The sequence below is a fragment of the Lutjanus erythropterus genome, chromosome 7 (assembly GCF_056507025.1).
Source record: "Lutjanus erythropterus isolate fLutEry1 chromosome 7, fLutEry1.hap2, whole genome shotgun sequence".
In the NCBI taxonomy this organism is placed as follows: domain Eukaryota; kingdom Metazoa; phylum Chordata; class Actinopteri; order Lutjaniformes; family Lutjanidae; genus Lutjanus; species Lutjanus erythropterus.
In genome coordinates, this window is record NC_139323.1 from 19,081,536 (window position 1) to 19,658,251 (window position 576,716).

Sequence of the window (576,716 nt, forward strand, 5' to 3'; positions counted from 1 at the left end):
TGTTGAATGTAGATGAGTGGTTACCAACCTGGGGCCTGGAACCCAGATAAGAAGTGTGTAAAATTAATTGTGGTAGGAAATAATGAAAAGCTAAACAAGATCACAAAATATTGTTTATTTACAGACTTTTGCTTATTTCTTGTGAAATAATTCAATTTTAACTTTTCAGGCCTCTAAACTCAAGTCAAAACTGGCAAAAGGAAAATTACTGCTGAATTTCTCACAACTCATAGACATACAACCCCAAAGCCCCAAATGACTCTTTAAATGTCTACAATCCAGAAATCAGAAAATATACTTTCTATTTTAAATATATTTTATTTTTATTTGAAACATTTTTTGTTAAAAAATAACTTGAACCGATTGATTGTCAAAATATTTGGCAATGAAGTTAACAGTCAGCAACAAATCAATTGATAGACTAATTGTTGCAGCTCTATTTGAATTACTTGGAGGTCACCTGCAGTAAAGATCGTGAACCGCTTATGTTGATGAAAAATCCTTTCAGTTTGGTGTTTGATTCAAGAAGAAAACACTTCCAGATATTCAGATTAAGAGTATAGCTGATCAAATTTTATACAATAGACTCATTTTCAACCCAGACAAAAAAGGAAAGGAAGCACAAAGGACTTGGCAAGATCTCGTGCTTCACACACTCAAGCGCACATACACATTTGCTTTCCTTCATCCATTAACAGCAGGGTTGGGAGGGAGAGAGGGTGAGGACTGGGGGGTGAGGTGTGGCTGAGGAGGGGTGAGGCAGCCCTCATTATTTGGGCTGCGCCGCAGTGAAAAGCGCTGGGATTGCTTTCATTACTGAGCCAAATGAAATAGCAGAGGCTGATTACCCGCGTGACGGAGAGAGGAGACTAGCTGGATCACTCTCTATTGGGGGGAAAGAGTGAAGGAAGAGAAAAAAAAGGGAAGGAGGGAAATGAGGGAGGGGAGAGGAGGGAGGAGGGAGACGCTGCCTGGATGTACTTCCCCAACAAGACTCCAAACAAGTGTGTGTGTGTGTGCATGCGTGGGTGTTTGTGAGTGTAAGTGAGAGAGACGGTGACATGGAGGGGGGCTGCTATAGTCCCATTTTTCAAACAAGGTTCCCCGGGGAGGGATATGAATAATAACGACAGTGGCAGTGCAGCATGTAAAAATCAAACAAATATCATGCTCACATTTCTCTGGCTTTTTGTTTAGCTCTTACCTGCTTTTTCAGTGTTTCCATCAGCTCATTTCTTCTAGATTTAAAGCTGTATTTTTATGAGCGCATTTGTGTAGGTTGGAACAAATGGTGCCGTTCGTCTTTGCAGCATTATACCACAAGTCTGGGGTGTGTAAAATGTGAAATGTGTGTGTGCAGCTGTCATATCCGAATCAGAACGTGTGCAATGTCAGATCTGGTGGGGTGTCAACGATTACGCGGTGACGGCAGCTGTTAATCCATCCGACAGGCTTGGAGGAATGAACACCTGTGATCAACACAGAGCCAGAGAACATGTGAGTAAACCACAGAACATGCATACACACATACAATGGGCCTATATGAGTTCAATAATAGCAAAATACCTTCTTCAGAAGTGACCGCTAACATGTTTGAGTTCTTAAATTTGTAACAAACCAAACTGAATGAAAACTGGTTCAGATTTAAGCAAGTTACAGTAGATTTTTGTATTGAAATGTGCATTGTCTCTCATCTGTTTACCAGCATAACTTGAACGCTTCAATGTGGCGACTGCTCATCTGCAGAGTGGTAAGATGAGACAAAATTTTTCTATGGATGTCAGATTTTGAGCCACAGCAAAGGCCAAAATTTGGCCTGCAACAGACTTGGTCAGCTTTGTGTTTAGTCTAGCCACCTTGTAGACTTTTCACCCCCTCTGGCTCCTACTGGCAGGTTAAAAGGCATAAGGAGTCGGTATAAGACAGAGCTGTCAATAAAATAATTTTCAAATTCTAATTCTTTCAAATTGTAAATAACCACAACCACAGTAGGTCTTTCAGTATACTGTCAAAAATGTCTAGAAACATTTTAGGCTGATGGGTCTTGTAGTATGAGAGATTAGCTGTGGAGAGTAGCACCAACTTCAGATGTTACTCTCTCTCACACACACACACACATACACACACAACCAATCACATGATTGGTTTAAACATTTGACATTAACAAGAAAATTGCTGGTATTAAATGGTTACTATGAAAACAGTATTATTGCGGTTTTGCCCAAGACTTTAAAAAAAAAAGAAAAAAAGAAGTAATTTTAATCTTTAGAGACCACCCAAGGTTAAAGGTCAAGTAAGACAAAACATTTAAAGTGGGTCAATATCTTAAATCCTTTACTGACAAAAAGATGTCAGAGGTTCCATCGAAGAGGTGATCTGTCAATTTAGCGCTGCACGTCCACAAAACGGGGACTTGTGACAGACATATTTTTAAAAATTTTAAAGCAAAAATCAAAGCAGGAGACGCAGAGACATCCTGACTTTTAGTCATTAGTATGGGTCAAACTAAAGACCCCTCAACAACAGAAGACATACATACAGGCTGAGTAGCACTGCTCCTGACAAGTAAACTGGACTTCATGTGTAATATTGGTGTAATGCCCCTTTAATGTTTCCCTGCAAAGTAGCTGTACTGTGCCTAAATACGTGTTGGTCTTTAAAGGTCCTGAATCATTTACTGTTACTATGAGCAATGGGGTCCAACAGGGTGGAACTGGTGTGTTTTTCTCGCTTCAGAGATTTTGTTAGTGTTTCAGGATTGTTTGCTTCTGCTGCAACGGTGTCAATCAAATGAAATTACACCCACACACTCCTAATGAAGCAGACTGTTGGAGTTATTGAGTTAAACTCTTAAATATATACTACCTGAGGATGTTTTTTCTAAACTTAAACTTTTATTATTTAGTCATGAGCATTTAATGAAATACATGTTGTCAGGGGCTTAAACTCTTACATGAGATGCACACTTTGAAGTCTTATCGTGGGTGTCTCCACCTCTGCTTGCTCTGTCACAAATCACACAAACCTTCAGGCTGCTGCCATGCGCAGAGGCAGGAGGGAATCAGCCAGCTGTGCACACACGCTCAATGCCACAAGTGAGGGACAGGACACGCATGTCGGACTAAAAGGCCGCCGTCCTCCCTCCTACTTATCCCCTATCCCAGACATGCTAATCCCTACAGTTGTGGCAGGCAGGCGTGGAGGAGATAGATTGGAGGTCAGTGTGAGCAGGTGTGTGCATGCCGTCAGGCCCCGCCAGCAGAGTGCAATCAGAGAAGGTTTGGAGAGAAAGCAGCTGCTGTTTGGGGGATTTGGGGAGAGAGAGGGGGATATTGAAGGGAATAATTTGGAGGAGATTGCTTATCCACTCCTGCCACCTATCTGTTATGATAGGATGGCATTGAGAGGCTGTTTGCAGAGATTGGCAAATATATTATATATACAAGCGTTATTTAAGCAGGTAGTTAGCATCTCTTTTGCATGGAGGCCCATATCCACCAATGCGATACAAAAATGGACGACCTCTTTCCAGGTCCAGTTTTCGCTCAAGGGGTATCAAGAGTTAATGAGAGTTAACTGATGAACAGAGGTTCATATTTGTGAAGACATGTAGCGCAGAGTGGAGACAAAAAAAAACATATGAAGTTATTTTAAGGTAGAACGAGTAGCATGACGACACAAGGTATCTCCATAGTTGAGCACAGACATGAAGGTCGATTGCACAATGGTTGTTCTGATCTCAAGATAAAAATATACTTATTCTGATACAAATATATTTATCTAAATGTAGGAATTCATGACCACTTTCATGCTGTTAAAGAGATTAGTTGCTGAAAAATATAATTAGTTAATTGATTACTCAAAGTATAACATTATACTTTGACACTGACAAGTGACGTCCAGTCATATGCTGTAAATTATTCAGCCTTTTCTGTCAGTTGTCTGTTGCTGTAAAGCTAAGCCCGTTATCCTGAAAACTAGTCCACTGCTCTGAAAACACAATCTGGACTGGGGAGTCATAAACAGAAACTTAGAACTTATTCATTCATATTCATTTGGCGAACATTCAGCATTAATTTTAAAAAGGGAATAAACACAGGCAAAGAAAAAAAAATCCACACCAGAATGAAAATTTCAAAGGAAAACTTACTGGCTGTGGTGTTGATGTTGGTAATTCAACTTAGCATCCTTCCTCTGATTACACATAATGGTCATTTTATGATTAAGCACAGTAAATATATCACATACCTCCTTTAATTATTTAAGTAATTTAAAAAGCAAAAACGGTTCTTGCACCTTCTCTTTTCGCTTCTTTTCTTCTGAATGTTTGTGCATTTTAGTCCAAAAAAAGCAATTTGAAAATATCCCCTTTGGCTTTGACAAATTGGGACAGACATTTTTCACTATTTTCTGACATTTAAGACACCAAACAATTAAAGAAAAAATAATTGAGAGATTAACTGATAAAGAAAATAAATGTTCGCTGTAGCCCTTCGAGACACACATGAGGTTTTTATAATGTTGCTTCAGGAGAAAGAAAATAGAGATGAGGTTTTTTTTTCTAGTATTCCTGCTTCAACACAACTTGATCAGCTCTGGATGTGAGAATTAATGGCAGTGGGGTGCTGAGGAGGATGCTGGGAGGAGCGTTCACCAATCCAAGTCTCAGCCGCTCCTTCAGATATCCTCCTACGATGTGACCTTTGCCTCCGCTCCCCCAGCTGCTCCCTGGATAAAGCCCTCTGATCCTCCTCAGAGCTTATCACCAAAGTCTGCCTGGGTCTTCGCTCTCTTTGTTGCACATGTAATTACACCATATTGAATCTGAACTGTGGAGGTGAAGGCAGGAGAGCAGAATCATCACACACCAGATGAAGTGTGTGTCTCCTTTAGTGAGAATGGCTGTAGAGAGGAGAGAATGGCTTCAGCTGGGGGCTCCCTGCGTGAGCGGTCGCCTCAAATGGGACCCCTCGCCGCTCTCCGCCTGGCCCCACTCCACCGCCGAGCTGCTTCAAAAAGGGAGTTCAGAAGGACAGAAGTGTTTCATACTGGCACATTCAGTGGCTCGGGCCAGATGGAGTCTTTGTTCTTGCTCTCGAACACACACACACGGATGCACACACAAACACGTTTGTCTGCACAACAACGTGACACATGCAAATGCACACACACACACATGCATGCGGTCTTCCTCACCACAGAGCAGTATAAAGCCAGGATCATGATGACAGGGGGTGGTGTGATTCTCTTGTCCTCTGTCGTGTTCACATTAGTCATATGCAAATAGACATTGTGCACAGAGAATGACACAAATCCACCATGTCTAAATCCTCAAAGAGGACTGGTGACGGCTATTTAGTTAACATGATTTATTAAGGTGTTTGACCCAGTTAGCAGCCGTTTAATGGCGTTTGTTTCAGGTGTTTGGAGAAATGGAATCTGTCAGAGCTGGAATTTGGGGACATAAAGAGGATTAAAATGAAAAGGAATTTATTAATTTTCACTCAACATATTTGAGCTGTGTTCTTTAGAATTGAGTCAACTGAATTGATAGAAGGAAAGGATGAGGCAGCTAAGAAGTCTGACAAGTCTGAGGATGACAACAGTCAGGATGAGCAATATTTTGTCTCTCAGCCTCTTCTTCTTTGCGTGAGTCATTTATTATTTTCATCATTTGAAACCGTTTTTAGTCAATTATTTTTTACATTAATATATGGAACATGATTGTTTTTTTCACAAGCTGTCAATTTTGTTCCATAGGTCAATTCTGACTGAATATGAAGATTCTTAATATAAACCACTGCAGAGCGCTACGCCAGTTACCGACTTGGTTCTTGAGATGGTTGAGGAGAATTGCATGGTCAACCGTGTCGAAAACAGAACTGAGGTTAAGTAAAATAAGTAAGGCGCATTTACCAGAATCAAGGGTTAGCAATAAGTCATTTGAGACTTTAAGTAGAGCTGATTGAGTGCTATGACGTGTCCTGAAACCTGACTGGAATTTCTCCATGGTGTTGTTATTTTCCAGAAAAAATAAAAACTGAGAATAGACATTTTTTTCCCATGACTTTCGATGTGAAAGGCAGCTTTGAAATGGGCCGATAGATATTTAAAACAGTTACACCAAGGTTAAGCTTTTTAATAATAGGATGTACTACTATATGTTGAAAACAAGAAAGAACAGAACTGCTGGCTAGACTACTGTTTAAGATGAGAGAAATCATGGGACCAACAGTGTCAGCAGGCTTCTAGGAATAATGTCTGTGGGACAGGTGGTCGACTTGGTGTGCAAGACAATGTCTTCAATACGACCGAGAGGCACAGGTTCAAACTTGCTCAAGATAGAAGAGCACAAAGGGGGGGATAGAGTGGTTGTAAGTATTTTTCTCTAGCTGCTTTAACAGATTTTTGATAATTGACAAGAGGGCTCCTCGTCATGTCATATGAGACTTGAAGCCTATCTTTTTTTCATTTTCTCTCAGCTTTACTACATAGTTTCCTAAGAGAGCAGGTATCCTTATTGAGCCAGGGTTGAGTTTTATTTTTAGGGTTCCTGATAGGAAGTGGGGCAACAGAGTCCAGGATTGCTGCACAGGTAGAGTTAAACTGGGTATTAACTCTTCTGTGTTCAGAGAGAAAGAGTGAGTCTCAGAGAAGCGGGACAGAAAAGACGCTGTAAAAGCATTCGAGAATTTGCTAGCTGTTGAAGGGTTTATTGAGCGGGAGTAGGAAGCTTGTAATTGAGGTTTGGGGCCACCATGAAACAAAGAGGAAAATTTGATGCAGAAGTGATCTGAGATCCCCGTGTCCCCCACAGCCAAAGAGGGAGTGGTCAGACTGAGTGTAAAACCTAAATGCAGCGTGTGGCCATGGTTATGGGTTGGACTGGAGACAGGCTGCACAAAATTAAAAGAGTCCATGATACCAAGTAATTCAGTGGCTGTGACATTTGATGAGAGGTCAACATGAAGATTAAAATCACCAAAAATTAGAACTATGTCATAGTTTACAACAACTCCAGACATAAACTCAACAAACTCAGAGACAAAAATGGCATCCAGCCTAGGGGGTCGATAAACAACATCACAAAGGACTGGACTTGACCCATCAGTTTTAGGCATCAGGACTTCAAAACTAGAATACTCATTTGCACCAATGAGAATGCACTTATGGCAGCTACTAAAAATGGCCGCTAAGCCACCCCGACGTCCATTGGACCGATGATGTAAAAATCATAGCCAGGGGGACACACTTGCATTAGCTGGCTGTGTTTGCCAGGTTTCATCCAGATTTCTGTCAGAAATAAGAAGTCTAGATGGGCAGATGTGATAAAGTCATTTAGAATGAAAGTCTTATTTGAAAGAGACCTCACAGTTAGAAGGACCAGATTGCGCACGGTTGCAGGGGAGGAGTAAGCAGTGACATAAGAGAAGTTATTTTTATTTGCAGCTTTGAATCTTCCATTTGGACAAGGCAACCTGACTGTCACCATAGTTTGGATAGGGAAGGCCACAGAAGAGGGGCTTAAAGAAAGATCAGGCCTGTAGGGGGCGATATCACATGAAACAGCACTGTGAGGTGGCACCATTGAGGAAGAGGGAGGTACCGCTGTGAGTTGAGAGTGAGTAAACAGTGAGTCACATGAAGAATGCACACCATGACCTGTCAATCGAGCCACCAGTATTTCACGTGGATGGAGGTGGACTAGTCGGTGGAAGAGACCGCACATGTGGCATGCTCAGGTACAGCTGGTGGGAGAGCCGAAGGTGACGGGGAGCTGTGGGACCCCCTGGCCTGCAGGGACGATGGGAGAGGGTGTAGGGACTCTACAGGCAAAGGAGGGAAGTTGAGTTGATCGAGGATGTCGTACTTATTCTCCAATCAGATATTATCTTGAACGGGGACACAAGAGGGGCGCCCCCCCACCCTCAACTGCTGTGAGCACCGACCATGGACCAGGGCTCCTGGTTGCATGGAGTGGAGCTAACCAGGGCTTTAGGCTTCACCCCGAGCCGTGACTTTAGGCCTTTTGTGTTTTGCACAGGTTTCGCAATCACTGTAGGTTCTCCTACATGCTTGGAAGTGGAGGGTGAGATGAGATGTTTGCAAGGTGGATGGTAGATGCCACTAAATTCTACACACTTGTCCTTTAAAGTAAAAATGAAAGCTCGAAACTATAACAAAGTCTCTGTCCTTTTTGGAGGAAGTCTACACTAAGTCTGTTTTAAATATCAGTAAATTACTGACAATGGAAAGTACTAATATATTTTTATTCATTAGTGGGAATTTTCTTTCCTTGAAAACCAATTTTCTGACAACAAAGAAAATTTAATTAAATGAAAATGATCAAGAAAATGATGGTGCTTTAATGGAAGAGGGGAACAAGTTGAACAGGAAGGTTGAGAATGACAAAAAGGAGCAGAAGGCGAGAGTGGTTCACTGACTACAAATGACACCATACAGCTCAACATTTTGCCATTTTCTAATGTTCCAGATGGCATAAGGCCACAGTCATCCCCGGCTAATTCAGGAAAGGGAGTGTTCAAACATTTCTGACAGGAAGCAGTCAGTGACCTTTAAGCTGGAAATGCTCGGCTGGTGTTGCGTCCTCGCTGTCTTTTTCCATCAGATCTGGAGGTGCGGAGCAGAGACACATCCGTTAGCTGAGGTGAGTATGAAATGCCAGTCTGTCAGCTCCTGTCTGCTCTGTGCTGTGCAATGTTGTATGAACAGCAAACTCCACTGCAATCATCTCATCTATTGGCTCAAGTCAAAGTAAACTTCACTGCTGTAGGTTTGTTGAAACTAAAACAAACACAAGTCTTGAATGTCTTCAGTTATCAGCATCTGAAAAAACAAACTTATATCTACTTCCGTTTGGAGTTTCTGATCATTTTGCAGAATTCTTAACACTGACAACTGGACCCTTTCTTTGAATGTGTGTGATGTGTAAAACGTCATGTATACACTCTTTCATTCAAGTAAATTCAGTAGGACGTCTGCCTTTTCTTGAATATAAGAAGGCACACATCTCTATTACCAATATCACCAAAACTCTGCAACTCACATCAGATTCCTGCCTAAGCTCAGCTTTTCAAACCTGCACTAAACCACACCTGCAAAAGCGAAAGCGAGTTCAAGAACTGACCCGTTACCCACAGTCAAGTACAAGTCAGATCCCTGAACCATTTATAAGTCCCACAACCCAACCTGTGATTAAACACATGTACATCGTAACTCACTTGTCATTCACTTGTGTTCTTATCAGTTTGCGCAGCACCTGCACTCTTCCTTACTTTTTTGTCCCTTCCGGCAGCCTGCCCCAAGTTATTTACCCATTTCTGCATACCTGTGTACTATCTAGATCATGTGTGTCAAACTCAAGGCCTGGCATCTCATTTTATGTGGCCCGTGAGAGTTTGCAAAGAATATCAATAATACAATTCTGCTGTGTGCTGCATTATGGAACTATGTTGTCCAGAAACTACATGTCCCAGAATACATCCTGATTTTTTTGAACATGTGCACTGAAGATGCTCAGTAGCTAAATGTCACTATATGCTAAATAGTGTCTCAATATAATCTAGATGTTTCTGGCAGTGGCATGCTAGCCAATTGGTTGTAGCTAGTACCACCAAAAAAGTCAAGTTTATGGAGTGGTAATTTCATAAGAGATGGTAAAGCAAATTTGTCTTTTTGCTTAATTGAGACCAGCCCAGATGTCTTCATTGTCTTTCTTCCCCTTTTCTTTTTAATAAATTGTATAGTAGTTGTACACTTGAATGTCTGCTTGGCATCACTTTTGCATTGGACTTCTTCTTTCAGAGCTAGTTATTCATTATTAAGTTGTTACTAAAACCAAGTATAAGCAAGTGCAGGGTCATGTAATACTATAACAAGTAGATACATTTCTAAAGTCTTGCAGCGGCCCTTTGAGGGCAAGCATAATGCTGATTGGAAATTGAGTTGACACCCCTGATCTAGATGGATAAATAACACTACAGGCCGGAGGAAAAAATATTTCTGATTTGGGGGTGGACAGTCCCTTTACTTACCAGATGACTAGGCTTTGTCACACTGACCTACATACACTAATATGACTTCACAATAACAGGAGGCTGTTTAAAGTGAGATTCATGCAGTATATCTTTCATTACTCAAAACTACCTGACCTCACTGAGCTGGAAGCCCCGAGTTAAAAAAATATCAAAAGTTTTTCTACATTATTCATGATTGGCTGACCCAGGTCAAACTATGAATGGGAATAAGAGAGCATCAATCAACTTCCCATCAGGATATTAGATCAATGCAGCAGGTTTAATCACATGACATTTCTCTTCCCCTGTCTGAATAGCAAATGATAAACTGACACATCAGAGCATCGGTACATTAATATATGTATGACTGGTGCTTTCATGTGAACCTTGATGGAAACAGACAGATATGAGCAAACATCAACCATTTAACAGACTGATATGAACAAACAGCTACCATTGCTATGGTGCCACATATCCTGTATCCCGTATATTTTTCTTGACAATATATGCAGAGTAGGGTTTTAGTGATTATCAGCTCTGATATTCAGTGTATTTATAATTATTGGACAGCATCTGTTTTCATATGAAATATTGGAAAACATCAGTCTACATATTATACAGCATCATCATTTCATATCTGTATATGTCAACAATACCAAAGAAAATAAGAGATGATGTATTTAATTTGCATGAGTGTTTTGTTGTTTATCTATAGTTTTTTAGAGTTTATGTAGAATAAGTACATACTTTTGTAACAGACTGCAGCTGACTGAAAAAAAAATGAAAATAGCAAATACCATTTTCAATTTAACACAAGTTCCTCTTTGGACTCAGGCATATTTCCAAGGTGACAAGACCTCACAAGGGCCTGCTCTCTATATAGGCCCCACCTCAGGGGTCCCAGTGCAACTGTACCGTCTATATTTATGCCCCTGGATGTTAGCAGTCATACTAATTAAGGTTCCATTCATTTCAGGTCAAACAGAGTCAGGGTGCTGCTGCTGTGCATGTTGTCTCACTGGAAAGGTTCTGCTACACTGAATGGAACAGGACTGTAATTAGTATCTTTGGTAACACCTATCTACTATGTGCTACTATTTCAATATCACTGCTGTGATAAAGATCTATTGCAGGTAAAATAATTTTATTTAAAAATGTGCTACAACAATGTCTCGCACACAGCATTATGTGATTGGTCACATTTCATGATTAACCGTCTCTCAATGGTGAGGGCAACGGTGACACAGGCACGCAATGAGAAATGTATTTTCAGATGGGAGCTGCTCTGGAGGCGAGCTGTATTTCCAAAGAGCAGCAGCAGATATTGCTGAAGTTGCAACAAACATCACAATCTTATGATCTATTAGGATGACGGGCGTGCCCAGTTTCCCAGTTACGCCACTGAAAATGCTACAGCCTTAGCAACTTATGAGAAGAGCAGAAGCCGTGTCACTGTGGAGCTGCAGCTCTTTCTGGACCACAGTCTGGTGCTGGATTGGGACAACAAATTGATGACAGGGGCTCTGAGAAAAGGATTCAAATTTCAATGCAAATTTACTAGTTGTATTTATTTTTACTTACTTTACAAAATTTTGGTTAATTTATTTATTTAAATTTTCAGCTGAGAGCTGTACTTTTAAATATAATGTTGAACTTTTTTTTTTTTTTACAGCATTTAAATGCAAACTATGCAGGATTCCTCCAAAAACAATGCATAGATTCACACCAAAATTATCCCTCTTAAAATGTGGCAGTGTCTGCATCCACAGAGACCCCACCATCCGCCCATACCTTCTTACTTTCTCATTATTTTGCTGTGCTCTGGATGTTTTATCACCCCAAAACATTGATACTATCTTTTGAATGAGACTCAATAATCAGCATCTTTCTGGTGTGTTTACAAACAGCAGCTGAAAAATCCTACATATTCTACCTTTAATTAAACAATATGCTTAAAAGCATTTCACAACGGTCTTGTGTTTGAGTTTGTTTTTCAAAATTTTGTCACCAAGATTTTAATTTCGACCCTTAATAGATAGGAATAGGATCAACAGAGGGACCGAGCATGGATGAGTGGAAGCGTGAAGCAGAAAAGTCATTGATTTTAATATAAAAACATGACACGTGTGAAGATCTCATAAAAGGGAATAGGATTTTATTTTATTTGCTATATAATGATATCAGGCACTACACCACTCTAGGCAGAAATGTCATTTACAATCTACCGCCATTAAATAATTCACATCCAACACTTCTATTCACTAGTGGTTAGTTGACATGCGAGTGGTTTCTAAATGTGCTGATGAGAAGCAGAAATGTCCATGAGTGTAGTTATTAGCCACGCTAATTCAGCTCACAGTGCAGCTGCTGCTGACAGAGTGGAGCTCTGACCAATGAAAGATGAGTCCGTTCTGCTAACGGTCACTGTTGAACTACTGATTTAAGTATAAACATAGCTCTTTCTGTAACACCACCATCAGGAAAATCTTTACACTCTTGCCCACTAGTGGTGGTAAGAATCTAATAACTGCAATGTCCGTTATTCAGTCATCTAACCACTTAGTTTTCTTGTGTGTAATGAGCAGCACAGCCTCATGAGGCCGCTAGTCTGACAAAAAACAACAACTATGATCTTGTTTTCTCTCACAGTGCATCTCAAATCATAACAAAATCAATAATAAAGTCCTAGTACCATGATGGTTTTTAATGCACACAAACTATACCAAAAAAATATATATACTGATAGTATTAAGATGGCAAATGTTTTCACAGAAAATAAATAGTTTACCAGGTCAAGTTGTGAAGGAAAATACACGTGTTTTTAAGAGTACTTGCATATAGCACATGCAAAAAGTGCTCAAATTAGATCTCTTCTTCTCTTATTGACAAAAAAACCAAACAAACGAAAAAAAAAAAATCTCTGACAGACACAACACTAATAACATTAATTATATTCTGTGTCACTTGAAGCATGAATTAAGACAAGAGATTTAATTTGGGGCTTAATTTAATCCATGAAACTGTCTTACTGTATTTCATGGCTTTTAAATATCAGTATTAAAGAGATCGTTTGGATTTTTTTTATAAGGTTGTCATCCATAGTCAGTGTATTACCTATAGTAAAGCAGCAATCATCATTAAAATGTACTGCATTTTAGCCACTTAAAAAAGGGCCATCTAAAAAAAAATCTACATCAGTTTTAAGCATGCACTATATTTAGAATGTTATCAATGCTTTTCCATGCCGTCAGACAGCCTTTTCCAATGGGAAAAGCCATTATAAGCCAAATATCATTCTCTGCAGACCAAGCAAATCAGTGATTTTACCTTACAGAAGTTGTTGGACTACAGCTGGCTCGCTTTGTTGGTTTGTTTGTGCTATTGTGTGACTTTGGTGAATCCAAACTGCCCTTTTAAAACACAAAAGTCACAATGACAAATAACAAACTAAAAGATCTGTACAGCAGTAGTTCAGCAACTCCTGTTTTTTCTGCAAGGAAAAAGAAATACTGATTTTGCCCATGGAGTTTGGCTGATTGGAAAAGAGCAATACCCGTCTTATGTAATGGCAGTTTCCTGTCAGAAAAAGCTGTCTGGTGGCAAGGTAAAGTGGTAAAAATACTTGAACTGTTTTAGATTTTTTAGGTGGACCTTTTTAAAGTGGATTAAATATGTTTTGACACTGACCCTGTCCACGACAGTATATTGCTTAACTTCCATGCTGATACCCTTCTTCTGCTTCTTCTTATCCCTTTACTCATGGTGTAAGACAAACACAATATATCAGTTGCTTTGGTGTCATGAATGATATTGTTGAGTTGTAAATAGTGGCTTTAGATCTAATCTGCATTTATGTGGTTCCGACTGAATATCATAACTTAATTTTATTATCCGTGCTACACTGGCCGTAGTGCATAAACAGAAAGTGGCAGATAGCAGGACTAGGTCAGTTCTATGTCTTCTTCTATGACTGTAAGGCCTCATTAAGGTGCTTCACTCAGAACTTGTTGAGGGGTGGCAGCGCCCCCGCCTTCACCAGCACAGCTGAGAGCAGGTCTGCAGGTCCAGATGGATGAGGCACCGCAGTGGCTGAAGGGTCTCCGTGCTTGTTGTCGGAGTTCATAGGTGTGGGAATCTTCCCTCGGTTCAGTGTGGATTTGCAAGCCCCGCTGCCCCCTCCTCCACCCAAACTGGTCTTGCTGTTCTCCGCCGTGGGGATTACTGTGCCCAGGTGGGGGTTACCCACCACAGGAGTCCCAGTGGACTCCATGGTGGTCTGACAGCAGCACAGCAGCCTGAAGAAAGCTGCCCTCATCTCCCTGCTGGACAGAGTGTATATGAGCGGATTGAGCGCAGAGTTGAGCACCGCCAGGGCGATGAACCAGTCCACCTGGTAGAGAACAGGGCACTTATCTGGGCTACATCCAACATCCAGCAGCAGCAGGAGGAAGAGGGGTGTCCAGCACAGGACAAACACTCCAAGAACAATCACCACTGTCCGCAGCAGGGCCAGGGAGCGCTCTGAAGGCCGGCTGCTCACCCTGCGGCCGCTAGAGGTCACCAGACGGTAGATCCTGATGTAGAGGATGATGATGGCCACCAACAGGGCGCTGAACACACTGATGCAGAAGGCCACGTAGCTCTTAGCATAGAGTGGCAGCACTGTGGAGCAGGAGGACATATTGTTGAGGCAGTTCCAGCCCAGGCTGGGCAGGGCGCTGAGCAGTACTGACACCAGCCAGCAGGCTGCCAGAAGTCCTAGAAGTCTCCCCCGACCTGCTGTTTCACATGGACGCAAACGCACCATAGTCATGTGCCTTTCGATGCCAATGGCTAGGAGGCTGAACGTGGACGCACTGAGGGCCACGAACATGCTCCCCTCTCTGGCCAGCCACTGCACCGGCGTTAAGAAGAAGGTGTTGCGTCCTGAGGTGAAGATGTTCACCACATAGGCCACACCAGCCAGCAAGTCAGACAGCGCCAGGTTTCCAATAAGAAAGTACATACGGCTGTGGAAGCGCTTGTTCCTCCACAAAGCAAGGAGAACCGTGACGTTCTCCAGAACTATCAGCACGCAGATAAGGAGCAGCACAGCCATCTTGCAGGCCCCACCGCTGCGAGGCCGGTCCCACTTCCCAGAGTGGTTGTAGTGGCTGACAATGACAGGGTTCATCCCATCCTCCATTGGGTTCCCCATACTGCCTGCCCCTCCTGGCCTTCCTCAGTTACACAGCAGAGGGCGCCACAGCACTGGACAGAGCAGGAGGTGAGGCAGCTTAACCTGGCAGGGCCATAGCTGGCATCTTAAAGTCTCTCCTGTCAATCAAATGCAGTTCAAAGATAAAATTTACTTTTAAAAATAATTTCACACTTTAAAAGCATAATATGCAACATTTCCCTAAACAAGATAATGTAAAGACTCATATAAACATAATCCCACTCAAGCATCACTTATGACTCACTAGAGGTGTGTGGTGGTGTCTGTATCTGCAGAGACACTGCCCTCTGCCTGTATCTTTATTTTCTCACAATTTTGCTGCGCTCGGGACACTTAACTGACCCAAAAGCCAAAGTGATCATCTATCTTTCAGGTGCCTTTATGAACAGCTCAGACAAATCCAACTGATTCTATCTTTAAAGTCATAAAGGTTACATTCAACAACATTTTCGTTAATTTATGTAAAAAACATATTTCTTGAAGGACACTTAGAAATTAATTACTATGTAGAAACATCAAAAACTGAGAAGCAAATTAAAAAGTAGTCCAAAAAGTTATACATCAGGCATGCCTACTTAACATCAGTATAGTCATATATGTTGTATGTGACAACTTTTTTCTTTTTTTTTTGACAGAACATAATGCAGATTCCGGTTTTATAGGCAGTATTTTATGTATAGTTGATCATTTTTTGATCCAAGTTTAATATTTATATAAATTCTTTTCTACTTGTGTTTTTTTTTAAAAAAAAACAAAAACTTTTAGTTATTTCTAATTGTTAGAATTACCAGAGAAAGTTTACTGTTTTAGTATTTTTATCTTAGTTTTGACAATAAAAGTTATTGTTAAACTGTAAAATATCCTTCCTCCATTACACATATTTGTCAAAAGCGTTTGAAATATCGACCAATATACCGTTATCTGATTTTTTTTTGTACTCCCTAATGTTATTATTGGCATTAGCCCCCCAAATCCAGTATCCGTCATACTCTATTACTGAGATTAAAAATCTTTCTCACACAAGTGTTTCTGCCCAAGATAACAGCAGCACTTATATAAATATAGAAATTACACATAACACAATATAAAACACTTTAAACAAATAAAAAATAAAGAGGAACCTGTAGATTAAGAACATCACAGGTTTTATTTAGTATTTATTGTCTCCCTTAATAGCAGCCACTTGAATAATAACTATGGCAGTTACTGCTCTTCATAAATCCAATAGTAACCATAAATGTTTTCACTTCTGACTAAATATATTGGAAGTACAGTTGTATTTTGGCTACCACTCATAAATAAACGTCCATGTGAAAGGTTACAAAAGAATTTTGAGATATGCTTCAGGCTACATGTAATCCTGAGGTTGGACGAACAGGTTTTTCTCATAATTAGACTCAATTATATTTATCCTGGATTAATATACACCGTGAACGATTATGTATAAACTATTTATCCTCCTTTATCCAAGTAAAATTGTTGGCAACGTTTGAATGTAATTTTAGCTGAAACAACATTCCCACTCATGACAACTTTACTGTTTTGGAAAAGTTGCCCAAAGTTACATAGAGTTTGAATTATTTAGAAACAGAATAAAGTACAGTCTGTAATTCTTCACTACAGCTACTGTAATTTATCTTACGTTTTGGAGTTGCTGGTTTCATCTGAACATCCCGGTGATCTGGAAAGATTTGAAAAGTTTGGAAGGTATTTTTCTCTCCTGCGTCACGATGCGCTAGCTGGGACAAAATATGTGACTGCCAAAAATGGATTATCTTCGACGTGAAGTCAAAAGTCCATATCTTGTCCTCGCCCGTTTGAAAGTTTCCAAATAGTTTATAATCTCCGCCAAACATCCACTAGTTTTTGTTGTGTCCTGGACTTTTCTGCGTCCTCTGCGCACTGTGGCCGCCTCCGGCTCCAGCAGTCCTGTTCTCATCCCTCCCTCCTGCAGTCGGTGGGGCGGGATCCACTTCGCCACTTACCATTAATTATGAGTCAGGAGGGAGGTCAAAGCTTGAATGTTGTACAGATGTGTCACTTTATGTTTAGAGTGGCCTTTGCATTGTCAAACAAGCAGCCAGGGTGAGTTTGATTGATTAAGTTCATTTTTACGTGTAAACTGTTCCACCAACAAATATTAATTGAATTTTAAGATTAGTTCTAATCAGAGATTAGCAATACTAGGCTTAAAATTGGTAAATCCAGATTTTAAATTAAGCAGAGCTCTGTTGCACAATTGTTGAGTAAATCTAAGTTTACTGATGAACAGCAGTCGGTCGGCTCTATACGCATACTACGCAAGTTGCGTAGGGCCCCACGAAGTATGCAAGGGCCCCGTCTGTTCCTCGTGTCAAAACGGGTGTCAGTGTTTACAACTTTTATGAGAGGATAAAACAGAACTAAAGAGAAAATAACATATCGAGAGTGAACGTGGTTAACAGTATTCAGGTAAACCTGTGTTGCCTCCGCTCCAAGTTTGATATCATTCATTCACAGTAACGTTAAGTTGATGCTCCTCCCTCTGTCTGTCTGTCTGTCTGTCTGTCGTTTATAATCTGTAGCTCAGAGAAGATAACCGCGTCGCACGTGAAGATGCGTTCATATGCGCGTGCAGACTTTCCCGCAGCAGACCAGTCTGTCTGTCCAGATAATATATGGTCATGATGTTACTCCTCCGAGGTGGAAGTATTCAGATCCTTTATAAATGCAAAAGTTTTAATATCACACTGTACAAAAAACACTTCACTACAAGTAAAAGTCCTGCATTCACAAAACCTTAATGCAGTAAAAGAATGGACATATTATCAGACAAATATATTTAAAGTAAAAGTATTTATGTTGCAGTAAAATGTTCCCTGTCAGTGTTATTATGTCTGATGTTTCTGGATTAATATTATTGCTTCAATGTTACTGCTGTTTACTCCTGTAGATGTTCAAGGTTGAACTCATTTTAACTCATTTGTAGGCCACTGTTGGGTCATTTAATCTACAGTGATGCATCATGGTCTATAAGACCATCAAATGTATGTAGCATCACTGTCCTGGGTGCTCCCATAGCTCAGGTGGTACATTGTTCGTCCCATGTATTGAGGCTGTTGGTCCTCTGCAGTGGTCACTGATTCGATTCCCACCTGTGGCCCATTTGCTGTGTGTCATTCCCCCTCTCTCTAACCCCTTTCCTGTCATATCTTTAGCTGTCCCTACCCAATTAAAGGCTAAAGCCCAAAAAATAATCTTAAAAAAAAAATGTCTGTAGCATCACTGTCCTGTAAGAACCATGAATCTCTAAAAAGTCAGAAAACAGCCTTTTTTCAGGTTTGTGTATTAAAAAGCACAGTATTTGCCTCTGGGGTGTTGTGTAGAAGCATCAAGTTTGATCAAATGAATCTCAAGTATAAAATAAATACAGTACTTGATGTAAATGTAAATGGGTGTGACTGTGTGGCAAATGGTTTACATGGCTCCCGGGTCCGTTAGAAGGGCCCCATGAGGTCACGACCAATTCTGGATTAAAGTTAAATCAGAATCGTGTGTGTGTGCTTGCCTGTATGTGTGTGTGGTGCGCTAGCTTGCTCCATTTACAGTGACAGTATATCTGTGTGTGACTCGTTCTTTCTCTTGCTAGCGGCCGTGAGGACTGAGGACCAAGTGTTGAAGCGGGTCACAGCGCCACAGACCCCCAAAAGGTAAAGCAATATAAGCTTTCACATCAATGGCAGACTTCCATTGAGCGATATATTTTTGGACCAAGGTCGATTTTTACGGTGATGTCTAGAGGGGAACCCTAGACCCACGAAAAGCTCAAACCTTAAAGGGTTAGTTCACCCAAAAATGAAAATTCAGTTCTTATCTAGGCACCCTCATGCCGATTGAAGGTCAGGTTTAGTTTTTTTGTCCACAAAAAACTTTCAGAGGAAAACACTGTTGCAGAATCTCCCAAACAAACATGACTCTCAGTTGGCATGAGGGTGAGCAAATAATGATGGACTTTTCATTTTTGGGTTAACTGTCCCTTTAACACTCATCTATTGAGACTTTATCAAATCAAGGGTTCCCTTCTGGACATGAGCCAGAGGACAGGCTCGCTGCAGCAGAGGCAGGTCAGCTGTAGTGAGTTCCTGTGGTTACAATGACGCTCTCTGATGATTTTAAACTTTCTGTGGGTTGGATCTTCTCAAAGTGTGAGTGAGCTTCTCTCACTCTTTCTGTCCAGATCTCCAGGTCGAGACGTTCCTAAAGCTGTTTATTGCAAAAGCACTGAAAAGTGGTGGTGTTTTTCTGTTGAAAAGTTCCAGAGAATATTTATTTTGGACTTTAATCTGGACGTGCCTGAAAATTACTGTCTCTCTAGTGAAGTGGTTTTCAGTTCTTCCGTCAATACACTGATTTACACAGAACTGGCTTGTGAACTATGACTGGCAACATGAAAACAATATTTTGCTGTCAATCACTGCATCATAATGATTTCACAAAATGTTGAACAGGGGTGGAAGTAATGAATGACAAGTACTTGAACTACCATGATCTAAACATCTTTTCATAGACGAGGCCTCACTGAACAGGAATTGTCTCTGATATGTTTTTTTTTCTTTTTTGCACAGGAAGTTCAAATACCTTGTTAAAATGGATTACATATTGTTCTACACCTTGCCTTAATTTAGTATTTAAGGAATCATGAATATGCAAATAGTTCCTGCCCTCTCCACACGCCTTTCACCTCCACCCCTATGTAGCTGCACCTGGTTTCTCTGTTTTGCTGGATAATTACAGTACCTAGCTACATCCAGCTTCTCCTTTGGGCTAGGCTTTGCCACAAATAATTTCTGTAGTCCAACCCCTTGATTAAGTTTAATCTCCAGCAATGTATCATGGTCTATAAAATCATCAAATGCCTTAAGTGTCACAGTTCTGTGAAAACCATGTATCTCAAAAAATGTCAGCGTCAAGTCAAAAATGTTTTTTCAGCTTTGTGGATTACTTCTGGGATGTAGTGTGGAAGTATAAAGTTGTATACAATTAAACTAAGTAAAGTATAAATAAGTACAGTACTTGATGTACTCTGAACTAATGGATTGATGGTGGATGGAAATTAGTGCCTCGGCTGTGCCCAGAGTGCATCTAAACAGGTTAAAACCTGTGACTGTGAACTCTTTTTCTACCCAATGCTGCCAATTGCTAGGATATAAAGACAGTATAGACCTACACATGAAGACTGCTATTCTGCTAAAATTCATTAGTATGATGCAAAGGATATATTATTTCTGAGTATGTGTGTGTGTAAGAGAAAGAAAAAGTTTTGCACTTTTGTGTGAGTTCAGATTCTCTGGTAAGTCTTGCAATATTCTATTACTCATGGGGCAACATAGTTGATATATAAATATGCTCCTGCTGGTATCCTGTATTCCTATTTTACTTACTATTGTTTTTTTTTGTTAACTCCCAACTGCACCTATGCTTGTTGGTGCAACCAAGCCTAGTTTAAGAGTTTTTTGTTCAGCATGGGCAGAGACCAGGTGACTGCCTTAAATAACATCTAATTTGTCTGTGTCATAGAATTGCTGCACTTGTCCCAACACATGTTGCAGTTTTTAACCTCAAGGCCTTACACGCTCCTTGAAGTTGTGTCATTCTCTAATAGGCCACTTTGTACATCTACCATTCTGCTTTGGTTGCACTGCCTGTCTGTGTCAACTTGACATTTCATGTTGTTACAGCAGCAGAAATCTAAACCCCCAGTTTCATAAAAGAACACACGTTGATGTGTGTTTACTTGCTTTTTTGTGGAATTCTTCCTCTCCACTGCAGGGCGAAGAAGTTGCAACCCGTTTTACATCTGTGATTTGATGACTCATTGTTTTTCCATTTAATTTCAAATAAAAGATGACTGGATTCCTTTGCTCCTTTGGAGTGTGAGATAGGTCAGACCTCTCCTGTTGGAGCCAGTTGGAATGGATTGGAAGTTAAGAGTCACACTTTCCGTCTCCTTTTATGCACTTTATTGATGTTATTCTAAAAAAAAAAAAACACATCACAGATAAGAAGAAGACAAGGGCCTGGGAAGGTAGATATTGCAGTGGGATACTGTGGTTTCATCTGCAACCAATGGGGTCGCATGTTCAGTTAGAAATGGTTGGTGAGGTCATTAGGTCAGAGGCAGTCAGAGATACCACAAGTGTGATCTTCAGTCACTGCAGAAAGATCTAGATGAGCAGAAAGAGTAGTGGACAAAGGACATAGAAATCCTTAATATCAAATATCATCTACTAGAGCCACAATCAGAGGAAAAGTACCATATGGAAAAAGTTTCTTTGTGCAATGAGGCTTTTCCTGTTGAGCAGCAGATACCTGAAACAAATCTAATCTCTTAACTTGTTCTCTAAATCTATTTATACAACAGGTAATTCCAAGTACAACATCAGTGGGACTTTTACATGTATCACTCCACAGATTACAGAGTTCTGATAACCACTAGCCTACTTTGACAGTACAGTGACTAAGAGAGAGCATGGAAGGAAACGGGAGGCGTCTTGTACATGATTCAGGGCCTATTACTGTGGGATCACTGTCACACACTTTTTAATCTGACAAAGTAAAGAGATTTGGATATAAGAACAGCAATTTTACAGTTTTTGATTTGTCAGTCAGGGAAAATTCCCACGCTTCCATGCAAATATGCTACCATTGTTTTGAAATGATTTGCAGAAATATAGTCTATAGGTGCATGGCCCATACATATAAATGATAAGATGGTTCCTTGAACAGTTTTTACGCTCAAGAGAAGTATTTGTTAGTAGTTAAGCTTCTTAAATCAGCTAAAGTAACATACCGCTATTGTAAAATCCTGTGTTTGGTTTGTTTGCTTTCAGACCACAAACAAACCGCACCAGAGTCCATTTGGAAGCAGACCAAGACCCACCTTTCCATTCAGTCTCGGTCTTGATGTTTTTCCGCAGCAGGGTGAGTCTCAAAAATGTAACATGGACATTTGATCTCTTAAGAAGTCCAAGCTGAATACAGCCTTCAGGCAATTTTATCCATCCATTGGGACAATATAACTGATGAGCTCTACTGTAGGAACATATATACCTATATGAAGTAACTAGCAAGCTAAGGTGAGCGTACAGTAAAATGTTTGTGTTGCTTGGCAACAGTCCAGTCCAGTGGCAAAACTGTTTGTTTTGGTGAAGCAAAATAAATGAGTAAATAAAATAAATATAGTAAATAAATCATAATATAAGTCAGTAATTACTGTTAACTAATAAATGGCAGTTATATACCTGTTATATAAAAGAAATGTCACAGTCAAGGTCATACTGTTGGACTGAATATCAGCCCGGCTCTGATTGTCATTGGCGAATCACAGCTGTGTTGATATTCAGTCCAACAGCGCTCCCTTTCATGTGATATTACTTAAAAAGAGGTAGTTTATTTAAGGACAAAGGCAGAAGTAAAATGGTCACACCTTCATGTAATTCTATGCTGTATCCCTGGAGATATTAAACAGACTTTTCCTACTGCAACTTCCTGGTGTTTTTCAAGGAAACTAAAAAAAGAAGGAAGGGACATGACATCATTATAGAACAGTCTATGCTCTGCTTGATGCCAGACTTCGGTGCCAGTTTCTGTGGAAGCTTATGGGAGATGCATGGAGAAGCACACTGAAGCACAACATACCTGCACTGTATGACCTTTGATGAAGAAATGCCTCTAAAAATGAAATAACACATTTCAAAGAATAGCATGCTGTCTGATTTTTGCCATATGTGGGCATTTGTTTAGTTCCTGTTGATCTCATGACTAACATGGAATCCCCCACAAGTTTCAATAGAACTGACATCAAAGTCTGAGGTGTAGAATGGTGGTTAATGATGTAATGACCCTTTCCTCTTTTTCAGTGTTTTTTGGTGATTTAATGAACACAAGCAAGAAACCACGGCTGGATGTGGATAGTGCAGGACACACTGAGGGCTGTGTCCCCTTCAGGTCTGCTAATCTACCACCCCCCCCCCCCCCCCCCCCCCCTCCCCACCCCCCTCTCTGAGCTGACTCTGCATCATGTTTAAAAAACAGAACGCACATTCCCATCAGATTCCCAAAAGCTTTCATTCCAGCCACTGGATTGTGCAATGGGTGGAAGCAGAGGGGAAGGGGCTGTTACTTACTGTTGAGTGTTTACGCTATGAATTTTATTAGTTTTCCCACATGACTGTCACTGAGTTTAGGTACCATGGTTTCACACTGAGCCTGGGAGAGTGAGAGGGAGGAAAAAGAGATTGATCATGAGAGAGAAGTCAAAGGAAATCTGTGCAGGAACAGAGCAAAAGCTAAGAGCAAGTTTCAGAGAAATGATGCTTGAATTATGAAGGTCAGTTGTAGGTGCATGGTGGGGTCTCTTGTCCCCAAAATCTTAAATTTGGATTTATTTTCTGTTAATATTTTGTATACAACCAGTGTTGCAATTTCAACTATGTACATTTACTGTACTGTACCGTTACAAAAGTAGGCAAAACTTTTGAGGCACTTGTACGCAGTGTTGGAGAAAGCACTTAGAAATTGTAGTTACAATGAAAAGTAGTTAACTGCACCTTCATCACTTTAAAAAAAAGTTTAGCTTGTCAAACTAAAACTACTTTTAAAAAAATAGTTCCGCTATATCCAAACTAGAGCTGCAATGATGAATCAATTATTAAATTGACCACCAACTGTTTTGATAATCGATTTATCAGTTTAGGTAATTTTTTACAGGAAAAAAAGTAAAAAATTCCCTGATGTCAGCTTCTTAAGTGTGAATATTTTCTGGTTTCTTTACTCCTCTCTAACAGCAAACTGAATATCTTTGGATTAAGGACAAAATGAAACATATGAGGACGTCTTCTTGAGTTTTGAGAAACACTGATACACATTTTGTGACATTTTATGCACCAAACAACTAACCAATTAGTGGAGAAAATGATCAAGAGATTGATTGATAATGAAATTAATCATTACAGGAAAGACTTTACAAGTCAGTTTGTGACACAATTAATTAACCAATTAATTTAAACAAATCAAAAGATTCATTGACAGATAAAATAATAAATAGTTGCATAATGCGTTGTATTGATTAATCCATTGTAGCTCAGTAAGACTGAGATGCATGGTTAGAAAGTGTCTGAACCATGGTTATGAAGGGGCTACTGTGGTTTCTTTTCTTCTTTTCTCTGTGCCGATGTCTGCATTGTTTGTGAAGCTGTCTATCTCTTCTGTTATTTGTTTTTTCCGGATCTAATAGGCTAAAGTAGGACAGAGCAGTCCAGGAATTGAGACTTTGATGGATGACAGTACGGACTAACAGAGACAGACAGGGTAACAAATGTTGATAAAAAGAAGGGGAGATGGAAGGAGACAAGGAGAGGCAGGAGTAGACTAAGGAGCAGCAGAGCTGGTTTTCCCGTATTCTGTCTCCCTCTCTTAGTCCCTGTGGTATCACTGATTGTGAGAGGTTACCGGCATACTGGCCTTCTTGCACAAGTCAGCCCAGGCACTGTAGATTAATGAATGACCGCCAGAGCTGTTGACTTTACCCTGAGCAGCAAGAGATGTACAGACACTCTGACAGCCCATTTATAACCATATAAAAACACGCTGAAGGCCTTTGCTCTGTGTTGTTCCAAGCTGGATACAGACTTCCTGGATGTTTGGTGCTGCGGTGGAAAGAGGAAATGTTGCTCCAGGTCACCAGATCATGAAGAAATGGCCTTGTTGCCAAGTCCGGTAAAAGTTTGTCTAATGGTGATGCTGTTGTGTGTGTGTATGTGTACGGCGGCATTGTGAGTCAGGGCACGCTGACGTAGGCTCAGAGGGTGAGTTAGATGTTTGGGAATGTAAAGTGTAGTGGGAACGAGTGAGGAGCGGCAGCGGTGGAAAAGGAAGGCCTCTTGGGCCGTCACCCCACTGCCCTCCACTCCTGCAGTTTATCCACACCCACTGAAAAATCTTTAAAAGAATTAGATGAGAATGTTTGCGCTGCACTATGAACTCCAGTGTATTATTGTATGACATAGACACAAATGTACAGTTTATATATAATATGTTCAACATGCTGTGGAAGTTCACACCTCATGGCAAGTTGTGAGGAGCCAAACATTATTTTGAACACTCAACATTATTTATTAGTAGAGATAAGAGACTACTTTATGGACCGCATAATTGAACAACAGCTGGCAATCTTTCTTCACAAGTCTTGATGCTGGTGATGGTGGATACCATGCTATAGGAAAAAATAACTCTGGAACATGCCAAGGATAGAGATGTTTGCTGTATAAGAGATGTCCAGTTGTTTTTTAGAGAGGCCATGCACGATCCTGCATACATGGTCCAAAAACATGTGCAGCATGCACAGAATAAAAAGGAATAGTAATAAATCACTTTATTGACTGAATCTTTATTATGCTCCATTTAATTCTGTTTGTTTTTGACTGATCTTTGTGTGAATGATTTATGTATATGTTAACATATTATGGGATATCAAGCTAACTATTCAGGCAAACAAAAAGAACAAAAACATTCTTACATCTTAATTTCTGTAATGCTTTATTCACAGGCCAATTTACTGTAGGAACCAGTGCAAACATCTACAACTGTTTCAAAACACCAGGATCCCCTCCAAAACTAAACTGAGTGCTGAGTGCAGAATCGCTCTCTACTAAAATCCTCCACTGGTTGCCTGTGAGCTACAGAATTGAATTTAAGGTCCTTATCATCATTTTCAAATCAATTCATGGCATCACTCCGGACTACAACAGTTGGTTCCTGACAGATCACTGTGCTCTGTTGACTCTGGGACTGAAGCCAACAGTGATGCCGAATTTAGTTCATGCACCTCCAGACTCTCGGACAGTTCATTTAAGAGTGTACACCTTATTTACAGCTTTTGAAAGAAAACTGAAAACTCATCTTTTAAAATTTAAACAATACTTCTACCTCACCCATAGCGTTAAAGGTAATTTATTTATTGTTTTCTTTGTTTTTAAATGCCTCTTTTATTTTTCTCGTTTTCAAAAATCTCTTAATGTTCAGTTTTCTTGCATCTGTCTTCTGTGTCTATTTTCCATCTTTTACATAGCACATTGTATTGCATGTTTTCTTTGCTAAATAAATAAATCTTTATTATTTCTGAATTACAATTTTAGTAGGATATCACAACAAAAGAAACAACCAACCAAATCCTGATGAGCTTAGATCATTGCTCAACATTCTGTGTATCTCGAGAACAATCACATATTTTGTAGTGTGCAACATGGGGTACGTCTCTATAGGAGGTCATGAGGGCTGATAGTGTATCTGGAGCAGCAGTGCTGCTGGTGGGTTATCAGCGGAGGTCTGGGGTCTTGAAGGGCACAGGGTGACTGCCTGTCTGAGAAACAGCCTTGCTGGTCCTTTTAGATAACCTTATTATCTGCATCCAGCTCAAAATAGCAACATCAAAGGATGCACAGATGGAAGGATTAAGGGATGGATGGAGGAAAGATGGATGTACAATGTATTTTCATGCTAGGTCGATCATTTTGTTAACTTTCCTGTGCAGAAATTTTTGTTACTGCTTTGCTGAATGTCTCTCTTTTACAAAAATACATGTGAAAAGATAAGCAACTAGGAAAGCAAAGGGACAAGATTTTATCCAGGTTGTAATCTGTTGTCAGGAGAGAGGAAAAGAGATCAATCATTATCAGTAAGCAAGGGGAACATCTTTATTCTTTATCATTATTCTATATCTTTTAACCAAAGTTTAACCTTTTGACACAACCTTTTGACAGTGTAATCTGGAGATGATGCGAAATCAGAGACAGGAAGGTTGGATCACTCACCTTACAATATTTATGTTGTGAAGATGCATAGTTGGTGAATTTCAAATACCAAAGCACAGTATCTCAGAATGACACGAGGTGCTTGTAAGCATGGCGTCATATCTGAACTCTTCATCATAGCATCTTTAAAATGTCACCATGTCTGTTCTCACACAATCACCGTGGAAGTCAGGATCTTTATGGTGTTATTTATTTTCTTTACAATAGGGGAAGTTAAACGGAAAATAGACTTCAAGCTCTTCCTTTGCCAAAATATGTTAAAAATAACTTTGACCCCAGTCATATAAACAATCATGCCTGATTTTCTCAGCGCTGCTCCTCTGATGTCTGGGAAAACTTGAAAGATTCCTCTGTGTGTGTGTGTGTGTGTGTGTGTGTGTGTGTGTGTGTGTGTGTGTGTGTGTGTGTGTGCGTGAGAGAGAGAGAGAGAGAGAGAGAGAGTGTGTGTGTGTGTGAGTCTGTGTAAACACAAGACAAATGAGTTTTTGCAGAAAACCCGTTGACCGTGGGCATGATGCATGTCTATGCCTGTTGACTTGTGTGTGTTTGTGTTATCATCTCTCCTTCACACCAGAACCTTGACTCTCTGTTCATTAAACACAAACATGCCACACAGAGCTGAAACATGCATTCTTTACATGCAGGAAAATATGCATCCTATTTTAGGAAGTTTTGTATATCTCGGTGGCTGTGCTTTGTCTGTCTGCTGTTCTGTAAGAAAGGGTCAGAGGTACATTTCCCTTGAGGCCGAGACTAATGGTCATGCAGTTCAGTATGTGGTGCTGCACGCACTGAACCCCAATCGTTCACCATCTACCACCCCCAACACCTCTCCCCTCCTCAGCCCCTGCCCCAACCCCACACCCCTCAGCTTTCCGAAAAAGTGCAGCAGGAGCCTGAGAACGAAGTAACCCACTGACAGAAACAGACCAGCCTCCATCTCCAAATGCCATCAGTACAGATTTAGAACCACTTTAACCTTTCAAAGACAAGCTCATGCATTTTTCCTTCCCTTCTGTCTTTATGGTACTAAGTCACCTCACAAAAACTGCACATACAAATACATAGATTAGACAAATACCAAAATATACTACGTATACATATGATATTCATACACATATACAGTACATATAAAGTTTAATATGTCTTCTCGGGCTCCCCCTTGAAAGTTGAAGGCTCAAATAATCACAGGGAGATCCCTTTTTTGGTGTTTATGTCTATATCAGGCAGCTGTGAACCTGGGCAGAATGGAACAGATGTGTACATGGACTGCTGTGGACACCATGGACATGTGGTAGTTGTGCGGCTGGAGGAAGAGAGACTTTACCCAGTAAATCTCAGAGATAACATTATCTTCTGCGTTCCGCTTAGAAGTGATGAATTTACAGCTCACGGCAACCTAATACATTACAGTCACTGGCTTTTGTTTGATATCTAGCGGGTGCAAAACTGTTGCACAATCTGCTGTAAGTGTAGTTAGTTGATTTCAGCGATGGAATTCTGAGCTGGGTACTGCCTTAATACCCACTAAAGGCCAAAATGCACTAAAAGTGATATTTGATTCCCATCAATAGACACACGTCAATTGAAGCTCTAATGGCTCACTATTTGTATGTATCTATTTATTTTGTTAGTATTAGTATAATTGATAATAGTTTATTTCTTTACTTAAAATATTGTCCTTTTTCAGGTCAATCTATATGTGTGAATATGCGATATTCATGTTTTTGTATTAAGGCAGCAGGATAATCAGTTTCACTTCGACAATTTAAATCAGTGAGGATGTTCTAGACTACAGCAGACAGCAAAGTTAACACTGACACACCAAAGATAAAGATGTAGAGGGAGAGACAGCGTTTGGATGCTTCATCATGATTTACAATAATGCAGCACAGTGACAGATTCAAGGAGGAGACGAATGTCTATCTGTGACTGCTCCAGTCTGCAGCATATTAAGCCCAAAACTGGACAGTAACATCAAGATTCATGATCTAAAAAGTTTCTATCATTATTATTTTATATTCCCACTCTTTCTCCCCTTCTCACCTCCTCTCTCTTCTGCAGGGTTTTTTTTTTCTTTTACCTGGTTTTAGGTAGTGCTGCTGCTCTGCTAGCACTCATTCCTCACATCCATGTCTTTTTTTTTCTTCCATTTAACTCTCCCCAAGCACGTACTGTGGTTGCAGGAAAAAACTTAAGAACACTGGTTCGCATTTGGCACTTCAGAACTGAAACAGGTTTGGACTTGGAGCATCAAGGCAGTTTGATGCGAGTCAAGATGCTTTCAGTGGGTGTTCTGCTAAGAGTAAACTATATTTTTATTAAAAGAATAGCTCGACATTTTAGTAGATAAATGAGAGTCAACTTCTTGCCAAGAGTTAGATGAGTTGATATTATATTATTATTATGTAATAAGTCATTGCACCTGGCCACAACCACAAGCTAATGTGTAATGGTTTAGTGAGCAATTAATTTTATTCAGTAATTACTATGCTTCCACGTGAGGTTTCAGAATAATGGGCAGCTCCCATCTTGTTGTTAAGATAAACTAACCGGCTATGGAGACCGTAAAAAGCAAATAAACTTATCAAACTACTTTTTCACTATCAGTATAGCTATCTTTCTCTCAGGCTGCTTACATTATAAAAATATTCAAACTAACTAGACAGACAGAAAAATACTGTTATAATTTTATTTTCTTTTGTCATATGACCCATTACTTTCTCAAAATACAAACACTTTCTATTATTCCTGCAATGCATCATCACATCAAGTGTCATCATGGTGAAATGTTTTCAGAGTAACACTTTTCAATACTGCTGACCAATAGAGGGTTGGAGTGTGTGGGCATATTCATGCGCTCATTCAAAGTCCAGAGGTATTTTCCCAGCATGTGACTCGTCCGTAGTGGCTGTGTGAAATGAATGGTGTATGTTTGTGAATGAATTACTGTGTGAATGGCAATCAGTCACAGCCGAACTAACAGTGAGAGTCACTGACAGTGGGCTCTGTGGCCTGTGTGACGCGGCGATGCTCCACATAAAGAACAGCTCGATAGAGATCTGCAGAGGTAGTAAAGGCTGCCATGGTGAGCGCTCAACCAGCAACAACAATAAGACAGGCCGGCCATCAGGCATGGTCATCCTAAAGCTCCCTGGCTCCAGAGACACGCTGGACAAAATAAAGGCTGAAAACACACACTTCACATCTCATTAGACAGGGCCACTGTGACAGCTGACTGAGGGGCCAAAACAGGTCAACCCCACTGGGTAAAAAAAACAAACACTAAATGTACATGAATGAGTACAGAAAGGCTTATTAACATGCATGAAGTAATATTCACCTTGCCATTATGCTTATCTTTTAGTATAACATATAGGTAGGTTTTCTAGTCATGGTCTGTCATTTTAATATGTTGTAGTTCCATGCTGTTGTAGAAAATAGCAGTGTTGGACAAAAACTAAATATATTTAGTCAAGTTCTGAACTTAATTCACTATTGAGATGCTTGTTCTTTAATTCCAAAAGCTATTGAACTTTGTAATTCACTGCATTTGTTTGACAGCTATTGTTGAAGTTAACAACTTTGATTATTGTTTCTTTGGAATTAACTTGTGAGCAGCATTTTATTGTTGCAGTCTGATATTTTATATCCTTTTTTTTAGTTTTTAAAATATTATTCTGCAAAATAACTAGTAACTATGGCTGGCAAAAACGTGGAGTAAAATGTACAATATTTGCCTTTGAAATGTAGCGAAATATAAGTTTAAAGCATTAAAATGGAATCTCAGAAGGGAACTTAAATACAGAATTTAAATCTACTTTACATCACTGATGATTTACTAATTATAACATAAAATCCTGAAAGAATTCATTCTGTTATGAGTACTTCTATTTTTAATACTTTCAGCACATTTTTCTGGTAACACCTCTGCACCTCGTTTACTTGAATAAAATCTTCAATGCAGGACTTTTTTATATGGTGCTATGCTACTTAAAGGCACTTTGTGAAGCAAATGACATGTATTAATGGCTTTGTATTGCCAATGTGTAAACAGATTGTAACGTAACTTAAAAAATGAGACCTTACCCACCTTTCTCAGTGGCCTATAGCAGCCTGTCAACTGATTTCTATGTAAAGGACTCAGTTTTCTGTGTAAATCCAAAAGATGGGCTGTATATGCATGTTACTGAGTGCTTTGACTCTCCTCAGCTACCCTACAGCGCCAACCATGGATGCACTGTATACAGGATGTGTATACAAATGTGGTGCCTATTCAGTTCAGTGAGAATTGCTCACCTGGTGCATACACCAGAAACATCTTCTTATTTCTGGGTTTATTACCAGCAAAACCTACCCTTTGCAGACCACTGAATATGTGCAGTAGTGTTTCTTCTGGTGGTCCTGCTGCGAATTCCTGCTCATGATTGTGATGAGGGTAAGGAAGTTTTTAGAAATATAAAAACTTCATGGATGAATGAAAATGAAAATTAGTCATTAACGTGAACAAATGATTGGCACCCACAACACAAACCTAACCTTTCTGACCTCATCTATCAATATGATGCCAGTCCATCACATTCAGTCTTGTGTATGTCATATCACTGTTTTAGCTGATGTCCACGATGCTCGCTCACACCCATGGAGTCTACTGACTGTAGTTCATCTAACAGCCACTGGGTTTTCTGCAAAATACACGTAGTATCTTAAAGGGAATGAGCTGAGTTCTGTTTTATCCAATGAAAACACACTCTCTGTCCCTGAGGGGTTATCTTATGATTGATATAACTGTTTCTGATTTGGGCATCCAGTGCAACGACTGTAAGAGGTCTATGGACAAGAGTTCCTAATATGGAATTATCATCTGGCCGTAATTAAACCTCTTTTCAACTGTACACTGTATTTTGGAGAGGTCCTGGGCATCTGCAGGGCATATGTCTTTACAGTTTATCTGGGGAGTCACACACTCACTTGCAAAAGCACACACAAACACACACGTACACTGAAGTCCCTGGCCTGCAGTGCTGCGGTCAGCCTGTGTTTATAACTCTAACACATGATGGTCCAGCACATTGCTGAGATCACAGCAGTCTCCTTCACCTCCCACCCAGCCAAAACCCACATCTGTCCTCCTGTCCCCATCGGGGTGCTGAGGGAGCTTTGGTGGTGCAAAGCTGCCTGAGGGGGTCCAACAGCAGCACGCTTCAACGCTGGACGAGAAAGGGAGGCTGTGATGGTCATGGTTTGTTTATTGATGGAGTGCGAAGTGAACAAGACGGAGGAGAGAGGGGTGGAAGAGGTGGCCGGGGGTTACGCGGAGGGAATGTGGTGTGAAAATAAACGTAAAGGGCTGCAAACAGTGGAGCCAACAATGGTCAAGTGTCAGATCCAGGTCTGTCTAAGGTTTATGTGCCCTCTGTATAAACACAGCAGAATTGTCTGCTCTCTGAGATCATCCTTTCCAACAGTTTGGCCTTTGGGTTGGACCACCACAAACCCAACATCTCCACGTCTTTCCAACAGAGCTAAAGTGAATTTAACACACACTCTTAGAAATGAAGGTGCTAACTGGAGCTATAAATGGTTCCTCAGTTTGCCCCCATTGGAGAACCAATTTTGGTTCCTGATTCCTTTGGTAAAGGTTCCATTTGAAACCCTTTCAGGGAGTTCTACCTAGAACCTAACATAAAGGGGTATGCCAAGAACCATCTTTGAAAGGTTTCACCCAGAATCCCCAATGAGAAGTTCAACAGAGAACCCTTCTATGGTGTAATGGTTCCACCCAGAGTGTTCTCTGAGGGTTCTATCCTTTATTTTTATCCAGAACCCATCCAGTTCTAGATGAAACCCTTATATTCCAGCTGTTTCATCTAGAACCCACATGGGGGATCTACCAAGAATCTGTTATAGTATAAAGAACCCCTGATGATAGAATTATAATTTCAACAATCCTTTGCTTCCAGAAAGGGTTCTTTGGATAAAAAGGATTCTTAAAGGAACCCTTAGTCTTAGTTCTACATAGAATCACATTTGAAAGGTTTCACCCAGAACCCCCTATGGTTCTACACAGAGCCCCTCTAGGGTGTAATGGTTCTAGCCATATCCCTCTCTGGTGGTTGTATCGAGAACCTTTCCACCTTCTAAGAGGTACTTCTGCTAAGAACCCATCCAGGGGTTTCTACTGAGAATCTATCTTTAATTCCATGGGTTTTTAGAAACCACCCGAGGGGCTCTACCGAGAACCCTTACATATTTCAAGTGTTTTATCCAGAATCCACCTAGTTCAACAATCCCTGAAGAATTCCTTCTTCCGAAAGGATTCTTTGGATGAAAAGGGTTCTTAATAGAACCCTTAGTCTTAATAGGAACCATTGAAGCAAGTGGTTCTCGGAGGAACGTCAGCCCCTCAGGAAGAACCCTTTTGAAACTCTTATTTCCAAGTGTGCATGCACAGACTCATGCACACATACACACAAACGCCCCAACCTTGCCCTTGCCTTGGACCTCTGGCCTGTTTTCCCTGGAGTCGATACCAAAACAATCAAACCACTAACAGGAAAGTGAACATATGTCTCCAACACATCCATCACCTTTACAAGCCACTACCAAATGCCTGAAAACTGACAGGCACACATTTCTTAAACATAGTTCAAGTTCAAGATATAATCTTGGAATATTTTTAAAAGCAAGAACCAGCAAATGAGATCTTATCTTGTACATTTAGGAATGTGTTTTGCTCTGGCACATTCACCCTGCTACACTGTGACGTTCCCCAGCACTGTCTGGTTCTACATCACCAGGATAAGGTACTCCACAGGATAATGTTTTATCAAGATGAAGTGAACAAAAATATATCAAAACTTGTATTTCCAAAATATTTAGAACTTTCTGGACTTAATGTTTTCTCTGCAGCTCTCACGCTGTTGGATTGTTTTCTATGGATGCAGACCAAAAGATAAAGACGCGACCCCTCAGTGGACTGCCAGCTCTAGAGAGACCGTCATCACGAAGGCACTCGCTCACTTGGCATTCTTGCTGCCTTGGAAACTTTCAGTGCAAATATAGACTTAGAGGGTTGAAAGAGAAACTCAGCCTTTGTGGAAAATTAACAATCTGCTGTTACTGAGAATCACAGTTGAGGAAGCCACAGCCTATAGGTTGATTTTCTTACATTGAGCTTGTGTAAATCAATTGTTATTATAAGCCTAGCAAAGTCACGAAATGGGTTGTCAAAAGTATCCATGCTTAAATACTTTTGAATACCATGTTGTTTAAAACAATACAGTACTAACATTTGATAGTATCAAAGGGACCAAAACTATATTAAAAAATAAATAAAAGATCTAAGTGCTTATTTAAGACCTCAGCTCATTTTAGTCTTAATTTTTCTTTCAGTGTAGAGTATGTGGCCTCCTGGTTACACGTATGATGTCGCAGCTAACACTGCTCAGTGTAGCAGTAACAGCCAGTAGTTAGAGCTGCAAACAGAGAGTCTGCTGAGGCTTAAACAGTCACTAGAAGCACATTTGTGGCCCTTTTTGAAAAAGTTTCTGTGTCGTACCTGAGTTGTAGCTAGCTGAGCTAACTTTAGCAGCTCAGAAGGCTGAGAGACACTCCAATGTGTGTGTGTTTGTGTGTGTGTGTGTGTGTGTGTGTGTGTGTGTGTGTGTGTGTGTGTCTGCGGGGAAGTGTCAGTTCATAGCCAAAGTCCTGCTGTTTCTCATCAAGAGAACAAGCACAGTCTGGTGGTACTTTACAGCTGTCAAAAGCACAAAAATTTAAAAGTACTAAATAGTAGGTAAGCAAAAATAGTGTTAACTCCTGTGGATGATGTGTCTTGACCAGCATATATTTGAAAATGAGTGCTGTTTCACAGGCTTCTACACAGGGGCTGTGGGAGGTGGGTCACCCAACTCTGATTAGAGGGCGTTAACACTTTTTAAATACAAATTATGTGACACAGAGTAGTCCCAAACAGTTGGCTTTATCTCAACATTGGCCATGCAAAGCTCAGGATGGTTTAAAACAGAGGGTGACGTTTTGAGCCATTTTCAACCCATGAAAGGCTGATTTTTATAAATTTATTAAGAAATGTCACTATTAAGCATCGATGTGTTTCATCACACATTAAATAACAGCTCCAAAATATGTTTAAGTGTGCAGTACCTCTTTAAGAAATTAGCTTCTGGACAGCCTTAAATTTTAAGCTGACTGAATTTGAAAAGTCATTTTTCTTAAAGAAGGGTTTTAACTCTCAAACAATGCATGCTGGGAAGTCTTCTAATATGATGATTTTTTTTAGAAACTAAGTTTAATGAGTTGACTTGACTCATTTCAAGTCAAAAGACTTCAAGTCAGAGAAACTCATGTTTATAAGTCCTGAGGGATTCTGAAAAGAAATACTAGAAATTTTGATATCAGTTAACTTGAATAAATAAACTTGTATATTTATGTGAAGTTAATGAGAAATGATTTGTTGATTCCACTAAATTCCTGAGAGTTTTTTTTACAGATGAAACAAGAGTTATTGGGGAATCAAGCACTTTCAGTGCATATGAACAACACGTACAGCTTGTTTGTAAGTGGTAAGATCAAATGATTTATGTGATTCAGAGCACTGAAAACCAGTGACCGTTGAGTAGTGATGTAATATTTCAGACAGCCCATATCTACTCTCAGCCCATATGACTGTGTAGTGGTAAAGGTGGCGCTGGTTTGATTGGAGGTTACCTGTGGATTCAAACAGTAGACTGGTTGTGCTCTGTATCTATGGCACATGTGTGTACACACAGCCACGAGTCCTGGGTGTGAAAGGCCTATGTGTCTGGGCATCAGTGACTTAATGACACCACTTACTGGCCTAATTCACACTCAGGTTCTTGTGCATATTTCAAAAAAAACAACACGCGAGGAAATCCTACCAACAGAGAATCGGTTGTGTCAGTCAGATTGGCAGGGAACACTTGTAGGGTTCATGTTTGACCTCCTTTGATGCTTCCTCTGGGTCAAAATAGAATTTGTTTATCCTTTTATCCAACAGACACCATTTGGCATGTTTTCACGTCGGCAACTTGAAAAGTGACACCTTTCAAAAACAGAATATTTTTCAGCCCAACTTCGCTCTTGAGCTACTTATGAGACGAATTAGGGCCAAAAATGGTAAACGTAAGGAAAGGAGTGGTTTGGTCAGAGAGCCACAAACGAGCAAGAGAGCGATACGTGGGTCGGAGGGTGGAGAGAGACTAAAACAGGACAGGGCAGACCCACACACACATCTTTCCACTCCTGTATTTTTATTTGAGCTCGTTGCGTCTCACAGGAAATACCCTCCACTGTTTCCATGAAAACTTCTTCTTTTTCTATGGTAAAAGTCAAGCAGACTATTAATAAAGCAACAGAACAGAACTGAATATCCTGTTCCTGCTGTTGCTTTTACTCTCGATTGTTCCCATTATTACTGAGATGCTGTAATCTGTGGTTGTCACTATAATTTATCAATTGATTCTCTGCGATTCTCTAGTTGCACAACATAAATCTATTCATGAGCTGCGTGCTTCATTACTTTTCTGTCAACTCAATATCATCCTGAATTTAGTTACTTAACGTATCACAGTTAGCTGGGTACATATATTTATATCTCATTTTGTATATAGTGGTTTTGAGAATTTTGATAATAACCCCAGTGTCTTAGATAACTATTAGCAACATTAGCTAACTAGCCAGCATTGTCATCTTCAGTCAAATTTGACAGAAATAAAATCAAACACACCAAAAAAATCTTTGCTTGTCTTTCCACCGCTCCAGCAGTCACCAGCTCTGGTGTGGTTGAAATAAACCTTTAATTGAAAGAGTTAGGTGTGAAAATATCAGAAGAGGAGCTAATTATACTATAATGGAGGAAAAAAACTCTTTACAAAACTCTCAGACTCTAAAGGAAAAACACAATTTGGAAATGCATGATTAGTTAAGATATTTACAGTTATGCCAGTGTGTTTTAAAAGAAATTAGATAAAATGAAGTGGTTGTGGGGCTTAGTTGTGTGGTACAGTTTGTGTGCAGGCATACACTTGTCGCTCTGAACCTGTAGTTTCAAAACTCTGCCAGGGTATTACAGTTTTCTGTTTCTTGTTTTACTTGTTTTATCTTGTTTATCTTGCTAAAACAGGCAGATGGAAATTAGCCTCTGGCTATAATCTTGTCTATTTACATGTAAATGTTCATTAATATGCACTGACCCTATTTAAGCAACCACAAGCTATATCATACATCAAAGAGAGATTAGAGAAAGAGTTAAATGATAAAATATCCAGTCAGCAATGGAAGAACATGCGAGAAAAACAATTTCTACATTTCTACACTTTTACATTTTGTTCTTTGTATTGGTGTAAGTTCAGTTGGAAGAACCTTTTGTTTGTTTCTTTGTCAATCCTAAAATGAAAATATATTAAATATCAACAAAACATATTTCGATCAGGAGAGACTAAGAGTTAAAGGAAATAGTTTATTGACACGTGCGTGAGATATGAAACATTAAAGTCTTTGTCGGTTAGATCCCATCATGGTGAAAACAATATGTATATATATAAATGGGGGTGATGAAGCTGTAGTGAAGAGAAAACCCTCCGGGGTCTAGACACTGGTGATGGTGGTGATGAGGTGCAAAGCAGATACTGGTGAGGTGAAGTGGCTCCGGACTCCTGCTGCCTGGACCTGAAGTCTGGAGGAGAGAGGGGTGGAGGAGGGTTGCGCGACTGACTAAATGACAATTGATGGAGCAGAGACAGAGGCAGTTTAAAGTTTGGCAGCAGCAAATTGACTGGCTACCGCGACCGTGGCAAAATCTGATTGGATAGTAAAGAGGAAGGTGAACTCCCACAATCAGCTGATTAGAGGAAATAGGATGAGTGAGACAGAGTAAAGGGAAGTTGTGAATGAAGGCAGCGTAAAAGAAGGTCTTCCTGACTGAACTTACGCTGAGCTTCATATGTTGGAGATATTGTGGAGAAGAGGGGGCAAATCATCACCACATTTTCTGGAGCTGCATCCTGAGCTGTGTCCTGAGATACAAATATTTTGGGAAAGCGTTTGGAGAATTACGCAGCATATTCTTGGACAGCAGATCCTGTTGACATACATGTCACTTTACTTGGGTGACCTACCAGAAGGAATAACAGGGGGTGACAGATACCTCCTGAAAATATTAACTGAAGCAGCAAAAAAAAAAAAGCAATCACTGGTAAATGGTTACGAACCAACCCACTTACAGTAGATAATTAGATTTAAATCATCAGAGACATTCATGAGATGGAAAGACTGACTTTCCTTCTGAGATTGAGAAAAGATGTATTCATCGCAAGATGGACAAAATGGATAAAACACTTGTCAGAATCAGGAATGTGGCTGGTGACCCCCCCCTTCACTGATTACCTGTTGGTCTCGGAGACTGTGTTCATATTCAATTTTCAAACAATATTCACTGAGCTAACTGTAAAAACTAACTAACTTATGGATGAAAAATCACTAAGTTTGACCGTAACATTACTATAGCATTAATAAAGTATACAGACAGGCAGCTTATAAAAGGATACGTCAAACTCTGTTGGGCAAGAAGAAAATAGCTCTGAACAAAAAATTGATAATTTTGTCCCACCTTCACCTCTAAGTCTAACCCCTGTCTCTGTGACTGCGCAAGACGAATTTGTGATTAGATAACTCACACGTGTGCAACATTGTTTTGCCATGAAACAACTTGTATTCATGATTCAGATCCTGTGCCCCACACGCCCCGGCTCAGCTAAGCATCTGATATTAACTGTGGCGACTTCACACGCACGGCAGCACAATACACGGAAACAAAAGTCTCCTGAGCCTCATGATATCACCTTTGAATGTGAGCATCGTTGTAGGCTGAATTATTAGGGACCATAAAGCACAACACTTTCAGGCCTGGTTCCTCTTGTGTGACATTCCTTGTCAGTGCATCAGCACACAAACATATCAGTTATTGTCTCCTCTAGATAAGAGGCATGACACTCAGAAATCTCTCTGGGCTATTCATTCATATTTTCATATTCATCACTGCACTGCTTGTCTCGCAAAGGCAATATTATCCTGTTTTTATGCATAAGAAGCAATTTTAAATAAAACATGGAGGAGGGGCCTCACTGTCAAGGCAACAGCGGCCCAGGGGAAGCATGCTGTCGGCTGCATGACCTCCTGTGTTTTGCTGTCTCTTTCAGTGTGTTGGTTTTAGTGGGGAATCCAGACAGAAGCCCTAAATCCCAGTTAATCTGTCACAGCGCTGGGAGAACTGGGCACTCCACAGCCACGCTATCTGATCATCAGCTTTTATACTGGTCTGCTCCCGGCAAGCCCCCTGAGACCCAAACATCCTGTTTGGAGAGGGAATGAGGGTGGGGGGGTGGGGGGGCAGAGAAAGAAAAATAACAGCGCAAATTGTCAGTAAATGAGACAAAGAAAAATGTACTGGCTGGAATGTCTGTGAATATATACACTGAAAGATTCATACAGGTACTGTGTCAGCCACAGTAGTGTTTGTTTACTTATCATTACGCAACAAAATTTATGTCACTGCAGAATTTGCAAATTGTAGACAGGGATGTAGTGAGTCATATTAGTATGCATGCAGAAACCTGAGAGCAAACAGAGCAGCAAGCAGACTGAAAATTAGCCTAATTATGACTCCACTGCACTGCTTGTAATCTCTTGTCCCATCTGATGCAGACGACAGGAACAAATCACATTCACCACAAATGGAACTAACAGAGGAGTGGTCTCAGGATAAACTGCAACGTTGGTCGGTTTTATTTTGCGACACTTGACTTCTTGTGGAAAAACTGTTGAAGTAGATGCTGCCGTGTTGAAGGTCTCGATTCCTGAATGAAGCCATGCACAGGACAGCATTGCCCCCTTGTGGAATGGTAGTTACAGAGTTAAAACTTATAATAATTTACAATTATTCTGACACTGGGCATAAAACACAGGTAAAGACTAATGTAGTGTAATTTAAAAATAGGAACTTCACAGCACACAGAAAGAAAAGCCTTCATGATGGACTGTACATGAGTGTAATGGGTGTGTCCTGTCTTTAAGTTACTGCTAAAGGAAAATTAAAACAAGTGGTATTTAAATAGCAACATGATTCTGTCCAATTAAACTCCTGACAACAGAGTTTGATTTCCATACACAGTAAAATATTTCATTAATGTTGGTTTTTCATTTTAACAATAACAGAGACAATAATTTTAGAAAGATAAGAATAAAAAGAACAGAAAAACACTAAATAGACAACAACATATAAATCAAATCAAGCAAATGAGAAAACAAAAGATTTAAAAACAAGAAAAGATATATATTAAAGAGCAAGAATAAATTATAATTCAGACAAACAGTACAAATTGATTCACTGTATTTATCAGTCTATTAATCCAGACATTCAATATTAGCGAGAAAGTAAAATTAATTTTGCCATGAAGAAGCCATGTTTTTAAATTGAGAGTAGTAGTTAATCATTCATGCACACTTTCCATCATCTTAATCCTTTGTTGTAAATCATATTTATTTTGAAAATATATATATAGATGAAGGAGAAAGATATGTAACCAAGACTGATATTACCCCCAAGATTTAGCACTAAAATAACAAAGGAAACTCTGGAAACAATAAACAAACAATGCAGAGTCTGAATGATTTTTCTCAGGTATACGATGTGATTCTAACAACATTAAGATTGTGTGCAGTTCACTCTGATATACTGAAAACTGACATTTGGATGTTGAGGTTTGTTTTTACAGCCACTCATCCAGAAACTGTAAATCAGGACTACGGTAAATTATGTCATTATTCTACGTGATGATTTGTGGCTTACAGCATGTGATATAGTATGACATTCACATGCACTGACTATCTGACTTACTATAATTTCCCCACTCTCTAAATGAACCAGTAGCACTTCACTGCTGATTGTATTTTGGTTTCTTGACTTCATTTATTGATTTGTGCATGTGCATTTCTCTTTTTATCTTGTGTTCATACATACATACAGTAAATAACTGTGAACACAGAATGAAACAATCTTCTTATTTCTTATTTTCATCATGGAGCAGACAAATACACGTGAAACACGTGTGTAGGTTCTGTTTTGACCGTCATTTTGTCATCGTGGGTGAGCTGTTGTGGTTAGTCTGCTAATGTGATGGCCATGTGCTTTGTGTTTTCTGCACCGTCACGCACAGGAAGTAACTTAAGGAATGAGTAAAGTAAATAACTCCTTCCTTCTATTCTTTACCAATTAGTTGCTCAAATAAGAAACTGTGTTAAATGTTCAAAAGAAACGTCCAGGCACTCTTCTGGAAAACAATTAAAAAGCCTTTATTCAGAGGCCTCTTTCATGGTGAAATTCCACACAGACAATGTTTGTGCATTTTAAAAATTAGTTGGGTTGCAACCCACGCATAGCGGCACAAACAGCCTTCTTCACACCCTGTTTGTGCCGCTGTTTCACCATGAAATAGTCTTCTGAGTAAAGACTTTTTAACTTCACTGGACCTTTCAAGTTTTTTGAGCTTTTGTGTTCTCTGCCAAAAAGCACTTTTATTACACTTGTTTAAGCTTCCAAGCACTCCGGACATTTTTCTTTTCTGAAGATACATTAGATATTATTTTATTTTCAATTGAACAAACATGATGAAATAGCTCAGGTTTAACTGCACAAATTCAAAGCGACCCAAATAATCTTTTATTGCATTATATTATATTATATTATATTATATTATATTATATTATATTATATTATATTTTTCATATATATATAATGCTGCAGTACAGGACAGTAATTTAAAACAAAAACAATAACAATGTTCAATTATATAACATGTTTTTCTTCATTCTGTCTGTGGTTGGTCAGAATATAACAGCGATATATTTGAGCCACTATCATGACAAGCCAGATCTAAAAATAAATCCATTACACATTCCTTATGATCGAAAACGGTGATATGACGTGTCACATGGTGACATGTATGGTGCCCCATGGGATCACACATTTTGGTGACATATGGATGACATCTAAGTTTGTGGCAGACTCTTGTGACAGCTCAGTGGTTGTCATGGTGACCCACACACACACACACACACACACACACACACACACACACACACACACACACACACACACACACACACACTTGCAGTCTCAGGAAATGAGTAATATCGATGAATCCAGTAAAGGCCACCCCTTGGTCCAGCTGGTTCATACTGAAGAACTCTTCAATGTAACTTGCAAATTTTAAAGAGTTAATTTGTTCTCATTTGCATCTGTGTAGAGCAATCACCAGTCAAACAAACTTTGTTCTGGGACATACCCTGACGTGGGCTGAGGCCTGTCAGCTGACTGCTACCCTGCAGGATCTGGCTGTGACATCTGAGAGCTGCAGGTTAGCAAAGCTCTCAGAAAGGACAGATCGAACCTGCTCCTGGAGGCTATGTCCTCAAGTCTCCATCGTGTGTTCAGTCAGAGAAATGATTTCAGAATGAAGAGAGATAAAAGCAGATGAAAAGCACACTTATCAAAAGGTAAGACATCAGGGTGAACCCCTGCACACTCTAATGAACGGTTATAAGTCTGAATGTTTGTTTGGTACAGAAGGCTGTTTCTGACAATGATGGAAAAAAGGATCTGGTAAGTCATTAAAATGAGAAAATAATGACTCAATATCTCAAAATTATGAGAAATGTCCTCAAAATAACAAGAGCATTTCTTAAATTGACTCACTTATCTCAAAATAATGATTTAGTATCTCAAAATAATGAGAAACATTTTCATTGAAAAATAATAAGTCATTATTTTGAGAACGTTTCTCTTATAATGACTCAGAATCTTATTTCATTATATTGGAAGAAATGGGTTCCACAGTCCTCTGCATGTCATCTGTATATTTCTCTCTCAATTTTCTGATTTTCTGTCCCCCCTTAGGAAGAAAAGTCCAAGAGGCACAGGGATGGAACTATCACTGAGTCTGCATCATAAAACTGCAGACTGAATAATGAAGACAACCATAATGGAAAGCTCTATTTATAGGTTCTCACATAGCACTTTTCAGCAATAGCATAACAGACCACAGAACATACAATACACTTCACAGTAAATATGGAACAAATGTGTGAGAAGGAGAAAAGATCAGATTAGGAATCTAAAAAATTAGACTGACTGAGAAACAGACATAACAGCATTAAATAATAAAAAAAGCAAATGTGTTGTCAGCCACTAAACATAATCTCTGGTTCACTTCTGCCTTTTTATCACTGGGAACATGGGTAGTGCGCCATACCACAGCAGGGTGTTATGGGTCATGGTTCAGTGCCCAGTTCCCCATAATGCACTGCAAATTCTTCTCTATCATCACCACATCCACAACATGTTCATACTGCACCCTGTGGACCGAAGTCTTTACTGCACCTGTTCTGCATTATAATGATCCACTATCCCGCTGCAATAAAACAGTCACATGAAGTCAAGATTATTTATTTCTGTGAAAAAGATTAAGCATACTTTCCAAGACATACAAAAAGTGAAGCACTGTATTTATATCAAAATGGTATGAAAGCATGCAGAGTTTCCACTTAGATATGTTTGAATAAACTCACCATGTTTGTATCATTTCATTCTGATCTCCTGAGCAGAATTTACTACCTGCCACTGAGTCTATACTCTTAGGTATTACTAGTTATGAAGCAGTCTTGACAGACTTTGTGCCTAAATTAGGCACTTTATATCATATTATCTTGACATTGGACAACATCAATCATCAGTCTTCATTTAACTGAATAATATTAATAGTTTATTTATAGTTTTTCTTTTTTTCAACAATAGTTCAGATTATTTTACCAAAAAGAAATTATGATGGTGATGGGTTTGCCTTTTCAAGGATATATATAACAAATATCACTAATGTCAATGTGAGTTCTTTGAAAACATGTATATTTCCATGGTTGGAATCAGGATCTATATTTAGTCCCTCCAAAATCATAACTGAGTACTGAGTACAATTTGAATTAATATTCAAACCTTTCACCTGCATTTTGAGGCTATCTGCTCACAAACAGTCCAATGAGAACCATGTCATATGGAGGAAAATCCCCCAGTTTGCTGCAGAAGGCATATGTTTGGAGATGTAGTAGCTAATGTTAGCACATTGGCTAACACTAGACATCACAAGTACTGAGCACTGAACTGAGCAAGGCATGCTTTTTATTACTTATTCTTTTAAGTACCAATAGAGCTCAACAGTGACTGACCACTTTTTAGCTGGTCTGGTTCTGGAAGTGAATTTCTTATTTATTCACTCCACTGATGTTTCAGAAAATCCTTATATAAAGAGTGTTAAGCCTGGAACCTTAAAACCATTTAATTCAGGAAAAAAAAAGGATTAGAAAAGGGCAAAAAGTCAAATGTACAAGACTGTGCACATAATTATTTCAAGAGTGAACAAACTACCCATCCTGCAATTCGTTGTGAATGATACACCTTTTGTCATTATTATAAGGTTTATACTGTGACAACAAGAAGTGAGTTTGAATCCCCCCACCAGCTTGGGGGCTGGGGTGGGCTGGGGAGTTTGTGGCTGAGGCGGCACCTTTCTGAACAGAGTTTGCATGTCCTCCTCGTGTCTGCATGGGTTCTCTCCAGGTACTCTGGCTTCCTCCCACAGTCCAAAGACAGTCCAAAGAATAATAGCTTAATTGGTGACTCTAAATTGCCCGTAGGCGTGAATGTGAGTGTGAGTGGTTGTCTGTCTCTATGCGTCAGCCCTGAGATGAACTGGTGACTTGTCCAGGGTGAACCCCGCCTCTCAGCCAGTGTCAGCTGAGATCGTCAAGGATAAGTGGTTACAGAGAACGGATGGATGGATGGTGTGTATATAAATCATGTTCACTTTGGCATACAATTCATACATAACTAACTAGCCCGTTCACAGGGAGGGTAAACATTTAAATGGTAACAGTGAGCTCTGCTAATCAGAGAGCTTGCTGTTACACTTTAGGATTGTGGGTAGTCCAGCACTTCTTCATGACATTGTGACTAAAAAATATTAAATAATACAATTCTTAAAACACTATTTTGACCTGTAACCTTGAAGGAATGTGATAAAAGGTATTAAGTGTATTTTTGGCAACATGAAAGTTCTCACTGTACATGTGTGATTCCAGTGAATAATTTCCAGTGAGAAACACAATGTCTTCATTTAGAGATTATTTTTACAGATGAGTGCAGAGGAATGATAGAGACCTGAACATTAGGATGCCACAGTGAAGCTGACCTTCGACCTTTTGGATGTTAAATGTCACCACCTCATCATTTTATACTATTAGATATTTGTGTGTCATTTAGTCATAATTAGTGTATAAAATCTTGAGTTCTGGCAAAAAATGTGTTTAGTGAGGTCACTGGTCACCACCAAAATCCAACCGGTTCATCTTGTATCAAGTTTGAAGAAATTCCCTCAAGAGATATCACATTCACACGAATGGGATGACCTGAAAACATAATGCCTCTGACAATAGAAACATAAAGGCATGAAAGCTGTTAAAAAGGTTTTTCAAGAATTCTGAACCACAGACGTCCTTCAGCATACAGTCAAGAATGTGCTCCAAAATAATGAGGCTGATCGGTCCAGTTGTATTCAAGATTAGCGGCAGACAAGTTGTAGCTCCGGTGATCACGCACACACTCGCTCTCTCATGCCCACAAAGAAGCGATGATACATGATCCCTGCCAGGCGTAATAAAGCGTTTATCAATGGATGCTACACTGCTGTATCATGTCAGCATAGGCGGACTGTGACACAATGGGCTCCTGGGAATGTACGCCCACCTGTGGATGCCCACCCACAGGGCTTGCAGCAAGCAGCACAATAACTACATTCACCCATAAACACTCACTTAAAATGTATCATGGTGGTTTATTTATTGTGACATCCTCAAAGTGAATGTTTGGGGGCTCTGTTATTGTCATGAATGACTAAGCCCTTTGACTACGCAACAAAAAAGCTAAATTTATAACAGCAATGCCGTCTTAGGGGCGTGCTGAGCCCTTGGGCCCCCGGTAGGCCTGGTTGGTAATCCACCCATACATGTCAGGACAACTACATAACTGCAAAACCCCTCTGCTCCCCAGAAGTGTGGACACGAATATTTAGGCATACTGAATATCCTGCACATACTGTATGTGTGTTGGGGAAACTATATTTGCATAAGCTTCCTTCAGAGTCTCACCCTGTGCTGCAGTATCTTTAGTAGGTTCCTCATTTTACAACCATACAGCATAACCACAACATTTTAAAGATTCCTCAATACCTTCTTTGTCCCAGACCTTTTGCTTTATTTCCCTAAAACACTTCCTAACTTTGAGAACGCACAAAAAACAAGAAGAAGAAGAAACCAAAGGACGCTGTGTTTTCATTTTGATTGTTTCCCAGTAACAGCATTAATGTACCTTAATATCCTAATACTCACACAGGGTACTTCACTTCATCATTGTACCTATATAAATTAATTTATTTTATTTTATTTTTGTTGTTAAATCATTTTATTTGATAATAAAATTAAATCCATTGTGGTCGTCTGGCATAACACTTAACACACTGCAAGATAAAACAAAACAACAACAAGACAGTAAGCAAAAGCAATACAATCAACATATAAATAAATACATCAAGCAATCAATAAATAAATGAACAGCAGGCAGCAGGGTATCTATACTTTTGCCTTATTGGTCATTAGAAGCTTAAGATTAAAAATGCATATGCAAAGTTGCTTTTTTTTTTTTTTTTTTTACTAAACTTGTTGCTTGTTTGCTTTTGATTTTGAAAATAGCACAAAACCATTACAACTCAAGGTTCACTTTCGCTTTCTGGAGCTCTCAGTCACAGCACACAATGTTCATCAGTGGATGAAACTTGGTCGACTTTCATGGAGATGAATCTGCTCACATGAAATCTCAGCTGTTATGATTTCATCCATACATAGCACGTTTTGACTTCTGGTCTGTGTTGTGACATAGCTGGAAGCTCTGGAAAAAGCTGGTAAGTGGACTTAAAAACTTTTTTGTCAAACTTTTTAAAAAAATAATTAAGAAAGTATACTGTTATATACTGTTCAAATAAATTGTACTATGGCAACAGTGGATGTTTCAGAAAGTCAGTAGTAGTCAGTAATAGTTGTTCCCACACTTACAGTTTATCTTCTTAGTAATTATATTATGATATTATGATATTATTATTATGTATCTTGTGATTGTTTACTTTAGGTACCTGGTCAAAAAATTTTGTTTTGTTTTGTTTTGTTTTCATTTGTAAATGAAAAATTATCAACCTCCCTTTCCAAGGCTCTTGTTTTGGTCCCATAGTCTATTTTTAATGGTATCCCATATGTAAAACAAAACTAAGCTTTTGTGGGCTGTAATCTTAAGTCTTTCTTATCTTGAAAAAGTCAAAACATGTGCTACACACCACTGACAAAGCCTCACAAAAACAACAGTTGCTCTTTTTATGAACAGCTTTTCTTATTCACACAAAACACACACACAAACTCACACACAGTTAAAGACCCAGAAGAAACAGGAGCCACAACAAAGTGTCCCTGCTCGTAGAACCATACTAAACCCTTTCATTGAGGGTAATTAAAGACAGGAGAGGTCTCTCAGTGATGAACACTTTATATACTGTCGTGATCCTGCCATGTTTGCACTCATTCTCTACCATCTGTCTGACAGAGCAGCCATATGAAACACAAAATATTAGATATACACATTTATTAAACTGAAAATCCTCAATTCTGTCTACCCACACAAACCGGATTAAAGATGTGATATGTTGTCTGACATTAAAAATGATTCAACTAACCTTATCTGGTTCCTCTTACAAATTAAAAAAAATATTTGGACACCTTTTCCTTCATATGTCAAGAGTACTGTATTTCAAGCTGTTTCAACTGAGTATTTTTTATTATTATTATTATTATTATTTTAATATTAGTATATCCAGCTCTTTGGGGAGGTGTATACCGTGGGGAGAATGGGGTTCTGCATACAATTGTTTAACCATTTTTTATTGTTTATTAAGTGATTGCACATTTCTTTATTGTCATTTTGTAGAGAAAATCAATAAATAATGTTCTAAACAAAGTAATGCACATTATTTAAAGAAGTAGATTTGCATGTATCTATATGTGCTGAGTGTGCTGTGTCTACTATAATCCCCATGTTTACACTGTATGTATACAGCTCAGCAATTTTATGTTTTCCTGTCAACAGTGTGACGATTGTGTGGCTCTGAATTGATTTCTAGTAGTTTTACCTCTATTGTTCTGTACAGTATAACCAGTTTATCCTTCAGTGCAATACTGTAAATGGCAAAACCAACTAACCAGCTACAGTTACAGAAGGACATACAGCTAAACCATACAAACCTTATCATGACATTCATTCATAAAATATATCTATAAATACCATGATACCTAGAAAACCATGCCACATGCAGTCACACTCTATCTACAAACATATGTGCTTTGTTCACTTTTCTGTGTGCTTTAGTCTTTTGTTGAACAGAAACCTGGTTCTTTTCTCTGTAGTACCTCTTGACACATGACTGAGATGATGTTGACAGGTGGAAAGTTGGAAGTTGGTCAGTTTTGCATCCGTACAGTACAGCAGACTTATTTAAATGTTTTAAAAGTGTGTGTTTTCCATTGTGCATTATTAAATACTAAATGATAAACACTTGAGTACATTAAACACAAGTTCATGTTTGGTTCATGCATTAAGTTTGTGAGTCACTGTCACTTTGCATAAATGTTCAGACACTTTAAATGTCATAACTAGACTAGACTAACTAGTAGAAATACATCATCTGCATGAATATTTCACCACTTTTCACCACTGAGAAAGGGGAGTGCTCAGGGCAGTAGCAATCAGGGACCAATAAAATCAGACTTAGATGTAGATCAGTGTTTACCAAATTTATACAGTTCCATACCCCATCAGATGTTCAATGTCCAGCTACACACCCCAGCCATATAATAATTTAGTTATGTTTGTAAGCTCCCTCCACACATGTGTGAAATTTCCTTGAAACTGTGACAATCTCAGCATCGGTTAATGAGAGAGGTGAGCTTGAGAGGACGCACATAACTGTGCAATGTTTTGCTAACTTTCTGACATCACACTTGCATCATGTGATGTTGTAGCAACCTACCAAACAAAATTCTTGATTATCATTGCCAGCGTGTTATTTTAAACGTTGCTGATATATTGCAGAAACATAGTAGCAACATAACTTTTGCCACATGTGGCAACCCACCAAGTGAAATTCTAGTGTCGTCTCCACCAGGTTATTTTAAATGCTGCCAGTATTTTGTCCCAACTTTTCCATCATGTTGCATGAAACATGAGGATTTTCTGCTGTTTTAGCAACGTTGCAGCAATGTCATGACAAGCAAAGGAGATGTCAGGCAGAGGACATTGAACACACATTGCAAAAATACCATAGAATACCTGTTATGTTGCAACGTTTCAACAACATAGCAGCAACGTAACGAATGGCAACGTTTAACTGTAATGTTGCAGTAACTGTGTTCCAACATCACAAATGACACATCATAATTGCAAAGTTGCAGGGACATACTGTGTTTGTAAAAGCAGGGGATGTATGAACTAATGAAACCAGTGGGATTTCAGTTTTGGCTTCTCAACACCTTTTCCTTAAAAAACATTGATTTATACACCATATAATACTTGCAGTTTATTATACAGTAAAACAAAATTACAGTGGGTCTTTTGTATAACTAACAACCTGTTAAAACTAATACTTACCTATTTTTAAATTGTGTATTATCTTTGCTTTTTACACATGATGCTTTTTTCAATTATTGTGTAAATAGTTTAGTCACTTGAAGAGTGTGATTGATATCAAAACTTAAACTTCTATCCTTAAATATACTGCACATGGGACAAATTAACTGAATCATTGTCATATGATCTGTTTTGTTTGTTGTCACATATTGATCCATTCAACATGTACCTTAACCCTGCCCCTACTATCTCTTGAGGGCTGTATATCTTTATCTGTCTTGACCTTGCCCTGTCCCCTCCCTCATTATTCAGTCTGGGCCTGTAGACACCACAATGACATTTAAGGTTTGCCTCAGTGTTATATTCAGTGTCAACCAAGACTGTTACAGTTATCTTAAACTAAACTAAAAACTAAACATAGGTGTGAAAAAACATTTTAGTTAACTTAAAATAAAAACTAAACTTTGAAAAAAAAACGTACTGAAATGATATGTCTGCATGACTGCAAGTCAACTGCCTTCAGAAAGTGTTGTGTTTGTATTGTCATAAATATTCTGAATGTCATCCGTCTTGCTCCTGACAAATAAACCCCACATAATAGTAATAATAATAATAAACCTGATACTGAAACTAATAAAAACTAAACCAAAACAAGCAAACCCACTCTGGAAACTAACCTGACCAATACTGCATTTTTGGGGCTGATGCTAATCCTGATTTTATGGAGTAAAAAAAAAAAAACTGATAGCTGTATCTACTGATAAACATATATAAAGAATATATACAAAATATAGAATACATAACAGATTTTTTGCAAAGATCCCTCAAAAGCAGTTAACATTTGTGATAAACATATGAAATGGAGACAGGATATTTTAAAGAATAACAATAACCTTTATTGTACAAAATTATATCAGGGTACTGAAACAGTAAGTCACCTGTATTTTTCAATTATTATAAATAACTATACCTTAAATAAAAACACAAATAGAGCAAATAAAACATATGTATATATTAAACCTGGATTACGAAAAATGGTCAAATATACACAAAATGCTGCCTGTAGGGGTAAAAAAAAAAAAATAAACAACAAAAAAAAGTTATTTATAAGCCGATACCAATATAGATATAGATGTGATAGGCCAAAAATATGGCTGATTATATTGGTTGGGCTAATTTTAAGTACACTGAACTGAAAACAAAAATTAAAAGAAATAAAAATTAAAACTAATGACAAATGCAAAGCAATAATAACTTTGGTGCAGATAGGGCAACGTATGGGGTCAGAAGACAATATTTATAGTTAAAAAAATAAGTCGCCTATACGTATAATCTTATTGGTTTTAGTTTCACGTTGTTTAGAAATATGTTTTTAAACATATAGGTATGTTGCACTAAGTGCATAATTTCAGAACTGATACCGAAAGTGGGAGGGAACTTATCAAAAACTATGGGGAAATTCACAAATGCCAGCTGTCAGACCAGACAGAAATAGATAAATTACTTGGAAATTTTCAATATAACTACGTGCACCTAAGTGCAGCTCGGTCGCTGTTGCGGCAATAAACGGAGCTGTACAGAGGAGCAGACCTACAACATCCGGGCAATAGTCAGCTTGCGCAGAAACGGAATGGCGGAGGTAAGTGAGCGAAAACGAGGAATGTAATGACCCGAATGATAGAGAAACTGGGCCGAATTTAACACTTGTGTCACTCCGTGCGGTTCACATGACAGTCGACGGTGTCTCCGGCTGGTGAACGCCGGCTGAAAGAGGGCTACGGCGGGTTATTAGCCTGGAAAGCGGAGGAAGAAATGGAGAACCTCTCCAGCGTATCGCCTCTCTCTCCCTGCCTCTCCGCGTTCTTGGCTTTAAAGAGCCATTCCCTCTGCCTTGATAGTAAAGCCGTAGAAACAATAGGGAGCCCGGCCGGCCGGCGGGGTCTAACACGGTGGTGCTGAACTATTTCAGGTGCGCTCGGAGTGAAAAAGTTGGGAGAGATGTCATGACTCGGCGGCGGTAAACTCCGACCGTCTCTTTCGGAAATATTGAGAACTAGTTATTTCCTTCTTGAGCCACTCGTAGTGAGCCGAAGAGAGGAAGAGACGTTCAGCACCAAGTCACAGGAAAGCGCCCCTGGACAGACAGACAGCGCCCGATGGGTTGGAAAGGCACGAAGCGTGAATATTTAGCTTTTAACTGCACTTTTAAAACTTATTAGCCGGCTAATGGTGTCCCCAGACGTTTAATCTAATTCAATAAGTGTTGGCACTCAGTGTGAACTACAGTGGGTTTGTTTACACCCTCTTACAGGCTGTCCTGTAGCCTGTTACCCGAAGTTTTTGCACTTCTAAAGTGAACTCATATGTAGCCTCAACTTTCATGTCTTCATCACAGACAAATGTCCCCCTTTCACTTCATTCTTTTAGTTCAAAGCTTATATTGGAAAACATGTTGACACACTGTGCAGACTTACCATCAGGGAAAGGGGTAATTGCTTAAGGCCCCAAGCTACTGAGGGCTCCAGAGTATGATTTTGTAACTTTCCATAAGTTAATTATGTACTTCTGAAGATCCATATGCAAGGTTGCATTACAGTGCCCTGGTCTATTGCAGGCCCAGTGGCCCACCGGGTTAAACTTGACTTCCCAGCGGGCCTAAGCATAGGACAATTTTAGCATTCCAATATTGTTCAATGGACGAATCTTTGTAAAACTTTGCTACAGTTGTTGATTTTTTTTTTTTTTTAATTATGTGTTGAATAAATAATTTATTTGTAACAACACATTACGTAGCAATATTTTCAAATCTCTGGGCAATGTTTAGTATTGAATTAATTTAAGGCTCTGTGAAATCTGTGTTATGGCTTTTTTAGATTTTCAATTCCATGATTGCTGCTGCTGCCTAGAATGCTTAATTTCTGAGTGTCTTAGGGCCTCCCCACTCACACGGACTACTGAATGGTCTTACAAATGATTCAGGAAGACAGAATCCAACTCATGTAAACAAACACCTTAGTGTGGTGTACAAATTAAAAATGAAGCAAAGCTCCTGCAGCAGAGCTGAAAAAAGGAGAAAGCAGGAGGATAGTGAAGATAATACCCACCAGATACCCACCAGATCCACAACCTGAACACGTTGCTACCATCTGGCAAGAGATACAGAAGTATCCACTGCTATACCTCTAGACTACAGAGCAGCTTTTTTTCTAGACTCTTCAATTCGTCCTCCACACTCCATCAAAACTAAAAGTTTATTTTTATGAATCATTTTTATTAAATGATTGAAAAGGGGGGACTAGGAATATGGAGGGTCCTATGCTTTTGTTTCCCTTAGAACCCCCCAAACTTAAATCCGCCCCTGTTGACCTGGGCGGGGGGGTCCAATTGCAAGTCTGCAATTGCCCTAGGCCCCAAGCTACCAAGGGCCCCATTAAAAAGTTTTCTTTAAAACTTTTCATTATGTAATTGTGTCTTTCTAAAAATCCATATGCTAGAAATTGGTGTCAGATTGCAAAATTCTTCAGTGTTTCATGGCCTCACCACTAACTTGGACTATTCATGATCTTCAAGTGCATTAGAGATGTGAATTGGCAAGAATCCGGCGATATGATGCATATCACGATACAGGGGTTAAAGTTCAATATATTGCGATGTTGTAAGCAAGATGATCTATTGATTTTTCTTTTGTTTTCATCTAATCTCCAAAGTCTAATCATCCTCTGCACACCAGTATCACTAAAAGTTTATCTTTATGACATATTATTTATTCAAGGATTGAAGGGGGAGAATAAGTGTTGAGTAGGGCCCCATGCCTGTGTTTGCCGTAGGCCCCATGATGTCTACGTCGGCCCCTGCTGACAAGGTAGAAAAATGTGCAGTCCCCTCATATAAAAAAAAAACATTATCTATTATGTTAACCTTAACCCAAAATGAAACGTTTTGCAGAGAACTGCCTGATTATTATGTGGCAGATTTAAAGGGATAGTTCTCTCAAAAATGAGAATTCAGTCATTATCTACTCACCCTCATGCCGATTGCAAGCTGGTCTTATTCTGTTAGTTGGCAAAACACTGCTGTAGTTTCACAGGAAAACAGCTTTGCAGAATCGCCCAAACAATGTAAGTGAATGGTGACCAGTTTTCAGACATAAAAAAAACATGAGATAAAAAGCAGAAAATGCCTCCGTGCTGCTTGCCTGTCATGATCCAAGTCTCATAAAGCCCCCAGTTCAGACAGAGTGCATGTACATGTGAACATGACTTCAAGCTAAAGATCTACAGTGAGGATTTAGGCTAAAAACATGGTGCATATAACTTTTTTTGTAATGTGATGTAATGTCAATGTGACATGTTGGGGCTTTGGGAGACTTGGATTACACCAGATGAGCAGTATGGAGGCATTTTATGTGTTTATTGTGTTGTTTTTTTTCACATTTGAAAACTTATCACCATTCACTTCCATTGTTTGGGAGATCCTGAAATGCTGTCTTCCTGCGAAACCCATCAGTGTTTTGTGAACTAGAAGACTAAACCTGACCTTCAGTTGGCATGAGGGTGGGTAGATAATGACTGAATTTTGGGGTGAACTGTCCCTTTATAGAGTCTCTAAACTAAGATTATATTAAAGTTACAACTGAGTGCCACAGGCGATCATTGCAGAATAGAGTGGTCCTTTGAATGATACATTTGTGTGTACAGGAGGTCCCACAAGTTAAAAAGGGCGGTTTGAAAGTCAGCAGTCAGCTGATCTGTAATGGGATGAGCCAGGATCAGCCACTGTTTGATCCCTCATGTTGTTTGTGTGTACATGACATGTGTGCACATGCTCCGCAGGATGCATGACAGAGGAATGTCCTGCTGTATTGTTATACACCTCCATTGTGTTTTACATGACTTTGCATGAATGTTCCTACATATAATGCTGTGTGTTTGTGTGTCTGTAGGTGGGTGAAAATCCCCTGAAGATAAGCGTGGAGGTCGTGGCCTAGTGGAGAATGGATGAGGTACAGTGATGAAGGCGTTCAGCAGGAGAAGCGGGAGTCTTAACAGGCCTTAGAGGAGTTGGAGGAGTACTTTCGCCCCATGAAGATGGCAGCGCAGTCCCACACTGTACGGTCAAGTTCAATCTGTCTGTCTGTTTGTTAGTTACTGCATGAAAGCTACAGCCATCCAGATTTACACTTTCAAACTGCCTGAACTACATATGCCAAAGTTTAATTTTGCATGCACGTTGTTTCCATTAATGTCTATACAGCGCAGATCCATAGCCAGGTGACCTGTGTCATCAGCCACAGTCAGGTGACCTTGATTGTCATGGTTAACATTGTGAAACAGCCACAGTTTGGTCAGGTTTATGCAACAAGTCTACTTGGTTAGGCTTAGGAAAAGATCATAACATAAACTTAAAGCTTAAAATAATGTTGACTTTTGATTTGACATGAACCCTGTCCTCCTGGACAAAAGTGCTGTGTTTGTTTGACCCACCCATCCACCCAACTTCCTCCATAAGGGTACTTTTTCACTCTTTATACTATGTCACCTGAGTTTTTTTTTCAATGGGAAGGGCTGGTGTGTTACCTACATGCAAAATTTGACTTTGGCCCATGTACTGCACGCACTTTCAAAGTCTGAAGTCATGTTATTTGCTTGCAAATTGAAGAGAATGGGCTGTTACTTCATCACTTACATGCCCATTGTCGTAGTATTATTCTCACCATTGGAACTTTCTGCTTTTGTAAAAAATATTATGTAAACAATTTTGATAAGTCAGACTTGAGGACCAAAATCATTCACCACTTTATGTGACTGAGTGCAGAAACATTATTTCGATAAAATTGTTTTTGTAGAAATTGCAGACAGAAAACCTCATATACAATATATATTTCAGGCCTATGTGACAGTGTATATTCTGTAGTCCAAACCAGTTAAAAAGCTCTGTGCCAAAGTAAGACCTATTGACAGGAGCTGTACTTAGACACACAGATAAAGCTCCCCACTCCTCATGTCACTGGCTTTCCTTTCTGTGCTTTAGCATGTTGGCAGGCCTGTCCTATACGCTGAATACGCAATTGCGTAGGGCCCCTCAAATCCCTTTTTTAAAAAGTTGCTGGGAGACAAAAAGCCAATCAGTGGCTGTGACCCAGTACAGGGGGGCCCCTTCTCAGTGGACAGGTCATTTCAAGCCAGTCAACATCTCTCTGACCCAGGAGACCCCCATGTCACTCATGTCAGTGCATGGATTTGATTGGCATGGTGTCGTAGAATTAGACTTAATAGTCCACAGGGAGGAATTCATCTCCACGGCACTGTGCACATCAGTCAACAAACAAGCAGCGTTGATCAACAAACAACACACAAACAACCCACAGTAACAACATATGTAGACCACAGAATACACTCAACAAGGCCTATAATTTGAGGCAGCTATGGTAGCTGAGATCAGACCTTTCCTAAAGCGAGCACCTCTGCACCTTGGAGCTCTGTACCTGCACCCAGAGGGCAGTAGGGTTAGATGTTGGCTGAGTAGTCTGATGTCTTGTGCTATAGTGGTTGCAATGCATGTGATGGCCTTATTGGTTAGTTCTGTAAGGTTGGGTGCAGGGACACTGATTATTCTTGGAATGGTATTGGTTATGTGTGTGAGTTTGGCCTGGCTAATAACAGAAAACATGTTGAAAAAGGAGATGGAACATTACAGTAGGATGGGCTGAATAATGCTCTGGTACAACAACAGGAGGAGGACGATCAATCATTGTGCTGCTAAAGTAGATATGATGGTGCCTCTAAAAGATTTCTATAAAAAATTTCTTTGGTGCTGCCAAAAGAAAGATGACAAAAACTAGAGCAGAAGTTGGGATTCAGGTATTTTCTAAATTTACAAGAGGCAACAAATAATTAAGAAATTGTCATAGACAGCAATTGTATAACTTAATGTGTTACTTTGCCAAATTCCCAAGAGGTGACACTCTCTCTCTCTAATGCACAAATAAACCATTGTCTAATCAGCAGCAGCAGTTAACGGATGCAGATGATAGATTAACTTTATATACTTACCTGTGCCCACTGTAACAAAATGCAAAGCAGAGAAAGATTGTATCCTTAAATGTCCCATTCGAGTGGGTTGAAACTTGCACTGAAAAGCAAGCTCAGCAATTTATATAAAACACACAGCTGTTGATTATAACATCTGCTTCAACTCCTCAAACTTGACTGACATGTTTCAAATTTTACTCAGCGAGGAGATGCAGATAGCATTTGTCCCTTGGTCTTTCTTAAATTGTTTTACTTTGGCAATGTTTTGTCCATTCAACAGTGATTCTACAACATGAGCGAGAGCTGTGAAAATATTTGACTAAAGGAGGAAAAATGTCAATAGTGTTCTTAAGATTGTTGAGCTGACAAATGCGCAAGTAACCCAATCATCTCCCTCCACCTGTCGCCGCCTCCCTCTGTAACTCGCTGTTCGTAGGCCGGTGAGCTTCCTTTAGAGGAGCTGCTGGCTCTGTACGGCTACACGGTGTCCGATCCAGAGAAGGAGACCTGTCACATGGCTGCCAGCCTGCCAGACATGACACTGGACAAGGTGAGACAGCAACAATGCAGAGAACCATTAAATTACAAACATCTTCTGTTTTATTGTGTTGTTTGCTATTCTATGTTGTGCTAATATTCTTTATTTGTTTCATACAGGATCAGATAACTGAGGATCTCTTTCCTGGGGAGGAGGAAGAAGAATCATCAGCTGATGATCTCACCCCCTCAGTCACCTCAAACACCTCAGATCTGCTCCGCCGCCTCAGAGGTAACACACACAAAGACTTGTGCACATGAATATGTGACATTTAAATTATCACTTGTGCTGCAAAAAAAGTTTGAAAATGAAGGGTTTATAAATTCAGCTCAAATATAAAAAAAAAACATATGCACACTCAGAGCCTTTTTCAGACAGACTGTGTACAGTTATTCTGAAAGAAAGGATTTCCTAGAGCCTTTTGTCTTTGGTTTAATATCTTCTCATTGTTCAATTTTCAATCAGTGGATTGCTGAGACTGCAGCTTGTTACAGCTAGGTGGGACATTTCAATAACATGACATGTCAGAGTTCATAACGTCAGGAAATGACATGAAAGCTTTCATTTGTTCATGTCTTCCTGTGTCACCGCATGTACTGCTTTATGAGTCTCTCTGTATGACTGAATGATGTCACAGACGCTCAAACGTTTCTGAACTGAAGGAGTTGAAATCTCATCAAACAGCCTTTCCCTGGTAGCAATTCTGTTTGAAGCAGGTGACAGTATTGGTGCTGAGTCCACAAAAATATCTTAAAAACGGAATATATGGCAAGTATGCTGCTTTTCCACCCTTTATGTATTCAGGAGAGATTGACTGAACAGTTTCTTTAAAGGTAAAAGAGATTCTGTGATGCTTTTCTGTTGTTGCGTGATCCTGAATTGTATTTTATACCATGTTGAACACATTGCATTTTTATTTTAATTATGTTTTCCCTGTGTGTCTATAACCCTCAGCAGTACCTACTGCTATCTTGGGTGGGTTTCATTTGACAAATAGATTTTTATCTCAATAGGATTTACTCATTATGGTTAATAATAAAGAGGATAAATAAGAAGTTTCAGAAATGGTTTTTGAAATAAAAAACGATGATGATGATTTTAAGATGGCATCAAGAGTTTCAAATAAATCCTTTTATGTATATTATGTGTACAGTCTTTGAAATGATCATCTGATCGTCTTCTCTGATGTTCTGCCTCTCAGGTGGAGACAAAGACACATTAGTCAGCTCGTCAGATGAGGATTCAGACGATGCCTCTATTCCCTCCAATGAAGAGCACAAGGTATGCCAAGGAGGGCAGTAATACACATCTCATGGTTACTGGACTTTTTTAAACAGCTACAAGTTTTACCGTGTTTAAGAGAGAGACATTAAGCATAATTGTACAGTATGTTGCAGTTTGCATTTCTTCTTTTCTGTAAACTGCATCAAGGGAAGGACAAAAGGTAAACTGTCTGCTTTACATTTGAGCAAATGAGCAGTGGAGGTTTAGACAGATTCAAAAGCTGTACAGGTCCTTCCTGTTGCACACTTCACCCTGCATTGGTGCTGACCTTTGGCATTGAGCATAAATCGTGTACTGCGGGATCATATGATATGAAATTCCTGGGACCATTCTGTTAGACCGACTAAAGCCATACCCAAACTAACCCCTGGGACATGAGGTTATTTTCACTAGATTTCAATAGGACCATCAAAGTCACATACAAGCCACTAATTAAAACAAACCCTGTGGCATTTGCAAGGTAATAATTAATCTGCTGATTTTGAAATCTGTTCAGTAGTTGATCTTACACTTGGTCAGTATATATTTATGCAAATAATTTCACACATTTTAAGTCCGTTAAAAAGTATAAGATGGCATTCCCACAATAAGCCCTCACTGTGCAAGACACCACATTTTCGTCCTGCCTCTACCTTTTAATAATTATTTATAACATGGGGTCGATTTGTAGCCTAATACTACTAATAATGCTAATAATCAGTTATTTCTTCATAAAAACATTAATATACACACCAGAAGCATTCAAGTGCTGCATAAACTGCTGCCAGTAACCAGAAGTTTTCCCCCCACATGAGTCCTGATGATACATGATGAATGTCAACAAAACTTTCCAATCACCGTATACTCAATGTATGATTTTTTACTCTACCACACAGCCCAGACTTCAGCTATTAGCATACACAACACATTTCAGATCTGTGACAGTGTGTTTGTGTGTTTCATTTCCTTCCCAGGAGATCATGGTTGGCTCTATGTACCAGGCAAAAATCCCTCCACTTGGTTCATATATCTACCAGGACAGAGGTAAGCAACTGAAAAGATCACCTGTTGCTGGGGTCAGAAAAAAGTGTGACTGCTGTTTTATGGCGATTGTGTCTAACTATGAACTTCTGCATGAATTTCATTCTCTGTCCATTTCTTTGTTGCTGTAGCCTACAGCAGTGAGGACCAGTTGCTGTGGAGGCCTGGTGTCCTGCCGGTGCAGGAGGTAGAAGAGTTCTTGCTGTATGCACAGAGATCGCGTGGCCAGGAGGGGGCACCATGCACACAAACACAAGGGGACACTGTCCGAGACAACGAACAGGTACGGAAGACAGTGTCAGCTATGTTAAGTGTATTCCAGCTGTGATATTGACTGTTCAGTATTTTGTGTTGAGCAGTGAAGACGTCAGTTTCACCGCTTTGAACACCAGCTGTGTCTCAACTGTTTCGAGGCTTGAGAATCCATTTTTAACTGATCATATTTATCTCCCCTTAATCATTAACCTACTTCAGCCAGATGAAAATGGTAGTTGATCACTTTGTCATGGGTCATTTATCACTGGTTATTATGTGTCATTCAATGAACAGGAGATCCTCTGTTCTCCACTCAGTGTAAACACAGAGGTGAACAGTCACTTTTCATCCTCCTCTTTTTCTCTTGATCCTCAGGCACTGTATGAACTAGTGAAATGCAACTTCAATGCAGAGGAGGCACTGAGACGATTACACTTCAATGTGAAAGTTTTTAGTGGTAAGAACCTTTCTGCTGCTTTACAGTACTTTTCTCCAGCCTGCTATTATACTTAAATTCACTCAAAACTAATTTCTCACTGGTTTAGTTACAGTATATTTCACAATAGTATTCAGAGTAGCTTCTCACGGCTGTAGAACAAACTTATCTCTGCTCGACTCCGATGATAAACCTTAACTCAGTGATTCCCAGAGTGCGGAGGCTTTCCTCTTCCGAGATGTTTGACACTGAAGAGAGATTGTAGTGCATTGTGTGTCTCATATTAGCTGCATGACTGGTTAAGGCTGACATATTTGAAAAATCGCTTGGAGACTTAACATCTTGAGCGCAAACCCATGTTTTTCTTCAGAAACAAACTGCAAAACTGTTTTCTGTTTGTGTAAAAAGTCTGCACAGCAAAGAGGGACCTGCTGCTGCTGCAGATGTGGTTTTAACTATGACTGATAAAGCAACTGCCACAAACTGAAAACTGTCCCACTGTACAACACCATTGAATGTAGAATGCCAAAAAATACAAACAATTGTTTATTGTCGGGATCAGAGACAGACAGTTTACTCTGCAAATGGATAAAGTAACTGACGGGAACAAAGGCTGATTTTTTTTTATACCACTGTCAGATTTGTTGATGCAGATGATGTGAAGGAGGATCACAGTAGAGTGTCTTTGCTTTTACTTCTTTGAAAGAAGCTGATCTGAAATTGAAGGACTTTGTATGTACAGGTTTAGACAATAGTGAGGAAACTTGGTGGACTCAAAGTGCTCATCAAGTCCATTTCTGTCAAAGTCCAGTCAATGGTCGCACTGTCTGATATAAAGAGAGGCACCTGAATCCAACCAGCTGAGTCCCGAGTTCCAAACTGTAGGACGAGTATAAAGTTGTTGGAAAAACAACTAAATTTACAGTTGCATGGCACAAACACACACCTTCCACAGCTTATAGATGAAATCACATCAGTCAGAAGGAAACTGTGGACCAGTGAGTTATAGAGAGGAATGTAAACTCATTTGGGTGCCTGAAGTCAATCAGTGAGTTTAATAAACTGCAGAAGACAGTGATTGCTTGTTTTGAGAACATATTTAAGCATTTCTGCTGCACAATATTTCAAAATTTAACTCTCTGATACCCTGTGAGTGCAGCACCAACTGACTCCAGCACTGCAGAAGAGGAACGCTTCATTTGCGTGACCTCATGACCTCTTATTCAGTAGCAAGGCTCCAGCTTCAGTCCTGTGGTTGGAATTGGATTAAAAAAATAAAACTACCCAGAGCTTTGGCCATACTTCTACCTTTTTGTTTTTTGTTCTGCAGCTATTTGGATCGAGACAAATTCAGGTCAAAACTGGACATTAAGTTGTGTTCTCCGTTTTTGAAAAACTGCAGTAGAAAGCTGTGGTTGCAAAACAATTAAAAAAAAAAAAAAGTAAAAATGATACAAACGAGGATTCAACATTAACCATAGCCTCATGTCAATTACTCTTATGGCCATCCCCATACTGCAGGTCTTCACCAGCCTTTTGAACATTTTAAGAAGCCAACTCAAACTGCTAACACAATCATTATAGAAGAACCAGAAACACAAAAGGCAGCCTATTAAAAAAAAGGGGAGTGGAAATTTATGAGTGAATGGAAGCAGGAGTCTAAGTGTCTAGAATATGACACATGTAAGGATTTAATGTACTGCAGTGTGTGCCACCAGTTTCCTCAACTGGCTGAGAAGTTTAGCTTGTTTTCCATCAGAAATAATTCTATCAGCAAACGCCACATCACAATTCATGGGAAAAGTGGACAACATAAGTGTCACAGTTAAGGATGGCTGTGTTAAGTTGCATTAAATCAACTTTTCTGTATTGCTTTTACACAAGTTTACATTTGGCCCACCAAATGTAGGGACTTAATAATATTAGCGTCTACCCTGATAACTAGAAATAAAAATGAATGCATAGTGCTAAAATATCACCATGTTTTTCCCTCCTTAGAAGAGCTGTGTGCCTGGAGTGAGGAGGAGTGTAGGAACTTTGAGCACGGTTATCGAGTTTACGGGAAAAACTTCCACCTCATTCAGGCTAATAAGGTGAGCGTTCTGCAGACACCATGTTGAAACTTAAATCTCTCCTGAAGTTTGCTGTCCAAGCCTAACTGATGACCTACCTTTTGAATATCTTTTTATTGTTCAAAACAAAAACAAACCTCTTCCTCAGGTACGAACGCGCTCGGTTGGAGAGTGTGTGGAGTATTACTACATGTGGAAGAAGTCTGAACGTCACGAGTACTTTACCCAGCAGGCCACAAGGCTCAGCCGCAAGAAGTATAGCCTGCAATCAGGGAGCATGTGAGTATTGCTCCAACACTATTGACCATTAGTACCATCACCGTTCATAGTCAAGATAATTATGTAGGTAAATACATATAGAAAGAGAAAAACTTTAAATCTTATAACTGCAAACAAGCTGCGTATTGCAGTGTACATCCCAATGTCATTCCCCCTGTTAAAAGCCCTGCAGTGAGCCTAATGGTAGGGTGTGAAAAGATGGGAAATATTTCCAACTTAGCATCATAATGTGCGTCCGGCACTTTCTGATATCACCGAAAAATGCAGAGTAATTTGTGCTGCTTAGTATGCTGAAATATTTATGGAGAATATAAAAATCATGGAAAGGAAATAGAGGCTGTGAGTCATCTAAAACTTCGTAGAGTAGAAATTAGTAAAGTGACTTTATGTCTTGTACTCTCTTTGCCTCTGCAGTGAGGATTTCCTGTATGGTCTCACCAAAACCCATTAAATCAATAGCACTCCTATTCTCAGAACATCTTTGACTACCATCAGACCTTTTTGAATACTATTTATTTATTCATTCCCGTTACCGGTAACTTGGTCATAGCTAATCCATTGCCCATCACATTGAGAATTTCCCCATAATCTGTTTTTCCTAAGATGATGCTTTAATGAATCACTGTAAACACGTCTTTGTGAGCTATCCTGTTGAAGTGATGCTTCAACTACTGGAAATACTGGTTACTGAAGAAATGGAGACACTTTTTCCAGAGAAAAAAAACTTTCTTCATGTTATTTATCAATTCTTTTAGCAATAAAGCAAGTTTACAATTACCTTCATGGTAATCTAAATAAACCGATATCTGCATATGAATGCAAAATATGTAGACAAGGGATGATATTTTGGTTTAGGAAGCTTCTGGTTTCCCTTTTGTAATCTGTGTGGAGAGCAAAAGAGGTGTAAGGCAGTGGCTATGGTCTGACAGCTGTGCTCTGATGATTTAGTTTTTATTAGCTTTTTGAAAAAATATATCTGCATTCATGTGCAGATATCTGTTTATAGAGAGGAGGTGATGGCTTACAAACAGAGTATCAAGTTGCTAATTGGACTGTAAACAATGACCAGTGCTCGGAAGAGGAAGTCTTGGCCTGGATATCTGTTATCTGTTATCCACTGGCTACACTGGAAGCCAAAAACACTGGCCAACGCCCCCAAAGGCTAAATGGGTGTCAGACATTGAGAAAGTATGGGCAGAGGACTTGCAGTGTCTAATAACCTTCACCTATGGGTGTGTCATTCTTCTGCTCTGTGTGTTTTTAATCTGACAGTGTGTGATGATAACTTGCTACTGTTAGTGCAAGCTGTGCTAACAGTGGTTGTGTCGTGTGCTGCAGGGAGGATGGAGATCAGGACGGGGAGGTTGGGGATCTGGAGGGAAGCAACAGTTCTTCAGGCTTGTTGTCTCACAGCACCATGGGCAGTGGGCAGCTGCAGTCCACATTACCTCCACAGTCAAGTCTGGACCTGCAAAAACAAGGTAAAACTGAGAGGCGTTCTCTTATAAGGATCTGATGGTGGTGGCTCACACTCTGGTGACTGTGGCCTCAGTGCATTAAATTTTCTCTTTTATTTATGACAACATAACTAATAATAATGAAAAGGACTACAACCATAATACATCGAAATATAATTCCCATTATCTCATGTTTACAGAAAGACAGAACTACTTGGAAAAGAAGCACATGTACAGTAAAAGCTTAGAAAATTTCCACTCAATCAATCAGTGTTTCATTTGAAGCGAGTCATAGAGCACTTAGCTCTACTATTTGGCGAATACAGCCTTAAAGTAAATCAGTCCCACACACAGTGGACCATAACGATTTACATTGGTTTCTAGTAATGCTGAAATCAGAAAGAGCTGTGTAACCTCACCCGTCTTTCTGTACATAAACTGTTTACATACCATGTCAGGCACATTTTCCAAATCACATAATTTTCTGCTATCCATCATGTTTTACATGAAGTTTTGAGGATTTCATTTTTGTCTAATGAATGTCTTATTTTGATTACATAGTTTGCCTTTTATTTTGACATCACATATTCATTATCTTATGTTATGAATCTTTTTTTTTTGTCTCACCTCCTTTGTTTTTCCTGCTATTTTCTTGCTTCATGTGTCTTGTGTTGGTGTGTTTGTGTGTGCATGTATGCATGTCTGTGTCTGTATGTGTGTGCATGCACACCTGTTGACATGGTGCTCCAGAGGAGGAGGGCCGTCCCCGACGCAGACGAACTCCCCGCTTTCTCTTAAAGCCATGATTTTGGTCCAGACAGGCCACAGAAAGCAGGCTGGGCCTGCAGGTAACGAAGAACAAATCAGAGAGAGATTATGAATAATGTGATGTTTGGGATCAAATGTCATTAACTTGCTTGTAGTAGATAATCAAACTCTAATTAGAGCCAAAAGGTACAGGGCTGTACAGTATATGTGTGCAGCTTCCTCTAGCTGGTCAGTAAACAAAACAAATTATGTTGCAGATAATGTTAGATATGTTGAGTCATTTCAGAATGAATTTGGCCACTTGATGTTGTATGTGTGTAAAATTGATATTTGCATTTGATATTTACCACATTTACACAAAGTATAACTTTTTTGTAACTGTGGTGGTGCATTTTGACAGCTTAGCACAACCTACAAGGAATTTTCCATGTAAATCAACAAAATAAAATTAAATAATTAGGGGCGCACAATTAATTGAAATATTATTGAAAGCACAATATGTTCAGGTGCAATATCCAAATTGCAGAAGCTGCAATTTTTTGATAAATGGAAACGTTTGACAGAACGGTATTATAATGAAGTACTGTACTGCTGCAAATATGCTCTGGTCATTAAATGTTCTCTCCAGAGGGGTATTCCATCAATGTGGATAAAGGAAAAGCCTGGCTTATTTTCATAGCTATGGCTAAATTGAGTGAGAGAGCCGTTCCATGACTGTGGCTTATAGTGGTCCCTGCTCAGTAACCATGGTAACCGATACCACTGAACGAGCCTGCTCCGTGGCAGGTTAACTGTCGAGTTTAATTTAGCTGTATGTCAGAGAATTCCTGACGCTCCATCAAGTGTCTTTTGTGCTCTCATCACTTCAGTCCATGTAGAAACACAAGTTCAGACCTTCTCCTTTGTGATCAAACATGAATTTACATGTTTAATTTAGTTCTAATGAACATATTTTTTAAAAAAAAGTTAAGAAAAATCATTCCTTCGGCTTTTACCATCTTCAAAGGTCAACAGGTTATGTGACACAGAATGATCTCATTTATTTAAAAGCATAATATTTATCATTTAAGAAGACAGTGGGACAAAGTTTCTAAGATGGTATTTATTTGTTCACTCGTTTGTTCAAGCTGTGAAGACATTCACAGTATGTCCAAAGTCCAAACGATGTCCCTCTGCTGTGTTTAAATTTATACTTTTCCAATTTCTTTATTTCCTACTTCAACTTATATTTTTATAACACCAGAATCGCTCTTTTTTCATATTTTTTGTGTTTGTGGTTTCTTGCCAAGATAACCCTTTTGGGTTGTTAATTGTGATCATATTAGCCTTTTTTTTCATGATGAACCCTTTATATTCTTTGTATAGTTTGATATTCAGAGTTTGTCCTGCAGCTGGGAAGAAAACTGCTCTCGTTTTCTCTTCTCTTTTTTGACATCCTCTTTTTGACAATCAGCTGTTTTGGCCTGCTTATGTTCTCTGTGCACGCTCACAGTGCAAGCTTGTTTCAGCCTGGCTTGAGTTAGCAGTGACTAGACCAGGCTAAATTGTCTTAATGGAACTGCTAAAGCCTTGAGTGGAAGTTAAAGTTAATTCAGGCCGAGGTTTTTCACTGCAAACGTAGTTATCACCCTTGATGGAATACCCCCCAGATGTGGTGTGGTGCAAAAACGATAATTTCCACTAATTGCAAATTATATCGCAATCTCAGTCTGTCAAAATAATCACAATATATTTTCTTTCTTTTTTTTTACTATATTGTGCAGCCTTGGATACAATCATACACATTGCTCTTTGCACTGCCTGGTTAAGCAGATAATTGTTCAGAGAGGGCAACTCAACAGGCCTTATGCAAATAAGGCTCCCACCTATGTTAATTTAAGAGCCACTTTATTGCGTTTCTGTCAATATGTTCCATAGCTGAAGAGCATAACAGTTAAAGTCATTCATAGTGCAACATTTCTATCAAATTATAGTGCTTTTATCTCTGTATCATCAAAAGTGAATGAATACTTTTTGACTGTGTACACTATTGATGATGGGCTCCAAGTTAATCCAAATCTGCATCCATGCATAAATTATCCAACCACCACCCACCTGAACAAATTATTTTCTTCAGTTTAGAGATCCACACCTACACCTCTACTCGTCTCTGTTGGTTGTTATATTGTTGTACGAGTGTTTTCTTTAATGATTTACTTTAATGATTAGAGGCCACTTTCAGTAATTTTAAATATTTCCATGCTCGGAGTAATGTTACTGCGGCAAATATTGTTAATATTTCCAGAGGAAACCGCATTAAGTAATCAAAGAAGTTGCACTGCTATGCCTCATGTGTAAATGTGCACACACCTTCTCTATTACTGGGGAGTTGCACCCTATTTCCCACACACAACCCCTCCACACTATACCCATGGTTTTAGCTGCGGTCTGTGTATCACTAGTGTGTACATACACTTGGGTGAAGCTAATTTAAGTGAAAACATACATACAACTGCATATGACCGTTAGTAGAGTGAGTAAAGCAGTAACAGATTACATGACTCTAGCTGCAGACATTTTGTTGATCCTATGACCTCCTCTACATCTGTCCAGATGGTGAGCTGGTGATGGGGCTGTCAGACTTGTGTGGCGACGGATGTCCTCAGCAGCTGTTCGGCTGTCCTTTCTCTCTGCCGCCCATGGACGACCTGCAGGATCCCGGCTCAGACAGCTGTTGTCCCTCAGCTCCAGTTCAGCTCCACTCCCAGCCCTCCCCCCAGAGCTCCCAGTGGGCCAGCGGGAGCTCTCCGTCCTGCCACGACGACCATCAACTCCCTGGCTCCTGCTTCTACCAGTTACACATGCGAGGGGGACCTTTTGTTTCTGAGGGCCCTGACTGTGGTACAGCAGGCGGAGGAGCAGGTTCCCCCCACGGGCTGCAGGTGGAATTTAGCCTGTCTCCGTCTGCTTCACCTCCCTCATCCTCTGTCCTCCCATCACACTTCCAGGCATTTGGCAGCCTGCTGCACCCTTCTCCCGTCCAGCACCCCCGCTCTCTCACACAGTGAAGGGGAAAAATCTGAACTGTGTGGTACTCTTCATGGTTTTCCCTGTGTCAAAATCTTTATTTACAATGGCCATGAAGAAACCAGGACAAAAAGTGCATTTATTTAACGTTGTGAAAGCAAATTGGACCTACTACCTGTGTTGGAGCGTCACTTGTCTGTCTGAACCTTGTTTTCTTTTTTTCTTTTTTTTAAACTGAGACACTTGAACCCTCACCCATTGTGGAATAATGTGTGTTAATCACCACTTTTAGGTGTTGATTAATGTGTTTATTAACAGTTTGTTACCGCAACCTGCACCAGGGCAAGGTTATTAATTGGCTATAATTAATACATGTGTGTGAAAGCACAGTGCAGGTGATGAGAGCTGCTGTGTTCATGCACATAAATCAAATACAAGTGGCAAGCAGCATATTTTTTTCTACAACAGATCAATTACTGACCACTGTTCCTTTTTTTAAAAAAAATTATCAGGATGGAAAAGTTTGACTGCAGCTCAGATTTCTCCCAGCTTCTTCCAGCAAGAGCCAATCAAATGTTTCTTCATGTATGTTCTGCTTGTTGCTCAACACTTTTGCCGCTGCAGCGCTGAGATCTGTCTCTGGAGAGTACCTCAGAAGTCTGACCACAGAGTAAAATCTTCAACTATATAGAATATTTAATTTTACCATTAAGTCTGAACTGACTCTCCCCTTTCAGTTCCATGTGTCTGTTTTGTTTTCGAAGTGAACGTGACTCCTCCACTACACTTTTTGGCAGACGAACCGATCTTTCTCAAGAATGTTGTTTTAGAGCCGAAACTTAATAACATTTTCTAAGGTTGATATGTGAACATGGTCGGAGGAGCACAATATTTTTGCAGTTTTCATTTTTAATTTTGCTTTTGTGGAATTTTTCATCCTTGTTCTTCATTTGAAGATTTACATAGAAATTTGTAAAGGTGCAGTGCTTTGTCATCATTTTGCATCGCTTTTTTCTATCATGAATATTTACTATCTTTAAGAGCCTGTTTATACAGAAGTCAGAAACAGCCATGCTTGTAATTATTTGTTTTTTCAAAAGCCATTATCTCAAGATGACAAGCTTATTATTTCATTATCTTGAGAAAACACAGCTCTGTTTCTTTTTGGCTATTGTAAAATACAGTTGTCTGCTCCATTGACGTAACTTCGGCAAACACATTACAAAACAAAACTACACATTAGGAATCCTCCCCGGTGGTCATGGCAGTGATCTCGAAGGAACCAAATGAACCAGACACTCTTTTCCAGATCTCCATAATCATCCTGTGATCTTGAGATAATAGCGTTGAAAAAATAATTGCAGGCGTGGCTGTTATCTGCTTCGTATGTTTGACATGCAGAAAAAGCATAAAATATGTAATGTAAAATGTACGTGCGAACATGAGTAAATCATGTAATGCAAACACAATATCTCAGGTTCTGTAACTTTGATGATCTCCCAGACCGTTAGGGCCCACTGGCATGGCATTGAAGGGGAGTGGCCACAATTGGCATCTTTTCTTCGCATCTGGTTGAGGGGGCAGAGTCACAGCCTCAACCAGTAGCAAAGGCGTGTGTGTCATTTGCCTCGGCTAAGTGTTGATCACTCCTTCGCATTATTGAATGAGTGATGTGGCCTTTAATCAGTGAGAGTCAGTCACTATCACTCTGAACAGGTGTCACACATACAGATCAGATTAAAAAAGCGGTTGTTATTATTGGATTAAGATGCAGCTTATTGTTGTAAGAGTAAAAACTTGTGTAATGACAGATGCTGGGGTCCAAAGATCATCCTAACATGGAATTTAATAGTTCTGGCATCTTCTGTTTGCTTCTTACATCTAAGTAACGTCCAGTTATGAACATGTGAACAAAGGTACACTAGGGATATTTTTAGTGGCGACCGATCCAAACGTCATTGTGGGACAAATTTCTTTTGTTCCCCTGAAATGTTTCCTTCACTGACTGACTGACATAATGAAATATACTGAAAAATGTCACATATGTGTGTATGTATGCATTAACATTTCCAATAATAATTTATGTTTTAATGCAGATAACGGCTCTCAGCTTCTTCAGATTGGTTTCCCAAAATCCTCACACCCCATAGAGTTGTCATGAACTGTTTTATATTATTGCATTTTTATCATCTCATAGTATTTAATTTTAGAAGGACTTTCAAATGAATTAGTAGAGATATAACAGGTTTGTAATGTAGTTTCAACTTAATTTTTCATATCTCAAACAATCCAGTTCAAGGTTGAGAGAAGACTGAGTTACAGTAAATATTTGATTGTTAAAAATTATGCTAAAAGAAGAAATGTATGCATATCTTCCTTTAGTAACCTCACAAAATAATATGTTGATTTGTGCATGAATTCATATATACATATGTGATCATTTCTTTTCCATGTCAGTGTATTTTAGTGTCTCTAATGTGGTGAAGGAAAACTTGCAGGGAAAGAGAGGATTCAGCCCCACGTTCTTCCTTCCATCTGTCCTTGTATTTATTCTGTTTCTGTCTGTAAATGTTGGAGCTCTTCCTGTGATCCCTGTTGAAAGCCAAGCCGGTTTCAGATCAATGTTTGTTTCATCTTCGACTGTTTACATGAGGGGGGTTAAGGACGAGATCACAAAGGCAGGAAAAGGCGCTGAATCACTGCCTTTTGTTAATTCTTTACTTTTACTTTTATTTTTTAGCAATTTATATGTTGTACTGCTTCTGTTCAGTTTGTTTATAATTATTATATTTTGTAAAATAAAAACAATTAAAATGAAGATGGGTTGAAATATTAAAATGCATCACTTTTGTTTTAATTATTTAATTGTCTGTCATGACGCACTTTTATTTTTGGCAGAGTATATTTTGATCTTAATGGGCTACATCTGTACTTTTAGTTAAGAATTTGAATTCAAGACTTTTACTTGTAACAGAGCATTTTTACACCTATTTATTTTATTTTTTTTTTATAGCATCACTACAAAGATTAATCATTTCAATATAGCTTTAGTGATGTATTGAGAGATACCTATTGAATCTCATATACCTGCCTCTGACTGACTTCTGTCTTCACTGGGACTTCGTACTCGAACCAGCAGTTACATCCATCAAAACGTTCATTAAAGCCCAGAAGGTGGTGCTGTCTCTCAGCTGATCCTCTGACGAAAGCAGACCATTCAAAACCAACCAGTCGACAGAGAGAGGCAGCAAAGACAGGAGTTACACAGTACTGTTTGTTTGGGAAATTACTCTGGATGTTTTTCTTTCACCAGACTTTGCTGTCTATGAAATCTGACAGGACTCCACGCTGACCACCGCTGTCTCTGTGAAGAAGAAAATTCTTTACAACAGTTATTCAAGGTGAGAATATGATCATCAAAACTACTACTACTACTACTACTGGAATCACTTTTTGTCAAGTTAGGTAGGTCTCCACTGCTCTACAACATTTGTCTGACAGCTTTAGTTATTAGATAAAGTTGACATTTCATTTTTTCATAGCCTTATTCCTTCCAGTGAAAATCATGTAGTCTGTCTCCAAGTTTGGTTATTTTGAATGTGAATGTTTCTGATAAACTGTTCCTTCATGGGCTGAGAAATGCTACTACTTCTTAAGTTAAATAAACTCCTTAAAAACCCTCTTGGATCACCCAGACAAATGCATTCTGACAGGACATCTTCAGTGGCAAAATGCAACATTAATGCAGCACTGATATTAATCCAAAAATGTCACATATAATAGTGAAACATTGACAGGGACCATTTTTATTGTAGAATGAGTACTTTTACTTTTCATACTGCTGCTTACAGTGTTTCCAGTCTTTTTGACAGGGACCCAAGTGGGGCACTGACTTATGTGGGTGTGGCATGAATACGCACGTGCACACACACACACACACACACACACACACACACACACACACACACACACCATGTACCATTTCTCAGATATAAATTACTAGTATGACAGCATCTTACAGTTTCTGATTCCTGTGTTCTGTACTTCAAAGGTAAATAGTTCTACAAATTAGAGTGACACCATACAAACATAATGTAAAGCTTCCATACTTTATTCTTTAAGTCTTTAAAAGAACATTGTACCTCCATTGTACCTCTTTCCTCAGGCTGTGTAAGTGTATCCTCCACACTCCACCATGAAAAATACTTTTATTTTTATGATTTATTATTGAAATAATCTATTATTCTATATATTCAGGCAAGCTACCCCAGTGTCCTCCTTTCAAACTCTTAAAAATGTACTTTTATAGGATGGGTTTTAACTGAAGTGTCTCTTTTTCTGATGCCTTTGCTTTTTTATTTAACTTATTTTTTTATTGTATTTCTTGATCTCATTGATGTGAGTCTGTTGTTTAAATACATTTTTGTCTTATGCATATGAAGCACTTTGTAAACCTGTTTTTAAAAGTGCTATGTAAGTCAAGTTTATTATTTTTATTATTATGTTATATTTTGGAATAATGGGCTGGCACATGAAGTGGCCCCATAGATACAGTCTGGAGATTTAAAAGCACCTCTCTTCAGACTTCATGTTTGTCCTCATGCAGGCAGAGCGGAGAGCCAGGCAGACTGTCATCTCCGAGAGCCTGGACTGTTTCCTCTAATATCTGGAGTCCAGGAACAGAAACCTGAATCTTTTGAAGGAATGGACAGAGTGTACCTGACCCAAGTGGCACTTTACATCGGCGTTTGTTGTGCTGCTGCTAAAGGTAGAGACAGTCTCAAAAGTATGGCAATCACAGATTATACAAACTCTTGTTATGTTTTTAATCAGTTAGCAAACTAATGCATTGTTTATATGTCAAGTATCTTTTATTACATTTATAGACATTACTGAAATGTTATTCTGTCTCTCCTCTGACCCCTGCAGAGTTACTCCTCAGCCCCAGTCAGCCCCGCTGTGTCTTCATCGCCTATGATAAAGTGACATGCGACTGGACACCAGGGAAGAACTCCCCTGCTGACACCGTCTATACTTTAGAGGCTAATATGTAAGATCGATCATCCACACTTGCAAGAGTACTTTGTATGAACATGTGGTATGTGATTTTTCAAAATGTTGTTAAAACTCTTTTCTTGCACATCAACAAAAACCTCAGTGTGACAGGTATTGCAGACACCAGTGTAGAGGAACAGAGACGTAGCTGCACACAGGAGTCAGACCTCCCTCGTTTTAGACAAAGACATGTTCCTGAGACAAGTGGGTATTTTTCTTGGACATTTGCAGAACTGACTGCAGTTCAGACATTTGAAGTTTAGTAAGAAGTTCACTCCATTGATTTACAGATGTGTCAGGCATTGGCAATCATATTTTCTTCACCTGAAAAGAATCAGAGTCGACTGTACTGGCCAAGTACGTATTTAGTTTGTGCCCATATACAGGTCATATACAAATCAAATCCTCTTATTTGTATAAGAGAAAACATGTAGGAATGCAGTACTTCGTGGCCCTGATTCTGGTATGCTCAGTATATTTATTTATTTATTTATTTATTTATTCATTCATTCGTTTGTTTTGTTTATTTTTAAAAAAGTATTTTGATTGTGTACTGCTGAGACAAAACTGAGACTGATTAATCCAGAGACACTTTCAACCTCTTTGTACTCGTAAAACTTCAGCACTCAGTGAGTCATTGCTGCTGAGTGAATTCTTAAAGATTAATACTTTTTAAAGACGCTTAACAGAAGTCATCGTCAACGTCCCTCCCTAGAAAAAGTGAGCAGGGGAGGAGACTGTCGGCTAATATATATTCAGCAAACACCAGCAGCACAGATGATTATGTGGTCAGTTTTACATGGACATGCCTACATCACAACACACATTTATATCTTTTCTGTGAGTGTGTGTGTGTAGAGTGTGTGCTCACATCCCCTTTCCATTGTTTCCCGCTGGCTTCCTGAACCTTGTAAACATGCAGTTTACAGGTTCCTCCTTGAAAACAACACTGTAACTACTGAATGTCAATGTAGTATTGAGTGCAATAGTTTAATAATAATCTAACGACTGTTTATTTTTGATTTATTATTGTTGTATTCATAATACAGAGGGACATGGTTTTTAATTTCCAGCATTTGAAATGCTGCAAAAAAAAAAGCTACTACATTACAACAGGAAGGAGTTCATTTCTCACCACTTTGCCAAAGGTTACTGTGGGGTCTTCAGCACAGTTCAGTTGTATTGTTTCTAAAAGTAGACCTGCAAAGTTTAACTGAACCATACTAATCATGCATCAGTGCTGATCCATATATCAATTTAACACTCAGCTATCCAATATGATTGACGCAAAGTGAATATTGCGATCTATATCTCTTTGATATGTGCGTTTATTTTGAAATTCATTATCAAATCATAATTTAGTTGATTTTGTGAGTTGACATAAATATAGATGTTATAGACGTACACATGATATTGCATCAAATCAAAATTGGATCGTGGCAGACTTTGTGATATCAGCAAATATTGTATTGTTGACCAAATAATCAATATAATATTGTATTATGATGAAACTTTTAATTTACACCTATGATACCTCCACTGTTAATTAGAAATGTGGGTAAATATCAAGCACATTCCCCTCTGCTCTGAACTCACACTTGCATGTGTCTATGTTTGCGATGCCCATGCATATATGTTTATGTCCATATACAGGACAAAATCTGACTGTGACTCTGCTGGTAAGCCTGCCTTCAGCTGCAGAAGGACAAGTGAGACACACTGCTCCGCCCGCATGAGTAGTCCTGACAGGCTGTACTCGGTCAGAGTCACCGCCCACAGTCCTGAAGCTACAGTCAACTCACCAACTCTCTGCATCAAAGCTTTAGATGCTGGTAACAACACACACCATGTACTTATGCATTTTATAAGACACTCTTCAAGTATTGTTAGCTTTAGAGAAGAATTTAAATAAAATAGAATAGTTTTTGTTTTAGGTGGGCTGTGTTAAGAGCATTTGGTGGCTCTGTGCCTGAGACTTGAATTTAATGACCTATAACCAGGATTCATTCATGTCATTTCACTTTTTACGTGTAACGGACGCCACCCCGACTCCATGCTAACTTTGTCCTGACTTTTGTTTCACCAGTGAAGCTGCGCAGGCCAGTCCTGTCTGATCTGGGACCAGTCAGAGATGAGCCCAGATGTGTGGAGCTGCAGTGGCATAGACCTGTAAACTTTGCTCTAACCCATCAGAACATCTGCAATCGCTTGGTGAACTACCAGCTACGATACAGCACAGATGATCAGGTGTGGTAATATGCTGACTGTCCTTAGCCCAAATAATTAATAATCAAATACAAGTACAAAAAATGTTTTTCCTAGATCAATTACATATATTTTGTTTGTATTATGGTTTATAAATTATTCATTCATCATCAGATTCAATGATTTGGCACAATTCAGTTGGTTTGGTTCTTTTTTCAAACAGGAACCTTTTCATTTTGTCTTGTGGCTGGCAAAAACAGCTTGGTCAGTATTATCTGAATGGTCAATATGACATAGAGATTATTATAGCTAAGGAATTGTTATTGTGAAAATCAATTAAACAGACAATTTTTAGCTTGTGCTCACTTACAGGAGCGATTCACAGATAAATAAATAAATTATATACCTGTAATATCATATTTGATATACACATTTCATCGCAATCTTACTACAAAATAAAGTACAAAATATTAAATAACTATAGGTTGTTTCAATACAGTAAATAATCATATTATTAGTAACATAATATAACTATTACTCTTGCTGTGACCTTTTCAAAATGGTCAAAGATTTCTGCTCCAGAAACCTGCAAGTCGCTACATGAAGGCGGCCATGTTGGATTTTGCACTCACAGGCCAGCTGCAGTGCACTGATAATCCACCAGGGACAGAAGACATGTCCCAGATTGCAGTACTGGTCACACTGACATTCAGGAGGTTTCAGAAACATGTATCAAGTATGATACAAATGGCAGTACAGGTTAAAGATGGATGGATAAATATATTTATATTACTGCATCACTACTGTAACAACAGCTTCACATTTTTAAAAAAGGTGACAGTATGTTTTGCAGAAAAAAAAATGTTAATGCAGACTTCCTTAAATAATTTATTTGTTTTCCTCATCACATTGTTTCTTTAAGCCCGAGGCCCAGACAGTGGAGGGTTATGTAGCTGAACACTTGGAGCGCCTGCAGTGTGAAGTCTCCCTGAAGACAAACCGGACAGTTCGTCTCAGAAGTCCTTGCTCCCTCAGTCCATTTACTCAATACACAGTTCGCCTCCGTCACCGCTACGGCAGCATCTGGAGTGATTGGAGCAACCAGCTACAGAGCTGCACGGGGATGGCTGGTGAGAACCTCTGTGTGTCAGATTACTGATTTCACAAGAATGTAAATACAAATGTAATTCTCTGATTACTGCCAAACCTCGGACTATCAGTGTGTGTGGAGGAGAAAATTTCTGTTTCTCCCTGACGCAAGTGAACAACCTCACAGCCAACCCCCTTCAAAATGTCATGTCAACTGCTCCTTAAGTACATAGGAGCAAAGTCTGCACACTTTTAGGCTCCAGATAAATAATTGAATTCTCTTTTAGCACATTTTCTCTCTTTTTTATATTTTACTTGTGCATTTTAAATTAACATGTTACTGAACAAACACAACAAAACAACAGTAATAATAGAAATAGAAATTAAAATACTGATACTCTACTCTTTACTAGGCACTACTCTCACCACTCTCTTTACCACTTTATGCCCATCTCCTCTCTCGTATGCTGTCCATTTACCTCAGTGTTTGTTCATGGGTCCTTGGATGGTGACTCAGTCTTTTCATGGAGTATATTCCCTTCACTATATCCAGCCACTGTTCTGACTTAGAGGATCACACTTCAACCAGCTGCTTTTGAAAGCCTTAGATGCAAGTGTCAAGATTTCCCCACACTGTCTCCAGCATTGCTGTTATATACCCAATTATTCATTTTTCATGTGGTGTATAATTTTAAAAAAGCAGATTTAATTCTTCCTTTTGAAATTTCCCCATATTTTAGAACTGGTGGTGGTTTTACACACTGAATCCCAAACACTCTTCGACAGTTTCATGCTCAATTCCTGTTTCCAGGATACTCTTTTTTTTTTTTAAGGCAGCAACTCTTAAAGTCAAAAGGCTGAGTGTAGCACTTCTCACAGGTTGGCCAAATCACTGCCTGCTTTGTTGAAATTAAGCCAGTTTTAAAGGCCCTCTGACTCTGACTCATTGCACTGATCTTACATGTATCTTATAAAATCAAATCCTGATAACAGTGAGATCTAAAAGAAAACTTGATAGTCTTAAGATCTTAAATTTTGTCTCAGTGGTCAAATCAGTCTTGTTGCTACATACGGTTGTCAAGGAGAAATCTCTGAGACACCTTTGAGCTCAGCAAAATATCTCCTGCTTTTCATTCGTTTTTCTCTTTTTACTCCTAAGGGGGATTTAGGAGAAACAGATGAGACTTCAGTGAGCTCAAAATAAGAATATCATTTATTTCTCATAAGATTTTCCTCTATGAATTTTTACCTCAAACATCAACACAGAGGATATAATTATTGCTGCCATTGTTTATATCTGTGTTTTGTCCAATCCTGTATCAGCAGAGTATTAACTGTAGAGCAGTGTTGTGGTGTCTGATAAGACTTCTGACTGGACATCTTTTCACTGGTGCTCTGCACCAAAACATCTAGACTAATGCACCCCCCATGTTTTTTGATGCGAGCCATTATCAAGCCTTTAAAATCTGAGATTATGTGTGGAGAGCCCTTTCACCTTCACGCTCCGCCAGCTGTTTCTGCTTTCGGGTCCATACCTTGTTTACTAGAACCTTGACAATGACAGTATAACAAACTCAGCTGTTGGCCCTGAAGTGTGTTTTCACATTGCTCCCTCTCTTTCTGTCCTTGGTTTGTTTCTCCTGGCTCACGGCATAATAAATGCCTCACACTGTCACAGGGGAACAACTTTCCTGTTTGTGAAGCAGACCAACCTTCAGCTCAACAGAATTGGCTGATGACAGACAACTTTCATTTCTGCCTCATGCATGTGAACAACCTGAAACTTGACCGGAGAAAACTCCACTTAGTTTGACGAGCCAAAAAGTGAAATAACCCCTCTCATCTGAGGGAAGTAGAGGAAGCTGCATCATATGTTAGAGATGTCCGTTGTGTGTACAGACAATGACAAAACCAGGAACTCTGCTTTATATTTAGTAGTCTCCTCCTGGTTCTATTTTTCTCACCTCACACTGCAAGAAAATATCAGGAAATTATTTAGGTTACCTTCTTTCTATGTTTTGTCTCTGTTTCTACAACTATCTAAGTTAAGTTTAAGCAGTTAAATGTCTCAAAATAACTTCTAACTTTCTTCAACTGTAACTGCATTGAAACTGCTCATGACTTAAATCCTTTTTCTGATGACTGACAGTGAACTGTGGCTGGACTGATGATAAAGTATATTTCATTGCTGACATGATACTTTGTTTGTCATCATGCCCCTCAGCCCCGGTCACTGCCCCACAACTATGGAGAACATTAAAACCTACAGATGATCTTCAGAAGAGACATGTGACTCTACTGTGGAAGGTGAGCACTATGTAAAAGCTTTCAGCCTGTCAGTTAAGTACGTGCTCACTTTTTTTGCAGACTCACTGTACTGACAGGGATGCATTGATCCAGCATTTTCTCTCCAGATACCATTTCAGATACAAGAGGTCTCCTTTCGCTAAATATTAAATAGAATTTTAAATTACTGCATTTGAAATCATTTTACATGGGGTAACAGAAGGACACGAAAAATTTGAGTCAGCCGCCCATCATAAAAGATACAACAAGATTTATCATTACACAACAAGGTTGTTTAGTGAGATTTTGACATAATTCGGTCTCCGATTTATTAGATTGGCTGAAGAGATAAAAAATATATAGAAAAAATACAGAGAAAACTGAAAATACAGAACAAACTAATTAATAAGGTGGAATACTGAAGCCTGAAGGAAGAAGCTGCCCATCAGTCTGGTGGTAAGACAGCGGATACTTCTGTATCTCCTTCCAAATGGCAGCAGGGTGAACAGGCTGTGGCTGGGTGTTGTCTTTTAGTGTCTTTCTCTGTGCAGGCACCTCTCCTCTCAGATATCACTGATACTCTGCAGATGGGTGCCAATGATTATTTGGCTGGATTAAATGACTGTAAAGTGTTTCTGTCCTGGGCCGTACACATCTCGTGCCAGTTTCCAGTCAGGATGCCTTCAGTTGTCCCTCTGTAAAAATTAACAGGATTTTCTTGATGACTGACTGAGTAAAATCGATAACAAAAAAATATAACGATACTGACAAAGAAACTGGATTGGTCACATCATGGCAGATACCCAGCCCACTTCATAAGGTCAGTATCTGTATTAGCACTGTTCAGACATCAGACTGGAGTATCCCTACTTACTTTATAGCTCTGATGCGGAGAGTATATTTGATGGGAACATATGCAAATATAAAATATACTGTACATACACCATATGTGTGTAAAAAGCATACACAGACCTCCATCAAAACCAATAGTTCACTTTTCTATGATATGCAAATCTGCAAGTGCAAACTTAACAGTCATTATTGTTGCTTTTTCTCATGAAGCCTAAAGTTCCAACATTTTTCCTTAATATCTCTGATTGACTTTATTGCAGACAATTAATATTTGAAAGTAATAATCTAATGAGTTGCATGATGTGTGAATTTATGTTTCCATAGCCACACTTCAGTTTGAGAAAAAGCGTGGTTACAGTTGTGATGATGTAACAAAAGTACTGGTTCCAGGTTTTGCCTCCATGTTTTCTCTCATCTAGTCTCCTGCAAGAAGTCAGAAAGCCTGCACCAGCCTGTGGTTTAATGTGTATTGTCAGTCAGAGGAGTCCCACAGTGCACTGCAAACTGAGAGCTGCTTGAACATGACATCCACTTCCTGTCAGCTGACCCTGCCCATGGTGCGCTCCTCTTGCTTTCTGACAATGTGCAACTCCGCTGGCTGCTCCCCTGCAGCCCGGCTCACCCTGCCAGCGCCCACAGACACACGTATGCACTAGAAAGACAGATAATTTGTTCAAAAAATGTTTGTAATGCACCCATCTTAAAAAAATTATTTAACTCAGAATGTATGTAGAGCATGTGATAGTGTGAAATGTGTGTTTTAATTCCATGATATTCTCTGTTAGCACTCAGAGCTGTGATGGCAGTCAGTGTGAAAGCACTGAATGATTCCAGTCTGGAGGTTACGTGGTCGACACTCACGCACTCCTCACTTACTGGCTTCCTGTTGGAGTGGGAACCAGTGACAAAAGATGACAAATATGATCTGCACTGGGAAAGGCTGAACCAGAACACCAGCAGCATCATCATCACTGGTAAGTTCACGTGAACCTGTGGTCAATGAAAAACTGAATGTGCCCGGACTTTGCAAAAGTTGGAGGGCAACCAACAAGAAGATATTATGATATTATATACATTCATAAATGAATTTCAGGAAGGATGGTGTACATATATGTATGTTTCTGTTTCTGTTTACAGCTGCTGCTTTTGGGTTGTTGGAATGTACACTTACTATGGAACACTAATAATAATAATAATAATAATAAAAATATTGAATTGGAGCGAAGTATCTCAAATTAATTTTTTCTGTCTCGAGAATTGACGGGGTTTGATAGTTAGGAAATTTATTACTTTCCTTATGCTCGATAAGGGAGTAGTAAGTTACTGATTTATCTATGCACAAGATATGTATTTGTGATTATATAGTTATGCGTTCGACAAAAGCCCATTCTTGCAGTCAGCATGATTCAATAACAATGTTTTCAGTACACAAACCTTCATCAGGTTATTTTACTAGACAAAAGGCGAGACCGATGTGGACCAATGAAGTCATGTTACTGACTCACTTCACTCAAGAAGCTGTCATAAATATTTAAAATATGTCATTGAAATTTGCTTGGAGCTCAACCACTTTGAATCACATATTTTAAATATTTATCTTAGTATGCATTTTGAGCCACTTCTAAATTCTGTTTATATTTTTTCTGTATGTTAGATTATCGTTTCATGTTCACAGTGTAGGCCTATGGCACCATGAGGACATTATATATGATACTTCTATATGATGCTTCGTGTATACTCATACTTAGATATGTCAGCTTGTTGTGTGACCTTATTAGTCCACAAGGGTCAACTAACTGGTTTAAATGATCTCTCCTTTTGTTTTGTTAAGTAACCTGATGAATGTTTGTACCAAAGTGTTGTCAATTAAACACAACTGATTTCAAAGGAGCCCATCTCCATCTCCATCTACAGATGTGTAAATATTATACTCTTTGATAGTTACATTATCAAAAAAGTGTTCTTGATTTCAGATTTGCTGTCAGAAGTACGATACACGGTGACTGTAAGGCCTGACTTTGGCAGTGAGCCTGGCGAAGCAGCTTCAACTCAGGCTTACACCAGACAAGGAGGTAATGAACCTGTATGTAACCTTACTGTAACCCCACCACCATGTGGCATGTATAGAGTACTGTCATTTCAAGCAGGAGTCATGCATACCAGGTCAAGTGGAATGTATTTATTAAGTGCCTATAACAAAGATTTGCGCTGCCTGTATCAGAGAGAGAAAAAGGAAAATGATGGGTCTATTTGCAAAAACAGATATCTCCATTTTTATTTAGTTTCTTAAATTGTGTTTTTTGTTTGTTTGTTTATAAGCAAAAGATGCATATTTGTCAGTCTTCTCAGTGTCACACACCCTCTCCTTTGCTGTCTTTCCTTCACTCCCCTCTGCCTGGCTCTCTAGTGCCCTCTGCTGGTCCCAGGCTGCATGTGAAGGAGCAGGGCAACAGTGCAGTTCTTGTGGCGTGGGAGCCTCCGCCTGTGGAGGAGCAGCATGGCTTCATCACCCAGTACAGCCTCTACTGTCAGAAGGAGAACAATGCAACAAGTAGGTTTAAACACACAGTCAACTGACTGATCTTAAAAACTGAAAAAAAAAATCTTTAAAGCAAACTTGTTTCATATAGTAGTAAAAGTTCCTTTCAGTTGCGTGGGAAAATGATATATTGAAATTAGTTTAATAGATTTTTATGAATTGCTCTGTGTTGTGTGCAGGTGAAGTTCACTCAGTGTCAGGTGAGACACTAAGCTACCTTTATACTGGTCTGTCTGGAGTCTATCAGATCTATGTGACAGCTCACACGGTGGTAGGAGAAGGACAAGCCAGTCCACCCCAGTGGGTTACTGTAGGTAAGAACCAGCAGTGGAGCTCATTGCTTTGAGTAAAAATTTCATCAGTGAAGTGATGAATGCCATCCTTGTACGTGTGTGCTCATAAATGAATGTGTATGTTTGTCAGAAGGTGACTATTTAGAAAGGACGATCCTGGTTTACAGCCTCCTTCCTGTCTTCACTGTGTTCTTGCTTCTCATCATTACTGCGTGTAGACAAAGGTGAGATGTTCTAACACAAAATTATACTGAATCCCTTAGAGGCAACTGAGAAAAAAAAACTGGTGATCTGAACACGACTCCTACACATCTGAAAGTGAACATGAAACTGTAACATAGTAAGAGAGAAACTAGACTTACCCACGGAGATTCTGCCCCAGTTTGAAATCTGAAAAACTTCTGATCAGCGCACTGGATTTACCATTGATGAGATATAAGATACATTCTGGTGTTAATGTGATGGGTCACCAAATACCTGTGTATCACCTGTTAAATAAGGCCAGATAATTGAAGACTAGCATGAATTTTAAATCCCACGGTTTGTTTTATTAGTTCTGATTACTTTTTTTTTTTTTTTTTAAAGTCATAAATATTTTGTGGTAATCATGGCTCATACTTTAGGAATCAGTGAGTGAGAAGCTACAAAAGTACTGAGTGCTGACCACAGAGAATGTACATAATGGGTTGTCAGTGGTCGGTGAGACGTCACCACAACAAATACAAATCAGTGTGGCATGGTTTGACTCAGTTTTGGCAAAACTTACAATAGTAAGCATTCATGTTTTCTTCCAGCTGAGTTTAAATTTCTCCATGCACTTATGGACTTTAAAGATAATTTACATAGAAAGTTATGTAACATTACTGTCATGTGTTTAGTTTTCCCAGAAACATATTTTCATCTGCACTCAAAACAAAAAAATGACAAAAGTTGCCAAGACCTGCCAAATTTAACAGATGGAGGACAGTAGCTCAGAAAAAAGGTTCTGGCAAAAATTAAGTCACAGTACAATTTAGACCACACTTTTTTCTCACTTGCCTCTCTTCTGTAAAGTAATAATAATAATATTAATAATAATACTAATAATAATAATAATAATAACAACAACAATAATAATAATAATAAATACAAACATGTGTAATCCGTGAACCTCACAAAATGAGGAAGAATAAAACAGCAGACTCAACTTACTGTATTGCAAGAAAAACAAGAAGGTAAAAAGAGAAATAATCACTATACTTAACTTTCATTTAGTTATGGAAGTTTATCAGACATGTGCAGCATATTACTCCCACTGTGTCTGTGCAGTTATAATCACTTAACTGCAGGAACAGGTGCAGCTGGATGTTAAGTTCCTTAATTTTTGTATTAAGTATAAAATATAATGACTGTTTATTGTTTATTACTCACTCTGGTAGTTAAGCTTTACCTCTAAATGTTACAAAGGACGGTAGTTTCAGCTACATTAGCGCATGTTTTTAATACATAAGAGAGATATGAGAGAAAAGCACATGTAGAGTGCAGCAGAGCAGGAAAAGCCCTCATGTGATGTAGTTGCAGCTGTCTCTCTATCTCCTCTGGCCTTCTGTTCTCTAGGCCATGTTTCTCTGACTGATTAGGAGCTACGCTGCTAATTATGCAAGCTACAGTATTTATTTAAAGAGAATAAATGCAAAGTGGGCATGTAAGACACTTCTGGAAAAGCTAAATAATGTTAATATGTTTTTACTATTCTACAGTCAGATAACAGAAAATAGATTGTACGCATTTCTTACAAAACAGAATTACTAAATGACATTTCTTTTAATTAAAGTGCAATATACAGGCAGAAAATAGAGGCTTTGTTTTCTCTGTAATTCTGTGTAGTCTCTCGTCAGGAGAAATGTTCTTTATTTGCATTTTACTTGACCATAAAACAATACAGATCTGACTGTTATCTATCACTGGTTAAACAAGGAACATTAACAAAACTGTTGCTGCTACAAATGCTAAAACATGTCATTTACATTGAAAATATCTAATAGGCCTGTGATTATTTAAGTATTAAAAAGATGTCCTCTCTAGAAAACAGTCATTCAGTCAGGAAATGTTCCAAGTCAGAAATGTAGAAATGTTTATGATTGAGGATTTTATAAGGATCCCCATTAGCTGATGTCGAGCATGGGCTCCTCTTCCTGCAGCCACAATAATGACCCGCAGAGCAGAATTACAAATGTCAAGGCTGCCTGTTATAGTCTCTGTTTCTTTTTGCCAGGATAAAGCAGAATATCTGGCCTTCAGTTCCTGACCCTGCACACAGCAGTCTGACCGCCTGGATCTCCAACTCCAAGCACACAAAGAAAAACTTCTACCCTGAGGGAGTCCATCACACTTCAACCTCTGAGCTAACTAATGAACTAAATGATGAAGAAGACCGTTGAACCTCAAAGATTCCTCATCAGAAAGATGTATTATTTCAAATTGATTATGAATGTATGAGCATGCACAGCTGTAGAAAACCACATGGGGGTGCTCAGTGAACTTTTGTCCTTTTGTTTTTTTTACTGTAGGCCAAAATGCAAAGCAGTTTCATTCACAATTAACTAGCAAACAACAACAGCAGCTTCAGTGTACATTTTGGATTTCTGTGCAATTTTCAACGTTTTTCACACCCTTTTATCTGTGTCTGGGTAGTCTTAGTCTCTTTTTCATGTTTTCACACAGAATTTCACATTAAGGCTTGCATTGAAATTAATATGTAGCTTTTTAAAACAGACTAAAAACATGTTGCAACATTACCTTGCAATGAACTTGCAGATTGCAAAGCCCTCATTTCACTCTCCCCTTCCAAACGTGCAAGTAAAACTTAAAAAGTTAAAAGCCTTATCTTAAGTCAGTACTTTCTTTGTCCCATCTGGGCAACTGTAGAAGACATGGCAGTGCAACATGGTGACCTTGGAGAGTACCTGTGCTCAATGTAGATACAAATAGCTCACTCTAAAATAACACAAACTCAACAATTCTTATTCTCAGGTGATTATCTGTTAATGAAAACATACTGGACAGTGAAGTGAAATGTCTTTGCTGGTCATGCTAACAGAAAACAGTAAATCCTGATATTATTTTCATTAAATTATGTGTTTATTTTACAAATTAATTTTAAAGGACAGTAATACAAGGATCATGCTGCAGAAAGCGCATTATGTTGCATTATTTTATGTTGCATCACGTTACGTTACATTGTGTTACAATGTTGTTGTCAGAATACACTGAAAGTCATTTTGTATCCTTGAGATGACACAAAAACGTATATTAAAAAAAAAAAAGTTTCTGCTCACTGAAACAGACTGAACTCACTGAGGGCATATGTTTAACATTAACCCCACAAGTCATCTACTGAAAGATTGTTTTACTTTATTTCACAAAGATAAACAAGGTACAAGGTAGATTTATTCAGCATTTTACAACACAGAGTTGTATAACAAGACTACATTATCGTTCCTTTTTTGATTCTCAGAAAAACAAATGTCATACACAAAAATTATAATCAGTAAATAGGGTGAATAAATAAACAAGGTGGCTAAAATAATAAATATGTAATTTAGATGCGTTCTTTTATGGATTAGGACCATATGTGTGAAGACTTTTTCTGCAGAATATCATAATGAATCCGAGAGACTCATGCCTGTTTCTGTAAACAACTCTAACATTTAATGTTAGAGAGAGTCAACTAAAATTATCATGGTACTATTAGAAGCAACCATAAGGGGGCAGAGAAAACTCAGTTTTAAATGTGTTCCTTGTAAACTGAAGTCTCCATGCTGTTCCTTTCCCCTCAGATAGTCTTCTGTATCTTATTGATGTTTCAGTTGCACACCATCAGCTTTTTAACTGGCAGCTGAACAGCGATGTCTTATTTTAATGCATTTAATTAAACCATTTGCAAATGTGCAGGAAGTCAAATAAAGCTGCAAGCCAGAGTTTGTGCATGTAAGATTATCTACTTAAGCCGAGGGTGCTGGACTAATAGACTTGGGGGTAAACGTGGTGTTTGTCATGCAAACAGAGTTAACTGTTAATGCACACAAATGACTCTTGCCTGGGTGCAGCCAGTGAGCGGTGGCCTGGTATTGACTGCTGCTGGTGGGGGAACATCCTGGCTGCTTGGAGCAAAATAACAGCATGGCCTGGAGTCACGCTGGTGTTAAGTCATGCTAATGTTGCTACACTCCCAGCAGGGCTTGTTAGTCTCCCTGCTTTTGTCTGGTTGGAAGTTTTGTTGTAAGTTAGTTATATTTTTTTAATCACCCACCAAGTGTGCACAGTGTGAGTCCACCACCTCCCAGTGACACGAAGGTGTTGACTAATATGTTTGGACCTTATTAAGAAGTTGTTTGCTTTTTCGTCAGCTTCAATATAAATCTGTCTCAGAACTGGGAGGAGGGTGCACTCTGGGAAAGGCTCTCGACACAACTGAGCAGTTCAAGTGTTTGTCCCGTGGAGCTTCCATAAGGAAACTGAGGTGCATGATGGGATGAGATCATCAGTGGTGGAAAAAGTACTCAGATCTTTTATTCAAGAAAATGAAGTAATACTGCAGTGTAGAAAATACTCTGTTACAATCAAAAGTCTTCATTCAAAGTTTTACTTCAGTATTTGCACCAAAATATACTATAAAGTACCAATAGTAAAAGTACTCACCATACAGAATGTCCAATTTAACAATCATATACTTTATATTATTGAAGTATAATTATTGATGTACAGGCAGTAAAATGAATTGGTAAAGTTACTTAAGTTGTTAAATAGCATGCGTATAAAGAAGCATCAAAGTAAATATGCAAGTAAAGTACAAGTATCTCAAATATAGTACTCAAGCACAGTATTTGAGTGAATATACTTAGTTACTTTTCATTGTTGGAGTTGATGGGCTTTCATCTTCATGTGAGGATTTCAGAAATAGAGGCTGAGTCCTTATGTAAAGCCAAAGCCTATTGTAATGTTTTAATACCCATGATTGTATGTTCTTGATTATGTTCAGAGTACTTCAGATAATGAGGTCTGGTGTGATGGCAGTCCTTTGTTTTAGGCTTTAACCTTTTTTCCTCCTTATTCTTTATCCTTCAGGACTGTTTTTGACCTGACAAAGCAGCTGTCAGGCACCTCCTCCTGATTTGATCCTTGAGACCTGTTTGCACCAACAAAGATTAATTTAATCTAGGATTAGTTCTAATCAGAGTTAAGCAAAACTAGGTTTAAAATGAGTAAATCCAGATTTAAATCCAGATAAAAACTAACCTCAGTTTAGTAAATCCAAGTTTACTGATGTACACCAAAATTAAATAGACTTTAATCAATATGGAGATGCTTACTTCCCCAAAATTAAAATAAATAACTCAAAAGACTGAGTTGTTTGAAAAGAGTAAGTATAAACCGGGGGGGAACTGTTAACTTTTAGTGGCTCTGTGTGTAACAAACAATGTAAAAAAAAATGTAACATTGTTTGATAGCTAGCTAAAAAGTAAAATAAATTTGTATTGTTTGCTAGCTAATAAATTTAGTAAATCCTAGGTTCTCAAACGGCGGTATGTGTACTACTGGTGGTATACAAGCTCCCTCTAGTGGTATACGAAGAAATGTCACAAATATGTTTTAATTATGAAATAATTTATTTTAAATACATATAATAATATCAAAATACTACAAGCTATCTTAGCCTAGTTAGCCTATTCATGGTGGAACAACAGAGAATTTCTCTTCCTTTGCGAAAAACTTGTTGGCTGATTTATCGACTGGACTGAAAGCAAGTGTGTAAGAGACACATCATAAAACTTAATTGGCTTCTGTCTGTCCCTTACTTTTCTTTGAGGAACTTTTATCAATTCATCTCAAAAGCAGTCATTTAAAACTTAAATCTCTTCAAGTTTAAGTTTTAAGTTAATACTGGATCACAATTTAAATTTCAGTGAATTGACTTTAATCCCAGTTGAGAGTAGGGTGTTTAAAGAGAGGTTTATATTTAATCTTCCTTCATTTTAACATAGTTTAAAAGACCTGAACAACATTCATTTACAGCTAAACCATGATTTCATCGAGTTTAAAATGACTCATTGCTGGTGTCACTCAGTTTGGACTGTGCTCTCTGTTCAAAAGACATTTTTGAATGTTGGTTTGCCAGGCAGAGAGAGAGAAATATGAAGCAAACCGCTGACAGGATTTGTCTCTCTTGCTCTTTGCACGCCTGTGCGTAAAAACTTCGAGTCTGGCGCTGATCAGATAGCCAGAGAGGAGCCAGACGAGGAAGTTGGGAGGAGGGACCAGAGCAGTGGTGGCGTGGTGTGTGTGTGTGTGTGTGTGTGTGTGAAGGAGAAAAGAGTTTAAACTGGACTCTCCGGACGCCTTCAGGACTGTGAAATCGGAGGATCTCTCCCGTCCTCCTTTTGTATCCAGAGCAGTAATGCGCACAAAAGGACGCAAGACTCCAGCGCGGCTGCGGATCTGCTGAGTTTTTAACACGCTGTCTTTTTAAGAACGCAACACACCTTTGCTGTCAATGTCCGCAGCACAGGTAGTGAAGAGGATCCCGGAAGAACTCGTAGTGCAGGTTATTATATATTATTAGCATAACCTGCACTTTTATTTCTAAACGAGCGAGCGCCGATGGACTTAACTGCCTTCTTTAAAAAGTAGTAACTCTCTCTTAAAGTTGATTTTAAAGTAAATGAGAAGATGAAGGAGCTGAGGAAGAAGAAGCTGTACGTGGTGATGGACGTGCTCTGCGTTTTAGTTGGTAAGTCATGGACACTAAGTACAAAGCAGCACGCCAGAATTAATCTTTTATCTAGGAAATGCGCATAAATGTTGTCAGCAAGAAGGAGATACGATCTTTGTGGTGCTGTCAGAAGTTTCTTGCCAGTCGCTCGGTGTGTTTGTGTGTTTTGCGCTCATGACAGCAACTCAGGAATTCGTCTAATAATGAGAACTGTTCATGTTTGTTTGTTTACGCGTGAGAATTACAGTAAAACATGTTTTTACTCAGACTAAGTATCCTCAGAGGAACACAGAAGCCATTTTATCCCACGGCAAATGAAGCAACTGAATTTCCACGCCAGAGTCCAACAGTAAAAGAGCAGCCTGTCAGCTGGTTTGTTTATGCAGATTCACAATAATGTCCAGGCTGAAATGTGACATTAAATTGCACCACAGAGGAAATATCTTTCTCATTCTTCTCACGGGGCTGCTGCTGCTGCTGCTGCATGCTCCGACCTACACACTGAAAACTGTGCAGGACTTTACAGAGCCTCAGGAAGCTGAATGTTTGTTTATGGAAATTTGATATGCATGTGTGCGCCCCGCTTATTCCTCATTTTCTTCAATTTTTTTTTGTCTGCCAGGAATCTTCTCAAGAATGTCCCCACATCCCACATTCAGTGCGTTGCTCAAGATATTCCTTCCACATTGCGCCGCAGACCATTGTTTTGCTGGAATCGTTTTAGCTGTTTTTTTTTTAAAGTTTCCATTGCTGTAGTAATAAGATCACATCATTAGTGTACACGTTTTTGTCTCCTTCCCCCTCTGGGCAACTATAATGGCATGCTGGAAAATGAATCATGTCAATAAGGCATATTGTGGTTGTGCTTGTCAACGTTTTTCTTGGAACTGAATATGCAAATTAATATGGAGGTCCACAGGTGCCAAAGTGAAAAAACTGGATCTATAAATAGATTAAATCGGAGTTTATAACTGGATATGAAAGTGTCTCAATTTATAACTGAGGTCTCTACATGTGAAGGTTCCTTGTAGTAGCATTATGTGACCAAGTATTTCATTAACTGATATTAGTGATAGACTGAATAATCGTTCAGCTGATGAATCAGGCTGATTATCTGACATTTATATATTTATTTGGACCCCTGTTAGCTACTACTGAAGTAGCAACTACTCTTCCTGGGATTCACATAAGTAAACATCATAATGTGAAGCAGTTAAAGCTCATCGGTGCCTGCATTCAAGAAAACAAAAAAATGTCTTTAGATACATCTGAAATCTCTCATGCACCGTGCTGTATGTGTTTGCCAAAATCCCCTCAGTTACCATCATCTATTCTAAATGCTAACAAGTTTCTCCTAAATGACAGCTAATCTAATCTGACACTGCTAATGGCTCGTGTTACACATATATTATGTGATAATGTACAGAATAATACAGTTGAATGATGTCACTTCTCTCCCTTAAATAGCAATTCTAAAATATTCAGCATGACCCAATGTACTTTTCTATTTCATTAATTGATTTAAAAAATCCATCTAAAAGAACATGTCACCCACTAAGATAAACATCTGTACTAGATCATAATGTGCATCATATAGTGGGTTTATATATGATCTTTCTTTGTTTTGATAATCAACATCATGTATCGGCCATTATCACCAACCTGCTCTCTCTAAAATTTGCAATGACCATTGAAAAACCCATATCAGTCAGTCACTAAATTATATTTTAACGGGCAATAAAAAGAAGGGTTAGTAAAATATATATAAATGAATATATGCATCCATTTGTTTAATTAGGTCAAATTTTAAAAGGAAGCTTTTAAAAAACAACATAAAACAGTCAACAATCAAATATCAAAATCAGAAAGCTTTATGACCATGTAACATTTGATAACACCTGTGGTCCTTCATAGTGTTAATGATGAGATCCTGATAATAACAAATGTGAGAATTCCCCTCAGACAAATCTGTTTGCAGATGCAATCTCAGAGATCATGAGTGTGGAACTGTGGTGGTACGTCAGTTTTCTGTATTAATGCCACAGGCTCTTGACAGAAGTATGTTGTTGCGTAATGGGGTGGTGTTTGGCCGCATGTTCATCTGTTGTTGTGTCTGTACTGGTGACAGTGGTGAAGTTAGAGGGATGATAGCTCATACATGTGCGGATCGGCTCTGCTGTGCACTTTCAAATCTCTCACCCCCACCTCTCCCCGGCTTTCCAAAGAGCTCAGGGGTATTTTTCCGTCTGTGGGAACATCCACAGACTGCTGAACTTGATAAGCCTCGCCATTTCGCTGTCACAAGTCTGGGATTAACGTCTGGGTTGGGTTTGGTCGGTCAGGTCTGGGTAGCTGCTGCATCCCACCCTGTAGCCTCTCCCTTCCCTTTTGCCACCCACGTCACCCACCCAAATAATCGTCAAGTCAACCCCAAGCTTATGTGAGGTTGCCCCAGCCATGTAATAACACCATGGTAGAGCTTGTAATTATGCTGACCATTAGCCTATATGGAAACAAGAGTTTTGAGTTGGGTTTTGTCTGCATTTTGAGACTATTTACATTTCTTATTGTAAACCGAAAACCTCTCATGAGAATCTCCAAATACTGAATGTTATCCCCTCTGATTAACAACTTTGTACTCCCTGCTCTTCAACAGAAGACTGACTTTAAATATTTACCTCTTGTTCTCCACTTTGGCAGCCTACATGAGTCTCTCTGCAACTGTCTTTTGTCTTGAAATTCAAAGACCAAATAAAAGCAGCAGCAGCAGCAGAGTGATTTCTTTGGCCCTGCCTGGGTCGAAATTGAAACTGACTGTGTCATATGAATGGATGACCCTCCTGCTGTGTTCATACGATGTAAGACACAACCTCTGAAGCACTTAAAGGGATAATTTGGACCATTTGAAGTAGGGTTGTATGAGATAATTATCCATATAGTGTATTAACTCCATTAGATGTTTGTTGACTCACCTAAGTTTGGAGAAGCAGAGAGGAGAACCAGCATGGAAGCTAAGCAGTGTATTGCTGTGGACAGGGTCTGCAGCAGCCACTTAAAGAAAGGCCCAGCTAAAATAATAAATATCAGTTTATGTGTACACTATATTTACAATGTCTTCACTGCTTTATCTTGCCTTCAGACAGCCTTGTCTTATGGGAAACCACAATTCTATAAGCCAAATATTCCTCATTCTTGCTCGACCAAACTCCACTGGCAAAATCGGTAATTTTACCCTTCAAAATATGGGAGTTGCTGGTCTTCTGCTTCCTTGATCTGTTTGTTTGTTTGTGTCATTGTGTGGTTTCGGGGAATCTAAATTAACTTTTTGCAACAACAAAAGTCACACAATAACACAAACAAAGTAACTGATCGAGGCAGAAGTAGACCTGCAACTCACCCATTTTCCGTGATGTAAAATGACCAATGGAGTCTGGTTGGTTTGGAGAGAGCAATATTTGGATCATACAACGGCAGCGTCTCATCAGAAAAGTTTGTCTGCCACCGACATTAAGCAGTGAAAATATTTAAATATAGCTTACACTAAAACTAATATGACTTTTTTTGTTTGTTTGTTTTTATATGGACCTTTTTTTAAGTGACTAAAATGCAATTTGCTGCTGACCCTGTTCAAAACAGTACATTGCTTAGTTTCTGTGCTGGTTCTCCTGTCTGCTTCTTCAAACAGGGGGCTTGTTAATGAGCATCTAATTAAGCTAATTCACAGCCTATTGATATGTACTCATATAACCCAACTTCATGTAATCGAAACTATCTTTTTAATGGAGCTGTCTGATTCAAAATGGCTGCCTAGAGCCAAGCAGTGGTTTACTGATACCTTAGACACAAAGCCTGTGGTATTTTAGTTTATGATGAAGAAACCTTTCTGATGCATCATGAGGTACATTTGATCTGTTTTTGTTTTCAGATACCAGCCTCTGTCTTGAGTTTGTTGTACACTGTCAGCTCTCAGTCTTTCTTCTACTTCTCCCCATTCTTTCACTGGTGTATCCTTCCCTCCCTCTCTCCTCCTCTGTCTGTGTAAGTCTACACTCAGCACAAATAGATGGTGGGTGTTGGCTGAGAGCACAGAGAGGAAAGGCCGGGGTTTAACCTCTCTGTGCCCACAGCTTGTTTTGTAGGTGCAGCACACTGCAGGTGTAGGTGGATCAGGAGTCAAACTCACGTTTCTGCATGACTCGGGTGCCGCTGTAGGCAACATGAATGGCAGTGAACTCTCTGTTATGAGTAATGTGCTAGATACTCTAAATAGTGCGTGACTAAATGGCCGCGAGGCAAGGCACTGGTGCCACACATGCTCACGCACACTTTTGTTTTTACATGTGTGTGCTCCTTTTGTTGTGCTGTAAAGTACGCTGTGACAAACCAGTTTTGTTAAAACTCTATAATGTCATAGATTACACACACACACTGTATGGAGAGGGAGCAGCTGAAGTGTAACTTTCCTGGCTGAGGGTGATTTTCTTTTTGATTTGCAGGAACACAACTGTACAAGAAAGATGACACTGGGTTATAGTATTTCATCTGTTTTGTGTGTATGACTCCTGTAGATTTCAGCTCACAGCTACTGGACTCTATGCCATAGAAGTAGAGCCTATGTGAAGTGTTTCAAACATCCATTCTTCATAATGACCAGTAGAGGGTGACTCCACTGGTTTCAAAAAGTCCCACTGTTCCACTGGCACTTTTGGCTGTGCCGGGCTGGGCCGATTTTGCTGCTTCATAACAAATACGTTTAAATAACAAAACAACAGGCTTTTATTGTGAAGAATTTAAGGAAACTGTGTGTTTAGCCCAGGGACATATGAGTGGTTTGTCTGAGCAAACTGGTCTTCAGTTAAAGACACACCTTCACGCGGATAGTCCTGTATGGAAAAGGGGTATGTATGTACTCTTAAAGAAGAAAAGTATGACTATTTCTTACTTGATTTCTTACTTCAGAAAACACATTCCTAATGAGTTTATGGTCTCAATTGCTAGTTTCAAGTCTTTTTCAATACAGCACCAGGCTCTCAAAACTCATATCAGACTATCAAGCTAGGCAGTGCTTATTTATCCCGAGATTTCGCATAGTGCTTTGTGTATTTCTTGCCTAAAATGTTTGCAAAAATGTATTTCGGTGCACCATTTAGCTGTAATATGACCGCCATTTTGTGGCTGGTTTCTGACTAAGCCTCCCGAAACTCAGGTCAAATTGTCCAAACCTGTACTGCTGATCAAATATGGATTCATATTTTGTTTATTCATTGTTATTTGCCTGTCACCTAAAATGTTTTCAGACATATTTTAATGTTCTGTTTAGCTGTAATATGAGAAACTTTGCGACAGACAAGTCACAGTATGTCACCCACCAGCTTTACACTCTCGTCAGTATTGTGCATTGTTTTGTTTCCTGAAAATGAAGATGGTGATCCCCCATAATGCCAAACTCTTGATCTATACACATGGATTGTTCATAAATATGTTGTTTTCCTCCTTTCATATTAGCATCTTGTCATGGACTGATACATTACCTGATACATTAGAATTTGCCCCCAAAGCCCCACAGCTGTAAAACTATTAAGGAGTTGCTATGTGCTTCCTGCCGTTATTTTCCTCTTTATGACATGTAATCTTCCCCACATTCCTCTGTTCTTTGACCTTGCTGGATGTCGGTTAGAATTTGTTGGTGACACAGCGTCGTTGCGGAAGCGTCTCCAGAGAGCTGGGCCTCTCATGCGGTCATGTTGGGAAGGCTGATTGTCCTGAGTTCTCAGAGAAAGGCAGTCAAGATGCTTGATGGGAATCGTTTTCCTCAGGAGAGTTCTGTCATGGAAACTGAAGCCCTTTGAACAAACAGGCACATCCCTCTGAGAAATATGAGCCTAGTTTATTTCTTCTTTGTTGCCTTCTTCTCATTGTTCTTCTAAATGTCTCTGTTGCACAAAGGTTTCTGGTAAACTGGTAAAGTCTTTTATCGGCCATACTTTAATGTGGATGAGGATCTTTTGTCGTGGTCGTTTTTATCATTTTGAGACAGCGTAGCCACCTTCCCTAAAAGCCAGCCCAGTGCACAGATGACTTCAAATACTGTGGGCTGAAATCAGGAAGAGTACCTTTTGATTTACTTATAGTTTTTATTGTTTTTAAGACATTACTGAGGAGAAAATCTGCCACAACAGTGAGCGCCTGCTGTTGTCCCAGCACACGTGAAGCTTTCAAGTGTCTTCCAACGGCTTGAGAAGTACCTGCCAACATGTTGATCCTTTTCCAGTAAAGTCAGAGAGAAAACATAGAGAGAAAAGCCTGAGCATGTGAGGATGAGAATGAAACAATGACTGCTTTTTGAGGGGCTAGAATTTAAAAAAATGTGGTCTTAATTTGGGGAAACACTAACAACATCATGGGTGTTGGACAATACCTAAACATGGTTTTCATTTGCACACAAACCAGATTCCAAAAAAGTTGGATGCTGTAACACATGCAGTACAAAGACAAGATATTTAATGTCCAATCCGATAAACTTAATTGCTTTTGGTCGAATTTAAATCATTCTGACTTTGATGCCTGCAACAAGTTTCAAAAAGGTTAGGACAGGACCAACAAAAGACTGGGAATGTTGTGGAATACTCAGAAAACCTGTTTGGAACATTCCACAGGTAAACAGGTTGATTAGTAACAGGTGATAGTATCATGATTAGGTATCAAAAGACTTCACAAGCAAGGATGGGGTGAGGTACACAACTTTGTGAAAAACTGTGGACAAATATTCTAACAGTTTAAGAATGTTTTTCAACACAAAACTGCAAGGAATACATGGATTTCACCATTGAGAATCCATAATATCATTAAAAGATTCAAAGCTCATCTGAGATGGTCTGACACAAAGGGGAAAATTGTATCGAGGTCTGATGAATCAACATTTCACCTTATTTTTGTTTTTTAAATAATGAATGTTGTGTCCATGAGAAAAAGGACCATCCAGATTGTCACCAGCAAAAAGTTTGGTACAGGTATTGGAGCAACATATGCTGCCATCCAGACTGTGTCTTTTTCAAGGACACCCCTGCTTATCTTAGCAAGACAATGCCAAGATACATTCTGCATGTGTTTTAACAATGTTGCTTCATAGTAAAAGAGTGTGTGTGTGTGTGTGTGTGTGTGTGTGTGTGTGTGTGTGTGTGTGTGTGTGTGTGTGTGTGTGTGTACAAGATTGGTCTGCAGTCCAAGAATGGGATAGAATTTCACTTTCAAAACTTTCAACAGTTAGTGTCCTCACTTTCCAAATCCTTAGGGAGTGTTGCTAAAAGAAAAAGAGATGTATCACAGTGTCAAACATGCCTCTGTCCCAGCTGATTTGGAACATTTCAGAATGAGTGCATTTCTGCAAAAAAGTTCATCACTTTAGCATTAAATACCTTGTCTTTGTAGCATCACAGCTTTTTTGGAAACAGGGTTGCACAGTAATTATACAGAATAATCACTATATATTTGGCAAGGTTTTACAGATGTTTACAAATGTAATGTAGTGAACTTTCAGAGAAGTTCAGTACCATTCATGATGTTCTACACTTTCTAGACCTTTATGGTTTTGGTTTAGACCTGTGTGGCTCACTTCTTTGATCCCCTCCAAACCCAGACTCTTTGATTGCCAACCCAGATTTAGCCGCCCTCCCACCGCTCATACAACTCGCCTGCCACCTTGTCTCCTTCTGCGCTGCTTGAAGCTAAGCATGCGTAAATGATGCACGGAGTGAAACAGCAGGATTAAAAATAAAGAATGGGCAGTAGGAGCAGGATTTGGTGTGACTGGTGAAGTTGGGCGTTCCTCATGTGAATTAGAATTCCAGAGGCCAACGCCGGCAGAGGTTGTAAGCTCAGCACATACCTTCCACATTAGTCAGTCCAGCTTGGGGTGAGACAGTCAGAAAGAGAGTGAGTTTAGTTGTTTTGTTATCACAAGCCATCTACTAAAGGCCTGAAACATCACACATGTAGACACACTGAAGAACTTTGGTGCTATAGGTCTCTTGCTCAACAAAGCGTGTTTGGATTGGAGGGAGGAGACAAAAGAGAGCAGGAATGAAAAAGAAGTGGAAACATTGACTGCAGCCAAAAGAAAAAAAAATGCCTGCTTCTGTCCTCTTCCATAGTGGGAGGGGATGAGAGTTGGACTAAATGGCGAAGAGGGACATAGGGATGAAAAGTAAAAGAAGCAAAGAATGGTGTTAATGCGAGAGGAAACAAAAGCTATCAACGGACAGATAAAAATGGGTTGGCAAGGGGACAGAGAAATGCAGAAAGAAGAAACTCACTGAGTGACCTTCATGCTGGAAAGACAAGAAATGAGAGTGGAAGAAATTAGATGGAGAAGCAAATGTTCCAGCTGTGACCCTGGAAACTTTTAGACCAAATAGGGCAGCCCTGGGGCATGAGAACACCCCTCAAACACACACACACACACACGAACACACAGGATTTACACGCCTTGAAAATATGCATAATGAAAACCCAGACTGTATGTTTTTCAGTTTGAGGGGAATAATTGTTCATCCACATGGCTTCGCAGGTGCAGCAGATTATGTCACAGAAACCAGGGCAAGTAGGTGTAGGCTACTCTCAAACCACTGAAACAACTTCCAGATGATCGTGGCAGCTTGAGTCCTGGCGTCCATCTGTCTTAAACAGAAATGTGAGAGAGGACAAAAAAAACTGCAGAAAGTGGAACTAGACAGAGCGAGACAGAGAGAGGACCTGACAAGCCTCGAATCTCAGCCCCAGAGTGCGATTGTGGTCCAAATGGTCCTGCGTAATTGCACATCTGCCAGCTAAATAAAGCACCATCCCATTGAGGCCTCTATATTTACAACAGAAAGAGAAGTGTGTGGGAGGACGCTGCGATCAAGAGAATGACAGGCAGGAAGACGGAGCTGCAGAGAGAAGAATGAATGACTTTGAATAAGAGAGAAAAAAACAGAATGGAGGATGTGAATCAGCAGTGGTGGACAGAGTGAAGGAAAGAGAGAAAATGTCCTCTTACACTGGCATCTTTGTTTGTCTGGTGGTATTGACAAAAGCTGAAGGCTTCTTCCATGATGCTCTTCTGACAGTTTATTACTATTAAGGAGCTGTATTACAGAAACGTCCAATTTTAAGAAAGGAAGAGTCTCCAAAAGATTTTTCCCAATTTGGTATTACAGAAGCAAATCCTAACTAACTTTAGGAATCCTATCTTATCCTACGTCACCCGATCTTATCTCAACATCACTTATCAACTATTATTTTTCTTACCCAGCAACCATCGCTCATCCTGCTCAGCTAAACAACTGACCTTTTTTTAAACATACAGAATTGTATATGGAAAGGTGTTAGTAACAATTGTAGAGAAAACCAAATATGTTCTTTTTTGGGAACTTTACAACAATGCTAACTTTGGAGGGAAAAGAAAGAGAATGCATTCAGTGTGGAAAAGCAATGAAAGAGATTAAACAGGTTAGCGAACACTGCTGTCAGCTACTGTTAGCTAATACTACCATTAGCTTGTTAGTAAGTTAGCTACTGCTACAGGTGGAAAAGTTAAAGTTAGGACAGCTTAACAGTTGTCATAAAGTTAAGAGTTTTTTTTAAGATTTTGTGAATTAGGATGTTTGTGTAACACACATCTCCTACGTTAAGATAATATAGGAACATTGATTATTCATCTGTAATGACTTTTTCCTAAGTCAGGTTCTAACCGTAATGATTACTAAATAGTAAAAAGCTATAATATGTAACATTTTCACTTTAAATGCTTAAAATGCTTATATAATTTAAACTGTGTAGTGACGTGACCCCAAATGTTCCTCCAAATCTTCAAATGCAGAGAAATCTGGAATATATTCAATGTTACGGTGTGTTTCCTGCTCGCTGTTGCTAACTAACTGCTAGTTGTTGATTAGGTTTGGGGTCATTTAGCCTTTAATTCACAGGAAAGCTTGTACAAAGACAGGAAACAGGGGAGAGAGACGGGGTAAGACAATCGGCAAAGGGCTGCAGGCCAGGACCAAATCCATGATTGCTGCCGAGGACTGATAGCCTCAGCACGTAGGCTACATACTCTTAGTAATCATTATACTTGTGGTGCTTTTATAATACGATCTGCAAGTTTCAGTAATGCGGCCAGACCCTCTTGATGCACGTTCATCGACGATTACTCAGCTCTCTGTTGCACTAATACCCATTTCAGCAGGGGGAGACACTGAGACGCCATTGCTTATGAATGCTAATTTACAGCCAGGTAAATGAGAAGTTCCCAAAATGGAACCAAGATCTCCAAAATGGGCCTTTCCTAATCTGAAACAGGAAAGCTTGAGCCCTGCATCCTGTGACTTCAAACAGGCTCCCATTAGAGGAGATTTTCTGACTGGCAGCTGGAGATTAGCTTCCTGGCTGCATTCCAAACTGGCAGCGTTTCCCTCCCGTAGAAGCAGGTGTCTATAAAGAAGGTTCTCCGTTATCCTGAATAAGTACTTTCAACCCCCTCTAATGTCCCTCCATGTATGCTGTATGTGTTATGGGTTTTCTTGACAGAAAAAAAATCCACCATAGATGTCTTAGTTTAGCTCAAGTCAGAGACACTGCTTGGTCTTTAAGTGGAGGCAGCTCTGGAGCAGTGTCAATTTGGGTTGTGGGCTTGTCTCGTGGTATCCTGGAGACCTAGTTTGTCTGCAGATGGGTCTATTTTTGCCTTTGAGCTGTGTATGTACGTGTGTGTGCGCTTTTCAAGAGAGTGGCTGGTTTGTTTCTTGCAGATATTATCCATAGAGGCACTACTCGTCATGAGACACCTCAAGATGTACCATTTGTTCTGCCCGAGACTGCAGTGCAGACTCTTTACATAATTTTATTTGAGCACTTTTATTTTCATCCAAACTTGTGATTTATGAATTACAAGTGTCAGCTGAATTAGTGCTTCATTTATGAGTACAGAAATGAAAAATTCCTGGGTTTTTTTACAAGCCAGGGGAGGGTTATTTAAGGCCAGGTGCCGTGACTTCACTCAGTCATTGAACTGTGTGAACTTGTGTCCAAGAAGATTTTTTTTTAAGCAAAAAAAACCTCATAAAAACATTTAGCATGTGTCTAAACAGATAAATACAAATGATACTTGAGAATATAGTGTTGTTGATGTACATGCAAAAGCTACTTAGCTTTTTGTAAGCCTGTTATGTGTAAGAAGGTTGTATATTTCATTAGCTGCCAGCACGTCTCTTTGAAGCTTCTCACTTAATTTTCCTGACGCTCCTCTGTGATTAATGGCTCCACTCTGGCAAGTGTTAAAAGCTTCATAAAGCAGTTCGAAGTTACAATACAACCTGACTCCAGTGTAGAAATAATTATGTCCTCCTGCCATTTTAAAGCGACATTTACCATGTTGTATTAAGTAAATAAGCATTCCCCCTGACTTTGCCCAGGCCAATCTTACACAAACCTTTAAAACTTTATGTAATGTAATTGTAGTGTGTGTTAGTATCCGGTCAAACAAGTCTTTCCTTTGCTTTTGTTTGCAGTTCCAGTTTGTTTTTAATGTTATGCTAAATGCAAACATTCCACACAGCATAAAAAGTTGGCCCTAAAAGCAAGTGGAAACGGATTTCATGCCACCATGTAATGACAGAAAGCCACGCATTCAATCCCCCTCACCCCTAAAGAAGGGAAATGTTTGTTTTAATGTGTGGTAATCCAAACCTCCCGATAATATTATCTTTTCAGATAATGCTTGGTTATTTGTCAGCCACATTCACACTGGATATATAAGGAATTTTTCCAAATAATATTTTGAAAATGCTTATCATCAGGGTGGCCACTGAAAGAAACTGCAGATAATTTAGTATTTCCTGTGATTTTCTGTCTTTGTTATTTTGTTTTCTAACAGAAAATACTTTTAAAAACAAACAATGCAGGCAGATATTAAGTCCTTCATGGAACATATCAGAACCTTTAGTAGTAGTCACAATAATAACTCCTGTAATGACACTGGAATGGCTCTGTTTGATTTAAGTCCAACCATTTGACAGAAAAGAAGATAAACAGCTGGAAGCAAGGAAACTAAAAAACTTCTGTAAGGTTTCTTGGCTGGAATCAGGATGCAGGATACGGATGCACAAGCTGCCACCCAAAAGCCACATCAGTAAATCCGTATCAGGGCGCTCCCTGTGGTGCTCGAGACAGGATGTTAGTTAACTACAAGAGACCATATATTGTGCTGTTGTGACAAACAGGATTTTGGTGGTGCTAAGAGGAAAATGTTTGGAATAAGGCTTTAGTCACCCGGTTTACCACGTCCTGATATGGCTGGTAGACGCAAACAGGGATCCAGTAGGGGTGTGGTGGTTGGTGGGAAATTACTGTGTTGGGACAGGTGTAATCCAGCTACTGCTCACAAAGAGATGAGGTTTTAGACAAAGGGGGGGAGGTGAAATAGGTGTTGGAATTGCCTACTTAAAGCAATAGTTCTACTTTTTTGGGGGAAATTATACACATTCTGGCTTAATGCAGTAATATTTAATATGATATAATATGTAACATTTCTGCATTTAAATGTCTTAAAACGACAAGCTAAATATATGTTATCTAAATTGTTGAATTGTGTAATTACATTATCCCAAATATGTAATTTATTCAAGATAAAGGTTCGGTTCCTGCTGGCCGTTGCTAACTATTTGCTATAAATTCTCAGAAAACATGTAACACATCGGATACGCCAGAGGGTGAGAAAGGAAGTTGGTGAACGTGACTAAATGTAACATGAGTAAAACTTCAACACTACCTCGTCCATGAACATAATATCTGCCAGAATCAAGTCAGATTTTCTCAGTTATGTCGGTTGTTTACAAGATAACAACTCCCATGATCCCATGCCACTTCATGATGTCACCAAATGACGTCTATTGTTTGGCTCTAGCCGCAGAATTTACGTATTATGTGCTTAAAAAAGAAGACTTATACCACTCTTAAGTCTCTAAATATAAAGCTACCTCCAGCAGCCTGTTAGCTCAGTGTAGCATAAATACTGAAAAAAGGGGGGAAATAGATAATCTGACTCCAGCCAAACGCAACAGAATTCACCTACCAGCACCTTTTAAATCTTTTGTGTGCAAAAATTGTTGTACAACAATACAACAGAATTGCCAATCAAAAGTCTGGCACATGATATCTAGAAAAATGTCAAATTATAGTTTTACACATGACTAGCTGTTTCCAGCACAGAAGAAGGTGAAAGGTCTTTTATTGTGAATAACTTTTCTGAGTCTGATAGCATCCATTCACTGCTGTTTACAAGATATTTTGTTTTGCAATTTGCATCATGGAGACGTGTTGAAACTTTCAGTTTCGTGAGGTAATCACTTTGGATATTAAGACAGGTGTATTTCTACTTTAGCAGCTTGTGTTAAACCATTAAAGTTGGGAGTTGTGATTCCTCCCTTTTTCAAATGTCATAAGAAGACTAGACCTTTTTCTGTATGAATACAGCATTGAAGTCAGTTGGAATCTCGTTGTATTTTTCCTTCCTCGTTTGTCTAGTCTAAATCCAGCTCCTCCAAGATCAGATTACCAGAAGTCCAACGTGCAATGATGTGTTTATCCTATAGAGCGCTATTGTTTATTCTCCTCTCAGCACAAAGCTTCTATTTTCCTTTGTTACCGAGCCAATAAGACTCTTTGTCTATACATGTGGGACATGTGTGCAGATGGCATGTGAGTAAACAATGTCTGCACTCATGTCACCTTAGATATATGTAATGTGGGACAAGAGTGAGACTTGCACTGTATGTCATTGTGCAGGTGTCATTGTTGTATTGTATAAGCTTTTATTAGGGGAATATCTCTGCGTCATTAGTTCATTTATCACAGATGTTGAGAGCTTCCATTGTGTTAGTCATAATGTTTTTCTCAGAATAAAAGAAATCTCTGTATATGAGCAAACTATTATCCCTTTTCGCATATTTTTGAACTTTAAGTGTCTGCATTTGTTTGTCAGTATCGATTGGTCTACAGTAGGCTGTTGTTCCATATCCATCATGAGTGGTGTCAGGATGGAGCATTCACCTCAGCTGAATCCTGACACACCATCCAGTTGTATATTTTCCTTTAGTCTCAGTCTTCAGTGTGTGGACTCTTGGTCTCTCATCAGTCAGTCTCGCTGGAAGTCCTCCTGGAATTATGTCAGCTGCAGACATTTTCTGAAAGAATGGGAGGGGTGCGCTGCTCATTTACACAGGAATGTAATACTATTGGTGAGTGTGTGCAGTGTTTTTTCACGTCTGTTTTTCTTGCATTTAGTATGTGGCTGTATGGCATTTCCATGGTGGCCCCAAGACTGTCTGTCCACCTATTATACAGTGCATTCCTCAGAAGGGCCGTAACTCATGAATATTTTTATCTTTCAGTTAATTGTTTATGCCAAATATGAAATGTCAGAAAATAATGGTAAATAGCCGACACAAGCTACCAGAGCCAGTGTTTTAAAAATTGCTTTATTCCTGTGTGGTGCTCAAAAAACACAAAGTATTCCATTTACAGAGGCATAAAATGAAGAAATTCGATTAAATGTTGACTGAAATGGGAAATTTGTCAGTTCTTGTAACGTCTCCCTCCCAAATACAGTATCTACTAAAGTCTGACTCCACACAAAATGTTTTGAGTATGAAACACTCAATATTGTGGACTTAAGAAGGAGAAGTAAAAAGCAGAGGTAGGACTGAGTCACAAGTAGGCTTGTCTGTATTGAAAAGAAAAAGATCTGAAGATTGGTAGCTAATGTTAGCAAAGTGCAAACTAACCAGCTAGCTAATCTGCATCAATCATTAGCTAGCTGGTTAGCTGGCGTTTTGCTAACATTAGCTAAATTAAGATGTGGCCCTATAAATTGCTTTTACAGGAAATGGAGAAAGTTGACTGAGGTACCAAGTTTGCTTAACTGTTATTGGACCACAGAGCAGAAAGGGGCGGGGCTTAGGAAGGGTCAGTTGCATTTTATTTAGACGACATATTGTTAATATAAAAGATAACTGATTCAAAGCCAAGTCTAATATTGGCTTAAACTCAATGTTAGCTTTCTAGCTAAGGTTTGAATAGCCAATAAGTTAGCTAAAAAGGCACTTGGTGGGTTTTGTGGTGAAGGATGTCATTGGATTTTGTGATGCTCGACTCTGGTTTTTGAGCTGCAGTCCTTGAATCCAAATTTCACTATTTTGGACTAGCTCCCTCCCTTATTGCTGTCTCTTGCATTGGCCTCTGCTGGTCTGCAGCGTCCTAGTATGTTGCCAGGTTTGTGCGCATTGTACAAGAAATCACCAAATCATGTTTCAAAAACAAAATGTAATTAGTCAATATCTAGAAAAAATAAAATATTTAATGAAAAGGTCAAGTCCCTTCAAAGTCAAGAATACCAAGTCAAAATCAAGTTGAGTCTTTTATCAATGTTTTTTTAACATCCAGTATAACCCACCACTCTACCACTTCATCTGTATTGTTCTCAGTATGTCCAAAACGTGTCGTAGTTCGCCAAAATCTGCTTTTACTTTAAAGAGAAATAGTTGTAACATTAATTTATTAGCCTGTGTTTATCAGTTCGATGTTGTAAAGAATGTATATCCTAAAATTCCAAGTTTTACTCATCACACACATTTCAGTGTCCACAAAATGCGATGAAGTGAGTGTTTATGTGCAAAAAAGTGGAAGCGTTTTAGGGATGGATGTTTCCAAACATCTCAAGGACATCGTCCCTGCACTCAGCAGCACTGAGCTACTATATTTGGTCTTATTTTTGGACAGAGCCACATCATTCAAAAGAGCTGCAGTTGTGTGCGTTTCGTCTGCAGTAATTTGTGCACAGTCTTGTTTATACACTGTTGTGTCTGTTGGGTTGGTGTGTGATGTGTGATTTTTACATATGCCCACATGCCTGAGTATATAAATACTATTTTGCGCTGTTTATTTTTGTAATTCCTCGCTGTGCATTTCTACCCTGGCATTTAAGTACTGAATGCTTTTTTTTCCTTGTGGGTTGTTTCATCATTGTGATTTTAGACCTTGAGGTCCAGAGGGAGAGAGAAAACAATTTAGCTATCCTTAGAGAAACATTTTCACTTCCAGCTCTGGAAATGATGTAATGTCTGAAAGCGAGACAAATATGTTATTTCAAAACATTTTCTCGCACATACTGGTGTCCATTAACTTTGATCAACCTTGTTCCTGGTCTGTGAGTCAGGAGTCAGTCATAATTTTGGCAGTGACTACATATCATATATCATACATTTCGTTTCACTGAAAGTACAGTTTATCCAAAAATAGTGAATATTGTAACCGATCTTGTCATATTGTTGTTTTTCTGGTTTGTTTTCACCACAGCTGCACTGCCCTTCATTATTATGACCATCGTGTTCAAGCCATATCAGAGAGGGGTTTACTGTGACGATGAGAGCATCATGTACCCCTTAAAACCAGACACCATCACCCATGGCATGCTGGCGGCTGTCACCATCTCCTGCACTGTCATCATTGTAAGTTTTTACTGTCTCTTCTCACGGGGAGATTTATTACATCTCACCTAATGACAAAATCATGGAAAGTTTACAGGACCTCACTCATTTAATAATATCCTGTGCTGTTTGCTCCATTACTAAATGGCTGTTAGGAACTGGGGAAAGTGTTGATCCATAAAGAGGAAAAAGTCATTTCACTTTAATGATGCGGAAAAAAAAAAAGAAAAAACTGACTGTTCGCCTTCTTTCCTCAGATCTCCTCTGGAGAAGCTTATCTGGTCTACAGCAAGAGGATTTACTCTAATTCTGACTTCAATCAGTATGTAGCTGCCCTCTACAAAGTAGTGGGTACCTTCCTGTTCGGAGCAGCTGTTAGCCAGTCGCTGACCGACCTCGCCAAGTTCACAATCGGCCGCCCGAGACCTAACTTCATGGCTGTATGTGCCCCCAAGGTCTGCACGGGATACATGCAGGGGATCAACTGCACTGGCAAGCCTCAGGACGTCACAGAGTCCAGGTAGGGTTCACATTCAGATGAACTTTATTACCCCACATGCATTTGGTCCAGTAGTGCAGACTGGACTTGGGGTGGTATCAAGGTATTGTAGTATACCATCAAAATACCATAAGAAATTCAGACACTTCTCTTTCTATTTAACTGATACAGAGATGCTGTATTGAGGTGATGTATTGTAGTGTGAAACACATGCCACCAGAGGTCAGGTCAGGATAAAAGTACAGGACTAACTAGTAAAAAAAAAAACTGTTGTATCTACTTGTTTTGAATTTTTCCAAATGCAAATCCGAAAGCATTTTACAAGATAATGATGTGAACAAGGTTCTGCGGTTTAAATATCCTGTGTGATGTCTTTGATTGTATCGTTTGTCTTTTACAGATTGTCCTTCTACTCTGGTCACTCCTCTTTTGGAATGTACTGCATGCTCTTCCTCGCGGTAAGTGCAGCACATAAGCACATGATCGCTAAAAGTATTCAAACACTGTAAATATGCATCTCTACGTACAGTAAACACTCAAATATCTCCATGCAAATATCTCAGCCTGAATCTGGGATAACAGTTCCCAGATTGGCTCATCTGAGAACAGGCTTATGCGTTTGGATCCGTGCTCAAGGGCTAATTGTTGAGAAGGAGAAAAGACTCATAGAGGCGGTTTGTGCCAGTGGACATAAAAGGACAAGGCAGGAGTTCAGAGGAAGAATGTGTACACTGAGAGAAGTGATCTGGAGGCCTCTGCTGCCTTTTTCCCAGCAATGATGAAGGCAAGGCATGCACTGTGTTGTGTCTTCCAGGCCTATCCAGTTCATTACCCTTGGCCTCATCTCTTTGTGTTAAAAGCCAGGCACCAGTGCTAGACAGCAGGCTTCAGGAGGCCAAGCAAAGCAACATTGTTCAGTTCAAAGAAGATCTGAAAGAAAAGGCAGAATATCTCAAACTAATGTCCATTCCTGTCAGTGTCCACACTCTCTGTTTTGCCAGGAAAATATTGCAAACAAATCGAGCTAAGCTGTGATATCCAGCCGGTGTCCTGCAGTGTTCAGTGCAGGGTGGGGGCTGTGGTGCGATGCCAATTTTTGCACCTTCAACAGCAGCCCAGCAGAAGCCCAGAAAAGTCTGTACCGTTGCCAAATTCATAATTTTTTGGCCTCTGCTGTTTTCCAGTAAAAAGGGTGTTTTAATCCACAGTGGACATAAATTAGATTTGTACTCAACACCTTTTTTACAGTTGAATATGAGGCATAACGGCCACTGCTTTTGAATTAAAGACACACAAACTCATGCTGCAGATAAATAGACTTTTTTGTTTCTGTTATTTGGAGTGAGATTCCATCTACCCTGAAATCTGACAGTACGATGGGCTATCAATTTAAACAAATGTAGAGACGGCTTTTGCAAAGCAGAAATTTGGCTGCTGCATTATGTCACTGCTTTGTCAGCATATTACATTACATTATAATAACATTATGTCAGTGCAAAATGTTGTTCATGTTGCTTCAGAGACCAATTATATTCTCCTAACCTTTTATGGTTTGATAACCTTTTTGAAGGGACAAACCATGTTTTTTTTCAATGTAACAGCAAGTTAAAAGTAGTGGTTTAGTAATAGTTTATTTAAAGTGGGGTTGTATGAGGTACTCAATAATAGTCAGTGCATCATCATTTTTCCTTGACATTAGACACCTTGTTCTGTGAGGAAACTGCCGTTCTACCTTGCAGAACACTTACTGGTCTACCACTGCCTTGATCGTTTAATTTGTCTGTGTTTATGAGACTCTGGTGTTTTAAAGAGTTAGTTCGGAGTCACCAAAGTCACACAATATCACAAAAGAACTGCAGCTCCTGTCTCCTGTGAGGTAAAGTTAGCGGAAAAATACATTCTGCTGCTGATTCTGACCACAGCAGTACATTGTTACTCCTGCTCCTTCTCCAAACCGGGGACACGCTGACTGCCATCTACTGTAGTTAATACAGTGACTATGGATAAGACCCTCATACAACCCAAGCTTAGAAATTCTGAATTATCCCTTTCACAGTTACAACAGAGAAGAATCCCTGCACAAACTGACTCTCTTCCCCTGATCTCTCTCTTGTCTGTTTTTTCTCCTGTCAACCCACCCCATGATCTACCACCCTCTGCTCCTCTTCTTCCACCCTATTTCCTCCTCCAGCTTTATGTGCAGGCGAGACTGGTGGCTAAGTGGGCCAGACTTCTCCGGCCCACCATCCAGTTCTTCCTGGTGGCCTTTGCGGTGTATGTGGGTTACACCCGAGTCTCTGATTACAAGCACCACTGGAGCGACGTGCTGGTGGGGCTGCTGCAGGGAGCACTCGTTGCTGTGCTCAATGTGAGTCTCCAAGACAACTTCCTCCAAGGGCAAACACTGCAAAATCTCATGCTTCCTACATGTTATTTCCATGATATAAGACAGTCTTTACTTTTCACATGATGTCTGGTGTCAAGATGCTGAGCTGCACATGCAGTGAATGGGACCTTTTTTTCCCAACTTACAGAGACATTACACTGATTACTTGATTGTTACTGCATTAAACTACTTTCAGGCTATGGGGCAAGCAAGAATACAGGGATAGTTGACATAGTTTCAGATGTCTTTGTTATAACAACTTGGCATTAACCAAGACAACATAACCTGCAAACCAGTTTGCTATGACAACTTGGCATTAGTCAAGCCAATAATGTCTTGTCATGACAACCTGACATTATCAAACTTAAAGAAATTTAACACTGGCTATCATAAGACCATTGTAAGTGTGTCATGAATATTTTCCTTGACCTCAGGTAAAGTGGTATATTTAGGACTTGTCATAAAGATGTACTTAAGTTTTATTACATTGTCAAATGCTTTTATAACTGTACCAGGGTCATGATTAATTTCCTGGACTTAAACTAAAGTGGTTCCCTTTGGACTTATACATAAAGATGTCATGAAATGTTATAAGGCCAGTTTGACAATGGAGTAAAGTACCAAGGTGATTTATTTTAGAGAGTTGCCTGATGAACAGACAATGGTTGGCTAGTTTACTTGTTGTCAAGTGGGTCGATCACTGTCTCCTGTTATCTTTAATTGGTGTTAGCTCAGTTAGCTGTGGAACTAGCTGCCTAATTAGCCGTCTCAGCCCCACAGTGCAAGGAGCCAAGACACACAGTCTTAAATATTGATAAAGCCTTCTTCATGTTCAACACAGGTATCATGACATAGTTATGGCAATGTAATGACAGTCTTATGCACATCCTTTCAAATAAAGTGTTAGCAAACAAGGTAATCTTCCAAATAAATCACCACAGAAATAAATTCAAAATTCATATTTATGATGTGCACTAGAAGAAAGTAACACTTATCTCAAGTAATCATTCCAACACAGAAGCATTTTTTGACATTTTTTTTTCTCATAAGTAGCTCTGGCCTTCAACCTGATGACATCTTAACTTTGAGTCTTCCTCCTGTGGTTTCTGGCTTGAGGAAAAGCAAACATGGGTGGGACTGTCCAGATCATAAGACATATTATTTAATGGAAATCTCTCTGTCAGTTGTACTCCCTTCAAAGCGGAAACAGCCGCTAAAGAATCCATATTTCAGCATTATTTCAGTCTGGCAGTAAAAATACATATAGGCAGGAAGCATGAGGGGAGTGTGACGGCAGCAAAGTGTGACTTGATACAAATCCACACACTCACACTGCCATGTTCCCAGGCAATATCTCCTCACTTCATCCAGCTGGGCGTCTTTATTGTTTGGCCACTTCCCTGTTTTGAGTGAGCCACTGTCAGCACCACTTCGTGGAAACAGTGGAGTGGTCAAGTGTGTGTTTGTGCATGTGTGTGTGTGTCCATGTATGATTAATTGGGAAGTGAGCCTGCGCCTTTGGCCTTCACAGCGCTGTGCGCAATTAGAGACCCTCCTGGGCATAGTGTTTTATGGCCTACAGGGGTTGTGCCGCTCTCTGTGTGTTCCTTTTAGATGTGTGTAAGTGTGAGTGTCACTTAACAGCTGTGCACAGACCTGTCCAGACATATGTAATCACAGTTTCCAGCCCAGCCCTTACCTCCTCTGTATCCCTTACATGCTTATACTCCAATCTCTGTACCCTGAGCAACCAAAGCTAACCTCCATTTTTCCTCCTCTCCTCTTTCCTCTGCAGGTGCACTTCGTGTCTGACTTCTTCAAGAAGCGCCCTCCACGTTGCACCAGGTCAGACACAGCTGATAGCGAAGAGCCAGAAAGGAAACCCAGCCTGCAGATTGCAGACTCTGAGCATGGCAACCATTACAACTATCACCACAATCCAGGCCCCGTGTGATAGGGGCTGACGCTGGGGAACAAAGGCTGCAGCCTGCAGACCCAAAACCTGTGTGATGGGGTCCAGTTCTGGGCCTTCAACCTTGATTGTGCAGGCAACATGTTTAGATAACCTGGGTCATCTGCGGTCCTGACTCTGTAGGCTGCCCATTGCAGACTTCTCATGCCATGTGAGAAGTCCTATGAGTGTGAGATGTGAAATTCTAGAGTGTCTATACAAATTTCTACAACCAGCCCTTTGTATATCTAGGGATCTGGTCTGTAGCTTGCAGCCTCCAAATCCCCAGCTCCTTCCCTTTGTGTCAACCACTCACAACCCACCTATCCCCAACCACTGGACTGACTGAGGGGACAGCATCCCATCGACAGGTGCCTGAGCCCCCTCTCAAAGACACCATGATGACCTCCTCTTCTCCTGTAAGAGAGAGAGGAGTATATTGTTTTTAATGCATCATTGTTGATGTTGAAGCGTATGTGCTTAAAGCTGCGTTAAGCGAAAGACTCCAAACCCAACAAAGCTATGACATAGCTATGATACACTAAGTGCCTGTGGCTATTTTTTTTAGCAACAAGTTGCACACAACAGAAAGAGAGAAACACGGGTGTCCCAATGTGAGTAATTTCAAGCCAAATGACAAATTTGATATGAACTCGTCTTACTGCCACCACCTCCCGAGAAAAATATGCCCTTTTTGTCTTGATACATGGAACTGATACACGAAACAGCTTCCCACGGTTTTATTTAATGGGTCAGTGGGGGTGGTTGGGTTTCAGCCATATGGATTGATGAAGTAAAACAGCCTGTAAGTGCCTGAAAATGGCAGCGATCTGGGACAAGGAGGTGTTGATTCACAGTGGGATTGGTAGTACTAGCAGCTGTTTTACTGACCAGGAGTTCTTTGATTTAATGTTAATATCAAATATACTGCTTAATGGAGCTTTAACATTTTGTATGTTTTTCACTTTTGTATGATGAGAACCAAATTTGTTGAAAGACATTTAAGAAAGACAAGAATGTTGATGTTGGTAAAAGCACAGTTTGTTAATCGATTAGCTTCACTTTACTGCACCTTAGACTGGCTACACACTAGAAGAGTGCTGCAAATCATATTAGTCATCACAATCATGGCAGATAGATCAAAGTAGATGGGCTAATTTTCTCCTTATGTCATGTCATCCTGTTGGCAAAAAAAGGCTCACATATTAAAAACATCAGCTGCAGGCCACCCCAAAGCTGCCTTGACAGGATATGTGCAGTATGTCGACTTCAACCAACATTCCTGAACAAGCCAAATACGTTTCTACTAGCTCAGCTCTTCTAACTGCCACACAAACAGGTCTGGGTATCTCCTCTGACAAACATTATAATGTTTTTTAAAAGTGACTTTACAGGCTTGTCTTGCCTGGTGACTCACACTACTTTAATCAACTCTGATTCACTGATGGAATTCAACTCCCAGCAATTACTCTTACTGGCAGTACTTAAAGGGATAGTTCAGATTGTTTGATGTGGGGCTGTATGAGATCCTTACAGGTCGGCAGTAATGAACTGCTGTGCACAGGGTCAGCAACAAAAGGTATTTTAGCCACTTAATGAAGGTCCATCTAAAAAAAAGAATATTGGTTGAAGTGTACGCTGTTTATAGAATATTTTGACCACTTTATGTTACTGTCAGACAACCTTTTCTGATGGGAAACTGCTTATATAAGCCAAGTATCGCTCTCTCCAAACCAGCCAAACTCATAGGCAGAACCTGGGAGTTGCTGGTCTACTGCTGCCTTGATCTGTTAGTTTGTATGTGTTATCAATGAATCCACACTATCCTTTTAAAACACAGAAGAGTCACAGTAACACAAACAAACAGATCAAGGCAGCAGTAGACCAGCAACTCCTGGGTTCTGCAGTGTAAATAGACTGATTCTACCTATGGAGTTTGGTTTGTTTGTAGAGAGCAATATTTTGCTTATGTAACACTGGTTCCTTGTCAGAAACGGCTGTCTGATGGCAAGGTGAAGTGGTGAAAGTGGTGAAAATTTAGTGCATACTTAAACTGATATAGATTTTTTTTTAGGAGGCAGTTTTCAGGTATAATAACTTTTGTTGCTGACCTGATACACAGCAATTCAGTGCTCGGCTTCCATGCTGGTGCCCCTCTCTGCTTCTCTATACTAACTCTCAATAAGTGCCTCATACAATCCCACATAAATAATCCAAACTATCCCTTTAGATGTCATGTAGTATCACTGCCCAGATAAGAGTCTGACTTATTGAATCATTTCGCCAGTGCCATCTAGTCTGAATCTGTATTAGGAGCAGACATACACTGAAGTCTTTATGTTCAGACTCGGTCCAGATTCTCAACAGTAGTGATGCTTTTCTAAAATGCATAAATTTAGATATTTAGAGTTTGTGAATGATTTATGTTTCCCCTGTGTGAAATGGACTGCAGAGGTATCTGATCAATGATGCAGACAACTTTAATCCCTGTTGGACTTTATGTGTCATACCACTACTATATTGCCAATCAAATATTAAGAAATTTGGCCTCTATCTTGTCTTCCTCTGTGTATTTTTTTTATTCCTCAAATAATAATAAGAAAAGAAGGATGAGACAACCATTTTGAAAATGGTGTTTAATTTATTTTAAATACGAGAAAGTTCTTTATTTAGTCTTAAAGGTTGGAAATGCCAGCGCTGTTGAGGTTTTTGTGCAATCATCCCCTGCTTGCCACTATGAGCCACAAATACTGTATATACTAATGCTATGAGACATGTTTCATGTTGCGTGAAGGATGTATATACATGCTTGTATGTTTTTATTTCACATGTAGGTACATTTTTTAATTTCACCTGCACAGTGTGCTTTGGGCCGTGCCTTCTCAGACTGGTGGAGTTGCCACACAAACGGATCCAATTCCAGGTCCAAACATAAGCCAGATGCCTTGGCAGGGCTTTTAAAGGGCTGTTGTAATGATAAAGGAGTTACATACCCAACTGTGTTTTTGAAACTTGTAACACCGCTCCGTTCCCACTTCAAAGATCCCTCTGTGTTCCTTTTCCTCTTCCTGTGCTGATAGATGGGGTTAATTTGTGAATAAGGCCTCCTGTATGGTTTGTGTACAGCACAGACCCCTGAAGGACTGACAACACATCAGACAGACCACAGAGTTGACAAGGGGGAGACAGGAAGACAGAGAGGATCTCACCTGGTAGTGATTGTGAAGCCCTAAAGCTGAGCTAGGAGATAGGCTGGGTACTTTAGAGGGTGGGGTATCCCATGGTGAACCTCGGTCCCCGGGGTCTTCTACACGTTTAAAACAGATTTATAACAAGAAACAGCTGGAACTGGTTGCGGTGAAGTGCTGTGCGAGCCCCCCTCCCCTGCTGCCTACATCTAAATCATCCGTGTGTTACTGCAGCCAGGCTAATAGCCCAAACGAGGATGAGGATGTAGGAACATCATGGTGTTTGGTTCCCCTCCAGCTTCATGGAAACCAAGGCTCTCAGCTGGTCATGTGGCTCCATGTGTTGTTATACTTTATTGAATTAGTGCCTTAAAGTGGGCACTGGCTGGCCAATCTCCTGTTTATATGTCAACTTTGTAGGTATGATTCATGTTGTTTGCTTTTTGTATATAGATTATATCTTATAGGCTCTAAACCAGAGAATTTTAAATAAAGATATAATCCACTTTCACTTGTTTTCATTTATACATACGTATCAGGCTTCCTACATGTTGATACAAAGATTGAAGCATAATTTATTTCATGTTTACAGTACTTGATAATTGGTGATTGTCTTAACCTTTTAAACCACAGATAGGGAGATATTTGAAGTGAAGTCTGATAAACTTTGTTGTAGCAACATCAAGATTTCAAGATGTTCTTGGCGAGGTCACTGTTATCTTGACTGTAAGCAATTTTTCATTGGATTGACGCAAAATAAAAATTCTTCAGCACATAATCCACAAGGTCAAGACACTTGACATATGTCTTGTAACAAGCTGTGGAGGTACCACTGGTTTGATTTAGTGTTTCACATCTAAAAAATAATTTATTTCATACTGAATAAACCAGGATGACGTTTGGCATCTGCTCTCAGAAACCTGATAACAGGTCAAACAAATCTATCTCTAGATTTGCTGTTTTGCCAGGTGAAAGGTTTTGTTTTTTATCAACCCGGGTTTTGAGATATCCATCTTTAAAGGTCCACTGTCTAAGATTTAGGGGATCAGCTGGCAGAATATGGCAGAAATGCACAAAAAATATTTTCCACATGTTTTCATTAGAATGTAATCACTTAAAAATAATGTTATTTACATTAGGAGTTGTTACCCATCACTTTTTAAATGGCCGACTTTGTCTCCATCAATTTTTTGTTTGTTTTCAAAAGCATAATTTGTTAAAAATGTTATGAAAAAATAGCTTGTACCAAGAAATGTTAACTAACAAATGAGAAAGTTCAGCTCAAGAATTCTTGTGAACTCTGTTTCTATCATGTTAAAGTACACAGCTTTCATCTGAGACCTTCTGCCACTTTTCAACACAAAGTGACGTCCTTGCCTTAGAATAAGTGTTTACATCTATATAGGGCTCGGGTCTTCTTCCACAGGAGCCATCTTGTTGCACCTCTATGTTTCTACAGTAGATCAGAATGGAAAAACAATGGCCCTAGATACAACCTTTTCCATTTCTCAGTTACCCAGCCACCATAGGTTTTCCTGCACACTTAGTGCAGGAGAGACAAAGTGTGTGCAATCTGTAAGCTCATTGCTAGATGCCACTAAATCTTACACACTGGCCCTTTATGAATTCTGCATCCACCCCAGTAAAATGAAGGGAAATTAAATTCAGTTTGTAGTGCTAAAAGTTTCCAAAAATGACATTTTGAAATTTCCACAGTGAAATGTCTGTGTTACTCTGGTTGATTCACAGAATCTTCTGTAATTTGAGTGAACTCACCCTTTAATTTCATAAATTTGAGAATTTCTTTTACCTGCTCCATCTATCATTCCTGCAGGCAATATTTTACAATGTGGGGGAGAGCAAAATTCACTACTATTTTCTTTATTCGTGTGAAATGTGAGACCAAATTTGCCTTCTGTTTGCCAGCTATTCAATGCATGATGAGTTTACTGCTGTCAGCCAACGTTCATTTATAATTTACACCCTTTCAAAAACATTAGCCTTGACAGACTGTAGAGTACAGAGTGACAGCAAAGACTTAAAGGTTCAAACAAAACTTCAGACACAGATTCATGTACAACATTAAGAGCATATGGTTTGAGAGCTGGTGAGCTGCCATGCTGAAAGATTTACAGTTTTACCTCTGGAGACGTGCTGTCAAGTGACTGTTCACATGGCTTTCTCATGCATTAGATATTTTTTGCAAAAAGAATTAAAACCCAAGTGCTGAGGACGAGTCAGATGGGGTTAATCGAGGCTCTTCTGCTGCCAGCGTGTATCCAGGCCAGAGAAAGGAGCGCTCTACAAAAATAACACATATATTTATAACGAAATAAACACTGGACCCGTGGGGACATTTGTGGGAGTTGTGTTGGCAGCAATATTGAAAACCACTGTCATCCCTCATTTAAAACAATATTACTCACATGCATGTTGTGAAAGTTGTGCGTACATGGGGGCTATTTTTTTACTGTGGTGTCAAAACAACTGGGAATGGAAAATATTAAGGTGTTTTATTTACATGACTGTTTATCCATTTAGCTTCTTCTTCTTCTTCGGGGTAATTTACAACATGTGAGTTCTTAGCTTTGTCATTAATTTCTCCAGAGATGTTTAATATACCCTCACTGAATATATTATCTTTAAGGTCTAAAAGTAAATGTACCTTGTTACATTATGAGAGACAATCTCTGTGGTAACCAGGGGATGTCTGAGCTTGCTAAGCAGCATGTCCGCCTGCGGTTGTAAATAGTAAGGCACTATCAGTCTGAAGGGCATTATCTGGCATGCATCAAATCTAGTATCTCCCAGAGGGGTTAATGAGGCAAATGAACTAGATTCTCTACCTGGAGTAAATAGACATCAGATAGACTCCTGTCGATTTACATTGTCTCTATAACTGTTCGCCAAACCATCCACATGCTGTGGAAACTTAAAATAATATAGCATATTCTATCATGCAATATTGTTCAGCTCACGTCATGATTATAGTCTTTTGTGAAAGGCTAAATATGGTGCAAGAACTTTAGGTTTCATATCAAAATAATGTGGTGTGTCTGATGAGTGTTGACGCAAACACAGAAAACAGATCATTCCTTAGAAACCATCACAAATCATGAATGGTCTGGTCCACAGGGAGTGAATTCTGTGAATGACCCGGAGCCTGGTGAGAAGTGGCTCCTGAGATGAGCGGTTTTGGGAAAACCTCAGCACTGGAAGCAGTAAAGCATGACAGAAAAGACTCGGTTGCCAATATTTTTGATGCTGCGGTAGACGATGCTGGATGTTATATACTCGGCCGCTCAGCCCACTTTGGTCAGTGTCCCGTGGGCGACAGCCATATGGTTTCAAGCTGGAATTTCAGGACCAGAAACAAGAGCGAGGAATGAATGTGGGACAGGGGTGCAGCTAGAAATTCTAGGATCCTTGAAATCTCCTCATTTGAAAACAGACTTAGGGTCCAGAAACTTGTAACAAGCTCACAAACTGTCAACAAAGAAATATTCCTACACATATTTTCCTTATTAAACAGAAAAATACAACTGTATATCTTCTAAATTCAAGTTTCCTTCTTTTACCAAACTTAGACATTGCTGTGTTAACTCATCATAAGACACAATTAATTCAAACTAAACAAACAAATTTAATCTTACCTAAACCATTTTGATTTGTCGTTTCCCCTTTCCAACAATCACCAGCTCTGGTTTTGACAAAATAAACTTCATTCACCAAGCTGGATGTGAAAATATTCTGGCTCTACATGGTGCTCATGCCCAACCTTCCTTCTGTGTCATGCCTCTCCATTTGCCTACACATGTCTTTGTTGTCCTTGGGGTCAGAGTCCTGGTCAGTGCTGCTATAAATTACCCAAGTCCCTGTTGTGAAAATGTCTTCCTTTGGTCTCAGAGGCTGTGTTCGGTCCCAGTCCCTCCATGTTCACTTGGAGGCTCCTTGGCTCAGTTCCAATGCCCTCAGTGTAAATACCAACACTCAGTCCACGAACACCGAGCTCCAGGTCTGGGCAGACTGGAGTCAGCTAATAGCTCCACTAGCCGCATGGCTTACTGAGCTAACAAGCTAATGGCAGCCACAGTAGTAGCTACAGTCATAGATAGATACAGCAAAGACTATAGTGAGCAGCATTTAGCAGTTACTTTGGTGATATGCTGCCCCCTATTTTCTTTGGTGTTGTCTTCAACAGGTGGCCCTATCTTACACATTGCCCCTTTAAAGATTGGGTATCAGATCAATAACTGTTCAATAATTTAACAGAGAGGACAGAGAGGATGAAAGAATATAAAGGCAACAGAAGAAGAAGCAAAGGGAATCAGAGGTGGGGGGTGTAAAACTGAAACAGACACGGAGGAGAGGTGGTTTACATGATTAGAAGTGGATAAATGGGAGGCACAGGCATGGTCTTGTTCTTCAACCTGTGTTAAATTTAACTTTATTATTTTGCGGCTTCCATTGAGCTGGAACTGTTTACATCCCGTTTTCAGCACTCAAAGTCGGGGAACTGCCTCACAGTGACACAGACAGCCTGCAGTCCTGCAGCCTTAGAAATCACTGGTGTGTCTGACCCTCTTTGTATTAGGACATGAGGGGCCTTTGGCTGAGCTGAGTGCTCTGAAACCCACAGTGTAGTCACTTCTTCTGTGCACATGTGATGAATGGAGTGAGGGCAAGGAGAATTCATACAGATTAGACTCAGATATGCACAGCGTCGGTGGCCCACAACAGTCAGTTTGAGGCTTTTTTTCAGAAGACGCTTTACATTTCAGAGTATTGTGACAATTAACATGATTCTGCAGCACTGACTTGGAGGTGTTACAGAGAGGAGCTTCTGCTACTTTCTCATGCTGGAGGCCGGTGGAGACATTTTTAGCTTTGGCGCTGTATTCTAGCAATTAAAATGCCTCCAGAAATGAGCAGCTAGTCTCTGTTGTTTTTCTCTTCCTATTATAGACAGTAGCTAGTCTTCCTGCTCTGTTGCCAAAAGTATTGCTTCTGCAAAAGACTAATTAACCCCTTTTCTATTCCACACACAAACATTTACACATATAGCAACATAATTAATGCAGGTTCATCTGCCAGTGTCAAGACCTTGTGTAATTTGAAATAACAGTATGAATATGTTATTTTATAATTAAGCCCACAAGACTCAAATCTCATGAATTGTCTGCTCTAACCCTTGTGCGCGGAGGGAATAATTTTATGATCAGAGGTTTGAATTTTTGTGTGAGTCACATAGACTGAATATCAATAAGGCAGCTACTACTGACCTCACATACTTTATCAATTTAGACCCAAACAGCTGCTTTCTGAGTCCCCTTCCACCCAATATTATGTTTTTCTTCTTGTTTGTACTGTTGGATGTTTCAGCTTTACTGTACAGAAACGTGTATGTGCAGAGTTTGACACTGCAAGGCCATTTTCAAAGTCATCTACTAAAAGTGAAATGTTTTTCTGTCCTCACTGAAGATCTGATTTCAAGGGACGGGCCTTCTAGCATAATTTGTGACATCACAACTAGTTTGGAGGTCTAATTTTAAACTTACCCAAGTGAATTGTAGACTTCTGAAGCTGTCAGTGTACATGCCTGAGAACGGAGTTTGCAGTAATTGTCATCTTCCTGTGACATCATCTTTCGAGCAGGAAAACTTTAGAAATGAACAAAAGTCTTTCTGGATTTTCTGGAGAGTTTCTGGAGAAATTCTGGAGTTTTTAACGAGGTAGAACAAGTAGATGTTTTTTAATGATTTTAATGTGGGGGGCAGAGAACCTAATACAGGAGAAATATGATCTCTTTTCCTAATTCTTGTTTGTACATGTGCCTGATGGTAAAAAAGGACATATCCTGATCAAAGATAGTTCCAAGATTACTTACAGTAGAGCTGAAGGCCAGGGCAATGCCATAAAGAGTGACTAAATCTTTGAATAATGAGTTTTGGATATGCTCAGGCAGAGGATAATTACCTCAGTTTTGTCTGAGTTCAGCAGCAGAAAGGTCATCCAGGTTTTAATCTTGCTAAGACACTCTTGAAGTTAAGCTAGCTGATTGGTTTCATCTGGCTTGATCAATAGATATAACTGGATATCATCTACATAACAATGAAAATTATTAGAGAGGATCCAAATGTGCAAAGTTCCTTGTGGAACACAGTGACTCAAGGATTCATCATTAACGTGTACAAAGTGAAACTGATCCAATAAACTGGACTTATACCAGTTTTGTGCGCTGCCAGTTTGACTATTTGTATATGTTTTATATAAGTCTGGAGGGGATCTTTAAATTTGTGCATTAACATCATCAGACCACCACAGCTACAGTATTTATGAAGGTACACATGTTTATGGTGAGGTAGCATCATCCTCCAAAATAGCCAGTTCATTTTTCCACAGTTACACAACTGTCATATAGACTGTTTACATTTAAATGGACTGTGAAGTTTGTTCCTATTGGACAACATACTATTTGTCTTTTCATTTACAATTAACTCACTGAGAGCAATTATTTTTGGTTTATTTTTTCCAGTCCACTAACCTGCAGCTGTTTGCTTTTGGAACTGATCCATAGATTTAATCAAACTGAATGTATTTTTCCTTCCATAGAAGTGATTAGTTTGTGGCGCTATAATTATCCAACTAAGACTGAGAGGGAAACAACGAGGTGAGGATGAGGAGTCTGGTAAAGATGATGGCAACAACAATGATGAGGATACTGACCTGACAAGTCAGACTGTTGATAGCAGCAAGGACCCACAACTGCAACAGACAGCTGCAGCCAGATGTTCAGTAGAATTATGGCCCTGATGGCATATTGTGAGATGCCTTATTGAGATCTTATCATTAAGGAGTCTAATCTTAAATGATCGTGTTATAATACCCTGTTTTGTATTCTATGTCCACACGTCGGTCTTATCCTGATTATATCTAATCAGGGGTCAAAAGCAACTAGTTCCCAGCTCTCGGGTGCAGCAGTACTCATCCAGTACATCCTTGGCTGCTGACAAACTGAAAGCGATGATCGAACAAGAGATTAGCCACATCTAATCTTTAAATCCTCACTTCCAGTATGCAGTTCACTTCAGTTTCCCTGCACATTTCTGATGGAGAGATTAAGCAAATATCTTTATATTACCCCTTCATATATTCCTGAACTTGTGTATAGCCTCACTCTTCACCTCTTTAGACAAAACAGCTCTGTAAACACCACGTGTCCATAGGTAAGGCACCTAAGCCTTAACTTTGTGATAAGCACAAATGGTAACATTTTTTTCACAATGTTACTAATACTAATAACAATTTCTGACTGCCTCAAGTCAAATATTTCAATATACTTGCTGAGCCAATAAGATAATTGTACAATGGTGAACTGCAGCCACTTACTTGGTCCAACAAGCTCTAGTCTGCAAACAGTGATTCTGGTTCCCATAGTGGGCCCTGGCTCTTCAACAAGGTTTACTCCAAACATTTAGAGGCCAGTGACTGCAGCCTTCATGAAGACCCCAGAACAGACCCTGAACATGATAAACTGATCATCACCTTCCTGCTTTGGCAGAACACTTTGGCATCCCCAGGAAGGAAGTGCAAGTTGATGCAGAGGAGGATCTTTTCTTCGATTTACTCATCCTCTTGCTACCTGAGCTCTAGTGAGGATAGGTGAGTCAAAACAAGCCTCTAAGAGAAATAAGTGAGACCAGTGATTAAAAAAATATTATTCTACGCTTAATTATGTCAGCCTTTATGTGATTTATTATTAAAAATCAAATTGTAGTTCACAAAGGTGTAGATTGTGTTTCAACATTAAGTGGACATATTAAGCAGGGGTCCTACCCCAGAAAATGTCATCAAACACTTCATTTCCTGTGTTCTCATGATTTTGTATGCATCAGCTTGTGCCTTTTCTACATCAATTTATCATGGGAATGTCTTAATTTATGCAAAGAAACGCATATTTTGAATTGCCATGTGATAATTCAAAATATAATGGAATATGATGCAGTAAGGATCTCAGGCAAGCAGCTTGTCAAAATAAAAGTCCCTTGCTACTTTCACATTTTTATTAGGAAAACAAATGCACGTGTTCTAAATACTGAAGGGAACGTGTCCCCTCCAGCCCCTTTAAATCAATGCCTCTGATAGTTTCATATTTTAGCTTTAATGCTCATATATACTAGCCTGGGAACCAGACAAATCTACCAACCTCATGTCTTCAAATTCTCTGGCTGATATTCACATTTGCAAATTAGTCTGATGATACCAAGCTCTGTGGATAAATCATTACCATATTATCACATTATCTGATGAACAGTGAGCCAGGGCAAATGGTTGCTGCAAAGATTTTTAACCATTAGGCAACATCATTGTCTTTAAGGGAGCTGAAATTCAGCAACAGTCTGAACTGCTGAAGGACAGCCGTGGCATGGACACACACTCTCAAGACGTATTTCATTTTCTACAAATCAGTCTGGTTTGGAGTGAGGAATGCCAACGCAGCCGGTGTGTTGAGTTCTGCAGACGTTACACTCTCACTGGCAATGACCTACTGGAAAGAAAGAGGTAGTGAGAGAAGGAAAGGTAGTGAGGCAGCAGGAGCAGCTTTTGGCTGTAGTGGAGGTGGTCGTAAACAGTCTGTGGAGGTATCTGCAGCTCTCTCGTCTCCAGCTTCCAGTCTCCAGACTCTTGGCCTTTGCATGTTGTCTTGGACAGCAGTTCTGTGCTCAGGGGCCCGGCTGTAGGGGCCTCGCTGGATAATGGCACATTTCTTTCAGGCAGCCTCGGGAGAGAGAGCCAGAGAGGGAGAGAGCAGAAGCAGCTTATCTGGCTGCTGGCCATCCTCACCACCACCACCAGTGACCCTGATGAGGGATTTATATATTTATATATTTACACACACACACACCGTACCTCTCGCCTCTCGGCCAGGGGCTTCACGTCAGCCCTCCCACCCCCGCCCTCTCGACCCTGCAAGTCATGCAAGACTTTATAGATTTATGGTGGAGGGGAAAACGTGTCCCGCAGTGGAATAGTAGCGACACGGAGAGGTAAACAAACCCCGGGTACGTCGCTGAAGGCTGTGTGTGACAGGGCCTCTGTTGGGAAACAGCCCAAGGTCCTGTTTCAGGCTGGAATGATGTCATTCCAAAGGGACCAGCGATGTGTAGCAGAGGCCACGTGGATGAATACAGGCTGCAGTTATTAATGCACAAGAACGATAATCTGTAAAGGTGGAGCTTTGTTAATGTCGTATGTTTATACAAGAAAATAATATACAGTGACATACTGTGAAGCACTCATGCATGAACAAATGCAGAGACCACCCATCTCATCACCCGTGGACACAGTTTCTTTACAGTATTTAACCCCAGACATTTTTATAATGCTGTTCTGTTATGTTTAAGTTTCCAGATTTAGATTGCAGAGAGTTATGTATTATCATATGGGGCCACATAACGTGTGTGTGGATTTAACCCATCATATACGATTAAAACCCTCTAACTCAGCATTTACACAGTATAGGGATGATAATTCAAAAACACCAACATATTTTCTTAAATGACACTTTAACTACATTTTTGAAACACCCAAACTAAATGGTTTGACTAGTTACTAAATCAGTTATATTGAGTACACAGTTACTCACCACCAGTGTGGTACGAGGGTGTTGTATATCATTCTGAACTTGTCGTTTAACACTCCTGTTTACATAGTGACTCCCCATGTTGTCTGTCTTTAAGATAACACATTTTTCTGGTGATAATAAATCCCATATCTGTGGATTGGATTGGCGGTCTCACCTCCTCCAGTCTAGTCAACATGGGAGTCCCCCAGGGCTGTGTGCTCAGCCCCCTCCTGCTTGGGCTGCACACCCATGTTTGCAGCCTGCGACATGGAGAGAACTTTATTGTGAAGTTTGTAGATCACACCACCATTGATTTGACTGATTTCACAAATCACGATGAGACCAACCATGATGAGACTTCACACTGGGAGGAAATCAACAGTCCTTGCAGAGCGGTGCACAGAAAACAACTTACAGCTCAGCATCATCAAAACCAAGGAGTTGGTTGTTGATTTTAGAGAAAAGGAGGCAAAGAAGCACAGCCCTGTCTATATCAGTGCAGCTGAGGTGGAGCAGGTGAAAAGTTTCAGGTTCGTGGGAGTAAACATCGTAGAGAACTTGGCATGGACATCACACATCTCCACCCTGGTAAAGAGAGCCGAGAAATGTCTGCACAGAGCCCAAATACTGAAAGACAATAACCACCCCATCCACAGCCTGCAGAAGTGTCCACTGTCTTACCACCAGACTGAAGAGCAGCTTCTTCCTTCAGGCTGTGGGACTGCTTAATTCATCCTCAGCACAGTTTGTTTTATTTATTTATTTTGTATTCCTCAAAATAATGTAGTGTATGTACTTTTATATGTTGTTTTTTATGAGTAGCAAAATTGGAGCTACACCAAAATCTTGCTATACAACACTGTTGTATGATGATAAATGAATCTCTTGTATCTTGTATCTTTGCTTGAGGCTTCTAAAGTTTATTTCTACGTGCTAGTTGGACTCTCTTCAAAATTATCTATTAGCACAAGAGCACCAGAAGCAGAGTCAGGACTAGCATCTGACTCCTGGAACAGATATTTTTCTTACCACAAATTACATTAAATCATTTTTTTCCCTCTCTTTAGACAGTAATTGATCTTTGATCTTAACCACAATGGGTTTAAACTGGTGTTTCTCTTTGTGTGTAATTGTTGTCCATGTAGCTGCAGCAGAGAGAGAGAGAGAGAAGGACCACAAGGGGAAGTGGGAGGCCTGGGTCTGCTCAATAGAGCCAGCTGGTCTCCCCTGGAAAATACGAGATGCCTTCCTGTGCCAGAAATCTGCACTTCGAGAAGGAATAGTGAATGAAAGAAGGGAAAATGTTAGTGTACATGCTGCCAGCCAAGAAGGAGATGGTGGTTCATATTCCTAAAATTCAGCAATCTTCTGAAGACGAAAGAAAGTGCTCACAAAAAAAAGAACTGGAGGAGGAAAAGGAAGAAAGACACACCTGCATTTACCTTCATAATAAGAAGGTGAAATGGTTAAAGAAGGAATAACAAAACCTTATGTGGCTGAGTTCTCTGATTACATTACAAAAAGCTATGTAGATGAAGAAGCATATCATATTGAAAGTTTTGCTTCCCCTGCAGTTTGACCTCATTGTACAGCACTTAAGAAGGTAAGGGGGGAAAAAAACTGCATACAAGAGCAGAAAAAAAACAAAACAAACAAAAAAAAAAACAGGAAGGAAACCTACAAGCTGTCCCTTAATCACAGAATGTGGGACCCAGACTTGTCACCAACTACATAATTTCCACACTATAAATCCTTTTAAGCTGGTTCAACTTAAGTGTAAATTCTGCTGCTGCCCTAAAAATGTGAATTAACTGAACTAGTTCAAAGTCATCTTACAAGTTTTGAAAGTAATAATTAGCTGAGTTAAATTCACTGTATTATGTTAAACATGAGAAAACAAGTTCAATAAACTAAAGATAATGAGTTTAATCATCAACTGTTCAGTCACACTGACAGAGTTAACGTTTTTGCAGCTTGAGAAGACGTTTCTTTAACATGAGAAACTTGCAGCTGCTTTGAAATCGCTTTGTATCACAATTAGTGCAAAACTGTTGCAGTTACTTTATTAAATTATCAGTGTGTGGCATGTTTCTATTAAATATGTTTTCTTCAATCTACAAAAAGTGTTTTACTCAGTTTTTGACTCAAGAACAATGCATGCTGGGAAGTCACTAATAGGCAGATTATATTTATCTAGGAATAAAACATGATGCACTTTTATGGATTCAAATAAAGAGTTAAAAATGGCTTCACCTTGAAATGTAACAAGAGTTATTAGTAACATGAAAACTCGTGAATCAAAGACAGTTATTGGTTTCATTATGAAAGAAGAAGATGACAACAATGTTGTCTTTTACAGTTGCACCATGTAACCTAAATGTTTCAAATGTTTTACTTTTCAATCAACTTTCTCTCAGATTTAACCTAGACATCAAACGTGTTTGGACCTGAAAATTACTTGAATCAAACCCTGTAGTGCATTAACTGCATCTACTACCTGATATGACATGAACATAAAGTTAGAGGTCTGTTATTGATTAGATGAAATCATTTGCAAATAACGTTGAGAAGTAATGTTATCATGTTTGACATGACAATCTTAACTATCTAAATAATCTTATTGATGACATATTTGGTAATCATCAAGTCTAATCATCAAGTCAATAAGAAAGACCTTATAAGCTGACCAAATCTTAGCAAACTAAGATTTTTCTTTCATTTTTATTTTACTTTTATTTTATTTTATTTTATTTAGATTTTATGAATATGAAAGTTTTAATCCTTTATCATCCAATTAAAAACATGTGAAAATATTAAGTTCTGTCTGAGCGGTGTAGGAGTGCTGAAATCAGTTTCTCTGTTAAACTAATCTACTATTTAAATTCAGGGTGTATATATAGCTCTGTCCACAGGCACCATGGATGAAGACTACCAGTGAAGTACAAGCCACGATTTAGTTCTATTTTGACTGCCATAATTGCTGAATTACGATTATTTAAGTAAATCCTTTGGAGTAAATCCACCCCACACTGACCTCAATAAGATTCGTGTCTGCAACATCAGCTGTGAGCAAATTAGAATCCCAGATTTAAGGGGAAAATAATATAATACGCCTGTGTGTTGACTAAAAATAATGTATAACATAGCACAGAAATGCATGTTTTTCAGGCATGCACTTTTTTGAGGAGAATTGTTGTGTTAATACTGACTTACTGACAGCTGGGAATTTACAGTGTAATGCTGACACCGTGTGGTAAAAATCTATAATTGCAGCCCGGTGCAGGAAAATGGCGACAGTTTAGCATTTAGCCTCTGGATCAATGCTCCCCCTTAACCACAGAGAATTAAAACCATCTCACAAAGATGCTGAGAAGTAGATATTAAATATTGAAATCATCTGCAGGCACCGTGAAGTGTTGTTTGTGGTTATCAGTTTGATGTTTGTTCCTGGACTTTTTGCTGAGCAGCAGGTAACTTCTCCTGAAAAGCAGGTTAGACCGACAGATGATTACTTGATTAAAAAAAACCAAACTGCCCTCATTACATAACTGGTTCTCCCCTAGTGAACATATAAAACTTTATCGTTTATATTACCACATAGTACTGACTGTGATTTATTTATTAAATTGCAGTACTGCACCCCAGAATGTCTAACAAAAGATGTACTGTACATCCTGCCAGTGTTAATCACTTTATTATGACTGCAGTATTCCTGTTGAACAGCAGGTGGCAGCGCAATGCAGTGATCCAGCTTGTTGCCTGCCATGTCCACAGGTACAAACCCTCATGAGACTCTGCATCGTCACAGTGTTTGAGCTTAGCTATGGTAGTTTGACTAGAAGACAGATGTCTTTATGTTGATTGTTTACAGCCAGAGTCCAACAAAAACAATGAATTTATTCAATTATTTAACATCTCACTCTTTACAAATGCGACTAATTAGTGCTACATATTCCTTTGAGGGAAAGTTCACTATACTTCTGTCATTCTGTCAACCACAAATCTGCTATTTTTGTTAATTGCTGCTAAAAAAAAAAAGAGAGAGAAACCATGTTTTTGGCCTCATTTGGGAGCCAGACTGCAAACATCCAACGGATCATTTCCCTCTCTACTGCTTCCCTTATCTTTCTCTGCCTGGAAAAAAAGCTAATTTATGTATTCTCCTTCCCATTTTAACACACAAATTAACACCTGACCCGCACTCTCCAGCTTGCCAACACTCATGTAAAGTGGAAACCTGTAGCAGTAACTGCATACTTTCTGCCAGAGAGCATCTCTCTCGGCTGCGTGTGAGAGATGAGTGACGGCACATGCAGCAGAGTGCTATCAGTAGTATTTGCAAGTCAATGCTCAGATTTAACCTCTTCACTCTCCCGTCAGTGTGGATCGACAGCCTGAATTCAAAATCAGCCACTGAAAAGATGCTCTTTTTTTTTCCACACTCGGCCCCCAGAAAAAGCAACAGAACGTGAGAATAATTGACCTTGTCTAGAAATTCCACTCTGGCAACAAGACACTATGAGGAAGCTCTGTTTTCTGAAAGTCCTCTCACTTCATCATTACCTCTGTGAGCAACACAGGCAGTGCAATTGTAACAGATTTCATGGCCAAATTGTGCAAGCTGGTGGTGTATTCAAAGATATTTGGAAAGTCAAAAGGAGATCATATTCCACTTCACCACAGAGAGACACAAATCATCCCATTGTTCTGATTTATTGAGAAAAAAATACCAGTGAAAAGGAGAGGTGTACATTCCCTCTTCCTGAGGTTATGATGAAAACAGTGTCCTCTTTACTAAAAGAAATAACTATTTAGTAGTAGATGGCTCAGTATTGATCTCTTCAGTGTTGTGTTAGACTGGAGGAGACTTTTGAGCGTGGGGAACAACGTTACGGCACAGCCCTGGAATTCCCAGATACACATGCCTGTGGTCGTAAATGTGTCAGCGTCTGTTTTATGTGTGCATACGTGTGCGTATGTGTGTCACAGAGGGTATTTATTTGTATCTGCCTGCAAGGAGAGGAGGAGGTGTGTGTGCGCTTGTGTGTGTGTGTGTGTGTGTGTGTGTGTGTGTGTGTGTGTGTGTGTGTGTGTGTGTGTGCGCATGTGAGCATAGCTGCTGCTGATGTGGGTCATTACCCCTTCTTTCCCCCAGGGGCCATGCAGCAGGAGAGGACAGAAGGGGAGGGGATGGATGGAGGGGTGTGTGTTGGAGGGGGCAGAGGGGGAGGATGGGAAAAATGGAGGGTGGTGGAGGGGTTGAGGTTGTGTGTGTGTGTGTGTGTGTGTGGTAAAGGAGGGGGGTGGAATGGGGAGGGGGGGGGTACCCCAGAGGAGTAGAGACCAATAAATCACTGCGCCGTCTCTGCGCTGACACCCAGCTTGTCTGATGAGGGGCAGGGAAGGGGTGGGGGCAAAGTGAGGTGGGGGTGGGGGTGGGTTTGGGGGGGGGGGGGGGGGGGGGGGCACCACCATGACAACACTGTGGCCTTGTCTTCCTGTCACTCAAGCCCACGCTGGGCAGGAGCCATTCTCGACCCCATCCTGAAGGCAGTGATGAAATTGGGGGAGAGGTGGCGGCGGTGCCGGGAAGGGTGGGGAGCAAATAGGAACACCACAAAACCAAAAGTTTATGACCCAAGCTAAAGACCCTTCCTCCAGTATCATCCCCTTTCCCATGGGATAATAATTTTTAAAGCGGAGCTCAATCTGCTTGAATGAGTAAAGTTAAAATAAAGGTAGAATCCCCTCTTTAACTCGACTGTGTGTTGATTTGTATTCCAGGGCTTATTTTAAATTGAATTTTAATTTTTAAAGGCATAATATACTGCATTTTCCTAGAAAACAGTGTAGAAATAATCATCATCCATGACCCCCTAGAGGTGTGAGGTGGTGGCTGTATCTGCACAGACCGTGCCTGTATTTTCTTAGTTTCTTAGTTTAGTGTAGCAGCCAGCCTATACATACAGGTTACATACAGGTATGCAGGTTTTGAGGTCAGGACTCTTTATAAATGTAGCAACCAATGGTTTCATCGCATTCATCATCTCCTTCCTCTGCTCTCTGTCTGTGAGAGCTGCAGAAAGAGTTTTACACACATACACACACAGAGCAGATTGAGGGTCACATCAGCTGTATTCACACAAAATCCAGTGTTGTGTGTGCATGATTATTTGCACTTTAAATATTTTTAAATATTTTCAGGAAACATACCACTACTGTGTGAGGTGAGAATGGCAGAGAATGAAATGGAAATAGTGAAATGTGGGCTTTTCCACATTAAAAAACATGTACTCAGTGCTCAAAAACCAGCATGTCCTGATCTGTATAGGCTTTACTGGTACTGGAGAAAATGGTCAGATGGTTTACTACAGAATGATTATTGCAAAATTGTAGGGTGGAGAGGTTTTTTATTCTGAAGACCTGATGTTTCCTGCTGATGTTTTACATAGTTGAACAGTTTTCAGAAATCAATTGTACAAGTAACACTGACGTGATGCTGCTAGATTTGGCCTTTCAAGACTGGAATTAAAACAAATACATGATCGAACAAGGAAAGGCAAATAAATGCACGGTGCATCAGCAACACATCCTGCTGTTGTTGCTGGAGTGGATTTTTCTTTTGAGTTAGATTTTTAGATTTTCTGCACCTCAAACTTTTTTTTTTTGATGGGATTTCAGTTTACGATCCCACAAGCACCAGGCAAGTGAAGCTTATTGATCCAAACTCTCTCATTGCGCTGCCTTCCAATGAACAAAAAAAAATTCGTCTGCTTGTCTGGATGTCTGTCCACCAGACATTGTGCAGTGTTATTGGGACATCATTTAGTGCTAATATCATAGTCACAGCTTGACACTAATATTTCTGTTGGCAACCGCAAAAGCATGAGGCCGTGTGAAGTTTCATGGGAAGCAAACTTGTTTTCATCACCTCATTTAAAAGCCACTCCCTCCTGATGTTTTGCTGCTCAGTGATCATTTAATCATTGTATGGATAACTGGCGGTTTGGCACTACTGGTTTGTCTTCCTCGCCTTAAGTTGTGTGGTTATAAAGAAATGCTGCTGCTGCTCCCTCAGGCACTTTTCCACTGTCTTTCTTGCCCTCTGAGACAGGTGAGTGTAGGTGAACATGTGTTTTGCTGCACTGTAAAAAATGAACTATTTGTTTCAACTTGTGTTTTAGTTTTGAGTTGGGTGGATTTGACATTTGTCAAGATTAGGTAATTTTGTAATGATTCAAAACAAATAAACTTCTCTAGTCAAATGAACTTGTTATTAATTTAGTTGTACTTGAAAAAACATCTTCAGTGAGCTTAAAATATTAGATTGACCCAACAACTGTTCATTCATGCTGTTGAACATTACAATCAGATTTTATTTTATTTCAGATTTTCTCAGTTTTAAAAGTCAGTTCTTCATTTCACATAAAGATCTAACAGCTGCAGCTGCTCCTGTTGGAGATATTTTGTTCCAGCACAAAGACACCATATGAAATGTATTAAATTTTAAGAATTCACTACTAACCTTCATCATTTTTAACAATGTTTTCATTATTGTGAAAAGCATGTTAGGGACACACAGCAAGTTTCCATTATGTTTTCTGTAAAAACTATATAAAAAAAAGAAGGGTCTTAGGGGAGTTTTAACTCTCACACAATGCATGCTGGGACGTTTTCTAATATGCTGTTCCTGTTTCTTTAGAACATCTTTAGGAAATAGGCCACAGTTCCAAGGTGGTTTTCTTGCTGGGTTTGGCCCCCAGCACCTTTGGGCTGAGTCACGGCTAACTGAGCTAATGGCAGTTGGCAGTTAGTAAGTTACTTTGGCAACAAGTTAAGGTATCTTTCTAAACTCTGTAAACAACCTCAGTACTGTATTTGCTGTCATCTTGGAGGCTGTGTTTGTCCGAGAGACCGTCTTTGTGCACTGGGAGGCTGCTGAGCCTGGTTCTGTTGCTCATTAATGGCAGCTAACAGCTAACCGTTATGCTTAAGTACTTTAGCAACAAGTATGTCCTTCCTAAAATATGATCCACTTTCACCCAAATCAGTGAATAAAATTATAAAGTTCTGCTTTTATATAGTGAGGCCTGACCTCCAGAAACACTGCAGTCCACTTCTGTGATTCCAAGCTCTAAAATGTTGTAAGCAAGAAAACATTTCATTGGATAGAAATTTAGCTCAGGCCCCTGAGTGCAGGATGCCTAATCAACTGTTTCAAATTGTTTTCCAGCAAAAGACAAACTCTGACATACCAATACCCAAGAATTTCTACGATATTACTTTTTTTTGTTACTGTTGGGCCAGATTCTGGTGTATAGGTGACATACACCACAATACCACAAACAAACACTGCTTTTGACTTTGAAAATTTCCCTGTTATGGGACTAATAAGTTAATATCTTATTGTTTAAGGAATATTTTTGATGAGGTGATTGAACTCTGTACAGTGCATTCATTCAACTCATCATTTCAAGTCAAAAGACTTCAGGTTAGAAGAATTGATGTTTCTTAAGTTTTATCATAAATTCTAGATATTTAAGTTCAATCAACTTGAATAAAACATGTATTTATGTTAAGTTAATGAGAAAAAGATAAGTTTATTGCACCTGATCGTATCTGTTTTTTTTATTACAGTGACTCAGCATACATGTGTTTGACAGAATCATCTCTTTACAACCTCACACAACTGAGTTAGTCTAAAACTAAAAGCTCATGTAGCATTACGACCATTGTGTCCCCGTCCCATTGTGGTGGGGCCACTTTGATATCCCGTTGCTCTGAGCCTCTGTGGAGGAGAGAAGGGCACTGTGGACTTGGTGTATTTAATCATTGGAGCTCAGCCAACACACACACACACACACACACACACACACACACACCTAGCACACATACACCTAACACACTCCTTCATCTGACCTGCCAATAGCAATAATATGTGTCCTTCACTTATCATTTTCTATCATCTATATTATTATGCCTCCCCCCAGCACAACGCAGCCTCATACATCCTTTGCACCCCCAACCCAGCAAGCAGTCCCCCCACCTCAACACACACACACACACACACACACACACACACACACACACACACACCCCAACATGAAACATCTTTCTGTGCAGCAGCAGCAGACTGCAAAGCACTGCATTCCTCATGACTTTTTTTTTCTAATAAATGTGATCCCAGAATCCGGGAGGGAGAGACCAGTGCTGTGCATTAAAATTCATGGGAAAAAAATGGCAATAAAATCTTTCTGTCTCTCCTTCTTTCTCTCCTTCCCTCTCCACTCTCTCCCCACTTGCTCCCCTCACCCTTCTCTCTTTTTCATTCCCTCACTTGTCTGCTCAACACACACACACACACACACACACACACACATGCACACACACTTTTTTCATCACCCGTGTGCACTCTCCCTCTCGTTCAATCTCTAACCCTCCTACTGGCTCGTCTTTCTCAGCATCCCCCCTGCTGTCCTTCATCCTTTATTCTCTTCCTCCTCCTCCCCTCCCTACCTCCCCCTCTGCCTTTCCTCTCTGTCTCTTTCTCACACACACATATTCTCACACAAACACACACACACACACACACACATACACACCCATCTATATTTTCCAACTCCACCTCTGGCAGGTTGTGATTTCCACTGTCAGAAATTGCTTTTTCAATATCTCTCTCTCTAATTATGAGCCCCGCCAAAGGGGTCGTGCCACCAGAATACCAATTTTTCCACCATTTCTCCCTTCGTCTCCAGAATAATTCCCCTTTTTCCAGGTAACAACAATGCAGCACATTCAATATGTGGCCATGCAAGCGTTGCAGCATTATCGCTGGTGTATTTCTGTGGATTCTTGGGCTCTTATTTAGATGTATTCAGTCTTTTCATTCTCCCTGTGGTCATGATTAATTTTTGACATCCAAAAATGGGCAGGATGATGCAGAAGTTGGAGCAAAAGTCTATTTATTTCCACATCAACAAGGACGAATCGGGGGCAACGTGAGATTTTTCAATGCATTGACGGTTTTGTGGGGAGAAAAAGGAAAACCACTGAATCTTGATACAGCCACCACCACACAGCTCCTCAATCACTCCCAGGAAGGGGTTAACCTCACAGAGCAGTTGTAGCCTGCTTGATTGACGTGCGGAGCATTGTGCTACCTGCGCCCTCCAATCAGCAACCGGTCAGTGCGCCCCACGTGGGTGTCCCCGACGGTGATTGGCTGATTTTACCAGTGTTTACTGTGCCGAGGCCGAGCCCCACGTGGAGATCTCATTCAATCACCGAACCCCGTCTTTTCTAAAGAATATTTTCTGTGCACTTGTCTTAAAAATTAAAAATTTCTAATTGTGTGGATAGATTTTCAATTACATGGCTACACGAGGATAAAGCTAATTACAGTGCAACAATAACAAGCAAAGGTTTCTTGGCAAATATCGTCGGGCTATTTGAGAAAGCATTGTGTGATATGCTCGATGCTCTGATTTTGCCCAGTATATATAACTTTAAAAGGGCAAAGATTTGATTAAATTATTTTTTCTCTTCATTAGGTTATTAATTCTGATCAACTGTAGAGGAGAGGGGGGAGGGGAGGTGTCTTTAGGTCCCCCCCCCCCCCTCCTCCTTCTTAAAGAAAGCTACTCATATGTTATGTCCCATTGAGGATCAGAGAAGGGGGGAGTGGGTGAGAGGAGAAGTGAGGGACTGGAGGGAGTGTTGTGTGTGTGAAAAGAGTGCAGGCCAGCAACGAGCGAGACAAAAGAGGCTGCGGCTGCATTCAATGTGCCGGTGGTGTGTCCGTCTCCGAAGCCACAAGCAAAACCACATTTCACCCCCTCTCTGTCTCTGGCCTGCTTTATGCTACACACGGCGAGATAACCGGGGAGGGAAACCAAGAATTGCGATATAATTTGCTGGAAGTTGAGGACTTGAACAGAAGAGCTTCCCTCTGGATTGGACCGGGTGTTTCTCCTCTCCTCTGCCCGTCCGTCCTTACTACACCACCGTCGAGTGAGCGCGGCGCGGCGCGCTGCGGTGCGGTTTGGGGTTGGAGATATAACCCAGAACAAAGGAGTCTTGAAGCGAGGAATGAGCGAGCCGAGACTAGCTCTGCCATTACCTTTGAAACCGGGCCAAATGCCTCTCTGAGACCAACAATAGTACATCGGCTGCTGCTCGTATTTCTCGACGAAGCTTTCCGCCCCAAAAGGGAGAAAGAAGAAGGACAAAAAAAAACGCACACGGAGACACACAAGTCGGCGGCGGCTACAATGTTTCCTCAAAACCGACCACCGGTAAGTAGGCTACGCTACTATGTAACCGTCTACACGAGGATATTGTTTCATACGAGGAACCTCCATTGATAATTTTAAACCTTATTTAGTCGAAATTGTTTGCCTTTGTCATCCTTGCTGTGTATTTCCGGGGATTCCTCCTCCTTTGTGGAGGAAATATGATCCTCTATATGCTGATATACACAACCTAACATGTTGTTTGTCTTCATATTAACGCCCTGTGTAATCTTTGTCTTATGAAGGTCAGGCAGATTGCTGTCAGTAGGGGTTTACTAAGGCAAAGCCCACCTTAAACAGCGTCCAACTTTGACTGTGTGTGAATCTCATGTCCTTCGTGGCCACCACCACCACCAGCAATAGCATAGGGCTGTGTATTGGCAAGAATCTTGTGATATGATACATATCACGATGCAGGTGTTATAATTCGATATATTGCGATACTGTAAGCAGGGTGATATATTTCTGATTTAATCTAATTTCAGGGAAATTGTCAGAATAAAGAACACACCACCATATGCATCAAATCTGAGTTTAAAAAGTTTACTTTTCTATGCAATTGAACAGTTAAGATTAAATTTGCACATAAATATTGGTGACTGATAAATTATCAGCCAGTGTTGGTCTATCCAGCTATAAGTCCATATGGGTCTATATAGGCATTGGTGTATAGGCTAATAACTGATAAATATCATCTGATAATCTCATTAGACAGATTATGTGAAAGCATTTAATTTGAATAAATGAACATTTGAAAAACCATAACTGTTCTTTGTTTTTATAATAACAGTCCTGTCATTTAGATTTGGTTTGGTCACAGCTCTGAAATATTCAGTCATCCATCTTTGTATCTTTGTTTTTTCAAGTGAAAAAAATCCACATCATATGTCCGTAGTTAAGATAGATAACATCCAGGATGGGAAATCAACTTTTTAAAATGTGAACATCTACCAGCCACTGACAGATAAATGTTCAAATTCACCAACCACTCAATAGTAAATCATTATTTTGCGCCTGAAATCTACAAGCCACTTTTACATTATACCAGCATTAGGTTGGTGGATAGGGGCGGGAATCTTTTGGCACCATTCGATTCCGATACAGAGGACCACAATGCATTTCTAAAATGATTATCAATGCATCTTGATGCATCAACATATTAAGCCTTTAATCCATCGGGGTCCTGGTCAGATAATATCCATCTGTAGTTGCTCACATTCAGCCATCTTCACAAAAAGTCAAGAGATCACCTAGTTTAGAAACTAATTATGACACACAGGTTTATATTTGTTACATTTCACCGCCTAGTCGTCCAATAATACAAAACTGTTACAGGTGATTTTAATGCCAAGCATTGAATTCTAAATGTCAGATTATTGACTTTTCTGGATTGATTGTAATTGTTCAAGAGAGAATTGCAAACCATCTGAAAATCAATTATTTACCCCGCCCCTACTGGTGGCTGGTGCTAATTTTCCACCCTGATAACAACACTGCTGTTTTGAAGTCAGGGGTTTAAACACAACAAAAAAATGAACCAATGCCATGAATCTTTGCATGTATCACGATACTGTATGAATTCACCAAAACACTGTATCACAAAACATATCATGATATTCAAGTGTATCGATATTTTCCTACGCCCCTGCTGTCAGCAGGGAATTACTGAGGCAAAGCCCACCTTAAACAGTGTCCAACTTTGCTGAGTGTTTTTGTGTGTAAATCTCATGTCCTTGGTGGCCAACACCACCTCCACCAGTCGAGAAACTCCTTCTATCTGTTTCCACACTGTTGTGGAGTAGTTGACCCAGATGATGAAGTGTGTGTTTGTTTGTCCCCTCCTTATGGGTTGTGAGAGGGTGAGGTGGGGGTGAGTCAGCTTTGGCTTGTTGACACCTTCACTCAGTGGTCTGCCCTTTTCAAGTGCCACTCATTTTTAAAAAATGCTTTTTGGCTTTTTATTCCTTCTCAATCATATCAAGGGTGATATTTATGCCCCTCACTTGCTGGATGGACTTGGATAGATTGAAAACTGGAAGTAGGGATGGGTGATATGGCCCTATTAATAATATCACAATATTTTTAGGATATTCTGTCTTGTTATACACATTTTCATTAAACAACACATTGTAAATAGTGCAAACATATGATGCCAGGACTAGGAGATATGGAGAAATCAAATATCACAATATGGATATAATGATGAAGGCAAATAATAGAACAACCAGAACAGTCTGATAAGTTCAGAAAATTACACCACTTTCTGTAATGCAGCCTTTAAACCCAGGAAAAGACAATACTTATGCCATGCCAGGATATACAAAATCTAAGACACTACTTAGTTTCATATCATGATATTGATATAATATTAATCTGTTGCCCAGCCCTCACTAGAAGCTTCCCAATTTTAGATGCCCAGTAATGTTGCTGTCAAAAATGAAAAGGAAATCGGCATGCTGTTTTTTGAGACAGATCTCAGCGAGGTTAGGAGCGATATTCATGCTGCATGGCTTTAATTTGTTTTAGTCGAGTTAGGTGGAGGGCTTTTGAGCTGACTGAAATACATAAACACTGGTCCTCCAGCTGTGTGAAGTATCAATTAAGACCTGCTCATTTGCCTAACCCTCATCTACATCCCTCAGCCATGCCACCCTGCACCCCACCCCTGACAGTGTTTTGACATTCATGTCCCATGCATTGAAACCAGATTAAGCACACTGTGAAGTATAACTTCATGTGAATGTGTGTGTATGCCACCGTAATTAATTCTTCTCACAAATTCATTTATGTGAGGCCCCAAAAAGATGCATTGTTTTAATTTTTGTAGCTTTTGTGTGTTTGCATAATGTTTAAAGGGATGGTTTGGATTTTTTGAAGTGGGGTTTTATGAGGTACTTATCCATAGTCAGTGGATGCATGCTCCCAGCTTGAAGAAGCAGCAGGAGTACTGGTGTAGGAAGTTAAGCAATGCACTCCTGTGGGCTGGGTCAGCAGCAAAATGTATTTTAACCACCTAAAAATCAATATCAGTTTAAGTGTATGCTATATTTGGAATATGTTCACCACCTTAGCTTGTACTTTAGCTTCATCTTACAGAACACGGGAGGTGGTGGTCTACCTCTGCCCTGGATCAGTCAGGTTGTTTGGGTTATTGTGTGACTTTGGTAAATCCAAACTAACCCTTTATAACACTGAAGTCACACAGTAACACTAAGAAACTAACCAATCAAGGCAGTGGTAGACCAGCAACTCCTATCTTCTGCAAGGTAAAATGAACTAATTTTGCCTGTGCAGTTTGGTTGGTTTCGAAAGAACAATATTTGGCATATATCGTGGCAGTTTCACGTCATTAAAGGTTGTCTGACAGCAAGCAAAAGCAGTGAAAATATTGTAAATTTTGTGCACATTTAAACTGATATTGATCTACTATCTACTTTCACACTATTTCACCTAAGTATCTCACACAACTTCGCTTCAGAAATTCCCCTTAAATTGCACTGCTATGATGCATTATAACTTTTATTTCATCCTGTCCTTCCTTTGAGTGATAAAGGGATCTTGTGAGTCCCCTCTATCCAAACATACAGCGCATACACAAACATCACACACACCAGCAGCAGCAGCTGTGTATGTAGTGTAGCTGACTGCAGGAAGGCAGGGCAGGAGGCAGACTGTGGGTCTGTGGTTTGCACTGTAAACCCAATCCCTCTCATCCAGCCTCTCCTCGCTGTGTTCCTGTGAGAGCTCCAAACCACATCTTAATGTATGGGCAGGCGTCCCAGGGTGAGAGGAGCAGACTGCGGCGGGTCTGGGTGGAATGTTTAGGCCAGCGGTCCCGTTTCATTTCAACCCTCCACAGATCTCAGGCTCAGCAGCACCATGTGAGAGACACCCGTCCTCCTCGGAAAGTCTCTGGCCATCGGTAGCTCTTGTTTGCACCTCGGAGTGAAGGGCCACTCAACCCGGCAAACTGTTTAATCTCTGAAATGCTGGGCTGGCAGTAACCTGTCATCACTGGCTACTGGTCTGCAGTGAAGCATGTGACCCATATATTACATAAACACTTGACCCATATTAACAAATGTAGAGTTTTTCTACATCCAATTATAATTAGGAATTAAGTGCATTTTGAGATCCTGCATAAGAGTTTGTGGCTTCTAGCATTTAATGTAACCTGCATGTTTAATAGCTTGGTTGTAATTGTTTTCTGGAATAGACCGTTTCCACTGTATAGAGCACACACATTTGTAGTGCATACTTTCTATAGTGTAAAGTGAAACAGACAAACATTGAAATTTGAGTCTGTATTTTTAAGCACACATCAGTTTGAAGCTTAGTTTGTTTGTAAAACAGGTAAAATATAAATATAATCACGTTAAACAGATCAAATTAAGGGATGTTAAAGATTTGTCATCAACTGATTAATTAGATTAAAGAAATTATATTCAAAGTTTATTAATTGATTGTCTAAAAATGGCAGTAATTGTGCCTCATTTTATATTGTTGTTGTTGGGCATAGCCATTTGTTAATTAAGGAAACACAAAATTAAACTAAAACAAGAACAGAAAAAAATGAAAATGAGAAAAACAATAAAAACATGTGCTTTGTCTTAATTATCAATGATTAATCAAATATCACCTTGATAAGCATGTCCTGATTAACTTCTGTACATACCTAAGATGAGCTTATCCTCACATCATTACATTAAAAATCTAAATGTGTGAACACACGTGATGATGCAGTGGTGTCCACATGACATAAACACGGCTTAGAAAAGTTCTTGAAAATGCTTCAGGCCCTTGTATGTGCACAGATGGTTTTGGGATTTTTGCCAAATAAAGTCGACGAGCTGAGAAGTGTATAGGACATGGCAGGCATGGCTGGCTGTCTTAAATCCTTAATGTTCTTTCAAATCTGCCACAGTGACAGAAACGTACAAAGCTACACCTCAGACACAGACAGAAAAGGATGATGATGAAGAAAAAAGCAACACATTTAAGGAGAATATAAAGTGTATTCAGATCAGCAGCTAACAGTTTATTTTGCTGGCCTGTAATGTTACTAACAATGTAACACATACCTATGGCCCACCCGAAATAACACAAAATTATGACATAAACTAAATTCACTTACAAAGACAAACTGGCGACATTTTCAAATTCTTGATTTCTGTTGGTTTGCTTTTGGGCTGAAAGCATGTTTCTGCTGCCATATTGTACCTGAACTGTGGGAGATAATTAAATTATCAGTGACTGATTAAAGACATATAAAGCTCTTAAAAGTCAAAAACCCCTCTACCAAGCATTTTAACCTGAACAATACCCCTGGCTGGGGGAGGGGTTTGTAAAGAGGCTACTATTGTGGGTGAACCTTGGTTCAATTCTTGTAGTTTAGGCCATTGTTGATACATTTTGATAACAAGTGTTTTATAATCTAAAGAGCAAACAGTGTTCACACATGTCTCTCACACGTTGTCATGTTTGTTATATTATTTAATCCACTGATCTGGTTGCTATCCAGGCTGTTCATTGCAAACATTAGATCAGATCCTGGTTCAACTTAGTTTTAGCTGCTGTATGTACTATTGTAGTTGTTGGTACACAGTTTGGATGTGTTTGCCCCAATCTGTTCTTCCATATAAATATATTGGATTAGATAAAGCAGTTTGTCTGGATTTGTTTATGACCAATTGTCTTACTCTTGCTTGTCCCAATGGGCTGCCTTGAAAAGCTCATTTAGCTAGCGCAGTCTCCATGGACTTTAAAAAAGTGCAGAAACTCAAGACGATTCCAAAGTCAGAGTTTTCTCTTGTATTAATCGAATGAACTTGTTGGCAGTCAACAGACTTCAGCATTTGAGGCTTTTTGTTTGTTATGTAATGGGTTAGTGTAGCCTAAGCTGTTAAATTTGTCAAATATGTAATACAAAACAAAAGCTATCCAACAAATATTGGCCAGCACTTGCTATTATGGTAACCATTGCAGGGCTTCCCCCCACCAAAGTTGTAAGGCCCGGTGGCAAATATTATTTGAAGAGGGCTGACACCCAACTGTCTTTTTTTGCCAAGAGCCTGGCGCTGGTGTCTGACCGATGGCATCATTAAGGTAGTATATAAGTGCTTTCTGTGATAACATCATCATGATTGGAATCATGGAAGTTCAAAATTTTAACAAACCAAAGACAATTTCATAGTGCCCAACACTTAAGTTGGTGTTAAATGTTGGCTTGAGATTTGAAAAAATAAATCAATCAATAAATCAATAAAAAAGAACTTCTTTTTTCAAGATCAATCTGAAAAATCCAGTGTGTAAGATATGGGGGGATCTATTGGCGAATATGGAGTCGGCCGATTGCACCTCCATGTTTCTAAGTCATGTCTTGTAGGGAACCCAAAATTTGCAAAACTCTTACAAGATTTGTTCGCTCATAATGTGACAACGCTGTTAAAATTTGGGCAGGTTTAGGGACCGAATACACTTGATTAGTTTTAGGGAAAGCCCGTGTTTTAGGTTAAGAAATCTTTTGTGGGTCTGAGGTTCTGTTCTAGACATGACCACATTTCTACAATAGCCCGGAACAGACAAATTAAACACTGGATCTAGATATGGCCTTTTACAAGTTTTAGTGACCACCATAGGTTCTCCTACACAGGGAAGGGTGAGTTGGTTGCAATCTGTAATGTCACAGCTAGTTGCCACTAAATCCTACACACTGGTCCTTTAATGTAAAGATCCACTGCCTGATTTCGGAATAGTGCCCAACTGGAAGTGTAACACAAGTCACAGTTGAGTTTCAAAACATCACCATTGAATTCGATCGGTATTTGGGAGCCTCATCATGAAATCAAGAAATGTGATTCATTATGGAAGGGAGGCAAAAAACGAAATACTTCCAAGTATGACTATGTGATTCATGTGTTTCCTATCTCTTCTAATCATCCCAACCCCTTTTAAGGAAGTTGGTCTTTCTAAATTAATCTAGTCAGTGAAGATGATATGGTCAGGTAGGAGACAGAGACTGTTGTGGGGAAAGTACTTTGTCCTCAAAGCTAGCATAAAGCAAGCCTCCACTTCCCCAGTCCTAGCATGCTTTTAGCTCTTTATCACCACTGTTGTCCAGCGGTGAGAGTGTGGCTATCGATCAGGAGCTCGCCTGCTTTGCTCAGCCACCGATTAGATGTGGAGAGAGAGACGGAGACAGAGGAGGGAGAAGAAAATGAAGGAAAAGAGGCTGAAGGGATCTCAGGTTTACACAAGCTGTTGTGGAGGTGCGTCTCGGTGGAAGGAACAAACGAGCGGAGGGGGTTACCTAATAAAAGAAGGCACCTCCAGCAATTAAGCCAGCTGACAGACAAACTGTGGCGCTTCACTAATGTGGGCTGACAGCAGGGAAATTTGAATAACGAGGCTTGCGGGAGGAAGGAGAGAGGAATGAGGAGGAGGTAGAGGGTGTGGGGGGGGGCTGAGAAAGAAAGATGTGTGGTGCTAATGAAACAGGTGCCTGGCAGCCCCTCCCCTCCAAGTGCAGGAATCATTGAGATATTATCAGCACGTTCCTCCATTGCAGAGCCAAGCAGATAGCCACTTGATGTAAGGTGGGGGGATGAACCTGTGTCTTTTCTTCCCCACTGTACGCCGCTTTAATGAATGTTGACAGTCGTGTTTGAATAATTTGATATAAGAAGCTTTAACTTCAAACGCTCTTTGAGAAAGGACAGTGTATTGACATGTTTTCTGTCCCTCCGAGATGTGGAAGAGAGTGTTTTAGGCATGTGTGTGGGAGGATACACAGAGATACACATTCAGAAATGCTATTCTGGGTTAGACCTACTGTCACTGCGTCCTTGGTGGTAGTTGGATGAGAGAGGGAAAGAGGGAGAGCTTGGTGGGTGTTTACTCTGATGATCGACTCTGTGGGTAAGCAGTGTAATTAGTGGCCTGACTAATGGGCTGAGCTATATGAAGGGAGGCAGCAGCACAGCATCTTCCCAGCTAAAAGGAGACAGACAGAGAGATACAGCTCAGATTAAACAAATAAAAAACTGTGATCGAAACATTTGGCAAGGTATTTTTTTAGCCATGTTGGCAGCATGGCTCCAGGGATGGCAGTGAGTCAGTCAATCCCCCACGTTGGTCCAGACTGAAATATCTCAACAACTATTGGCTGGATTGAGATAAAATTTTATAGATGTTCTTGGTGTCCAGAAGATGAATCATTGCTGACTTTTGTGATCCCCTGACTTTCTCTAGTGCCACCATGTGGGTGACATTTGTACTTTTGAAATGTCTTACAACTATTGGATTGCCACAAATGTGTTACAGACATTCACGCTCCCTTCTGGATGAATTTTAATATTTTTGCAATCCCCTGACTTTTAACGTAGTGCCATCAAAATTGTCATTTGGTCAAATTTCCAATTGGTCCAGTGGTTTTTGGTTTGTCACAAAATATCTGTAAAACTAGTTATATTCCTAACAATCTCATCTGTAATTACGCGAATTAGAAAATGATAACACACACTAAACTAAGTTGGTTACATGGAAAAACACTATCCTGCTTAGTATTGGCGCAGTGTTTTGAGCATGTTGGCATGCTTATGTTAGCATTTAGCACAAAGTACTAGCATGGCTGTATACTCTTAGCCTATATCCGGGCACAATGAGGCATTGTGGAGGTGTGCAGGGGTGTTTATTTTTGCTTGGAACATAACCACTGTGAAACAACCAGGAAATAATGTTTTATTTTGTCTGACTCACTGGCTTTCTCACTACCATGGCCCCTCTCTTTATTGCATCTGTACCTTACATGACCATAGCTGTGCACTCTTTCTCTTTCAAACGAACACAAAGCAAGGGAAGCGTCTTGGCATCACTATTTTGCCACATAAACTGCAAGCCAGATGCAGACAGTGAAGCTGGGTTTGCAAAATAAACTAAGCGAGGACACAACTGCTAGATGATCTTTGTTTGGGCTGTGAACTCCACCTGGATAGTGCCCAGTTTCAAAGACAATTTCAAGCTGCAATCAGATTGCCGGCTTACCTGACTGGCCACTGCAGTGTGACATTGGGTTGCGTTCCTTCAAAAGTTGACTCTGATTCAACCTTTCTGCCGCATGAGGTGATGCAACACCTGATTCTGTCTGAATGTGCCCTTAGGGGTTTTTTTTGGAAGAGAAAAAAATTTATGTTGAGTTTAAACTTGTTTTGCCACAGTGACATTATGGATTCAGTGGCCAAAGCTGAGTGCAACCAGTGTGCAGAACTGATTAGGATCATGAGTAACACAATATGCTGGAAAATAAACAATAACGTGGCAACCACTCATTACAAAATAGTGGGAGCTTTGTGTATTAAAGAATTTACTTGGAAGAATTGTGCCGTTTGTCTTTGACGCTACATGTGAAAAAAGCATTTTCAGTGGTGAAAATTATAAAAGACAGACAGGAGAATGTGAGAGGTCATCCAAGGGGAATCTGTTTTTTTCCCTCATCCCCTTCAGCTGTATGAAGAAGACAGAGGATTGTTCCTAATAAGTGAACCTAATATTCCTACGGTCACACAACCACATCATAACACTGATGGCACCATTTCAACTCCATTAGCAAATTATGTATCACTGCGGGGTCAGTGTGGCTAGTGAGGACTGGGACACATCTTGCGGATTCCCATTTATATTGACGTAGGAGTCATGTGCGAATACAATAAAGTGCATGTGTGCTTGTAAATACTTGTGGAAAACTGCGTCGTGCACACATCCACTTAGCGTTTGTAGTGGGCATGTGTGGGCGTGTAGTCTTGTCTGTGTGTGTGTACATGTGCACATGTTTTTTTGAGGGTGGGGGGTTAAAGCAAGGATGTGAGGTCATAGTGGTTTGCTGCTTGCGGTGTAATTAGAGGTAACTCAAATGAAAACAGGAATGATTTCATTCAGGGAATGCCACAATGTTAATGGTCCCTTCACGACAGAATTTAATGTGCGCACGGATGCTGTTTTCCTGCACCTTTTTTGCATACAGTTGTTTGTGCATTTGTGTATGTGTTTTTGCATTGATTGGTTTTGTTGCATGTGACCTTGGATATAATGCGCATGCAGAGCATATAACCTGATCTGTTATGTTGCCCTGCTAGCACAGCACAGTGCAGTGGTTGGTGTTCATCTGTTTCTCAACACTTAGCATGGTTAAAGCAGCCTTATTGGATTGTTTCCTATCCTATCCCACTAAAAGGATGTGAGGTCTGATTTAAATCATTTCTATTCCCATAGATGATTCGTTCACACTCTCCCTCTCATCCTCTCATCACTGGGTCCTCATTTAATCATTGCAATTGACTTAGGCCTTCCAGGGCTGAGACAGATTAGTGTGAACGTGTGTTAGCATGCGCATGTCTATACATCCAAGGGTCATATCTGGGCTTTTCCTCCATGAGCTTGTGTAATAGGTGGCCTTAAACCCCCTAACTTTAGCTTGTAGCTTTCTCAGCTGGCTTTCTGGAACAGAACAGATCACAGCGGCACTTGTAAAAAAACTCCAGGCTGCTCGGGGCATGTAAACACCACCCCACTGATTTATCTAAACAGATGAGTAATCAGATGATCTCTAATCATATCAGAGTAAAGCACACAACTTCCCAACCTCGTGCAATTCTTCCTCAGTATTACAGAACCCAACTTTATGGCCAAATGAGCCTCAGAAAGATCCAGCCTGTAATTGTGTAACGGTGATTTTCAGTCTATGTAAGCTTTGTTCAAGGGCAGACGGCGTGTCTCTTGTTTGCCTTGGAGTCAGGACATGGCCGAGAGGGAGGGAATAACCGAGTGTGGGATTATCAGGTGAGGCTCCCAGCCTAGATCCATTCCCCGAGGTCACCAGGTCAGCTTGATGACCTGACCTCTCACGTTAAAGCCTGCTCAGCTGTTTGCCAGATCAGAAGGTGGGACACACTAATAGCAGTGGATCATAGGAAGAAAAGGGGCTATGAATGCTGGGATAGGATCGATGCTTTGCCTGTGTTTCAGAGACTGCATCAGTCATGTGCATCTAGTCTAGTCTGAGTCATAACTAGGGCTACCCCCAACTAAAGCTTTTCCTAGTCAACTAGTCATTAGTTCAAACCATTAGTTAAATAGTTGTTGCAGGATTATGATATTCATCTAGTTAATAAATATATCTTTGAGGCATGAAGCGAGCTGCCTTTTAAATGGCAAAAGTGGTCATCATTTTGTTAATTTATTTCAACAGAGTATAACATCAATGTTCAAAACATGGGAATAAATAACTCCCAGTTCACAAACATAAGTACTTACAGACTTATCAACACAATGGATGATGGATACTTAGAAATTAACTCGCTAAATTACAGTATAAGCTTGCTCCTCAACTGCTTCACTCTTCCTGTACCTGCCTGAACCTTAGGTGTCTTCATCATCCTTGAAGTTAAAGTCCTGGTCAGAACTGTTGCAGTGTTAAATCATCTCGGTACTGTATTCCCAGTCGTCAAACTGGCATCCGTTGGTCTCCGAAGCTGTATCCCAGTGTAATAGCACTACTTACTGAGCTAACTAGCTAATAACGGCTACAGCACAACAGTGACTTTAGTGTTACAAGAGAAAAGGGCAGTTTTGCAACAACTTCTTGGGCCTAATGGCAAATAAATAAATAAATTAATTAATAAAATAATGAAAGCTTGGTTGACTAAGACTTTTCTCACCAACATTTTGTCGGCTATTAGGGAGTGGCCCTGCATCATTAATCTAAATATTATGGAAATTCCAATAAGACCAAGTTCAGTATCTAAATCAAAGAAGTTGCATTTTTTACAAAGTTCAAATGTTTGACAAAACAGCATTTAATTAAGTGCTGCAGAGATGACCTCGCTTAGAAATCTTAGGAATCTTTCTAGATGTAATAAAACATGTGTGCTTGGTACCGACCCCAGCAAATGTCACATCATGATGATTTTAATAGGCTTTTTCAGTGAAAATTTAAAGTTGTGAAGCAAAAATGGTTATTCTCACTAATCGTGATTATGACAGTTGCAGTAACTATCAAAATAATCGCAATATGATTCTTATTTTACCATATCATGTAGCTCTAAAAGCTGGGAGAGGGGATCTATGCTTTGCCAGTAAGACGGCATCGGTCACATGCATCCAGTCTAGTCTGGTGTGATTCATCATAACAAAAAACCTAACCAGCAGACGGGAGTTGTGCGTAAGGTCCTGAGTGGCTGAGCCAGCAGAGAGAAGGTGGTTTCATCAGAAAATAGACCAATTCTCTCTTCCCTCATCCATGCCTCCATTTCTGAGGAAGACGCTCCCTGTCCTTTCACCTGTCCTCTGGAGACATGGCCGTGTTAAAAAAGAAAAACCACAAAAAATATTCAAAGGAAGAAAGGGGGAAAGGGAGTGATAAAAAGGAGAGAGAAGAAGGGTAGTCGCCTCTTTCTCCCTCCTTCTATCCTCCTATAAAATGGCCTTGGTGCTTTTTTTTTTTCTCCTCCCCATGAAGAGTAATTGCTCTGTGTGTGTGTTGTGTGAAAGAGGAGGGGAGACAGTGTGTGTTTAACCGTGGGTTTTTGTGTGAGAAAAGGGGAGTGTGTACGTGTGAGCGAGACTGAAAATGTGTGTGTATCTTTGTGAGTGTGTGTAATGGTGGGTTTTTGTGTGAAGGAAAAGGGTTGAGTGTGTTTGTGTGTGTGTGGCTGTCTGTGCTCTAGGAGGGGGATCTGGCCGACAGATTGAGAGCAGCTTGTTAGAAAGAGGAACAATGAGGCCACAGCCCCTCTCCTATCTTCTTTTTTTGTTCCTTTCTTTTCCTTTCCTCTCCCGTGTTCCCTTTCTTTCCCTTCTCTCCTCTGTTATTTCCATCTCCTTTCAAAACAGATTCTCAGTCTTCTCCTCTTCCTCTCTGCATATTTCCAGCTATTTCACTTGCTCACCTCAGCTATATTATCTATCCATTTTTACTTTCCATCCATCTCATCTTTTTCCCTCCCTTTCCTTCTCATTCCTCTGTATTTTCTTTTTATCTCTAATGTTTCACCTGCTTCCACGTTCCCTTCTTGGCCTTGTTCACACGTGGATATGCATGTTTCTTACACATGTATGGTCTGTAGCTGCTGCCAGCTTTTCCTCTGGCATTCTTTTCGGCTTTGGAGTTGAGTGATGTTGTGATTAACTTGTTCATTAAACATCAATAATGCGTGACAGACTCGTTGATGTGTCAAGATGTGAGACGTGTGTCGCTGCTGTCTTTCAGGGATGCCCACGTGTCCCATACTGTCTTTGAACTCAGCTTGTTGGCTGGTTTGTTGAGCCTGAGAAGTGGGTAGATCGGTTTTGGGTTTTCATTGGAAGTGAGTCTGGACGAATGTTAAAGGCTGTGTAGTTGTTGTATACCCAAATCCCTTTTAACATTGTGTCATTATTAGAGCTGCAGCAGTTAGCCTAATTGATTAGTCAGCTGAAAGAAAAAAACATATTAGGACAGTAAATTAGGAGTCTTTAGGTTTGAGATTGCCGGTTGTATTAACGACGCAATTTTCACATTTTTTTTTACATTTTATAGACCAAGTGATTAATAGTGAAAATAATTGGCAGATGAATCGATAATGAAAATAATCATTAGTTGTGGCCCTAGTCCTAAATTAGAATTATTCGGTCTACATGAATTCACAAAATCCTCTCATAGATTGGGTTGAGCCAGGCAGTCTTAAAGCTGATAGAGCTCCATGGACTTATCACATTTAAAAGTAAAATTATTACATGAGACATGCATAAAAGAGAAGGGACGGGATAAGCAAAGGCAAAAGTTCCTGAACTAGGTGGAAAATGTAAGAAATACTTTAAATGGTATGAACATGCCTGCAAGGAAATCTAGAAATTACATTTCTTGACTTATATTTCCAAGTTGCACACAGAAGTTGAGTGTCTTATAAAAAATCTGCAGGGAGGAAGATAAAGGCAAGCAAAGATACATGACTATAAGTTAAGAACGCAAAGAAGAGGAGGTTGAACTCATTAATATGATTATTTAATTAACTTTTTATTTGATCATGAAGAGGGCTGGATGGGCGAAAACATTTTGTGTAACCTGCTTCATGTAATTAATACAATCCGGTGTGCGACACACTCTATTTTTTAATATGGAAATATACAATCAATTTTCAATTTTATATTGAAATTGTGACACCCCTAGTAGAATCATGGTGGCCTCTGTGGAAGAGCACCCTTTGTGGATGTGAACGGCTCAGAAGGGAGTAAAAACTCAGTGATTCTTATTTTCAGTGATTATACTGAACATACTAATGAATATTATATTCCATTTCTGCCATATTCTGTCAATAGATCCCCGTAAATCATACACACTGGACCTTTACTCTGTATCATAGAAAGCCACCAGAAATTCATTAACATTACAGGCTTATTCTTAGACCTTTGGATTAAAAAATGTCAGGTAATAAACTCTGCTGATATTTGGGGTTGTTATCAGATCAAACTGTGTCCTCCCACGATCTTACCTCTTTCTTTACACCTCCAATCACAAGGCTGAAAAAAGAGCAAAAGCTATTTTAATCAAGACTTTGTATTAAACTACCAGACCCATATTAAAACCAGTTTTCCTGCAAGAAAATTACAGTATATTACTATCACTTAACCTCACCGCCATACTTGACCATGGTGAAGCCTGTGAACCGGCTGTCCCGGGCCCCCCTTGGCCTCCGCACTGTGTTATTTTGACAGAGAGCCAAATAGACTGACAGACGGATAGCCCCCCCCCCCCAGCCTCCTAGTCCAGCTCTCAGCCCCCTTTTGTCTGCCTGTCCTGCAGCATTACCCCTATGGTTGTAGTCTCCTAATTGCTCTGAACCCTGCAGAGATGGGAGACTAAGCACAGGGTTGGGAGGGGTCTTCAGCCACGATGGTGTCCTTTTTTTTTTCTCCCTCCTATCACTCCGTTTCTCTCTTCATTTCGTTCCTCTACTCAGACTTGCAATTAAACAAAGTGTGCTCATTTGGCTGAGGAGCTATTGTACCTCTCCGCCTTCCCGTCCAAGTCTGGGTGACACATTCACATCTGGCTCTGCTGACGATGACAGTGTTTCTGTAATAGACAGACTCTCACAATAGATACACGCAAGCATGCTGAGTGCCTGTGCAGAAACGGTGCTGGGCTCATGTAGATCTTTCCTTTCGGCGGTTGTTTTTGTAGCTGCAGCTCCTTAGTTCAAACTGTTTGAGTGAGACTTTTCTTTTACAATATTCCAGAAAACTACTCAGCCATCGGCCTGAGGATTTTTACACAATTTTGAAATCAGATGTCAAGAATTATAGCAACTATCCTCTGTGTGCCAATGTTCTTTGTCTTTTCTCAGTCAAATCCCTAAATCGGCTGCCTCCTCTTTTCTCAGGCACCACTGCAGCCACCCCCGGGGTCCTCCGCCTCAGTGGTAGCTGCCGCAGCAGCAGCAGCAGCCGCAGCATCGGGGACGCCCCAGTCACTGAAACTAACATACCCAGAAACTTTGGACCGCATCAAGGAGGAGTTTCAGTTCCTCCAGACCCAGTACCACAGGTGGGTGTTTGGAAATTTCTACTGTGTTTTTTGTTTACAGTTTGTGTGCTGGTGTTTCCCTTCAGTTTCCCTTCTGTGTTACTGGGAATTCAGACCAAAAACAACAGTGTTTAAAGTTCAGATTAAATGGCATTTTGGGAGATATCTAGTTTCCGTATCGTGATGTATTTCAGAGTCAAACAGGATAGGCACGCACAGTGTAAAGTTGGGAGAATTTTGATTTGAACATTGAAAAGTGGGTGTGTCAGAACAGACATTGAGAACATACCATGCTGCTGCTAGCTAGCTAACTAATGAATCTTAGCTGCTGCCACTAAACATTGAAGATTGATTGATGAGTGGATTTCATGATTATTGGTTGACACTGATGTTTAAACGTCCTCAAACACATGTTATATTTGGCTCTACAGGAAGATAACATGATTGGATTAAAAAATGTGTTAAAAAAGGCATTTTTCATTTTATCTTAAGTTTTAACAAATGTAAGGGGTTGTACTGGTGGAGGTGGTGTTGATTCAGGTATGGCTGAGACAATGAGATACAATCCAGGTCATTATCAATTCACCAATTAAGCCTACAGTCCAAAAGCCATGAATGACAAAGAAATGCAGCAAATCCTCACATTTAAGAAGCTGGAACCAGCAAATGTTTGGCATTTTTGAAATGATTAGTTGATTATCAAAATAGTTGGCAGCTAATTCTCATTTTATTGACTAGTCAGTTAATCAACTAATTGTTGCAGCTCCATTCATGAGTTTGAAGGCTTATCAAATGTGACAACACTGCACAGTGGTTTACATTACTCTGTAAAGTTATCACCGCAGCAGTCGTTTTCTCTTCCATATGGATGTTTGACAGAGCTGTAAATATTAGAGTTACCTTGTTCACGTAACAAAGTAATCCACCAGGAATGTGCACTTGCATATGTTGGATTGATCAGTTTAGATTGAGTTGAGGCCAAAACTTGAGCCAGGTTCAACTTTTTTTTTTCTTGCCCTCTCCTGTCTTACGTGTGTACATGCACACACATACTCACACTTGACTAACTTTTGTGGCACGGTTTCCTGGACCTGTAGGGGTATATGCGTTGGCTTTTTGCATTATTGTATGGTGTGCTGCTTGATGTGCAGGAATGTGCCTAGAATGCCTTTCTGAATGTGGGATTTGGGCTGGCGGTGGAGTCCCAGCCTGATCTCCCTCCCGTCTGTGTTCTCGTGGCACACCTTCACAGGGTCCCCACCCCCTCACTCTTCTCCTCTCATCCTGCTTTGATTTAGCTGGCCAGAATGTCCCCTCCCTCCCTCTCTGTCCCACTTCAAACTTCTTTTGTACGGCCCTTGTCCACAGCCCCTCCAACCCCTGTGGCTACTGCTGCTTCCCTGTACACACAAATGCCTCTGTGTGTGCGTATGTGCGTTTTGTACGTGCGTGTGCGCGCACACGTGTTTCTTTTCGCCTCTGCCTGTTCTGTTCACCACAAGCTCAACAGTCCAACCAACCCTGAATCTAGTATGACTGAACCCACACAAGCAGACACTTCTGTATGAAAAGGACTGAAAATTGGACCAAAAATCTGTATAAAGACTTTACTTGGATGATGACAAATGTAACATAAGTATCTTTAAGAACATTCGTATATGTATTTCCTTCATCATGTTGGCTGACTTCTGATATGTTAGTCCTGCTTAATTACACTGTTACCAGGATATTGGCTGATTGGGTCATTAAACTACATACTTGTTAGATGTCAGAGGTTTTTCTACTTATTGCAGGTCAATACTTTATTAATTGAATGTTTCAATACAAGTTCTTTCAGGACAATGAGTGTAATAATTTGATGATTTGTTTTATTACGGTCCTAAAAGATTCTTTTAAGACTTAAAAGACTTGATCTAATGAATTAGAAGATTGCATGTAAAGTGTCTCAGACTAAACTGAGATATAACCAATCCACTGGAGCAATGTGTAATCACATTCAGCACAGGCATGTGGATGTTGTGAGGCAAGAGGGCTATTGCTGCTGCACTGCTAATATTAGGCACACTGTGTGGCAAGCTGGCTGCTAACATCAGCTCCAGGTAAACTATGTTTACCTACTGATGCTGTGATCCTGCTCAGTCTGAAAGGATAATGCATTTAGTCAGTTGTTGTCATGTTTTGTAGAGTAATGTTCATAAGGCACTTTGCAGTGTGCCTCACATTTGAGCAGTGCTCATTATATGATTTGGTTTTTGAAGAATGTGATTAAAGTCTTCATGCACGTCATCTCAATGGTTAATATTACCAAATAATAAATTGTGCTCAATTTGAACTGCTTTCATACTATAAGACTGATCTAAATTGAAAGTTTTGGTTTAATTGACAGGGAAATTGGTCACCAGGAGCATCTGTACTACTTCTGTTCTTCATGGATGTGAAAAATTTTTGAACAAAGTGGTCTGAGAAAACTAATTTGAATTGTCATGTTATATGATAAAAGAATCTGGAACGAGATAACCTATTATGTGGGTGTTTTTCATCCGTTTCTGCAGAGTATTTCTGCCTAATACATACCTTCCACATGAACCACTGCATGCACTTTTTCAGCACATCAGTGTAGGGCATGATGGTGGCCACCTCCTTAGCTTGGTATCCTTTTTTGATCTGTTTGGTCATCTGGATACACATTGAATTTTGTCTCAATGTGGGAGAATGTCTTGTGTACTCTGTGAATCAAAGGGCAACTCGAGATTACCACCCTGTGACCACTTTTGAAAAAGCCCCCCGAAAAGCCAAGCTCCTGTGAACCAGCAGTGACCCAGACAAATCAAGCCATTCAGTGAACACGAGTCACTCCTGGATCCGTCAGTTGAGACGGTGTGATCAGCCCCACTGGCAGCCGTTCAACGTTACACCTCATGTTACAAAACACCTGGAGCATCACCATCTTGCCAAGCACTGGTACTGAGAACTAGCGAGCAGGATAAACAATAAATGAATGATGAGATTAAGAACACGATTGGGAGCAAGAGCGAGCTTGTGATTCCATCTGCATCTTCCAGTTTCAATACGACAGTGCACTGTTTTAGCAAGCCTCGTTCAGGTTTCCAGGAAGGATTTGTTTAACCTTCCTACAGGCTGTTATGAGCTCAAACACAGCAGATTAACACACTGCATAACTGAAAACTGATACTGTAACCATAGCTCATAACAATGGCAACTGTCATTATTGGAACAGATTGTGTTATCAGACGTCTTTTCACGGATCTGTCGGATGTATGTTTAATCTGGCAGGTAGGCATGAACCTGTTAATTGGAACGACTGGTGGTTTTGCTCGCTGATAATTGGCATACAAACAGTGGTAAACTTGAGCTGCTGCTCATGTTGTTTTAGAGGTGCAGTAAAAGCAACACTGCTGCTTTCATGTTTGAACAAAACGATTTTGAGTGTCTGCCTCTGAAAACTAACGTAGAACTGGGCGATAATATAATATTATCATTTATAGACTTGGGCTGGGCAATTTATTGATATTGTGATATGAGACAAGCTATTGTCTTTTATTTTAGATAACATTATATTGTGATATGGCATAAGTGTTGTCTTTTCCTGGTTGAAGTAATGTAATTATCTGAACTTCCCAAACTGTTCTATTATTTGTCTTTACCCACTTGGTCAATATATTCATATTACTGATGATTAATTATTGAAAATCTCATTGTGTTAATATTTTGTGAAATCACCAATAGTCATCCTTAAAATATTGTTGCAATGTTGACAAATATCTGTGGTGGTATTTGGTCAAAAATATTGATATTTGGTTTTGTCCATATTGGCAGGCCCGTTTTCAGTGGTAGTGTGATTATATGATTAGACATATAGTCTTATTATTATCAAGTCAAGTGAATTTTATTTATAAAGCCCAGAATCAAATTTGCTTCAGAGGGTTTTCCAAGTAAGGTCAAATTTAAAAACCAGTATGTTTGTTATTTAAGGTTTTGTTTAAAACATTTGTAGAGTTTTGTCTGATATCAAACATTTACTTGCATTTGAACATAAATTTTTATTATGCTATGCAGCATAAATTCAGCAAATACAAAGTTGCCAGTGTTTTGTTTTTTTTGGTGTATCTAGCTAAAAGTAAGGGTCTCTAAAACAGCAGTCCTGCAATAAATTTTACATGAAGGTTGTAGTGTTCAGCATTTGCTAGGGTTGGGCGTTATGTTAAAATTTTGTTACTGGGCTGCTATCAACCCACAAACCTGTGATTGCACATATGTTTGCATAGATATGAAGTATCCAGATTGGTGTGTATTGTGCATTGCTGAACAGTGACCCTCATTCTGCAGACAATTAAATTAGTGAAATTGACAAATGAAACAAAATCAGCCATAGGAGCATCCAGTTGCCCAAGTGTTGAGAAGATGCAGTCGATTGTGTTTGCATGTGTATACAGTACTATTTCATCCATAAAATTAAAAGGACCTCTCATGGTTGCAGTGATTCACAATTTTTAATAAACCAAAATAAAACCTATATGTAATCAATACTAACTGCTGTCTCATTAGTCCTCTTAACTGGCTGGTGTAGGGCTGCAAGTCATCAACAAAAGCTAGAATAAAACGAGCCTTAGTAATCAAAATGTTGGGGATTAGAAAGTGGTTATGTCCAAATATTCTGCACATTGAGAGCAGTCTTCTAGTTGAGACTAGAGATGCTGATTCAACGTTAAGGTCATTTTGAAGGCTGCAGTTTGTGGTGCTGCTGAACTGTATTATATTTTATTTTAGAGATGTTTCAAGTATTCTGTAGCCATAAAAGCAGACTACATATTAACACCCAATAAAGCTGCAAGTTTATATGCTAATATTGGACAAATATTTGCATTGATATATTGCTCAGTCCTTTGCTGATGTCATTTTAAATGTTTGTCATGATAATTAAAATGGTTATACTACTTAGCTTTTACTTAGGCATTTTGTGTGTATGGTGATCACTAAGGAGCCCAGTCATGCATGTCAACTTCTGTGGAGTCGTATGGCATACTATCAGGTCATAAAACCACCATTATGTAGTAAAAATAGGAGTTATTCCTTAACGTCACAAGCAGCACAGTAAATCCACTTTGGTGAAACTCCTAGAAGCTGTTAGATGTCAGTTTGACTTTTTATGGTTACATTTGAAAAGCAGTCTGGCAGCAGTTTTGGAAAGGTCCAGACAGATAGCAGTCAGTAGGATTAACAGTGGCTTTGTTTAGTCGAACAGCAGACAGGACGGAGAGCACAGATCCACATGTGATGGCAGCCACCTTCATGTAATCAGAACCACTCGTACAGTATTCCAACTGCAGGGAAAACATGACCTGGACGCCCACGGAGCCAGACACAAAACACACTGACCCATTCAGACAGACTCCCAATCTGATGCATGTGCTTAACACACTCACACACACACTCACACACACATGCGCAAGGGCCTCCCCAATTATCTCCACAGTCACACACAAATAGATGTTGTCCAGAAATAGCAGGGCTTAGTTGTGTATTTTGTCTGCAGAGAAGGTGGCTGGATTCTGATAGATGTTGGATTAGACGGCAGGAAAGAGACGGAGGGAAGGGATTAGCGCTGATGAGCTGCAACTTTGTGTGTGTGTGTGTGTGTGTGTGTGTGTGTGTGTGTGTGTGTGTGTGTGTGTGTAGGCAGGAGGATGAATGGGTGGGTGGCAGTAGGTGCATTTCTAAATTTGTGTGTCTCTTGTTGGTTTTGGTGGCAGCATGTGTGGTGAGTATGAAGGGATGAGAAGATTACTAAGGAAGCTAAAGAAAGGGAAGGGTTAATTAATTAAAGGGTCATTGGTTGGTCAGCCACTCTGATTTCTGCTTTTTGTGTGTGTGTGTGTGTGTGTGTTAACTATCTAAACAGGCTGTAATCAGCAGACTGAAGGGAGATGGGAGGAGCTGCTGACACAGGGCTCTCATTACTGTAATTCTCTTTCTATAAACACACACACACACACACACACACACACACACACACACACACACACACACACACACACAGGTTACATTATGACTGGTGTGTGTATGTGTGTGTGTGGTCTGCAGAGTAAGATAGGCTCTCCACTTGCTGCTAACATCCTGCCACTCATCACTTACAAGCCCCTCCACTCATCGCAGTCCAGGACTACACAGCAGTTCTGACACACTCGCGCACACACACAAACACGCCCCGAGTGAATGTGTGTCATCTTTAAAATATTTGACTGTCACCGTATCAAATGCTAGATTTTGTTAGAAGAGAGGGATTGGTGATATTTGCCAGATGTTCCTCTTTCAGACAGAACAAATATTTGACCTCATTCATATGAAACTGCCGTCACAGGTTCATCTCTGGCCGCCATTGTTTACAGTTGTACTGAAATACTTCTGGTTGATAGTTTGTCGTTTATGAGTCAAAAGTGCCAAACATTGGCTGCTTCTGTTTTCTCAAACCTGAGTGATGAGCTGCCTTTTTCAGTTTTTTTTATTGAAGGTCTTTTTGGCTGTTGACTGAATGAACTACTTGAGCTCTGACAAATCCAGATGGCCACTTTTCATTATTTTTGAGCAGTTTGGCTAAATTATTAAAAGAATTGTTAGGTTAATCATTAATGAAAATAAGCATTAGTAGAGCTGAAAAGAGAGTTGATTTATTGGCAGAGAATTAATTGCCAACTATTTTGATAATGACATTTTAATGGGTCCAGTTTCTCAAATATAAGAGTTGGAAGCTATCCCTTTAATTATAGGTTATAGTAAATCTAATATCTTGTGGGTTTTGGACTGTTGATTGGACAAAACGAGACATTTTAAGGCATCACCTTGGACTCTCTCTATTCTCTGATGTATTATAAACCTATCATTAATTGAAAAAATAATCAGCTATATGTAGATCAGTAAGTGCTAGGGTTGGGTGATATCTACCCTATTGGCATATGATAATGTAAACAGTGAAACATTGAGATGGACGATGACATTGTTCATCTCCTCACCACAAGTCCTTCATTTAGTTGTGGTCAGCCTCTGAAGTTTGGTATTAAATTAGCCAACTAGCTATACTGAGGAAGCTAAGCTAAAAAAAGAATAGTGCAAATAAAAACAACACAATTGAAAGAAACACAGTAAACACCGCTGCCACCAATGTAACTGAGTGTCCTTGGTTCACCTGACTGGGTAGGTTTAATAAGATAATAAATGGGACATGGAGACGTAATTTTAGTGTAATAACCAGCAGCTAACGGTCCCACATGTCAACAACAAAACTTCACCAGCAACTCTGAGGGGTCCCACTGTCTTGTATCTCGCAGAAGATTTTTAAACCCTTATGTTACACTAGTGGAGGGCTCAGTGTTTAATGACTGTCAGGGTCGATGGACGATGCCATCGTCTATCACGATGGCTAACAAGTGCTAAACCATAAAATTAGACATTACATTGTCAAATACTTAAGTACCACATAATGCCACATTTCAGTTCTCTCTGCATGTTTGCAGTCTGTTGCCCCTTTTCCCTTTTGCCCTTTTGAGAAGTTGACAACTCAGCTTAAATGGACAGATCACAAAATCTAAAATACCCTTGTTATCCTCTCACCTGTAGTGCTGTTGATCCATCCAGACTGTTTTAGCGTGAGTCGCAGAGTATTGGAGGTATCGGCCGTAGAAATGTCTGCCTTCTCTCAAATATAATGGAACTCAATGCCACTTAGTTTGCAGTGCTCAAAGTACCAAAAAATACATTTGAAAAACGCAACAGCAACGTCTGTTTCCAGAAATCATGACCTGGTTGCTCAAAATGATCCTCAGACCTTGTTGTGAGCAGTTTCATATAGGAACATGAACCTCTTTCGACCCAACAGGGGCTGCCAACCATACCAGTGCAGAAGGAAGCACACATCTTCCCATGAATGAGAGGCTTGTGACAGTGCAGAATGTAAACAACGGTATCCTCCTCAGCTGAGCTGTAACCTCTTTCCCATGAGTAGATGCATGCTTCCTTCTGCGCAGTGATACGGTTGGCAGGTATAGTTCAGTAGAAGGAAAATAGTTCCTACATGAAATCGCTCACAACAAGGCCTGTGGATTATCTTGACTAACTCAGTCATTAGGGCTTCACACTTTATCGCAATATTATCTAAATCACAATATGGCAAAGTGCAAAAGTCGTATTGCAGATCCAAATCACAATTTTTTTGAAAAAGGAAAATGTATGAGAAAACGGCATCATAATAAAGTACTGTATTGCTGCAGAGATGCAATAGCTTACAAATCTTGATCTTCAGATGAAATAAATCATGCTTGTTTGGTACAGACCCCAACAAGTATAGCATAATCATGTTTTTTTTTTTTTAGTAAAAAAAGAAAATTGTAATGGAAAATGTTCATTCCTACCAGTCATGACTGAAAGAAAGCAGACATCTCTACACCCGATATCTCTAGAACTCCACAACAAAACAATTTAGATACATAAATAGCACGACAGGCCAGAGAAAAAAAATATGTTGAACTGTGCCTTAACTGTTTTGACACCAACAACATTATATTACATTTACATTCCTAATTGAAATGCCTGTTCACCAAAGCTGTCTGAACTGCTCTAAATAAAGGTTTTGAGGAACGTATGAAGCTGAATTATCTTGAGAGAATATGTATCCAGAAAGGCTGTTTATGTCTACAGTTATAATTAGATAAAATAGTTAGGAATCATCTGTGTTTAACTGCCCGTCTGTCATTCACCAGATGATAAAATTATATTTTTGTTTGCATATGGTTACATGTATATTTTATTTGTTATTGGTTGGTTGTTTTGTGTGATACAGCCTCTCGCTGTGTTACTTCTGTGTGTGTCACATTTTTTTAAGAAAGAGCAGCCCTTACAGGGAGCCTGGCAGCAGAGAGGAGCACAGTTGGCCTCCCATTGTGTGACGAGATCCCAGCTCTGTTTTGTGCGTGCATGTGTGTGTAGGTGTGTGTATTTGCTCTTGTACACACCCTTGAGAGATGATGAAAGAGTACACAGGCGAGTTGGGTGGGTCCCCAGTGTGCATCATGTTTGTGTGCGTGCGTGCATGTGTGTGTGTGTGTGTTTGAGACGAGAGTGGGAGAGGAGCTGAAGGTTTCTCCAGTGGAGCAGAGAGGAAAGGCTGATCAATAGTTAATGTGATGTAAAGTGAACAGTCGCATACCTGCAGGCTGCCGGGCTAAATGGTCCTGACACTGTAAAGGCATGACACTGGTGCAGGCACTACATGGCTTCCATCTGTGTGTGTGTGTTCTTTACTGGCTGGTAGCTCTGTATTTGTATAGCACTTGTGTCACTTATGATGCTTGTTTGCCAAGACAACGACGGGCTCCAGACTGCTGAACAAGTGATGATGGAACCAGACTTGGTAACAGCACGCCAGGATTAATAACCAGCATCAGTGGGTTCAGTGCCGAGTGCCTGGAAATGTTTTCACATCAAAAATATTTTCTGAAATTGATGTTTATCGAGATGTATGCTGTTTCTGTTAAACGTAATACCAAAACAATTAGTCCTTTAATTGATCAGTCACTTGACAGAAAATAAATATATAACAATGTTGGTAATCATTAAGTTATTTATCAAGCAAAATGCAAACAATTCTCTGGGTGTAGCTTCTCAGATGTGACGATCTGATGCTTTTCTCTGTTTTATATCTTTTAAAATTTACTATCTTTGTGGTTTTCTGTGTCTTTGGGCTCTCTGAACTTTTAATGGGCATTTTCCACTATTTTCTGACATTTTATATCATTAAGAGATGAATCGAGAGAATAAACGACAGATTAACTGATAATGAAAGTAAGTGGCAGTTGCAGCCTTCAGTACTGATATCAGTCCTGTCTTTGATATCTGAGATTCATAATTATGAACATGTTTTTCTACAAAACCTGTTTTAATTTTAAGAAAATGAATAGTGTTTTAATTAAATAGTCTAAATTTACCAAAGTTATGGTTGATATAGCTTAAGAAAATTGCCAATAAAAGAATTTGTCAACAAGACTAAGACTGTGTTTGGAATCACATACTAATGTACTATTCTTATTAAGAATAGAGTCATATTGAGTATGTAGTGAGTTCCAGCTGCATAGAATGTGGATTTTGTGTGTGCGAGAAATGCCCAAATATAAACGATATTAGCAAAAAAATCCAGAGTATGAGCTCACTCGACATACCCAACTGCCCCAGAATGCAGTGTGTCTCTTCAGACTGTCCAATGGCGGATTGCAAGGCAGACGATTCCAGCACCACGCTGTGTCTGGTAAGAAGCATGTTGGATGAAAGAATGATGGCGTGCGAACATCAAACAGGAGCTACTTAGGACCCAGGATGTAAAGGCACAGTTAAGGGGAAAAAACGTGGGATCCCACATGTACAATCCACTGTCCATAAAATGTAGAACATATATAAAATGATTCAATCATAGCTCACCTCAGACTGGTAATCTTATAATTAATACAGTCGTGATTCAGAGAAGACTTTTTTTTTTTTTTTGAGTATATTTAAGTGTGAACAGTCTGCTGGTATGGTGATGGCATACTTGAATGTTCATTTAGTAGGCAGTATGCAGTACATGCTGACTCCAGCACTAAGCATTTAATGCCAGCTTTTAGTACTTGACGGTCTTGGACACTCAGTTCTATACACACTTTGTAGTCACTATTCAAAAAACATTAGCTTTTTAGAACCACAGTGAGCTTAATCTGCCGATTATACTCCGGTGTAATCATTTGGTCTATAAAATTGTCAGAAGATTATGAAAATAGTCCACCATAATGTCCCAAAATGCTCATCTGACATATTAAAATTGTTGTTTTGTCTAAACAGCTGTCCAAAATACAAATTCATTTTATTATCATAGAAGAGTGCACAAACCAGCAAATATTTCCATCTGCGAAGCTAGAAGTTGAAAATATTTGGTATTTTATTTTTTTAAAATGATGTAAACAATTGATTATCAAAATTGTTGCAGATTAAATTTTCTTTTGATCGAATAAATCAGCCACTCAATGATTTTATGGACTTTAGTCTACTGGAAATGTCATATCTGTCACAATAAAACGTTCAAATCATAGGATGACAGGGTTTAAGAAACTGGTGATTTGGTGGAAGGAGAAGTTGAACTTTTTACCTTAAATAGCTTTCCAGGGATGCTGTGTGACCAATTCTTGTAGATGAGGAATCGTAATTCTACTTTACAGACAAAATATGCAGCTGATTATTTTTCATCATCATTATTGGTTTTATCAGCTTGCCTTGAACCAACTCATTTAATGATGCTCCGTTTCTGCAGCCCTGCGCACACAGATGCCTTTTTGTGGAAATAAAATCGATGTTCTCTTGAATTTTATCTCTGTGAAATATCACAGTTCAAAATATTCTCAAACAACCAAAAGCAGCGGACGAGTGTTTTATAGGAAAGGGGGAAAAAAAACTGAACACATCTTTGTTCCTTTTAGTAAAATAATCAATGAGGGAATAGTGAAAGTAAAAGTATTATGAAGAAAAACAAACACTGGAGAGAGTTGACATTTTTACAATACCCAGTAGCCTGTTTCAAACATGGAGACTAAAAAGGCAGTCGGCACATTTCTACAAAGTGCAGGGTCTTAATTAGATGCTTCACTCTCTGTAGACTCTCGTTAGTGTCTGTGTGTTTCTTGCCTGTTTATATGTAAGGTTTGTGTGTATGTGTGGGTGTACAGACTGTTTATGTGCTCACATGTGCACTTTGTTTCAGCATAGCTACATGCATGCATGTGTGTATATGTTGGTTTAGTGTGAACAAGCACACACACACCTAAATGCTCCATGCTCCAAGTGGTATGTTGTGTGTGTGTTGTGTGTGTGTTGTGTGTTTCTGTGTGTGTTGAGTAGCAGTGCAGCACTGACAGAGCTGTCTGAAGGCTGGCAGGCTGCAGATTTGTAGCGCATTCGGCTGATCATCTTATCTCCTGTCACCGCCAGTGAAAGATTGGAGGAACCGAGCCCACCGTGCGCGCGCACACACACACACACACACACACACACACACACACACACACACTCTCATATCTCCTTTTTTCTTGCTGGTTCTTTCTCTCTTGCTCGCTCACTCAATCTTGTTTTTTTCACTCTGTGTTGCTGTGTGTTTCTCTCTTCTCCCTCCCTCCCTCTCAGTAAATGGTGCTGAGCCAAACACTAATTATTACAGGCAATCATTTCGACATGAAATACCCACTTCCTGCTCACCGCTCTCCTCCCCTCTCCCCCTCATTTTCTTCCCTCCTCCAACTCTTTTATGCTGCTACAGTCACATAATGGCACACACACACACACACACACACACACACACACACACACACACACACACACACACACACACACACACACACACACACACACACACACACACACACACACACGGAGTAATTTCATTCCTTGAAGTCCATTTTGTGGGGAATGGTTATTTCTTTCTGAGTGCGACCTTGGGGTCTTTCCTGTAAGCACAAGTGCACACTGGGAGTGTGTGTATCTATGTGTGTATATGTTTGCAGTGCAACCTTGTAATGGTATTGTACAGTTTTTGGAGCACCGTGCCAAAAACACAACTGATTTCACAGGTATAGAGACAGCGGGCCTCATTCATGAACCGTGTGTACGCACAGATTTGTGCTTAAACCGTGTGTATGAACATTTTAGGCACAAATCTGGGATTCATCAGTATTTTCTTACCTGAATTTGTATTCTGGGAACAAATTTAGGACCATGGCTGTCTTAGAAAATGTTGAAACACACCTTTTAACTAAATGTAAAGCATATCTAAAGCATATAAAGCTTTAATAGAAGTCTTGGAAATCTTTATGGTTGAGTTATTTGATTTTATTTTCATTGTTTTTAGGATTTTATCATAAATGTTATGATTATGTGTTTTGATGTTAAGCACTTGCATTGTTGCAAACTTACATTTTTTGGGTTTTTTTTAGACAGCAGTTAAAATCTAAACACAACTAAACATGCCCACACATTGCACCAATACCTGATTTGGCCTGAATGTGAAGTTACGACTTCACTGCTTTCTCTATGATACTTTGATATGCAAACATATTTTCCTACATAGAGAAAAGTGGGTGTCTCTGTCCTTGCTGATACCTGAACTTTAGGTGTCATCTGAGACTGACTACTGATCCAGTACCTGTATGTTTAGAAAATCTAAATCTTTTAACATCTTTATACTAATACTAATGTTCTTTTTTTACTTTTTCCATCAGGCAAGTTAGTGGCCAAAGTCAGGTTTTACTTGCTCCTGTAGGAATAGTTTTATTTATTGTCAGGTATCAAATAAAAACAAAAACTAAAGTTAATTGAATTGCTGTGCTTCATCTAGGGCTGCAACATCTATAAATGTCAGAAAATAGTGAAAAATGTCCATCCCAGTTTTCCAAGTTCAAGGGGATGTCTTCGAATGTCTTGCTTTGTTAGCCCAAAATCCAAATCCAAAGATATTCAGTTTAATATGATAGTAAATGGAGAAAAGCAGGAAACCTCCATATTTAAGAGGCTGAAAACAGAATTTTTTGGATGACAAAATTATTTGAGTAGTTTAAATCTTTTTTAGGTCAGTAAGTTGTAAGTAAGTTGCTAGATTTACTAGCCCAACATGGCATTTCACTTGGTGAGTGGGCAGTCCTTATTATTGAGACCTGCGCGGATGGAATATGATTGCTTTCAGTATTGTATGGTCTGCTCAGGTTAAACCCATTATAAAACATGAATACATACAGAGAATCAATGACATAGAACATGACTTTTTCTCTGGGGAAAAAGAAAAGACACACAAGATGTATCCTGTTTCACGGTTAATAAATTAGAGGCATTTTCCAATACTGATGTCAGTATCACAGCAACCCTGGATGTCACCATGAGCTCTGTCACTCTTTTGACATTTTATAAGCAAAAAAAGTCAGTAACAAGTTACAAATAACAAATCAACCAACCCATTTGCTAACACACTAATATTTAGTTACAGTTCTAAATACAGCAACACATTTTAAACACAGGAACTCCACAACAATCACTCTTATCATCTCTGTGGCAATCAATAACTGTGTGTGTGTGTTTGTGTGTCTAGTCATTGCTTTTCCAAGCTCATCCCAAGTTTGTCGTGATGAACACACTGGCAGCCTTACACACACACACACACACACACACACACACACACACACACAGTCACATTAGTTCACAGCCCAGCTGTGAGTGACTTCTGCCGAGAAGCAATTCCACTGTAATAAAATCTATAGGGTGGGGGGAGTTTAATCCCCACCACCCTGCTCCCCTCACCCACCGCCACCGCCACCCTCTCCCACTCTTCGTCCTGCTTCTTTCCCTCTCCTCCCTCATCCCTCTCCTCCTCAACTGGCTGGCAATGATAAATGAGTCAATTATGTGTGTGTGTGCACGCCGTGCTGGAGAAGGGGAGCGGATGGGGCCGTTATTACCTGTTGCGGCTGGGGGTAATGTTGCGGTATTAATCATATTCTAATTTTCCTCCGCCAAACGACCCCACCACCACCACCACCACCCTCCACCCACCTCCAAAGTCCCACCTCACCACACCACACTGCAACCCCCCCTATCAATCTATCCGCCGCCCGCAAACAAGTCGGTGTAAACTGCCGAAGGCCCAAAATATACTGCCTCTCTGGGGAGGGAGGGGGAGAGAGATGGAGAGTGAATTGCAGAGGTAACAAGGGAGGTGTTTGTGTGCTTGGACCTGATATACAAACACATTTAGAAATGGAAGTGTGTGTGTGTGTGTGTGTGTGTTTGCAAATCCAGCCATTGGCATTACCCAGTTTTAGAGGACACCAGGGACTGGTTTGGGTGTGAGGAGAGACGGGCAGACGCAGAGGACAGACAGAAATATAGGACACATGGGAGAGGTTTTTGGCTGCTATCACTTCAGAGATGTGTGTGAGACAGAGTTTCCACGGCAGGACTCGCTGTAGCGGTGATAGCGTGCTCACAGACTCTCACAGGGTTCCCATGCAGCCTGGAAAACCTGGAAAATGTTTGACCAATTTTCCAGCCAGGCAAAATGGGAGAAAAAATAAAATGTCCTGGAAAATTATTTTAACATTCTCCTGTTTTCCAGATTTAAAATTAAGCAGAGTAAACTGACCCCAGTTTAGTAAAACCAAGTTTATTGATGTTGGGCGCCCTTATTGCTCAGTTGGTGGGGCGTGCATGTATTGGGGCTGTCAGTCCTCTGCAGTGGCTACCGGTTCAATTAAATTATTCTATGCTGAGCATATAAAAACTTGTTGGCTTAATTATCAACTGGAGTGAAGGAAAGTAGAGACGCATCATAAAACTCAACTGGATTCTATCCTTAAACTTTCTTCAAGATGTATTTATTTTTTTCAATCCATCTCAAAATAGTCATTTATTTTAAAACTTAAACCTCCTCAGGTGTAAGTTTAATGTTATTACCGGATCATCTTTTAAATTGGAGTTTTAAGTTTTGATGCACTTTAATCTCAGTTTAGAGTAAAAACTAAACTGAGGTTTAAATTTGATAGTTTAAGTTGTTGTTGTTGGTGCAACCCAGCTGTAGTGCTTGCATCATTATTACTATGATCAGTTTGTCTTAATATCTGAACATGTAAAAGATGATTTCATAGATAAATTATAGGCATAGACTGCATGTCTTTAAAATCACACATCCACAGAGAGGAACATATTAGTGCCTGACACAATCCCTGTCTGTCACACTTGCTAAATCATCACTGAAAAAGTCCTGGAAAATGATCTCTAGAAAAAAATGGGAACCCTGTCACAGCAGCAGGCACTGGTCATGTCCTGAGCGCAAGAAGAGAGAAGTGATCATTAAAAACAGGAAAGAGGAAGATTTATTACAGACAGGATTACCCCCTTTTGACCCACTTAAAGCTGAAGCTTTGACTTCAGCGAAACTTGGCAAAGTGTGCTGCTGAAGGTAAAAGACCGGAGTAGAGGGGAGGCGGACAGACAGACAGACAGACAGACGGACCGATGGACAGACGGACAGAGAGAGAGAGAGAGAGAGAGAGAGAGACGGACGCACTAGCTGGTAATTGGGGAAGCAACAAAATTTGGAGGAGGAGGAGTGGAGGGCACATAGATAGATTGAAAATTGTCCAGAGAGAGAAAGAGAAAGAGAGAGACACCTTGGATGTGCCTGCCTGCCTGCAGTCTTGGCTGGGTTTCAGGCTCCGAGCGTGACTTCGTCTATTTCTGCTCTGCTCTGAGGTGATAATGGGCTGTCAGCACCCCAGTCACCCTGCTCCCTCCTCCCCCACTGAGTGTGAGAAAGGAGAGGGGAGAGGGGGTGGCAGAGAGTGTGAGTGAGCAGGGAGTAATTTGTTGTCATGTTGCTAATTGCATTGTGTATTTTTATTTGGGATATGATACACACAAAAATGCACTGTCTTTAATTTATTTTTCCACCCTTCTCTCTGTTGCAGTTTGAAACTGGAATGTGAGAAACTGGCTACAGAGAAGACAGAGATCCAGAGACACTACGTTATGGTGAGACACACACACACACACACACACACACACACACACACACACACACACACAGGCCATGTCTGTACGAATTCACTCACAACAAGTGCAGTGCCAAGTCCACTGAATCCCTTTCATCTGCTAACAGCTGCCAAACAACACCCACCAAAAACCACACGCAAGACCACACACACGACCACACACACACATATTATAGGACTGCAGAATAAACAGCACTTACATGGGCGTGCAATCCTGTGCCTGTGTTTGCAAGGGTTTCTTTTCATGTTTCTTTTCGTGTCTGAGAGATGTAGTTCTGGGTTATACTGCTGATGTGTCCACATCTGTCGAGGGCTATGCTAGAGCCTCATACTCGACCATTTTTATATACAGTCTCTGGTACCAACCCACCGAGTTTATTGTAGAGTATCAAACTCCTAAGTGCTGAAAGCTGGCATCCATTGTCTTGTATGATTCATGCCCTTCTCTTTATTCTTTGATCACAATGACTACGTTTACGTGCACACTAATTTTCCAATATGAAAATATTCTGGATTTGATACAGGTCATGTAAACAACACATTACATTTCCGCTTTTTGGAATTAGGACTTATTCTGAACTTTGCTTTTTCTGATCAAAGTATGTGGAATATGCCGATATTATTCACGTTTTAGGAACGTTCTTGTATACATGTATATATTGCATTCAGAACATGCATGTCATTTGGGGTTTTTACCACAATTTGCAACACACATCCACTTGGTTGTTTACGGTGGACTCTGAAGTGTAAACAAACCAACTATCCAAAAGTTTGCATACAAGACCAGAGCCGGGATGCATGCACAAAAGAAAAGTCAGATTTTCTGGTCAGAGGCAGAGATGCACCTTATGTTTAGCATTATGAAAGGCTTGGATATGAACATGGTTTTTGTATTATGCACAAATATTGCAACACCGACCTTTTCAAGAAGGGGGTTGGACGAATGAAAGGAGGAGGCTGTGTTCACATGGTCGAACAAGTCTGCCACCATGGGAAACTTTGACGAAATACTGTTTTGACACACAGAAGCAAAATTGCTCCAGCCATTCCACTCTTCCATAATCAGAGTATGCATGGTTGTGTCTCTTTCAGAATATCAGCAAAAAACTGATTATTTTCTTTTTAAATGTTCAGAAAAATCGATTTCAGTAACTGTTTTATGAGGAAGGAAATGCACATTTGTTTTGTTGAGTAAAACTGAATGTATCCATATTGTTTACATATTTATCAGAAAACTCCATGGGGCACCTTTAAGATCATGACATAGTTCCTGTAGTATCTGCAGTTGATCCCAGTGAGAATCAAATGTTGAACTCTGGCAGAGTTGCTAGATTTAAGCATGTAATTTTCAGATCCATGAATGTGAATATTTGCTGGCTCTGTTTTGTCTCTTTGTTGTCTTTTATGATAGTAGAATTATCAACTTTAGCCTTTAGACTGTTGTACTATTGTTGTACAAAACTAGACAATTTAGCGTGTTTTTGTGGGTTCTGGGAAATCATGTGGGTATTTTTCATTATTTTATTGATTAATCAGTTTATGAAGACAATGATTGAGTAACTGATAGCGAGAACAGTCGTTGTAGCCCTATACTCTACCCACTGAGCTATGCAGACTTGTAGTTGTTTTACTGCTGTCTCGCTGGTTGTCAATCATTCCCTCCCACACGCTCTGTTAGAGGTTAGTGTGATCACATGGTGTGTTCTCTGAAAACTGCTGCTTTAATAGACTTTCCTCTTAAGTTTGAAGCTTTTGCATCTCATCACCGAGGGAAGAAGAAGTTATAGAAATGACAAGCATGGTTTGAATCCCAGAATACTCCCTGAAAATCTGGGCGTTTAAACAAATGAAGACACTTTCTTTGATAGCACAGACGCATTGATGTGCTCCATTCAGAAGGAATACTCTGTGTGAATATTTGTGGCTGTATGATTGTTAAGGACACATGATCAGCAGATCTTTTTTTCTTGATAAAGTAAAGGGTAAAACTCTTTGCCTTTCTTTGTTTTTAAAGTCTGCAAACCTCCAGCCTTGATTTACCTGTGATCAGAGCCCCACACAGCCTCAGCTGACTGAGTGGAGGCTGCCCAGAACCCGCAGTGCCAAAAAAGAGCTATGTGGCAATCTTGGCACCAAGCGGGGACTTGTGGGGGGATTGAAGTTTTAGTGATGGGGGGGTATGGAGGAAGGGGTGGGGGGGGGTTAGCTGGCATCAAGCACCGACCAGGTCTCCTTTCCTGGCTGATGATTTGGGTTTGGATGAGTTTGGATGTTGCTAAGCAACAGGCGCAACTTGGCACAGCAACTGCCAAGCAGAGCCGCCAGCTGCCAGGAAAGGCGTCTTTTATAGTGGCGCACACACACAAAAAGAGAACACACACACACTCGCAGGGTAACGCGCACATAGATACACACGCCTACACAGTTGCAGGCTTGTGCTACAAGCACACACACCTGCTCACGCGCACACACACGGATGCTAACTGCCAGGAAAGCTGTCTGGAGAGAGAGGACCCCTGCCATCTCCTCTCCCATCCTGCCAGCCGGCTCTGGCTGCCTAACTGCCAATCTCCTCTCTCCACAACCAGTCACACTGAAAAGTAAATGTCAGCCTGTCACTTTTCGAGGCATCTGACTTTAAAATGTTCCCCTCTTTTCGTCCATCTCTGAAGGTAGAGAGAGACGGGCCCTCACCTGTCTCTCTCTATGGCATTCATCTCCTCCTGCGTCACTCGCAGCTCCTTGTACTTTCGGGTAAAAGCCAGGGTCAAATAGCTCGCATTAGACATGATTATTGCAATAGTCTGTCACCTTCTTCTGCCCGGTGACAATTTTCCTGCCTCGCTTCTGGTTTTTGGCTCCTCGAAATGCACCTCAGGGTCAATTTAGTGCCATTGACTTTCAGCAGAGTCAAGGTGAAATTAGTGGCAATGTGCTTTTAGGGACATATGGGCACTTCAGAGTGCACATGTGAGGGCTGGCATCATCTAAAGCTGGGAGCAAGGGAAAAGACTCTGAGCGATGCAAGGCTCACACTGTTGAATTTATCTGTGTAAAACAATGACTGAATTGCCAATTTATGTAAATATGACATCACGCATAAATTATGGCAGACACCGAGATACTTTGAGTCACGTAATTTGTCATTGGTTCTTGTCTTTTTACCTGTTTTTGTTTGTTTTTCAAGATGTTGGATTCTTTTTATGTGTTAAAGAAAAAGACTGGCAATATTCAAATTTTATTTACATTTTATATCTAATGGATGATGAACAGTGAGTGGATCGTTACTGTGAAATAAACCCCAACAGGGTGGTGCAGGGAGCAATAATGACCTGCTCACTGCACATTATTCTGTGAATTACTCCCTACACTTCTAAAAATGATTTTATTGACTTAAGAATTATTTTATTGCTCATCCAGAGTCCCTGATTCCTAAAAAGTTGAGATGCTTTGTAAAACACATGCACCAGATTCAGAGTTGGTGTATGATCAATTAAGTTTATGATTTTAAATCCTGTCTTTGTTTTTTAATCTATATTCAGTAGCATACAGTACAATTATTGTGTTCTGTTTTTGTTTACATTTTACACAGCCCAACTTTTTTGTTATCTGTATTTTATTAACGTTATTTTTTTTAGGTAGTTTCAGAAAACTTAAATCTATCACAAAGTGAATAGTGCATTTGTTGGGTACTATTTATAGCTGTGGATTAATACATCTTTGGTGCGCCAGTGAGTACTCTTGGCAGCATGTCTGTGTATGTGGGATTGACTTTACAAATCATTTATTGTTGGTTTGGGGCTTGTTGGATTTGTTGCCAATAAGAAAAATACAAACTATCATATCACCAAACTTGGACCAAGGTTTTTTTCTGTGTTTTTTTTATTATCGTTTTTTCCACTTCTACATGTTTGTGCAGATAAAGTAACACTGCAGCCAAACTCTATCAGTTTGGTGTAATGGTTACAGCAGATGAAAAATGATGTGCTGTAAATTTAACATGACTTGGTTTTGGATTTGTCAGGTGTTCTAGTGATTAAACTTTAAAATCTGGGGTGCTGCCATACCTCAGTTGGTAGAGCGTTCGCCCCATGTACTGAGGCTGTTGGTCTTCTGCAGCGGTCACTGGTTCAATTCCTGCCTGTGACCCATTTGCTGCGTGTCATTCCCCCTCTCTCTACCCCCTTTCCTGTCATATCATCAGCTGTCCCTATCCAAAATAAAGGCAAAAGCCCAAAAAATAATCTTTATATTTAAAAAAAAAAAAAAAAGTATTTATTGTGGAGGCAGTGTTTGCAGAAGTTGTCATAACTTATGTTTTATGTACCGTTTGTATGGAATCTGGATTAATAATGCATTGATTTGTTTTTGCATTCCTCATTCAGTCTTTTCAAAATGATATCCTTGATTCCTAGATCTACATTATAAATATTAATTATATTTAGGGATGCACAATAAATATCAATGTCAATAAATGATCAAATATAACAAATTACGTTATGATAAAATAGTCCAGATACAAAAGAGATGCAGTGATTCAAGTTGTTTCAGTTCCAATAATATCTGCTGATAACGATATCTTAACACATTACAAGTTGCTGTCTTGTATTCTGTGTTTTTTGTGCAACAAGACTAAAATATCTCCAAACTAAGGACACACAGAGTAAGCAAATTGTTAATAGCTCACTCAGTTACAGAAATATGGGGACAGGGCTGGGAAATACATATCAATTTATATTGATAACGTGATCTGAGTATAAATATCGTCATAGGTTTTGGCTATTGTTATATTGTGATATGTCATCATTGTTGTCTTTTCCTGGTTTTAAAGGCTGCATTACATCATGAATTACCCTAAAAATGTCAAGATTATTTATAAGCCTTATTGCCCATCCCTACAGTATCAGTCGAAAGTTTGGACACATCTTCTCATTCAGTGTTTTTTCTTTATTTTTGTTATTTCTCTGCTATGTAGATTAATACTGGAAGCATCAAAATTATGAAAAATTGAATTATATGGAATTTTGCAGTAAGAAAAAAGTGTGAAAATATTATTAAATCTTTTTTTTTTTATTGTCGACCCATGGTGTTCGCCCATGCACCTGTGAACCAACAAGTGTGTTTAAGCTTTTTGTTCTTTGATATTTTAGGTTCCTCAAGGTAGCCACATTTTGCTTTGATGACAGCTTTGCACACTGTCGGCATAATAATATATTGGAATCTGGATCGGTATGTGGATAAGAAGCGTTAGTCTGATATCCAATGAGCGATTTGCGTTAGCATTAACACCTTAGGTCGATACTGGATCAGATCAGTCACAGCTCTACACAAATGTATGTGCATGTCAGTCCACATATATTCTTTATGCACAGTCATGTATAATAGTTGATATTTTTCTGTGTTTCAGTATTACGAGATGTCCTACGGCCTTAATATTGAAATGCACAAACAGGTGAGTGAGCTCTACGTATTTCTTTGTGTCTCTACACGTCTCCTATCCTTCGTGCCTAACCCTCCTCAAACTTTGCTTTATTTTCTTGGATTATTCTTCACTGCCTCCTTTGTTTTGCCTCCAATCAGCTCTACTCAGAGCAACTAATAATTTTCAGAAAAGTCTCTTTCTCTCAGTCACTCTCTCGGTCTCTCTCTCTCTCTCTCTCTCTCGACCACTGTTCTGTCAGTCCTCCCTCTGATGGACCTGTACGGCAGCGTTATGCTGTGGAGGCGTTAATAGGATCCACAAACAGAATTCATTTCTCCACCACAGACAGACAGATGAGAATACTCTGCCCTTCTCCGAGCCTCCAGAACAGCCTCCCCTCTCACCCGTCATAAATCCCTGTCTGTTACTGCCTCCTTCTCTCCCTCCACCCACCACTCCGTCCCCTATCCCTCTTTTCTCCTTTCCCTTCAATTGCTGTCTTACTTTGTCTTTTTTAATGCTCCCCTTTCTTAATCTCCATTTCTTCACCATCCCCGTCTCTGTCTCCCTTCCTTTTCCATTGATTTCTCCTTCTCTCTCTTTATCTCTCTTTTTCTTCACACACCCTCCCTCACCTCTCCCTCCACCCTCCCTCCACCTCTGTCTCCTTGCAGACATACAGTCCATGCTGAATTTCACTTTAAATCAGGTCACTGCCTTCCTGCCGTCTACTCTCTCTCTCCGTTCATTTCACCATCTCAATCGCTTCGCTTTTGTCGTGCGGCTGCCGCCACACCACCCCCCACCCCACCACCGCCCCCCAATCTTGATTTTCCTCCCCCGCCTTCCTTCTGTTTCTTCTTTTCTCCGTCTATTTCTCCTCTCCCTCCCACATCCTTCGTTCATTGGCTGTCATTCCCTCAACCCAATCTGCCCTCTTCCTCCTCCTCCTCTACCTCCTCTCCTTCCTCCGCCTCCTCTTTTTCATTTCCCCTCTCCCATTTTGTCCTCCTCCCCTCTTTATCCTCTTTCTCCCAATTGCTCATGTTCTCTCCCTCTCTTCCCTTTCTCTCTCCCTCCTGAAGATGTCATTTAGTAGTTGGAGTTCTCTAACAAGAAATCATTGTGTCTCCCTTGGGGTGGGGGGTGATGGATTCAGAGGATGGAGGGAGGGATGGAGGAGGAGGAGGAGGGGGGGAGCATGCTGCCTGGCTGAAAAATGGAGAGTAGAGGGAGGGAGAGATGTGGGTAAAGAGAGAGAAAGAGCATGAGAGAGGAAGAGCGAGGAAAAGGAGGGGGTGGAAGTTCAGTCCGGCATCAATAAATCACTTTAGAGAGAGAATGGGGTGTGTGTGTGTGTGTGTGTGTGTGTGTGTGTGTGTGTGTGTGTGTGTGTGTGTGTATGCACATGCACATGCACATGCATTCTGAGACACACACATGCACACACACACACACACACACACACACACAGAGCAGAGTCTTGCTGTCAACAAGACAAACAGCCTGCGGTCATAATGATGTTGTCATGATCTCTGCATGCATATCATTACTGGCCCTAACGGCCTTGTTGGGCCTGCCGCTAAATGTGTGTGTGTGTGTCTGTCTGTCTGTGTGTGTGTTTTGTTGGACGTCACATGACTGTGCTTGTAACACTGATTACTGCATTAATACTTAAGGGTGGGACTCTTTTGGCACCTCACAATAAGTGTTCTGATTAAGAGAGGGCCTCAATTAGAGCTGCCATGATTAATTAATTATTAATCGATTACTAAATTTATTGCCAACTATTTTGATCATCGATTAATCAGTTTAACTAAGGGGAAAAAGTCACAATTCTTCAATACCAGTCTCTTAAATGTGAATATTTTCAGATTTTTTTAACTCCATTGTGATGATGGGTAGGGGTGTAATGATTAATCATTAATCCATTAATCGTCATCTGCCATTTAACCTCATAAAATGTATTAATTGATAATTAATCAGTACTCTAGAAATGGCAGTTACTGCACCTCATTCGATATTGTTTTGTCTAGTGGAGCCATTTGTTCAATAAAATTAAAATTAAAAAATGAGGGGAAAAAAATATTTATTAATTGATTAATTAGTTGTTAGCCTTTTCAAACATTTCTTTAAGCAAATACACAAATTTTTCAACTCCAGCTATGAGCAAAACAAGATGTGAGGATGTCTGTGGGCTTTGTGAAACACTCATCAACACTTTTCACCTTTCACTTCTCACACTTTTGACATTTTATGAACTAAACATCAAATCAATGAATCAAGACAACAATCAACAGATTAAACAACAATGAAAATAATTGTTAGTTGCAGCCCTAGGTAGGATTATAAAATGATTATCTCTGCATCTTGATGCATCAAAATTTTAAGCTTTTAAGCCAAGGTGTGCTGGTCAGATTGTATCCATCTGCTGTTGCTCACACTCAGCCATCCTCACTCAAAACTCAGAAGGAAGCCTCATTCAAAACGTAAACACAATACACGTTTGCAACTTCTAGGTTTCACCATCCAGTTGGTACAGCTGTGATAAATGTACATCTTACTAAAATTGTGCAGGTGATCATAATGTCACAAACTGGGTTTGAAATTTGCTGATTAACTTTTCTGCATTGATTCATAATATTTCAAAAGAGAGTCCCCATGCATGTAAAAATGAATTAATTTTTCCCACCCTAACTAACACTGGGAGAGAAGAAATGGAAGGAGGGATGGATGGAAGAGCGATAAATGGAGTGAAATGGAAAGAAAGGTGGAAAGGAAGATGAGAGCGGGATGGAAAGAGGGAGGGTGGGAGGGAGAGTTTGCTGCTGGCTGTGTAGTAGAGCAGATCGAGACAGACACACACCCACAGCAAGAATCACTGACCCCCAGCAGGAACACATACACACACTCAAGCATGCAAAATGCAAACACACACACACACAAACAAACAGACATGCAAGAACACATCAGAAACACATGCACGCACACACACACACACACACACACACTCTGTGAGAAAAGATGGTGAATCTTGCATCTCGTTCTCACACACACACACACACACACACACACACACACACACACACACACACACACACACTCACACTGTGTGGGCTGGCTGAGGCCACAGCAGATGCTGTCCATGAATATTTTAGCCAAACTCCCTGGCAGAGTTTCCATTTGCATGGACCAAATGTAAGCAGCTGAAATATTTACCACACTGGCCCTGGGAGAAGCAGGCCACGGTGTGTTTGTGTGTGTGTGTTTGTGTGCGTGCGTGCATGCATGCGTAACCCTTTATGAGTGTGTGTTTTCTTTTGTTCAAGCTCAATCTTGGCTGTGTGCGTTTGTGTGTGTGTTTGTGTTTATTCATCAAAGCAACAGTATCTTTTTTTTCTCCCTTTCAGACGGAGATTGCCAAGCGGTTGAACGTGATCTGTGCTCAGCTCATCCCATTCCTGTCACAGGAGGTGACACACACGCAGACACACACACTGTACTGCATCCAGCCCTCTCTCTCCTGTCTGACAGCAGCAGCCCACACACAGAAAGCGTGCACATGAATACACACACACAAACACACACACAATAGGCAATAACACACACACGCAGAGCTGCAGATGGACAGAACTTCAAAGCACATTCCTCAATCGCCAAATGGTTGCACACGTTCCCATGATTCCCAGAGCAAAAAAAATCTGTATTTCAAATATGCTGTTTGTGAGAGTCTGAATACTTTTTCATACTAATTAAGAAATTTTACACGTCATTAACATTTATCAGTTTACAGACTCGGTTAATTCCTTTAAAAAGTCTTAAGTTACCATTTACCAGTGAAAAGCCTTGAAAAATATTAAATGGTCTTAAATTCTGTTTTAGAGTGTCTTAAGTATTTAGATTTTAAATACTGTAAAAAACACAAGGGGTGTGACATCATTCTTTGCACAGGAAGATATTTTTACATTACAGATAGTTTTTTTCTAATAAGGCTGAATGTTATATTTAGCATCTTTGTTTGAAAAGTCTTAAATTTAACTTGCTGAAACATGTAGGCACCCTGACAGAGATGAGAAAACAGAATATTTTAATTTTATGTCAGAATATTTACTTCTCAATCCACCTGCCCTCACTGACCTCTTGGTTTGTTCCACAGCACCAACAACAGGTGGTCCAGGCCATGGAGCGCGCCAAACAGGTGACCATGGGGGAGCTAAATGCTTCGATAGGGGTACGTGGGCTCCCCCCTCTGCCTCATAGCGTGTGTACCTTATCCTCCCATTTATTTATATTCCCTCCTTTTCTTTTTCTTTTTTTGAGGCAAACATCAATTGGCCCACTCTAAGTTATACAAATTTCTTGCCTAATATTCCAGAAAGCTCTTAAAATATCAAGAATTAGAAAAGATCTTTCTATTCAAGATGCCGTGCCAGGCACCTGAATTAATAATCCAATAAACTGAAATGCAAATATGACTGATAAAGAATTAAAATGGGCTTTTAATACTTTTTCAGTTTTGGTTATTTGTCACTTTATATCCCATCACGCTGATTAGGCTGCAGAGTTTCCCCTCAGTATCTCTCGTCTCGTGCACATCGCAGCACTTAGTTCCCTATCTTTCCTTCCTCCTTTCTTACTCTTGATCACTTCTTGGTGAGCCACATCCTCCAGTGCTCATAAGTCACCCAAATCTCTCTTTCTTCTGTCTCCTCCCTCTTTTTTGCTTCTACTCTTCCTCTCTACAGCAACAGCTTCAGGCCCAGCACCTCTCCCAGCATGCCCAGGGTTTGCCAGTGGGCCCACACCCATCAGGACTGCCCCACCCCGGTCTGGCACTTGGCGGAGGGTCCGGTCTGCTGGCCCTGTCTGGGGCTCTGGGGGCCCAGCTGGCTGCCAAAGATGAGAGGGCACACTTGGAGGCAGCGGCTGCTGCCGCTGCTGCTGCAGAGCACCACAGAGGTACAGGACCGCTCCAAACAACGCTTGTTTACTTAGTTTTCTTTAAGTTTGTTTCTCAAAGCAAAAAGTGAAAAACTAGATGAGTTTAGGGCTGGGACGAGAGTTGGATTGCATTCTCAGAGATGAAAACATCTCTCAGAGGTGGGAGTAAAGTAAACACCAAAGCTTGGCTCAATGGATCCTGGTGATTGGCTTTGCCTTGGAGTTTTGGCATGGAACAGGAGAGCTGCTGATAATAACACTCCTCAGGGATATTTTTCCACTGAATCATCAGCTGTGCAGTGATGTAAAGTGATGGTGATAATTTCACATTTATGCGTGTTTGTGTCCTTGTGTGCATTTGCTGTGCTGTGGCCTGGTACCTGGATGTGTTGGGTGCTTCTGCCTGGATTGAACAGACCGTGAAGCAGGACCAGTGAGTACAAACTACTACACACTTAATCACTTCTGTCAAGTACATTCACACTTCTGCACTTTGATATTGTTGGCAAATTCAATGTTTTACATGGGTCCACAAAAGCTTTAAGTATGAAAGGTTTTGTTTAATTTGTTTTCTAAGGGTTGTAAAAACTGTAGAAAAGTGATAAGACATGTTTGATTAAGTTTTAAGTTTGGAATGATTTTCCTGGACAGAGCTATTGAAAGTGTTTTTCACAAGCTCTGCAGCTGCTTTTTTTTTTGTTTTCTGTTGTAAAAACTGTAGAAATTTCCAAATAATAACTTATTATACTTATCAATAACTTATTATATACAAAACAAAACTGACTGACAGTTTTCTGTTTTTGATGTGGTCAGTAGAAGGTTGTGGCAGCTTTGATTATTTTCTCTCGTTTGGATATTTGCATAAAAGCATAGAAACATCATCTTATTGGCTTTTATACACTAGGATAGTGGAAGTCAGTGATGCTGGACTCTGTATGACAACACTTCAGATCTCAACATTATATCACCACCTCTAAAACTGTGACAGTACTGGTTAAAAAAACTGTGCATCAGTGCCAACGCACACTCAGGCAGCTCCACAGTGTTTTCTGCTGCCTTAAAGAAAACTTGAAGCATTCTCTTTCTTCCTCTCACTCCTACAGTGAGCCGGCCGATCGATGCCGCCTGATATTCTTTCACATTCATCTCCGCAGCTTATGAGCCTGACATGATTTATGCAGTCCCTCTCACCTCATTATCACCCTCTTCCGTCCTCTCTGCCCTCCTCGCTCCCTTTTCTTCGCTGCTCTCTCCTTCCTTCCTCCTTCTCCTCCTCGTCTTTGTGCCCCCATACACACCTCGCCTCTTCACCCCTCGCCTCTGCTCTTTCCTCTCTGCAGAGCTCTCTGTCCAATGGGGATAAGGGTCGCCCGGCAGACTACCTCAGCAACGGCAAGAAGAGGAAAGCTGATGAGAAGGAGTTCATGACTGACTATGTGAGGCACTTTTCATAACACTGTTAAATATTTAATAAGTGACTGAAAGAAAGTTTCACTGAACTCAGCCATTCAAACCAGCGGTGTCTGTCCAGTGGGCGGTGGAGACCTGCTGTCTTTTTAAACTCTAATTGAGATATTCACACTCCCTGCTGTCATCACTGTTGTATTGTGGAAAAACATATACATTAAAGGGATAGTTCGAATTATTTGAAGTAGGGTTGTAAGAGCTATAGTGAGTGTGTTACCTACAGGAGATGGGAGAGGGGCACCGGTATGGAAGCCAAGCAGTGAACTGCTGTGGAAATGTTCAGCAAAAAATAAAAAAATCAGTAATTTTACCTTACAGAACACAAGAGTTGCTGGCCTACTGCTGCCTCAACCGGATAGTTTGCATTATTGTGTGACTTCTGTGTTTTTAAAATGACAGTTTATTAATGCTGTTGTGAGATTTTGGTGAATCTGAACTAACACACTGAGGCGCCATGAGACCAGTAAGTCTTGTGTTCTGTGAGGTAAAAATACTTATTTTTAAAGTTTGGTTGGTTTGGAGAGAGCAACATTTGTAACGGTGGTTTTCCATCAGAAAAGGCTAAAGTGGTGAAAATATTTGAAATATATCAAACACTTTTTTTTTTTTTACGCTTTACTGCCAAGTCTGTCCACAGCAGTTTATTGCTACATGCTGACTTCCATCTACTGTAGCTCAAACACTGACTATCAATAAGAACTTCAGCAACTCCGCATCAAATAATCTGAACTATCCCTTTAAGCATTGCAAGGGGTTGTTTCAGTGTTAGATAAATTAATCGTGGGTAATAAAGCGATATCGCTTTGTTCGAGAAGACCTGTGATATTAAAAACAATAGCGCCTTAGAGGATTTCACCTCTCCAAGTTAAACATCTAAAATTAATTACAGTTCTACTGTCCATTGCATTTACTTCAAGCCATCTCATCTCGGGCAATAAAATGTCAAGATAAGATATTTCATTTTCTTGCTGTGTAACAAATTATTGCTCTTGAGAGAGTGCACTTTTTTAAATAAAACTTTTCATACTCGCACTCCTGTTTGTGTGTTGTATATTTCTACATGTAATCTACATACATCAGACAGTAGAGTAGGAATATCTAATCTCACTGTGTCTCTCTCATGTCTCACAGGGCAGCGATGCGGATAAGAGCGATGATAATTTGGTGGTGGATGAGGTTAGTAGGCGGCCGCCGGCCTCTGTTGGCCTCTCTTCACCGCTTTCATCTGCATACATCATGTAAACACACCCAGCAGGACCATCTGAATAATGATAATAACAATAATAATCCCCCAATCCACCTCTGCTTGCCCTTCTTCACAACACCCACCATAAAACACATGTGCATACACATGCTATCTATACCTTTATGTGCTATTCTGCAGGTATGACTGGTTTATTGGTTTTATGAATGAGTGCATCGTTGTAAAATTTGGGAAAATAGGTTTGTTTTAAATGCAGATTACAGAAGTAAAAACTAATCAGCATGACATGCATTTTTCCTAGAAAAGAAAAGAACTGCAATTGTCCTTTTGTGCACAAGATTATAGTAACTGAGGCTGTACCCGGCTCCTGAAAGTCTTCTTTGCACTGTTAGATGGGTCTTATTCAGAAGGAAGTGCCAGGAAGTGATTTTATGTTTATTGCAGTTAATGTGGAAACAGTGAAAGGACAGTAGTTGGCAGTTAAAGGACAGGTTTGCAGGTTTTTTTTTTTTTTGGTTTTTTTTTCAAACAATTGTCAAGTTAATTTTATTTATATAGCACCAAATCATAACAGCAGTTATCTCAGGTCACTACTCCTTACAATATTATTAACATATACACAACAGTTCCTACTAAGATCAAGAACTGTTAAGAAAGAAGTTCTTTTAACAGGTAAAAACCTTGAGCAGAATCAGGCTTGAGTGTGGACGGCCATCCACTGCCCATGCAAACACTGAACAGAGTGGCCATTAATGTGCTTCCAGTGTAAGTGATGGGGGAAAAAATCCACACTCTTTGTCCGATGTAAAAATGCACAGAAAGCCAATATGAGCATCTTCCAAAGTTAGTTTGTTTTTAATATGAAACTATTTTTTTGTTGTGACAGATAGATTGTAAGAAAACAGGGATTTCAATCATAATTTAATCCAGTTTTCTAGATTAAAGCTGTGTAGGGTTTTCCCAAAAAATAATGCATAAACTCATACAAAAATAATCCTCTCTATCATCACCCACAGTTCCGATGTGTGTGGCAATGCTTGCATCCATAGATACACTGCCCTCCACCAATACCTTCTTTTTTCATTATTTTGCTGCACTCAGGACACTTTACTAACCCAAAACAGCATTATTTGACATTCTGGGAATGAGACTTTCTGGTGTAAAATGAAGATCAACTGACAAATGCTACTTATTCTAACTTAAATTTTAATTATATTTAATAGTGTTTCCATATTAGTGGTAATAATTCCTCCTATATCTATATTTAAAAAGCTGAATCCTCATTAATGTCAGGTGAACATTTAGCACAGAGCAATGACTGTGGGTTTTGTCCTACATTGAAAGCACACTAGAAAGTGGTTCCTTATAATGGTCAGGATAAACATATGGGTTGAAAATTTGTGGAACTATCCTTTACAGTCAGTGTAGCTGGGCAGGCTAAGAAAAAAAAACGGTCACGGATCTCTGAGGCCTTCAGCACAAAAACACTGAAGGATTAATGAATAAATCTTCAATACTTCTGATTAGTGTCCTCTGTAATAAAGTTTGTGTGTTTTTGAATTCAGGACCCGTCATCCCCCCGCAGCGTGCAGTCCTACTCGTCCAGGGAGAACGGCCTTGACAAGATGCCCCCGTCCCGTAAGGAGGGCCCCCCGCAGGCCAGCCCCACCTCCCTGGCCTCCTCCAGCAGCGCCGCCTCCCCATCTCGTGGCAAAGAGCCCCCACAGGTAGATGGACAGACACACAAGTGGATTCATGTGGACCACACAAAGTCATAAAAAGACAAATATTTGAATGGTTTTTGCAGACATCTATGCAGAGTATATTTCAGTATAGGACCTCAGTGTTTCCATGCTGTCAGCACACACTGTATTCTGCTGTTTTGTTCAGGTCAATAGTTCGTCTCTGAGTTATTATGCTGTATATTCAACATCCCACACATTCAGCCTGAGCTGCTGACATCCCTCAGTGCTCCTCAGGTCCCATCTGCCCTCAGTCATCCTTACTGTCATTCTCTTTTTGTTTGTATGCTTTTCTTTGCCATTCTTCTTCTGCTTCTTCTTATTCCTCTTCCCTGGCTGCCTCTGTCCTTCACCATTAAATACTTTTTCTGTCTATTTATCTAAGTCCTAAGGCAGCGTGTTTATTCCACTTTTCCCTCTAGGTTTGTTTTCTTTTTCCGTCTTGATTTTCTAACACTTCTCTGCTCCCCTAGAGGGAGAAGTCCAGTACTCCGGGTATGAAGCCAGGGACCCCCATGTCTCAAGAGTCCAACACTCCAGGACCCAGTGGACCACCGCAGTTCAGACCTGTCCCCGGCAAGCCTGGTGTTGACCTCGGTAAGAGGAACATCCCCTGAGTTTGCTTTTATTCCCCAAAGATCACATCGTTGTGCGCTTATTGCTAAAAGGGAGCACTGAACCTTGGAAAGCCTGAAGTTCATGTGAAGAAACATTGTCATGCTGCTCATGATACCAAACGACAAATGTCTCCATCCCTCCTCTCAGGGACTCAAAGGCCCAATCTCAATGTCTTCCCTAAAGCCATAAGCCCTGAACCCTTATGGACTTTGCTGGTGTCACCTGGTTGTGTTTGAGTGTGAGAGGCTGTAAGGGAACAAAATGGTATAAAGAGGAATGGGACAGCGCAAAGTGACACCAATGCATATGAAGAACATAAAATGAAGGGAAGAGGTAGACGTGCATACAAATAAAATATTCATTCATATTCAGTCAGAGGTTTCAGGGAAAAATGTTTCATTGTGTTTCAAAGGCTTACTACTTTTGTTGTTGTTTAAGACGGGGTTTGTGCGGGTGCTGGAAATCCTAGAAAGCACTTGAATCTTAATGTAACATTTTCATGGTTTTTAAAGTGCTTGAAAATGTACTTCCATTACTTTCGTGATGACTTGCTATCTGATTCATTAGTTTGCTTTTTAGGTTTTAAAAAAAGGTTATATAGGATGTCAAGTCTACATCTACTATTGACAGGTGACATCTTTTGAAACATGAAACTTTGTTGTGCTTTCTTTCTTCTTTGTTGCTCTTCTGTAGAATTCTATCACGAAACATGATTTTTGTTGTTCATATCACTTTGAGTATATTTATATAAATATGTAATTCACCACAGCTGTAAGGTGCTGGAAAAACTGGAAAATGCTCCTTGAAAATTCTTAAAAAGTGCTTCTATTTGGTTTTGGAAAATGTGTTAGAGCTCCGTAAATAAATGAGTGATTTAAGTAGAGAACTCAGTTCAAGGAGAAAAGGTGTTTGGAAAAAAATGTGAAAATTTGTGAATAAAAGATCTTACATATATAATAATTAAATGAATCAGATATTCGTGAGTGCCATCATGTACAAACCATTTTTCAAAAATGGTTCTTGGGTTCCCTGGTTACCCCTTTGTTTAATATCACAGTGCTATAAACTGTGGGTAACTCTCACAGGCAGAAGTCTGCAGAAATGTGGACTTGCGAAAAGTTTGCATGAAGGGCTCAAAAAGTCTGCGATCCATCGTGGACTTCACAATTTGACTGTGGGACAGCTCTTGGCTTTCTTGAACTTGCCGGGAACACACGCAAAATCTATGAGTCTGTGAGGATGGACCCTGGGATTCAGCCAAACTTTCACTGCACACAGGATCATCATATGAGTTTGTCTGTACTCACTTTGTTATATATAGTGATTCTATCAACATCGGCTGCGGTAGTTGGTATGGGTGTCAGCCAGCTCCACACCACCCACCACCATCTGGACTTAATAAGCAGCTGTGGGCAAAAATATTCAGCGCCCCTCACTTTTTAAATGGAAAGATTAGGAGAGGTGATGGACTGTGACTGTGAGCTGCTTCATAATGAGGCTCCATCTATTTCACTGTATCTCTTTCTCTCTTTTTTTTCCTCACATCACCTGTTATTCCCCCGCTCTGCTTTCACACACACAGAATTATGCATGCATACGCTCGTAGATGCAGCTACATGCATAGAAAGAGGATATGAGGACGTGTATGTGAGCGCACACACAGAAATGCTCACATATGCATAGTGTGTCGCTGCAGGGAGGCGTGGTGGCCAGCAGGGGTCAGTAGTGGTCCAGAGCTGCAGTTAGTGATGTCCTGCCTTTTATATGGCAGGCAGCAGCTTGTTCACAGCCTGTCAGTCACAACTGTCTCACACACTGAACAGCTCTGCAGAGGGAGTCACCTTAATGAAATGTGGAGCTCATTCTGCTCTCCACTAAAATAAAAGATAAAACTCTGAATGAATGACGTATACTGCCTCATTCTCAACAAATCAACCCTCTTGTCTTTTCTACCAGCTCTGGGTCTCAGAAATCCTCTGGCCGTGCAAGGAGCATACCCTCCAGGGGCCTTCGGCCTGCCCCCTCCAGGGGTGAACGGGGACCTGCCCGGGGCGGCGGGCTACGGCGCTGGCCTCCACTTGGTCTCGCCCCAGATGAACGGAGCTGCAGCTGCAGCAGCAGCAGCTGCCGCAGGCTACGGACGTTCCCCTGTGGTGAGCCAGCTGCTCAGCAGATAATCTGTCTTTCCAGTGTCACTGTCATACGTAATACCTCAGCATATAACCCTGTCAGAGAGGGCAGGGAGAGGGATATATATATATGTGTGTGTGTGTGTGTGTGTGTGTGCGTGTGTGTGTCAATGTACACACGTACACACACACACACACACAATACATGGGGTATGGTTTAGAGAGAGAGCAGCCGCTTTGTTAATCGTTAACAATCTATGACCTTGGTTCTTGACAAGTCTGAATGATGTTATTTCATTCAGATCTTTTATCTGATATTGACTTTTTTTTTAGAAATTCTGAAGGAGAGAAGAGAATACAGTTAGATAAAGTTAATCAATAAGAAATTCTAGATATAAATAGGCCAAGGAAGGAAAAATTTCTTGACATAATGTCTTTTTTTTTTTTTTAACTAATTAGATTTTGGTGGTTGAAGGTCAAGGTCACTGTGACCTCATGTCTGTATCATTCTCATGAATGTGATATTTCCAGAATACATGGAGGGAATTTCTTCAGGCACATAGTCTTGGCCATAACTCCTCGCTGCTCGATGCTGATGAAAGTTGGAGGCATACAACAGTTTTTTTCTTATGTTAGGGTATGTCCTTCTCTTGCAGGTGGGCTATGAGTCTCCACACCCGCATATGAGGGTCCCCGGGCTGCCTGCCAGCCTGCAGTCAGCCGCCTCTGGAAAACCGTGAGTTTCCTCTCTCTTGCATGTTATCACTCAAATCTTCACCTGTTCACTGTTAATCTCACTCAGGCCCTACTCAAATTTCAATTACAAGATCAGAGGAAAAGACGAACTTGGAAAGATGTTGTATGTGAAAAAACAGGAGGAAAATATTTAAATAACTGTTTGGAGCCTCTACAACTTTGAAGAATCGTGCTTTGGTGCAATCTGTGTTCATGCATCAAGAACTTTAAAGTATTCATCCTTAAAACACCAGAAAAATGTGTTTAAAACAATTGAACAGAGTTTTGTGATGAGACTGCCATTTCCATCTCCACTTTACTTTGTTATTTGGAGTTTGCAGATGAATGTCAAATTTAGAGGAAGTGACGTCAGCGAACAGCTTCAACAGACTCAAGTAGTTAAACTGGATCAGTATTTTTTTGGAAATACAGAAATCTCAAGTTGAAGTAGAGGATGTAGGTTGAGGGAAAAATGCTCTGTAACTTCTTAGCAGTCTTAAACGATGCTTTAAGTTAGACACGTTTGTTCTTACTCTTCCCTGTTGAATAGTTTAACACAGTCCTCTTTTAGAAACAAAGACCAAATATTAAAATGTTTGCCCTCACTCCTCGCCCGCTAACGTGCTCCATCCAGATTGAGTGTTTCTGCTGCAGACTTTAATCTCACTTATTCATCCATTTCTGTTCTTGTGTCTCCATCTCCTCTCCAGCGCCTACTCCTTCCACGTGAGCGCAGATGGTCAGATGCAGCCGGTGCCCTTTCCACCTGATGCCCTGCTGGGCCCGGGAATCCCACGCCACGCCCGTCAGATACACACCCTGAACCATGGAGAGGTGGTGTGCGCCGTCACCATCAGCACCTCGACGCGCCACGTCTACACTGGAGGAAAGGGCTGCGTCAAAGTGTGGGACATCAGCCAGCCAGGAAGCAAGAGCCCCATGGCCCAGCTGGACTGTCTGGTGAGACACGAGGGAGGATAGAAGGACACTTAGACGGATGTTTGTGGACTTGTATTTAAAGTTTGTTGTCCATCTTGTGTCTAATAATAACGCTTTACAACCAAAAGTGATGCTCTTGTTTTTCTGCACATAAAAACACACTTTGGATGATGAATCGCCTTTGTGTTGTTGTCCTAAAGCCAAATCCTCCAGCGTCTGTCTTTATTTATTGCTGTGATACTGCTGCAACAGCATGCTTAACTTTGCATCGTTGTATCCCCTTGTCATCAATTACAGAACACTACAACAGATATTACTGGATATAAATGTTCATATATATTGTGTCCAAACAGAACAGGGATAACTACATCCGCTCCTGTAAGCTGCTCTCGGATGGGCGGACCTTGATCGTCGGCGGGGAGGCCAGCACGCTGTCCATCTGGGATTTGGCCACGCCCACTCCTCGCATCAAGGCGGAGCTGACGTCGTCCGCTCCCGCCTGCTACGCTCTGGCCATCTCCCCTGACAACAAGGTCTGCTTCTCCTGCTGCAGCGACGGCAACATCGTTGTCTGGGACCTTCACAACCAGACACTGGTCAGGTAAGTGGAGAGAGAGAAGACGCGGCGTCATCTTGACTAGTTGTAGTTGATGGATTTGCGAAGAATAGAAATCGGTCTTCGGCTCACCAAACAAAAAAACAACAACAGTTAGTAAAACAAACACATGGGGAATGTCACATTACACATTAAATATTAATCATCAAACATTAAAAGCGGTTCGTTTCATGTCTGCGGCTTAAATCTCAGCAGTCACTTTGCAGAGAGAGAGAGACAGGTTCTGTTCAAGTAACAAGAAAGGAGGAGAGGAGAGAGTGATGAAAAAGGAGACGTTATGGAGTGGGAAATGAGAAGAGAGAGAGACGACCGCACAGAGAGACAGAGGAAATAGAGCAATTTCTGAAATTGCACTATCTACACTGTCAATCATAAAGTAGAGATAGGGAAAAGCAAACATTGTAGATCGGCAACCAAAGCATGGAGGATGAACACAGTGTAGGGGAGGAGGACTTTAGTGTTTGAGTACAAACTGTTCGTGTTTTTACCAAGGAGAAAGATGCAGCTTGTTTCAAAAAGTCAGTTTTTAATGTTTATAAATCAGTGGTTTTCAAACTTTTATGCCCAAGGCACACCAAAGGCCAGGACAAAACGTCACGGCACACCTGTGTTCCCATCTGTGCAAAATACCCTCTATAACACTCTTATCACTCTGTAAACATTTGTTTTTATTTACTGGTGCCAAATAAAATTTGACAACTTTATTACTCTCGAAAAATATATTCTCAAAATAATTCATAGATTCATTTTAAACTTTGCAAAATCGCGTCAAAGCAGCAGCAAACCCATTTCAACAAGACGGGTCATAAAATTATTGCCTCTGATTGGCTAACCTTAGCCTTAACCAACAGAGGAAACTAGTAACGGCCAATCATCGGCAGAGTTCCTGGAGTATGGGTGGGAAACAAATAAGGCACCAATCAGGGCCTTTGATGTGTCGCAGTCTAATAATTCTCTACATCAATCAACTGTAAATGGTGAAAATTGGAATTCACTTTGATTGTTTCATGTAATCTTTTTTCAAAAATATTTTTAGCTTAAAGTTTTTTATTTACCCTTTCATCTTTAATTCTGAAGCACTTTGTGACGTCTGTTCTCGACAGGTGCTATATAAATAAACCTTTTTACTTACTGCTTATGAATGCTAAACAGGGAGCTATATAATGATTAAATAATAACTCTGTGTTTATTAGTCACTGTAATTTTAATTTCATTTATTTCACTGGACTGTTTTGTGGTGGAACTAACTTTATGAAAAAGTAGTGAAGACATGTTTTAGTGCAGTGGATCGTTTTCAGCATGTTAAGTGTTTTGGAATGATCAGAGATCAGAGAGGAGGTTGAGCTCTTGTGCGTCTCCTCCCTGCAGGCAGTTCCAGGGCCACACAGACGGAGCGAGCTGCATCGACATCTCCAACGACGGCACCAAACTGTGGACGGGAGGGCTGGACAACACCGTCCGCTGCTGGGACCTCCGAGAGGGACGCCAGCTCCAGCAACACGACTTCACCTCGCAGGTAAAAATACACACACAATACTAACACAAATCAAACTCACTAGAGTCCAAACTAACAGGATGGTGATGATTGTTAACGGTTTCACCCTCTCACATCCCTGTTTCTTTCTCTCCCTCTCCCTCCACACGTCACCTCCGTCTCCAGATCTTCTCTCTGGGCTACTGTCCGACAGGCGAGTGGCTGGCTGTGGGAATGGAGAGCAGTAATGTGGAAGTTTTGCACGTCTCCAAACCTGACAAGTACCAGCTGCACCTCCACGAGAGCTGCGTTCTTTCTCTCAAGTTCGCCTACTGTGGTACATACGAGCACACACACACACACACACACACACACACACACACACACACACACACACACACACACACGGACCAGGGAAGCAGAACAAATCTCTTGCTTCTCTCATTATTCAGGAACAGTTTCTTCCTTTTCACCTCTCCCGTTCTTTACAAAAGCAGCGCCTTCTCTCAGGCTTCTCCATATCTCACCTCCCCGGAGGCTTTATCTGTTGATGGCTGTGTGTGTTTCGTCCTGTAGGTAAATGGTTCGTGAGCACAGGCAAAGATAACCTCCTGAATGCGTGGCGGACGCCTTATGGATCCAGCATATTCCAGGTAGGCCATAAAATGCTCAGTTTCATGCACATTATTCCGCCAAAACAGTTTCGTTTAGAAAATAACTATAAAAAATTGTGATGTGATGGGAAATTGTGATTTCTGACTTGGAAACAAGTCAGTCATTTTCTACCTTTCATCGTCTTGTTTAAATCCTAAAGGGTTATTTTGGGGTAAAAATATATCAGTTTTGACTTGAATACGGTGCCAGCATAAACACTTTGTGGTTGTTTAGGGCAACAACTGTTGTAGAGCCACACGATCAGTGTTATTATTTGTGTTGCTCACTCCTAGTGGGCTATTTAAGTGTAATTCAGACTTCCAGAACACAGAGAGAGCGAGAGAAGGAGACAGTTCTCATTTGGATGGACGTGACAAAAGGAACCGTGCAAATATGGACCAAAATCTTGACATGATATAAACTGCCTTTATTATGAAACCTAGTTTTACTTTACAGTTCTGTTTTCCGTTTTTACACTGCAGATTAGAGTCTCTGTTAACAGTGACAAACTGCTAAATCCGTGTTCTATACCTCGCTGCCCTGACATGACCAATGACCAAGTGATTTTGCCCCAAACTTATGAAATGTTAGGCCTTCTCCTCACACTTTGTACAGTGTTGAATTGACTTGCTTGCTTTAATAACTCACTGTGTGGCCATGGCAACGCAGGTTAGGTCACAAGCACATAGCAAGAAATCGAACTTGTTTTAGTGAAAAACATATCAGCTAAAATGATTATTACATTTATTCCACTCTAGCCAGTTTGCCAGGTTAAAATTATTGTGGTTATATTCAGTTGAATTCATTCAACATCAAAACACAACTTTAATGTTGCAAGAAGACATTATTGTTTTGTTTTTTTTTTATCTCCGCTTGAATAACAGCCAACATGAGAATTTCTGTGTCCATATTTGTACAAAAACATGAGTCATTGACTGTATGTAGCTAATATGTCTTCCTGTCTGTCTCTGTGTCCAGTCTAAGGAGTCTTCGTCGGTTCTCAGCTGTGATATCTCCCCCGACGACCAGTTCATTGTCACCGGCTCCGGGGACAAGAAGGCCACAGTTTATGAAGTCATCTACTGAACTCTGATTGGCTGAAGAAAAAAATGCTAATAATCAGGGGGCGGGGCCAAGGCTCCCTCCTGCACCAATGACTGTACAGAGCGTCGGTGGCATGGAAAACAAGAGACACTCAACTCCTACTTTGTTGTTTTGTTTACGTTTGTGAAAGAAATGAAAGAGAAAGAGAAGCAAGGGGGCACAAAGTCACATCTCTGGAAAAAAAAACAAACAAACTTTGAACTTTGTTTTTAATGCTCTGAGAACGCTGGTTAGTCTATAGCTGCGCAATTGTGGATTCCTCCAAAGAACTTTTGTTTTTGTTCCTTTTTTCCCTTTTTTTAACAAAATAAAACCTCTGTAGTGAACAAGAAATTAGCAAAAAAAACTTATTTTTTTAGCCTTTGAATTTTTCGCAAATAGTTGGACCGTATCGAGTGGAAAAAGACAGAGACGTGGGACTGCGGAAGTGTGGGAAGGTTTCTTGGGTGGGGGCTGGAAACTCTAAATGGAAAAATACAGTTCAGATTCTGTGCTGCGTAAAGAGTCCCAGCCTGGGTCAGCTTGGCCCGGTTTGGCGTGGTCCGGTCCAGCTCAGTCCGCAGCACGTGGCTGCTCCTCGGGGTAGCAGATGCGTGGCAGATGGCAGGATGGTGTGCTGTGAAGTTCCAGCTATTTTCTTTCTCCTGGTTAAGTTTCAGCAGCAACATGATTGTATCATCTCCAGTACATACATGACAGAACAGAACAGGGCTCGGTTTTCTCTGAAGTGTCTTTGTTCCTTTTTATTTCATGTTTTTTTTTTTCTTTATAAAAGAACAAAGCCAGACTTATTGTGGAGATGTTTTTGGGGGAACCAGCCTGGAGCTCAAAACCACAACCCAGAGGACAGAAAACTGAAGTCAGTTCGAACAGCTCATAAAAGGTATTCTCCGCGTTTCGGAGATGTGGCCTCTGCTGCTTCATTGTCATCATCAACGTTAAATGTTTTTTTTTTCTATTGTATTTGTTAGGGCACATATAGGCAGACAGGTATTTTCACAACTGCATCATGAACTTTCAACCTTGCTATATATGGACATGTAAATAAAGTTCTCTAAAGGCAAACAAGGATGTCATCTGTGACTTGGATTTGCTTTAAAGGAACAGTTCTCCCCCACATCAAAAATACATATTTTACCTCTTACATGTAGTGCTATTTATCCATCTAGGTCAGAGGTTTTCAGAGTCTGAAACGGGCCTCTCCAGGGGGACTGAGAGCAGTTTCAGCAGAGGGTTGAATGGAAATGGAAAATATTAATAATAATAATAATATATTCTATTACATTCAATATTCTTTTTATTATCATTAGTTATCAAATGAAGAAAACAGCCTATAATTTAAAGAAATAAATCAGAGATACAGTATTGGAGAATTTCATTGTTTTTCCCACTTTCAAAGAGTCAGAAACCAATAAATACCCTTGGACTGACCTTTTTTTTATGTACTTGGTTTAGTAAGTTCAAACAGTAATCTCGGAGGCTGATTAGAGAGCGTGTTTTGCAGGTGCGCACTGCAATGCCTTTTTGATGAAGCAATTGTTAAAAAAAAAACAAAAAAAAAAACTTTACTGTATTTTTTCATTATTGCAAGGCAACCACTGAATCAGCTGTAAATAAACTCAGATCAGTGCTTTTTTTAATTTTGTTTAGCCATAACCAGATAACTTCCTACTTCTGCAAGGCGCATTGCAGCACGCAAAACGCTAACTGCCAATAGAAAACCACTAGAAAGAGATGTGCTCACTGCCAAAACTGCACTCACGTGATTGGGGCCTTGGGCCATATCGGCTCAATTGCTGAGTGTCTATGGAATCAAATAACATGATCATGATCCCATAAACATCCAGGAACTGAGCAAAACTAAGCTAGTAAAATAAGGGGAGGTGTTTTTTCCAAGTTATACCAGTTGTGGAAGTTGACCATTGAAAATAAAAATTGTCAGTTTTGTGGAGGAACTACTTTTGTACTGGATTGCTTTCCAGTTTTACAAATGTAATTTTTTTTTTTGGTAATTTGAGCACTGCGAGCGGCATGCCATCGATTTCCATTATATATCAAGAGAAGGCAGACATCTCCACAGCTGATATCTCAAAAAATCTGCAACTCACACAAAAACTATTTAGATGGATAAATAGTAGTAGGAGTAAAATATGTGCTTTAAATTTTGGGGTAAATTATCCCTTGAAGAAAACTGATGAGAATTTGGGCCAGTTTTTTTGTATTGTGTGTTGTTGTTGTTTTTTTTTTTTGTCGTTCATGAGCATCTTCTTTCCCAGAAAACCAGATTGCAACGTCTCGATGCAGGTGTGATGGTGTGAAGGGCAGAATTAAGGTAAATCTGGTGTGTGTGTGTGTGTGTGTGTGTGTGTGTTGCCAGCTGTCAATCACTATTTCCCAAATCAGATTTTTTGCCAGGTTTAACTTGGATGTTATAAAACTGTAACAACAAAAAAAAAAAAAAAAAAAAAAAAAAAAAAAGAAGCATTTGTTGAATGTTTGTTTAAACCAAAACTGCCAGAAATGTGTGCGCTCACTATGAGGTGCCAGGAAGCGTCTTCGAAATATTTTGATTTAAAAAAAAAAAAAAAATGAAGGATGTGAATGGTGACTCCGCTGTGATGGAAACATTTCTCTCCCACTGAGGAAACATAACAGCTCAAAGCTTCTCCTGTAGTCGACGTCTGCGTCCTCACACACATGAGAAGGTGTCTTGTGATTCAAACCCTCAGCATGAGCAAGTTAGGATTCACAGCTCCTCTGTGACTGAGCTCTCAGTAAATAATGCAGCCGCACAGTTGTGTTTTTGTGCTGAGCTGGCTCGTAGTGCGGCGAGACAAAGGTGACGTGCAGTACAGTAGACTGAGGAATGGATTATTACAGCAATAATACCCAGGAGGCAGTTCTTCAGTGATTATGTGTGTAGTGGTGACTGTCCTGCCAAGACAAAAAGCTGTAACTGTGAGAGAAGTAAACATGATGAACAAATGAAAGTGAGGCTTTTCTCTCCCGCCCAGACTAAAGGATTACTGGCATACAGCTGGATAATAAATCATTTAGTATCATTTAATTTCTTTTAGCGAAAGATTGAAACTATGGTTTTGACCTTCTTAAAAAGCACAATACTGCTGTTAATAACCATGATCACAGCACTGAACAGCCTCAAGGCTATTATTGCTTTTATACAGTTTCCAACTAGTGTGAACAGCAAACTAAAGAATAAAGAAAGAAAAGGCTGCTTTGGTCACGTCGCTCCCAGATGAAGTAATTTTAGTCTCTGATTAAAGCAAAGTAATCTTTTCCCACCAATGTTGCAGCAGGATCGCCTCGTTGGGACTTATTTATCACGTAAGATGCTCCAAAATTTCGATGGAGCAGGTTTCAGAAATATGCAATGAATGAGAATCTCAGCTGCCAATTAAACAACGCGGCCTTTGAAGATTTTTGGCGTGTCTGTTTTTATTTTAAATCCAGGCCCACCATGTCAGCATCTCTTTAAAATTCGACACATATGGAGATGCATGTAAATGAGCTCCAGTATCGCTACTTTATTTGATGTATGCAAAGCTAGAGGAGACCTCCAACACTGGTCACTCTGCAGGAATCTAAATCCAATGTTTAAAGGGGCAGTTCACCCTAAAATTATAAGTATCAATTTTGGTTCTTAATGATTCCTGATTCCGATTCTGTCATTGTCCTGCATTCTTGAATGTGTAACATGCTAATCATCATTGATAGATGTTACCAGTGCAAATACTGAGCTGAGCTGATGTTGGCTAGATATCTGTAACAAAAGTGGTCCCTGATCTGGTTTCTTGAATATTTTGGCTACTTTACTGTAACAATAAAGGAGCATCCTGTCTTCATAAAGCATTTTCTTGCATAGCGTTTGCTAAATTGAATCGATTGTTACAAGACTCACACTATTTGTGAGATTCACCTGCTTGTCAAGCAACTTAGCAATGGCTGAGTAGGTTAGCTGAGAATAATGTTAATTGAAACTGGCGCAAGTGAAATTTGTATAGGAACCGATACCGATACCAAATTGAAAGTACAATTTCTTAATTGGTTCTCAATGTCCAACCCTACTTGGCTTGTGAGGCTGAAAGTGTCCCAAAATGTTTCATGTAGGAATTACTGTCTCTTCTGAACTACACAGCCAGCGTCTTCATCATGCTGAAAAGAGGGTGCATCTATTCATGGACAAAAGGCTTCTGCTTGTGACAGAGCAGAATATAAGCATTAGTGGGGTTCTCCTCAGCTGAGCTGCAACCTCTCGTCCATGACTTGAGGCACACTTTCTTCTGAGTGGTGATACGTTTGGTTGTGTATTTCAGGAGAAATAAAATACAAACCCCAGTACCAAAAAGGTTGGGTCACTGTGTAAAATGTGAATAAAAACAATGCAATGATTTGCACAAACTTTTTGATCTGTATTCAACTGAATGCAGTACAAAGACAAGATATTTAATGTTCATACTGATCAACTTTAGTAAATATACACTCAGTATCATTATTTAACATTACTCAGTTAGCGTTTGACAACTGAGGATACTAATGGTTTAAGTTCTGAAAGCAAATTTCTTTCTCGTTCTCGTTTGATATACCACTGAAGTTGCTCAAAAGTCTGGGCCTCCATTGTTGTATTTTGCGTTTCATGATGCACCACAGATTTTCAATGCAGTCTCGTACTCTACTACAAAGCAAAGCTGTTATAACTTGTGCAGAATGTGTCTTGGCATTGTTTTGCTAAAAAATGAGCAGGGACATCTCTGTAGAAGACATCTGGATGGCAGCATATGTTGCTCCAAAACCTGTATGTACCTGCCAGCACTGACGGTGCCTTCACAGATATTGACCGTAGAGATGTCTGCCTTCTCCACTATTTCTACCATAGAAAAAAAAACGTTATTACTGTATAGGAATAGTTATTAAACTGCTCACAGTAAGCAGTCTGTGGATTATCTTGCGTAACCAGGACATGATTTCAGGAAAGGGACATTGCTGTCAAGTTTTTCAAATGTAATTCTTGGTGTTTTGAGTCGCATGTGTCAAGCGCCAATTAGTTTCATGACATTCAAGAGAAGGCAAACACCACAACGATCTAGATGGTTAAATAGCACTACAGGCAAGAGGATACAATTTTGATTGGGGGTTGAACCTGTCCCTTTAATGATTTTCGCTCTGGTGATGATTGTTTTTGCACAACACTGACAATACAATTTGCCTTTTTGTGACTGTAATGTGATGCACAGAGTTCTGGGTGTGTAAAAATATTCTGTTATACTGGTGAAAGTTTAACTGCTGAGAGCTCTTGTAAATTCAGTTTGTGCAGGTTAATGAAAAGTTTGACATTTTTCCGACTGTGCAGAAGGTTTATTTTCTCACTGGGAGTCGACAGAGGGGTGTTGAGGAAGAATTATGGATGAAAGGCTGATTTTTCAACTGGACAAAAGCGGTTCTGAGAATAATTTATTTCTCTTTGGTTACTTGCCTTTTTTTCTTTCCGCATTTAAATCTCAGGAAAGTAAAAAAGATGGACTCAGCAGACACCTGAAAGGATGAACACAAGTTTGGTTTATTTTTCACACATAGTATTTCTTTTACAGCACATGGGAAACGCATCAGGAGGGAAGAAGACACGGTGCATTTAAAAAAGAAAAGGTCCTTGGCTTTTTAAAAGAGAAACCAAACATGGGCTTGTAAAACGGAAATAAAAAGTTTTTATAGTGTTGGAACAGAGAAAGCACAGGCAGGAGGGGATGGGGGAGAGACATTACTGACAGTTAAAGAAGAGTATCAAATACAATGTCCCAAATATTTACGCTATACCACCAAATGCATAGCCATTATACAGCATCATTCTGAGTAGTATACAAGCTTGTGTATGAGAATATCATTTAGGTCTGCCTGTGGCTGACAGGCAGGAAGGGAAAGAGGCAGGCAAAGGCATTAAACTGTACAGTTGATCTCTGACTCCTCACTGCTACAGTAGCCATTGTAGAAGTCCCTCGTGATTCTTCTATCCTGCACTAGCGCTGCAGCGAGAAATATGGACAAATGTTGCTAAAAGTTTGTACAATTGGAACTTAATTGCATACTGTAATGTAAAATTCATCCCTGCGTGAGACTGGTCACTGCACCGACTGGATAACATCAGATTTGTCTTGTTAAATCAGCTGGAGTGGAGCTTTAGTGCAACAAGCATGCAGTAAAAAAAAGTGGGACCTCTTCGATGGCTAAATCTGTATCGTCATGTTGCAGCCGCCGCCTGCTGTACACTGACCACAGACTCAACAGAAACATAGTTAGGTTGTACAATAAGGACTGAAAACAGACTATTTTGAAGCACATTTACTACCACGTTTGGAAAAAAGGGGGGAATAAAACAAAAACAACAAACAGAAGACAGAGGATCTTTTCTCCCAAACGGAGGATCTTATTTTTTTTTTTTTTCTTTAGATGGGACTGCTGATGTTGTACACCTTCTGCCTGTCACCGTCACCAAGGATAAAAATACACAGATTTTCAAAAAAATGGTTAAAAGAACAAAATGTTTCCCCCGCCTGTGTTCCACTTGATTTTTCTATGTCTCAACCATGTGTGAGTGCATCCCTCTCTGTTTGCTCCCCGAACCCAAAACGCAGTCATAGGCAAACCCCCATTACATAAACATATCATTACATAAGACGAGCAATCATCACTATTCATAAAAAATACTGAAATAAATGAGTAAGAAAAGAAAAGCTTGAAATGTGCCTTTTTAGTCTACACATTGGTGACGCATGTTCTATAGAAGCAGAGAGCTCTGATATACAGTTTGCCTGCCAATTTGGAATATGATACAATGAGGATTGAAAAGTAAGAATCTGGTTTAACGGAGTTCAATATTTTGGGAAATACGCTTATTCACGTTCTAGCTGAGAAACAGAAGAGAAGATTGATACCATTCTCACATCTGTACAGTACATACAAGGCTATGGCCAGATGCCGCTTAGCTTAGCTTAGCATAAAATACTGGAAACAGGGGAAACAGCTAGCCTGGCTCTATCCAAAAGTAACAAAATCCAAATTTTTATTCATATAAATTAACAACAAATTATATCTCTTAAAAAACAGAATCTAAACCATAGTTGACATTTAAAAAAAATATATTTACACTGTGTTTACAGAGTTTATGAGTGTCACTATTTCTGGTCATGCAAAAGAGCCAATAAAAACAATAAAATCATTGAAATTGTCCTACTGACATTTAATTAATGAGAACTGTGTCACAGACTCACAATAGCAGCAGAGACAGCTAGTGGTCATGTGGACAGACCGCTGCATAATATTGTCAACATGATGAAACTATTCATAAAATCAGTCTAACATTTGATCGTGTGCTCATTTATCACTGACTAATGTATGTAATCTTGCAACCGTGAGAAAAGTGGTTATATGACCTGAAACAAGCCACAATTTGAGCATAGCATGCATATGTCATAGATGCACTCCAGTAGGATGGGAAATGGCAAAATTTGAAAAAACTCAATTTCACAAAAACAAAATTTTTATGTTCGTTTGCAATGTCCTTTTTTTTTTTTTTTTTTTTTTTTTTTTAGCAAAAGTGAATGATCTTAACAGGACATGGAGTTGTTTCTGCTGTTATTAATATAGCTGACATGAAAGATTACAACTTGCCTATTAAAAAAAAAATCCTTAAGACCTCCATTTTCTCTGATGATGGCCAAGGCAACTGGTTTTGTTGCTTCTTCTTTTACTTCTGATGAAACTACAGTTTGCGTTGCCCAGTTTATTCACTCCAAACTTGTTGATGTAAATGTGCATAATTCACCTAATTCACATTTTCTTTTTCCCCTTTTCTGCAATTTCAAAAAATTTGCTTCAAATTTGCTTAACAGTTAGATGGAAACAGGCCTCTGTTGTCTTTGTGCTAAGCTAGGTTACTGCTACTGGCATAGCTTCATACTTAGCCCACAGACATGAGAGTCATAGCGATCTTGTCACCTAAATCTAGATAAGATAGCGAATAAGCGTATTTCCCAAAATGCTAAATTTTTCCTTTCAGGTGTTTAGCATCTCAAATAATGGCAATCAATAGCTTACTGAACAAGATTTAACCAGAGCACTTTGAACACAAGCACATCAGCAGGCAGGCAGAGATGCAGATAATGACTCTGATGAACATGTAATCTCATCTGCTTTGCAAATGAAAACAGCAACTAGTTGCATAAAATTTGAAAGGATTCGGATTAGTCGCTGCTTAGTTGGCTGCTGATGACGGCGTAATCGGGTGGTGTTAATTTGCCCTCTTGTCTGCCTTACAGTGAAGTTGGCGTGCTGCTACTTCATCTAGCTGACAGTGCCTTTAATGAGAGTGAGTGCAGCGCCCGGTGTCAGGAGAACAATCCAGAGGAATTAGAGGGAACAGCTCCGGCTGATGTTCTCTGTTTGTGTCTGTGGGCCCTGGGAGAATCCCATTGACTCGGCTGCTCATTAGACGCTGCCTTTGTCAGACCAAAATAAAATAGATATTAAGCAGTGAGACGGGGAGGGCTGCGATGAATGTTTAATTGGGTGCTCTGTGTGTTGTGCGTGTGCGTGCGTGTTTCTGTCTTCCTACGATTACCTCAAGGGGGTGTATCCGAGTGTGTGTAAGTGTGTTTGTGAGCAGGTCTGTGTTTCATGTCAGTGTATGTGGATATCTGAAGCGGCCCCCTCCATCTCGGAGCGTCATCGTTCCCCAGCTCCTGACACCTCTCGCTGGGGAGAGCACGCTGCGGCGTCAGCCTCATTAAGGCTTCCACTGTCTGGCTAATGAATCGATTGTGTGGTATCAGTGCTCCTGGCTGGCGCTCCCACAGTGCCGCTCCGCGCCTCCTCTGGGGGCCTCCCTTCCACTGAGCTCTTAATCAGGAAACAGCCCTAATTACCCTGCCTCCCTCCTCCTCCTCCTCTTCCTCCCTGTCATTTCTCTTCCTTCTCGCTTTCCCTGCTCCTTCTTGTCTTTCCCCGACTTTATCTTTATGCTCCACCGCCCTTTTTCCTTTGTCCTTCTTATCTTGCTGCTTCCCTCTCTGCCTCTGCTATCATTGCCTCATCCTTGGGCTAAAAGTGGAAGAGGGGGAGGAAGGAGGGAAGGGGCATTTGGGAGTAGCTTATATCACAGCAAAAAGAGGGAGAGGGGGTGATGTATTAGGGGTGAGGGTCAGGAGGAGATGAGGGTGCTGCTGTTGCTGATGTAATGAGGATCAGGAGCGGTTGGCAGGGCAACCATCCTCCAAAAAAGGAAAAAAAAAAAACACCCCAAAAATCTCCGTCCTGTCTCTTCCCATCTCGTCCCGGCCCCTCAGTACACCACCTCGTACACCGTGGCCTTCTTGTCCCCGGAGCCCGTCACTATGTACTTGTCGTCTGGGGAGACATCGCAGCTCAGCACAGACGAGGACTCCTTGGACTGAGAGAGACACAAACCCAGGAGGGAGAAAGAGATGTGGTGATAGATGGATGGAGACAGATGGAGAGACATAAACACAAAGAGAAAGATGTTAGAAAAGATATGACTCATCACTTAATACTCAATCATACAAGACATATTTGCATTTCAAAACAGTCGGCAATTATTTCCAAACAGACGACTCCACAGCTCCAGGATGCTGACTCATTCGTCTGCTTCAATGTGAGACACGCTGCTCCTCTCCTTCTCTTTTTTCCTTTCTCTCTGTCTCTCTGGAGAGATGCAGCCTCATTAACTGCAGGTTTAAGCGTCACCAGCAGCAGCAGCAGCGGCGGCGGCGGCGGCGGCGGCAGCACGAGTCAGATGGTCTGCATGAACTGGCAAAATGCACAATCCCCTTTTTTCTCTCCTCCTCTGTGTCTGAAAGCCAGACCTGGGCACCTGGCTTTAGATGATCTAAAGCTCCCTCTGCTCCCCCTCCTCTTCCTCTCCCTCCCACTGCTCCATCATCATTTATCTTCCTTCTTTCTTTTCTTCCCAGACCCTCCTCCTCCTCCTCCTCCTCCATCCTTTTAGGCTCCCCTTTCACTCTCATGCCGATCCCTCCTCCTCTCTAAACTCTCCTCTCCTCCCCTCCCTCCCCTCTCCTCCCTCCTTGCTACAGGCACAGCAGGGCTGTCAATCATCAAGCCACTGGTGAGAGGCCATTGCACACAGGATCCTTCACACTATACCAAGAAGGGGGGGCAATGACAAGCCAAAAGATGAGTTTGGAAGAGCCAGAGAAGGAGATACAAAAACAAAGGTACACAGAGGAAAACTTGTCCTGATACTAAAGTCACTTAACATCCTCTAAAACTGTGTTTCCCAAACTTACGGCCACGACACAAAAATGAGTCGCAGGCCTGTTTTTATTAATCACCAATTGGCAGGCTAAAACGTGTAACAATGCTCTGAATTCATTTTCCTAATTAAAAAAGAAGAAGAGCATTCCTTCTTATTACATTGGTCTGTTCAGCTCAGATGTTGTGTGCAGGGCTGCTTGAAAATGAACAAATTGGACAGATGTCTCCAAGCAAAGCATTCTCAGCAAAGGGGCAAATCAAAAGAATTTTTCCTGCGCAAACAAGAAACTTTCAAAAGACAGTGTTTTGACAGCGGAAAAGTGAGTCAATCATGTGCTTGTCTGTGAAGCATTTGAATCTGCTGTTTCATGTGTTTGTTAGTTGGTGACCAGTGTGTTGCTAGCTAACATTACTTGCTCCAATTGCAAACGTAATCTTGCTAACTACGACTGATACTTGTTAGGGACATTCTGTCCCCAGCTTGAGCATGTGTTTGGGCACCAGGAAACACCAAATTTCTCTTTTGAGTCTTGAGCTAACAAAGTTTGGGAACTTGCTCTAGAGGTTAAATACCCGTCTCCACCTTGATAAAAGTGAACTGTGTAAACATCAGGGACGACAATGGAAATATGTTCTGTCCAAGTACAACTGTACAACTGGATACCAAGAGAACACAAGCTGTAATCTGCAAGTAGAGCTTCTCTTCCTCACCAAATGTAATCTTAAGAAAACAACACTTGCACAATACATTTTGAGAGAAATTATCAAGAACCCTTTTTTGGCTTCAAAATATAATATGCAACTGCATACCATAACTGAAAAGAAAACTATGATTTTCTGTCTATCTACATACAGTATATCTATAGGATTTTACTATTCCATAAGACTACAATGAATATTACTAATATTTTACACATAACATTATAACATTAATTATTTTTCAGTGCTCTTAACATTGAGAGATTGGTCAAATAGTCTATGTATGTTTAGTCATGCATGCACACTATTCACATTCAAGTGAATAGTGTGCCACAACTAAACACACAACAAAACATAACAGCCACCTCAATGATCACTGTAGAAACAAATGTAGCAGGTATGAAAGAAATAAGCAATGTCTAAGATATTGTTAGTATGTATTGTTATAATTAGAGTATTATTGTTTTTTCCAAGTGGATAAAACCAACATAAGCCTATTTAAAGGTTGTTGTGGGTTAGCACAGACCAGACCAAGTGCCCTTCAGTTTTTTCTCATTTGCACACTATTTTTAACTGATTAATTGTTTGGTCTGTAGCACCCAATAATGTAATAATTTACTGAAAATGTAATAATGCCTGAAAATGTAATAAAATTTGCACTTAACTCAATCGAAAATGTAATAAAACTCAATAATGCAATAACTTGACTAATAATGTAATAAAATATTCTGACTGATATTGTAATAACATTTTTACCGATAATGTAATACCTTATTACATTATTGGAGATTTATTACATTTTCAGGTGGGTCATTTAAAAAAAAAAAATAATGTAAAACTTGACAGATAATGTAATATAGAGTTCTGCATTTTGTGTTTTGAAAATCCAAGACTGTTATATAGCCTACACAGGATTTGAAACAACAGAATGACTGAATTGCAGACCTATACCATATAGCTATATGCACATGCAGATACTCAGGGACATCCTGGTCCTGCGACTGTGTGATGGACTTACCTCCTTTGGTGACCAGAATTCTGGTATAGTTTTTGAGCAGCACTGGAAACCCCAGGTAAGTTCCCTAAACGTACCTCTTCACTTCAGTTTTCCAACATATCATTACCTCATGAAAACAAGTCAGTGACACTTCATTTGTAAAGATATAACATAAGCATTCCTAACACCCACATCACATTACGTGACACCTGACATAAATATAGGCCTCACTCATTAATGGTCTCATGAATGGTCTCACTTTTAATCAGTAAGATGTCAAGTGACAAAGTGGTCAGTCATAAAGTATATTATGAGATTTACCTGTAGGCTTTAAATAAAGATTAAATTATCTTGAAAACTGAGCAGGCAATACTATATTAAGTGTAAAGTCAACAGGTGATTGCACAGGACAAACAATTCTAGAAATAGTCTAGTAACATACGAAGGTGAACAGATTTCTTAAGTGCCCTGCTCATAGTATAAAATTCAAAATTCTTCTTTCAGGCAATCTCCATTTATTAACAAACACGTTAATGATGTAAACAACAGTGAATATAATAGCCTATAACATATAACATATAACCAATCCTGAAACAGTCATTTAACAGGGTGTTTCCATCAAAGGACCCAAGAAAAGATGAAAGTGCAGCTTCACAAAAAAAAAAAAAAAACTGACCAGAGACGGAGAAAGAGACGGACGAAACATTCCAACAGTCAAACATTCCAGCATCTTAACAGCTTCAGTGGGTTGCCATTGCCTGACTACAGAGAGTATCTGACATAAGAAGCCACAGCACAAATGATAGACTGGAGCAAGACCCATATTAATAGTCCTTTTGTGAACATTTAGTGTCCTTCTGTGTTTATTTTGTGTCCCTCTCTGGTCATTTTATTTCCGTTTTTGCTGCTTTTGTGTCCTTCTGGTCATATAGTTTTAATGATGTATAATAACCATGTATGTGATTTCAGGCTTGACTGTATGTATGTATGTATATATGTATGTATGAATGATTTCAGGCTTGACTGTATGTATGTATGTATGTATGATTTCAGGCTTGACTGTATGTATGTATGTATGTATGTATGTATGTATGTATGTACGATTTCAGGCTCGACTGTATGTATGTATGTATGTATGTATGTACGATTTCAGGCTCGACTGTATGTATGTATGTATGTATGTATGTATGTACGATTTCAGGCTCGACTGTATGTATGTATGTATGTATGTACGATTTCAGGCTCGACTGTATGTATGTATGTATGTACGATTTCAGGCTCGAATGTATGTATGTATGTATGTATGTATGTACGATTTCAGGCTCGACTGTATGTATGTATGTATGTATGTATGTACGATTTCAGGCTCGACTGTATGTATGTATGTATGTATGTATGTATGTATGTACGATTTCAGGGTCGACTGTATGTATGTATGTACGATTTCAGGCTCGACTGTATGTATGTATGTATGTATGTATGTTTGTACGATTTCTGGCTCGACTGTATGTATGTATGTATGTATGTATGTATGTACGATTTCAGGCTCGACTGTATGTATGTATGTATGTATGTACGATTTCAGGCTCGACTGTATGTATGTATGTATGTATGTATGTATGTACGATTTCAGGCTCGACTGTATGTATGTATGTATGTATGTATGTACGATTTCAGGCTCGACTGTATGTATGTATGTATGTATGTATGTACGATTTCAGGCTCGACTGTATGTATGTATGTATGTATGTATGTACGATTTCAGGCTCGACTGTATGTATGTATGTACGATTTCAGGCTCGACTGTATGTATGTATGTATGTATGTATGTACGATTTCAGGCTCGACTGTATGTATGTATGTATGTATGTATGTATGTACGATTTCAGGCTCGACTGTATGTATGTATGTATGTATGTATGTACGATTTCAGGCTCGACTGTATGTATGTATGTATGTATGTATGTATGTACGATTTCAGGCTCGACTGTATGTATGTATGTATGTATGTATGTACGATTTCAGGCTCGACTGTATGTATGTATGTATGTATGTATGTACGATTACAGGCTCGACTGTATGTATGTATGTATGTATGTATGTATGTACGATTTCAGGCTCGACTGTATGTATGTATGTATGATTTCAGGCTCGACTGTATGTATGTATGTATGTACGATTTCAGGCTCGACTGTATGTATGTATGTATGTATGTATGTACGATTTCAGGCTCGACTGTATGTATGTATGTATGTACGATTTCAGGCTCGAATGTATGTCTGTATGTATGTATGTATGTATGTACGATTTCAGGCTTGACTGTATGTATGTATGTATGTATGTATGTACGATTTCAGGCTCGACTGTATGTATGTATGTATGTATGTATGTATGTACGATTTCAGGCTTGACTGTATGTATGTATGTATGTATGTATGTACGATTTCAGGCTCAACTGTATGTATGTATGTATGTATGTACGATTTCAGGCTCGACTGTATGTATGTATGTATGTACGATTTCAGGCTCGACTGTGTGTATGTATGTATGTATGTACGATTTCAGGCTCGACTGTATGTATGTATGTATGTATGTATGTACGATTTCAGGCTCGACTGTATGTATGTATGTATGTATGTATGTACGATTTCAGGCTCGACTGTATGTATGTATGTATGTATGTATGTACGATTTCCGGCTCGACTGTATGTATGTATGTATGTATGTATGTATGTACGATTTCAGGCTCGACTGTATGTATGTATGTATGTACGATTTCAGGCTCGACTGTATGTATGTATGTATGTATGTATGTACGATTTCAGGCTCGACTGTATGTATGTATGTATGTATGCATGTACGATTTCAGGCTCGAATGTATGTCTGTATGTATGTATGTATGTATGTACGATTTCAGGCTCGACTGTATGTATGTATGTATGTATGTATGTATGTACGATTTCAGGCTCGACTGTATGTATGTATGTATGTATGTACGATTTCAGGCTCGACTGTATGTATGTATGTATGTATGTATGTATGTACGATTTCAGGCTCGACTGTATGTATGTATGTATGTATGTATGTACGATTTCAGGCTCGACTGTATGTATGTATGTATGTATGTATGTACGATTACAGGCTCGACTGTATGTATGTATGTATGTATGTATGTATGTACGATTTCAGGCTCAACTGTATGTATGTATGTATGATTTCAGGCTCGACTGTATGTATGTATGTATGTACGATTTCAGGCTCGACTGTATGTATGTATGTATGTATGTATGTACGATTTCAGGCTCGACTGTATGTATGTATGTATGTACGATTTCAGGCTCGAATGTATGTCTGTATGTATGTATGTATGTATGTACGATTTCAGGCTTGACTGTATGTATGTATGTATGTATGTATGTACGATTTCAGGCTCGACTGTATGTATGTATGTATGTATGTATGTATGTACGATTTCAGGGTCGACTGTATGTATGTATGTACGATTTCAGGCTCGACTGTATGTATGTATGTATGTATGTATGTTTGTACGATTTCTGGCTCGACTGTATGTATGTATGTATGTATGTATGTATGTACGATTTCAGGCTCGACTGTATGTATGTATGTATGTATGTACGATTTCAGGCTCGACTGTATGTATGTATGTATGTATGTATGTATGTACGATTTCAGGCTCGACTGTATGTATGTATGTATGTATGTATGTACGATTTCAGGCTCGACTGTATGTATGTATGTATGTACGATTTCAGGCTCGACTGTGTGTATGTATGTATGTATGTACGATTTCAGGCTCGACTGTATGTATGTATGTATGTATGTATGTACGATTTCAGGCTCGACTGTATGTATGTATGTATGTATGTATGTACGATTTCAGGCTCGACTGTATGTATGTATGTATGTATGTATGTACGATTTCCGGCTCGACTGTATGTATGTATGTATGTATGTATGTATGTACGATTTCAGGCTCGACTGTATGTATGTATGTATGTACGATTTCAGGCTCGACTGTATGTATGTATGTATGTATGTATGTACGATTTCAGGCTCGACTGTATGTATGTATGTATGTATGCATGTACGATTTCAGGCTCGAATGTATGTCTGTATGTATGTATGTATGTATGTACGATTTCAGGCTCGACTGTATGTATGTATGTATGTATGTATGTACGATTTCAGGCTCGACTGTATGTATGTATGTATGTATGTACGATTTCAGGCTCGACTGTATGTATGTATGTATGTATGTACGATTTCAGGCTCGACTGTATGTATGTATGTATGTATGTATGTACGATTTCAGGCTCGACTGTATGTATGTATGTATGTATGTATGTACGATTTCAGGCTCGACTGTATGTATGTATGTATGTATGTATGTATGTATGTATGTATGTACGATTTCAGGCTCGACTGTATGTATGTATGTATGTATGTATGTACGATTTCAGGCTCGACTGTATGTATGTATGTATGTATGTACGATTTCAGGCTCGACTGTATGTATGTATGTATGTACGATTTCAGGCTCGACTGTATGTATGTATGTACGATTTCAGGCTCGACTGTATGTATGTATGTATGTATGTATGTATGTACGATTTCAGGCTCGACTGTATGTATGTATGTATGTACGATTTCAGGCTCGACTGTATGTATGTATGTATGTATGTACGATTTCAGGCTCGACTGTATGTATGTATGTATGTATGTACGATTTCAGGCTCGACTGTATGTATGTATGTATGTATGTATGTACGATTTCAGGCTCGACTGTATGTATGTATGTATGTATGTATGTACGATTTCAGGCTCGACTGTATGTATGTATGTATGTATGTATGTACGATTTCAGGCTCGACTGTATGTATGTATGTATGTATGTATGTATGATTTCAGGCTCGACTGTATGTATGTATGTATGTATGTATGTATGTACGATTTCAGGCTCGACTGTATGTATGTATGTATGTACGATTTCAGGCTCGACTGTATGTATGTATGTATGTATGTATGTATGTACGATTTTAGGCTCGACTGTATGTATGTATGTATGTATGCATGTACGATTTCAGGCTCGAATGTATGTCTGTATGTATGTATGTATGTACGATTTCAGGCTTGACTGTATGTATGTATGTATGTATGTATGTACGATTTCAGGCTCGACTGTATGTATGTATGTATGTATGTATGTATGTACGATTTCAGGCTCGACTGTATGTATGTATGTATGTATGTATGTACGATTTCAGGCTCGACTGTATGTATGTATGTATGTATGTACGATTTCAGGCTCGACTGTATGTATGTATGTATGTATGTATGTATGTACGATTTCAGGCTCGACTGTATGTATGTATGTATGTATGTACGATTTCAGGCTCGACTGTATGTATGTATGTATGTATGTATGTATGTACGATTTCAGGCTCGACTGTATGTATGTATGTACGATTTCAGGCTCGACTGTATGTATGTATGTATGTACGATTTCAGGCTCGACTGTATGTATGTATGTATGTATGTATGTACGATTTCAGGCTCGACTATATGTATGTATGTACGATTTCAGGCTCGACTGTATGTATGTATGTATGTATGTATGTACGATTTCAGGCTCGACTGTATGTATGTATGTATGTATGTATGTATGTATGTACGATTTCAGGCTCGACTGTATGTATGTATGTACGATTTCAGGCTCGACTGTATGTATGTATGTATGTATGTATGTATGTACGATTTCAGGCTCGACTGTATGTATGTATGTATGTACGATTTCAGGCTCGACTGTATGTATGTATGTATGTATGTACGATTTCAGGCTCGACTGTATGTATGTATGTATGTATGTACGATTTCAGGCTCGACTGTATGTATGTATGTATGTATGTATGTACGATTTCAGGCTCGACTGTATGTATGTATGTATGTATGTATGTACGATTTCAGGCTCGACTGTATGTATGTATGTATGTATGTATGTACGATTTCAGGCTCGACTGTATGTATGTATGTATGTATGTATGTATGATTTCAGGCTCGACTGTATGTATGTATGTATGTATGTATGTATGTACGATTTCAGGCTCGACTGTATGTATGTATGTATGTACGATTTCAGGCTCGACTGTATGTATGTATGTATGTATGTATGTATGTACGATTTTAGGCTCGACTGTATGTATGTATGTATGTATGCATGTACGATTTCAGGCTCGAATGTATGTCTGTATGTATGTATGTATGTATGTACGATTTCAGGCTTGACTGTATGTATGTATGTATGTATGTATGTACGATTTCAGGCTCGACTGTATGTATGTATGTATGTATGTATGTATGTACGATTTCAGGCTCGACTGTATGTATGTATGTATGTATGTATGTACGATTTCAGGCTCGACTGTATGTATGTATGTATGTATGTACGATTTCAGGCTCGACTGTATGTATGTATGTATGTATGTATGTATGTACGATTTCAGGCTCGACTGTATGTATGTATGTATGTATGTACGATTTCAGGCTCGACTGTATGTATGTATGTATGTATGTATGTATGTACGATTTCAGGCTCGACTGTATGTATGTATGTACGATTTCAGGCTCGACTGTATGTATGTATGTATGTACGATTTCAGGCTCGACTGTATGTATGTATGTATGTATGTATGTACGATTTCAGGCTCGACTATATGTATGTATGTACGATTTCAGGCTCGACTGTATGTATGTATGTATGTATGTATGTACGATTTCAGGCTCGACTGTATGTATGTATGTATGTATGTATGTATGTATGTACGATTTCAGGCTCGACTGTATGTATGTATGTATGTATGTATGTACGATTTCAGGCTCGACTGTATGTATGTATGTATGTATGTATGTACGATTTCAGGCTCGACTGTATGTATGTATGTATGTATGTACGATTTCAGGCTCGACTGTATGTATGTATGTATGTACGATTTCAGGCTCGACTGTATGTATGTATGTATGTATGTACAATTTCAGGCTCGACTGTATGTATGTATGTATGTATGTATGTACGATTTCAGGCTCGACTGTATGTATGTATGTATGTATGTATGTATGTATGTATGTATGTACAATTTCAGGCTCGACTGTATGTATGTATGTATGTATGTATGTACGATTTCAGGCTCGACTGTATGTATGTACGATTTCAGGCTCGACTGTATGTATGTATGTATGTATGTATGTATGTACGATTTCAGGCTCGACTGTATGTATGTATGTATGTATGTACGATTTCAGGCTCGACTGTATGTATGTATGTATGTATGTATGTACGATTTCAGGCTCGACTGTATGTATGTATGTATGTACGATTTCAGGCTTGACTGTATGTATGTATGTATGTACGATTTCAGGCTCGACTGTATGTATGTATGTACGATTTCAGGGTCGACTGTATGTATGTATGTATGTATGTACGATTTCAGGCTCGACTGTATGTATGTATGTATGTATGTACGATTTCAGGCTCGACTGTATGTATGTATGTATGTATGTATGTACGATTTCAGGCTCGACTGTATGTATGTATGTACGATTTCAGGCTCGACTGTATGTATGTATGTATGTATGTATGTACGATTTCAGGCTCGACTATATGTATGTATGTATGATTTCAGGCTCGACCGTATGTATGTATGTATGTATGTACGATTTCAGGCTCGACTGTATGTATGTATGTATGTATGTACGATTTCAGGCTCGACTGTATGTATGTATGTATGTATGTATGTATGTATGTACGATTTCAGGCTCGACTGTATGTATGTATGTATGTATGTATGTATGTATGTACGATTTCAGGCTCGACTGTATGTATGTATGTATGTACGATTTCAGGCTCGACTGTATGTATGTATGTATGTACGATTTCAGGCTCGACTGTATGTATGTATGTATGTACGATTTCAGGCTCGACTGTATGTATGTATGTTAGGGGTGGGAATCTTTGGGCACCTGCCGATTCGATTACGATTACGATTCAGGGGCTACGATTCGATTATAAAACGATTATTGATGCATCTTTATGTATATTGATGCACTTTTTCACAAACACATTTCTTTTTGTTTCACTGAATAAGCATTCGTCACTTGCAATTTTTAAAAACAGCGCATTTGTAATAAGAATTCATTTCGATTATATTTTATTAAACTATTGGAAATGTGTGCAAACTGGAAAGTACCAACAGTAGCCACTAGTAGCCGCAGCAACAGCAGCCTGCCGTCTCCCCGACTCCTCCGTCGGGTGGAATCGAGTTACGGCTTCTCATGTTTGTTGTGTTGCCAAAGTATTTTATTTTAGCTCGACACAGCTTACATATAACGTGGCTCTTGTCCAGTTCGCTTCCACCGTCGACGTTGTAGAAGCCGAAGTGTTTCCACACGGCTGCTTTTAAATTAGAAGGAGCTGTTCGGACCTCATGGCGAGGTGGCTGCGGGTCGGCCATGTTTGTTTTCCGCTGTGCGCGTGTCGCTCCAGGTGGGCGTCCCAAAGTGTCCTGGCGATGACACGTACCGCGCTTCTTCGTTCCACATTATTTAGAAGCTTCTGTATCACTTTAAATAACAGGTTTAAATAAACGAAATTTGGACGTTTGTGAATCGATTCAGATTCGTCCACGTCCGAATCGCGATGCATCTAAGAATCAGAAATTTCCCCCACCCCTAATGTATGTATGTATGTATGTACGATTTCAGGCTCGACTGTATGTATGTATGTATGTATGTACGATTTCAGGCTCGACTGTATGTATGTATGTATGTATGTATGTATGTACGATTTCAGGCTCGACTGTATGTATGTATGTATGTACGATTTCAGGCTCGACTGTATGTATGTATGTATGTATGTACGATTTCAGGCTCGACTGTATGTATGTATGTATGTATGTATGTATGTACGATTTCAGGCTCGACTGTATGTCTGTATGTATGTATGTATGTACGATTTCCGGATCGACTGTATGTATGTATGTATGTATGTATGTACGATTTCAGGCTTGACTGTATGTATGTATGTATGTACGATTTCAGGCTCGACTGTATGTATGTACGATTTCAGGCTCGACTGTATGTATGTATGTATGTACGATTTCAGGCTCGACTGTATGTATGTATGTATGTATGTATGTATGTACGATTTCAGGCTCGACTGTATGTATGTATGTATGTATGTACGATTTCAGGCTTGACTGTATGTATGTATGTATGTATGTATGTACGATTTCAGGCTCGATTGTATGTATGTATGTATGTATGTATGTACGATTTCAGGCTCGACTGTATGTATGTATGTATGTATGTATGTATGTACGATTTCAGGCTCGACTGTATGTATGTATGTATGTATGTATGTATGTATGTATGTATGTACGATTTCAGGCTCGACTGTATGTATGTATGTATGTATGTACGATTTCAGGCTCGACTGTATGTATGTATGTATGTATGTATGTACGATTTCAGGCTCGACTGTATGTATGTATGTATGTACGATTTCAGGCTTGACTGTATGTATGTATGTATGTATGTACGATTTCAGGCTCGACCGTATGTATGTATGTATGTATGTATGTACGATTTCCGGCTCGACTGTATGTATGTATGTATGTATGTATGTATGTATGTACGATTTCAGGCTCGACTGTATGTATGTATGTATGTATGTATGTATGTACGATTTCAGGCTCGACTGTATGTATGTACGATTTCAGGCTCGACTGTATGTATGTATGTATGTATGTATGTATGTACGATTTCAGGCTCGACTGTATGTATGTATGTATGTATGTATGTACAATTTCAGGCTCGACTGTATGTATGTATGTATGTATGTACGATTTCAGGCTCGACTGTATGTATGTATGTATGTATGTATGTACGATTTCAGGCTCGACTGTATGTATGTATGTATGTATGTATGTATGTACGATATCAGGCTCGACTGTATTTATGTATGTATGTATGTATGTATGTACGATTTCAGGCTCGACTGTATGTATGTATGTATGTATGTATGTACGATTTCAGGCTCGACTGTATGTATGTATGTATGTATGTATGGACGATTTCAGGCTCGACTGTATGTATGTACGATTTCAGGCTCGACTGTATGTATGTATGTATGTATGTATGTACGATTTCAGGCTCGACTGTATGTATGTATGTATGTATGTATGTACGATTTCAGGCTCGACTGTATGTATGTATGTATGTATGTATGTATGTACGATTTCAGGCTCGACTGTATGTATGTATGTATGTATGTATGTACGATTTCAGGCTCGACTGTATGTATGTATGTATGTATGTATGTACGATTTCAGGCTCGACTGTATGTATGTATGTATGTACGATTTCAGGCTCGACTGTATGTATGTATGTATGTATGTATGTACAATTTCAGGCTCGACTGTATGTATGTATGTATGTATGTATGTATGTATGTATGTACAATTTCAGGCTCGACTGTATGTATGTACGATTTCAGGCTCGACTCTATGTATGTATGTATGTATGTATGTATGTATGTATGTATGTATGTACGATTTCAGGCTCGACTGTATGTATGTATGTATGTACGATTTCAGGCTCGACTGTATGTATGTATGTATGTATGTACGATTTCAGGCTCGACTGTATGTATGTATGTATGTACGATTTCAGGCTCGACTGTATGTATGTATGTATGTACGATTTCAGGCTCGACTGTATGTATGTATGTATGTATGTATGTACGATTTCAGGCTCGACTGTATGTATTTATAAATGTATGTATGTACGATTTCAGGCTCGACTGTATGTATGTATGTATGTATGTATGTACGATTTCAGGCTTGACTGTATGTATGTATGTATGTATGTATGTACGATTTCAGGCTCGACTGTATGTATGTATGTATGTATGTATGTATGTACGATTTCAGGCTCGACTGTATGTATGTATGTATGTATGTACGATTTCAGGCTCGACTGTATGTATGTATGTATGTATGTATGTACGATTTCAGGCTCGACTGTATGTATGTATGTATGTATGTATGTACGATTTCAGGCTCGACTGTATGTATGTATGTATGTATGTATGTATGTACGATTTCAGGCTCGACTGTATGTATGTATGTATGTATGTATGTACGATTTCAGGCTCGACTGTATGTATGTATGTATGTACGATTTCAGGCTCGACTGTATGTATGTATGTACGATTTCAGGCTCGACTGTATGTATGTATGTATGTATGTATGTACAATTTCAGGCTCGACTGTATGTATGTATGTAAGTATGTATGTATGTATGTACAATTTCAGGCTCGACTGTATGTATGTACGATTTCAGGCTCGACTCTATGTATGTATGTATGTATGTATGTATGTATGTATGTATGTATGTATGTACGATTTCAGGCTCGACTGTATGTATGTATGTATGTACGATTTCAGGCTCGACTATATGTATGTATGTATGTATGTACGATTTCAGGCTCGACTGTATGTATGTATGTATGTACGATTTCAGGCTCGACTGTATGTATGTATGTATGTACGATTTCAGGCTCGACTGTATGTATGTATGTATGTATGTATGTACGATTTCAGGCTCGACTGTATGTATTTATAAATGTATGTATGTACGATTTCAGGCTCGACTGTATGTATGTATGTATGTATGTATGTACGATTTCAGGCTTGACTGTATGTATGTATGTATGTATGTATGTACGATTTCAGGCTCGACTGTATGTATGTATGTATGTATGTATGTATGTACGATTTCAGGCTCGACTGTATGTATGTATGTATGTATGTACGATTTCAGGCTCGACTGTATGTATGTATGTATGTATGTATGTACGATTTCAGGCTCGACTGTATGTATGTATGTATGTACGATTTCAGGCTCGACTGTATGTATGTATGTATGTATGTATGTACGATTTCAGGCTCGACTGTATGTATGTATGTATGTATGTACGATTTCAGGCTCGACTGTATGTATGTATGTATGTATGTATGTATGTACGATTTCAGGCTCGACTGTATGTATGTATGTATGTATGTATGTACGATTTCCGGATCGACTGTATGTATGTATGTATGTATGTATGTACGATTTCAGGCTTGACTGTATGTATGTATGTATGTACGATTTCAGGCTCGACTGTATGTATGTACGATTTCAGGCTCGACTGTATGTATGTATGTATGTATGTACGATTTCAGGCTCGACTGTATGTATGTATGTATGTATGTATGTATGTACGATTTCAGGCTCGAATGTATGTATGTATGTATGTATGTACGATTTCAGGCTCGACTGTATGTATGTATGTATGTATGTATGTACGATTTCAGGCTCGACTGTATGTATGTATGTATGTATGTATGTATGTATGTACGATTTCAGGCTCGACTGTATGTATGTATGTATGTATGTACGATTTCAGGCTCGACTGTATGTATGTATGTATGTATGTATGTACGATTTCAGGCTTGACTGTATGTATTTATGTATGTACGATTTCAGGCTCGACTGTATGTATGTACGATTTCAGGCTCGACTGTATGTATGTATGTATGTATGTACGATTTCAGGCTCGACTGTATGTATGTATGTATGTATGTATGTACGATTTCAGGCTCGACTGTATGTATGTATGTATGTATGTACGATTTCAGGCTCGACTGTATGTATGTATGTATGTACGATTTCAGGCTCAACTGTATGTATGTATGTATGTATGTATGTACGATTTCAGGCTCGACTGTATGTATGTATGTATGTATGTATGTACGATTTCAGGCTCGACTGTATGTATGTATGTATGTATGTATGTACGATTTCAGGCTCGACTGTATGTATGTATGTATGTATGTATGTATGTATGTACGATTTCAGGCTCGACTGTATGTATGTATGTATGTACGATTTCAGGCTCGACTGTATGTATGTATGTATGTACGATTTCAGGCTCGACTGTATGTATGTATGTATGTACGATTTCAGGCTCGACTGTATGTATGTATGTTAGGGGTGGGAATCTTTGGGCACCTGCCGATTCGATTACGATTACGATTCAGGGGCTACGATTCGATTATAAAACGATTATTGATGCATCTTTATGTATATTGATGCACTTTTTCACAAACACATTTCTTTTTGTTTCACTGAATAAGCATTCGTCACTTGCAATTTTTAAAAACAGCGCATTTGTAATAAGAATTCATTTCGATTATATTTTATTAAACTATTGGAAATGTGTGCAAACTGGAAAGTACCAACAGTAGCCACTAGTAGCCGCAGCAACAGCAGCCTGCCGTCTCCCCGACTCCTCCGTCGGGTGGAATCGAGTTACGGCTTCTCATGTTTGTTGTGTTGCCAAAGTATTTTATTTTAGCTCGACACAGCTTACATATAACGTGGCTCTTGTCCAGTTCGCTTCCACCGTCGACGTTGTAGAAGCCGAAGTGTTTCCACACGGCTGCTTTTAAATTAGAAGGAGCTGTTCGGACCTCATGGCGAGGTGGCTGCGGGTCGGCCATGTTTGTTTTCCGCTGTGCGCGTGTCGCTCCAGGTGGGCGTCCCAAAGTGTCCTGGCGATGACACGTACCGCGCTTCTTCGTTCCACATTATTTAGAAGCTTCTGTATCACTTTAAATAACAGGTTTAAATAAACGAAATTTGGACGTTTGTGAATCGATTCAGATTCGTCCACGTCCGAATCGCGATGCATCTAAGAATCAGAAATTTCCCCCACCCCTAATGTATGTATGTATGTATGTACGATTTCAGGCTCGACTGTATGTATGTATGTATGTATGTACGATTTCAGGCTCGACTGTATGTATGTATGTATGTATGTATGTATGTACGATTTCAGGCTCGACTGTATGTATGTATGTATGTACGATTTCAGGCTCGACTGTATGTATGTATGTATGTATGTACGATTTCAGGCTCGACTGTATGTATGTATGTATGTATGTATGTATGTACGATTTCAGGCTCGACTGTATGTCTGTATGTATGTATGTATGTACGATTTCCGGATCGACTGTATGTATGTATGTATGTATGTATGTACGATTTCAGGCTTGACTGTATGTATGTATGTATGTACGATTTCAGGCTCGACTGTATGTATGTACGATTTCAGGCTCGACTGTATGTATGTATGTATGTACGATTTCAGGCTCGACTGTATGTATGTATGTATGTATGTATGTATGTACGATTTCAGGCTCGACTGTATGTATGTATGTATGTATGTACGATTTCAGGCTTGACTGTATGTATGTATGTATGTATGTATGTACGATTTCAGGCTCGATTGTATGTATGTATGTATGTATGTATGTACGATTTCAGGCTCGACTGTATGTATGTATGTATGTATGTATGTATGTACGATTTCAGGCTCGACTGTATGTATGTATGTATGTATGTATGTATGTATGTATGTATGTACGATTTCAGGCTCGACTGTATGTATGTATGTATGTATGTACGATTTCAGGCTCGACTGTATGTATGTATGTATGTATGTATGTACGATTTCAGGCTCGACTGTATGTATGTATGTATGTACGATTTCAGGCTTGACTGTATGTATGTATGTATGTATGTACGATTTCAGGCTCGACCGTATGTATGTATGTATGTATGTATGTACGATTTCCGGCTCGACTGTATGTATGTATGTATGTATGTATGTATGTATGTACGATTTCAGGCTCGACTGTATGTATGTATGTATGTATGTATGTATGTACGATTTCAGGCTCGACTGTATGTATGTACGATTTCAGGCTCGACTGTATGTATGTATGTATGTATGTATGTATGTACGATTTCAGGCTCGACTGTATGTATGTATGTATGTACAATTTCAGGCTCGACTGTATGTATGTATGTATGTATGTACGATTTCAGGCTCGACTGTATGTATGTATGTATGTATGTATGTACGATTTCAGGCTCGACTGTATGTATGTATGTATGTATGTATGTATGTACGATATCAGGCTCGACTGTATTTATGTATGTATGTATGTATGTATGTACGATTTCAGGCTCGACTGTATGTATGTATGTATGTATGTATGTACGATTTCAGGCTCGACTGTATGTATGTATGTATGTATGTATGGACGATTTCAGGCTCGACTGTATGTATGTACGATTTCAGGCTCGACTGTATGTATGTATGTATGTATGTATGTACGATTTCAGGCTCGACTGTATGTATGTATGTATGTACGATTTCAGGCTCGACTGTATGTATGTATGTATGTATGTATGTACAATTTCAGGCTCGACTGTATGTATGTATGTATGTATGTATGTATGTATGTATGTACAATTTCAGGCTCGACTGTATGTATGTACGATTTCAGGCTCGACTCTATGTATGTATGTATGTATGTATGTATGTATGTATGTATGTATGTACGATTTCAGGCTCGACTGTATGTATGTATGTATGTACGATTTCAGGCTCGACTGTATGTATGTATGTATGTATGTACGATTTCAGGCTCGACTGTATGTATGTATGTATGTACGATTTCAGGCTCGACTGTATGTATGTATGTATGTACGATTTCAGGCTCGACTGTATGTATGTATGTATGTATGTATGTACGATTTCAGGCTCGACTGTATGTATTTATAAATGTATGTATGTACGATTTCAGGCTCGACTGTATGTATGTATGTATGTATGTATGTACGATTTCAGGCTTGACTGTATGTATGTATGTATGTATGTATGTACGATTTCAGGCTCGACTGTATGTATGTATGTATGTATGTATGTATGTACGATTTCAGGCTCGACTGTATGTATGTATGTATGTATGTACGATTTCAGGCTCGACTGTATGTATGTATGTATGTATGTATGTACGATTTCAGGCTCGACTGTATGTATGTATGTATGTATGTATGTACGATTTCAGGCTCGACTGTATGTATGTATGTATGTATGTATGTATGTACGATTTCAGGCTCGACTGTATGTATGTATGTATGTATGTATGTACGATTTCAGGCTCGACTGTATGTATGTATGTATGTACGATTTCAGGCTCGACTGTATGTATGTATGTACGATTTCAGGCTCGACTGTATGTATGTATGTATGTATGTATGTACAATTTCAGGCTCGACTGTATGTATGTATGTATGTATGTATGTATGTATGTACAATTTCAGGCTCGACTGTATGTATGTACGATTTCAGGCTCGACTCTATGTATGTATGTATGTATGTATGTATGTATGTATGTATGTATGTATGTATGTACGATTTCAGGCTCGACTGTATGTATGTATGTATGTACGATTTCAGGCTCGACTATATGTATGTATGTATGTATGTATGTACGATTTCAGGCTCGACTGTATGTATGTATGTATGTACGATTTCAGGCTCGACTGTATGTATGTATGTATGTACGATTTCAGGCTCGACTGTATGTATGTATGTATGTATGTATGTACGATTTCAGGCTCGACTGTATGTATTTATAAATGTATGTATGTATGATTTCAGGCTCGACTGTATGTATGTATGTATGTATGTATGTACGATTTCAGGCTTGACTGTATGTATGTATGTATGTATGTATGTACGATTTCAGGCTCGACTGTATGTATGTATGTATGTATGTATGTATGTACGATTTCAGGCTCGACTGTATGTATGTATGTATGTATGTACGATTTCAGGCTCGACTGTATGTATGTATGTATGTATGTATGTACGATTTCAGGCTCGACTGTATGTATGTATGTATGTACGATTTCAGGCTCGACTGTATGTATGTATGTATGTATGTACGTACGATTTCAGGCTCGACTGTATGTATGTATGTATGTATGTACGATTTCAGGCTCGACTGTATGTATGTATGTATGTATGTATGTATGTACGATTTCAGGCTCGACTGTATGTATGTATGTATGTATGTATGTACGATTTCCGGATCGACTGTATGTATGTATGTATGTATGTATGTACGATTTCAGGCTTGACTGTATGTATGTATGTATGTACGATTTCAGGCTCGACTGTATGTATGTACGATTTCAGGCTCGACTGTATGTATGTATGTATGTATGTACGATTTCAGGCTCGACTGTATGTATGTATGTATGTATGTATGTATGTACGATTTCAGGCTCGAATGTATGTATGTATGTATGTATGTACGATTTCAGGCTCGACTGTATGTATGTATGTATGTATGTATGTACGATTTCAGGCTCGACTGTATGTATGTATGTATGTATGTATGTATGTATGTACGATTTCAGGCTCGACTGTATGTATGTATGTATGTATGTACGATTTCAGGCTCGACTGTATGTATGTATGTATGTATGTATGTACGATTTCAGGCTTGACTGTATGTATTTATGTATGTACGATTTCAGGCTCGACTGTATGTATGTACGATTTCAGGCTCGACTGTATGTATGTATGTATGTATGTACGATTTCAGGCTCGACTGTATGTATGTATGTATGTATGTATGTACGATTTCAGGCTCGACTGTATGTATGTATGTATGTATGTACGATTTCAGGCTCGACTGTATGTATGTATGTATGTACGATTTCAGGCTCAACTGTATGTATGTATGTATGTATGTATGTACGATTTCAGGCTCGACTGTATGTATGTATGTATGTATGTATGTACGATTTCAGGCTCGACTGTATGTATGTATGTATGTATGTATGTACGATTTCAGGCTCGACTGTATGTATGTATGTATGTATGTATGTATGTACGATTTCAGGCTCGACTGTATGTATGTATGTATGTATGTATGTACGATTTCAGGCTCGACTGTATGTATGTATGTATGTATGTATGTACGATTTCAGGCTCGACTGTATGTATGTATGTATGTACGATTTCAGGCTCGACTGTATGTATGTATGTATGTATGTATGTACGATTTCAGGCTCGACTGTATGTATGTACGATTTCAGGCTCGACTGTATGTATGTATGTATGTATGTACGATTTCAGGCTCGACTGTATGTATGTATGTATGTATGTACGATTTCAGGCTCGACTGTATGTATGTATGTATGTATGTATGTATGTACGATTTCAGGCTCGACTGTATGTATGTATGTATGTATGTATGTACGATTTCAGGCTCGACTGTATGTATGTATGTATGTATGTATGTACGATTTCAGGCTCGACTGTATGTATGTATGTATGTATGTATGTATGTACGATTTCAGGCTCGACTGTATGTATGTATGTATGTATGTATGTATGTACGATTTCAGGCTCGACTGTATGTATGTATGTATGTATGTATGTACGATTTCAGGCTCGACTGTATGTATGTATGTATGTATGTATGTATGTACGATTTCAGGCTCGACTGTATGTATGTATGTATGTATGTATGTACGATTTCAGGCTCGACTGTATGTATGTACGATTTCAGGCTCGACTGTATGTATGTATGTATGTATGTACGATTTCAGGCTCCACTGTATGTATGTATGTATGTATGTATGTACGATTTCAGGCTCGACTGTATGTATGTATGTATGTATGTATGTATGTATGTATGTACAATTTCAGGCTCAACCGTATGTATGTATGTATGTATGTACGATTTCCGGCTCGACTGTATGTATGTATGTATGTATGTATGTATGTATGTACGATTTCAGGCTCGACTGTATGTATGTATGTATGTATGTATGTACGATTTCAGGCTCGACTGTATGTATGTATGTATGTATGTACGATTTCAGGCTCGACTGTATGTATGTATGTATGTATGTACGATTTCAGGCTCGACTGTATGTATGTATGTATGTACGATTTCAGGCTCGACTGTATGTATGTATGTATGTATGTATGTACGATTTCAGGCTCGACTGTATGTATGTATGTATGTATGTATGTACGATTTCAGGCTCGACTGTATGTATGTATGTATGTATGTATGTATGTACGATTTCAGGCTCGACTGTATGTATGTATGTATGTATGTATGTACGATTTCAGGCTCGACTGTATGTATGTATGTATGTATGTATGTATGTACGATTTCAGGCTCGACTGTATGTATGTATGTATGTATGTACGATTTCAGGCTCGACTGTATGTATGTATGTATGTATGTATGTACGATTTCAGGCTTGACTGTATGTATGTATGTATGTACGATTTCAGGCTCGACTGTATGTATGTATGTATGTATGTATGTACGATTTCAGGCTCGACTGTATGTATGTACGATTTCAGGCTCGACTGTATGTATGTATGTATGTATGTATGTACGATTTCAGGCTCGACTGTATGTATGTATGTATGTATGTATGTACGATTTCAGGCTCGACTGTATGTATGTATGTATGTATGTATGTACGATTTCAGGCTCGACTGTATGTATGTATGTATGTATGTATGTATGTACGATTTCAGGCTCGACTGTATGTATGTATGTATGTATGTATGTATGTACGATTTCAGGCTCGACTGTATGTATGTATGTATGTATGTATGTACGATTTCAGGCTCGACTGTATGTATGTATGTATGTATGTATGTACGATTTCAGGCTCGACTGTATGTATGTATGTATGTATGTATGTATGTACGATTTCCGGATCGACTGTATGTATGTATGTATGTATGTATGTACGATTTCAGGCTTGACTGTATGTATGTATGTATGTACGATTTCAGGCTCGACTGTATGTATGTACGATTTCAGGCTCGACTGTATGTATGTATGTATGTATGTACGATTTCAGGCTCGACTGTATGTATGTATGTATGTATGTATGTATGTACGATTTCAGGCTCGACTGTATGTATGTATGTATGTATGTACGATTTCAGGCTCGACTGTATGTATGTATGTATGTATGTATGTACGATTTCAGGCTCGACTGTATGTATGTATGTATGTATGTATGTATGTATGTACGATTTCAGGCTCGACTGTATGTATGTATGTATGTATGTACGATTTCAGGCTCGACTGTATGTATGTATGTATGTATGTATGTATGTACGATTTCAGGCTTGACTGTATGTATGTATGTATGTACGATTTCAGGCTCGACTGTATGTATGTACGATTTCAGGCTCGACTGTATGTATGTATGTATGTATGTATGTACGATTTCAGGCTCGACTGTATGTATGTATGTATGTATGTATGTACGATTTCCGGCTCGACTGTATGTATGTATGTATGTATGTATGTATGTATGTATGTATGTATGTACAATTTCAGGCTCAACCGTATGTATGTATGTATGTATGTACGATTTCCGGCTCGACTGTATGTATGTATGTATGTATGTATGTAGGTATGTATGTATGTATGTATGTATGTATGTACGATTTCAGGCTCGACTGTATGTATGTATGTATGTATGTATGTATGTACGATTTCAGGCTCGACTGTATGTATGTACGATTTCAGGCTCGACTGTATGTATGTATGTATGTATGTATGTACGATTTCAGGTTCGACTGTATGTATGTATGTATGTATGTATGTACGATTTCAGGCTCGACTGTATGTATGTATGTATGTATGTACGATTTCAGGCTCGACTGTATGTATGTATGTATGTATGTATGTACGATTTCAGGCTCGACTGTATGTATGTATGTATGTATGTATGTACGATTTCAGGCTCGACTGTATGTATGTATGTATGTATGTATGTATGTACGATTTCAGGCTCGACTGTATGTATGTATGTATGTACGATTTCAGGCTCGACTGTATGTATGTATGTATGTACGATTTCAGGCTCGACTGTATGTATGTATGTATGTACGATTTCAGGCTCGACTGTATGTATGTATGTATGTATGTATGTATGTATGTATGTATGTATGTATGTACGATTTCAGGCTCGACTGTATGTATGTATGTATGTATGTATGTACGATTTCAGGCTCGACTGTATGTATGTATGTATGTATGTACGATTTCAGGCTCGACTGTATGTATGTATGTATGTATGTATGTATGTATGTACGTACGATTTCAGGCTCGACTGTATGTATGTATGTATGTATGTATGTATGTACGTACGATTTCAGGCTCGACTGTATGTATGTATGTATGTATGTATGTACGATTTCAGGCTCGACTGTATGTATTTATAAATGTATGTATGTACGATTTCAGGCTCGACTGTATGTATGTATGTATGTATGTATGTATGTATGTATGTATGTACGATTTCAGGCTCGACTGTATGTATGTATGTATGTATGTACGATTTCAGGCTCGACTGTATGTATGTATGTATGTATGTATGTATGTACGATTTCAGGCTCGACTGTATGTATGTATGTATGTATGTACGATTTCAGGCTCGACTGTATGTATGTATGTATGTACGATTTCAGGCTCGACTGTATGTATGTATGTATGTATGTATGTACGATTTCAGGCTCGACTGTATGTATGTATGTATGTATGTATGTACAATTTCAGGCTCGACTGTATGTATGTACGATTTCAGGCTCGACTGTATGTATGTATGTATGTATGTACGATTTCAGGCTCGACTGTATGTATGTATGTATGTATGTATGTATGTATGTACGATTTCAGGCTCGACTGTATGTATGTATGTATGTATGTATGTATGTACGATTTCAGGCTCGACTGTATGTATGTATGTATGTATGTATGTATGTATGTATGTATGTACGATTTCCGGCTCGACTGTATGTATGTATGTATGTATGTATGTATGTATGTATGTATGTATGTACGATTTCCGGCTCGACTGTATGTATGTATGTATGTATGTATGCATGTATGTATGTATGTATGTATGTATGTATGTATGTACGATTTCCGGCTCGACTGTATGTATGTATGTATGTATGTATGTATGTATGTATGTATGTATGTACGATTTCAGGCTCGACTGTATGTATGTATGTATGTATGTATGTACGATTTCAGGCTCGACTGTATGTATGTACGATTTCAGGCTCGACTGTATGTATGTATGTATGTATGTATGTACGATTTCAGGCTCGACTGTATGTATGTATGTATGTATGTATGTATGTACGATTTCAGGCTCGACTGTATGTATGTATGTATGTATGTATGTATGTACGATTTCAGGCTCGACTGTATGTATGTATGTATGTATGTATGTACGATTTCAGGCTCGACTGTATGTATGTACGATTTCAGGCTCGACTGTATGTATGTATGTATGTACGATTTCAGGCTTGACTGTATGTATGTATGTATGTATGTATGTACGATTTCAGGCTCGACTGTATGTATGTATGTATGTATGTACGATTTCAGGCTCAACTGTATGTATGTATGTATGTATGTATGTATGTACGATTTCAGGCTCGACTGTATGTATGTATGTATGTATGATTTCAGGCTCGACTGTATGTATGTATGTATGTATGTATGTATGTACGATTTCAGGCTCCACTATATGTATGTATGTATGTATGTATGTATGTACGATTTCAGGCTCGACTGTATGTATGTATGTACGATTTCAGGCTCGACTGTATGTATGTATGTATGTATGTATGTACGATTTCAGGCTCGACTGTATGTATGTATGTATGTATGTATGTACGATTTCAGGCTCGACTGTATGTATGTATGTATGTATGTATGTATGTACGATTTCAGGCTCGACTGTATGTATGTATGTATGTATGTATGTACGATTTCAGGCTCGACTGTATGTATGTATGTATGTATGTATGTATGTACTATTTCAGGCTCGACTGTATGTATGTATGTATGTATGTATGTACGATTTCAGGCCCGACTGTATGTATGTATGTATGTATGTATGTATGTATGTATGTATGTATGTATGTATGTATGTATGTATGTACGATTTCAGGCTCGACTGTATGTATGTATGTATGTATGTATGTATGTATGTACGATTTCAGGCTCGACTGTATGTATGTATGTATGTATGTATGTATGTACGATTTCAGGCTCGACTGTATGTATGTATGTATGTATGTATGTACGATTTCAGGCTCGACTGTATGTATGTATGTATGTATGTATGTACGATTTCAGGCTCGACTGTATGTATGTATGTATGTATGTATGATTGATTTCAGGCTCGACTGTATGTATGTATGTATGTATGTATGTAGTTAAAAAATGACCAAGTCAGTCGTCATTATGTTTTGTCATTTTTATGCTGACATTTTCATTTAACCTGTACTCATACAGGTAAATCTCACGGTATGTCTTCTGACCACTATCACTTGACATAGGCTAGAGGAAGATGGTAAATGGTCCGTATTTATATAGTGCTTTACTATACCTGAAACGATACCCAAAACGCTTTACATTATACATAACATTCACCCAGTCACACACTGATGGCGGAAGAGCTGCCATGCAAGACGTTAACCACGACCCATCAGGAGCGGTTAGGGGTTCAGTGTCTTGCTCAGGGACACCTCAACATGAGCTCTGCAGGCCAGGATCGAACCAGCAACGGTTACAAGACGGCCACTCTACCCACTGAGCCATACCGCCCCGTCATTCAAAGTGATAGAATAACCATTTATGAGAGGATATATTTATGTCAAATTTTAAATAATGTGTTGGTGTTATGAATACCTATGCATACCCTCGTCAAATGAAGTGTTACTTAAATTTGTTTTGTTGGTTTGTGGTTGTTTTCACGAGATAGTGATTTGTTGGAAAACTGTGGAGAGCGAAGTATGTTTAGGGAAGCAATAGTTATTCTCTTGTTTCAAAGTCAGTGTATTTCTTCGATTCTCTTAGATTCTCAAAACACAAAATATAGACCTCTGTATTACATTATCTGTCAAGTTTTACATTATCTTTTTTTTTTAAAAAGACCCACCTGAAAATGTAATAAATCTCCAATAATGTAATAAGGTATTACATTATCGGTAAAAATGTTATTACAATATCAGTCAGAATATTTTATTACATTATTGGTCAAGTTATTACATTATTGGGTTTTATTACATTTTCGATTGAGTTAAGTGCAAATTTGAGTACATTTTCAGGTGTTATTACATTTTCAGTAAATTATTACATTATTGGGTGCTACATGGTCTATTAAAATGTCAGAAAAAAAGTTTTTAAAAAAGGCCAACAAGTATCATCACATTGCTTATTTTGTCCAACCAAAACTCAAAAAGGTCAGAGACTGAAAGAAAAGATTTGTCATTTTTGACTGAGCTTTTGGGCAATAATAACCAAAACACCTCACAACCTCAACTGTTATTAAAAAAACACAAGTGATAGAAGCCAACAAACAGCTGAAGAAAATCTTGATAACGTGAACGCAGCCTGATCACTGATCCGGGCAGACACAGACACACTTGGCTACCAAAAGACAACAAGTCTGTGTTCCCACAACATGCAAAATGCTTAGATATTCTTACACAGAGCCAGCATCATATGTCCAGAAATCTCAATGAGGGTAAAACTATAAATGTTGGAAATCAGCAAAACAATACTCTTGGCTGCAAAATACACGCAGTATCTGCATGTCGCAACCAAAGAGAAAAACCCATGAAAGTGCTCTTTTGCTCTTCTGTGTTCTTTTCATCTATCCATAGGTTTTATACTGTTGAGGACACATGTCCTCTTTTACCTCATACATACATTGAATGTTGTTTTGTATTCAGGAAGATGCAATTAGGCTGTAGCAATAATATTAATAATATTGATATAATTGCAAATAAGGTTATTTGATAAAATTACAAAATAACAGAGCGAAAAGGAGTAGGGAAGCCAAAGTATAAGAGAGAATGTGAAGAAAAAAGTGAAGGGAGAGTGCAAGAAAAAAGGATTAAAAATAGGCAAAGGGAGATGGAGAGGACGGGAATAAACTAAGAGACAAGGACAGTGGAAAAAAAAAGTGAGGGTAGAGGTACAGATAGATAAGGAGAGAAAGGTAAAAATGAGTAAGCACAGAGAAGGAGAAAGGACAACAATAAACAGAGACAAGGAGACAGAGAAGGAGGAGGAAAAATTGGTGCAGACTGAATAAGAGAGGCGTGGGGGGGTTAAAGAGAAGCAAGGAGACAGAAAGTGGAGAGGACAGTGATAAACCAGAGAGGAGGAAGAGGAGGGATGAAGAGAGAGCAGCTCTGTATAACACAGTGACGGGAGCGAGCTGTTTGGCAGGAGAAACGTTTGGCATTTGGATAACAAAGCAGATAGCCAGCATTCTCCTTTCAGTCCACAGGGAGAGACAGGAGCCGCCAACCCTGCGGCCCACTGTAGCTTACAGAAACATGACAGACACACACACATTCACCTTAAATGTACCTTCATCTCCCCTCACGAGTTTCATTCACACCCAGATGAACTGGCTCAGCTAAAAATATTGCACCCCTGGATATTCATGTTTCAACATTTCCTCAAACGAAACGATTGAACGCGATGGAATTATTGCATTTGTTCTGTGTTATATGTGTGTATGTTTGTGCGTGTTTGTGTGTGCATGTTTGGCAGCCTGCACTCTCTGATAAACCTCTGCAAGTCACCATGGATCAACAAACCTGAAATTTTAAAAAAAAATGTTTATCGTTCGCTTTCTTCCTCTGAACTCCCTCATCTTTTTCTCTCTTTTGCCTCCAGGGCTCAGTGTGTGTGTGAGTGTGAGAGTGTGTGTGTAGTACAGGGACAGGAAGCAGAGATAGCTTCAACAACACTATCCACACTGACTAACAGATGACTCTGCAGACCCAAATTCAGACACACACGCACACACATTATACAGTACATATTTATATATATGTGTATACACACACACACACACAGCATAAACATCCTCAGAGCGATGCACTCGTCTCTCACCTGGAAAATACTCGCTCCATATGGTGTCCTCCATGCATTCAACAGATTGTCTTTTCCTGTGCTCACGAACCACTTGCCTGAAATAACAGACAAACACACAGTGCTATGGGTTAAACAAAAGGAAAGATGGTGATGAAGGCGCAATATACCACGTGTTAAAGGGTAACTTCAATATTCTTCAACATGGGACCTCATTACAGAACGGCCCTACGTCTGTAATCCAATATTTTATCTTAGTAAAGGATGACATTTAAGATTTTTGGTATTACAATCTCCTGTTTCTTAATGCATTTAGGGAAAAAATCTTAAAATCTTATCCTAGGAGAGGACTTTAGCTATTAGAAAATTTCCTAAGTCACAATGGCATAGATCCTGTCCTAAATTCAAAACAACTGCCAAAAATGGCAGCTCCACTGCTGTTAGGTTGGGAACTACATCAACACTGACATATTATGGCAACTAAAACTGTATAATGATGATTTGCCAGACCATGTATTAATCATTATTACATTAATAATTAATCATATATATATATATATCAGCTGCCAAGACGATTCGTTTTGAATTTGACAGATTTCTTTTTCTCGACCTGGGCCAACAATTAGAAAACTCACTTTTCCTCTCCTTGCTAAACATGATTACTGCCTACGATTCATTGAAGCTAAGATTGAAGACTCGTCTTTTATAGCAAGCTAGCCAGCCAGTTTCATGTGAAGTAGGACAGCTGATGTCAAGGATTCAGGCAGTCTTGTGTACATTTTAACACAGATACAGGCATGACAGAGTGCCGACTGAAGAATCGAGTTTACAGTTTTGACATCATTATGGAAAGCATCACTATAGAGATAGACCTTTTCTTAACAAGTAAGATACCTTTCATTGAACCAGAAACAGCTGTTTTATTGTTCTCGCCAAACTAGTCAGACTCCCTTAGCAAAATGTCAGTTTTAACATCGTCATCGGCATCTTCATTGAAACTCGTTGAATTAAACCTTTAATTTACTGCATTAGATGTGACACAAAAACTTGGGAAAATAGGACCCATGTTGAAAAATATTGATGCTACCCTTTAACTGCGTTTTAATAGTGTGGAGAGTAGAAATAAGTGTTTGTCAGTGGCTGCAAATATTCTAGAAACATTTAGGAACCAGTCCAAGTTATTATGTGTGTGTGTGTGTGAATGTCTGTACCGCAGTAGGCGAACTTGAGAGAAAGAACGCAGCTCTCGTGGAGGTGCAGCTGGTACTTGTCAGGTTTGGAGACATGCAGGACTTCCACATTACTGCTCTCCATTCCCACAGCCAGCCACTCGCCTGTCGGACAGTAGCCTAGAGAGAAGATCTGGAGACGGAGAGGGAGGAGAGGAATAAGAGGAAAGAGAGAAAGTGAATGGAGAGAGAAAAACAGGATAGGAGGGAGAGGAGGAGGAGGGGAGAACAGAAGATAAAGGGGCGGGAATCGAGGGTGCAGAAATGAAAACAAAAATGGGGCATGGGGGAGAAGATGCGAGGGAATGAGGGATGAGGGAGGAAAGAAGATAAGGTTGATGAAAGACAGAGAACAATGGCGGGAAGTTAGGACGGATGAAGGAATTAAGAAGGAAGGAGGGAAGAGAAAGACGATGAGTGAGAAAAGAAAGGAGTAAAGATGGTGGAAGTTTAAAAAAGGAATGAGTGGAATGACAAAAGGTAAATACAGAGAGAATTAATAAATTGGAAAAGAAAGAGAGAGAATGGTAAGAAAGAGAGAGGGAAAGTGGTAGAGAAAGTCATTACATGGTGGATCGAAACTCATCTGACAACAGTGGTCAGCTCTATAGCTCCGCTGTGACAGTGAACAGTGAATGAAAGAGACCGTGTGTGTGTGTGTGTGTGTGTGTGTGTGTGTGTGTGTGAGGTGAAATCATGTTGGTGTTTGTTCATGTGTTAACTTGTGAGGTGAACTCTGTGTAGATGCTATGTGAAGTGTTGTGATGACCCTGTAATCACATACTGTACCTGTAAAGTGAAAAAAAAAATCACAGCCAGATTCTCATGTACTTAACAGTGAGCATCTAAAAGTTATTAGAAACTAGTTTTAACCCAAATTTGAAATATTGTTGTTTAAGTTTTAGTGCACTTTCCTGATACTTAGTTTGAAAAGGGCATGATTATGCTCAGATATTCATTACAAAATTGATGTAATTAAAGCTATTATATGTAACATTTTCATATTAAAATGCTAGACATATGTTATATTTTGTTGAGATGTGTACTTACAAAATCCCAAATGTTTTCAACAAATGTTTTCAAATGCAGACATCACCTCCTCCTGAACATGATTTCTGTCTGAGTCATGTCAGATAGATTTTAATTGGATGTGGTGGTTGTTTAACAATGATGAAAACAACTCCCAAAATCCCACGTTACTTCACAATGTCATCAAACTACGCTCCTACTGGCAGAACTTGTATATTGTGTGTTTAATTCCACAAACCCATCATTAAAAAATCCTCATCATTTGTCCCACCAAACAGGTGCAACAAAACCTCTCTGCTTCTGTTTAATCTGCCTCTCTGAGACTGAGCCAACTCAACAACGGGGAGCTGAAGCCGTTATAATGCTCCAGACTCCTTTGACAAAAACAGTAATTTAATCTTGCAGAACACAAGAGTTGATGGGCCACTGCTGCCTCAATTCTGCAGCAGGTAAAGTCAGTTCAGATCCAAACTACTGTGTTAAAACAAATCAAGCAATAACACAAACAAAAAAACTAACTGATCCAGACAGCGGTAGTCCAACAACTCCCTTGTTTTGTGAGATAAAATGACTGTTTTTGTCAAATACATCCTTCTAATAGCTATGAACATTTATAAAATGTCTGGGGAGGCGCACCTCTTGAACTCACACTGAGTTTGTTTGAATACTCTCTGGATAAGGATACATGTGTACACAAAAATCAACAAAATCCCAACAATTAAAACAATTAAAATGCTTTTATTATCACGGCATGGTCACGTTAGACCTAAAACAAACAAACCCTGGCATGTTTCAGTATCGAGCTTCCATCAGGGAGCCAAACTGATCTGTTTGATTCATTTTAATTGTTTTAAAAGCTATTGCCTTGGAGATTTTTTGTGATTTTTTTTGTTGTAATTTTTGTGTAGTTATGAACGTTTATTTTCACTCTGATTCTTGAGGATGCTTAATTAGGCACTTTGACTGAATATGTGCTTCTTCTGTGTGTGTGATGTATGTGTGCACCTGCCTTGTTGCACACAAGTACTGGGGTGTGCGCGTGTTTGAGTTTTTACCTGCGAGGTGAAGTCGTGTTGCTGGAGCTGGCGTCCCTCTCGGAGGTCCCAGCAGCGGACCGTGTTGTCCAGCCCTCCCGTCCACAGTTTGGTGCCATCATTGGAGATGTCGATGCAGCTCGCTCCGTCTGTGTGGCCCTGGAACTGCCTGCAGGGAGAAAAAACACAAAACAACTATATAGACTCTGTATCCTGTGTGTGTCTTTGCTTCTTTTTTCTCCTGGAGGTGTCAGACCAAATATATTTGAGTACTTTTGTCCCTGTAGCACCCACTGCTCTCACCCCACCACACCTGATTTGCCTTCCTCTCCTTGTTCCCCTCTTTCTCCCTTCTTTCTCCTTTAAAGGGATAGTTTGAATTATTTGATATGGTGTTTTATGAGGTACTTATCTACAGTCAGTGTATTACCTACAGTAGATGCCAGCTGGCACACCCCCAGTTTGGAGAAGCAGAGAGGGGCACCAGCATGGAAGCTAAGCAATGAACTGCTGTGGACAGGGTCAGCAACAAAAATGATTTCAGCCACCTAAAAAAGCTCCACCTAAAAAATAACAATATTAATTTAAGTGTATGCTATATTTAGAATATTGTCACATCTTTACCTTGGCATCAAACAGCCTTTTCAGTTGGGAAACCCCTGTTACATAAGCTAAATATTGCTCTCTTTAACTTACAGGACAAAAGAGTTGCTGGTCTACTGCTGCCTCGATTTGTTGGTTTGTGTTATTGTGAGACTTTAGTGTTTTAAATGCTAGCTTGGATTCACCGAAACCACACAAAAACACAAACTAACTAACAGATCAAGGCAGCAGTAGACCACCATAGACTAATTTGCCTATGGAGTTCGGTTGGTTTGCAGACAGCAGTATTTGGCTTATATAACAGCAGGTTTTCTGTCAGAAAAGGCTGTCTGCTGGCAAGGTAAAGCAGTGAAGCTATTTTTCTATTGATTTTTTTTAGGTGGACCTTTTTTTAAGTGGCTAAAATACCTTTTGTTGCTGACCCCGTCCACAGCAGTGCATTGCTAAGCTTCTGTGCTGGAGCTCCTACCTTGCCAGAATCTGGCTGTTTTTTCCCCTATGGCTAGTTAATCCTCCCTCTCCTCACCTTAGTTGAGGAAACTCCTGACTGAAATTATTTTTCCTCCTCACCCTTTCTTTCTTCCATATTTTATCTCATTTTCCCTCTTTTCTTCTTTTCTCCTCAAGATGTTCCTAAATGTTTCCATATCCTCCAGATTTTCTCTCCCCTGATTACAATCTATTTGCAGAGAGTTTTTTTACGTGCTTTTTCTCCTTCCTCTGTCCTCTCCTCTCTCTCTCCACTTACCTGACCAGTGTCTGGTTGTGAAGGTCCCAGACGACGATGTTGCCGTCGCTGCAGCAGGAGAAGCAGACCTTGTTGTCAGGGGAGATGGCCAGAGCGTAGCAGGCGGGAGCGGACGACGTCAGCTCTGCCTTGATGCGAGGAGTGGGCGTGGCCAAATCCCAGATGGACAGCGTGCTGGCCTCTCCGCCGACGATCAGGGTCCGTCCGTCAGGGAGGATTTTACAGGAGCGGATGTAATTATCCCTGTTCTGATTGGACAAAATTAAAAAAACAGTTGTGGATCAAGAAGAGCATTTATGGGACAGATGGTAACATGATTAGGCGCATTCAGGAAATTAATGTGGACATTTTGATGCCAGTCATCAAAATTGAGTAAGAAAGATGACACAGGCAATAAAAACAAATCGGCTCAGTGAGTATACTCTACATATACAGGTTTGTTTGCATAGCCTGATATGTTGTCTGTGTATCCATTTCTATTTTTAACATTTGCGGTTGCGTTTGTTTGAGGTCTTCCCTCGTGTCTCACCAGACAGTCCAGCTGGGCCATGGGGCTCTTGCTTCCTGGCTGGCTGATGTCCCACACCTTGACGCAGCCCTTTCCTCCGGTGTAGACGTGGCGCGTCGAGGTGCTGATGGTGACGGCACACACCACCTCTCCATGGTTCAGGCTGTGAATCTGACGGGCGTGGCGTGGGATTCCCGGGCCCAGCAGGGCGTCAGGAGGAAAGGGCACCGGCTGCATCTGGCCGTCTGCGCTCACATGGAACGAGTAGGCGCTGGGGAAAAGACAGAAGGAAGGGAACAGAAATAATTCAACACTTCAGGAAGCAAGAGCTATAGCTAAAAATAAACATAGTCCGGACAAGAAAGTACTGCAAAGGAAGTTGAAGGACGAGTAAAATGGGCCAAAAACAGGACAGTCAAAACTGAATCAATCAATCAATCAATCAATGAATAAGCAGATGAAAGCAGAGGAGCTACAGGTAAATCTACATAATTCACAAACAAGTCAATGTGCAAGTGGTGAAATGTGACGACACCATAATGGCCTTGGAACTCCAGTAATATCTGCCTGAATTCTGGCAATTACTGGGCCCACTGTAGCTGTGGGCGGGAATGCATAATGGCAGATTGTGTTACAGGGCAGAGGCAGTGTGGCATTGCTAATGGCCGATCAATACCGGAGCGGTTGGAAGCCAAGGCTGTTTTATGATTTCAAATTAGCACCGTGAGAATGAATTGCTGCTCTGCAACAAATGACAAAAACAACACAATTCCTCAGTCAGCAAAGCCAAATGGACTGTGTGCCAGTGTGCCGGAGACGGTTATCTGGACACTTCCACAGTATGCACAGTGTTCAGGGCTTCCAGGTGTTCGACTGGGTTTATGTGCAGCACTGAGAAACAGAAGAGTATACAGCAAAAATCAAAGGGAGCAGCTTGGAGGAAGTACTACTCCTTTGGATTCCTTTCCAATCCAAATATTTTTAAATTATCTTGGAGCAAGTTTTGACTCAAGTATGTGCAGTCCTCTGTATCTAACTATTTTCTTAGCCCGACATGAAGATCCTGCTCAGCTTTCACATATTTTTTTTTCTTTAATCATAATTAATAGAAAAGAAAATTGCCCTGTGCAACTGGATAATATACTGCAAGTATCCACAACTATGTGCACACTAATGGTAGTAAAAAGCTTTAAATATGTGGTTAAAAATGCAGATAACATCCAGGTTTCATTCCAAAATTTAATATCAGCAGTTTGAAAAGTTACAAACAAATAATGCATTTGATGCATTGAGTATTTATCCCATAATGGATCTTTATGCTTCATACATGCTGGACTTCTGTGTTACAGAAATACAAACTCACGGTTTGCCACCGGAGGAACCAGGCAAAGAGGAGGACAGCCCTGGAGCTCTCAGGTGAGACCGAGAGTCATACGCCACCTGGTGGGGACAAAACAGTAGGCAAACAATTAACATCTTGACAAGGATTAACTTGAAAAATGTACCAGCTGATGCAGAAAACATGAAAAAACATTATTTAAACATGTGCAAACAAAATATATGTAAATTCATTCAATTGGATTTTTTAAAAAAAGAAACAGTTCATCATAAAATTGAAAATACATATTTTTCCTCTTAGCTGTAGGGCTAAATATCCATCTAATTTGATTTGGTTTGAGTTGCAGAGTTTTGGAGATATTGGCTGCCTTCTCTTCAGTATAATGGACCTAATTGATACTTGGCTGGTGCTGCACAAAACACCAAAAAATAAATTTGCCCTGGTAACTCAAGATAATGAACAGACCTTGTTGTGAGCAGTTTCATGTAAGAACTATTTTCTTCCTACCAAACTGCACCTGGCAACAGGATCATCGTGCAGAGGGAAGCGTGCATCTTTGAGTCATGATTTCTGGAAAGAGACACTGCTCTTGTGTTTTTCAGATGTATTATTTTGGTGCTTTGCTCTGGGGTATTAGAAAGAAGGAAGGCATCTCTACGGCTGATATCTCCCAAACTCATAACTTATGAATAAACAGCACTGCAGAGGGATGGGAAAACATGTATTTTTGATTTTGGAGTAGACTGTCCCTTTAAAGATAAAGGTAAAGTTGAATGTGATGACTATAACAACACAGCAGTTAATGAGAAGACAAAATCTTTCTACTATACAGCAGAATTAAAACATTGGGGTGACCAGAATGTAACAATAGTTAGCACTCTGAAAACTGTGCTGAAGTGTGTGAGTGTGCTGACACTAATATGTGATGTTGTGAGCATACTGCTGTTCCCCAGACTGATGACAGGGTGGCGAACAGGGCACTGCAGTGAACATCCTGCCTTAAGGCTGAGTTATGTGGTGGTCTTGTGGGAGCTACGTGCCGAGGCTACATACTGTACCTACATTACACAACGGTTCAGCGACAGCAGAGTTGCAAATCAAATAAAATGCAACTCTATGTCAACGCTACGTGGGCTAAAGGAGACCGGTAAATCTGCAATCAGACTGTTTGGGCTACATTATGTTTCTGATGCTGGACATCATAACTTTGAGTATATAATAAATGTACAACACAACCTGATAACACAGAACACATTCATCTATTTTTAACAGTGCTGTGACAGTCAGAGGGTTAGATCTGATGCTGAACTATAAATCAAACCTTGACAGAGAGGAATAATTTGGCCTTTGCTCACCATGGGGCTTCGGGAATAGGCGTTGGCTGCTGCGCTGATTTGTGGGGAGAGAGTCAGGGCCCCGCCGAAACCCCCTGGGCTCGCCAGCTCCCCATTCAGTCCTGCGTGGGACACCACGCCAAAATGAGCCGGGTATGAACCGGGGGGCACAGACATGGGACTGCGGAGAGCTGGGCAGGGAGGGAAAAGAGGAAGGAGGGATTGAAGGATGGAAATAAAGAGGGGAAACAATACATAGTACACAAGCACAGTCACAGAGGGGCTGAGAAGAATGGAAAGCTTTGTCTTTTATTAGACTTTATTAGTTTATACACCAACGAAGTTTCAGACCAGGGAACTGTCAAGTACAACAATAGTCTTCGCTGCTGGCCACAGAGGAGCAGATAGTGGTTAAGAGCCTCAAGGGGATCTCACTTTTAGCTTATGGTTTTGAATATTCAAAATGTCAGTGGTATAGGCAATTTTTTGTTTTACTTTGTTCTGATAAAATCAAGAGATTATGGAACTAAACGGTATGATACGAGGCAACATTAATGTCATAAATCACAGAAACAAATGAGGAAATGGAAAAAAAGGTGGGACAAGAGGATATAGGGCATGAAGGGCAGAGGTAGTCTGTGTGCAAATCCCATTCAAGTCATGGCAGTCTGATTCAAGGAGCTATTTGGTCCAGCTGGTTCGGTTTACTTAAAAATATATATTTACTATATCAAGTGGAGCAGCTAAATTAGAAAGCAAATATAAAGTAATGAGTGATGTAATTGTTTTCTCCAGTAAATGATAGGTTAGGTAATCACATTACAATTTTGGGCTGACTTTTCTTGGGTAACTTTCTGACTGATTACAAACAGAGAAAAAAGTCAGAAATATATGTAAACTTTACAATATCAAAACCATTTTTCAGTTTTAAAGTTTTATCAAGCTTGTTTAACAGCTAGGAGAGTCTCACCAAGGGGATCTGCACTGGTTGCTGCTTTGCTGACCAGACGAAGGCAGGAGGTGCTGGGACCAGGGGCTCCTGGTGCTCCAGGGGTAAGGGCCTCACGGTGGGACGGGGATGGGGTGCCAGACTTGGACAGTGGAGACTGCGACTTATCCATCTGTCGAAAAGTCAGACAGTAAATAACAAACATAGCAAATAAAACACATGACTGATCTGTTACCGGACATCTAACGCTCATCATCGTCCCCTATAATTCAAATGTTTGTATTGTGTTTTTAAACATTACATATTAAAGAATAAAGAAGAAAAAACTAAAACAAAAGCAACAGAAGTAGTGCAACTAGTAACAAATACTACAAAGAAAATGATTAAAACAACAATTGAAACTAAAAAGAAACAGACGCAACAGCTGAAAAGGCAAAAAAATAGAAAAAGAAAAAGAAAAAACATATGTATATAATGACGTAAATAAATGACTGAATGAATCCATAGTGTTACAGTTACAGGCATTAAACCAATTTCTTGATTATTAATGATTACTGTAGACATAATCATGGTAGTCCAGGATTGGTTGCCATACTCTCTGGAATTTATCAACTGAGCCCTGAGTGGTATATCTGTGCTCTTCTAATTTCAAATGACCATTCCCTCTTCGACCCAGCAGCTATGCATGGGGGGGTGGAGAGCTGGACTTCCAATTATACAGAATGAAGCGTGTTTCTAAAAGCAGCGAGAAAGCAGCACCATGGGCCAAACTCGCCCTTTATTACAATAACCTCCAGAATGACTGTAGCTGCATTTCCACCGCATCAAACAGCTTGACTGAACTACCTGGTATTTTTTTTTTTTTTTTGTATCATGTTGGTCGAGGTTCCAATCGAGCTGAGCTGATACTAAAAGGTAACATGAAAACACTGCAGAGCACAGCTTGTCTTGCACTAACTCTAATTTTCAAATAAACAAGCTACCATTTATAGCAACCACAATTTTTTTTTGTTCACAACAACAGCCTGTGAAACCACACCATGGTCAACTGACGAAGTGCAGACATATCAAGAATGCGATCCCTTCATATTCTCTGTCATGAGAGTAGCGCAGCTCCTTTATGTGTGCACAGAGAGCGTATGGTTGAGGGAGATACAGCAAGCGGCAGAGTGATGGTAAATGCAGCAGCGCAGAGGAAAAGGTGAGCAGCAAAAGTTGTCAATCTGTGAGTAAATGTACAGTATAAGTTACAGTTTGCCAGTGAATAAAGGCTTCAACTTCTCAAGACCAAAGTACCCGTGTGTGCGTATCAAAAGTGAGTGCAGTTGACTCGAGCCATACCATGTAGTGGAGATATGGCTTATATGTGACTTTTTAACTAATCTCAATGACAAAAGAAGAACTTGTCTTGTAACAGCGACAGCCGCCATCTGTACTGGACATCTGTGTGGCTTCTCTACATAGTTTAATAGGACATGGATAACTTATTTTGCAATAGTTATGGGTTGAGTGAATTTTAAGTGCTTTCATTCCCAAAGCAAAACACATGTAACAGGGAAGGACAACCTGAGGGTGCAAAGTGAAAAAGACCATTTTATTACAAAAAAAATGCCAGAAAATTTTCAGTCTCATTAAAAATGTTGAAAATTACTGTAATATATTAGCATAAAGCAGACAGAAGCCTCCCTGTCAGCAGAGTGCAGCAACTCCCTGAGAATCCATCTATCTTACCTGTGCAGGGTCCTTGACTTTCCCTGGGGTGGGGCTGCGAGGGTTTGGGGTGGAGGGGGCCTCTCCTGTGCCCGAGGAGCCCGGGAGCTCTTTCCTCAGGGTAGGAGCCCGGTCTAACCCATTACCGTGAGGGGAGTGAGGAGGGCTGCCCGCAGGAGAGTTTGGCTCCTGAATGACAAAGACAGATGAAAAACTAAACCGAAAGTGTAAACTGGTGCTTATTTCTACATTTTCATTCTTAGAGAGTCGCACAGTGCTTCAGCTGTTTTGTTGTTCAGTCATGCCCTCAAGTTGTCTTTTATGAGACTGAATTTTCAACTTGTTACGATACATTTCCATCTTCAGAGAATCAAAATAGGTGGATTCAAAGGTCTGGACCCAGGCAAGCCCTCGAGTCCATTTTACAGCATTTCATCACTAGGACATTTTCTCTTTCTTCTTCTCTCAAGAGGGGATTCTTAAGGTAGCATTTCACAGTACTTTTCTAGTAACAGTTTTGAATATTACTACAGTGTTACTGCACTACACGTTGCCACCTATTGAAATATGTCTATATGTATGTAATGCTGTTCAGACAGACACTGGGCCTGCTTGAATGTGATGTAATCAGGCAAGGCAATGTGTTGGCCAAGCAAATGCAAGCAACCACACACTCCTGGTAGATTTTTGTTTGTTTGTTTTTCCATGAATGCTGCTGCCTTGCGATCAATAAAAGATTAAATGTGTCACCATGATAACCATGATAAGTTAGGGTAGTAACTGATTATTTTCACAATTTATCTCTGTTTATAAAATGTCAAAAATTGTTGAAAAATTCTCAGCAATATTTCCCAGACCCCAACTGTAATTCCTGGATCATATTTCATGGCTTTACCCAAGCTTGAAGCAACATATCCCCATAAATGCAGCCCCCTCACATTTTTTCCTACAGGGCTGTTTCAGTTTAAACATCCACTTATTGTCTTTTTTTTAAAAGAATATTTCAGTTGTATTTTTAGCCGTAACTGTCCTCTTCTTTCTGTACTTTGTCTTTCATCTTCTATTTAACCCAAAAAAAAAAAACTGCTGCCGTTTCTCCTGCAAAACACAAACATGTTTGCCAGCAGTGGATTATATTATAGAGTCTCAAAATACACACAGTTTCAGATTCTCACTTAATGGGTACAACTTAACCTCTGGTGTCACAGTCTGTATTGTGATTTGTAAAGGAGCTCAGAGCTTAGGGAACATTTACATGAAACAGTGAAGATTGTCACTGTCGCTGGTACAGTCGTATGTGTGGACCTGGAGATAATGTTGCTGTTACAGCTGCTTTCATCACTGGAGCCACTGTTGAGCCAGCGCTACTGCCACTGCCTCCCCCAGAACAGAGCAGAGTGCTGGAGTAAGCACTTCTCACTGGGTCACAGTGATCAGCACAGACGTTTTAGTGCTTACACACACCCACACACACACACGCACACACACAATCATCTACTCAAACGACACACAGACATTTACATGGCACGTACACACTCATAGACAAATAGATATGCACATACAGTACACACATACTTGCATGTATGTTCAAACATAAGCATGAATATTCTCTCTAAAACACAGACACACACACAAAGACACACACGCACGATTCACCAGAGAATTTCCCTCCCTTTTTCTGCCATTACCCACATTTGTCACATTTTTTCTTCTGTCTGCTTTTGTACCAGTTTCCAAATCACACAAGAGACCGGTTCCGCTTTTGTGTGCTATATCAAAATACAGAGAGCTCAGATAAAACATATTTTGGTACACTGCGTGAAGTATTTAAAGAACTAAAATATTCCAGGGGCATAAACGGCTTTGCATATATTACACGAACCAGACTGCAGTTATCTAATGAGAGAAGAAGGGAGGAGAAAAGGGGGAGGTGGAGCAGGGTGAAAGGAGAGGAGAGGAAAAGGAGTGAAAGGAGAAGAGACAGCGGAGAGATGGAAGAACAGAGGCTTCAAGAGCTTGGAAAGAGAACAAAAATATACACAGAAGAGGTAGATGAGAGGAGATAGGTAGACCAAGTATTTGCCAGTGTGTGCATGTGTGTGTGTGTGTGTGTGTGTGTGTGTGTGTGTGTGTGTGTGTGTGTGTGTGTGTGTGTGTGTGCGCGCATGTGTGTGTGTGGACAGACACAGTTCACAACACAAACAGCGACGGCTGATAATGAGCTTACATAGGAGCTCTTCCTATTTACAAGGAAACTGCAGCGGAAAGCTGAACTAGCGACATACCTGCTGACTCGTTTCACATTTCACATATTCAAACACGACACACACACACACACACACACACACACACACACACACACACACACACACACACACACACACACACACACACACACACACCAAGGTTACTATAGATCAGTAGTTCTCAAATAGGGGTCCGGAGAGCCACATTTCACATTACATATATGCATATTCATATCAAGGCTACATTAAATTATTCCAAGGGACATTGCAATGTTGAGGCTAATCTGAAGTAATGTCCAGCAGACCCTAAGCAACACTAATGTCCATTTGGAGGTGTGTTTCTTATCAACCAACAACTGTAAGACAGATATTTACTGTCCTTGTAGTTCTGTTTTGGTCTCCACCAGCTTCAGAGGGAATCTAGTTGTAAATGTGAAAATTAACCACTTTTTACTGGGATGTCCAGTCAGATTTGATGGTAACTTATAGTCAAATGAAGCAATGAATTCCTCAGTGCTATACTGACCAAGAATATTTGGGTCTTTGCTTGTGGAGTTGTGCCTACATGTACCAGGATGCACTGCACGCAAGCTTCTAATCCCCTCACATCCATGTTGCCACGTCTCACCACACTAGCCTTTAGCTATTACCTTGTTGACTAAAACATAGTGTTAGGTGACAAATATACTTATCCAGCACACCCCAAAATGCCCAAATAAAAATCACCAATTCGAGCTTCTCAAATGTGATGATTTGCTGCTTTTCTTTGTCTTCAATGATATCAAAATGAATGCTTCTGGCTTTTGTGCATTTATTATGAAAAAACAACTATTGTCTGATATTTTACTATTAATCTATTAATCTGAAAAATAATTAGTAGATTATTTAATGATGGAAATAATTGTTGGTTTCAGCCCAATTGGAACATTTGGAGTGTATGAACTAAAATTAATCACTGACTGCAAACTAACTAAAATAAAACAAAAAAATAATCAAGTACTAAAATATGATATTAAGAATACTAAGTCTTTTAGTACAGACTATTATTCAGGCAGCTTGCCAATTATCTGTAGTTGTAGCTGTCCCTAAAACACAGCCATGGGAATAGTGAGTCAGGATACATTTTTGTTATCCAAGATCGTCAACTAAATAAACTAATACTAAACAAGAAAAAAATTAAACTGACCATCCCTACACAAAAAGACAGTCTCTCCCAAGGACACCAAAACGAAGCAATTAAGTTGTCAAGTAAAATCAAAATAAAATGAAATGAAATCTGACCTTACATACACACACTCACATATATATAATCAGCTCTGTTTGTTAAACTGAACTATTGGTAGCAATACAGACGGGGTTATGCAGAGGACGGCGGGAGGTTCCAAGCTGTGGCAAGTACATCTATAGTTATTCCCCTTGAGCATCACTGGTCCTCCCAACGTTGGATTCATGCTTTATTCATGTGTGGGCTGCATCACAGTGTCAGAGAGCTTCTGTCGGATAAAGACGGCTTGTAACTTGTGGCTTTGTAAGGAAATCAAAGATATTTTCTGTATCAGGAATGTACAGCTCTTGCACAAGGACGTAGCTGTGAGGAGGTGAGTGGGAGAAAGACTGAAGTGTGAGTTCTGTGAGTGAGCGAGTGAGTTAGGTATTTTCCATAGTGGGGATGGAAAATTGTGTGTGTAAACATTGGTAGTGAAGGTGGAATATTAATTTGAAGAGGTCAGAAGAAACTATTAACTGTTTTGTCACAGGGAACTTTCTTTCTGTGAGACGTATGACTTTTGCCTGTGTGTGCACCAGTGTATGAAGTTTCTGGGACGTTGGCCCATTAATAAACTTTTCCCTTAAGCAATGATTAGAAAAGTAACCCATATATCCTTAATGGGTCACTTTCTCTTATTGAATAATCAAGTATCATTTGACTTTGGAAGTATTTCAGGTGAGCAACCACAAATTCATGTTCTGGAGATTTTCTACCAGCTTAACTTGAGGAATAGAGGGAAACAAACCATCATAGTAAAAAATATATGTTTAATATTCATCTTTGAGGCAAACATTGCTAATCTGGCCCATTGAAATGGCAGGCATGGACATACTTAGCTTTAGAGGTGATCTAAGATGTTCACCAAATATACACCAAAAGGGGTAGCTAAAGTTTTAGCAGATAAGCCACTTACTTCATTGGAGACGTCCACTACGAGATTGTCTTCACTCTTGTCTCCATCACTGTCCTGAGGAGCAAAGATAAGATGGATAAGATATTTTTTTAGCTCCATCACCCACATAGAAATACACTATACTGGACGCGTATACAGAGAACTTTAATAATAAAGATGGAAACACACACAAGTCCACACACAGATCAATATATCAATATCACTGGCTGCTCTTAGCTTCCTTCCACTGGCTGTCCACCATGCAACATTTAACACAGAGATACTATATACCCCATATATTTTCACCGCACATCTCCTTCATACAAACACTATTTCGATCTCTCTCTTGTTCACACAGACACACACACACACTCAAACACACTGTTGCTCTTTCTCCATCCGTGGCACAGTTTCGCTCTTCGTCTAGCCATCACTCTCTTTCTCTCTCTCCGTTTTTCTGGGGTGAGAATGATGGCACTTAGTCACCATGGCAACAGCGCTTTGATGTGATCATGGCCTGATATTCCTATTGACATCAGTGTGGAGTGACATCAGTACCTAATTATACAGAGCCAAAACAGGGCTATGTCTACAGTCTATTCCAGGAACAAAAATACAGAAACAGACAGCGAGAGGGAGAGGAGAGGAGTGGAAAGAGGAAAGAGAAAAAAAAAAAGTAGAAGGAGGAAGAAGAAGATGGAATAAAAATGAAAACAGGAAGAAGACAGAGTGAGAGCGAAAAGCAGAGAAATTGAGAGATGGTGATAAAGAGACAGAGAGAGATATAGAAGAGCAAAAGGCAAAGAGAGAGAAATGGGAACTGTAATGCTGCTCGACAGACAGAAAGAAAGAGAGGAAAAACATTCAAAAAGTGGAAACTAACTGCGCTTGTTCTCGCTCGGAACTAATGGGAAGATTTGGACTGTTGTTGTGGATGCCAAACTGATTTAGCTGGAGGACATCTTGCACAGACAGACTCCCAGTGTCAATCAATCCTCCAGACTGCAAACACACACGGCCATCTAATTCATTACAGCTATCTGCCTTGGCCGTCTCTCTTCTGGCATCACATCGCCTGTGGCTTCCTGCTCTTCCCCATTGGACCCATCCAAACCAAACACAACTCTTAATTGGCTACGGGCCCCCGACCCCTGTGTGGCCTATAAAGTCATGGGCGATGTCAGAAGTACACACACACACACACACACACACACACACACACACACACACACACACACACACACACACACACACACACACACACACACTCACACACACACACTCACACTCTCACACTCACACTCTCACACTCACACTCACACTCACACACACACTCACACACACACTCACACTCACACACACTTTCTGTTTTGTAAAAAAATATGCATATAATATATGCTTGTGATATTGTACGTGTGCTACTGAATTTTCTCAGTTTCCTCCCAGGCATCATTTCAAAGGATAGTTTGGATTACTTGAAGTGGCATTGAGGATGTGATCAACAGCAAATTGTAATTTAGCTATCTAAAAAAAAAGGCCCATTATAAAAATCTGTTTAAGTGTGTACTATATTTAGAATATTTTCACGACTTTACCTTTCTATCAGACAGCCTTTTCCAACGGGAAACTGCTGTTATGTCCATATCAACCAGACTCCATTGACAAAATCAATAATTTTACCTCACAGAACACGGGAGTTGCTAATCTGCCACTGCCTCATTTGTATTATTGTGTGACTTTGGAGAATATTAAAAACAATTACACACACAATTACACAGACTTAATATTGACCGTGGCAGCAGTAGACCAGTAACTCCTGTGTTTTGCAAAGTAAAGTCACTAATGGAGTCTGGTTGGTTTGGGAGATATGACGGTGGTGCAATAAAAATATAAAATAAATATTTTAAATATAGCATACACTTACACTGATATTGATTTTTTTAGGTGGCTATAATAAACTGCTACGAACCCTGTCCACAGCTGTACATTGCTTTGCTTTCATGCTAGTACTCCTCTATGCTTCTCCACACTGGGAGTGTGACACTGACAATCGATAAGTACCTCATACAACTTCACTTCAAGTAATCAAAACTATGCCTTTAAAGCTTAACTTATCTTAAAAGAACATGGACAAATACAAACACATACATAGGAGTGTGGTGCGAGGGGCTCTTTGTCGTCACAGCGCCTCCTCTTTGCCTCAGCACCTCCCTGCGAGGAGGAGTAGCCTCCTGACGGGCCCTGGCGCTCCTCAGTGGGCTGACTGTCTGTTGATGACACTGACTTACTCTGGAGAAAAACAAGGACACAAATAAAAGTATGAACAAACACAAACAAACACTTACTAACACTGCCACAGTTAAGCTAATGAAAGCTTAGGTGAAACCACTGAGAGAGACGTTTAATGTAAAAATGGATAATTAAATGGGACTCCCTAAAGACTTGGTATTGGTATTGTGAGATGTCCTGTCTCACAAAAAGGTGTGTGCCTGATTGATATCTTGTTGGTTCATGTTGGGTTGTTTTATCACTTTTTGGATAAGCTAGCAAAACCCAAACCTAAAAAGTTGTTCATTAACCTTCTTTGTTTATTAACCTTTGGCTTAACCCCAAAATCAGACCTATAAGTGAGCTCACACCCAAATGTAACTTCAAACAAGAGATGATTTTTCAGTTCTTTTGTGATCATCAGTTTACAGGTACACTTATATTTTTGCTCCTTGTACTTCTACAACTGCAACTAGACTTCCATGCAGATTTTTAACTGACCATCATAACGTTGGAACTAACTTAAATATATTGACATTGAGATTAACTAAATTATGTCCAATAACAAAAATCTACTCAGATCAGGGGTCTGTCTGTATTCTGATATCAATGTAAGTCAGGATGACCAGATGAGAATGAGGTGTAATTTAGGACAGGGGAGTTGGGGGTGAGCATGTCTTATCAGAAGGATTAAAATGTAAGATGTAAGAATAATCTAGAGTATAATTAGACTGTATTAATATGGTATTAATTTTATGAAGATCAACAGACGATATGAAGTAGGGGTGTGTATCTCACTGACTGAGACAGATTCGATATGTATCTCGATACATGTTCAACGATACGATATAGCTTAAAATTTTGAAATGCCCAACGATTCGGTTCGATTTGATTCAGCTCTGATACGATATATGATGTAATACAAGATGATGCAGTGTGTGAATCTTTACATTTTAATTCAATTAATGCTACATTTGTAGAGTGCTGTTAGATGCAAAAAATCCTTTTACTAAATATAGTAACAGGAGAGACAGAGACAAGGAGACATTGCAGTGGTGTTAACATCTCATTATGAGTCTCGTGTGTAAATGAGATGCTGTAGCCTAAATGAGATCTGTGAAAAAACTTTAAAACTGTTTAAAATATTAGTATTTTTTCAGTAAGATGATCTGCTGCTCTGTTTCAGATGAAAAGTGCTGTGGTTTTGATTAGTGTGGAGGAACAGTGAAGTGTTACCTGCTCTCACAGTGACATGACGTCTCTGTGGGTCAGACTCGTGGCTCTGCACTCTGCTGTCAGACACGTTTTGCATAAATGATCTGCAGCAGCGTTTCTCATCTTTCTTATAAAACACAAAACGTATTCCAACTTTGCGCATTATGACAGTTTGGTGGTGCGATGCAATTCAATGTCACTTCTGTCGCTGTTTTCAGCACCGTCTGTTTTGATGAAATGAAGACACAGTAGAGGGAGGAGGGAGCGCTCGTTTTGTGTGAGCGGGACAGCAGGCATCCAGCGAGAGCGGTGCAGACAGGACGAGAGAAAACGAAACAATTTATTTCCGATTCATGTTCAGCTTTTTACTAATATAGGCCGTCTGAACTGACACACTTGTATCTTATACATTAAAGTCCGATGACTCGGATGCATGAGTGAATCATTACACCCCTAATATGAAACATAGTGACTGAGTTTACAAGACACATGACAATTACGCACAGGTAGTATGTTAAAATGTCTTTTCTGCAACCAAGATTTTCATTAAGCTATAGAAGCTTACAAACTCAACTTTTAGATAATTATTTATTTATTTATTCATTCATATATTTATTTATTTATTTATTTATTTATTTATTTATTCAGGGACAATTGCTTGTAAATCAGGACTGTAATGAATTTGTCAGTATGTCTGACCGGCCTAATCTAAGTTAGTATCTTGCATCAATAGATGCCCATCTAAAACAGGCTTACAAGGCAGACTACTAATTTTCATGAGTGTAGGTATGAAACAAAATATACAAAATATAGAAAAGCATGAATAGTATATTCTTTATACCTTCATACTTGACATCGACTAAACCAACAGAAGCCATCTGGGTCAAATACTAAGTTTTTAGGGAGTCCCAAAATTAAACACATCTTTTTATAAAGCGCACATTGTACACACACGAAAGACACCCAAATCTGTCAACAGGTCGTGATGGGAAGAAAATGTACACATAATCCCATTGTAGATAAAAGCTCAAGTATGGACAAGGAAAAGCACACAGGGCAGTAACACAAACATTTACAGAGAGTTTCATAAAAACACACATGATAACATTACACACACACACACACACACACACACACACACACACACACACACACACACACACACAGAGCAAGAACAGCAGACGTAAGCACAGGTTAAGACGTAGCCATAGAAGCACACAGGACAGCTCATACAGCTAATTAGTGCTCTCCCCTCGACACACCGGTCCTCCTGTAAAATATGACTCTCATTATTGGCCAATAAAGCTGTGCAGGCATATTTACAATACAGCCTGGCCTGGTGCTCAGCACTAAAAAAGCCCATCAAAGCATTGTGTTGTTTTTGTGTTAGGGCAGGGGCCAGAGGTTCAGTGAGGGCCACTTGTCATTCACTGTCCCCCCTGTGGGGAGGACAAGAACAGTGAGGGTTTAACACACCAATGAGTCACACAGGAAGGAGCCCACGGGGCCGACAGGAAGGAGCGCTGGACAGAGGAGAGGAGAAAACCGCACAATGGACCTCAGTGCAGCTCAACAAACTTCCCTCTCTTCTTTCTTTCTTCTTCTCCTCCTCCGCCGCCTTCTTTCCTCTTCTCCTGACTTCCTCTCACTGTCCCTTTTTTCCCCTCCATTTAAAATTCCAACATGTTTCACTGGTGCTGACAAATGCCGATTGATATGCAATCTTTCCCTTCCCTCCCCTTCCCTTCCCTCCCAAACGCCGTAATGCTTGACTAAGTTCAACCTCAACTCATAAGAGAAATATTTTCCTGGTGCTTAACAATCAGCATTGTGTTTAGCAATTAAATTATGCTAAGGGTTTCATTGCGGATAGAGAGCAGGAGGGAGGGAAAGTTAAGTCAGTAGCTCTCTTAAATCATTTTCATTTCGCCATAAAAGCCAGAACAAAGACTTGCTGGTATTTTTTAACAACCTTTCCCTCCCTATTTTTCTTGTTTTTTTCCCTTCCTCTTTAGTCCCTCTCTCTTTTTCCTTTTTCAATTTCACTCTCCATCTCCCTCAAACCCCCCCTACCCCCCCTCCCTCTTCTCTCTCTGTGCGTTATCAACAGTTACACTGATGAAGGCCAGCTGTCCATTGCAGCCAGTACAGTAAGGGAGTGTTCACACGGTTTCTATAAAGCAGCCAGAGAGAACAGGACAAACCATAGACGTCCACTGAATTTCAATCAGCCCATTTGCACTGCATTAACTCCCCAGGCGATTAACGGGGACTTCTAACTACAGTGACATAAAATATGAGCAAAACCTGTGAGGCAAGATGAACACTTGTACACACTTCATGTTTCACTGCATGTTGCATTTACGCAATTTATTCTAAGGATGGATTTTTTATTTTTTTTACCATCATTTATGGTAACCTGAGTCACGATCCTGTCACATCTCACCTTCACACCTAATTAAAGGGTTGCTGAATCTGAACTTCAAACAGCGCGGTGTGCATTATTGAACAAGTCAACTTCTTCAGCAAAAAGAAAACTAGGGTGTTCTTGCTTCTGATCTGAAGAGTCACATTAATATATAAAGCAGTATGATAGCATCATGCAATCATATTAGAAGAAAGATCCGACTCACAGGAATAGGCTGCTATTGACAGATTATTTCAGTCGGCATTCTTCTCTCTTTCCGCTATCAACATGTTACCCTTTTCAAAGTCTCCGTCTCTAACAGTATGGACATAAACAAGCTAGAAGTTGTTAGTTGTCACAAAACAAACATTTTATATTGTGATATTCAGATGATTCTCTACTGGAAATTACATACAATATAACTAAAAGCAACTAGGTTGTTATTTAATTTAACTGTTAAATGATTAGGTATTATTTAGACAACTCAACATTTTATCTTCACGAATCAACTGTTTTGCAGCGTTTTCAATGCCAGCCATCAGAATAAATAGAAACAGGGCATTCGACAAAAGTTCCGCTCCAAACAGCCTGGTGATTCAATAGTTAGGGCATTCCCATACAAAACAATGCAATCAAACTGATTTTGTTGCTGACACTCCTTCGCAGCACATTCAGTTAAGACACTTTGTAGCGCCGCCCAAGATGAGTGTGATTAGTTTAAAAAATACAAACCACAGCCACAGCATTTTTTCCCCAATAGCAGAATAATGTTAATGGGTTCAGTCAGACATTTCTCCAGCACTGGCACAGCACTAAAGCGAACATGTCGAGATAGGTCTGGCTCTACAAGACTAGAGGAAAAACAACAAATGGAAAAACTGTAATATCCTTACCGCTTCCCTGTTTACTGTACCCACCAATGCACAGAATCATGTTTCATGAGGAAACAGTTTTGGAAAGATACTGTGCATAAGCAGTATAAAAGGTCAGGGTACATGTTTCTGTAGGACAGATCGTACTTCCTCTCATGTTCAACAACATTTAAGTTTTCTGGTACAGTGGTTACCAGTTAAAAGAAGGCACACAAAGGACTCCTCTCTGTGGTCTTCACCTCTCCTGCAGTGCTGGCAGTTGTGCAATTCTACACCAAATATTAACTAATGATACAACAGAGCAGGTTCTGTTGGGAAACGTCTTTTCAATGGATCTCAGTCGTGTGATCTGTTGGGAAATATTCACTGGTTCTTTGACACCAGACATTAAGGGACCTCCTGCAGTTGACATTTTATATACTGGATGCAGAACACACTCAAGTAAACATTTTCGAGCATGAGTTGCTTGTTTCTGCAGACACTAACTGGCGTGTTTTGGGCAGTCTGGGTTTTAATCCTTTCACTTGTTCTGTAAGTCTCATAGATTACCAGAACATTTGTGGTGCTGATAAACAAGCAGTTGCTTGTTCATCCATTCACTCAATTTGTACTTTCTTCCAGATAACAGTGAAATGCTGTGAGCTCAGATGTTAGTGTGATGTAGAAAACCTTGAGAAGCTCAAGGTTGATAGTGCTGAGCGGCTATTGTGCTGGTGTTGAGCTGTGCTACTCCTGGCGGAGCTCCAGCAGCACGCAGCCTTTTTTAGAGGCCACTTTACAGTGCGTCTCCATTTCCCTCAGTTTATCACTGTCACACACACACACACACACACACACACACACACACACACACACACACACACACACACACACACACACACACACACACACACACACACACAACACACTACATAACTACTCACCCTGCTGGGTGCTCCCTCTGGGACGGGGCGGAGAAAGGTAAGGAAACAGAACAGAGTAGAGAAAAAGAGAGAGGAATAAAGGGGAAAAAAGAGAGAAAGTTTGACGTCAGTCCTGATAATAATAACAACAGTCCCCCCAGTCGGCCAAGGTTAGGCTGAACTAAGACGGCTCCTCTCTAATAAAGATACAGACCCACTATTGTGCCTGATTCCAGTCTCCTCTCTATCGCTCCCTCTCTCTGTTCTCCACCCAGACAAAGCTTGCTGTCTTCCCCTGCTGCCTCTTTCAGCGCTCACTATCTTTTCACTCACTCCTCCTCTCATATGTAAGAACAGAAACACACACAGCTGTAGACATGCATAAGCTCTCACACAGATGCTTAACACGCCAATATGAACACACTGATGTCTCTATCTTCCTCTGTTTCTACTCTCACTCATTCCTTCTTTTTTCTTTTTCTTTCCAGCACTCGGTTTATTCATGAGAAAGTCTCTCTTGGCTCGGTGCCTGAAACAGAGCACAAAGATAAGATATTCTATCGGGGTGAATGAAAGTTCGTTGGGAGAAAGCATTTCTCCGACATTTACACAAGCACCATGAATATGTCTGTCCATATTATGACAGCAATCTAAACAAGGAAGTTCAAATTCAGTCCAAAAGGTGACTCACTGTACAAATCACGGAAAGGCCTGCCACAAATGATGTATAGGTACAGTTTTGCTTTGCATTTTTTCTGGGCTCGAATGATAAAATGAGCAGCTGTCAGAGTCTCTATCACTGCTGCTTTGTGCCTATTCTTGAATTAAACTTAAACAGAAATAAACATACCAAATGCACGTATGCACATGCAGACATGCATACATTTTATGAAAAAAAAAAACAATAAATCTTGTGTGCGTAATACCTGGCGGTTTCACTCTGGATGATTACCAGCATTTGGCTGGTGGCTGGTGCTAATTTTGTGCCCTGAATATTCTTTTGAGCTACATTGAAAAAAAAAAAACTTCTGCATTCACTAACAAAATTTGGAAATACCAGAGTAATCTTATTCTGAACTTTGGATCTTCAAACTGTGGTTCTACTGTCATCTTCTACAACAGCAGGCTGCCACTGACTGTAATTTGGAAGATGGGAAAAGATGATCCAGCTTATTTTAAGAGGCCCAATTTTTCATTTGATTAATGTATTATTAATTTGTTGTCATAAATCTGATTTCATTAATCGCCTACAGTGTGTTCCGTTCCTCCTGCTGAATTTGGCTCTGGAAGACCACCTTGCCAGAACATTTAAATCTGTTTTTAGAGACAAAATTAAGGATTAAACGCTGCAGTTCTTAGCCATGGAAATCAACCAATTTATTGTCTTGGAGAGAGTTTAATTGGATTTAACTGGATGAAGATTCACAACTACTAGGAGACAATCAGAGACAGCAAGGAAAAAAATAAAAAAAATTAAGGTCGACCTTTCTTTCAGGTCTTACACTTCTTGACTTTTCTGAAGTATAAATATTTAGGATCATGCTGGCCGCCAGCAAAAAAAGCCATCAAAAAAATGGCTTAATGTGATGTATGATTATCTATTGGAAAAATTGCTTTGAGACTCAAGTCGGACGTGTCTGATAAATGTTGGAAAGGATGTATATGAGTTAATCAACATGTAGAACATTTTTCAGGTAAAGGCGCATCAGAAATATAGTAACCCCCTCGAGTTCTCTGTTGTTTTTGTTTGTTTGTAGTGTTTCCCATAAAAAGTCTGTAATGTAAGATGTTTTGTACCTGTTGAGCTTTTACTTGAACAGAAAAAAATATCAAAATGAAAAGTGTGCAGTTCTTTACCTCTGAGATGTTCAGGGTCAAGGTGGTTACGCTCATCTTTGGAGGCAAGGTGGGCTGAGACACCCAAGGCCCCGGTCAGTGCAAGGAGCCCTGAGCCCCCTGCGCCCAGGGACAGACCTGATGGGTGTGGCGTCAGGGGGATGCCCGGGGCGTGGTGAGACAGGTGCTGGAGCTGCTGCTGCTGTGGCCACAGGGAAAGGAAGGAGCGGGGAAGGAGGAAGGGGTCGGGGGGGGGGTGTCATAACAAGGGGGGTGAGTGGTTAGAAAAAATGGGGATAAGAAGAAATGGATAGAAAGCAAGCAGGGGAAAGTGACACAGAACAAAGGGGAATGAAAAGTTAGAGGAAGGTAGGGTTATGCTTGGAAAAGGGGAGGTGGGAGTGATAGGAGAAAGGGAGGAAGTTGAAATGAAATCAAATCCACATGGAGAGAGGAAAACAAGATGAAAGGAGATAGGATGTTAAAGAGATTAGTGGATTAAGAGGTGAGAAAGACGGACACCAAGGACGGGAAAGAGGAAAAAGAAAGAAGGGGAGAGGGAAATTAATTGATCAGGATACGCAGGGAAAGTAAAGTAAGTGGCAATGGAAGCCAAGAAGCGAAAGCAAGACAGAGAGAAGGTGAAAAGAGTGAGACGATGAATGGGATTTATTATGAAGGAAAGGCAAGAGGAGGAAGGTGGAGAGAGAGGCCAAGGGAAAACACAGAGAGGGAAGAAAATGTTTGAGTCAGAGAGTAAATGATGGGGAGGAACAGAGGGAAATTGTGGTGGAGGCAGTGAAAAGTGAAGGAGAATTAGATGAGCAGGAGGGAGCAGATAGGTAGAGAGGGTAAATGAGCACAGGAAGAGGGAGGAAAAGTGTGTAGTGGAGAGAGCAAAAGATAAGACACAGTGAAAAAAAACAATAAGCGAGGAGAAATGAGGACAGGGCCATAGTAAGAGGAAGAGAATGATAAAAGATTATAAAAGGAGTGATGGTTCAGGGTGAAATCCAGAAGGAAAATGAACAGAAAGACAAAGAGAGAGCAGGGAAAAAAAAGAGGATGATGGAGGACAGCGAGAATAGAGAGCAAAGGAACAGCTACAGATAAAGAAAGGCTATTATCCTAAAGGGAGCATTATGATGTGTTTTTGTGTGTTGTTTTGTCAAGCTGGTGTGTTCGACACACATCCACTCACACGAGCACACACCTTGGAGACAGCAGTGTTTGTAGTGCTGGGAGGAACAAAGGGCTTTAAGTAGACAGTAATGTGATCAGTGCTCAGACAAGCTCTGGAAAGCCCCCTCTACCAGGGCACTCAGGAACATCACTGTGACTGTGTGTGCGCGCATATAGAGGTATATATGTGAAGAAAAGCATGGATATACAACACAAAGTTGATTTTAGACAGGTGATTTATTAAATTCAAGTGTAGGAGTATTTTTAGTTCCTAAGAAGTTTTCGGTATATCTCTAGTTACAGCTTGTATGTTAGCTTAAATTTAATTTAAATATGAAATGTCTGTTGTCCAGAGAGTGCTGATGATCTAAAGTGATTAACACAGAAACCTTGAAACTGAGCTGTAATTAATGCAGTGTACATCATTCTGTTGATGAACAGTAAGTAGACAGTAATGTGATCAGTGCTCTGGCAGGAATTAATGACACCAGACATTGCAATCACTGATTTGTTTCTCTTCTTAAACATTTTCTAGAAGAGAGCTCCCACATGAGAGCAGAGCAAAAGCTGCCATGTTTAAGCCATATGCGTGCTATCTGGCCTGTTGGACTGGCTACTCCAAATCGTTATTAGTTATATTACCAGTTTTGCCCACATGAAAAAAAAATGTTGCCAATCCAAATTAAAGCAAATTGTAAGACTTCTTGTCCTTTCTAGACTTGAAGGTGAAGCATGATGCTACCTGGCTGGGCTCATAAATTCTAAACCGGACCGCATAGTTTCCATTATAGGCTATTGGTTCCATACTGAATTTGTTTTGTAGAAGATCCGTACATTTTTTTCACCAAAAACACACTTAAAAGCATGACTGGAGTTACTTTTTTAAGACATTTTAAGGCCTAAAAATCAGATTAGTGGATTTTAGGCTTTATAAGTAACGGCAGAAACCCTGATTTAAGGGCACATGGAATCCTAGTAACATTTTGCATCTTAACAATATAATACAATAGGTGATTATTTTTGGTCAGACATTAAGTTTCAGTTCTGACCCTCCAAGGGAAAAAGTTTGGGCACCCCTGCTTTATACTAATAGTTAAGTCATTTAAACTACTCATAAGCTATTTTATTGGGAGCAATGATTTATTGCATCTTGGTATATTCAGTTGTATCCTCCAAAACTGGTGTAGTAATACTGCCTTAAACATAACATCTCAGTTGCCACTGCCAAAGGGCTTTAAAAAAGACGAACAGACCCCACACCCAGGATGAGATGCTGATTAACGTCTGATTCAAACAGGTTGGCTACAGAATACTTAAAACACGGAGACATCAAAAAGTCAATCTTCAAAGACCAGTTTTCAGCGTTAATTCATAGCATGCTATCAAAGCTGTGGCTCAGAAAATAATACCTGCCTGGCTGAATTTAGATTAAACTCGATCAACATCGCCATCTGGTGCACAAACAGAAAACGTAAACACCTCGAGTGATGTTTACGATAATGGCTCACCCGTTTGATAATCAATATTTCTGATCTAGCTATTTGTGGACCAGCGATGAAAGAATTTAATCAGCTGTCTCTTATCAGTGCCACCATGTCAGAATCGTTGGAACATCCTTAGTTAATGTGTGTGCATGTGTTGATGTGTGTGTGTTTTTGTGCTGTCATGACGAATGGAGGTGACTCACCCCGATAATGGCATTGAGTTCAGCCATGGTGACCTGCTTGGCCCTCTCCACTGCTTGGACCACCTGTTGCTGGTGCTACACACAAACAGACAACAGACAGTATATAAACAAACACATACACATTCAATGCCAATGAGAGCAAATAAGGACAAGGGCAGGTTGTACTGCATTAGTATTCACATTGTATGTTACAGTATGTAGTGTAAAGTATACATAATGTATATTGCAGGAACCATTAAGTGAACTAAACTTGAGAAAATGTGCTACAACAACTAAACTCTGCGTTTACAGGGTGTATAAATGTAAATAGATTGGGCAACCATGTATACACACACAACACAAACACTGAGAAAAAAGTCACACACACTGTACATATAGCCAGACACATACACACACTTGCTCAAAGCCACACTGACTAAAATCTCAGTTCCATTTACACAAAATCCCAATGCAATCAGTCACACAAATGCAAATAGGCATGTGTGCAACAGTGCTCGCACACAAACACACGTGCGCACACACACACAGTGTCAATATTGATCAAACTGACAGAGAGCTGTGACCATCGTGTCTCCAGGGAACTCACTCCTCAGCACACCGTCACACTCACAGACAAAAAGAAGTGTGTCTGCAGGTTTGTACTCCAGTCTACACACAACCAGCCTGCGCTTGAAAACAGCACACTCACACACATGTACATATACACAGTGCAGTCCAACAGTCCAGTATCTCACCTCAGTACACGTCTGACAGTAAAAATTAAACTTTTCCAAAATTCCTTTTTGTTTTGTAGTCTACTCCTCATGTACTTTTTTTCTTAATTATTTATTCTTTCTTTCTTTCTTTCGTTTGTCTCATTAGTACAATTTACTACAATTGTTGCATTTCTATTTTTATACCAAATCTCATTGTTATTTCATACCTTTACTGTTATCTATACCACTGCATTATCAGGTTATTCTTCATGGAAGTTGTCTGTGTTCTATGGGGTAAGCAAGTGTGTTCTGGGCTGAGAAGAATTATTTTAAAAACTGAAAATGCCTTGTGTGCTGTCTTTCTATTTGTGTACCACATACTGCTTTATTATCTTGTTGTCTGTTTAATAAAAGAAAAGAAACGTTTTAACTAGTAACATTGTTGCAGTCATGGGTGTATTAAAGGGATAGTTCACGCAAACATGAACATTCAGTCATTATCAACTTAACTTTAGTTTTTTAGTTCACAAAACACGGCGGAAATTTCATCGGAAATTTTGTACGTTTGAAAACTGGTCACCATTCTCTTCAGTTATTTGGGAGATTCTGCAGCATTGTGAAACTCAAGCAGTGTTTTGTGGACTAAAAAACTAAACCCATCCCTAAGTTGGGTTGAGTGTGAGAAGATAATGAATTTTTGAATGAATTTTTATTTTTGGGTGAACTATCCCTTTAAGGAGAACAGCAGCAGTACTAGTGTATTTCATTGAAAATACACTGGAAATGGGTCTTGTACACTTTGTATAGCTTCTGCATTTATGTTTTCTCTCACTTAGCATGTAACTATATCTATTCTGGTTCATTTATTATTCTGTATGGAAACAAAATATGATATAGGACTGGGGTGTGAATAATTGTGCATATTTTGTGTTTATGTGTAAGTGTTTCTGGTGGTGGTGACACTTACCTCTTGAGAGAGGAAAGGGATGATCTGAGCGCAGATGGCACTGAGACGCTTGACAATCTCCGCCTGTAATGGAAAGAGAGACAGAAGGAGAGAGAAATGGATATATGATTGCGTCGCATACCATACGATAATACAATGAACAGGGAATATGATACACCTTTACAGCACATTAAGCCTCTGCTGCATTTAAACACATTTCTAATGAGCGAGGAGCTCTGTCAGTGACAACTCTATAAAGAGGCGAAGTCCCTTCCCTTCTGATGAACCACCATGGGACCATATCTCTGAAAAATTATGTACAGCAGTTAATGGGGAGTGAAAAATTGTTTTTTGATCCTGTTTGAATTGCACCATTAATTACACATTTTTCAATTTACCAGATAGTTTTCAAAGTCAAAGAAGTTGAAGTTTGCCATAAAAGTGTTTAAGTATAAGTTTGTCAAGATGCGTAATTATGAAGACGAGATATCCAAAAGTCACATAAGTTTAATCATGACCTTCTACCTCCACGAGCTAACGCTAGCTGCTTAAGCTACCGTGCCTGTGTGTTTCATAGAAACGGGAATAAGTCACTAATGTGCAAGTCACAAGCAAGTCTCAAGTCACTCCATATAGCAAGCCAATCAAGTCAAGTCATTGTCCAGGTCGAGCAAGTGAAGTCACACCATATCATTGTGACGATACCCCCCAGTTTCCACATTTAAATCAGTTAAATAATTGATATTTGACATTTCATGGCAGTCAATCAATAATGGAGAGTGGGGCTCTGACATCATATTGTAGCTCTACAGGCTGTAAAAGGTTCTAAATTTAAAGCAGAAGTATGAAACAAGAAATATACATCACAATGTAAAGCCTCCTGCCCTGGCTCCCCTTCAAGAGGATCACACAATTTCTCCTTGACCTATTAACACATCTGTCTAAGATGCTTCTCACAAAACTCCATACAGCTGTTCCTCTTTTTAAATCAGCATCATCAACAACAAAATCCTTGAAACCAAATTTTATTTGTTTAGGACTGTTCCCTCTGTGACAGATGCCTCATATATTTGCCTCTTCTGGTCTGTCTAGAAAAATTCTGAAGCTCTCAAATTTGTGATGTAAGTTTGACTTAAGTCAAGTCATTGACCTGAGCCCCCCGCTCTGGTGTTTCGTACCAGGATGTATTCACACAAGCAATGGGTCAAGCACAGACAGCGACACGGGAAAGAAACTAGACTTCAAGCCACAGAGGTTCAGTTACAAGCTACAAAAGTGCTGAGTTCTGAACACACAGACACATAAAAACATCTTCCTCTCTGCTCTGCACAAGTTGAGTCTTGGCTTTCAAGCACACACCAGAAAAAAAAAAAACTGGGAGGCAAACAGGTCTACTGGCAATTAGCCATGTTCAAAAAAATTTGCATATATGCGCTAATTTTGTCGTAGAAATGGTATACGAGGCTGACAGGAGAAAATGTGGAGGAATCTGTGAGTGAACAACAGAGTTGGAAGGCAGCACTCCAGTCATCATCTGGTCTTTTAGCACCATCACACTGCCATTTAGCTCAGCCTCACACTCTTACCTACTCCAGTCTTCCTCTTTCTGTCTCTGTTACTCTTACACACATGCAAACATATGAGCAAACAAACACATGCTCACAAAACCTCCAAGACTGTCTCACCACCCATCACAGCCACCTATTCTATGCCATTACATTTGTCCATTTCCTAAAACTCACAAAAAACATAAAAATGCTCTCTCTTACTCCCAGCCCACACACATATGCACACAGACACACACACACACATGCACATGTGGCAAACCTAGTAACCATCCACAGAATACGGCTGCCTGCACACACAAACACATAAAAACATAAGCACACACTCTCTATGTGTCACACACACACTCATGCACACACACACACACACACTGAACCTCTGCGGTGTGTCTAATTCTATCTGTCTGAGTGCCCTCAGCCTCATTTTGTTCTCTTCTTCACTCAGCCGTTCTCTCTTTTTCTACAACAGCTCTCACACTGAGCCATTATTACCCTATTCATCCTCTTCCTCCTATCCCTCCCTTCCCTCCCTCCCCCCTCTTTTTCTCTCTCTCATCTCTCCCTTGCTCGCTTTGTCTTGTTTTCTCCTGTCTTTCTATTTTTCTATATTATTACTTTCTCTCTATTCTAATTTATCCTCACTCCTTCTCTCAGCTGCCCTTTTTCTTCCTCTTACATCAGTCGCTCTCTTGTGTTTTTGCTTTGTTATTTTGCTGTCACACATTACCACGGCCATACTACATGCATATATTTTTCATTTTTCCTCCCTCTACTCTACCTATTTTGCTTTTTCTCTCTCTCTCTGTCCATCTATCCTCACTAAGACATGTTTCTGGCACTTGGAGATACTGGAGAAAAAGAGAGAAAGACAGCAAAAGGGGCGATGGAGGGCAGTGCAGTGACTGGCAGGGCTGTATAAATCAACATGCAAAGGCACACACGCATGCACGGACACACACACACACAATCAGCCGGCCTGTCAGTTATAGCCGGTCTCATCATAACTTCATAAACTGGCTATCACCAGACACACAGCTCTGTTCCAAGGACAGACACAGTCTTATCACATCATACGTACATGTGTCAATGTGTGTGTGTGTGTGTGTGTGTGTGTGTGTGAGTGTGTGGCGGTGCCAAAGCTCCTCAGTATATCTGGGATGATGCGCATGTGTATTATGTGTGTGCTGACCACAGAAAGGAAAGTGACAGCCAGAGAAAGGAACGGAGATAACAACAAGAATGAGTTTTTACAATAGGAAATTGCAACGTTATATTGCTGTATATTTTACTGATTTCATTTCTTTTAAAACTGCTTTATGTTTGTCTGGTTGACTCGACTTAATTTCTTTCTTTGCTCTCCATTTTTCTACCTTTTCTACTAGATTACAGCTGAAAATAAAATAATAGTCAACATATTATATATCAAATTTTATACAGCCCAGTATCACAAATCACAATCTGCCTCAATGGGCTTTACAATGACACAATCAATTCAATTTAAACATTTTCTTTTTCAGCGCTGGTGACCAGGCCATAATTGACCTGTAAAAAGACAACAGCACTCTTTTAAAGAAGATGGCCTTGTGGGTAACCTGAACCCTAATATGTGACGTAGACTAGACAGTTTGTTATGGGATGCTGTAAATGTACTACAACGAGTTTTTAACTAGTTATATACAATTTAATACTGATGCCTCTATATGAACTACATAAGAAAACAAGACCATCAACAAGAAGACTGGCTATTTCTGTATAACTTAAAGCATGCCACTAGGTCGGCATTAAAAAAAAAAGTGGCCAAACCTGCTTTTGATTTTGATAATTGAAACTGAAGCTCATTTTGATATAGTTTAGATTTAGAATTTATATTGTGACATCCCTACGACAGAACCTAATAATGGCTGCATGAGCCGGCCATGTTGGTTTCATTAACAGGTAGCCTTAAAACACTCGTTTCATAATATACCCCAGCTTCAACTCTCAGCAACTTGTGAAATGGATCAACATACAAAAACAGGAAGATTCACTATCATCGATCACTAAACTATCTGATAAAATATTTCATACACAGTACATAAAGGATATACATATTATTACAAAGGATGTAATGATAACAAAAACTCAAGGTGCAATAATACCACAAAAAAGTCTATCTATACTTATTATCATGAAATTAAAAAACAAGAAGAAATGACCACTTGAAAAAATTTCCTTTAATAAACAATAAATCTGTTGTGTGCAGCATTTTTTTGTTTGGACAAAATTCCTTTTTCCTTTTGACTTAAAGTGCTTCTGTTTTCCTTCTTCAAAGCTACTACAAGGAACTTTCATATTTTGTCGATATTTTGTGGACAAAAGTGGTAGTGTTTCCAAAATAATAACCACAAAATTTGACATCAAAAATAAAATGATCTAAATGAAAACTCACTCACTGACAACTCACTGTGACTTTGCCTCTGAAAATGTAGACCTGTTAGGCAGGCATTAAGAATAACTCCTTCATAACCAGTTTAAACTCCTTGTAGCAACATTAAGAAAATAAAATAAAAGTGGCCAACCATGACCTAAACATGTGCAAGAATTGTCTTCATCAATGTATATACAATTGCAAAGCAAAAACACTGCAGTAGTCAGTACTAGTCCTTTTGTAAAATAAAATAAAAATGATAAAATAAAGATAGATATAGTAGTAGATACTGTCACAGTCCAGTATCAAGAGTTTTTTTTAATCACAATAAAACAATTTTTCATGTTACATATTTCATGTCCATATATATTACACACTTTTCCTTTAATTCACTCAAACATACTGCATTATCTTTTCCACTTCAACTATCCCACCCTCAGTTTTATCTCTGCAGTACACCACACTGCTGCCTACTGAACATCAGGTTGTCCTCAGGCCACGGATCAATTCAGATGACCTGGCTCAGTTTTGGAAAGATAAAAGCCAATCTGACAGGTTTGTTGCTGGAGCAGAAGTCAGAAAAGGACAGAACTGACCTGAACATGGTCGGTGCATGAAGCTGCTTTTATTGGCTGTTTCTAAGGTGGCCATGAGTTTGATTGAAAGATATATCAATAAAAGTAACTGAATAGATATAGAAAAGAGAAACTTTTCTTTCATTGCAGTTTTCAGTGCAAGTCCTGTGTTACAACAGAAGACAGTCATCTTGCAAGGCCTTTACAGCTAAAATGTTATCTAGTGACAAAATAAATTAGTTCTGATGTGACTGACTGATTTATGAATCTCAAAGTGAGCAATCATGACACTGATAAACTGAAGAATAAATTTAGCTATGTGTAGTATCAGGTAGAGTTTCCGATATGCTAGGATTAGCTTCTACTTCTGTGTTATAAAAAGTCAAAAAATTAGGAAAAATGCTCATCACAATTTCCCAGAGCCCAAGGTGACCTCTTCAAATAACTTCTTTTGTCTAATTAACAGTCCAAAACCCAAAGACTCTACTGTCTACTGTCATAATGATAACAAAAAGGACCAAATGGTTACATTCAAAAAGCTGGAGCCAGTAAACGTTTTTTCAGTAAACATTTTTGCTTCAAAAATGACTGAAACAAATAATTGATTTATTTTCTATTATTTATTTTTTATTTTAAGACAAAGCTATTGTAATATAACTATCATAATATAAGATTGTATTTAATCTTATATTACCATAATCATTATCAATATATTGCTAAGGCCTACCTCAGATATGAACTACCTGCACACAATGTTACTGATCAACTTCTGCAACACAGCAGCATCCAACCAACTCCACGTTGTGGCTGGATGGTGTTATGAATGAAAGATGCCAATCATCTGATGGGTTAACAATAGAGTGAAAGTGAGTCGGACTGAAGCAGTCTGAGCTGGGCCAGGTGTCAGAAACAACACTGCACAGTCTCGTTCCACAGCCCTGCCAAAGCACAGCCACCAGGGAGTACTGGCAAAGACTGGCCGGATGGAGGGATGAACGGATGGAAGGATGAATGGATGGAGGGATGAATGGATGGGTAGATACAAAGGAGGAGTGGGGGCTGGTCAATAAACACCTGAGGGCACATAAGCTGCCAACTGGCAAGGGGACAGAGAGAGACAGAGAAAAGCGACGCTTTAAGTGAAACAGAGATTAAAAAAATGTAGGTGAGAGAGAGAAAGAAGGACACAACAGCTTTTCAAGAACAAAAATTTCCTAAATTATTCTCCAAAAGAGACAAAGAGATGGAGCAATGCCAACTGGAAGTAAGGTTAAAGGAGAGGAGAAAACACAGGAAGACAAAAAGAAGAAAAAACACACTGCAGGACAAGGACAGCCTGTTCCAGAGGCTGTGGTGCATATTAGCCTGTCGGAGCCTGAGGGACACACACACCCCCACACCCACACACACACACCCACACCCACACCCACACACACACACACACACACACACACACACACACACACACACACACACACACAGTGGCAGCATGCTCAGACTTGTCATCTCGTCAGATCATTGACAGGATGATAATAACAGCCAGCACAACGTTTATATGATCACACAGTGCCTTGGTGCTGCATAATGATACAACCTGAAATGTGTGAAGAGGTAGCACGCACACACACACACACACACACACACACACACACACACGTACACACACACACGCACACATTTACATCAATATAATACATATATTCAAAATCTAAAATACAAAAACTTGTACTTTGACCATATGCACACATTTTCTATGGTGCCTAAGTTTTTCAGATGGCTTAGTCACCCACAAATATAAATAAAAAACTGTGAAAAAAAACCACATGTAATAGTAAAATCGTCCAAGTAACTACATGTTCACACCAGCACTTAACACAGACAAAGCAAACTGTATTTATTGATTTCAAATGATCACTTGCAGACAGAAGGGAGACAGCACAGTCACAGCCAGTGACGAGATCTCTGCAACGTGGCAGATGTAGAGAATCGATCAAAAGAGTTCAAAATTCTGCAGAGGAGTAGTGATTTTTTGAAGTCTACTGAAGGACAGGTGTGTTCACCTAATATTGTTGAATCTTTTGACTTCAAGTCCTCTGTCTGTTGAAAAATGCAAAGGAAGATGACTGTAGCTATATGCTGTCCCTGTACTACATCATGTACCTCAGTCTATTTATAGCAAAATTATGGCAAAAAGAATAAAGCATGAAGGGCAATAACTAAGACTGTGATTCCCGGAGGTATGTCTGTTGCTGAGAACACGGAACTGACAAAACAATAAGAATGGAGCCCTTTCACTGATGCACCCTTCTCGCCAGTGTATTGCTACGTGAAATGGTTGCAATATGGTTTGTTTAGGTTAAGGAAAAGATCATAGTTTGGGTAAAAATAACTTAAGCTGTTTCCACCACAGGGGCCAGGGTCTAAATTATGTTATTGGGATCCCATTTTACCCCCCACAAAGTCCCTGCCTGGGGTGTAGTGCTTTCGAAAAGTACAGGAACTTTGGGGGTGGGTATTGATATGCTGACGATTTCTGACTGGTCACGTATTTGCAGCATTTTAGTTTTAGTTATCCTTTTTAAAAAAAATCTGCAGTGACAAACAAGTTTGTTTTTTGTTCATATTGTGCTTCGACACATCAACATGGAATTACAGAAGAAAGCATATGACAGTCTGTCATTGTTGTATAGTTGCATGTAAAAATGACATGTAAAATCAGCCATCAATTTTTCATACATCGGGACAAATTTGCCTAATCTTCGCAGGTTTTAAGACTGGTGGATGCAGACAACATTGGGCAGAAAGACCCTTTTAGTTCCTAAAAGCAGTTCCTTGGACCAATAGTTTGGGTACTTTTAGTAGAAATGCAGCTTAACAGTAAGGGCAAACATTGAATAAAGAGCAGCAAAGTCTATGTTAGAAGGAAGTGGGGTAGATGCATAGGTCAAACACAGGATTTTCACACTGGAGACTGGAGTTCTTCAGTATTTGAAGCTAGGTTACATTTAGCCAAACTATTGTATCTTCCTCTTTTTAACCATTCAAAAATATCCCAAGAGTGTTATACAAAACGGAAATACAAATCTTCTGCGTGTAGATCCAATTACATTGTGACCTTCTGCATACTAATTACATAGAGTTTACGTTAGAGATGTACCAATCAACTGGCTGGAGACAAGAATTGGCTGGTTTTCAGCTTGGCCAGCCATCACGAGGGACTGGCTGGTAAGTATTAGTGATCCTGTCACTGGCATTAATAAGAGCAGTGATAGATTCTAAGAAGAGGAAAAAGAGAAGAGAGACAGAACTACAAGGGCCTACAAGAAGACAGAGCAGCTAAGAAGCTGATGTTGCTGTCAAACAGTGTTAAACTTAGCAGCACTTCAGTCTAACGTTAGCTAGCTGGTGCCAGACCTGACAGTTAAAATCTCCCTCAGAGTTGTCGCTGAATGCGAAGCATTACTGCAGCAAGTTGTCGCACCACGTCAGTCTCCATTTTGTTTACTCTTCTTCCCAAGGGGATCATGTGACACTGGGCTCCCTCTGGCACAACAGTCTTAATAATAATAATTTCCTGTAGTGAGTGATGCACCATTATTTTCAAATTTTGTGGTCGATGTTTTATTATGAATGTACAATTTAATTTTCCATTAGAGAAAAGGTACAGATTATAGGTCTTCAAAAGAAAGAAAATCAGAATCAGTGGGTCAGACTTTGCAATTGGTGCATCTTTAGTTAACGTGTTGTACAGCCACAACCACAGTTCGGTCCATGTGATGTTTATAACGAGTTACCAACTATTTGATGTGACCTGAATTTTCTGATCTGCTGTTGTTGTGTTATTTTTAAACTTTATAATTTCTGCAATAATGGCCTTTTGCGATGATGTGGCATTATGTGGAGAAACCTCCGACAGATCATTGTCACGAAAATTTAAACACACAAAGTAAAGGTCATATTTGGTGTCACAGCAATAAATTCCTCCTTGACCAAACATTTTGTATCTGTATTCAACTGTCAATCAGGAAGAAATCCATCAGAGTACAAGAGGCAGCGGAACCAATCTCTACACCACCACTCAGTGGGCTCAGTAGACCAGAATGCAATGCAGAGACGAGAGTTGTGCTTTGCACAAGAGGCGTAATTCTCAATTTTTCTTGACTGGAAAAACTCATTCTCCTTCACTTACTTTGCAATTGGTAGCGCTATTGCTGCTGCTCTCTCTCCACCCACATGTTTAACCCACAGCGCAAATGCAACACGTTCCTGCCTGTTCTGTGAGGGCTGTCAAAAGGCATTCTAGGAAATGTAGTAAATGACTAACTGAAGTAGAAATAGACGAGACAGGTGGGTAGATGAGGCGGTGGGTACACTGGAAAAGAAAATAATAACACTCGCTGACAAAACGAGCCATCACAGACTGATGGTGTAACAGTGTATCAGCACGTGGAATTTTCTTTAAATAATGAGTCGGCGTCTGACTGTTCTGACAAAGACAAAGCTTGTTTTAGAGGGAGGGGGCCTGCTGAAGTGAGATCTGCCCTCTAGCTATTTCCTTTCAAAAGCTTGGAACGACAAAGCGCCCAGTGTTGTGTAACTGTAGCCTATCGGCAGGCTTGTAAGAGGCAGAAAGTGATATATGGAGGCTCATACTTCTCAACAAGACCAGAGATGCAGACAAGCTCAGAAGGAGGGATGAACTGACAGAAAACAAGCTCATGTTTTTTTCCTTCTACACTTTTCACTCATGACACCAAAGTGAACTTGAACTGGATCAACAGGGAAACCACTTCCCTGTGAAAGATCAGCATTGTATTTGTTCTCCCAGCATGACGGCAAGCAACAGTGACCGCGTTCATCTTGCCAATAAAGCTTGGTGAATTTGAATGTGATGAGCGTGGGTTGAGATTGGCACAGGAGGAGGGAGATGGTGCCCAGTGTGCTCGGGCACTGCCAGCTGTGCCAGCCTCTGAGTCCCACTACGGCTGAGTGAGCCAGCTATACGGGAGGGGGCTGAATGTGTGCGTCTGTGTGTGTGAGTGAGTGATACCCCACTCCTCCACTCACTCTAATTGCTCTCAACAAAAAATCTCTGCCCATCTCTCTTAGCTCCTATTTTATTTCTATTCCTAGCACCTCTATCTGGCTCTTTCCCAGAATAGTTGCTGGTTTGATTCCTTGGAAGTAGTTGAACTTAACCTCCAACTGCAGAGGACACCAGTTCTAACAGACCACTTCAAAAGAGAGAACGTGATGCATGACGTTAATGAAAAAGGTGCATGCCCAGTCAACTTTACCTTGATAGAAAGAAGGTTATATAAAATGGTTTTGTGGTGACAGGAAGGGTGCTGAGGCTCTGACCTTCATACTGTACTTGCTGTCACTGCTAGTTCGTAATATTGCTGGTCCAGAAATTAAGGCTCACTCCACTGTTGCCACGCATACATAAATGTCTAAAAAAATCTACAATTTGTGTGAAAGCTTGTACATCAAAGGAATGTGTATGCAGGTAGTAGGCAATCAACTGAAAATGAATGGCAAGTATTTTGATAATCAGTAGTTGTCTGTCATTTTTTGATACCAATATTTTCTTCTTCCACTTTCTCAGTTATGAGGATTTCCCTTACATGATATCAATCTGAATATTTTGGGGTGTTACAAGCCAAAACCAAACCAAGAAACGGCAAGTTACTCGATAATGAAAATAACTTTTACTTGCAGCTATAAGCTCAACAGTTAATAGACTTTACCAGGGTTCTCAAAGTGTGGCCCGAGGGTCAATGGCGGCCCACAGAGGCATTTTGCGCAGTACTGCATCAAACTGCATCCTTAACAAGCAGGTTAGGAACGACAACTTGTAGAAAGCTGCTGGTTGCACAACAACCAGTGGTACAGGAATTACGTTCTGTAATCAATGCTATTCCTGTATTTCGTTGCTAACTTGGTTAACATGGAAGCGAGATGGAAAAGACATCATGGAAAAAAACGCTGTAAGGTTGAGAACAAAAGGAGGTTTCAGGAAAAATGGATCAACTTTCACTTTGTTGGACCTTGGGGGCCAGATACATTGATCTGCCTTATCTGTAAAAAGGTGAATTTGGTGCTCAAGGAATTTTAATGGTAAATGCCATTGTAAGACCAATCACAAATCCTGCCTCAAGTTCCTGTGTGGCTGTCAATCATACGCTGGCTCTCAGATTGGAGGATATGCAATATGAATCATCATCATTTTTCATCATCACTGACAAGTGTAGTGTCTGTCAGGGGTAAAGCACTGGATTTACATGCTATGGAGTGACTTTGGACATGTTAGACTGCCTCAAACAGTCCGTGCACTGCATGTGTATGGCTGCAGAACACTCTCATTTATTTCCAAGAGTCAGAGGGTGTGTATATATCAAACACACGCACACAGTCCTGGAGCTTATCTCTGTCCCCTGCTTTCTAATTGGACTGCTCTCCCCTCTGTGAACAGTTTAAGGTAAATATTTGTAGCCAATGACGTACTAATCACCCACTGATTGGGGTTGCAGGCACAGAGCTGTTCAATGAAAGCAGCCATTCCTGCTTCTTCTCTTTCAACCCCCCACACCCCCAGCTCCTCCTCCTCTCTTTTCCTCTTTCTCTCCATGCAATCAGTCGTCTTCTTTCTCTATTCTGCTGGCTCATTTTTCCTCTTCCACAGTATCTCTCTCCCTGTCTCTCTCCGTGTCCTCGTGCTCTGTTTTCCCTCAGTGCACTTGGCCGTGCTCTTTTGCTCTCTCTCTGCCCTTTTTCTTATTCTCTTTCATTTCTTTCTCCTTCTTGCTCTCTATCTCTCCCTGCCCTGCTTCTCTCCCAGAATCTCCCTCCTCCACCCTCCCTCATTCTCTTTTCTTTTCTTGCTCAGTCTTGTTTTCCTCTCTCCGCCCTCCCTCACTCTCCTCTGGGCAGCATGCCAGCTCCTCTTCCCTGGCACAGAGCCAACTCCTCTCCTCCTCCTCCTCCTCCCCTCCCTCTCTTCCTCTATCCCCCTTGCCTCTGATTGATGGCCCCGCTATTCTGGAAGGAGAGGAAGGGAAACAGAGAAAGAGGGAGAGGGGGAGGCAGAGGAAGGGGAGCAGCAAAGCACACACAAGCATGAAACAAACACACACACACACAAAAAAAAAAAAACGCTAAAAGGCACACACACGTGCACACAAATACAACTACACACGCAAGCACACACACACACACAAGCCACTGCAAACACTCGTGCACACACACACACACACACAAAAGCAACAAGGGCACACAGAAAACCAATCCAAACAGAGCAGAGGAGAGCACACATACAAAGAGCTGTGTGCAGAGCAAGCAGAGCCTCCCAGCATGAGACCAACAAGCACACACACACACACACACACACACACACACACACACACACTTCCTCAGACACACAGACACACACCTAAAGACACATATTCAACCTTCAGTGCAGTAACAATACAAGATAGGCAACGGACTAGGCAGCAGAAACATTTAGAATGAAAAATACAGACAGACAGCTCACTTCTACCCCTCACACACACACACACACACACACACACACACACACACACACACACACTGGAGGATATTTAGCACAGTACCAACATCTACCATCAATGACTTCACACAAACACATGTATATGCCTGTATGTAAAGACACAGATGTATGGTCCACACACACGCCTCTGCAATATACAAATACACAAAAATACACATACGCACATGGGATATTTCTAGGGCATGTGACTGTGAGAGACAAAATCTGTAGCTCACAGTTGGGGTTGTAGTTTTACAACCAACCAGATCTGTCTCTCTCTCTCTCTCTGGCTATATTATACACTAAGCTATTAGTCATATTCACACTGTGCCAGCTCACCAGCTTGCATTGACAGACTGCATACGGCTTCAAACTCATGTCGGCCGCAATGCAATCAGACACAAAGTAGCCAGAGTAGCAAAGCTAGCCGCACAGTATGCATGCATGCAAAAGCATGTAAAATGTGCATGTCACACACAAACATCTGAATAAACACTCAGCAATAAATCTCGTGGTTATTTCACATCTTATTGTAGAGAGATGGATCTTACATGCAGGTGCAGGACAAAGACCCACTGCTTGAACTGGGGTTGAACTGGACTGACACTGCATACTGGAACTGAGGTGACACCTTATGATTGGTTGGTTGATTGGTTGGTCGTTATGCTCTTATCCAACCAAATTATCACTGTTTGGACAGTTGCTGGTGTTACCTTAATAACAAGAAAAGTGGGTCTTAATCCATTATTGCTGAGGGGCAGAGGGACATATGCAAACCTGATGTATTTTATTTTTGAGTGATGGACAGTTTACTGAACATTTACTCTGCTCCAAACTAATTGACACCATGTCAGAGAAGCAGTGCAAATCACTACACTGGGCTCTAGCCTCAGAGGACAGAAGAGCTGACGGAATAAAAAGTTTATTTTTGATGACAATGTCCGTGGATTTTACTCCACCAGACTGAAAGTGACGTTTCAAGCTCAGTGATTTAGTTTATTAGTCCATAAAACACTACTTGAGTTTCACAGGAAAACAGTGTTGCAGAATTTCGCAAAAAGTTACAGTAAATGGTGATTAGTTTTCAAATGTAAAAAACACAACCGGAAAAATGCCTCCATACTGCTTGCCTGGAGTAATCCAAGTCCAACAAGTAAAGTGATGACCAGTGGTTACCAATTTTCAATTGGCATGAGCGTGAGTAGATAATGACTGAATTTTCATTTCATTGAATGAACTGTCCCTTTATGCTATTAGTAGGTCAGATGCTGTAACAGTTTCTCATGTTGCTTGTGCAAACTGCTTTAGCACTGAAGTTTGTTTATGTACAGAAGCCAGTGTGACCCTCAATGTCATGTTGTTGCTGTATGCAAATTTAATTGATAGATATGCAATGAAGGTAATAATATAGGTATATGTAGAAAATAAATAATCAAACTGCAGGGATTAATTTGCTTGGCACCACTGTGTAACTTTGATTAGCACCCATTTAAACTAGCAGCTGACTAAATTAACCTTGAGATAAAGTGCAGATTTTTCTTCCCCATCATACGATTGACTGGTTGAAGAGTAGGTAGACTTTCAGTCAATCAAGATTCTCTTTGGTTGACTACAGCCCACTCCTCTTAAGGTGCATCTCTATATTCTGAATGCAGATCAGTCAACACATTCTTGTTGAAAATTCATTCACAACGCCAAAAAAAAAAAACGAAAACTAAAGAGAGATCTTCATTGAAGTCAGCTGCTGCTGTGACTTCCCCCCTTTTTGCAAACCTCAGTTGGTCACTGCAGTGCAAATCAGACCAAGGGTACAGGTGGTACCATCTGTGTTAACACTGAGCCTACCCTCTTCATGGTCACCCACGATATTTCAAAATGACATTTCATTTGCCTTCACTGTTGGAAACATGACCCACAGATTATGGCCTTGCACACAGTGGCAGTCGTTATTATGATAATTACTCCTCAGACCAATTGATGACATATTTTCAACTAAATTAAACTAATACATAAGAAGACTACAGCCATGTTAGCAGCTCTGAAGGCTGCACTTGGGCACAGCGATGATATAAGGTAAATGCTAACATCAGCACATGAACATAAGAGAAGATAAACCTTTATTAATCCCTAGAGGGAAATTCATGTCATAGCAGCAACAACAATGAGAATGAATCACAGGAGAGGTACAAGTAAAAGAAGGAGTACAGACTAAACCAAGATTATAATAAGAGTAATAATAATAAGAATGATAGCAATAGTAATAGAATAAACAAGAAATAAAATAAAATAAAGATAAAGTTGAGCAGCTGGCACTAGATATCTATACTTAGTCTCTGAATGAGTGAATTCGTGAATATGAATAAGTACAGTCTGTCAATAAAAAAAGGATATACATATGAACAGTCTATCAATCTCTGTCAATAGATATGAATGTGCATATGTGAGCATGAAAGAATATATGAGTCAATGTGAAGCTGCAGATACAGTAGTAAAGGTAAAGTAAGTAATAAACAGTGCAGACAGTGCAGATCTTTTAAGCTCTCATGTGAGGGTCAAGCCTTGGTTGTGGAGCCTGATGGCTACTGGCACAAAGGACTGGCCAAGGCGCTTTGTGGTGTGCCGGAGGGGGATTAGTCTGTCGCTGAACGTGCTCTTCATCTTTGCTAGCCCATCATAGAAGGGATGGGAGGGGTTTTTCAGGATACATCCAGCTTCCTCCTCATCTCCTCATCCTCCTGTGTGGAACCGGATTGTCCAGTTCAACTCCAACTATGGAGCTAGCCTTCTTTATAGGTGTGTGCATCTCACTGACTAAGACAATGTATCTCAATACATGTTCAACGATACAATTTATCTTAGAAGTTGTTAAATCGCTAACAATGCGGTATGATACGATTCAGCCCTGTCACACTACAACACAATACAATGCAATATGGGATGATGCGATGTGTGAATCTTGAAGTTTCAGTTCTAATAATGCTATAATTGCAGGGTACTATTGGTTGCAAGAAGAAATCCTGATAGGTTTACTAAATCAGCAAGACAGCAAGAAGGGGACAGTGGTGCCACAGTGCTGTGGTTTTGATTGAATTGGGGTGTGGAGGAACAGTGATGCGACGTGTTACCTGCTCTCCCAGTGACATGACATTATGACTTGTGGCTCTGTATGCTGCTGTCCAACACGTTTTGCATAAATGATTTGCAGCAGTGTTTCTCATCTTTCTTATGAAACCCAAAACTTATTCCACACTTGCGCATAATGAAAGTTTGGTGGTGCGATGCAGTGCGGCATCAGTTCTTTCACTGACTGTTTTGAGGAAATGAAGAGGAGAGACAGGAGAGGGAGGGGGGAGCACTTGTTTTGTGTGAACGAGGCAGCAGGCGTCCAGCTTTGATTTTTTTCCAATGCAAGTTCAGCTTTTTACCAATACAGGCCGTCTGAATCGATGCACTCGTATCTTACACATTAGAGCCTGATCTATCGGATGGATGAGTGAATCGTCACATCCCTACATCTTTACCAGCTTGTTTAGTCTCTTGGCATTCCTTGTGTTGCTGTTTTCCCCCAGCATACCACAACAAAGAAGAGGACATCGGCTAACAGAGAGGTAAAACATCTGCAGCAGTCCATGCTAAGATGCTATCCACAGCATGCTACAAAGATAATGCTAACAAACTGATGCTTAATAAGTATAAAGTTTACCATGTTCACCATCTTAGCATGATAAATTTGTTAAATAGCAATAAACACAAAGTATAGCAGAGGCTGATGGTAATGTTTTTAATTTTGCAGGTGTTTGGTAATAAAACAAAGTAGTGGGTAAAATGGTGAAGAATTTGACCTATGGATGGTGCATCAGCAAAGTAAGTTGGAGTCATTCTCTGAGGTAGTGATGTGTGAATGGGCTCTTTGTTTATCCAAATCTGCATAAATCATTCACCCGCCAGCTATCCAAATGTATTATTTTCCTCAATACAGAGACCTGGCCCTGTAGGCTATATTACCTTTGTTGAGCAGTGAAAGTTTTCCAGGTGATTTCTTGATTGTAGTATTGATAAATGAGTATTTTCTTTAAGATTTAAAAAGTTTAAATTTGAGGAAAAAAACAATCAAAGTAGTTGCACTACTTTGCCTCGTGCTTAAATGCACACACAGTGTCTGTCTTAATGGCTTAGAGATTTGCTGTACCCTATTTCCACCCACAACACATCTGGTATTGATAAGAATGTTCATTTATATGACCTGGTCACTTGACCCATGGATTAACCACAGAGCCCATGGTTGTAACACCTTTCCTTGCATCACTAGTCTGAGGACCATATATATATATATGTACAAAATAACAGAAATCTATCCAATATTTAGTAAGAGTCATGCTGCTAGCCTGGCTAAACAGCATTTTATCCTTCAGCCATATATTGTACATTAAATTAACCACTGTAAATTACATCTATTACACCTCATTATTTAAAAGAAATAATCACTTGAACATATGTTCCTCATGAATTTACTCATGAATTTTAATACATAAACAGATTTCACCAGGGATGTGTAGCAGTCATACCTAGATGAAAAGGCAATGCTGTGCAGCTGCTCCGACAGGGTGATAGCACCTTAATATTTTCCAGTTCAAGCGCTGGTCACAGAACATGGTGGCACATGCAGCCACTATCACATACATGAACATCTACACACACACACACACACACAGGCAGACACTCAGATAAGCCAATACAGCGTGTGTAGCTACTCAGAGCCCTTCTGCCAGAGTGACAAAGCTATTACGCTAAAAGGCTAGCTCCCTGGGAATTTAATCACTCGTTTTCTCTCTCATCTCATCTTTCTCTCCTTCCTTCTCACTGTTTTTCCTTCTCTCAACTTATTTTCTATCATTCCTAAAGGGTTATATCACACTCCATCCCGCTCTCTATGCCTCATTATTCTCAAATGAGCTCTGTTACACATGTATGCACAGGCATTCACACACGGTATGAGCGGGAACTGGAGGCAGAGACATCAAAGCTGCACACATACAGAGCACAGATGCTACAACATGTGCAAAGAGGGACTGCATACACCACTGATCAGAGAGAGAGCAAACACATACCATAAACACACACACACACACAAAGTCATTTGACCTCTCCAAAGCCTGTTCTGGTTGACCCACATATGCAGGCTCGCCCTAATCCAGCCCTTTAAATAAAATCAGTTAAAAAAAAAAAAGAAGAAGAAGAAAAAACTCAAACCACAACCATGGGATTATCGTCTGACTGGGTGGTGGGAATGACAGAGAGAAAAAAAGATGAGGCAGAGGGGATGGAAAGAGTGAGATTGAGAAAGAAAAAGGGGAAAGAGAGAGAAGCCCAATCCTATTATGAACCAAAGCAGTGAGTTGAAAATGAAGGCATCTCTCGCCTGCACTCTTTCCCTCACTTTTCTCTCCCATTCTCGTTCTGTCTCTCCCAGATGAAATGAGGATTCAGGTCACAACTTCAGCCAAATATACCAATGCGTGCACACTCACATACACACACACACACACAGCACACACATGTGGGCATACACACATGCATAAAAAGGCTAGACAGCTCGGGCTAATTAGGCGGGAGGATAAGCACATGCACACACACACTTTTTTTATTCAACACAAACAGATAAACATTCTCTCATGTGATCTCCCACTCCTGCTTGTTTGTACTCTGTCTTAATCTTCCTCAGTCCGTGTTTCTGTTTTATTCATTTTCTCAATTTATTTCGCCTTTTTTCCTCTTCTTTCTTTCCAGCTCGATTCACAGATCCTTTTTAATCGTATGGCTGCTAAAAAATGCCAATAATTCTGACACTGTTTGCAATACAACATGAACTATCACATAACAGGGAGTGCAAAAGGAGAGACTGGGCTACTTACTCTTTTCTGTCACACAAAAACACACAAACACACCCACACCCTCAGCCTCATATGTGTGGTGGTGAAATGAAAGGAGGGAGCAGGAAGGAAGGACAGCCAGCTGCTTCATCTGTCCTCAGGAGTCCACAGGGGAAACAGTCTGGCTGCCGAGCATCCTGACTATCAAACACAGCTTCCTATAATATCCTGGCTGGTCTGTGAACCACACTGTCTAACATTCTGATACAGTATGTAAAGTCTATATACATATATGCAAACACTGATTCTTATTATATCCTGCCTATATTGTGTGAACCTGGCCTTCTTATGGCAATGTTCTCTTTCTTTCTTTTTGTAGTATAAAATCGCTGTGTCTGAATCGTACTAATTTCAGTGACTCATTGTGGAGGTCAGGACCCAGGGTGTTGCAAAGGTGACAGTAGAGCTGATGAGCCCTCTGCTGTATAATGTGCATTATTAAAGCAGTATGTCGGTGTTCTATGTTTGGCTTACTCAGTTCCTATCTGGTCATTTTTAGGCTTTTAACTCATGATGCTATCATCCTAAATGGCTTAAAATTGGTAGCCAGCTAGATGTTCACCATCAGTTCAAGGACACACTGACACCTTTCAGTAATGGGATGCTCTCTCTCTCTCTCTCTCTCACCACAAGGACACATTCTGCCTGTCAGCCTGTTAAATTATGATGGAGGACATTTGAAATACATTTAACATTGAAAAGTAAAAGAATTTTAACTCTTTTCCTCAGTTACTTACAGATATGAGGCTTTATTCATGGTCAAAATTTTTTGAGGTGCCAGATTTCACCGACTGAATATTTAATTCAAGGCAAATTTGTGTAAAAGAACAAAAAGAGAACTTTGCTTTGCTCACAACTCGTCTTTAACACGCTGTGAACACTGGTTTAAATCTTGCAAAATGTTAAGTAATATGGGCAAAAACATGGGAATGTGTAAGAGAGATCAATAGGATAAGAAAGGTAAGACAGCCAAGTTTAAGACATTACTGCGTACAGATACTAATCCAAATGAGACAGAATTCTGAAGAAAAACTAGGGATTGCTGCATGGGGTCAAAAAAAAGTTTGTTGTTTGTCATGTTGGTAATATAAAAATTGAAAATCAGGTGCTCTTCAAGGTCAGGGCCAGTAGTTGGATAAACGTAAAACAAACCATGTCCGTGTCCGTGTCCAGCTTAGTGTGAGTGTCCAGCCCAGTACTAGTGATGGAAGTCCATGGTATTGGCTGATTGTGAATATAAAAATCCCTTAGTAACTCATGGATGTACCAACATGTTTCAGCTCACAGGGTCTTCATCGGAGCATGAGGTGCAATGAGAAACAGGTATTAAATTTAAAAACTCAAGTGGTCTTTTAATAAATTAAATCTGACCTTCAAAAACAAAGTTTGGTATGAAACCTTTGTTCCTATTGGATCTAACTTGTCCCTCTGTTAAAAGATTTTGTCAAAGATAGCTTTTCAACATTCAGATATTTGATACTTTTAAATGTTTCTTGCTTAAATTGTTTCTTTCAATACTATACAGTTATCATTGGTATTAATAGATACATGTGTGGGCACTTCAGTATTTAACAAATTCTATCTATAAGCTAATTTTTAATTTTTTTCCCCTCCTTTTCTGTTTCTCTCCTCATTATAGCTGGTCCGGGTAGTTTATTTTTGGTGTTACTGGAAAAAAGTTGAATAATAACCTTTAAGCATAAAGCAATTCAAGTGGCCTGACAGAAAACAAGAGACTTTGGCCAATCATAGGTTGGTAAGATGATTGTGGAGTCTCATTTCCAAAATGTCAGTGTTCGATGACCTGAAAATGAGAGTCCAGAATGTCTTACTGCACCATTATCACTGGTCTTTGCATCACTGTCAAATGTGATGGGACTGAGAGTACTTCTATAACTGTTATTTTATTTTTTATGAGACTTTTACATGCAACTTTTTGAGCACTGCTGTCTGAGCATTTGCACCTATCTCTGCAAATATGTGAGTAATGTACTTTTCAGATTTGTGAACAGGATATTGGATTCTTGTGTCCTCTGTGTCTTCTATTTTTCTGAGTTTAACTGCAAAGCAAAATTAAAGTATTTGAAAAACTAAGCACTCTGCTCTCATCCTCCAGTGCCATTAACAGTTTGTTTGTGTCCTAACCACCTAGAAGGGCAGCATCGTGGAGCATGAACCGTTATAAAAATTCAATTGTGACCCAGCTTTCAACTACACAGGCCCCTGCAGGTTCTTGCTGTCTAATCTCTCATTAAGCACCCTCGCTGCCCAGAAGCCTTGTTGCCTAGCATCCTGCTGTATCAGGCTACTAAAATGCAAACAAATATGCAGCGATTCCAGCCTCCTAACATCAAGAATCTCTCCTGCAAACCTAAATTGGTGTCACAGCTCAATGTGGAACCTTATGCAAAAAGCACAACTTGTTTGAGGGATTTTAACCTTTGAGCCCACAATATTTCAATCAGCATCCACACAGGCTTGACTCAGACAGGCTGCTGCTTGGTTCCTTGGGATATCGATTTCTAAATAAATCAGGGAGACATTTATACACACCTAAAAGCGGTAATGGTTGTACATGGATAATCATAATGAATTAACAACACTGAGTCATCCAAATTGGAGGATTTTCCTGCTCCCAGTGATATGATTGTACAGTCTCTGCTGAGGAGGAGAATAAATGAATGATGCAACATTAAGGCCATGTGTTTTTCATGTACCGCTGTTCCCTTTCCAGCTATGATTAAGACACTAATATGAGATGTTTATTTCTGATAGGAAATGAGTTTGGTGTATCCACGCTAGCAGTGTAAGGTCATCTTTTTTGTGATGCACTGCCAGGTCCCATCTCAGTCGTTTAGAAACACTTTCCTCGGCTGTTATTGAAATGCTGCTATAGTAGTCTCCCTGCTGGCCCCAGGGGTGTACTGGGGGACACCATCTCAGGAAAGAAATAATGGACACTACTGCTAAAATCACCCATTACCATATTGAAACTATGAAGATGCACAGTATATGTGCACACGTCAAAACACATAGTTCACTGCAAGATGGAAGAAAGAGATAAGTTACCATTTATAGGTCCAAGGTAATTTTCCTTTGCAAGGGCAGGAAGTAAAATGATGTGCATCATACAGTACCTGTGCATACAAACAGATGGCTGATATGGCCACTGTATGTACTTTAATATAGTGGAACAACTTCTGATATAGCTGCACAACTAACTACATGTAATAACAATTTCCATATTCTCATAAATTAAAGGCGTTCCCCTCCCACACAGGTGCCTTTAATTACTCTGGCTGAACAGCTGGAGTTGGGCGGAGTCATACCGGGAATTATGTGATATCACAAAATGTTATGCACCAATAAGACTGACGATAGGGTAAACTGTCCTGCCTCAACAGGTGAAACAAAACTAACTGGACAGTGAGGGAAATATCAATCTCTAAGCATGTCACTGAGACGGTGAACAAGAAGGCCCACTGCACTTGAAAACAGTCACAATGACTTACATGTGCAATATAAATCATTTTCTCGAATAGTGACAAAACAAATAATCACTTACTTGTAGCCAATCAAGAATTCTTCTTCTTCAAAAAAAGGAACCTCTGAAAACAGTCTCAAATTAGGGACTCTGTTGGTATCTGTGTCATTGTAAGGATACTTGTATTGGTACTGGTATTGTAATAATAACCAGCCCTATCTCTAACTCTGCAAAATGGGTGAGTTATGTGTTTAATACCTGAGCAGATTAAAGTGGGCTCACTATCAGCCCTTGATCATGTCCAGTGCAAGCATCACAGGACAAAAATGCATTCTCTTGGTGTGTCTATTTATACTATTCAGATTCAGATTTACCATTTTTGTCACATTTGCTTCTTTTTCCTCAAGATTACTTTCATGCACACCAAGTTTGGGTAGATTTTTGATCAAAATCTTGGACCTGTGAAGACTTTTACCTTTTACCTAAAACCTTTTTGATATAATCTCCTTTGAAAACAGGACAAAGACAATATATTTCATATTTTACCTCATCAACTTCACTCAATTTTATAAATGTATGCTTATTCTGAAGTTGATGCCAGCATCACCTTTCAAACAAGTTGGGCAACAAAGACTTATAAAGTTGTGTAATGCTCAAAAAAAGCCACCAGTTTGGAACTAGTAACCCAGTTCATTGGTAACAGGTGATAGTATCACGGATGGGTATTAAAGGAACATCCTCAAAAGGTTCAGTCATTCACAACAAGGATGGGGTGAGGTTCACCACTGTGAAACACGATTGTATAAAGGATGTTAATACATGGGCTTGAAAACACTTTGTAAAACCATTTTCAGTAAACACAGTTCATTTGTAAATGTTTGCATTCTGTTTTTATTTACGTTTCACAGAGCATTCCAACTCTTTTGAAATCAGGACTGTAGAGAAGGATGTTTAGTGCTGCTGTGGTTGTATCTTACTAACACTGAGCAGTTCTGAGCAGCGCTGTGCTTTGTTTAATGGCCCTTTGAAGTTGGCTGCTGATGGAAGGAAAGGAATATTTCATTCACTTCCTGCCTTCCATATTTTCATATTTTCCCAGGCTGCACTCGGCGGTCACAAGCTCTTGCGGGACACATGTCTAACAAAGAGGCTATTCTTCTTCCTCACCTCCCGCCATCATCCTGTTGTCCTGCTGCTGGAATCAGCTGTCAATACAAAACCTGCTTCAATCCATTCACCTCACACCTCACAACAACACATGCAGCGCAGCATCACATCTGTACTCTGCCCTGTGCCGACCACTGTGAGCTCACAGTATATAACGGAGTTACAAAGTCACTGAATATACATGTTGTGCATCTGCACATAGCGGGGGACACAGGCAATAACTATCCAGGCCCCAGAAGTGCTATATCAATGAATACAGAACAACCACAGAGAGCAGTGTAAAGTCCTTATAGCCTTCCTCGCTCCTCCAGGGGATACAGCTAGTATATATATGATATGATATGATATGATAATGGAAGTGAACCAAGTGAGATAATGTGACAGCGTGTGCGTGCATGTGCGTGTGTTTCAATGCATCCATACGGCTTAGACAAGGAAGAGAAGGAGGAGGAGGAGGAGGAGGAGGAGGAGGGGGAAAAGGAGGAGGAGGAGGAGGGGGCGGAGATGTTATCTTTTCTCTGCCTTCATATAGTTCAGATATAATCATCTGAGAAAGAGAAAAGCAGAGAGAAGACACAGAGAGGAAGGGAGAGAAGCAGAAAGGAAACGAGAAAGATCAAGATAATGAAAGAGAAGAGGAGAGGAGGGAGGTGAAGATTTAGCCTGGGTTACACCGATGAGAGTTGCTTTTCAAACCACGTTAACTCATGGTATAACTTTCATTTATGTTGGAACAAGCTTTTAAACTATCTTAAATTTAAGGAAGATTAAATTTAATCCTCTCTTTAAACCTCAGTTTTGTTTTTACTCTAAACTGAGATTAAATTTAATTCTGTTGCACCACAACTTAAAACTTCAGTTAAAACTCTAACAGTATGGACTTTAAAGTTACACTTGAGGAAGTTTACTGTACATTTTAAAATAGCTACCTTTGAGCAAATAATCAAGTTCCTTGAAGAAAGTTAAGGGACAGACTCAACCCAGCTGAGTTTTATGATGTATTTTCTTTTTTCATTCCAGTTGATAAATCAGCCAACAAGTTTTTCTCATAGAAGGAGAAATTCTCTGCTGAGGCATCATGAGCAGGTTAACTAGGCTTACTAACTTTTAGCAAAGCTTGCGAACAATATAACATTTAAATCACTTCTTAACGAGCTAGCAAACAAAGCAATGTTTTTTAAGGAATACAGCACAGCCAAAAGTTAATGATTTCCCCCCTTTTCTTTTATAATTACTAGGCCCTGACAGCTTTCAAATCTATTTTGTATTTATTTATCTATTTTAATTTTGAGCAAGCAAGCGTCTCCATATTGATTAAACTCAATTTGATTCCAGTTTACATCACTAAACTTGGATTTACTAGACAGAGATTAGTTTTTTTAAACTGTGTTACAGAGCTCTGCTTAATTTCAAATATGGATTTACTTATTTTAAACCCTGATTAGAACTGATCGCAGGTTAAATTAATCTTTGCTGGTGCAACCCAATCTTAAAGAGTGAAAGAGAGAGGGAGAAAAAAAAGCAAAGAGGCTAAAAGGAAGGGTAGGAAGGCACGGGATGACTGTTACAGCTCAATTAATGCCGGGACATGAGATGGCCCCGCCACTGATAATGACAGAGCGTGTGCTGGAGGGAGAGACAGAGAGGGGAGAGAGGCAATAGCAGTGATCTCGACAGGATGTTAGGAGGAAGCTGGAGGGGGAGAAAGAGGAGGAGGAGGAGGAGAGGAAATAAGAGCAGATACTGTTAAATCTATTCATGATTCATTATTTCTCACTGCGGCTCAAAGCTCCCCTCCCTCCCTTGATGTCTCTCTCTTCCTATCTCCGTCTTTCTCTCTGACTGCCCTCCCTCCCTTTTTTCTTCCCTTTTCCCTCCGTTGCTTTTCTTTTCTTGGCTCTAATTTTCATCTCCATCTCTTTTCTCTCCCCCTCATCTGTTCTCTGAGGTCTTTATCTGTCTCTTCTAAGGCTCCATCCTTCCTGTTTACCCTCTCCTCTTTCATCCGTTCAATTAATCTCTATCCCCTCTTTTCCTCTCATCCCCGCTCTCACACTTTTTCCAACATTAGCTCTCCCCGCCATCTCGCCTTTTTTTTTCCCTGTTTCTCTATCTCCTTTACTCTCTTAACTGCCTTTTTCTTCACCGTGCTCTCTCTTCTTCCTGCAGTCTCTTCTATCTTCAAAGTCCTCATTTTTCTAAATTATCTTACTCTTACTTTTTTCAAACTATCCCACTCACTTTTCCAGCCCCTCTTCCTTTGTAACACCCTCCACTCCACAACCTCTCCTTTTGTGCTTTATCCTCATCGACTCTCCTTTTTCTCTCAGATTCCTTATGCTATCTCTTTTTTCCATCAACGTCTCTCTGATATCCTTTTTTTTATACCAGTTCCTTCATTTTATATTCTATCACGCTCACACTCTCCCTTCCTTCTTCTTTTTATTCTATTTCTGTCAATTTCCACTTCTGTTTCCTTCTCTATCTCTGATACTGTAAGTTCTCTTTTACTATCTGCCTCATATTTCTCTCTCACTGGCTCTCCTGTTAAACCTTTTTACCATCTCCCTTGTTTTTCTCTCTGAATAATTTTTTTCTCCACATATGCTCTTTTTCTCCCTGTTGCTCAAACATATATTTTTTTCTAGCTTTCCTTTACCTCACAGTGCCCTTACTCACTCTTCTCAGAGCCTTGTTCACTGGTTCCTGACACCAGGCCTTTCTTTCTTAATTTTCTTTCTCCCCTTTTTGCACTTATGTGCCTGACAGTAGCTTTTTCGGACTCTGTAAATACTTGGTATTTCACCCAGATGAGCCAGGTTTTGCAGGATGTGGTAGTGCAGGCTTAAGTGAGCTACCTGCATACAATATAAGATCAGCTTAATTAATGTATGCCAAGTATGAAGGCATGCAGATTATACTAGTCATGTTTTCCTATAAATTTATATTTGGCCTCACACCTGTACATGGAAATTGATAGTCTGCCTTGTAAGCCCATTTAGGTATCTATTGATGGAAGAATCTAATTTACATTGATATCAGAATACAGACCCCATCTCAGTAAGTTTTTACTAGTTTAGTTTTTTGTTAATTTAGTCTTTCTAAATTATAATATATTTTAGCACTGTTTAGGTGTACATATTTCCAGTATCAAGTTATGATGGTCAATTTGAGAATTAACCAACAGTCTGGAAATTAAATTCATTTAAAATCTGCAGGCAAGTCTGTTCGCAGTTGAAGACGTACCAGCACTACAAGGAGTAAAAATCTAATGAGTTTTTTCCATTGTAATTGTGGCCACACTGAGTGCTGAGCACTGAGCGCAAAACATGCTGTATTCATTTGCATTTCCATTGCTTCTTCTAATGCTCCAAGCTGTTGTTGACTCGTGGCCGAGATGGACCATCCCTGGAGTGGGACCACAGCGCAGCCGACCCCACTTCTCCCCCAAAAAAGGGTATGTTACAAGACTCAACTCGTGTGTGCAGGAGACCAGAGAGGAAGATCTTTTGAAAAGTCTCTGTGTGTTCACCTCTCAGTACTTTTGTAGTTTCTAAGTTCTGCCTCATTTTACAGCTTCATGTTGCTTGTGGCTGGATAGAACTCATGTAAAGTTACTGGTGATGAAAAATAACATCTCCTAACTTCACTGCTTCACAATAAATAAACAACAAAATAACAAGAGACATTTATTGTGAAGAATTGATAGGAAATTAAACATTTATAGACCCAAGAAAAGTGCATATCGGTTAAGACAGTTTTCAAACCGTTTTTCCTTGGAACTCCTCTATTCTTACCTAAGAAAAGCTGAGCCCGCACACAAACCAAAACATTCATGATTCATGCATTATTGTCAAAACTTAAGTTATAATTGTCTTATAATTGTCATCTTTTAACAACCAAATAGAGCAGGTTTATACACACTCATCTTCGTCCAAAAGAATAATAATGATTCATTATCACAAAGCTTAGGAGGTCACAGAAGTGTGGACAGCTAATTAGCCTACTATTTTTGAGTGAGGACAAAAAAATTTATTTTGTTAAAGAGTTTTGTAAACAGACTTTTGTATAAATTGTGATTTTAGTTAACATGTTCAAATCTAATTTGACAGACAAAGCCTTGGAGATGCAAATCCCTGCCGAGTGGGCCGACATGCTGAGTCAAACTGAGTCAAGCCAGGCCAGCTCAGGTGTATGGAAAAAGAGTAAATCGATGATCACAACAAAAATGTTACAGTAAGGCGGAAGATCTCTTACACGTTTAATCTTAGTGTTAAGGTAAAGATTAGCTTAATAAATAACTTTACATGTTACGGTTCTGCTGGCTTATCCACAAAAATGAAAAGACGATGCAATGCCAGCCAATGACAACACAGAGTGCAAAGCACTTTTAGGAAGTCCTGTAGCTCTTTGGTCTCTTTCAGTCTTCCACTCCACCAACCCTTTCTCCCCCTCTCTCTTTCCTCTCTTACTATTTTCAACGCTCTTCTCTCCTTGGCCTCCCTCTGTCATCTTCCCCATCTATTCCCCTCCTCCTCCTCATCCTCCCACTTCTCTGTCCATCTCTCAGAGGTGCAGCCAGCACCACAGTCCATTTCTTCTTTTTGGCGACACGAGCTGACAGTCCAGTCCTGCCTCGCTTTATTGCCAAGCATCTCTCTCTCTCTCTCTCTCTCTCTGTTCTCTCTTCATGTCTCTCCTTCTATCTCCCTTTATATCTGTTCATTTCCTCCATTCATCTACACTGTTGGGTAATAGTTTCTCTTCTTGTAATTAAAGCAGGACTTTCTCTGCATTTTGCATGGTGGTTTGGCTCAACGGAATTCAAAAACTTTTTTACTTTTTGTGAGCCAAATGTTAATTTTTAACTATCTGAAACTCCTAATTAGATTTTTCAGAGAAGAAAGAAATTGCATTAACCAAATTCATGCTTCATTTATTTTAAGTATCATTATTTAAATCTTAAATTTCCCTGTTGGAGAACAATAAAGTGCCACTTTATGTTCACTGACATTATGAAAAGCGACGATAAATGACTACAGGTGTCGAGACCTAATCACTATTTTTATAAAACACAGTGGCATTATTAATTCATACCAACCTGAAATACAGTGAGAAGAAAGTATTATTCCCATATCTGTGCTGTAGTTCAGCTTCTTTTAGTATGAAATGACTTGTGAACTAAACTAAAAGAATTTTTAATCCTCTGTTATAGATGCACTAATCCGTTTTTTTTCAGTTTCAATCCGATACCTTAATTTGGATATCTGCCGATGCCAATGATCTAACACATTACAAGTTGCTTTCTTTTTTTTTCCTGTTTCAAGACTAAAATATCTCCAAACTAAGGACATGTTGAGTTAGCCAGCTGTTACTAGACATTTCAGCTACCACATTTCAGCTACGGGCTAAAAATTGCGTTGTTATGTATTTAAAAATTCATAAAAACATCAGGCTATGGTGAATTACGGCACTATCTGCACATGATACCTACAATGGATCAGATCAGTCCCAACTCAATAGTCCTTCCTTTTTGGTTAATTTAGTCTTTCGTCTCTCTCTCATTTTGTTGGTCTGTCTTTCTCCCCCTCTTCCTGATTACTGCTCTGTCAATAGCTGTGTCTGCCATGGCCTTCAGGAATCAATCTATCACATCTATCAGTCACTTTTATTGTCCACATGTCTTTTTTAACAACACAACAACTACAACATAAAGTCTCTTTGAGGTTTCTTGCCTTTGAATGTGATTCACATCTTTGTTCCATGAGACTGGGCTGAATTTGGATCTCTTGGAAGAATCCAGAATAAAACATGAAGAGCAGAGGGGACAGTTTCAAACAATTTCAGCTTCAAACACAACATTTTAAATAAGTTCAATTTGACAGAGAAAAAAAGAACACAAGGGCAGTCTGGAGCTATAAGGGTTAGGCTGACATGTTCCATATCTTGTTCAGATTTAAATGAAATATTACCTTATATCAAGGTGTGAAAATCTGTAATCTTCCAGATGTAATGGTTAGCATTAGCATCTTAAATCATGTAAAGTTCTCCAGTACACACTGAATTTCCTCACCTATACCTACAGATGCTTCCTCAGACATTACAATCATATCATATCTGGATAATATGAAGCTGATTTTTCAGATTTTAAGTCTTGAATACTTGTATGAAAACAACAACCCAGCCATCTCATACAATCCTAGACAGCTCACATGAAACTGGGATCTGAGCTAATTTATACAGTAGCAAGGTGATCTAAAGAACCAATGACAATGTTTGTTTATTTTCAGGTAAAAAAAAAATAACAAACAACCCTGTCATATACATACAATTTAATGGCAACAACATGTTGAATGTTTATACATGTGTTTACATCTCATTCATCTAAAATCAATTTTTTATGCTTCAATTAATGTTGATTGGCGACCTAATTTACCTGTGTAGCAACCTGTGTTTGTGTGGTTTCAATGTGTTAGTCTGGATCTGTAAGAGCAAAAGTGTTTGGACAGACTTGATACTGAGGTACAAATGCAGCTTTCAACCAACAACAGCACTTCTGAGGGATTGCACATTTGCAACATTTTACTATAAAATAAGAAAAAGAGGCTTGGTGACATGTGGATACTGCTGTCTGTTATATATTTGTTCACGCTGCTTTGTTGCTGAGAACAATGCAAAATTAAGGTAAGTTCCAGTGTCGTAACAGAATGAGGGTTTTTTGACAGCAGTTTCACCTGGAACACAACATGTTACCATAAACAAAGGATCCTGATTGGGATTCAGCATAGCTTTTGCTGATTAATTAAAATATGTCCCGTTTGGCTCTTAAACTCATCATGCATCATCCCTAACTTCAACCATTGGACAGAACATCAGCCAGTACTGGAGTCTGGAGTAAAGTATGTACACTGCACTGCAAGTATTTGGACAGAAACCCACTGTTTGATGTCTCTGTGCTATAATTACCTTGCTGCTGAAATGACACAATGATTATGAGGTTAAAGTGCAGAGGCTTTCATTTGAAGGCGTTTTCAGAGATTGTTTCAAACAATGAGCTGCTTTCAAAATGCATGCTGGGTACTCATTGTAAAATGTGGGAAGAAAAAAAAATCCCCTCTTGTCTTCCATGACAGTGCCTGAGTTGAGCGCATAGAGCAAGTTAGCATGACAGGTAGATAGATTAAGAGAGAGGGGGAGACACAGCTAGGCACCTTAAAGGAAGATGCCACTCAACTGGATAATGATTCTGTCTATCTGCATGGAGGTCTGTCAACAGAGAGGAACAGATCTCATATCTGTCTGTCTGTCTTGCTGGACATTTATCTGACTGTCTGCCTGCCCCCCCCCCCCCTTTCTATCTGCAATTTGACTGTCTCCTTTTCCTGCAGTGTGACCCAGACAGCGAATAAGCAGCAAGTGTGAGGACTGACAAGCAGTCACCGGCTCCTGAGAGCACATGCTGCTCATCAGAGACACGTCTTCATTCAAGAAAACCAAATCTCGGTGAGGATAAAATGAAAGGATACAATCTACACCGACCTTTTAACACCTTCTACCTGGTATTTGGTCTTTACATTGTTTAGATTTCACACACCATTCCTCACTCTCCCATGCTGTAGATAACAGCCAAGCCTTGTCGACATATAGTGTCAGTTAACCTCAGTCTGTCACCACCAGTCCTGTTAAACATACATTTGCCATCGCTATGGTTACCATCTGTAGCAGCCAGTTTAATAGTATTACTATTCTCACTTCAGTAATTGTTTCTCCTCTCACCTACAGAAGACATTGCTTGTTTTGTTTGATAATAACTGAAGCAGAGACTGTCAACGAACAGCAAATAAATACTGATAAATATCAATAGGGCGGTGGTTCCCAAATAGGGCCCCAGGGACCCTTAGGGATCTGTGGCACTCTGCCAGGGGGTCCGTGAGAAGTTAGGGTTACATAAACATAAACATCCCTCCCGCCAGTCAAGCATGCATCGCCCACACATCACCCATTAATGGTGAAAATCAGTTTTCTCTATAATATTCAAGCTCCAGACCAGGCCTATTAACGTTCCTTTTATGATTTTATTAGGCCTATTTTATATTTTCTATTGCTCTCATATTCTATATTCTCTCCTTCCTGTAACTTAAAAGCTACATAAAATTAATTCAAGGGACATACATGAGGGGGTCCCTGGCATATATCTTTTCTAACTTGTACAGAGCCCCTGGTGGAGAAAAAACTGACTGTAATAGGGATATGATAATTGTGCAGGAAATAAACAGACACTTGTTTCATGTAGCAGCACTTTTGTTTATATTCCATACAGAGGGACAAAGAGGTAGTGACCCTTATTAAAACCAATAAAATCACCCTTCCATTGCTCAGTGTTGAAACCACTTGTTATTCTTGCTGACTCATTATTATTCTAGCAAATAAAAGAAATGGAAAAAAGTCCTTCAATAAAAATCATTATTAATTCCACTGCCCTGTTTCTGATCGTACTTTTTTTTTTCTTTTTTACTAAATGAGTCACTGCTTTTTTTTTTCCTGCTCATCATCTTTAAGCTGGAACAGATCCTGTTTTATCCTGCCAACACAGTATACAGTGAATGACCAGAAAAATACAAAACACATGTACGAAGAAGACCCAAAGCTGTGATACATTTTGAGCCTAGACTTTGTAGTGGTATTGCATTTACAGAATGTTTCTAATAATTTGTCCACCTTATTTACATTCATGGATGTCACTTAGCGTAAACAGAAAAAATAAAGAGAGCACAGGAACAAGAAAATATAGTAGAAGCCCACCCACACAAGATGACACACTGGCAAACAATGTTTGTGCGTGTAAAATAACACATTCACCTCCACCACCTACTCAATAAATGTGTATTCCACACAGAAAACAACAAAAAAAATTGAATACAGTCTTTCTTACCTGTTTGTGCATCTCAATGTTGAGACCGTAGGACATTTCATAGTACTATGAAGACAAAAACAAATGACAGAGCTTCGTTAGTATTTTACACACAGCACACATTAACATTCAGTCTTACACAATATCTCCCATTGAACATCTGTTGCTCAGTGTAGCTGCATATGCTGCTGTTTGTCAGTGTGGCTTAATGAAAGCAAGAAAAGACAGTGGAAAGATGGGAAAGAGAGAGAGTCTGTGTGTGTGCGTGTGTGTGTGTGTGTAGAACAACAGTGTGTGCATGTATAGATAATGAGGTATTTATGTCTGTGTTATGTGCGATCACTGTCTTGGCATGTGTGTTTATGAGTGAGGGAATTTTACAGTTACAGTAGTTTACTATTTGTGTCTGTGCACGGCTGCCACATGACTTTGTGTGTGTGTGTTGTATCTTGTATTTCTGCTTCTGTGTTTGTGTGTATGTATGTGTGTTTGTTTGCCTGTATGGTGCCCATCAGCTTAATGAGACTGTTGTGAATGCTTGTGCACTGTGTGCTTCTTATCTGGGCAAAGGGAAAACATGTAATGTAACATGAAAGATGAACATGCATGCAGAACACATTACAATCCAAATGCAAGCACACAGGCCAGTAATTTAACTTTTCACTTTACTGCAGTGGTGTATTGAGTGACGTTGTGATTATTATGACTGTATCAAATTTTAATTATCATTAAAACCATGTTTGATTACCGCACTCTGAAAGCCTCACAGCAAATTACTGTCCAGAAGTCATCAAAGTTAGCAACAGTCTCAGAGATGTAATGTGGGTTTGTTTGCCATTTCAAGCTGTTGAGATGTTTTCTATATAGAACTTGATGAAATTACTTCAGTGTGTGATAATTTTGGTCACTATAACAGTATAACAGTATAACATCTGTAACAGGTGCACTCCAGGACACAGTGATCACTGTCGAATGTGGTTAAAAGTCTAACTTCTTCTGACATTCTGTCACTCTTTGTACAAAAATGCCAAACTTTCACGAGCACCCACTTCTCAAATGTGAATATTTGCGGATCCTGAACTGTTGGACACAACAACCAAACATCTGACTTATAGCTACAAGCAGCAATTGACAGGGTCCAAGCACAATGACATGGTTCCAGAGAAGAGATCCCACAGACTTTCCTGTCACTTTACCCAGCAGCTGAGAAGCAAGACATGGAAGCTTCTTGGACTTTATCTGCAGTGTTTATTTATTGGCAAACTGTACATTGACTGCCACCATACAATGTCCCTGCTAAACTTGAATCCTTCTGCTCTGACAACCAACACTGTAGCTGATATGGTTTTAGAGACCCAGATACTTTTAGAGCATAAGAAGAAGAAGAAAGAAGAAGATGAATCCAAGCAGATACGACAGGTTTACAGTAGACTAACTGCTTGGTCTACTGTCTGACATTTTATAGACCAATTAATTAATGGAAAAATAATCAGTAGGAAAATTTATAGACAAATTAATAATGTAAATAATCATTAGTTGCCACTAGATAGTAAGTCCAAGTCATCTGATCAATAACACAACATATTTATGTTAAGCATGTCTGGATGCCTGCGTGTGTACATGTTTTGTGTATCTTTGTTTATCTGCCACCAGCATACTAAACATACCTGTTTCTGTGTACTTGCTAAAAACCTTGTGCTACCACCTCTGCATGTATGTGAGTGCTTGCTAAATGTGTTGTTCTCTCTCCTCTGCGTGCGTGTGTGTACATCAGTAATGTGCTGTAATAGTGTTGGTGGCGAGCGGCATACAGACAGCGAGGATCTGTCATGGTGACAAAGGCAGCCTCTGCCGCCGGATGAGCAACGCTCTGACTGATGAGAGCGAGACACTGCTCTCTGTCTCTCTTCCTCTCTGTATTCTCTTGCTCATTTTCGCTCTGTCGCTCTCTCCTCTCTCTCCATTTATTCCCCATCTCATTCAGTCCCTCCCTCTCACTCCTATCTCTATCTTTCAGAGGCTGTCAGTCCGTCTTTTCTATCAGCCCTCCTTCTCTCTCTAGTTATTCCCCTCCTTCTTTTTCTAGCTGTCAGACGTTCTTTCGCTCTCCATTTCAGTCTATCTCTCTATTTCCTGTCTCATTTTACTTGCCTGCTATCTTTGTCTGTGTGTCTCTACCCATGCATGTACCTCTCTATCTAAATTCAAATGTGCTTTATTGGCATGAACATAATTAAGTAGAGCACTGCCAGGTCACATTGTACAGGCTTTACAGTATAAGTGTAATATTTCAGAATTAAAAAGAGAAAATAAGTTGTTTCCACGACACACTATGCAGTGACATTATTACTACTAACCAAATGAGTGCAGACTAATCATTAAAAAAGAATACATAATGAGAAACTGTTGTGGTGAGATCTATAAAAGAAAAAAAGATCAAATAAAAATCAAAAAGGCTGATTTTGAAGGAGTTCAGTAGTTTCATGTGTTGTTTCACTGGTTTTCCCTGAGGCTGTGACATACTCTGACATATTTTGCTGCTTCAGTAGCAATGTCAGTTTTTCACCCTAGTATATATTATATTTGGGTGTGAGAAACTGTTGAATTCTTGGTGTTTGAGTTTTATTTTTGTAAACTTGCTTTACACAATGATTTACAGAGGTTACCTTACATAAAAAAAATGGGGAGAAAAACTGGTACCAGATTGCAAGGGTGGAAGGAGTACTCAAGTACAAGCATTGCTACATTGATAAAACATTACTCAATTACAAGTAAAAGTACCGGTGTCAAAATAAAAGAACAAAGTATTCATCTCAGAAAGTACACAGAATATTAGTCACTTTTAACGGTTGTCACTGTCACCTCTCCAAACTAGGGTTGCAAATTTTGTGTTTTCTTTAACAAATAATACAAAACACTCACAACTGATTAATCATCAATAATCCAAGAACACATTTTTAATTGCTTAAATTCTTAACAGCAATTAATCAGTTGATGACTAATCATTAATCATTTATGTCCTTACTCCAAACGTGTGCTGCCACAGCATTTTGTTTTTTGTTTTGTTTTGTATGTCATTGTTTTCATTGGCTTGTTTGCGATCACATCACATGATTGGCTACTAAAATGCAGATGGAAGGTTTGGATATTAATTCAAATTGTACTTAACTATGGTTTTAAAAGTAACTAAAGAGATTACATCTTGTAATGCATACTTAAGTATGAGTAAAAGTACAGACTTGAAAAACTACTAAAAATATCTAAGAAACTCTAAGTACCCAAAAAAACGACTTAATTAGCAGTGGGAAATGAGTCAATTTGCTATTCTTACCTGGTTTCCCAGGTTGTGTGTAAAAGAAAACCTGCTTACACATGCTATCTATGCTTTAGTTGGTGCTATTCCTCTGCTGTCACCCTCTTGTCCTGCCTCTCCTTTGTCACCTTCGTCCTTCAGTGTATTTTCTCTCACTCTCTCTTGTCAACACCTTTTCTGTCATTCTTGCCAATTATCGTTTTCCCGTCATTTTTACTTTCTTTCCTCCTCTCCTCTCACTGCTACTGTACTGTTTCTCTCTCTTATCTTCCCTTGTTGTTATCTATCTGCTGTATCATTTTCATCTCTTTTACACTCAGTCTCTTTCTTTACTCTCTTATTCTTCCTCTTTTAAGTCATTTCTATCAATCACATTTCTCCTTTATGTTCTCTCTCGATTTCACGCTTTCTCTCTCCCTATTGCCATTTTCTGCTTGGCTCGCTCACTTTGTATATTAGCTCTGGCTTGTCCTTGTTGAGTGCTATATCTATATTTTGTCCTTACTCTCTCCCAGCCGAGCAAACCTCCGCTGTGTATATTTCGCTCTTCTTTCTTTTTTTATTTCTCTCATGGACAGGCACACAAAAAAGCGTTTCCTGCACACAGAAAGAGACACAATCATTGGCTGGAATCTCTTTCACATGTAAAAATGCATATGTACTTCACACAAGTATGCACACACCTGAAAACACACACATGCATACTTTAAAGTACACACGCACACACAAATATACTTCAGCCAGCTCTTTGTGTTTCCATGTCTGCCTCTCCTCCAGCCCTCTCAACATGAAAGATATGTGACATCTCTCTTTGTTCTCCCGTTCTCTCCCTCCATCTCTCATCAGCCTCTCTCGTCACCTCTCCATCATTACACCTCACCTCAGCCCTCCCCATCTTTTTAACTCAATTCCTGTCTTTCTCTCCTTATTAATTCTCCCTCCATCTCTCCCATCAGCCTCTCCACCTCTCTGTCATTACTCTTCGTTTCTCTTTTTCACTCTCTCCCCCCTTTCATTCTCTCCTCTCAAACGTCCTCTTTTCATTTAGCATCTCACTTTTTTTCCCACTACGCTTACAGCTGAGTGCAACAACCAGGGCCCTAGTATTTGAATACAACCTTGCAAGTAACAACATAGCTCAATTCGGCAGCCAGCCTCAGCAAGAGCTCTCCACTCTGGGCTAAAATGAAGCGTCTGGCTGTATGTAAACAGCATGACATTATGGAGAGGAATGTAATAAAGGTATGATGGGAACGTAGCTCTGTAGCGTTAGCAACAGTTTGGGAGCTTTGATGCTGCCACTGTGCATTCTTGAGCGTCCGTGTACTCAATGGAAAGGTGTTCAGTTCACTCCTGTCACGTTTCATTGAGACTGTTGATTAGAAAACACAATAATGCATTCCACGGTATTTAAGAAGTGAGTTTTTCTTCAGTTATTTATCTCTTAGGTTCTTGAGAGTCCAAGACAAAATGCAAGAGAAAAGATACAATCAATAGTATATTAAATTCTTAAGATATTATACACAAATCGTTTACACAGTATGTCCATCTGACAGTGGGGGAATGTAAGTACTTTTATTCAAATGCCAATTTCGTGGTACTTTATTTGTGCATTTCCATATTAAGTAGGGGTGTGAATGATTAATCATTCATTGATTAATCAGCATTTAAAATTTAACCGGTTAAAAAATTAGTAATGTATGTGTTGTGTACCATTTCTCCAGTGCTTACAGGTTGTTTAACCGTTTGATTTGGCCTGCCTTGTTAGTCTAGAAACAGCAGAAAATGCACCACATTTGACATTTGTTTTGAGCCAACTGTTGAATATGGACATATTATTATTATAATAATTTATTTGTTGAAATTGTTTGCATTTCACGAATTAGTGTTTAAAATAACCACTATGCCACTAGAACTGTTTAAATAAAACCTACAATGAGAAAAATGCATGCATTTTGTATCTTATTAGGAAAATTAACAAAATTTGCAACATATAAAATAGTTTAAGTTATGTTCACCTCCACCAATTAAATGCGTCTACCTTATGTCATAAGATATGAGACCTGCAACAATTAGTAGATTAATCATTTGATTGTCAATTACTAAATTAATTGCCAAGTATCTTAATACTTTTTTAAACAATTTTAAGTCATTTCTTAAGAAAAAAGTCCAAATACTTTGATTGCAGCTTCTAAAATGTGAAAATTTTGGTAACAGAACTTTTCCCACCACTGCCAGTACTTCCAGTTAAGAAAAGACATGAACAGAGAAGGTATGAAATCCCCTTCTCCATTTTGAGCGATATACAAGTAAAAGAATCCTGTGAGTAGCAGGAGGTGAATCACTGTGTTATGTACTAATGCCCCCTATTGTATTTCCAGTAGAGAGCTGCAGCACTATCGCTGATAACAATATTAAATTGTGATCATTTATTGGTCCCTGCAGGATAATTTCCTCTTTGCTCGCCTCCCTTTAGTGGGGTCAGATAGAGAACAGTGTCACCTTCAGGACAGCTCCAAACGCTTTAGAAGACAGTTTATTTGCCTGGACTTAAAACTGATTAAGTCAGTCTAAAGATGACAAAGCAGTGATTATCAGGCAGAGGTGTTTCAATTTCAGGACTTAAAACATTAACAGGTAAGAAGATGCTAAGAGCTGAATGCGTTATCTGGCCAAGAGCCACCTGCTATCAGGTCACTTACAACATCGCTCAGTTACAGTAACGGAAAAGTTGCTCCAGCTCGAAATGTGCTCTTTTAACTGTACAACTCATTCAGGTCCACAATTAGTTGGTCCACTCAGAGTTTCCTTTGAAGAGGCAGAAAGGAGAAGACTAAGTGACTGAAATGTGGTAGCAGTTGTCCTGTGGGTGTAGGCTAGACAGCAGTGAAGTGACTATTGTACTATTTGTGCAGTCTGTACAACACTCCAGTGAGGGAGTCTAGTTTGGTCTGTAGTGTAGGAAAAACTCTGCTTTGCAGTCTGTGAATGTGTAAATGTAGTATGGTACGTAAATGTATTTGTGATTTATCCTGTCCTACAGAGCCTTACTGCAGTAACAATGCAAAGAGTAGAACTCAGAAAAGGGCTTAAACCTTTTTTTTCACTAGCCAGATTTTGCAGTTATTTCAATTGCTTTGTCTCTAAAGTAAGGCATAACTGAAATCTGAAAGTTTGTCACAAGCTAAAACAGATATAAAGAGATCTGTTCAACTACTGTTTTAGTCAAAATTAAATTATTACTAAAAGTAAAGTGTGACGCACAAACAAATAGATCTTGTTTTAAGTATATACCACAGAACTCGACAAATCTATGAAATTAAAAGTATTTCCAATTGTCATCAAAAACACATGTGGATGCTGTTACATTTATGCACAGACTGTTGAACCTCTGTTTACAAACTACTTGTGTACTTCACTGCATTTGTGTCAAGGTGCTCTGAGACTGAGAACGCTGTTTTTTTTTGTTTTTTTTTATAGGATGGCAAAGTCATGTTTTTCTCTATACATTTCCACGTTATACAAAGGATTTAACCTGAGCCAGGCCATACAGCAGTGACTTTATGCACTCATCATGCACTGGTATCAGAGAGGTACTCTGTGCCAGCTGATCTGCATAGTTTGGGGAAAAAATGGTACCGGAACATCTCAATATTCTACAGATTTCTTGTACGTGAAAACCTACTTGGCTATAAATCATTTCTGATTCAGATTCAGACTTGTTTACAGTAGTAACAGGTGTACTACGACTGTGTTCTAGACTGCAGCATGGTAATAACCACACTCTGTTTGTATGAAATTGCAGTGGTACAGTGTGTGTTCTGGTGTTATAGTCAGTTTTTTAATAGGTTCATCCTCTCCTAACTGCCCCCCCCCCCCCAACCTCCAATTACACCCGGCCCCCATACCAGCCTTTCTGCCTTATATAATCCCTCTGTTGTGTCACTGCGTTCTCATTCAGCACTGTGTGTAAGATCTCTTGTCTACGTGGGTTGTCTGTATGTGTGTGTAGCAGATTGCAAGGCGCACGTGGTGGATGTGTGTGCGTTTGTGTGCTGGGGTGTGTGTGCGTGTGCGTGTGTGTGTGTGTGTGTGTGTGGTTGTGTGTTAAGCCTAGCAGAGGGGCACTAAGCCAACTGGCTGACGTTGCTTACTAAGAACACCCAGCACTGCCCACCCAGAGAGCAGGGAAAGAGAACGATGTGTTTGTGTGTGTGTGTTTGTATATGTGTACTTGTAATAGACTACCTTTTTCAACTGAATTATGAAAAATGCAAAGTAAATGTCAAATAAGAATACTTTTTTACAACAAGAAATGTGATAATCTACATACATGTGCATGCATGTGAGCAGTGAATATTAGAATGTACACTGAACCAGACTGTTGATATTACAGTAAAGTTCAGCTGCGTTATGATGAGGTGAGAAAATAATCTACTTGGGTTCTTGTTGTATATTCCCTGTTTGTTACAGTAAATTAATATCAGCATCAGCATATATCTACAAAGTAATCTACAGTGCTTGTAGAGTAGAATAAATCCATTATGCTGCTGTATCTGACATTTGTTGAGTGCATATAATGAAAGTGCTTCACTACATCATGATGTGGACATTGTTGAGATTGGTGAACACAGCTGCATTAAAGCAACATTACGTAACTATTCTGCCTAAAAATAAAAGCTTCAAAATCATTTTAGCAGTACACTGACTTGAATGGTGTGTCTATCATTCCCAGTGTGCGTCCTGCACACCTGTTCTCACACTATGTAAATTTGGTGGCCGGGTGTAAAGCTTTATGGCAGGGGCCTTCATCATTTTGAAGGCCACGGACTTGTTAGCTGATAAAGAGATGGAGCAGGGACTCTTTTGGGGTCTTTGGTTGTTTACGCTTACTTAGAGCTGCTAAATGAGAAGCAGGTGTAGCATGGCTAATGTTAGCGGTGTTAGCCTCACTCTCAGTACTTTCACTGCTGGTTTCTGAGGTGGGGGGTGTGTCAGAGTCGTCTTCACGTGAAGTTACAAAACAATTCATTCTGGCTCACAAAAGTGCCTGTGTCTGTCTGTCTATATCATAGCTCTGTCATTGGTTCCAAGATGACTGTATTGTTTTTCCTTGTACATGATTAGTACCAGATTGTATAGCATTAAGTTGTCAGACACCAGAACTATCAACTACTCCATGATGGCTTCTTTCTGAATTGTGATGATTTCCATGATGCCAACCCCCTATTTGACTGCCCAGTGCCAGGCAGCAACCGCCAACAGCTCAGCACGGTGAACTCGCAGAGCAAAATCCATGTGCATTCACTTGGGTGGCAACCACTTCTTATCACATGATCAAAACCGCTTCCCCTCTTAGAATTAATTTACTGTGGTGTAAAAAAGCCTTAAGTAAAATGGCACTTGCATATGTCTGAGTATATAATATCCCCAAAAAAATCTATGATGAGGAAATAAATCATTAAATATTGTAATATTGAAATTACCATATATTCATTATGTTAAATGTTTGTTGATTTCCTCTTATCATTTAAATTCTGCTCCATCTTCCACAAAGAAAAGACACTTGGGTGTCAGCAGGCTTCAGCACTTTACTTTTTTTAAAACCTGAAAACATTTTTGTCATGTGTAAAACTATTTATTGCAAAACTTAAAGGCTTTGAGTACTTTTGTACAACTTTGACAACTCTATTTACAAGAAAAGATTATATGTAATTGAGGGGAATGAAATCTCTGGAGTTTGAAATTGTTTTCGATTTCCGGAGTAAACTTTATCTAGAATAAAAAAGAAAAACATACACACTGAGAGATGTACAGCAGAGTCTCCATCTCACTCACTGCCATTATCATCGCTGGAGATTTGGGCTGCTTTTTGGCTCGTTATGTCAGTTCGGCAGGCGGGTTACTTTAGATAAATGAGGTTGCGGTGTGATTCTTGTTTATCTGATCGCACTGTAACGTTCCACTCTTCTGAACATCACATCACCGTCTATCTGCCGTTAATAACACACACACACACACACACACACACACACACACACACACACACACACACACACACACACACACACACTGCCCTGTCATCATCTGGGCAAGACAGACAAAAAGCATTCCTACATTTCTATCAATGAGCCGCTCTCTCTCTGCTCTCTTTCTCCTTCTACTCTCATGTTTCCCTCCTCTTTCCACTCTTCCATTCTTCGGGGAGTGTTTGCTCTTTCGTTACCCCCTCCTTCCCTCCACCCCCTGGTGTTGAGAGAGTGTCAGACGATGGTGCCAGACTCCCTTTCTCTCTATCTCTGCTATGCATTCTGCGAAGAACGCTGGCAGACTTTAAAAATGAGCTTTAGGAAGTGGGTCTAATCCAAGGTGATTTATCTAAATGGGACATTCATGTGTGTGTGTGTCTGTGTGTGTGTGTGTGTGTGTGTGTGTGTGTGTGTGTGTGTGTGCAAATCTACACTCGGCTTTCTAGCATGTTTGTATTCATACAGCATGTGTGTGTGCGCAAGCAGCTTGTGTTTACTCCTGCATGTATTATTTTTGTGTGTGTGTGTGTTTGGGTGTGTGTCTGGGTGTGTGTCTGTGCATGTGGGTGTGGATGTGTGTAAAAACCTTAACAAAAGCATTGTTCAACGATGTCTCTCGGGTGAGCTTGTCTTTTCATCTGCCCGCCCACACACTCACACTCAGACACACACACATACCGACGATGTTAAAACATTTATTAGCACGCCGCGCTAACCCACATCAGAGGTTAGGTTAGCAGGCTCTGACTTCTCCATTGTGTCCTGTCAGCGGGTGACGACTAAATCAGTCACGGCAGACATTCAGCACCACTGCAGCTTCTCTTGCAGCCAGTTTCATCAGAGGGAGGCCAGAACAACAACTGGATACCACTGACCTTGAATTTGAGGGGGTTTATATTCCATAAACAAATGTATGCCAGGGTGGGAGGAAAAATTTGATTCTCTTAAGTTGTGGGATTCTATTTTTTACAATTCCTGAATCAATTTTTTTTAATTGCTACATAAATTATCCTGTTAGGTTAATGCCAACACAAAATGGGGAACAGTTTTACAGATGTCTGTTGGCTTATATGAAAAATTCTTCTTGCGCTGCAGGAGAATTTTTCACTGCAATACTGTGAGTAGCCACTTTACAAAACTGGAAGCAAGGCTAAGCGGCAAAGCCTTGTCTAGGTTGAGGTTCACATGCACATTTCAAAGTTCAAATTCATATGTGAAGAATGTCAATTAAAAGGCTCTTGGAGCTATATGTCGTTTTCAGCGGCTCTATTAATTTTGGCCTAACATCTTATTTGATTATTATTCTCATATGGCAGGAAAAGCTAAAGTTTACTTTAAAAACTATTTTATTTATCACCTTTAGTGTAGTAGAGAAATTACGCTGCTGACATAAAACTCAATAAGACTGACAGACATGTGATGTGCATTGTTTTTAGAAAAATGTCTCATTATATACACTTTCTAGAAGTGTAAGATTTAACTTTTTTCATGGCCCAGTGTTAAAAAAGCAGACAATAAATATGGAAAAAGTCATAACTTTGAATCTCAGTCCTTAAATGTCGAATCAGTAGGACTTGTCTGAACTGTTTGGAAATGCACAAGAAAAATAGTTGATTGTTGAGTCTCATTCACAGGATGTCAAATACTGATGTTTTGGGTTGATAATAAGGAAATATTGTAAAATAAGGAAATACAGGCAGAGGGCAGTTTTTTTTGTTTGTTTGTTTTTCAAGTAGAAAAATGTTGTATATCATGTCTTTAAGAATTAAAATACCAAATCAGCAGCCACATATCATGATAACATAGACTCTGGAGATAAGAGTATCATTCCAGCCCTAATGTGTATAACATATACAACAAGGGAAACCCAGTCCATCGTTACAAACGCTCCTGTCCTGTTTGCTCCTCCTGCTCCAGACAGTTCAGACAGGTTTAAGACTCTTAAAACAGACTCAATCCTTCTCTACATCTGGCCCTGCTTAAATCCCCTAGCCAACTCCCACTATCGGATGGCAGAGCAACGTTCGGCTCAGAGAGGAGGAATCCCTATTCGGATTCTGCCCTCTTCCTTCCTGTTATCTCACATCATTTCTTCTTCTCTTTCTCCCGTTCTTGGCTTCTCTGTCTACTCATCCCCTGCTCAGTCTCCTTTCCTTTCTCTCTAATACACGAAAATGCACCCTTTTTGTCTTTGATGTGTTTCTTCTCCCTTTCTTTTCTCCCTCTCTTTGCCAGTGTCCTTGTTCTGTTTTTTTTTTTTACTTTTTCTGCTCTCTCTGCCAATGCCCTTGTGCCCTCTCTCTCTCATATTTCTCTTTCATCTCTGTCTGTTTTGCTCACTCTATCTCACTGTCCCCATCTCTCTCTTCACTTCCCTTATTACTTCTGTTCACTCCCTTCATTTTTTCTCTCTCTTCCTCCCTTTCTCTGACCCCCTCCCACTCCCCCTTTCTCAAGCAGTCTGTGACTGTAATGTTGCTGAAGAGAACACAGTGTGTCAGCCTGAATCAGACAGATGAGCTGGGAGCGGAGTAAGAGGCTGAGAGCACCGCATTAATCCACACACACACACATATGCACACACACTCACACACACACTTCATCTCTGCCTGAGGGGCTGTACTGAGCGGACGACGCTCACTGATACACACACATCACAAACACACACATGCTCACAATGTTCCAACAAATGACCGCATGGCAGGCATGAGACAAAACACTGAGGCCATGATACAACCCTGATACAGGCTTCAAGATAAAACATTTAGACTGAAATAAAAAAAGAAAAAAATTAAAAAACACTACAGACTCTCATAAAGCAATTATCAATGCACGAGACAGTCCTTTTCTGATTTGAAACCACCAATACAAAAGCCAAATTGTGTTCTTTCAAAACCAACCAATTTACTCATGCATCCGATGCATCGGACTTTAGTATGTAAGAATCGAGTGCATCGGTTCAGATGGACTGTATCGGTAAAAAGCTGAACATGAATCGGAAATAAATCGATGCAGCACTAGCGTATTGATACATCTCATTAAGACGCACATATGTTTAATTTTTGGCATCAGAGAGCTGCCACTATAACTTTTCTCTGTGTTCTCTCTCCTCTTGCCTCTGTCTGCACCGCTCTCGCTGGACGCCTGTTGCCGCGATCACACAAAACAAGCGCTCCCTCCTCCCTCTCCTGTGTCTCCTCTTCATCTGCCCAAAACAGACCGTGTTGAAAACAGGGACAGAAGTGACATTGTACCGCGTTGCACCACGCACAAGTGTAGAATAAGTTTTGGGTTTTATAAGAAAGATGAGAAACGCTGCTGCAGATCATTTATGCAAAACGTGTCTGACAGCAGAGTACAGAGCCATGATTCTGACCCACAGAGACGTCATGTCACTGTGAGAGCAGGTAACACTTCACTGTTCCTCCACACTAATCAAAACCACAGCACTTTTCATCTGAAACAGAGCAGCAGATCATCAAAATGCAAAAATACTAATATTTTAAACAGTTTTAAAGTTCGTTCACGGATTCTCATTTAGGTTACAGTATCTCATTTACACACGAGATGTTAACACCACTGTAATGTCTCCTTCTCTCTGTCTCTCCTGTTACTATATTTAGTCTTTTTGCAACTGACAGCACTCTAACAATGTAGCATTAATTGAATCAAAATGTAGAGAAGAAGGCTTAAAGTAAAAGTCTTCAAAAAAAAAAGAGAAATAATTAAAATAATTATCAAAAGGCAACAGCACGAGGTGAAACATAATAGTCACTATTGGCAACTGAGTTTAGGTTAGTTTGCATCTAAAGTTGGTCTGATTTTTCAGCAGTTTTACACAGTCTTAGTTAAGGATCTGCAGGTACTGTGTTATTAGTGGTGGAAGTTTGATGTTTGCGCAACCAGCAGTAGAAGTAAGCAATCATTTTACTGTGGCATTACTGTCAACCAGAGCTGTCACCTTTTAACAAAATAACATGTACGTATGTCATTCAAATTCATTTGATTGCAACCCATGTCGTCTGATCCTAAACTACACTGTAGAATTGATGGATCAGTTGGCTCACGCTGCCTCTGCTGCCTCACTTCAATGACAAGCTGACAGGTTAGCCTGGTTCAAGGCCTCTGAATCGATGCCCACGTCTCAGATTTGTTGAGGGATTTGAAATGAAACGAAATGTCAGTTCATTAAATTTCCCCCATGTTTAACAGCTTGAATTTTGAATAAAAAGTGACAGCGTTATTGTCCAACATCTCCCTGCTCAGCACACTCACAAACTATACAAACAGGAGTGGGAATATGGTCATGTGAAATCTAATATCATATGTTTCATTTCATCATTATTTTATATAATGAAATTTGAAGCAACAATATTTTGTCTCTTGCCAGCAGCATGGCCATTCATTAACACCACACCCCGCAGCGCCTCTGTACCTCACTTAAACACACACACACACAGTGATGGTGAGGCCACCTAATGTGATTCCACACTGTGAGCTGTCACCCTCAAGTTGACATGTCTTTTTTCTACTTTATATTAAAGGGTCTGGGTAGTCCATGCCCCCATAAGACCTTTGTCTTGTGTTTGACAGGAGGAATGAGAGAAAGGCTGCAGCACAGTTAAGACACTAGGAAAAAACATTTCTGGAGACATTTAAAAATGGAGAAAACCAGGGCAGCAACTAAACTACAACATATATTTGATTGTAAAACCTTCAGTCCATCATAAAGGTTTTTCAATTTTCAGCCAACAGTCCACTACATTAAAATATTGGCTTTTGGAGTTTTATGATGCAAGACTTTATCTCCTTTTCTTTCACATTTCATTGAGCCTTGTGCTTGTGTATCTACTCTTTGCAAGACTCAACCTCAGGCCAGCAGGGGTGAACGTGGCTCTCCAGGCGAGAGACTTGGTTGCACTATGTGTAAGTATGTGACCGACACGTCTACGCCCCCTGATTAGCCAGGGCGACAATGCAACCTTATTTAAAAATACACAGTGGAATTCCAGGAGAGCGGTGAAATCTGAGAGCCATGAATTATAAATACAACAGGAGGAGAAAAAGCAAGACGCCTACAGACACTCTCAATGTGTGTGACTTGATGTTTGTGTGTTTGCAGCTACCGCTGAAGTTACACACACTGCCAATGTCTCTCAACACATACAAAGAAATGAGGCAGTCTAGTGGAGCAGCCAACATAAAACATATACTTCATCCAAAAAGATACAGAGAGTGGGTCTGCCAAACATACAAACACACTATATCCAAACTGCCGTCTTACTGCAGCAACACTCCACGGACAGGAGCAATTTGAGAGGGTTATGGCATCATCTCTCCAAGCGTGAAATGTGGAAAACATACCCATTGCCAGCTATAGAATTAAAGTAGCAAATGTGAGGAAAAACAAACTTCCCAACTTTGAAAAGTTGCATGCCATGAGGAGATATCTAGCTAAACTAACACCTTCTGTTAAAACATGATGGCTGGTGGAAAAGTACAGCTCTCCAGCAAATAAAATATTACCACAGTCACTGGCTTACTGTAGCCTTTTGCTTTTTGCTTTGTTAGTGTCACATCCTCTAAAAGAGTTAAATGTAGTGGGGACATTTTGAATCTGTTACTCTCAATCACAGAGTGATTAAACTGAATAAACTCAACTGATTAATAGTCTGAAAAATAGTAACTAAATTCTAATTATAAAACACACCAGAAAACACAATACAACATTTGTTTCAAATGACTGTTTAACAAAGATAAGGAAATTGTTTGTGGATGTTACCACAACAAATATGTTGTTTTTTTTCCTCATAACATTTCTGACAAAGATTTGTAGCACGGTGTGATGATAACCACCTGGCCTCTGCCTGGTAAAAAGACAGAGGAGATGGTGTTTCACCCAAGAGAAGTGAGGGGCCACAGGCCTGTTGAAAGGCTTGAATTGGCAATCTGGCAATTCTGGCAAATGCCAGATAGGCTGGCCCACCTTGTGGGCTGCAAGGCCACCATCAGCAATGTGTGGGAAAAAAAAAAACTGACCCACCAAATGCGGCCCTTTTGATGTTGAAACAGCTCTACTGATTGGAGGTTACATAGCCCCAAAATTGGCAACAGGCTATCTACATTGTAAGGCCGGTACAGGAAGTGGTGTTGACTGTTGTCCAGGACACCCATCCCATCAAGTGGATCCATCCATTCAAGTCAGAGGTCAAGCAGGAAATAATCAAAATAAATCAAGAAAAGAATGGAGTTTGAATCAAAAATACAAGTGAAATAGATGAAGGACAAGAAAAAGTGAAAAGGCTGAATGGAAATGAAATGAAAAAGATCTCACAGTTGATGCTTAATAAGATTTAGACACACGAAACACATATAAACAAAGTAAACAATAGTATAGTATGATTATTCAGTTACAAGAAACATACAAGTTTCACAAATACATTGCACTTTTACACAGACATAAAACTATGTGTATGCACAATATGGCTGTTTGATCCAGACAAAAGCATAGTCTATAATGAGCGATACAATCAGTTTTTAGTGGACAGTGACTTCAGAATTAAAAATGAACTGAAGTTGTTAGATGCTGCAATAACGGCCTAAGGCACTTTCTCTCTGACAATTGAAAGCACATTGAGAGGGCATGGCAAACAAAAATTGCCAGGACCGAATTTTGTTCTTCGTCTGACCCTGCCTGTGGTCACCCACAATGACACCATCTCCGAGGTCTCCTCTAACAAATACTTTTGTGTTTTTATTGACAGCTTGCTGACCTGCATATTGATGGTTTCTGCAGCAGACTCCAACGACGCCTGCACTTCTTGCAGTGACTCAGAGTTCATGTTGATCAGAAGTTTATGGCTGTCTTTTATCGGGCAGTCTTTGAGAGCCTAATTAGATGCGGCATCACAGCTTGGTATGATAACCTCTCTGTGCAACTGAAGTCCAAACTGGTATGACTCATGCAGACTGCATGGAAGATAATAGGTGTAAGACAGAATCCATCCCTGTAGGCTACCCACAAACAGACTGCTCTTAGGCTAGCCAATAAGAAAATGACTGACCCATCCCATGTACTACGAATTGAGTATGAGCTACTGTTATTAAGGAGGAGGTTTAGAGTGCCACATTGGCGATTGAATAGATATAAAACTCTTTTATTTCTACTTTAATAAAAATTTTAAATGGCAGCAGATGAAATAAGTAGATATGAAATAGATATGAAAACCAACAGAGCTATAAAGTTACTTTTTTTGCACTACAGGTCTAAAATCAGTGTATGTTTTTTTCTATATTTTACTTTATTATTGTTCTTCTATTATTAATCTTCTTAGACAGATTTCTTGTGACTATCTTACCCTGTCTCTTACATATGTGGAAGGTTTCTTTATGGATGCACCATGGACTGGAACTCAGTCCAAATTTCCCACAATGTGGGACAATAAAGTAAATCTTGGATCTTGGAACTATCTGTTTTCTCCCTATCTTGAAATTTTAATGTGTTGTCACGTATTAAAAACATATAGAATTTAGGCTGTCCTGGTGGCTCATTTCTACTTAAACACAGATTTTGAGGTGGAATCTCTCAAGATTAGATTTGGAGAATGCACTTAGAGTAACTGTTTGTAAGATGCAGTAACTGACATGTCAACCTAAAGCATGTCTTCATCAGATTTTCAGGTATTTGCCTCAGAGACAGTCCTGAAGCAGGTATGGTTTATTTGTGATATATACAAGAATATATTGCATTAGTGAGCAAGTTATGGTTAGAATTGTTGATGATCAGACAACCACAGCATCAACAAAGTACCTACACAAACTCAAACTTTTTTCAAAGAAAATAATTAGAAGAGTACACTCAACAGAGTGCAGATCTCCGCCAGGCAACCTGAAAATAATATTTGGATGAAACCCCTTTGTAATCACATAGTTAGTAACTGTTTAATTACATACTTTAAACTCAGTAACTGTAATGGAACATGTAACTAGACTATCTCCAGCACTGTTAGACATTTGTGTGAAATTTTGTCAAAATTAGAGCATGAATTCTTGAGTTATGGCCAAAAACATGTTTTATGAGGGTACATTGACCTTTGACCACCAAAAATCAGTTCCAAGTGGACATTTGTGCCAAGTTTGAAGAAATCACCAACACATTCTTGAGATATCATGTTCAAAAGAATGGGATCACTCGAAAAATGTAATGCCTCTGGTCACGGCTGTTGCTGGTGTGGCAACATTAAAAAAGGCTTTTTTCAAAAGATTTTTCAAAAATGTGAATCACAGAGGTCCTTTAGCATGTAGTTATGAATGTGCACACCAAAAACTATTAGGCTGATCGGTCCAGCAGTATGTGAAACTAGCTACAGGTCCATTGGTCAGACACACATACAAGCAATCGCACTGCACACTGCGCTTGGTGAAGATAAAGATAATACCAAGTGACGTAAGTCCTCTAAATAAAACATCAAAATACATAATTTGTAATGGCTGCACAGACTGATAAATACAAGTTTTCTGTTCTGACACCCCTTTTGGCATAACAACAATTGTTCTTTGATGTGACACCACTTAAGTTGAAGTTTGGTTAGATTTATGCACAAAAATGGCTTGAATAGGGCTGGGAAAAGACTGCGGTTTGGGTTAAAATAACTACTTGGTTAAGGCTGGGAAACAATCGTGGTCATGGTTACAAGAAACCAACCATGACTTACTGTGGGAAAATTGGCAAAATCCATCATTTTGTTGACCCACCAAACCACACAGACATCCTACCTCTGCAGACTTTGTGGCTCTATAACAACTTCACTCTATTTCCACCTTTGTTATTGTCACATTAACATAACATGCTATTTTTAGGTGTTTATGCTGCTGTTTTCCTTGAGAGAACAGTCAAATAAAAAATTCAAAAGACTGCCATGTTACAGTAAAAAAGCATGTTTTCTTAAATGTCACGTTTCTTTGGGTGTTAAAGTTCGCAAAGGAAATGCATCAGGCCATGTATAACCATGTATAACCATCTCCTTACTTTCCAACCCCCTAACCCTAGTATTTAAAGAGCTTAAAACTGATGAATAGTAAAGGCAGGAGCAGTGCAGCGTAGTGAGCAGAGCCCCAGCCTGTGGAAACAGGCCTCAGTGTGGATGACAGGCCTAACGAGCTAAATATAGCCTTCTGGGTTATCTCCTCTGTGGGCGCAGCGAGTCCGTTGTTGCTTCACATTATTTACGTGTCTGTGCGTGCACCCTCTCCCTCTCTCTTTCCCTCTCTATCTCTCTTTCTTTCATTTCACGCCCCCCCACACAAACACATCACTATCTCTTTCTCTTGCACTCCGTGTTGCATACTCTCTTTTTTTTCTCTCTCTCTCCATTTCATCCCTTCACAGCATCTTTTTTTTCACCCTCCATCTCTCCTCTCTGCAATTCCGTCCCCTGGTATCTCTCTTTTCTCATTTCATCTCTCTCATTCCTTTTCAGCATTTTTTCACTCCATCTTTCCCTCTTTATCTCTCTCCTGCCTCTATCACTCCCTCTCCTCTTTTATTCTCTTTATCTCTGCCTCCCTTTGTATCCTTCCCTCCCTCCCTCAGCAGCTCCCTGTTTTTTTTTTTCTGTCTGACACTCTCCGAGCCTTTTTTCTCTCAAGCTATCTTTCCCTTTGAGCCTCTCTTTCACTCCCCTCTCTCTCATTTTCTCTCCCTCTTTCCCTCCCTCTCATTTCTAAGCCATGCCTATGAAGTAGCATAGTGCTGTGTTAGCCATCCACTACACCACAGTGAGCCCCAGTTCAAATAATATAGCCTGGAGTGCTAACCATCTGCCATGCTAACCTATATGAATATGTCATCTGCATCTGCAGCTCCCTGACCTCCTGCCATAGGGAACTGTTGAAGCCTTGTGATGGACTTAAACATATAGCAGACAATACCCCAGTTCACTTCCAATGGCACAGTGGTCACAAAGGCCATGACATTTAATATGCACAAAGTTCAATCAAATGTCATCCAATGCCCCTGTCTGAGACAGGGGACAGACAGGGAACTGCATCCATGCTGGCACGCCACCCCTCCTATTGTATGAGAATGGGTGGTGAGGATTTCAATGGAGAAGGTGGATGTTTGTCTGGGCTGTTTGTTCCACACAGTAATTCTGTGAAACCACAGCTAAAATGGGGAGTGCCTGAGATTAGGGAAGTGGGTGTTTTGAGAAGTCTGTGGTTTGCAGAGGTTTTTCTTTGTGTGTGTTCTGCTGCACTGTATCATATTTATGTGCACATGTTGCTTCTTGTATTTTCTTACCACTCTCAAAAGCATAGCGAGGATATTTTCATGAAATGAGGTCAGTTTGAAAAATCCTTCTCTTTTTAAGGGAACATTTGAGGGTTGGGGTTAGATCCCAAACAAAACCTCAACAAGTTTTTGGCTTTGCAATTGTATGGATTTGTGATTATACAGTGCATGATTTATTCAAAGTTGTATTTTGTTTATGCAACTGCCAGAAAATGCAATAATTTCAAAGTGTAATAAAAATGTCCCTTTATAGAGCTGCGGATGTGATGAGATTATGTTGTAACTAAAGCATACATAATGACTAACTGAGCTTATGTAATTTTTGCTGAACCACCATATTGGTCACAGGTGATAATTGAAGGACAATGCATTTCCATTCACCGCTCAAGATTGTCTTGAGTCAGCTGCTTTAAAGACACCATCATTACATCATAAGGTGACCAGACCAGCCAGAAACAACAAACAGATCTCATGGTGGGGTTTTGCTTATTTCTTTCAGCCACTGAAATGTTTATCTTTGAAATGCTAGAATGTAGTGTAGTGACAATAGCACAAGCAGAGATGAGTCACAAACTGACTTATGGGGTTTTCCATCATCACATTTGGCTGCACTGAGTCAAACTACCCAGTGCTGATTTGAACTTCCATTATCACTTATAACAATTTCTGGAGTAGGGCCCAAGTGCGCTCAACTCGCCTCAAAGTGGGCTGCTGTGACATCTCAACTCTCAGTCAGGTGTTTGCAGGAGAGCAGAGAGAAATACATTTTTAAAAGTCTCTGTGTGTTCAGCACTCAGTACTTTTGTGGCTTCGAACTGAACCCGCGTCACTGTTTGCACTTTCAGTTATCTTCTTTATTTTACTGTTTCATGTTTACTTTCAGCTTTCAGAGTCGTGTTAACTTACTGCTGATAAAAACCCAACATTACCTATACTGATGTTTCATAATAAAAATGTTTAGACAACAAAATAACAAGGCTTTAATTGTTAAGAATTTATAGGAAATTAAGTATTTGCTGTTTTATAGCCACCTGATCGGAGCGAAGCCTGTCTTCATTTAAAAGACACCTCTAAGTAGGTAGTCCTGTTTTAACAGAGATGCAAATGCCTGCTGTGCTGGGTTGATGTGCAGAGTCAAACCAATCCAGCATGTGTATGGAAAAGGGGTTTCAGTAAAGTCAACATTTGTTAGCTAATTTTGTCCACCATAAGCTACTGGTGACTAAGTAAAGGCCGTAGCAGCACAATTGTGTACTGAATTGGACATTGTTGTTTTACTGCACCCAGATTAATTTTGTGGCAATTTATGAGAAAAAATATATATTATTTCTTGTTTCAAAAGTGACATAGTCTCACTTTAATTACTATATGTATAACTACTACCAGCAGACGGTATGAGGAGGGATGAGGGGAGATGCAATCCCTCTTCTTAACCTGCAATCTGCCTCCTCCATCCCCTGACAGCAGAGAAAGCACAGGGGCAGAGGGGCAGTTTAATTGTATGTCTTAGTCTGGTCTGCCTGACTCATCGATCCTTCATCTGATTGAGATTTGTGCAAGTTAGAATCTATGGCCCTGACCATGGCTCTGAAACATCAGTAGCGTAACGGTGCTGTGTATTGATAAATCCACGGTGCTGTCATGGTGCTGAGGTGGCAGACAGATTTGTAATTGTTTCAATTTTGTCTTGGATCGGTGGGGGAGTCTAATGTTGATTAGACACTACGATAATATTATTATTATTATGTCATCAGTAGTAAAAAATAAAAAGAACATCTTTAGTAAAGTAGTACTATGCTATACCATCATCCAACAGTTTGTTTTGGAGAAATATTTATGTAATAATATTTATGCAACTCTGACAGGTTTCAGTATCATTTGGCACTTATTACACTGTCTGTTACTGCATGAATTAAAATTAAGATAAGTTGTGGCCTCTTTAATGGAAGGTTCTTGTAAGAACAGAAGAACAAGAATGTGTGTGTGTGTGTGTGTGTGTGTGTGTGTGTGTGTGTGTGTGTGTGTGTGTGTGTGTGTGTGTGTGTAAGTGTAGGATGAATGAATTTGTATATGCTGTATCTCCTGTGTATTTGTGAGTGTGTATTTTTATCTGTTTATCATCTGCCTGCCTGTCTGTCTGTGTGCTTCTATATCCACTTGTCTGTTTCCCTGTCTGCCTGCTCGTTTTTCTCTCTCATACTCAGTCTGCCTGTCTGCTTCTTTCCCTCACTCTCTCTCTCTCTCCCCCTCTTTCTGTCTATCCATCTGTGTGTCTATCTAGCTTACGGCCCTGATCCTGCCTGCTCTCCCAGGTTTATGAAATGCGAGCAGCTTAGCAGATGGTGCATATCGTATTCTGGTCGGCTCTGTGTGGGTTTTGTACCACAGACGAAGGCTTACGATACATGTGAGCCTTTAGTCGCACAGACACACCGACACAGAGGGAGCTCAGGCTGTTAGCACACGAGAGAAAACAGAGAGGAAGAAGAGAGAGGGAAACAGACTGAGGAAGATAGAGGGTCTGAGGGAGGAAAGAAATGGGGATAGACATGGGAAAATACGTTTGAGCAAGAGGTATATGTGAGCAAGACTAATGGAATGAAACAGAGAAAAACATATAATGCTTGTTTAGTGATAGTTTGTAGAACTTCTGGAAATTTTAAACTGTTGTCCATAATTACAGATATCCAAGATTATGTGCCCCTACAGAGATCCAACAATCACCGACCCTTAATTCACGCCGTGAGTGAACATGGGGCATGCAGGCCAAATGAAGCACTGCAGCCTGAGAGATGCTCCGTGGAGCACTTTTATACTGAACTATAGGAGGACACACACTTAGATTTTCTCTGACTATGTGAAAAATCTGACGTGTTCACATCACAGATGATGAAGAAAGGCATTAAATTAATTGTCAAATATTCATATTGAATGGCCAAATCTGATTCGACTGAAAAAAACTCTTAGTCTGGGAAATCCCTGATATCTATATCTATTTCCTTGGTATTATTTTTGTTACATAAACAGCTTTCTGATGTAAATGTAATGAAAAAATAAGTTGAAATGGCAACAGAGAGAGAAATACTGAGAGGAACACAGGATGAACAACAGAAAAGTGGAGAGTTTTTACTCCTGTATGACATAAACACAAAAGAATGTTGATCCAGCTAATCAAAAGCACAGATACAACTCCCCTGATTGTAATTCCTGTATGAGAACCCATCAGACTCTTTCCAGAGTTTCTGAGTGGCCCAGTCAGACTAACAAATCACTGTGCAGCTCTGGTAAAGAACTGATTGGACTCACCATGATGTAGTGCCTCTGCATCTCAGTCTTCTCACTGGCCAGCTTCTCACACTCCAGCTTCAGGCTGCACAAGGACGAGAAAGGACACACACACACACGGATTAAATGGTGTATTTGCATCAACTGAAATAAATTATAATTTCCACAGGATTTAGATATTGCAGAGGTCAAACATAGTTTAAGGCCGAGTAAGGATACCAAAAAATGATTCTTAGTCACACGGTTGAGCTACCTATTACTGCTGAAAGTGACACTGGAAAATATTGCCTTTGTGGTAGCAACTGCAGGCAGGGTGTGTTTTATTCACCACTGCAATTCATCACAACTCTGTGTGTGTGGGAGTCTAGTCTAGTTATATACATCATGTGTACATTAATGTGTTTATGTCGGAGAGGCAGAGGTGAGAATTAACGCAGCATAAATACTTTGAGACTGTACTCAAGTGGAGTTTTCAGATATTCATACTTCAATCAAGTATTTATTATGCTGACAACTTTTTACTATATTTCAACACAGATACCTGCACTCTTTATTACTCACATTTTAAAATGGCCCATGACTTTACTTTTAATGGATCTGAAAGGAATTATTGATAATGTTTTAATTGGCATCATTGCATGCCGCATTCCCAACATCAAGACCAATTTCAACCTAAATGAACGGGACAATAACACATAGAAAAGATGATTCTTTGCTGTATTCATCAGTGCATTTCATGTACAAAAGGACAAAAAATGATGGAAAAGATGCAACCAGCTCCGAAAAGGATGTAATAAGATAAGAAATGACATAAAAGATGTAACAAGACAAAAGCAACATAAAAGACGTATAACCACAAAAAGGATGTAACAAGACAAAAATTATGTAAATGACAAAGACAAAAATGTCAAAGAAGTAAAAGACAACAATTATTTAATAAGACAAAGTAAGACAAAAATGATGAACCAGGTCTAAAACAACATAACAAGACAGAGCAAGATAGTACTTTTCCCACTTTGAATCAGTACTTCTACACAATTATCTACTTCTACCTGAGTAAAGAATGTGTGTACTATTATCACCTCTGCCTAAAAAAGTAAGTTTGTGCCTTTTTGTTGTGCTTTTAGTTTGCTGCTTTAGTCCTGCATCAAGCCCAGGTTTGGTACATTTAAATGTTTCAAATGCATTGCATTAGTCAATAATGGGCGAAATAAAGACAAAACTTTGCAAATGCAAGTTTCTCAAAATCCCCTAAGGAAAGGCTTCATTATGGGTTCAATATTATAGGGCAAGTCCATCTGTGTTCTTATGCACAGATGCTACTGTTAATATTAATATTACAAGATACACATTTGATTTTTATCTCTTAAAAGTTTGGTATTCAATTAGCAGCCCAGCACTGAACAGGCCTTTGTGTGTCTCTGAAATACTGCCAAAGTTTCAAATAGAAATTCCGCTCAGCCGTTAGCAAAAAGCAGTGACTTAGGTTAGAGGGCTGATGATCTCCCCTCCCCTCGCCTCCCTCAACCTAGGGGGTTTATAGGAACATCATCATGCAGAAACCTACGTCAGGTCAACTGGGAATTTTGTTTTAAAAGGGTTTGGGGAAACAGCATTTTAATTCCAAAACATTTTCACTTTGACCAAAATTTATATGTTAGGATTTGAATACATAAACAACACTGCTGGGGAGCTAAAGACTGATAAAGAAAGCCTCAAAACAACAAAAAAATAATGGATTAGCCCTTTAACATTTATTTGCTCTGGACAGTTTAAATTGTCAAGTTGAGGTGGGAAAGAGTGTATGAGTTTGCCAGGCACTTTATCAGGCCAATATTCAGAAAAGGTTATGCGGACCATGAAATTAACTGTAGGGCTGGGTATCAGTATTCAATATCTTTAAGGTATCGACCAATATAAGTAGTACCGTGTAGTATTGAAACTTCTCAAGTCAAATGCTACCTGCATTCAATTCCTTTTTTTTTAACCAGTCCATGGTTTTGCTCACAGCAAATCACCACAAGTGTTCTTTGATTTAATCTGATATTTGATTGGTCCACTACAGCAGCAGCTACATGTTGAGCACAGTTAATTTGATGGAGCAGGTAGTTCAGTGTTCCAAGATGCCAACAAAACATCCCATACAGGTCTGTGGCATCTGATGAAAATAAAATGAATAAAATGTGGAAGATTTATTTCAGCCATGCTTTCATTTGCATGATGGGTATTGAACGAGGTAGAATAAAGGGTATCAAATGAAGTACTCTGTTGGTTTTGGTATCGGTACCCGAAGTAGTACTGGTATTATAATTTTTTGAACCAGAACCAGCTCTAACTGACAGGTAAATCAAGTAGTTTATTATTTAAGAAAAAAAGCTATAGCATCATGCTGGTGATTGGCTGTGTAGTGGCTAATGTCAACATTTTTAATGCAGAGGATAGAGATTTGTAGCCGTTTCCATCTTTATGTGTGTGTGTCAGTGAGATCCAGCAGTTGAATGTGTATGTAGCAGTAAAGTGGTGTTGCTGTATCACAGCAGGCTGCTCAGCCTGCCCACTGAGGTGTGAGCAAGAGGCTGTTTGTTTTAACCTACAATATCTCTCTCGGACAAGGTCACTTCTGGTCAGCTATATGATAAAATGATCAACTGTGAAATTTTAAAACAGACCTATAGTACAAGTTTTTTTGATATGTCGGAAAACTGTAATCTCAGTTACCCACAACATCAGTTATGCAAACGAAGTGTAATGGTAAGAGCCATTAGTAGAAATAAGAAGGAAAATTTGAGATAAGACAAAAAATAGTTAATTATTATTAATACAGAGTTTCTGCAGGTTTCGATGAGTGAAATTATTATGATGCATAAGACCTACTTCATCTTCATATTTGCAAAAAATGTATGTTAATGAATTTCTTAATTAATTAATATTATTCAATCTTTTAACAAGATCTGCCAATCCAAATCACATGCTGTAAGACACTTTGTCCTTTCCACACTTGAAGATCATTAATGGTTATTGATTCAGTCGTTTCCTCTTATAGTTGTTTTAGTGTTAACAAATTTTCCCAAAATCGCATTTTCAAGTGAGACTGAAGTTAATGCAACTTGATAAAACTAATGTGATCTTTATAATCCAATCAGTTTTAAAGACCTGTCAAAATCAATAAAAGACATTTTAAGACATTTTACGCCAAAAACTTAGATTATTGGATTTACGGCCCACAGAAACCTGAGTAATATCATATGAGAGATTGGAAATCTCAGTAACCACACTCAGACAAGACACTGTATGTAAAAAGAACACTGATAAGGTGAATGTAGGTAAAAACTATGACCTCTTTATAATTCCCGTTATTAGAGCAACTATATACCTGTTATTTAGAAGACAATGTATAGATTTACACAAAGATGATGAAGTGTTTAAAGCTTTGAGATGGTTGAGACTGCATTCAGTACGAGGGGTGGCAACTCACTATCAGTCTCCGATATTTTGTACATTCAGTGCAGTAATAAAGATTAAAGGACGGCACACAGCACACTGTCATATTATCTTTACTGCTTCATATATTCAAGAATTCAACACCCACTGCCACTGAACTGAATTACAATGAGTTGTTTCTATAATTATTACATCTAGTGTAGAGAATATATGATATTAAAAAAGTACGGAAGAACGATTCTTCGTATCAGTCATACCAGTTCTTCTTGATTAGACAGAACTGAACAATGTTAACCATTTACATTTATAACTTTAATATTCATAAATACAATGTGGACCATTATGCATGTGTATGTATCCATGCATGTCTGTATACTGTCTGTGTCATGTGTGCAATGTGATATTGTGTGTGTACCTGTGATACTGCGCCTGGAGGAACTGGAATTCCTCCTTGATACGGTCCAGAGTTTCCAGGACTGTGAACTTGAAAGACTGGCCAGGTTGCAAGGGGACCTGCACAGGAAAAAGAGGAAGAGAAGAAGAGAAAGAATGGATGAAAAACAGATACCGGTGTGTGTGTGTGTGTGTGTGTGTGTGTGTGTGTGTGTGTGTGTGTGTTCCTGCACAAGAAATGAGAGTGTGTGCATTGTGCCTGTAATGTATTTGTGTTGGCAAATGTGCACCTGAATGTGCCATACATTTGAGTGTGTGCGCATGCAAGTGTGTGTGTCTGTGTGTGTGTGTGTGTGTGTGTGTGTGTGTGTGTGTGTGTGTGTGTGTGTGTGTGTGTGTGTGTGTGTGTGTGTGCGTGTGTGTGTCAGAGAGCAAGGCAAAGGGAGAAAAAAGCCAAGATGAAAGTGAGAGGGAAGGTCACTTCCCCTTCCCACACATCATAAAGCCGTGTCCTCTCTCTGTTCTCCTCCTCCTCTAATGACTCTGCCTCCTTCCCTCCACTGCCCCCATCCTTTCTTCCTCTCCTCTCCTCTCCTCTCCTCTCCCTCTCTTTCACATTAGCATCCTCTCCACTCTGCCAGGTTGCTAATGTATTCCAGCCTACATAGAGCTGAGAAGGGAGGAAACGTCAAATGAATAACTTATAGGGAATCACGGCAGCGTCTCTCACCTGCTAAAAGCTAAAGAAGGCCCAACAAAACAAGCACCTCCCTGGGGTCCACCCCCCACCACCACCTCCACCAGTCCTCCATGTCTGTCTAAAGCGCTTTTGACAGCCGCCCTCCTCCTCCTCTATGGTCTTCATGAAGTTTCAGAAACAAGAGCACCGTGAGTATTTGTTGATGCTGTAGTCGTTCATGTTTGGGGATGGGGCTTAGTTTGCAGTCAGGCAAATCTAGAGTAGATTTTTATGTAAAAGACACCATTTGTTTTTGTGTTCTTCTTCCTTTTTTCTCCATAAAATACATATAATTGGATAGGCTGATTTTCCCAGCACAGTGGACCTCCCACTGTTAGCCTCGGGAGGATGCAGCCTGCCAGGTGCGTCTGCCACTTCTTTTCAGCCACTTCTCATCACCTGTCAGTGTTCAGCCTCAACAGGAGGATTGAGGTTCACACTATCCTGCCTGGATGCCACGTCCCTCTGCACAAGTGCTCTGACACTGCTGGTGAAGAGACAAGGACACTTCAGCTGCATCTAACCCTGCAAATACTGCCCACTGTGTGGATAAGTGCACCCAGCCAAACCCCAAGTGCCACAGCATGAGATTGAACCCAGATCCGTGCCGTGTTAGGCAAGTGATTCTTCCTCTTTGCCATCCAGACTACCTATAAGAGGTGTTTATTTTTTCCTTCCAGATACAGAGTCCAATACCTGAACTTTATGTACCGGTTGACAGTAGGAATGCACCAATCTCACTTTTTTCAGACCAAGTGGATTTACTTATCAGATTAATTAGTCGCGGTGTTCAACTACTTTACACCCGCCGGGACTTACTGGACAGCGGCTGGCTGCGGTCTACAGGTGCACTCTGTGCGTTTATTTCAGTTTTACATGGACTTACGTGGAATTTTACAATAGTGACGGCACAGCCAAGAAAAGTTTTATCAATTTGCCTGTGTCAAGCGGCTACTTCTCCTGACGTGGTATCAGGTGCGGGGTATTGGAGTATTTTTACGAGTACGAGTACATGAGGACAGTTTCAAACCGATTGCCGACACGGGTATTGGTATCAATTCATCTCTAGCTGACAGTATCAATCCAATACCAGTGCCTTAAAAAAACAAAACAAAACTAAACTAAACAATTATATACAGAAAATGAATGCAGCATCCAGTTACTAAATTATCTAGTATCGGAGTGGTGCATTGATTCACGTACAAACCGATTTCGGATTTTAGGCAGTATCACGGGTATTTTCCCAATACTTGTATCATATCCGAAGAACCCCACAACGTACACCTATGTTTTCAGCCTGAATTACAAACTGATGTAGCAATAAGGACAGGTATTGAGAGTCAGTGCTAAATTGCCTCTGGCACGTGATTTGTCCATACCAAAATATTGATAAGCTCCATTTTCAAATTTCTAAACATCCCTTAATGATGATGGAGCTGTCAACATAAGATGATTAAGTTTCATGATGAATAACTACGTGTTTGTCCTGACATGAATAGATTTACAGCCTTTCAATCAGTCGAGTCCAGCTGGTTTAGGCTCGTGTCTAGAAGGGAGTCCTTGATATATGAAACAAGATTACAAGATTTGTAAGCATTGTTTCTTCATTATGCACCTTGTACGGACTAATTATTATTTGCAATGTTAAAACGCTGTGGTTAAAATGTGGGTAGGTTTAGAGACAGAAAACATTTGGTAGGGGTTAGGGGAAGATCATGATTTGGGTTAAAATGATCACTCAAGAGATCTTTTATGGGTCTGAGGTTCCCGTCTAAACATCATTATCATCAGCCATCAGTAACCATTAACCAATAGCTACAGTAGCATAAATCACTAATTGCTACGCAGCTGAAGTTTGAAGTTGGTGATAGCTGTCCTGACCTATGGTTGTAAACAATTATCCCAATTAAAAGAATTAAAATAATCTTTTCATGTTGTTTCTTTATTTTTTTTGCATATTATGGAAAGAGTAGTGACAAGATCTGTACTGACAAGCAGTATCAATATCACTATGAATAAAATCCTAACAATAGCCATTCTTATGCAACGCTCACAAGTTCCCTGATATTATGTTACATGATTTTGGCTTCTCGTGGTCAACAAAATTTCTGTTCACAAAGATTTAGCACTGGCAAACAGCAAAGATGCAAAATGCAGCTTTGACATGGGCTGGGATCAAGTTCCTCAAATATGGAAGGTAACGTTTGGTTGGATGCAGTCAACTTTTCATCTTTACAACACCTGTGATGATACGGTGACCTTTAATCTAGCCCCTCAAGTCATAAAACACATGACGAATGTCTTTTGACTTTGTAATGCAACTCTGAATCCATCCACCCACCCATTTGTTCATCTGTTCACATATCAGTCCATCCATCCAAACGGAGCAGCACAGTGCAGTCACTACAGTGCAGCTGGGTGGCTATCGGCCTGTAGCTACGGCTAAAAGATTGGCGGTTTCAGTGGCGGGGCTTCATTAGTCTAGACAAGCACAATTCAATTAGATTTCAATTAGTCCAATGGTGGAGGTCAGAGACGCGGTGGGTTCCCCAGTAATTAATCCATGGAGCCGAGCTGAGCTGCGCTAAACTGAGCTGAGGCAGGCATAGCAGGGACATCTAGATGGCTGGATGGGCACAACACACATAAACCCTCTGGGTGTGGGTCTGTGTGTGTGCGTGTGTGTGTCTGTGTGAGGGAGGCGTGGAGGGGGGTGGGTGGGATAGATGGGATGGGGGGTGTCTGCCAACAGATCCCCACTGACCTTGATTCACACCACACACACTCAGCAGGGGAGGGGAGGAGGGAGGGGAGGGAGCGGGGGGGGGGGGGGGGGGGGGATAGATAGTGATCTGGCACACACACACACACACACACACACACACACACACGAAGCCATGAGCGTATCGAAAAACACACACAAACAAACACACACTGTCTATTGCACATGCAGATTCACACTTTACACACAACACAAACCCTCAGTGGGAGGACGGAGGGATGGATTGACGAGGGGAAAAGGAGGCGGAAGAGAGATAGATACTCATCTGACAGACCGAGGGATGGATGGACGGAGGGATGGAGGGAGTGATAGACTGGTCTGACATCCTTACAGAGGAATGAAAGAGTGAGCAGAAAGACAGATGATGAAAGAGCGGCATGGCTGCTGACTGAGAGAGATAGCCAGCCATTCATCCGTCTGACACCGAGGGGATGGGAGGAAGACGAAGAGAAAAAGAGAAAGAGTCATGCTGTCTTTGCTGTAGTCAACACAGTTGAGTCGCTCTGCCTTGTGCACTGTCCATCGGTCTGTGGTAATACTGCTCCCACCATCTGCTGCCATGAACACATGCACACACAGACACATACTCATGCGGATGCACACAGACAAAGTGCTGCTGGCGGGTTACATCAGCGGCACTAAGTCATATAACAAAGCCTGTAGTCACAGATCAGGCTTATACAAGAGATCTGCGAATGTGACAACTGTCGGTGTCAACATGGCATCTTCTGTAGTGTGCTGCTGATGAGAGAGATTTGAATTTCTTTCATCTGTTGGACAAAAAAGTCCAAAATGTCTTCCTTTTGATTTGCCAGTTGCACCTTTTTGAATGAGTTTCATGGACCCTGGAGCTATAAAACTTCTTATGAGCAAAAAGGAAATGAAAAAGTACACACACATACACACACACACACACAAAGTTATAAAAAGGTCCTCAGGCAAAAGGAGAAATATTCCCTGCCTGTGCTGAGCGCTGCCTGACAGTAAGTAAGTATGGAAAGCTGGTATCAAATGAGTTCATGCTTATTAGTAATAATAGGAGACTCACTGTATTGCTCAAGGACACGTCAGCAAGTAAAAGCAAAACTGAGCAGACGTCACAGTTTGGTCAGTAACCTGAAATGCGGCCATGTTGGAGGTACTAGGATGTAAACAATGGAATGGATTACACACCGATTATTCAAATTAACCCTTTTAGACCCCAGTAGAATATTATAATATTCCTGCAGTTCACTGAGAGTCCACATTTAAAAACACAGCTACAGTATGTTAAAAGAACAAACAACAGTAATGTAACAGTAAAACAGTAAGTAGTGTTTTTGGCAACTTATATGAGAAAAAATGTTGAATTTATATGCACAAAAGTCACAACCCAGTCAGTCCTGGCTACTGATTCTGCCTACTGACTAGCAGAAGAAAAAAACAAACTAATAAACAAACAAACAAACAAAAAACAGATTTCAAGGTTGCAAGGAATATTTCTGATCCTGGTTATTGGTGACAACTTAAAGTATCTACAACACAAAGCTCAGGACTTTTTTCTGTGTTTTAGAGGCTAAATGTGGCTTTAACTTGCTCGACATGGCATTCACTTGTCCTGGGCAAGTGGACAATCCATTCTGAGCCCTGTTATATTTGGTTGGACAAAACTGACCATTTTCAGCAACAAAAACAGAAACAGTTGCAAGTTTGGTTGTCTTGTTTGTGGTTAGCACTTCAAACATGGCGGACCTCCGAACTGATGACGTGCCAAAATGAAATCATTCTATATGTAAAAAGTTATATATGAGGATATACTGTATGTGCATCTTTCTGCAGTGTTTACAAAGATGGAGGCATCATCAAGTCATGCCGTATGTATACCAGAACAAACATTTGTTGTTGGAGTGTGTGTGTGTTTGGTCTCTCCTGTATTGTGACAGATGGCAGCCCAGACTGTTAGGGGTCCAATAGTGCGTCACGAAGGGCCAAAAAACAGCCTACCGCCTGTGTTTTCATGTGTGTATATGTCTGTGTGTGTGTGTGTGTGTGTGTGTGTGTGTGTGTGTGTGTGTGTGTGTGTGTGTGTGTGTGTGTGTGTGTGAGCACTGTAGCAGCCAGCATAGGGGATCCTGAAACCCAAAACTGATCCGGTTAATCTAGGAGGTGGAGGTGGAGGAGGGGGGAGGAAGGGAGGGACGGGTCACTTGTGCGCAAACAAACACACACATACACATACACACATACACACACACACACACACGTAGACACCATGTGGGACAGCAGTCAATCACAATTTGGTCGAGCTGGCACGGGCAAGCAGAGAATTAGGAAGGATTATCTATGGAGGGGAAGGAGGGAGGGAGGGAGGGAGAGGAGGGGAGGAGGGACGGGTAAAGCCCATCGCGCCGTATCACATAACAGGACGGAGGTGGGAGCCACTGGCCATAACAATCACCTGTCGGTCAGTGTCTGTCTCCCTGTGTGTTCAACTGTCACGACTTTGATTGTACAACTCAATAAACTAGCAGTGTATATGATGTGATAACATAGAAACACACTGAAATGGTAAAATGATGAAAATGACACTACATATCAAATTTAAAAAAAACTAACAAGTGTGCTGTCAGAATTTTGTGTGGTGATTCAGCAGTTGTGACTAGTCAGAGTAACTGGATATTCAAAGCCAAAACAGATACTGACATTTGAGAGTTAAAAAAAAATCTGATATGGAAAATATACATTTCCATATTGTCGGACTTCCCTGAATCAATACACTTTAAAATACAGAGGACCATCTCTTTGGAGTAATCTACCTACATCTCTATAATCAATTTCTACATTATCATAGTCCAAAAACATCTGAAAAAGTTTTAATGAGCAAATAGTTGGAGCATTTTTTTGTTTGTTTGTTTGTTTGTTTGTTTGTTTTTTGGACCTCGTTGTCAATGCATCTCAACTTGTATACTTTCATTCCTGTATATCAGTTTTATAATATTACTTAGTCTTGACACCTTGAAGTTGTCCATTGTTAGTTATATAGGGGGCGTATCTTCATAAGCCTTTTTGGCTTCCAACCTCTCCTGCACAATGTTTCATTTTTTTCCTTATTTTATTGTCTTTTCTATATAAAATTAAAAAAAATGGTTATTAAAGAATTATGTAGTACTGTAGTGAGTTGGACATTTTACACGACTGGCTGATTACCATGTTCTCTGTCTTAATTACCATGCATTTTCTATAAATCTAAGACAAAAATCTCCTCATCAAACAGCCAATCATCCACAGACAACCAAAACAAATCAGTTCTTCAACTGGATTTTTCAAACAGATGGTTCCTCAAGTCACTGTACACAGGGCAGTGAAACAGAAAATTATATTCATCTTCAATGACACAGTTTTGCAAGTGAAAAACAAACTGGTCAGCACTGGGAGCATTTCTTTACTTCAATTTTTTGCTAATCATCAACCAACATACAGTCAGTTACCAGTTTATCAGGTACACCTAACTTAAGCTAATACAACAGTCCTGCAATAGTCCTACTGTTCTGTTTTAGAGACGTTAAATCAACTAATTTTGGAAGCTGCAATTTGTGGTACAGTCTAGTATATTGTTATATTGAGGTCATTTTCCACCCCAATGAGGGTAGACTGACTAACAGAAATACCTCCCAGTAAAATGCACTACAGTACGCCTCTTTTCACAAATATAAGAGGGCCTTTTCACAACCAAATGTCTGCACCAGGGTTCACATTTTTGTTACACTGTACATTTCATCTGGTAAGTTTTGATTTAAAAACTTAATTATGCAAGTACACTAAAGAATTATACATGATATACCCACACCCTGTCATCATCACCTATGTGAGTTGCATCTCCCTACTTGCAACTGCTTGGACTGTAAACAGGTGTGCATATGTTGGTGGTGTTTTGTCAATTCATTTCGATTTCTCTCGCTCTTATCCTCTTAGAAAAGTAACTGAAAAGTGTCAGAATTTTTGTGAACTTTTTAGCCTTGGTCCAGACCTTCAAATCTGCCCACTCCAATGAGTTGGCTGTTTCTATGAAGTGTAACAAGTTGACAATTCAGTCTGATATCAGGGCAGAGCTTTTTCAAACTGACTCTTTATAAAGTCCCCAGACCGAATGTCAATTAAAAAAGTTTAAACCATCAAAAAATATTTTTACATTATAAAATCGGTTAAAATAGTGAACCAGGCTGCGTTTCCACTAGCTTTGGGTGGAACCATTGTAATACTGGATGCTCATCAACAGAGGGTGTTACAATGCACCATAACCTGCAGAATATGACACCCACTTTGGATCCCAAAGAAAACCTGCTATTTTTTTGGTTCCACCTGGGAACCAGCTTTTCGGGTTCTGAACCAATTTAATTTTCGGAAGAACAGCTCAGGATGGATCAAATAGTGGTGTGGGAACCAGAATGTTGCTGCTTCCATGTTGGTGGAAAAACCTTATGATTGACTTGGACCATGGTCTAGGTGAGGTTTCGCATTTGTAATTCTGGTTCAGATCAAAGAGAACGTCTGAACCAAATGAGGTTGGTCTGAAAAGGCTCTAAAACAGCTTCAACAAAAATGAACATTAGAATCATTGTGAACATGTTTGGATTCGTTGCAGGACTCTATTATTTTTTAGATAAATGTAATTAATAAACCACTGAGTGTATAACCCAATGCCATTATATTTGAGATAAGCTTATATCAGAGTTATAAGTAGAGATCGAGTCACTCACCCTTTTTCTGTCATATTATAAGTTCCAAGTTGAAGTGCCCAGACAGCATCTTCATTTATCCCAAATTTCTTACACAAGATGAAAAATTTAACCTTGAGAAGTAGGCTCCTCGGCCTCCAGCTGACGTTGCAAGTTTGACTCCATTATTTTCAGTAACTCTTCAGTTTTTTTCCCCAATCTGTCTGAGTATTAGGTCAGTCTGGTCCTATCTGTCTCTCTGTGAGTCTGTCTGCCTGTCTGTCTGTCCTTCTATCGCATGGAAGTCTTCTGTTCAAGCAGCTGCCTGTTTTTCCACCACTGGCAGCGGCTGCATGAGTGAGACAGCAACTGTGAAACAGATGCAGGTCTGGGAGTGATTGGGAAAGAAATGATTCTATCTATCTGCCTGTCTCCTCTGACTATTTGTTTAGCCCCTGGCACTTCTTTATACCAATGCATAAGTATTCACATGGTATAAGCAGGCATGCCTATGCATGGATGCATTCATTCAAAGAAAAACACCCACAAACAAAACATTTTCTCTTCTTGTGCCCTTTCTCTCACTGCTCCATGTCATCCCTCCCTCCTTTCATTCTTTACTTCTCCTCCTTAGACCCTTTGTTCTTCCTTTTGCCTGTGTGTCTCTGAGACAAGCAGAGACACATTCAGATAGCGCATGAAATAATAATTGGCTGGTGAAATATTTAGGAAAAAGGCACATGAATAGATGAGAAATACCAAGTGTGGCAGAGGAGTGTCAGTGCCCCTTGTGTACGTCTGAGTGTGTGTGTGAATGTGTGTGTGGCTGTGTCTGCTGAAGTGAGCAGCAATGAACATAAGCAACAGCTCATTGGTTTGGACTGTGTGTGGATGAAAGACCGAAGAAGAGCTGCAGGGAAAAATGGAAATGTAACTTACATATCAGCCATCTTTTTATGACGCCCTCACATTTGCCTCGTTCTCTCTCTGACAGTGTTGTCTGAATTTCCGCAGCAGACCACTCAAAGGTTTTGATAAGTTGAAGAGAGCCACGCTGCCGGCCAGCATCACAACAAAAGAAGCTCATTTAGAGTTAGTGGCTCTCTTGTTGTGCTGAGCACCAGTGGATCTTGAAAAATAGATGTCTACAAAGAAACTTTTTTGGATCTAATCCTTAAACATCCTTGTCCCCAATGACCTAGATGTAGACTTTGTATTTAAAACCCTTTTCGCCCTCTATTTGTGTCCTTAACCTTAATAACTTCAGTTTTTTCTATGATAATCTTTCTGTCTGAAAAATGGCTTTTCCCCTCACTATGTTATTTACTTCTAACTAAAAATGTTTATATATATTTTATTTATTTATTTATTTTTCAAATATTTTAAATATATTAAAGCTTATTTTACTTGTAAGATATCATATATATTATTTTAGGACTACTTTTCAGGAACATAGTCTGTGACAGGGGTGTGTTTGCTCTTTTTCCTTAAAATAATATCAATCAGGTTTCCCTAAGCAGGGCTCAACACTAAGGCTGGCCTGCTTGCCCAGGGCAAGTAAAATGCCATGTTGGGCAAGTTATTCTGGCAACTCACTTGCCCAACTGGGCAAGTGGTAAAAAAGAATTAAACTATGAAATGATTTTGATAATTGATTAATCGTAAATTAAATTTGCTGCTTTTCTCCATCATGACACACCATGAATAGCTTTGTGTTTCTATTCTTCTTTCTGACTTTAGACTTTGCAGCTCTAGATTAAATATGATAATTAACTTTAGTCATTGTTGTTTTTTGATAACTGCTGATAAATCCAACAATTTGAACAGGGGCAAGTAAAAAAAATTGACCAGGCAACATTAATGTTGAACTCTGCTTAGAAATATATGCATCGATAAAACAATATCCGTAACACTTTGTCCTTCACTACACTGAAGAAGACTGTCTCATCAAAATGTTGGTCAAATAAAGAAAATTGTCTCTTGCATCATGGCTATAAGTGTGCAATTATTTTCTCCCACATCCTGTGTTTTTTCATGGCCTGCACCTCTCTAATATTGGTGTGTGTTCCTCCCTCCTACCAATCCCACCAGTGAATCTTTACTACTCACTCATTCTGCCAGCTAGCCAGTCAGTCATTCAGCTGGACAGTCAATTAACGAGCCAACACTGTCTGTCAGTCAGTCAACCAGCCAGTAAACCAAAAGTCAAACAGACAGTCCACCAGTTAACCAGACAGCCAGTCAGAGAGCTTGTCAGTTAATGCTGCAGCTCACCAGTCAGCCACTAAGCCAGCGGTGGATTACAAATCAGGGAGAGATTGGCAGCCAAAAGAGTCTCTGGACTCCATCCAAGCCTCGCTCTGATCATTTCTTTTAACGACAAAGAAAAGAACACAGACCACAGGATTTGAGGATAGAAAATCGCCTGCTTTTTAAATCAGGGAGCAGATTTAATCTGGGTTGCTGATGATGAAGTTGTTGGTTGCTTGTTCTGTGGGTCGTCTCACTGCAGCAGATGTATTGTTGTTACTTGACTTTTTGCCATTTTACGGGGTTGCCTTTGAAATGCTGTATGAAATTAAATGTAAACAAGATGAGGACAAAGGAGAGGAGGGGAGAATGTCATCTGTGGGAGGTGACAGCAATCCACTGTGCTGTTTACCGTACATGGCTTTCATTACAGCCACAAATGTTGGGGAAAAACAAACTGCCTGACACAGCTAGATGCCAAAAAAAAGAGGTCCAGTCAGTGTCCATGAAAGCAAAACAGTGCACAGTTGCGTATCCAAAAATCTCTATATACACATTAGCAAGCAAGGAATAATAAGTAGTTAAGCATGTCCTTCCACTGCAACCACAAAATTAACTCAAAAATTCCTTCAAAGATCCAACTTTAAGACACACTAACACTCTTATAGTGGCTCTGCCCTCATTAATGGAGCATATGTGATTTCTGTGGCCACATATTTGGCATTAGTTTGTTTACTTGGCCATAAAAATAAAGTGTTACCCTACTCATGGCCAAAGAAGAAGGAAGCCTCCCCATGCACACACACACACACAAGATTTTATATTTTGGTTGCAACAATTTTCCAACAGTTACTTAGACTGTACCACACACACTGGCACACTTGTGTTCTCATTTCTTATTCAGCATTTCTTCTCTTTTTTCCCCAACACAGACACACACACACACACACACACACACACACACACACACACACACACAGTCCTACCATTAATTCAACAGATGCTTAATTGTTATGACAAACATTTCCAAACCAGAAAGTGATTGAATGATGTTCATACATGCTGTAATAATAATGATCAGAGAATTTAATTTGATATAGTACTGTAAGTCCCTCTCCCTCTTCATCTATTTAGCCCTTTTTACACGGCACAAAAAATCCACAAACATCTGGCTTTTTTCTGCAGTTGGAAAGGGCACAATCAGTATTTATTCCCAGTTCAAATGAGTCTGCTCTGAAGTGAAGTAAACATCACACCTGGGTGGACATGCTAATTTTTGCCCATTTTCAGGCCGAGTCAATGAAAGCTCATTGTCTCTCTCGATAACTTCTGTTCATGTACGTAGCTTAAGGCCACCCACTTGAAGGTGTGTATCTAAGTGATGATGTGGTTATCTTGAGGTTGGCTGTAAAACCGTGGATAAACACTTTTAATGTCCGCTGAATTCTTCATTATAAAAGATCTACATTTTGTCAGAAGATGGATGTATGTGCAATAAGTATTCTAATGATTGTCATTTATCTGCTTTTTGAATATGTATACATTTTTGAAAGGACCTCCTTAAAAAATTATTACTTTTCTGATTTGTTTTTGTTATACTGATGAGATGTGTACCACATAGTGGATAGGTGATGAATTAGTTGTATTTAATGATGGCGACTCTGTATACATGAGAAGTAGTCTGAGGGGCTAGAGCTTGAAAGATCACGCAAATACATTTCTTTTTGGTGTGCAGATAATTCCTTCTCTGTTCACTATAAAAGTCCCCAAAAATTCTGTCATTTGAAAAGTAATGTAATGTCGACTCCTATCCAGCTGAAAGCGAACATGAAACAGTAGAATAAAGCTGATACCTGAAAGTAAAAACAGTGATGCATGAGAGAAACTAAACTTCAAAGCACAGAGATTCAGTTAGAGTCTACAAAAGCACTAAGAGCTGAACACACAGACCTTTTCAAAAAAGTCTTTGTCTCTGCTCTCCTGCACAGACATGTGTTGAGTCTCAGCTTTCCAGGGCATTGGCGACATTGAATGTGACACATCCGAATAAACAGAAAGGCAACTACTTCCAATAGGAAAGGAGTCAGTTGCTTATTTTTAATGAGTTTACTCGCGTTTTTACTCGATGTAAAAATACTATTTCATATGTTTTCTGAATAAACTCTGTCTGATTATCCTCTAGACTACAGCCACCACAACTCCTGGGTCTGAACGGTTTTGTCGTACACACACACACACACAGCAACAGCTTTAAGAATATACACACACAGCGGCAAAACCTTTCTAGAATCTGGATTTTTAAGTAAACATGCTGAGAGTACAACAGAAACCTGCATGTTTGCGAGGAGGCGAGTTTGTTTGTACTTACTAACATCAACATATATATATCTAAAATGATGCAAAATACAAATGTGCCTGCATTTGAGTTTGAGTCTGTTTGCAGGCTAGCAGTTGTAGACATCTTTCTTAACCATGAAAACACACAGTAAATCCTCTCTCCCCCTCCCTCTCACTGGGGTGTGGCAGCCAATCAAGGGCTTGTACATTCACAGCAACAGTCGAGGTCGGACTGGAACATTATTTATTGTTATTGTTGTTGGCACACAGTGCACACACACACACACACACACAAACCACCACCGCTCTCCTTTCCCTTTCCTCTCCCAGATCCAAACACACATACACATTCATGCACACACACTTTAACAGCTGAAGGCACACACACACACAAGCATTTTTACAGGAACACAAGGACAAATACAAACACGTACAGGCTGCACAGACACACCAGCACATACATATACAGTATATACACACAAAGACACTTAACACTTAAGAGCAGGTACACACATAAAACAAAAGTGAACCTCACACAAGTGCACACACACATTCATACCCATCCAAGTCAACAAACACAAGGCAACACACACCGTTAATACAAAAACACAGAGACCCACAAAGCACTAAAGAGACATGGACACATAAAAAGAAACCCCACACACGGCAAATACACACACATTAAACAAAAACACACGCGCACACACACACACACACACATTCACACAGTTCTGATAACGCTTGCCACAAAAATCCAGTGGAACCAATTACAGCTCCACTCGCCTGGCAAATCAGCCCTCAGTTTTAACCTTTTCCTGCCAGAGACTGAGGAGAACAAAGTCGGACTTCTTCTTCTCTGATAAAAAACATAACACTGCTCAAGCCTTGGATGTACATTTTATCTGTTTATACTGAAGACACCTTCCTTATCGTCTCCAAAAGGGGGACACAGAGGCGTTGAGAGGAGCAGCATTCAAGGCATCTCTGTCCTGTCTGACAGGGAGAGGTCTGACTGACACCAGCAGGGACACATCAAGCCTACTGCATGACCAGAGTCAAGCCTGTTTACTGGGAAGTCACATCAGTAACAGGTGTGTAGTTCTGTATTTCCACAGTACCATCAAAACTCTGTAAGAGATTAGCTACAAATCACATGTGTTACGTTACTGCTGACTGCTTTCTAGGGGTGTCGCAAGTTCAATATGATTGAAAATCGATCTAAATGATATTTCAGTTTCAATAATCAAAAAAGTTCGAATCAGCATTTTTTTTCTCTTTGTTTTCCGAGGAAAAAACACCTTCAAAACTAACATAGTGTAGCTTACTGGCCGTTATATCACACTTGATATCATATAAAGTTTTTAAAGTAGAATTTGAAGATGTAAATGACAGCTGTCAAGGGTCTGTCAAGCTTTACAAATCAACATGTGATAGTCTGTCGATGTCAGAGCTGTCAGTGCTAAACCAAAAATATGTTTAAATCCTAAAGACCTTAAATTCAAAAACGTCAAATTGAATTGGGGATTTGGAGAATTGCAGCATACTTACCCTTTTCTTCAGATTTACTTCATTTTAAAGTAGCCGCTCAAGTAAATTATGGTATGAAAATTAATTTGAAGAAACTACATTCATGTGAGATTAGTGCTCTATAGCAAAACAGTGTTTCTCAAATAGGGGTAATAGTAGCCCTAAGGGTACTCTGCAGTACTGCTAAGGTTAAGTGAGATTTCTTTTAAAAATGTTAAAACTATAATAAATCAAAACTGTAAATATGAGTTTGTTTAAATCACATTTTATATCCAATGCAATCATTAACTACCCAAAACTGTCAACTGCCATAAAACATCACAAAAGAAGAAAGCAACAAATGCAATCACATTCACTGTGAGTGGGAAGCCAGGTTTGCTGCTGAGAGGCAAAGTCCCTCCTCTTCTGATGGACCACTAGGGAACCTTATTTTGGAAAATATATGTATATTAGTTAATGGGAAAAGAAAAATATTTTCTATGATCCCGTTTGAATTCTGCCATGAATTACACATATGTTTGTCAATTTAACAGATAATTTTAAAGACCAAGAAAATCGCAGTTTACAAGACAGTGAAAATACTTAATTACACACTCAGTGGTTATGAGATCATGACTTTCTCCCTCCAAAAGCTTATGTTAGCCACTGAAGCTAAGACACCTGTGTGGTTTTATATCTGGATATAGTCACACAAAAACTGGGTCTTGGTCATTCTATTGCTTCATGGCTGATTAAAAAGACCAGGAGTCACTGGATAAAACACTTCAGGTAAGATAACATTACAAGGTGACGGCCATGTTGGTGTTTATGATGTATACTGTGTGAGACGAGAGATGAAGTTCACTGAACAGTTTCACACAAACCTACCACAAACCTACCACAAATGATGACTTTCTTGACTTGAAAAATTATGTTTTAATTTGACAAACATCATATGCGTAATTCCTGACACAATTCAAACAGGATTAAAAAATGATTTGTCTGTTGCCATTGACTACCGTTCAAATTTTTTCCAAAGTAACGTCCCATGGGCCAGGTCAGGGATTCCACCTTTGTGGTTGAAACTTAGCAGTACTACAGCTGAAAACACGGAGAAAGAAGTGAAAAAGGAAGCGAAAACAGTCTTAAATGGGATTGACCTCAATGAGCCAACACTCATGCACAGTATTGTATTTCTTTATATAGGCGGTTTTTTTTTTTCTACTGGGGATACTTGGCCGAAAAATACACACAATATTGAAAAAAAAGTTTGAGAACCACTGCACTATAACAGTGAAACTTTTCTGTCAACATTACATTATCATCTTGTGGTAAAGCTGTTGCAATAGACTATTTTGAAAACTGCCACTGTTGGTGCAATCAAGAATAAGCTGACATCAGGTTTGAAAGTCAACTGCTGAAAAGCATAATGCACCAAAGCTTTTCACATTGTCCAAGTGTGCTTATGGTTTGGCTTCTGATTTTGTTTTCTGGCAACACAGATCAGCTCTTTAATGCAATGCTTTCTAAAAGCCAACTATATTTTTTTTTAATATTGAATCTTCCTTGAATGCAGAAAGGAGCATTTTGACAGGAGTGAAAAAATGCAGGGTGAAATCCATATTTTACAAGTAATGCTTTTCTAAATTTGCAAGTACAAACACACACATATACGTGTGTTTAAATGTACATGCAGACGTACACACACAGTCTGTCACCACAAACACACACACAACTGTTCTTTGCACCCTCACACCTCTTCACAGATCACATTTCATAGCAACACCAGAAATAAAGTTCCACTGGCAAAGGATGGCTGCAGAGGAAGGAGGAGAGAGAAAAAAGACAAGAGAGGGAGAAAAACAGAAGAGAGACAGAAGGAGAGAGATGGAGGCTATCGATCGGTCGGAGTTGGCTCAATCTGGGATTGAACTTTATCACAAACGCAGAGCATCGCAGCAGGAAGCTCTCTGATACGCCTCTAAAGGAGAGAACAGAGGAATGTTCACAGTCTATTCTTCCTTTGCATCTCTCATTCATTTTCATTTCTCTTTCCACCCCCGGCCGTGCCTTTTTAAAGAATTCCTTCTCACTCTTTTTTTTGTTTCTTTCTTGGCTCTTACATCTTTCACTTTCTCCCTTTGTTTTTCACTTCTCTCTTGTTTCTCTCAGCGTCTCGCTCTGCCTTCTATTCCAGCGGCTGGCTTATTAGCATTCTCTCTGTACATATAATTGATTCCTCATGCCTTCCTCTTGTGAAAATGTCATTCATAATTCTGTGTGATAGCTAGCTGGCTGGCTTGCTGGCTGACTGAGTGCTTGGCTGGCTGGCTGGCTGTGAGGCAAAGTGGCCACTGACCCATTTGTACCAGATACAAAGAGACTGACAACCAAATCTGATTATAGCAACCGGACCTGGGCCCCCGGTGAAACGAATGGCCTAAGCCAGACTGAGCCTAAGCTGTCATTCATCCCTCTGTGCTTTTTACTCTATGTATTTAACCTTTATTTTACCCGGGCAGGTAAATTAACAGCAAATTCTCAGTGGCGAAACTGAAGGAGGGAAGAGACTTTAAGCAGGTATTAAAGGGGGAAGTACTTGTGCACTCATGACCTTTCTTAGTAGTAATGGAAATGAATTAAGTGGAATTTAACTGTCAATTAAATGGTTTGTGTGTGTCTGTGTGGTGTGTGTGTGCATGCAAGTGTTTGCTTAGCAACAGAAATGAGCAAATAGCCTGCTAACAGTTGGACCCAATTTACACACATGCACGCACGCACACGCGCGCGCACACACACACACACACACACACACACACACACACACACACACGCACACGCGCACACACACGCGCACACACACACACACACACTAATACAGACAGATCTACTCTTGCACACATGTCGCTTCATACACAGACACGCAGAGATGGCAAAACACTAATGCACATTGGGGGTGTAAATAACAAACTAATTAAGTAATTAAGTAACTAATAAAACATCAGAAAATAGTGAAAAATGTAGATAAATGTTTCCCAAAGCCCATAATGACATCCTCAAATGTCTTGTTGTTTTGTCATAAAAGAGTAAAAAACAAGAAAATATTCACATGTAAGATACTGGAATCAGAAAATTTTGACTTTTTCTTCTTAAAAAAAATCCTCAAACCACTTAATCTATGATCTAAATTGTTGGTGATTAATTTGATAATTGATTAACTGTTGCAGCTCTAGACAACTATAACCAATTTACGCACATGCAGAGACACACACATTAAAACAGACGTATGTATTCTCACACACATTTTGCCACATATACACACACACCCAGATACAGTCAAACACTAATAGACACACATATTACACAAATATAAACACAAATGTAGAGCTGCAATGACAAATTGATTATGAATCAATTACTAAATTAATTGTCAACTATTTAGATAATTGAGAAATCATTTTGATTTAAGAATTTTTTTAAGAAAAAAAAGGTTCTCTGACTCCAGCTTCTTAAATGTGAAGATGTTCTGTTTTCTTTACTCTTTTATGACAGTAAACTGAATAGTGTTGGTTTGTGCATAAAAGTAGACATTTGAAGATGTAATCTTAGGCTTTGGGAAATAGTGATCAGTATTTTTCACCATTTTCTGACATTTTATAAACAAAACAACTAATTAATTAATTTAGAAAATAATCAACAAAATAATCAATAATGAAAATAATCATTAGTTGCAGCCCTAACACAGACCTATACACATATACACTTAGAGACAGCAAAACAGTAATGGCCACACAGAAATGCACACACACACACACACAAGCGTACACACACAAGCTGACAAGTGCAGATTCAGTTATATGCCACCTACACAGCAAACCATCAACAAGATCTCAAAGGCACCTGGTTGCAGCTGACAGAGAGGGAGGCGGTGTGTGTGTGTGTGTGTGTGTGTGTGTGTGTGTGTGTGTGTGTGTACACATAACAGGGAATGTCTTAGCCCAGACACCCCCCCCCCTCCTCTCCTCACCTCTTGCTCCTCATGTTACAGTACAGTCTCTATAACTAAACAAGAGAGTGGGACAACAGAGACCAACTGAAAAAGGCAGACAGAAGGACAGCAAGACAAAGACAAGAAAAGACTAAGAAGCAGCGAGACATAAGAAGAGGTCAACAGGAAGTAAGAGGAGGAAAGACACAAAATAAGAGAGGCTGAGAGGCATGATGAGACATGGAGCAAAGAGAGGACAGAAAAGGACATAGAAGTGACAATCTGAGGCATAAACAGGGGACAGAGATTGGAGACAGACAGTTGAAGAGACAGATAGACAGAAAAAGAGTCAGACAGACAGGGCAAAGAGACATAAGGACGTACTTACCGGATGCCTGCCCTGAGGGTACATGATCCCAGGAGAGGAGAGGCTGCCAGTCCGTTTGATGGCCAGGTTAGTCCCCTGGCCCTCCACTCCTCTGCCCTCCACCGGTTACAGCACAACCACACACACACACACACACACACACACACACACTCTCTCTCTCTCTCTCACACACACTCAGTAAGTCCAGTCCCTGCTTGATCACAGCAGTCTCTACTCTTCCAGAGTCTTATTTTCTTCCTCTCTCTTCTCTTCTAAGGTGAATTCCTGTTGACACACAACTGAGGAGCGCTCAATCCGTCGGTTCGTTTATCCAACAATGTCATGATAAAAAGGAGACTTAACCACCTTCTTCTCCTCCTCCTCCTTCTTCTTCTTTTTCTTCTTCTCCCAGTGAAACCAAAGTCTCAGTTTCTCCTCCTCCTCGTCTTCCTCTCAGTGTCTCTCCCCCTTTTCCTCAACCTGTGATCAGTCAAGGTCCACACGTAAGTGACATGACACAGAGAATTTCATCCAGGCAGAGCAGGCAGGCTTCCCTCTTCTCCTCCTCCTCCTCCTACTCTTCTCCTCGTGCCCCCTTCACCCGGCCGTCCAATGGCGAAACATACAAACATAAACACACACTCAGCTCCGTCCAAACAGTCTTCTCCTCTTGCTTTTTCCTCCTCTTCACCCTTCTCTCTGACACACTGAAGCCTCTGCCTTGACTGCTGCCGCAGAAAAGAAGAAGGATAAGAAGGAGGAGGAGGAGGAGAAGAAGAAGAAGGAGGGAGGGGGAGAGGGGAGAGAGAGAGTGAGAGCTTTGTTTTTAATCTAAATGTGGAAAAAACGCGAGAGGAAAGCAGGAAAGAACAGCAGGTCAGTGGAGGATCCAGCGGGCTTTTCAGCAGCAAGCCCTAGACTGTAATATATTGTGCCTGTTGGCTTCAACACAAACACGACAGGCTGCTAAAGCTCCTCTTAAGGTGGAACTGAGCAGATAGAGACACCCAGTCACACAGAGAGGGAGGAGAGAGAGGCAAGGAGAGAGATGGATCCCTTTTCAGTTGTGGTCAGACAGACAAAGCAATCACTCATGCACAAAGACTTAGGCTCAAACTGATATGAATCGAGATTTACACACACACAAACGCTCAGACACTCATACACAAATTCATGACAGCTATGTGGACACACTTGTTACGCAGCGCGCGCGCACACACACACAGTTACACACACACAAAACAGTTATTTGGAGTGATAAGTTTACTACTCAGTTTACACATTGCATTAAAAAGTGTCTTGGATGATTGGACAGCTAGACAGTCATGCTTTAATCGCATATAAATCCAGGTGTAAACACACACTGACGAACGCCACTGATCTGATGGTTAAAACTTCCTCAGGAAGTGGTCAGAGACACATTGCATCCAGATGTTTGTCAAGTGTAAATACATCAACATGTTAAACCACATACGTCAACATGTACCTCCCTCAAACCAGAGAAACTTCATCCAAAGAACAGAAAAGTAGCATCACTCCCAGTCAACGTCCGGTCCAATTCTACAGTACATAAAATAGAAGAAAGAGAACAGAAGCACTTAATTTGTGTTTGGAGTTTTGTTTGCATTTGTTTTAAATAATTTTAGTTTTAAACTACACCATGATGTTTTTTGTGTATAAAAACTTCACAATCCATCCATTTGATTGTATGATCTGTTGTTTACACACAATGAAAACACAGAAACAAATCAAAAACACTCATGGCTAGGGGTGGTAACTTCAAAATTTAATTTAATTCCAATTCACTGGGCTATGATGTGATTATAAAACTATTATTAATGCATCTTGATGCATCAAAATGTTTGATTTTGAATTTTGAATTTTTTTTTTTTTTTTTACACGATTTATCTTTTTCTCATTGTGCAACTATTTGCTTCTTTTAGACACAACTTGCATACATTGTGGCTCTTATTCAGCCCCTTTTCCCTTACATTCGTACAAGTCAAAATGCTTCAATACATTGACTTGTATGCCAGGGGGCACTGGTCATATTGCATCCATCTGCAGTTGCTCACGCTCACCCATTTTCACAAAAATTGAAGTAGTAGTCTAGTTTCAAACATAAACACACCTCACATGTTAAAGTCCATTTTGTTTCACCATCCAAATGGCTCAGACATAATGAAAGTACAGCACAGTCTTCCACAGTCTTTTCTGCATCAATTCATAATCTTTCAAGATAGAATCATGATGCCTCTAAGATTTTTTCTGTTTTGTTGAATATGCTCTTCTAGTTTGCCCGACTCACTGATCCTTAATAAGTGAGGTTTGTGCAAGTTAGAGTAAATGGCTCCGACCATGGCTCTGAAATATGAGTGGAGTGTTTTGCACAATCCATGGAGCTGTCCGTGGTGCTGAAGTAGCAGATACATTTGTAATTGTGGCTTATTCTCTGAGCACTACTCTTCCGTCCTGGATCTATAATATAAAATATATATAAAATCATTATATATAAAATATAAAAATCACGGCACCCGCTGCTCTCCTACATCATACAAGAGTTTTGTCCAGCTAATGGCCTCTTCTCTAAAACATTTAGTGAGCGCAAAATTGATGCAACACAACAGACACATCAGTTACTGCCACTGGTCAATGTCATCTTATTTGCCAATAGGCTGATTGCAGTCAACAAGGTGAAAATTAGCTGTTACTGAGGTTTGGGCCGATAAATCGGTGCAGAAGTGTGCACAACGTGGCTATGATTGATTTGTACACTACCTGGATATAAGTAACATATGCCAGAAAAACAACCTGTGTACACACATAAAAGTATATTTAAAAGGTGTACTATCTGAAACTGTTACGCAGATCTAAGTGTCTTGCTCAGGAACACAGACACATGACTGCAAGTGAGAATCTCACTTTTAGACACAGGACAGTATGGTCTCCCCAAACAGACTCTTCACCATTGAACATATTAGATATTTCCCAATATACTGAGGCAAATGATAACAATGTAAAATTATTCATGATACATTATACTGATATTTCTATTTATGATCATCTGTTGGTGGGTGGTCTTTAAGGGAAAAACACTTCTCACGGGAAGTGATTGATTGTACTTTTCCTTGAACGGCAACAGTGGTTTGTTTCAAATAAACAGAAGAACAGGACAGTGCCCCCAAAAAACAACCATCAAGAAAGTGGGCTATCTACAATAGAAATTCCAAGAAAATGGACATTATAATAGGGGTCACATACTGTGCTGCGACATCTGGCAAAAGTGCAGTGCAGAAACACCATAGCTAGGTCCACTTACCGCCAAAGATGTCATCAAAATCAATAAGTCGAGTATCTTGAGGATTACCACTGTAACACCCACAAATATCCCCACTACAGTGAGATAAAAATGTCTGCCTGCCTACTTTTGACTGCTGGCTCCAGTGCACATGTTATTTACAGGACTGCCCAGAATGGACCTGGACCAACTAAGACCTGGTATTTAAAGCCTTTCCATGTACAGTACACCAGTCTGGCTGGGCTGTCTTTTGGCGCTGTTTATAATGAGTTTATCCAGGGCAGCTCTGCCTTTGAACTTGATCAAACAGCCATTAATCCGACACTGTAAAATCGGACACAGTCAGTCTTGGCATCCGTGGAGGGTTTCCAGTAAGACAGAAACTGCATTTGATAACAAGCGGGTTAGCCAGAGGGCAGCCCCAAAGCCTCAATTAAGGTCACATACAGACATCCTATTATCCAATGCAGTCTATTACCAGACACTATAGATCCTTTTGAGGAAAGCCTAATGCTGGCTTATGTTAACCTTGCAAAGTTTGTTTGAATCTGTACTGCGACTAATTTAGCATTTCCCCCAAATATCTGATGGTAAGAAACCACTGTGCTATTTTCAGTTATAAGTATGTCAAACTTTGTCTAGATATTAGAAGGGAAGTGGGTGGATGAGTAATTTAAGTTTATCTGGTTTACACATAAGAGTGGCAGGTCTTGGACACATTTAAAGAAAAAAATACAGTGCTGTATCAACTTGAAGTTGCGATTACTACAGTGATAAAGGTCTTTAATACTAAGCAGGTTGAAACTATTACCCAGCAAACAGGATTTAAGAGTACATGCATTCATTTGTAGCTGAGGGAGCATGAGGTTGAGCAAGTGTTGAATTTTTCAGAGGTGTATTTGTTAATTAATTAGCAGATTAAAGAAATATTTCTAAGTTAATTAATATTATATAATGAGTAAAAGTGAAACAGGTAGTACACCTGCCATACTATCATTTTTGTCAATTAATAGTTCTACTTTATCATTCTGACTTCATAAAATTAATGTATTTTTTAATTGCAAAATGGCTACATTTTACTTTTCTAATTACATTTGTGTCGGTCATGACATCTCATAGTTGATTTATTTTGTTTTACTCTATTTAGACTCCATTTCATACACTCTGCAACTTGAAATAGTAATATATACCTCTATTTACCACTACTACTATTTTTAAAAGCAATGTCACATTCATCTGTTGACAAATTAAAATTTCAATTCATAAGTAATGAAGCATGACCTTGTTAAATTATACAGTACACACTCAAAGGTTTTGCCACTTCAACTTTAATTGGTTTAGTATGACCTATAGCTTTCTGTTAGCTAATGTTAGCAAAGTTTTAAAATATATTGCTGCTGTGTAAAACATGTTACTAAGTCAGTTCACTCACTTCTCTACTTGTGCTACTGTCACACTACATTTTAGCCTGACACAGATTTTATTACAACATTTAAGTGACTTCATCACCAAAGCAAAAATGTAGACATGTTACAGCTTGTGATCTTGTTCCACTCGCTATTATTCAGGTCACCTTATGATGATGTCTTTAAAGCAACTTAACACAGGAGGATCCTCGAAAACTGAGGTGAATTCAATGTACTATGTTATATAGTTGCCACTCGCGGGCACAGTGCTCGCTGATCATTAAAAGTTACTTTAAACCTCTACTACAAGGAGTTTTTAACTGGTTATGAAACGGTCTCAGCTGAAGACTGATGCCTCTACATGACCTATAGAAGCAAACAAGACCATCTGCAAGAAAACTGACTATTTCTATATAGTTATTCTTAATGCCTACAACCAGGTCAGATTTGTGAAATCAGATGAATCAAATGTTTACATTTTCCCAGCCAAAGTTACAGTAGTATATTAGCCAGTTAAACGACAGAAGGAGAAGATTTCATTTAGATAATTTTATTTTTGACATTATACTTTGTGGTTATGGCAGAGGAAACACTACCACTTTTGTCCACAGGGGCCTTAAAAATGAACAAAATATGACAGCTCATTGTGGTAGCTTTCAGCCGCGTTTCATTAGTAGTTCCACTTCTTCACATTCACATACCCTCAGCCCTTGGTATTACAAAACAGCATACGTCGCAGGCCGCTTGGACAGCAGAGGCAAAGTGTTTGGGGGATTTAACTGGAATGCACTTGCCCTTCCAGTCAGTAGTTACAATGGCTTGTTGACCAGTTACGTATGCAGCACTTTATCACGCCAGGTATTTCACAATAACTAATGATGCCTTTCAGTAAGGAGCTCCATCTCTTTGCTTGATCCTTAATACCATAGTAACATAAATAAATAATTCAGTAACATGAGTAATTCTAAATGCAAATAATGGGGAATTGTTATATTCTAGTTATGCAGGTCTGATTGCATAAACCAAATTCCATAGCATGATTACTCTTACTGATTGATTACCTGATTGTTACCTACATTTGCAGATTATTTGCTCAGACATTCTTTCTGTTTATTTCAATCACAACCACTTCTTTTAAATACTGTAAATCAGCAGCTTGTTGACATCATAGTAGAAGTGATGAGAAACTGCAATGCACGTTTGTTGGTCTGCAGCACTGAGTGACCACTGTTGTTGAATTTTCTAGAGAAATGGAAAGACGCTTGTCATCGGCAGAGATTCCCCGGAGGGCAGGTGCAGAGGGGAAGTCAACAAGGGCATGCTGAACAGCTAATGAAACACAGCCTTCGTGTCCCTTTAAAGACAACTTTGAAAGAGATGTAGTGAATGTGCCAGACTATTATATAAATAAATAAATAAATAAATAAATAAATAAATAAATAATCAACCCACAGGGCAGAAACAAGAGCTCCCATTGGTCAGCATTAGGGATACACCGATACGGATACCATCACCAGGTATCTGTCCATTACTGTCCTCACATACTCGTACTCAACTACTCCAATACAGAACACCCGATACCACGTCAGGAAAAGTAGCTGCTTGATACAAGTAAACATCTAAAGATCCAACACGATGCAGAGTTCAAGGCGTTTGCTGATGCTTACCCTCTTTTTTTGGACGCGGCGTCATCATCAGCAAGGGACTTGCTGTCCTCAACATCATCCACTAATGACCACAGTGACTTTGGAAACTGTCTGTAAAATTGTATGTAAGTCCATGTAAAACTTAAATAAATGAACAGAGTGCACATGTAGACCGCAGCCAGCCGCTGTCCAATAAGTCCTGGTGGGCGTAAACGGCGAAAAAACACCGCTGCCACCAGTCTGTAACCCTCTTTTCTTCGTAATAAGCTACTACAACTCTTTGTGTACTTAATCTTCACCAAAATGGCCTGACAGCACAGTACATGCAACTTCACTCTTTGGGGTTCACAGCAGGTGAACAAAACTGATGGTTCCACACTCAAACCTGCCCCCCCCCTAAACAATGACAGGTAGGAACTAATTAGCTCTTAGACAAGAGGGACATGAAGAAGAAACTTAAATACTACACATGTAAATGTGAAATTCAAATTCTGGTTAAAATGCTGTAAATGATATTTAAAAATAATTATCACATATAATACCATTTATAATTACAAACCTAATTCTGCAAGTCCATAATAATGTTGTGAAATTATTATACTAAAATATATCACATACACAGTAAACTGCACAGCTTAATAAGGAACACAAAATCAGTAAAGTAACTTATTACAAATAACCTAAAAATATAATGTGTACAGTAACTATAGTTACACCTGCAGCACAAAACAGCAACGATGATTTGTTACATTTAGAAAGTGACCATCTAATGAAAATAAAACATGTTTTAAAAGTTATTGTAAGAACTTTAATGGCATTATTAAGTATTTGTATCGGTGCTCGGTATCGGCAAGTAGCCAAATGTAAATACTTGTATTTGTACTCTGTCTGAAAAAAAGTGGTATTGTGCATCCCTAGTCAGCATTATTTTTAGTGGCGATCAATCATACTGATACCAATTATTAGAAATCAAGGGCACTGATAATAAATAGTTGGAAACAATATATGTACATTTGCAGTAAAAACGGAAATTTTAGCCAACCAACTTCTGTGACTTTTCACTCCCACTAAAGTTTGGAGGCCAATATTGACATTTTACTCATATAGTTTACATTTAGTTGATAACTTCAGGTACTTTGCAGATTCAGACAATTAATACAAAATATAAAACTATTATGAACAATAATGATGTATCATTATATATTAAGCTATACAGCAGTATAAAAAATATGCCTAATTAACAGTCAAATAGTGCAGAGCGGGACAATGAGCGACACTACAGTCTGCATCAGACTGCATCAGAGCTAAAAATGTGGCATTTTTCAATCAATCTGCTTTAAGAAAAAAATAACAATTCTGATAATTGTAGAAATCCTGAGTATTGGATCATCGGCCAGGTTGATAATCGGCTGTGTTTGAACCTCTATCATGTCCCTCTGAATCCTCCATAACTTGAGCCTTGCAGCATCAACAGAGTTGTCTAAAACTCAAAAGGTTTGAGACTAATCATGTGTGGAGTCAGAAGCCAACAGCTGACAAAAATAGCACTACCATCTGCCTAAAATTTCCACTAGTATACATCCATTCATCCATATTATTCACATCTAATCCATTTAACCTGTAAAGTGTCGCACGGGGCAGGAGCCAACCCCACAACCGACTGGTTAAGAGGTAGACCCTAAACAGGTCACCAGAGCATCTTCACATCTATAGTACAAGCAATTTCAAGTAGAAAAAAGCAAAACTTCAGAATATAAAAGGACATCCTTACAGACAAGGACTGAACATGCTAACTTCACAAAGAAAGTCACAAGCTGTCTAAGAGCCAAGGGACTTCATGCTGTGAGGCAACAGTGCTAACAGTCATTTGCTAAAAAAAGCCATTATAGTCCGATGGGTAGACTGCCATCAAACTGAGTGAGGAACTTTGTGCTTCCCAGAGGATGAATCCTTTCCATTTTGGACACTCTTTAAGATTTCCGTACAGACTTTTCACTTTATCGTCCTCTTTTCCTGCCTTTCTTCCCATCTGCTTTCATTCAAAAATCTGTCTTTCAGCTTTCTCTTTCACACAAACAGAGACATACCGTGCACTGTCATTCACTGGCACCCCCACCACCAACACCACAATTCCCCATGTAGCTCATTGTACTAATCGGCATTATCTAATTGTCTAGAATGGATTATGCAGGTAATTATTCCCCCGACTCCTCACACTGGGTTTCAGAGAGACAGATGGGCAGGCACACAAACACACAGACAGACACAGACATCATCGCAGTCCAGAAGTTACACAAGTTCAAAGCTTGCAGTTCTTCATAACTTCATAACACTGCATTGATCTTTAGCGAGTTTCCACAGCAACGCAGTATGTGGTGAAACGTTTTTGTCAGGTCATGTTGACAATGTGAATGCCAACAAACTGCATCACTTATTGGTATAGTTTGAAGGTGTAGAATGACACAGATTTCAGTTGTAAACTTTAAGACGTACATAATACATCTAAATTTCTAAATTTAGGATAGAGTATAGAAAAAATCTGAAAAACAGACTACATGAGTTCCAGCAATAACACAGTGAGACTCACAGTCACAAAGCAAGATTTCCTTTTTCCCTTTCCTTTTTATCAAACATCTTTTTATTGCAACAAACAAAAGAAAAACTGTTGAAAACAACCCAAAAGATATATAATAGCCAGTTAATTTTACCACAAGATGCAGAAAATTACTGCAGTTTCTCTATAGATTTTGCAACAAAAAGCGTGCCTTTTACTGACCTCTGCCTTTGTAATGCATGAGGAAGTTCAGGGATAAAGGCTGCGGGGCTCCACAGAGGAGCGTCAGCACCTTCAGAATGATGGTCAGCATCTAAAACACAGGGGAACAGAATCAGCTGCTGCCACAGGCACAGTAAAGACACATAATCTCAGCTCTCAAAACCCCAAAGTGATATTAGCTGACTACTAAAAATGAATACATAACAGGTAACAGCAGTAGTAAACATTTCTAGTGGAATAACAGCACTCATTTGTGTCAGCAGGCAGGTTGGCTAAATAACCCCAACTAGTCTTCATCAAGTTATTGTCTATAAATGACAAGGGCCATATTATATACTAAAGCACTATTAAGCTCCCGTTGCCAAAGACAGTTGTTACCAGACTGAGGAGTCCTGGAGGTCCACAGGATCAAACTACACAGGGCAGTTTCTCTACAGGGACAGTTAACCATGAAAACAAAAAGGCATATTTTCCTCATACCTGTAGTGCTATTTATCCATCTAGATTTTCTGGGTGTAAGTCAGATGGTTTTGAAGATACTGACTGTAGAGATGTCTGCCTTCGAAGTCATTACACCCTTACTGTGTCACTGCTCAGAAGGAAGCGTGCATGTAGTCATGGACAAGAGGCTTGTGCTCGTGACAGTGCGCGGTATAAACAAGATGGGCTAAGCTGTAGCATGCATCTAATCATGGATGAGTACATGCACACCTCCCTCTGATACGGTTGATAAGGTTGGCCTGTGTAGTACGGTGGAAAGACAATAGTTCCTTCATAAAAATGATTGTGAATTATCTTGAGTAACAGGGTCATGATTTCTGGTAAGATGTTGCATGCTGAGTTTTTCATAGGTATTTTCTTTGGTGCTTTGAGCACCACAAGCCCACTGGCATCTACTTCTATTAAATCAGAGAGAAAGCAGACATCTCTTCAAGCCGATATTTCCACAGGTCAGCAACTCACACCAAAACAATTTAGATGGATCTACAGGTTCTACAGGTAAGAGGGAAAAAAATGTTTTTGATTTGGGGGTGAACTGTCCCTTTAAGCTAATATAGTAAATTTGATATCAGAAAGTGCATAAAATGTCTATTTGTACTGCTTACTGTACTAAATGCTTCACTTCATCCAGGGTTAGACTGTAAAAGATACAAGTCACAAAAAGCCAAATGGGACACTAGGCCTCGTTTTTTCCAAATGAAGACTGGCCACCTCTGACAGAGTTGAAAAAATGTCGTGATAATTTTGTCAGTGTTTATCGTAAACCTAACAAACTGCTACAGAAAAACAACTGTTAGCTAGCTTCCTAAACTTAGCCTACCTAGCTTACAGAATGAATGCTGAGTTTTATGCCAGTTGGTAAACGAAACATTATCAAAAATACAAGCAGAGCAGCACCATCTTTACATGAAATGAAACTTTAAACCAGAAAATAACGGTCGGTGGAGTAACTTACATTTAAAACAGGTCACCTGTCAACCAGGTAACTGTGTCTTGTTGCTACTTTTGCTTACAACAACAACAAGCTCTGAAGGTGAGGGAAACTCAAGTTTAATACGTACACGTCTCAATTTAGATTGTAAAAGAGAACCGCAGCAACTCCTCCGTTCTACCTTAAAAGCTCTTCCTTGTCTGAGGGTTGTCTCTGTATTCTGATTGGCCGGAGGGATGCGTTGCTCTAACCAATCGTTCTTAGGTTTCCCCACGTTGGGTCCTGATGTCATGGGACAATCAGACCAATCGCGAGCCGACCCGGCCGCTGAATGGGTGTGGGCGGCGGCGGGGGGCGGAGGGGCGCTGAGGAGTCTGTGGGGATTGTGGGCATTGAAGTCCCAATTATTCTGTATATACACACACACACACACCCACACACACACACACAAACACGCCCGCGCCCACGCACGCTGTCAGTCACGCTACATAAATGCTCAGTAAATTCTGCCGTTAATTTCTATTTCTGCTGCTCGCGCGCGCGGGCACACACACACACACACAAACACACACACACACACACACACACACACACACACACTACAGTACACACACACACACACACACACACACACACACACAAGTGGGTAAACACCTCACTTGTGAGTGAAGTCCGGTCCGACATTAAAGATTTCTTTTCTTCTTTATTCATCTTCCACCACTGGAATCAATATAAGTAAATGCGGGGCCTTCATATGTCCAACATTAAAATAATAAGGAACATGGAACAACATAAATCATAACCTACAGAAGTCAACAGTGACACACAACCTGCAGTGTCTGTGTTCCTGCTTTCAAATACTTTAGTCAATTTACTCCTGTTATGTTGGATTGTTTAGATCTTTAATTTTCTTTCTTTCGGTCCTCCTGTCTAGTTGATATGAAAACTAGAAAGCGAAGGGACTAATTTATTATTAATTATTATTACATCTTTTCACAAAGTTGTATTTATTTAGAGTAGAGCCTGACTGATATCAGTTTGCTGATGTTATCAGCCAGATATTGGCACATCACAGCTATATCCATCAAATGTACATCAGCATCGGCAGATATGTCTGATATGCACCTATGAAAACTTTTTAATAACAAAACATCAAAACAAAACACAATAAAGACTGATTATAGGCAACATTTCATACATATTTGATCCCTTTTCTTAATTCAGGTTTAGTATAGCCTCTACATGTATTTTGCTATATTTGCGTTCTTTTATTTGTAGTTATTTATAATTTTTAAAGATACTGAGAAAATTTTACTGTTTCAGTGCCCTGATATAATTTTGGACATTAACATTTATTATTAAACTGTAAAGTATCCTGCTTCTGTTACATATCATTGGCACAAGTGTCAACAACTTTTGAGAGATCACTGCAAAAAAATGTGTGTTTATGTAAATAATCTATATTCTTTATATTATATTGTCAATTGTGTAAAGAATATTGGCCAATATATCAATATCAATTTTTTTAACTTTCTAATATCAATATTGGCATAAACGCCAAAAATCCAATATCACTCAGGCCCTAATTCATTGTAATAATATTTCATTGTAAACAGTATACACATGTCCTCTATCAGTAATAACTATTACGTAAATGTTGGACAAATGAGTCGGTCACCATCAGACTAGAAATTGATGTTGTGCATCTTTACTTTTGCCCCTCTCTGTTGGGACAAGTGTGACAGCCGAATAAATCAACTACAAAACAAGTCAGTACTTAATATTTCTAGAATACAGTGCTCATTAATGCTTCAGTTTGTCCTCTAAGCAAATGACCATGTTACTCTCAAATCAGTTTATTGTGTTAAATGTCATAATTGCATGAAATTAGTCCAATGCGTCAAATCCACTTTAATCAGCTCTTACCATACGTGTCTCGCATAAAACATTCTGACAGGCCCCGGCAAACACATCTGGAATGATGAGACCTCTGCTGGTCTTCCTATCCCTAATTCTGGGTAGTTACTTCAAATACAATGAGCAAAGAAATGCATCCTTCATACTAGCAAGGTCTACTTTGTGTGGACACCCCTGCTTTCAGCTCTGCTCTCCTCCTAACTCTAGTAAGTAGGTATAGTTTCAAATACAAAAATAGAAATTGCACACACGTAAGCACAGTCCCAATGACCCAAGCAATCGATTGTTCTGAAGTCCTTTACCTCCTTCCTGCCCACATTCCCTTCTTTCTCTGTTTTTCTATATGTAACACATAGAAACACACACACTCCCTCTCCGAGCTCCTTGCCTGTTCCATACATCTCATTTCAGGGTGATACTGTGATATTTGGTGTGTCTCAACACGCTTCACCATGATAGCTCCCATCACAGACCACGTTTTATAACACTGCTGCTGCTGTGGAATAAAAATAAAAAACCTGCTGACTTCAATTTTGCTCACTGTCTTGTCTCTTCTTGTGTGCAGGGCTGACGTAAAGCTTTATGGACAGGGTACATGCATTTTTCTCTCAAAAAGGATAATGTCATATTCATGAATGTATGGCTGTGGAATGTAATATGCATGGCGGGGAAAGAGGTCTTGACTGTTGCTGCTTATCAAAGGAAACATCCATGCTGGGGCCCAGTGAGATTATCGTAGACCGAGATGTTCAGTGCATGAATACGTAATTGTCATTTTCTATGTAGGCCTCCCTGCTCCTCCTCAACCTGCCTCACCCACAGAACATCTTCCTCAGTTAGTGATTTTGAGAGCCCCTTGATGGTGGTGATAGCAAGCGAGGGTGTTTTTGACCTGAAATGAAGTGAGTAATGTGTAGCTGCATGCTCTGTTGAGGCCGCTGTTAATGGAGAAACTGGCATCTCTGCTTCTTCCACAGACGGTTTATCCCTGATTGTTGTCTGGAAACAATCATTTGCTCTTTAACTGAAAAAAACCTAACCTGACATTTAACATTATTGATTTAGATTATTTGAACTGAGACGCATGTAATATCAAACTGCTTTGTAGAATTGCATGACATCAAAGTTCTTTTGTTGTTTTGTTTGAAATGCTTTATTTAAAAGCCTCTTGAAAGAGTAATGTCTGCACACTGGACACAGACTCTGATATTCAGTTGTATTATATGCTAATTAGCTTTTTCTGTACCTTATGTTAAAATTAATTATCTTGAATTCAGTTCAATTTTCTCCCGCCTTGCTCTATTTCACTCTATTCCACTGTGAGTGTGAAAGTCACTTACTTTATCTGGACCTTTCAACGGATGGATTATTGAATGGGCTTACTGCACGGCCACAGAGCCAGGGGCCCAAGGTGGCAAAGGGGGCCCTGGGCTAGAGCATCTGTTTGAGGTGACTGTTAAAGTTTCTTGCGAAAGTCAGTCATACAACTACATAAGACAAAACAACTAGGACAAAACAAGGACACACAGCTACCACAAGGAGACACGAAACCATGAGAAAAAGATAAAACAACTACAGAAAGACACAAACCAGCTACAAAGGGACACAAAGCTACCACAAAGAGACACAAAATCACTGCAAAGAGACACAAAACAATTACAAATGGGTGCACAGCTACCACAGAGACAAAAAAAGACCTATGAAGTAACACAAAACTTCCATAAAGGGATGCAAAACAACTACAAAGACACACCAACTACAAAGAGACACAAAGCTTCCACAAGGAGACACAAAACAACTATAAAAAGAACAAAAACACACACAAAGACACAAATGCCTACCACAAAGAGAGATATTAACTAGAATGAGACAAAAAAAACACACAAAGACATATAAAACAACTACAAATGAGCACACAGATACAACAATGGGATACAAGCAACTATAAAGGGACATAAGACTATCCAAATGAGAGACAACAAAACAGAGGCAGTGTCTCTTTCAGTCTGTGTGTGCTCCTGTAGAGGACGGGTGGGGATCTTCTACATGTCGGTGCCCAGGGGTCTGTCGTCTCATAATCTGCAGCCTTTCGACCACATCTCACCAGCTTCATCAGCAGATGGAGTTTTCCAGCTGTTGTCACTGGTCACCCAATAAGAACATCTGCAGATGAGGACTATGACATGGAAAAAGCTAGTTAGCGGTCGCTGAGTTAAGATTTGTTTGTCAAAGTCTCCATTGTTATTTTGCACGTTGTTCTGTTCTTTAATAAAAGGATATATGGGTATGACAAGATAGATGAAGACAGAAATCCATTACCAGCTGACCTCCTCTGTCTCACACACACATGCACACAAACACGCATGCACCCGCGCACACACAGATACACACACAGTTGTCAGTCAGTGGTCTGTCGGTCAGTGAAATGCTCTGCAGATCTTCTCTGACTAATCCACACAGTAATAAGAAACGGCAGAGAGGGAAACCCTATCCCTATGATGTGGGACTCTGGATAAACTCTGGTCTGGTTTGATGGTGGATAAATAGATGCCTATTCACACACACTGGCAAACACGCACAACCGTTCGCGCACACATACCAGCAAACCCTCTCACACACACGGGGCGAATAAAACTGCCATGTGTATGTACCTGCGGTGTGTTACAAGTCCCTGAGCGCCTGCAAACACATGTGATCCCCTGACCTTGTAGTGCAAACATTTGGCTATTCTGTGTATGGATATATGTGCCTGTGTGCGTTTTCTTTTGTGTGTCTGCTTGTGCGTGCCTTGACGTGTCTGGGTGTGATTGTGTGTGTTTTTGTAAGATCAGTGTGACTTCCTGGCTGCGTGCATAGTGGGTCCGTATGTGTGGGACATGTGCAGTAACACTCTGAGCCATAATTAGCTTCATCCAACGTATTTCCTGCTCCTGGCTGCAGGAAAGAAACTGTGTCAGTTTTGTGCATGTGTGTGTGACATATTTCTGTTGTTTCAGCTCCGTGTTCAGGCACATTGTGTGTCAGTGAACAGCGCAAAACATGAAGTTATTTTTTTATACCTTTTTAAAGACATAGTACATCAAACAATGCAGCAGAACAATTAGCCTGAACAGGAAGCTAAAGCAGTCATCGAGTTCTTCATAGACAAACACTGTAATGGTCTTGACTGACCACAGCAGTCAGTGGCTGATTATGTGCTGCACTCAACCCTATCAGCAGCCTCAGATGATGACAAAGGACGATTTAGCAAAAAGAACAAGACAAAGTTGTAATTCTTATGTTCTATTATAATACAATCCCCTCAAACATCACAATTGAAGGCAACAATTACAGCAATTTCTTACATCTAATGTTGAAAACCTTTAAGACACTGCGTGCATGCCAAGTGCAGTATGATTAAAATAATGGAAAGATTTTTGTCGTGGCTATTAGAATATGGTTAGGCTTGGACAACTAAAAGAGCTGATTAAGATTAGAAAGACGCCATGGTTATAGTTATTAGAAATTACAAACATTTTGCAGGTTTGTGATAGGAGGAAAACTTTGGTCTGCTATTCAAGTCAGAGCAGGTCTAGACCGTACTCTTTATAATATTATTTACATAGACCCAAAAGTTCCAACAAAGACCAAGAACTGAGGCAACAGTGGTGAACAGCTTCCTTTTGATTGGCAGAAAACTCACAGAGAACCAAGCTCTGGGGTGGGCGGCCATCTGCTACGACCATTCTTGTACTGGTAATGACATCATAAACTGGGACTTGCAGAATTGTCCAAAAGGGACATAATTCTTAGGGATACTGGGATGGTTGCACTTACTGAAGATTAGACTAAAGCTAAAAATCCCATGACACAGGGAGAAAATTAAGCTGGGATCAGTTCAGAGCTGACAAAGAAGCAAAAGACATGAAGTGTCTGCTGATGTTATTGGGCCAAAGACTTCAGGCAGCAATTGAATATTAAATATGATTTCTTGAACTGTGGAATGATTTAAATCAGCTCCCGAGCCAGTTTCTGTTAAGTGTTTAAAAAAAAAAAAAAAACAAACATCTGAAAAACAATTTTTAAATTTAGAAAATCCTTTAACTGGCAATACTTGAGTTTCTTGTTTTTTGAGATATTTGTGTATTTTGGTCTGATTATTTGGGTGGATAGATATTTCTTTTGTTGTTTTCTTTCCATATATTTTTCTGTGCCTATGTCATTTTTCTTTTCTTCTTTCATTATTTCTTTGTATCAATTTCTCTTCCGTTCTTTTCATTGTGCCTCTCATTTTTATCTGCATGAGACCTATGCTATAAAAATCATAATCAGTAATTGCATTTTGCATTCCATTTTGATTTGCTCCAGTTTATAACTGTGGGAGACCCATGACAAGCCTTGAAGGCCTTTGGCCTCCCTTGCATATTCTTGTTATTATTTTTATTGTTTTGCTTATCTTTTTTAGTACGTGCTGAATAAATGAAATCAATTAATTAACGAGCAGCAGCAAATAATCTTGCCAGTGGTGCAACAGCATGCTGCCTTTTCTCCATGTAATATCTAGGTGAGAGTTACTCTTTAGTTATTGTTCATTTGTCCAGTTATTTTTGGCACTTTATAAATAGTCCATTCTCATTTGCAAGTCACCAGATATTAACGTTTTGTCATGAACCTCACTGTCTCATACAGATGGACAAGACATTTAGCATATGTATAAGTTCAATGTCCAAGTTCAATGTAGCCTAAATCCACTTACATCAGGTGACAGAGCATAAAAAGTAGGAAATGAGGAGTCAGACAAACACAGGACTTTGACCCAGGAGGACAGCCCAGAGTGTGTGTCCTGTGTATGACCAAAAATCAACATTATGTTAAGTTTTAAGTAATCTATGCATGATGTATGTAATGTAACATACTTATTTTAACTCAAACTATGTTCCATTTCAAAGCCTAACCCAATAACTTTATTGCCTGATCTTTACCAAATTGCGACCATTTCATGCTAACTACCTGTTAAAAAGGCTTTCTCTTGTTACTTTGTGCATCAGTATGGGATGGAGAGGGGTGTGACAAATACTTTGCTATTTGACAACCTGGGTTGAGAACAAGTTGTTGAAATCTGCTCCAATTCCTCCATTATTCACATGACATGGATGTAAATATCCTTAAATTACAGATAGAAGATAAAACTGTAACTTCAGTCACATTGTTTGACTTCAATGTCAAACAATCCTACTATCAATGAACTGAGACACATAAAGATTGAATCTCTAGAAAATAAGGCACTGAGCATAATGAAGTCAGTGTCAGTCACTGTCTCCTCCTGACATACATCAATGGAAAGAGACAGAATCAGAGGCAGCTACATGTTGCAGACGTACATGTTCATCCCAGTAGGCCTGTTCTATGAATCAAGTTAGCCAAATGGCATTTATTTACATGTATATAAAAAAATTCCCTCTCTCAATCCCTCCTCCCCTTTGGGGGGGTTGGTGTTCCTCAAGCTTGGTTCCTCTACCAGAGGCCTGGGAGTTTGAGGGTTCTGCGCAATATCTTAGCTGTTCCTATAGGATTGCGCTCTTCTGGACAGCGACCTCTGATGGTGTACCTGGAGTCTGCTGGAGCCACTCTCCTAGTTTGTGGGTCACTACTGGAACCACTGCTGCCTTCACTCCCCACATCTTCTCCAGCTCCTCCTGTAGTCCTTCGTATTTTTCAAGCTTCTCGTGCTCCTTCTTCCTGATGTTGCAGTCGCTCGGGGTTGCGACATCTATCACCACTGCCTTCTTCTGTTGTTTGTCGATCAACACGATGTCTGGTTGGTTAGCCATCACCAGTTGGTCGGTCTGGATCTGGAAGTCCCACAGGATCTTGGCTCGGTCATTATCAACCACCTTAGGAGGTGCCTTCCATTCTGACCGAGGGACCTCCAGCCCATACTCAGTGCAGATGTTCCTGTACACTATGCCAGCCACTTGGTTATGGCGTCCCATGTGCGTTGTTCCTACCTGCATCCTACACCCTGCTACTATGTGCTGGGCTGTCTCAGGAGCATCTTTGCACAGCCCGCATCCAGGGTCCTGTCTGGTGTGTTAGACCCCCGCCTCTATTGATCTTGTACTCTTGTACTCTTGTGCTGCCATGATAAGTACTTCTGTGATGTCTTTCAGGTTATTAGGTTATTATGTGCATATGGATGCCTGTGCTGTATCTGTCAATGTACATCTGATGAGCTCTAATGTGTGTGTTTGCTCTTCTGCCTTAATGAATGGATGTGTGTATGTAAGTATATGGTGTATGTATGTAAACGTGTGTATTATGAGTAAGTGTGGGTGAAGTGCATTAGTATACTGTAAGAGTTTCTGTGAATCATATATGTGCATGTGTCATGTGAGGAGAGTCTGGGTGTGCAGTGTATTCTTGTGTGTGTGTGCTTATACAACATATGTGTGAGTTGGTTGGTGTGTGTGTTTGTGTGTCAGTACAGTTTATTTGTGCATGTGTGTATTTTCATATGCAAAATTTGTGTGTGTGTGTGTGTGTGTGTGTGTGTGTGTGTGTGTGTGTGTGTGTGTGTGTGTGTGTGTGTGTGTGTGTGTGTGTGTATGTGTAGTCCCTGACTGTGATCAGCCTGCTTGGCACAATACAATTGTGTGACTAATAGGGACTGAGGCAGACTGCAGGGAATAAAATACCTCCTCCTCCTCAATCATCACCTCTCTCTGTCTCTGCTTGAGTCCTGAATGCATGCAATGATATTTAAAGGGATAGTTTGAAATATTTGAAGTGGGGTTGTATGAAGGACGTCTTAGTAGTCAGTGTATTACCTTCAGTGGATGCTGGTTGTATATAAGTTTACTTGCTGGTCCCTACCTTGAACTTATTGTGTGATATGCTAACACGCTGGTCTGCCACTGCCTCGATTGGTTTGTTGTTTATGTTGGGATTTCACAAGCTTTTTGGGGGATTATTGCTGCCAAAAATGCTCGATTTCACAGCAGCTTTTTGATAGAATTGTGTTTTTAGACATTTTTTGCAATGATGAGAATAAAAAAAGGTTCTGAGTGTTCTAAGTGACCTTACCAAAAAACCTCAGGATTACAAATATTCTAACAAAGTGTGCTGTATTTGGAAAAGTGCACCTGGAGGGTATTGCACAAAAACAGTAAAATCTTTTCGGATCTCAAACTCAACAAAACAGCAAGCACAAAATTATGAAATAGAATAGTGCACAGCTAGCATTGATAAATTCCAATAACAATTTTCTTTTCAGTACCTGTGGCAAAATCAAAATACAAAACAATAATAAATAAAAAAAACTGAGTCAGGTCATTGAGATGTACATGCATGTCATTTGGAAGGGGAATGTGATGATTGGTGGAACTTGCAAGACACTATGATTATTCATTAAATTTGCAGAAAAGCTGCGTGATTGGACAAAATTGTAAGGTTGTGCAGAATTCACAGGGATTGGTTGAATTTGCATTAATTGTTGCAATTGCAACATTGCAACTTCCTGGCTTGGCTGCTTTTAAAACACCAAAGTCACACAATTACACACACAAACTAACTCATCGAGGCAGTGGCAAACCAGCAACCCCCATGTTCTGCAATGTAAAATGACTGATTGTCTCCTGTGGAGTTTGGTTGGTTTGGAGAGACTGACATTTGGCTTTATATAGCAGTGGTTTCCCATCAGAAAAGGCTGCCTGATGGCAAAGTAAAGCAGTGACAAAATATAGAATATATTTAACTGATACTGATTCTTTTGATTGGACATTTTAAAGTGCTACCTTTTGTTGATGTCCCTTTCTACAGCAATTAATTGCTTTGCTTCCATGCTGGTGCTCCTCTCTGCTTCTCCAAACTGGGGGAGTGCCAACTGGCATCTACTGTAGATAAAACACTGACTATGGATAAGTACCTCATATGACCCCACTTAAAATAATCCAAACTATCCCTTTAATTCTCACTTCTTTTTTTTTTATCACACAAGCTTAAGCGTAAACATTTACAAATCCCCAAAACACACAAAGATGCATTAATATTTTTTTCATTCACTAACAGTGCTGTGTTTTCAAAGTCAACAGCATAAAACAGAACCCCACTGAGCTAATACTTTCAGTGGAACATCGACATTTCCTGTGTGTGTGAGAGAGACCTCATGTGCTACTTCATTTGTGCCTCTGCATCTTTTTTTTCTTTTCTTGATCATTTCCACTGGCACCAGGCAAATAAATCCATGCAGCTCTTTACTTTGTGATAGCTGGCCATTTATCCAGCGGCAGCAGCACAGCACAGACTCGCTGTGTTTTGTTTTCCATCCCTGCATGCTGATCTATACATCCTGCATACAAAAATGCTTTCCCCTCGATTTCTCACACTCACAGTCTTCACAGGACTCTCAGGTCTCTTCTTGAACTCAGTACGCCTCATTGGACTGGAAAAAATTGTTTTATCGATATTACTAATCAAACAGCAATATTAAATATTTTGCTCTGCCTTTTCTTTTTCCTCTCTTTTCCTCCTCTTCTCCCTACCTGTCTCCCTTTTTAAACATTTTGACAGTAGAATGCATTATGTAAGTGTAAAATGTACTGGCAGGGGTTCCTGCGACCAGATGCAGAGTGTTCGAAAACACACACAGAGGAGGACAGAGAGGTGAGACAGACTGAAAGAGAGCAGATGCATGTATGCGTGTGAGGAATGCTGGATTGGTGTGTGTGTGTGTGTGTGTGTGTGTGTGTGTGTGTGTGTGTGTGTGTGTGTGTGTGTGTGTGTGTGTGTGTGTGTGTGTGTGCGTGTGTTGTGGCCAAGGTGCAGATGGCGCATGTCAGTGTTGAAAAATTCATGATGCCATGTTTGGAGATTCCTGGGGGATATCTTCTTGTTCAACTGGCCTTAGAGAGCGAGCGCGCGCACACACACAAACACACACACACACACACACACACACACACACACACACACACACACACACACACACACACACTGGACCTGTGAGTCCTGTGTGTGTTTAAAGATATGGAATCAAAGACAGAGTTACGTGTTTGAGAGATATGGAGAAACACTGATGCGGACGCAGAGAAATGAAACATCTTTTTGTTATTTTGATTTTTTTTTTCTCGCTCCCTCTGTTTTATCCTTTTTGGAGACATTTTTGTCAGCCTCTGTGGGATTTCTTTGTCTCACAAAGTTGCCAGATCCATCTAACTGTCAAGTGAATATTTCACAGAGAATAATATGTTAGTTATATCCAACAACTACAAATACATTGACTTATTTAACTTCAAACAAAATCTGTTCCCACAAAAGACAAGAAGGAAGAAATATCAAGAGTAGACAAGAGTTTATCAGCGTTGGGGCAGTTTGTTGGTATATTTCATCCAGTACATGGAGGTGACAGCAGGTATGACATGTTTCATATTTCATGACAAAATTAATTAATAGACCTTTTTCAAAGCAGCCATTTTGACATGAACTAGTCAGGTAAACGCAGGTGTTATTAATGATACTAAACAAGGTCCTGTTCCATTCAGGTCAAACAGAGTCAGGGTGCTGCTATTGTGCACGTTGGCTCACTGGTAAGGCTCTACACTAAATGGAACGGGACCTTAATTATAATAATTAATGATTTTGTGTAAATTTAGCTCCTGTGAAAAGGGTCTATTGTCCAAGCCACTTTTACAGCTAGAGCTATGCTACTCTTTATAAGTGGAATTACTCGTTTTCAAATCAGTCAATAAGGTAATCAATCTTCTTTACAATTACAAAATGATTATATATAATATATTGGCTATATATTGAAATATAAGGAAATTAATTGACTAAATTCATCAAACTGAGTAATGTACAGTCATGTTTGATTTGATGGAACAACAAAGAGCTAAAAAACATGCTAGTAGCTCCGCAAGGCTGTACTTTCTAACGTGGTAACAATTATAATGCTTTCATGTTGTTGTTTAGCAGTTATTATGTTTACTCTGTTCACTACTTTAGCGTGTTGGCACGGTTACATTTGCTAATTAGCACACAGCACAAAGTGCAGCTGAGGCTGACGGTGTCACAGGGACAAAGTCAAGAAGGCAGCAGGATGACTTCAGTGATATACTGAGGAAATATCTTACAGGTAGGTGGGTAAAGGAAACAGACAAAACCAGAAAACAACAAAATGACTAAAGGCTCGCTTATGCTTAACATTAGATACACAAACCGACACTGACGGAGCCTTCTGTCACTTTTCTGTGTTCTTTTCATCCGTGTTTGTGCACCTTTTCCGAAAGCTTATAGGTGCTGACAAAGGTGGGCAGTACCACAGGTATTCGCAAGGGGCAGTGTAGCAGTGTAGCCAATAGTTCAAGCAAGACATGACCACAGGATGAAGAAGTTCACATGTCACTAATTGCGATGGATTTAATGGCCGCACAGACCACTGCCGTCCACCGCCTCTTTCTCAAGAGGTACATTATTACAAAATCCTCCAGCATCACCATGTCTGTTGTCAGAAATGTTTGTCTCCTGTTCATCTTCTTTTGACTCTGAGCGTTGGCCTGCAGTGGATGTATTGCTTAACATCAAGCATAAAGCAAGTATTGAAGTATGTGGACAGTGGCAGTTACATTGTTTGAAACTGACTTATCTATTTTCATACATAAAGGGGGCATAAATGAGCTGACAGGGTGTGAATGAAAAACGGGCTGGTTAATATCTGGAGGACTAGTCATCGTCTGGACACCTTCAATGTGTGTCCAAAATTTCATGGCAATCCATCCAGTAGTTGTTGAGATATTTCGGTCTGGACAGACGTGGTGGACCAACTGACAGACATTACCATCTCTGGAGCCATACTGCTAGCGTGGCTGAAAAGCTGCAAACAAACAGAGACGGTACAGAGGAAGAGAGGGGAGGAAAAGGAAAACAGAGATGCTTTTACTGCATAATGTAGAAGCTCTGTGACTTTTATCTCATGACATTTCAATGTTTGCCCCTTTTTTCCCTCATGTGTGATGTTTGTATTTGTATGTATATAAAACCCAGTGAGAGGAAGGGAAGCTGGAAGAGAAATGTACATGCTTTCCTTGCGTATGAACAAAGTGATCCCAACTCCCCATTACACACATTACTCCATGGCTGCTCCCCTGACACAGTGTTTGTGGAGTGAGGTGTACTACACATTAGTGTGCCAAGACCATTTGAGCAAACAGAGCACTCCGAGCCCGAGTGGAGTGGGTTCGGACTCTGCACTAGGTAATGGAAACTGGCAACGACTGGCGTGACAAACCCAGAGCCTCACACAGAGTTGAATATGAGCCCCAGTTTTCATTACAGCCCCATTTTCTACTCAATTTCTACTTTTTTTGGTTGGCCACTGCAGCTTGGTGTATTTAGACAGAGTTGTTTACAACACATTGGCTCAATAGTACCATACAGAAGTCAATATGAAGTTATTTGCTTTGGCTCTATCAGTCTGTCTTCTTGAATTCTTTAACTTGCTTCTCAGTGCATAGATCATGACAGAGGTCACATTTTACTGTTGTTTTACTTGCTTTAAGCTTTGGTTTGTTGGCTGTGTTTTTCAAAATATATATTGGAAATATATACTGGAGGTTCAGCAGAATGTTTTGTTTCTGTAATCAATCTATAAAAAGGCGCTTTTATGATACTGTTCTGTCTTGGTAAAATAGAGGCTGCAATATTTTTCTTTGTTGTCAATAGAAGACAATAACTTTTAACAGTCAGCACAGCAAGTAAGGGTCTCAGTACCATGTTTACAGACACTGACACACGTGAACTTTCAGCTGCCTTGCATGCCATGATATATCTGACCACCAAATCCTTGCTTGGTTAAAGGCCTGATCCGCTGTTTCCATTCCCAATCATCAGAGTTCATGTGGTCTGCATTGCAGATATGAATGAAGCTGGGTGTCATTTTTTGGCCTCATTTTTAAGTGTTCAGTCGGCTTCCTGGAAGTTGAGTTTGACCCTTATTGTTGGAGTTCTGCTACAGTTACTCGCGATTACAATTTACCTTTTAAACAATTTGAACGCACATCAAATCTCAGTGCATCTCGATGCATCACTGTATCTCATCCTTAATTTTCTATATTACTGCACATGACTACTTTTTCATCAGTTAATAGTTCAGAAACATCTGAACTCCCTTTTTATTTAGAAGGTGCTTTCAAAAGTCAGACTCGAACAGTCTATAATATAAAAGCTGCATCTGTTGCAACAGCACATGGTGCAGACCTGCACATGAAGCAGGTTGACCCAAATCTTATTAGGAGGTGGGTTTTCTGCAGACAACACAAAAATGCAAACATTAGACTTGTTGTATGCATGAGTTTAAAAGACAACAGCCATGTGATCGCGCTCTTAAGAAGCATGAACCATTCTGAAGCTGTTCCCTTTACATTTGTGTTACGTGCAGAAACGTTCATGGTCTCAGGCGACCACTCAGCTTTCAGCTGACTGCAGGCTGAGATAAACACATCAGATATTGTTTCTGCTTGTGGCACCTACCTACCGTGTCATGCATGTTTGCACACACAGAGGCACTCATAAATGATCTACACGTATACACACACTATTGCACATATGTGTGAATTAACATACCTAGATAAATAGATATATACAAATTTATATACAACAAATGGAAGCACAAACATGTACATACACATGTGCACATGCAGACATGAACCCACATGCTTGTCATTGAGAGCAAATGCGCACACATATCAAAACAGGTGCACACACATCATTACACACATGAACACACACACACTTGGCACTCAGCCCAGGCCATGTCACGCCAATTAAGTTCAGAAACTAAAAGTGTTCCACCTGGGATTTCCACCCCTACCCACATTATTAACCCTGTCCTGAACTGAGACACACACACACATAGTTTAACCCGCCAACACAGTGACTTAAGTAATACTAATCATCTGAGAGACAGATCCACTCTATTTAAACCAGCTGTCAAACTCACACAACTTACCTCCTCAAATATTAACCTAGTTTCCTTCCACCACCTCTGCTTCCTCACGCGCACCTACACTTGAACATTCCTCTTCTCTGTGGCAACCGTATTTGTGACAGAATAAAATGAAAGGAGGAAATGGCTGTTATGATGAATTCCATTGTCACTGTATGTGCCAGTTGTTCCTAATTAGCATAAGTAAATGCCCCACCAATCTGCAAATAAGGGTATGAGACTGTACGACTGTGTGCACACACACAGAAAAGTTCAGTCAAGAAATCCCAAACAAAAATCTAAAGATGATGGACTACCAGACTTCAAACACTGGAAAAACTTTAGAGAAGAAGATAAGCACTGGAAACATTTTTTTCTTCAGTGATGTGTTTCTTTCTTGAGATTAATTGTAAGTTATAAATAATGACACTGTACAAGTCAAATTAATTTAAAATTAAAAAAGACTAATAAATAAATACTAAAATAATAATAATATTATTCAAAATAAATAATTAATAATCTGTCCATTATTTTCTCAATTAATTAATTAGTCGTTAGGTCTATGAAAGGTTAGAAAATGGTGAAAAATACTTTTTTCTTAAATGTCATGTCTTCAGTGCCACAGTTCTGTAAAATTGTGTAAGTGGGTTTTAAAAGAAAATCTGTTGTTAAGCCCACTGAATTATCAGTTGACAGTTGGTTTGTAGATTATCCAAAGCAAGTGGGATTTTTGTGTGAAAATACAAGCGTCTGTTTAGTTTTCAAATGTACATTTTTCATACCTTTAACGACTAAATCATTTTTATATTTTGGGTGAATTAAGCCTTTAAACAACTTGTTAGGGTAGACATTTTTGTGGGCAAGTGGAGCAGGGTAACCTTGTCTGGCCAAATGACACCATCTGGCAGGAAGCTGGGACAACATGGTCAGCCAGGGAAAATATGGTGTGTGTGCGTGCGTGAGTGTGTGTGCGTGTGTGTGCGTGCGTGTGTGTGTGTGTGTGTGTGTGTGTGCGTGCGCGCGCGTGCGTGTGTGTGTGTCTGTTTGTATCTGCATTATAGAAACTGTGTGAAAGGTTTATGTGCAAGAATGTCTGTGAGAGAAATAAGTTCCAGAAAGAGAGAAAGGCAGAGAGTTTTTGTGCAAAAATTTTAAACGTGTCTTTCTCTCTCTGCGTGTGTGTGGGTGTGTGTGTGTGTGTAACAGAAAGTGATGCTGTGTGTCTGGCCGGATGAGTTTCTGGCAGCAGTCATGGGACATCTAACTGAAAACAGTTATGCAACACGTTCCACATCCATCACTTTGAAAAGGGAAACTATTAACAGCTCTTAAAAGAGACGTAAAATTTGGATTTTACTTCCAAACAGACTGAAAACCACAAGATTCAACCCTTGAATGCATCATAATAAAAAACAGTATACCTTATTATATCATATTGTATTATTGTGTGTGTGTAAACTACTGAGTAAACTTGCGAAAATTTGCCTTCATTTTATGACACATCGTCCTCAGTGACAGCAGTGTTCCCTGAGAGAGTAAATGTCAAAGTGACATTGAGCGAGCATCAAGCCAGTCTGGGCTGTGTTTGTGTGTGTGAGTGTGTGTGTGTGTGTGTGTGACCTAGTCTGAGCGTCCCTTGGGACTGGAGCTGGCTGGCTGACTGTTCCCAAGCTGTCACCAGACATTGACTCAGAGCGCTATACACTCACCATCGACACACTGACTCACCGGGCTCCATCCATCCATCCATCCATCATAAAAATGTAAACACATGCAGAGAAACTTTGAATCCTGCACTGAACTGAATTCAATTGGTTTTCCCTCAACTGAATTATGTTAGAAAGCAATATTTTTCAAATCTCTTACTTGTTACGCCTGGAATTGGATTTGTTTTCAGGAAATATTTGCTTATTGAACTCTCCACCAAGAAGTATTTGGTCCTATTAAGACTTCAGTGATTTCACTTGCAGCATTGTGCATTCAAGCCACAAGCAACTACACTGCTGTTCCCTCTGTCTGCATCTGCTAAAACACTGCCTGTTGTACTTGTGGAGTTTCTGGGTAGACAGGATATTGACAGGCTGCTAACTGTAACATGAACACTCATCATTTACAGGTAATATTAGGCTTTTTTTTGGCCTCCTGTTCTGCCTCTTTTTTCTAGGCCTCTGTGCTGTATGCTTCAAATAAAGTGCTTGTTAGATTGTTGAAAAAGCTCTTACCAGCTCTAAAAAGCAAAACAGAGGCAGAATGAAAAGCCCGTCATCAGACAGCAAAAGAACTAACTCAGTTCAACTGAACTCCAGCACAATCAACGGGATGAGATAACTTGGATAACCTGATGCAGGCAGAAGTCACAACCACAGATGTATGAGGGCAGAGCAGAATAAAGGCAGCACTAATATAGAAACAGACAATCTGGCAGAGACTAATTGTGAAGTGCCATTAAATAGTGTGTATGTTGTGAACATTATGTACTTTAGAAAACAAACAGAAAAACAACCTGCAACAACTAGAGACTGTGTTTTCTGTTGTACGAGTCAAAATGTCCTCACCTACAGGAAAGTCAACAGAAGATTCAGATGAGAGCTTCTCAGCTTTGCAGGCTTGTTTTCCTGGCAGCATCCTGCATCAAGGATCAGCTCAAAACAACCCAAACCAGTTTGGACTGGACCTGTAAAAGTGAGGCGACTACTCCAAAAATACATGACCCATACACACACATACATACATGTCAGGTTGTCCTTTGACTTTTGTAAGTACAGACCGAAATGAAAACTGTGAAATCATATCAAATGTATGAGAGGCATCCAGTTTGGCACAAAATAGTATTTTAATTTATATTTAATCTTTATGGATGGGTACTTTACATTAGAGCTACAACGAGTATTCAACCATTGAAGGGATAGTTCACCTAAAAATGAAAATTCAGTCATGATCTACTCACCCAGGAAAACAGCACTGTAGAATCTCCCAAACAACGTAAATGCATGATGACCAGTTTTCAAAAGGAAAAAAAAACAAGTAGAAAACTCCCCCAAAATGCCTCCATACTGCTTGTCTGGTGTAATCCAAGTCTCCTACAGCCTCTACATGCTCTTCACACACCGTCACAACACACACACTCAGTTCAGACTGTGTGCACGTACATGTGAACGTGGCTCCAAACTAAAGATCTGGAGTCAAGATTTAGGCTAAAGACATGGTGTAAATAACGTCTTTCAAATCAACTTTGCATGTCGGGGCTTTAGGAGATTTGGATTACACCACACAGGGAGTTTGGAGGCATTTTCTGATTTTTCCAGTTGTTTTTTTTCTATTTGAAAACAGGTCACTTACATTGTTTGTGAGATTCTGCAATGCTGTTCTCCTGTGAAACTCCAGCAGTGTTTTGTGGACTAAAAAACTAAACCTGACCTTCAGTCAGCACGAGGGTGAGTAGATAATGACCAAATTTTCATTTTTGGGTGAACTATCCCTTTAAATTAATCATCAACTGTTTTTATAATTGATTATTTGTTTAAGTCATTTAAAAAATGCCAACATTCTTTGATTTCAGCTTCTCAATTGTGACTATTTTCTGGTTTCTTTACTCCTCTATGACACTAAACTGATTATCTTTGGGTTGTGAACAAAACAAGACATTTGAGGATGTCATCTTAGTCTTTTGGAAACATTGATCATCATTGTTCACCATTTCTGACATTTTATAGACAAAACAACTGAGTGTTTAATCAAAAAAATCACTGCTAGATTAATCAGTAGTGAAAATAATAAAGTTGCAGCCCTACTTTACATCCATCCTGAGCAACCACAGGAATAATATGGGAATTGAAAAAAGTGATTTCATGCTTTTGACAGATTGTCAATTCTAAATACAACTATAAACATCTAAATCATCGGTGTTTCTGGAGTTTTTGTTTGCTCCAGAACTTCATTCTAAGATAAACTTTAATGGTTAACTTTTGGCACTTTCAGATATATTTTCTTTGTCTTTCATATTGATGATATTTTGTGTGGTCTAATATACTTTCCCACATCTTACTAAAGGCTTTATTGTTATATTGTGTTGGATGTCCATCCTGCTGCACGGTGAGCTCACCAAGGGAACGGCTCAACTTTTACTGCAATGGAAGGACAGTCTTCACCTTTCAGTAGATTCCCCATCTCGATCCCTAGCTCACCCATATCTCTTACTGTCTATGGATGCAGGAATAGCCAGTTGTATTTGAAACTAATGGGATATTTGTTTCACTTAAATTTCTTTGCTCTATTACGAAAAACTGCTGATGCTTATTTTTAGCGCTGCTTCTTTCTGATAATGCTAGTTATCTCTTCTTACTACGCAAGTGTGAGCACCGAGCACTGGAGCAAACCAGGGAAACGTGGATTAATTTGGTATCAGTGGCAAAGGATAAACCATAAAACTGACAAACAGGGCTAATCTTCACAAAAACTTGGTGTATCCTTTTTAAAAGTGCTTTTCAGAGCCTAATCCCAGGCCTCCCGCTCTCCCAGAGATCTGTGTCGGTGTTGTTAAAACTCAGCAGACAGCACTGTACAAATATAGCTGAGTAACTAGGCCTACTGCAAATAGAACAGAACTGAATTTAATCAAATCAACACAGCATGCTCTATGTTCCAACATTCACCCTCTGGCTGCACCCCTCCTCCTGCTTCCTCTCTGCCTCTCTGTCTGCTCTCTGTCTGACTCCGTTTCTCTTTCTTGCCTCCTTGCAGACGGTGAAACACACACACATGCGCACAAACACACACTTAAGCACAAAACATTACCATATTACTGCACTTTCCCCCCGTCCTATCCAAAAACCTCTTACACTACTTGCCTTCTTTCTGGATGTAATTGTTTCATTTCTGTGCTCCATTTCCATTCATCTCCTTTCCTGTTGTTCATTAACCACTCCACTGTAAGCAGACTCACCTGGCTAAAATGCAGAGGTGTGGACTCCACTCAGACTTGAGCCACAAATTTGATGACTTTAGAGTCAAATGGACAAAATCAAAAAAGACTTGGACTTTCAAAAGATTGAGCCAAAAGATTAAAAAGTCTATTATTTAAAAAGCGTCGCACAAATCAAATAATTTCCTTTAATTTCCTGGATCAACTAACACTAACACCATTCATTCCAGGTAGTTGACACTAATGCTGCGTTCCAGACAACTTGGAGTTTGAACATTGCCAGCTTCCAACTAGAAAAGGTGCAATGAAACACCACTCAAAATAATACATACTAGCATATATTCAAACCTGCTCTGCATGTAAATTGATGTGACAATATGTTGTCAATGTAAAGGGCCGAAAAATAAAATGTATTATGGCATCTGTTACCTCATGCATTGTTTTACCTCCTCTGTGCCGTTTATGCAAGGAGGCTGCACAGCTCAGGGTTCGATTGTCTGCACACTTGCCAAAGAAACTCATCAATTTGCCACGCTCAGCCATATTTTTTGTTTACTGTTGGCAGCATGCAGCTGGAACTCTCTGAGGGCGTAACTAAGTTGGAAATTTCAGCTGGGAAATTCCGACATCCGATCGTGTTGTCTAGAGGGAAAAATTAATTCCCCAGATCCGCTTTGTTTCGAATCAGTCTGACAGCCTCCAATCAAGTTGCAGTACAGAACCATGAGGAACTAACATTATGTTACTGAACTCCAGCTGGGAAAAAAGAGACCTGACAAAGATATTTGTTTGTGTTCAAAAACTAAACGGCTGTAAACAAAAAATGAATGTCAGGATGCAAAAATTACAGACAGAGATGCAACTACTTCCAGCTTCATTCAACATTTGAGTCGAAAGAATGGTAAGTCAAATCTAATATTACCAGAGTTAGTTCTGATTAGCTTAACAGCTAAGTAACTTTGTAAATCAGTGAGACTAGAAACTCATTGTTACATTACGACTTGTTTAGGACTTGGGACTTGCTCTCTGAATGGCAAAACCATGACTTGGTCCCACCAATGCTAATAGCTACTGGAGGTGGCAAAATCCACACATTCTTTAGTCAAGTAGAAATAGAGATACTTGTGTTAAAAAAGTCTCTGATAAGAGTAGAAATACAGATTAAACTTCTTTTCACAGATAAAAGTGAAAAAGTACAGGCTATAAGAGTAAAGAGTAGCCCTATGAAGTATATTTCTACTGGCTATGTCTGTGTGAAGCAAACTGAACCTCACCTTTTCTCCACGGTCAAGTCTGTCTCTTGTCTCGCATCAAGTATGTTGTTTTTTAAAATCTTGTTAGGTCTGTCATCTGTGATATGCACTGATGGATACACCAAGGAGTTGTTTTTTTTCATGTGTTCTTGTCCCATCCATTTAAGTTGAAATCGGTCCTGATGGAATGACGCAAAACAAAAGTAATCATTAATTCTGCCCAAATGCATTAAAACTAAATCAATGAGCCTGTTTTGAAAATATAAGGAATAGAAAGTAAATTTATTTTTGTTAAAATGTAGGGAGCAAAAGTAAAAAGTTGAAGCAAATAAGTATTTGTACCTTGTTACTTTCCACCTCTGCTGTCTGCAAAACAATGACTTGATCTCTGCTAAAAGCTCCATGAAGCTAAACACACACTCTTGCCCTCATATAGACACAGACTGCACCGTCTGTCTCTCACAAATATATCATAGTTCTCATCAGCGGACAAACACATAAACCACCATGAGTCACCACGTTAATCATTCTGTGCTTTATCACTGACCAGCTCTCTGCAGGTTGCAATTAAAGGATGATAAGTGGTGTTTTCTGGTATTGTCAGAGTATTTAGACAACAGGGGGAATTAACCTGGGAACAGAGCAGCACCGGGACACTGATGGCTGGCCTGTGTCTCCACTGACACACAAGCAGTGGTTTATGGCAGGCTTGTGGTAGTGGTAGTGTGTATTTGTGTGTGTGTGTGTACAAGCATTTGCGCTGCTGCCTCAATTACGCAGCAGTCAGTCAGTCAACCATCGGGCCGGCCAGCCAGGCAGCCAGCCGGGTCCAGACAGGGTGAAGCAGCAGGCTGGTAAGCAAAATGAACCGCAGTGGCAGTGCAAACAGACCACAGTGAGACCACATCACAACCACACAGCACCCTGCCATTTACAGCACTGCATATGGCTGTCTGCAGGGAGGAGGAGGAGGGAGGGAGGGAAGGAAGGCAGAGAAAAATGGAAAGAAAGGGAGGAGGAGATTGCATGATGGAAGGGAGGGCGGACTGATGGGATGGTGGGGGTGAAGTCTACAGGAGGAGAGTGAAAGAAAAGGACACAATGTAGGAAGGAGAAAGGACAAGAGGAGGAGAGTTGGCAAGAGGGATCAAGTGCTGTTAAAAAGGTATGAGCAGACTGTTGAGGGAGAAAAAAGAAGGAAAGACAAGCAGAAACACAAAGATGAAGGAGGCAGACATTTACATAGACCAAGAGCCCAACTTAAGCATTTTCAAAAAATGTAGCTTTCCGTCTTCATTCCGTCTGCGTGAACGGTGCTATATTTACAGCTGACAGCTGAGTAATTCAGCTGACAGAAGATTCGCTGTGGAGAAACGATTTATTTAAATAGCCACCTACATGCAGTCCTTAATGTTATATTGCACAGGTAACCAGAGATAGCTAGCTGCATGGGCACGCTACCAGTACACACATTTTAGGTTTCTGTTTCAGCCTCATGATGAATCAGTGGTTTTTAAAAGCATCGAATGGCTGACAGAAACACAAAATAAGAGGTTTAGCTTTGGTTCATCTTGTATTTTTAAATGTGCTCCAGGGTTACAGTATGTTATTATTTGCGTGTCTCTCTGTTGGTTTTATCATTCTCGCCTCTGCATTTGTATACAAGTGAATTTAGACGTAAGAAAACCTCATCTTAAATTTAAAACACATTCACATTCATACCACAAACTGCTAAAAATCCAGCCTTGGAACAGGATCGTGTGCAGCAGTTGTTCAGTTCACTTGATGTGTTTAGATGAGGATATTCAGTTCTCAGAAAATAATCCAATGTTGTTGTTAAATGAATATTTCTGTTTTTAGTGGATTTTGACAAACATCATCTCCGCTTTGTGACTAGCTCAGACTGGTATAAAGATTTTTCAAAACAGCAACAAAACACAGATTTCAGCTAAAACTTTCTACATGTAGGTAGATATCACAGACAGTGGAAAAGTCAGCAGTGGGGATGATGTATGTCAGGCTATATGCTGCTAAACAAATTTGTTTAATGTTGTTAAAATGACAAGTTTTCAAAGCATAATAGCAAGTGCTGTAGTGTATATGAATTTATCTCAGATTATTAAAAGTGAACCCCAGAAGCACATTCAAGAAACCCTAGTGGAGAGTGGAACAGCCCAGGGTGACGTCAGGACTTTGGCTCTTTATTTCTTCCTCTTTTTTTTTTTGGAAAAGTTACTTTTTAACAAGACTAAGAATCTACAGCTATATTTAGACGCAGTAGGCTACCATGAGAAAAATGCTAATATCAGCATGCTAACATGCACACAGTGACACTGACAGTGCTAAAGGCTCATTTTTGTGCTCTTTAAGAATGGAAATTGATATGTCTGCCCACATATTTCTCAAACTTTTTATACCACTTACCAGCTCAGAAAAGATTGACCTCCATTATGACCAAAATTAAAATACAGTATTGACCCTTTTCAGCTTTGAACAGATCATGCAAGAGGCAGGCTTATTCCTAACAAGTCGCCCTCCAATTGAATCTAAACTCAAGGTAACTCAAGTCATGTATCCCTGCTGTTTTGCGCTGTTTGGTGCTAGCAGGTGTTGTGGATACTTCAGCGGTACTTCTTCAGTTGCCAGTAGAACTTCTGCTCGGCTCTCTATCGTCTACTTCATTTCCTATATATAAATGTTCAATATGCACAAACACTGACAAAACGGATGTGAGTTTTGACAGAAGGGTTTGGCCATAACCGTCTGCGTGTCTAACATTAAGCATAAATGAGCCTTAACATGTTGGTGTTTGTGTTAACCATCTTATTTGCTAAACAGCTCTAAATACAGAATTCAGCTGAGGTTAGTGAGAATGTCACTATTTTTGAAGGAATTTGGTCATAAACGAAAGTATTGGACAAATGGCTGATGACAAATTGCCGTCATTCTTTTTTCTGACATTTAAGGGTCAAAGGTCCTGCAGTGGTGCGACTGTGCTGCCCAAAAACTTGAAAAATGTGACGGCACTCAGTGGAGATCATCAGTTATACAATTCATGATGGGGTGTATATATAATTTCACGGTCAGTCAATAGTTGTCAGCACATCTCTTATTTCATTCTGGACCGAGTGGATCAACTGACCAACAGACAGACAGACGCTGACATCCTTACAGCCACAGTGTAGCATGAATTAAAACCCAGTGTGGACAGACTCAAATGGATTTCTAACTGTTGGGATGTGGGCTGGCAAGCTAACACTGGGTAGCATATCACAGATGACAGCTGAAAACACTTGTATCACAGAAGAATCAGCATTCCAGCAATTGAGCAAACCTAATATTTTACAGCCTGACAACCATGTATTTATGAAGTCATAAGACTTTGAATGCTTCCCGGACCATAACCGGAAGAAAAAAAAAAAAACACAAAAACACTGGAAAAAATTCTCCTGATGTGAAAAAGTCTAAAAATCCAAACATGACTAAATGTCTTCCACTGCAACGAGCGGCAGTTCAGACTGTTTGTAACCTTGATCCCTGAGCAACAGTGCTGCAGAACAGTCATATGAATTTTTAATATGAACAACAAAGGACAAAATAGAAAACCAACAAAATTAGAATTCTGGAGTACATGTTGGCAGGAATATATTTGTGAAGCACACAGAGGGGCTGAGAGGATCTAACATTAGCATTACTGTGTTTAGGAGAGTAACTACAAACAGACCATTATCTTGTCATTGGCACTCACTGTAATGCTTTGCTTTTAGGGGCGCGTTTGGATAAATGCAGCCAGAAAAGAAAAGCAGGGAGAAGGGGAAAAAGAAACAGGAGTATATACAGAGAAAATAAGAGGCAGCAAACAACAAAAAAAGAGGCAGAACAGAGAGAGGCAGATGATGAAGAGAAATTGAAAATGTGAGATGGGGATTTTTTTTTTTTCAGGTATATCAGAGGAAAAGAAAAGAAAAGCAGAGTGGGTTTCATGGCGTGAGGAGGAAGCCAGGCCACTATTGTAGTGAGTTAGCCTGAGGTGTTTTCATACTTCAGCTAGCGCTGATGGATGGAGGTCGTAAGCGGATGAATTAGTGATGAGGATCAGGATGAAAGTGCTTTCCAGAAACTATACGGCCGTCCAGACAGAGTCAGGACACACGGGAGCGGTAGGTAGCCTGTGCCCGGGGTGTGAGGCTGGAGTGATAGATGGGACAGGCCTGACCATGAACCCATGAACTGTCAACACATATCATACAAAGCAACAACACTTCAGTACGATCTGTAGACCTGTCAGTGTGAATGTTGGCTCATTTTAGTACAATCTGTATTTCAGCTGCAATTTTTCCACTGGTATTCTTTTGTTATACCATTATATTCCTCAATTTAAGTTTTTTTCTCCAAAGTTTTCAGCTTGGTATTGGCAGTTTGGTGCTATTAAAACAAGCTAGCATATTAACAAGCTTTTTTAAAAAGTCTTATTGTGAAATAAAGTGATTCTGAGCAAGTGGAGACAAGTACAGGGACACATTAACAGCCAAAAGGGATCTTACAAAGTAAGACTTAGACAAATGACCAAGACAAAGGAGACAAAAAAAAACCCCTGAGGAATACAACATGAGTTCAAACCGGTGGTCATGTAGTAAACAAGAAACAAAACGTAGCAAACACGTGGGCCCAAAGTAAAGATATCGCAGCGACACTAAAGGGATGCAGAACCGATTTAGTAACTTTATGTTTTCCGATCTTTTAAGGGCTAAGTAGAGACTTATTAACCAAGCTCTAATGAATTAGTTATTGTAGTAGTTGTAGATTCAAAGCAGTTTTTGAGGATTAAGAACTAAATAGACAACTGAAGAAAAGAAGGCAAGGCTATATAGAAACAATGCAGAAAAGCCATAAAGATGAGATTTAAAAGAATCAGTAAAAAATGTGAAAATTAAGACCCTGAGCATTTCAGAAGTAAAAGTCTAGACCAATGTATTGGACACAAAATCCTTTAACAGGTCATTCCAAAGTGTACAGATCCCTGCTGTTTTCAATCTTAAATTTGGTGCTGGCAACGTGACCACAGACCTGAGATTCCTTTCAGACTCAGCTACCAAGAAAATAAACCTGTCCCCTAAAAGTGTGTGAACAGTTACAAGGACCATATACCTATTGAGGAACAGTTATATGTCCTTCCTCTTGTGATCCATGTATGACATCTCCCTTCGCCATCACATCCGTACACAATGGGGCTCAGAAAAGAAAACTTAGTGTGTACAGAGCTCCGTGCTCAAAATTGGACACGGGCACATACACTGTCTGGATGTAAAACATGTCTTACCCAAGGACGGTATGGATGCAGCCATGAAAAGGTCTCATGTGTCTCTTGCTGACACACAAGAGCACAAGAGATGCAAGAAGCGGCCAGTAGGCACAGACTTGAGGAAGACCTATACAGGAGCAAGGTGATGATATTGTTTTACTGGTTTCGGACAACACGGTATCAGTACCCTCCTTGATGAACACAATTACTAATTTTTCGAAGATCTCAGGATATAAGGTTAACGGGGATAAATCTGAGGCTCTACCATTAACAAAGTACTGTCCGACTACATTTTTCCAGGCTGGCAGATTCAGCTGGCCTAAACAGGGGTTAAAATATCTGGACATCCTTTTCCCCCCTAAATCGGATGATATTATTAAAGTGAACTTTGACCCCTTAATACAGAGACTAGATATTGATGTAAAACACTGGTCGCCACTATATTTGTCTAAATTGGGGAAAATGAATGTAATCAAAATGAACTGTGTCCCCAGGATTAATTACTTACTTCGCTCCCTCCCATTAGAAATCCCAGACAGCTACTTTAAACGATTCAATAGTGTATTCAAAGAATTTCTGTGGAACGGGAAGTGACCACGTATAATATGAGGAAATTACAAAGGCCAGTCAACAGCGGTGGTTTGGGGTTCCCGAATCTGGTGTATTACTATTATGCATTTACCCTCAGGCACATGGCGCACTGGAGAGAGCCCCCCCCCCCCATGGTACAGTATAGAGCAGTCAGTATCTGCCCCCCTCCCTTTGCGCAACTGCTTATCTATTAAAACATCTAAAGACATGAAGGCTCACCCAATCGTATCTCACCTTCAAAGTACATGGAGGAGGATCTCAGGGCTGATAGAGTTTGATCCTTACTTAAATAATGCTGCCAGCATCTGGCTGAACCCTAAATTAAATATTAATAAAAAAGCATTTATTTGGAAGGAGTGGGTAGGCAGAGGCATTCTTATATTAGAAAATGTATACAGTAATAATACACTTAAATCATTTGACGACCTAAAACAGGAATATGATTCACCCAGAACTCAATTCTGGAGATATCTTCAATTACGCCATTTACTGCAAAAGATTTATGGGCCAGTCTTGCGCTCTCCCAAGCTGACCAGTTAAAATTCTCCAGCTGCTGGGTGAAGGCCATGAAGCAGCTAAATATTATAGGATGCTGATGGAATATGGAGGTGACAAAGATGTATCGGCCCTGAGAAAGAGATTTGGGGGTGGCATATGATGAACAGGGATGGGCTGAAGTTTATGGTAACTCCCAAACAATGTCAAGGGATTTGAGGGTGAGGCTTATTAAATTTAAAATTCTGCACAGATTTTATTGGACCCCAAGTAGGCTTTTCAGGCTGGGATTAAAAGACTCAGCTACCTGCTGGAAGTGTGGTAGTGATGAGGGGACATGTGCTGTGGTCATGCCCTAAGATCAGTCATTATTGGATGAAGATTCACTCTTATACTGTTGACCCCTTTTGGTTACAGGTGGGATGGGGACTATTTGAAAAAAATAAAACTATAAATCATTAAAAAAAAGAAGGGAGCAAGGCCTTTCTCAACAAAAACACCAAAGCTGGTTGATGTGGGAAGGAGGCTGCAGTTCCTGGAGAACCTCCGTCTGAACATTAAATTGTGACAGTGCTGTGGGAGGAGGGGTGCAAAGAGGCCCGTGAGAGAAAGTCCTTGAAGTACAAGCCCCTGGTTCAGGAGTGGCAGGCATGGTTGTTGTTTTTTTTCTGGAGAATGGGTGCAGAGGCTTCTGAGCCAAATCAACATGGCGGCTGTTGTCAGCTCTGGGCCTGGACAAGAGGAGCAAGAATCGTGCAGCTTGCAGGATGGGAGAGAAGGCAGAATGAGTTTCCTGCTGGATATGGAAAAGGCAAGAGGAGGGAAGCTGGAAGCCAGGAGCAGATGGGCCAGTAGTGGTGTGGCCACCACTGCCAGCACATCAACTAGACTATGGTTAAGGGATGAAAGACTCAATGAAGACTGGCAACCACCTGATGACATCTGCTCGTGACCAAAGGCTACAGTCATCTCATAAGGTAACTGGAGAATACAAATATTAGTATATTACTGGTAATTTTACATAAAACAAAATACCCTGTATCTGTAATTATCACCAGAGAATCTGTAATATTATAACAATACTCATTTGTGACTTTCAGATAATTCCAGTTATTTTGGGAGGTTTTCGGTGTACTCAGTTAGCACTTTATATGTCTCACAGAGTAACTTAAAACAACACCCAGAGAAGAGGCGAGAAGTTTCCTGCTGACTTGTTCTGGTGTGCATTCACTGCAGAAGGGCCTTTTTCTCAAAATGCATGTGGCTTCATTGTTTTCTCGTACTTCAAGGCAACTGTCAGTGAAACAATAATGAATTCTCTTTGTGTGATTGTTAAATATTGGCATCAACTGATGAGCTTTGACCTTGCTCATTGATTAAACTCAACTGACATCAAGTCTGAGGTTTACTGTTGACAGTTTAGGCAGCTGAAAAGACATGCGCTGTCAAGCTTCGGAAATGTTGTCTGCACTTGGCCAGATATTTGCAAACAGGAAAAACATACCATTACAGCAGGAACAAAAAGGGCTCAGAAATGTTTTTGCACGATAATTGCTGTATGAACTGTTTTAAACAATTTATTTAGGATTTTTTTTACACTTTGTCAATGGAAATGTTTGACTATTTCAGCAGAGTTGTACAAAAATGCTCATTTCTTAATTCACAAAACATAGGGGGAAATATTTGAATGAAAATGAGCAAACACACATGAATGACTGAATAAATACATAAATCAAGAGACCCAGCATTATTAAATACATTATACTGTGGGTGTAAAGCACCTTTAAAAACAACACACGTTTATAAAAGTGCATCACAATGTTCAACTGAAGGTTAAAAATGAGCAGCACAGATAGAGGACACACACTGGGACAGAACATGTAGTTATGCATCTCCACAGGCCCAAGAATAAAGATGGCTTTCATTGTAGGGGGGGGGGGGCAACTCCTAATATTAAGAGGGAGGGAGCCACAGAGGCCAGAACCCCCCTTGTATTTGTGTGACAGTGACAGGCATCAAGGATGTTACAGTTCTCCAAATCCATGATTAGATTTGATGACATGATTTGATTCGATTTTCAACGTAAACATTTTTTCAGCACTTTCAAATTCTTCTTTTGATTTACTGATGTCAGCATGTTGCTGCTGTCAGAGAGGTGCTTCAGGCTCTAAAGGCCAGTTACTTTAGTCTATACACTTCATGTGTATGGTGTAATGTCAGAAGAGAAATAAAAAAATCTCTGCTTATGCATTGTTACTACGGTGTCCTCCTGCATTCCTGTGAAGCACTACTTAACACACATAAATGTTACCAGTGGAAACGCTGAGACAGGAAACGGTAACAGACAGTGAGGGTCAATGAAAGAAATGAAGACCTGTCTTACTCAAGCATTGAAAAGTCCAGCAGCAGGCTATGGGAGGCTGTGCGGTGTCATCTTTGAAGTGCTTTTTTCTTTGGACACAGACAAATAGACGAACATGAAAAGATACTGTACGACCTCTTTTGATTTCAATTATTGAAACTGAAAGCTGATTCAGATTGACTTTCGATTTTATATTGAAATATTGTGGTGGCACTCCTACTCGAAACTGAATTGTTTGATTGCGCCGGTTACCATGGATACATGTCTCCAGCTGGCAAAGAGGCTTTCAAGAAGATGTATGATGAGCGCTAAGCATCCAACGAGATACATTGTACGGTTTAATTACAAAAAAGTATGGCTAACAACTTGGGTATGTAAAGCGTAGTACGATTTTGGGTGCAATGTATTAACCTTGTCAAAAAAATCTTAACTCAAGGTCAACTTACTGCTTTTTTATGGAGCTTTCATCCACGTCTCAGTGGAAGGAGTTTTCTCAGATGCGAAGTGCACCAAGTCTCTGTGACAAGTGAGCCAACTCCAACTGTTAAGAACGACATACGACAGCTGAAAGCCTCAGAATTTGCTACTAAGTGGACCTTGAATTATGATTTTTACAATAATGAATTTTCACACTCATCTGACTTACATATGTATATACAGCTTATGTTTGTGTTCGAGTTGGACTTGTTTCATAGAAGAACAAATGTGAGAAATGGAGACGAGAATGAATGAAAAAATACAGAATGGCAGATAAAAAAAGATGAAAAAACAGATGATAGAAGGAGAGAAAAAGACCTGGTTTCTCCTCTGGCAGCCAGGAGACGAAGGCAAGGAGGAGGAGGAGGAAGAGGAGGAGGAGGAGGAGGAGGAGGAGGAGCAGCAGTGTGTCAGGCTGCAAATAGAGCTGGAGAGAGGAGAGGAGAGAGAGCGAGGGCACTTGCTAAATGAATTTGGCTTTCAGCAATGGGGAGTCTACTCCACTGCTGTGCCGGTAATGTGTGTGTGTGTGTGTGTGTGTGTGTGTGTGTGTGGAGGCATATGTGCTTGTATGTTCATATCCTCATATATATACACATGTATGGCTGCCAGCGCTGAATTGGTGCCTCTGAGTGTGTGTGTGTGTGTATTTCTATCTGCAGCTGAATGTGTGTCTGTGTATGTCTGTGTGTGTCTGTGTGTGTATCTTAATACACAAATGGTTTTGCAGTATGTGTGTGAAAAACATTAGCGTGCGTGTTTATGCATATCTTTTGGACAGCCGACTGCATAATGTTCCTAAACGATGGCGTGTCAGAAAAAGACAAGGCGAGGGTGTGTGTGTGTGTGTCTGTGTGTGTGTGTGTGTGTGTGTGTTTTAGGCACACAGTCCCCAGGATTGGAAGTGACAGGCAGGAAGTATCAGAGGCAGCTGGGTAACAGCCCACTAACCACACAGGGGAGGGCTGTACACTGAACAACATTACCAGTGGGGGCAGAGACACTATAGAGAGACTGAGGGGGAGACGATGGAGCAAGGGGGTAAAAAAAAAAACAGGAGGAAAACAAAATAGAAAGAAAAAAGAGGATATAGGAGTGAAAAAACAACAACGTTTTGCTCTTATAAAACCAAGAAACTTCAGAGCAAATGTTGGAGGTTAAAGGGATAGTTCAGTTTTTTTGAAGTGGGGTTGTATGAGGTACTTATGCATAGTCAGTGCATTACCTTCAGTAGATGGTGCTCAGTGTGGTCCCAGCTAAGGAGCTCAGTATTGTACTGTTGCAGACAGGGTAGGCAGAAAAACATTTTTTTAACACATAAATAAAGGCCTACATGACAAATCAATATTTGTTGAAGTGTATGCTAAATTTAGAGTGTTTTTTTTACCACTTTACTTTGCTGCCAGAATGGCTCCTTATATATGTCCCTACGTATAAAACTGCCTGCTATCACACGGCAAATCAGCTCTTTGTGTCAGAGTTACAGCGGTTTATTCAAGAGATGACAAATACAAGAAAACAAAAATGAGTGATTAAGACAGCAACTACGACATTTCGTTCACTGTGGAGACACAACGACACCTTTATGAATCAGAGGACACAGAAGAAGAACATCTGCAGAGGGAGACTGAGACAGAGAGGGGAAATGTCTGTGGAAATTAGTGGCCGAGCTTGAGACTAAAGAGCACGAGCCACAGAGAGCTACTGAGTGGGACTTCGTTACGGTAAAACCTGAGGATCTCTGGGAATTAGAGGGTGTCGGTGCCTCGCATACAGTGTGCATCACCAACCATCTAGAGCTCCCTGTTCCATTGAATGGTGTCCTGTGCATCTTCATCAGTTTTTCAAAGATAAATAAAAAAAAACATCCATGCAGAAGGGTCTAATGATGATGTGTCGTCAAAGTAAGTTTTCAGTTTTTGCTTCATTTAATAATGACTAGACAACTACGGTTTTGGAACCTGCTATCCCTGCCCAATACCCTATGCCTGGTAGTAGAGAGAGTGCAGGAGCAGAGCAATTGTTTAGGTGAATATATTAGTCTAGCCGGCCTGACTTATTGATTCTTTTTGTGTAAATTAGAATCTATGGCCTTGACCATGGCTCTGAAATATCAGTAATCTAACTGTGCTGTGTATTGATAAATGTATTGGCGCTGTCCATGGTGCTGAAGTAGCAGACAGATTTGTGATTCTTCCTTTTTCGCTCAGTCCCTCACTTCTGTCAGCTTTGTTTTGGATCTATAAAAAGCTCGAAACAATATAGCTTATTTAGCAGATTACTTTAAAGAGCAGCTGTTGTCGTCTTTGGGGCGCTTTCACTGGGCCGTATACCTTTTACCTTGCAAGGCAGCTGGATTTGCGAGATTGCAAGATCACAGGATCACGCAAGAATCCATCTTGCCAGGCTCAAAGTTATCCATTTGTGTCTGCACCAGAGGTGTTGCAAGCCATTCAATGTCCTCAGAGACACTACTGGCAGCTACAGGTGTGGCTTCAGGTGCGTTGAGAGTGAGAAGCGTCCATGGAAACGACTCATGTTGAACAAACAATGGAGATTATTTCTTTATTGAAAGAAGAGCAAAGAACGACACTGAGAGCTTTAACCGATGGAAAAGTTTTTGCTCTTTTTATGGCTGGCTTCTGCTTTGATTTGGTGAATTGATCTGATTGGTTGAAGTTACATGATAGATGGTTCATCCAATCACCTGCCAGGGGTCTTCAGGAAAGTGGCAGCCTTTTTCCAAAAGGTTTCAATGGACAGCTTCCCAGATGGTTTTGTGTAATAAACCATCTGGTGTGTCAGGTTAATACACCCTATTAAAATTAACAAATTACCTACTGAATGTGTATGTGCCAACAAAGACAAGAAAAAAAAGACTTAAAAGACTTAAAAAACACATAACATTGCATCTCAGTCATTTTATAAATAAATCACCTAGTTTATTGTTCTCTAGGCTTGGCCATGAAAGCAATTAAATTGATATATTTGTCAGCATTTTTAGAAATATGTTTATTTGCTTCTTGCTTGGAGTGAGATGAAATGATTCGAGTCTATAAGATAAATATTAAGCCCAAGCCAGCTGCAAGTCAGCTTAGCTTTGCATAAAGGCTGGAAATGGGGACAACACCCAGCCTGGCTGATTTTGTGGTTTTAGGAGGAGTTTCATGATGCAACTATCTCATGTCATTGTGAGATTAGAAAGTTTTGGTACCGTTGTCCCTGAACAGCACCTGTGCTTACCAACCACATGTGGCAATACATGATATCGCTGGAGACACTACACAGATGTGCTGGGTTGAAGGATAAACTATTGTTTGTTTTTTCCATTCCTGTTTCTGTAAGAGTTAAACATTATTAAAAGAGACACATCATTTAAAGGCAACTGTAAAAGTGTTAGTAAGTATATTTTTAAACATTGGTTTATGTCTAGATTAATCAAAGTTTCAATGTTAATTTGTTAAGTTATGCTAAGTTATAAATCACATATGTGAGAGTGGTCTCATCTTACCCTCAGAAAGAAAATGAGGACGTTTTCTCTGGGTGGGAACTGTTGGGTTTCTGTAAATAATGTTATAAAGAGGACAGTCTAGACCTGCTCTACATGAAAAGTGCTCTGAGATAACTTCTGTTATAATTTGGTGCTACATAAATAAAATTGAGTTGACTTGACAAGAATACATGTCAAAATGTCTCAGAGTATTCCTTCACCTGTACAAGCTCAAACAACAACTGGCAAAAAGGGAAAAAAAATCTTCAGCAAAGAAAGAAAGAAAGAAAGAAGAAGAAAATGATGAGGCCATTGGTTGAACACAGCCAAGTCAATAGAACAAGAGAGATTCAGAGATAGAAGCGAGCGACGAAGATAGATGGTGAGTAATAGAGAAAAGGCGAGAGCTGTTATGAGTCAAACATGAAGACGGGATGAAAAGACGAAACTGAAAAAGAGGAGGGAGGGAAAGAAAAGGGGGTGAGATGGCGAAGAGAATAAATAATGAGCAAGGAGGAGAGAGAACAGGGCAGGAGGGACAGAAGGTTAGAGCGACTTTTAAAAAAAAGATGAAAATATCAGAGGATGGGAAGAGAAAGAAAGATAAGGGGAAGAGGAGGAAGGTCAGCGGAGGAGAGAAGAGAGGACAGACAGAGCAGGTGAAGAAGGCAGAGAGAGGTTGTTTGTATCTCATATGACTTTATTAAAGTTTGAATAGTTCTCATCGCTCTCTCTCTCCGTTTCCTGCTGCTGGAGGAAAGCAGCTGCTGCAAACACACACACACACACACGCACACACACACACACATACACACACATACATGTTTACTTATATAATTCCTGAGGATGTTACATAGACTTAAATTAAGTTCCCAGAGACTTAACCTCAAGGCCTTTCCACATCAACAACAATGCAATTAAACAACGGTATATTGTGAGACTAATTTCACCGTGCCAGACTATTCACATGAAGTGTTACACAATTTTGGAAATAAATTACAGTAATCAGCTTCTTTAAAAATCACATTGTGGCAAAACAGATGGAATCAACACCAAGTGAGGATGACCTCTGATTTCTTTTACTTAAAAAAATAAGAAAAATGACATACCTGGCTGCTCCCAGTACTGAAAAGAGAGGAGAATTAGGTGAGTTTCATTGCTTGGTTCAGGAGCTGAAACTGTAACACAGGTGCCTCACGACATATCTCAGGATCAGTTTGAAGAAGCAGAGGAGTTTCAGAGAGCTGTGTTTGAGGTAAAGCGCAGTATGTATTTGGTTCATTCATATACTTCAGCAGGGGGAATTCACAGGACAGGTGAAGATGTGACAGGAAAGAGGGAGAATCGGTGTGGAAATGACATGCAGAAAAAGGCCATAGATGGGAGGGGAACCTACAGTTGCTACAAAGGTTTCACAGCCTCAACACATGAGGAAAATGCTCTACCAACTGAGCTACCACCGTTTTCTGCAGACTGCTGAAGTTTGATATACTCACCATCATTATACTGTAACTCATTTGGTTTTACTCACATTGTCTTTGAAATTGTTTATGTATTTTTTCCCCCTTCAAATGAATTGCTGGTGTGCAAAGGCCTTAACCAACCCTAACCCTTACCCTCAAAGTTAAGTGTGTAAGTGTGTAGGATTTAGTGGCATCTAGTGGTGAGCTTGCAGATTGCAAAATCTCGTCTCACCCTCCCCTTCCAACCTACAGTGGCATTGAAACTCGTGAAAAATGCAGAAGGCCATTTCTAGAGACAGTTTTTCTGTTCTGGGCTACTGTAGGAACACGGTGGTGCAACATGGCTGACTGTGCAGAAGAGGATTTCCACCTTTGGGCTTAATTTCAGGTGAAAATATACTTAAATATACTTGGATGAATATTATATTCTAAAAAAACTGCACCTTTAACCTAACCCTACCCTTACCACTGACCCAAAAGTCAGTGTTCTTCCAACTGGGGACATGACTTTTGTCCTCAATTGCATCAGCTGTCCTCAATTAACTGGTCTTGAGTCTAAAATGTGTCCCTGAAAATAGCTTAAGTCTCTCTCTCTCTCTCTCTCTCTCTCACACACACACACACACGCTAACAGATACAGTGTGCACACAAATTTTCACACACATGGGCACACCTCAAACATACATGAACTCCACACACACATTTGCATACGCCTTGCAAACACATAAACAAACACAATGAGGAAGCGTGTGTGTGTGTGTGTGTGTGTGTGTGTGTGTGTGTGTGTGTGTGTGTGTGTGTGTGTGTGTGTGTGTGAGTGTGTGTGTGTGTATGCAATGGGGAGCTGCACAGAGAGAAGACAAGATTAGAAAAGCAGGCCAAGAGACGGTTTCCCATGGTGCATCTCTGGAAGCATCTGTATTAGACCGAGTTGTGTCAACACTGACTGCTCCTCCAGCTGAGGCTGAGAAGGAGGGAGACATATACAGACACAGACACACAGACAGACAGACAACAGACAGACAGATAGACAGAGCCAGAGAGAACGAGAATGGAAAGAAAATTTGTGTGTTTCCATCTTGGTGACTGAGTGTGGCTGACAGACATGCGGGGAACGACAGATCACTCTGGATGCAGAGGAGGAGAAAAAAGAGGGACGAAGATAAATAGAGGAAGCCTTTGAACAGAGGAAGAGAGAAAATTTATATATAAAAGAGTCTCAAAGTGGCAGGAACGAGTGAGACAGAGAGGGGAAGAGAGGATGGAGAGTGAAAAAGAGTGACAGTGATGGATGGGAGAGATAGACGGATGGATGGAGGGATGGATGTGGCGGGTTAGAGGATGGAGAGGCGGCAGACGGAGATTGACAGCCTCCTTTCCCGGGGACGGATGAATAAACCGGCGCAGGGGGAGGAGGAGGAGAGGGAGGGGAGGATGAGGACGGATGGAGAGAGAGATGAAGGAAAGGAATGAGGGATGGAGGAGGGGAGGTAATGGGAGATAGAGTACGTCTCCGTAATCAAGCCATAAAGGAGAGCGGGAGTGAGGGAGCGAGGGGGAAAAGACGAGTGGGCTCTGAATGAGTCAATCATGATTAATCAAGACGCTTCTCGCACTCTCTCTCTTTCTCTGTCTCTTTTTGCTCAAACTCATCATCATCATCATCATCATCATCATCATCATCATCATCACACAGACAGACGCACAAAACCTGGTTTTCCAGTGCAGTCTTCTTGTACATACCTATCAGGACACATGCATTCATGTGTTTTCTTAAAGAGAGGTTTGTTGGTTTGTGATGCTTTAAAACGAGGTTCAATCAGCCAGCTCACACTGAATGGGACGTATTATAATAGAATATGTGCAGCATTGATATTTGGTTTCTAGGCTTGGACTTCATCACTCCCCACAGCAGGCTCAGCACAGCAGGGAGTGACAACAATAGTCTACAGGTGGATGGATGCTGGGAGTGTAGACAGCGAGTGACAGGTTTCAGGTGAGTGGGGTGAAGTGCATGGTGGGAAACGAGTGAGCTGGGGGCGCTGATTGTTTAGATGAAATACTGTTATTAAAAGGACGCAGTGGATAAATGGAAACGAGAGGCGGGGGTGCTGAGGGGGCTGCACCACCACCCCCAAAAATAAGACGATCACTTAAACTTCTGACTGTCTCCTTTTTTTGATTTATAGGCGTAGCACCCTTTTGTGGTAGGAAAGAGGTTTGACTTTGTTTTTTATCCGTTTACATGTATTAGTCTTTAAAAAGGCAAAGCAGGTCAGATCTATCACACACACAAACACATCGAGGTGTTCAGTACACATTGATGCATATGGGCCATTAGTACAACAGGATGTGTGATTTGGTTATAGATCTAGATTATGAAGTATATCTTTTAAATAGAACTTGTTCTGATTTTTTGAGATTTTGCAAAGTATTAATTTAATAATGTTTAAACAAACTGTACTCCCCCATGGAGAGAGAGAGTGAGACAAAGAGGTCATGCATATGGACAGAAGTGGAGACACGAAAAACTGATGGTTTAATCAAGAAGCCTGATGTAAAGCCTCATGATTCTCAGGTTTATCAGTGAAGTGTATAAACTGCACTGCTGACTTCAGCCTCTGTTAACAGCAGACAGAGCAACAGCTGTCTCACATGGCTTTAGTAGATATATTATACATATTTGGTTTTTCTCCCCTACGAAATACGTGTTCAGGTGCTGTCTCGCGGCCTCCTCTTATAAATAAATTATCCTGGCCATTCAAATAAGTGCAGAACCCAGAAATCTTCCACAGCATTTGGTATGATGTCATTAAGTAGACATTAAGTTTCTCTCAGCACCCCCAACTCTGTCTGACTTCTAGCATCGCATAGAGGTTTGTGCAAGTTAGACTCTATGGCCTCGACTATGGCTCTGAAACATCAGCAGTCTAACTGTGCTGTGTAATGATAAATCCATGGTGCTGAAGTAGCAGATACCATATGTTAACGCTAACAGAAACATAGCTACAAAACAGCCAAACATGGCCAGCTGCATTGTCTTTGTGTTGCCAGTTAAGTGTTTCTTCAGCACTTGTTGACATCAATGAGTGCTTGTGTGCAGAACCAGTGAACACAGATCATTAAACTGTAGTTTTTTGCTTGATGTCAAGGTAAGAAAAAGGGTAGGGTTAAATAAAACTGGAAACTGGCTGATTGAAGTAATACGTTTTTCTTCCATTGTTAACATGGCACAGGAATTGCGAGGACACAGGAAGCAGAGGTGGCAAAACAAAAACATGAATAAAGTTGAGGCCAGCTGAACTTTGAACTCCACTGAATATGAATTGTGGCCTGATGCTTTGTTGCTGGTAGTGTGACCAAACAGGAGTCAATAGTACATTCAGGACTATTTTCAGATGTGAATGAATACAGATTTGATGCTTTTGTGATTATTTACAGCAGCAGGATGGTGTAAGTGGGTTTGGCTTAAAATAAACTAGAGTGCCCATGTTTATTGTAATAAAGGAACATGTCACTCAGCGTAACAGTGTGGCTCATTGATGTGTTTTTAATAGTTTTTGGACAACAGTGGATGTCTGTGGCACAGAAAAATATCAGGCATTAATAATTATTGGCAGGATAAATTCATTGTCTCTGGCCATTTCATGAGATTTGTTGACAATAGGAAAAATACATAATATCATCAGCGTTATCCTTTAAGGTGCCGCTAATTAAACAACTTGAATGTGATTGTGGCACTTTATCTTTTTTCCACAGGCTCTAATGTGTTCTATAGAAAAGGACTTGGATGAGAGAGAAAACCTCCCCATGCTGCTGCCTCTGCGTCGCTGCTTGTGAGGAGCAGCGTGTGAATCCTCAGACAGAAAGAGAAAAAATAGGGCACTTTCATATTTATTCAAGTGTCAGATCCAGAGCTGTCTATAGGGAGAGAGAAGGAGAGAGGAAGGGAGGAAGAGAGGAAGGAGGGCTGCAACCACAGGAACTCTGAGGTTTCACAAGCCTTCCTCTTTCTCTTTTCTATCTCCGAACACACACACACACACACACATACTCATCTGGCTGCATGGACACGGGGGAAGGAGGGAGGGCAGAAAAAGAAAGTTAGAAGATAGAGAAGGAAGTGGAGAAGAAAAGCAAGGATGTGCTGTCACTCACACACAGAAAAACAAGAAAACACACACTACATGTGCATCAATCAGTGAGCATGTGAGTGAATGAGCTGTGAATGTAAAAAACCAAGTTACGTCTCCGGACTTAATAGATGGAGCATCTAAATGAGGATTACATGCAGATGCCAAACAGGCTGTGATCCTCCGTTTCTGAGATGTCACATCAATTCTGGGTACATGCGCCGCTGAATAGATAAACCTCCATCAGCGCAGCCAAAAGAACAGGAAGCTCCCCTGTCGAATGTGACACACAAACACTGGAGCATATGTGAGAATACCTCAGAGCAATTACCTGCTGAGTTCACCTCAGCTGGCAAACATAAATCAACACTTCCTCCTGGTGGAGCTGCTGTGAACTACAGAATCCCTCCGGCAGTCAGAAGGCAGTAGATCCTCTTCGATTTTCTGTGTTTATTTTGAAAAATCTGTAAAAGCAAAGATCTCAGTTTACTGTCATTTATAGCTTGATGTCGGGTCTTAAAAATGGTGGACAAACAGATGTAGGATGGGGACACTGAAGTCAGCATAAATCCAAGTAGGACTCAAAGACACTTCTGTGCTCTTATTGAAGAATTTCAGCCTCACAAAGCCACCGAACATCATACAAGCTCATGTTTATTTTGTAAGACTAAAGAAAAATTAACTGTGCTGGGATGTTTGGACTGTCTCTTGCAGTCTCTTCAATCTTTTCCCTCCTTTCCTTTTCTTTTTCATCCTAATGGATTCAGGTATGCACTGGAGAGTGTCCTCATCAAGCCCATCCGATGGTTTTATGCACCTCACAATCTCATTTTATGTTGTTATATATTAATTCATATCTTTTGTATGAGTATAAACAAACAAACAAACAAAATCAAATCAAATGTTTTTCTCCCCACAGGTTTCTTTTTCTAAAATCAGCCTCTCTGGAAATTGACAAAAACAATACTTCAGTACCATACCATGCAGGGGGATTTTAACGACCATTTCAGTTGTTTTACTCCATTAACTACAAATGTTATTAATGTCTTTCCAAAGCATACTACGAGTTGAGTTTAAAGTTAATTCTTTGAAGTTCAAACGTGCATGATAAGTTTTTAATGTGCTCAGACGGACAGAAATGTCAAGTTACAGTTCCATGACAACTCATCCCATCTGCGGAGTAAGATTGCATATGATGATCAAAAGCTCCAGAATAGCCACTAAATGGACCTTGTGATGAGTTTGTTATTCATACATCAAGTATTTAGTTTGTTTTCCAGACAGCCTTTGGTTTCCAGTAGGGATGTCAACATGTCAGTGGTACAGCGGCTGATAAAGGCTTTAAAATGAAACATCTGTATCGGACCAGAATTGAACATTTCTGCCTATATGACAGGCAGATAAAATGATGCTGTAATTAAGTGCACGTGACACAAGAATGTCTGTGGCGTGGAGGTTTTTCAAGTGTTCGGAACGGATAGTTTTTATTTGCAGTGACTGCTCAGTGCCTGTCACACAAGGAGAAGCCAACTCTCATTCCTTCAACATTACAAATTTAATTTCCCATTTTACTGCCATCCTGATCATTACAACGGATTTGTGAAGAACAAAGAGAAACAGGCACCTGTGAGAAAAAAACCTGTCAGCTATAGTTATTCTTCCCCAATGAATTTGTCCATTTTGAAAAATATTGTATTTTAGGTCTACATCTGCCAGTGGGAGATCACGATACGAGCAGGAATAATAAAATGTTAATTTCACAACAAGAGACTCAATGTTCTCTGCAGTTAGGTGGAAAAAAACATATCAGAATCAGCATCAGAATCAACCAACATGAGTTGGAAAATATTGCCAAAAATCAAACATTGCACAGCTATAGTTTCAAGTCATATTTAGTAGGCTACAAAACTTAATTTGTAATGTAGATTTTTGTCAAAGCTGATCCTGCAAAAGATAAGCAGGTATAAATAATGAATAGACAGATGGATGTGTTGTCACGTTACATGGTGATGAAAATGTAGGAAGAGGAACCATTTGAAAACTCTTTTACATCCTAAATTTGGAGATTTAGCTGCGAAAAAGGTTGCAAACACGACCCACTGTTTTAAAAACCTAACAGAAGAAAAGCCATTAGATCAATGTTGTGAGAGGGGCAATGCGAATTTGGTTGTATGTAGCATTATTGAAGCTGAGGTGTTGGACTGTCTTGAACACACTAATATTAGAAACCAAATTATCACTGCATTAAGATCATGTGACGTAAAGAAGAAATAAAGGACATGAAATGTGTGATGGATTACCTACCGCAACCACGTTTTAGATTTCTGCAAACTGATTTTCAAACCTTGATGAGATTAACTGGAACTAATGTCCAGCTAAAAGGAAGAATATTTCACAAACTCTTACTTGGCCTGCTTTGGAAAAACGTTTAATAAGTGTGCAGGTGCATTTCTTACTTAAAACTGGAAATAAAAAGCTGTTAGAGGGATAAAATGATTGAGTCAGAGAAGTGGAGTTGTAACCACCAAACCATCCACCATGATCAGGAGACAATCTGCTGTTTGTCAAATTAAAGATTTAAACAAAGAGACGTTAAAAAGTCAGGAAAGAGCAGGAAATGTTTCTTATGATTTGATTGACTTTATTTGTAAGGCACCAGAAGTCCTTCCTTACTGCAGAACATTTCATATTATTTATAGTAAATGTTTGTTTTTTATAGTTTCTTTTTTTTTTGTTTCAATGAAGCTATGATTTCAGACACAAAACATTTTTTTTTTGCCAAAGTACACACTTTCAGGTTTTACATTATGCACAAAATAAGAAGTTAAAAAAAGACCTTTACAAAGCTCAAAACGCTTACAATGCTTCACGCTATGGGGGCAAAAAGTTGGGAAAGAGGGACGTGGCACAGGGAGTAAAGGGGACTGGAGGCAGGTCAGAGAAGAAGAAGAAGGGGTCAAAGGGCAAAAAGGTCAATGTACTGCAGTTTCCCCCCTGGTGTCACATCGGTTTTGTAACACAATAGCACAAGAATCATCCAGGACAGACAAGAGAAGATGCAGCTATATACACATAAAGCTTTCTATGTATAACTGTATACAGAGGCAGGCGAGGGCCTCCAACTACTTTAACAAATACATAGAATTTCATTTGTATGTTTATAACGTCAGCTTTGTAGTTCTCATTCTAGTTCATATCGATTAATATTTCAAAACAAAGAAGAAAAAAAACAAGTGCATTGATCACAGAAAGTTTGGACCAAACATTCTTTAAAAAAAAAAAAAAAATCTCCACTAGAAAGAAATCGATCTCGGTACCCCCGCAGACATGCATTGATGTGTGTTTGTGTGTGTGTGTGTGTGTGTGTGTGTGTGTGTGTGTGTCTTTGTCTACACGCTCTGCATTTCACTACGACAAGCACAGTATGTAGCTAGATACATACAGTATGTGGCTAGATGGGACAACGATGTGCTGCGAGCTTATTTCACAAGCAGAATAGCATGTTAGCTTTAGTTGGAGTAAGAACAGGAACGCATTTTTATCTCGACGACCAAACCAGCTGTACAAGTGTTTATACACACCTTGTTCATGTATTCACATACATACACAATGGGCATCAGTGAAGGAATCATCCCATCAATGTCAACAACAGTATGTCATCTCAACCTTTAGACACATGAAGGGTTTTAGTCTGAAATTTGTCAACAATCAGTCAGCAATAAATGTGCTTTTTCCATTGTCATCATGCCAAATATTTTTTTTTTTTCCAAATTAAAAGGACTGTTGATTTAAGAATCAAACTCTTCTTCTCAGTTCATTCTCACAGTGTAGCCATCAAAACAGAAAGGAGGCTAAGACAGGGTGTTTCTAACTATGTGTGTGTGGGGTGGGGTTGGGATTTATAAAACAAACCTGTCTTCAAATCAACACTCAGACAGACACAGGATGTCACAGTTGACTCATAGTCGATCAAACAATCTTTGTGCCAAGGTCAGGGTTCGATCCCCACTGTGGCTACGTCTGCTGGAAATGTGTGTGTTCATAAAACAGCCTTAAAATGTAAATTTCACCTCAACTTAGACGTAGAAAGAAGACGTTTAATAGGGACATTTGGGCTGCTGCTTGCCTCGTTAAAGCCCCTTGGACCTTGTCTGTGTGTGTGTTTTGACTGACATCTCCCTCACACTTTTTGCATACTTGCCAGCCTTGAGACCTCACAGACTGGGAAGATGTCAAAACCAAAGTGGGGAGTTGGCGGGGGTCCTTGCCCAGAAAAATTTGAAATCATAGACTACATTTACACTGCAGACAAAAGTGGCCAAAACTTTTGCTCATATGTGACTCAGATCTGTTTTTTTATGACGGTGTGAACAGCAAAAGTCAGACTGAATCTCACCTTTTCAATTCTGACTTGGGCCACTGTAATATGTGGTCCTAAATCAGACAACGGTGACCTCAGTGTGAACAGTCATATCTGAATTCATGTGACTTTTACATCCCTTGCCTGAAGCGTCTTGCTGTCAGACTCTTATGGAGAGGAGCTGACAGATGTAGTTAAAAGTACCCCAAAATCCTGAACTTTTGGATGAATTCTGTTCCTGTGGTCACGATTCATCCATTTCTAACACTGAAATCTGATACTGGCCATAGGTAATATGAAAAAAAAATAATCTGATCTGAGCAATAAATCAGAAGTGAGCACTAAGGCTTGCAGCGTGGACATAACCTTAGACATTGTCATGGAAAACAGGAATTCTTTTTTCCAGAACGTCTGAAATTTGCTTGAGTGTTTCTTTCTTTTAGTATTCTCCATTTCTCTCTCTGTCTCTCACAGAAGAGGATGAGGCACAAGCATAGATGTGTGAAGGAGAACTGAATACAGCTGGTGTGAGCAGCTCTATCACGTCACGTGCTGCTGTATTGTTGCAGAAACAGCAGACTCATAAATTGGGAGAAATATGGGACAACTGTGACCCCAGAGTAGTCTATCAGACAATCGGAGATCAATCGTTTGGTGATTTCTAAATGCAAAATAGTTGCTTGAACAGCGAGAACGGCCACTAGCAAACCTACGTCCCTTACTTTTTTCAAGGACATGCTTTGTCAGAAAGGAAGCTCTCCCCTCATTCTCCTCAGGCATGTGACTTCTGCATGTCACAGCCCCAATACGAAGGGCCACCCCAAAGACTTTCGATTAGTTCTGCAGGGCAGTTTTTTCTCTTGCAAAGAAAGCTGGAAGACTGACAGTCTCTACTGACCGAAGAATTTAGACTTGTGAGTCTACCCCAGGAGGAAACTGGGAGAGGGCAATGAAAAATGGGAGTCTCCGGGGAAAAATTGGGAAGGTTGGCAAGTATGACTTCTACTGGTAATTAGGACTGGGAAACTCTGATTTTGTGAAAGCTCTGATCTGACTTGGGCTTTAATAATACAGAAGTGCCTGAAAGCCAAATGAACATGGATGCCTCACGTCAGGCAAAGTTCACTGTTAAGTAATTAAACTCAAGTAATTAAATGGAGCATTAGCCTGCAACAAAGGTCTCCTACTTGAATCAAGCTGGGGACGTTACCATTATTTGGTCTGCGTTTTAACCAGCAGGACGCCCAGAATGTGCGAACTTGGGGTGGGTCTTATTATTCCCAGCATAGTTTCACCCAACTTCCACCTGACTGGAGGCCTTATCGGACCAGGTAATTGAAAACAGCTGAGTAGGTGTGCAGGACTTGCGAGGTTGAGGGGGAGTTCGGGTTTATTACTCATCAGAGCAGCTGTGGAGGACGCTTGTGCTTCATCTGTGTGATCTGCACTGATTTAATTCTGCTAGGTCATGAAGATTTCCCACTCAGTGTGGTATGTAGGTGTTCAATCATCTGTAAATGTAGTGTTGGTCTGATGTGTGACAGACAGAGCTGTATATGTACAGTGAAACAAAATGTACAGTATTTAAATCTGAATTTACATATGGATCAAAAGAACCAGCTGTGTCTGTTTCACACTGAGAGGTTCCTTAACATAGACCAAAGAACTGGATCATGACCACATGCACAGATTAATGTGTCCAGTCTTGTCTCTGTATATTAAGTTTGTTCACACAGAGTGGATAAATAAGCCGTTCCCCTTTGTGACACAGCCTGCACTCTGTCATTGTCCTGTCCTTGTTTTTGCTCAGGCCTGTGAACCCAGCGAAGAGGAGGAGGATTCCTCAAAGACACACACTGCCCTCTGCTGTCAAACACACAACATGCACACACACCCTCTCCCCCCTGTGCCTGGTCTAATATTAGTGCACATTAAAGATGAAAAAGGTGGTGGTGGTGGGAGGGTGCAGGACTCAAGTGGCAACTTAACTGCTGATGAAAATGTTGCCGTTCAGTTTTAAGGTGCTGGGTGGATTTATCTGACGTACCTCACAGGGTCAGACGAGGATCATAAGTAGGGGGGGAGGGGATTACTTACGAAGGTGGGTTTGTAATCTAGTGAGACAGCTCTAAGAAAGTGCTTTTCCTTTTGCCAAATAATTGTAGGATTACACACAACATCTCTAGTTTCAAATCTGCTCTAAAAGCAGTTTTTGGTTGGGATGTTTCTCTCTTTAGCTGGGACATGAGGGCACTATTTAAACACTTGATCTGCTCTGATCCATAACAATCCACCGTTTAAACTCCAAGCCAACTTTTAGCTTGGAATGAACGCATGCAATCTGCCAAAAAATATCAACACTACTGATGTCCATAAGACCTCTTTAATCAGAAAAATTAAGTTTGTAGGAATCCTATGTTGTGTCTGACAAGTTTTACAGCTCGCCAAATAATCCCTGTGTTTAACATTTAACCTTTTTTAACACCTACGGTGCAGCGTGTTCAGTCTCACAGATCAGACCTGCTTGTAACAGAGGCAAGAGGTGGGAGGAAGAGAGGCATGGAGGGGAAGAAAAAACAGAAACTAAACAGGAATAAGAACTGAGAGGCAGAGCAACAGTGAGGCAGGAAGGAACAGAAATAGAAAGTAGTCCTGATAAAAAAATAAACACAAAAAACTGAAGCTTAATAACATACAAAAAAGAGTCTGAAAAAAGGACACTGAAAGGGAAGATAAAGAAAAAAATTATGGAAAATATGAAGACATCAGGATGAATCTGACATGAGAGGCAGGTGCCAAAGCTCTCCCAGTGATGGGAATTGGAGCTTTGGTGATGGGATTGACGCCCATGTTAGCTAAGGTCAGAGAGAGGGAGACCAGGGGAGAGGCTGTAGGCCAAAGGGGGCTCAGATCTGGGGGACTCAGGTCTCTGGATAAAAACAGAGACCATCTAATCAGACTTGTCTCCATCCTCCTCGCGGTGGCTGTCGACTCCATCACGTGACGCTTTCTCCTCCTTAGCCAGCTGGGCTTGGGAGGCCAGCAGGGAGGAGAGGGAAAAGAGGCCGGAGGAGGTGGTGACGGCGGGGAGGGTTGGCTGGCTCAGGCCCAGCGGCAGAGGGGTCATGGGCAGGGCCAGGCCCTGGAGCTGAGACAGCTGGTGAGCCTGGAGCTGCTGCTGCATGGAAGACAACCAGACACAACTTAGACACAGTGGGACAGACCCAGCACACAAATCACTGCAAAATACTGACGGAAATGCAAAATCTGTAATGCACAGGCCTATTATATATCACAAATTATGTTAAATACATAACCCCCAAGGCACGGCGCTCATAGCTCAGGCACAATAGGAGAGATGGAAGTTTAAAATACATGCTTGGTAGGAGATAGAAAATCTGCAGCACACATAACTTATTTATAATAGATGCAACTTTCAACATATACAATCTGAAGAAAACAAGCAAAACAATGGAAAAAATGTCTCATAGAGGACACAGATGGTCCAAAATGAAACTCATGAAATACACATGACAAATACCGCACATTTGATTTTAATGTAGAAGAAAAATTGTTACTGGCAAGCTTTTGCATTTTCATCACTCCCTGCTGTACACACACTCAACATGATGACACATCAGTGGGTTGATTTTATGACAGTCCTGACTGACTTTTCATAAACAGTATCTAACAGCCCCAGTCTGCACAGGCTACACCTACAAAGTCAGCAGCTCTGCTTTACATTCAGAACCACAGCATGTACATGTACATGTTATGTTTATCTAATTATTCATAAGAAGTGTGTGGTGGTGTCTATATTTGTAGCAACCCTGCCCTGTGCCTGGATTGTACTTATTTTCTCATTATTTTGCTCTGCTCGAGACGCTTTACCAACCCAAAACGTTTGTATTTGACCTCCTGGGAATGACACTCAGCAATCAATAATTGACTGTATAATTGTTGCGTTTATGAGAGGCTCAGACAAATGCTGCTGATTCTCCCCTTTAACATGTATTTAATATGTACATATTTCTCTGTTCTGTGGAAACAAACTAATAGCTGCTGACTTCAATTTGCCAACTCAATCTGCTACAGCAGCTTCAGCATTCCACACTGACCAGCTACAGCAACCTCAAAGGGTCAAAAGTGGGTTAAAAAATACAGCCAAGGGCTCTACTAATTTTGACCTCACATCTTATTTTATTATTTACCACTCTCATATGCATATAGCAGTGATGCCACTGAAATAAATCTCTGAAAGACTGACTGTTACGTGACGTGGTTTTATTTTTATAAACATAAGTCATGATATATAGTCGCTGGAAGTGTATGATTTAACTTTTTCCCATGGTCTAGTGTTGAAAAAGCAACATCACAATAAATCATATTGAAGTAGTTCATAGATTACATTTAAATGTAACAAAACTATAAATCTTCACTCCTTCCCGCCTGTCCAGGCTGTGTCTCCCGCTACAGGGACACAACAAAGCACTTAGTCAGAGTTTGGTTGTTTCAAAGATGGACAGATTACGGCTATGGAAACAAATGAAGTAAATGAAAAACAAAAAACAAAAGTAAAGAAATACAATGACGAAAATCTCCATATGGCTTTCTGGAATTGGACAGGCAGCTTGTGTTTTTTCTGTCAGCAGTGTCTAGCAAGTAAGGCAATGAAGTCTACCAAATAGCATTTTATTTATCTTATATATACACTAAGCATGACACACTTTGTCTTGATTTGTGTTCATGTATGTTCTGTAATACACATGAAATTAGCTCTCTTTAATTGCCTTTTATATTTTACTTAGGTATAGTGTTACTTGCAGCTAACTGAATTGATCTGATTGATGAATAACTGCATTGTTTTAGGGACATTCTGAGTTGATAAGGTGCAGATATTTTTAATACATGTCTAATATCTTTGTAACAAATGCATCTTGTGTTGGTCTTTCATATAACTAGGACAATAGATGTGTAATGTTAAATTAATCCAAGGGACACAAGGAAAATGCTTTTGGTATATATGATGTACAGTATAAAGTAATGGAGGCAGCAGAAAATGGACCAAATTGTTTGGGTCACTGAGTAGAAGAACCAATCCAGTCCTATAAACAGGCCTGTGCAGACCAGTATCATCTGTATCTGAAGCAGCAGACACAAAGACAAAGAGAAGGCATCTCTTTGAATCATGCATCACAGTGATGGAGTGGCTAACCTAGCTAACGCTACATCCATAGTGAAATGATGGAGTGGCTCAGCTAGCTAATACTAAACCTCTGGTAAGATGATGGAGTAGCTAAGCTAGCCAGGACAAAGCTTCTAATGATAAATTGTAGCTGGCTAACATTAAAACCACAAAGATGAAGGACTGTGGCTAATGCTACAAATGCCCCATTGATATTGATTCAGTTCTTTATCTAGCTAATCTTATATAACATTATTCTAATAATCAACATTGTGTTGTGCGATTGTGTAGTGGAACGGGTATCATTCCAATTATCCCAAAGCTAAGAGTTGTTAGCACTTTGGCCCTCAAGACTAGTAAGTTTTGTAGATTTTTTGTTAGTTTTTGTGAACCGATTTTGCACATGAAAATCAGTACTAATCAGCCTCAGAAAACAGTGTTATAATGGTCCTGTGTACACTAGGCATTCATCTCTGATCTGATCTGATCACAAGTGAACAGCTCTTGTCATCTGTGAATGCACCCAAGAAGCACTGAGGAAGTGCTGATATCCAATCTCTCAGACCTCATTCAGAGGTGGTTTTGGCCACATTCTTTTAGCAGTGTGATCTTTCAGTGTGTCCTGAGTCACAACGAAAGATCACTTACTCAATGAGTATGTGCTTATTCAAGCACCAACAGCAATATACTAAATGCTTAAAAAAACAAAAAGAGGCCACAACCAAAGACTTCTTGTGGATGGAGTACACAAAAAACATTTCCATGTGGGCCAAAGTCAGAACAACAAGAGTCAGAGATCTGATAAATGATCAGTCGAGACACATGTTGAGACGCATTCTAATGCCAAGTGAGCGGATGTACTTAAAACTGTCCACTTGTGATTGGATCACTCAGAAGGCAATTTAGTACCAAGTGTAAACAGGGCCAGGGCTTTCTAAAATCTGAGAAAATGACCCAGATGATGTCATTGTGATGTCATCAGGGTTATCTCACCTTAATGTAAGAGACTACAAATTTATAACAGAAAGCCTGCGCAATAAACTGTGAGCATGGAGTTTGAAAAATGTGTGCATTTACCAAGAAACGCTAGATCCCTACTAGATACAAAATGTCAGGATAACTCTGCGGTTTTAATTATGACCTTTCTTGTTTTTTTAATAGGTCTTTCACAAGCTGTCCTCCATAGTGCAAGTGTAACACTAAATCACTAGAATACATGGTTAAATTTTGCTTTGAACTTATTTAAATCAACATAAGCATTTATCTTACTATAGTATTGTTTTGTTAAATTCAGTCATTTGTTCATTCTGATTCATATTATAATGATTTATGAGAAAGATAGGCTATATTAACATTTTTCAATCAATCCTGAAAACAGCCCTTATTTTAGTTTTTTTCCCATATTGCATAGTTAAGGAAAAACCCTAACCTTTTTATTAACCTCCAAATAATAATTATAGCTGAAGAAGCAGGGTAAACCTAATTTGTACAATGCATTTCCGAGCATAAATATTTCAAACAATAAGTCAATAAATGAAGGTCATTAAAGAAAACTATAGAATTAGTGATAATGATCAATAATTACAGCCTCAAGCAGGGCTGGGGGCTGGAACATCATACCCTTATGATGGAGTTCATCTCTGGAGGGGTAACCTGCTTGGCCCTCTCTATGGCCGCCAGGACCTGCTGCTGGTGCTAGAGATCGTTGGTGAGGGTGGTGGTGGTGAAGAAGAGGGAGTGGGTGACGAAGGGAGGAAAGTGAGAGAGACAATAAAAAGCGAGACAGAAACAAGGGGAGGAGAGTTTGGGAGGGGGGAGAGGTGGAGAGGTTAGATCAATATCAATAGTCCCAACAGAGAGCCGACAACCCTCTCTGGTGATGCATCCCCCCCTCTGGCCATTCAGCTATTCATCCAATCACACACACACACACACACACAGACACAGACACACACAGACACACACAGACACACACACACACACACATACACACACACACAAAAAAGCCTTGTGTGACACCGGTGAATGGATGGGGTGAATGGATGGTTGGCTGGTGTGCTGTAATGGGTGGAGGTCAACGCCCTGGTGGGCAGATAAGAGCATGGCTTATCTGAATCACACAACCATTTATTACACTGACACACACACAAACACACACATGTATAAAGGAAAAGAGGAGTAGGACGGAGGAGGAGGAGGAGGAGGAGGAGGGAGGGATGAAGGGAAGGAGGGGAGTGGAGGAGGAGGTTCGAAAAGAGAGGGGTTGGGGAGAGCTGGGAGGACAGATTGAATATGACACAGGAGAGTGGGGGAGGGAAGAATAAAGCGAAAGTGAGGTGGAAAGGAACATGGGAAGCAAGTGATGATGAATGACGGGAGGAGAGAAGTGGAGAGGAGAGGAAGAGGAGGGAGGGATGCTGAGCGAGGGGGTCACGGAGGTGGAGAGGTAATGAGGCGGGAATGAGGGTGATCTCATTCCAGGATGTAAGGAATCGGGCTGAGGGTCAGAGGGTTAGTGACGTCTTTGTGTCAGTGTGTGTGTGCGCTTACCTCCTGAGACAGGTAGGGGAGGACTTGTGCGCAGATCCCATTCAATCTCTTCACAATCTCAGCCTGTGGAAGGAAGAAGACTTGCTTCAGTTAAAGGATAATACTGGTGTGTCTCTATTTTTTTAGAATTGTCTCCAAAACCATCATTGTGTGAGTCAGCGTCAACATGTTCCAACATCTCTGCCCTGTCTGTGGCATCCAAACCCCATTTGTTCATAATCAAGGTAATTTATTATCAATGTACAACAAGGGGTTGTATAGTGAAATAACAATCGTAGTTCCTTCATACTATACACAAAATAGAAGATACAGACAATTAAATAAATTCAATATGGAACAGGATAATATATAAAACAAAAACAAAACAATATATTAAGTTATTTATACATATATACATATGCATTGAGGAAATAATTCTGTAGTGCAATTTTGAGTTTGTGTCAGCAGCAAGATGGTGATGATAATATGGTTGACATCCTCAAATTCAAAGTTCAAACTCTGGGAAACATGGTCCATCAACTGCACAAGCATCATTCATGTAAAACACACACTCGTGAAACACTTCCTCCCCTCGCCCAGCTGGAGTCTTGCTGTCCTGGTCTTTCTGTGTGAGCATAACAGTCTCTGGTTTCTTGTTGCTTGGTCAGCCTGAGTCCCATTTCGTCTGTAGTTTTTAGCAAACTTTGCTCAAATAAATACAAATAGTGTATTTGTTGGGTTCTATTGTCAGATGCAAATGAATACACATTTGGTTGTCTAGTGAGTATCTGCAGCAGCAGGATAGTTCCCATGATCATTGTAACATAGGACCATGTCAGCCAGCGCAACAATGTAGCTCGCTGATGTTTTTTGAAAGCCTCTACACACTCTTGGTTCAGCCACACAGGTGATGACACTTTTGATGCCTGATAAGACCTCATCTCAGGAATATGTGTTTGATTGACGTCTCTCTCACTTTCTTGTTAGATTTGTTGCACTGTAGACCTTTTTCATGGCAGCCAGCGGAACCTTAATTAGTATCATTGGTAACACCTGTGTTTACCCACAGTTTCATGTCAGAATGGCTGCTGTGAAAAAGGTCTATTACCTATGATTTCATTTGGCCGTGCCAACACAACACTTGTATATGTAAGAGCAAAGGTGGGGAGAAGCAAAACTGTTTCATTTGGGTTTTGAAGCGCAACCTTAGGCCTTTTTTCATGGAAGACATTTTGACATGTGAGAGTAGGAAAAGACAGCATAATTTCGCAACACAGTAATACGTTAGAGATTAGGGCTGGGTATCCTCCAAAAATTTTCTGTATCAGTAACAATACTGATACCTTAATTTCAATACTGGTTTCTTCAACAATATTTTTTTCAATACCAATTATATAAAATCCATTTCAATAAAAATAAAACTATTTTACATGTTAAAGCAAAATTTCTTCAAAGGAAGAAGCTGTTCAAAGACGTGACAGCATCTGAAAATATTATATACAAAAACAAATAACTGTCAAAATGAATATTAACAACAAAGGGAAGTCTAATAATCCAAAGAAGTAGAAGAGAATGAATTTGTAGGCTGTGGCACAGGGAAATAGTGAAAGAGTTTCTCTGCTTTGACCTGTCATTCTGTAAGCAACGCCATATCTGCTCTCCATCTCGGCTCCAGGTCATCCCAACCTGCAGAGGCAAGTAGGGGATGGACCAGGACGTCATCTGAACGGACATTTAGGTAAACAGACCTACCCACAAGCTAACAGGTTAGTTGCACTAGCTAGTTAATTATGTGGCACTTACTGTTGTTCACTGAGTTATCTGTACATATCATTGATGGCTGATAGGATTGAGGCAATTTGATCAGTACAAGAAAAGTATCAAAGTTCAGTACTCAGCCCTATAGAGACCTCATTTAATGATATTTCAATATTGATCTAGCTTACTACTACGGACTAAAATGGCAAGTGGCTCATGCCAGTAGAAAGCTAATGCACACCATAACCATGACGACGGACCTCTTATCTTTGATTAGCCACTTGCCTTAGTTATGACTTTATGTCCAAACTACTTAGGTTATGCCAAAACTAATAGTGGTGCAATCAATTTTAATAGCTGATTTAGTTAAAAATTATTTAGCAGTTACTAAGCATCTAGTGTCGTGTTTGGACTGCTGTTTATTTCCTACTATTACCACTAAAGTGACTGCGGTGAAAAAGGCTTTTTGATTACAGTATCTACTTGTACACTGATGACATCATGTACTTCCCAGCATAGCTCCACCCAACTTCATTAAAGGTCTTATCAGCCAGAGTAAATGAAAACAGCTGCAGGGCCTTTAATAGAAGCCTGTAGTACAAAGAAATAAATTATATCAGGGCTTGGCTACATAAACAAAACTTGTTAGTGGTCTTATAGTTGGTTTTGGTCGTTAATAGGATTTGTTGACAAGGAAAACATATAGAATATCACTGAACTTCTCCTTTAAACCCTTGTGACCCAAACCCACTCTCATCAGTATGAGAAACATCTGCTATGACCTTCCCAAACTAGGGCACACATATCTCACAACACACACTCACACATCAGACATATCAGACTCCCTATATTCACCTCATTAATTAAGTTGCTTGTACTTCATACTCTTTCTCAAAAACTCTTGGACGCACGCACACACACACACCGTGACAATCAGCCATGGGAGCGTGCAAGCAAATACACACACACCCTTTCCTCTGCCTCATCCTCCACATTGCCTATCTTTCTCACATACAGGTCTATTATCACATTTGGTTGGTAATCATCCAATCCGTCTGAGATATGCAAAGCAGCAGTAATTGTGTTAGAGCGTAATTCGTGGCGCGATGAGGAGAGAGGGGCCCTCCTAACAGTCATTAGGCATGCAGAGCACAGCTCCCCATCAAGCGCTTCACTCCTATCCGCTCATCATTACACATACACACTCCCTGACATATCTAAAATGTCTCTCTAAAATGTCTCTGCGGGACTCACTCCATGCTAACTATGGCTCTTCCTCTTTTTCAGTGCCCTTTATGCCATCTCTCTCCCTCTTTTTTCCCAACCCAGCTTCTGTCTCTTCTTTTATCTCTGGCCTCTATTATCCTCCTCTCTGTGTCTCTCCCTCAGTTTTTTTTTCTGTCTGAACGCCTCTTTCTCTCTTTTGTCCTCTCTTTACATTTTACTCTGCTTCTTTCTAGCTTTCCTCAAGTGCCACTGGAGCACACATTCACTGACAAGAGCATTGTATGTGTGCAAATAAAATGTGCATAATATAAAACTGGGCTTGGAAACTGGACTAATACATCAAGGATCTGACACAGACTGAATTCATTGCTGCTGGAGATGTCTTTGCTGCTTTTTGCCAATTTAAATAAGCTTTATCTTTTGTAATTTGAAAATGTAGACCCACAAGGAAAAGCAAACACAGAGACAAAAAATGTGTTCAAGTTGATTTAAAATGTGTTTCAAGGAAGCATGGAAGGCAGCCTAAACAAACCTAACATTTCACAGACTTCCTCAGGGTGCTTTCATTCCTGAATGAGCTTCAATTTTTTGAGTGTCTTCTGTTACTGCTTCCTGCCATGAGTACAACAGCACATGATACTTCATACATCATTTTTTAAATACCTAAAAAGAGTTCTTCCTTGGACTTTCAAATGCCACAACTGGGTCTGAATCACACACATGCTGTGCATAGTCACAAAATCTGACAAGCAGTAGTACATATTAATAGCACATTTACTCAACCACTGTTCAAAGGTACTTTAGGCGAATACTTACTTAACTACATTCCAGAAGCAAACATTTTTACTGCACTATATTTACTTGATTACTTTTTTCTTTGTGAAGACTATTTGGGAAATTTTCACCTTTACTGGATAGCAGAGGCACACAGGAAATGGGGGAGAGATGGTATAATGTACAAAAAAGATCACAGCTGGAATCCAACCACCAACATTGCAGTGATCCTGGTGCATGCACACCTGGTAACTATTTGGCTATCAAGGTGCTCTGTAGAAGACCTCTGGTGCTGTTACTTTTGTTAGGTGTGGTGAAAGAAGTATCTAGACCCTTTATTTAAAAGGGACATTTTACACCAAATCAAAAAAACATAATTGTCCTCTTACCTGTAGTGCTATTTATTCATGTAGATTGTTTTGGTTTGAGTTGCCAAGTTTTGGAGATATCAACGAGCAGTAGCAATGTCTGCTTTCTCTTGAATATAAGGGAACTAGATTGCACTCAGCTGGAGGTGCTTGAAGGGCCAAAAATACATTTGAAAACAGTAACAGTAATGTCTCTTTCCAGAAATCATGACCCAGTTACCCAAGATAATCCACAAACCTTGTAGTGAGCAGTTTCATGTGGAAACTTAAACTTAGCAGTAATCTGTCAATCTGGCAGTAAAAGGACACTATCTTTTTAGTGTGTCAGTCAATAAACAATAATATAGACAATAAAGTCTTGTATGTTACCTCTCAGCTGCTGGAAAAGTGACAGTGTTACCCCCTGAAGTATGAGCCCTTAAGATATGCAGGAGTGGCTAATGTTAAGCTAATGCTTCCAATGTAGTCTCAGTGTGATGATGATAAATCCAACACTGAATGTCTTCTGTATTTATTCATTTTTCTTGATCACCATGCCTAACAGCAGTAACCAGCCCAGAGATCTTAAACCAGTTCAACCTATAGGCACAGGTCCATGCATAGATGAATGTGTGGGGAATTCGCTATACTATACTGCATATATGATGATGACCTCTTGACAAGAGAATGTACATTATACAGGCACACAATGAAAGCATATACATTATATACTAGTTGAACAAAACATAGATGTCATGTTGTCAGGTGGGACACACATTCAAGGGTAAACAGAGGAAAAAAACATGGTGAGAAAACAGAACAATAGAAAGACAAAGGGGTAACAATGCAGCTTCATTCAACATATTCCCAGTTCAATCCACAACTCAACCTTGCTTCTCCTCACTAAGACAAAACAGAGAGAAAAAAGAGAGAAAGAGTGAGCAGACAGAGTGGAGAGGCATTTTTTGAATTGAGTAGGACAGAGTGATCAAGAGGGAGCAATTGAATGTGTGAGAGTGCAAGAGAGAAAGAAAGAGGGAAATAGAGACAGAGGTGGAGAGGGAGGAGGAGGAGCAGAAGAGGAGGAGGAGGAGGAGGATGTGGGGGGGGCTGGCTGTGCACAATAGGCCTAGACATGAATGCTCCTCGACACTCGTTTCCACACATCCCCTTCAATTTCAACTCTCTAATAGAACTAGCGATTCTCCGCACCCACTCACACTGCACAAAGAAAGACGCACAGACGCACACGCGCACACACACACACACACACACACACACACACAAACACGTGCCACTAACACACACAACACACACAACAATATGCGCTAACAGAGGGGGACACAGGCACACACTCATAAATGCCCGTGCATGCAGTCTCAACACACACACAAACACACACACACACATGCGCACGCACACACACGAAACAGCATGCATGCTAACACACAACCACATTCGTGACTGTGAATTTCATCCCTGTCAGATAAAGGAAAAGTGTGTGATGAGCTGCACACACACACACCTCAGTGTTTGTGTGCTTGCCTGTAACAGTCGTGCCTGCGTGTGTGTGTTTTCCCCACATGCACTGCAGTGCCTGTCTCATGCTTCCTTCCTCAGAGTTTGTGTGGGTGCATATACGTGAAGGTCTTTAAATCATGGAAGCTGCTACTTCCGTGTGTGTGTGTCCATTTGTCAAAGCATACTCGGCTCTCCCAACATGGCTGTCAGTGTGCGCCGTCAATCATAAGACAGTGTGTGTGCATTTGTGTATGTGTGTGCGGACGGGCAGCGCCAGACGAGGTCACCGATAAGGGCTGGCCCTTTGGAGGCCCATCGCTCTCTCCCTCCTACAGGCTGAGCATAAATTACTCCCCCAGCTTCAGCCACACAAACTGATGTATGGACACCGGCTTCTCACCCCTCCCCTGTCTGAGTGAGGGCTTCCTTTTCTTTTCTTTTTCAAAATGGCCAACTGATTCCAACTGCACTGTCTGGGCTGAATTTGAAGATTTAGGGGAGGCTGCTACCTCTGATTTTCTGCAGATAAATTATCTAACTGTTGCAGAAGTTAGTGCTGTTTAACTTTGCATTTGTTGCAACATTAATATAATAATAACATTGTGCACAGTCAAATCTAAACGTTCCAAGACTTGAATATGATAGAATTCACTTCCTTATACACATTTCTATGCTCACTATCATCAGGCAATACAGTGTATACAGGGTTCCTACATGTGATGTGCAGATGGGTTCTGAGTTCATCTGAGTCCACATGTACTCTTGCATCTCCCACCTGCCACCCAAATGTATTATTTTCTCAAATCTAGAGACCCGCACCCACACCTCCACCCATCTCTGTAGGCTTTAAAATGATTTCAAGCAGTGTAAGCTTTCTAGGTGATTTTTCTACTATGTGTTTTATTGATGTCTAAGTGTCTTCAGTTTACGTCAATGATTAGAGGCTGCTTTCAGTTTTGTTTCCATGCACACAATAATGTTACTACAGCAAGGGCTGCTTGGCTCGCGCCACCTCTGGTGCTGCCCCAAATGGATAGCTTGGAGCCTAGCATGATAGATTCTCCTGCGATTGCATGATCTTGTTATCTCATGACTCCAGCTGCCCTGCAAGGTAAAGAAGATTGTAGCCTTACCTCAAACTAATTGATTACACCAATGAATAAAATTGAACAACATTCCACAAACATCTTGGCCCAAAGAGGGAGTTAAGTAACTGGCGCCAGCTATACACATATTATTTGACCTTAAAAACAATGTTTTGATTTAGCTGCATTACTGTGGCAAAACTGTGTTGCAGGCTGTGACATACAGGCAGCTCTGCATGAGTGTGCATTCAGTCACGCCATATTTCTTGCCTTGCATTCGTCGACATCAAGCTTGCTCTGGCCTGCACACTCTCACAGTGGTAAACATTTTGGCTGGCTGACTGCTCCAGATGCCATGAAAAACACTCAGCTTTTATGATCAATTCATCTTTAAGAAATTTTGAATTTTATGTTTTAGAAAAGAGGTTGGGGCAATAGTCTTAGTAGCAGTTTTTTCCATACTTATTCCATACTTATTTCCACACCTGGAAATGACTCAAATCAAATTCCACACTTTTCCATACTGTGTTGGAACTCTGTGTATACACTCAACTGAAACTGATTTGGCAACAGCAAAGAAGCTAACCCCTTGGCGCCTGCATTTTACACACAGCCTCAGGTGACATCATTCAAATGTCTCTGAACACTCCCAAAGTGATGGGAGATTATCTCTGCAATTCACACCTGCCAATCAGTGAGCTGCAGGTGCACAGTGGGGGAATGAGGTTGGGAATGCACAGCTGTGTCTGCATCAACAGAATAACAAAGTGCAAGGAGTTATTTTGGATGTTCAAGGTTCTGGAGGTAAAAGTCCTATTTTTTTTTTTCTTAGCTGACAGGCAGCTGGAACAGCTCCAAGGTTTTGATGGCCATGAAACTCTCCTCAGCTGAATTATCAGTATGAACAACAAGCAACTGCAAAGATGGACTGCGATGAAGGAAACAGACCTTGAGACTAAATCCAATCACCAAGTTTAAAATGATGCTACCTGCACCACCAATGGTCTCACTCAAAACTCACTTCACTCACTATTCACATTTCACTCACTACTCACTATTAAAGATTCATGTTAGATGAATTTTAACAAATTTGGTGTGGTGTATTTGTTTCCTGATTGCAGCAACAAATTGTTCAGAAATTCCTGCAGCACTTACATGTGGTACTTACTGGTGTCTCAATGGCACATCAAAAAGAGTAAGACAGGAGTGTAGCAGAACGAAGTTATGCATGCAACAAGTTTAGAGAAAAAACAATGTTTCATTCATAGCTTTATCTCTGGCCTCTCCCTAGCAACAGTGTCAGCAGCATCGTAGTGTCCATTTGCCACAGCAAAAGTGGATTTCTCAGAAACAAAACTGAAACATTTCTGATGGCCATAACATAACTTTGATCCTGGAGTGTCCTGTGTTTGTAGAAAACACTCATATATTTTTTTATCACCCGCCCTCTGCTTACTTTGCTACTCTAACCAGAAATCTGTTAACTGTAAACTGGCTGTTTACAGCCAGCATTCGACATTAATGTTCTATTTCACTTGCCCAGTTATGCAGTTAGGTCCATTTTGACTTAGCCCAATACAACTGGTTTTATTTATTAGCAGTTATCAAATAATGCGTTCGACAAGCCTTGGATTATGCAAGTGCAACTCTCAACAGAGAGGGGAAAGAAACAAGATGACTGCCTCCTTTGCTACTTCTATCATCAGCTATGTGATTTTTTTTCATAGTAAATACTAGTAAATCTCACAACTGTCCGATGAGGTATTTTATTTACTCTGGGCAGTCCTTATTGTTAATCCCTGATTACAGCTTCATTTTGTGAACTAGTCATTTGCTTAATATGGGCTTTCAGCTTAAAAACTGTACTTAAAATGCTGCATACAAAATGCATACAGAAGTAAGTCTCAGGTATACTGCTGCAGAACAATATGGAAAATTTATGTTGTTATTTTATGGAAAGTCTCACAGTCTGCATTGGCACACAGAGTACAAGGACAACATACCAACAGCAGTTATCAACTACAGCAACATAAAGACCTTTAACACATTCAGCAGATACCAGAATCTTTTTTTTGTAATTTTTCTGGCCTTGCTCCATAAACACGCCCTTGGTTTGAATCCACCCTTACCACATGCAAAGATTGCATCCTTCATTGTTCCAATATTTTTTGTACAAGCAAATTGCTATTCATAGTCAAACAACAGTTTTATGTTATGTGATGTGCACAGAGGACTTTTTTTCTAAAATGGTTAAATGTAGACTCACCTGTTTGTGCATCTCAATATTGAGCCCATAGGACATCTCGTAGTACTGTGGATGGAGAAAGAGAAAGAAAGACAGAAAGAAAAAGTTAGAACACAGACATCAAATATCTTTGTCAGTGCCCAGAAAATCTTCTGCACAAAGGCTCCATACATCAGATAATACGTCATTGAGCCCCAGTCCGAAAGACCACACCCTCTTCTAGAGGAAAGATCACAGTTTCATATAGTGTATAAACCAAAGATTTGTTTAATTCAACACAAAATCATACAAACTTACCAAAGTGCCATTTCAAAACAAATAAAACTGAATTGTTGTCTGTGGGATCTTCTGTTTTCTACCCCTGAAACTGGGGCACTGCCTTGATGTTTTGGCAAAGTACCTGTTGTGCCCATGTGATGTATGCTAACATTTCATTATGTCCCATTAACTGTGTGTGTCTGTGTGTGTGTGTGCGTGTGATGTGCATTTGGATAACACTGTAATAGAAAATCAAACTAAATATATTGTTATAAGACAACAAAATTGTGCATCATATTTCACTATATAAAAATCACACACATATACATCATGTCTAACATGTGTGTCTAGATAATAAAAGCCCAGGCAGAAAATATACAAAATTATCCTTGAACACAAAGTAGATCATCCTAATCCTAACCCATCATGACACATCTTGGACATCTTAATGACTCCCATGATCCCAGATTTTGACTCTACAAACCTAATCCCACCCCACACACACCTGCATGCCCACATACAAAGAGAAGAGAGGGCACGCAGCTACAAATAGTAAAAGGAACTGTGAGAGAAAAGGAGACAGTAGAGAAAGAGCTTCTGTTGTGAGTGAGCGTGTGTGTGTGTGTGTGTGTGTGTGTGTGTGTGTGTGTGTGAGTGTGTGTGTTCAGTGTTAATGAGAGGGCCACCCTCTAGGCGTCAACCCTGTTAATCACCCACTCTGTCTGCAGGGGGACTGGCTCTGTCACTGGAAAACAAACAACACACAGATCTCGCGCACGTAATGTGCACATAGACATGCGCGCGGGCACACACACATTTTGTCTCTCGCTCTCACGCGCACACACACCGTTGTTGTTTTCTATTCTACCTCACACTGACTACCTTATGCGTGAATGCATGTGCACACAACCACACACACACACGCACGCGCGCACACACACACACACACACACACACACACACACACACACACACACACACACACACACACACACACACACACACACACACACACACACACACACTCCTTTTTTCTGTAGCTGCTCGGGCCCACGCGGAAGCTCCCTAAAGTAATTACAGCGCTGGGGAAATGGAGGTGCTGCCGCTGGCCGGGGGAGTGGGGCAACCTGATATGCTATTAGAGGAGTGTGTGTGTGAGGGGTGGGGGGATCGTCGTGGGGATACAAGGCCCAGCCTGCCACTGATGGAGTGGAAGTGCGATTGAAAGCGTGCGTGTGCGTGGTGTATGTGTTTGTGTGTGTATGTGCATAATGACTGTGTGTGTGAGACTGAGCAAGGGATAAGCCATACTGCATTCGAAGTTCAATTTTATCGTAACATTTTGAGCTGAATCTGTAGGCAGCTTGGTAGCTGAGGTAAATCTCTTTGTATTTCAGAGGAAAATATAAATAACATTGCAAATGACATTTTTGATGACCCAAATTGATTATAACTAAAGTAAAACCTGGTTTGTCTGTGAAGATTCTCAGTCATCCAGGTCACGGTATTCCTAACAAGGTTTGTTAAAGGCAACTGGACTTGATAGAGATCTTGAAGAACTGAAGAAGCTTCTTGGATGAGAGGCGAAACGTCTTCAAGATCTCTATCAAGTCCAGTTGCCTATGACAAACCTTGCAATAAAACCTGGTTTATACTGTTGTGCTGAAATGTTACATTCTCATTTAGGGCTATCACTTTAAAAAAAAAAAAAAGTTTTCAAATGCAGCGCAGAGCATGATTGTAACATATGTTGCAAAATTTACATTGTTCAATTCATGTGTATTGCTTTCGCTGCCTCACAGAATGTCATACAGGACAGGTGACTATAGGTCTGTTGTCATGGTAACCAAGCCGCACACAGCTGAAGCAAACAGCGTGATTTACAACAGCAAATTTTCCAACTGTGATTTTAAATTCAAAATGTTTTTACTCTTATGTTAGTCAGATAGTTTGGTAACATGACTATTTGTTTAGCAGAACTCACATGTTCACTGCAGGGGATGATGTATTTTTGTAGGCCGAACCTAGAAGTTAGCATCACACCGGTTCCAACCACAAAAAGCTGATGGGATTTTTCCTTTTGATTTTGGATTTGTACAATAATTAGTGAAAAGAAGTTCTGTGGCAAACATGATTATGAAACTCATCTTATTCTGCAAGATATAATCTTCACTATTATGAATGAAACATCAGGCTATAAATGAACTACAACATGGCATGATGGCATTTAATGTCCCCGATAACCTCTGTAGTCTCATTTAGTCACTTGTTAGCAAATGCCTTTTTTAAGACACGTGACAGCTTCAAAATTCATGCGCGGGGTATTTACTGACGTGCTTTATTTCATAGAACAAAACCTGAAAGTCTGAAGTCTCTTGTGTTAACCACAGACCTGATTTAAAGTATGTAACCAAAAACCCTTTAAAAAAAAAACCACTCAATTTTGAACTCTATAGATTGAATATTTAATTTTCGTCTCTCTAAATGATGGCTACTGATCGGTCTGCTTAGACTTTTTCTTTACATATACATGGCTTTGTCAGGTTATTGCAGCGTTTTGACTTGTCACATGCACACGTTAGTCAACTGGAAGCAAAGCCATGCTCTTCAAAAAACCAACAGAGAAACCATTGCCAGCAATTAAAGAAAAAACACTAGCAGGGGGGCAAAAACAAAACAGCTGCGAGCCCTTGATTTTCCTTCCCTTACTTTGTAATGATAATATCAGCCTGTAGGCTACCACACATCCTGCCGGACATCTACCCAACCATCAAAGAAACCATGTAAACATGGATAAATGGGGAATCTTGCAAACACTTAATTCAACTATTACCTTAATCTGAGTCATTTACTGTAATTAACATAATAAATGCATAAGAAAAAGTATGAATGTGCATGTCAGACATGTTAGACATTGCAGAACATCCTAAACTAGACATTTCTGAATTTAATTTTTTTTTCATTTCATTATTATGTTTGTAAGATTGTGTTTCTTTCTGTCAGACTATTTGTGTTTGTGTGTGTGTGTGTGTGTGTGTACGGCTGCTATCAGGCTGACAATGCCCGAGTATGTGTGTGCGTGTGCGAGAGATTGTACGCACTCGCGCCTGCCTGAAATAAACAGAGACAAAGTGTGTGAGTGTGTGCATATGTGTGTGCCTGTTGGCTGGCTGATGGTGGAGAGAGCAGTGCGGCGGCACAGATTAGATGAGATTAAAGCCAGTCAGAGGATCAATTAGAGGCAAAACATCAGACGGCTACACAGCCATGGCCAGCAACAATGAGATTAGCCCCGAGGTGGAGCAGGGAGAGGGCGAGCACATCTGTGTGTGCGCGTTTGCGTGTGAACGTGCACGTGTGTGTATGACAGACAGAAAGGGATGGGGGGAAACAGGAGAAATGAAGGGGGTTGGGGAGAGGGAAATCACACATAGTTCTTCCAGAAACACAATGGAAGTGAATAATCAAGGACAATTTCAATTTAGTTCAAATATGGTCTTATTGTTGTAGCTTTGGCTGTGTGTGTTTGTATGCACGTGTGGTGGTTGGGGGCTCGAATGGCATAAGATATAAGATTGTGGTTCTCATCTTGAACAACTGTAAATCAATTCACACATTCAAAAATCGATTCATACTTGACCTTCACTACAACATAGTCTTTCCTTGCTCTGTTGATGGAACAGAAAAACAAGGTCCCTTAAACAAACAACAAAATATGTAACTCATAACTGCTTCAGAGTTATTTTCTGATCTGACACACCTTTCAACAGAACAACAGTATTTGTGAGTGACTTCCAAAACCGTTACAAATCACTGTTTGAAAAACCATTCTGTTTTATGATCTTTATGACCCTACTGTTAAGTTTGGTTATGTTTAAGCACAAAAAATAATTTGATTACTGGCAGGGAATAATCATGGTCATGGTTAAAAGAAACCAACACTGACTGTCAGGAGAAAACGTGAAATAACGCCAGCAAATGTAGAAAAGGGGTAGACAGAGTTCATCTTCAATAAAGGCAACTGTTTAGGCACATGATGTTAGTAATAGCATAGTGAAGCTCTCTTACACATTACATGTAGCTAAACTTCTGTTTGAAGGTGCAACAAGCAAAATACGGCCACTTGTTCAAAGGAACAAAACAGAGGGCAGCATGTCCTGCTCCTCACTATATTTTAACTCTCTATTTTAACTAACTACCTTTGCCTGCAACTAGTCTACTAGCTGCTGTCAGCTCAGTTAGCCCTGTAGCCATATGACTCAAGTGTGCTTGGACCTACAACCTGGATCGCTGGTGAAGTACTTATGTTTGCACTGCAAGCAACAGAACCAGACTCAGCAGCCTCTCAGTGAACACGGCTGGACCAGGACTGAACACAGCCTCTGAGACCAACAGAGGCCAACTTGATACAGGGAATACTGCATCGAGGTGATTTACAGAGGCTCCGACCAGAACTCTGACTCCAGGGATGATGAAAATGGCAGGCTGGGGCAGGACAAGTGTGCAGTGTAGAGGAGTCAGAAGGAGGTCAGGCATCTGAGAGGCAGCAGGGAGTCAGAATGTTTTCACATCAAACAGGGTAGAATAGGGATTTATTTCCAACCAAACCAGAGTTGGTGATTGTAGAACAGTGGAAAGACAAACCAAGACATCTTGGTGAGTTTTATTTGTTTCTGACAAGTTTTAAGTGTGTTTTACAAACTAGCTCTTTTTAGTTCTGTAAAAGAGATAAACTTTCAGAACATGTACAATTTATTACAAATAGCTGAAAGAATGTTTACCTTGTTGACATTTTGTGAGAATATTTTTTTATTAAAAAGCTAAGACCACTTGTGAAAGTTAGCCAGAGCTAGCTGTTAGCATGCTGACTTTAGTAGATATGTCTGCAACACAATGCATAAGCTGCTTTCACATATACACTCTAAGTCCTGAGAATCAGGTCTGAACATTGTCCAAATGTCCTTTTTTTACACTTGCAGCACACATTAAGAGATTGTCAGCATCAGACATGTTCACATATGTTGAAAATAATCTGTATGGTTTAGGTGTGGGGTGATGACTGCAGAGCATGTAGGAGGGGGAGGACTCCTTATCCATAACGATGACTGCTTTTGCACGGTTATCAATAGAGAGTCTTGAAACTGAAATACAACCTTCTATGACCATCACAGATCGTCAACCTCTGCATTAAAATGAAACTGTTAGTGGCTTCAGAGACCAGCACCTGCACATCGTGCTGCACCATCAACACACCCACTTACTTGCTCTGGAGTCACAGCTCATCCAGGCTTATGACTAGGAAGCTGGCAGGGATAAGTTTGGGCCAAAAAAATGCGGACATTTGTATTCACGCATACAGCTTCACTGGGAAGTTTGTAAATAATTGCAGAGTTGCAGCGCATGTGATCATGTGTGAGCATCAGAACTCACATTCTTTTGATAATTTCAGTTCATTTTTTGAAAATACACATTTGCACCTTAAAAGACATTTCTGATAGAGATATGTCCATTTTCTATTTTTTTAAACTTTTTTCTGCATAATCTGGCTTGTACATCCCAAGATCTCAGCAATGTTCTTGTTGTGGTAAAATTTTTGTGAGTACATGGAACAGATGGCCAAACCCATGAAAATAAGATCCAAGTTGTAATAAACCAGAATTACCTTTTAAGAGACAAATTTTAAAATGAGCAGCAAGAAAACAAACACAAGAGAACAACTGCACTGCAATGGGAAAGTGGTGAAGGAAGGAGGGGGAAAAGGAAAGAAAGACTATTAATTAAGAGAGAAGGTGAAAACATTAAAAACACAGTGGGTTATTATTTGCATATAAACATCAACATCTCAAGTGCTATATTTGCAAAAACTAACAGGAAGTTTTCAGAATCAAACTATTAAATCTAAGAATCAAATATTACATTGGACAAATATACTGTGGAAAAATGACATTTAAGGATAAACAAGCCATCATCTCTGGTGCACAACACACACACATACACACACAAAGCTTCACTCACCATGATATAATGGCGCTGCATCTCTGACTTCTCACTGGCCAACTTGTCACACTCAAGCTTCAAACTGTGGAGAGAGGGAGAGGAGAGGAGCACCGAGTCAGACCTTGTTAGTCAGCTCGACAGTCTTCCTTCTAAAGTGCTGACACCAGGTGATTTCTGCCCCCTTCATCATCATTACCTCCACTTTCCCCAACGGCACTGTCATCGCTTTCATCATCACTTCAACCCTCATCACTGCCTCCACCTTCATCATCATCTGCACCACCTTCATGACCATCATTTCGGCCACCATTACCATCTTTATCATCATCACCACCTCCATCATCATCACCATTACCACCATCATCATCCTCACCTTTACTAGTCAGCGGTGGCAGTTTTTTGCCAAGCTTGACAAGGTGTCAACTGACAGGGGGAGGTCAAACTCATTCTGAACTCCAGAGATGTGTCTAGCCAAAAATGTCTGCTTTCTAAATCAGAGAAGAGGCAGTGAAGTACAAAGTCTAAATATAGTGTTGGAGCATTTGCTGCAACCCAGTCCCTGCGACAGCCATTAGCTGTAATCATGTCAGTGCTGATGTCACGCGAGGCGACAGGACAAAGGAGGACGCGTCAACAAGTCACCCTGATCGTCAAATGAAAACGACAGAGGGGAAAAAAAGGGAAAAGAATTCCCCTCAATGCCTTTGATTGAAGCAGCCAGTTACAACGTGCCAGCCTCAGAAGGCATCGTGTGATGTGAGGACCGGATAAGACTCAGATCAAATAAAGATATGCGCAGGCACACGGTGGATAGTTTCAGATTTAGGATAAGTCTGAAACCTGTTTGATGGTGTGTGTATATTTATGCTGGGATGTTCTCCTCAGCTGTCTGCAGGAATGACAGCTCGATTACAGCGAGCGCTGGCTGAATCTTCATCGCTGTTAGTCTTAACTGGCAGACTGAAGACAGTGTTACACATGGCCAATAATGTGAGGTTACTAATACACACAATATTGTGCTTCTTTTATAATTATTGCAACAGCTGTAATATTACCTGGAGTTAGCTTACGTTTTGGTTGAGTAGTTATCCTTGTTAGACTTAAAGGATTGTTATTAATTAAGGAACAATGTAACATTGATATATATAGAATTGCTTGGGAACAGCTCTTGGACTCCAACTCAATCCATCAGATACACTCCTCTTCCATGTGTGCTAAACATGCACTTTTGCAATTTAAAGTGGAACCCAATTAGCTCAGATGTACTCTGATGTGGACCCCACATGTGACAAATGTAACTAGAATTATCACCATGCAGTTATATCAGCCAACGACTCAAGTTTCATTTTTTATCCATGTTTATCCAGACCCATCTAATAGTACAGTGTAGTAAAGAAGAAAGTGTATTTTTTGGCAACATTGAAGATATGACTATTGACGTATGATTCCAGTGAATAATTTTCAGCACAGAGGACTGATAGACATCTTAACACTGAAGCTGACCTCTGACCTATAATATATAAAATGTCACCACATCATTTTGTCTTATCAGACAGTTGTGTGAAATCTTGTCATAATCAGTGTAAGAATTCTTGAGTTTGGCCAAAAACATGCTATGTGAGGTCACAGTGACTGTGACCTTTGACCTCCAAATTCGAATTAGTTTCTCCTCAAGTCCAAGTGGACAAATTTGAAGAAATTCCATCAAAGTGTTCCTGAGATACAGCATTCACTAGAATGGGATGGACATGAGGTCACTTAGGGCAGTGTTTTCCAACCCTGATCCTCAGGGACCCCTGCCCTGCGTGTTTCATATGTTTCCCTACTCCAACACACCAGATTCAAATGACCAGGTTGTGATCAGGCTTCTGCAGAGGCTTGATGATGAGCTGATCATTTGTCCCTGAGGACAAGGGTTGGGAAACACTGACCTAGGGAATATATCGCCTATTGGCGATGCGCTGAATCCACTGCCAATTGTGTTTTTTTTTGTGGGGCAATATTTGTCACTTTACTTTGCTAATGTAATGGTCTGCACAGTGACAGGTGCTGCTCCGCAATTTGCTCTCATGCAGCGGCACAGTACACACACCCACTCAGCCAGACCATGAGTGCGCTGAGGTAGGTGAGGACCTAGAGGAAGAGAGCCTAAAGAGCCAGTATCTTTAAAAATCTAACACAGTGAATTAAGGATTTATTTATTTATTTTGTTTATTGGACGTAGTGAACGTATGTAGCGTATGTAATGTAAGTGCCACTGGTACTTGTGGCCGCACTGAGCCAAACCGTGCAGCGCCGATTGCATTTCCATTACCGCTTTTATCACGCCGAATTGTGTCCATGATGGACCTACTCTGGAGTGGGGCCAAAGCAAGCCTGACCCACCTCCAAGTGGGCTGCAATATCATCTTGCCAACCACGGCCAACCCATGATGACCCTCTTTTTTTCCCCTTCAAACAGGCGTGTGTTGTGATACTCAGCTTGTGTGTGCAGGAGACCAGTGAGAAAAGTGTCTAAAAGTGTCAGTGTTCGGTTCTCAGTTCTTTAGAAACTCATCTATATGATTTAAAGCAAAGCATGCAGTGTATATGAGCTCCGATCCTTGCCCATGCTCAACGTCGCACTAGGCCACTCCACTCATTATCGCTTCACTCTCAAGCTCAAATTGCTCACTCAAACAAAAAAAAGAAAAATCTGCATTATAATTCAGCTTTACTTTAAATTGTAGCCTGCAGTCCAAAACACACTAAAAGCTTCAATATACATGTGTCAATTGAAGCTTCTATTGCGCACTGCAGGCTTCAGGTTTAAAATTCCAACACCACCGAAAAAGCAGTAAAACGCTGCTATTCATATTTATTTCTTCACTATTATTATTGTTAATAATAGTTTATTTCTTCAATAAAATATTGTCCTATGTGGAGAAATATCTTCATTTTTCAGCTCAGTCTATATAATAAACAGTGCACGATATTTATGTCTTCATATTAAGGTAATTTACATCAGTTTCACTCAGTTTACATCAGTGAGGATGTTTGAGACCACAGCAGACAGCAAACTGACCACCAACACACACTGAGGAGATGAAGATGGAGAGACAGCTCTGGACAGTTCATCAACAGGGCAGTTCAAAATAGTGTGGTTCTCTGTGCTCTGTGGGCACTTGGGTATATGTCAGACTCGTGGTGTGAGTGGTACCTGAGCAAAATTGGAGCAGGAGATAAGGCGATGCTCCATCCTTTTAAAAAAGCTGCTCCACACTCCATCCAACACCCCCCTTTTGCTCCTGCTCAGCTCCACTCACATGCTCTGGTTTGAAGTTTAGTTTCTCTCCTGAGTTGCTGTTTTAAATAGTGAACCAACCATTCACACACATCTCCCAGCTGAAACTCAGGAAGACGGAACGGGGTAGGAGGAGGGGATAAATATATATCACAGTTGATGGGTTGACAGTGGCTGATAGGAAAATTTTAACATATTGCCCACCGCTACTGTGACCTTTGGGCCTTTTCCACCAGTGCTTTTGGCCATGCCGAGTCAAACCGTACTGCACCAAATTGCATTTTCATTATTACTTTCAGTGCTCCGAGCTGCGCTGTGCCACGACCAGGGTGGACCCACTCTGGAGTGGGGTCAAAGCAAGCCTGACCTGTCTACAAGCTGGCTGCGGTGATGTCTCGCCCGCTAAAGCCAACCTGTAATGACCCCCCTCACCCCCCGCAGACAAAAAAACATAATGCTTCCAGCCATGGCTGTCACAGAATCATAAAAATGCATCTGTCTCACTCCACCATATGTACTGATCATGTCCTTGTTTAGTTAGTTTAGTTTAATTTTGGACATCAGTCTTTCAAAGTATATTGGAAACCCTTCACCACCAAATTGAGCAAAATCCTTTGACTCCCATTTTTGGCATTACTCCAGACTTGTATTTGTCAAAATCAAAACTGAATGTGTTAGCTTTTAATTCTTTACTGGCTCAGTAAGTAAGTTTCCACTCATACTGAATCAGAAACTTTTATCTTGTATGAACCTGGACTAAATCTATTATACAATTTGGGGTACAGAGCACAAATTTTACAAAATGTGGCGCACCTTTTTGACATTTTTTGAGAAACCCACTACAGTTATCTCTGAGTAGCTATCCTTTCCCCCATTTTTTTCTTTTTCTTCTCCCATTTTCTTAATTTCCTATTTTTTTTATTATTATTATTATTGTTATTTCTTGACTTATTCTATCAGGATATATTACAGACATTTTCTCTGTATTGATGTCTATGAATCTATTTATCCATAATTTATAATATAACTTCTGTGGTCAGTTGTGGTTATCTGTATTTGTTTTTATTTAGGAAAATGGATGTGTTGTGACAAGAATGAGTGTTCTTCAGAAAAACAAACAATTCCAGCTTGAGTTCATGTTTGTACTTGTGTTTTATATACAGTACTGTGCCACCATGCAACCCAGTTTAGAAAGCGAGAGAGAGGATAACAAGCAGTAGAGGAACTGTTTTCATCTAGTATGGTGAATTAAGTATTTATTTCGACCAAACCTGGGCTTGTGATTGTTGGAGCAGTGGACAGACTAACAAAGGTGTTTTTTTGTTTGTTAGTTTTTTAGCTTTTTGATGAGTTTTTATTTCATTTATTGGAAATAACAAATATACATAGTGTAGGTGGCATAGTGAACTTCCACAGATGAAACTCAGGAGAATGAAGGTGGTGCAGGGGAGGGTCACACATACATACATGTATGAATATATCGGTAATCACCGCTTGAAAGGCTGACAGTGGCTGGTTGGAAGATTTTATCATATTGCCCAACCCTTATGTGTTCTGCTGTATGTAACCACAGAGAGTGCACTAAACAGGATGCTCATGCTTACACCATAGCATGCAACAGACATACAACCTGATCAACAGTCATAGAGGAATGGGGGGTGAGAGTTTCTTTGTTGGGGGTGATGGACAGGTTTATTCTGCCACCTATGTCTGTATGAGAAGCCTCCACTTATCCAAAACGTTCCCCTTCCCTCCTACATAAAACCCTTCCTGCTATCCCTGTGTACATGCGTAGGCTGTGTGGTGGGTTGTCATGGCGACAGGCCTCCCTGCTGCCAGCCTACCTGGGATTGGCTTTGTGCCTCCTCTGATTGGTGCTCAGCAGCCCCCGGGCCTGCACCGCTGCTCTCAAACGACACTTTGATGGAGTTTTATTGCCGAATCTTCCGTCTCTAAATCGCTCCTGCTGTCATCTTTATTTTGATTTATGTATTCCCTGATCTATTTATGCATGTGAACGAGGGGAGGGGAGGAGAGGTGGAAGGAGGAGGAGGGGGTGGAGGAAAGAGGAAGACAGCGACAGCTACAATGCTCGCTACTATACCCGGGGGAACGCCTGTGGTACATTTGCCTTTAAAAGGCTTCAGCAACAGACAAGCGCAGCACAGCAGCAGAGTGCTACAAAGCCTCGTCTGTGGATCCCAAGCCCCCCCATCCCATCGCAGCCCCCCTCCTGAGTCAATAGGCACTGTATGCATGTTCTGTACGCTCAAACAAAAAAGGTATTCTTTCAACTGTGCCCTGGCTCTCTGAAGAGGGTTAAACGGTGCTGCTCACCGTTATGGGAATTACAAAAACCAAAGGAGAGGAAAAAGACACGCAGGGTGTTATTGCCGTTTCAGAATCCTCCGCAAACAAGAGCGATCAGGATTTTGCACACAATTTGCCAGGCTTTCATCTGCCTTCGTCTGTCTGTGAAACCGGCAGAGGCAAGCCTCTGGAAGGTTCTGGGAGAACAGGTACAGAGGAACAAACCAACCTCCTCAGGAAGGAAGGCGGGCTTCAAAGACTCCACTTGCACAAAGAGAGGATCTCTCGCTGAGATGCAGACCCTGTGGCGTCCCCTCTCTTTATAACTGCTATCAAACAGATCAGTTGAGGTCGAATCAGGCACTTTGGAAGTGCCTCAGACTTCTGGCACTGTAGCGGTATTTAAGCAGTAAAGGGAGATCAATAGCCTAGGGTAAACGAGATTGATTTAGGTATGAGTCAATAAAGGATGTTTCCTCTGTGTGCAGAGTGGTGGTAGAGTTGAGGCATAGTGGAACAAAGGCAGACATCTTCATTTATCACAGTTGACTGCTGAGGTGTTCCAAGTTCAAGCTGCGCTCTTCTGCAAAGCTTTATTTCATGATTCTGTTATTTTGAAAATTTCAAATAATTTCTTACTAGTTTTTTTGGAACTAATGCAATCTGGTTTATAAATAGGAGGAACCACTTGTGAGACTGTTAGTTAAGTTATTTAGTTGTGTTGAATTATAAAGCAGCTATTGATTTCCAGAGGAATTGCCCTGAAAGAACTGCTATATTTAAACAGAAGCAAAGATTTATTCATTATTCATTTATTGTTGGAAACTTCATTCTTCAAACATGTTGAATTCTGTGCTTGCCTGCTGACTATGAGCACATTTTTCCACGTTCATCTGAGCTGCCGTGCATTCACCAAAAGTTACAGTCAGTAGCTTAGCATCCAAAAGGAATTTATTATTTGGAAGAGTACCAAGTGAACACTGTCTGTCTAATTAATGCCAAATTATATATTTATTTCCAGGGAACTTCCCAGTAAATTATTAGAAATTTAAAGTCCTGTAAAATAAAAAGTGGGCTGGTGTCCCAAGGTAACTGTATGTGACAACGTAATGTGAAATTAAGTGTTGAAAAAGACCATGCATTCACATCAAAACACATTTCAGGTTAAGAATATGGCAGGTTCTTACATCCATATTGCAGCTAGATTCTACAGTTTATCATTGTAGCTACAGTTACAATTGTTTCAATAAAGAAAAACACTTAAGTGATGCATGTATAGCCTGGAGATATACTCCTTATTACAAGGAGCTGCACTTATCAGGCTGGTGTATCTAACCATTTCCCTTTTGTGTTTGTGTGCCTGTGTGCATGTCAGTGTTTCTGTTTGCACCTGTGGTATTGTGCTTGGAGGAACTGGAACTCATCCTTGATCCTGTCACAGGAGTCAGACGTTGTGAATTTCAGCTGCTGCGATGAAGCCTGCCAAAGAGGAAAAAACAAGAAAAGACAAGGTAAGAAACGAGTGGAAAAAGAAGAACTAAGAAAGATGAAGAGTAGGGAACTACAGAGGAGGAGATCAGAGAGGAATAATTAAAAACATGAACATGAAATCAAGCAGTTTTCAATTTGACGCAGTCCAACGGGTATGACATTACTAAGAAATTGGCTGCCAAGTATGTTTCCACACACAAGGGGCCAAATGCATAAAACCCTATGTAGATTCAAGACCTCAACTGTGCATTCTCAAAAGCAGAAACATGCATACCCAGTGTTTCTGCCAGATTTTTAAACTTCTGCGTATGCACTGTTCTGTTATATATCTCAATCACTGCAAAATGATGTGCCTGCACACGAGCCTAACCCACACACAACCACAATTAACCATAAATGGAATCGACACACCCATATTTAACCTTCTATAGACATAACCCAGGCTCTTTCTGTTCTTGGTCTGGCACCGACAGCTTCTTTACAGTGCTGAAGCAACCTTAAGAGTTATTGCCCATGGAAATTACAAACAAGGGCATATGTTGTGTGAGCCATAACAGCCTACTGATTGATGACACATGACTGAGTCCAATTTATAATCTAATTTGTGTTATTATTCCAGCCCTTATTGTTATTCCAACATTCAATTTGGGTGACAAAAAACGTACACCTACTTACTCATGCTAGAATAAATCTTGCTAGTATAAATAATGATGGTAACACACATTTATAAATATTATTATAAGGAACTTCTTTAAGACTGTGTTGAATCCTTTGAGATGTTGAAGAGATTTAGCTCCAAATAAAAAAACATTCCCTTACTGACGTCACTGTTCTCCTTTCCACATTGCAACATCACACTAAACTGGTCACTCCTAGAAGTGCTTGTAGACACAGATATGAGTAGAAATGCTCAATCACAATACATATAAATTTAAATTGTGGTAGCGATATCCACTATATTATGCACAAAGTGAATTGAAACATTTTACAGTTAAAATAGAATGTTAGTTTGTAACTGATCCAGTGAATTAAACATCTGACAAGACAAGGTACCTTACTATATTAATACAAAAAGCAACATCTAATTCCCTCTGAGTGAAAATCTCTTCCGGTTGACGCCTTTCTTGTAAAATACAATGAAAACACAGGAAAAACCAAGTAGCAAAGCCATGCATTGTTCATAAAAGTTCTGGTGATGGGAAAACTCAGGTTACTGGTTGCTAAGTTCCTGCATGGAAAAAACCCTATGGTGATACCTTCAACAGTGAACACAAATAATTTATAGTCCCACCCCAAGCATTGTCCCATGTAACGGAGTAATAGTCTAGCTAGGCTTTCAGAATTTGACCTGCCATACTATAAATGTTCACTGAAAGGGACTTCGGATAAAACTGCACACCAAATGCCCCCCATCCTAAGTCAAAAAGACTCTGGGCCTCATACAGGAAGCTACATCATCATTCTCTCACCTAACCGGGATGTTGCTATTAGCCCTCATTGCAATTCTGTCCACACTACATTCCCCAGGCAGTGGTGGATGGCCTGGTTGTGTGTTAGAGCACAGCAAGCATCAAACCCAAATAGGGACAAAATCTCATTATTTCTCAGCAGGCTGCATAATGGGTCAGGTAGGGGAGAAAAAAAATCAACATTTTCCCACTACGATTGAGCAGGCATAAAAAACCATCAGAAATCTGATTGCAGCACTTACGGGAAGCTAGCCTGCCGCTGTTGGGAATGACCTGACGCTTTGTAGCCTGCTCCCCACGGCATGTCGCTCAGCTTCATTTTTAACTACAAATAGGCTGCTTCACATTCACAGAACCATGGCCAGAGAATATGCTAAGCAACAGGATTGCTTTGGGTTGTAGGAAGAAACCTGCTTGCTTCAAAGGCTGAATTACTTTTTGCTTTGTGGCTGAGTAGGCAGTGTTTGAGTTAAACATGGTTAAAGGTTGGGGATGAATTCTTACTAAAGCCTCCCAGTTTAAAAACATATGGTATTTTATGAGTTTGGAGTAGAAACGAAGCATTTTAGATAATGTACACAAAACCAGAAAAATTTAGAAGCATTAACATTGGAAAAGATAGACAAATAGTTCATTGTGTCCTCTTAGGAGGTCATTCAAAAAAATCAAACAAACAAACAAAAAAAACAAAAAAACAAAACGCACAGTTCTGCAAAACAGTGAAGAGCACAGTGACCCCAGCCATTACACTTTCAAATGTCATGAGAAGTGCTGACATTATCATGCTGCCACCACACACAGAAACCCCCAATCCACACAAACCAAGCCGCTGCTTGGAGACAGAGGCTCCGACTGTAAAGCAGAATAACCTTTTCCATTATCTCTCCAGCCAGTATGGCATGGACCAAACTCAGCAAACAACAGCTCGGCTATATGGGTCTGTGCCACACAGAGCCTGTGTCAACACAAGGCACTTAGCTACAGGCAGCCATGAGACTCACACAGCAATAACTGTTCCCTGCGCTGGCATGGTTTCTGAACACTGTGTGTGCATGTTTGTGTGTGTGTCTACCTACAGGTTACCCCCTGTGCCTGAGGGTAGAGTTGTTGCCCTAGATCTGATTTCCTCTCTGTGTAGCGCAGTATGCAAACGTTTAAAATACCAAAGTTTCACTCAGTCAACAGCCCCAGGTAGGGCATCCAGCTCCACAGGGAATACAGCAGGAGACAGAGAAGACAGACAGAAGACGACAGATACAAGGGAAAGGAAAGCAAGAAAAGGAGAGCAAGAACTTTTTAAAGCCAGAGCATCATAAAACCAACCAAACAAAGGGCAGGAGGGGCACATAAGGACTTTTATGACTTAATACTTAAATTTAATCAGAGTAACTTCCCCAACACATAGGTCATGCTCAATGTGTTAGCAATTTTGGCTGTGGTGACAGCTGAGAGGCAGTACTTGGGTACCACAGGCCTTAAAGCTAAATGCTAACATCAGTATGCTGACATACTTACATACATAACATACAATGCTAGCATGTTGATGTTTAGTAGGTATTACACCATCTTAGTTTAATGTGCAAGCATGCTAATGTTTGCCAATTACCACTTAACATGAACTGCATCTGAGGCTAATGAGCATCACATTAGTTTTCCAGTAACAAACTAAAGTATTATCTTACATAACCGTGTCATGATTTGACAGTCAGTTAGAATTTTTCAAATGTTTTGAGTGCCATCTAGTTACATTACATTAGAAAAAAGGCAAATGTCTGTACATGTAATATTTTCAAGACATGGCAGTTCACACCAAAGCAAACTAGATGGATAAATAGCACTACAGGCCAGAGTAAAAAAATGTATTTTTGATGAATGTCTGAACCAAATTAAAAGACAGTAAATTAAAAAAAAAAATGTTGAGGTGAATTTTAATAAAAAAAACAGAAATGTTAACCCCATGGTGGTGCTAGGGGAACTGCCAAAGCATATTAAAGCATATATCTATACAAAATTCTATTATTACATTTTTCACTGTGCATAACTGAAGTGATGATATATAATATATAATATATATATTGTAAAATATTCTACCTAATGGAGATTGCACAAAATACAAGTGGCTCAATGTAACTAATTAGATAAACAAAGTTGTGACAAACACTAACATGTAGATTTTGTATTTGCAATGTGTTAGTAGGGTAAATTACATTTGGTGGAATACCTAACTTCCATAAGCCTAACCAGATTGTGTCAACTCAGAGCCGTCTTAGATTTTTGATACGGAGATGCAGAGAACAAATAAAAACTGAAAAGCAGTCTTTGTTTCTCAGAATAGAGTACACTGTGTTTTTTTCAGGAGCCTGAATTGCTTTATTTATTTTCAGAAACATGTGGCCCATTGTGTACCTGCTGCTTATCAGCCATACTTTGACTCCAAACCTTTGATGATGTTTCTAAATGTCATTTGCTTTGGTTATGCTTATTTATTATTGGTGGTTCTGTCTCACAGATTATTAATGCTCATCAGCTGTCATTGGGTCTGTTTCGACGCTTCAGTTTTACTCTACACTATCAGTTTGGAGTAAATCATTGTGACAGCAACACTCTCATTAAGGCAGATGATTCTACAGTAAGGGCAATGGATACAAGGGGAATTTTAATGTGGAAATGGTTGCCAACAGGGGCAACCAGACTAAAGAAAGTGGTTGGCAGTGGTCAACATCTGGATGCCTGGGGCAAAAAGATAACTGTCACACTTCACCATCTACTTGAAATGTTTAACAGATTTCTAACACAGATGAGAACTCTACAGTTAAGAGGATGTATTTACTGACTCCAGATCAAATGTTGCCATACTTGGCCGATGGCTGACAATAATTTGAAAGTTTGGCTGGAGGTGATGTTAATGTACACACTAGCTTACGTCCCTGATGGGAAGGGAAATGGGATGATTTAAGCCAAGTTTTGTTATTAAAAAACACATCAAATACAGAACTCCTGCACTCAGGAGAACACCTTGCCTAATGTGTAACATAATATAATATAATAACATAATTCTCAATTGAGGTCTTTACAGAGTAGGGCTGCATGATTATGGTCAAAACAAGAATCCTGAATTTTTTGTTTTTTTTTAAGTTATGTTTTTGGGCTTTTTTTGCCTTTATTACATAGGACAGCTGAAGAGCAAACAGGAAACAAGGTGAAGAGAGGGGGGATGACATGCAGCAAAGGGCCGCAGGCGGGAATTGAACCAGCAGCTGCTGCAGAGGACTAACGGCTACATGGGGCGGATGCGCTAACAACTGAGCAACAGGGCTGCCCCAATCCTGATTATTTTGATCAGTACTGAGTTGCTGATTATCTATCACAATTATTCACTGATTTTAGGGACAAAGTATTTTTAATGCACTTTCACGTTTATATTAACAGAGCATGGGCCGCACTCCATGCTGTGATACATTCCTGCTAATGTACAAATCTGTGCATCAAAATAGGACTGGTGTTTATTCACAATGCATCTCCTAGAAGCAAAATATTAAGAAAATTGTACCAGAGCATTTTACTTATAATTAAATCAACAGAGCACTGCTTTCGCTTTACATTGTGCTAAATGCATGCAATGACGCACTGTACAGTGTCACTGTTAAGGATTTCTGAGTTGATGCTGGTTAAGGACAGGGATTCGGTGAGGAAATGTGGGAGGCGTTATTCTTCTTCGCCCTGACATTCATTGTACTGCAGATTGTGGTGGTTTTTAGGTGGCTGAAGAAGTTATTTGTGTTGCATTGTTGCATATCAGTCTCATTCACTGTTTCCACATGATTTGTTCTTGCCCATCTAAGCATCATAAACCCTAAATCTGAAATACCTCCAAACAACAGATGATGATCCATTTTGAGGACTAGCTCTTTGTCTTCTACTCGACATTTGATTTTTGTTTTGCACATCTGCTCTATATCATACATTACTCTTTTACTTAGGACTGCAGCCAGAATCCAGCAAATTTTGCACTATTACACAATTTAGCTATAGTTGTAAGGTGCACCAGTGGAGCACACATTTTAAATATCAATAACACTCTTGATCATGTTCAATTGTGGGAAGCCAAAATCACAATCAAGATTAATATTCAGTGAATTGTGCAGCCCTATTACAAAACAGACTAAATCATGGATAAAGCATCCAGCAATGTGCAAAAGTGTGAACGATTCACAAAGTGCTGCCCTGATACTTTTGCCACTGCATGACCAGACTATGCAGGCCTCTCCTGGATCTATGAAATACACACAGCTAACAATGTTTATTATCTCTCTCTCTGTCAGTGACCAAAACAAGGTGCTCTATGGGGGCCTGAGAGCCCACAACAGATGGATGCCCATAATGTTAATGAAATACTGCCGTAATATTGTGACACATGCCATCTGCTGTGACAAAAAAAGGTACCTTCACGCTGCGAGTGAAAATGTGTTTGTGCAAGAGAGAGGCTACGCTAACACGTGTGTTTGTGTGTGTGTGTGTGTTTGTGTGTGTGTGTGTGTGTGCGCTTTTGTTTGTGTTACAGTGGACAAGCCTATACCGAATATGATGGAGAAAAATATGTGTGTGTGTTAGAGGAAAATAGAGAGCCTTAACATTGAATAGGTGTGTGAGAGACAGATTTTGTGTATGCATGCGCATCTGTGTGTGTGGGGTGTGATACGCCTCTATGTATGATGCTTGGCTGCCAGAGGAACAAATATTCACTGCCATGAATCATACACAACGATACAACAGCCCACACACACTATTCCTCACATGCAAAATTTGCATAGTACACACACACACACACACACACACACACACACACACACACACACACACACACACACACACACACACACACACACAGCACCTAAATGTAGGACAATCTCTAATTTGATTCTGCCCTGCTCCTTTGAGACGTAATTAAAGCATTAAAAAGCTTTGTGCGCTGGTGAGGCAATTGAGACAGTCTTCAGCGAATAAATGGGATTCATCGTTTCAGGAAATTGCTGCCCCACCCCCATCCCCCACCCACCAACTCAACCCCCCCGCCCCCCACCCCCCCCACACACACACAGCCTTCCTGGCCTCATCATCTGGTCCAATCCATGTGAAATCTACTGTGAACCATAATGTCTATTTTAAATAAGAATCAGGCTAAGGCTGTTTCTGCTCCATAGATCAGTCGACAAAGGCGATGGGAAGGGATAGAGATTACATGGGGGGGGCTCAACTTCACACACACGACTACACTACAATGATTAGACACACCAACAATACATGAATACAGTACATATATCCAGAAGAGTATTTAGACACACAAGCAAGCAGAGCACACACATACACAATATGCACAGACACACAGCAGGATACATCGGAAAACATCCTCCTCAGTATAAATCCTGCCTGAGGGTAGCGGCAGTGTGGGGATTGTATTTCCTGGAGCACTGCCTGACTGTTTACATCTCAGCTGGAGTGTGTTTGTGTGTGGTATATATGTGTGTGTGTGTGTGCATTGGGGGCAGGGATGGAGCCTTGGCATTGTAATCACTCACTAATGACTGGATGTTATCTCACTCCCACTTTTAAATGAATGCAGAAGATCTACACTGACGAGCAGTTGGCCTATTTCTCAATGCCAGGCTGTCTGTTTGCTCCATAGCAACAGTCCCAAGGATGCCATTTGAGCCATCCACCTCCGCTGTCCATCACATTGCCCAGTTTGAGTGTGGAGGATAGACACAGACACATTATTATTCAAAGATAACACAATGACTGGAAAGATGGGGAAGTATTTCTCTTGAAAGCAACATAATCATTTGCCTTTTTCAGCTGAGTTTGGTGGCAAGATTAGAAATTGTAAGGGTAAATTAAAGCCTAGAAGTGAGTGCAGTATATGTGCCGTTTAGAAAAATGCTTTGGCAAAAAGTGTAGAGAGCAAGTACAGAAAGTGGTGTTTAGATGTGATGCATTATTGTGATATATTAGGAGTAATTCAACACAAGTCTCCAAAGATATTCCCATTTTCTGGGCCCATTTCCTCTTAAATATAAGTTTCTACACAAAGAATTCGCCCTGCTGAAAGGGATAATTATGTCCCGCTGTGTGTACTGGTGAATACAAAACGTGGGGTATGTATTTAACATGTAGGCAAACCTCTCAGCAAAAATCCATCATGACATGATTCACTGAGCCAGACGTTTGGGGGCTTAAGCCTTTTGCTAATACACCAGCACCAAACAAGATCACATCCTCCATCTAAGAATAGCTCCAACCAAACAATTCCATCTAAATATCCCAGATCAGTGTTTGGACTAAAGCGTATGTGCCCAGTGATCTGAGAGAGGGACAGGGCTAACTGGCCCATGTCCAAGCTCACCCCGGCCAACTCTGTCTGGGCCAAGTGAGCCTCGCTGTGTTAGCTGCTCTGTGTGTGTGTGTGTGTTTGTGTGTTTAGTGTGTGTGTAAGAGAGAGAGGAGGCTGAGGAATAGGATTGTGTCTTCAGCCGCTCTGGACAGGGGCTTTAGAGCGCGGGGAGAGCCTAATCCTGTTTGGGCCAGGAATTTGATTTTGATTATTATCTCTCACGAACCAAGCCAAGGCTTACCCCATTTCTGCGGCGTTATCCCCGCAACACACACACACAAACACACAAACACACACACACACCTCCCCCTTGCAGCCCAACAGATTTGACCTCGTTAAGACGCTTTAAAGGGGATTATTCTACTTTTATCACTTCAAGTGAAGTGCCCTTGCTAACATAGGCTTGGCATGGCTCGGCCTCCCTCTCCACTCTCCAGAACTATCTTGACCCCCCGTGCAAGGCCAGCCAAGCATGCAGTACAAACACACACAAACATGACACTTAAGGCACACTGCCCTGCAATGTGCACAGACGCACAAAAATGTGGTAGACTTTACCCGTAAACGCGCGCACACACAGGCATGTACACAAACATAGCAGACACAAGGTGGGGGCAGGCATGCTAAAACACAACACACACACACACACACACACACACACACACACACAAATAGTGCAGAGATTGCAAAGCCAAGGGAAATGGGCAATTTGTCAAGAGTGGGGAAAGTGGTGAGGCCGACAGAGCTGTGGGTTTGGAGACCATGGCTGAGATTAAAGCCAGCCTCGCAGAAGGGGGGCTTTAAGATTACACCCAGTACGGTTGTACAGATGATTGATGCCTGCTTGTAAAAACCAAGGTTATTACTTACAACAGGCAGCGAAAGAGGGAAGACAGGGAGGGAGGAAAGGAAGATTAGTCCCAAAGTTCACAACAAATAAGTGGACAATGAAAGCAGAAAGCTGGAGTGCCGGCATGTGGCCAACACCAGGGAACTTCTGTTTCATCTGCTCAAGTGAAGAGCCGGCACTAATGTTCTGATGTGTGCACATGTTAAAAGTTTTAAGATATAGAGGTATTTTTCCCCTGACTGCAATCCAAGTCATTTAATTTTGAGTATCATCTAATGAGTCCCAATCTAATCTTTAAATTGTGCTACTTTATAATGAAAATTCAGCATGTCTTAGGCAAGGCTCCTTATTCATTTCAACAACACTGGTGCATTGACAGTTGCCTTGCTGTGTGTTTGATTATATTCAGACCAAATCAGGTGTTGTGGTGATTAGCACAGGATTGTGCAGTCGTGTGCAGGCATGTCTATTTGTGCTTAGAATGGAACCACTGTGAAACAATCAGAAAATATTTCATTTCTCAGATTCACCAGCTTTCTTGCTACCATTGCTCCCTCTCTTTATTCACTCTCTGCTTGCTACACTACAGCTTCACATGCTCTCTCTCACACAAATGCTCACAGACCAAAGGAAACTTATTGGTATCAAAGCTTATTGCAATATAGACAGCAGGACATCAAAGCTGGGTACTCAAAATAAATCAAGCTAGGGCATAACTGGGAGTGTATCATTGTTTGGTTGATGAACTCCCCTGGACAGAGCACAGCTTTAGCAATATTTCAAACGGACTGTGGAGCAGTCTGATTGTTGGCTTACTTGAGTGGCCACCACAGCAAGACATCGGATTGCATTTCTCCAAAACCTGAATGTTTCAAATTTTCATTGCAATTGTTGCCTGTTTTTTTCAGAATCCCCTGAGGTCAGCACACCGCGGCCTAAAGGAACTACCACTATTCAAATCAATGAGGACTGCCATTTTTGTCACAACACCTGATTTGGTCTTAATTCACCCTTAGGGCTTTAGTATGCTTCAACCAGATGGTTGAACAGTGTCTGAATCCCCCTCACCCTACACCTGTCCTACACTGGAAGTGGGTGAACGCTTCAAAAACTTTCCAAAACCAACCATTCAACAAGTGAGTTCACTTGCTGCCACAGCTGTTGGCCAGGAGTGTAGAGGTGAGAAAGTACATAGGACTTGAACATTTCACTACATCCTTCAGTGCATGCACGGACAGATACACACAAATCTGCACATACGCAGATAATGTACATCCGCATACATCCATAAATGCTGCAGAAACACACATTTTCACACCAATAAATACACATAGATCCTGCAGGATTTAGGGGTGAATTTGCTGCAGTATTACGTCAAAGTGGTTTAAGCAGACAGAGAGTACAGATACAATCCAGATTGTAAATTTTACCTTTATCAAGGTTTAGAAGAAAGGCCTAGTTTTACTTAATGTTGACAATTGGTATGTATGCCATTTTGTGTACATATCCAGAGATCCTGCTAAATAAGTAGATTGCTTACTTTGAAGTACATTTTTTATGACTGTGATAAACCACACAATAAGTCATCTGGCATTCTCTTGGCCTGTATGCTCTGTATATGCCACTGCTTCTTTAGTGGGTCCATATAGATTCTTCTGCAGTTATTTCTGACAACACAGTTAAAGTCCTGTAAATGAATGGCCCAGCAGGTCCCCTGCATCATTCATAAAGTGATGACATGTTTTCTGTCGTCTTGATTCAGTATTTCAATCAAGCTAGAGGCGGCTCTGGTGTATGCTGTGAACTCAAAAGGGATGATGTGTGTCTGCAAGTGCATTTGTTTTGCTAGCCATACTCACTCTCATGTGAACACACCTTAAGTTGTATAAGGCATCAAACACAGACTTTTCCAAAAATGCTCTCCAAAGAGAAAACATTTGAAAATGCTGATATACAACTGCCATATTAGAGTCAGTATGATCGACATGTGAGAATGAAATTTTGGAAATGGTAGACAGCCACTTGACAAAAATTTTATGACACTGCTGGCTCATATAGCCTAGCCTCACTAGAACTCAGTTTTTTAATTCTTTAAACAACTACTTCTGTCATTTTTCATATGTACAAACAAGTGCAACATTGTCGATGCCTTAAAGAAAGGAAAGTCTCAAAGTGCACACAGTTATTTCCATATCTAAATGATTACCAGGTCTCTCCCCTCTCTACAGCAGCAGACTTTTCAACCCTTCTGAGTGTGTCCATTTGTAACAACTATAAATTCTTTTGCCTTGGTTAGACAACGCACTGTAGAAGCAAATTTGTTTCAAGATTCAAGTTTTGCAACGACACAATGCACCTTCATCAAGCAACACACTGCATTGGCCAAATAAATACAACACATTCCTGGTACAATACTTTGTGACATGACCTTTCTGTTGCTCACTCTCTACAAAATGATTGTCACCATGGTAATTTACCAGTTGTAAATTGTACCACTCTGCAGTGTTTTGGTGTCTGACAATTAGAATTGGGCGATACGTTAAAATTTTCCAAATGATCATTGTCAGCCCATCCATTGATGATGGATGGTCTCAGCTGGGAGATGTTCTCACACTTATTTTCCATTTTAAACAGAGAAATACAACCATACACCTTCTAAATTCAAGTTTCTCTCTTTTACCCAACTAAGACGACCTCAGTTGGCTTGTTAACTCATTGGAAAACACACTTAATTCAAATTCAACAGAAAAACATGTAGAACTCACCAAAACTGTCTTTGTTAGTCTGTCCACTCTTCCACCTATCCCCACCTCTGGTGTGGTCAAAATAAATCCTTAATTCACCGTACGAAAACAGTGTAAAGAGTCTGACTCTGCAGACTGTTTTCCTCTCTTGCTCACCCAGCTCAGAGCACTCATGGTCGGCTGAGTGGGTGTGTCCTGCGCCACTGGATGAGAGTGCAGTGCAGAGCAAAGGATGTCACTCTACAGACTATTACATCAGAAGAATAAAATGACAAATACTGCCCTAAAAATCAGCCAAAAAAGCAATCAGTGATGGATTCAGCCCATTGTCGATAGACGATATAATCGTCCACTCGCCCAACCCTATTGACAATCCTACAGACTAATCAGTGGTCGTGTCTAGAAGGGAATCCAAGACATGCAAACCCTCACAAGATCTCTGCATGTTGTTTCTTCATTGTACATTTTGTACAAACTAATTATATTTTATAATGTGACAATGCTGTGGTTAAAGTCTGGGGAGGTTTAAAACAAAGACCACTTGGTTAAGATTAGGAAAAAAATGGTTTGGGCAAAAATGATCGCTCTTGCACAGTCTTTCATGGTACTGGGGTTCCTTTCTAGACACAATCCTAATCATTCTATTACTAAGTCTGGACTTGTTGGATATTATTTATCTCATCCTAGACTATATAATAAATAGTGGATGGATCTAATGTCACCCATAATCTCCTCAAGAGCCATTGTGACGCTCAGTGTGGTGCGCCTGTGGCCATCACCATCTTGGCAGTGCCTGACCCTGACTAACACCGGGCTAATCCAAAAATGGGCAAAGAGCTGGTGCATCAGTGGAGCCGAGGAGGCCAAATTAAACAGCTACCTAATGGCTAGCCACCTGTGATGGTACAGATCTATCACTTAATGCAACCAGTGCCCTAATCATGCATAACTTTAGGCCTTAATATAATTAAAACCAGTGAGTTCTATAAAAATTCACCCCGTGTGCAGTTGTCATGAACAAGTAAATTAGCTATGAAGGCCAAACGGTTTTTTATACCTGGTTGTAAACTTGTTTATTTCTGCTGTAAAAATGGGCACTTTAATATGGGGGTCTGTGGTGACTGACTCGCTTTTGGAGCCAACCTTAAGTGCCATTTCAAGGAACTGCAGTTTTTTCTCACTTTCACATTGGCTTTATTTTTCACCTCCGGAGGTTGCCACTTGATTCTCACTTGTACCTGTAGTGACTCATGCACAGCAATGCAGCCCCTAGTGGTTTTGTAAACATGGTTCTATTTTCAGTCTGAATGCCTGCTTACACTGAGAAAATTTCATTAGCCTCTGTCCCACAACTGACAGGGTGTCCTTTTGCAAATATCAAGCATGTTTAATAAGGATGGGACTGGTTGCACTCAGGACTAGCGGGGCACCAACCTCATACCAGGGTGGTGACAATACCTGCCAACATTCTGAATACAACATGACAGAAACCATTCCATCTCATAGGGGGCGTCTGTCCTCACAAACTCCCCCCTTTTGGACAAACAGACTGGACAAGGGAGGTTTTCATTGCCTTCTTGTGAATCCTTGTGGTGTCTGAATGAGACCTCGGTGGAGATGAGGTGGCATATTGTTCTAGTCTGGGCCTTACTGCTCTTAGGCACACAAACAGAGCAGCTAATTCTCTTGTCTGAACTGGTGCAGTGCCTTGCGTTTTGGCAGGTCTAGGGGCCCTGGCCAGGCCGGGCCAATCAAGCAGCCCCCCGTCGAGCCGCTTTGTTCCAACCCATCGCACTGTTCTGCTCTGAGGAAGGACTGCCCCACCCACCACCACCACCACCACTCTCCCTCCTTCCCACCTCCCACACACTCCTCATAGGGAGCCACTGCTGAATACTGATGCAGCCGCTCCACTCCACACACCCCCCACCTTCACTCCCACACAAAAACACACACAAACACACCACCTGATGAGCTGTCGACAGTGTGTGTGAACGTGCATGTAAACACACGCAAGCACAAACTCATTACCATGCTACTTTTTTCTCTTCATGCGCAACATCCTTCAGTGCATGCACGGACAGATACACACAAATCTGCACATACGCAGATAATGCACATCTGCATACATCCATAAATGCTGCAGAAACACACATTTTCACACCAGTAAATACACATAGATCCTGCAGACTTGAGCAAAATCCAAAACATGGTACGACTCAGTTGACATCTGTTTTTATTTATATTCACGGTCTTTAGGGGGGTGAATTTGCTGCAGTATTAAGTCAAAGTGGTTTAAGCAGACAGAGAGTACAGATACAATCCAGTTTGTAAATTTTACCTTCATCAAGGTTTAGAAGGACGGCCTAGTTTTACTAAATGTTGACAATTGGTATGTCGCCATTTTGTGTACATATCCAGAGATCCTGCTAAATAAGTACATCGCTTACTTTAATGTACATTTTTTTATGACACAGTTAAAGTCCTGTAAATGAATGGCCCAGCAGGTCCCCTGCATCATTCATAAAGTGATGACATGTTTTCTGTCGCCTTGATTCAGTATTTCAATCAAGCTAGAGGTGGCTCTGGTGTATGCTGTGAACTCAAAAGGGATGATGTGTGTCTGCAAGTGCATTTGTTTTGCTAGCCATACTCACTCTCATGTGAACACACCTTAAGTTGTATAAGGCATCAAACACAGACTTTTCCAAAAATGCTCTCCAAAGAGAAAACATTTGAAAATGCTGATATACAACTGCCATATTAGAGTCAGTATGATCCACATGTGCGAATGAAATTTTGGAAATGGTAGACAGCCACTTGACAAAAATTTTATGACGCTGCTGGCTCATATAGCCTAGGCCTGACCAAATGCACTAATGCCCTTTGATTTCCCAGATAATGTACTAAATCACTATACACACATATATATCAGTGTTTCCCCTATAGTGTATTTGGGACGCCCCCGCCCTGCCAACAGGACCCCCACCCAGAAATTCAAGTTGTAGATTTTTTTTTATTCCATTATTTAATTTTTATTTTAATCAAAAGGGCCTATAACAGGTTTTTTTTTATTAAATAAAAAAAGCTAATTTGTGCAATTTCAGAGTCGAATGCATTGCTATCGTTTCATTACATTCATTACAATGCATTTCTGCTCTCCTCTGCGACGGGCGGGTCTCAGCCCTCACTCCTCTCTCACAGCATACATCCATGAACCGGTACAGACATACCCACCCACACTCAGAGAGCGGAGGAGAGACAGTTTCCGACCGTTATGTAAAAAGCAACAACAAACAAACAAAAATTGTAAATGGACGACCGGAGGTTCCCCAACTGTTCGCCACGCCAAGCAAAAATATTGGCGTTTTTTAAACGAACCGTACTTAGCAAGGTGGGAAGCACAGGTAGCTCTGCGGCCAGTGTTAGCCAAAATGAGAGCATCTCTCCCAGCCCCGACTACAGCGCTTGTCAATCTCCTGCCCCTGTTAACGTCACCACGACTAGACCGAAACATACGTGTTCCAGCCCTCCCACCGATGCACGCAGTAAAAAGCTGCAGACGGGTCACCACCGTCAGTCTGGCTTTGATCCAGCATGGCTGTCAGACTGTAGATACTCCGCATGGCTGTACAAGACCCAACTTGGTGAGTGAATTGATTAATGAAGATGGATGGATGGATGGCAGGCACGGCGCCAGGATTTTAATTTTGGGTGGGCCACGGTAACTTCAGGTGGGCCTTTTAATTACAAAAGTTTCCAACTGGTAATCTCACTTTAACAAAAATCACTGGTATCATACTGTGGATGGTGACTAGCACTTCCAGTCGATTATGACACTTTTAAAATCTTTTTAACAGTTTCAGTCGGCAGTTTATATTTATTTTCAAATGGCACAGGATATCTCCTTATCTTTGTTTTCGCTATGGATCAAGTAGATCAGTATATCAATTCATTAAGAAAACTGTCATTGGATTCCTTTTAATGAACAACCGCCATCGTGTGACGTGTGTGCGCAAGCGTAACATATCTGGTGCGACGAATTATGGCCCACTGTGATTGGTCCAGACCTCACATGTGATACTAGCCAAATAAATGTTGTCTTTTTGTCAAATGGAAACATTTTTGTCTTAAGGGTGTATTAAAATCATGATTTTAATAATTAAAAATAAAAGTTAAGAAAATATATGGGCCAGTCGTAGAAATGGGTGGGCCCAGGCCTGTTAGGCCCACCCATAACGCCACGCCTGATGGATGGATGGATGGACGGATGGATGGATGGATGCATAGAATAGAATAAATAAATAAAAAGAGTGTTCCACTGCTAAAATAAAAAAATGTGAACACAAATCAGTGTTAACTGTTTATTTGGGTCCAAATGCTCTGTAATCATGGTAATGGGGTCCTTTGACGAGAGGGTCCCCAACGACGGACCATGCTCGAGCCCAAAGCAAAAAAGCTAGGGGAAACACTGTGTGCATGTGTCTGTGTGTGTATATATATATATATATATTTCGCACATCCTGAGCTTTATGAGTAATGTAATTCTGTTCTATCTACTCTGTGTGTACATGCCGTCAACAAATGAGAACATGTTCACATACAGACACTTAGAGACAATGTAGTGTAAACAAAAGTGCATTCACTGTCACTGTCTAGCGGTCACTTTGACAGCAAGTGGAGTATTTTAATAGTGGAAACACCAGAAAAAGATGAGACAAAATATTTTTTTAAAAAGGTTTTAAGCTTAGTTGTGGTGGAAATGTTAGTGTACTGCTAAAAGTAAAATATGACAAAGTGCAATGGAAACACATATTTTCCAACCCACCACTGTCAGCCCGTCAACCAGCACTTGTTGACATATTCGTGCATGTCATCCCCTGGTTCAGTGGGTGTATACTGTGCAGCTGAACAAGAGTGTGTTGTTGAGCAACGGCTCTCACTTGTGCAAACTATTAAACAAGCAAAACAAAATTACAAAAATGACCAAAAAAGCCCGACTGTTGATGGACTGATAACCAATATATTTGCCCAGTCACTCAAACCTAAAGCAGTCTGGAATAAGTCACTGCTTAACATCCACTCAAACTTCCACAGAGGACACAAAATTTGGCCAGACAAACTCATCAGATCTGTGCGACTCGATGAGGAGACCATAACCTTCGTCAAATTAATCCAAACACAAATACAATATTTACATTATGTTGTCATCTTATTGTTTCCTCTTCTTCTGCAATGGTTCAATTGCACCTAACTACATTAGCACCTGCCATTGCTGATTTCAATGTGCCCAACTCAAACTGCATTTTCTCTTGCAGATTCTCTGAAAATCTGGCTACCATTTCTACAAAATTTGAATGGGTTTAAGGGCTGCACTTCTCTCTTCTGTTTCTCCTGTCATCTCTTTACTGTTGCTATCTTATAATGGACAAAAAATAATTCATAAAGAAAGTGGACATACTAGGGTGCACAGGTCTTCTATAAAGGAGGTATACATGTTTGAATTTGTATTAACATGTATCTTTTCTGTCTACTTAAGTCCAAGGTAGTGTGTATATGTTCAAGAAGAGCAAGGCTGCACCAGTCTACACCCCTCCCTTTCAACCAACCCCAAAGCATTTTGACAATCATCCACTGTGGCCCTTCACAAAAATCAACATCACCTGTGACTCATGGCTTCAACTTGGCCACTCAAAAGCAGGGCCTCCTGCAGGGTGGGGGTGTTTGGTGGGGGTGGTGGGGGGGCTGTGGGCCTCTGTTTGTCATGCTAATCAGCTGGCCTAACCTTAACGACCCAGACATCTGCTGCCCTGCATGTGTCAAGCCCCACATTCAATTTGTTCCCCAGATACAAAAAGCAGGTAAGACCCTTGAGGCTGGTAAGAATGTCTGTGTGTGTGTGTCCTTGCTGTTCATGTTGTATGGGTGAAAGGGAAAATCCTTTTATTTCTATGCATGTACTAGAGCAATAATTACCAGCAGAGAACGGAGCTTAAGTGTGTGTTCATGTGTTCTATGCTGTACTCATGCCTTTTTCAGCTTTTCTGGGGAGGCTTTTTTTCCCCTATATGTGTTTGTGTGTGTGCACGTTTTAATGTCCAGTAACCCCCACCAACACACACACACACACACACACACACACACCAGACTTGTTGCACACACACACATGAACACGTGCATGTGTGTGTGCAGCGGAGCGGCGGAGCAGGGGTGGGGGGAGTTTGTTTAATGGGCGAGACAGGGGACCATGGGGATTAAGCTCCCCCCAGCTGGAGGCTTTAGAGGAAAGGCTGGGGGCTGTCCTGTTAATTCAAGTGGGCTTAATAATGCCTGTGCACCCTCTGCCCCTGACCCTCCCACCACTACATCAGATCTGGGAGGAAACGCATGATAAAGGGAGACAAGCAGGGGGAGGAGGAGGGAGTGTGTGTGTGTGTGTGTGTGTGTGTGTGTGTGTGTGTGTGTGTGTGTGTGTGTGTGTGTGTGTGTGTACAACCTGTGGCCATCTCTACAGTCAAGCATGGGCTCAGGGGACTTGAGAGATTTCGCTTCCATATTACTTGCGCGGCTCTCTGGCTTTGGCACGGGGCCTTTCTGTTGCTCCACTTTCACGCCACAGCCAGCTTTGTTGAAGCTGCATTAGGATTAATCAACACCCAAACAATATGGCAAATGCTATCAACTGGGTCAGGCTCTGTGCCACTATCAAATGAGGCCTTTTCCTCTTAAACCAATGAACTGTGCCCATAAACTGTGACAGTGGATTAAAATGTGCCCATTGACATAAAAGAGACATGAATTCCTGTTAAATCTTGGTCGTATTAGTATCTAAACGGGAGAACTATCTGGAATAAATAAAACCATTGTTTTTCATTTTTGTTTTCCAGCTATATAACAATATTTTGCCCAATTTACAGTTAATCCTGGTAAATTTATTAAAAAGGAACACAAGGCATGACTATAACTTTTGAACAAACAATATGCACTAACATACCCAAAACAAAATGTTAAGGGGGAGGTTCAGATTATTTAATGTGGGGTTGTATGAGGTATTTATTGATAGTCAGTGTATTACCCACAGTAGAAGGTGGTCGGCATGACCCCATTTTGGAAAAGCTAAGAGTGGAGTACCAACACTGAAGGTAAGCAATTCAACTGTACATTATACTGAGACTAATTTCACCTCTCTACTTTGCTGTCAGACAGCCTTTTCCAACAGGAAACAGCTGCAATATCAGCTAAATATCACTCTCTCCAAACCAGTTTTACCTCACAGAATACTGGAGTTGTTGGTCTACCACTGCCTTGATCAGTTAGTTAGTTAGTACTGTTGTGTGACAGTGTTTTAAAAGGCAGCTTGGATTCACAGAAGTAACACAAAAAAACGAACAACTTATTAGATTGAGGCAACAGTAGACCAGAAACTCCAGTGGTCTGTGAGGTAAAATTAATGATATCACTCATGGACTTTGGCTGGTTTGGAGAGAGTGGTATTTGTCTTTTAATACGGCATTTTTCCCATCTGAAAAGGCTGTCTGATGACAAAGTAATGAGTGAACATTTTCTAAATATAGTAAATGCTTAAACTAATATTGATTTTCTTTAGATGGACTTTTTTAGGTGGGATACCTTTTGTGGCTGACCCTGTCCACAGTGGTACATTGTTTAGCTTCTGTTCTAGTGCCCCTCATGCTTCTTTTCACTGGGGCCATGCCAACCACCATCTACTGTGTACAATACACTGAGTATCAATAAGTACGCTTGTGTATCAAACAGCTAAAAGCTGATTATCCTCTGCTATATGGAACTTTCACATATACTTTAGTTAAGATTAAAGGCAAAGACAACACCTTCAAAGATTACACAGGAAATGCTTTGACATCATTTTATGCGACGTGACCACACACCCATCACCAACAGTACAGCTTCCCCTGCAAGTCCCCTGCTGCTTTAAATTAGACACATTATAGATGAGAGGATCCTTCATGATACATACCCAGAGTGGAAGAGGATGGCTTTTGTTCACATCATATGCCAGTATGGAACTTTAACACTAATGTTACTACAGAGTGAACAAAGGAAAATAAAAGCGAAGCAGATTCGGTGGTGAGCGAGTCAGTTTGAGAGATCCATCATCTGTCATTATGAGGCAGCGCTGTTACTCTCTCATCCTCCACCTCCTTATCTTTGACACTCATATCTATATGGATGTCACACATTCTCCCCATCCTCGGGCCTCTGTGACAGCAGCAGCAGCAGCTGAGGAGAAAGAGGATTTGAAGAGGGAGGATGTGTGTGTGTGTGTGTGTGTGTGTGTGTGTATGTGCGTGTGCAGTATATTTATGTTTAAAGCCACGGTAGAGGGTGTGGGGTCAATACGCAGGTGTATTTGTGTGGGGGGACTTGGAAATGGCTTGTTGTAGCAGGTTAACACGGAACCAGCTGCAGCGCTGCCAAAGAGACACGCTAAATTCCCAAACCCCATTTTTAATCCTGTGTGTTGGGTTTTAATAGTCCAATCAAGCAGCATAAGGGCACTCAATTGGATTAGAAAAATAACCTCCTATCAGACAGGCGGGCAGGCAGGCAGGAGTGGAGCGGCCCAGCTGCTCTCACCTTGGAAAAGGTGACTGAGTTCTCACCCCATCAGGAGGTGACTGCTTCACCACTTCACCCAGAAGGCAGAGGGTGGTTTGGAGGCAGGGCCCTGAAATGACTCCTTGTACCAGTAATTTCCTGAAAATTCTTAATGGCCATTAAGAACAGGCATGTCTACTTTGGATGCCAAACTGAATACTGACTACCAAGTATTACAAAAATTGCAGCCATACTGTACAGCAGGGCTTGTCAAAGAGCAGAACAAGGTCCGGATGTGGACTGAACGCCAAGTCGGGCAGGACCCAGTCCATACCTCCTGCTAGGAATACAATACGTCATGGAGTGTAATGCTTTCTATTCTGAAATAAATTTTTGTGACTTATTTGTCCATCACTGATACCATTGCCATGGTGATGTTAACTGCTTTGAGTGTTGCTGCTAACGAGTTCTCACATTACCTTTACACCAGATTATTTTGACAATACTTTGACAGCCATTTCAAGTGAGAGCATTCTTGTTTTATTATTCTATTTAAATTGTTTGTGCTTCATAATGGGATGTTTCACATTGCTAATGTGCCACTAGAATTGTTTAAATAAAACTTTAACTGAGAAAAAGATATGTGTTTTGTGTCTTAATCATTTTTTATGATTAGTCAATTACTGATTGTTAACGTTTTCAACTATCAGTTAAGGGAAATGCACAAAATTTGCAATTCTGGAAGTGAAGACCCACTGGAACTGAAGAAATTGCATGTCTTCACCTATGCCACTTCTTGCTCATTTGTGTAGGTGTGTCAGCGCTGACAAGATAGCCAGTAGATTGCTTGTTAGAAACTACTATGTAAATAAGCAACCTATGAGTCTTTCCAATAATTAATATAATACTGCGTTAAGTTAACCAGCACTTTGTTTTTGTATGTATGTAATAAAAAAAGGGCATATCACAACTACAATAGTGATCATCCCCACAGACATTCATCCAGGCTAAATATCCTTTTCCACTACTGCATTACTTTTTTCCGCAAAGCACGACAGCACTTCCCACAATGCTTTGCATCAAATACAAAATGAAAAGTAGTGAACCTAACTTTGCGTCGCATTGCATTCAGTGGGAAAATATTTCAACTACTGTGACATGTACCAAAAGAAATAGCTACTTCAGACAAAATCTACTCTTACTGTTCATGCCATCAGAATTCAAAGCCCAGCTGACACCCATGCAACTGCTAATATGAAATGCTTACTGTTGAGTTGTCAAACAAAAGTATGAAAAGCACAAAATGTCCCTGTAGTAAATTTTTCCTTTTCATGTAAAAATGACAGATATTTGTGTGTACATCTACAGACAACACCACAAAAACGGTGGTATGTTTTCTGATTTGCAGTCAGAATTGTAAAAAGAAAATACAGTAAATCTTTTTAGATCATCGGTTTCAAAATACTTAAGTTGAAGTCGTCGGGGACGCACCGCTTACGCGGGATTTCGCTCATCTGACAATCCAGGCTGTGACCAGAGGTTTCCAAATCCTCCTATCCTGCTCCCGAGTCTGAGAACACACATCAGCTGGCTCACATCAGCAGCAGCACCACAGCGCAGCACAATCAGGCTGCCACACAGACTGACTGCCAAAGGGCAAACCATTCATGCCACAAAAGACATTCAGGTTCTAGCTTCAGCAAACAACTCTTTGCCTTTCAGCAGTAAAAGAACTACTGGTGGCGACAAGACGTTGCCAGGGAGAAGCAGAGGGCACAGTCCCTGGCAACATAACAGTCTTCTTGCTGTTGTGTTTACCTGCGTCGCACTTACACAAGTGCCTTTTTGTTGTATTTGCCCTTACAAGGGCAAGGTGAAATGGCAACCAAAACTCGGAGATGAAAATACAGGCAGGCCACCGTAATTTGGTTTTAGGCAGGTTTCTTATGGTACTGTATTAAGCCAAATGAGATGCTTTTATTTTCAATTAGAGTCTGGGTCCCAGCCAGAAAGACAATTCTTTAATTTGAGTCCTTGGCTGAAAGAATCACTGCTCCAAAACAGTGCTGACATGACTGGATATTTCTACAGTGACAAGTAACACAATTCAGCTAGTCACTTAACATAAATGTTTGACCAATGGGCTGAGAGCCCTCATCACTGATGAATGCATGCCCTGGACTGAGTTTCTGTTACCATGGAAACTTGAGATTTAGGGGAATAGAGGAGATGTGTGCTTTTTGCAGTCATAAAAACACCCACCTGCACATCATAATGTACAGTGAATTTTGAATGGTTCAGTGGCCATAAAATGCCAGAAAAAAGACCACTTCTATTTTGTTCCCCTTTCTGAGAAACGTTATGAGAGATGTGCGATAAATATCGGTGAACCTATCACAGCCACATAAGCCCATATTCATAACAGCCATATATTTTGGCCAATGTGCTCTATTTGTTTTTATTTTTTACTTATAATCATTTACAAATTATTAAAAAATACCAGTCAGTGTTTACCGTTTCAGTGCCCTGATGTCTTTTTTTAAGTTTATTGATACCTGTAAAATACCTTGTTTGATAACCACATTCAAGGGATCATTGTGTATGTATATACTCTAGCGATGCACAAGAAATATCAGGACTCACAAATTATCAGTGGATAATAGGAAATTTACATTATTATTTATTATTCGGATATTTATTGTTCTAGCTATAATAATATCTGAACTGACAGTTTATAGCAAAACATTTAATTATAATTCTTACAAAAATGCTCTTTAAAGTACAAACGATATATATGTGGAACGTTTTAATATATTTTACTATAAAAAGTAAATGAACATTTCAAGAGTCAGAACTGTTCTTTCTTTTGTCGTAATGGTGATGTCGCTTGATTCGGTTCAGTCAGAGCTATGAAGTATTAAATCATCCATCTTTGCTCACTACATCTTAGCCTTCTGACCCTAAAATGTGCATAAACTACAGGTTATATGAACTTATTTCTAAAACACAATAATGTGAAATAAAGTTATCTTACTGAATTTGGCCATGACAAGTAGGTAATTACTGGTTATCAGAAACTGAAAAAAATCCATATGATCCATCCCTAAACGGATAATCAACACCTGGATTTGGCAGTTTGGACAGTGCTGGAGATGTAACAATAACAAAAACTTAAGGTAGGATAATACCAAAATAAAAAGTAGTAAAACACACCAGTAAACGGACATGAATTTTCTTTGCCAATGAATGTCTGAATTATGTGTGCACAATAGTCCTCTCATAAAATAAAATAAAAAGAACATTAAAAAATTATATTGTAGATACTGTCACAGTCTGGTATGATATTGGTACTTTTTTAAATTACAATATTGCGATATTCATTATACCATGACATCCCTATTTGCAATTTAAACTAAACTGACACAAGGGTGCAAAAAACAATATGGTTGTGATATAACAGTATTCATTAGAATTGTTTGATATGAAGGATGACTTTAATGCTGGGGGAAAAAAGTTAAACAGTTTAAGCCTACATACTTAATGTTCTCTTTTTATATTCGATAACCGCACACATCTTCTGCAGAACTTTGCAGAACTTAACACTGCAGTTATAAACCAACATTAATATCACTACCATCAATAACCCCCCAGTTTCTTATAATACCTCTATTTAAATGTACATCATGCTGCCAAAAAAACAAGTTGCACGCATCATTTCCCTACCTAACTAACCTGTCTGTGTAAATCACCTGGTGCTTACTGTAGAGCAAGTCCCTAATATCTGAACAAACGTCAAATTAAAAAAAAGCCACTTACTGAGTGTCTTGATTGTGGAAACATCATGTCAATTGCTTGTTTGTTGCTGTCCTTCCCCAACACGATCAACTGAGTGCCTTGTGTTTATATTTTTCCTTGCGTTGGTCCTTTGTCCACAGCTAGCCCAGCCTTAAACAGGAGCTGTCCAGCGTTAGCAGGATGACTAGCTAACAGTAGCTAGCGACCCCCCCCTAAAAAAAAAATTAAGCTGAATATGAGAAACGCACTTTCCAGCCGTTGGCGAGGTGAAACAGTCTGGGTGATGCAAGACCACTCAGCTGTACCTGTCCCGACCCCCGTATTTACTGTGTCTGTGAGCAGGAAACCACCATCACTGGCTAAAGCTAGCTAATTCTTCAAAAGCTGTCAGTCAAAATGATCCATCGCTGCTGCTGTTGCGAGCGTTCCGCTTTAACGCACGAGCGGCAGCGGCGAGGCGGCTCAACGCATGTAAATTAATAACGTTAAACACACACACACACACTCACACAGGGAGCGTTTGGATGTAGCTAACGGGCGAGCGGCGGGTAATGGTTTCTCCTTCCTTCGCCTTGTGCTTGTGGTCCTTCAAAGCTTTCAGTTCGCTCTCTTCTTTCTTTCTACTACACTGGTGAGAAAAGTAAAAAAAAAAAACAACGGTATAATTCTGAGAAATAACAAAATGTCTGCGGGTTCGTTTAAGTTGAATCCCGTCTCGTCCAACGGCTACAAATAAGTCTCGCGAGTGAAAAGAAAAAAAAAATCTGCGTTGTCGCTCAGGCGGTAAATCAACTTCAGATTGAAAATGAGCCCAGGCTGGAGTTAAACTCTGAACGTTTGTCCCTTGAACCGAGCAGTTGAGGAGAAACAGCGGGTTTGTCAGCGGTTGCGAAGCTAGAAAGTCAGTCCATTCCTGGAGCTGCTGGTAGGTACAGACGCGACGCTGCTGCTGCTGCTGCTGCTGAGCTGTACGCCCCACACAGAAGCACAGCGGATAGATGAGCGGTGAGATCTACACACCGCGGATCTACCTCATCAGCCGGCTGATGTCTGAGCGACTAGCGCCTCATGTGGACAGGTCCCTCACACTCTGACGGGATGGCTAATGCGCGCCGTGTGATTACAGGGCAGGGATGGCCTGAACGTCACCCCCTCTCATCCCACAAGGAACAGATCTGAGTTCAGTTCCCAACACCAATACATATAACCCTAAGACACCTGCACACATACACACTCCACACTCAGACATTTACATTCATGCTCATCCCATATTTTGCACAGATTCTTCTTAGAGTTTTTACATTTTGCACCATTTTTTTTAAATAATAAAAAAGTCATATTGCTATTATTTTATTTTGACTGAAATTGCAGTATGCAATACCATTAGCGGAGTTTTGCATTACAATTTTCATATCCACAGAAAAAAAAATAATATCGTGATGATGTGATATTTTTTGAGGTCTGTAAATAATATATACATATATGCATTTATGCCAGGTCATCTCTGCAGCACTAAAGTACTTCATTATAATGCTGTTTTCTCATATACCTTTCCTTTCCATATTTTAATTGCACATAGTGTTCTATTATTTATGTTGTTTTCTCATAATCTCTCCTGATATCTTTATTTCATGCTTCATCTATTTCAAGATTTTTCTTAACTTTTTTATGTTTCATTGTTTAATGGAAGGCAAAGGAAGAATTTCATAGTACAGGGAAACTGCATACTTTGACTACATATGCCAGTGAACACTTTGACTTGACTTTAAACCTGTGAACATCTTTTTAGCTGTAGAACTAAAATATGTAATGCGTCAGGTCACCGTTTACAAAAATGATTTTGAGAACGTTTGACAAAACAATGTGCTCTTGTTTCAAATAGTTACACATTAAAATAAGCAAATCATTGCTGCCTTTGCTAGTTAGCATTAGTCAACACTTCTATGTGAGTCAAATCCTCATTTGGCCTTGACCAGGATTTTAGAAATACTGAGAAACCAATGTAACACTTTGTTTGAAGGAGTGTACATAACTCTCTAATGTGGCCCTTTAACATTTCTGCACAAATATATTGTTTTGGTGTGACAAAAGAGGGAAATCAGTGCTATGTGATGTGAAGAGTGGAGTGGAGGGACGGGTAATTAAAGAAATTGCGATGGTTTTATTGGTTGTATGTGACAACTACTCCAAATTATTTTCCAGGAAGTTACAGGGATAAGAATGACCTGACACCTTTCATTAAATTTGAGTACTTATGAATATTTATGCCTATTATCATTAAGTGTCATTCTCGCAGTTGTTATTCTTTAATGCAAACTAAAATAAAATGTTAAAATGACCACATTGATCAAATAATTAACTATAAGGGTAATAATCATTCATAAAGATTCCTTCATGTTGATGAGAGGTATCATATCATGATTATGACAGTGTTGTGTCGGTCTTATGCACAACCCTTCAAATAGTGTTACCCATCAACCTGAAATGTGACTAGCCACCTACCAAACCTGAGTATTTCACATTTTACAAATTCACTTCTGAATTCAACTATATTTTCAGTAGATGTTATTACTCCACATCATGGGCTAAATGTTTGTTGTTTTGGGCAGAGAATACTAAATTCCTTTTATTCTGATTCATTTAGGTCACTTTATAGGATATTTAGCATTATAATGCATCAAACATCATACACAAAAAAAAGGCCATTGTGTCATCAGCGTCATATTACAAATACACAATTAAAAATGGGATGGACTGTGCTCAACATCCATGAGATGTAGATGTTATTGTCCTACATTATAGGCTAAAGGTTTGTTTGAAAGTCTTCACTTTGCAGCTAGGTATGAAATTCTGGTGGACTATACTAAATCCCCTTCATTCAGATTTATTTCAGTCACCATTTAGCTATATTTAGCATTAAAATGTCAGGCTAAAAATGTTATTTGATTCAATTTATACTTTCTCCCTGTGCCATGTTTAAAATAGCTCCTCTTGACATTATACAGATTTTTGTATGATGCACCTGCGATGATGTAATAATGATTCTTTATTCATGATTCAATGTGCTTCAGTTTTAATGTCAGTGATGACAACTCACCTTAATTTACAAACAGATGAGTTCAGTCTCTTGTTCAAGGACTGCAGACAGTCACAAAACGATACAAGGAGATCAACCAATGACATCTCATCATCCCTGCGTCTACCCTCATGTATCTTTGCAGAATTTGTTCAACTTTTAGTCCATTTAATACAAATTACACATGTACAGTGTATATTACAGCTGCCACTTAGCCATTTTTCAAAGCATGGTATAGTTCTGTAGGTGGTTTTCCTTACAGATAGTAAATACTATCATTCAAGCAGTCATTGACTTCAATTAGGTCATAACGGTATAAATAATTAATGAAGGACTGGCACTGTGAAAATCAAATCATTCTGTTTTTCTTGGTCAAAGAGGTCAAAACTCCAGCAATGGTTGGAATATATAGAACAATAAAGTTGTTTTATACATCAGTGCCCTTTAGCCCTTCTCCATGCACCTTGGAAATAGGAGAAGTTGTGCAACTCCAGAGACCCCTACTCTACTTTTTTTTGGGTTCTTGTATTTTTGCATAATGATTGTCTTATTATATTAATATTCTACTAAAATGAATTGAAACCCACAGGCCAATGGAAGACCGGCAGGCTGAAAAAATGTGGCATTAAAAACCGGTTTGGTCCTTTAATCAAAATACTTAGGCAAAGTTTCCCACTCCAAGAGGAAAAGTACAAGGATGCAATAAGAGAGTATAGGAACATATTTTATTCCAATTTAAAACATTTAAAGGAGAAGGCTATGAAAATCATTTTCATGTTTGAATGAGGTTCAGGCAACAGTGGTTGAAATGAAACATACAAAAGAGAAATATGGCTAAAATACTGTAAATCAATAACCATTAGGACCCTTTTCATGAGGGCGTTGCATGAATACAGTATCTCACCCACCCACTCCCTCCCCAACCTGACAAACACATGCAATTAAAATGACATTTATCTTAAAAACAGCAGTTCATCATTAATCTTAAATATAGAATAAAATTGTCCTTTTTTAGTTAATTAATCACATACTTAAGTGTTTATTTGTTTTAAAAACTGGACCATGAAATTCACAGGCCCTCTGATTTTCACAACATTGGCACTTGTTAAGAATCTGGCTTTACAAAGAAAGGGGATTGGCACACTCATTGTACATAATTTACATTTGGTATACTCAAAAAAAAAGAAGAAAAAATCAAACAAAAATACATTACTTTCAATTTGTACACCACTACACAAAGTTTATTTTAACTCTTTTAAAAAAGTCTGTCATCTTAAGTGGTCCTAAATACACGTGTTAAGGTGTGTCAACCTTAAAAAAGAAACAAACAAAAAAAAAAAAAGATGCAAAGATAGCTTTTTAATATCACTGTATGTCCATCCCTATAATCAGAATGGATCTCAAGCATAAGCAATAGCCATCAAAAGTGTACACATACATACACACACGCACACACACCTCAGAGTACCAACGAGCGCGCTTGAACAGACATCTAAGTTGCATGAATGCAGGCCCATTGCAGTGGTGCAGTTTCAGTGCCTTCGACCCAGGGAAAGAATACACAGTCCAGTCAAGTAAAGTGGGGTAAAGAGAGCGTGGAGAATGGTAGACGTAAACACACAGCAGATTCATTCACTCACTTCCTATAATAACCACCAAATTATTATATTGGCCGTTTCAGTACCTTCACTTGGCAAGTCTTTCAATAAATACATTAACACTGAGGCTTAACACACAAGCTTCATTTTGGAAAAGAGAACCCATCACGTAAAGGTGGATTAACAAAAGTTTTACCACAGAGATCTGGGTCGGGTTACTACAAATTTAGAATTTTTTGATATCTTTTCTGTGATCAAGTTTGTTTGGCACAGTGTTTTGTACTGGATTGTCGTACAAAGCGTCTCCGAAATGCAGAATAAAGCAAGCACAGTACAAATCAGTGGAAAGGACTCGAAATAACCAACCCAACTCTGCTATTGGCTCCAATCACTGGTAGTGTTGCCATGTGACTTCTTAGGTCGTGAGGTGCTAACTGGACAAGGCATGAAGTACACATGAAGTGAAAACTGATACAACGCCTTCCTGCCAACACTGGTCTCTGGAGTGGTCACCTTCATTTTGTTCATCATCCTTGCAGCAGCCTGTTCAAGTCCGAGAGACCACACGCCTGCCCTTAAAGTGGCAAAAACAAAATATTCTTTTCCAAACTCAGTGAAAGTGTTAGTTTATTCATCCACATACCAAAATACAAAAGCTCAACAGGGAACTGAATTGTGGCACCCACAAAATTAACTTCTATTAGTGAGCGTGAAAAGCATCGCCCTAAACATGGGAAACACATTTAAAGAAAAGGCCTTCAAATATTGGCTGAAGCACCAAAGATTAACCCAATACCAATATATGTTGGAAAAACAAGATCACAGCCAAAATAACTTGACTTTGCAACATCTCCATTATTGTTTAAACTCATAAAGCCTGTGGCACTTCGCATAAATATACATGTCCCTTATTCATTAAGTATCTAAATGTACAAGATAATGGCTTTATCAGCACAAGGTAGGTACACATTTGCACCAGACAATTACTCTCACTGGGTGCATGTGACAATCTCGAGGCCAAGCACAACAAAGGGTGAGTAAAATCCTCTACGAGAAATCATACTGCTTTTCTAAATAAATTTTGACTTCTAAACCTTTTGGCATACAATTTACGAGACACAATGAACAGGATGAGATTTGTGATACTTTCTTTGATGTTTAGTCTGACCCTTTCAGCTTTTTCAAAGTGCACAAAAAGGTCAAAATGTCCTAGGCACTGATTTTTTTTTTTCTGACGCCAACACAGCCAAAGTCAAACATGGAAACACTACCAATGAGAAGATAAGCCAAATATGCATAACCACATAGTGGAAAATATAAAGCCAAAAGGATCAGAAAATTATTCATAAGACTAAGAGGACTTTGGGGAACCCCACTTCTCTTGACAGTAGCCATTCTCCTCTGAAGGCAAAAAGATAGTGAACAAAGAGCCAAACAGCCACCAGACTTCCCCCAGGAGTGTCATGTAGGTATCTGTGGACTGTTGCATTCCTCCCTCACTGAACCTGCGGCCATCACCCTCAACAGGATGTCAACACACTCTTGATTCAAAGCCCCCTCATTAATTAATTAATTGCACCTTTTGCTCTATGCCTTCCATAGAGTCCTTTCATTTCTATCAAAGCTGCTAGTAGTAGCCCTTGTGATGAAAAAGTTATGAAAACTTACCTGAATTACATTGTGAAGACAAAAATAGCCATCTATCAACTTTCAGCTTAATGGAATATTTAAACAACTATCAGGCAAGAGACACGATATGGGATTGGTACCAATAGCCAACACATATCCTCAAAAATTACAAAAAAATGCAAGCATCCTTGAACAGTAAATATTCAACCACTAAATTTTTTGTCTGTTTTTGTTTTCCTATTTGCATAAAGCACAAACCCGACAATGGAAACAGCGTTGTCCATTGTCAAGCATTTCAAAACAGAACTGCAACAACTAAATATATGAAGTATCATTAGAAAGAACACTTGTCCATAAAATAGTTTTGATATTTTACAGCAGTATAAAATCTCCTCCTGTCTCCTCAGTTGGAAAAATGTTTGAGTTGAAACTAGGGAGGAAGTCTCATTTACTGTATCAACAATACATAGATCTGATTGATAAATTAGACATACAAAAAAAGAACTATTTACTCTCTCGCTGTCCATTACAGTTTATCAAATGTTGGCCAAATAATATGGCAAAATAATGTTGATTACAGAAAGAAGCCATATGGATGATCGAGACCAACATGGTGTGACTTAAGCTAACTGGCAGCGCAAAAGCTTTGTTTTGTCTACAACTGACTGACTATTGCACTGCACTAATCTGGTATCGTCATTAGCACGTTGTGCACAGGAAGATTATTTTCACCATTAAAAGCAAACAAAGAAAATAAATCACAGTACTAATACATGTGTGATTCAAGACAACAGTTGACATGAAAAATGCCACACAAAGTGAGTTGTTATGATCCATCACAAGAGAAAACTTGCACTTAAATTTGGCAATACCAGTTTCCAAATATGTTAGTATCTGAACCACTTAAGGGATGAACAGGATACTGGCAACATAATTATATTTACAGAAAAACAAGTAGGTGGCTTTAATTTGGCAATGTGATACAAAATGACAGGGGAACTGATATACAGTATGTAAATACCGGTAGTGTTTTGTTTCACAAAGTATGTTAACACTTTAAAATGAGGGGCAGTGTAACAGGAACATACTCTGATTATTTCTGGAGCATTCATTTAAGTAGTCATCTTCAATTTTAATTGGACAACAATAATAGTAATAATATAACCAAGAAGTTAACATAGCTGAAAATATTTCAGAGAGAACAAGTAGTTATCTCTGTCTAGCCCTCACTCTGCGTGAGCAGCATGAAAACTTTATTTACATTCAACAGAGCTCCTATGCTCTGATCTGGGGCAAAAAAAAAGAAAGAAATCATGAACACAATTCAAGATCAAGGGGACAAAGTACCTCACTGCACCCCAGCACTGCTTGATAATAAATTCCTATCATCGTAATTAGTTACCCTTTGCAGATGAGCAGAGTCCAGCCTGCAGCCCGGCCTCGTGCCCTCATGCTGTAGTGTATCGCATGCATGGGTTAAATAAGAAGACGGGGAGAGAGCCCTTTGTCCATAAAAGTTTACCCAGAGAAGGCCCTGTACCCACCTCAAACACACAAGCACTGTTGATAAATGTAGTGTAAAGAAAGGATTAAAAAAATGCGAGTGACACCCAGGACCAAGAGGAGCCCCAGAACAGACCAAAATCCCAAGCAAGGGATGGGGTAAATGGAGGGAGTGTAATACTTGAGTGTTTCATGTGTGTTTATACAGGAGGAGCAGTTATTACAAGCACAAAACCATTCTTTTAAAAAGAAAAAGAAATGGCAAACCAACAACCAAGGAGCTAAGTGGACAGTAGGGTCAGATCATGGATAGTGTTGGTTTGGTAAAGTGAGCAGCGGTATGTTCCATGCAGATGTGTGTGTTTCTAGAAGTGGACTCTGCATTGTGTGTGTGGTGGGGGGCTGCAGGTCTCTTTCTTTCTTGCTCTCTCCCTCTTTCTCTTTCCATTTCTTTCCTCACACCAGGTTGTATTCTTTGAGGTTGAGCTGCAGGATGGTGTCTTTGACAGCGGCAAAGACGAAGCGGATATTCTCCGTGTCAGTGGCGCATGTGAAATGGGAGTAGATGATCTTGTCACTGTCTGGGTTCAAGTCCACAAACATCTTCAAGATGAACTCCCGACCCGCTTGGGCATCTCGCTGGGGACCTGGGGAAAGAACAAATTATTATTTATAGCCTTGATCGAGCATCTTGTTAGCATCATTGAACCTTTATTGATTTTTATTTTTTACATTATAGCATTTCTAGAGCATTCATAACCTTGGCATTCAAATTCTAAATCATCTTTCAAATGCTGCACAGCTTTTTTTGCACATCTCTTGAATCTGTTTGAACTGAGTATTTCTGCAGTTGCAGTTAAAGATTAGGCAGCACAAATATTAATACGACCATTTGTAGAACTACATTCCAGTGGTGGCTGCGGAGGATTATTTCTGACTTGTGGGATCCAAACAATTCCAATTCATTGTAAAGCACTGTAAACTCCACAAGTCAAAATTTATAAAAAAAAAAAAAAAGATGTACTCCTCTCCAAAATTCACAACATACTTTTAGTTAATGCAATATTCTGCTTCAGTTAGCCCTCAGCCTTTCAAAAAGATTTTCACCTCCATCAAAAACCTGTACTAACCTGTAACCCTAACCTGCACTATCAGACAAACTGGGTGAATCTAATTTATTAAAGAAAGTTATTTTAATGAAAATTACCTACTCATTTAATCAGCTCAATCACTTTATTCAAATTGAAAAGAACAACAAATGAAAAAATCAAATTCTAGATATGACTGTGTGGTCATTTTTAACTCGTGTCAATTTGTGCTGTAATACAGCATTATAACCACAGGGTGTCACTGCAAAATCAAAAATATAAGTGAAAGGCACCTGCCTGGATTACCTTGTCAACTGAATGTGAAAATAAAAATGACAGTGTGTGTGCAAACAATGGTACTATTGTGATATAGCCACTTTTACCGTTTAGTTAGCAAGCAGCTAGGCAGATGTTCATAATGATAAAAGACTCTTAAAACAGTCATAATCCTGGCTAAATTTTGACTGAAAAAGCAACAAAGCCACAGGATCATTGACAGAGCTTGACTGATGGCCCAACTTCTCACCTGTATGGATAATTAATTAAGTAAATCCTGGGACTGAATTCCCTGCTGAGGTTCAGCTGACAGCATGGTCCTGCACTACACAACCATTCAAAGACAGGCAAGCTGTATAAAATTTCTACTGTAGTTAAGATGAAGAAGAAACAAAAAGATCACCATCAAACTCTGGGAAGTAGTCAACCAGATGAGAATACATGATCTTCTCCTCCAGCAGGTCCTTCTTGTTGAGGAAGAGGATGACAGAGGAGTTTTGGAACCAGGGATATGTGATGATGGTCCTGAACAGAGCTTTACTCTCCTCCATACGGTTCTAACAAAGGACAGAGAAACACAGGATAATGAAGACAAGGTTAGAATATATTCAGAATACAACATGTATCAAACTCCACTTGATTTACTCTTCACTGTGAATACAATTATTTAGCAGGTTTTATTATATCTGACCAATGCACAGATACCATTATTATAGATATTACAAGGTACACATTTGATTTTCAAGATAATATAAAAGTTTTTGGGGGTAACTTTCAATAAGCAGCCCCAGTACTGAACAGGCCTTCATGTGTATTTCTCTGAGATACTGCCAAAGCAGTGTCTGCAAGGCATGTTATTGGTGGTGATTCTGTGAATGTGAACAAGTACAGCCCTTATTTCCTAGTTTTTACCTATTTAGTTTAATGAAGTTTTTACCTGTATTTATGTTGGATGAAACTTTGAAGACTGAATAGAACTAATAGCATTGACCAACAGAAGTGTGTGATTTCCAGTGCAGAAAATTTCAATATGGCTAGTAATTTTGTCCTGTTCTGGATAGAAGGGTTAAGGGTCTCTGGACTTGTGCCATAACAGGACCCAATTTAAAAATAAACTGAAATAGTCAGCAGAAAAAAAAATACTACTGGGGATAATAAAAATGCAGCCAAATGGAACAAACATTCAGTTTCTCTTCTAAGACAAACACATGAAGAAACAAAAGTTACTGTTTATTTACCTAAACCTGCAATAATATGTTACTGTCACTTATTATATGGGTGCTAACATTGCTAGCTTAAGTGTGATCAATTGTTAGTTAGTAAAGCTAGTGTGCATACTGCACAAAAGAGACACCCTGGTTTGGTTATATTTAGACAGTGTATTTTTCAAGTACTTTTTATGACACAAAACATTAGGTCACTAATAGTGATGGAATGTATTTGGATGGCATCATGGTGCAGCAGTTGGAATTCAGTGAATATTGGGTGTTGTAATGACAGATTTGAAACAGCCAGGGAATGCTCCAAGGTTAGACTACGTTTTGGCAAGGGAAAACTGGCATGGCCATTTTCAAAAGGGGTCCCTTGACCTCACACCTCAAGACATCAACAGTTTCCAATTTGCATACATGTCCACTTTATGCTAATCCAATGCAGTCTTGGCCAAAAAACACAGTTTTTGCATGCACTATAAATATGCTATTTTCACATTTTCTACAAATGGTGTATTTTAATATTGCTGCACACTGGGTCCCTTAACAGTACTGGAATGGCACAAATTGGGTATGATGGAAAAGTGAGACTGTTTGGGATTCAGTGAACCCAACTGTATTTTTGTCTGATGATGTCAGCCCCCACTTTATTGCAGTGAGATTTTTGGATAATTGAAAATGATACTGGTTACTTGTTGGGATTAAATGTACCTACTGGGGGTATACATTTCTTTATATTTCTGTTATATTGCTGTAAAGTTACCTGATTGCTTGTAAAGTTCTAAATAAATCATAATGTTTCAAGTGAGAAGATTGGACTTATCATCCCATTTACTGTTTCCTTATTAAGTTAACGCAATTAGGACCCAGGATGCTCGGGTACTACACCATTACACTATTTTATGCATCTAAAAGCAAATACAGACTACACTATACAAAAATACTTAACTAAAAACTTTTCAAATCTGCGCTCATCATGCTTCACCCTCTGTTGCCTGGCAGAGATCTGCACTCTACTGATTGGACACTTCAAGTTCCTCCACAAAAACTAAAACATAAAAAGGGACGCAAGTGGAGCTGAAACTTCCTCATGTAAACTACTAAAAGCTAAGAGCAGCTGTCAAATGTGACTCTTCTTTGTCTTTTCTAATATTAACTCCTTGCCAGCATCACTCCCTCAGTTTAGTCTTGGCAAGTCATAATATAATCCTAGCCAGACTTGACCCGATGAAATCAAAGATGTTTAAAAGCAATCTCGACAGGCTCTGTCTGGTCTGAAGGGTCAAAGTCTCAGTCTTGAACCTGTCAACACGACTGGATAACGACTCTGTGGTGCCTAAATGCTGCCCAGCCTGGTGTCAGCTGTCCACCATTTAGAGACTCAGTCACAGCATCAAGGTGTGGCCTACCACCTGTGACCAAGTAAACATTACAAGCAGGAAAAGAAAATAAACAGCAACCTGCAAAAGGCAGGTCACATCTGAATAGGCCCAGTGAAGACAAAGTACTGTATACAGTGTGCAGTTAAACTGTTGAGTGGACAAACATCGACCCCATTAACTGCTGACCATGAAGCTATAGTGATGTATAGCAGATCATAGTGAGTCAAGCTGGCAGCTGCGTCTGGTTTATGAAACTCAGCTGTCATATGATCAGGTCAGAGAAAGGGTTTGTTGTCAGGAGAGGAGCAGAGGGCACGTAGCGGCTGATCACATTAGCTTTATTAGCGATAATTCTATCTGAACAGAGGAGAGTCAGAGGAGACAGAGGCAATGACATGTTCAAACAAAAAAATCTGTGAAGAGACAGAGGACATCTTTTCTGTTTTCAGAGAATCATCAATAACTAATGACTTCCAGCATGTATGTGTACAAGTGGTGCCACCCTCAATGATATCTGAACCCACAAAACTTTCTTTATCACTGTGTCATTTGGTACTTCAACACATAAATCATAAAATTTCATTTTAACTATGTAATGGTGGCTGTTGAACCATTAATTGACAGAACGGTTAAGGTTCTTTAAACCTGCTTTAACTGTTTTTTTTACCATGAGGAAAGCAGAAGAAGCTGTGAACCAAACACTGACATGTTCTGAGCTTATAAAGTGGATATGTTGAATATGTTAGCAAGCAGTTTCTTTTTTCCACATTTTTTTGCCACCTGACAAGTACAAGTCCAATATTCATTCTGGTGGTAGCGCCTTTTTGATAACCACAAACTCCTCAGTGAAAATAGAAATATCTGGCTCCTTAGTTGCTAAAGGCGCCATTAAGGCTAGTTCACGCTAAGGATTATAAGTATAACTATAAATACTTTTTAAAAATAATAATTCTACCTCAAGTTACATAACGGCAGTAACAAACATTGGGATCACTTAATGATCGAATGACAGAAACAGTGACAGTCCATCAAAATCACCTCAACTTATAGGGTCTAGTCTACAACTTATTAAAAACTTGGATAACATAATATTAGGTTGCAAACTTCACATAAAAAAAAAATTATCTGAGACATACTGCTAATGTTTACTGATACAAAAGTATGTATTTGTCTTCAAAAGATGACAATTCTTGTCCCACAGGGATTTCCCTAAATCCTTTTGTCTTGGAAGAATTTTGCAAACCCATTTCCTCCTGGTTTTCTTTTTGTTTCTCTGCACAAGGTACAGCAGCAACAGGTCATAAATATCCATTTTCCTAAGCTGTTAATACTGCTGGAGCATGTAGCACATGGTTAGCACCACCGTTTACAGAGAGTTATCGTTAGTCAGTATGGAGGCTCACATAATTATCATTATAGGTAGTTATTGTTATAGATATCATTCTTGCTGTGGACGGCCCTTTATGCCCACTAGTCTGTCAACTGTTCAGTGCTAAGCAGGTGGTGTTAGTTTACCGAGGGTTTTATCTGACCTTTGTCACTAAAAACAGCTGCCTGCTGCTGCTTGAAATGAGGTTGATGACAGAGGTGAGAACGAACCAAAACATTAAATCTGTAGGCTGTAACACCATAAAAAAACAATGAGCTGAAAGTCTGAACATCCCATTCTGTGTCACTTCATCTAAGTTGTACGATTTTCAACTGGCTGTTTTTAATCCAACTTATTGATGTAAAATACTTTGCTCACAAGACAGAGAACCTGTAAATGTCTTGTGATGACAAGTTGAAATATGAGACTTGAAGTCTCATCATGAACATAGTGTGATGAATGACGTGTGTGCATTCAATAATGCAGAAATCACAAGTATTTCTGTCTTACCTCATTGTCTGATTCCACCAGGACCTGGTCATACTCGCTGAGCGCCACCAGAAACATGATGGAGGTGACATTCTCAAAGCAGTGGATCCACTTCCTCCTCTCTGACCTCTGACCCCCAACATCCACCATCCTGAATGGAATATGATAGGATGAAATGAAGGGCCAGCAAATAGAGAGCACAAACAATCACATATAAGAGAGGATATTACAATTCGCTCTAAATCTGTTGTTTGATCTTCATGGTTTATTTAGTGGTTTTAGTTATTGGATTTAAATTTTGTTACATTTTTGAAATTACCATGGGTGTCAAACAAATCAAACTTGAACCACAGAATACGTCTCAAACTAAAATCAAATTAACAATTATAATTTTAATTATATTTAATTTAATTTATTTTATATTTCGTAACAAAGGCACCAGGAGAAACCTTCAAGTGATCCAACTGAGGACAAGCCACGAGCCACAGATCTGGACCCTTCAGGACAGGAATATGATTTTCAAGTAGAAATTTTATCAGTGCAAAGAGGCATTCAGCTTCTAAAATGCTGTCTAATTTTTCACTGTCATTTACACTAAGCTTTGCATCCAGTGTTGGCCAGTCAATATATTACAAGGCCAGAGTGGTCTGACCAGTAATTCTACTTCAGCTTAATATCTAATGCATCTAGTGTAGTTTGAGCCAAACACCCCTTTACACTGAGAATATAAACAGAGGAAACGTGAAGCGAGAATCTGCAGCGTGAATCACAGAGTGGACAGAGAACACCCTCCCTACGGTGAACCAAAATAACTTCAAGTGTATGTGTACAAACAATGCCGTCCCTCTCTGCAAAATAGATGCAGGAGAGACCATGCAGCAGAATGAAAGTAGTATAGCAATGTTTTTTGTTTAGAAGTGCCTATAAAAGGTGCTCTATGTGAGGGACACATGAGGAGCAACAGGTCAAGGCTGGAGGAGGACAAGGGGGAGTTTGAAGGAAAAGAAATGAAAAAAGGAATATTAACAATTGTGAAATCAAGGAAGAAACACTGAAGAAGAAGAGAAAACTGTGACATGGGTTTGCGATGCATAAGAGTTTGGAGTCTGGGCTACTACACATGTATTGACTCTTTCTCTATATAAACTATACTGCAACAGAAAATTCAAATTTAGACAATAAATTAAACTCAGATTGTACTCATGAGTTAAGTCAGTTTCATACTGCTTGTACACCAAAATTAGCATGAATATGCTGATTTTTTTAAAATGCTGGTAAACACGATTAAAGTAAGCAATTGACTCCTTTCCAATAACCAGTGGACAAGTTTGCCTTTCTTTTTTTTCCTTATTGAGTCATGCCAACTTCACTAACAGGGTCAGTAAACAGTAGGAAGCAGTCTGGAGGCCAGTGACAATAAGGTGGTTACTTTTTTAGATTTTACTTTAGTCTCTCTTTTAAGCTCAACACCAACCAATATGGAACTATATTTGAATGTTGCTTGAACGGAGATGGATGGACATGGTGCCTGAGACGACAGAGCTGCAGAAGTTACCAATGAAGGTGACAAACGTCATAACATCCAGGTAAGGGGAGAACATTAGTGTGTCCACCCAGGTGTCATGTTTCCATCACTGCCAAAGGGAACAATTTTTTTTTTTTACTTATCAAGTGTAAAAGGGGCTTAAGTCACTATTCCAGAAAATGTCTCCCATTATCATTCAAAAGCTAGACAGTGAAACTTTGATCATACATCACAAAGGTGAGCTTAGTAAGTCTGCCAGAAGGAGGGACGGCATTGATAAATTGAGTCCTCCAGAAGAGCCAGCCTAAAATAAAACTCCTTCACATCAGACGACCTCCTTTTTTTCCCTCTAGCAAGGATGAGTGACCTACTTAGTACGATAAGCTCTCCTATGCTGGATAAGCCAAGTAAAATGACATTTTCTGTGACTTCAAAAGCCAATTAAAAGAGAAGGAAGCAAGCCTAATGGAGATGTTTGTCTATGAAAGGCTGCCTTGTTGCAGCTACAGCCCTGTCAACTGCAAGCAGAGGCAGTATGATCCCACATGTTCTTGTTATATATACACATAAGTTTCAGGCTGTGGAACTTCTCATCCTGCATCGAGTATCCTCAATGTTTGATTGCAATGACATGACATGGCTGTTCTCATACATCACTAAATTAAGAAAACTCAATAATCATGTTCTTCTTCAAATAAAACCTGACACCTCACATTTATTCCCACTTCAAATTTGTATTTTCGTCTGTTAACACAAAACTGATGTCATTGAGAGCATGTAGTGATTCATCAGCAGCAACACAGCCAAGCAGAGTAGAGCCTATCGGCTAGCTGTAGCAGGGCTGCTGGGAACCTCTTCAGCACAACCTCATTGCAAGCAGAGTTATTTCTAGCCTTGCCAAGCGTAGGAGGGGGCTGACATGATGGCTTCCTATCGATTTGCACTCTTCTGTAATCGCTCTTGTTCCCTGGGTCCATCTCTATCTCCTCATCTTCTCTCTTTGCAAGAGAAGGAGGAAGGGAAGCTGCTCTACGTATTGGTGGCTGGTCCTAAAGACTGTCTCTGTGCCAAGTCCTTGAGGCTGTGTCTTTGGGCTATGCAGAAAAAACAGGAAGGAGTATTATGTAAAAATGCTGCTTTTATGAGCCTTCAGTTCCTGAACATGCAGACTTCTTAGAGTAGTGGTTTTCAAACTGGGGTCCAGGGACCAACAGGGTCCTTGAGTGGGTTGTAGGTGGTCCCCAGAAGAATATTTTAACTTTTATCACGTTTTGACAGCTGGAACAAGGGAAGAAATATTTTGGCCAATCTGCTTTATTGTAATTTACAGATCCTAGTATGTCTTATAGATTATGTAGTATGGATCCTTTATTGATTCTAGTATCATCATTGACACAAATTCAAGCACTTTTTATCGTCATTAAGGTGCATTCTAAGCTTTTCCAGCACCTCACATCTGTTGCAAGTTACACATTTATACACGTTTTACATATATGCTTAAAATGATTAGGCCCTATTTAATTTCTTCATCGCATTAAATCTGATGTTATTGTGCTGAAAAAAAGTTAAAAACATTTTAAAAAATGTTTTGTGATAGCATTCTACAGAAGAATTTAAGGAAAATACAAGTTTCCTGTTTAAAATACGTCACCTGTCTTTAAGTACATCTTATATTACATGGCTGAGCTAATATAAAACAGTGACTCAAATGATTACTAGACACATAACTTCAGTTTTAACAAGGACTAAGTTTAGCCACACGTGCAGCGTAGCAAGCAAGGGACTCAAGTGGAATTTCCTTTACTTTTTACATAAGACAAAAGCAATTAGGCTCTCTTGGACTCATTTTATTCATTTATCTAAAAAGCAAACCATTACCTATGAAAGCAATCTAATAATAATTTTAACTTTATCAAAAAACAAAGCACTTTTTAAACTTTGAAAAAAAGAATTTACAGCACCTGTATAAACCCTGCAGAGGGGATACCTTAAGACAAAATCTGCTAATATGGGGGTTCTGTGGTCTAATGTGTGTCTACTGCAGGGATCTTTGGCATGAAAAAGTTTGGGAACTCCTGTCTTTAAGTAACATCCATTCATACATAATTACTTACACAACTTTGTTTTTTTGTCATTTCTGCACTGAATTCAGACTGCCTGCCCATGTACAATGGATTCACAGGAAACAAAGCATGCATGTAATCCAGCAAAGTTTTAATCTTGTTGATATTGGCCTCACTGTTTACTCTTATTTTCTTTACACTGTGTCAGAGCTATATTAATTTTCTGCAAACGGAACGGTACTTTTTTTTTGCATTACACTGGCTAAACACATTGTGGATATAATTGTGAAACTGCCACCAAGAAGGCATGCATTTGTTACCAAGGTCAGTGTTAACTAGGATCATTCATTAAAAAAAAAAGTAATTTTGGGGACTTTTTTCAGTATGTGACTTTAATATTTCAAAAAAGGAAAAGGAAGCAGCTACAGTGAGCTGTTAGATGAAGAGTTGCTGGCGGCAGGCTGCACTCTTTCAATCCCTCAGCAAGGTAACAGACTCCTTACTGTGTTCTGGTGTCATCTGTAGGACTACTCGCACTGTGCACAGTATGAAATCAGATCACAGTTACTCATAACATGAAGGAAAAAAATCGTAATTACTGACTGATTTCTTTATGAAATACAACATTATTTGTTTTGGTTGCACCATAAACAGACACACCATTTGATCTTCTGTCTGTCATATGTCTGACAAAGTAGTTGTGTGAGGAATGTTTGCTGTAGTATTAAACCTGTTACCTTGGTAACTACAAAAATCAATGCAGAGTGAAATCTTTTAGATCTTTAAATGATTAATCAATTATCAGAATTGCTGTGGAATTAATTTTTTTTTTTTTTTTTTTAACCAGCTGACAAATGGACTACTCGTTTCAGCTCTAGTAGAATCTACTGTAACATTGCAAACCAAATGACCTGTAGATCACAGAATGGATTGGGGACATAGTCAGACCAGTTGGGGACACGGAGCATGTCTTAAATGGTCTTAAGATGGTCTTTAAGATTTTAAAATAAAATCAGAGAACTAGTAGGGTACAGTGCTGGTGTTAGTAAAAGGAGCATAGTTGTTCTTCTACCTGAAAATGATGCTTTGCAAGTCGAAAGGGTATTCTATGATCCCAGTGGTTGGGATTCGAACCCTAAGCACGTCCTGTTGAGTTGGCAGATAGGACGATTCAGCAATACGATCCAGATCACTCAGATAGCTAGAGATAGGAAGGACAACAAAAGACAGAGAGAGGGAGGAAAGAGAAAGTGAAGCATAAAAGCAGATACAGCACACCTCCTCCAAAAGCAAGTGGATCAGTCTAGATGTAACCACAGAAAACCATTCCCAAGAGTTATGAGGGGATTAGGTAATATTTTGTACCTCTACCCCCAAATTTTCTCTTGGAAATTAAGCTTCATCCTTGATGGCAACTCCAGAAGACAAAACATTCCTCAATTTCATATTCTGCTCCCACTCAACGTGCTCCTTTTGAGGGTTTAGGAAAGCAGGAACTTTTAACTCGACTCCAAAAAAATGATTTAGCATTCAAGAGGCCAACTTTGACTGCCCGGGTGAAAATAAAAATCACTGCCTTCATTGCAAGACAGGAGGGTTGGGGGCCTATTTTTGAGGCCAGTCTTCGAGAGTGTACCATCAAGGATGTGTTAAAGTGCTGAGCCCTGGTGTGCAGCCCAGGGTAGGTGGAGGTGGAGATAGCGGCATCGACGGTTTCCAACTGGCTGACCAACTGTCGAGCAGCTAGCCAACCAGTGACATCATCGCAGCACTTGACACCAGTACCTGAAGATAATATTCTCCAGGTCAAATGGGTACTCTATGATGCCGGTGGTGGGCACTCGAACCCGCAGCACATCCTGCTGAGTGGGCACATACGCTGTAGATCCTATTCGTTCTAAATCATTAAGATAACTGTGGAAGGGGAGGGAACAGATGACAAGAGATGCACATGTAGGCAAACCACCAGTCTCAACAGTAGGAGACCACATGCACATGTACAGAATGAACTCAAACAACTGTTTTCTGTGAAAAACACGTAACAAAACAACAGTCAAACAAATACGCTCATAGCCAACAGTATACACAAATACATCATGCATTTGAGATGATTTTTTTGACAATCCTTCACAAGAGCCATATTAGTCTGAAATGGATTAATGCAGGTTGGAATTAGCCCTGATATTATTAGCAGTCTTTTATAAACCTGCCAACATTTCTTCCTTTTCCCAGACTCTCTCCATCTGCCTCATCCATTTTCCCTTCCAGAGGAATGCATATTAACACAGGTAGAAAACTGCTGAAAAAGCTCTATTAAAATTATTACTTCATCTCTGACTTCATTACTCATATCTATACAATATAAACGGTTATTTACTAATTCCATCACATTACATTAGATATACTGGTGGTCAGTTTCCCAGTGACATTGCTTCTGCACATCAAGACAAAACATTCATTCTAGCAGATTAATAGACTGTTGACGTACTATTTGGTTGAATCAGATAGCTGGTACTCTCTCCTGCGATCGTAGGCCTCCTGGATGCCAGGGTCAGCCCATAGCATCTTTATCGCACCAATGTACGGCTGATCAAATGATGAAATCTTCTCCACATCCACCTCACGCACCAGCTGGGCATTATTCTGAGAGAGCAAAAACACAAAGAAAAAAGCACAATGTAAACATCAACACGTCAATTAGTAACTTAGAATTTTATGCTAAATTAAATTCCCAAGTGCAATTCAGAGAGGTGATAGCCTTCAAATTTCAAAGTAAGTGGTAACAGGTGGTTTCTTAATGAATTATGACTTTCTTTTTAAATCCGGGTGGATAGCATGTCTTTCTATATTGGTCATGTTTACTTCCCCTATAGTGCTACAATACATACTATATACATACCCCACCTTTTCTAGAATATATAGCACGTGGTCTGGATTCAGTTAAAGTGATAAGTTGTAAGAGGTTCACTCCAGAGGAGAGGTTTATTCTACTTTACATTTTAGCTTACTGCCAGATTTATGACCAACTTAAATGTGGTTTGCATGAAATTAACTGAACAAGAGCAATATAGAACAATGATTAATAGCCATATAGACAACAGTATTCAGACATTTCACAAGAGATTAAATGAGAATTCACACTGAGACAGAGAATGGTGGTAACAATATCACACACATTAATGTTACAACTACCAAATCAAAATCAATGATCAATGCTCTCTTCCTTCTCTCAGAGTACAGGTGTCAGGTAAACTCACTTCTGTCTAACTTGCATTTTGAGAAAAAGACATGAGTTTTGTACCTTATTAATTATTAATGGTTAATCAATTATGTTGTTAACATGTTCAACTAGCAGCTGAACAAAATGCACAAAATTTGCAACCCTTGTTCCTATTAGGATCCCATTACTCATACTAAGAAGTTGATAAAGAAAGTATGTTTTCACTCTTAAACCATTTCAATAATTCAGTTTAGAAATTTGTATGGAGTTTGTATGTTTCAGTGTCTCAGAAGATGTCCAGCAATGTATGTGCCCCACAATTTAGCAAGTACAATAAACTATTTGGATGTGGATATCCTTTTCAATAACATAAGATTCTCATCCTTCATGACAGAACGTACCTTGTTCTGTTCATACTTGAAAGGGATTTTGAGGGTCTCAGTTGCACGGATCATGGCCTGCATTGAGGTGAAGATGTTCTGGTAGACTAGTTTTGTGAAGCCCTTCTTATCCTCATCTGTGTAGCCTGACCCATGAATTATTCTCATCTGCTTGATGAAGGTGCTCTTGCCACTCTCTCCGGTACCTGAAAGAAAGACAAGGCGACATTGGATGTTAGCTGACAACTGAAAAAGGATCATAAATGAATACATGAAATTGCAGAAAATGTGAAAACACCCAGTTGATATGATCCAGGAATATGGCTATGTATTGTCAGGAAACGGGTGATAATACATGATACATGATACAGGACTTACAATACCGTAAGCAAGATTGGTATTATTTAAAATCTAATTTTAGGAAGTGTCATAGTATATAGAACACACCACCATATGCATGAAATATGAGTTCAGAAGTTTATTTTTTATTCAGTCAGAACAGTGAAGATGGTTAACAACACTTATCTCAGGGGCAAAAGTTTACTCACAACACATATTTCAATGTATCACAATATCATGATACAGTGTTTTTGAGAATCAATATAGTATCACAAACTATAATATGGCGATACTCAAGTGTATCAATATTTCCTTACGCACCTACCCAGGAATAGAAAGTTATAGTATCCTACAGTGCTAACCTAAAACTGGAAAGGAAAGGAAAAACTAAAGAGACGATGTGATAATTCTTCTGTGCAGATAAATTGCGAAAATTAAAGAGGGTGTAATGTGAAACCTGCTAAATGAGGCAAGCAATGCTAGAAATGAACAATAGTAGACCTATGTATGAATTCAAATTTGTTCATAAAATGGGTCAATGCCACAATACCCAAAAGATGAGTGTTAATCCATCCACTCCCATCTACACAATCAAACAAAAATACATCTGATGGTATAATGTCATACCTCTTTCATATTAACGTAGTAAGCAAATGTATTTCTGCTGCTCTAAGAGCAAACTAAACCATAAAAGACCTGTGGGTGCTAAGTTGTTCTAAGTAGAGTCGACAGAGCACAACTCTAACTTGGTCAAACTGTAGCCTTTTTATACAACTCATATTTCTGTGGTAATAAACTGACCAGTCTTTGCAAAACTGACCTTGTCTGTCCACCTACACCCTGGTGCTTGTGCTGATATAAAGGCTGTGAAGGAATATGCACTATCATACCTCCAAGGCAGAGGTCAAGACCTCACAGCCAACTCAGTCCCTGTGTTTTAGCAATACAGTATATGTACTGATGTAAATTACTTTTTTTTTTATTCCTAAATGGAATTAAAAAAGTAATTAACATCAGAACAGAAAATACTCCCATCTTCCATATAACTCTTTGTAAGTGACTCTAGAATTTAAACAAAGTCTAAAATATACATGGACAAATGTTTCTGGGCCTAACTGTGGTCTAGCCCACTGCCTCATGTCATCTTGGTTCTGGTATCCTGAGCTGTCCAATGTTACTATGCAATGTAATCACTGTTTTGGCCAGGGTTACCACAGAGGCTCCACTGACAGTCTGGGCAAGCAGAGCAGCCCAGAGTAACCACATGAGGACTGAACTGCTCACCTCAGCTCAACAAAGAACTGGTTTAAGTGAGTTCACTCCTCCAATTTTGTATCACAGTGACTATGCATATGCACCCGTGCATAAACACACAGAAATATCTGGTCATAAACAAGGAATCTTGCAAAGAACGAATGCACAGAACACCCAAAGGTCCCTTTCACACACATTAACTTCTCCAGGAGAGCTTCTAGAGCAAGTTCTGTATCTTTAAATGGACATATTCAGTGACAAAACTACCACTCTACGCTTAAGAGATGCCACAATCAAGATGAAAGCATGAGAGTTTTGTATACTGTGGTCAACAACAGAGAGGAACATTGAAAAGACAAGGCAGGTAGCGGTTTAACCCAAACTCAACCTCTCATTCGAATGTGCAGCTCCCTCTCCAGAGCAATCCTCCTCTCTTCCACCCCCATTCCACCACCTATTTCCTTCCTCTAAAACCCTGCTTGAGCTCTCCCTCACTCATCTCTCCATCTCACTTCTCCCAACATTCAAGTCTGAGTCACTGTAGTTTCAGCTACATGTACACTCTCTCCTGGTCTCTACTTTTCAATTTTGTCTTTGTTTTACTGATCTCAACTAATGCAGAAACTTAATTATTTCACTTATGAAAATAATCTATAGATTTACCATCAAATTGCTAACATTAAGTTGTTTCAAAAGTGAAAAAAAACAATGCATATTTAACTTGGATATGACATGTTAAAATGATATGGTTAAGATGTGCTCAAGGGTTATGGATACAAATCTTTAGAACAGTGATGTAACACTGCCTGCTTTTGCCTCTCTTTTTCCCCTCTGGAAAGAATGAGCAGACCATCAATATATGGTCTACACAGAAGCTAAAAGACTGTAGCCTGAAGATAGAATATATAATTTCTGAACATATATCATGCACATGAGTTAATTTTCACAAAAGTACTACAAACAACTTGTTGCATCCGCATAGCTGTGACTGTCCTGACTGTGTCAATCCTGTCTTAAACCTCATCTACACAGGAGGCATAGCACGTCAGCAGAGTAGCAGCAGTAGCCTCAGTGCTCCATCTGTCTACACAGGATGCGTTAAGGCACAGTACTGAGTTGTAGTTCACCATCGTTTTGGCAGCACAATCACTGTAGCTACATGTGTAAAACTGAAGAAAAAGCATAAAAATATGCTCCAGGTTGCATTTACATGTCTGTATGAGATAGATGTTTGAATAACGCCACTGAAACACCTCCTGTGTAGACACACCATAAAACACACACCTGTGAGGGTCTGCTCAGACTCTTTGTTTACAGTCAGACATCCAGTGTGGGCTATATCTGAAGGCTATGCTAAAGTCCTGTTTCTTGTGTACTGTTTGCATGCTGTGTACTGTTTGCATGCTAACATAGTTCTAAATGACAATACTAACATGATGATGTTTAGCAGGTATAATGTTAACCATATTGACCATCTTAGTTTAGAATGTAAGCATGCTAAGATTTGCTAATTAGCGTCAAGCACAAAGTACAGCTGTGCCTCATGGAAATACCTAGCATTACAAGTATTTAGTCATAAAAGTCAGGGAGAAATAAAAAGTTGGGGTATCCATCCAATAGTTGTTGAGACATTTCCCTAAAAGCCACAAATATGCTCATGGTGGTTTTTCTAGGAAATGTTAAATAAATAAATAAATAAAATAATTATTAATCCTCTAGGCCACATGAATATCTGTACAAAATTTGATGGCCAGTAGTTGTTGAGCTATTTCTGAGCCAAAGTAGTTGACCAACAGGCATTGCCATCCATAGAGACACATCAACAGCATGGCCAAAAAAGGGATTTGATACTGTGTATTGAAGGGGGCACATCAGACTAAATACCACTGGAAGGAAAGTTGCATATCAGGAATTAGACATACCAACTTGGGAAGCCACAATATCAAAGCAGAACTATAGTGGCTGATTAGATAATGGAATATGCTTTATGTTATTAAGTACAGCTGGTATTCCCAAGACAAAGCTGAAATGTCTTCCAAGGATGATGAGAGTCAAGTTTGACTGTCGCTGACTGAAGAGCACAGTTGAGTGTACAGTGAAGGAGTGCCCTGAGCACTGCCTGCCCTCTAACCAGACAGGATCTTTCACCGTGGAAAGCAGGTCAGGCAACATTGGAGTTTCCCCTTTAGACAGAGTATGTCTTTGAGAGAGAGACATAAATAGCAATTGTCAAGACACAGTACTAGAGAGTTCACTTTCTCATTGACTAAAGAGCTGAGCAGCAGGGAGGGGGGTGTTACTGGGATGTGAAGGAGTAAAAAAAAAAAAAAAAGGAAAATACATGGTGAACATTTTCTCTGTTTTCCTTTTCTTTCCCTTACTCAATGTCACTGAGCACAAAGAGGCAAGTTTAAAACTAACGAGCAGGGAAAGGAAGGCAATGGACAAACATGGGATAGATACATCAGCTTCATTGGATAATTGAGTATGTGTGTATTCATGTATTTGAATTTTCCAAACACACACAACCAGAGGAGAGGGGCATGTCTTGCAGGCACGATCAGCCTAATTCAACAGATCCCATTGTTCTCCTGCCGAACTGGAAAACCCAGCAGAAGCATTTCTCACGGACAAGCTACTGTACATTCACTGGAGCTACTCCTGAGGGGTAATGCTAGTTCCCATGGCAACTCCTGTGCTGGACTCATAAATACATGGCAGAAAACACCAGCTGATAGGCCCAGCTGATAGGCCTCAGTACGTCTCCACAGAGCCCAGGCAAACATGCAACTTTAGCATGCATTTCTTAATCCCACAGTGTCCTCAGCCAGTACTCTACTCTCAGCCTATGGGAATGAAAAAGTTATGGAAGCAAATAATGGAAACACAGATTTGGATCTTAAAAAAGACATTTATAATCTACTTCAAATAAAGGCCACTTCATCTATCTATCTATGAATAGTGAATTCAATTTCACAGTTTAGTGCTCAATTTCTTATGAGATTCAATTTTTTATGCCCATCACTGGCTTCCATAAACAGTATGTGTGTGATAATATATACATTTATTAAGATTCATATACTCTTAGTTGCCAGTTTATTGGGTACACGTGGGGAAAACTAATATTTGATATGAGGCCTGCAATAAATCCTACTTTCATGAAGATCAGAATTTTTATTTTTTGTTAAAATGTTTGTCTACTCACTTTGATATAAATGACACTTAAGCCATGCTCCCCAGCATGCTTAAGGGCACCTCAGCAGTGCCCAGGAAGTGAACTGGCACCTCTTCATCTACTAGTCCACCCTCTGTACCGTGAGCTTTGCTGGACTTTAACCAAATCACCACAGATAGCTACTGCCTCCCCAACAGGGATAGACACTAATATTTATATGCACTGGCACCATGGGCCACAGAGCCCCTAAGTTTGGTTGCTAAAGTACATTTTTGGTGGCCCAAATGTAAACGTATGCAGAAAAGGAATAGATAAAAGGCAATTTACCATTACTTAACACAGCTCTCCTGAACTGTGACAACTGTCTACTTTTCCCATGGACTGTGATACAGTGTTTCCTGAAGGCATTGTTACTGATGAAAAATGAGCTAGACTTCTCAGCTAGCTGCAGACAGTGGCGGCACACAGTGCAGTACATTATGTCCTTAGATGCATCATATTTTAGCCACTTAAAACTCCTGCTTCCAGTCACGCCAACTTCAGTTGCCATTTTGTCTTTTCATAGTCTGCCTTTTGTGTATCTGGTTCTCTTGTAAGGTTCTCATTAGCAGTTTGAGTAGACTTAGTAAAGTTAGACTTCGGCAGCCCCCACCTATCATAGTCAGCCACCGCTGACAATTTGATGTCTGTGGGACTGTAATGTTGTGTGGGTGAAGGTTTGCAGTATGGGGATAAAACTTGGTGGCCACAGGGGGCCATGTACATGGAATATTTGGTGGCCACATTATGGTTAATGTTGATCCCCATATACACAGGCATAACGATTAACCAATCAATAATCAGCAGAATAATTAATAATCAAAGTAACTGTTAGTTGTAGCACTGAAAACAACTATCATGATAATATAAAGTTGTGATGGTGTGATAAGCCCAAATACAAATCAGAAGAAAAGTAGATAAAGTCATGCAAGACAAAATCCATGTCATAAATTAAATTAAAACCTTCAAAACATTAGGGTGCAGAGACCATTACAGGTTTATAAGAGACTTTGAGCAATTTTGAAATCCCCAACACAGCAAAGCCAGAGGGGGCAGGGTGAGGAGATGCCCAATAATCACACAGCCATGACCATTAACCGAGGCAGAGCTGTGTCACTCTGCCCGCATCATGGACTGACCAGAGTATTAGTCATTCTGCTAAATAACCATTAACTACAAAGAACAGGAAAAAAATAGTTGAAACAGATCCATTTCATTGGAATGGGCCAGCTGGAGGCCACAGCAGACATTTCAGCTGTGGTTTACATGAAGACTAATAACTTGAAACAGAGTTTGGCATCCACATTGAAAGGGAAAGAACAAAAGAGAGTCAAGGAGACGAGAGGGGAGGAAGGAGGTGCAAAGTGTGACAGAGTGAAGGAGAATGGTGCTCTAAGTAAATGATTCCTTAAAACTTCCCCCAAGCACATCAAACAGGAAGCTATGTCCACTTCAGCTCAGTGTTGGGAAAGGCTTTGCTGAAGGCTTGTCTAACTGTACAGGAACTGAATGACTGAATGACCGTCTAGTGGCCTGTAAGAACTCCTCTGGCAACATTTTAAGAAAATTAAACCTGTATTTTGAATGTAGGAGCAAATTTCTGGGTCTAGTTCCAGGGTCACAGTTTCTGCTAGGGATGCGCGCGATTAGTCGACTATACGATTAAATATCCACACCCATGCTAGTCGGCACCAGAAATACTAGTTGTTTAAAATATATATCAATATTTCATTCATGCATGATGCCAGTTATCTGTTGCCTCTGAGATTTTATGCAGCTGCCCGCCACTAGTCAGTGTTTTAATCTAGGAAATGGAAATAATGTTGAATGTAGACTGTGACAGAATAAGTTGTTATACATTCAACATTCAGCTGCAGGAGCTGCTGCTGCTAGCACTGCTAACTTTAGCCACACTGTGTGGCAGGCCGGCAGCTAACATCAGCTCTGGGTCCTTTACCGGCGGACACTGTCTGAAAAGGTGAAGCATTTAGTGAGTTGTTGTCATGTTTTACATTAATATGTAAAATTTATATTGCACAGCACAAAGTAGTGGGCATTTCAGTGGCATTTAAAGTATGATTTGGCGATTATAGATTGGTAGATTGGTTCAAGGAGCATGGACCATGCAACAGTACATACTTAAAATAAGGACAAACCTATGCACTTTGGAACACACCTATAGAGCTTTTCCACTGGAACTTTTGACTTGGCTGAGTCAAACTGTTTCACGCTCATTTGCATTTCCATTAGCACTTTTATTGTGCTGAACTGCACCCAAGATTGACCCACTCTGGAGTGGGGTGAAAGCAGCCTGACCTACCTCCAAGCAGGCTGTGGTAACATCTCACTGACTGTGACCAACCTGTGAGAACTGTCCTTTCTGCCCCTCAAACAAATGTGTGTTTTGATACTCAGTTCATGTGTGGAGGAGAGCCTCCTATGTCACTGTTTATACTTTCAGGTATCTGCGTTATTTTGCTGTTCCATATTCATGTTCTGTGTAGGAGTCGTGTTAGGTTACAGTTGAAGAAACCCTGAATGAAAACATTTCCTGATAGTGCTGCTTCATAAGAAAAGTGTTTAAATAATAAAACAGGGGACATTTATTCGGAAGAATTTAAGGACGCTGCATAAACGTATATGAACAGTTTATCCACCACTTTACAGCTGCTTGACTTGAGCTTCATCAAGCTTGTCTACAGTTAAAGACACACCTTCACATACATACATAAACCATTTAGTGATTCCTTTTGTATTGTATGAAAGCTTCAGCATTTGTGTTTTTTTTACTCATTTTTGATTTTTCCTTTGACTTGTCACGATTCACTAGATGTTTAATTCAATGCAATTAGGTAAGTTATTAAAACAGAAAAACACTGTGAAAAAAGAATCAGCAAAACCTTGCTTAATAGTGAGCAGGTGTTTCAACTAGGGATGTACTGATACAGATACCAGCATCGGGTATCTGTCTGATACTATCCTCACGTACTCGTACTCATAGAACTACTCCAATACCCCACACACGATACCACGTCACTAAAAGTAGCCGCTCAATACAAGTAAACATCTAAAGAACTGCTACGATGTTCAAGGCGTTTGCTTACCCTCTTTTTTTGGACACGGCGTCATCATCAGCAAGGGACTGAGTGTCCTCAACATCATCCACTAATGACCACAGTGACTTTGGAAACTGTCCGTAAAATTCCATGTAAGTCCATGTAAAACTTAAATAAATGCACAAAGTGCACCTGGAGACTGCAGCCAGCCGCTGTCCAATAAGTTCTGGCGGGTGTGAACTAGTTGAATGCCTCAACAAATTAATCCGAAGACGAAGAAAAAACACCACTGCTACCAGTCTTTAACCCTCTTCTTCATAATAAGCTGCTACAACCTCTATTTGTGTACTTATTCTTCACCAAAACGGCCTGACAGCACAATACACGCAACTTCACTCTTTTGGGTTCCTAGCAGGTGATCAAAACTGTTACGTGTGGCATCACATTCATACCTGTCCCCCCTAAACAATGGCAGGTAGGAACTAATTACCTCTTAGACGAGAGGGACATGAAGAAGAAACTTAAACACTACACATGTAAATGTGTGATTAAAATTCTAGTTAAAATGCTGTAAATGATAATGAAATAATTATCATATATACCACATTTAATAATAGTAAACTTAAGTCCATAATAATGTTGTGAAATTATTATACTGAAATATATCACATACATGCACCGATTTCAATTTTCTTAGCCAATTCCGATTTCCGATTTTTTGAAGGGTCTGACCTACCAATTCCAATTTTGCCCAATTTTCAGTCTAAGAACTATAATTGACTGCATTCACAAACATTTTTGCAACTTTTCTTGAAAATTTTAAATTGGATGTTCATAATAAGACACTGACTATTAAATATTCATTAAATACTATTTAAATTTTCTCCAAAGTCCTCCAGGTTACAACTAGGCCTTATTATAGTTTTTATAAGTTTATGAATCGGATTAACGGGTTTTCGCGGGATGTGATTTAACGTGATCTAAACAAACTGGAGACTGACGCGGTGCAACAGTTTGCTGCAGTAAAACTCTGCCATGAGAAAAACAGATGCAGAAGTTAAACGAGTCTGGATGAGAAAATGTTTGAGGAGACACATCAACACAGGTTGTTTATTCTTCAGCCAGAATAGGAGGTGAGATTTTAACTGTCTCTCTGTGAACAGCAGTTTGCTGCTGGCTAATATTAGCCTGAAGAGCTAGAGAGTTTACGGCTGTTCTGCGACATTGTCAGCTGCTCTCTCGTTGTAGACTGTCTGTCTTCTCTTTATCCTGTTCTTGGAATCTGTCGCTGACACCAGCTTCAAGCAAACGTGTCTGAGTGTGTACCTGTTATCAGCGCTGTGTTGATATCACGGTCAGTTTGTCTGCTGCACGCATGACGTACTTGTACAAGTACAAGTACTTGTGCTCGGTCTGAAAAAAAGTGGTATCAGTGCATCTCTAGTTTCAACCTTGCACATCAGTCACAAAACACAATATTAATTCTTTTGAAACAAAGCCATTGCTAATCCACTGTCTGATTTGCCTAACCTCTGCGGTTCTTGAGATGTGGTAGAAACACAAATATACTGAAGGAACTTTTAGATCCCCATGCTACTTAGTTCTTTAAACTATATCATTGAAAGGGTAAGTCAAACTTTACTGTCTGTGCATGCACTGACAGTGTCACTATAATATTTGGATTGCAATATTAGCAGATGCTACAATGCACAGCTGCTATGGATACAGTAACTCCGTCTTGCTTGAGAAGAGGGTGTATGTATGAGAGAAATAAAAATTGTTTCATACTCATTTCCCATGTTTCAGTTCTGTCATGAGATGGAGCCACTCCCCCCCCCGCCCCCAAATCCTCCTCCCACTGTTTAGATGTATAACTGAAAGATGACAGAGATAAGACCACATGGGACATATAAAAGAAAGGGAAATTAGTAATAGGTGGAAAACATGAAGCTTCATCTGAGAGGAATGGGGAAAGAAAGACCATGGAGAGTAACAACACACTGTATTTTATAACATAATTTGTGGTAGAGAAGTACTTGCAGATATTATCACCCATAACTGACAGATTCATAGATAGACATCAAATTGGCATAAATGACAATCATTGTATTAAATGGCTGGCTATATGAAAAGAAAAATCCTTGCAATATACATCTTTCAAGTACAACTGCCTTGAAACCAAACCAGCTCTACTTCAACTCTAAAATCTATTAATGAATTTAATGTTTAGGGTAATTTTTGAAAAGGATGATATTTCAACACTATGACAATAGGTAGTCTGTATCTCTATTTTCAGATATAAAATGCATAATGCGATTTTATTGTATTGCTTGGGTTCCTATACTGCATTACACTTTAAGTTATTGTAAGGTAATTTTGTCCTATATGTGCATGACTTCCAGTACACTAATGAAATTCAATATAATAGTGCTATCAGTGTGATTATAAATACTGTCACAACCAGGCATTTATTGTAGTTTTCTTGTACTGTTTTGCTTCTCATTTTAGCTGTCTGTTCTTCCAGCTGAGAAATGGATTGTTAGTTTGTAATAATTTGCAGCATGTGAGTTGCAGGTGAAAAATAACACACCCGAGGAGGCAAATACTGGTATAAGTCTAGTGAAAAATTAAACATTTACAACTGTAAAATACCCCGCCTCTGTCTGGTGCATACAGAATATCTGACACCATATGATCTCCTTTAAAACTAAAAAAACAAAAAACCAATTGCCCTTAAAGGACCAGAGTGTGGGATGTAGTGGCATCAAGCGGTGGGCTTGAAGATGATAAAAAACCTTGTCTGACTCTCCCCCTTCAAGCATCTAGAATCTAAGTTTGCCACGAAACTCATGCAAAACATGAAAGGCTTATCTAGATCCTGTGTTTGATTTATCCGTTCTGAGCTACTACAGAAACATGGCACTGCACACAAACAAACATGACAACTTGTATTTTCAGGTAATTCTACTTTAATGAAAACATACTTGTGAATATTATATTCCTTTTCCCCCATATTCTCCCAATAAATCTTTGTGAATCTTACACACTGGACCTTCAAAATTAAAATCATCCATCTCCTAGTTCAAAATGCAACAGATGGACTAGTGGGCAGTGGGCACCAGGCACAGCCTGTGAGGCCAGGCCATTCCTCCAACTAACAGTCTGTGTCATGGCATTTACGGCTACATCTTCATCTACTCACTTCAAAGATGGTCTGACCTGAGTCTCTCCTGTGCTGCATATGGATATTTGAAATGTGTCTGCATGAAGTGGTCTGTAAGATCCCATTTAGATATCTGCTAACAGAATGACAAAGAGACAGAAAGGACAGGATCTCTATTCCAATTTTGACAAAAGTCCTAGCATAATTTCCTTCTAAAGCACTTCACTGTCAATTTAATAATTTTGGTTCCCATTTAATCAAAATGCTGGTTTACTGGAACAGCAGCATTTCCCCCTGGACAAAGGCTTTGCAGTTTACAATCCCTCAACTAATTCTGATCCGTCTTCAACTTCATTTCCTTCTTCCTAGTCCACAAACTTAGTTGGGAACTTGCCCACTGCTGATGTGCTGCTGTGTAAAAATACAAAAGGGCTTTTTGTCTTTTTAGGTATCCAGACCTGTTTGATTTTTAGATGCAAACAGAGACACGCACACACACAGAACTGGTAAAGCAATGACTTATACACATATCATCCATATACTATTCAAGTCAGGTCATTGTATGCAAGTCAAACTGAAAGCAGTGACATGAGACGTACTGGGCAGTCTCCCACAAGCCTGACTGCCACATTCTGCCGAAACTCTGGGCGTGTCAACATCAGTTTGCTCAACCAACAGAGCCGCCAGACAAACAGAGCAGAACTACGAACACCTACCTGTCTCACTTTCATACCACACTGTGAAACTCAATTTTTCATCTACCTACCAGGCACAGAGGCACAAGACTACATACGCATGCCTCTAAGGAAAAAAAACAAAAAAAACTATAACGTTGGACTATTATTACAACTGATGCAAAAAGGGCATAAGAATTTGTGCAAGAAGATTTTAAATTCCATGAAGTAAATGCATAAAACTCTGCCATGTCTGTATACTTTAGGTCAAAGGACTTTCTTTGTATGTTTATCTGCAGTACTTTTCAAAACATGGTACATCCATTGATATAAATGGGATGGACAATTGAAAAAAATCTCATTAAAATTAAATGCAGTGCAGCAGCAACACACAATACAGCACCAAAATAAACAGAACACTCAAAAACAACTTAATAAAACTGAACATTATAACCCTCATAAAGGTAGAAGTTATAGCAAGACTGTTAGGCCTATAATTAAACCACATTTATTTCAGCTAGGTGTACCGATCAAATGAACCATACAAAAATGAAAAAAAAAAAAAAAAGGCTGAATAACTAGGGAGTTTGTTTAGTCAAAAACTATTAAAGCGATATCTAATCACCCCTGTGATGTGAGGATGGATGAAGATCTCCAGTTCACAAAACACTCCCGGGGCTTCAGCGGAAAATGGCATTGCAGCCAAATCCAGTACAATTGAAGTGAACTGTGACCAGTTTTAAAATGTAAAAAAAGAACACAAAATCTCTTCATACTGCTTGTGTGGTGTAATCCAAGTATAACTCGTATATAACTTGTATAACTCATGTTGCGCCACTTGGGCGAGAGCCTGTGTACCCGCTTCAGGTGTGTGCACGCGGATCTGGTCTGAGAAGCTACAGTTGACATTTAGGCTAAAAACAATGTGTAAATGGCGTCTTTTTGGGTCAAATTGTAATATTGCGGCTTACGGACACTTGGATTACACCACAAAGATGCTATCACTACTTACTGGCAAAAGAAATTGCCAGACTAATTTAAGGTTGCAACAAATTATTTTAAATATATATTAATTGCAGAGCTACAACAGTTAGTTAATTAATCAAATTAATAGAAAATTAACCAGCAATTTAGAAAATATGTTTAATATGTTTGCCCCAAGCAAGCAGATTAAGGATGTCACAGTTAGCTTGAAGAAATTGTAAATGACAGGGTGCCCCTGTAGCTCAGTTGGTAAGGCGTGCATACAATGTGTTGAGGCTATCAGTCCTCTACAGCAGCTGCTGGTTTGATTCCCGCCTGTGGCACATTTGCTGCATGTCATCCCCTCACTCTCTCCCCCTTTCCTGTCGTATCTTCAGCTGTCCTATCTAAAATAAAGGCAAAAAGCCCAAAAATCTGTCGCTGACACCAGCTTCTTCCACTAATTAACATTTCTTAGTCTAAATTATTACCTTACCATTCAGTCTGTATTTTCTGTCATCAAAACATAATGTTATGTAAAAAAAAAAGAACACAAACACCCCAAAAAACGCCATTTACACCATGTTTTTAGCCTAAATGTCAACTGTAGCCTCTCAGACCAGAGCTGCGTGCACATGCCTGAAGCAGGTACGCAAGTTGGGCCTTTCTCAATCTGGAAAGGATTTTGTACAACTACACCACCAGGTTTTTGTTCTGTGGTCTGTGTCTGCATGTGGGTCTGTTTGTGGGTCTGTTTGAGCTGTGGCTGCCTTGTCCATTTTTTCTGAGTTCCTCATCAGTATATTCCGGCGCAAACAAATACAGCTGAGCAAAGAAATGATGGTCCTATTTAGGGATGTTCCTGGCGACTAATTTCCCTGTCAATTAAACGCAAAGTTTAATTTAGACTAGTCGATTAGTCTAACACTAAGAAAACACTCAGAAAGCAGTTCAAATTTAGCAGAATTTATTAACTTATAATGTTAAACACTGTCTGAAAAAAATACTGTGTATTAAGAGCCATTTGAAGCTGTTAATCACAGTCTACAATTGCTAAATCGTACTTTAAATGCAGCTGAAATGCACCCTACTTTGCACTCTGCAATACAAGCCTTACACATTAATGTACAAAACATGACAACAACGCTTCACCTTTTCAGACTGAAGAGGGTCACAGTGTCTGCGGGTAAAGGACCCAGAGCTAACATTAGCTGCCAGCCTGACACACAGTGTGGCTAATGTTAGCAATGCTAGTAGCAGCAGCAGCAGCAGCAGTTTCACTTGCAGGTTTATGTCTGTGTATGTGCTTAATGTGGGCTCGTTTCTCTAGTCAACTGAATATATATCAGCTTATTCTGTCACAGTCTACATTACTCTGTCCGACTTTGCTGATCTATCCAGGGTTGCCAGGGCGATCGGGGCATATGCGCTGGGCGAGAGGGGCTGCCGTCTGACAGTGCCACAACCCCGACTAGTGGCATTCGGCTGCATAAAATCTTAGAGGCAACAGATAACTGGCATCTTATATGAATTAAATACTGATAAATATTTTAAACAACTAGTATTTCTGGTGCCGACTAGCATGGGTGCAGATATTTAATTGTATAGTCGACTAATCGTGCGCATCCCTAATCCTATTCTATGTTGATGTCCTCTGACATTTTCTTCTTTGTTGAAAGTTTGTGAAGTCAACTGTAAACATAACAGATCTCTCTCTGTTGTGTCAATCATTTCCAGGTAGCATGTAAACCCAAATGTGAAGGTATCACGAGATCTCATATAATTCGTGTCGCACCGTTTGGGCAAGAGCTTGTGTACCTGCTTCAGGTGTGTGCATGTGGCTCCGGTCTGAGAGGCTACAGTTGACATTTAGGCTAAAAATGGAATCTTTTTAGGTCAAATTTTAACGTCGCAACTAACAGACACTTGGATTACACCACACACGCGGTATGGAGACATTTTGTGTGTTTTTTCTTTTTTTTTTTTTTTTTTTTTTTTACATTTTAAAACTGGTCACCATTTACTTCAGTTGTACTGGATTTGGCTGCAACACTGTTTTTTGCTGAAACTCTGGGAGTGTTTTGTGAACTGGAGATCTTCACCCATCCTCACATTAGCACAGGGGTGAGTAGATATTGAGTGAATTTTCATTTTTGGGTGAACTATCGCTTGAAGTCAGTCCCCATGTCAATAAATTAAACTACTGCTTACCCCCTGAGTTCAACTTATATTCAAAGTTAAGCAGCAGAGTCAAGTTTGCACTCCATCACCTTCTAGAAATGGGAAACATGCTCCCCTGACAGTGACTTGCCTCAGCCTTAGGAAATACCCCCCTCAGCCCTTTTGTCCTAGAAGCTCATAAGAGATTTTTTTTATTATTGTTTTTGTGGTACCAAATACAGTTTCAAGAATTGTGGAAAGTCACTGATATTGGTATCGACTACAAAATTTAAGGCACCCTTACATCCCTAATTGTCAGCTATACTCACTTTATGCCTACCATAACATATACAGTGCTGGACCACCAACACTTACTGTTGCTAGGAAAATGTGCTACACAAGTGATAAGAAATAACTAGATGTCCTTACTGCAGTTTATTGAGCAGTGTAATGAAAATGTATTCAGTCTCCCACTGATAGCTGTGACATACAGCCGGGATAACTAGTTACATGGGTTTGATCTGTTTAGACACAACTGACTGCCAAGTAGAACAAAACTGAAAGTGCATGTGATTTTCATGGTGGATAGAAAATATGTAATACAATATAAATGAAAATGCATTTGGCTAAACTAACTGGTAGTTAGTTGGCTCAGTCACACCAGAGTGTCAGGTCAGGCCGCAGGAGTCTAGCAATTTGAGATTTCTGGGAAATAAGCTCACGTGGGTGATGATTAGCATTATCAACCTTGGCTAGGAGTCAGTCAGTGCTGTTAGACATACAGTTGTGGGAGTAAGGATACAGGAAGGCATCTGCCAACTCTGCCTTCAGCAGTGCTATTGTGCCTATGAGGATGTCTGGGATACCACAGGGCAGCCCTGTGATGACCCACAACGCAACTGCACACACACTCTCACAAGTCTCTTTTAGGTCATTTTTTCCTCTTTGTGTGTAGGTTGTTCATCTGCACTGTCTGCGATTTTGTTATTTCTACAAAGCCCCGTCATGCCTGTCATTACCTTGGCAGCAGCTAACTGGGATCCAAATAAATATGGCTAACACAGGGCTTATCTGCTTGGCTTACTGTAAGACTTGCTAAGAGAAACCATAGGCGTAGGTAGGCTCTACGCATGAGACATCCTTGGGTGTTGCCAAAAAACAAACACTCATTAACCCAGATACTACCAACCTGTTTGAGCGGTGTGCACATTGACAGATGAAGTGTGTGCTCAGAGAGTGTGTGTGTGTGTGTGTGTATACACACACAATATATATTATATATATATTATATATGTGTGTGTGTGTGTGTGTGTGTGTGTGTGTGTGTGTGTGTGTGTGTGTGTGTGTGTGTACACAGTATCCAGACTCCCATTTCAATTATGAGTTCAGGTAAATATCTTGTGCAGCCTGGGGCCTTAACTCATTCAGGTGCAGAATGTCACTCTGATGTCATGGATTTGAATTTGGCTCATAGCTGCTGCTAGGGGCAATCTTTCATTGCTATTCCTCATATGGAGCTTTCAGATGACATGCACTGTGCTTAATACCCTGACAGGCAGCGACAACACAAGAAGAAAAGAAAATAATCAGGTAACTGTGTTTGAAAAGGTGTATGACGAAATTAGATCAAAGTTCAAACTATTTTAGGTCTGAGCATAAATTTTTTCCAGGAGTGGTTCCCTATACTAGACATTGTATTGCTGCTGACTCAGGCATGAACACTACCCTTAAAAAATAATGTATGTAATATTTTTTACATGCCATTACGTTCTTTGATGCAGAACACATGAAAACCCCTTTTCTATGTACCTGATGACTCAGGAAGGCTTAAGTAATACCTTGATGGATATGATGCATTAAGAAAGCCTAAAAAAGAAAAGAACAACTTACTTTTTCCATAGAAACTGATCAACTTCAAGATAAATTAGCAGGCCTGTTACTGATAACGGTCTGACCCTTACCACTGCACAGGAACCGCATTTATCATCACATCCCCTGTATACTTAAAGGGGTAGTGCAATCAGCATGAGGGTGAATAGATAATGACTTTATTTTCACTTTTGGACAAAGTTTTTTCATTCGCAAAGCATTGCTGGAGACAAAAAAAAAAAACAGTGTTGCAGAATCATCCAGACAATTTAAGTGAATTGTGATCAGTTTTTCAAATGGAAAGAACTACTGTTTTTCACTTAAATTGTTTGGGAGATTCTGCAATGCTGTTTTCCTGTGTTTTGTGGACTATAAAAAACTACACCCGACCTTCAATCGGGATGAGTTTAAGCAGATAATGACTGAATTTTTTATTTTTGGTTGAACTATCCCTTTAAGAATGTATCTGCTAATCTCAGTAAGGAAGCTACCAATGTGAAAATCAACATCAGCAGTTTGACACGGTTGCACTAACAAACAAACAGTCATTTCCACATTTAAAAAAAACAGGAAAAAAAAAAAAAAAAAACAGGTCTCCTTTACTGAAGAAAGCTCGCAAACTGGAGTTGTTACTGCAGCTCCCTGGGCTCCGGCTGTACACATTTAATTACTTGTGACTTTCATTAGCTACAGAGCAGGCGGCAGAGCACTCCTCTGACCCTGGCTCTTCCTCAGCCTGTACTGGCTAACCACACCACTGAGGAAAGCGAGCCTGTTGCTGATAAACAGCTGGAATAATTGCCTCCGCTTAGACATCAGACAAAACCACCAATGCTCCTTATAGGTTGCAGATTAGTATTTGACAGTGCATCAAGCAAAACTTCAGCCATTTAAATAAAAGGTTTTGAGCTTTGTATGTAATTTATAACACCTTAGTCAATACATATGAGTCAAAATAATACCAATGGTGAGTATTTCCTACTGAAACTGTTGTACCAACAACATTAGTAAACAAATCATCAAAACTTTGTTTTTCTTAAGTTTGTTTGTTTTTGGTTTTTCCCCAGTCAGTGACAGAAATATGAAATCCAACAGAGAATTTAAGAAGTCACAAGCCACTATATATAAAAGATTCAAGGCACAATATATATGCAGCCAAGAACATAATAAAAAGCTACACTATATGTGGAGGTCTATAAAGGGATCAAAGACATCCAATAATAGGTTCCAAATGAAGTGAGACAACCAGAGTGCACTATAAATCACATTGTAGCTAGATACTAGTGCTTAGATCCTTTTCACACAAGCTTAAATAATGTGACAGCAGACTCCCACCACAAGCTGGAACAAAAATGGCTCCTGCAATTTGTACTTAAAAGTTTTCATCAAAATTTGGGCTGCGAAGACTGAAAAGGGATGCCTTCCAAATCAATCTCTTTAAATGAGTCACCACCATCCCAGCATCTCATCTGTGAGCAGGAAGAGCAGGACAATAACAATACGTTTCTCCGCCAACAACACTTTTATATTTCTAATCAATGTTTGGCAATATGTTGACCAACTGAACCAACAGATGCCTTTTGTGTTGCCAACCATGAACTCACAAGCAAGGCCATATTGTATGTAGAGACGTGCTCTTTGGTATCATGAAGCATTAAGTCGCACTCAAAGAAATTAAGTCTACAGTAGTTTTATATTTTATTATATCTTAATGTAGATATATCTAGGTTATTATACAATAGGTGAGGTCTCGGTGTCATTGTTACTGGTGTGTATCAACATTCATAAAGAACTCTGACTTCTTCAGCAGCCAAATATGATTAGTGGTATCTGATCTTATAATAAGATAATTTCTCAAATATCATTGATCATATCAGCCCTAACAGTAGCTTAACAAACAAAACACCCTAAAATTACACATTAAAAATGCAGTTTAATACACTTTTGTTTTCACTCAATCACATATATGTGTCCAAGCTCACAAGGTCACAAATCTGACAGCATCTGGCAACTTGGTTTTCCCATGCCACATGCACATCCTGGTTGGTCCAACTCCAGTCAAGAATTTGGTGGTAGGGCACCAGACGCTGCTTGGTAATGACTAAAATCCTGTGCACTCAAACAATTTCAGCATTCAACTTTATTGTCTCTAAGGGGAAATTTGTAATGTAATTTGTAAATACATAATACATATTACAAAAAATGTAAGGACATTTTAAACAATATGCAGCTCACATTCTCACTTTTAATAACAATAACAGCTTTCCTAAATATTTAGCAACTAATCATAAACTATAACTGTAACTCATGCCACCTCCTCACCCACAATCAATGCTCTCTCTCACCCACACAGATGATACAGCCCTGACCAATAATCAGATTAACAGTGAGACAGTCAGACAGATATTGACCAGCCAATATTATCGGTCCAGTATTAGCCTATCACAGCTAAGATTACTGGCCAATCCAATATTGTTTTAAATCTATCATGTATGACCGCAGGTTTCAAACATGCTGAAAGTGCTTCCTTCCTGACACTTTAGTGAGAGAGAGTTTCTATTTATTTCAGCTTCCACGTACAGCTTACTGATGTAGCTCAAGTTGAAAGAAGTAAGGATTATGTATGTGTCTTGGAGAGGAACATTTTTCTTTTTTTTCTCCAATATCATTGGATTGAATTGTATTATGCTTTTTATTGAGTCCTTAACACTTTGGCGATATTATTCATGAGACCTTCAGGCCAATAAAACCTATTGACTTAAACTGAAAATTGACAGATGGGTTTACAACTTCTCAACATCTGGCTAGATTGCTCAAAATCCCTCCATAGCTACAAAATACACATGAAGTGCCTCAGTGTAAACGGTATTAAAGGCCAGTTGAGGATATCTTGTCCTGTGCCATCACTCCACCAGTCCAGACAAGTTGTTGCACTGACATTCATTTAAATGTTTTTGTGGATAAAGAGTATTGTAGTTATGCTAATAAAGCTGATACAATGTTTATTTTTCAACAAGTGCACCCCCCCCAACCCCCCTGATGTGATACAACATACACAAATTGTTTGACTCTTGTTTGATTGTTTCTTTATGGTACTATTCCTTTCAGTGTTGGAGGTCGTTGCAACCCCACCCCCGATGGTCTGACAGTGATATGACATACACAAATTGCTTGATTCTCGTTTGATTGTTTCTTACATGCTACTATTCCTTTCAGTGTTGGAAGTTGTTGCAACTATAAAGCAACATTCAAAACCAGAAAGTGTGAATTCAGTCACATGTAACAACAAACCAAGGAGTTGGTGAAGTGTCATTAGAGAATGATACTGAATCCTTGGTTGTTCCAGTGATATTACTGATAACATTATGTCAAAATGCACAATGGCTCCGTTACTCTTCTTTAAACATGAAAATTAGTCTGTGGATGGTGCGGCCTGTTCTCTGGAGAACAGTCATTTCCCACAGTGGGCTAGCTCAGTGAAGGCCTTTCTAGACCAGACACCAAGAGAATGCTGTCTCCCTTGTAAGAGACTTAATTAAAACCAACTCTTTTTCATTATTTAACCCATGTTTTACAGGCTGATAAAACTACAGTAATGTGGAAGACGACTACAGGAAGGGTATTAATATGAGGGAACTGTTGACAGCTGTTTGTGAAAAGCTCTGCTTAATTTCAAACACATGCTTGATAGCCTACGTAATTTAGCATAAGTCCTATTGTTGTAAATGACTACTAACAAATAATTCTGAGAATAACATGGTAGATTTCTATTACCTTAGCAGAAGTGTTGATTTACAGCACACAATACAAATACAAATTCCTGCTATGTGTATACACACACACACACACACACACACACACACACACACACACACACAGTTTCCTTGTGTAGACTGGTTGTACTGTCCTCAGTGAAGTTTATCTATTTCGTTATTTATTGTATTTATTTATCATTATAAGTAAAGTTACAGTAAAGTTAATCTCCTTCACAGTGTCCTTGATACACTAAATTATAGTCAAAGACTAAATAATATGTATGAAGGACCGGTGTGTGGGAATTAGTGGAATCTAGAAGTAAACTTGCAGATAGCAAACACCTCATGTCACTCTCTGCTTCCAAGCCTGGAGGAGAAACAATGGTAGCTATGAAAATAAGTGAAAGGCCGTATCTTGAGCCTGAGTTTGGTTTGTCCATTCTGGGCTACTGTAGAAACATGGTGGTGCAACATGATAGATTCAGTTGAAGATGAATATTCTTTGTACAAAACATAATGTAGAGAAAATAGAATATATACATAACATTATAATTGAGGCAGGATATTTTACAATTTCATAATTAATTCGATGATCCAAAATCATACCATGTCACTGTAACAGTAAGCTTTAACTGGAATTTTTAATAACTCTAAATAAAAAAACAAAACATAAATAGAGACAAATAAATGCACTTATTAAATATGAATAAAGAAAACTATCGAATATACATAAGATGCTGCCTATAAAACTGACAAAAACAACCTACATTATGTTCTACACAAAAAAACTTTTCATATGGGTACAACATACAAATGTATATGTCTATACCAATATAGCTGTGATAGACCAATATCGGGCCAATAATATCAATTGATATATCAGTTAAGCTCTAAAGAGGAACCATGTCCTCTGTAGATACAAATGTCCCAGTTGTAGATTAACAATAATTCTTATTTTCATACATTAATGAAAATATAATTATTATATATATTATATTTCTGCCAATTAACCCCCAGTAAATCTGACAACCTGGACATTTAAATTCCTGGGTCAATGGCTGCTGTTAGCTCTCTCTCTCTCTACCAGCTCCCGTTAGAAATACCATCTGAATTTTGATTTGCATATCACATCACAGACAAATCTTGTGGTGACCAAGTTAATGTGGCTTGAGCAATTGTGGGCGCAGTGTTTTGCATGCCAAACTTTTACAATGCAGTCGAATCAATCAGCCCAGGCACTTTCTGGTTTGTGTGTGTGTCAGAGGTGGAGATGAATTACAAGTGTCCAGCCATGCCGTGCAATGCAATTGCGAGACAGTCTGTGAAACCTTTTAGATACAGTCTTGACTCACCCAGCAGAAGCAGCTTCAGCTCCCTTCTTGCATCTCTCTTGTCTCGCCGGAGTTGTTTCTCGATCTCAGCGTTGATTCGTTTGGACTCCTTCGCCTCCTCACTCAGGCAACAAGCCATCATGGAGTCTAAAGTCATCACCGCATGAGCTGAAAAGCCCGTCTGACAAGGGACGCCGGGCTACACCTCACACGAAGTATCAAGTAAATGAGCAACAGTCCGTTTTCAACAAGTTATATCCAGGCGATGGTAATGAAGCTTGATGGGCAGATTCTGGCCTCCTCTGTTGATGATAAAACTGCTGTCAAGTGTCAAATATTTGACAGCTTAGTCAACGTCTTCTGTAAATCCTCAGCCTACAGGGACTGACTGCTGATCACAGAAAAAATACAATGCAACATGTCCGCAAACATCTTAGATGACCACCAACGGTGCAAATAACCATTTTACTTGATGCACTTTCCAACAGAGCTGCAGTTAGTTTGGGTAACGTTAACTAGCGCTGACTAGCTTGTGAGCTAACTGCTGCTAACGGTTAGAACCAAGCTAATGTGACAAGTTGATGGATTTTCAACACTTTCAAACCCTTTCCCGCGTTTGCCCGAAAGCCTAATACAATTTTTTGAATTTCTGTTTTAAACTACCAACTTCAGTCCCAGAGACAGTGGGACACTGCTGGATGCCGCTGCCACATTTGTCCAATCCCTCTGCTGGTCGCCCGGCCGAGTACAAGCCTAGCCGCCCCGAAACCAACACTGTACGCCCGCGCAGTGACAATGAACGCCCGTCAAACTGTCCATCTACTGAACAAACACAATACCGAGCCCACTGCCTCACCCACTCGACGGACGATAAACCTTCTAATAACCTGAACTGAAGCTAAACTATCGCTTTACAATGTTAATCAGAGCCGTTATCCTCTTGCAGACCGAGGGACCCAGTGACCACTGTAGCTAAATGGGCAGGCTAATTGTTAGCTAGCTAGGTTAGCTCAGCTAGCCATCCCTGGAATTGCAGCCGTTACAGGCTAAAAACCAGACAGCTCGGCCTGACAGAGGACTTTCATTTTGTTCAGATATTGTTCTCCAAAACGTCTCGCTTGGTCCAAACCCTCAAAATGCGAAAACGTCAAGCTGACAGTCAAATGGACCCTTGTAGTCCGTGCATTTTATCGCTCCTGATATTTTTTTTTTTTCCTGGTGGTGGTGATTGCTCTTCGTCACCCACTCCTCAGCCCCGGTGTGGTGGTGCTGCTGACGTCGCTTGGGATATAATAGATTGACACGAAGCAGAGCAAATGAAAACAGAGCTTGTGGGCGTTTGGGGCGGGATTTTTCTGGATGGCTAAGTTCCCAAGTTTGCTTGAGAGGAAGTCTTCCTCTCGGAGGCGTGTCAGCGAAAGCAACTGACATTTGGCTGGACGGGCAACGCCCATCTCCTGTCAAAGAGCAGCGCATCAACACGGTGTGTGCTCATCCTGACTGTTACAGCTGTTTGTTTCTCTGCATCTTTACACTTTCACAAGTTCACCTGGATACACATTATTCTACATATATTTTACACATCGTTTTAAATTTAATATATCATAAATGTTGTTATCAAAATTTGTAGTCAAAGCGATTTTGTGGCCCGTACAATGCCCGTCGTATGGCTGAGGTCATTCTTAACACACATTTTAAAATGTTACGTATCAGAAATTTGTCATTAGATTCTGTATTTGATTATTTTGTTGTTTTTTGCTGTTGCTGTTTTGCTGGTTTTTTTATTCTGCTGCACTCCATGAGGTTTTTACATTATCTCCCTGTTAAAAGGTTTTTGTTTGTTTGTTTTGTTGAGTTTTTCTTTACTCCTTTGAGGGCTACAGGACAGAGGATGTCATATTCAAACATCTGTTTGCAAGAAGTGATGGAAAGTACATTCACTTTACAGTGGTTGAAGAATTATTCAGATCATTTAGGCTACTGAGGTAAAGTAGACATACAACACTGTGAAAATACTCCACCACAAGCAGAAGTCCTCCATTCAGAACCGTACTTAGGTAAAAGTATGCACATTAAAAGTAAAATTTACTCTAAGTATCAGAAGTGAAAGTACTCATTTTGCAGAAAAATTGTCACTAGTGTTTTATTATTATATATTATGTATTTGTATTAATATTATTGCTGCATTAACACATATGTTGCATTTTACTGATATTCAACATTGCGCTAGTTTCAACTTGTTTATATACTGTTGGGTAGAGTTATTCCCTGTAATGCATCATATTATATAAATCTGTAGTGTAAATAAATATTTTATTAAGAAGTAGATGAAGAAGTAGATGAAGAAGCAATAAATCCTTCAGTATACCAGAGGAAAAAAAAAAAACAATCACCAGATTTGGAAATATGTCATTTTCAGTGGACAGGAAAGGTATTAAGCATCCAAGCAAGTAAAGCTGTGAGACAAATGAAGTGGAGTAAAAAGTACAATACTTACCTCTGAGATGTAGCAGAGTGTAAGATTAAAGTCTCATATTTAAATAAAGTACCTGAAAACTGCATTTAAGTATAGTACTTAGCAAATGTACTTAGTTACTTTCCACCACTGATTATGTAACAGCCTATAATTTTTGGCTACTTGTATTTTACTTGGTTATTTCTGTGGTATGCTACTTTACATTTCTTCTCCACACTTCGGTAGGAAATATCTTTTTTTTTTTTTTAAAGCAAAGATTGCGGAAAAACCCTAAAAACACACAAAACACAAAATTGTCTTGCAGACATGACTGTTTTTTATTTGTTCCTATCCCACCTTGATAATAATCATGTTATATTTTGTGACATTTTGGAGGAAACTCCACCCCTAGGTTGGAAATCACAGGGCCTAGTGCTATACTATACCATATACAACTATACTTTAAATATATTTACATAATTATGCCTCTGTACTTTTACTTAAGTCAGATTTTGCATGCAGGAGTATTCCCGCATTGCTGTATACTGCACCAGTACTGAGTGTTTCTACCACTACTGTCCACAACACAGAGCCTGAAGCAACACTGTCCAAATATAGCACCAAAATTAGCAAAAACCAACAAACAAACAAAAAAACACTGAAAAAAAGTCAAAAAAGTATATACCTCCAGGTTAATACAATACCAGCTCTGGGTTCCTCCCAGAAACGTTGTTTGTCAACAAAGAAAACAGATAGCATCACAGATACTGTCAATATTTGAAGTGGCGTTCCTTCTGTAGATGATAGGATAAGTAAAGTGCCTCATGTTTTCCAGAAGAACCTGGTATTAAACAACAGAAAGTCTTGTATTTACTTTGTAATGTCACACAAATAATACAAGACGCAGCCACAGTACATCAATTACAAAACAACAGTTTCACAGCTGTTTTCCTTTTTTTGTTTTGGTATGCCAGAAAAAGTTTGGGTGTCACTGTGCTACAGCAATACCTCAATGTAAAAAAATACTCTGTTATAAGTATTAGTCCTGCATTCAGAACTTAACATAAGTCCAGAAGTCTTAACAGTTAAGTGTAGGCCTACTTTACTATGAGTATCAAAACCAAAGTACACCCTATGCAGACTGTTTTCTGCAGCTTTCAAAGTATTAGAAATTATATTATTGGCTTAACAACAGGGTGACCAGTGTGTGATAATGGCATCCCTGTAATTTGATTGGCCTCCACAGATGCCACCTCAAAACCTCTGGCCTCCCTGCAGAGTAGGGCAAATTGTTCTTGCTAATGTGTTTGTATGGATACATCAAAGCTTGGACAAAAATCAAGATGCCGTGAAATAATTGTGTTCCATGTGCACATGAACCAAAATAAGTTCCACCCTCATACAACATTCAGTCCTCATAGGGTCATGGTTTTTCTGAACTACATTTGTGGTCTCTTGCAATATTTTTTTTTTTGGTTATTTCACAATAACTTTGACTTTGGCATTTAGTTTTGCATTTCCCCCTGATCCATAGGAAGAATGTGTTGGTTCAGTCCAGTTGCCAGTTTAGGGAAACACTCTGCAGATACCTCAGAATGAAGAGATGATGAGACACTTTGCATTCATTGCTCATTATTCCTTTCATAAGGCCAAGTTTTTATGGCATGCATTCACTGACTCTTACCTGGCTGTGGTGGTTAAAGCTGAGGTTAAGGATGTGGATATTGTTTGGACTGCATTTGGCCACCACAGATATACTGTGACTACTCACTAATGCTCATATTAACATTAGTTTAGAAAGCATTCTTAAACCACACAGGATTTGAACCCAACATGCTCATGTCAGATATGACACACGTGTGACCTTTACACCACAGGACTTCATGAACACTGTATCTTCAATATACACTCAGCCAGCTCAAATTAACCATGCATGTCAATTCAGTGCACACATACAACACTGCATAAAGTAAGCGTTACACCCATTAAAACTACTATGTCACAGCAATAATCATCACAACCAAAGCGGAGCCATGGCAGCAATCACAATCACAGCAACATCCCCTGGCTGCAGTCATAATCACAGCTAGTCTGTCTCAAACAGCCTTGGCGGCTGTCAGTCAGTGACAGAATCAGACTTTCTATCTAACTGCAGTGATACAGACTTGTGCCTGAACAGCTACAGCTGAAGGTGTGATCACAACCAGCAGAAGTCTTCTAGGTACATAATACCATATTCTATGTTCTACATGTAATATGAATGAATGTGATATGATTGCATGTGTCCTCTTTCTTGTCTCTTATGTCATGTGTATGTATAGGTATTACTGTTTATAAAGCAATCTGACAAGAATACTATCTGATACAGTATATCAAGGTATTATTATACTGTATATGTTTGTTGGTAAAATATTGTCAGCAAAACCTTATGGTTGAAAAATTGAAATTAAATAATACAGCTCGGTTTTTCTCTGTAGCTCAGAGGGAATTCATATAAAAGAATTTCAGAAAGACTTTTGGGGGATCCCACCCATATGTCAAAAATCCTGGAGAAAATGAAGTTAATTTTAACGGCTTAATATATGTTATTGAGTTCAATCTGTAACATTGCATAATATTTTGTATATAAAGTGTTAATTTTCATAGTAACTATAGCTATCAAATATCTATAGTGGATAATAAGTACATATCCCTCTCAAATATAATGAAATAAATTATGAAGTAGCAGAAAATGGAAATAATGAAGTAAAGCAGAAGTACCTCAAAGTTGTTCTGAAGTACAATACATTAGTAATTGTAGTTTCTTTCCACCACTGCAGCAGTTATGAACTGTGACAGCAGAGATGATAATGCTTGTTGGTTTTTGTTTCTATTTATAAATTTAACCTGAAAAAAAAAAAAAAAAAAAAACTCATCTTGCAGCATTCTTAGCCGCTACATCAGTGTGTGAGTTATTATTCACCCTGATGATATTTCGGTCCCCTCTGACGATAATGACAGTGATTATAACAAAAGCAAAAGCATTCGCTGTCATCATCCAGTCTGTGTTTAATTCCCTCAGTAAGAGTGAGCTGTCAGGCAATACTGCTGAATCAAGTGACATCTTGTGGACATGTGATGTAGTTGCAAGAGTGATTTCTGATTAAAATGCTGAAAGGTTTTAAAGCTTTGCATGAAAAGAAGTGCTTGACCTGTATCAGGACCTCTCTTTTACAATATTTTTTTTAAACCTAAATATCTGGAATCTTACTTTAAGAGAAGCAACTACCAAATGAATGCCTTGAAGCTCAAATCACATTCAAATTTTAATTTACAGACATTTATTTAAATATGTGGAGTAAACTATGCGGTGTGGCTACAGGTAATAAAGCCATTAAATCAATTCAGATACCCTCAGATAGATTAAAGCTGGATTTAAGTGGCTGGTGGTTTCTTGCAGTTTTAAACCTCTAGAGCTCAAAAGCCAAAGACTCATGATGTAACATCAAAGAATGAAGTGTATCAGACGCCAGCCAACTTGTTGTCGGTATGCTCAGTATGATCAGGAGAATCTTCAGTCATGACTCATGATTTTACAACCTGACCTGCTCAAAGCTCCCTGCTGTTTAACTCAGGCTACAGCTCACACCACAGGCCACACACACACGATCTGCAACTTTATTCACACACTTTGAACTATCTGCCATGTCATTCAACTTACCGCTGCTTACTTTTTAGATATTTTGAAGACAGTGTTCATATCTCTTTCTGGTTTTCTGTTTGGTTTTCTTTTTTCCTTTATGGCTTTTTCCTTTTAATTAATTTGTTCATTTGTCTGTGTTTTGCTATTGCTAATTAAAAAATTAATGTTTTTCAGATTGTTCCTTTATTCTTTACTTCTTTCATGTAAAAGCAATCTGACAAGTGAGTTAAACCTCTTGAAAATGCTGTATTTTCTTGCATTTTATGCTTTAAAAAGTAGTTTGAACTCTGTGTTTGAACGATTGTTCTTGCTGAACTGTTTGCACGAGTTAATTTATTGTTAGAGGTGAAGTTAACATGACAGCAAACAGACTGCGGTGCTCCATCATCTTCAGCATGTCACAGGTGTCAGATGAATCATTGATCATCCAGAGTCTTGTCACGCTCTTCTTCCTGCTGGTCTCTCTGCCTGTAAGTATTCATCCACAAGATGATACAAAAACAGACAGATTTACAGAATGTGTTGGATCATTTCTGGAGATTCAGATGAACTTGTTGCCTTCAGGTGAAAACTGCATGGATCTGGACTTCCTGTAACTGGAAGGATGAGGCATCAGGTACTCTGCTGTTACCGTCAGTCCACGCCCACTTGCTATGCAGAACTCTCCACCTCACTCTCTTTTTTTTCTGTCCCACACTCTGAATTCCTTCTTTCCTTAACATCAGTTTCATCTCTTATCATATTGTTAGTTAATGAAAGTTAATGGGTAAAAGTACCACTACTAACTATAACACGATAATAAATCATTTTCTTTCACGAAAGAACTGCAAATACAGAGTGTGCATGTATCTTTTTTGAGCGTTACTTATTTTTGTAAATACAAAATTGATTTTATTTTGACATTGTTTTAAATACACAAATTAGAAAACAAACAAGATAACCAGCTGAACAGTTAACATATTCAACAATTTCTCAACAAACAACACAAATAAACATTACATGTCCAAAAAGGAGTAGGACAAAGTAAAATAATTATCAAGTCCTTAATCAGTGAACTCAGTGTTTTGCAAGAATAGCCCAACCACCCATCCAAGTGTCCATCATGTACAACTTTTAAAAATGTGCCCATGTTCATCATCTTTATACATACATAATCAATATGTACTCACATGTCGCAACACTCACAGAGAAACAACAAACAAAAATAACATCATCATCAGTTCTGTACCTCTCAAAAATGTTATTATTTAACATCTATTTACACTTCTTGACATTTTTCACTGTGCTTGAGCCCAGCCCATAAATTTAAATACACATACTCTTCAGCAGTAAAAGTTAATTAATGTAAATATTATATATATAAATCATATAAACTGACTTTCTAAGCACCGAATATAATCATATGCCCTCAACAAAAACTAGGGATGAGTTATAGGCTATGTGCCCTTACACTTATCTAACTTGTTGGGCTGTCTACATGTAATTTATCTCAAATACCATGTCGCACACACACAAATACCCTTCAGCCAAAACACATTACAAACATTACAGGAATAACACCTCTGTAAAATAAAGTTCATAATGTTCTTCAATAAATTGGTAGTAGGCCTGGGTTTGTATTAAACCTTGCAATTTAACATTAACCAGACCCCTCCAAATACACACACACACACACACACACACACACACACACACCTCTTTTGCTCTTTCACCTCACCTCGTTTCCATGGCAATGCAGAGCTCAGGTGATCTCAATATGTGAGACTAAAAGCCTGGACCAACCGGTTCTGCTGGCTGTGACAAAAGATTGACATCGAAATAGCAGCCAAGGAGGAGGAGTGACTGAATACCTGTTGTACACTGCAGCTCTACTCTGAAAACATTTGCAAGATGATTCACAACCTGGAGTCCTGTGAAAAATCACTCTGGTGTTCCTGAATGACTCCTTCAGGCATCTACAAACTTTGTTTTACAGACTGTTTAGGTGTATATGCTTTGTGTGTTATATTATACCACATCTAATTAATTAAGAATGTTTATATTTTTTCTTAATATTTTTCATATAGCCTGATGAAAATTGAGTGATTTTAAAAATCGTTATAGTGTATTTATAGTCCTCTTTATGATTAGTTAAGTTCCCAAATGCACACTAAGAACAACAACAACAAAACAATTAGAAAATATAAATGTTCCGTATTTAATAAAATTCATTCGGTGAAACTAGTGTGCGTCCGTGATTTCAGTCCGGCTCAGCTGAAACATGAAGCAGGGTTGGAGCCTCTGCAGCAGCCGAAACTTTATCCGCCGCGCAGCGCATTCATTCATACTGCTGTCAAACCACAGCGACTGAAAGTCTACCAACTTCCGGCATTAACCTTTCAAAATAATGCTGTGTACTGACCAGCCTCATACTAAACACTGAATTGAGTAAATTAAACATACAAATACACAGAGATCATTTCTATTTTAAACAAACATTTAAAAAAGTTTATGATTCACTAATTTTAATTTTTTAAATTACTTTAATAGCTGATGAATGGTATTAGTAATGTATTAATAATGTAATGTAATGTAACACACACACACAAGAATTAGTGGGAGTTTTGTAAAAACTGATTTATACAGTGCCAATATAATATCATAGACTGGAATTTTCATGTTAGTGTCAGACATCAAAGACAGCTTAAACTGGACTTTAGCTCCTATTACATCCTGCAAGACTCCCATAGACAAAAGCCATCATATTAAATTTGCTGTCAGCCACAGCAGTTTTGGTTGCATTCAGAGCAGTGTGTATTCCGTCACATCCTTCCACGTCATGCATTAACCGTGAGACTTATTGACTCTGGAACAATATACCCAAAGAGCGGTCAGCATCAACAATGATCACATTCTGCAGGGCAGAAAACTACTGCGTCACTACTCTGTGGATTCAACTTCTTAAGCGTGTTACACCTTTGGTCACAGTCAGTCAGATGTTCCCAACTGATGGAAAATTACATATTATATATTACATATTATTTTGATCCAAATAGCTAAAATAGCTGCAACACCCGTGTTTCAGCTGAAACAATAAGAATACTTCAAAGACAAAGGCAGGTTTTTATGTTCTGTTTTTTATAACTTTGAAATATTTATGACTAAATGCAATTAAAGGTTTGGGTTGACTGCAGAAAATTGTGGGCCATGACATTCTCAGGTTTGGGAATGGCTGTCCTAAGAGTATATATAGAATGCTTAGATTTTTGTTTGACAAATGATATTTGTACAGTAAAAACAGTGTGTTTATACATTTTTTTTTCTATGATTACTATGTGATGTTTTTAACTATATTCCTTTTTTACAATTAGTAAAACTCAAATGTTTCTTTTACTCACAGTTCAAGTATTACTGTAAGTAAAATAGCAACAACATGCTCTTATTTTCTCGACAAATGGGCCAAACTTCCGGCGCAGCTGCGGTCATTTGTCGCTCTCTTGCCGCAGCGCGTCGCCGTGAGCGCATTCCAGCTACAGACTGTTTTCAGCGGACCTCAGAGGCTTCGCATTCCTGTGTAGGCGCGGTGGACTTTACCGAGCTGCAGGTTGTTTCGTGTGGGCTGGAAAAAAAAAAAGGATGTTTTAACTCTGTATCAGTGGACTAATGACGCTGTTTGTGCGACAGTAGCTGCTAGCCGTTAGCCGCAGGTGGAGTGGACAGTGGACACGGTGGGAAATGGACCAAGCAAAGAAATCAGTGTGTGTACCTGCTCGCTTTCAGGGAGTGTGACGGAGTGATTGGAGGTAAGGTGTTGTATTGTTTTCTCTCTGTGTTTGTTCAAACTCTTCTTAATAACTTTTATTGTTATGGCAGCGGGACCTGATTGAAAAATGACTCAACAAAGTGAATATATTAAATACATTGATGGCTGTAGGCGTTATACCGATAACAGAGTTCCTGTTGTACTGAAACCACACTGAAACACCATTAACGTTAACCTCTGACCTATTATGATTTCAAAATAAGATTTCCGGGGGAGCAGGGGTGTTTTAGAATAAATCCTGTCAGATTTTATGAATACAAACTAAAAACTACTGGACATCAAATGGACCTTGGGCACTTAAAGGGATAATTCACATCATTTAATGTAGGAATGTATGAGGTACCTATCCATAGTAAGCGGCCAGCATGCCCCCACTTTACAGAAGCAGAAGGGAGAACCAGCATGGAAGCTAAGAAATGTACTGTTGTGCTTGTGACGGGGTCAGCAACAAAAGGTATTTTAGCCACTTAAAAAGATTATACAAGTCAAATATTGCTCTCTCCACATCAACCAGACTCCATAGGCAGAATCAGTCATTTTACCCTGCAGAGCACGAGAGTTGCTGGCCTATTGCTGTCTGGATCTGTGTGTCTGTTTGTGTTATTGTGTGACTTCTGTGTTTTAATAGCACAGTTTGTATTCTCTGATGTCACACAATGACACAAAATACAAAAAACTAACAGACTGAGGCAATGGTACACCAGCAGCTCTCGTGTTCTGCAAGGTAAAACTATAGATTTGTCTATGGAGTTTGGCTGTTTTGGACAAACTATATGGTTTCGTGTCAGGAAAGGCTGTGTGACAGTTCTAAAGTTAGTGTACACTTAAACTGATATTGATTTTTTTTTAAGTGGTTAAAATACCTTGTGTTGCTGACCCTGTTCACAGCCGTTCATTGCTTAGCTTCCATGCAGGTCCCCCTGTCTGCTCCTCCAAGCTGGTGGCATGCCAACCACCGTCCACTGTAGGTAATACACCGACTATTAAGTCAGTACCTAAGTAGCTCACAAAATCCATCCCACATCAAAAAATCCAAACTATCCCTCTAACAAGGAGTTTATTGTCCTTACCATCTCATTTACAGCTGATTATTCATTAACCGTTTCATTTCAGGGTTGTTTTTTTTCCTTTGGCCATGGCGGGCTGCTGGCACTGGTGCCACCACACCTGTGTGTGCTGTCTGTCCGAGGAGGAGAAGAGGTCCGTCGCCGTCGACAAAGAGATCAAGAGGATCCTCAAGCAACAGAAGAAGAAGGAGAGAAGGGAAATTAAAATCCTCTTGCTGGGTCAGTGACTGCACACCTGACAGCACCTCACACACAGTTGTTTGTTCCTCTTTTACAGTAATGGTGGCAGTATCAGAGCACCATGATGCCAAAAAGATTTATTATCAAGCAAACACAATACATCAAACTGACACTGCATGACTCTGCAAACCATGAAGACACTAAAAGGAACACCCTAATTAAAAACTGCTTGGCCTGTTTGGTAGCCCGCAGCCAAGAGAGAAAACTATGTAAAGCATGTATCACCATGTGAGTATGTAAAGAATGGTCCAGGTTGGGACTGGCTACCTGAAAACCAGAGGAGACGGTTCACAAACCTACAGGCCCAGTTTACAGCTGGTTTTGATGTCTTCAGACCTGATTGGCAGCAGCGGTGTGTTGCTTTGATGCATTAATGGAGGCAGGTACACTACCTGCAGGATGGTAACGGGTTATTACAGGGACATAATCAGATGAAACTATTAGTTAATTAATCAAGAAAATTTAACTACTTTGTTACTCATTATTTGTTTGAGCCGTTTTACACACTCTCAGCCTCAGAATTCGAGGCTTTTCTACTATTTTCTAAGGGCACTTAACAAAATATCTTTGCCTTTTGGACGCTGAGTAAGACAAAACAAGTAAATTGAGCACATCATGTTGGTCAGTGTAATTGTGATTGCCATTTTTTTTATGGTATTTTATAGATCAGATTAAATTGAGAAAAAACCTGGCAGATTAAATCAGCGGGTTTCAGACTTTTCTTTATAGCCTCTATAACATCATCGCTCTTATTAGTCTGTGAACACATAATTTTATTTACTAATGCCAAATAAAAATTGACAGGTATATTACTTATGAAATATTTATTAACAATATTGTACTTAGTAGGCAACTCATATTAAAAACGTATTCAAAACTTTTGTTAGTTGTATACTGCAATAATAATGTATGGTTGTCAAAAAAAAATCACACAGCACACCTCGACTTGCCTCACAGCAAAGGGAACCACAACATTAAGTGATAGCTGCAGCCTAACTGGAACTTTACTTAAATTTACTCTGCCAAACACAAAACTCTGATTTATTTTTTCTTTAGTTTCCATTGTAAGTCATGAACAAAGGAGGCACTCGCACTGCAACGGTATGAGATTATCACAGTACGATAACTGTCTTAGAAAATACCACTGTTTCACAGTTTACGGTATTACATAATTATTAATGGTTACAAGTACCCTTAAATGAAAAAAACAGAAAGCTTTTTTTGGCTGAATTTTTAATTATAATTAAATAAAATATTATGTGGTATATGGTATAATTAAATGCCCTAGATGATATGATAACTGTCAGTTTTCCTACCAGCATGTGCTGCAACCCTTGTACTTATTGGCTGATACTGTAAAACAAATATTTCCATGAACTCTTATTTTGGGGCAGTAAATTTATACACTAATAGTTATCAGTTTTTCAATATTGTTTTGGAACAAAAGTATTCAACATCTGAGATTTTGTGATACCATTGTTTCCTTCCCTACACCTATTTGAATATTTGAACTTTGTGTACTGGAACAACCCTTTTCAAAATCAAGTAATAAAATGTTGAAATGATGTTCATCACATTGAATAAGATTGTTTTAGTCTTATAATGGATATTTAATTTACAATAAAACAAAACAAAACAGAAAAGTAGCTAATTCTGACATTTTAAAAGCTGAAACCACTAAATATTTGTTTTTTCTTTTTCACAGATTATCAAAAGTATAGTTGATTTATGACCGGTGAACCGCACCATCTTGATCATGACGATTTTAAAGCTGGTTTCCTGCAGTTTTTTATTGTTTTAGTGTGCAGGTCGGCAACTTGGACTAAAACAAAGACCACATCATGAAAACTAATACATATTCTTGAAAGAAAACATCAGTGTAACGGAGCAGGGCCGCGATTTCACACGTGCCTCGTATTTGATGAGTGAGTCTTTTGTTTAGTCTGTGACATGCAAACTAAATGAGAACAGGATGAGATGAGGATCTTGGGGGTGTATCACTGCTGCTGAATAATTTCCTGGGGGAAACCCTGCGAATGACATGGGGAGACAGTAAATAATAACACTGAATTATTGTCAAGTCTTATTTCCTCAGTCATTATGTTGAATGACAAAAGTGAGAAGGTTTATGTATAGGAACAGGACTGTCAATAAACCAGCAGTTTGGCTGGAGGATCATATGCTAATCCTTCGAAGCAGTGCTGAGAAGTTACAGGAAAGTGTTTGGCAGACAACAAGCTAAGACTTTTAGCTTCCTCTTGCAGACTTATTGACAGATACAGCACTAAACCTAACCCAACTAAATGATAACTTGTTCTCAAATACAGAAATACAGATAAAGTAAAGGAAGCTGTAAAATATCAAGTACAGTATTCATTAAAATGATTAAATCAGGTCCTCATCTCTATCACAGGCTCTTCCTCTGAATTTGAATTTAATCTCTGAGGCTAAAAATCAACATAAAAAGAGGATCTTTAAGAGAAACATCTGGCTCAACCCTCTCACCTTTGTCTTACGTTATGGTTTGCTGTTTTTTCTTAAAGGCCTGAGAAACAACGCTGCCAATAAGTCACAGTATTGTCTTGCTGAAATTTAGTTTACTGCAACAGTGAATAACCCTAACCCCCTCTCATCAGCTGCTTAATTCCCTACTACAGTATGTTCACTTGCTAGAGAGCTTTTTCACTGAAAACATCTGCCTGCTGCAGCTGGCAACAGCGTTGATGAGAGCGGTGACAATGAAGTTGAGGGTCTTTGTTTGACTGCTTAAATGACATTTTCATGCAGTGACATTATTACACGCAGGGAAACGTTCAAAATAACTGAAAGCAGCCTCTCTAATCCTTAAAGTAAATCGTCAAAGAAAACACTCATACATCAACACAACACAAAACAAAGAAATCTCCTAGAAATGTTATGCTTCTTCAAATAATTTGAAAGGGAGAAACTGGTAGAGGTGGAATGATTTGTCCATTTCTGAAATCTAAACTGAAGTAAAATGTTCCTCTTACTGTTCCTCATTCCAGACAGGTAGAACTGCAATGATTAATTGAATAATCAATTATTAATTGATTATTAACAATCATTTAATTAATCATCAGCTATTTTTATAATTAAATAATTGGTTTGAGTAGTATTTTAAGCAAAAAGAAGTCATAATTTAGCTTCTTAAATGGGAATATTTACTGGTTATTTTACTCCTCTCTGACAATAAACTGAGTATTTTTGAGTTGTAGACAAAACAAAACATTTGTGGAAATCATCTTGGGCTAATTGATATTTTTCACCATTTTCTGATATTTTATAGACAAAACAACAAATCAATTTATAGTCAGAATGAATGAAAATAATCGTTAGTTGCAGTCCTGCAGATAGATGTTCAGAACAAACACACCTATGAGCATGTTACAGCTTAAAACTCACCTGACCTGTATGTGTTTGGGCTGTGTGGAGAAGCTGGAATAAGCACATGAGGACACAGATAAAACATGAATAAACAAAGGCCCAAACTAACACACAGGCAGGTTCAAACTGAAGACTTCATGCCATGATAATGCTGCTCACACTTTTGTTCGTCCCGTGTGTTTTCTCAGGTACTGGGGAGAGCGGGAAAACCACCTTCATCCGACAGATGCGGATCATCCACGGTCGAGGCTTCTCAGAGGAGGAGAGGAGGGCCTTCACCAAATGCATCTTCCAGAACATTTTCACTGCCATGAAGGCCATGACGGGAGCCATGACCACACTCAAAATCCCCTACTCCAACCCAGAGAACGAGGTAGAGTTGCACATACACAAACGTCTACCATCATCAACAGCACCCATCACACACGATCTCACACACACACTCACAAACAAACAGACGTTGACACAGGTGTACGGGCTTCAGGGTAAGTGTGCTAAAGTTAGTTGAAGGATTATGTCCACTTTACAAAGTAGTATCAAACACATCGGGGCAGAAACACAAACACAGCATGTTGTAGTCTATAAACAGAAGTTGGTACTATCACCATGAACACACACAATCCTTGACTAAGGCAAATGTTGGAGAAATAATCACGCAGAAAATCTCTAACCTGCTGAGCGTCCTGCTGTCTTTCAGATCTATGCTAAGTGGCTGCAGGATGTAAACACAGTACAGATCACGCAGCTGGAGAGGGGTTACGTTGATGCGATCCGCCGCCTCTGGGCAGACATGGGTATCCGGGTCTGTTACAGTCGTCGCTGCGAGTACCAGCTCCTGGACTCCACAGAGTAGTGAGTATCTGGAAGTCAGCGATCTGTAAACTGCGCCACACCCTGACAGACCCTTAGAGCTGGGAATCAGAGAGTATCACATGAAAAACACTGTCACAGCAAGTTGCCAACAATGATATCACAATACAGGAATGTATTGTGTAATGTATGATAGACAGTCTGCAAGACAGGACATCACAACATCTTTTAGAAAAGAAGAAAACACACCTCTAAAATGGCTGAATACTTTCTCAAAGAGCAGAAATAATCTCGTACTATATATGTATTTACCGCATACTTTAAAATACAGTGCAAATGTATTATTGTATTATTATAAATATTCAAACAAGGGTTGCAGCTAACATTTATTTATTTTCATTTTCCATTAATCTGTTGATTGTATTTTTCATTACATTGATTAATTGTTCAATGAATGACTATGAAATGTTCTGAAAAAATTTACAATGATGTATGACGAAGAAAAACAACTTCTCAGTTTTGAGAAGCTGAAACCAGAAAATATCCTGAATCAGAAATTACTGAAATTTTTAAAAGACTGTCAAAACATTTGATAATTTTATGTTAATCGACAACAAATGTCTGCATGGCTAGACAGCACTAAGAATAAGACCTTGGAAAACAAACAACAACTTGTGCATGTGTTATCATTACCTCCGCCATGGATGTTTTGTTTTCTGTGCTATTTGTTTTTGTTTGTCAGAAGGATTATGGAAAAACTACTGGCCTGATTTTCACTATAACTTGGTGGGAAGGGTGTAGCATGGGCCAAGGAGGAACCCATTAATGGAAAGTATTTTTCACTCTTGTTAACATTGCGAGACAGGGCATACGTCCTAAAATCCAAGTAAAGGTTCAATAGCAATACGATGACTCCATATCACAGTTCATATTGGCTGGTACCAGTAATCCTCTGGGTTAGTACACATGTAGGTCATACAGAAAACAGTCGTTATGGAGCGCCTGAGGACAGTGGTATCATGGGAGAACTGTAACATCGCCACATGTGTAATGTGTGTTTTTCTCAAACTAATGCGTGGCTATGGAAATGGAAACGCACACATTATGCAACTAATATTTATGCTCTTACTCATATCAAAATGTGAATTGTCTGCAATAAACTCCACCAGAGATACAATCTATGTTTGCAGATTGGTGTATCATAGATGAGTGAACTAGTGTCCATGGTGGAGGTCTGCGCTCTCCACTTGTCCGCCTAGTTCTAGTGTCAAAGAGGCATAAAACAGATAATCAGAGCCTTAACTGTTACACAAGTTAAATAGTTAAATATACTGTAAAGTACAACAGCAGTAATAATATTACAATTTCAGTACCAGCGAAGGTACCACAAAACAAAATATGGTGACATATTGATATGTTGTTTGTTTAATGCCACATCTGACCTTTGTACCAAAATGTACAAGTGGACACAGCAAAAAATGGTCGTCTTGGCAAGCTCTGCTTACTGTATCTTACTGTTCTCCTTTTTTAATGAAAAAGTACGGAGGAGAAGCTGTGTCTGTTTCTTCTTGTTTTTTATTCTCAGTGTTTCTTTTAATTTTTATTTTGTGATAAATCAGTTATCAGTTTAGTTTTATTTTGTGATCTCAAGAAAAACCATCTTTTTCAGACACCTTATTTTTTTCACATTTTCAGACCAATCGCATTATTAATTTGCTTGATTTTTGTTTCAGCTGCACATCATTATGTTTCATTGTGGAGTAGGTTTTGTGCTTGTATCGTGTGTTCAGTCCTGAGACCACTGGAGGGGGCTAGTTCTTTACAGACTGTTCTGTATCCAGACATTTTTCAGCCATGTTGAAACCACCAGTATTTGAGGAGAACAGCCAACTGTCCTGAGAGACTTGCTTCATTAATAATCTTTAAAAGCGAGGAGGAAAACCTAAATTGGTCAACATTAAGATCACCACAAAGTTACCCTCAGAGTGCGTGTTTTTAATCACCATGAAAAGATGAAACATACAGTAGGAGGTGTGAGCTTCACGCTCCAAGTATCTGATGTGTCAGAGAACAAAGGCTCAACTCAGCCTGCCTGTGTTTTCTCTCTTTTCTATTGCTGTTCTGTTCTGTGTTTACCCAGCAGCTCAATCATCATGGTGTGTGCATGATAAGAGACAGGCAGTCAACATTAGCTAATGACAGCTTATATCAACACAAGCCATAAAGCCGTCATCTGTACACAGGCTGATATGGACTCACTCCACTCCCTTCTTGTATTTTTAATCACAGTTTTTTTTTAATCATCACTAGTTCATCATGTATCTTCTGTCACTTCAGTTTGTTTTACACAGTGGAGGCTGGATGTGATGTCAACAAAGGGCAATATGTTTTTTACTACAGGGCAGAAACAAACTTTGTAGCACCTTTCCCCTTCTTCTTCTGTCTTTCAGCTACATGACTAATCTGGACCGCATCGCTGCCCCAGACTATATCCCCACAGAGCAGGACGTGCTGCGAGTGCGATTCCCCACCACAGGCATCCACGACTACTCCTTCACCATTAAGACCATCACATTAAGGTGACCAGTGTTCAGGTTACCAGCCTGTCAGAGGGACAAATCTAATACCAACACTATTCACTGCACTGTGAAAAAAATACTATTGACTCTTACTGCGGCTTTGTCTGCTCAAGCTTCTCTCTCTGTGTGTGTGTGTGTGTGTGTGTGTAGGATCATGTTTCTGATTGCGTTAAAAGCCCCTGCCGGGAAGTGTACATGTATTAGCATTGTTTCTATCCAACACCAGTGCGGGGCACAAAGATCAACGTTCACTTAAAAGGAACGCTGTGTTCCCAAATAAAATGACACTTGAATCATGAGGAACAGTTCAGGATCAAAACAACATAAACTGAAGAAAAGGCTTATATCGATTCTTTGGTCACAAAATCAAACAAAGCTCTGTTTCTTTCAGATTCTGTTACCGGATATGGTCATTTACAATTGTGGTTGATCAATATGAATTTTTCAGTGGCTGATGATGCCAATATTAAAGATTACACTCTAATATTCATGATTATCTTAGCCAGTAACGTGTTGTTTTAGATTAATTAATGAAATCACCAGGGGTCACCAGTCTTTACAATCAAAAGAGACATTTTTGACCAAAAAAAGAAAAAAAAAACCCATCTGTCTGGAGTTGCAATTATTAAAATCTCTTTTCTCATTGGAGACTTTTCTTTTCATGGATTTTACATCCATAGTCAGCTTATGGACACTCGAGGCCAGCCACCGTCAAAATTTAGAGGAAAAGGGTCTGAGCCCTAGATGAAGGCTATGACATTTATGCTGTTTTGGTGTGAGTTGCCTAGTTTTGGAGACACTGGTTGTAGAGATGTCTGCCTTCTCTTAGCAACAAGTCCTGTTACAAGCACCAAAAAATACATCTGAAAAATTATAAACCAGTTTCTCTTTCCAAAAATCATGACCCAGTTGGTCAAAAAAATCCACTGACCTTTTTGTGAAAAGTTTCATGTAGGAACTACTTTCTTTCTGCAGTAGAACTGCTTTAGATTCTGCTGGAACTACTGTGTTTCTTATAGAAAGTAGTTCTAGTCGTAGTCCTCTCCAAATCTCACAAGGGTGAGTGGTCATTCCACAGTAGCCACACTGACAAAGCTGCCTGCAGATGTGTCTGTAGACTTTTTTTTTATCAGCCTTGCGTGATGCTGATTATCTCAAAATACCAAGCAATCAGGCTGCTTAATTGGTTAATCACAAATTTACAAGCTAAAAAATGTGGCCATGTTGCTTTAGTCCAGGCTAAAATGTCTTTGGAAATCTACACCGATATGATTTTAGACATGACAAAACAAGGCCTGTCATCTGCATAAATCTCACTGTGCTCAAGTGAACCATCATTTGTAAGACTCAAGAAACAGGCCTTTTTTCTAAAAAAAAAAAAAATTTTTTTTTTTATACAGAATAGAAAATCAAACAATTTTTTTAAATTACGCTCGCCTTGTATTTCAATTTTAATTTTAGTGTTTTAAAATAACCAGTCCTTTAATTTCTTTTAATACACAGTTCTGAAAGGAAAATCCAATCACCAAAAGATGCACTGATCTCTCCTGCAACTGAATATTCCACAGTTTGAAATAGGAGCTTGTTTTATTTCACAATTACTCCTGTCATGAACATGCATGCCACATTTATTCAAGATTCACACTGAGCTGTGAAAAATGAGGAAGAAAGAGTGATGTGACATGGTTGTTTCTGGTGTGAAAGCATGTCACATTAGAAGGTGACATGCTGTAGGTGTTTGGTACACTTCATGTCACAAACAGGCAACGCTGGATTATTAGCAGCTGTGCGAGAGCCACACGTGGCTGTGAGAACAGTGTGTAAGCATTGAGTAGCTGCAGTGTTTTTGTTGTCTTGGCTCTGTACTCAAGCGCACTGGATCTGACAAATCTGTCATGGATGCACCTCTGCCCAGTCTACATGGACTTACAAGACACTGCCTGTCAGCAAATTTAAACACATTAAAATTAAATTTTGATTACCTTGAACCTCATCATCATAGCTTTATTTCAAATGTGAAATACAGAACCGGAACAATAGAAAATGTGTTCTGTATATATCTTATGTACTTTAATTTGAACTGCGAACTGCATCAGAACTGATCAGTTCCCATTTGAATCCTTATTGGGAGTGATAGTAAGCATGTCCTTATCCTCATCAGTTACTGTTAGGACACTCTTTAGCAAGGCAGCGCAAGCAAGGCAGCCCTTAATTTAGGGCCGTACCCAAGTGACTAAGAACTTTGTCAGCTGAATCCCATTTTCTAATGACAGATTGGAAATGTGCAACACCTGCTGCAAACACTTTCTTCACAAGTGAAGGGTCTCCAACCGATGACTTGAATCTTTGACTTTCAGGTGGCAGCCCTACTTTAATTCTGAATAAGACACCAAATAAAAAGATTGAATATTGTTACCCAACCTGCTTTCTTTTTGTCCTCTCTAACTGTTCCTCTGCTCTGGTCCCTGACAGGATTGTGGACGTGGGCGGTCAGAAGTCAGAGCGTCGGAAGTGGATTCACTGTTTTGAAAATGTCACCTCACTCATCTTCCTGGCCTCCCTCAGCGAGTATGACCAGGTCCTGGAGGAGAGAGAAACCATTGTAAGAGCACTGAATGTGTACCTGTGCTGTCATAAATTTGTCGATGTGCCCTTCACTCAGTTTACCTCAGCAGAAAGTGGACAAAATATGGAAATGACCTGATGAAAAGGATTTCTCTGAGAGTATCTCTCTATCTACCACTCTACCTCTCTACATATCTATCTGTCATAAGCTGAATGTCTGTAGGTTTGGACTATTGGTAGGACAAAACAAGCAGCTTGAAAACCACCTTGGACTCTGCTAAACCCTGATGAACATCTTTCATAGACTAAGCATAATTGACTATTTGAAAAAAATAATTGATATATCAGTCGAAAATTAAAATCTTAAATTGCAGTCCTATATAAATGGATTGTTATTACTGCTGCATTAACATATAAATAGCCTTTTACTTATATAATTGATTGAGGTGGAGCTCATTCTAACTTCTTTATATACGGTTTGGTAATTTCATCTTTATTAACTAGTAACCAGGGCTGACAGTAGATGGAAGTTTTGGGCCGGCACTACTACTCCAACGTTCATTGCTTAATATTGTTCTCCTACCGCCCCAAGCTTCATGCGCCCTTTAACGCACCTTCAATCTTTTAATGCCCGTGGGGTGAAGAGAAAACATCATATATAGCAAATGATTTATTTAAATGGTGTAAGTGCAATACATAATCATTTGTGAGTGTTAGCAAAATGTTATTTTGTTTTGTTTTAAATTAGAAGAAAAAATGTAACTAGATTGCTCGACAACATTTGAACTGTTTACAAAAATATTGGACACATAAATCAAGCTCACCCTTCCAAGCACTATGGCTGTTTAGGAAGTAAAGTGCACACTGTTATCATACTAGACTTAAAGAAAAACTCATGAAAGTCACATAGCTTCTTTGACCTGCTGTTGTCGTTGGAATACAACTGAACATCATAAAACATCACAACTATTTTGTCATTTCACCTCTGAGATTTTCGCAAGAAACGATTCCCTGCAGCCTTGATATTAGACCACAGTGAAGTTTGATATCAGTCAGTCAGTCAGGATCAGGGGTGCCATATAGTATTGTTTACGATATATAATCATTTTTAATACAATAAAAAAACATGTTGTGATAATAGCAATATTATGTTGAAGGAGTTAATTCCGAAAAGTGGAGCGACTTCAGTTCTGTGGAAGTGGTTTGATTACAAAAGATCAGACGTACAATAAACCACAGTAAAATGTAAGAAGTGCAACAGGACTGATCCGTTCAGGTGTCATGTTTACATCAATGCCGATCGCAGCTGCAGCCTGTGACTACTGAAGAGTCATTTGACCAGGGAGTGAATGCAGACTTTACCCTTTTCTCTATGAAGACAAAAAAGCCAGGTGTGAGTAGGTTTTCAGTCCTGTGTAAAAGGGGCTTAACTGTCAGATAAATATAGTGGAGTAAAAAGTAAAATATTTGCTTCTGAAATTTAGTGGAGGAGTATTAAGTATCATGAAATAGAAATACCTCAGTAAAGTACAAGAACTATCTATCTATACATCTTCATTCATCCTAACCTTTTCTCACTGTCGTCGTCACTGCAGTCATTTCATTCATCCACCAGCAGGTTTCACTCTCGCACAAGAAAAGCTCTCCCTCCTCAGTCTCCTCAGCCCTCTGTCACCTTCTGTCCTCTCCTCCCTCCTATCCTGTCACTAAGCCGTTTATCTCTCCCAGCCATTTTTTAGTCCGCCACATTCATTAACCTCCACAGTGGCCCGTGTGCTCCTGACCACCCATAAACTCCCCCCTCCTCTCTCTAAAGAACTCCTTCCTTACTGCGTCATCCTCAGTCGTCTAAATCCATCTCACCGTGCCTGAGAACTCATGTTCAGGTCAAAATCATCTCTCAAAAAACTTATTGGTGTAATCTTTTTATCTACAACTAAATCTCCCCCCATTTATTGAGCTGCAGTGCTGCAGCCTTCAGTATAATATTTGACTCTGTGTTTACTCAGAACCGTATGCATGAGAGTCTGGCTCTGTTCTACACCACCATCCATTCTCCATGGTTCCTCAACACCTCCATCATCCTCTTCCTCAACAAGACTGACATCCTGGCTGACAAAATCCAGACCTCTGACCTGCAGAAATACTTCCCCAGCTTCACAGGTAAGCTGTGGATGCATGTGTGCATTTGTTTAGTTTATAGCGAGGTTACAGTACACTTAAAGCCGTTGTTGGATTAACTACATAAGTGCTGAAATATGTTTCAAATGATTTTATTGTGACACATCATTTAAAATAACAAATATGATGTTGCCATGCTTCTTTTCCATATAAACAACCATGATATCAAAATAGAGGAAAACATACTTCCCACACATCAAAAATAGAGTAAATAAACAAAGAAAAAAAATAAGACCTCTTACCCATAACTGACCTCCAGCTCTCCTCTTGTTTACCATATCAGCACCCCAACCCCAGACTGCGGTTGAGATTTGAGTCCTGCTGCAAGATGAGAGAACGGTTGCCAAATTTTCTCAAAATTTAAAAACTTTCCTCCAGTGATAAATCAGATTCTGTCAAGGTGAAGCGTGTACATCATTTTTATGTGCCATAATTTCAGTGTTGGAACTTTTCTCAGAATAATAGGGAGTAGCTCTTTTGCACTGATGAGGCCATATGCCACAAGGCATTGTAGTTCCTCTTTTAGTTTTCCTACATGTTTGGATTAACCAGGATTACTAAAATTGGATCTGGGTCTATCTGGACATTGAGTACTGTTGACAAAAAAAGAGAGGATATCAATCCACTAAACTTGTATTTTGGGACAGAGAGCTTAGCTGTTGCATTTGAGATGCAGTTTTCACATATGGAAACGACAATAAACTAAGTGGTGAAATAATCAGTTGATTAAATAAATGATTGAAGTTCTGGTATTCAGTTTAGTTGGTTTTAGTTAGTTTGTCAAGCTAAACAAATGTGGAGATTTGCAGTTTTTATTACAAACTGAAGACTCTTGGGTTTTGGATTGTTGGTGGATCAAACAAGGAGTTTGGAGGGTCGGTTCACGACTTTCCAGAGTGAGATATCTTAAATGATTGCTTTGAAATTTTGTCCATTTGTGGACCCCAGTGAATGAATCCTATTGGTTTTAGTGATAACCTGATTTTTTTCTTGAGTGCTTTAGTGCCACCATGATGTTGGCTTTTTTTTTTTAGTTAAATATGTTTTAGTAGTATTAGATGGAGTACCATGAAACTTGGTTCAGACCCCCCTCACACAACATTGGTGGTCCCTTAACTTTTCTTCTAGCTACAGAAGCAAGTAAAATTTTCAGTTCACCAAATACTTTGGTTTATGACCAAATACCTGCAAAGCTAATGACATTCCCATTAGCCTCAACTGCACTTTGTTTTATTAGCAGATGTCTTGCTAACATGCTAAACAGAGATGGTGAACATTTTAAGTCAAATACCAGTTAAACATTAACATGTTAGGATTGTCATGAGCATGTTGCCTTGTTAACATTAGCATTTAGCCAAGTACAACCTCACAGTGCTACGAGCAACACTGTACACTGAGACATTTTATGAGCTGAACAGTTAATGTATTATTTAGGGCTACATGATAAAGTAAGAAAAACACCATCAAATTGTGATTGTTTTGACAGATATTGTGATTGTGTTATGATTCACAAAAAATGGGAATGATCATTTTTGCATTACAATTTCCATTTTTACTGTGATGATGTGACATTTGCAGCACTACAGTACTACATTATGTGTGTTTGTCACACATTTTTCTTTAGTCAAAAAACGCTTTGCCATATTGTGATTTTGATAATATTTTGATTAATTGTGCAGCCCTACTATCACTGAATAAAATGATCAGTAGATTATTTAAGGAGGATTAAAAAACACTCATTAGTTTCCACACATTACTGGGGAGCTACAAACTTTTAGTAAAATTGATCAAGAAAGTTACCTGTGCCGTGTTTAGGTGAGTAACAAGAGACACTTCAGATTAGTCTGAAGTATACTGGAGCACACAAACTAAAGACAGATTTTATTCCATGACTTTTGATGCCAGATGCATTGAAAAGTAGGCATATGTGCGTGTGTTTTTGTGTGGTTATCATTTTGTATTTGTAGGGCTGCCATGGAGAAATTGATGCTTTGATCACACAAGAAGAGCCTGAGTCATCTCGCCATTTTGTAGCTGAATGTCTGCACTTTTATTTTGTAGCTTTAGCGTCACTGCACACAGAGCACTGCAGGAGCAACAGCATGGCAGGTTGTAAACTTGAAAGGAGAAGGATTATAGAAAAAGGAGTACAGCAGTGGCTGCTCCAACGCTCTGTGCTCTGGTGATGAATGTCAGTGAAGTTGGCAAAACCACTTTTGAACCAGATGGCAGAATGACCTCTTCTGTAACTTCCGCCCACTGTGATTGACTCTGAGTCTGACAGTGTTGTCAGCAGACGGACAGGGGCGTTTCGCTCTGCAGTCTGCTGGGATTTTATGAGTTAACTATGAGCAAGACACACACTTTAACTTTCTCTGACTGTGTAAATCTTTTGTTTTTACATCACAAATGACAAAGAAAGGCAATAAAACATCAGGAAGGCTGAAACATGAGACTCATGCAGGCTGAAATAGGAGTTTAGTGTATTGCTGAAGTGGAAAACAAAACAAAACATAAAAGCTACAGCCCTAAGAATACTGACACAGAAAACCAGGTTTGAAATTACAAAAACAAATTTAATGGAGCATTATGGCCAAAATGTAGGGCACCAGTGCTAAAACTGATGGAGCAATAACAATAAGTGATAATTACATGTATGAGGACAGTATTTGTTAAAGTACAATTAGCTAATTAACCTGATCAGCCACCCTCAATAATCAATACAAACATGCATTTTTAGACCATTAATTGAACCAATAATTAACCACAGAAAACATCAGACAATCATCATAAAATTGCTTCCACAGTTAGCTAGTGTGTGTGTGTAGTGCCAACAAAGCGTTAAAAAATACACACACAATATTAGTGGTTTGAATTAAACAAAAGCTCCCTGCGCTATCGAAGGAAAATATTACACCAAACTCCCTTTAAGAAGTCTTTTTAGGATTAATATGACATATCAACAATTCTTTGTGTGTCCATGAAAACACATGATAAAAGATGTCATATGTCAAGAGTCTTCTTGTCAATTTGGCATCAATGTAATTCAAAGAAGCCCGGCAATGAACTGGTGGCTTGTCCTGTATCTTGCCCAGTGTCAGTTGGGATAGGCTCCAGCCCCCCCACGACCCTTGAAGGATAAGTGGTTAGAGACAATGAATGAATGAATGAATGAATGAATGAATGAATAATCCAAAGAAAGAGAGAGAAATTACTGTCTTTCACCTGATTTCTTTCATATCTGTGACACATTCTACAGATTTAGACACTGAAATTGCAGTGAAAGTGTTATGCTGCTGGCATGATGACGATATAACAGTTCTGCAGGCCCACTTTCCCTTGCTCGGTTCTCTTTTCTCCCAGTTTCCCTCCTGTTCTTCTACTTCAGTAAGTTTCCACTCTACCTGCCAGCCAAGCTCACTTCATCAGCCCAACTCCACTCACCTGTGAGCTCAGCTGCAGCTCATCCCCAATCAGCCCAGTATATAAGCCTCTCCAGCACACTCACTCCTGGCCAGATTGTTCTGCAGCATTTATGAAAGACTTTCAGGACTCCTTTCTTGTCCGATCTCCTGTTGCTGACCCTGCCTGCATCGTCTGTCTCCCAGTGAACTCACCAGCCTTCTGTCCATGACCATGAGTTCAGCATCAGTGTCTCTGGTTTCCAGCTGCCTGTGGCTGTTTTCCTCTGACCAAGCTTCAGCGTGAGTGCTTCCATCTGCTTGTCTTTTGCCTGCTGCAGCCCAGAGACTGTCTGCTCACCTGGCCCCGACTTCTCCGCCTGGTCCCGACGTCCCTGCTGCTTGTCTCTTGTCTGCTCTGCTGCTTCGGCAGCCTGCTCTGCTCCGCCTGAAGAACAAACTTACCTGTGCTTTTTTGTCTGCTCAAGTTCCTATTTTGCCTGCGTATAAAGGTTATTACCACTGATCCCTGTTGTGCAGTGTGCTGCACTTGGGTCCAAATCTCACGTTATACGATCATTTTCAGTCTATTTTTGCTTAGAATTGCACGTCCCACAGGAAAAAAATAGGTGGGATACCAAATCTCTAGATGAAGCGTTGCTGCAGATGCACTGTGCACACAGGCTGCACTCACCTGTTAACATGGATGCTGAAATGAGAAGCAAGACTATTTGCAACACATGCACTGCTCAGGCAAGCAGTGTGTCCCAGGCATTTTAAATAGGAAATCTATTATTCTTTCAAGGGCCAATTCCGAACAGGGGGAGACAAACTGGCCGTGTAGATAGTAGGGGCTTTACAACCACACTCCAGGGCATCTGAGGCACTGGCCATTTCACTGTGGTATAATCCCTGTCCTGAGACATTCAAACAAGACTTTGCAACAAAATTCAAGATGGAACCTGGGGTCAGATCCTATTCAACAGATTTCACCGCCATCAACAGCCACTTTGTCTGCAGGTGTGCATTCTCATTACAACATGGATACAATCATGTCCGAGACCCAAAAAAAAGGGTTGTGATGTTGTTTTTCTCGGTCCAATTTGCTTTGGGCACGCAGCTATCTTATTGCATCCTACTGCATTCAATGGAAATAATGCCTCATTCTCCCCCAAAAAATTATTTGATTTCAGCCTCAGTATGTCCCTCACTCTGAACTGGAAAGGTTGTCCTTCTGTCACTGTCCTGGTGTCAGCAAAGGCAGCAATCATTAGTGTTTTAGCTTGTTTGTTTGTTTCTTAGCTTTCAGCTTTCTTTCTTTGTCTCTTTATTTTTTTTCTTTCTCTACACACACATGAACACACACACACACACACACACACACACACACACACACACACACACACACACACACACACACACACACACACACACACACACACAGAGTTGCAAATGAGTCACTTCCAGGTACTTGGTGTGCTTAATGATGTGGCTATAGCCGGTAGCTCTGCTGGTGTGAAAGGCTGTAGAGCGTTGCCTTAACAGTCTCCACCCCCCCCCCAAGACCCCACCACCACCCTCTCTCCCTCTGTTACCCATGGCAACCACAGACAGATACTGTGCTTCCTGCAAGCCTTGCACCCCCCGCAAACCTCTGGGTGTGCATGTGTCAGGTGTGTGTGTGCAAGGTGGGAATTGGTGTCTGTGAGCAATTATTTGTGTGTGTGTGTGTGTGCGCGCACAGTGTGCCCACTGTGTTTTACCATCAGCATTAGCAGGGTAAAATAATGACTCATACAGGGTCAGGCTCCTTGATGTCAATTTAACCTTAACGACAACTCTGAGCAGTTCCCACCATCGGCTGCTATTTGCTGCTAATGCTGTTGTGTTCCTGTGTGGAGACTGTGTGGCCCTTTTTACTGCTGCTCTGACCACGAAGGCTGCTGTTGTTAAGTAGCCCTGCAGTCCTCTCACGTGTTCACACAATGAGAAACTGGACTGAATTGGACTAGCGCTACAATTATTAGTCAATTAAATTATTAGTCTATTAATGAAACAAGTCAGAATAATTTGTTAAGCCAAAATTCCAAATAAATCAGTGCTTCCAGATTTTCCAAATGTAGGATTTGCAGCTTTTTCTGTCCAGTTGGGACTGCAACCAACAATTATTTTCATTATTTTACTTGGCTTGTCAATGTTCTTGATCAATCAATGAATCATTTGGCCCATAAAATGTCAGAAAATAATAAAAACAACCGTTAAAATTTCCCTCAACCCAAGGTAATCTATTTTGAAAGCTTGTTTCATTCAACCAGCAGTCCGAAGTGTCATTTTATTTTCATAAATGACAAAGAAAAATGAAAATCCTGAAGTCTGAGGAGCAGGAATCAGCAATTGTTTGGCAGTTTTGCTTGAAAAATGACACACAAAAAATGAGTATAAGAGTAAATGCAAAAACCAGTGCCTAACAGAATAACAACAGAAGTAAGACAAGTTAAAAAGAAAAAAAAGGTTAAATAAACTTTAAAAAAGATATAAAAAGGAAGTTGCACCTGATTTTTAATGTAATGATTTACAAAAAAATATTGAAAAGTAGTTTTTCACAAGATTTTGAAAAAGTAATATTGCACACAACATTGATATCATTGTTCTAAGTATCCAATTTTTCAGTTGCCTTTTTTTCAGAAGGGGGAGGAGTCATTCAGTTTGAAAGCATGATGGACTTGATTGACATTGACTTAATTGACAATGTTAATAATTATTAGTTGCAGCCCTAATAAACTGGACCCTCTATTCTGCCTCTTGTTACCTTTGCGATGCTCCAAAGTTTTTGTCCTGCAAATCATGTGGGCTATTTTGATTCCTGCGGTCCTTAAAATAAACTTTATGAAAACTTGCTGTAATCATCTTTTCACTCAGCTTGCACTGTGAGCTTCATCAAACTCACATCCACTAGAAAATTATAAAGCAGAACTTTTCTCAGCTGAGAGATTATTAATGAGTACAGAGGTACTAAGTTTCATTCTTTTTTTTTTCATTCTTCTGTGGATGTAGGCTGCCTCAGATCCTTCTGTCTCTTCATGTAATCCCAGACAGACTCCATGATGTTGACATCAGGGCTCTGTGGGGGACATAACATCACTTCCAGGACTCCTTGTTCTTCTTAACGCTGAAGATAGTTCCTAATGATATTGGCTGTATGTTTGGGGTAGCTGTCCCGCTGCAGAATAAATTTGGGGCCAATCAGACGTCTCCCTGATGGTATTGCATGATCTATATCTGCCTGTATTTCTCAGCATTGAGGACACCATTGAGGATGACCAAATCCCCAACTCCTTTTACAGAAATACTTATTAAATAAGTAAAAAATAAGTATTATTATTATAATACTTATTACTTAATATGGTTTCTGCTAGTTCTGAGCTGATGGTACTACTGGACATCTTCTGATTTGGGAGGGAAGTAAGCATAGTGTGTCTTTCATCTGCTGCACTAAGTTTCCTTGTCCGACCGCTGCATCTATACTCCTCAGTGTTGCTTGTTTCTTTGTGCCTCTTCAAAAGAGCTTGAACAGCACATCATGAACCCCCAGTCTACTTTGAAATCTTTGCCTGAGACCTTGCTGATGCTGTAGAACTACCTTGTGTCTTGTTGCTGTGCTCAGTCTTGTCATGGTGTTTGACCTGTGACATGAAACAGTCTTCCACAACTTCACCTTGGTAGCAGAGTTTGACTGTTCCTCATCCAGCGTTAAGCCTCCTACACAGCTGTTTCTGTTCCAGTTAATGACTGTTTCAGCCTACAAATGAAATTGATGATCATTAGCACCTGTTTGGTATAATTGGTTAATCAAACACCTGACTATGATCCTACAAAATCCCTGACCGACTCTTCACTCACTTTGCATTTTGTAAATTGATAAAAATGAACAATTACATTTTATACTTTTGAAAGCATTCTTACTTTACAGCATTTCTTCACACCTGCCTAAAACTTTTGCACAGCAATATATGTGACAAAATATTAATTTAAAAAAGATTTTATGGCTTTCTTTCACAATAGTGACTTGACCACTGTACATTATTCTGCTTGTTATATGGTTATGTACAAAAAAATCAATTATTTGACACAAAAATGAATTTTAAAATAATTTTGGTGGTTTAACAATGAAAGTTTGGTTTATTTATGGTTAATTGTTCCTCTAGAGTCTATGATCGGAGCTGTTACACAGCAACAGTCTGCTATACAGTCATAACAGAACAGAATGTTGCAATTGACCAATCAGAATTGAGTATTTAATAAAGCCGTGTAATAATCTATTTTAATCTCATCTACTCTAGTCTCTAATATGTGTAGCTAAATAAAGAAAACATTTCCAAACTTCTCCTTCACTTCAGTAGCTTAATTTGTTTCTCTATCAACCTGAACTTACAATTATTTTCATTACTGATTAATCTACTGATCATTGTCTCAATTACTAGTTTGTTCCATAAATTTAACATCTTCGAATACCTTATTTTGACTATCAACATTCAAACCCCCCCAAATTATAGATTTACTATCTCATGAGACCAAGAAAAAGCTGGAGGTAGAGATCATTTGTTATTGTTGCCTGAAAAATTACTTTTTCAAACAATGAACTGGTTATGAGAATAGTCACAGATTAATGTTCTTAATGGAGAATATCCTAAAAGAGAATTAAATGATTTATTTTGAGCCTCACAGTGTGCAAACTTTTCTCCTTTGTCCTCATCTCCTTTTAACCTCTGTTACAGGTAAGAAGCGAGACCCTGAGGACGCCAAGAACTACATATGCAAGTTGTACGAGCAGCAGGCCATCAACCACGACAAGAGGGAGGAGAGGAAGACTCTCTACCCGCACTTCACCTGCGCCACAGACACCAACAACATCCGCAGGGTGTTCAGCGACGTCAAGGACACAGTGCTGCTCAAGTCGCTCAGGGACTATGGGGTCATCTGAACTTTCACTCAGCAGTGGAAAACAGATGACAAGCAGAGGTTCTTATAACTGTCTGGACTATTTACTTGTATGAGCAAAGGACCAGATGAAGGCCAAAATGTTATGTTATTTTTTTTCCACTTCTCAATGACAATCAGACCATTTCCCATCCTTCATCCAGGTGGAGGTAGAAGAGACAAGTCCTGAATAAATTCATGGATATTGGGGATCATCGAGGACCAGTAATCATACTCAGCTCTCTCCACCTGCAGCTTTTTCACAATTTTGATTGTTTTGTTTTTTTTCTAAAAGGTGAAGAAGTGTTTGGATCATGCAATGACTGAATTGATCCATAATTGAAGCAGGGGCAGAGATGCTATGAAGTGCTCTGCTGCCATTAACAGAGTAATGACTTCTACAAGTGGAGATGGGGTCATGCTTTGGTACACACATTTTAAATGCTTTATTTGTATCCACCAGGTACATTCAGGTATAGAAGATGCTCGCACAGGCTGTAAACACACAGTCAGTTTGAACCGTAAGTGGCAATACCTGAGTTAAAATCTAATGCACCTATTATTATTATTAGACATCCTGAATCTAGGGATTTTCTCTGTGATTGTCACCACAGAGTCACGAACACTGTGCTCCTGTCAGTGTACCAAAATCCCTATTGATTACAGTTATCTCACAGCAACAATATTTCCTACACATTATCTTATTTCAACACATCTGTTCAGCAGTGTCTCTATCAATTATCATGCACAGAAAGACTCTAACTGCCTCCTGACCGTGCCATAACAGCAGTACAGTATGTGATAACATTGTTACATTCACTTCAAGTCAGATGGTCACGGTGCTCCACAGCCAGTACAAGCAGTGAGTCATAAAAAGCAAAGACAGAATCAAAAAAGATGTGATGTGGGTGAAAGAAAAGCGCCTGTACTTTCAAAATGTAGAAACCAAATGCTTCAACAAATGGTTATTTCTAGCTTCTGTTCAAGAGTTTTGCACAGGTTGAAGCACAATTTCCTCCATTTTATAATATTTATATTCCTAATTAATTTTCTCTTTTTAGTCAAATACCAATTAAAGTGTACTGTAAAGCAGCTGCACACTGGGTAAGGAGGCAGTAGGGTGGTGATTATGCGATCAACCTGTTGTTGGCATGCATCTGTTTTACTGAAGTGCGCTTATGCAAGACACTGAATCCTGACTCACTGCTGCTGTTATCAGTTAAAATAATCGCAGTTAGATATTAGATAGATATAATCCTGACCATTAGAGCTGTTAACAGTCTCCAAGATGTTCATCACTGGTGCCTTACTGGTTGGGAAAGATGAACACATGAACGAGGACAAGATTTAGGGGTTTTCAGGCCAAAACACTGGTGAAATGTTCCTTAAAGCTGCTATAATCAATATTTTTAAATTAACAATGGAACACATGACCACTTGCATGTGGGGGCAGCTCATTGTTATGAATTAATGCAAATTTAATGTTTTCATTAACTCTTCCTGCTCTCCTAGCTTTGTTTCCAGGCAGCTGTTTTAAGCAAAAAAGTTGTGATAAAACCATTGTACACTACCTACGACAAGTTAACGACTAGCCAGTGAACACACTGGATCATTTAGTAGCTAAAGACCCCAAAATTTCTCTGAGGAGTTGGTGGAGACACAACTAAATGAAGGCTAATGTTGCACTGTAACTGCTGTATGGGTAATTTGCTCAATTTGTTGGCCATATCAAATTAAAAGGTGAAGCTGGTTTCTGCTGTAGGAGCGTAAGTGATTAATCGTCTAGTCCGGGGGATTCCCAAACTTTGTCATGTCAAAGGTCGCCACAATAGATGCACATTTGACCACAAAAGTTTTTTTTTATGTTTGAAGATGATTAAGTTTCTATAGTCAATCAATAATTAAATTAGGATCCCTGTAAATTATTTAATCAAACAAGCCAACCCTCTATCTTTCCTTGATCGTCTGACTTCCAAAACTCTGATAAAACTTGAAATTTCTGTTTTTCCTTTTACCGTGGACTCGCTACAACCTACTCAAGACCCCCTGTTGGTCCATGAACTCCAGTTTGAAAACCACTGCTGTAGTTGATTAAACACTGCTACCCTCACTGTTTAGCAGCAGAAATACTAGTCTATTAAACTAATTTAAAATAATGAATTTAAAATTGATATTTTACTAACGTATAATGTCGGTTAACTGTTGCATCTATGATATTATGCAGCCATTCACCATTAGCGTGCGGGCGCTAATGCCTGGATAACAAAGTTATAAGTAGTCTGTGTCAAAATAAACTGGCATATAACCACTTGACAGGAGCAATGCATAACCACATTGATCACAGACATGTGGACGTTAACCTGCATGGTCAGCAGGCTGCTGTTGTTAGGATTGCTAACATTAGTGACACTTGGCAAACCAATGTGACACTGTTTACTGCCCCGGAGTGTGCTCTCAATTTAACTGACAGGAAAATTAGTTGTTAGGAATATCCCTACCCCCCCAAGTGCCTAAAAAAAAATTTAAAGTTGGTTAAAGGGCCTATTTATAGTGTCTATTTCAGTGTAGTCTGTGAAATGTGCCTATTTGTACTTTACAACATTTAGTTTCCATACAGCAATAAAGCCAACAGCAACTTTTGAACAGTTTGACAGTTTGTTTTCAGGCGGCTTAATTTAAAAGATTTTTACAAGATTATACACTGCCATCCTCAACCGTCTCTTTTCAATTTTCTTGTTAGCTAAAGGCAATTAATACACTTCATTAAGATCAATACCATAAATCTGAGTACAAATCAAAGTTTGGAGACTGACAAGTTTTAAAAGGTCACGAGTGAAGGAACTGAGACTCATCTGACCTGTGAGAAAAACAGCTCGATTCACACTGATGAGTTCAAATCAACAAGTCCAACAGGCTGGGAAAGAATATTAATATGAGGTGGCAGCAGTGTGAAGTCTCTGTGTGTCCTATTTATATCAGTGTGTGGAGAGGGGAATTTTATAATATTGATTAGAAGCGTGAGTTCTACCCCCGTCTGCGTCATTGAGTGTCGAGTGTGTGTTGAGTGGAAAATGACATTGAAATTCATTAAATTAACTGAACTTGATGGGAAGCTAATATTAGCACACAATGTGTCTGTTATGTGGTTTTCAGCTGCTGTTTTTGTTAATTGTACATAAAGTGTTTTGATCTCTACACACTGCTACACTTTGCATTGTGGTAGCTATATTGTTGAATCTTTTATGATGCCTTCAAACTCAAATGTATAGTTTTACTGTACATTTACTGATGACTACTATACCTTGATTGATTTTTACTTGCTGTATTTTTTGTTATTATTGTTTGCCAACAGCACATAAACTGTGACTGGAGAGTGTGTTTGCTAGTGAACTGTTTTTCATGCATTGGGAGACATCCTCTCATAAGGTGACAGTGAATTATTGTGTGTAGACTCGGGTGGAGGAAGAGGGCAATATTGTTTTTCTAGTTGATATTAAAAACAAACTTTTAAACACACACACCCCTCTGCTGGCTTTTGTTTGTCCTCCCTGGAAGATCTGGACAGAGGGTGTCCTTGTCTTTCTGTGTGATGTGTTTTTATCGTCACCAAGACAAATATGGTTTCACAGGCTGCAATCACACACAGGCTGTGACTCACAGTTTGCAGATAAAACAGTGCAGAAATTGCATGGGATTGACACATGGGATGTTTTTACACAGGGCTCATTTCCATAAACCAGTATGTGTGTGTCCGTAAAAACAGCTGTCACATCTGTTGAGGAGAACATTTTTGCCATGTTCAGAATCTGAAACTGTAGATTTGACAGTTGAGGCCAGTTCAGACTTCACACAGGCAAACGATTGTTGTTTAAACGTTTAAGCTAATCCTTCCATCCTACCAACAGAAGCAAAGTAGTTCCTCGTTAGTGAGCAAAAATCGCTTATACAAATAAATTTCAGTCACGGTTCTCTTAAAGCAGGAATCCCTGTGATGATTACTGCATTCTGTTTTTAGTTTTGTTTCAGATGGTGTCCCATTTTTTTGGAAATGGGGTTTGTAATTTTTTTATAGAGCACCTTTTTATACAGGGTGTGCTTTACAATAAAGTGAAGAGACAGGAGAATAAATAAAAACAGATGAAAACATGTACAAATACTGCATGATATATCGAAGCAATCAAATGAATATCAAATAAAAGTGGCGACAAAAGGCAAAAACAGGTACGCAGGTATGTTGAATAAATAGGTTTTCAATCATCATTTAAAAATGTTCACCGAGTTTGCATCTCTTACAGTCTTGGATAATGTTTTATGTAGTTTTGGGGCACAGCTGAAAAGTGCTGAACTGTTGATTTCATTATTTGTGTGATTGTTTGTAGTTAAAAAAAACACCAGCAGAGAATTTATGAGGCCATGAAGGATTATAAAATGACAAAGAATCAGTAGTGTAGGCTGGTCCCAAACCATTCAGAGCCTTGTAAACAAGTAATAAAAAAGATACTGGGGCCAGCCAATGTCAATTAAAACAGGAGTGATATGCTCTCTTTTTCTTGCTGAGGTTAAAATCTCGGCAGCAGAGTTGTGAAGTAACTGTCGTTTTGCAGTGAACTGTTTTGGTAGACTGGCAAAAAGAACATTACAGTCATCCAGTCCACTTGAAATAAAAGCACGTACAGGTTTGCCGGTATGTTAGTCTGCTCACGCCACATGACACACAGTCATTTTCAACAAATATTACACAGGTAGACAGTTAGTGAAGCATGTCCCAGAGTAATTACACTATAATATGCACAAATGAGCACGTATGCACGCACACACACACACACACACACACACACACACACACACACACACACACACACACACACACACACACACACACACACAGTGGCTGGTAGTGGCTGTCAGAGCAGTGCAGAGCAGAGTGTGAGAGTGTGATCCTGTGGCCCTGGTGACTGTCAGTCTCATTCAGATGTCTTGAGTTTGTGTGTGTGAGTGGTGAGGCTGCGTCTGAGCGTACATGTGTTTGTGCATCTGTGCGTACGAGAAAGTACTCGGTGTCAGCAAGGCTGTGCATGTGTACATCTATCCCTGTCTGTGTGTGTGCCTCTGAGTGTGTTTCTGAGTGTGTGTGCCTCTCAGACAGTGACGGGGCCACGGAAGATTCCTCTGTTTCACAGCTCTGTCTGCCGTTACGTTGCCTTGTTACTGCAGTCTCATCACTCCTGAAGCCTCTTCCACCTAGCCAGCACCACTGCAGTCAATTAATCAGTAAAACAGATAAAAAACACTGTTTAAAACAAGAGACCATTATTTAACTCTGACATCTGAAAATAAAATAGCAAGACTGAGAGTTAGAAACACTATTAAAACAAAATTAATGAGTTCAAGTAATACCCATCCTCCATAGTGCTGGTCTTTTGTTTTGTTGTGTGTTATTGATGATTCATTAACTATGAAATAAACAAGAAGTGTATAGTACCTTTTAAATTAGTCGTATTAGTGTTAATAAGGGCTTTTATTTAGATCTAACTGTCAGTGATGAAGGCTTTGTAGCAAATGGGAGATGAAGCCATCAGAAATCCCATCTTGGTATTGCAAATCTGAGGCTGACGCAAGGGTCCAACTGTAAGGTTTGTCTGATGGTCCAGGGCCAGTAAAAAGTTACGCTGGACCAGTAAATTCAATCAACCAAATTGCCCAATTGGGCAAGTTTTTTTTTTTTTTAAGTTTCATTTTATAATTTATGTGTTTAATCTATTTTGCCTGTCATGTGAATACCGACACAGGAAGGCTTGACATAGGCCTACAAGTGGAAATGTAAAACAACATTCAGGCGGGGGAATCGGATTTGTTGGCTCATCTGTTCTCTTGCAGGCCAGGAAGTTTCAGTGGAGCTCTGCAGGTAGGATGCCAGACAGATGCAGACTTGATGGCAGAGCTCCACTGATTAGCCCCATGGTGGTGATGAGCACAACATCAGAGGTGACTGTGTGGCAGCTGTGACTCCACATAGCTGCAGCATACTCAGCAGTGGAGTAACCAAGGTTGGAGGCTCATAGAGTGGTGAAGTTTGCATCCAATCCAGCGCAGACAAGTCTCTTCAGGAGGTTTACGTGGGCGGCGGCCTCAGCAGCAGCTTGTTTGATGTGTGAGTTGAAGGTGAGGCTTCAGTCAAGTATGGCACCAAGGCACTTGGGATTGGGGTCGCAAGATGGAATATAGAGCATACTGTCTTCGGCAGGCTCAGCTTTAGGTGCCATTTGTGGAGGTTCAATGGTGACAGGTCCTTCTCAAGGGCCTTCTCGATCATGTTGAAAGATTTATCAATAAATCCAGTGGCTGAGTCATGGGTATAGGTACACTGTGAGCACTCACCAGCTGGCATATCAGTGGTGTCAATGTGGAAAAGCACTGGGGCAGAAACAGAGCCTCAGGGGATGCCAATCTTTAGTCTTTTTCTCTTACAGCGTTGGCTGTTAGAGGTCTCCTGTTCAAAAGTACGATCCTGTATAAGCAGCATGAGAAATTTTACAAGCTTGACATCAGGCAAAATCTTTAGGGTAAAGGCCTCAGGGCCAAACCGTATCATATGTCATGGTGAGGTTGATGAAGACTGATCCAAACTTCTGTTTCTTCTGGAAGGGGTTTTCAATATTGTGAACGGGTCACTTGGTCTGTTGCTGATCGGTCTGTATGCACGGTATTAGCGAGAAATGGCAGCTAGAAGAAGTGATAACCCTATGGTACGACTAAAACGCTGAGACTATGCTCAGTTAGGCTATAGCACATTGTGAGGAATTAACTATGGGTTTCAGAAAATCAGTGGACACACAGCATTAAAAAAGTCAGCATGTGAAATTCCTGCTAAAGAGGTCATGTGCAAAGAAGCAAAGTAGAGGTTGGGGCCTAAAGCAAGTTTCTCTTGGGTCTCTTTTCACCTTACTTAGTTTATAAAAAAAAAAAAATAAGATTAAGAGATTACTAAGATTAGTTTTGTTTCTACCTAGAAGAAGCCACCACAACTGACTTGAATCCACTGCATAAACTCTCACAATGGACTCGAGGTTGGGACAGACCCAATTTTGCAAAGTCTGACATTTAAAATGATTGATTCCTGTGGGACTGTGTGTGCGAGTCTCCCAAAAATTGGCTGTGCTGAAGACGATGAGGGGATTTGACAACAGGTGGGAAGCTGGGCCTCGGTGGCCTTTACTGATAATGAGGGATTTGTTTATGTAAATCTCAAACGACATACCCACATTCGGCTTCTCCGTCAGATACCACCGCTGCTGCTGCTCTGATCAACCCCCAACATCTCCGCTGAGCTCAAGCTTACAGCGACCCAACAGTGAGAAGTCCAGCAGCTTGTGATCTCCTGTGCAGAAGCAGAGCTGAGGTGTGTAGCACAGGTTAGCCGGTGGGCTTTTTAAAACCTGTTTTGCTGCCTGGTTTGTTGCTATGGACTGCCTGTTGCTGATAAGAACCAGTCAAAGCTTTTTCCATTTCCCCCAGTGTTCCTCAAAGCAGATACACACCTGCTGTGCACTTATCAAACATGCACTCCACATATACAGATACATACAGATTCTACCGCAGCAGCAATCACAACAATAACCTGTCAAGATTAGTGTATAAAAATAGCTGCAATAATGTAAGCACCTGTAGGACACAATGAAAGCAAACACAAAGCCCTGCAGCTGCAAAGTGAGGCTTATAATGATCAGAAAGGTGCAGATTACCCGCATGCTGATTGTTGTAGTTGCACTTTGTGATGCTGAATTGAACTGCATCACTATATATTCCAAGATGCTGCTGCTATTATTGTGTGCCCACCCTGTATCTTTCAACTGTGGCAATACGAGAGGCGTTTTTCACCGGGTCTTTTCAAAGCCATTGCAGCATATGGGCACAAAGAAAAAAAGGTGCTTATCAGCCCAAGAAATGAATCAATTTGCCAGCATGAATCACCACTCGCTTTCCCAAAACAGCTCCAGCATTTGCAGTGGCAGCTGGCCCTTTGTAGCCCGAATCTCCCTCACTGTGTGCTGTCTCACACACATTGCTCAACTCAGAGGGGGCAAGAGTGTCTGAACACTGTGCATCGATAAATCCTGCAAGATCTTGACCTGGTACAACAAGAAGCCTGTCGATCAGGAATGAAAAACATTTTAAAAAGCACCATTAGTAAGAGTTTATTACTCAGTAATAAAATCAAAAGTAATGTTGCTGTTCTATCACTGTTATGTTTATGGGATTATCTTTTGTTGTTGTTGGAACTGCAGAAAATGATATGATGGGAAAAAAAAGCTGGTAATGATGATGCTGGTGAAAATGGACAAATAGGGTTGGTACTAATTTCTGAATTTTTAAAGGTATCGATTGAATTAGGTTACAACTGCGTACTGATTCACGTTCATTCATTCAAATTTTGGTACCTGAGAGTCCATCTGGGTGAGAAAGTTACTAGAGTATGGAGAGAAAGTGAGAGAGTTGCTGTGACTTGAACAAGCTGCAGGAGCCAGTCAGGGCAAAAGCAAGCTGAAAGTGGTGGCAACAAAAATGTGGTTAAACATTTTTTTTTTAAAAAACTACACAGACAACACTTGCGCCAATATTTGTAACCCAGTGACATAAATAAAGATAGACCCCATTTCTCCACTTCCTCCCACTGTACAAAAATGATGCCAAAATATACCAGATACGAGCGCTGCCATCATGCACTTTTGACATTAGAGTGGTAGAGCAGAGCAGGAGTGATCCGGGTTCAAGTTCCTGCCCACAGAACCGGCCAACTCTCAAGCAGAGCTCAGCTGTCAAACATGACGTGAAACCTGCTTTCTCTAGTATTTCTTTCTAGTATTCTTTTTCTAATATGACTAATGAAAACAAAATTGATGAGAAAAATGAACACAGTCCATGTTGTCTATTTCTATATATTCTAGTGGTCTGACATGATATAACATCTGGTCAAACACAAAATGTATCTAAAAGCTGATAGTATATAGTTTTTATAGCCTGAAAGCCCAGTCTTGGCCCACCATTAGCACACCTGCAAGGTAGCACCCAACAAGTTTACGTTAATCCTCTACAGACAACAAAACTTTAAGTGAGGGATCAACAGCTTCATCAACATTGTCAGGTGATTTATTAGCTGGGTAGATAAGTTGTTGTTGAGATAACTGGGGTTTAACTGTCTTGGTGGACAGAAACATGGCATTTTACTTATCTGAAACCTATGAAACTGATACTCATGACTATTAACGGGGAAATATTACATTATGCAAGCACTAAGGTAGAAATAACAACAACAGCATAACAAGAAGGACATGTGGTCCTCTGAGACACAACAGAGTCCGCCAGGCAACAGTCTGACTAACAGGCTGGAGGTTGTAGGGATGGGTTTAGGAGGGGAAAAGGAGGTATGGGTACATTCTAAATAAGAAACTACGTTGAAACTATGAAGTTTTTACATCTGAAATGACTTATTTATTGTTACAGAGAGAGTAGAGTCTGGAAAAAAGGTCCAGGTCCAGGTACCAGTATCATATCGGTCCAAATGTAAACACTACCCAACCCTAGAAATAAATGACAAATAAGAAGATGATGAAGACGAAAATTACCTTTTCTGATGTGCTCTCTGTTCAGCAGCACCTGGCTTGGACTGCATCTTGTGCATTAATGAGTTTTTGAGGAACTGCTGTAGGGCTTTGGTTTATTAATGTGGAGGAGGGAGCAACACAAAATGTTCCCAATTAAAATGAAGATGAATTGCAGCAGCGGGTTCCCTGTTGTGGCTCTGCTTTGGTCTCTAAATCTTTGCCATACAGACAGGTCGTTAAGCACTAAAGGCTGCTTTGGTCCCGCGGCATCACAGCCTGAACACATCACATCCCTACCCAAGAGGTCTGTGTGTACTGCACACCAGAGCCACAAAGCTGTGCAGGGTGGAGGGGGGTGTTTTGATCCAGAGAAATCATTAACATGCATAATTCAAGTTATAGCGTCTTTAAGATGTCCTGCACTGTGAAAGCATGTAACCCCCAAAGTTTTCAGGATCCCCCTTTATTTTCTTAAAGGTGCAGTAACCGATGCTGGATGACATCAGTTGGTAAAGTATCATTCCCAGATTGGTGGCTCGACGATAGCTGATTGTTGAGACTAATTCCCTGTTTGTCAAATACTGTCAGTTATCTAATTAATTAATGTAATTATCTTTCTGATTGGCCAAATTGTCTCATCATGGGCTAGATTTTCTAGGGGGCATATATAGACATATATACACACATGCATACATACATACATACATACATACATACATACATACACATATATCCTATTATGTGTGCCAAGATTAATAGTTTAGAGGTTTTTCATTAAAGTTTACAGTTCTGGTATCATTAATGTTTTTTCCTTTGATCAGATCTTGTTGATTGTCTTGTGACCCCTCACATTAATTGCACAGCCTTCACTGCGTAACTATAGCTGCTAATTCACTCTATTTAATACATGAAAGTCCGATGTGATAACCTGACGTGCGAAGCGATTTGATCTTGTTCCTAATTGCTCAAACATGTCCAATGTTTTTTCTATAATGGACAATATAGTTCTGTTCTGCTACCGTGATGTCTTTGTGCATCACAAGAGCCTTTTGTGTCTTTTTCTTTCTCTTGTCTTTGTCACTCTGCATGGTGCCACTCTGATCACTTCATCTAATGGAGCACAAAGCAAAAAGAACAGAGACTGCTGATCATCCGCTCTTATCTCCCTTGGGGTTTTATGTTACAACATGACGCGCACACACACACACATAATGTTATACGTTCACCACACACAGAAACATGTCTAAATTCTCCCTCACCTCTCTCTTCTCCCACACAAATGCTGAACAGCAAAGTTAAAAAAAAAAAAACAACTTCTTTTTTCCAGTTGGGCAGACGTGCAGTGAGCTATACGCTGTTTACCCCATTATCGCCCCTGACCGCTGAGACCAAATCAAATGGAAAAGTACACACACATATATTTGTAGCCGGGGGGAGACGCTGGTGAGATATGAGATCCACATCAGGTCAGCAGCTTGGCGCTTTCTAACTGGAGAGGTTTTGTCTCTGTGGTCCACTCCTCTCCCTGAGGGAATACATTGTCTGGTCTGGTCTGGTTTAGAGCAGCGGTGCAGTCTGTAAAATGCTTTAAAAGCTCATAGTTGTAGTAATCTGAAGGGAGTAACCCGGTTTGCCTCTAATGGTGGTGGTGGAGAGTGTGTGAAGAAGTGTGAATAAGGAAGACTGAAACTTCCCAGAATCAAAGGTCATTTTGAGTTTACTCTGTACATGTACAAGAAATTCTTGTATCAGTTCTGGAAGAACCTCTCTCTTGTTCTCGTCCACCTGTTCCTGCTGTGTGCCATCCCTGTTGATTCAGCAGCTCGACTGGAACCTCTGGTGGTGGTATAACTTTAATCGGGAGGCCTCTGTCCTTCATGTCATTGGTAGCTTCGCTGATTGTATGGTAGAGTCGCGTCCCATCCTCATAGAAGACACAAAGTTTGACGGGTAGGGGGTCTGAAAGCGGATCCTCTTCTCCCTCAGCTCACTTCACATCATTAAACTCCTTTTGCTTGCTCAGCACCACAGCTGGGTAGTCATGGTCAAAATAGATCCTATGGTTGTTTAGTAGAATCTCCTTCTTTTCCCATGCTTTACGCAGGACTTCTTCTTTTGTTGTGTACCGGTGAAATTTAATTATAATCGATCTGGGTTTATCTGTAGCTGGGGGCTTAGGAGCTAACGCTCTGTGTGCCCTCTTGATATGAAGTTCAGTGGTCAGGGGGATACCTAGTTTGTCTCTGAGGAGTTTCTCCACAAAAACTATTGTCGAGCTTGCTTCTTCGTTTTCTGGCACGTTGTATATCCTTATATTCTCTCTCCTTGCTCTTCCTTCTTGGTCGCCAAACTTGCACTTGTAATGCTACGCGTTTGCGTAGCATTGAGATTTCGGGTATTATAACTTATATAAAAGTAACAGTATAGCAAAACTATGATGCTCACATGTAGTGCGCGAATCACATGCGTGCTGAACCGTAGAGGGCGATCCGTACAGGACACTGGTCAACTGTGATCCGTTGCACCCCTAGTTGTGAATATGTCCTTTGTAATGTAACCTGTAACCCCACAAACTAATGTTGTTAGTTGATAATGTGCTTGTTTGTCTTGAGAGTAACACTCAGTTACTAGAGCCACTAAGCGAGATAGCTAGACATGTTAACAACTGTATCTTCCATTAGCGCAAAAAATTAACTTAATTAATTAATTTGCTCTCTACAGCTCCATCCACACCATCTCAAGATTTACAGGCCTGCTGTGTCTATTTACCGTTGCTAAGCTATGATTGGACACTTGCTGTTCTGAGGCAGAGGTTTAGCGAACGTTCAAACTGATAATGTAACAGCTTATTACAATTTGTCACAATTTTTGTTTTTGCTCTGCAGCAAGCTCAGATTTCAGCTGCTGAGAGATAATTAGTTAATTAACAGAGGCGGCTTGAAATTGGTAATGTATCATACCGCCATACTGCCAGGAAGTGAAACCTGTGGCTGCATGCTTTGGAACATGATCAGCAGTGATGTTGAGTTTGAGGTAGCTGACTAAAAGATGCAAAAGCACAGGGGATGTTGGGAAATATAGAGAAAGGATACATGGCAGTGGACAAAATTACTTTTGCACCAGAATAAAAGAGTGTATGCATGTGTTTTTCTACAGTATGTGTGTATTATGGCCTTTGTGATGTACATGTGTGACTGACTGGCAAAGCTGTTGAGAAGAAGTGAGACCTCTTCATCTATGAGTGCTGCACAGGCTCCTGAAATGTGATAGAAGTAATTATGGCACTCAGCGATGCATGTAGAAAATGCAGATAACACCGGCTCTCTGAGAGAATTCCTCAACAGCGGCTTTGCCGTCTGTCCTGCACAATTACAGGCTGAGGAAATTGTGATACTTCTTCAGTGAATCACTTAACCAACTACTTCTGGTTCTTCACAGATGCATGTTGTACCTTAGTGCTCATACTTCATTTACATAAAAAGAGCAGATAATATATTCAAAAGGGAAACATTCACCAACAGAAGTCCTGAGCAGCCACTAACAAGACGTTTTCACATTTTACTTTCATTGTAATGTTTTACTTTCAGTATTTTGATAACCTAATTACATCTCAAACCTTTATAAAGTCTGTGATTACTCATGAATTTGCACTCACACAGTTTGCATCCTCTCTGTAGACACCATATTAATTTGTAGTAATTAGTATAATAAAACTGTTGTCATTGGGCTTTTAGCTAATGTTCTTTACCAGCTGTTAATAAGGCTTCAATTGTCAAAAGCTCCCAGTACTTTAATTTAATTTTGTTATGCTTTGGGAGTTTGATTCAATGGTCCCATGATTTCGGTGTAGAAGAAGTTACTCTTCTGCAGTAGATAGCTTAGTGTGGTGCATATGCATCACTTTTTTATATTGTATATCTGCATGCAGTGTAATAAGTAAGTAGCCTGCACTCTCAAAAGTAGGAAAATAGACCATTTGGAAATCCAGATTTCATGATTTTTGCCATCACCTATACTTAGGACTGTAATGGTTCATGTATGTATGCCAAACTATCACGGGCCACTGCAAGCGGCCAACTCTGACAGGTGCATGTTCCGCCTGAGTAACTTTTATCTGTACACCATTAGAAACATATGCAGAGGTTGGCCCAAAAAGCTGGCATGTGATTGCAAATGAAATGTGGGACCTGGAGGACCTGCCTGTGTCCTTTGAATTGTTGTAGGGTACATCAATGGAAACACACTGAACATGCTAACAAACCAGGGTCTGATGTTAATGTTTTTCCTAGTTTTTCCTACTGTATAAAACACTACACAACACTTCTTTCTTCAGAGAACAGTATCTATTAGCTATATTATGGCCAACAAAGAAGGGATCAAAGAGATAAATAAAACTGTAAAGAACAGAAGGGGTAGGGCCAGAAAAGGGTTTTTCAAACTTCCTCTTCCCCCTATTAAACATGAACAATATTTTTATATTCATTATTTGTCGTTAATGTGCTGTTGTTGTCTTTTTTCTTTTTTATAGCTTGTTTTTATTTTGCTTGTATTAACATATTCAGTAAACTTCAAACTCAACATTATATTTAACTGGGAATTTGTACAGATCAGTTCAGTAAGATCAGTGAAATGTTTAAGTGCTATTTCACAGTAATTAAATCAGTAATTATCGTCTATCGACGATGGGCTGAATCCATCGCCGATTGATTCTTTTGGCCGATTTTTAGGGCGATATTTGTTATTTGATTTTGCTAATGTAATAGTCTGCAGACTGACATCCTGAGGAGTGAGAGGAAAACAGCCTGCAGAGTCAGACTCTTAACACTATTTTCATGCAGTGAATTAAGGATTTATTTTGACCAAACCAGAGCTGGTGATTGTTGGGAGAGTGGACAGACTAACAAAGACAGTTTTGGTGAGTTCTACATGTTTTTGTCAAGTCTGAATTAAGCGTGTTTTCTGAGGAATTAACAAGCCAATTAAGGTCATCTTAATTTGGTAAAAAAAAGAAACTTGAAATCAGAAGGTGTACAGTTGTATTTCTCTATTTAAAATGGAAAACAAATGTGAGAACGTCATTTCTAGACAGTTTGTGACTTTATTTTGTCTACTGGACATAGTGAACGCATGCAGCATGCGTAACATACTGAATTCACTACTTGCACACATCTCCCAGCTGAGACCCGAGAGGTCAGGAGGAGGTGCGAGGGGGACGAAGATATCACCAATCTGATGGATGGGCTGACAATGACTATTTGAAGAAATTTAACATATCGCCCAACTCTACCGGTTACACCCTCTGTGCCCTCTCTGAACAGGTGAGCCACCTGTTTGACGCTGTGGTTGCCGTGGAAACATGATCCATTTTTATCAGCTTTAGCCGGGAACTCTCTGCAGACAGTGCAGTACATAGCCGGTATTGTAGCATCATACTCCGCCCACAGATATATTTCATTCCATGAAGGGAGAAACGTTCTGCATCTCTTCTCTGCCTCATAAGCTTATTTAACTAACTTTGGCTGCAAGCCTTCCGCCATGATGTTTGAATGAACATCTGATGTCTGCACGTTAGCAGAGACGCTCAGCCAATGGAGACAGCGGCACGCTGTAACTGGCCACTCTGGGGCTCCGTAGTAACACTACCGAGAGAGGAACAACATAATGATGATAATAAAAAAAATGATCCGAGTCAGTCCTTGCCTGATCGGGCACGTCTGGGCAGGTTTTGCTTGCCTGCTGGTTATTTTTAGTTGCTCTGGGCATTCGGGCAACCAATAATGTTGGATCCTGCAAACATTCAGCGGCATCATCCAGATGAAACAAAATATATTCTTCTGAACTGAACTCCAACACCAAACCGTGACTCCTAAACCCGGGTATGAACCAAACCATGACTTCTGTGTGCAGTTACATTCCTACCTGCACTGTACTTTCATAAATCCTCAGAACAAAATCTCTACATCCTGAAAACCAGTACCAATCACTACCCTCTTATCTGCCAGAATCCTGAAGTTCTAGATTTTACTAAGAAACTTGTTACTTTTCTTTTTATGAGGGGATATTTGTCTGATCTCTCTTATGTATTTTTCTTGCAGTGATTTCCTGGAGTCTTGTCGTCACTGTGAAATTTCCACAAAACCAGCACAGACTCCAGGAAGTGACTGTGCCCTGCTAAGAAACAGTCTGGCACGTTACCCTCTGCAAACAATAATTTTGTATTTTAAGATCTCTTCATGCTATTATCATTGGCTGTTTTTCTAATATCATCCATTTTGCTCAGAAAAATAAAATATTGCTCTCGCTCAATGCCGGAAAGGCAGCGGTTAGAACAGCGTCATCTCTTTCGAGTTCTTGGGAGACGTGATTTTGACAATCAATTTGTGGATTTCATACAATAATTCATTATACTTATATAGCGCTTTTCAGGATACTCAGACACTTGACAAAAAAAAAAGAGAAAGATAGTAACAACATACAACAATATAGCAAACAACAAAAAGAAAAAAACAAGCAGGGGATGAGGAGAAAAAACTGTCAATGATTGAAAGCAGTGTTGAACAGGTGAGTCTCTCTGGGAAGAGAAGGCGAGTCTCGGATGACTTTGTCCGAGTGAGTTCCAGAGGGTGGGAGCAGCGATGGAGAAGGCCCCGTCCCCCCAGAATTTGTGCTTAGTCCGGATGGGTGGGGACAGGTTAGCACGCAGGGTTAGTGGCGTGCAGCTGCATAAAATCTTAGAGGCAACAGAAAACTTGCATCATGCATGAATTAAATATTGATAAATATTTTAAATGACTAGTATTTCTGGTGCTGACTAGCATGGGTGAGGACGTTTAATAGTATAGTCGACTAATCGCGTGCATCCCTACTGGCCACTGCTTAAAAAGAGGCATTGCAATGAAATGGAAGTCAGATGTTGCATTACCAGTTGGATTGTGGCTGTTAGGAGGGACCGTAGAATACGTCTGGAAAAGATAAAGATAAGACATTCACTGCAGGATAAAATTCATTTTTTTCTGTAAATTATGGCAACCCCTCAATGGAGAATCTCGCATCAAACATGACTGAGTGATTGTCTGCTTGTCTCTCATATTTTCTAACCTCTTATCTTCTACCACTAAAAGTGGTCTACAGTCCAGAGTAATCCATTTCGCCAGCGAATTTGTGATTTTGTCTGATGTCGACTTACTAATTTTGGCCCGGAGTCCAGTCATTTGGTCCAGTGTGGGCTGCCGACACCGCTTGCTCGTACTCGGACCAGGACTGCTAGCGCTAACAGCTCCGGCGGTTTCAGTGCTCGCTGCAACATGCTTTGCATTCAGGTGGTACCACAGGCTTGATGTGCTTCGGTGGTATGCAGATTCTTTTTTGCACAATTTGCACAAAACCACGCTCTTATCAAGGCTTCCATCAGGCAGTTTTTTAAAATGAAACTTGCCCTCCATCAGTCCAAGCAATGTACTCTCATCGGATTCCTCCATGCACACACACACACACACACACACACACACACACACACACACACACACACACACACACACACACACACACACACATTTTTAAATAAAATCCTAAGATATTTGTCAGAATGATGACTAGTAGTCCAAACTGCCAAAACGTATAGACCTTATGGATGAGGAGTTGAAACAAGAGAGAGACACCAAAGTACAAACCCCATGAATTAGTCAGTAAGTCAGTTACTCATCCAGTGTGTGTTATTTCTGCAGGCCAGCCTCGGTGTGTGGCTGCTTATTTAGCCTCAAAGCTGTAGGGAATGTGCAATAGTTCTTCGTTTCCTTCCCGAGGAGAGTAATGAGAATTACAGAGACAGATGGTGTGCATGTGGTAGCTGATGTTTCTACCAGTGTACTCCACAGACTGGGAGCCAGAAAGAGCATGAGATCCACAAAGTTTGGATCCCCGGGTAACAATTTTTCCTGAGCATCACTTTATTGCACTGTGCCGAGGCACAATAGCAGGCTCAACTCCTCATGTAGCAGAAATTAAAGATGGTTCAAGTTACCAAAATGTACACAAGGATAACATATGAGTTAAAACTTTCCTAGGGTTTTTAATGTTTAATGAGAATCAGCTGTCCACAGTGTTTACTGTCACAAATTACGATGCTTTTTGGCTCTTTTCTCCTTTTCTTTGTTTTTTTTTCATTGTCTTTCAAATTCAAGTGCATTTTGTTATTTAAACATAATAGATACTTCTGAATTACTGTTTCTCTCTTCATTGTTTATTGTGAATGAGAAGGTCTGTGTGTGTTTGTATGGATGAATTTGTGTGACTTCATTTTTCCTCAAACATCAATAGACATGTCTTCATTTTGTGATGAAGTATAAGCTTTTTTTCATTCTGACTTGATATTCATATGTGGAGTATCTAAGACTCCTTCAGCCTCTTGTTCAAAATGGATCATCTGGTTTAACTGGTCGTCTAACAAGTTAACCAACATGTTTTCATGTTGTCTATTACATAAGCATATGTATTGTTGTACCTCAATTACTATTGTAATATGTAATGACTGTTGTTAAGTCAGTGGGGTGGGGAGACGCAATCTTATGTTCAAATTTACCCTTTAAATCACCCCTTTACTTTGGAAAAAGAAAATGCTACACTCTATTATCTTGATATCAAACTGAGTTGACACTGACTGATACTGCTTTAATAAAGGCAAGTAATTAAATCTCTATGAATTTATCAATGGTGACTAATGTGCATGTTAGAAGTGCTTACAGATTAAACAAATTAAAATGATTAATATCCCAGAGATTTTATATTTTATGACATACACACAAGTAAGGGAAGTAATAATTACAGGTAGAGATAATATCTAATCTCTATTACCTGTAAAGATCCACATGTATTTATGTTTCTCAAAACTGACATGTTAGTTCTATCAGCTGCTTGACTGTGATGGGAAAAATTAAGCCCTTAAACACTGAGAAGTTTTTATTTAATGTTTGCAAGTTGCACATTATATGTGTATGTTAATTGAATTTGACAGTGGTTGCCAACTTTTTTCGCTTGTAGCTCTTTAAAATGAAGCCATCTCTACGTCTCTCTAGTGCACAACGTGTGGACAAAAGTGAAGGCAGCTTTCCTTTTGGATTGTTTAATTTAAAGATTTTAAAGAACCTGATGAGGAGAAAGTATTCAATATTTTGTAAGAAAAAAAAGGAAAATTGGGGAAATTTTGTCAATGTCAAACAGTTTTCTTTTCTTTCTTCTTCTTCTTCCTTTTACAATCTTGGGAACAGAGGTAAACAGCAACATTGGTTTGGAATTTATAGTCAGTGTCCCTCCATAAGAAATACAGTAATGGTTGTATGTTGTGTTTCATAGGTTTGTCCTTTTTGCACTTATAATATGATGAAAGAAAATTACTTTATCAGACCAGAGAGAATGAGTCATATAGACTGAAAGATCTCTGTACAAACACAGTAGTACATGAAAGCAGCAATGAAATGATCAGCACTGTGTCACCTGGACTTTCCAGTCCTGAGGGCGGGCTCTTAAGCTCAGCTGCCCGTCAGCCTTCAGAATAATAAGTTTCACCCACGCACAGCCTTTGTTCTTGTACCTTTGTCTGCGTCCACAGCTGAAGGAGGAAATGGGAAAGGCGTTATGGAATGATGGAGCTGTGAACTGGTGCTACTTCACCAGTCAGAGCAGGAGTGCAGCATGCTACATGATGCGTCATTACAGCGATTCCATAATGGCGATCTAATTAGGCCCAGGCGGCACGGCAGCAGCGTTTCATGTCAATCATTTCTTTTTTAGGCGCTGTCTTACTCTGGCTGTCCTTCCTGCCCCACCTTCATCTGCTTTCTCTAGTCTATCTGCACCTGTCTGTCTCTCTCTGAGTTTTCATGTTTTTATCTTTTATCTTCTCAGCCTCCTACACTTTTCTTTCTGCTTTCACAAATATGGAAAAGATACATGAGAGACACGAGGAAGAGCAACAAATGTGTTTCTCCGTGCAGGAGACTCAGGCGAATCATTGTGCTTTTAATGACAGAATCTCTACTGGTAATGTAGGGAATGGGTTAGACGGAGGTTGGAACACATGAACAATGACAATTACAAAGCTTCATTCATGCTGGCCACCTACACAGTGTGATGCATACGAACTCTCACAGAGGTGAGTCAAAGGCTAGAAAGCACGAAAGACTCTTAGCACTGAGCTTTTTTCCACAGAGCATCAGCCAAAACAAAATCATCAGGGAACTGAGTTGAAAATATGTACATGTACAGTAAAATATATTATGTTTAAATGTCATTAAATGGAAATTATTATAAAATAATATTAATTAACAGGAATTAGGGTCAAGAAGGCAAATCAAAATAAAAAATGAAAGTGAAATGTATGTGGATGACCACATATTTCAAATTACAAAACATGTGATGTGCTTACAAATCACTCAAGTCAACCCCCAGAGCCTGTCTATCTTATAAGTGACAGCTAGTAACTGGGCGCAGACAATTTAAAAGTCTTTACTGCCTCTTCTTACTCGGATGAAGACAGTGCTTCAATGGTGAAACGTTTGCGGCTGCACCTCATTAAAAAGCTTTCAGACCTCATCAGCCCTGATACCGTCCTAATTGTCCTGTCTGGTGGGGTATTTCGTCATCAGGGTTCCTGCAGTTTTTCCAATTTTAAAACTCATTACTTTTCTAGACTCCAATTTCCAGACTTATCTGTTGATTTTTGGGCCATATTTGACATCTGAGTATAAATATCTAGATGTTTATAATATAAACAAACATGTTTAAAAATCCAACTAGTAACAAGTAAGTTACACCCTGACTGTGTAAGCTGAATGATTTTACAAAGTTTGCATCCAACTTTCTTTTTGTAACCAGACTTCATATATGGGATTGTCAGACCTCAGGAAAGTGGCATTTTCCCCACTGTGGCCTGCAGTCCCCACTCCTGCACAGAAAGTTGGGCGATGTTCCACTGCCAAGTATCTCTGTCCAAGGCGGACGTAAACTAACCGGTGTACTTATACTTGCATTATTTCCCTTAACATATTAAATATAATATCATTGTTACCTTTTTTAGTCTGTTTTAAAACTAAGAAGTGTAAAGACATCTTGACTTTCAGGTCCTCGCATTTGGTCACGACACCAACCCCACCCATGGAGAAAAAGGTATATGTACGTCTGTCAGAGCCTGATGCTGCTTGTTTACACCAGTTGGATAATCTTTTCTCTTTGTTTCCTCCCTCCTCCACCCTCTTCACCACCAGTCTTCATATCCATGTCCAGGTTAAGCTCATCAGAAGTCCACTCCTCATCACATCCAGATCTTCAGCCATCTCTTCACCATCACCAGTGTCTCGACTCCCTTCCTATACTAATCGTGGCTTCTCTACCCCTTTTATGATTGGGTGTAAGCGCCAAAGACTTTTCACATATCTCATCTTGATTGTGCATATGTGAATTATATGTTTTTCACGCACTCAGAACGAAGTCTCTCCTAATTGCAATTTGTTTGCTGTTCCCACTGTCACAATTACAGAAGTCTCAGAAGTCTCACAACGACCAAGATAATAAACAACAAATGAAACCATCGCACTGAAGCAGGGGTCTGCAAACATTAGTATCAAAAGAGCCATTTCTCCTGAAGACTATTCAGAACTATCCAATTCAATTATTCAATTATCTATTTTCCTCTGAGGCTTTTCTTTTTTTGGATTTGACATCCAAAGTTAGTCAAGGGAGACATTACAGAGGGAAAAGTGCTGAGCCACAGTCGTAGGCTCTGACGCACATTTTTTAAATGGTGCATTTGGTGTATAGACCACACATTATCACAGTTGGAGAATGTAAGAATCACTTTTGCTCTACAACTATAAGTGAAATTTTTAACGTTAAAAAGTAATTATAGTAATTTGAAGTAGGTACACATTTCCATATTTTATTTTTGTCAAAGCCACAGGGAGCCACTGGAGAGGGGCAAAAGAACCACATTTGACTCTGGAGCTGCCGGTTGCAGACTACTGCACTAAAGAAAGAACATTTAAATTTTTAACAGACACAGTCTCATCTGCATCAGTCTTTAGTCCTTTTGTATCTCTGAGAGCATCTTGAAAACACAACACAGATGCTCACTGTAATTTCAACAGACATTGTGGCTTCGCTCCAGAATGTGCCTGCCTCCCTCAGCGCTCACAGCAATTAAACTAGATTTTGTGTCAGTGTAGTTTTTCTGTAAGTATACACTGGCTTTTTCTTTGTCTGCTCAGTCACGGTGGTTATTACAGTTTAAGTTACCCAGTTCTTCTGTTTAGTCTTTGAACAATCTGTCACTGCTTTAAAAAAATGTAAAACACAATTCATTTTATGTCCGTAGATTTCTCCTATAACAAACTCCTAGAACAAAATATTGGGTTGACTCGTACCTCGACCTCCTTTTGCATTTTATTGGACATGAACCGACATAATTTATATAATCATGAAGAAAAACAATACGGCAAAATAAATCCACTCTTTGACTGACAAGACAAGCTCCCTGCAGTCTTTTGTCATTAATGGTTTCAACATACTGTGACACATGCTGAGACATGATGTGACAGGGATGTCATGTTGGTTTGAAGACCTCAGGCTGTCACAGACACAGGTAAGAATAATTATAGCTGCAAGCAGCAGCAACCAAGCTCCAGTGGAGAAATTAAGTCACAAAGACAATGAACATAATTCAAAAATTAACCTTAAAAAGAATCATCCTAAGAGTAACTTCAGACTGAGAAGCAGTGTTTCAGTGCCCTCTCTGGTTGAGGTGTACATGGATGCACCTCAATAAAACTGAGCCACGTTTGAAGTCAATGTAAAAGACTCATCAACACACAAATAAACACACACCTGTGACCACATTACTTAAGTATAACTGCACCAAATCCTTCCGCTACATGTACTACATTGCATGGTGGAAGATAATTATGTTAAATATTTGAATTATTGCGTTTTTCTGTTGCTGTGAGTTTATTTTCTGAAATCTTGTTGCCAGGTATGTGGAGTTACCATTTTATAAAAGCAATACGTCATGCATGGCCATGATTTACAGTAATTTTAGGACAGCTAAGAGGGTTTTAGGCCTAACAACTGCCCTTAGCTGTGCTACAGGCACAGTAAATGACACAATGTGATGGAGTAGCAAAACCAAGAACAAAATCAAGATTATTAGGGGTTTAAAGTTACTTTCTAAATCTGATATAGTTAAAACACACATATGACACATGACCTTTCTTTTCACAAGATACAAGAATGTTATTTTTGGAGTCATTTTATGCATTTATTAGATAGCAACAATAGATAAGTGACAAGAAACATGACAGAATTTGTTTAGCATTTTCTTCATTGCTAAAGAATGATCATGCATATCCAATTATGACTAAACATCACATGAATAAAAATTTATTAAGTTATATTGTCAGAGAAGTTGGTTTCTGCCCGAGTCACATCAGATAGATTTTCATCAGTAAAACTGTTTAATGGTGAGGACCAATGATCCCATGCTACTTCACAATGTCAGACTACATCTTGTAATTATAATGACTTGTGCGCACAAACATGTAACAACAATTAGTCATCTTCGGGGGCTTCAGGAGATCTGAAAATAACTTTTGTTATTTAGACAAATGTAACAGCGACATTTATATTCAAAGTTTCTTGAATATAAATATAAATATACATAAGTTTGTCATGAAGTTCTTAAGTAATTCAAGAAGAACCAGTGAAGTTATATCCTTTCTTGATCCTCATAAAAGCAAAGATATTCATGATCCCTGCTCCACGGGGGAACTGAAAACATTTGATTCACTGATTCAGTGGCTCTCTGCTCAGCGGTAGGGTGCAGGGTGTCTGCTCGGGCTATAATTACAGAGATAGATGAATATAAGGGTGTAATTACCTCGAGAGAAGGTTCACTGCAACTGAGCCCAACATAAGTATGTGTATATGTGGCTGAATTAAGAGGTTGTGACAAAGGGGCTGTAACCTGTGTACCTCAGGGTAGGTGCAGAGCTGGGTGGCCTATTTACATATTGTACACTAATGGCTGTTTGATTAGACCAAGTGGATGAGCCTGACCTTTCCTTGTGGTATGAGAGCCGTGATGAGGACCGTGTCATACTGTGAGGCTGTGACACATAAACACATGCAGACATATTCACATAAAGCAACAGTTTCACATGTTGTGAAGTGTGTTGATTTGCTTTATTGCTAGTTAAATAAGAGGATTTATAATACCTTCATACCTGTATGTTAAATGTGCATTTACTGCCAGCAGCTTGTTGACTTAGCTCAAACTGTGAATATGACGCATTTTACCCTACGCAATATTTATACAGCTTTCCTGGCTCTTTTCAAAAATATGCTCTCTTTAATCTCCAAAGCTCATTATATTATGTATTGTAGTGTGTATTACTGAATCAGGCGTTGTGGCATTTTGCCACAGGATTGTGTAGTGGTGTGGGGAGTCGGGGTGTATTAGGGGTGTGTTTATTTGGGCTGACCGCTGTAAAACAATCTGAAAATAGTGTTTTATTTCTCTGATTCACCTGTTTTCTTGCATTGCTCTCTCTCTCCATTGAGTCCTTAATGCCCACCACCCAAAACTACACGGTGTCACCTTTCCCTCTCTCTCACACACACATTAACATCTTGCTATTTTGCAGCACAAACCGCAAGCCAGACCCAGACAGTGTAGCAGAGTACACGAAATAAACCAAACGAGGACACATCTGTAGAGGATCATCATAAACTCCACCTGGATAGCACCTGTTATTGATATTTCAAGCTGAGTCTGATTGCCAGCTCATGATTGGCCACTACGGTGTGACATCGGTTTGCGTTCGACTCTACTAAGGCAAAGACCACAGTCGGTATGAATTAATACTGCTTTAACTTAAGTCAAAACTGTGGACTCTTGTCAATGTATACAGTAAATCAACAAAACAAATGAATACAGAGGAAAGAGAAAACGAGAGAGATTGAAGGAGAACTTTCACACAAACAGTGTGTATATTGATTAGTTAAGTACAGCTAACATAAAGTCAGATCATTGGCTGTTTATGGTGAATACACACTGACTACACGTGCTACAGGTTGGCACCATTTAACTTTGCAAGAATAGTGTGAAAATTGGCTTCACAGTCTATCTGATCACACCTTTAGAGCCATTTGTAGGTGATTTTTTGAAACTGTGAACAAAACCGTTTCTTCCTGTTTTCAGTCTTTATACTAAACTAAGCTAAGCACTCCTGACTGTCACTCCATTCACACAGACAGTGCTATTGATCTTCTCATCTAATTCTCTAAAAAGGTTTTCTTGAAGCAGTGCAAAGCAAGCTCAACTTTGCCAAAAGTGACAACCGCAAGTACCTCTCTAGGCCTACTTGATGGACATGCTAACTCCAGCTAAAACCAACAAGACAGAAGCATTAAGAGACACACACAGTCAGACAGAGAGAGATGGAGTAAAGAGAGTGATGTAGGGAGAAACATTGTGAGATTTCAGATGAGTCGGGAGCAGATAAGAGGAGGGTTTGGATGGGTATTTAAAATGCACTCTCGACCTTTCACAGCAAAAACATTCTGGAGCATTTAACCCAGCCAAACAACACTGTGACCTGCATGGATGTGCCCATTTGTGTATCTACTGTGTATGTATGAACTTGTGCAAAAGGTGTAACCAATATTAACACATTATACAATATGCATTTTGCCATAGAACAAGTCATAAAGGCACTTTTAAATCATCTTCATCTTGAAAACAGCATGTTTTATTTTTACATTTAAGTGTAACATGCAATTATGCCTGTACCTGTAACATACCCTCACATTATGGCATGTTTCATTTCTTGTTTCATCATTATTCTCATAAAACAACTCAACTGTCTCTACTTTCTCACCATCCTTGTGCCTCGTCTGTGCTGCAAAAACCCAAACTAACCATGGTACATTTTAATTAAGGACATAACACAAGCCCATGGTTGATAAATTACGACACAGTGGCTCGTCTTTATTTCACAAATGTTGAATAATGAGCCTCAGGTCATGTTTTTGTTGCCACTGAATATCGGGTGTTTTGAGGGGTTACAGCTGTCATCTTGCCTGCGGTGCTGAATCCGTCTGCAGCAAAGAGAGAAATCCCAGCCTAAAGCTCTGTGCAAATCAACCCAGGTACATAGAGGCAGACATGGAGAACAAAAAGTAGACAGAAAGCTCAAGTGCACAGACACTTCAGGGTGAAAAGTAATCCCTAAAAATCCATGAGCATGAAGTACCTCTCTGACCTCTCATATGGTCCAGATATCATTCTTGCTCAAACTTTGCCAGAGGCGAAGAACTTACTGTGTTTAGCTGAAAGAAACGCACCAGATGGTCTCCTCTGTTTCCTCTCCTGCTCCGTATCAGCAACATAATCTAACAAACCTCTGTGGGCCAATTAAAGCACATATCAGGGCTGTGATCGGATCACTGAGTTTTGATGTGACAAGAAAAAGCACATGCCAACATGTCAATACTAGATTATTATAATACTGCATCAGATTTACATAAGTGATACAGGGCTCAACAGTAAAGATTGCCTGCTTGCCCGGGTCAAGTAAAATTCCATTTTGGGCTAGTAGGCTAAATCTCGCGACTCACCAACTGGGCAAATGGCAAAAAAGAAGTCAACTATTAAATTATTTTGATAATTGATTCAAGTCATTTTTTATTCAATACTGCAGGACGTCCTGTTTTCAGGTTCACTAATATGGAGATTAAGACATCACCTTGGACTCTGAGAAACTTTTCATTATTTTCTGACATTTTGCATGCATTGCCTTGCAGCCAGAGATTAAACATGTTGTTTGATAACTGGTAATAAATAAAATCATTTGTACAGGGACAAGTAAAAACTGAAAGAAGCAAAAAGATTTCTGATCCACTTGCTTGACCAGGCAAGTGAAGAAAAAGCGGAACCCTGTGATGTATCATAAACTTATTATTTGATAGAAACTGTTTTGTTTCATGAAGCTGTGACTACTTAGACCCCCAAATGTTCATGTTTTGTTCTGAAGTGTTGTTCTCTTTTAAAAACAATTACCTCTCTGTCCTGGGGGAGATGACACGAGTCTTTCGCTGTGAATTTGCAATTTTAGCAGAACAGCTGATGAGCTTTTCTGTTGAGAAAAAAACACTGCAATGGCTGCAGCTATCAGGGTTTTTAAAAAGTTGTAATCAAGAGAGAGAACTTACCCAACATGAGGGGACTTTCAATATAGATCTCAACAATGTTCACCTCAGCTTACATGATCCAAGAGAATTTAATCATAAAATATGTTTTTATGTAATATTTTGCAACAAGATGGACCCAGATCACTGTCTTCATCTCAAATTTTATTTTCAGCTCGTCAGCCATGCTCATTGGCTGTTTTTGCTACAAAACTACCAACAAGGGTGGATGAGATCAAAGCATCTGCGCAGGTTGTCGTGAGTCAGCTCGGAAAAAATTCATCTTGAATTAGCATATTTATTTAAAGATCCTGAAACATGTTAAGTGCGCCTAGTAACCACTACTGTAGCTTCTGTGATGACTGAAAATTATGTAAGTCAGTTGGTACTAATTAGGATAGTTAGGGCAAAATATGAAAACATAACAAAATAACCCCCCTAAACAGAAATCAGCACAAGAACATGATGCAGGCTGAATGGATGACATGAAATGAAATGGCTGTTCTGTCTGATTATCAGGCTAAAAATCAGAGATGCCTTTCATTCAGCACAGCTAATAAGATGATGATGATGATGTGTTTCCACCATTTTGACTTCCTTGTTCTTTCTGTTCCTTTACAGAACACCATCATGACAGTTTGTAATTGGCAAGTTCACTGATTGCAGCAATACCACCGAAACCAACTGATTAAAAATATAGATTTTGTAAATGCCAGCGTGACCAATTTTTAAGACAATAGTTTAGCATTTTGGAAAACAGGCTTACTTGCTTTCAAGCAGCAAATAAAATGAGGTGTCTGAGTTGTGTTGTTTTTTTGTGCAAGACATCTCTTGTGTGGGGGCAATGACTTCCTGAGCCCCTTGTCCGTACACGTGCTGGCTTGGTTTGACTCGTTTTGACTCACGGCAGTGATGTACATCTCTTTTACAACAGGGCTACGCACTTGGGTGTGTCTTTTAACTGATACACACGTCTTAAGTCAAGTGGCTGTAAAACTGTGAATAAATGTGTTTGAGTTCCTAATTCTTTCTAATTCTTTATAAAAATTCTTTAGTAAAACTTTGCCGTGAGAAAAACAGACACAGAAATTAAACAAGTCTGGATGAGAAAATGTTTGAGGAGACACATCAACACAGGTTGTTTATTCTTCAGCCAGAACAGGAGGTGAGATTTTAACTGTCCCTCTGTGAACAGCAGTCTGCTGCTGGCTAACATTAGCCTGAAGAGCTACAAAGTTTATGGCTGTTCTGCGACATTGTCAGTTGCTCTGTCTCACTGTAGACCGTCTGTCTTCTCTTTATCCTGTTCTTGGAAACTGTCACTGACACCATCTTAATGCAAGCATGTGTCTGAGTGTGTGTAGTTGTGATCAGCGCTGTGGTGGGTGTGATATCACGGTCAGTTTGTCTGCTGTGAATATGGTGTGACCATCGTCCAGAACACGTGTGTGACAATGACGGGCACAGAATCAGATATGTGACGCTGACCGGCCGGTCACCGGCTAGTTCCAGACTCTGGCCGGTCAATCAGTGCATCCCTAATCATTAACAAGCATTTTTTAACACATTTTTATGACTACCAAATGATTTGCCAAACATTACTTTCACAATTCTCAGTTAAGTATTTAATCGTGTGCATGGCAAAACCCAACCATTTTTAACATTTCAACATTTTTAATTATAATAGTCCGGATCAAAACCTAAAAAAATAAACTGTTATGGTTCAGTTTTGGTTGGCAGAATGGTAGAATAACCTCGGTAAAAACTGACACTTTGCTGGTCTAATCCTCACAGCCTGCTGGTGCTGCTCCAAACCAGAATGACATTAGGCTTTTAGAGATAACAAGATTACCCCCACTCTCCTTCATCATCGGAGGTGTAATTAGACAGGTAATGGAGAGGAAAGCAGCTCCAGGCCCATCTTTCTTAATCAAAAGAGTCATAACAATGCAAATACTGACCCTTTGTTGACTCAGATGCCTAAAAGACTGATATCATTTTATCTTTTAAAGCAGCAGAGAGACACCAGAGCCCAGCAGAGCCACTGAATTCAAATGATGAGCCACACTTTTTAATTCATGGGAGGAAGAAAGTTATGAGTCGCCCCGGATGAATAAAATGGGTAATAAAATTGGGAATGAGGCAGTGATGAGGCTTTTGGCCTCCTACCCCTCCACCTTCCCGCCCACCTCCTTCAAAGCCCGTCCACCCACTCCTTCTCCCTGACATGAAATGGCACAGAATGTCTGCCTTTCTCAGTCTGGTCCAGTGTCTCTACTTCTCCTCTGTCTTGCTCTTTCATTTTCCTCCACCCCGTCTCTCTTTCTACCTCTCTGCCGCCCTCCTCCCCCCTACCTGTGTCTGTCAGTCTCACTCTTTCTCCCTCTTATCAGACAGGCAGTGAAGCATGGGGGAAGCTGTACGCAGTGAAGACAACAGCAGGGGAGCACAGGGCCGTGAAATGCAGGGAACAGAGACTTAAGAGACTACAGGGCTGAGGCTGAGTGACAGAATTAAAGGCTTTAGACTGTAATAAAACAGAATATTTAGACTTAAGGTCTAAAGATGGACATTACAAGCTGAGCATGAGCTGAAGTGTTACAGGAGAAACTGTAAAGCTCCTTTTTTCATATTGAGATTAATACATAAAAAGCTAGTGTGAATGAATAAATAAAGTCAGTTGGAAGATTTCTATGTCATTAAAAAAGTGATATTGTATAAACCTGGACCTAATGTGCCCAATAAAGTTGGATGAACATTGTTCAGCGCAGAGCACTTTGCATAATTAAACAACGTTTTCATGTGCAAGAAGACATTAAAAAAACATTAATTAAACCTTTACAATCAGCGCAAATGAACAATCAACACAGTTCATAAAGCGTGGCAACCTGGGGTGATCTAGACTACAGACAGACTACATGACCAGGAGACACCACTACACTCACTAAAGGTGTGTTTCCACTGCATGGTAGAGTTTAGTTCTACTCGACTCAACTTACTTTTGGTACCAGAAATAAGGCTTCCAAAAGGGTTCTCTCTGAAGGGCTCAGGTTCTATCCAGAACCATTTGCAAGGATTGTTGAAATACTCTTTCATCAAGGGTTCTTTGTACCATAATATAAAGGGTTCTCAGTGGAACCCAGTGGGTGGATTCAAGATAAAATGGAATATAAAAAGTCTCTCTGTAGAACCATGTAGGTTGGTTCTACATTAAACCCTTGAAATATGAAAAGTTTCTCAGTAGAGAACAAGTTCTTGTTAGCACCCTTTTGGGTGGAACCAGGGTCCAAAATGAACTTTTTAGCTCACCAACCAAATTTCAAAAGTATCTCAACGTAGGCAGGATTCTTAGCTGATCGTCATAGCCACAGCACATAAAAATGCTATGACATCATCTTCAATGCGATAAAAACACAGGAATACGTCAAAGAGATGGCAGTTTGTCAAAGAAAGGAGACAAACATTGTTTGCTGAAAAAAAAAAACAGCAGAGTTTGGGAAATAGATACAACAGAGTGCAGACGATGATAGGACTTCAGGTGCTCTGTGTCACTTAAGTGACGATTATCTGACTGATCAGTGTTCTTCTGTGTTCCCACTCCACCTTCTATTATTGGCTCAGCTCATTTGGAACCATGACCAAGGTGATACCAAAAAACTACCTGGTACAGGTACTAAATGATGGCAAATGGACTGCATTTATATAGCGCTTTTCAAGTGTTATGACCACTCAAAGCACTTTCAAACATGTCACATTCACCCTTCAGCACACACATTCATACACTAATGGGAGGAGCTGCCATGCAAGGAACCACTGCTACTGAGAAACTATCCATTCATACACAATCACACACTGAGAGCTATGCCTTTGGGTACAATTTGAGGTTCAGTATTTTGCCCCAAAACACTGATCTGCATAAAGAATCCCAGGGCTATATCCCCTAAATCAAAGAACCTTCTGCTGCAATATTATGTTTGTACAGAAAACACAACGTTTTATTTTTTTTAATGCATTTTTTGACTTTAAGACAAACTTGGAACAGTTATTTGCATGAGTCCCGATGTTTCTCAAGCCCAGGAGCAAATTTAATTTTATGTAGAAAGTCAAATGAAAGAAATGCTAAAGGAGAGATTGCTTTGAGTTGCAGAAGCTTGGAACAGATGCTAACCCAGAGGTGACGCAGGCTCTCTAGGGTGATTCCTCCTCATTTTCAAATGCATCTGTTACAGCCACCGCCAAGTCCTCCTCCTCATGTCTAACTAGGTTTTGTCATGTAGCTATACTTTATATTAAACACAGTGTGTGAACTCTGGCCTGTGGTTGGCTCCAGCCAATGAAAGGGGGGCACGGCCTACCTCCGCTACCTGCTCCTACGCTGTTCAGCCTGCTGATTGGTGTCCTCTTTCATCCGTCCACCAATCGCTGGAATGCAGCTGGAAGCCGACACCATATAAGCTTGACGAGCGTGTCAGTCGTGGCAGCTGGCTTTTCCATAGGCAGCTTGCCACATGTGCCTCTTGTTGTTGTCATTTAGAGTGCTACGTTCTGTGTTGTATGAGACCTAGATGTATGTTAAAAGGGACTGGGCTAGGCAACAGTTTCAATAACTGATGAAGCCGTCACACAGTATGATTGCAGTTTGTATGAGACTACACTAGGCATAGGAGTGCTGACTCCTTGTTATACTTGTGTTTTAAATCTGAGTTGGGTGAGCCCTCTTTTTGTTATAATTCTTTCTTTGTGTTGAGCAGCACCCGTCGGCCCTGTCACCTGTTTAGGTTTGTTCCTTTCTTTTGTATTATTTGTCAATTCACCAGCTTGTGTTAATAAATAACTTTTACTTTACCAATTACATCTGGGTTATGTACGTTCCCTTTTCCACAATGAGCTAAGGGTTGTAGCAGCACCTGTGGCTGAAGTTGTGGCTGAGTTATTCTAGGTGTCCAAGGTTATGGAAATAAATGTTTGGTTTGGTATTTCTGCAGAGTCGATGCTAGATGACTGGCAGTTGGAGCACTTCTAACACTTGAATGGGTATGACATGCTCCAGGTTGAATCATCAGTACAAAAGGTAAGTGACAGCACTAGAAAATATCTGATTCAACAGGTAGAAGCCTGTGCACGTAAAATTTCAACTTCAACTCATAATTCAGTAAGAAACATGCAATGAAAGAGAGCAGCAAACAACCATGTTCTTCCATTACAAAAGCAGCAGTTAAGTCTGTATCTGCACATGCACAAAAACTACCTGCTGTTTTTCCTGCTAAGAAAGTGGATTTCAGGTCCTGAGAGGCTGTAATTTGTCAGACCTGCACAAATTCATTCTTGCTGATAAGTAATATTAAATAACTATAAAAGAAAACAGAATGAAAACGGGTAGAAGTCGACACTAAAGCGTCGGAGTTTGAGAATTATGGCTCTATTGATACAGTAAACAGTTAATGAGAAAAGATTGCAAGGAAAGAGCTATTACCTTTATTACCTAATAGTATCCAACATAGTTATTCAAAAATATATCAAAGTCAAAAAAAAAAAAAGTGACCAAGTTATTGGCATAAGTGTGTTTTTAGAGACAGGTCTGTCAGGCGGCCATTTTGCGGCCATCTCGAAAGCGTTGGTCTCCAAAATTTAATCAGTTCATGTACCTATTATAGAGTCTTAGCACACAAGATTTGGTGCAAATCCGTCCACCCGTTCAAAAGTTATCACGCAAACAAAAATCTGTGACGGACGGACGGAAGGACAGACGCACGGACTCACGTACGGCTGGACAACCAGAGAACAGTATGCCTCCGGCCCGGCACCTTCAGCAGGCGGAGGCATAATTATTATTATTATTATTATTATTATTATTATTATTATTATTATTATTATTAGTAGTAGTAGTAGTAGTAGTAGTAGTAGTAGCAAAAAGCTTGTTTAAAGGTCACTGCTCAAAAAGCTAACTTTTCTGTCTTAATTTCTGCCTCTGTCTCATTAAACTAATAAAATCAAATGTTAACCTCTCACAGGATAATTTTCATGATACATAAACTGTAAATCCATTAAAAAAAATTCAACCTGCAAGTTACACTTTAAAAGTCTCTTTGATGAGCTGAACCTGAAGCTATACTTTATATCACTTCACTTTAAAATTCTGTCTAAAAAAATCTGGATTAACTGAGCAAATATGGTGCAATACTTTGCTCCCAGATGTAACAACAAAGTTTTCTGAATTTGCTGCAGCTCTGATTTGCGTCTCTAACTGGCCTCTTTTCCATAGCAACAGCGGTTGATGGGTACTTGTGGCAGTCAGAAATACTGGCCATGACCAGGAGACTCGCGTGTTTCTGGAACAATAAACATTGAGGAAATGATTAGAATAACACTTTGAAATGGGAGGCATAGATGGCAGTTTGATAATATTATTTAGAATAATTATAAACCACAAGACTAATGCAGAAATTCATAATAAAACCAAAGTTGTTTCGACATGAGCAGCAGGTAGTCGCCAACACTTTTGTCCACCTGTGGGTTCGTTCTTTGTTTCTCTCCATCAACAAATCCTTTTTTGTTTGATCCTCATATTTTATTAAACAGCTGTGGCTCTGGAAAATTACAGTTTATTATGTTAAACTATAAGCTTAAAGGTCCCATATTATACAAAATGCACTTTTTCATGGTTTTCCAGTGAAAATATGTGTCCCCGGCCTGCCTACAGACTCCTTTGCTTGCTCCACCTTTCAGTGAATGTAGGCCAAAACACTCAGTTTAGATTTGGCTCCCCATGTGACGTCAAAACGGGAGAAGCGTCACCTCCAGGCAGCTGACACTCCCAGTGCTGGATGTCTGTGCTGCCCAGTGTTTTTTCCTTGCTAACATCACTCAAGTAAACGAACGAAGATGTAGAAGGTATGAGCAAAGCACACTAACTGCTCTGTTGCTGGCTGCAGGAACAAGCACAAAAGTCTTCATCTATTCTCCTCATCTAACCCAAAGAAGACCCAGTGGATTTATTTTATATTTAAGTGAAACGTCCCCACAACACTCGGTAAAGTGTTTTGTGTGTGTGTGTGCGTGCACTACCTATTTTACTTTGAACTGGTTCTTCAACGAGGGTCAGTACAAAGCAGGATTCCCTTCAAAACTGAAGCTCAAGGATGGATCAGTACCGACTGTCTGTGACCCAACTTCAGATGTGGGAGCGGTAAGTTTTATCATGTTTATGCTGCTTTACTGTGTATTTAGCCGCTCGATCCTGGCATTAGCATTGTAGCTAATATGGGTAACATCTACTGTGTGCTCATGCACTGGAGTATGTTATGTTGAGGGAGAGTCAAGATAATCTGTGTGAACGTTAAGCCTCACATGAAGCCAAGTAACTAAACAGAATGATAAGTAAGTTGGATGCTGTTGTAACTGTTTCTCATGTTACTTTTTGTGTGACTTTATACTGCCAGGTTTGTGTCGTCGGCTCTGTTGTCATGGATGTCATGAACTCCTCTCCTCTGGCTCGCCATGCTGTGTAACTTACATAAGCACCAAGCTGCTAAGTATCTCATACCTGAAATGTGTAGTGACCTGCTGCAAAATCAAACCGAGAAACTTGTGTTGGGACTAAATCAGGCGTTGTGATGAGTGCAGGTATGAGGTTGTGTTTATTTGAGCTGAGAACATAAGAACTGAAATAATCAGAAAACAAGTTTTATTTCTCTGGTTCATCAGCTTCCTCACCAACACCACCCCCTCCTCTATTCAGTGTTTACCTTGCTTCCCCACTGATGCACACGTGCTAAAGGACAACAGTATGGTAACAGTTGTCTTGCATTTTATTGCAAACAACACAGTGGGGTTGCAGGGCATGCAGGAGGAGGAGAGGGACACGTCCATAATGACGACTTTTTTGCTTTGATATCAATACAATTCATAAAATCATGTGACTACATGGATTTGCGGTTTTTAATTGCATAAAGGATACTGTGCATTGACCAAGTCACATACATAGTAGCTGTTATTAGAAATGTATTAGGCCCATAGCAGTGTATGATTGCACATATCATCTCAGTAGCATTTGAAAGACCCTTGGTGTTGTTACAGTTACAGTGTAATGTGATGAGATAATTAATACCTAATACTTAATGATTCTGAAATTCTGCCCTGCATCATATCACATTTATCTTTCTACTAGCTTTTTTTTTTTACTAAGAAGAAATATGTTTCCTATGAATTGTAGGAATTAAAAAAAAACTGGAGACAATCCATAAGAAGGACTGAGAAGATCATGAAGTGGATGTGTAGCATCACAAACCACATCTACTGCAGCCTCATCAGCCACCAGGCCAGAGAATGTGGTGAAAAGGACCTTCATCCTGAACGATGTGCCTGACATCCATAGACCTGAAGACCCCCTGTTCCCCCAGTGCACACAGACTTCCATTTCTTGGAATGCTGTGCAGGTAAATGAAATTGTGGTTACTGTGAACTTGTGAAAATGTGTTCAGTTTGTCATTATTTACATCTTTGATTTTCTTTGTACTGCTGTACTTCCAGACTCTACTTTGCTGCCATGTATTACAATAAAAATGCTGATAAACCACACATCACATCTGGTGGAGACCAACTCTTCCCAAAGGCCATGAGAGGAGCATGCAGAGCAAAATGAGTGAAGACTGAGCCGATGTTTCGTAAGTGCTAGATTCTTTCATTTGTCACTAAAATTAAGTCATGTACATGTTGTATTTACTGTTGCACTGTAACAGTTGTTGTAAAAGTTTCAACAAAAAAACGAAACAAAATTGAAAAATGATAAATTATATAAAAACACACATAAACATAATGCACAGAAAAAAATGTAAAAGTCTAAACAAAATCTTTGTGTAATATTGCACAGGTTATGTGGCTGACTTGATGGACCTCATCTTTGAGAAAGTGTTCTGGACCCAGGACCAGACATGGATGAAGATCGCATTCCAGAGTCCACAGTATGAGGAGCCAGACAAAGAGAAGGTCATCGCCAGCTGTGTGTCCTGGTTCAACTAAGGGGAGATCTGACATAGTGGCCCTGGGCATCAGGAAACACGGTGCAAATCTGAAGAACCAGACAGGCTGTGATGAGGAAGCCCCGGCACCAGCTCACACAGCTCTGATAGGCTGATGCCTGTAATGATTGACACAAGTGGAAAAGATGTCCGGTTAACAGCTTAGCCTCACAAACATCAATCTTTGGTGTGCAAACTTTTTTTCATATGGATTCAGTGAATCCTTCATTTTTTTTACCATCATGTGTGATAGGTACGTCACTTATTCTCCAAAATTTCCCACAATAATGAACAAGCGGAGTTACAGTTAACATTAGCTACCGAGCTATATTTTAATGCTGTGCCAACCAACACATCGACTAACTGTAAAGTAAAAAGACACACAAAATTGTTGACTTACCATTCAGAAACGTCCTGCTGCATCTGCCATGTTTAAACTTCTGCAGGAGCCTCCATCTGGATTCTGGATCAAAACTGGACGTTTGAATTGCAACGTGCCTGATACGAGCCATGTCTGTGTTAGCATTCAGCGTAAACATAGCTGCCTGGACTCGGATAGTTCAAGCCACACCCACCTCCTGAGAGGGGCGCGACTAGTCACAGCTCATTTGCATTTAAAGCTACAGGCACAGAAACAGCTCATTTCAAGGGAGGCTGAAATAGAGGGGTATTAAGAAATGCTGAAGTGCATGATCTGAGTGGTGTTTTAAGAAAGAAACTTCAAAAGCATGTTTTGAGGACCTCTGAGACCTATAAAAATATGTCAGAAAGGAGCATAACATGAGACCTTTAACATGGCGTTACCTTGGCAACAATCAACAGTGAGCAAATGAGAGTCACTTCAACACAGTGCATATACCCTAAAGCCATGATGCATTGAGGAGACAGTATCTCTGTGTGTGTGTGTGTGTGTGTGTGTGTGTGTGTGTGTGTGTGTGTGTGTGTGTGTGTGTGTGTGTGTGCTGGCAGACTAGAGGTGAAATTAAAGAGGGGATTGGGAGAAGATGGAGCAAAAAAGGAAGGATGAGGTTGAGAAAGCAGAGAGATAATGCTCCCTGTGGGGGAAAAAGGCAGGAGGGGGGTGCGGAGGGCAGAGAGAATCTGAGAGAGGACCTGGAGAGAGATGAGTATTAGATTCTAATGAAAAATCTGCCTGGAGGTATTCATCACACAGTATCTGCAGGCATATCATTTCACATGTGACACTGATGTATTCATGGTATTTGTTTTTAACACATAAGCTACCTGTTGCTTCAGCTGGAGGATAAGGCCAGCCAGACCGGCTTTTTAAGAGTAAATTTAAGGACTTTCAAGTGGGATTTGTTAGCCGGCATATACCAGTTTTTTGCTGGTATCACATGTAGCTGTACTGTACATAAAAATATAAACCTCCAAAATGTCTGGAGGGAAATATGCCAAAAAGACCATATAAAATATCTCAAATAAATTTTTCAAATTCAAATTTAAACAAAATGTAAGTGAATTAAAGAGTGACATAAAGCTAAACTAAACAGTGACTTGTAAGAATCAGCTGACACTAACTGGCATATCTAGCTGAGTAGCACTATTTACAGTACTGAAATGAGCGTTGGGGATTTAATTCTGGCATGCTAAATTCACATTTTAGCCTTTTGTTGTTGTTTTTTTTCATATGATCACAACCTCTATGTTTCTAGATGAGATAAGGGCAAAGAAGTGAATTTGATTCAAAACATATGTCTGGTAGTTGTTCTACATGGCCAGAATTTCTGGAATATTAATAACCATGTTTGCTTGGGCTGCACAACATGGTGACAAAAAAAAACTTTTTTTTTTTTTTTTTTACTCAAAAAACAAAACTATTAAAATTGTGATGATGTGACATTTTTTGTGGTTTGTATCAAACTGCTGTTTTCTCACACATTTTTCTTTATTAGAAAAAAATCTGATTTGGTTCTGGTTCTGTGATTTGGATATTGCAGTTGGCCATATTGCGATTTCTGATAACATTGCAATTAATTGTGCAGCCCTAGTATTGGCCATCAATATAAAAGTCTAGCATAAACTCCATTCTCAAGGTGGTACCTAAACCAAAACTTTCTTGACTCTCAAAAGCCTTTACCATCACTTCTAAACTGTTATTAAAACATAATATACTGCATTTAAGAAAAATTAAAGTTCACATGATGTCCTTTATGACACGTGTCCTTTATGTGTTAATTGTGATTGTGTGTTTTGATCATGAGTAATTAAGGTTGCTAATTTCAGTGCCAGGAGGCAACAATCATGACCACGGGATCATTTTATCTCAAATATTAAAAGATTTTTGCTTGACATGAGTAATTATCTAGATTAAACACAAGATTATGTTCAAAATCAAGCATTTTTCAAGGAGCATATTCAAATTCAAGCATATTCCTCCCAAACTTGAAAACATAGCTGTTAAATTCAGCATTTTCCAATCCAGATTTTGCATTGAACCCTCTATATCTGTTTACCTCTGCTGAAGCCAGCTTTCTTGGTATGTGTGTTTGTGTTGTGTGTTGAAAAGGGTGCTCTGCTCACATAACAGATTTGAACTAAATTACCTCTCTCTCGTCCCCAAATGGTTTTGTTGAAGCTGGATGCCTCTTGACCCAAGAGTTGGGTCTTCTTTTTAAAAAGAGTGGCAGCATCAGTTCCCTCAGTTCCCTGCTACATCACAGAGATGACGCCTTAGTTCACCCCCAGTTAATGTCTACACTGTGACTGGACTGTGATCAAATCCAGTGAAAAGAAACCACAAGCTGGATTTCACCCTGTGGTCACACGGGATAACAAAACTGACCCCCCCTATTTCAACCACAAAAGCTGAGACACCATGAAACATGGAACCAAACCACAGAACATGTTCTCCTTTTCTGACAGTCTGGTGAAAACATTCACCAGAAGATCAGGCACAAGATGTGAAGCACAGGGAAAAAATAAATTCTAGATTATTTGCTGATATTTTATGTTCTGCATGTGAGTTCATGCAGGTCCATTATTTTTCCTTTAACCTCAGAGTTTTTGCTTTGGTGTTCTAGCTGTAGTTATTACGTCAAACACACCGTGGAGGTCACAGATATATTGAGTAGGCCCTTTATCCTTAAAAGAACACCAGAGTGCCTCTCACAGACAGTAAACAAAGCCTGAAGTACATTGTGTGTCCTGTCTTTTACTATTATTTGTCTGTGTATTTATAACTGAGAGCAGGATGGGTTCATGAAAAATAAGTTGCATCCAACAACAAAAATAATTCACTGTATTTATCTACCATACATTTTAACAAACGTGTAGGCAATCACATACCTGAAAAATACCTGAGACCACAAGACCATCACAACACCTTTTTCATACAGAAGGTTGTCTAAAGCTAGATTGGACTTCAGTGTAACAGACTATGTCTAACCACGAAATTATGTTGACTAGATTAAAAATCCTAAAAGTCAAAAGAAGGATCAGTTACTTTAATGAGAAAATCTGTTTTGTACGGACATAAATGCAGGATGTAGAGGCAGAGCAGTTAAATTTAAAGCAGTTTACTTTCTTTACTTTTAAACATTTTAAAGCTACTACAAAAAACTTTTATATGTTTTTGATTCTGGGGGCTCCTGTGGACAAAAGCAGTACTGTAATAACCACAACATATCGTGCTATAAAAAGAATTATCTGAATAAAAATCTCCTCCTGCTTTCTTTTAACTGGCTAATGCACTACGCACTGTGACTTTACCTGGAAATATCACAATGAATCCAACCTGTGGCAGGCATCAGGAATAACTACGTAGAAATAACTTCACATGGATGGTCTTGTTAATTTATGCAGGTCATAGAGGCACTAGTATTAAACTGAGACTGTTTTATAACCAGTTAAAACTAGTTGTGGTCGCTTTAAATAAAAAAGTAAAGTAAAGTAAAGTAAAGTATGCATCACAATGTAACAGTGGATTCTAAAAAGCTGCAGTGTAAAGTGAAGTGCCATGTGGCTACTAAGGCAGAGTGACAGATTTATTAAGCCACGCTGCAAAGGAAATCTATATTCCCTTGTCTGTCTGCTTTTTAGGAGCACATGGCCCTTAGCTCTGCAGAGAAAAAGCAAACCAAATCTAAAACTAATCCCCTCATCGCTCTCCTAAATCTGCAGCCAGATACCATGTGACCAGATAAGTCTGGGGCGGTGGGTTAGGAGAGAAGGGGGAGGAGGACAAAGACGAGAAGAAAAAAGAAGAGGAGATTGAATAACAAGAGACAAACCAGGGATGCCACAGGCTGAGATCTAACATCACCTACAATGGAAATATTAGTGTCTGTAAAGTTTATAAATCTCAAATGTATGACTTTAAGGTTAAATGTGGAACATTTAGGAGGCTTTATTGGGCAGAAATGGAATAGATTGTCTATATGCATGTTTTTATCAGTCTTTATTCACCTGAAAGTAAGAATCATATTTTTGTTACCTTACAATGAGCTGTATTTATCAACGTAGACCATGGCATCCACCATGTTGCACCACTGTGTTTCTACGGTAGCACAGAACAGACAAACCAAACACTGACTCTAGATATGGCCTTTTGCATATCTAATTTCACAGCCACTGTAGGCTGTCCTACAAACTTGGCAGGCGAATTGGTTGAAGTCAGCAATTTCACCACTAGATGCCACTAGATCTTAAACATTTGTCTTTCAAACAAATGGTTTTAAACTTTAAAACCATTTGTTTGTCTTTAAAATTTAAAGCCTTGTTCATTCAGCTCTAAAGCTCACCAATTTGGCCCCATTCCATTTAGTGTAGCAGAGCCTTTCCATGGAGCCAACATGCAAGCAGCACCCTGACTCTGTTTGACCTGAATGGAACAGAACCTTAATTAGCATCACTGGTAAAAAAAAAAAACTGTGTTTATTCTACCCACATAAAAGTTTGTCTGTATTTTCACTGCGCTGCTAAAGCCTTTACTGGATGTTTGGAATTGGTTTTGATTTTGATTTGACTGACCCAGGAACAAACTAATCCCCCTGCAAAAACAGCAACACTCCTTATGTACAGCAAGGAGATAAGGGTGTCCAGCTTAGGAAAAGCCTTGTGCATGGCTAAATAACAGAAAATAGTGTCTTTTTTGCGGAATCTGGCAAAGACAAGGCAAAAGTAAATTGTTAAACATAACTAAAAAATGACTGCTTCTACAGTTTTGCTTGCAGCCAGTACCCACAAGCATTATTTGATTACTGTGATATGTGACTGGCCCACTACCATGGCAGCTACAACACAGTCTGTAGATGTTGTGTATGCTGTATTTGGTGGAGTTGGTATCATGGTATCATCCAAAAAGTTCAAGTATGGCAATACTGCATGCCTGTGGCATCTGAAATAAATGAACAGAATGTAGAAGGATTATTAAGTATCTGCTAAATGATATCGTAAACCGTACCCAGCCCACACTCGGGACAGAGAATAAGCATATTTTCAAAAAAGTCAAACAATTGCTTTAAGTATTAATGACTAAAGTTGTTGATGTGTTGCATGTATGAAGCTGCACAATTTATATTTCATAGTCAAATATGATCAAAACATATTGTGGCATTTTTTAGGCACACGGAAAGACTGACAATCTAGGTTTATGTTTATGTGTATGTTTATTTAAGAGGGGACAGTGCACATTAATTAATATGATCACTTAAGTCACGTAAATGTGCCAGATTTAGCCACACAATTTATTGACTAATTTTCATCTGCAGTCCCTGGCAGGTTGATGGTACATGCAAAAGCACTAAAGTGCATGAGCACAGATAAAAGCAAATTGATGGAATGTCCATACATGGGCAAATAACTATATACAGAGAGGACATAAGTGCAGAGCAAGGACATAACCACAGACAAAACCACAGAGGACAGAGCAAGGCACACAATTTTGAGGAAACAGATGAGCCCAGAATGTGCAGCCATTTGTCTCTGCATGCGTTCTTGATTTTTGTGGACACTGACATGCCTATCGTAGTTCAACATCAAACCATGGCCTTTCAACAACTCCTCCTCTCCCTGCCCTCAGCCTGCTTCAGGTTAATTTCATGCTGCCTGGCGTGATGACAGTTCACGACAGACAAACTGTAAAAGACTATTAGACCACCTCAGAATAACCACTGATGCCTCAAATAAATATGCGAACCAGAAATAGAAGTACTGATTAATTCATGCGTTAATTCAGTGGACAGAAGGCAGGGAAACACCTTGGACAGATGGCCAGTCCTTTACAGAAACAACAGCAGAGAATCAAAATGAACCACATGAACCACAGTGTTTGTTATCGTAATCAAAAAACAGAAATTAGACAGAGAGATGAGACCATCACTATCAACACCATCACACTCAATCCACAAATGCAACTGAAGGTCTGATTCCTATCTGTGTCTCTCACGGCTCTGTGACCAATCAATATGTTTAAGCCCCTCTGCCCTCGGCCTGGTACGAATGAATGAATCTACTTAGAGCAAGAAGGCTGCTCATTTTCCTCCTGAAAGTCATGAAATTGGCCCAGCTGGACGTAGGCTGGCAGGCTGGCTGGCAGGCTGGCTGGCTGGCTGGCTGGCTGGCAGGACCCAGCACTTCATGGAGTCTCTGAATTTGTGCTAAACTATGAGACAGAATATAAGCAATTATGACTTTTAAACATTTTTTCTGGCTATTTGGGGTAGTGGAATCTGCAAAGAGGTTTTTACATATTATCACTAAATAAAGTTGTTGTTATGTTGCTTATATTTACCTGAGGTTTAGACTCAGGTCATGTGGCTTGGACTCAAGTGTGGCTTGGACTCATAAATTTGATAACTTTAGACAAAAAAAATAAATAAAAGACTTGCAACTCAACTTGAACTGACTTCACGTGACTTCACTTCTTGAAAATACTTGATACTTTCCCACAAGCTCAAAGATTTAAACTACTTACTAATGTTCATGCTGTTGATTCTCAGCAAGTCTGCTCTTAATTCCCCAGATTCAATTTGTTTTAATCAGTCTGACAACATCCAATCAAGTTGTGGGAGAGAACCATAAAAACCTAACACTGCGTTACAGAGCTCCATTTGGGAAAAAAGATACCAAAGATAATTTTGTTAGTGTACAAAAAAAAAGAATTGCTGTATGCAACAGGTGCGGGTTGAAAATTACAGACAGAAACTATCAGCTTCATTTGACATTTTAAGTACGACTGGGTTGATAGATGATACCATCGTCTTTCGCGATGGCTGACAGTCATTGACCACCAGCCCTCTACCACTGTAAGTTCTATTGTTGACATAAAGGGAAAAAATAAAAAAATAAGGAATGATTTTCTGTATCACTACCAGCATCTTTCTCACATTACTTGAAGTCATTTGATCCATTGTTAATATAAAAATATTGATTAGTGCAGCTATAAGTCATTTAAAACACCAAATGTCACACATTCACTGCTACAGCCTTTCAAATATGAGCATTTGTTGCTTTTCTCCATTTTATTAAATTGTAAATTGATATTCGGGTTTTGGACAGTTGGTTGAACATAAATAATATGAAGACATGACCTTGGGTTCTAGGAAATTGTTTTCCTAACATTGTGTGATCTAAATAACTGAGGTACCTGAAGTAGTTCAAGTTCAAGTTGATGTCCTTTGACAATCCTCATGGTAATATGAGGTAAATAAAGGTAATATAATAATAAAATAAATAATTAAAAACTTATAGATGATTAAGAAATGTTGCTGCAGTACTCAGCTGTCAGCCTGACTGAGTCCACACTGAAAACTGATGAAGAGTAGCACACAGCACCAATAAGACACCAGTGCACCAATCTCTGTACTGGCTGTACCGTGGTATGAAAAGCTCAGAGGAAGCTATTGCAAGGCCCAGCTGTTCCCCAAAAACTATTTGAAAACATGCATAACAATCACATATACAAATATCTTCTCATCAATAACCATCAAAACAGCAAAATTACACTAGTTGAAATTGGATGTAAAATAAAAATTGCATATTAAGTTGCTGGAAAATTTCAATATTTGCTTTCTCTCTGCAGTAGCTGGACTGCAACAGAAGCAACACACAGCTCTCTCTAAGCATTCTCAGCCTCTTGACCTGCATCCGAATGCAGTTTACTCTGTTTATAGATGCACATGCCAACCAAACCTGAACTGAAGCACTACAAGTTTCAAAAACCACTGGCCCAAACAACCGAGGTGGAAACACACCTTTATTTTAGACTCTAAAAGTAAAGGAAAAACAAAATAAATAAAAATACAAGAATATCAATAATTGTACTTTCTGAATCACTTTAACCGTCTATTTGCTTGTAAGTGTAAAAAGAGAGATTACTCCTGCAGTATCATGATGAATGTACATTGATTCCAGGAATCTTACAGAAACATGCATGATAGGAAAAAGCTTAATTTCTACATGTTTACCTCATTGAAACTGAAGCAAACACAGTTCACTCAATCAACTGGTTTGCCATGGCTTGTTTGCTCTTAAGTTTACTGAGATATATGTAAAACTTTTTGGGGGGAGGGAGAAAAAATGTATCAGGGTTTAATTTAAGCACCCACCCCTTAAATAAGTTAACTGTAATAAAGTTAATAAGTTATTGTATGCTCTAGATACAGATGATTTAATCAGGAAGAAACTCCCATTTGTCAACAGAGCTGTGTTTGTACCCTAATGATAAATGTTTCTTTCTCATAACAGCTCAGAAGGTGACATGCAGCCAGGGAGGAGACTTAAGATACATAACATCCTGGAAAAGGTTTCCCACTGTCTCAACTGGTTTGTTATGTTCACTCTTCACCTAACGTTCTCTTGACGTCACACTGGGCGAGACAAACAAATGCAAACAATTATCATTACACTTTTCTTTCTGTCCTTTTGAGTGCTTATCACAGTGCCTTTATTTAGAATCAAAAACATGTTTTTTAGGGCCTGATGTGTGTTTCTGTGTGTCTGTTCACATGAATATGTCATGATGTGTGTGTCAACTGCAGATGATGGAAGTATAGCAGATTTTCTGAAGGATCTATTCACCATTGCTCCCACAATTAGAGTCTTTGTTGTGGTAATCTCGCTCCCGGTGATTATCATCACTGGCCCTCATTTAGCTTCAACACCTCATCATTTTTTCTTGGCTTTCTTCAGCCAGCCTCGACAGTATAAGCACACACCAACGGAGATGTAAGGTGCTGCCTTTTAAAAAATGACTGTCAAATCTAATACCTTGGTACTAATCAGGCGATTATTATAGGCTGCAATTTCTCTGACAGTCTTTGTTTATGTTAAAATAAAGAGCACATTGTGTTTTATGTAACTTGATGCCCAGTTCATACTGCCCCAGCTGATTTTGACATTTCCTCCTCTGTCTTTTTCCTGTTCGCCTTATAGTGACCAGTGTCATTTGTTTAGATTCTGATTTTGAGATTTTGAGCCTGCTATGAACCGCTGGAAAATCGAGCTAAGTGAGATGAGCTGCAGCAGTTTACAATTAGTCTACAATTCTGTGGTTTACACTGCAGACTACAGTCTCTGTTAACAACTCTGTTGTCCCCTTTATGAATCATCTGCTGTCTGTGCACTTTCTCTCTATATGGAAGCCCATTTCTGCCAATGTGATGAAAAACATCTGGTAGGTCATTATAATGAGAAACCTCTATGAGTTAGTATCTAAAAAAAAAGAGCTTATATCTTAAAATAATGGGTTAGTCAGCACCTCCAACTGTGATTGACTTACAGTGTTCCTGTGCTTAGTTAACAAATTAGGGAAAAAAAACAATAAAGGTAAAATCTTCCTTAACCCTCAACTTAAATTTGTTATATCACTTCCATGGACCTAAAATCACTGTTTCATTTGGCTTTTTTGCAGTGGGATTCAGCTTTTGTGCCGTCAAAAAATTGACAAATTGACAATTGACCAAAGGCCAAGTGACCTTACCACTAAAATGATGAAATTCCAGGCCTGTCTGAGGTGTGTGTCAGACAATGGGTTAATTTATTATCCAAGAGGGCTGATACTTATGTCCATGTGTGGAATAAAATCCCCCCACTCCCCCTGCAAAAAACAACAGAACAAGTACAGAGAAGTACCTCTACTGATTTTACTGTTTCAGTTAATTTTATGACTCAAAATTCATATCAAAACTGTATTTCATTCCGAACTAAGCAAAAGCAGGATTTTCATTTAGAGTCAATGATTGTCAATTTTGTATGCAGAAATGGCAACTGCATGTACCTAGCATATTTCATTAGCTGTAGCTGGCTAGCTAATGGACACAAACTCTATGATTTTCAATGTTTCCATCTTTTATCTTACACCATTATGACGCTATTGTGTTGACAAATTTTGTCCAGACAGATTTAAGCACCTGGGAAAGTACCCTAAACTGCCTCTGACGTACAGTCTGTGCTACAGTACGTGTCTCCAAGATCACATTTTGCCATGATGACGCACACACCCACACGCAGACTTACAAGGTAAAAAGAAAACCAGCAACATGCTGTCACAGCTGGTAATCAGACAACGCCTAGTTGATATTAACATGCTACATGTAACACAAGTCACAATATCTCTCAGTTTCCTTCTTTAATTTCACAGCAGATGCCTCTTGTTCACAGTCCCTCCCTATCCCCGTGTGAACTCTGCAAACATCACTAACTCACACTGCCACACCCAGGCAGCCACACAGGACAGAGAGAGCACACATGGTAAGTCAACAGTTAATAACACGTTTCCTGGAAATGTATGTGGACAGCGTCGATGACTGTGGAATGGGAAAACAGGTTGTGTTCAGCTGCACCCAAAGAACGAATATCTTGGTATATTTCTGCAATTGACATCAAACTGTAGAAGACTGATGACATTTTCTTTGGCAGAAAGTACCTGTAGACAGAAATTGGCAATAAAACAGTGACACTGAGCATTGTTGCTGTCGGGCTTGGCAGTGAGGACAAATCAAATGCCTGCACATTGTGTTTGTCTCTTTTGATGAAATTCTCTTGTTCTGACTGTTCACTTTTAGTCTGTATCAACACACTAAGGTATTAATCTATGAGATAAAGCGAGCCTCTATCTTCAGTAAGTCAAGTGCGATTTTTATTCAGAGGCACCTCTGACAGAAAATCTTTCAGATATCCCCACAGATGAGGAAAATTGTTTATTTTAGCTGCACAAATTATAGAACTACTTAGCCTTGCTCTCTGCCAGTGTAAGATGTGATCACAGTAAATATGTTGCTTACAAAATATCTGTATACCGTTTCTGATTTGTAGATGCATCTTCATAATGATACAGCCACTATGACATCAAGATGCCATCCAAAAAAAATAGCAACCTTTCATTTGTGTGAAACATCAATCTCACATAATGCACTGTTGAACTCAAATCCGCTAGTATGCAAGATTTTTTATAAAAGCTCTTAAGCTTTTAAAGAATTCACATTTACATACATCTAAAAAGCCCATCTGTCCATTCTTCCACGAGCTAATATTAAAAAGTAACACATTACACTCACACATATGAAGACATAAAAATCTTCAATCTTTTGAAGGATTTAAATATAAAAAAAGTATTCGTGCAGTTTGTGAAAAACAGCTCTTGTCTGGAACATTAACTGCCTTAATAAGCACCCTCCAGAGTTTCCATGAAAACCTTCTCTGCAGGAGCGTTAATGTCAATTTAACAACCCTCCTTTACTTGCTCATTAAAAGAGGTGACAGACAGGATAAGGGGCACCAATCTGACATTTCCTTTTCCACAACACAAGTAATTAATAAGGCAATAATGGAAAAATATAAGACAATTAATCATTTTCTTCTATATAAATTCAGCAGCTTCATTCTTTCGGCCTCTAAAGCCTCTAAATGTGCTGATAAATAGTAAAAATTCATACAGGATATTTAGTTTCTCATTAAGCATCCACAAAGAATAGGCTTGGGTGGTATCCAGAATCAGTCATTTTACCTCACAGAACATGGGAGGTACTGGTCTACCACTGCCTTGATTAGTTAGTTTGTTACTGTGGTGTTTTATCATATTAGTTCGGATTTAAACTAACACTTCTCCCACTCCTCCGTCTTGCAAGGTAAAAATTACTTCTTTTTTTTTAAGATTATTTTTTTGCCTTTTTGCCTTTATTTAGATAGGACAGCTAAAGATATGACAGGAAAGGTGGGGAGAGAGAGAGGGGATGACACGCAGCAAATGTGCCGCAGGCAGGCGTTGAACTGGCAGCCGCTGCAGAGGACAGATAGCCTCAACACATGGTGCGCACGCCCTACCAACTGAGCTATCGGGGTAACCCTTAATGTTTTTTTTTTTTTAAATGGAGTCTTATTAGATATGAAGGGAGCACAGCCGGCGGTAATGGATGGTAAAGTGGTGAAAATGTTCTAAATATAACATACACTTAAACTGATCATTTCTGCAGCGAAAAATTACGTAAGACTTCTGCTCCCCATTGTTGACTTTGCTCAGACTCAGAGAGGCAGATAATGTCAGCGAGAGCAGAGAATTTCATGATTGGTTCGTGGAAATAAATGCATCATTTTTGTAATGAATGTCAAGCAGAAGCATGCTCAATTCAAACCTAATACATTGTAAGCGAACATGAACTTAAATGACAAATCTTGAATTTGGATTAAAACTAATGTGTAATACTTTTTCGATGCTTACTATTATGTACATGAGACAGTGAATTACATTGTTAAAAGGGCGTACTGGATTTGAGTTTACAGAGGCTTTGGCTCATCAACAGAAGGCAATGGAAACCTAAAGCCTTAAATAAATTTAAACTCATAACCCATAACTGACTGCAAACATCCACTCACCTGTTGTCTCTATGGACCTCAGTACGATTAAAACTGGGTCAGAGGATGTTAGGTTGTGTTCTGACAAATCCACCTGGGGGCCAGATCATGTAGATCATTAAATGTTAACAATAATAACTATGAATAATTTATCAGGGGGAGATGACACACACATGACAGACACCTTTGTGGTACATGCTGAATATGCAGGTGGTGACAGTCACAGCAGCACTCTCTCCTGATACTTTGAGCAATTCAGAGCTTTTACTCTTTCAGACTGTTGAAAAAGGAGATTTGTAAAGCCTGGGGGATCAATGAAGGGATCAGCAGGACTGTGAAGTAAATGAATAAATCAGCAATCCATGACATGAGTCATAAGTGACAAGATGAAAATGAAACTGAAGGACATTCCCGAAATGGCCCTGAAGACTGACAAATAACTCATCAGCATGGATGAAACTGATCTCACCTGAATGAAAAGGATATAAAGGAGACATTTTCAGGGATTTAAAAACTCCTCTGTCACTTTTTTTTAAACAGGCTGAGTTACACAAGTGAAGGAAGTAAGGCATTATTAAAACATATGAAATCAAATCGTCTCAGACGAGCCAAGGCCAGGTTCAGGTGATAGCACTGACAGGAGAAAAACTTAAATTAAGAAACTTCTTTCAAGCTGGGAACTACTATCCAAATTGCAAACAAGAAGAACCAATTAAAATTCACCTTTAAGGCCACATTAGTTTCACGGGAATAATCCAAAATACAGAAAACTTTGTTAATTCAGTTAGTTCCTTTTTGGATGATATTGGAGCAATTTAGCAGGAACAGAAAATCATGTTTTTGCAAACATCCAGTGGTTTAACTCCTCACCTCTCTGCAATGATGTAGAAGTGAAGTGTGTCAGACTGTCATGACATTAACATTTCAATCAGAGTGGGCGATGAAACATTACATTACTAAATAAAAGAAATTCAAATTTGAATTTTCCTAAACTTCATCTAATTAAGACATATTGCTGGCTCACCTAACTAAACAACACAGTCTCATAGCAGTTCTTGAGACAACTACAAAAATTCTATCCATAAATTTGTGTACATGGACATGATTTATCCATTTTTCTTGTGACACTCAGCACAACCTTTAAACTCATGTATTATCCATCATCATTTTCATTCTACAGCCAAATCAACAAAAATAAACTTAAAAACAAACAGTACTTTTCACTGTTTTTATAGAATGTTGAACTACGATGCGCGAAGGAATATCGATGTTTTTGGAACTGTGACACTGTGTTGGCATCATGGGGCTGTAACTTAATGGCCACTGGGTGCCACTTACATGGAATATTTGGTGGCCATAGAGTAACTTTTTGTGGCCACAGGCCCTCCAGCCATGGTTAATGTCAAACCCTGACTGGGCTGAATATAATCATTAATTTGATGCCTAATATCAGGTGGCACATATAACATATCATATAATAGTATAGCATTTTTTTCTCCTTTTTGATTACTAAATACAGACCTGCAAACTCATAAGAGGAGAAAAAGGTGACATGTTGGTAAACCAGTCCCCTGTAGGGGGTCTGGGAGCGTCTGTCCTGCTCCAGAGGAAAAATGTTGTGATTTTAACATGTTAACAAAGCATTCTGGTGACTGAGTTAAAAGAGTCACCTACATCTTCTGTTCATGTTTTCTGCAGACATTATTAATACCCTTATTTTTACTTTTGTATATCAGTAAAAAGTACTAAGCAAGATACTAGAGTTAAAGTAAAGTTACTTTAGTTAGTACTTTTACTTAAGCAATTTATAGCTGTTCACTTAAGAGACGTCTTATTTCTCAAATCACAGACAGCCAATATATTCATCCAACACTAGCAGATACCATACTATGTGGAGTCAAAATGTACACATATTTAACTGTTTCACAACCAATAACAACTAATAAATATATTAATTAATATACCTTCATCAATTTGACCAAAATTTATTGGAATTCCTGGCAGAGTGCAGAAAGCACAACACGATCATCATGCAGTGAAACTCAACTGTTTTTAACGCTTTCAAAATGAAGCAAACATGAAAAAATATCAAAATACTTCCATGTATCTGTTTTGACATGTAATTAATGACACTTCCACAGTATCTTTCAACACTTTCTGTGGAAGTCAGTGTAGCACTGGTGAGTCAGCAAAACAAATTAAAATTTCCTGAGAAGTAGCTGTGACAGCACAGAGATGCTAATGTTGCCATTGGCATCATCTGTTTTCAACAGACACATGAATATAGCAGATGTGGTTTAGCCTGAAAAGGGCGGACATTAAAAAAGAAAAATTCTGTTTGGGGAAGCAGCCAGGACCCTCTTCAACTCTCAGTCTGCATAAAATGTCCCGAGGACCAGGGGACTTTTAATCTAGCCAGAGTCTGTAAAGCTCCTTTCACCCATTCTTTCAATCTGTCTCTTTATGCCCCTCGCTATATGACACCTGCTCATTTGAAAGCTAATTCTCTTTGATTTCATGGAAGCACTGTGTTGATAAAGGCCAGGATAATGCACTGAATCGAGTGGCCATCCTGCTCTTTCCCTGCGTCTCCAATTAAGATCCTGGTGCTGCAGCTCTAATGTTAATTCACAGGTGTCTGCTGCCTGACAGTCACCATGGCAACCTCAAGGTATGCTGTCTAATCCATAACAGACACACATATGTTTTTCTCCTCCTCTTATCAGGACTGATTAATCTGGACAATAAACAACGCTTGCCATGGCGCAGGCAACCCTGCTGCTGATTTCTGCAGAACAGGAAATTGCAGCTGTCTGCTAAAAGTCGGATCTTAAAGTGCATTCTGAATTGTAAACAAACTGTAAAGGCTTGTTCATGAAAGAGCACTAAAGCCCCTTAGGTGCCTGACTTCCCTAGATATTTACTCAAGCCGTGCAGACTGGATCACCATAAATGTGAGCGTTAATGCTCAGTCTGATGTCAGGATGGGAAGTTATATATTGCTCAACAACGTGCTCGTCTGATCGATGAGCTCACCGTCGTGGGAATTCAGAGTTGATTTATTCATGTATACAGTTCATCTGAGCACACCATCCATCTCTTATGTCACTCAGTAGTATATGGTCTTTATTAATCTTTTTAATTACAACTCACTCTCTCTATTAAGTTCCAGCAATGCACAAATCTATAGGCTACTGCATAGTAATCAAAAGTATGACCCTGTATCACTTACCTAGGCCAAACATTTTTAGCTGCGCAGTTGAAAACTGATATTCTAGCCATTAAAGGTGGAAGATTAGAAATATTCAGGAGGAAAACAGGTTGTGTGAGCTGTGTGACTGGGGAGAAGTGAAAAGTGAGTCCCATTTTTTTTCTTTTACATTATACATACTTTGATGATTTTTCATGAAACCACAGGAAAAAAAAACTTGAAATATGCTGGTATAAATATCAAAAATTGGTGTGGTGGTTTATTGTTGATGTTCCCAACAGAAGAGGCTGACATTTTGGGAAATATTCTTATTTACCTTCTTTCCAAAAGTAAAATGCAAAGATTTATACTCATCTTATATCTTATAGATCCGCACTATGTGAACAAACCAATAGTGGGATGGAGCCAAATAGACAGCTAGGCTGACTGGACAAAGTATTCCATGCGGGTGCTCTTTGGGTGATGTGTTATAAGCAATTCAACTGAGTTGTGAGTACTTGAAAAGTCATATTTTATGATTGACTGAACTCATTTGATGATAAAAATACAGTATAACACTACACAGCAGCTATTACATACACTGAAAATAACTGAGGATAAAAACACAAAAAAGCCAGAGGGCTTATTTCAATTGTGATCCTCTAGTATAACACTTAACACACCACAAGACAACAAAAAACAGGACAGCAAGCAACGACAAGTAACAAAAATATACAGCAGACAGCAGGGAGGCTGTGCCAATATGCTCATGATTTCTCTATAAAAGGTAGAAGTGTTATCACGGTACTGGAATTTGCCATTTCGATACAATACCTAAATAATATTGATATTCAATACAATTTTCAATACCACAGGGAAAAACTGACTCAAGTGTGATCAACAAAGAACAGGTGGTTACTGCCAAAAAAAGAGTAATGAAAGCATTTCAAATATCGGTATTGATATTTATTGATATATTGATATTTTTGACAACAATAAAGCTAGAAATTAAAATTGCATGCACTACATTGTACTTTGTAACCACTTTAAGGCCACGTTTCACGTATGCATCTTTTGGCTTCTGTTTACAACTTTAAATTAAACTCAGGGTTTGATCACTATTTTGAAACGTGCAGCATCTTTGATGCTCTGTAACCGCAGTGATTAGTCAATTAATTGAGTCAACTGAAAAAAACATTTGCCAAGTATTTTCATAATTGATTAATTGCGTCAGTCATTATTAAAGCAAAATGTCAAACATTTGTCCAGTCTTTATGCTAAGCTAAGCTAACCAGCTGCAGGCTATAGCTTATGGTACAGACATGAGGATGATATCAATTTTCTCATCTAATTATCAGCAAGAAAGTCAACAACCTTACCTTAACCTTTAAGCTAGCTATTTTTGTCTCAAAGCCTGGGGAAAAGGCAAGATGGATATGGATGGAGTATTTATTTTAATTTTCCCAGTATTATACAGCACACTCTCTGTCAGTCAGCTTTTAATGTGGTTGCACAGATAAAAGTCTAACCCTGTTAGAATTTATATTTTTTTATCTTCAGACTTTTTGGATGTTGGTTTCAAAATAAATATGCAGCTTTCTGGATCTGCCTCACATGATTTTTGGTGTCTGGGGTAATACACTACTAAAAATGCCATTCATTCATTTTAAGTGTATTTTTGGCACTGGCGGTATCTGACAACTCATTCCCAAACAGCTGATGTCCATCGTCTTCACTTCACTCTGTCAGATATGTTTTAAATTACATTAATTTTTAATGACCCTTTATGTTGTATGCACAATTCAGTCCATAAAACAGCTTTTCAGTTTGATTGGAAATTTTGTCCATTCAAATGGAGACAAAGAGCCTCTTCCATCTCAGCTGGTAGAGGAAATGCACACAGGTGTCAAGACTCAAAGTGTCATTCATCACAGTCATATGTGATATTATTTTTGACCTATGAAGCTGTGACACAGAGAGATGGATGTTTAAAGCAAGAGGCTGCAGGTCAGAACAAGAGATTTGGAGATGAAAAGGTGTTGCGTATTTGTTGAGAAGGACATTGTGTCAGGATGTGGTCACTCTGTTGGATGAGATGAATAATTTGCCACTTTGTAAGAGAACAAACAGTACAGTACTTCCCTCAATATCACTCTAATATGATCAGAGATTAGGGAGGAAAATAACCCTCGCCCTTGTCTACAAGGTGTTGATGACTAGTTAATGAAATTGTTTTCATTTCCTTTCAACCTGTTTATTGTTTTTTCATTGGAAAGGGGAAGTTGTAGCAATACTATTTCCATAACAAAAATCAATGTGGGTGTCAGGACAGGTGGGCGCTTTCCCGTCCTTTATTCCCCAGTGAGAAATCAGACAAATAGATAAATGATAAATGATTCAATAAAAATCATAAAAGATAAATGCATTTAATGTTTTCCATCATTGCACCTCCTCCATCACTACAGTGATGTTTCAGTAAATACAAAGGTGGGTAAACCGTGGTGAATATTGATTGTTCCATTTCAAACAGATACAGCCTAATGCTTCATCAGTCAATATTTCAGTGATTATCTTCTCTAATGATGCAGTTATATGAGAAATAATAACTGGCTCTCAACCTTAATAGTCATTCCATAAGTTATTTTGTGAGACTGATGTCAACATTTGTAAACAGTAAATATCATGTTTTGAATTAAACGGTTTACTCTGTCTACACAGCTACAACATCTAGTTGATTATAAAGCTGCAACTATTAAGCAAATAGTTGTCAACTACGAAATTAATTGCCAACTATTTTGATAATCCATTAATCTTTTTGAGTAATTGAAAAAAAAGTCAAAATTCTCTGATTCCAGCTTCTTAAATGTGAATATTTTCTGCTTTCTTGTGACAGTAAATTGACAGGCTTTAGGAGACACTGATCAACTTTTTTTTTTTTTCAGTTTTCTGAAATTTTATAGACCTAACAGCTAATCAATTCATCAATTTATACACCTAACAACTAATCAGAAAGTAATCAATAGATTAATCAACAATTAAAATAATTATTAGTTGCAACCCTCGTTGGTTACACAAGTAATCAACAGAATATTAATCTGTAACTAATTTCATAACCACAAATAATAGTTTTTTGTTTTTATTTGTATGTTTTGGTTTTTGGACTGTCTGTCAGAAAAAAATTCATTTTTAAGTCACCATGGGTTATGGGAACTTTTTCCCTCAATAACATTTCAAAGATCAAACCATCAACCACCTTCCTTCATCAGATATTTCAGAAACCTGTTTCTATATCAGCTGACCTCTAGAGGCCAATTACACACAGTCCCTGCGTGCTTCAACAGACGCCAAATTGTTAGAAAATGTCTTTTCTGCAACACTGACCACCTGATGTTCCCTGGGAAAAAGATAAAATAAAAGACTCCCCCTTCGGTGCTAACAGAGCTGAAGTGTCTCCTGTGATCATGGTGGTTGAGCTGCAGCACTGGAGGCTGAAGGTTGCCCATCTTATTGGTGGTTAGGGCCACCAGGAGCTGACACTGACAGGGTCATTGGAGGCCAGGCCACCACAGGAGCAGCTGCTGATCATTAGTGATGCTGGCTGCCAGGTGATAAATACAGCATAGAATGATCCTCATGGATACTCAGCCTTTAATGTCATATGGTCATAACATTGGGTCTCTTTGTGTGTTTATCCCATAGACTGTACTTATGTAACGAGTCACTTATGCATCCGATGCATTGGACGTCCCAATGGACGTGCTGGTCCTCAAACTTCTAGTAAGCCTTTGAGTTACACCCAAAAGCCTGCTTGACTTGACATGTCTATTTATGGGTTTGAAGCTGTAACTGGTCAATCAGTGGTTACCAAAGGGACATTTAAGATGATGGACAGACAGAAGGACCCCAGTTAAGTCTGGACATACAGTAAACCAAACCAAGCCGGTGTTATAATACAGATCCTCCACAGTTATATTAGCACTGAACAATTTTGAAAAATATCTAATTGCAATTATTTTGACTGATACTGTAATGTATTTACATCATCATCTTATTTTGATTGAAAAACATCTTAAAATGACTATGATGTGATTTTTTCTTTTCAGGAATCTGTACCAAATTAAGTTTTTTTTTAAGTCCATAGAATCTGATTTGTAGGACAGAACATCTGTGCTTTACAACTTTCATTCATTTAAAAGCTTTTTGATACATTTTTTGCCTTTAGCAAATATTGAACCTCATGCAATTTGATAATTGCTGAAAACCATATTGCAATTTCGATAACATTTTGATTAATTGTGCAGTCCTAATATTTACCATATAGAATTTATACAAGAATGGTGGACAGCTTGACCTTCATAATAGAAAAAATAGAAAAGGCAAAAAGGTATTTAATGACAGTGATGGCTTTGTTTTATTTATCAGAGCGCAGCCATTAATAATGTTAATAATCACACCTGTGTGCAACAAGTTAAAATCCTCACAGTGCAGCAGGTCTTTAAGCTGCTCATAGAACTGCTAACATAGAAGGGACTACACCACTGCATTAGTGGGGATTAGTGGGGTTTCAGGTGTTTGTTTCTAGTAAAGCATCTCAGGCTAACATAAACACCAAAATAAAAACAGACAAAAAAAAGTAGTATTTATGCCTGGATACACACACACTGAAAACACTGCCAGAGCCACTAATTATAAATTATTCCAAAATTCATCTTTTGTTTGAGGGTTAACACTGAAAAGAAAAACACAGCGTGCTACAATTATACTGGATAGCAATTTAAACTGCCACACTCAACCCCACGGTAGAGACACACACACACACACACACACACACACACACACACACACACACACACATACATACACACACACACACACGTCTCATTCCTTCACTCAGAGAACACTCTGCTCTGTGGTTGCCATAGTAATCCCAAAGCCAATAACGGCCCTAAACCTTTCCTCCCTGAAGTCAAGGAAACTGAGGATGAAAATTGCCCCAATCAAATCTACCCTACACAGTACAGGTTTTCATTGATGCTGCTAAGTCACACCCAGAACCTGCACCCATTCCCTGACAAACAGCCTACATTGTCTTTCCCCCATCCTCCACCTAACTCAGGGAAAGACAGCATTATAAATCAATTTACAAGCTGTGAGAGGCATCCGGCAGAAGATGGAAATGAACAATGGCAGATGAAGGATATTGGAAAACATTTTCTTGCCGCTGCAGTCAGCAGCCATAGGCAGTGGCATCAACTCTTGTGCAGCTGGCACATGAAACCTAATAGTATTTTTGCGTGTGTGTGTGCGCGTGTGGGTGATGAATTAAGGACGACTGGGATGAGAAGAGAGGAGGAGGATCTGTACAGTACGACTTTGTTGCTGGTGTGGGATCCTGAATAATAAATAGTGGAAATGTGCAGTCATAGCAGGAAAAGTTATTTGAGGTAACTCAAATAAAGGAGTGAAGGTGGAAGGGACAAGAAAGCACTCACACTTCTGATAAACCAGTCACAACAACATCAACTGTCATGAGAGCAGATGTGTATCTTTGTTTTCTGAATGAATCCATTTATTTTATCGCTTTTAAGATTATCACCTCATATGACCACTAGAGATTTAAAAGATGAATTGATTCATCAGTGAGGTCAGAGTGTGGGGTTTCCAGCTTGTGTCTATCTCACATGATCAGACCTATGACCACCAGGATATGCTGCCAACTTCCCCAACCTGGTGAGTTTCACATACGGGGATGTCTATATATTAAATTCAGATTTTAAGCATTTTGAGCAGGGCTGCACAATCAATTTTTTTTAAAAATAATATAGCTATTATTTTGATATAGGAATTGTGATGTGATTGACAGTGAGTGGGAATGATTTAAGGATCACAATTTTAATGTCCACTGAGAAAACTATTAAAATGATGATGTGACATTTGCTGGAGTCTGTATCTTATCGTCTGTGCCAGACAAACATGTTTTGTTACATCTGGACAACAAGATTTGTAGGCCAGGATATTAGAGCTGCAATAATTATTCAATTATTGATAATCAATTATTGGTTACCAATTCATTCCAGCTTATAAAATGTTAATCTTTTGTGGTTTCTTTACTTCTTTATTAAGGTTAACTGACTTTGACGACGTCATATTGGGCTTTGGGAAATACAGAGGGACATTTTTCACAAATCTGTGCCATTTTACAGGCAAACAACTATAAATCAATTAATTGAGAAAATAATTTTCCATTTAATCGCCTATGAAAATAATCGTTGCAGCTCTATAGGACATCTCTACAGCACTTCATTATAACGCTGTTTGACACGCATTTTTCTTTAGTCAAAAAATTGCAGCTTCTGCGATTTGGATGTTGTACTTGGCCACATTTCAATAACATCGCAATCAGCTGTGCAGCCAAACTTTAAAGACATGTCGGTGGCTTGGTAACGTCAGTCACTGGTCCAGACCAACCCGAACCCGCACCTTCATCTTGAATACGCCTGAAACCTGAGCCCGACCAGTTATACAGGCTTTATTTTTGTTATCTCATGTAACGATATTACATGCGTGCTTTAGAGAGTCTTTTCCACAAATAAAAAAAAAAAATAACTGACATGACAATGGAAACGAGCGTCATGGCACAGCGGCCCAACGGCATAAAGCATATAACCTGCGCTAGCCTCTCAGCTGTTTTACTGGTAATATACAGTAGAGCAATTACCAGCATGTGACACAATAGCATGTAAAAACATTCCTGACTTACCAGTCAGTAGATGTGTCAAACGTCTTTCTCAGGTGAACCAGACAACAAACCGTTATAATCCAGAACAGACGGGATGGCGATGCTGTCAGTGAGTCCGAGTTGCGGAGGACGGTTGGAAGTTTTCATCTATTATCACAAAAAGCTCATAATGTTTACAAAATGCAATGGCGGCCACGAAACCCTGCGGATTTTAAGAAACTCCGCTTTTGCAAGTTTTTTTTTTTTTTTTTGTAACTTTATTTAAATCCATTAGTAGCACCTAGCTTGCCAAAATAAAATGCAACGCATCAGATACGTACTTTGCTTCGTCTCTTCCCGCTTCCCAGTGGTCATTGCGTATAAACACGTGACACCAGTCGAGACAGGTGATTGGCGAGAGAGTCGGGGAGAAAAAGAAAGGGAGATAATTTCTTTTCTGCTTTTTTTTCTGATTCATGCAAATTGGCATTAAAATATATAGTTTTGGTTTTCTTTTTTCTTTTTTCTTTTTTATTTCTTATGCTCCTTTTGCAGAAGTGCTGTTAATGTAAGTTCTTTTGTTAGAAGAAATTAAGGAGGAAAAGTTAAATTTTTTATTTATTTGTTTTGTAAATTTTTGATCAAATATTTGATTTATTTATCCCCTGTAGCATTAAAAGTTTTATACATGTAAGTTCTTTTGTTATAAGAAATAAAGGCTTTGGTGATTCTCCAACCTTTCCTTTTTGGCAAATAGGCTACATCAGTTTCACTCAAAATCAATGACTTTCACTTCACCATCAACTGTGCTTGTACTTGCTAATTAGAAAATGTTTGCATGCTAACATGCTGACACTGAACACAGTAAACATTACACCCGCTTAATGTTAGCTTTGTCTTTGTGAGCATGTTGACATAGTGTTTTGCCTTTATCTGAAAATGGGAAAGCACTACTTATCCTGAAGTAAAGTCTCTCAAAGCTACTGGCTGTAGACTCTTGTTTTAGCACTTGGCAATAGTGGCGCAAGCTGTGAACACATTAGTGTTCATTTGTAGTCATGTTTGTGGTCGCCTGAGAAATTTAAGTCCAATATAGTGCTGCTGGGCGCTGGGCTGGAAGAGAACAATGGCTTTATCAGAGTTTTTATGCTTAAAACATCTGCCTGCTGCAGCTGGAAACAATGTGGATGATAGAAGTGAGAGTTGTGGACCTTAAAGCAGTGAGCTGAAAGACGCTAAAACTGCAGATTTGCACGATAATTCTCTGTGGGTTCAATACAATACAAGCGACCAGGCCTACTTTCAAATGATGTATATAAGTTATTGTTTACATAAAAATATCCATTAGCACAGCTATAAAGTTGTGTATTACAAAAAGACAAATAAGAATACAGTGGAACATTGGCAGCACTTAGCATTTCCCTGGTGTGTAACTGCCTCTGTCTCCTCCCGCCTCCCACACACTTCCTTTTCTAAACAGGCAGCTCCAGACTGACTCCTCCCTGAGGCTAATGGTGATGGTGCAGTATTTTACCCTGCCAATTACAGACAGCATGGTGGAGATGAGATGATTAATATCTCTGTTTGTGTGTACTGTTAATGCAGGGCAGAAGAGGGGCAGTGGTGGAGAAGGACAGGAGGCCTGAAAACTCTGCTGGATGTGGGATATTAAGTGGGAGGACATCATTAACAAGACTTGGTGTTAGTCTGAGAGAGCAGGAGTGTCACATTACTTTGGTAAAATCAAGTAATTAGAAAGACAAGAGAGGAGAGAGGCAGAGCAGGCAGAGATTCAAGGAGGGAGGAGAAGAGGTGGTGATGCTCGTCTGACTGAAAATGTTGGGAACTTACTAAAAGTCAGAGGAGAGTTTTGTGGGGTACAGGAGTATTTTCATCCTCTCTTATTTATGATGTGCAGATGAAATGTCTGTATAGTGGCCTCAGTTAAAACACTGAGATGCCAACTTGCTGTGCACAGCAGCATTTTTATAGCTATATGATCGTGCTCATTCACCACATCCTTCTGCAGAGACACTGTATTTCTTAATATCAACAGCTTTTTAATATAAACAAATTACAAAAATAATAATATCAACTTATTATTGTTCGCATTAGATTATTTATTGGGTTTCTTTTCATCTTAAGTTCTGGGATGGAAACCAAATTGCTGAGCAGTTGAATAAGTTGATTATGTGGCCAGTAACATTATAAGTGAGCAGCAGTCTGCAAAGGGCAAAAAATTTTGCAAGTGATACCACCAACTAAAAGATAGTTTGAACTTTTTTTGGTTGTAGGCAGTAACAGAACCCACGGCCACTGCAGAGGACTCACAGCCTCAGTACATGGAGAGAAAGCTCTACCAACCAAGTTACCTGACCACCATGAGTCTATACATTTTTTTAAGGAAAATATAAAAAATTCTACCTTAAATTTACACCCTGAGGAAGATGTTCTCTGTTTCTGTTAATGCCTGGCCATTAACAGAAACAGAGAACATCTTCCTCAGGAGAAATATAGAGAAATATACAGTAAAACCAGACTGAATTATTATAATTTGGGAAATAAACA

General features: G+C 39.7%; 9 protein-coding genes across 17 annotated transcripts; 5 read left to right on the plus strand and 4 right to left on the minus strand.

The window, feature by feature from the left end:
* Positions 1-13,881: 13,881 nt before the first annotated feature.
* s1pr3a (sphingosine-1-phosphate receptor 3a) lies at positions 13,882-17,198 on the minus strand. Its single transcript, XM_084722215.1, has 2 exons — positions 16,898-17,198; positions 13,882-15,353 (listed from the first exon to the last, which is right to left on the minus strand). Exon 2 carries the CDS (start codon positions 15,232-15,234, stop codon positions 14,035-14,037), a length of 1,200 nt encoding a protein of 399 aa, XP_084578341.1. The 5' UTR covers positions 15,235-15,353; positions 16,898-17,198; the 3' UTR covers positions 13,882-14,034.
* Positions 17,199-51,459: 34,261 nt separating this feature from the next.
* Positions 51,460-68,941, plus strand: mier2 (mesoderm induction early response 1, family member 2). Of its 4 annotated transcripts, none has more exons than XM_084723077.1 (12): positions 51,460-51,610; positions 54,914-55,079; positions 57,439-57,552; positions 57,660-57,771; positions 58,742-58,821; positions 59,778-59,847; positions 59,976-60,127; positions 60,475-60,556; positions 62,534-62,628; positions 62,756-62,886; positions 64,225-64,367; positions 67,704-68,941. In XM_084723077.1, exons 2-12 carry the CDS (start codon positions 55,053-55,055, stop codon positions 68,156-68,158), a joined length of 1,461 nt encoding a protein of 486 aa, XP_084579203.1. In that variant the 5' UTR covers positions 51,460-51,610; positions 54,914-55,052; the 3' UTR covers positions 68,159-68,941. The 4 variants fall into 4 exon arrangements, with proteins under 4 accessions (XP_084579203.1, XP_084579205.1, XP_084579201.1 ...); XM_084723079.1 differs by lacking the exon at positions 51,460-51,610 and adding an exon at positions 65,096-65,191 and having other exon boundaries at positions 55,032-55,079; XM_084723075.1 differs by lacking the exon at positions 51,460-51,610 and having other exon boundaries at positions 55,032-55,079; positions 62,537-62,628.
* A 3,786-nt stretch (positions 68,942-72,727) lies between these two features.
* Positions 72,728-85,071, plus strand: LOC146323917 (interleukin-31 receptor subunit alpha-like). Its single transcript, XM_084723261.1, has 13 exons — positions 72,728-72,885; positions 73,047-73,167; positions 74,826-75,004; positions 75,259-75,419; positions 76,300-76,507; positions 78,691-78,773; positions 80,024-80,249; positions 80,390-80,578; positions 81,578-81,676; positions 82,012-82,155; positions 82,323-82,457; positions 82,567-82,660; positions 84,691-85,071. The coding sequence occupies exons 1-13, from the start codon at positions 72,822-72,824 to the stop codon at positions 84,854-84,856; spliced, it is 1,869 nt and encodes a 622-aa protein (XP_084579387.1). The 5' UTR covers positions 72,728-72,821; the 3' UTR covers positions 84,857-85,071.
* A 3,618-nt stretch (positions 85,072-88,689) lies between these two features.
* On the plus strand, positions 88,690-114,237 carry plpp2b (phospholipid phosphatase 2b). Its single transcript, XM_084723080.1, has 6 exons — positions 88,690-89,205; positions 105,577-105,728; positions 105,965-106,227; positions 106,607-106,664; positions 108,398-108,574; positions 110,388-114,237. The coding sequence occupies exons 1-6, from the start codon at positions 89,145-89,147 to the stop codon at positions 110,544-110,546; spliced, it is 870 nt and encodes a 289-aa protein (XP_084579206.1). The 5' UTR covers positions 88,690-89,144; the 3' UTR covers positions 110,547-114,237.
* A 19,783-nt stretch (positions 114,238-134,020) lies between these two features.
* On the plus strand, positions 134,021-190,935 carry tle2a (TLE family member 2, transcriptional corepressor a). The gene is made up of 20 exons (XM_084723081.1): positions 134,021-134,650; positions 150,061-150,224; positions 166,739-166,802; positions 172,230-172,274; positions 175,655-175,717; positions 176,401-176,505; positions 176,990-177,203; positions 177,602-177,618; positions 178,526-178,621; positions 179,784-179,828; positions 181,422-181,583; positions 182,072-182,195; positions 184,173-184,369; positions 185,002-185,081; positions 185,791-186,040; positions 186,373-186,620; positions 188,004-188,151; positions 188,296-188,446; positions 188,686-188,762; positions 189,742-190,935. Exons 1-20 carry the CDS (start codon positions 134,627-134,629, stop codon positions 189,847-189,849), a joined length of 2,382 nt encoding a protein of 793 aa, XP_084579207.1. The 5' UTR covers positions 134,021-134,626; the 3' UTR covers positions 189,850-190,935.
* A 6,862-nt stretch (positions 190,936-197,797) lies between these two features.
* On the minus strand, positions 197,798-334,621 carry tle2b (TLE family member 2, transcriptional corepressor b). 3 transcript variants are annotated; one of them, XM_084723083.1, is made up of 20 exons: positions 333,737-334,621; positions 315,075-315,172; positions 311,240-311,303; positions 288,322-288,366; positions 256,734-256,796; positions 255,072-255,146; positions 252,224-252,401; positions 250,388-250,404; positions 244,851-244,991; positions 242,724-242,777; positions 238,316-238,483; positions 236,606-236,756; positions 235,657-235,826; positions 234,326-234,402; positions 232,984-233,233; positions 232,455-232,702; positions 231,125-231,272; positions 229,023-229,173; positions 227,833-227,909; positions 197,798-199,324 (listed from the first exon to the last, which is right to left on the minus strand). In XM_084723083.1, the coding sequence occupies exons 1-20, from the start codon at positions 333,758-333,760 to the stop codon at positions 199,217-199,219; spliced, it is 2,307 nt and encodes a 768-aa protein (XP_084579209.1). In that variant the 5' UTR covers positions 333,761-334,621; the 3' UTR covers positions 197,798-199,216. The 3 variants fall into 3 exon arrangements, with proteins under 3 accessions (XP_084579209.1, XP_084579210.1, XP_084579208.1); XM_084723084.1 differs by having other exon boundaries at positions 235,657-235,757; positions 252,224-252,404; XM_084723082.1 differs by having other exon boundaries at positions 252,224-252,404.
* Positions 334,622-389,334: 54,713 nt separating this feature from the next.
* Positions 389,335-442,798, minus strand: tle5 (TLE family member 5, transcriptional modulator). 2 transcript variants are annotated; one of them, XM_084723086.1, is made up of 7 exons: positions 441,847-442,798; positions 417,902-417,990; positions 410,937-411,000; positions 404,685-404,729; positions 395,728-395,790; positions 394,798-394,872; positions 389,335-391,167 (listed from the first exon to the last, which is right to left on the minus strand). In XM_084723086.1, the coding sequence occupies exons 1-7, from the start codon at positions 441,871-441,873 to the stop codon at positions 390,943-390,945; spliced, it is 588 nt and encodes a 195-aa protein (XP_084579212.1). In that variant the 5' UTR covers positions 441,874-442,798; the 3' UTR covers positions 389,335-390,942. The 2 variants fall into 2 exon arrangements, with proteins under 2 accessions (XP_084579212.1, XP_084579211.1); XM_084723085.1 differs by having other exon boundaries at positions 389,335-391,170.
* Positions 442,799-445,607: 2,809 nt separating this feature from the next.
* LOC146323922 (guanine nucleotide-binding protein G(q) subunit alpha-like) lies at positions 445,608-485,690 on the minus strand. 3 transcript variants are annotated; one of them, XM_084723089.1, is made up of 8 exons: positions 484,434-485,690; positions 462,656-462,840; positions 461,523-461,677; positions 460,820-460,948; positions 460,107-460,235; positions 455,468-455,597; positions 451,399-451,552; positions 445,608-450,278 (listed from the first exon to the last, which is right to left on the minus strand). In XM_084723089.1, exons 1-8 carry the CDS (start codon positions 484,567-484,569, stop codon positions 450,088-450,090), a joined length of 1,209 nt encoding a protein of 402 aa, XP_084579215.1. In that variant the 5' UTR covers positions 484,570-485,690; the 3' UTR covers positions 445,608-450,087. The 3 variants fall into 3 exon arrangements, with proteins under 3 accessions (XP_084579215.1, XP_084579214.1, XP_084579213.1); XM_084723088.1 differs by lacking the exon at positions 460,107-460,235 and having other exon boundaries at positions 484,434-485,688; XM_084723087.1 differs by lacking the exon at positions 460,820-460,948 and having other exon boundaries at positions 484,434-485,686.
* An 8,370-nt stretch (positions 485,691-494,060) lies between these two features.
* Positions 494,061-516,525, plus strand: gna15.1 (guanine nucleotide binding protein (G protein), alpha 15 (Gq class), tandem duplicate 1). Its single transcript, XM_084723091.1, has 8 exons — positions 494,061-494,331; positions 495,465-495,637; positions 499,252-499,436; positions 499,761-499,915; positions 502,324-502,452; positions 504,925-505,054; positions 507,027-507,180; positions 515,375-516,525. The coding sequence occupies exons 2-8, from the start codon at positions 495,487-495,489 to the stop codon at positions 515,578-515,580; spliced, it is 1,110 nt and encodes a 369-aa protein (XP_084579217.1). The 5' UTR covers positions 494,061-494,331; positions 495,465-495,486; the 3' UTR covers positions 515,581-516,525.
* Positions 516,526-576,716: the final 60,191 nt, after the last annotated feature.

Bases quoted from the DNA above. Each gene is read 5' to 3' on its own strand.
- tle2a (XM_084723081.1), top strand. From the start codon at position 134,627: ATGTTTCCTCAAAACCGACCACCG. The intron at 181,584-182,071 runs GTAGATGGACAG...CTGCTCCCCTAG, and splicing joins GTGGCAAAGAGCCCCCACAG to AGGGAGAAGTCCAGTACTCC. The intron at 186,621-188,003 runs GTAAGTGGAGAG...TCCTCCCTGCAG, and splicing joins CACAACCAGACACTGGTCAG to GCAGTTCCAGGGCCACACAG.
- plpp2b (XM_084723080.1), top strand. From the start codon at position 89,145: ATGAAGGAGCTGAGGAAGAAGAAGCTGTACGTGGTGATGGACGTGCTC. The intron at 105,729-105,964 runs GTAAGTTTTTAC...TTCTTTCCTCAG, and splicing joins TCTCCTGCACTGTCATCATT to ATCTCCTCTGGAGAAGCTTA. The intron at 106,665-108,397 runs GTAAGTGCAGCA...TTCCTCCTCCAG, and splicing joins ACTGCATGCTCTTCCTCGCG to CTTTATGTGCAGGCGAGACT.
- LOC146323917 (XM_084723261.1), top strand. From the start codon at position 72,822: ATGGACAGAGTGTACCTGACCCAAGTGGCACTTTACATCGGCGTTTGT. The intron at 76,508-78,690 runs GTGAGAACCTCT...CATGCCCCTCAG, and splicing joins GAGCTGCACGGGGATGGCTG to CCCCGGTCACTGCCCCACAA. The intron at 81,677-82,011 runs GTAATGAACCTG...CTGGCTCTCTAG, and splicing joins GGCTTACACCAGACAAGGAG to TGCCCTCTGCTGGTCCCAGG.
- LOC146323922 (XM_084723089.1), bottom strand. From the start codon at position 484,569: ATGACTTTAGACTCCATGATGGCTTGTTGCCTGAGTGAGGAGGCGAAG. The intron at 462,841-484,433 runs GTGAGTCAAGAC...TCTTTCTTTCAG, and splicing joins GCTGAAGCTGCTTCTGCTGG to GTACCGGAGAGAGTGGCAAG. The intron at 450,279-451,398 runs GTGATCTTTTTG...TTCTTTCCCCAG, and splicing joins CTACTTCCCAGAGTTTGATG to GTCCCCAGCGAGATGCCCAA.
- s1pr3a (XM_084722215.1), bottom strand. From the start codon at position 15,234: ATGGGGAACCCAATGGAGGATGGGATGAACCCTGTCATTGTCAGCCAC.
- tle2b (XM_084723082.1), bottom strand. From the start codon at position 333,760: ATGTACCCTCAGGGCAGGCATCCG. The intron at 288,367-311,239 runs GTGAGTCCAATC...TTGTCTTCATAG, and splicing joins TGCAGAGGCACTACATCATG to TACTATGAAATGTCCTACGG. The intron at 256,797-288,321 runs GTAAGAAAGACT...TTTCCATTACAG, and splicing joins ACATTGAGATGCACAAACAG to GCGGAGATTGTCAAGCGTCT.
- mier2 (XM_084723079.1), top strand. From the start codon at position 55,053: ATGAAGATGGCAGCGCAGTCCCACACT. The intron at 58,822-59,777 runs GTATGCCAAGGA...TTTCCTTCCCAG, and splicing joins CCTCCAATGAAGAGCACAAG to GAGATCATGGTTGGCTCTAT. The intron at 62,887-64,224 runs GTGAGTATTGCT...CGTGTGCTGCAG, and splicing joins AGCCTGCAATCAGGGAGCAT to GGAGGATGGAGATCAGGACG.
- gna15.1 (XM_084723091.1), top strand. From the start codon at position 495,487: ATGGCGGGCTGCTGGCACTGGTGCCACCACACCTGTGTGTGCTGTCTG. The intron at 495,638-499,251 runs GTCAGTGACTGC...GTGTTTTCTCAG, and splicing joins AATTAAAATCCTCTTGCTGG to GTACTGGGGAGAGCGGGAAA. The intron at 502,453-504,924 runs GTGACCAGTGTT...GGTCCCTGACAG, and splicing joins ATTAAGACCATCACATTAAG to GATTGTGGACGTGGGCGGTC.
- tle5 (XM_084723085.1), bottom strand. From the start codon at position 441,873: ATGATGTTTCCACAATCAAGACACTCA. The intron at 395,791-404,684 runs GTGAGTCTACAT...TTCCTTCCACAG, and splicing joins ATATTGAGATGCACAAACAG to GCTGAGATTGTGAAGAGATT. The intron at 391,171-394,797 runs GTATGATGTTCC...TCTTCCATGCAG, and splicing joins AGATGAACTCCATCATAAGG to CAGCAGCTCCAGGCTCACCA.